This window comes from Lithobates pipiens, unplaced genomic scaffold (assembly GCF_037356315.1).
Source record: "Lithobates pipiens isolate NorthernLeopardFrog02 unplaced genomic scaffold, aLitPip1_a1.2 Scaffold_18, whole genome shotgun sequence".
Lineage (NCBI taxonomy): Eukaryota > Metazoa > Chordata > Amphibia > Anura > Ranidae > Lithobates > Lithobates pipiens.
Genome location: NW_027507758.1, coordinates 588672136 through 589248851, shown reverse-complemented (window position 1 = coordinate 589248851; position 576716 = coordinate 588672136). Strand labels below are relative to the sequence as shown.

Genomic DNA, 576716 nt, shown 5'->3' with positions numbered 1-576716 from the left:
CAAAAGTTTTTATAAGGACTGGTAACTTGGTATAGGGTGCTACGGTACATAGGCCTGAGTGCAGTACAGTCTGCTGTTCTGTAAGGACCGCTATCGGTCCACAATACATAGGGTTGCCGTGCACTACTGCTGACCGCTGCCCTATACTGCAGCAGTCCTTCATTGGTATAGGGACTGACGTACAGTCTGCTAATCACTAACACACAACCTGCTTGGTCCACAAAAGTTCTTATAAGGACTGGTAACTTGGTATAGGGTGCTACGGTACATAGGCCTGAGTGCGTTACAGTCTGCTGTTCTGTAAGGACCGCTATCGGTCCACAATACATAGGGTTGCCGTGCACTACTGCTGACCGCTGCCCTATACTGCAGCAGTCCTTCAGCGGTATAGGGACTGACGCACAGTCTGCTAAACACTAACACACAACCTGCTTGGTCCACAAAAGTTTTTATAAGGACTGGTAACTTGGTATAGGGTGCTACGGTACATAGGCCTGAGTGCAGTACAGTCTGCTGTTCTGTAAGGACCGCTATCGGTCCACAATACATAGGGTTGCCGTGCACTACTGCTGACCGCTGCCCTATACTGCAGCAGTCCTTCATTGGTATAGGGACTGACGTACAGTCTGCTAATCACTAACACACAACCTGCTTGGTCCACAAAAGTTCTTATAAGGACTGGTAACTTGGTATAGGGTGCTACGGTACATAGGCCTGAGTGCGTTACAGTCTGCTGTTCTGTAAGGACCGCTATCGGTCCACAATACATAGGGTTGCCGTGCACTACTGCTGACCGCTGCCCTATACTGCAGCAGTCCTTCAGCGGTATAGGGACTGACGTACAGTCTGCTAAACACTAATACACAACCTGCTTGGTCCACAAAAGTTCTTATAAGGACTGGTAACTTGGTATAGGGTGCTACGGTACATAGGCTTGAGTGCGGTACAGTCTGCTGTTCTGTAAGGACCGCTATAGGTCCACAATAGATAGGGTTGACGTGCACCACTGCTGACCGCTCACCTATACTGCAGCAGTCCTTCAGCGGTATAGGGACTAAGAGTTTTGTCACAGGGTCATTTAAAAAATGACATGCAGAGGAAGAGGCAGGCCCTTCCGCAGGGGTGGTAGGGGTAGGGCAGGAGCAACAGGCTTGAGCCAAAGTGGGAAGTTGCAGAAGGTGCGTTCAATTACTTTAAAGGATGCACCAGACTTGGTTGAGTGGCTCGCTCAGCCTTACTCTTCTGCACCCTCCTCATCCTCTCGATCTGCACCCTCTTCTTCACTCTCTGCTATGTGCACCCCCAAAGACACTACCACCAACAACACGACCACCACCACCACCACCACATACCTTCCGCTTGAGTCACTGGAATTATTTTCCGATCCATATCAAGAGGACATTTCTGATGCGCAGCCACTCTTGGTATTGGATCAGGAAGAGGAGGTAGCAACAAGCGCTACTCAGCAGTCTGACGCCAGTACCCAGATCAGCCCAAGGAGGAGGTTGGTCCCCGGTGTTGCTGCCTACTCTACTTATAGCGGTGGGGAAGGTGACGTTGATGATGACGTGTCTAGTGATGTCACGTGGGTGCCCACAAGAGAGGAAGAGGAGGGGAGTTCAGAGGGAGATATGGACCAGCAGATAGGGAGGAGAAGCAGCAATGACTTACATTGCACAGCAGGGACAAAGCAGACTGCAAATGTATCAGGAGCGAGTCATCGACCATGTACGGTCACATCTGGCGCTCCCAGGACACCGGCACATGGCTCCGCAGTGTGGGCTTTTTTTAACGTGTCCGCTGCTGACAATAGCGTTGCCATCTGCAATCTTTGCAGTCAACGCGTTAGTCGCGGTAAGCCCAATACTCACCTAGGGACGACCGCCTTAAGAAGGCACATGAGCAGCCATCACCGAGCCCAGTGGGAGCAACGGAACACACAAAGCCACACTGCAGGCTCTCACCGTCCAGCCTCGTCTTCTACTTCTCCTTCTCCTCTCTCCTCACAATTGTCCTCCACTCCACCTTCCATCACGCCAAGCTCACATTTTTCTGCAAAAAGGCAGGCTTCCGTGGGCCTAATGTTTGAGCGTAAAAAAATGATGACGCCGGATAACCCTCTTGCCCAACGGTTGGCGGCTGGCTTGTCAGAACTCATAGCCCGCCAACTACTGCCATATAAACTGGTGGACTCGGAGGCCTTTCGCAAATTTGTGGCCATTGGAACACCACAATGGAAGGTCCCAGGAAGGAAGTATTTCTCAGAGAAGGGCATCCCAGAGCTATATGGCCATGTTCAGCGGCAAGTGAATGTATCTCTGGCACACAGTGTCGGTGCCAAGATACATCTGACCACAGACACGTGGTCTAGCAAACACGGGCAGGGAAGGTATATCAGTTTTACTGCCCACTGGGTGAACCTTCTGACGGCCGTCAAGCATGTAACCCGTGGCACCCGTGTAGATTTGGTTTTACCGCCACGGATTGCATGCAGGCCTGACTCTTCTTCTCCTCCTCCTACTCCATCCTCCTCCCTCTCCTCCTCAGCTGCCTCCTCCTTTTCCGCTGCTAGCGTCTCTTCCACTGCACCGCCCAAGCTCCCCAGAACCTATTCCACATGCCAGGTGAGACGTTGCCATGCCGTGCTGCGTCTGTTGTGCCTGGAAGCAAAGAGCCACACTGGCCCGGCACTCCTTTCAGCTTTGCGTTCACAGGCAGATGAGTGGCTAACACCGCTCAATTTGACAGTTGGTAAAGTGGTGTGTGACAACGGTGCCAATCTGCTTAGCGCATTGAAACAGGGCAAAATCACGCACGTGCCGTGCATGGCACACGTCTTAAACTTGGTCGTGCAGCGATTCCTTGTCAAATACCCTGGGGTCCAGGACATCTTGCGGCAGGCAAGGAAAATCTCGGCCCATTTCAGAAGATCTTACACGGCCATGGCTCGCCTTGCTGACATTCAGCGGCGACACCATCTGCCGGTCAGACGTCTTATTTGCGATTGCCCGACGCGATGGAACTCAACCTTCTATATGCTTGATAGGCTGCTCCAGCAGAAACGTGCAGTTAACGTCTACCTGTATGAACTCTGCGAAAGAAACGGTTCTGGGGAGCTGGGTTTTTTTTCACCGCGCCAGTGGCTGCTCATGCGCGACACATGCAGACTTCTGCGGCCATTTGAGGAGATCACCAAACTGGTCAGTCGCAGCCATGGCGCCATCAGTGACATGGTACCTTATGCCTTCTTTCTGGAGCGTGCATTGCGTCGTGTCATTGATCAGGCTGTGGAGGAGCAGGAGCGGGAAGATGAGGAAGTCGCAATGCTGGATGAATTCCCAGGGGGGGCTACTCTATCTGAGACAAGTCAACAACAGGAGTCTGATGAGGAGTCAGAGGAGGATGGTGCCGGGGCGGATGAGCAGGAGCAAGAAGAGCATGCTTTAAACCTTTCTGGGATCCCTGTTGTGCGAGGATGGGGAGAGGAGAATGAAGAGGACGACATTATCCTGGATGATGAGCAGGAGCCAGGCCACCACACCGCTTCCACTTTAGTGCAAATGGGGGCCTTCATGCTCCAGTGTTTTAATAGGGACCCCCGTATAAAAAGCATGAGGGTCAAGGACCAGTACTGGGTGGCAACGTACTTAGACCCCCGGTACAAACACAAAATGGCGGAAATGTTACCGCCGTCGCAGAGGGCTGTCAGAATGCAGCACTTCCAGGCCTTGCTTCGAGAAATGCTGCATTCTGCTTTTGCGTGCGCTGGCAGAGGAGCAATTCCCACTCCCAGAGAAGGATTTGCGGGTACCAATCCAACAGCGCCTGCAAGAAGAGGCCGGTTTGAAGATGTGTTGGTGACTTCGGATATGAGGTCATTCTTTCAGCCGACCCATCGACAGGTGTCATCCGGATCCAGCATCAGGGAACGCCTAGACCGTCAGGTGTCCGACTACATTGGGTTAACGGCCGATGTGGACGCTCTGAGGAGTGATGAACCCCTAGACTACTGGGTGGGCAGGCTTGACCTCTGGCCAGAGCTTGCCCAATTTGCAATCGAACTGTTGGCTTGCCCCTCATCCAGTGTCCTGTCCGAAAGGACGTTCAGCGCAGCAGGGGGGATTGTGACCGATAAGCGTACTCGCCTAGCTCACCACAGTGTTAACTACCTCACATTTCTAAAAATGAATGAGGCATGGATCTCGGAGGAATTCAACACATGTGATCAGTAGACCATGTATATGTCTATAAACAATTTTTGGAATCAAGCACACAGACCTTCTTAATTCATTTGGCTCACTTCCCTGACCCAAAAAAGCACACCGTACTATATGCCCCTACCCTCCTCTTTGAAGAGGTTGAGCGGTGTCATATTTCTACTGGGGCTGCTTATTATGAGGGGTTCCCACCATCCCTGTGCTGTGCTGACTTCCTCCTGGGTGTTCTTATTATGAGGGGCTCCCACCATCCCTGTGCTGTGCTGACTTCCTCCTGGGGGTTCTTATTATGAGGGGATCACACCATCCCTGTGCTGTGCTGACTTCCTCCTGGGGCTGCTTACGGTGCTGCTGTCAGCGCTGTATGTCACGGAGCTGCTGTCAGCGCTGTATGTCACGGAGCTGCTGTCAGCGCTGTATGTCACGGAGCTGCTGTCAGCGCTGTATGTCACGGAGCTGCTGTCAGCGCTGTATGTCACGGAGCTGCTGTCAGCGCTGTATGTCACGGAGCTGCTGTCAGCGCTGTATGTCACGGAGCTGCTGTCAGCGCTGTATGTCACGGAGCTGCTGTCAGCGCTGTATGTCACGGAGCTGCTGTCAGCGCTGTATGTCACGGAGCTGCTTTCAGCGCTGTATGTCACGGAGCTGCTGTCAGCGCTGTATGTCACGGAGCTGCTGTCAGCGCTGTATGTCACGGTGCTGCTGTCAGCGCTGTATGTCACGGAGCTGCTGTCAGCGCTGTATGTCACGGAGCTGCTGTCAGTGCTGTATGTCACGGAGCTGCTGTCAGCGCTGTATGTCACGGAGCTGCTGTCAGCGCTGTATGTCACGGAGCTGCTGTCAGCGCTGTATGTCACGGTGCTGCTGTCAGCGCTGTATGTCACGGAGCTGCTGTCAGCGCTGTATGTCACGGAGCTGCTGTCAGCGCTGTATGTCACGGAGCTGCTGTCAGCGCTGTATGTCACGGAGCTGCTGTCAGCGCTGTATGTCACGGAGCTGCTGTCAGCGCTGTATGTCACGGTGCTGATGTCAGTGCTCTGTATTACGGTGCTGCTGTCAGTGCTCTGTATCTCCTGCACCCTCTTGTTTGCCTACCCTGGTCCCTGACCTTCCCTCTCCTCCATTGCCTTCATTAGCTCCATAGTCCTGAATTGTCAGAACAATTTCCCAAATAAAAAAAAAATGCTTGTAGTTATCGATCCCAAATTCACCTCATACATGTATTATGCTATTGTCCAGGTGGTGGGACTACGTGCTACCCCCTAATAATTACCCCGTGGCCGCAAATTCGACCTAAAGGTTTGCGAAATTCGCCTCCCATTGAAGTCAATGGAGCCCGCGGCGAACGGTCGTTTTCGCGAACGTTTGTGCCCGTTCGCGTTTCGCGTTCGCGAAACGTCCCGTCGGAAGTTCGTCCATCACTAGTTGCTGGTCCTTGTTGGACATATATTGTAATTTTTTTTTCATGCAGCCTGTTGGCTGAAGGAAAAAGAAAAGAGATTGATCGGTGGGTATGCCCACCATTAGAATACCTCCCTTCATCCACCCACTTCTAATGGTGGGCATACATGCACCATTTATATATGCCGAAGCATGGGGGCATCCTCCCGCAAAAAAGTTATGCCACGTACACAAGGTCGGACTTTTCCACGGGCAAACCATCTTTCGGAATTTCGACCATATGTATGCGGATTAGGAGCAAAATCGCTCCTCCGTCCCTGCTGCCCCCATGCTTCAGCATATATGCTCTTTTTTTTTAACTGTGGTGTTGAAATCACCTCCTACAGCACTGGAGTCACAGCTTTATGTATCCTGAGGGCAAATGCTGCTGCTCTCAAGATAAATAAATCTGCGCTGCAGCTGAATGGCGCATCTGAAAACAAAAAAATGGTAAATCGCACATATTTGCATTCTACATGCTGTAAATCACATATCTGCATTCTGCAACCTATAAATCGCACATAACTGCATTCTGAAACCTGTAACTTGCACATATCTGCATTCTGCAGCATTTAAATCGCACATATCTGCATTCTGAAACCTATAAATCGCACATAACTGCATTCTGCAACCTGTAAATTGCACATATCTGCATTCTGTAAATCGCACATAACTGCATTCAGCAACCTGTAAATTGCACATATCTGCAACATGTAAATAGCACATATCTGTATTCTGTGAATTGCACATATCTGCATTCTGCAACCGGTAAATTGCACATATCTGAATTCTTAAATCTGTAAATCACACATAACTGCATTCTGAAACCTGTAACTTGCACATATCTGCATTCTGCAGCATTTAAAGCGCACATATCTGCATTCTGAAACCTATGAATCGCACATTACTGCATTCTGCAACCTGTGAATTGCACATATCTGCATTCTGTAAATCGCACATAACTGCATTCAGCAACATGTAAATTGCATATATCTGCAACATGTAAATAGTACATATCTGTATTCTGTAAATTGCACATATCTGCATTCTGCAACCGGTAAATTGCACATAACTGCATTCTTAAATCTGTAAATCGCACATATCTGAATTCTTAAATCTGTAAATCGCACATAGCTGCATTCTGCAATCTGCAATTCGCACATATCTGCATTCTGTAACCTGTAAATGGCACATATCTGCATTCAGCAACCTGTAAATTTGAAAAAATTGGGGGTCTATTAGACCCTAGATCTTACCTCTGCCCTCAAAGCATCTGACCACACCGTTCGGTGTGATAAAATGCTTTCCCACTGGATATGTTTATATCGGGGAGGGGGGACATTCCCTCCCACTGCTTGTAAAAGCAGTCTAGAGGCTAATTAGCCACTAGGATTGCTTTTACATGAAAGCCAATCACTATCTGAAAAGAATACCAAGATGATACCTAAACCCGCAGGCATCATTCTGGTATAACCATTCAAATTCCAGCAACATACCAGTACGTTGCTGGTCCTTGTTGGACATATATTGTAATTTTTTTTTCATGCAGCCTGTTGGCTGAAGGAAAAAAAAAGAGATTGATCGGTGGGTATGCCCACCATTAGAATACCTCCCTTCATCCACCCACTTCTAATGGTGGGCATACATGCACCATTTATATATGCCGAAGCATGGGGGCATCCTCCCGCAAAAAAGTTATGCCACGTACACACGGTCGGACTTTTCCACGGGCAAGCCATCTTTCGGAACTTCGACCATATGTATGCGGATTAGGAGCGAAATCGCTCCTCCGCCCCTGCTGCCCCCATGCTTCAGCATATATGCTCTTTTTTTTTAACTGTGGTGTTGAAATCACCTCCTACAGCACTGGAGTCACAGCTTTATGTATAGTGAGGGCAAACGCTGTTGCTCTCAAGATAAATAAATCTGAGCTGCAGCTGAATGGCGCATCTGAAAACAAAAAAATGGTAAATCACACATATTTGCATTCTACAAGCTGTAAATCACATATCTGCATTCTGCAACCTATAAATCGCACATAACTGCATTCTGAAACCTGTAACTTGCACATATCTGCATTCTGCAGCATTTAAAACGCACATATCTGCATTCTGAAACCTATGAATCGCACATTACTGCATTCTGCAACCTGTGAATTGCACATATCTGCATTCTGTAAATCGCACATAACTGCATTCAGCAACATGTAAATTGCATATATCTGCAACATGTAAATAGTACATATCTGTATTCTGTAAATTGCACATATCTGCATTCTGCAACCGGTAAATTGCACATAACTGCATTCTTAAATCTGTAAATCGCACATATCTGAATTCTTAAATCTGTAAATCGCACATAGCTGCATTCTGCAATCTGCAATTCGCACATATCTGCATTCTGTAACCTGTAAATGGCACATATCTGCATTCAGCAACCTGTAAATTTGAAAAAATTGGGGGTCTATTAGACCCTAGATCTTACCTCTGCCCTCAAAGCATCTGACCACACCGTTCGGTGTGATAAAATGCTTTCCCACTGGATATGTTTATATCGGGGAGGGGGGACATTCCCTCCCACTGCTTGTAAAAGCAGTCTAGAGGCTAATTAGCCACTAGGATTGCTTTTACATGAAAGCCAATCACTATCTGAAAAGAATACCAAGATGATACCTAAACCCGCAGGCATCATTCTGGTATAACCATTCAAATTCCAGCAACATACCAGTACGTTGCTGGTCCTTGTTGGACATATATTGTAATTTTTTTTTCATGCAGCCTGTTGGCTGAAGGAAAAAAAAAAGAGATTGATCGGTGGGTATGCCCACCATTAGAATACCTCCCTTCATCCACCCACTTCTAATGGTGGGCATACATGCACCATTTATATATGCCGAAGCATGGGGGCATCCTCCCGCAAAAAAGTTATGCCACGTACACACGGTCGGACTTTTCCACGGGCAAGCCATCTTTCGGAACTTCGACCATATGTATGCGGATTAGGAGCGAAATCGCTCCTCCGCCCCTGCTGCCCCCATGCTTCAGCATATATGCTCTTTTTTTTTAACTGTGGTGTTGAAATCACCTCCTACAGCACTGGAGTCACAGCTTTATGTATAGTGAGGGCAAACGCTGTTGCTCTCAAGATAAATAAATCTGAGCTGCAGCTGAATGGCGCATCTGAAAACAAAAAAATGGTAAATCACACATATTTGCATTCTACAAGCTGTAAATCACATATCTGCATTCTGCAACCTATAAATCGCACATAACTGCATTCTGAAACCTGTAACTTGCACATATCTGCATTCTGCAGCATTTAAAGCGCACATATCTGCATTCTGAAACCTATGAATCGCACATTACTGCATTCTGCAACCTGTGAATTGCACATATCTGCATTCTGTAAATCGCACATAACTGCATTCAGCAACATGTAAATTGCATATATCTGCAACATGTAAATAGTACATATCTGTATTCTGTAAATTGCACATATCTGCATTCTGCAACCGGTAAATTGCACATAACTGCATTCTTAAATCTGTAAATCGCACATATCTGAATTCTTAAATCTGTAAATCGCACATAGCTGCATTCTGAAATCTGCAATTCGCACATATCTGCATTCTGTAACCTGTAAATCGCACATATCTGCATTCAGCCACCTGTAAATTTGAAAAAATTGGGGTCTATTAGACCCTAGATCTTTCCTCTGCCCTCAAAGCATCTGACCACACCGTTCGGTGTGATAAAATGCTTTCCCACTGGAAATGTTTATATCGGGGAGGGGGGACATTCCCTCCCACTGCTTGTAAAAGCAGTCTAGAGGCTAATTAGCCACTAGGATTGCTTTTACATGAAAGCCGATCACTATCTGAAAAGAATACCAAGATGATACCTAAACCCGCAGGCATCATTCTGGTATAACCATTCAAATTCCAGCAACATACCAGTACGTTGCTGGTCCTTGTTGGACATATATTGTAATTTTTTTTTCATGCAGCCTGTTGGCTGAAGGAAAAAAAAAGAGATTGATCGGTGGGTATGCCCACCATTAGAATACCTCCCTTCATCCACCCACTTCTAATGGTGGGCATACATGCACCATTTATATATGCTGAAGCATGGGGGCATCCTCCCGCAAAAAAGGTATGCCACGTACACACGGTCGGACTTTTCCACGGGCAAGCCATCTTTCGGAATTTCGACCATATGTATGCGGATTAGGAGCGAAATCGCTCCTCCGCCCCTGCTGCCCCCATGCTTCAGCATATATGCTCTTTTTTTTTAACTGTGGTGTTGAAATCACCTCCTACAGCACTGGAGTCACAGCTTTATGTATCGTGAGGGCAAACGCTGTTGCTCTCAAGATAAATAAATCTGAGCTGCAGCTGAATGGCGCATCTGAAAACAAAAAAATGGTAAATCGCACATATTTGCATTCTACAAGCTGTAAATCACATATCTGCATTCTGCAACCTATAAATCGCACATAACTGCATTCTAAAACCTGTAACTTGCACATATCTGCATTCTGCAGCATTTAAAGTGCACATATCTGCATTCTGAAACCTATATATCGCACATAACTACATTCTGCAACCTGTAAATTGCACACATCTGCATTCTGTAAATCGCACATAACTGCATTCAGCAACCTGTAAATTGCACATATCTGCAACATGTAAATAGCACATATCTGTATTCTGTAAATTGCACATATCTGCTTTCTGCAACCGGTAAATTGCACATAACTGCATTCTTAAATCTGTAAATCGCACATATCTGAATTCTTAAATCTGTAAATTGCACATAGCTGCATTCTGCAATCTGCAATTCGCACATATCTGCATTCTGTAACCTGTAAATTGCACATATCTGCATTCAGCAACCTGTAAATTTGAAAAAATTGGGGGTCTATTAGACCCTAGATCTTACCTCTGCCCTCAAAGCATCTGACCACACCGTTCGGTGTGATAAAATGCTTTCCCACTGGATATGTTTATATCGGGGAGGGGGGACATTCCCTCCCACTGCTTGTAAAAGCAGTCTAGAGGCTAATTAGCCACTAGGATTGCTTTTACATGAAAGCCGATCACTATCTGAAAAGAATACCAAGATGATACCTAAACCCGCAGGCATCATTCTGGTATAACCATTCAAATTCCAGCAACATACCAGTACGTTGCTGACCCTTGTTGGACATATATTGTAATTTTTTTTTCATGCAGCCTGTTGGCTGAAGGAAAAAAAAAAGAGATTGATCGGTGGGTATGCCCACCATTAGAATACCTCCCTTCATCCACCCACTTCTAATGGTGGGCATACATGCACCATTTATATATGCCGAAGCATGGGGGCATCCTCCCGCAAAAAAGTTATGCCACGTACACACGGTCGGACTTTTCCACGGGCAAGCCATCTTTCGGAACTTCGACCATATGTATGCGGATTAGGAGCGAAATCGCTCCTCCGCCCCTGCTGCCCCCATGCTTCAGCATATATGCTCTTTTTTTTTAACTGTGGTGTTGAAATCACCTCCTACAGCACTGGAGTCACAGCTTTATGTATCGTGAGGGCAAACGCTGTTGCTCTCAAGATAAATAAATCTGAGCTGCAGCTGAATGGCGCATATGAAAACAAAAAAATGGTAAATCGCACATATTTGCATTCTACAAGCTGTAAATCACATATCTGCATTCTGCAACCTATAAATCGCACATAACTGCATTCTGAAACCTGTAACTTGCACATATCTGCATTCTGCAGCATTTAAAGCGCACATATCTGCATTCTGAAACCTATGAATCGCACATTACTGCATTCTGCAACCTGTGAATTGCACATATCTGCATTCTGTAAATCGCACATAACTGCATTCAGCAACATGTAAATTGCATATATCTGCAACATGTAAATAGCACATATCTGTATTCTGTAAATTGCACATATCTGCATTCTGCAACCGGTAAATTGCACATATCTGAATTCTTAAATCTGTAAATCGCACATATCTGAGTTCTTAAATCTGTAAATCGCGCATAGCTGCATTCTGAAATCTGCAATTCGCACATATCTGCATTCTGTAACCTGTAAATCGCACATATCTGCATTCAGCAACCTGTAAATTTGAAAAAATTGGGGGTCTATTAGACCCTAGATCTTACCTCTGCCCTCAAAGCATCTGACCACACCGTTCGGTGTGATAAAATGCTTTCCCACTGGAAATGTTTATATCCAGGAGGGGGGACATTCCCTCCCACTGCTTGTAAAAGCAGTCTAGAGGCTAATTAGCCACTAGGATTGCTTTTACATGAAAGCCGATCACTATCTGAAAAGAATACCAAGATGATACCTAAACCCGCAGGCATCATTCTGGTATAACCATTCAAATTCCAGCAACATACCAGTACGTTGCTGGTCCTTGTTGGACATATATTGTAATTTTTTTTCATGCAGCCTGTTGGCTGAAGGAAAAAAAAGAGATTGATCGGTGGGTATGCCCACCATTAGAATACCTCCCTTCATCCACCCACTTCTAATGGTGGGCATACATGCACCATTTATATATGCCGAAGCATGGGGGCATCCTCCCGCAAAAAAGTTATGCCACGTACACACGGTCGGACTTTTCCATGGGCAAGCCATCTTTCGGAATTTCGACCATATGTATGCGGATTAGGAGCAAAATCGCTCCTCCGTCCCTGCTGCCCCCATGCTTCAGCATATATGCTCTTTTTTTTTAACTGTGGTGTTGAAATCACCTCCTACAGCACTGGAGTCACAGCTTTATGTATCGTGAGGGCAAATGCTGTTGCTCTCAAGATAAATAAATCTGCGCTGCAGCTGAATAGCGCATCTGAAAACAAAAAAATGGTAAATCGCACATATTTGCCTTCTGCAACCTGTAAATCACATATCTGCATTCTGCAACCTATAAATCGCACATAACTGCATTCTAAAACCTGTAACTTGCACATATCTGCATTCTGCAGCATTTAAAGCGCACATATCTGCATTCTGAAACCTATATATCGCACATAACTACATTCTGCAACCTGTAAATTGCACACATCTGCATTCTGTAAATCGCACATAACTGCATTCAGCAACCTGTAAATTGCACATATCTGCAACATGTAAATAGCACATATCTGTATTCTGTAAATTGCACATATCTGCTTTCTGCAACCGGTAAATTGCACATAACTGCATTCTTAAATCTGTAAATCACACATATCTGAATTCTTAAATCTGTAAATTGCACATAGCTGCATTCTGCAATCTGCAATTCGCACATATCTGCATTCTGTAACCTGTAAATCGCACATATCTGCATTCAGCAACCTGGAAATTTGAAAAAATTGGGGGTCTATTAGACCCTAGATCTTACCTCTGCCCTCAAAGCATCTGACCACACCGTTCGGTGTGATAAAATGCTTTCCCACTGGATATGTTTATATCGGGGAGGGGGGACATTCCCTCCCACTGCTTGTAAAAGCAGTCTAGAGGCTAATTAGCCACTAGGATTGCTTTTACATGAAAGCCGATCACTATCTGAAAAGAATACCAAGATGATACCTAAACCCGCAGGCATCATTCTGGTATAACCATTCAAATTCCAGCAACATACCAGTACGTTGCTGACCCTTGTTGGACATATATTGTAATTTTTTTTTCATGCAGCCTGTTGGCTGAAGGAAAAAAAAAAAGAGATTGATCGGTGGGTATGCCCACCATTAGAATACCTCCCTTCATCCACCCACTTCTAATGGTGGGCATACATGCACCATTTATATATGCCGAAGCATGGGGGCATCCTCCCGCAAAAAAGTTATGCCACGTACACACGGTCGGACTTTTCCACGGACAAGCCATCTTTCGGAACTTCGACCATATGTATGCGGATTAGGAGCGAAATCGCTCCTCCGTCCCTGCTGCCCCCATGCTTCAGCATATATGCTCTTTTTTTTAACTGTGGTGTTGAAATCACCTCCTACAGCACTGGAGTCACAGCTTTATGTATCCTGAGGGCAAATGCTGCTGCTCTCAAGATAAATAAATCTGCGCTGCAGCTGAATGGCGCATCTGAAAACAAAAAAATGGTAAATCGCACATATTTGCATTCTACAAGCTGTAAATCACATATCTGCATTCTGCAACCTATAAATCACACATAACTGCATTCTGAAACCTGTAACTTGCACATATCTGCATTCTGCAGCATTTAAATCGCACATATCTGCATTCTGAAACCTATAAATCGCACATAACTGCATTCTGCAACCTGTAAATTGCACATATCTGCATTCTGTAAATCGCACATAACTGCATTCAGCAACCTGTAAATTGCACATATCTGCAACATGTAAATAGCACATATCTGTATTCTGTAAATTGCACATATCTGCATTCTGCAACCGGTAAATTGCACATATCTGAATTCTTAAATCTGTAAATCGCACATATCTGAGTTCTTAAATCTGTAAATCGCGCATAGCTGCATTCTGAAATCTGCAATTCGCACATATCTGCATTCTGTAACCTGTAAATCGCACATATCTGCATTCAGCAACCTGTAAATTTGAAAAAATTGGGGGTCTATTAGACCCTAGATCTTACCTCTGCCCTCAAAGCATCTGACCACACCGTTCGGTGTGATAAAATGCTTTCCCACTGGAAATGTTTATATCCAGGAGGGGGGACATTCCCTCCCACTGCTTGTAAAAGCAGTCTAGAGGCTAATTAGCCACTAGGATTGCTTTTACATGAAAGCCGATCACTATCTGAAAAGAATACCAAGATGATACCTAAACCCGCAGGCATCATTCTGGTATAACCATTCAAATTCCAGCAACATACCAGTACGTTGCTGGTCCTTGTTGGACATATATTGTAATTTTTTTTCATGCAGCCTGTTGGCTGAAGGAAAAAAAAAGAGATTGATCGGTGGGTATGCCCACCATTAGAATACCTCCCTTCATCCACCCACTTCTAATGGTGGGCATACATGCACCATTTATATATGCCGAAGCATGGGGGCATCCTCCCGCAAAAAAGTTATGCCACGTACACACGGTCGGACTTTTCCATGGGCAAGCCATCTTTCGGAATTTCGACCATATGTATGCGGATTAGGAGCAAAATCGCTCCTCCGTCCCTGCTGCCCCCATGCTTCAGCATATATGCTCTTTTTTTTTAACTGTGGTGTTGAAATCACCTCCTACAGCACTGGAGTCACAGCTTTATGTATCGTGAGGGCAAATGCTGTTGCTCTCAAGATAAATAAATCTGCGCTGCAGCTGAATAGCGCATCTGAAAACAAAAAAATGGTAAATCGCACATATTTGCATTCTACAAGCTGTAAATCACATATCTGCATTCTGCAACCTATAAATCGCACATAACTGCATTCTAAAACCTGTAACTTGCACATATCTGCATTCTGCAGCATTTAAAGCGCACATATCTGCATTCTGAAACCTATATATCGCACATAACTACATTCTGCAACCTGTAAATTGCACACATCTGCATTCTGTAAATCGCACATAACTGCATTCAGCAACCTGTAAATTGCACATATCTGCAACATGTAAATAGCACATATCTGTATTCTGTAAATTGCACATATCTGCTTTCTGCAACCGGTAAATTGCACATAACTGCATTCTTAAATCTGTAAATCGCACATATCTGAATTCTTAAATCTGTAAATTGCACATAGCTGCATTCTGCAATCTGCAATTCGCACATATCTGCATTCTGTAACCTGTAAATCGCACATATCTGCATTCAGCCACCTGTAAATTTGAAAAAATTGGGGTCTATTAGACCCTAGATCTTTCCTCTGCCCTCAAAGCATCTGACCACACCGTTCGGTGTGATAAAATGCTTTCCCACTGGAAATGTTTATATCGGGGAGGGGGGACATTCCCTCCCACTGCTTGTAAAAGCAGTCTAGAGGCTAATTAGCCACTAGGATTGCTTTTACATGAAAGCTGATCACTATCTGAAAAGAATACCAAGATGATACCTAAACCCGCAGGCATCATTCTGGTATAACCATTCAAATTCCAGCAACATACCAGTACGTTGCTGGTCCTTGTTGGACATATATTGTAATTTTTTTTTCATGCAGCCTGTTGGCTGAAGGAAAAAAAAAGAGATTGATCGGTGGGTATGCCCACCATTAGAATACCTCCCTTCATCCACCCACTTCTAATGGTGGGCATACATGCACCATTTATATATGCCGAAGCATGGGGGCATCCTCCCGCAAAAAAGTTATGCCACGTACACACGGTCGGACTTTTCCACGGGTAAGCCATCTTTCGGAACTTCGACCATATGTATGCGGATTAGGAGCGAAATCGCTCCTCCGCCCCTGCTGCCCCCATGCTTCAGCATATATGCTCTTTTTTTTAACTGTGGTGTTGAAATCACCTCCTACAGCACTGGAGTCACAGCTTTATGTATCGTGAGGGCAAACGCTGTTGCTCTCAAGATAAATAAATCTGAGCTGCAGCTGAATGGCGCATCTGAAAACAAAAAAATGGTAAATCGCACATATTTGCATTCTACAAGCTGTAAATCACATATCTGCATTCTGCAACCTATAAATCGCACATAACTGCATTCTAAAACCTGTAACTTGCACATATCTGCATTCTGCAGCATTTAAAGCGCACATATCTGCATTCTGAAACCTATATATCGCACATAACTACATTCTGCAACCTGTAAATTGCACACATCTGCATTCTGTAAATCGCACATAACTGCATTCAGCAACCTGTAAATTGCACATATCTGCAACATGTAAATAGCACATATCTGTATTCTGTAAATTGCACATATCTGCTTTCTGCAACCGGTAAATTGCACATTATTGCATTCTTAAATCTGTAAATCGCACATATCTGAATTCTTAAATCTGTAAATTGCACATAGCTGCATTCTGCAATCTGCGATTCGCACATATCTGCATTCTGTAACCTGTAAATCGCACATATCTGCATTCAGCAACCTGTAAATTTGAAAAAATTGGGGGTCTATTAGACCCTAGATCTTACCTCTGCCCTCAAAGCATCTGACCACACCGTTCGGTGTGATAAAATGCTTTCCCACTGGATATGTTTATATCGGGGAGGGGGGACATTCCCTCCCACTGCTTGTAAAAGCAGTCTAGAGGCTAATTAGCCACTAGGATTGCTTTTACATGAAAGCCGATCACTATCTGAAAAGAATACCAAGATGATACCTAAACCCGCAGGCATCATTCTGGTATAACCATTCAAATTCCAGCAACATACCAGTACGTTGCTGGTCCTTGTTGGACATATATTGTAATTTTTTTTTCATGCAGCCTGTTGGCTGAAGGAAAAAAAAAGAGATTGATCGGTGGGTATGCCCACCATTAGAATACCTCCCTTTATCCACCCACTTCTAATGGTGGGCATACATGCACCATTTATATATGCCGAAGCATGGGGGCATCCTCCCGCAAAAAAGTTATGCCACGTACACACGGTCGGACTTTTCCACGGGCAAGCCATCTTTCGGAACTTCGACCATATGTATGCGGATTAGGAGCGAAATCGCTCCTCCGCCCCTGCTGCCCCCATGCTTCAGCATATATGCTCTTTTTTTTTAACTGTGGTGTTGAAATCACCTCCTACAGCACTGGAGTCACAGCTTTATGTATCGTGAGGGCAAACGCTGTTGCTCTCAAGATAAATAAATCTGAGCTGCAGCTGAATGGCGCATCTGAAAACAAAAAAATGGTAAATCGCACATATTTGCATTCTACAAGCTGTAAATCACATATCTGCATTCTGCAACCTATAAATCACACATAACTGCATTCTGAAACCTGTAACTTGCACATATCTGCATTCTGCAGCATTTAAAGCGCACATATCTGCATTCTGAAACCTATGAATCGCACATTACTGCATTCTGCAACCTGTGAATTGCACATATCTGCATTCTGTAAATCGCACATAACTGCATTCAGCAACCTGTAAATTGCACATATCTGCAACATGTAAATAGCACATATCTGTAGTCTGTAAATTGCACATATCTGCATTCTGCAACCGGTAAATTGCACATAACTGCATTCTTAAATCTGTAAATCGCACATATCTGAATTCTTAAATCTGTAAATTGCACATAGCTGCATTCTGCAATCTGCAATTCGCACATATCTGCATTCTGTAACCTGTAAATCGCACATATCTGCATTCAGCCACCTGTAAATTTGAAAAAATTGGGGTCTATTAGACCCTAGATCTTTCCTCTGCCCTCAAAGCATCTGACCACACCGTTTGGTGTGATAAAATGCTTTCCCACTGGAAATGTTTATATCGGGGAGGGGGGACATTCCCTCCCACTGCTTGTAAAAGCAGTCTAGAGGCTAATTAGCCACTAGGATTGCTTTTACATGAAAGCCGATCACTATCTGAAAAGAATACCAAGATGATACCTAAACCCGCAGGCATCATTCTGGTATAACCATTAAAATTCCAGCAACATACCAGTACGTTGCTGGTCCTTGTTGGACATATATTGTAATTTTTTTTTCATGCAGCCTGTTGGCTGAAGGAAAAAAAAAAGAGATTGATCGGTGGGTATGCCCACCATTAGAATACCTCCCTTCATCCACCCACTTCTAATGGTGGGCATACATGCACCATTTATATATGCCGAAGCATGGGGGCATCCTCCCGCAAAAAAGTTATGCCACGTACACACGGTCGGACTTTTCCACGGGCAAGCCATCTTTCGGAACTTCGACCATATGTATGCGGATTAGGAGCGAAATCGCTCCTCCGCCCCTGCTGCCCCCATGCTTCAGCATATATGCTCTTTTTTTTAACTGTGGTGTTGAAATCACCTCCTACAGCACTGGAGTCACAGCTTTATGTATCGTGAGGGCAAACGCTGTTGCTCTCAAGATAAATAAATCTGAGCTGCAGCTGAATGGCGCATCTGAAAACAAAAAAATGGTAAATCGCACATATTTGCATTCTACAAGCTGTAAATCACATATCTGCATTCTGCAACCTATAAATCGCACATAACTGCATTCTAAAACCTGTAACTTGCACATATCTGCATTCTGCAGCATTTAAAGCGCACATATCTGCATTCTGAAACCTATATATCGCACATAACTACATTCTGCAACCTGTAAATTGCACACATCTGCATTCTGTAAATCGCACATAACTGCATTCAGCAACCTGTAAATTGCACATATCTGCAACATGTAAATAGCACATATCTGTATTCTGTAAATTGCACATATCTGCTTTCTGCAACCGGTAAATTGCACATAACTGCATTCTTAAATCTGTAAATCGCACATATCTGAATTCTTAAATCTGTAAATTGCACATAGCTGCATTCTGCAATCTGAAATTCGCACATATCTGCATTCTGTAACCTGTAAATCGCACATATCTGCATTCAGCAACCTGTAAATTTGAAAAAATTGGGGGTCTATTAGACCCTAGATCTTACCTCTGCCCTCAAAGCATCTGACCACACCGTTCGGTGTGATAAAATGCTTTCCCACTGGATATGTTTATATCGGGGAGGGGGGACATTCCCTCCCACTGCTTGTAAAAGCAGTCTAGAGGCTAATTAGCCACTAGGATTGCTTTTACATGAAAGCCGATCACTATCTGAAAAGAATACCAAGATGATACCTAAACCCGCAGGCATCATTCTGGTATAACCATTCAAATTCCAGCAACATACCAGTACGTTGCTGACCCTTGTTGGACATATATTGTAATTTTTTTTTCATGCAGCCTGTTGGCTGAAGGAAAAAAAAAAGAGATTGATCGGTGGGTATGCCCACCATTAGAATACCTCCCTTCATCCACCCACTTCTAATGGTGGGCATACATGCACCATTTATATATGCCGAAGCATGGGGGCATCCTCCCGCAAAAAAGTTATGCCACGTACACACGGTCGGACTTTTCCACGGGCAAGCCATCTTTCGGAACTTCGACCATATGTATGCGGATTAGGAGCGAAATCGCTCCTCCGCCCCTGCTGCCCCCATGCTTCAGCATATATGCTCTTTTTTTTTAACTGTGGTGTTGAAATCACCTCCTACAGCACTGGAGTCACAGCTTTATGTATCGTGAGGGCAAACGCTGTTGCTCTCAAGATAAATAAATCTGAGCTGCAGCTGAATGGCGCATCTGAAAACAAAAAAATGGTAAATCGCACATATTTGCATTCTACAAGCTGTAAATCACATATCTGCATTCTGCAACCTATAAATCACACATAACTGCATTCTGAAACCTGTAAATTGCACATATCTGCATTCTGCAGCATTTAAAGCGCACATATCTGCATTCTGAAACCTATGAATCGCACATTACTGCATTCTGCAACCTGTGAATTGCACATATCTGCATTCTGTAAATCGCACATAACTGCATTCAGCAACATGTAAATTGCATATATCTGCAACATGTAAATAGTACATATCTGTATTCTGTAAATTGCACATATCTGCATTCTGCAACCGGTAAATTGCACATAACTGCATTCTTAAATCTGTAAATCGCACATATCTGAATTCTTAAATCTGTAAATCGCACATAGCTGCATTCTGAAATCGGCAATTCGCACATATCTGCATTCTGTAACCTGTAAATCGCACATATCTGCATTCAGCCACCTGTAAATTTGAAAAAATTGGGGTCTATTAGACCCTAGATCTTTCCTCTGCCCTCAAAGCATCTGACCACACCGTTTGGTGTGATAAAATGCTTTCCCACTGGAAATGTTTATATCGGGGAGGGGGGACATTCCCTCCCACTGCTTGTAAAAGCAGTCTAGAGGCTAATTAGCCACTAGGATTGCTTTTACATGAAAGCCGATCACTATCTGAAAAGAATACCAAGATGATACCTAAACCCGCAGGCATCATTCTGGTATAACCATTAAAATTCCAGCAACATACCAGTACGTTGCTGGTCCTTGTTGGACATATATTGTAATTTTTTTTTCATGCAGCCTGTTGGCTGAAGGAAAAAAAAAAGAGATTGATCGGTGGGTATGCCCACCATTAGAATACCTCCCTTCATCCACCCACTTCTAATGGTGGGCATACATGCACCATTTATATATGCCGAAGCATGGGGGCATCCTCCCGCAAAAAAGTTATGCCACGTACACACGGTCGGACTTTTCCACGGGCAAGCCATCTTTCGGAACTTCGACCATATGTATGCGGATTAGGAGCGAAATCGCTCCTCCGCCCCTGCTGCCCCCATGCTTCAGCATATATGCTCTTTTTTTTAACTGTGGTGTTGAAATCACCTCCTACAGCACTGGAGTCACAGCTTTATGTATCGTGAGGGCAAACGCTGTTGCTCTCAAGATAAATAAATCTGAGCTGCAGCTGAATGGCGCATCTGAAAACAAAAAAATGGTAAATCGCACATATTTGCATTCTACAAGCTGTAAATCACATATCTGCATTCTGCAACCTATAAATCGCACATAACTGCATTCTAAAACCTGTAACTTGCACATATCTGCATTCTGCAGCATTTAAAGCGCACATATCTGCATTCTGAAACCTATATATCGCACATAACTACATTCTGCAACCTGTAAATTGCACACATCTGCATTCTGTAAATCGCACATAACTGCATTCAGCAACCTGTAAATTGCACATATCTGCAACATGTAAATAGCACATATCTGTATTCTGTAAATTGCACATATCTGCTTTCTGCAACCGGTAAATTGCACATAACTGCATTCTTAAATCTGTAAATCGCACATATCTGAATTCTTAAATCTGTAAATTGCACATAGCTGCATTCTGCAATCTGCAATTCGCACATATCTGCATTCTGTAACCTGTAAATCGCACATATCTGCATTCAGCAACCTGTAAATTTGAAAAAATTGGGGGTCTATTAGACCCTAGATCTTACCTCTGCCCTCAAAGCATCTGACCACACCGTTCGGTGTGATAAAATGCTTTCCCACTGGATATGTTTATATCGGGGAGGGGGGACATTCCCTCCCACTGCTTGTAAAAGCAGTCTAGAGGCTAATTAGCCACTAGGATTGCTTTTACATGAAAGCCGATCACTATCTGAAAAGAATACCAAGATGATACCTAAACCCGCAGGCATCATTCTGGTATAACCATTCAAATTCCAGCAACATACCAGTACGTTGCTGACCCTTGTTGGACATATATTGTAATTTTTTTTTTCATGCAGCCTGTTGGCTGAAGGAAAAAAAAAAGAGATTGATCGGTGGGTATGCCCACCATTAGAATACCTCCCTTCATCCACCCACTTCTAATGGTGGGCATACATGCACCATTTATATATGCCGAAGCATGGGGGCATCCTCCCGCAAAAAAGTTATGCCACGTACACACGGTCGGACTTTTCCACGTGCAAGCCATCTTTCGGAACTTCGACCATATGTATGCGGATTAGGAGCGAAATCGCTCCTCCGCCCCTGCTGCCCCCATGCTTCAGCATATATGCTCTTTTTTTTTAACTGTGGTGTTGAAATCACCTCCTACAGCACTGGAGTCACAGCTTTATGTATCGTGAGGGCAAACGCTGTTGCTCTCAAGATAAATAAATCTGAGCTGCAGCTGAATGGCGCATCTGAAAACAAAAAAATGGTAAATCGCACATATTTGCATTCTACAAGCTGTAAATCACATATCTGCATTCTGCAACCTATAAATCACACATAACTGCATTCTGAAACCTGTAAATTGCACATATCTGCATTCTGCAGCATTTAAAGCGCACATATCTGCATTCTGAAACCTATGAATCGCACATTACTGCATTCTGCAACCTGTGAATTGCACATATCTGCATTCTGTAAATCGCACATAACTGCATTCAGCAACATGTAAATTGCATATATCTGCAACATGTAAATAGTACATATCTGTATTCTGTAAATTGCACATATCTGCATTCTGCAACCGGTAAATTGCACATAACTGCATTCTTAAATCTGTAAATCGCACATATCTGAATTCTTAAATCTGTAAATCGCACATAGCTGCATTCTGAAATCGGCAATTCGCACATATCTGCATTCTGTAACCTGTAAATCGCACATATCTGCATTCAGCCACCTGTAAATTTGAAAAAATTGGGGTCTATTAGACCCTAGATCTTTCCTCTGCCCTCAAAGCATCTGACCACACCGTTCGGTGTGATAAAATGCTTTCCCACTGGAAATGTTTATATCCGGGAGGGGGGACATTCCCTCCCACTGCTTGTAAAAGCAGTCTAGAGGCTAATTAGCCACTAGGATTGCTTTTACGTGAAAGCCGATCACTATCTGAAAAGAATACCAAGATGATACCTAAACCCGCAGGCATCATTCTGGTATAACCATTCAAATTCCAGCAACATACCAGTACGTTGCTGGTCCTTGTTGGACATATATTGTAATTTTTTTTCATGCAGCCTGTTGGCTGAAGGAAAAAAAAAGAGATTGATCGGTGGGTATGCCCACCATTAGAATACCTCCCTTCATCCACCCACTTCTAATGGTGGGCATACATGCACCATTTATATATGCCGAAGCATGGGGGCATCCTCCCGCAAAAAAGTTATGTCACGTACACACGGTCGGACTTTTCCACGGGCAAGCCATCTTTCGGAATTTCGACCATATGTATGCGGATTAGGAGCAAAATCGCTCCTCCGTCCCTGCTGCCCCCATGCTTCAGCATATATGCTCTTTTTTTTTAACTGTGGTGTTGAAATCACCTCCTACAGCACTGGAGTCACAGCTTTATGTATCGTGAGGGCAAATGCTGTTGCTCTCAAGATAAATAAATCTGCGCTGCAGCTGAATAGCGCATCTGAAAACAAAAAAATGGTAAATCGCACATATTTGCATTCTACAAGCTGTAAATCACATATCTGCATTCTGCAACCTATAAATCGCACATAACTGCATTCTAAAACCTGTAACTTGCACATATCTGCATTCTGCAGCATTTAAAGCGCACATATCTGCATTCTGAAACCTATATATCGCACATAACTACATTCTGCAACCTGTAAATTGCACACATCTGCATTCTGTAAATCGCACATAACTGCATTCAGCAACCTGTAAATTGCACATATCTGCAACATGTAAATAGCACATATCTGTATTCTGTAAATTGCACATATCTGCTTTCTGCAACCGGTAAATTGCACATAACTGCATTCTTAAATCTGTAAATCGCACATATCTGAATTCTTAAATCTGTAAATTGCACATAGCTGCATTCTGCAATCTGCAATTCGCACATATCTGCATTCTGTAACCTGTAAATCGCACATATCTGCATTCAGCCACCTGTAAATTTGAAAAAATTGGGGTCTATTAGACCCTAGATCTTTCCTCTGCCCTCAAAGCATCTGACCACACCGTTTGGTGTGATAAAATGCTTTCCCACTGGAAATGTTTATATCGGGGAGGGGGGACATTCCCTCCCACTGCTTGTAAAAGCAGTCTAGAGGCTAATTAGCCACTAGGATTGCTTTTACATGAAAGCCGATCACTATCTGAAAAGAATACCAAGATGATACCTAAACCCGCAGGCATCATTCTGGTATAACCATTAAAATTCCAGCAACATACCAGTACGTTGCTGGTCCTTGTTGGACATATATTGTAATTTTTTTTTCATGCAGCCTGTTGGCTGAAGGAAAAAAAAAAGAGATTGATCGGTGGGTATGCCCACCATTAGAATACCTCCCTTCATCCACCCACTTCTAATGGTGGGCATACATGCACCATTTATATATGCCGAAGCATGGGGGCATCCTCCCGCAAAAAAGTTATGCCACGTACACACGGTCGGACTTTTCCACGGGCAAGCCATCTTTCGGAACTTCGACCATATGTATGCGGATTAGGAGCGAAATCGCTCCTCCGCCCCTGCTGCCCCCATGCTTCAGCATATATGCTCTTTTTTTTAACTGTGGTGTTGAAATCACCTCCTACAGCACTGGAGTCACAGCTTTATGTATCGTGAGGGCAAACGCTGTTGCTCTCAAGATAAATAAATCTGAGCTGCAGCTGAATGGCGCATCTGAAAACAAAAAAATGGTAAATCGCACATATTTGCATTCTACAAGCTGTAAATCACATATCTGCATTCTGCAACCTATAAATCGCACATAACTGCATTCTAAAACCTGTAACTTGCACATATCTGCATTCTGCAGCATTTAAAGCGCACATATCTGCATTCTGAAACCTATATATCGCACATAACTACATTCTGCAACCTGTAAATTGCACACATCTGCATTCTGTAAATCGCACATAACTGCATTCAGCAACCTGTAAATTGCACATATCTGCAACATGTAAATAGCACATATCTGTATTCTGTAAATTGCACATATCTGCTTTCTGCAACCGGTAAATTGCACATAACTGCATTCTTAAATCTGTAAATCGCACATATCTGAATTCTTAAATCTGTAAATTGCACATAGCTGCATTCTGCAATCTGCAATTCGCACATATCTGCATTCTGTAACCTGTAAATCACACATATCTGCATTCAGCAACCTGTAAATTTGAAAAAATTGGGGGTCTATTAGACCCTAGATCTTACCTCTGCCCTCAAAGCATCTGACCACACCGTTCGGTGTGATAAAATGCTTTCCCACTGGATATGTTTATATCGGGGAGGGGGGACATTCCCTCCCACTGCTTGTAAAAGCAGTCTAGAGGCTAATTAGCCACTAGGATTGCTTTTACATGAAAGCCGATCACTATCTGAAAAGAATACCAAGATGATACCTAAACCCGCAGGCATCATTCTGGTATAACCATTCAAATTCCAGCAACATACCAGTACGTTGCTGACCCTTGTTGGACATATATTGTAATTTTTTTTTCATGCAGCCTGTTGGCTGAAGGAAAAAAAAAAGAGATTGATCGGTGGGTATGCCCACCATTAGAATACCTCCCTTCATCCACCCACTTCTAATGGTGGGCATACATGCACCATTTATATATGCCGAAGCATGGGGGCATCCTCCCGCAAAAAAGTTATGCCACGTACACACGGTCGGACTTTTCCACGGGCAAGCCATCTTTCGGAACTTCGACCATATGTATGCGGATTAGGAGCGAAATCGCTCCTCCGCCCCTGCTGCCCCCATGCTTCAGCATATATGCTCTTTTTTTTTAACTGTGGTGTTGAAATCACCTCCTACAGCACTGGAGTCACAGCTTTATGTATCGTGAGGGCAAACGCTGTTGCTCTCAAGATAAATAAATCTGAGCTGCAGCTGAATGGCGCATCTGAAAACAAAAAAATGGTAAATCGCACATATTTGCATTCTACAAGCTGTAAATCACATATCTGCATTCTGCAACCTATAAATCACACATAACTGCATTCTGAAACCTGTAAATTGCACATATCTGCATTCTGCAGCATTTAAAGCGCACATATCTGCATTCTGAAACCTATGAATCGCACATTACTGCATTCTGCAACCTGTGAATTGCACATATCTGCATTCTGTAAATCGCACATAACTGCATTCAGCAACATGTAAATTGCATATATCTGCAACATGTAAATAGTACATATCTGTATTCTGTAAATTGCACATATCTGCATTCTGCAACCGGTAAATTGCACATAACTGCATTCTTAAATCTGTAAATCGCACATATCTGAATTCTTAAATCTGTAAATCGCACATAGCTGCATTCTGAAATCGGCAATTCGCACATATCTGCATTCTGTAACCTGTAAATCGCACATATCTGCATTCAGCCACCTGTAAATTTGAAAAAATTGGGGTCTATTAGACCCTAGATCTTTCCTCTGCCCTCAAAGCATCTGACCACACCGTTCGGTGTGATAAAATGCTTTCCCACTGGAAATGTTTATATCCGGGAGGGGGGACATTCCCTCCCACTGCTTGTAAAAGCAGTCTAGAGGCTAATTAGCCACTAGGATTGCTTTTACGTGAAAGCCGATCACTATCTGAAAAGAATACCAAGATGATACCTAAACCCGCAGGCATCATTCTGGTATAACCATTCAAATTCCAGCAACATACCAGTACGTTGCTGGTCCTTGTTGGACATATATTGTAATTTTTTTTCATGCAGCCTGTTGGCTGAAGGAAAAAAAAAAGAGATTGATCGGTGGGTATGCCCACCATTAGAATACCTCCCTTCATCCACCCACTTCTAATGGTGGGCATACATGCACCATTTATATATGCCGAAGCATGGGGGCATCCTCCCGCAAAAAAGTTATGTCACGTACACACGGTCGGACTTTTCCACGGGCAAGCCATCTTTCGGAATTTCGACCATATGTATGCGGATTAGGAGCAAAATCGCTCCTCCGTCCCTGCTGCCCCCATGCTTCAGCATATATGCTCTTTTTTTTTAACTGTGGTGTTGAAATCACCTCCTACAGCACTGGAGTCACAGCTTTATGTATCGTGAGGGCAAATGCTGTTGCTCTCAAGATAAATAAATCTGCGCTGCAGCTGAATAGCGCATCTGAAAACAAAAAAATGGTAAATCGCACATATTTGCATTCTACAAGCTGTAAATCACATATCTGCATTCTGCAACCTATAAATCGCACATAACTGCATTCTAAAACCTGTAACTTGCACATATCTGCATTCTGCAGCATTTAAAGCGCACATATCTGCATTCTGAAACCTATATATCGCACATAACTACATTCTGCAACCTGTAAATTGCACACATCTGCATTCTGTAAATCGCACATAACTGCATTCAGCAACCTGTAAATTGCACATATCTGCAACATGTAAATAGCACATATCTGTATTCTGTAAATTGCACATATCTGCTTTCTGCAACCGGTAAATTGCACATAACTGCATTCTTAAATCTGTAAATCGCACATATCTGAATTCTTAAATCTGTAAATTGCACATAGCTGCATTCTGCAATCTGCAATTCGCACATATCTGCATTCTGTAACCTGTAAATCGCACATATCTGCATTCAGCAACCTGTAAATTTGAAAAAATTGGGGGTCTATTAGACCCTAGATCTTACCTCTGCCCTCAAAGCATCTGACCACACCGTTCGGTGTGATAAAATGCTTTCCCACTGGATATGTTTATATCGGGGAGGGGGGACATTCCCTCCCACTGCTTGTAAAAGCAGTCTAGAGGCTAATTAGCCACTAGGATTGCTTTTACATGAAAGCCGATCACTATCTGAAAAGAATACCAAGATGATACCTAAACCCGCAGGCATCATTCTGGTATAACCATTCAAATTCCAGCAACATACCAGTACGTTGCTGACCCTTGTTGGACATATATTGTAATTTTTTTTTCATGCAGCCTGTTGGCTGAAGGAAAAAAAAAAGATTGATCGGTGGGTATGCCCACCATTAGAATACCTCCCTTCATCCACCCACTTCTAATGGTGGGCATACATGCACCATTTATATATGCCGAAGCATGGGGGCATCCTCCCGCAAAAAAGTTATGCCACGTACACACGGTCGGACTTTTCCACGGGCAAGCCATCTTTCGGAACTTCGACCATATGTATGCGGATTAGGAGCGAAATCGCTCCTCCGCCCCTGCTGCCCCCATGCTTCAGCATATATGCTCTTTTTTTTAACTGTGGTGTTGAAATCACCTCATACAGCACTGGAGTCACAGCTTTATGTATCGTGAGGGCAAACGCTGTTGCTCTCAAGATAAATAAATCTGAGCTGCAGCTGAATGGCGCATCTGAAAACAAAAAAATGGTAAATCGTACATATTTGCATTCTACAAGCTGTAAATCACATATCTGCATTCTGCAACCTATAAATCACACATAACTGCATTCTGAAACCTGTAACTTGCACATATCTGCATTCTGCAGCATTTAAAGCGCACATATCTGCATTCTGAAACCTATGAATCGCACATTACTGCATTCTGCAACCTGTGAATTGCACATATCTGCATTCTGTAAATCGCACATAACTGCATTCAGCAACATGTAAATTGCATATATCTGCAACATGTAAATAGTACATATCTGTATTCTGTAAATTGCACATATCTGCATTCTGCAACCGGTAAATTGCACATAACTGCATTCTTAAATCTGTAAATCGCACATATCTGAATTCTTAAATCTGTAAATCGCACATAGCTGCATTCTGAAATCTGCAATTCGCACATATCTGCATTCTGTAACCTGTAAATCGCACATATCTGCATTCAGCCACCTGTAAATTTGAAAAAATTGGGGTCTATTAGACCCTAGATCTTTCCTCTGCCCTCAAAGCATCTGACCACACCGTTCGGTGTGATAAAATGCTTTCCCACTGGAAATGTTTATATCCGGGAGGGGGGACATTCCCTCCCACTGCTTGTAAAAGCAGTCTAGAGGCTAATTAGCCACTAGGATTGCTTTTACGTGAAAGCCGATAACTATCTGAAAAGAATACCAAGATGATACCTAAACCCGCAGGCATCATTCTGGTATAACCATTCAAATTCCAGCAACATACCAGTACGTTGCTGGTCCTTGTTGGACATATATTGTAATTTTTTTTCATGCAGCCTGTTGGCTGAAGGAAAAAAAAAAGAGATTGATCGGTGGGTATGCCCACCATTAGAATACCTCCCTTCATCCACCCACTTCTAATGGTGGGCATACATGCACCATTTATATATGCCGAAGCATGGGGGCATCCTCCCGCAAAAAAGTTATGTCACGTACACACGGTCTGACTTTTCCACGGGCAAGCCATCTTTCGGAATTTCGACCATATGTATGCGGATTAGGAGCAAAATCGCTCCTCCGTCCCTGCTGCCCCCATGCTTCAGCATATATGCTCTTTTTTTTAACTGTGGTGTTGAAATCACCTCCTACAGCACTGGAGTCACAGCTTTATGTATCCTGAGGGCAAATGCTGCTGCTCTCAAGATAAATAAATCTGCGCTGCAGCTGAATGGCGCATATGAAAACAAAAAAATGGTAAATCGCACATATTTGCATTCTACAAGCTGTAAATCACATATCTGCATTCTGCAACCTATAAATCACACATAACTGCATTCTGAAACCTGTAACTTGCACATATCTGCATTCTGCAGCATTTAAATCGCACATATCTGCATTCTGAAACCTATAAATCGCACATAACTGCATTCTGCAACCTGTAAATTGCACATATCTGCATTCTGTAAATCGCACATAACTGCATTCAGCAACCTGTAAATTGCACATATCTGCAACATGTAAATAGCACATATCTGTATTCTGTAAATTGCACATATCTGCATTCTGCAACCGGTAAATTGCACATATCTGAATTCTTAAATCTGTAAATCGCACATATCTGAGTTCTTAAATCTGTAAATCGCGCATAGCTGCATTCTGAAATCTGCAATTCGCACATATCTGCATTCTGTAACCTGTAAATCGCACATATCTGCATTCAGCAACCTGTAAATTTGAAAAAATTGGGGGTCTATTAGACCCTAGATCTTACCTCTGCCCTCAAAGCATCTGACCACACCGTTCGGTGTGATAAAATGCTTTCCCACTGGAAATGTTTATATCCAGGAGGGGGGACATTCCCTCCCACTGCTTGTAAAAGCAGTCTAGAGGCTAATTAGCCACTAGGATTGCTTTTACATGAAAGCCGATCACTATCTGAAAAGAATACCAAGATGATACCTAAACCCGCAGGCATCATTCTGGTATAACCATTCAAATTCCAGCAACATACCAGTACGTTGCTGGTCCTTGTTGGACATATATTGTAATTTTTTTTCATGCAGCCTGTTGGCTGAAGGAAAAAAAAAGAGATTGATCGGTGGGTATGCCCACCATTAGAATACCTCCCTTCATCCACCCACTTCTAATGGTGGGCATACATGCACCATTTATATATGCCGAAGCATGGGGGCATCCTCCCGCAAAAAAGTTATGCCACGTACACACGGTCGGACTTTTCCATGGGCAAGCCATCTTTCGGAACTTCGACCATATGTATGCGGATTAGGAGCAAAATCGCTCCTCCGTCCCTGCTGCCCCCATGCTTCAGCATATATGCTCTTTTTTTTTAACTGTGGTGTTGAAATCACCTCCTACAGCACTGGAGTCACAGCTTTATGTATCGTGAGGGCAAACGCTGTTGCTCTCAAGATAAATAAATCTGAGCTGCAGCTGAATGGCGCATCTGAAAACAAAAAAATGGTAAATCGCACATATTTGCATTCTACAAGCTGTAAATCACATATCTGCATTCTGCAACCTATAAATCGCACATAACTGCATTCTAAAACCTGTAACTTGCACATATCTGCATTCTGCAGCATTTAAAGCGCACATATCTGCATTCTGAAACCTATATATCGCACATAACTACATTCTGCAACCTGTAAATTGCACACATCTGCATTCTGTAAATCGCACATAACTGCATTCAGCAACCTGTAAATTGCACATATCTGCAACATGTAAATAGCACATATCTGTATTCTGTAAATTGCACATATCTGCATTCTGCAACCGGTAAATTGCACATATCTGAATTCTTAAATCTGTAAATCGCACATATCTGAATTCTTAAATCTGTAAATTGCACATAGCTGCATTCTGCAATTCGCACATATCTGCATTCTGTAACCTGTAAATTGCACATATCTGCATTCAGCAACCTGTAAATTTGAAAAAATTGGGGGTCTATTAGACCCTAGATCTTACCTCTGCCCTCAAAGCATCTGACCACACCGTTCGGTGTGATAAAATGCTTTCCCACTGGATATGTTTATATCGGGGAGGGGGGACATTCCCTCCCACTGCTTGTAAAAGCAGTCTAGAGGCTAATTAGCCACTAGGATTGCTTTTACATGAAAGCCAATCACTATCTGAAAAGAATACCAAGATGATACCTAAACCCGCAGGCATCATTCTGGTATAACCATTCAAATTCCAGCAACATACCAGTACGTTGCTGGTCCTTGTTGGACACATATTGTAATTTTTTTTTCATGCAGCCTGTTGGCTGAAGGAAAAAAAAAAGAGATTGATCGGTGGGTATGCCCACCATTAGAATACCTCCCTTCATCCACCCACTTCTAATGGTGGGCATACATGCACCATTTATATATGCCGAAGCATGGGGGCATCCTCCCGCAAAAAAGTTATGCCACGTACACACGGTCGGACTTTTCCACGGGCAAGCCATCTTTCGGAACTTCGACCATATGTATGCGGATTAGGAGCGAAATCGCTCCTCCGCCCCTGCTGCCCCCATGCTTCAGCATATATGCTCTTTTTTTTTTAACTGTGGTGTTGAAATCACCTCCTACAGCACTGGAGTCACAGCTTTATGTATAGTGAGGGCAAACGCTGTTGCTCTCAAGATAAATAAATCTGAGGTGCAGCTGAATGGCGCATCTGAAAACAAAAAAATGGTAAATCGCACATATTTGCATTCTACAAGCTGTAAATCACATATCTGCATTCTGCAACCTATAAATCGCACATAACTGCATTCTGAAACCTGTAACTTGCACATATCTGCATTCTGCAGCATTTAAAGCGCACATATCTGCATTCTGAAACCTATGAATCGCACATTACTGCATTCTGCAACCTGTGAATTGCACATATCTGCATTCTGTAAATCGCACATAACTGCATTCAGCAACATGTAAATTGCATATATCTGCAACATATAAATAGTACATATCTGTATTCTGTAAATTGCACATATCTGCATTCTGCAACCGGTAAATTGCACATAACTGCATTCTTAAATCTGTAAATCGCACATATCTGAATTCTTAAATCTGTAAATCGCACATAGCTGCATTCTGAAATCTGCAATTCGCACATATCTGCATTCTGTAACCTGTAAATCGCACATATCTGCATTCAGCCACCTGTAAATTTGAAAAAATTGGGGTCTATTAGACCCTAGATCTTTCCTCTGCCCTCAAAGCATCTGACCACACCGTTCGGTGTGATAAAATGCTTTCCCACTGGAAATGTTTATATCGGGGAGGGGGGACATTCCCTCCCACTGCTTGTAAAAGCAGTCTAGAGGCTAATTAGCCACTAGGATTGCTTTTACGTGAAAGCCGATCACTATCTGAAAAGAATACCAAGATGATACCTAAACCCGCAGGCATCATTCTGGTATAACCATTCAAATTCCAGCAACATACCAGTACGTTGCTGGTCCTTGTTGGACATATATTGTAATTTTTTTTTCATGCAGCCTGTTGGCTGAAGGTAAAAAAAAGAGATTGATCGGTGGGTATGCCCACCATTAGAATACCTCCCTTCATCCACCCACTTCTAATGGTGGGCATACATGCACCATTTATATATGCCGAAGCATGGGGGCATCCTCCCGCAAAAAAGTTATGCCACGTACACACGGTCGGACTTTTCCACGGGCAAGCCATCTTTCGGAATTTCGACCATATGTATGCGGATTAGGAGCAAAATCGCTCCTCCGTCCCTGCTGCCCCCATGCTTCAGCATATATGCTCTTTTTTTTTAACTGTGGTGTTGAAATCACCTCCTACAGCACTGGAGTCACAGCTTTATGTATCCTGAGGGCAAATGCTGCTGCTCTCAAGATAAATAAATCTGCGCTGCAGCTGAATGGCGCATCTGAAAACAAAAAAATGGTAAATCGCACATATTTGCATTCTACAAGCTGTAAATCACATATCTGCATTCTGCAACCTATAAATCGCACATAACTGCATTCTGAAACCTGTAACTTGCACATATCTGCATTCTGCAGCATTTAAATCTCACATATCTGCATTCTGAAACCTATAAAATCGCACATAACTGCATTCTGCAACCTGTAAATTGCACATATCTGCATTCTGTAAATCGCACATAACTGCATTCAGCAACCTGTAAATTGCACATATCTGCAACATGTAAATAGCACATATCTGTATTCTGTAAATTGCACATATCTGCATTCTGCAACCGGTAAATTGCACATATCTGAATTCTTAAATCTGTAAATCGCACATATCTGAGTTCTTAAATCTGTAAATCGCGCATAGCTGCATTCTGAAATCTGCAATTCGCACATATCTGCATTCTGTAACCTGTAAATCGCACATATCTGCATTCAGCAACCTGTAAATTTGAAAAAATTGGGGGTCTATTAGACCCTAGATCTTACCTCTGCCCTCAAAGCATCTGACCACACCGTTCGGTGTGATAAAATGCTTTCCCACTGGAAATGTTTATATCCAGGAGGGGGGACATTCCCTCCCACTGCTTGTAAAAGCAGTCTAGAGGCTAATTAGCCACTAGGATTGCTTTTACATGAAAGCCGATCACTATCTGAAAATAATACCAAGATGATACCTAAACCCGCAGGCATCATTCTGGTATAACCATTCAAATTCCAGCAACATACCAGTACGTTGCTGGTCCTTGTTGGACATATATTGTAATTTTTTTTCATGCAGCCTGTTGGCTGAAGGAAAAAAAAAAGAGATTGATCGGTGGGTATGCCCACCATTAGAATACCTCCCTTCATCCACCCACTTCTAATGGTGGGCATACATGCACCATTTATATATGCCGAAGCATGGGGGCATCCTCCCGCAAAAAAGTTATGTCACGTACACACGGTCTGACTTTTCCACGGGCAAGCCATCTTTCGGAATTTCGACCATATGTATGCGGATTAGGAGCAAAATCGCTCCTCCGTCCCTGCTGCCCCCATGCTTCAGCATATATGCTCTTTTTTTTAACTGTGGTGTTGAAATCACCTCCTACAGCACTGGAGTCACAGCTTTATGTATCCTGAGGGCAAATGCTGCTGCTCTCAAGATAAATAAATCTGCGCTGCAGCTGAATGGCGCATATGAAAACAAAAAAATGGTAAATCGCACATATTTGCATTCTACAAGCTGTAAATCACATATCTGCATTCTGCAACCTATAAATCACACATAACTGCATTCTGAAACCTGTAACTTGCACATATCTGCATTCTGCAGCATTTAAATCGCACATATCTGCATTCTGAAACCTATAAATCGCACATAACTGCATTCTGCAACCTGTAAATTGCACATATCTGCATTCTGTAAATCGCACATAACTGCATTCAGCAACCTGTAAATTGCACATATCTGCAACATGTAAATAGCACATATCTGTATTCTGTAAATTGCACATATCTGCATTCTGCAACCGGTAAATTGCACATATCTGAATTCTTAAATCTGTAAATCGCACATATCTGAGTTCTTAAATCTGTAAATCGCGCATAGCTGCATTCTGAAATCTGCAATTCGCACATATCTGCATTCTGTAACCTGTAAATCGCACATATCTGCATTCAGCAACCTGTAAATTTGAAAAAATTGGGGGTCTATTAGACCCTAGATCTTACCTCTGCCCTCAAAGCATCTGACCACACCGTTCGGTGTGATAAAATGCTTTCCCACTGGAAATGTTTATATCCAGGAGGGGGGACATTCCCTCCCACTGCTTGTAAAAGCAGTCTAGAGGCTAATTAGCCACTAGGATTGCTTTTACATGAAAGCCGATCACTATCTGAAAAGAATACCAAGATGATACCTAAACCCGCAGGCATCATTCTGGTATAACCATTCAAATTCCAGCAACATACCAGTACGTTGCTGGTCCTTGTTGGACATATATTGTAATTTTTTTTCATGCAGCCTGTTGGCTGAAGGAAAAAAAAAGAGATTGATCGGTGGGTATGCCCACCATTAGAATACCTCCCTTCATCCACCCACTTCTAATGGTGGGCATACATGCACCATTTATATATGCCGAAGCATGGGGGCATCCTCCCGCAAAAAAGTTATGCCACGTACACATGGTCGGACTTTTCCATGGGCAAGCCATCTTTCGGAACTTCGACCATATGTATGCGGATTAGGAGCAAAATCGCTCCTCCGTCCCTGCTGCCCCCATGCTTCAGCATATGTGCTCTTTTTTTTTAACTGTGGTGTTGAAATCACCTCCTACAGCACTGGAGTCACAGCTTTATGTATCGTGAGGGCAAACGCTGTTGCTCTCAAGATAAATAAATCTGAGCTGCAGCTGAATGGCGCATCTGAAAACAAAAAAATGGTAAATCGCACATATTTGCATTCTACAAGCTGTAAATCACATATCTGCATTCTGCAACCTATAAATCGCACATAACTGCATTCTAAAACCTGTAACTTGCACATATCTGCATTCTGCAGCATTTAAAGCGCACATATCTGCATTCTGAAACCTATATATCGCACATAACTACATTCTGCAACCTGTAAATTGCACACATCTGCATTCTGTAAATCGCACATAACTGCATTCAGCAACCTGTAAATTGCACATATCTGCAACATGTAAATAGCACATATCTGTATTCTGTAAATTGCACATATCTGCATTCTGCAACCGGTAAATTGCACATATCTGAATTCTTAAATCTGTAAATCGCACATATCTGAATTCTTAAATCTGTAAATTGCACATAGCTGCATTCTGCAATTCGCACATATCTGCATTCTGTAACCTGTAAATTGCACATATCTGCATTCAGCAACCTGTAAATTTGAAAAAATTGGGGGTCTATTAGACCCTAGATCTTACCTCTGCCCTCAAAGCATCTGACCACACCGTTCGGTGTGATAAAATGCTTTCCCACTGGATATGTTTATATCGGGGAGGGGGGACATTCCCTCCCACTGCTTGTAAAAGCAGTCTAGAGGCTAATTAGCCACTAGGATTGCTTTTACATGAAAGCCAATCACTATCTGAAAAGAATACCAAGATGATACCTAAACCCGCAGGCATCATTCTGGTATAACCATTCAAATTCCAGCAACATACCAGTACGTTGCTGGTCCTTGTTGGACACATATTGTAATTTTTTTTTCATGCAGCCTGTTGGCTGAAGGAAAAAAAAAAGAGATTGATCGGTGGGTATGCCCACCATTAGAATACCTCCCTTCATCCACCCACTTCTAATGGTGGGCATACATGCACCATTTATATATGCCGAAGCATGGGGGCATCCTCCCGCAAAAAAGTTATGCCACGTACACACGGTCGGACTTTTCCACGGGCAAGCCATCTTTCGGAACTTCGACCATATGTATGCGGATTAGGAGCGAAATCGCTCCTCCGCCCCTGCTGCCCCCATGCTTCAGCATATATGCTCTTTTTTTTTAACTGTGGTGTTGAAATCACCTCCTACAGCACTGGAGTCACAGCTTTATGTATAGTGAGGGCAAACGCTGTTGCTCTCAAGATAAATAAATCTGAGGTGCAGCTGAATGGCGCATCTGAAAACAAAAAAATGGTAAATCGCACATATTTGCATTCTACAAGCTGTAAATCACATATCTGCATTCTGCAACCTATAAATCGCACATAACTGCATTCTGAAACCTGTAACTTGCACATATCTGCATTCTGCAGCATTTAAAGCGCACATATCTGCATTCTGAAACCTATGAATCGCACATTACTGCATTCTGCAACCTGTGAATTGCACATATCTGCATTCTGTAAATCGCACATAACTGCATTCAGCAACATGTAAATTGCATATATCTGCAACATATAAATAGTACATATCTGTATTCTGTAAATTGCACATATCTGCATTCTGCAACCGGTAAATTGCACATAACTGCATTCTTAAATCTGTAAATCGCACATATCTGAATTCTTAAATCTGTAAATCGCACATAGCTGCATTCTGAAATCTGCAATTCGCACATATCTGCATTCTGTAACCTGTAAATCGCACATATCTGCATTCAGCCACCTGTAAATTTGAAAAAATTGGGGTCTATTAGACCCTAGATCTTTCCTCTGCCCTCAAAGCATCTGACCACACCGTTCGGTGTGATAAAATGCTTTCCCACTGGAAATGTTTATATCGGGGAGGGGGGACATTCCCTCCCACTGCTTGTAAAAGCAGTCTAGAGGCTAATTAGCCACTAGGATTGCTTTTACGTGAAAGCCGATCACTATCTGAAAAGAATACCAAGATGATACCTAAACCCGCAGGCATCATTCTGGTATAACCATTCAAATTCCAGCAACATACCAGTACGTTGCTGGTCCTTGTTGGACATATATTGTAATTTTTTTTTCATGCAGCCTGTTGGCTGAAGGTAAAAAAAGGAGATTGATCGGTGGGTATGCCCACCATTAGAATACCTCCCTTCATCCACCCACTTCTAATGGTGGGCATACATGCACCATTTATATATGCCGAAGCATGGGGGCATCCTCCCGCAAAAAAGTTATGCCACGTACACACGGTCGGACTTTTCCACGGGCAAGCCATCTTTCGGAATTTCGACCATATGTATGCGGATTAGGAGCAAAATCGCTCCTCCGTCCCTGCTGCCCCCATGCTTCAGCATATATGCTCTTTTTTTTTAACTGTGGTGTTGAAATCACCTCCTACAGCACTGGAGTCACAGCTTTATGTATCCTGAGGGCAAATGCTGCTGCTCTCAAGATAAATAAATCTGCGCTGCAGCTGAATGGCGCATCTGAAAACAAAAAAATGGTAAATCGCACATATTTGCATTCTACAAGCTGTAAATCACATATCTGCATTCTGCAACCTATAAATCGCACATAACTGCATTCTGAAACCTGTAACTTGCACATATCTGCATTCTGCAGCATTTAAATCTCACATATCTGCATTCTGAAACCTATAAAATCGCACATAACTGCATTCTGCAACCTGTAAATTGCACATATCTGCATTCTGTAAATCGCACATAACTGCATTCAGCAACCTGTAAATTGCACATATCTGCAACATGTAAATAGCACATATCTGTATTCTGTAAATTGCACATATCTGCATTCTGCAACCGGTAAATTGCACATATCTGAATTCTTAAATCTGTAAATCGCACATATCTGAGTTCTTAAATCTGTAAATCGCGCATAGCTGCATTCTGAAATCTGCAATTCGCACATATCTGCATTCTGTAACCTGTAAATCGCACATATCTGCATTCAGCAACCTGTAAATTTGAAAAAATTGGGGGTCTATTAGACCCTAGATCTTACCTCTGCCCTCAAAGCATCTGACCACACCGTTCGGTGTGATAAAATGCTTTCCCACTGGAAATGTTTATATCCAGGAGGGGGGACATTCCCTCCCACTGCTTGTAAAAGCAGTCTAGAGGCTAATTAGCCACTAGGATTGCTTTTACATGAAAGCCGATCACTATCTGAAAATAATACCAAGATGATACCTAAACCCGCAGGCATCATTCTGGTATAACCATTCAAATTCCAGCAACATACCAGTACGTTGCTGGTCCTTGTTGGACATATATTGTAATTTTTTTTCATGCAGCCTGTTGGCTGAAGGAAAAAAAAAAGAGATTGATCGGTGGGTATGCCCACCATTAGAATACCTCCCTTCATCCACCCACTTCTAATGGTGGGCATACATGCACCATTTATATATGCCGAAGCATGGGGGCATCCTCCCGCAAAAAAGTTATGCCACGTACACACGGTCGGACTTTTCCATGGGCAAGCCATCTTTCGGAATTTCGACCATATGTATGCGGATTAGGAGCAACATCGCTCCTCCGTCCCTGCTGCCCCCATGCTTCAGCATATATGCTCTTTTTTTTTAACTGTGGTGTTGAAATCACCTCCTACAGCACTGGAGTCACAGCTTTATGTATCGTGAGGGCAAATGCTGTTGCTCTCAAGATAAATAAATCTGCGCTGCAGCTGAATAGCGCATCTGAAAACAAAAAAATTGTAAATCGCACATATTTGCCTTCTGCAACCTGTAAATCACATATCTGCATTCTGCAACCTATAAATCGCACATAACTGCATTCTAAAACCTGTAACTTGCACATATCTGCATTCTGCAGCATTTAAAGTGCACATATCTGCATTCTGAAACCTATATATCGCACATAACTACATTCTGCAACCTGTAAATTGCACACATCTGCATTCTGTAAATCGCACATAACTGCATTCAGCAACCTGTAAATTGCACATATCTGCAACATGTAAATAGCACATATCTGTATTCGGTAAATTGCACATATCTGCTTTCTGCAACCGGTAAATTGCACATAACTGCATTCTTAAATCTGTAAATCGCACATATCTGAATTCTTAAATCTGTAAATTGCACATAGCTGCATTCTGCAATCTGCAATTCGCACATATCTGCATTCTGTAACCTGTAAATCGCACATATCTGCATTCAGCAACCTGTAAATTTGAAAAAATTGGGGGTCTATTAGACCCTAGATCTTACCTCTGCCCTCAAAGCATCTGACCACACCGTTCGGTGTGATAAAATGCTTTCCCACTGGATATGTTTATATCGGGGAGGGGGGACATTCCCTCCCACTGCTTGTAAAAGCAGTCTAGAGGCTAATTAGCCACTAGGATTGCTTTTACATGAAAGCCGATCACTATCTGAAAAGAATACCAAGATGATACCTAAACCCGCAGGCATCATTCTGGTATAACCATTCAAATTCCAGCAACATACCAGTACGTTGCTGACCCTTGTTGGACATATATTGTAATTTTTTTTTTCATGCAGCCTGTTGGCTGAAGGAAAAAAAAAAAGAGATTGATCGGTGGGTATGCTCACCATTAGAATACCTCCCTTAATCCACCCACTTCTAATGGTGGGCATACATGCACCATTTATATATGCCGAAGCATGGGGGCATCCTCCCGCAAAAAAGTTATGCCACGTACACACGGTCGGACTTTTCCACGGGCAAGCCATCTTTCGGAACTTCGACCATATGTATGCGGATTAGGAGCGAAATCGCTCCTCCGTCCCTGCTGCCCCCATGCTTCAGCATATATGCTCTTTTTTTTAACTGTGGTGTTGAAATCACCTCCTACAGCACTGGAGTCACAGCTTTATGTATCCTGAGGGCAAATGCTGCTGCTCTCAAGATAAATAAATCTGCGCGGCAGCTGAATGGCGCATCTGAAAACAAAAAAATTGTAAATCGCACATATTTGCCTTCTGCAACCTGTAAATCACATATCTGCATTCTGCAACCTATAAATCGCACATAACTGCATTCTAAAACCTGTAACTTGCACATATCTGCATTCTGCAGCATTTAAAGTGCACATATCTGCATTCTGAAACCTATATATCGCACATAACTACATTCTGCAACCTGTAAATTGCACACATCTGCATTCTGTAAATCGCACATAACTGCATTCAGAAACCTGTAAATTGCACATATCTGCAACATGTAAATAGCACATATCTGTATTCGGTAAATTGCACATATCTGCTTTCTGCAACCGGTAAATTGCACATAACTGCATTCTTAAATCTGTAAATCGCACATATCTGAATTCTTAAATCTGTAAATTGCACATAGCTGCATTCTGCAATCTGCAATTCGCACATATCTGCATTCTGTAACCTGTAAATCGCACATATCTGCATTCAGCAACCTGTAAATTTGAAAAAATTGGGGGTCTATTAGACCCTAGATCTTACCTCTGCCCTCAAAGCATCTGACCACACCGTTCGGTGTGATAAAATGCTTTCCCACTGGATATGTTTATATCGGGGAGGGGGGACATTCCCTCCCACTGCTTGTAAAAGCAGTCTAGAGGCTAATTAGCCACTAGGATTGCTTTTACATGAAAGCCGATCACTATCTGAAAAGAATACCAAGATGATACCTAAACCCGCAGGCATCATTCTGGTATAACCATTCAAATTCCAGCAACATACCAGTACGTTGCTGACCCTTGTTGGACATATATTGTAATTTTTTTTTTCATGCAGCCTGTTGGCTGAAGGAAAAAAAAAAAGAGATTGATCGGTGGGTATGCTCACCATTAGAATACCTCCCTTAATCCACCCACTTCTAATGGTGGGCATACATGCACCATTTATATATGCCGAAGCATGGGGGCATCCTCCCGCAAAAAAGTTATGCCACGTACACACGGTCGGACTTTTCCACGGGCAAGCCATCTTTCGGAACTTCGACCATATGTATGCGGATTAGGAGCGAAATCGCTCCTCCGTCCCTGCTGCCCCCATGCTTCAGCATATATGCTCTTTTTTTTAACTGTGGTGTTGAAATCACCTCCTACAGCACTGGAGTCACAGCTTTATGTATCCTGAGGGCAAATGCTGCTGCTCTCAAGATAAATAAATCTGCGCTGCAGCTGAATGGCGCATCTGAAAACAAAAAAATGGTAAATCGCACATATTTGCATTCTACAAGCTGTAAATCACATATCTGCATTCTGCAACCTATAAATCACACATAACTGCATTCTGAAACCTGTAACTTGCACATATCTGCATTCTGCAGCATTTAAATCGCACATATCTGCATTCTGAAACCTATAAATCGCACATAACTGCATTCTGCAACCTGTAAATTGCACATATCTGCATTCTGTAAATCGCACATAACTGCATTCAGCAACCTGTAAATTGCACATATCTGCAACATGTAAATAGCACATATCTGTATTCTGTAAATTGCACATATCTGCATTCTGCAACCGGTAAATTGCACATATCTGAATTCTTAAATCTGTAAATCGCACATATCTGAGTTCTTAAATCTGTAAATCGCGCATAGCTGCATTCTGAAATCTGCAATTCGCACATATCTGCATTCTGTAACCTGTAAATCGCACATATCTGCATTCAGCAACCTGTAAATTTGAAAAAATTGGGGTCTATTAGACCCTAGATCTTTCCTCTGCCCTCAAAGCATCTGACCACACTGTTCGGTGTGATAAAATGCTTTCCCACTGGAAATGTTTATATCGGGGAGGGGGGACATTCCCTCCCACTGCTTGTAAAAGCAGTCTAGAGGCTAATTAGCCACTAGGATTGCTTTTACATGAAAGCCGATCACTATCTGAAAAGAATACCAAGATGATACCTAAACCCGCAGGCATCATTCTGGTATAACCATTCAAATTCCAGCAACATACCAGTACGTTGCTGGTCCTTGTTGGACATATATTGTAATTTTTTTTCATGCAGCCTGTTGGCTGAAGGAAAAAAAAAAGAGATTGATCGGTGGGTATGCCCACCATTAGAATACCTCCCTTCATCCACCCACTTCTAATGGTGGGCATACATGCACCATTTATATATGCCGAAGCATGGGGGCATCCTCCCGCAAAAAAGTTATGCCACGTACACACGGTCGGACTTTTCCACGGGCAAGCCATCTTTCGGAACTTCGACCATATGTATGCGGATTAGGAGCGAAATCGCTCCTCCGCCCCTGCTGCCCCCATGCTTCAGCATATATGCTCTTTTTTTTTAACTGTGGTGTTGAAATCACCTCCTACAGCACTGGAGTCACAGCTTTATGTATCGTGAGGGCAAACGCTGTTGCTCTCAAGATAAATAAATCTGAGCTGCAGCTGAATGGCGCATCTGAAAACAAAAAAATGGTAAATCGCACATATTTGCATTCTACAAGCTGTAAATCACATATCTGCATTCTGCAACCTATAAATCGCACATAACTGCATTCTAAAACCTGTAACTTGCACATATCTGCATTCTGCAGCATTTAAAGCGCACATATCTGCATTCTGAAACCTATATATCGCACATAACTACATTCTGCAACCTGTAAATTGCACACATCTGCATTCTGTAAATCGCACATAACTGCATTCAGCAACCTGTAAATTGCACATATATCTGCAACATGTAAATAGCACATATCTGTATTCGGTAAATTGCACATATCTGCTTTCTGCAACCGGTAAATTGCACATAACTGCATTCTTAAATCTGTAAATCGCACATATCTGAATTCTTAAATCTGTAAATTGCACATAGCTGCATTCTGCAATCTGCAATTCGCACATATCTGCATTCTGTAACCTGTAAATCGCACATATCTGCATTCAGCCACCTGTAAATTTGAAAAAATTGGGGTCTATTAGACCCTAGATCTTTCCTCTGCCCTCAAAGCATCTGACCACACCGTTCGGTGTGATAAAATGCTTTCCCACTGGAAATGTTTATATCGGGGAGGGGGGACATTCCCTCCCACTGCTTGTAAAAGCAGTCTAGAGGCTAATTAGCCACTAGGATTGCTTTTACATGAAAGCCGATCACTATCTGAAAAGAATACCAAGATGATACCTAAACCCGCAGGCATCATTCTGGTATAACCATTCAAATTCCAGCAACATACCAGTACGTTGCTGGTCCTTGTTGGACATATATTGTAATTTTTTTTCATGCAGCCTGTTGGCTGAAGGAAAAAAAAAAGAGATTGATCGGTGGGTATGCCCACCATTAGAATACCTCCCTTCATCCACCCACTTCTAATGGTGGGCATACATGCACCATTTATATATGCCGAAGCATGGGGGCATCCTCCCGCAAAAAAGTTATGTCACGTACACACGGTCGGACTTTTCCACGGGCAAGCCATCTTTCGGAATTTCGACCATATGTATGCGGATTAGGAGCAAAATCGCTCCTCCGTCCCTGCTGCCCCCATGCTTCAGCATATATGCTCTTTTTTTTAACTGTGGTGTTGAAATCACCTCCTACAGCACTGGAGTCACAGCTTTATGTATCCTGAGGGCAAATGCTGCTGCTCTCAAGATAAATAAATCTGCGCTGCAGCTGAATGGCGCATCTGAAAACAAAAAAATGGTAAATCACACATATTTGCATTCTACAAGCTGTAAATCACATATCTGCATTCTGCAACCTATAAATCGCACATAACTGCATTCTGAAACCTGTAACTTGCACATATCTGCATTCTGCAGCATTTAAAGCGCACATATCTGCATTCTGAAACCTATGAATCGCACATTACTGCATTCTGCAACCTGTGAATTGCACATATCTGCATTCTGTAAATCGCACATAACTGCATTCAGCAACATGTAAATTGCATATATCTGCAACATGTAAATAGTACATATCTGTATTCTGTAAATTGCACATATCTGCATTCTGCAACCGGTAAATTGCACATAACTGCATTCTTAAATCTGTAAATCGCACATATCTGAATTCTTAAATCTGTAAATCGCACATAGCTGCATTCTGAAATCTGCAATTCGCACATATCTGCATTCTGTAACCTGTAAATCGCACATATCTGCATTCAGCCACCTGTAAATTTGAAAAAATTGGGGTCTATTAGACCCTAGATCTTTCCTCTGCCCTCAAAGCATCTGACCACACCGTTCGGTGTGATAAAATGCTTTCCCACTGGAAATGTTTATATCGGGGAGGGGGGACATTCCCTCCCACTGCTTGTAAAAGCAGTCTAGAGGCTAATTAGCCACTAGGATTGCTTTTACATGAAAGCCGATCACTATCTGAAAAGAATACCAAGATGATACCTAAACCCGCAGGCATCATTCTGGTATAACCATTCAAATTCCAGCAACATACCAGTACGTTGCTGGTCCTTGTTGGACATATATTGTAATTTTTTTTTCATGCAGCCTGTTGGCTGAAGGAAAAAAAAAAGAGATTGATCGGTGGGTATGCCCACCATTAGAATACCTCCCTTCATCCACCCACTTCTAATGGTGGGCATACATGCACCATTTATATATGCTGAAGCATGGGGGCATCCTCCCGCAAAAAAGTTATGCCACGTACACACGGTCGGACTTTTCCACGGGCAAGCCATCTTTCGGAATTTCGACCATATGTATGCGGATTAGGAGCAAAATCGCTCCTCCGTCCCTGCTGCCCCCATGCTTCAGCATATATGCTCTTTTTTTTTAACTGTGGTGTTGAAATCACCTCCTACAGCACTGGAGTCACAGCTTTATGTATCCTGAGGGCAAATGCTGCTGCTCTCAAGATAAATAAATCTGCGCTGCAGCTGAATGGCGCATCTGAAAACAAAAAAATGGTAAATCGCACATATTTGCATTCTACAAGCTGTAAATCACATATCTGCATTCTGCAACCTATAAATCGCACATAACTGCATTCTGAAACCTGTAACTTGCACATATCTGCATTCTGCAGCATTTAAAGCGCACATATCTGCATTCTGAAACCTATGAATCGCACATTACTGCATTCTGCAACCTGTGAATTGCACATATCTGCATTCTGTAAATCGCACATAACTGCATTCAGCAACATGTAAATTGCATATATCTGCAACATGTAAATAGTACATATCTGTATTCTGTAAATTGCACATATCTGCATTCTGCAACCGGTAAATTGCACATAACTGCATTCTTAAATCTGTAAATCGCACATATCTGAATTCTTAAATCTGTAAATCGCACATAGCTGCATTCTGAAATCTGCAATTCGCACATATCTGCATTCTGTAACCTGTAAATCGCACATATCTGCATTCAGCCACCTGTAAATTTGAAAAAATTTGGGTCTATTAGACCCTAGATCTTTCCTCTGCCCTCAAAGCATCTGACCACACCGTTCGGTGTGATAAAATGCTTTCCCACTGGAAATGTTTATATCGGGGAGGGGGGACATTCCCTCCCACTACTTGTAAAAGCAGTCTAGAGGCTAATTAGCCACTAGGATTGCTTTTACATGAAAGCCGATCACTATCTGAAAAGAATACCAAGATGATACCTAAACCCGCAGGCATCATTCTGGTATAACCATTCAAATTCCAGCAACATACCAGTACGTTGCTGGTCCTTGTTGGACATATATTGTAATTTTTTTTTCATGCAGCCTGTTGGCTGAAGGAAAAAAAAAAGAGATTGATCGGTGGGTATGCCCACCATTAGAATACCTCCCTTCATCCACCCACTTCTAATGGTGGGCATACATGCACCATTTATATATGCCGAAGCATGGGGGCATCCTCCCGCAAAAAAGTTATGCCACGTACACACGGTCGGACTTTTCCACGGGCAAGCCATCTTTCGGAACTTCGACCATATGTATGCGGATTAGGAGCGAAATCGCTCCTCCGCCCCTGCTGCCCCCATGCTTCAGCATATATGCTCTTTTTTTTTTAACTGTGGTGTTGAAATCACCTCCTACAGCACTGGAGTCACAGCTTTATGTATCGTGAGGGCAAACGCTGTTGCTCTCAAGATAAATAAATCTGAGCTGCAGCTGAATGGCGCATCTGAAAACAAAAAAATGGTAAATCGCACATATTTGCATTCTACAAGCTGTAAATCACATATCTGCATTCTGCAACCTATAAATCGCACATAACTGCATTCTGAAACCTGTAACTTGCACATATCTGCATTCTGCAGCATTTAAAGCGCACATATCTGCATTCTGAAGCCTATGAATCGCACATTACTGCATTCTGCAACCTGTGAATTGCACATATCTGCATTCTGTAAATCGCACATAACTGCATTCAGCAACATGTAAATTGCATATATCTGCAACATGTAAATAGTACATATCTATATTCTGTAAATTGCACATATCTGCATTCTGCAACCGGTAAATTGCACATAACTGCATTCTTAAATCTGTAAATCGCACATATCTGAATTCTTAAATCTGTAAATTGCACATAGCTGCATTCTGCAATCTGCAATTCGCACATATCTGCATTCTGTAACCTGTAAATCGCACATATCTGCATTCAGCAACCTGTAAATTTGAAAAAATTGGGGGTCTATTAGACCCTAGATCTTACCTCTGCCCTCAAAGCATCTGACCACACCGTTGTGATAAAATGCTTTCCCACTGGATATGTTTATATCGGGGAGGGGGGACATTCCCTCCCACTGCTTGTAAAAGCAGTCTAGAGGCTAATTAGCCACTAGGATTGCTTTTACATGAAAGCCGATCACTATCTGAAAAGAATACCAAGATGATACCTAAACCCGCAGGCATCATTCTGGTATAACCATTCAAATTCCAGCAACATACCAGTACGTTGCTGACCCTTGTTGGACATATATTGTAATTTTTTTTTTATGCAGCCTGTTGGCTGAAGGAAAAAAAAAAGAGATTGATCGGTGGGTATGCCCACCATTAGAATACCTCCCTTCATCCACCCACTTCTAATGGTGGGCATACATGCACCATTTATATATGCCGAAGCATGGGGGCATCCTCCCGCAAAAAAGTTATGCCACGTACACACGGTCGGACTTTTCCACGGGCAAGCCATCTTTCGGAACTTCGACCATATGTATGCGGATTAGGAGCGAAATCGCTCCTCCGCCCCTGCTGCCCCCATGCTTCAGCATATATGCTTTTTTTTTTTTAACTGTGGTGTTGAAATCACCTCCTACAGCACTGGAGTCACAGCTTTATGTATCGTGAGGGCAAACGCTGTTGCTCTCAAGATAAATAAATCTGAGCTGCAGCTGAATGGCGCATCTGAAAACAAAAAAATGGTAAATCGCACATATTTGCATTCTACAAGCTGTAAATCACATATCTGCATTCTGCAACCTATAAATCGCACATAACTGCATTCTGAAACCTGTAACTTGCACATATCTGCATTCTGCAGCATTTAAAGCGCACATATCTGCATTCTGAAACCTATGAATCGCACATTACTGCATTCTGCAACCTGTGAATTGCACATATCTGCATTCTGTAAATCGCACATAACTGCATTCAGCAACATGTAAATTGCATATATCTGCAACATGTAAATAGTACATATCTATATTCTGTAAATTGCACATATCTGCATTCTGCAACCGGTAAATTGCACATAACTGCATTCTTAAATCTGTAAACCGCACATATCTGAATTCTTAAATCTGTAAATCGCACATAGCTGCATTCTGAAATCTGCAATTCGCACATATCTGCATTCTGTAACCTGTAAATCGCACATATCTGCATTCAGCCACCTGTAAATTTGAAAAAATTGGGGTCTATTAGACCCTAGATCTTTCCTCTGCCCTCAAAGCATCTGACCACACCGTTCGGTGTGATAAAATGCTTTCCCACTGGAAATGTTTATATCGGGGAGGGGGGACATTCCCTCCCACTGCTTGTAAAAGCAGTCTAGAGGCTAATTAGCCACTAGGATTGCTTTTACATGAAAGCCGATCACTATCTGAAAAGAATACCAAGATGATACCTAAACCCGCAGGCATCATTCTGGTATAACCATTCAAATTCCAGCAACATACCAGTATGTTGCTGGTCCTTGTTGGACATATATTGTAATTTTTTTTTCATGCAGCCTGTTGGCTGAAGGAAAAAAAAAGAGATTGATCGGTGGGTATGCCCACCATTAGAATACCTCCCTTCATCCACCCACTTCTAATGGTGGGCATACATGCACCATTTATATATGCCGAAGCATGGGGGCATCCTCCCGCAAAAAAGTTATGCCACGTACACACGGTCGGACTTTTCCACGGGCAAGCCATCTTTCGGAACTTCGACCAAATGTATGCGGATTAGGAGCAAAATCGCTCCTCCGTCCCTGCTGCCCCCATGCTTCAGCATATATGCTCTTTTTTTTTTAACTGTGGTGTTGAAATCACCTCCTACAGCACTGGAGTCACAGCTTTATGTATCCTGAGGGCAAATGCTGCTGCTCTCAAGATAAATAAATCTGCGCTGCAGCTGAATGGCGCATCTGAAAACAAAAAAATTGTAAATCGCACATATTTGCATTCTACAAGCTGTAAATCACATATCTGCATTCTGCAACCTATAAATCGCACATAACTGCATTCTGAAACCTGTAACTTGCACATATCTGCATTCTGCAGCATTTAAATCGCACATATCTGCATTCTGAAACCTATAAATCGCACATAACTGCATTCTGCAACCTGTAAATTGCACATATCTGCATTCTGTAAATCGCACATAACTGCATTCAGCAACCTGTAAATTGCACATATCTGCAACATGTAAATAGCACATATCTGTATTCTGTAAATTGCACATATCTGCATTCTGCAACCGGTAAATTGCACATATCTCAATTCTTAAATATGTAAATCGCACATATCTGAGTTCTTAAATCTGTAAATCGCGCATAGCTGCATTCTGAAATCTGCAATTCGCACATATCTGCATTCTGTAACCTGTAAATCGCACATATCTGCATTCAGCAACCTGGAAATTTGAAAAAATTGGGGGTCTATTAGACCCTAGACCTTACCTCTGCCCTCAAAGCATCTGACCACACCGTTCGGTGTGATAAAATGCTTTCCCACTGGAAATGTTTATATCCAGGAGGGGGGACATTCCCTCCCACTGCTTGTAAAAGCAGTCTAGAGGCTAATTAGCCACTAGGATTGCTTTTACATGAAAGCCGATCACTATCTGAAAAGAATACCAAGATGATACCTAAACCCGCAGGCATCATTCTGGTATAACCATTCAAATTCCAGCAACATACCAGTACGTTGCTGGTCCTTGTTGGACATATATTGTAATTTTTTTTCATGCAGCCTGTTGGCTGAAGGAAAAAAAAGAGATTGATCGGTGGGTATGCCCACCGTTAGAATACCTCCCTTCATCCACCCACTTCTAATGGTGGGCATACATGCACCATTTATATATGCAGAAGCATGGGGGCATCCTCCCGCAAAAAAGTTATGCCACGTACACACGGTCGGACTTTTCCATGGGCAAGCCATCTTTCGGAATTTCGACCATATGTATGCGGATTAGGAGCAAAATCGCTCCTCCGTCCCTGCTGCCCCCATGCTTCAGCATATATGCTCTTTTTTTTTAACTGTGGTGTTGAAATCACCTCCTACAGCACTGGAGTCACAGCTTTATGTATCGTGAGGGCAAATGCTGTTGCTCTCAAGATAAATAAATCTGCGCTGCAGCTGAATAGCGCATCTGATAACAAAAAAATGGTAAATCGCACATATTTGCCTTCTGCAACCTGTAAATCACATATCTGCATTCTGCAACCTATAAATCGCACATAACTGCATTCTAAAACCTGTAACTTGCACATATCTGCATTCTGCAGCATTTAAAGCGCACATATCTGCATTCTGAAACCTATATATCGCACATAACTACATTCTGCAACCTGTAAATTGCACACATCTGCATTCTGTAAATCGCACATAACTGCATTCAGCAACCTGTAAATTGCACATATCTGCAACATGTAAATAGCACATATCTGTATTCGGTAAATTGCACATATCTGCATTCTGCAACCGGTAAATTGCACATAACTGCATTCTTAAATCTGTAAATCGCACATATCTGAATTCTTAAATCTGTAAATTGCACATAGCTGCATTCTGCAATCTGCAATTCGCACATATCTGCATTCTGTAACCTGTAAATCGCACATATCTGCATTCAGCCACCTGTAAATTTGAAAAAATTGGGGTCTATTAGACCCTAGATCTTTCCTCTGCCCTCAAAGCATCTGACCACACCGTTCGGTGTGATAAAATGCTTTCCCACTGGAAATGTTTATATCCGGGAGGGGGGACATTCCCTCCCACTGCTTGTAAAAGCAGTCTAGAGGCTAATTAGCCACTAGGATTGCTTTTACATGAAAGCCGATCACTATCTGAAAAGAATACCAAGATGATACCTAAACCCGCAGGCATCATTCTGGTATAACCATTCAAATTCCAGCAACATACCAGTACGTTGCTGACCCTTGTTGGACATATATTGTAATTTTTTTTTCATGCAGCCTGTTGGCTGAAGGAAAAAAAAAAGATTGATCGGTGGGTATGCCCACCATTAGAATACCTCCCTTCATCCACCCACTTCTAATGGTGGGCATACATGCACCATTTATATATGCCGAAGCATGGGGGCATCCTCCCGCAAAAAAGTTATGCCACGTACACACGGTCGGACTTTTCCACGGGCAAGCCATCTTTCGGAACTTCGACCATATGTATGCGGATTAGGAGCGAAATCGCTCCTCCGCCCCTGCTGCCCCCATGCTTCAGCATATATGCTCTTTTTTTTAACTGTGGTGTTGAAATCACCTCATACAGCACTGGAGTCACAGCTTTATGTATCGTGAGGGCAAACGCTGTTGCTCTCAAGATAAATAAATCTGAGCTGCAGCTGAATGGCGCATCTGAAAACAAAAAAATGGTAAATCGCACATATTTGCATTCTACAAGCTGTAAATCACATATCTGCATTCTGCAACCTATAAATCACACATAACTGCATTCTGAAACCTGTAACTTGCACATATCTGCATTCTGCAGCATTTAAAGCGCACATATCTGCATTCTGAAACCTATGAATCGCACATTACTGCATTCTGCAACCTGTGAATTGCACATATCTGCATTCTGTAAATCGCACATAACTGCATTCAGCAACATGTAAATTGCATATATCTGCAACATGTAAATAGTACATATCTGTATTCTGTAAATTGCACATATCTGCATTCTGCAACCGGTAAATTGCACATAACTGCATTCTTAAATCTGTAAATCGCACATATCTGAATTCTTAAATCTGTAAATCGCACATAGCTGCATTCTGAAATCTGCAATTCGCACATATCTGCATTCTGTAACCTGTAAATCGCACATATCTGCATTCAGCCACCTGTAAATTTGAAAAAATTGGGGTCTATTAGACCCTAGATCTTTCCTCTGCCCTCAAAGCATCTGACCACACCGTTCGGTGTGATAAAATGCTTTCCCACTGGAAATGTTTATATCCGGGAGGGGGGACATTCCCTCCCACTGCTTGTAAAAGCAGTCTAGAGGCTAATTAGCCACTAGGATTGCTTTTACGTGAAAGCCGATAACTATCTGAAAAGAATACCAAGATGATACCTAAACCCGCAGGCATCATTCTGGTATAACCATTCAAATTCCAGCAACATACCAGTACGTTGCTGGTCCTTGTTGGACATATATTGTAATTTTTTTTCATGCAGCCTGTTGGCTGAAGGAAAAAAAAAAGAGATTGATCGGTGGGTATGCCCACCATTAGAATACCTCCCTTCATCCACCCACTTCTAATGGTGGGCATACATGCACCATTTATATATGCCGAAGCATGGGGGCATCCTCCCGCAAAAAAGTTATGTCACGTACACACGGTCTGACTTTTCCACGGGCAAGCCATCTTTCGGAATTTCGACCATATGTATGCGGATTAGGAGCAAAATCGCTCCTCCGTCCCTGCTGCCCCCATGCTTCAGCATATATGCTCTTTTTTTTAACTGTGGTGTTGAAATCACCTCCTACAGCACTGGAGTCACAGCTTTATGTATCCTGAGGGCAAATGCTGCTGCTCTCAAGATAAATAAATCTGCGCTGCAGCTGAATGGCGCATATGAAAACAAAAAAATGGTAAATCGCACATATTTGCATTCTACAAGCTGTAAATCACATATCTGCATTCTGCAACCTATAAATCACACATAACTGCATTCTGAAACCTGTAACTTGCACATATCTGCATTCTGCAGCATTTAAATCGCACATATCTGCATTCTGAAACCTATAAATCGCACATAACTGCATTCTGCAACCTGTAAATTGCACATATCTGCATTCTGTAAATCGCACATAACTGCATTCAGCAACCTGTAAATTGCACATATCTGCAACATGTAAATAGCACATATCTGTATTCTGTAAATTGCACATATCTGCATTCTGCAACCGGTAAATTGCACATATCTGAATTCTTAAATCTGTAAATCGCACATATCTGAGTTCTTAAATCTGTAAATCGCGCATAGCTGCATTCTGAAATCTGCAATTCGCACATATCTGCATTCTGTAACCTGTAAATCGCACATATCTGCATTCAGCAACCTGTAAATTTGAAAAAATTGGGGGTCTATTAGACCCTAGATCTTACCTCTGCCCTCAAAGCATCTGACCACACCGTTCGGTGTGATAAAATGCTTTCCCACTGGAAATGTTTATATCCAGGAGGGGGGACATTCCCTCCCACTGCTTGTAAAAGCAGTCTAGAGGCTAATTAGCCACTAGGATTGCTTTTACATGAAAGCCGATCACTATCTGAAAAGAATACCAAGATGATACCTAAACCCGCAGGCATCATTCTGGTATAACCATTCAAATTCCAGCAACATACCAGTACGTTGCTGGTCCTTGTTGGACATATATTGTAATTTTTTTTCATGCAGCCTGTTGGCTGAAGGAAAAAAAAAGAGATTGATCGGTGGGTATGCCCACCATTAGAATACCTCCCTTCATCCACCCACTTCTAATGGTGGGCATACATGCACCATTTATATATGCCGAAGCATGGGGGCATCCTCCCGCAAAAAAGTTATGCCACGTACACACGGTCGGACTTTTCCATGGGCAAGCCATCTTTCGGAACTTCGACCATATGTATGCGGATTAGGAGCAAAATCGCTCCTCCGTCCCTGCTGCCCCCATGCTTCAGCATATATGCTCTTTTTTTTTAACTGTGGTGTTGAAATCACCTCCTACAGCACTGGAGTCACAGCTTTATGTATCGTGAGGGCAAACGCTGTTGCTCTCAAGATAAATAAATCTGAGCTGCAGCTGAATGGCGCATCTGAAAACAAAAAAATGGTAAATCGCACATATTTGCATTCTACAAGCTGTAAATCACATATCTGCATTCTGCAACCTATAAATCGCACATAACTGCATTCTAAAACCTGTAACTTGCACATATCTGCATTCTGCAGCATTTAAAGCGCACATATCTGCATTCTGAAACCTATATATCGCACATAACTACATTCTGCAACCTGTAAATTGCACACATCTGCATTCTGTAAATCGCACATAACTGCATTCAGCAACCTGTAAATTGCACATATCTGCAACATGTAAATAGCACATATCTGTATTCTGTAAATTGCACATATCTGCATTCTGCAACCGGTAAATTGCACATATCTGAATTCTTAAATCTGTAAATCGCACATATCTGAATTCTTAAATCTGTAAATTGCACATAGCTGCATTCTGCAATTCGCACATATCTGCATTCTGTAACCTGTAAATTGCACATATCTGCATTCAGCAACCTGTAAATTTGAAAAAATTGGGGGTCTATTAGACCCTAGATCTTACCTCTGCCCTCAAAGCATCTGACCACACCGTTCGGTGTGATAAAATGCTTTCCCACTGGATATGTTTATATCGGGGAGGGGGGACATTCCCTCCCACTGCTTGTAAAAGCAGTCTAGAGGCTAATTAGCCACTAGGATTGCTTTTACATGAAAGCCAATCACTATCTGAAAAGAATACCAAGATGATACCTAAACCCGCAGGCATCATTCTGGTATAACCATTCAAATTCCAGCAACATACCAGTACGTTGCTGGTCCTTGTTGGACACATATTGTAATTTTTTTTTCATGCAGCCTGTTGGCTGAAGGAAAAAAAAAAGAGATTGATCGGTGGGTATGCCCACCATTAGAATACCTCCCTTCATCCACCCACTTCTAATGGTGGGCATACATGCACCATTTATATATGCCGAAGCATGGGGGCATCCTCCCGCAAAAAAGTTATGCCACGTACACACGGTCGGACTTTTCCACGGGCAAGCCATCTTTCGGAACTTCGACCATATGTATGCGGATTAGGAGCGAAATCGCTCCTCCGCCCCTGCTGCCCCCATGCTTCAGCATATATGCTCTTTTTTTTTTAACTGTGGTGTTGAAATCACCTCCTACAGCACTGGAGTCACAGCTTTATGTATAGTGAGGGCAAACGCTGTTGCTCTCAAGATAAATAAATCTGAGGTGCAGCTGAATGGCGCATCTGAAAACAAAAAAATGGTAAATCGCACATATTTGCATTCTACAAGCTGTAAATCACATATCTGCATTCTGCAACCTATAAATCGCACATAACTGCATTCTGAAACCTGTAACTTGCACATATCTGCATTCTGCAGCATTTAAAGCGCACATATCTGCATTCTGAAACCTATGAATCGCACATTACTGCATTCCGCAACCTGTGAATTGCACATATCTGCATTCTGTAAATCGCACATAACTGCATTCAGCAACATGTAAATTGCATATATCTGCAACATATAAATAGTACATATCTGTATTCTGTAAATTGCACATATCTGCATTCTGCAACCGGTAAATTGCACATAACTGCATTCTTAAATCTGTAAATCGCACATATCTGAATTCTTAAATCTGTAAATCGCACATAGCTGCATTCTGAAATCTGCAATTCGCACATATCTGCATTCTGTAACCTGTAAATCGCACATATCTGCATTCAGCCACCTGTAAATTTGAAAAAATTGGGGTCTATTAGACCCTAGATCTTTCCTCTGCCCTCAAAGCATCTGACCACACCGTTCGGTGTGATAAAATGCTTTCCCACTGGAAATGTTTATATCGGGGAGGGGGGACATTCCCTCCCACTGCTTGTAAAAGCAGTCTAGAGGCTAATTAGCCACTAGGATTGCTTTTACGTGAAAGCCGATCACTATCTGAAAAGAATACCAAGATGATACCTAAACCCGCAGGCATCATTCTGGTATAACCATTCAAATTCCAGCAACATACCAGTACGTTGCTGGTCCTTGTTGGACATATATTGTAATTTTTTTTTCATGCAGCCTGTTGGCTGAAGGTAAAAAAAAGAGATTGATCGGTGGGTATGCCCACCATTAGAATACCTCCCTTCATCCACCCACTTCTAATGGTGGGCATACATGCACCATTTATATATGCCGAAGCATGGGGGCATCCTCCCGCAAAAAAGTTATGCCACGTACACACGGTCGGACTTTTCCACGGGCAAGCCATCTTTCGGAATTTCGACCATATGTATGCGGATTAGGAGCAAAATCGCTCCTCCGTCCCTGCTGCCCCCATGCTTCAGCATATATGCTCTTTTTTTTTAACTGTGGTGTTGAAATCACCTCCTACAGCACTGGAGTCACAGCTTTATGTATCCTGAGGGCAAATGCTGCTGCTCTCAAGATAAATAAATCTGCGCTGCAGCTGAATGGCGCATCTGAAAACAAAAAAATGGTAAATCGCACATATTTGCATTCTACAAGCTGTAAATCACATATCTGCATTCTGCAACCTATAAATCGCACATAACTGCATTCTGAAACCTGTAACTTGCACATATCTGCATTCTGCAGCATTTAAATCTCACATATCTGCATTCTGAAACCTATAAAATCGCACATAACTGCATTCTGCAACCTGTAAATTGCACATATCTGCATTCTGTAAATCGCACATAACTGCATTCAGCAACCTGTAAATTGCACATATCTGCAACATGTAAATAGCACATATCTGTATTCTGTAAATTGCACATATCTGCATTCTGCAACCGGTAAATTGCACATATCTGAATTCTTAAATCTGTAAATCGCACATATCTGAGTTCTTAAATCTGTAAATCGCGCATAGCTGCATTCTGAAATCTGCAATTCGCACATATCTGCATTCTGTAACCTGTAAATCGCACATATCTGCATTCAGCAACCTGTAAATTTGAAAAAATTGGGGGTCTATTAGACCCTAGATCTTACCTCTGCCCTCAAAGCATCTGACCACACCGTTCGGTGTGATAAAATGCTTTCCCACTGGAAATGTTTATATCCAGGAGGGGGGACATTCCCTCCCACTGCTTGTAAAAGCAGTCTAGAGGCTAATTAGCCACTAGGATTGCTTTTACATGAAAGCCGATCACTATCTGAAAATAATACCAAGATGATACCTAAACCCGCAGGCATCATTCTGGTATAACCATTCAAATTCCAGCAACATACCAGTACGTTGCTGGTCCTTGTTGGACATATATTGTAATTTTTTTTCATGCAGCCTGTTGGCTGAAGGAAAAAAAAAAGAGATTGATCGGTGGGTATGCCCACCATTAGAATACCTCCCTTCATCCACCCACTTCTAATGGTGGGCATACATGCACCATTTATATATGCCGAAGCATGGGGGCATCCTCCCGCAAAAAAGTTATGTCACGTACACACGGTCTGACTTTTCCACGGGCAAGCCATCTTTCGGAATTTCGACCATATGTATGCGGATTAGGAGCAAAATCGCTCCTCCGTCCCTGCTGCCCCCATGCTTCAGCATATATGCTCTTTTTTTTAACTGTGGTGTTGAAATCACCTCCTACAGCACTGGAGTCACAGCTTTATGTATCCTGAGGGCAAATGCTGCTGCTCTCAAGATAAATAAATCTGCGCTGCAGCTGAATGGCGCATATGAAAACAAAAAAATGGTAAATCGCACATATTTGCATTCTACAAGCTGTAAATCACATATCTGCATTCTGCAACCTATAAATCACACATAACTGCATTCTGAAACCTGTAACTTGCACATATCTGCATTCTGCAGCATTTAAATCGCACATATCTGCATTCTGAAACCTATAAATCGCACATAACTGCATTCTGCAACCTGTAAATTGCACATATCTGCATTCTGTAAATCGCACATAACTGCATTCAGCAACCTGTAAATTGCACATATCTGCAACATGTAAATAGCACATATCTGTATTCTGTAAATTGCACATATCTGCATTCTGCAACCGGTAAATTGCACATATCTGAATTCTTAAATCTGTAAATCGCACATATCTGAGTTCTTAAATCTGTAAATCGCGCATAGCTGCATTCTGAAATCTGCAATTCGCACATATCTGCATTCTGTAACCTGTAAATCGCACATATCTGCATTCAGCAACCTGTAAATTTGAAAAAATTGGGGGTCTATTAGACCCTAGATCTTACCTCTGCCCTCAAAGCATCTGACCACACCGTTCGGTGTGATAAAATGCTTTCCCACTGGAAATGTTTATATCCAGGAGGGGGGACATTCCCTCCCACTGCTTGTAAAAGCAGTCTAGAGGCTAATTAGCCACTAGGATTGCTTTTACATGAAAGCCGATCACTATCTGAAAAGAATACCAAGATGATACCTAAACCCGCAGGCATCATTCTGGTATAACCATTCAAATTCCAGCAACATACCAGTACGTTGCTGGTCCTTGTTGGACATATATTGTAATTTTTTTTCATGCAGCCTGTTGGCTGAAGGAAAAAAAAAGAGATTGATCGGTGGGTATGCCCACCATTAGAATACCTCCCTTCATCCACCCACTTCTAATGGTGGGCATACATGCACCATTTATATATGCCGAAGCATGGGGGCATCCTCCCGCAAAAAAGTTATGCCACGTACACACGGTCGGACTTTTCCATGGGCAAGCCATCTTTCGGAACTTCGACCATATGTATGCGGATTAGGAGCAAAATCGCTCCTCCGTCCCTGCTGCCCCCATGCTTCAGCATATGTGCTCTTTTTTTTTAACTGTGGTGTTGAAATCACCTCCTACAGCACTGGAGTCACAGCTTTATGTATCGTGAGGGCAAACGCTGTTGCTCTCAAGATAAATAAATCTGAGCTGCAGCTGAATGGCGCATCTGAAAACAAAAAAATGGTAAATCGCACATATTTGCATTCTACAAGCTGTAAATCACATATCTGCATTCTGCAACCTATAAATCGCACATAACTGCATTCTAAAACCTGTAACTTGCACATATCTGCATTCTGCAGCATTTAAAGCGCACATATCTGCATTCTGAAACCTATATATCGCACATAACTACATTCTGCAACCTGTAAATTGCACACATCTGCATTCTGTAAATCGCACATAACTGCATTCAGCAACCTGTAAATTGCACATATCTGCAACATGTAAATAGCACATATCTGTATTCTGTAAATTGCACATATCTGCATTCTGCAACCGGTAAATTGCACATATCTGAATTCTTAAATCTGTAAATCGCACATATCTGAATTCTTAAATCTGTAAATTGCACATAGCTGCATTCTGCAATTCGCACATATCTGCATTCTGTAACCTGTAAATTGCACATATCTGCATTCAGCAACCTGTAAATTTGAAAAAATTGGGGGTCTATTAGACCCTAGATCTTACCTCTGCCCTCAAAGCATCTGACCACACCGTTCGATGTGATAAAATGCTTTCCCACTGGATATGTTTATATCGGGGAGGGGGGACATTCCCTCCCACTGCTTGTAAAAGCAGTCTAGAGGCTAATTAGCCACTAGGATTGCTTTTACATGAAAGCCAATCACTATCTGAAAAGAATACCAAGATGATACCTAAACCCGCAGGCATCATTCTGGTATAACCATTCAAATTCCAGCAACATACCAGTACGTTGCTGGTCCTTGTTGGACACATATTGTAATTTTTTTTTCATGCAGCCTGTTGGCTGAAGGAAAAAAAAAAGAGATTGATCGGTGGGTATGCCCACCATTAGAATACCTCCCTTCATCCACCCACTTCTAATGGTGGGCATACATGCACCATTTATATATGCCGAAGCATGGGGGCATCCTCCCGCAAAAAAGTTATGCCACGTACACACGGTCGGACTTTTCCACGGGCAAGCCATCTTTCGGAACTTCGACCATATGTATGCGGATTAGGAGCGAAATCGCTCCTCCGCCCCTGCTGCCCCCATGCTTCAGCATATATGCTCTTTTTTTTTTAACTGTGGTGTTGAAATCACCTCCTACAGCACTGGAGTCACAGCTTTATGTATAGTGAGGGCAAACGCTGTTGCTCTCAAGATAAATAAATCTGAGGTGCAGCTGAATGGCGCATCTGAAAACAAAAAAATGGTAAATCGCACATATTTGCATTCTACAAGCTGTAAATCACATATCTGCATTCTGCAACCTATAAATCGCACATAACTGCATTCTGAAACCTGTAACTTGCACATATCTGCATTCTGCAGCATTTAAAGCGCACATATCTGCATTCTGAAACCTATGAATCGCACATTACTGCATTCTGCAACCTGTGAATTGCACATATCTGCATTCTGTAAATCGCACATAACTGCATTCAGCAACATGTAAATTGCATATATCTGCAACATATAAATAGTACATATCTGTATTCTGTAAATTGCACATATCTGCATTCTGCAACCGGTAAATTGCACATAACTGCATTCTTAAATCTGTAAATCGCACATATCTGAATTCTTAAATCTGTAAATCGCACATAGCTGCATTCTGAAATCTGCAATTCGCACATATCTGCATTCTGTAACCTGTAAATCGCACATATCTGCATTCAGCCACCTGTAAATTTGAAAAAATTGGGGTCTATTAGACCCTAGATCTTTCCTCTGCCCTCAAAGCATCTGACCACACCGTTCGGTGTGATAAAATGCTTTCCCACTGGAAATGTTTATATCGGGGAGGGGGGACATTCCCTCCCACTGCTTGTAAAAGCAGTCTAGAGGCTAATTAGCCACTAGGATTGCTTTTACGTGAAAGCCGATCACTATCTGAAAAGAATACCAAGATGATACCTAAACCCGCAGGCATCATTCTGGTATAACCATTCAAATTCCAGCAACATACCAGTACGTTGCTGGTCCTTGTTGGACATATATTGTAATTTTTTTTTCATGCAGCCTGTTGGCTGAAGGTAAAAAAAGGAGATTGATCGGTGGGTATGCCCACCATTAGAATACCTCCCTTCATCCACCCACTTCTAATGGTGGGCATACATGCACCATTTATATATGCCGAAGCATGGGGGCATCCTCCCGCAAAAAAGTTATGCCACGTACACACGGTCGGACTTTTCCACGGGCAAGCCATCTTTCGGAATTTCGACCATATGTATGCGGATTAGGAGCAAAATCGCTCCTCCGTCCCTGCTGCCCCCATGCTTCAGCATATATGCTCTTTTTTTTTAACTGTGGTGTTGAAATCACCTCCTACAGCACTGGAGTCACAGCTTTATGTATCCTGAGGGCAAATGCTGCTGCTCTCAAGATAAATAAATCTGCGCTGCAGCTGAATGGCGCATCTGAAAACAAAAAAATGGTAAATCGCACATATTTGCATTCTACAAGCTGTAAATCACATATCTGCATTCTGCAACCTATAAATCGCACATAACTGCATTCTGAAACCTGTAACTTGCACATATCTGCATTCTGCAGCATTTAAATCTCACATATCTGCATTCTGAAACCTATAAAATCGCACATAACTGCATTCTGCAACCTGTAAATTGCACATATCTGCATTCTGTAAATCGCACATAACTGCATTCAGCAACCTGTAAATTGCACATATCTGCAACATGTAAATAGCACATATCTGTATTCTGTAAATTGCACATATCTGCATTCTGCAACCGGTAAATTGCACATATCTGAATTCTTAAATCTGTAAATCGCACATATCTGAGTTCTTAAATCTGTAAATCGCGCATAGCTGCATTCTGAAATCTGCAATTCGCACATATCTGCATTCTGTAACCTGTAAATCGCACATATCTGCATTCAGCAACCTGTAAATTTGAAAAAATTGGGGGTCTATTAGACCCTAGATCTTACCTCTGCCCTCAAAGCATCTGACCACACCGTTCGGTGTGATAAAATGCTTTCCCACTGGAAATGTTTATATCCAGGAGGGGGGACATTCCCTCCCACTGCTTGTAAAAGCAGTCTAGAGGCTAATTAGCCACTAGGATTGCTTTTACATGAAAGCCGATCACTATCTGAAAATAATACCAAGATGATACCTAAACCCGCAGGCATCATTCTGGTATAACCATTCAAATTCCAGCAACATACCAGTACGTTGCTGGTCCTTGTTGGACATATATTGTAATTTTTTTTCATGCAGCCTGTTGGCTGAAGGAAAAAAAAAAGAGATTGATCGGTGGGTATGCCCACCATTAGAATACCTCCCTTCATCCACCCACTTCTAATGGTGGGCATACATGCACCATTTATATATGCCGAAGCATGGGGGCATCCTCCCGCAAAAAAGTTATGCCACGTACACACGGTCGGACTTTTCCATGGGCAAGCCATCTTTCGGAATTTCGACCATATGTATGCGGATTAGGAGCAACATCGCTCCTCCGTCCCTGCTGCCCCCATGCTTCAGCATATATGCTCTTTTTTTTTAACTGTGGTGTTGAAATCACCTCCTACAGCACTGGAGTCACAGCTTTATGTATCGTGAGGGCAAATGCTGTTGCTCTCAAGATAAATAAATCTGCGCTGCAGCTGAATAGCGCATCTGAAAACAAAAAAATTGTAAATCGCACATATTTGCCTTCTGCAACCTGTAAATCACATATCTGCATTCTGCAACCTATAAATCGCACATAACTGCATTCTAAAACCTGTAACTTGCACATATCTGCATTCTGCAGCATTTAAAGTGCACATATCTGCATTCTGAAACCTATATATCGCACATAACTACATTCTGCAACCTGTAAATTGCACACATCTGCATTCTGTAAATCGCACATAACTGCATTCAGCAACCTGTAAATTGCACATATCTGCAACATGTAAATAGCACATATCTGTATTCGGTAAATTGCACATATCTGCTTTCTGCAACCGGTAAATTGCACATAACTGCATTCTTAAATCTGTAAATCGCACATATCTGAATTCTTAAATCTGTAAATTGCACATAGCTGCATTCTGCAATCTGCAATTCGCACATATCTGCATTCTGTAACCTGTAAATCGCACATATCTGCATTCAGCAACCTGTAAATTTGAAAAAATTGGGGGTCTATTAGACCCTAGATCTTACCTCTGCCCTCAAAGCATCTGACCACACCGTTCGGTGTGATAAAATGCTTTCCCACTGGATATGTTTATATCGGGGAGGGGGGACATTCCCTCCCACTGCTTGTAAAAGCAGTCTAGAGGCTAATTAGCCACTAGGATTGCTTTTACATGAAAGCCGATCACTATCTGAAAAGAATACCAAGATGATACCTAAACCCGCAGGCATCATTCTGGTATAACCATTCAAATTCCAGCAACATACCAGTACGTTGCTGACCCTTGTTGGACATATATTGTAATTTTTTTTTTCATGCAGCCTGTTGGCTGAAGGAAAAAAAAAAAGAGATTGATCGGTGGGTATGCTCACCATTAGAATACCTCCCTTAATCCACCCACTTCTAATGGTGGGCATACATGCACCATTTATATATGCCGAAGCATGGGGGCATCCTCCCGCAAAAAAGTTATGCCACGTACACACGGTCGGACTTTTCCACGGGCAAGCCATCTTTCGGAACTTCGACCATATGTATGCGGATTAGGAGCGAAATCGCTCCTCCGTCCCTGCTGCCCCCATGCTTCAGCATATATGCTCTTTTTTTTAACTGTGGTGTTGAAATCACCTCCTACAGCACTGGAGTCACAGCTTTATGTATCCTGAGGGCAAATGCTGCTGCTCTCAAGATAAATAAATCTGCGCTGCAGCTGAATGGCGCATCTGAAAACAAAAAAATTGTAAATCGCACATATTTGCCTTCTGCAACCTGTAAATCACATATCTGCATTCTGCAACCTATAAATCGCACATAACTGCATTCTAAAACCTGTAACTTGCACATATCTGCATTCTGCAGCATTTAAAGTGCACATATCTGCATTCTGAAACCTATATATCGCACATAACTACATTCTGCAACCTGTAAATTGCACACATCTGCATTCTGTAAATCGCACATAACTGCATTCAGCAACCTGTAAATTGCACATATCTGCAACATGTAAATAGCACATATCTGTATTCGGTAAATTGCACATATCTGCTTTCTGCAACCGGTAAATTGCACATAACTGCATTCTTAAATCTGTAAATCGCACATATCTGAATTCTTAAATCTGTAAATTGCACATAGCTGCATTCTGCAATCTGCAATTCGCACATATCTGCATTCTGTAACCTGTAAATCGCACATATCTGCATTCAGCAACCTGTAAATTTGAAAAAATTGGGGGTCTATTAGACCCTAGATCTTACCTCTGCCCTCAAAGCATCTGACCACACCGTTCGGTGTGATAAAATGCTTTCCCACTGGATATGTTTATATCGGGGAGGGGGGACATTCCCTCCCACTGCTTGTAAAAGCAGTCTAGAGGCTAATTAGCCACTAGGATTGCTTTTACATGAAAGCCGATCACTATCTGAAAAGAATACCAAGATGATACCTAAACCCGCAGGCATCATTCTGGTATAACCATTCAAATTCCAGCAACATACCAGTACGTTGCTGACCCTTGTTGGACATATATTGTAATTTTTTTTTTCATGCAGCCTGTTGGCTGAAGGAAAAAAAAAAAGAGATTGATCGGTGGGTATGCTCACCATTAGAATACCTCCCTTAATCCACCCACTTCTAATGGTGGGCATACATGCACCATTTATATATGCCGAAGCATGGGGGCATCCTCCCGCAAAAAAGTTATGCCACGTACACACGGTCGGACTTTTCCACGGGCAAGCCATCTTTCGGAACTTCGACCATATGTATGCGGATTAGGAGCGAAATCGCTCCTCCGTCCCTGCTGCCCCCATGCTTCAGCATATATGCTCTTTTTTTTAACTGTGGTGTTGAAATCACCTCCTACAGCACTGGAGTCACAGCTTTATATATCCTGAGGGCAAATGCTGCTGCTCTCAAGATAAATAAATCTGCGCTGCAGCTGAATGGCGCATCTGAAAACAAAAAAATGGTAAATCGCACATATTTGCATTCTACAAGCTGTAAATCACATATCTGCATTCTGCAACCTATAAATCACACATAACTGCATTCTGAAACCTGTAACTTGCACATATCTGCATTCTGCAGCATTTAAATCGCACATATCTGCATTCTGAAACCTATAAATCGCACATAACTGCATTCTGCAACCTGTAAATTGCACATATCTGCATTCTGTAAATCGCACATAACTGCATTCAGCAACCTGTAAATTGCACATATCTGCAACATGTAAATAGCACATATCTGTATTCTGTAAATTGCACATATCTGCATTCTGCAACCGGTAAATTGCACATATCTGAATTCTTAAATCTGTAAATCGCACATATCTGAGTTCTTAAATCTGTAAATCGCGCATAGCTGCATTCTGAAATCTGCAATTCGCACATATCTGCATTCTGTAACCTGTAAATCGCACATATCTGCATTCAGCAACCTGTAAATTTGAAAAAATTGGGGGTCTATTAGACCCTAGATCTTACCTCTGCCCTCAAAGCATCTGACCACACCGTTCGGTGTGATAAAATGCTTTCCCACTGGAAATGTTTATATCCAGGAGGGGGGACATTCCCTCCCACTGCTTGTAAAAGCAGTCTAGAGGCTAATTAGCCACTAGGATTGCTTTTACATGAAAGTCGATCACTATCTGAAAAGAATACCAAGATGATACCTAAACCCGCAGGCATCATTCTGGTATAACCATTCAAATTCCAGCAACATACCAGTACGTTGCTGGTCCTTGTTGGACATATATTGTAATTTTTTTTTCATGCAGCCTGTTGGCTGAAGGAAAAAAAAAAGAGATTGATCGGTGGGTATGCCCACCATTAGAATACCTCCCTTCATCCACCCACTTCTAATGGTGGGCATACATGCACCATTTATATATGCCGAAGCATGGGGGCATCCTCCCGCAAAAAAGTTATGCCACGTACACACGGTCGGACTTTTCCATGGGCAAGCCATCTTTCGGAATTTCGACCATATGTATGCGGATTAGGAGCAAAATCGCTCCTCCGTCCCTGCTGCCCCCATGCTTCAGCATATATGCTCTTTTTTTTTAACTGTGGTGTTGAAATCACCTCCTACAGCACTGGAGTCACAGCTTTATGTATCGTGAGGGCAAATGCTGTTGCTCTCAAGATAAATAAATCTGCGCTGCAGCTGAATAGCGCATCTGAAAACAAAAAAATGGTAAATCGCACATATTTGCATTCTACAAGCTGTAAATCACATATCTGCATTCTGCAACCTATAAATCGCACATAACTGCATTCTAAAACCTGTAACTTGCACATATCTGCATTCTGCAGCATTTAAAGCGCACATATCTGCATTCTGAAACCTATATATCGCACATAACTACATTCTGCAACCTGTAAATTGCACACATCTGCATTCTGTAAATCGCACATAACTGCATTCAGCAACCTGTAAATTGCACATATCTGCAACATGTAAATAGCACATATCTGTATTCTGTAAATTGCACATATCTGCTTTCTGCAACCGGTAAATTGCACATAACTGCATTCTTAAATCTGTAAATCGCACATATCTGAATTCTTAAATCTGTAAATTGCACATAGCTGCATTCTGCAATCTGCAATTCGCACATATCTGCATTCTAAAAACTGTAAATCGCACATATCTGCATTCAGCCACCTGTAAATTTGAAAAAATTGGGGTCTATTAGACCCTAGATCTTTCCTCTGCCCTCAAAGCATCTGACCACACTGTTCGGTGTGATAAAATGCTTTCCCACTGGAAATGTTTATATCGGGGAGGGGGGACATTCCCTCCCACTGCTTGTAAAAGCAGTCTAGAGGCTAATTAGCCACTAGGATTGCTTTTACATGAAAGCCGATCACTATCTGAAAAGAATACCAAGATGATACCTAAACCCGCAGGCATCATTCTGGTATAACCATTCAAATTCCAGCAACATACCAGTACGTTGCTGGTCCTTGTTGGACATATATTGTAATTTTTTTTCATGCAGCCTGTTGGCTGAAGGAAAAAAAAAAGAGATTGATCGGTGGGTATGCCCACCATTAGAATACCTCCCTTCATCCACCCACTTCTAATGGTGGGCATACATGCACCATTTATATATGCCGAAGCATGGGGGCATCCTCCCGCAAAAAAGTTATGCCACGTACACACGGTCGGACTTTTCCACGGGCAAGCCATCTTTCGGAACTTCGACCATATGTATGCGGATTAGGAGCGAAATCGCTCCTCCGCCCCTGCTGCCCCCATGCTTCAGCATATATGCTCTTTTTTTTTAACTGTGGTGTTGAAATCACCTCCTACAGCACTGGAGTCACAGCTTTATGTATCGTGAGGGCAAACGCTGTTGCTCTCAAGATAAATAAATCTGAGCTGCAGCTGAATGGCGCATCTGAAAACAAAAAAATGGTAAATCGCACATATTTGCATTCTACAAGCTGTAAATCACATATCTGCATTCTGCAACCTATAAATCGCACATAACTGCATTCTAAAACCTGTAACTTGCACATATCTGCATTCTGCAGCATTTAAAGCGCACATATCTGCATTCTGAAACCTATATATCGCACATAACTACATTCTGCAACCTGTAAATTGCACACATCTGCATTCTGTAAATCGCACATAACTGCATTCAGCAACCTGTAAATTGCACATATATCTGCAACATGTAAATAGCACATATCTGTATTCGGTAAATTGCACATATCTGCTTTCTGCAACCGGTAAATTGCACATAACTGCATTCTTAAATCTGTAAATCGCACATATCTGAATTCTTAAATCTGTAAATTGCACATAGCTGCATTCTGCAATCTGCAATTCGCACATATCTGCATTCTGTAACCTGTAAATCGCACATATCTGCATTCAGCCACCTGTAAATTTGAAAAAATTGGGGTCTATTAGACCCTAGATCTTTCCTCTGCCCTCAAAGCATCTGACCACACCGTTCGGTGTGATAAAATGCTTTCCCACTGGAAATGTTTATATCGGGGAGGGGGGACATTCCCTCCCACTGCTTGTAAAAGCAGTCTAGAGGCTAATTAGCCACTAGGATTGCTTTTACATGAAAGCCGATCACTATCTGAAAAGAATACCAAGATGATACCTAAACCCGCAGGCATCATTCTGGTATAACCATTCAAATTCCAGCAACATACCAGTACGTTGCTGGTCCTTGTTGGACATATATTGTAATTTTTTTTCATGCAGCCTGTTGGCTGAAGGAAAAAAAAAAGAGATTGATCGGTGGGTATGCCCACCATTAGAATACCTCCCTTCATCCACCCACTTCTAATGGTGGGCATACATGCACCATTTATATATGCCGAAGCATGGGGGCATCCTCCTGCAAAAAAGTTATGTCACGTACACACGGTCGGACTTTTCCACGGGCAAGCCATCTTTCGGAATTTCGACCATATGTATGCGGATTAGGAGCAAAATCGCTCCTCCGTCCCTGCTGCCCCCATGCTTCAGCATATATGCTCTTTTTTTTAACTGTGGTGTTGAAATCACCTCCTACAGCACTGGAGTCACAGCTTTATGTATCCTGAGGGCAAATGCTGCTGCTCTCAAGATAAATAAATCTGCGCTGCAGCTGAATGGCGCATCTGAAAACAAAAAAATGGTAAATCACACATATTTGCATTCTACAAGCTGTAAATCACATATCTGCATTCTGCAACCTATAAATCGCACATAACTGCATTCTGAAACCTGTAACTTGCACATATCTGCATTCTGCAGCATTTAAAGCGCACATATCTGCATTCTGAAACCTATGAATCGCACATTACTGCATTCTGCAACCTGTGAATTGCACATATCTGCATTCTGTAAATCGCACATAACTGCATTCAGCAACATGTAAATTGCATATATCTGCAACATGTAAATAGTACATATCTGTATTCTGTAAATTGCACATATCTGCATTCTGCAACCGGTAAATTGCACATAACTGCATTCTTAAATCTGTAAATCGCACATATCTGAATTCTTAAATCTGTAAATCGCACATAGCTGCATTCTGAAATCTGCAATTCGCACATATCTGCATTCTGTAACCTGTAAATCGCACATATCTGCATTCAGCCACCTGTAAATTTGAAAAAATTGGGGTCTATTAGACCCTAGATCTTTCCTCTGCCCTCAAAGCATCTGACCACACCGTTCGGTGTGATAAAATGCTTTCCCACTGGAAATGTTTATATCGGGGAGGGGGGACATTCCCTCCCACTGCTTGTAAAAGCAGTCTAGAGGCTAATTAGCCACTAGGATTGCTTTTACATGAAAGCCGATCACTATCTGAAAAGAATACCAAGATGATACCTAAACCCGCAGGCATCATTCTGGTATAACCATTCAAATTCCAGCAACATACCAGTACGTTGCTGGTCCTTGTTGGACATATATTGTAATTTTTTTTTCATGCAGCCTGTTGGCTGAAGGAAAAAAAAAAGAGATTGATCGGTGGGTATGCCCACCATTAGAATACCTCCCTTCATCCACCCACTTCTAATGGTGGGCATACATGCACCATTTATATATGCTGAAGCATGGGGGCATCCTCCCGCAAAAAAGTTATGCCACGTACACACGGTCGGACTTTTCCACGGGCAAGCCATCTTTCGGAATTTCGACCATATGTATGCGGATTAGGAGCAAAATCGCTCCTCCGTCCCTGCTGCCCCCATGCTTCAGCATATATGCTCTTTTTTTTTAACTGTGGTGTTGAAATCACCTCCTACAGCACTGGAGTCACAGCTTTATGTATCCTGAGGGCAAATGCTGCTGCTCTCAAGATAAATAAATCTGCGCTGCAGCTGAATGGCGCATCTGAAAACAAAAAAATGGTAAATCGCACATATTTGCATTCTACAAGCTGTAAATCACATATCTGCATTCTGCAACCTATAAATCGCACATAACTGCATTCTGAAACCTGTAACTTGCACATATCTGCATTCTGCAGCATTTAAAGCGCACATATCTGCATTCTGAAACCTATGAATCGCACATTACTGCATTCTGCAACCTGTGAATTGCACATATCTGCATTCTGTAAATCGCACATAACTGCATTCAGCAACATGTAAATTGCATATATCTGCAACATGTAAATAGTACATATCTGTATTCTGTAAATTGCACATATCTGCATTCTGCAACCGGTAAATTGCACATAACTGCATTCTTAAATCTGTAAATCGCACATATCTGAATTCTTAAATCTGTAAATCGCACATAGCTGCATTCTGAAATCTGCAATTCGCACATATCTGCATTCTGTAACCTGTAAATCGCACATATCTGCATTCAGCCACCTGTAAATTTGAAAAAATTGGGGTCTATTAGACCCTAGATCTTTCCTCTGCCCTCAAAGCATCTGACCACACCGTTCGGTGTGATAAAATGCTTTCCCACTGGAAATGTTTATATCGGGGAGGGGGGACATTCCCTCCCACTACTTGTAAAAGCAGTCTAGAGGCTAATTAGCCACTAGGATTGCTTTTACATGAAAGCCGATCACTATCTGAAAAGAATACCAAGATGATACCTAAACCCGCAGGCATCATTCTGGTATAACCATTCAAATTCCAGCAACATACCAGTACGTTGCTGGTCCTTGTTGGACATATATTGTAATTTTTTTTTCATGCAGCCTGTTGGCTGAAGGAAAAAAAAAGAGATTGATCGGTGGGTATGCCCACCATTAGAATACCTCCCTTCATCCACCCACTTCTAATGGTGGGCATACATGCACCATTTATATATGATGAAGCATGGGGGCATCCTCCCGCAAAAAAGTTATGCCACGTACACACGGTCGGACTTTTCCACGGGCAAGCCATCTTTCGGAATTTCGACCATATGTATGCGGATTAGGAGCAAAATCGCTCCTCCGTCCCTGCTGCCCCCATGCTTCAGCATATATGCTCTTTTTTTTTAACTGTGGTGTTGAAATCACCTCCTACAGCACTGGAGTCACAGCTTTATGTATCCTGAGGGCAAATGCTGCTGCTCTCAAGATAAATAAATCTGCGCTGCAGCTGAATGGCGCATCTGAAAACAAAAAAAATGGTAAATCGCACATATTTGCATTCTACAAGCTGTAAATCACATATCTGCATTCTGCAACCTATAAATCGCACATAACTGCATTCTGAAACCTGTAACTTGCACATATCTGCATTCTGCAGCATTTAAAGCGCACATATCTGCATTCTGAAACCTATGAATCGCACATTACTGCATTCTGCAACCTGTGAATTGCACATATCTGCATTCTGTAAATCGCACATAACTGCATTCAGCAACCTGTAAATTGCACATATCTGCAACATGTAAATAGCACATATCTGTATTCTGTAAATTGCACATATCTGCTTTCTGCAACCGGTAAATTGCACATAACTGTATTCTTAAATCTGTAAATCGCACATATCTGAATTCTTAAATCTGTAAATCGCACATAGCTGCATTCTGCAATCTGCAATTCGCACATATCTGCATTCTGTAACCTGTAAATCGCACATATCTGCATTCAGCAACCTGTAAATTTGAAAAAATTGGGGGTCTATTAGACCCTAGATCTTACCTCTGCCCTCAAAGCATCTGACCACACCGTTCGGTGTGATAAAATGCTTTCCCACTGGATATGTTTATATCGGGGAGGGGGGACATTCCCTCCCACTGCTTGTAAAAGCAGTCTAGAGGCTAATTAGCCACTAGGATTGCTTTTACATGAAAGCCGATCACTATCTGAAAAGAATACCAAGATGATACCTAAACCCGCAGGCATCATTCTGGTATAACCATTCAAATTCCAGCAACATACCAGTACGTTGCTGACCCTTGTTGGACATATATTGTAATTTTTTTTTCATGCAGCCTGTTGGCTGAAGGAAAAAAAAAAGAGATTGATCGGTGGGTATGCCCACCATTAGAATACCTCCCTTCATCCACCCACTTCTAATGGTGGGCATACATGCACCATTTATATATGCCGAAGCATGGGGGCATCCTCCCGCAAAAAAGTTATGCCACGTACACACGGTCGGACTTTTCCACGGGCAAGCCATCTTTCGGAACTTCGACCATATGTATGCGGATTAGGAGCGAAATCGCTCCTCCGCCCCTGCTGCCCCCATGCTTCAGCATATATGCTCTTTTTTTTTTAACTGTGGTGTTGAAATCACCTCCTACAGCACTGGAGTCACAGCTTTATGTATCGTGAGGGCAAACGCTGTTGCTCTCAAGATAAATAAATCTGAGCTGCAGCTGAATGGCGCATCTGAAAACAAAAAAATGGTAAATCGCACATATTTGCATTCTACAAGCTGTAAATCACATATCTGCATTCTGCAACCTATAAATCGCACATAACTGCATTCTGAAACCTGTAACTTGCACATATCTGCATTCTGCAGCATTTAAAGCGCACATATCTGCATTCTGAAGCCTATGAATCGCACATTACTGCATTCTGCAACCTGTGAATTGCACATATCTGCATTCTGTAAATCGCACATAACTGCATTCAGCAACATGTAAATTGCATATATCTGCAACATGTAAATAGTACATATCTATATTCTGTAAATTGCACATATCTGCATTCTGCAACCGGTAAATTGCACATAACTGCATTCTTAAATCTGTAAATCGCACATATCTGAATTCTTAAATCTGTAAATTGCACATAGCTGCATTCTGCAATCTGCAATTCGCACATATCTGCATTCTGTAACCTGTAAATCGCACATATCTGCATTCAGCAACCTGTAAATTTGAAAAAATTGGGGGTCTATTAGACCCTAGATCTTACCTCTGCCCTCAAAGCATCTGACCACACCGTTGTGATAAAATGCTTTCCCACTGGATATGTTTATATCGGGGAGGGGGGACATTCCCTCCCACTGCTTGTAAAAGCAGTCTAGAGGCTAATTAGCCACTAGGATTGCTTTTACATGAAAGCCGATCACTATCTGAAAAGAATACCAAGATGATACCTAAACCCGCAGGCATCATTCTGGTATAACCATTCAAATTCCAGCAACATACCAGTACGTTGCTGACCCTTGTTGGACATATATTGTAATTTTTTTTTTATGCAGCCTGTTGGCTGAAGGAAAAAAAAAAGAGATTGATCGGTGGGTATGCCCACCATTAGAATACCTCCCTTCATCCACCCACTTCTAATGGTGGGCATACATGCACCATTTATATATGCCGAAGCATGGGGGCATCCTCCCGCAAAAAAGTTATGCCACGTACACACGGTCGGACTTTTCCACGGGCAAGCCATCTTTCGGAACTTCGACCATATGTATGCGGATTAGGAGCGAAATCGCTCCTCCGCCCCTGCTGCCCCCATGCTTCAGCATATATGCTTTTTTTTTTTTAACTGTGGTGTTGAAATCACCTCCTACAGCACTGGAGTCACAGCTTTATGTATCGTGAGGGCAAACGCTGTTGCTCTCAAGATAAATAAATCTGAGCTGCAGCTGAATGGCGCATCTGAAAACAAAAAAATGGTAAATCGCACATATTTGCATTCTACAAGCTGTAAATCACATATCTGCATTCTGCAACCTATAAATCGCACATAACTGCATTCTGAAACCTGTAACTTGCACATATCTGCATTCTGCAGCATTTAAAGCGCACATATCTGCATTCTGAAACCTATGAATCGCACATTACTGCATTCTGCAACCTGTGAATTGCACATATCTGCATTCTGTAAATCGCACATAACTGCATTCAGCAACATGTAAATTGCATATATCTGCAACATGTAAATAGTACATATCTATATTCTGTAAATTGCACATATCTGCATTCTGCAACCGGTAAATTGCACATAACTGCATTCTTAAATCTGTAAACCGCACATATCTGAATTCTTAAATCTGTAAATCGCACATAGCTGCATTCTGAAATCTGCAATTCGCACATATCTGCATTCTGTAACCTGTAAATCGCACATATCTGCATTCAGCCACCTGTAAATTTGAAAAAATTGGGGTCTATTAGACCCTAGATCTTTCCTCTGCCCTCAAAGCATCTGACCACACCGTTCGGTGTGATAAAATGCTTTCCCACTGGAAATGTTTATATCGGGGAGGGGGGACATTCCCTCCCACTGCTTGTAAAAGCAGTCTAGAGGCTAATTAGCCACTAGGATTGCTTTTACATGAAAGCCGATCACTATCTGAAAAGAATACCAAGATGATACCTAAACCCGCAGGCATCATTCTGGTATAACCATTCAAATTCCAGCAACATACCAGTATGTTGCTGGTCCTTGTTGGACATATATTGTAATTTTTTTTTCATGCAGCCTGTTGGCTGAAGGAAAAAAAAAGAGATTGATCGGTGGGTATGCCCACCATTAGAATACCTCCCTTCATCCACCCACTTCTAATGGTGGGCATACATGCACCATTTATATATGCCGAAGCATGGGGGCATCCTCCCGCAAAAAAGTTATGCCACGTACACACGGTCGGACTTTTCCACGGGCAAGCCATCTTTCGGAACTTCGACCAAATGTATGCGGATTAGGAGCAAAATCGCTCCTCCGTCCCTGCTGCCCCCATGCTTCAGCATATATGCTCTTTTTTTTTTAACTGTGGTGTTGAAATCACCTCCTACAGCACTGGAGTCACAGCTTTATGTATCCTGAGGGCAAATGCTGCTGCTCTCAAGATAAATAAATCTGCGCTGCAGCTGAATGGCGCATCTGAAAACAAAAAAATTGTAAATCGCACATATTTGCATTCTACAAGCTGTAAATCACATATCTGCATTCTGCAACCTATAAATCGCACATAACTGCATTCTGAAACCTGTAACTTGCACATATCTGCATTCTGCAGCATTTAAATCGCACATATCTGCATTCTGAAACCTATAAATCGCACATAACTGCATTCTGCAACCTGTAAATTGCACATATCTGCATTCTGTAAATCGCACATAACTGCATTCAGCAACCTGTAAATTGCACATATCTGCAACATGTAAATAGCACATATCTGTATTCTGTAAATTGCACATATCTGCATTCTGCAACCGGTAAATTGCACATATCTCAATTCTTAAATATGTAAATCGCACATATCTGAGTTCTTAAATCTGTAAATCGCGCATAGCTGCATTCTGAAATCTGCAATTCGCACATATCTGCATTCTGTAACCTGTAAATCGCACATATCTGCATTCAGCAACCTGGAAATTTGAAAAAATTGGGGGTCTATTAGACCCTAGACCTTACCTCTGCCCTCAAAGCATCTGACCACACCGTTCGGTGTGATAAAATGCTTTCCCACTGGAAATGTTTATATCCAGGAGGGGGGACATTCCCTCCCACTGCTTGTAAAAGCAGTCTAGAGGCTAATTAGCCACTAGGATTGCTTTTACATGAAAGCCGATCACTATCTGAAAAGAATACCAAGATGATACCTAAACCCGCAGGCATCATTCTGGTATAACCATTCAAATTCCAGCAACATACCAGTACGTTGCTGGTCCTTGTTGGACATATATTGTAATTTTTTTTCATGCAGCCTGTTGGCTGAAGGAAAAAAAAGAGATTGATCGGTGGGTATGCCCACCATTAGAATACCTCCCTTCATCCACCCACTTCTAATGGTGGGCATACATGCACCATTTATATATGCAGAAGCATGGGGGCATCCTCCCGCAAAAAAGTTATGCCACGTACACACGGTCGGACTTTTCCATGGGCAAGCCATCTTTCGGAATTTCGACCATATGTATGCGGATTAGGAGCAAAATCGCTCCTCCGTCCCTGCTGCCCCCATGCTTCAGCATATATGCTCTTTTTTTTTAACTGTGGTGTTGAAATCACCTCCTACAGCACTGGAGTCACAGCTTTATGTATCGTGAGGGCAAATGCTGTTGCTCTCAAGATAAATAAATCTGCGCTGCAGCTGAATAGCGCATCTGATAACAAAAAAATGGTAAATCGCACATATTTGCCTTCTGCAACCTGTAAATCACATATCTGCATTCTGCAACCTATAAATCGCACATAACTGCATTCTAAAACCTGTAACTTGCACATATCTGCATTCTGCAGCATTTAAAGCGCACATATCTGCATTCTGAAACCTATATATCGCACATAACTACATTCTGCAACCTGTAAATTGCACACATCTGCATTCTGTAAATCGCACATAACTGCATTCAGCAACCTGTAAATTGCACATATCTGCAACATGTAAATAGCACATATCTGTATTCGGTAAATTGCACATATCTGCATTCTGCAACCGGTAAATTGCACATAACTGCATTCTTAAATCTGTAAATCGCACATATCTGAATTCTTAAATCTGTAAATTGCACATAGCTGCATTCTGCAATCTGCAATTCGCACATATCTGCATTCTGTAACCTGTAAATCGCACATATCTGCATTCAGCCACCTGTAAATTTGAAAAAATTGGGGTCTATTAGACCCTAGATCTTTCCTCTGCCCTCAAAGCATCTGACCACACCGTTCGGTGTGATAAAATGCTTTCCCACTGGAAATGTTTATATCCGGGAGGGGGGACATTCCCTCCCACTGCTTGTAAAAGCAGTCTAGAGGCTAATTAGCCACTAGGATTGCTTTTACATGAAAGCCGATCACTATCTGAAAAGAATACCAAGATGATACCTAAACCCGCAGGCATCATTCTGGTATAACCATTCAAATTCCAGCAACATACCAGTACGTTGCTGGTCCTTGTTGGACATATATTGTAATTTTTTTTCATGCAGCCTGTTGGCTGAAGGAAAAAAAAGAGATTGATCGGTGGGTATGCCCACCATTAGAATACCTCCCTTCATCCACCCACTTCTAATGGTGGGCATACATGCACCATTTATATATGCCAAAGCATGGGGGCATCCTCCCGCAAAAAAGTTATGCCACGTACACACGGTCGGACTTTTCCATGGGCAAGCCATCTTTCGGAATTTCGACCATATGTATGCGGATTAGGAGCAAAATCGCTCCTCCGTCCCTGCTGCCCCCATGCTTCAGCATATATGCTCTTTTTTTTTAACTGTGGTGTTGAAATCACCTCCTACAGCACTGGAGTCACAGCTTTATGTATCGTGAGGGCAAATGCTGTTGCTCTCAAGATAAATAAATCTGCGCTGCAGCTGAATAGCGCATCTGAAAACAAAAAAATGGTAAATCGCACATATTTGCCTTCTGCAACCTGTAAATCACATATCTGCATTCTGCAACCTATAAATCGCACATAACTGCATTCTAAAACCTGTAACTTGCACATATCTGCATTCTGCAGCATTTAAAGCGCACATATCTGCATTCTGAAACCTATATATCGCACATAACTACATTCTGCAACCTGTAAATTGCACACATCTGCATTCTGTAAATCGCACATAACTGCATTCAGCAACCTGTAAATTGCACATATCTGCAACATGTAAATAGCACATATCTGTATTCTGTAAATTGCACATATCTGCTTTCTGCAACCGGTAAATTGCACATAACTGCATTCTTAAATCTGTAAATCGCACATATCTGAATTCTTAAATCTGTAAATTGCACATAGCTGCATTCTGCAATCTGCAATTCGCACATATCTGCATTCTGTAACCTGTAAATCGCACATATCTGCATTCAGCCACCTGTAAATTTGAAAAAATTGGGGTCTATTAGACCCTAGATCTTTCCTCTGCCCTCAAAGCATCTGACCACACCGTTCGGTGTGATAAAATGCTTTCCCACTGGAAATGTTTATATCGGGGAGGGGGGACATTCCCTCCCACTGCTTGTAAAAGCAGTCTAGAGGCTAATTAGCCACTAGGATTGCTTTTACATGAAAGCCGATCACTATCTGAAAAGAATACCAAGATGATACCTAAACCCGCAGGCATCATTCTGGTATAACCATTCAAATTCCAGCAACATACCAGTACGTTGCTGGTCCTTGTTGGACATATATTGTAATTTTTTTTTCATGCAGCCTGTTGGCTGAAGGAAAAAAAAAAGATTGATCGGTGGGTATGCCCACCATTAGAATACCTCCCTTCATCCACCCACTTCTAATGGTGGGCATACATGCACCATTTATATATGCCGAAGCATGGGGGCATCCTCCCGCAAAAAAGTTATGCCACGTACACACGGTCGGACTTTTCCACGGGCAAGCCATCTTTCGGAACTTCGACCATATGTATGCGGATTAGGAGCGAAATCGCTCCTCCGCCCCTGCTGCCCCCATGCTTCAGCATATATGCTCTTTTTTTTTAACTGTGGTGTTGAAATCACCTCCTACAGCACTGGAGTCACAGCTTTATGTATCGTGAGGGCAAATGCTGTTGCTCTCAAGATAAATAAATCTGCGCTGCAGCTGAATAGCGCATCTGAAAACAAAAAAATGGTAAATCGCACATATTTGCCTTCTGCAACCTGTAAATCACATATCTGCATTCTGCAACCTATAAATCGCACATAACTGCATTCTAAAACCTGTAACTTGCACATATCTGCATTCTGCAGCATTTAAAGCGCACATATCTGCATTCTGAAACCTATATATCGCACATAACTACATTCTGCAACCTGTAAATTGCACACATCTGCATTCTCTAAATCGCACATAACTGCATTCAGCAACCTGTAAATTGCACATATCTGCAACATGTAAATAGCACATATCTGTATTCTGTAAATTGCACATATCTGCTTTCTGCAACCGGTAAATTGCACATAACTGCATTCTTAAATCTGTAAATCGCACATATCTGAATTCTTAAATCTGTAAATTGCACATAGCTGCATTCTGCAATCTGCAATTCGCACATATCTGCATTCTGTAACCTGTAAATCGCACATATCTGCATTCAGCCACCTGTAAATTTGAAAAAATTGGGGTCTATTAGACCCTAGATCTTTCCTCTGCCCTCAAAGCATCTGACCACACCGTTCGGTGTGATAAAATGCTTTCCCACTGGAAATGTTTATATCGGGGAGGGGGGACATTCCCTCCCACTGCTTGTAAAAGCAGTCTAGAGGCTAATTAGCCACTAGGATTGCTTTTACATGAAAGCCGATCACTATCTGAAAAGAATACCAAGATGATACCTAAACCCGCAGGCATCATTCTGGTATAACCATTCAAATTCCAGCAACATACCAGTACGTTGCTGGTCCTTGTTGGACATATATTGTAATTTTTTTTTCATGCAGCCTGTTGGCTGAAGGAAAAAAAAAAGAGATTGATCGGTGGGTATGCCCACCATTAGAATACCTCCCTTCATCCACCCACTTCTAATGGTGGGCATACATGCACCATTTATATATGCCGAAGCATGGGGGCATCCTCCCGCAAAAAAGTTATGCCACGTACACACGGTCGGACTTTTCCACGGGCAAGCCATCTTTCGGAACTTCGACCATATGTATGCGGATTAGGAGCGAAATCGCTCCTCCGCCCCTGCTGCCCCCATGCTTCAGCATATATGCTCTTTTTTTTTAACTGTGGTGTTGAAATCACCTCCTACAGCACTGGAGTCACAGCTTTATGTATCCTGAGGGCAAATGCTGCTGCTCTCAAGATAAATAAATCTGCGCTGCAGCTGAATGGCGCATCTGAAAAAAAAAATGGTAAATCGCACATATTTGCATTCTACAAGCTGTAAATCACATATCTGCATTCTGCAACCTATAAATCACACATAACTGCATTCTGAAACCTGTAACTTGCACATATCTGCATTCTGCAGCATTTAAAGCGCACATATCTGCATTCTGAAACCTATAAATCGCACATAACTGCATTCTGCAACCTGTAAATTGCACATATCTGCATTCTGTAAATCGCACATAACTGCATTCAGCAACCTGTAAATTGCACATATCTGCAACATGTAAATAGCACATATCTGTATTCTGTAAATTGCACATATCTGCATTCTGCAACCGGTAAATTGCACATATCTGAATTCTTAAATCTGTAAATCGCACATATCTGAGTTCTTAAATCTGTAAATCGCGCATAGCTGCATTCTGAAATCTGCAATTCGCACATATCTGCATTCTGTAACCTGTAAATCGCACATATCTGCATTCAGCAACCTGTAAATTTGAAAAAATTGGGGGTCTATTAGACCCTAGATCTTACCTCTGCCCTCAAAGCATCTGACCACACCGTTCGGTGTGATAAAATGCTTTCCCACTGGAAATGTTTATATCCAGGAGGGGGGACATTCCCTCCCACTGCTTGTAAAAGCAGTCTAGAGGCTAATTAGCCACTAGGATTGCTTTTACATGAAAGCCGATCACTATCTGAAAAGAATACCAAGATGATACCTAAACCCGCAGGCATCATTCTGGTATAACCATTCAAATTCCAGCAACATACCAGTACGTTGCTGGTCCTTGTTGGACATATATTGTAATTTTTTTTCATGCAGCCTGTTGGCTGAAGGAAAAAAAAAGAGATTGATCGGTGGGTATGCCCACCATTAGAATACCTCCCTTCATCCACCCACTTCTAATGGTGGGCATACATGCACCATTTATATATGCCGAAGCATGGGGGCATCCTCCCGCAAAAAAGTTATGCCACGTACACACGGTCGGACTTTTCCATGGGCAAGCCATCTTTCGGAATTTCGACCATATGTATGCGGATTAGGAGCAAAATCGCTCCTCCGTCCCTGCTGCCCCCATGCTTCAGCATATATGCTCTTTTTTTTTAACTGTGGTGTTGAAATCACCTCCTACAGCACTGGAGTCACAGCTTTATGTATCGTGAGGGCAAATGCTGTTGCTCTCAAGATAAATAAATCTGCGCTGCAGCTGAATAGCGCATCTGAAAACAAAAAAATGGTAAATCGCACATATTTGCATTCTACAAGCTGTAAATCACATATCTGCATTCTGCAACCTATAAATCGCACATAACTGCATTCTAAAACCTGTAACTTGCACATATCTGCATTCTGCAGCATTTAAAGCGCACATATCTGCATTCTGAAACCTATATATCGCACATAACTACATTCTGCAACCTGTAAATTGCACACATCTGCATTCTGTAAATCGCACATAACTGCATTCAGCAACCTGTAAATTGCACATATCTGCAACATGTAAATAGCACATATCTGTATTCTGTAAATTGCACATATCTGCTTTCTGCAACCGGTAAATTGCACATAACTGCATTCTTAAATCTGTAAATCGCACATATCTGAATTCTTAAATCTGTAAATTGCACATAGCTGCATTCTGCAATTCGCACATATCTGCATTCTGTAACCTGTAAATCGCACATATCTGCATTCAGCCACCTGTAAATTTGAAAAAATTGGGGTCTATTAGACCCTAGATCTTTCCTCTGCCCTCAAAGCATCTGACCACACCGTTCGGTGTGATAAAATGCTTTCCCACTGGAAATGTTTATATCGGGGAGGGGGGACATTCCCTCCCACTGCTTGTAAAAGCAGTCTAGAGGCTAATTAGCCACTAGGATTGCTTTTACATGAAAGCCGATCACTATCTGAAAAGAATACCACGATGATACCTAAACCCGCAGGCATCATTCTGGTATAACCATTCAAATTCCAGCAACATACCAGTACGTTGCTGGTCCTTGTTGGACATATATTGTAATTTTTTTTTCATGCAGCCTGTTGGCTGAAGGAAAAAAAAAGAGATTGATCGGTGGGTATGCCCACCATTAGAATACCTCCCTTCATCCACCCACTTCTAATGGTGGGCATACATGCACCATTTATATATGCCGAAGCATGGGGGCATCCTCCCGCAAAAAAGTTATGCCACGTACACACGGTCGGACTTTTCCACGGGCAAGCCATCTTTCGGAACTTCGACCATATGTATGCGGATTAGGAGCGAAATCGCTCCTCCGCCCCTGCTGCCCCCATGCTTCAGCATATATGCTCTTTTTTTTTAACTGTGGTGTTGAAATCACCTCCTACAGCACTGGAGTCACAGCTTTATGTATCGTGAGGGCAAACGCTGTTGCTCTCAAGATAAATAAATCTGAGCTGCAGCTGAATGGCGCATCTGAAAACAAAAAAATGGTAAATCGCACATATTTGCATTCTACAAGCTGTAAATCACATATCTGCATTCTGCAACCTATAAATCGCACATAACTGCATTCTAAAACCTGTAACTTGCACATATCTGCATTCTGCAGCATTTAAAGCGCACATATCTGCATTCTGAAACCTATATATCGCACATAACTACATTCTGCAACCTGTAAATTGCACACATCTGCATTCTGTAAATCGCACATAACTGCATTCAGCAACCTGTAAATTGCACATATCTGCAACATGTAAATAGCACATATCTGTATTCTGTAAATTGCACATATCTGCTTTCTGCAACCGGTAAATTGCACATAACTGCATTCTTAAATCTGTAAATCACACATATCTGAATTCTTAAATCTGTAAATTGCACATAGCTGCATTCTGCAATCTGCAATTCGCACATATCTGCATTCTGTAACCTGTAAATCGCACATATCTGCATTCAGCAACCTGTAAATTTGAAAAAATTGGGGGTCTATTAGACCCTAGATCTTACCTCTGCCCTCAAAGCATCTGACCACACCGTTCGGTGTGATAAAATGCTTTCCCACTGGATATGTTTATATCGGGGAGGGGGGACATTCCCTCCCACTGCTTGTAAAAGCAGTCTAGAGGCTAATTAGCCACTAGGATTGCTTTTACATGAAAGCCGATCACTATCTGAAAAGAATACCAAGATGATACCTAAACCCGCAGGCATCATTCTGGTATAACCATTCAAATTCCAGCAACATACCAGTACGTTGCTGACCCTTGTTGGACATATATTGTAATTTTTTTTTCATGCAGCCTGTTGGCTGAAGGAAAAAAAAAAAGAGATTGATCGGTGGGTATGCCCACCATTAGAATACCTCCCTACATCCACCCACTTCTAATGGTGGGCATACATGCACCATTTATATATGCCGAAGCATGGGGGCATCCTCCCGCAAAAAAGTTATGCCACATACACACGGTCGGACTTTTCCACGGGCAAGCCATCTTTCGGAACTTCGACCATATGTATGCGGATTAGGAGCGAAATCGCTCCTCCGCCCCTGCTGCCCCCATGCTTCAGCATATATGCTCTTTTTTTTTAACTGTGGTGTTGAAATCACCTCCTACAGCACTGGAGTCACAGCTTTATGTATCGTGAGGGCAAACGCTGTTGCTCTCAAGATAAATAAATCTGAGCTGCAGCTGAATGGCGCATCTGAAAACAAAAAAATGGTAAATCGCACATATTTGCATTCTACAAGCTGTAAATCACATATCTGCATTCTGCAACCTATAAATCGCACATAACTGCATTCTGAAACCTGTAACTTGCACATATCTGCATTCTGCAGCATTTAAAGCGCACATATCTGCATTCTGAAACCTATGAATCGCACATTACTGCATTCTGCAACCTGTGAATTGCACATATCTGCATTCTGTAAATCGCACATAACTGCATTCAGCAACATGTAAATTGCATATATCTGCAACATGTAAATAGTACATATCTGTATTCTGTAAATTGCACATATCTGCATTCTGCAACCGGTAAATTGCACATAACTGCATTCTTAAATCTGTAAATCGCACATATCTGAATTCTTAAATCTGTAAATCGCACATAGCTGCATTCTGAAATCTGCAATTCGCACATATCTGCATTCTGTAACCTGTAAATCGCACATATCTGCATTCAGCCACCTGTAAATTTGAAAAAATTGGGGTCTATTAGACCCTAGATCTTTCCTCTGCCCTCAAAGCATCTGACCACACCGTTCGGTGTGATAAAATGCTTTCCCACTGGAAATGTTTATATCCAGGAGGGGGGACATTCCCTCCCACTGCTTGTAAAAGCAGTCTAGAGGCTAATTAGCCACTAGGATTGCTTTTACATGAAAGCCGATCACTATCTGAAAAGAATACCAAGATGATACCTAAACCCGCAGGCATCATTCTGGTATAACCATTCAAATTCCAGCAACATACCAGTACGTTGCTGACCCTTGTTGGACATATATTGTAATTTTTTTTTCATGCAGCCTGTTGGCTGAAGGAAAAAAAAAAAAGAGATTGATCGGTGGGTATGCCCACCATTAGAATACCTCCCTTCATCCACCCACTTCTAATGGTGGGCATACATGCACCATTTATATATGCCGAAGCATGGGGGCATCCTCCCGCAAAAAAGTTATGCCACGTACACACGGTCGGACTTTTCCACGGACAAGCCATCTTTCGGAACTTCGACCATATGTATGCGGATTAGGAGCGAAATCGCTCCTCCGTCCCTGCTGCCCCCATGCTTCAGCATATATGCTCTTTTTTTTAACTGTGGTGTTGAAATCACCTCCTACAGCACTGGAGTCACAGCTTTATGTATCCTGAGGGCAAATGCTGCTGCTCTCAAGATAAATAAATCTGCGTTGCAGCTGAATGGCGCATCTGAAAAAAAAAATGGTAAATCGCACATATTTGCATTCTACAAGCTGTAATTCACATATCTGCATTCTGCAACCTATAAATCGCACATAACTGCATTCTGAAACCTGTAACTTGCACATATCTGCATTCTGCAGCATTTAAATCGCACATATCTGCATTCTGAAACCTATAAATCGCACATAACTGCATTCTGCAACCTGTAAATTGCACATATCTGCATTCTGTAAATCGCACATAACTGCATTCAGCAACCTGTAAATTGCACATATCTGCAACATGTAAATAGCACATATCTGTATTCTGTAAATTGCACATATCTGCATTCTGCAACCGGTAAATTGCACATATCTGAATTCTTAAATCTGTAAATCGCACATATCTGAGTTCTTAAATCTGTAAATCGCGCATAGCTGCATTCTGAAATCTGCAATTCGCACATATCTGCATTCTGTAACCTGTAAATCGCACATATCTGCATTCAGCAACCTGTAAATTTGAAAAAATTGGGGGTCTATTAGACCCTAGATCTTACCTCTGCCCTCAAAGCATCTGACCACACCGTTCGGTGTGATAAAATGCTTTCCCACTGGAAATGTTTATATCCAGGAGGGGGGACATTCCCTCCCACTGCTTGTAAAAGCAGTCTAGAGGCTAATTAGCCACTAGGATTGCTTTTACATGAAAGCCGATCACTATCTGAAAAGAATACCAAGATGATACCTAAACCCGCAGGCATCATTCTGGTATAACCATTCAAATTCCAGCAACATACCAGTACGTTGCTGGTCCTTGTTGGACATATATTGTAATTTTTTTTCATGCAGCCTGTTGGCTGAAGGAAAAAAAAAGAGATTGATCGGTGGGTATGCCCACCATTAGAATACCTCCCTTCATCCACCCACTTCTAATGGTGGGCATACATGCACCATTTATATATGCCGAAGCATGGGGGCATCCTCCCGCAAAAAAGTTATGCCACGTACACACGGTCGGACTTTTCCATGGGCAAGCCATCTTTCGGAATTTCGACCATATGTATGCGGATTAGGAGCAAAATCGCTCCTCCGTCCCTGCTGCCCCCATGCTTCAGCATATATGCTCTTTTTTTTTAACTGTGGTGTTGAAATCACCTCCTACAGCACTGGAGTCACAGCTTTATGTATCGTGAGGGCAAATGCTGTTGCTCTCAAGATAAATAAATCTGCGCTGCAGCTGAATAGCGCATCTGAAAACAAAAAAATGGTAAATCGCACATATTTGCATTCTACAAGCTGTAAATCACATATCTGCATTCTGCAACCTATAAATCGCACATAACTGCATTCTAAAACCTGTAACTTGCACATATCTGCATTCTGCAGCATTTAAAGCGCACATATCTGCATTCTGAAACCTATATATCGCACATAACTACATTCTGCAACCTGTAAATTGCACACATCTGCATTCTGTAAATCGCACATAACTGCATTCAGCAACCTGTAAATTGCACATATCTGCAACATGTAAATAGCACATATCTGTATTCTGTAAATTGCACATATCTGCTTTCTGCAACCGGTAAATTGCACATAACTGCATTCTTAAATCTGTAAATCGCACATATCTGAATTCTTAAATCTGTAAATTGCACATAGCTGCATTCTGCAATCTGCAATTCGCACATATCTGCATTCTGTAACCTGTAAATCGCACATATCTGCATTCAGCCACCTGTAAATTTGAAAAAATTGGGGTCTATTAGACCCTAGATCTTTCCTCTGCCCTCAAAGCATCTGACCACACCGTTCGGTGTGATAAAATGCTTTCCCACTGGAAATGTTTATATCGGGGAGGGGGGACATTCCCTCCCACTGCTTGTAAAAGCAGTCTAGAGGCTAATTAGCCACTAGGATTGCTTTTACATGAAAGCCGATCACTATCTGAAAAGAATACCAAGATGATACCTAAACCCGCAGGCATCATTCTGGTATAACCATTCAAATTCCAGCAACATACCAGTACGTTGCTGGTCCTTGTTGGACATATATTGTAATTTTTTTTTCATGCAGCCTGTTGGCTGAAGGAAAAAAAAAAGAGATTGATCGGTGGGTATGCCCACCATTAGAATACCTCCCTTCATCCACCCACTTCTAATGGTGGGCATACATGCACCATTTATATATGCCGAAGCATGGGGGCATCCTCCCGCAAAAAAGTTATGCCACGTACACACGGTCGGACTTTTCCACGGGCAAGCCATCTTTCGGAACTTCGACCATATGTATGCGGATTAGGAGCGAAATCGCTCCTCCGCCCCTGCTGCCCCCATGCTTCAGCATATATGCTCTTTTTTTTTAACTGTGGTGTTGAAATCACCTCCTACAGCACTGGAGTCACAGCTTTATGTATCGTGAGGGCAAACGCTGTTGCTCTCAAGATAAATAAATCTGAGCTGCAGCTGAATGGCGCATCTGAAAACAAAAAAATGGTAAATCGCACATATTTGCATTCTACAAGCTGTAAATCACATATCTGCATTCTGCAACCTATAAATCGCACATAACTGCATTCTAAAACCTGTAACTTGCACATATCTGCATTCTGCAGCATTTAAAGCGCACATATCTGCATTCTGAAACCTATATATCGCACATAACTACATTCTGCAACCTGTAAATTGCACACATCTGCATTCTGTAAATCGCACATAACTGCATTCAGCAACCTGTAAATTGCACATATCTGCAACATGTAAATAGCACATATCTGTATTCTGTAAATTGCACATATCTGCTTTCTGCAACCGGTAAATTGCACATAACTGCATTCTTAAATCTGTAAATCACACATATCTGAATTCTTAAATCTGTAAATTGCACATAGCTGCATTCTGCAATCTGCAATTCGCACATATCTGCATTCTGTAACCTGTAAATCGCACATATCTGCATTCAGCAACCTGTAAATTTGAAAAAATTGGGGGTCTATTAGACCCTAGATCTTACCTCTGCCCTCAAAGCATCTGACCACACCGTTCGGTGTGATAAAATGCTTTCCCACTGGATATGTTTATATCCAGGAGGGGGGACATTCCCTCCCACTGCTTGTAAAAGCAGTCTAGAGGCTAATTAGCCACTAGGATTGCTTTTACATGAAAGCCGATCACTATCTGAAAAGAATACCAAGATGATACCTAAACCCGCAGGCATCATTCTGGTATAACCATTCAAATTCCAGCAACATACCAGTACGTTGCTGGTCCTTGTTGGACATATATTGTAATTTTTTTTCATGCAGCCTGTTGGCTGAAGGAAAAAAAAAGAGATTGATCGGTGGGTATGCCCACCATTAGAATACCTCCCTTCATCCACCCACTTCTAATGGTGGGCATACATGCACCATTTATATATGCCGAAGCATGGGGGCATCCTCCCGCAAAAAAGTTATGCCACGTACACACGGTCGGACTTTTCCATGGGCAAGCCATCTTTCGGAATTTCGACCATATGTATGCGGATTAGGAGCAAAATCGCTCCTCCGTCCCTGCTGCCCCCATGCTTCAGCATATATGCTCTTTTTTTTTAACTGTGGTGTTGAAATCACCTCCTACAGCACTGGAGTCACAGCTTTATGTATCGTGAGGGCAAATGCTGTTGCTCTCAAGATAAATAAATCTGCGCTGCAGCTGAATAGCGCATCTGAAAACAAAAAAATGGTAAATCGCACATATTTGCATTCTACAAGCTGTAAATCACATATCTGCATTCTGCAACCTATAAATCGCACATAACTGCATTCTAAAACCTGTAACTTGCACATATCTGCATTCTGCAGCATTTAAAGCGCACATATCTGCATTCTGAAACCTATATATCGCACATAACTACATTCTGCAACCTGTAAATTGCACACATCTGCATTCTGTAAATCGCACATAACTGCATTCAGCAACCTGTAAATTGCACATATCTGTATTCTGTAAATTGCACATATCTGCTTTCTGCAACCGGTAAATTGCACATAACTGCATTCTTAAATCTGTAAATCGCACATAATTGAATTCTTAAATCTGTAAATTGCACATAGCTGCATTCTGCAATCTGCAATTCGCACATATCTGCATTCTGTAACCTGTAAATCGCACATATCTGCATTCAGCCACCTGTAAATTTGAAAAAATTGGGGTCTATTAGACCCTAGATCTTTCCTCTGCCCTCAAAGCATCTGACCACACCGTTTGGTGTGATAAAATGCTTTCCCACTGGAAATGTTTATATCGGGGAGGGGGGACATTCCCTCCCACTGCTTGTAAAAGCAGTCTAGAGGCTAATTAGCCACTAGGATTGCTTTTACATGAAAGCCGATCACTATCTGAAAAGAATACCAAGATGATACCTAAACCCGCAGGCATCATTCTGGTATAACCATTCAAATTCCAGCAACATACCAGTACGTTGCTGGTCCTTGTTGGACATATATTGTAATTTTTTTTTCATGCAGCCTGTTGGCTGAAGGAAAAAAAAAAGAGATTGATCGGTGGGTATGCCCACCATTAGAATACCTCCCTTCATCCACCCACTTCTAATGGTGGGCATACATGCACCATTTATATATGCCGAAGCATGGGGGCATCCTCCCGCAAAAAAGTTATGCCACGTACACACGGTCGGACTTTTCCACGGGCAAGCCATCTTTCGGAACTTCGACCATATGTATGCGGATTAGGAGCGAAATCGCTCCTCCGCCCCTGCTGCCCCCATGCTTCAGCATATATGCTCTTTTTTTTTAACTGTGGTGTTGAAATCACCTCCTACAGCACTGGAGTCACAGCTTTATGTATCGTGAGGGCAAACGCTGTTGCTCTCAAGATAAATAAATCTGAGCTGCAGCTGAATGGCGCATCTGAAAACAAAAAAATGGTAAATCGCACATATTTGCATTCTACAAGCTGTAAATCACATATCTGCATTCTGCAACCTATAAATCGCACATAACTGCATTCTAAAACCTGTAACTTGCACATATCTGCATTCTGCAGCATTTAAAGCGCACATATCTGCATTCTGAAACCTATATATCGCACATAACTACATTCTGCAACCTGTAAATTGCACACATCTGCATTCTGTAAATCGCACATAACTGCATTCAGCAACCTGTAAATTGCACATATCTGCAACATGTAAATAGTACATATCTGTATTCTGTAAATTGCACATATCTGCATTCTGCAACCGTTAAATTGCACATAACTGCATTCTTAAATCTGTAAATCGCACATATCTGAATTCTTAAATCTGTAAATCGCACATAGCTGCATTCTGAAATCGGCAATTCGCACATATCTGCATTCTGTAACCTGTAAATCGCACATATCTGCATTCAGCCACCTGTAAATTTGAAAAAATTGGGGTCTATTAGACCCTAGATCTTTCCTCTGCCCTCAAAGCATCTGACCACACCGTTCGGTGTGATAAAATGCTTTCCCACTGGAAATGTTTATATCGGGGAGGGGGGACATTCCCTCCCACTGCTTGTAAAAGCAGTCTAGAGGCTAATTAGCCACTAGGATTGCTTTTACGTGAAAGCCGATCACTATCTGAAAAGAATACCAAGATGATACCTAAACCCGCAGGCATCATTCTGGTATAACCATTCAAATTCCAGCAACATACCAGTACGTTGCTGGTCCTTGTTGGACATATATTGTAATTTTTTTTTCATGCAGCCTGTTGGCTGAAGGAAAAAAAAAAAGAGATTGATCGGTGGGTATGCCCACCATTAGAATACCTCCCTTCATCCACCCACTTCTAATGGTGGGCATACATGCACCATTTATATATGCCGAAGCATGGGGGCATCCTCCCGCAAAAAAGTTATGCCACGTACACACGGTCGGACTTTTCCACGGGCAAGCCATCTTTCGGAATTTCGACCATATGTATGCGGATTAGGAGCAAAATCGCTCCTCCGTCCCTGCTGCCCCCATGCTTCAGCATATATGCTCTTTTTTTTTTTTAACTGTGGTGTTGAAATCACCTCCTACAGCACTGGAGTCACAGCTTTATGTATCCTGAGGGCAAATGCTGCTGCTCTCAAGATAAATAAATCTGTGCTGCAGCTGAATAGCGCATCTGAAAACAAAAAAATGGTAAATCGCACATATTTGCCTTCTGCAACCTGTAAATCACATATCTGCATTCTGCAACCTATAAATCGCACATAACTGCATTCTGAAACCTGTAACTTGCACATATCTGCATTCTGCAGCATTTAAAGCGCACATATCTGCATTCTGAAACCTATATATCGCACATAACTACATTCTGCAACCTGTAAATTGCACATATCTGCAACATGTAAATAGCACATATCTGTATTCTGTAAATTGCACATATCTGCTTTCTGCAACCGGTAAATTGCACATAACTGCATTCTTAAATCTGTAAATCGCACATATCTGAATTCTTAAATCTGTAAATTGCACATAGCTGCATTCTGCAATCTGCAATTCGCACATATCTGCATTCTGTAACCTGTAAATCGCACATATCTGCATTCAGCAACCTGTAAATTTGAAAAAATTGGGGGTCTATTAGACCCTAGATCTTACCTCTGCCCTCAAAGCATCTGACCACACCGTTCGGTGTGATAAAATGCTTTCCCACTGGATATGTTTATATCGGGGAGGGGGGACATTCCCTCCCACTGCTTGTAAAAGCAGTCTAGAGGCTAATTAGCCACTAGGATTGCTTTTACATGAAAGCCAATCACTATCTGAAAAGAATACCAAGATGATACCTAAACCCGCAGGCATCATTCTGGTATAACCATTCAAATTCCAGCAACATACCAGTACGTTGCTGGTCCTTGTTGGACATATATTGTAATTTTTTTTTCATGCAGCCTGTTGGCTGAAGGAAAAAAAAAAAGAGATTGATCGGTGGGTATGCCCACCATTAGAATACCTCCCTTCATCCACCCACTTCTAATGGTGGGCATACATGCACCATTTATATATGCCGAAGCATGGGGGCATCCTCCCGCAAAAAAGTTATGCCACGTACACACGGTCGGACTTTTCCACGGGCAAGCCATCTTTCGGAACTTCGACCATATGTATGCGGATTAGGAGCGAAATCGCTCCTCCGCCCCTGCTGCCCCCATGCTTCAGCATATATGCTCTTTTTTTTTAACTGTGGTGTTGAAATCACCTCCTACAGCACTGGAGTCACAGCTTTATGTATAGTGAGGGCAAACGCTGTTGCTCTCAAGATAAATAAATCTGAGGTGCAGCTGAATGGCGCATCTGAAAACAAAAAAATGGTAAATCGCACATATTTGCATTCTACAAGCTGTAAATCACATATCTGCATTCTGCAACCTATAAATCGCACATAACTGCATTCTGAAACCTGTAACTTGCACATATCTGCATTCTGCAGCATTTAAAGCGCACATATCTGCATTCTGAAACCTATGAATCGCACATTACTGCATTCTGCAACCTGTGAATTGCACATATCTGCATTCTGTAAATCGCACACAACTGCATTCAGCAACATGTAAATTGCATATATCTGCAACATATAAATAGTACATATCTGTATTCTGTAAATTGCACATATCTGCATTCTGCAACCGGTAAATTGCACATAACTGCATTCTTAAATCTGTAAATCGCACATATCTGAATTCTTAAATCTGTAAATCGCACATAGCTGCATTCTGAAATCTGCAATTCGCACATATCTGCATTCTGTAACCTGTAAATCGCACATATCTGCATTCAGCCACCTGTAAATTTGAAAAAATTGGGGTCTATTAGACCCTAGATCTTTCCTCTGCCCTCAAAGCATCTGACCACACCGTTCGGTGTGATAAAATGCTTTCCCACTGGAAATGTTTATATCGGGGAGGGGGGACATTCCCTCCCACTGCTTGTAAAAGCAGTCTAGAGGCTAATTAGCCACTAGGATTGCTTTTACATGAAAGCCGATCACTATCTGAAAAGAATACCAAGATGATACCTAAACCCGCAGGCATCATTCTGGTATAACCATTCAAATTCCAGCAACATACCAGTACGTTGCTGACCCTTGTTGGACATATATTGTAATTTTTTTTTCATGCTGCCTGTTGGCTGAAGGAAAAAAAAAAGAGATTGATCGGTGGGTATGCCCACCATTAGAATACCTCCCTTCATCCACCCACTTCTAATGGTGGGCATACATGCACCATTTATATATGCCGAAGCATGGGGGCATCCTCCCGCAAAAAAGTTATGCCACGTACACACGGTCGGACTTTTCCACGGGCAAGCCATCTTTCGGAACTTCGACCATATGTATGCGGATTAGGAGCGAAATCGCTCCTCCGTCCCTGCTGCCCCCATGCTTCAGCATATATGCTCTTTTTTTTTTAACTGTGGTGTTGAAATCACCTCCTACAGCACTGGAGTCACAGCTTTATGTATCCTGAGGGCAAATGCTGCTGCTCTCAAGATAAATAAATCTGCACTGCAGCTGAATGGCGCATCTGAAAACAAAAAAATTGTAAATCGCACATATTTGCATTCTACAAGCTGTAAATCACATATCTGCATTCTGCAACCTATAAATCGCACATAACTGCATTCTGAAACCTGTAACTTGCACATATCTGCATTCTGCAGCATTTAAATCTCACATATCTGCATTCTGAAACCTATAAATCGCACATAACTGCATTCTGCAACCTGTAAATTGCACATATCTGCATTCTGTAAATCGCACATAACTGCATTCAGCAACCTGTAAATTGCACATATCTGCAACATGTAAATAGCACATATCTGTATTCTTTAAATTGCACATATCTGCATTCTGCAACCGGTAAATTGCACATATCTGAATTCTTAAATCTGTAAATCGCACATATCTGAGTTCTTAAATCTGTAAATCGCGCATAGCTGCATTCTGAAATCTGCAATTCGCACATATCTGCATTCTGTAACCTGTAAATCGCACATATCTGCATTCAGCAACCTGTAAATTTGAAAAAATTGGGGGTCTATTAGACCCTAGATCTTACCTCTGCCCTCAAAGCATCTGACCACACCGTTCGGTGTGATAAAATGCTTTCCCACTGGAAATGTTTATATCCAGGAGGGGGGACATTCCCTCCCACTGCTTGTAAAAGCAGTCTAGAGGCTAATTAGCCACTAGGATTGCTTATACATGAAAGCCGATCACTATCTGAAAAGAATACCAAGATGATACCTAAACCCGCAGGCATCATTCTGGTATAACCATTCAAATTCCAGCAACATACCAGTACGTTGCTGGTCCTTGTTGGACATATATTGTAATTTTTTTTCATGCAGCCTGTTGGCTGAAGGAAAAAAAAAGAGATTGATCGGTGGGTATGCCCACCATTAGAATACCTCCCTTCATCCACCCACTTCTAATGGTGGGCATACATGCACCATTTATATATGCCGAAGCATGGGGGCATCCTCCCGCAAAAAAGTTATGCCACGTACACACGGTCTGACTTTTCCATGGGCAAGCCATCTTTCGGAATTTCGACCATATGTATGCGGATTAGGAGCAAAATCGCTCCTCCGTCCCTGCTGCCCCCATGCTTCAGCATATATGCTCCTTTTTTTTTAACTGTGGTGTTGAAATCACCTCCTACAGCACTGGAGTCACAGCTTTATGTATCGTGAGGGCAAATGCTGTTGCTCTCAAGATAAATAAATCTGCGCTGCAGCTGAATAGCGCATCTGAAAACAAAAAAATGGTAAATCGCACATATTTGCCTTCTGCAACCTGTAAATCACATATCTGCATTCTGCAACCTATAAATCGCACATAACTGCATTCTAAAACCTGTAACTTGCACATATGTGCATTCTGCAGCATTTAAAGCGCACATATCTGCATTCTGAAACCTATATATCGCACATAACTACATTCTGCAACCTGTAAATTGCACACATCTGCATTCTGTAAATCGCACATAACTGCATTCAGCAACCTGTAAATTGCACATATCTGCAACATGTAAATAGCACATATCTGTATTCTGTAAATTGCACATATCTGCTTTCTGCAACCGGTAAATTGCACATAACTGCATTCTTAAATCTGTAAATCGCACATATCTGAATTCTAAAATCTGTAAATTGCACATAGCTGCATTCTGCAATTCGCACATATCTGCATTCTGTAACCTGTAAATCGCACATATCTGCATTCAGCAACCTGTAAATTTGAAAAAATTGGGGGTCTATTAGACCCTAGATCTTACCTCTGCCCTCAAAGCATCTGACCACACCGTTCGGTGTGATAAAATGCTTTCCCACTGGATATGTTTATATCGGGGAGGGGGGACATTCCCTCCCACTGCTTGTAAAAGCAGTCTAGAGGCTAATTAGCCACTAGGATTGCTTTTACATGAAAGCCGATCACTATCTGAAAAGAATACCAAGATGATACCTAAACCCGCAGGCATCATTCTGGTATAACCATTCAAATTCCAGCAACATACCAGTACGTTGCTGACCCTTGTTGGACATATATTGTAATTTTTTTTTCATGCTGCCTGTTGGCTGAAGGAAAAAAAAAAGAGATTGATCGGTGGGTATGCCCACCATTAGAATACCTCCCTTCATCCACCCACTTCTAATGGTGGGCATACATGCACCATTTATATATGCCGAAGCATGGGGGCATCCTCCCGCAAAAAAGTTATGCCACGTACACACGGTCGGACTTTTCCACGGGCAAGCCATCTTTCGGAACTTCGACCACATGTATGCGGATTAGGAGCGAAATCGCTCCTCCGCCCCTGCTGCCCCCATGCTTCAGCATATATGCTCTTTTTTTTTAACTGTGGTGTTGAAATCACCTCCTACAGCACTGGAGTCACAGCTTTATGTATCGTGAGGGCAAACGCTGTTGCTCTCAAGATAAATAAATCTGAGCTGCAGCTGAATGGCGCATCTGAAAACAAAAAAATGGTAAATCGCACATATTTGCATTCTACAAGCTGTAAATCACATATCTGCATTCTGCAACCTATAAATCGCACATAACTGCATTCTGAAACCTGTAACTTGCACATATCTGCATTCTGCAGCATTTAAAGCGCACATATCTGCATTCTGAAACCTATGAATCGCACATTACTGCATTCTGCAACCTGTGAATTGCACATATCTGCATTCTGTAAATCGCACATAACTGCATTCAGCAACATGTAAATTGCATATATCTGCAACATGTAAATAGTACATATCTATATTCTGTAAATTGCACATATCTGCATTCTGCAACCGGTAAATTGCACATAACTGCATTCTTAAATCTGTAAATCGCACATATCTGAATTCTTAAATCTGTAAATCGCACATAGCTGCATTCTGAAATCTGCAATTCGCACATATCTGCATTCTGTAACCTGTAAATCGCACATATCTGCATTCAGCCACCTGTAAATTTGAAAAAATTGGGGTCTATTAGACCCTAGATCTTTCCTCTGCCCTCAAAGCATCTGACCACAACGTTCGGTGTGATAAAATGCTTTCCCACTGGAAATGTTTATATCGGGGAGGGGGGACATTCCCTCCCACTGCTTGTAAAAGCAGTCTAGAGGCTAATTAGCCACTAGGATTGCTTTTACATGAAAGCCGATCACTATCTGAAAAGAATACCAAGATGATACCTAAACCCGCAGGCATCATTCTGGTATAACCATTCAAATTCCAGCAATATACCAGTACGTTGCTGGTCCTTGTTGGACATATATTGTAATTTTTTTTTCATGCAGCCTGTTGGCTGAAGGAAAAAAAAAAAAGAGATTGATCGGTAGTTATGCCCACCATTAGAATACCTCCCTTCATCCACCCACTTCTAATGATGGGCATACATGCACCATTTATATATGCTGAAGCATGGGGGCACCCTCCCGCAAAAAAGTTATGCCACGTACACACGGTCGGACTTTTCCACGGGCAAGCCATCTTTCGGAATTTCGACCATATGTATGCGGATTAGGAGCAAAATTGCTCCTCCGTCCCTGCTGCCCCCATGCTTCAGCATATATGCTCTTTTTTAACTGTGGTGTTGAAATCGCCTCCTACAGCACTGGAGTCACAGCTTTATGTATCGTGAGAGCAAACGCTGTTGCTCTCAAGATAAATAAATCTGCGCTGCAGCTGAATGGCGCATCTGAAAACCATAAAATGGTAAATCGCACATATTTGCATTCTGCAACCTGTAAATCACATAGCTGCATTCTGTAACCTGTAAATCGCACATATCTGCATTCAGCAACCTGTAAATTTGAAAAAATTGGGGGTCTATTAGACCCTAGATCTTACCTCTGCCCTCAAAGCATCTGACCACACCGTTCGGTGTGTGTCAGGAAAGGTTCCCTCCGCTGGTAATATCAATCATTTGGCATGCAGTACTGCGATCCACCAGCAGGTGTCTCCTGCTGGAATTATGTAATCTTTGGTCCGCAGTACTGGTGTCCACCAGCGGAGGGATCCTGGCAGTGTGGAGCAGGTATTGCCTTCTACAGTCAGGTGTCACATGACTGACAGCAGCCATTATAAATACCCGGCAGGTGCACACACACCTCGCCTTGGTATTGTTCCTTGTGCCCTGACCTGCTGCTGGTGATCCTGTTCCTATTCCTGTTCCTATTCCTATTCCTGTTCCTGTTCCTGTTCCTGTTCCTGTTCCTGTTCCTGTGTCCTGTGGTTCTGATCCTGTTTCCCTGTCCTGGTCCCTACCCTGTCCTACCTGTTACCATTATCCCTGTCCTGCAGTCTGATCCGTCCATCCTCTCCCTGTCCTGTGTTCCTTACCCCATTTGCTGATCTCCCCGTGTATGACCTTGGCCTGGCTTGTGACTCTGATTCTGGACTGCCCTTGTTTATTTGCTGATCCTCTATGTATGACCCTGGCCTGCCTACCGTTTACGGTCCTTGCATTTCCCATTTATTGTACATATCTGTCTGTTGTTGTTTGGGGTCTTTGTTGGTTGGTTTATTGCACTGTGTGGTTGTATTTATATTATTCACTTTCTTTAATAAATCATATTTCACTTATACACGTTTGGGTTTCCTCTGTTGCAGTCCACACAGTTCTGGTCTTATCTGATACGTGACAGAATACCAAGGCCATCCCTGACCAGAAGTGGCTACACAGAGGAACCATCTTGGTTCAGGTTGCTTACTGAAATGAATTTAGAAGTGATTGGTTATTATGCTTTGCTGGCGTCTGAGAGTGGTGACTATCTCCGCCAGACACTGAAAGGGTGGACCAGTGATCAGCTGTTGGAAACCATTCGTTTAGCTCACTCCTGGGTTGATCAGGGCTGTATGTTGTTTGGGGATGTTCAGCCGTTAACTCAAATCTGCACAGAGCTGGCCCTGCCCTGCATCCCAGGGGGCCAGGATGATTTTTCTCCCCCTTTCAGTATTAATCAAGTCGCATCACTGGTATGGCTTCTGGAAGATGATTCCCCTTACTTTTTTGAGCATTACACAGCCTGTTCCCAACAGATGATAATAGAATGTGTTGATTCCGTACAATCCCTTGTTAGACAGGCAGTGTGTAACCCGCAGTTTTTACAACCATTACTTTTAGCATGGTCTGGTATTTTGCAATCAGCCACAGCCAGCCCACAACAAACCATCTCTGCTACCAAACACCTGCCTGCCCAAGAGTCTCTTCCTCCATCACCTATGGCAACCTCAGTTTCAGCCCAATATACTCTACTCCCCACCAAATATCAATACCCTGTTTCTTCCTGCTGCACATATCCTGCCTTTAATCCAACTGCCTCTTTCCCGTGGCCCACTATCCCTCAAGATCTTCCCCCAGCCACTGTTACCTCTTCCCTGCCATATTCCAACCCTTCTCTCCAGTCTGCTTCATCCCCTACCTATAGATCTGCAGCTACCTACAGGCCTTCAGTAGCTAAATCTAAAAAGAGACAGAAGTTCTTTCCTACCCATTTGATCCTGCCAGTAACGCAACCTGCCTCCACACCAACCAACCTGCTCCAGTCTGCCTGCATGCCAGCTGAACCTGATCACCCACCTGATTCTGCCAATCATCTGCCTGCTATCCAGCCAGACGCCTTGCAGCCTGATGTCCCGGCCTTCCAGCCAGACGCCTTGCAGCCTGATGTCCCGGCCTTCCAGCCAGACGCCTTCCAGTCTGATGCCCCGGCCTCGCGGTCTGATGCCCCGGCCTCGCGGTCTGATGCCCCGGCCTCGCGGTCTGATGTCCCGGCCTCGCAGTCCAATTCCTTCCAGTCTGATGTCCCGGCCTTGCAGTCCGATGCCTTCCAGTCTGATGTGCCTGCTGTCCAGTCTGATGTGCCTGACGTCCCGCTGCCCGCCTTCCAGCCTGACGTCCCGCTGCCCGCCTTCCAGCCTGACGTCCCGCTGCCCGCCTTCCAGCCTGACGTCCCGCTGCCCGCCTTCCAGCCTGACGTCCCGCTGCCCGCCTTCCAGCCTGACGTCCCGCTGCCCGCCTTCCAGCTTGACGTGCCGCTGCCCGCCTTCCAGCTTGACGTGCCGCTGCCCGCCTTCCAGCTTGACGTGCCGCTGCCCGCCTTCCAGCTTGACGTGCCGCTGCCCGCCTTCCAGCCTGACGTGCCGCTGCCCGCCTTCCAGCCTGACGTGCCGCTGCCCGCCTTCCAGCCCGTTGTGCCAGCTTCCCGGTCCGATGTGCTTCTGTCTGCTGCCCTGCTTGAAGTGCCCGTTACCCAACCTGATGTGACTTTGCTCGTAGCCCAGCTTGACGCAATGGACTTTCCCCAGCAACTGCTAGTTGGAGCGTCCGGAGGTCGCTCCTTTGAGGGGGGGTACTGTCAGGAAAGGTTCCCTCCGCTGGTAATATCAATCATTTGGCATGCAGTACTGCGATCCACCAGCAGGTGTCTCCTGCTGGAATTATGTAATCTTTGGTCCGCAGTACTGGTGTCCACCAGCGGAGGGATCCTGGCAGTGTGGAGCAGGTATTGCCTTCTACAGTCAGGCGTCACATGACTGACAGCAGCCATTATAAATACCCGGCAGGTGCACACACACCTCGCCTTGGTATTGTTCCTTGTGCCCTGACCTGCTGCTGGTGATCCTGAACCTATTCCTATTCCTGTGCCCTGAACCTGTGACCCGTGGTTCTGATCCTGTTTCCCTGTCCTGGTCCCTACCCTGTCCCACCTGTTACCATTATCCCTGCCCTGCAGTCTGATCCGTCCATCCTCTCCCTGTCCTGTGTTCCTTACCCCATTTGCTGATCTCCCCATGTATGACCTTGGCCTGGCTTGTGACTCTGATTCTGGACTGCCCTTGTTTATTTGCTGATCCTCTGTGTATGACCCTGGCCTGCCTACCGTTTACGGTCCTTGCATTTCCCATTTATTGTACATATCTGTCTGTTGTTGTTTGGGGTCTTTGTTGGTTGGTTTATTGCACTGTGTGGTTGTATTTATATTATTCACTTTCTTTAATAAATCATATTTCACTTATACACGTTTGGGTTTCCTCTGTTGCAGTCCACACAGTTCTGGTCTTATCTGATACGTGACAGTGTGATAAAATGCTTTCCCACTGGAAATGTTTATATCCGGGAGGGGGGACATTCCCTCCCACTGCTTGTAAAAGCAGTCTAGAGGCTAATTAGCCACTAGGATTGCTTTTACATGAAAGCCAATCACTATCTGAAAAGAATACCAAGATGATACCTAAACCCGCAGGCATCATTCTGGTATAACCATTCAAATTCCAGCAACATACCAGTACGTTGCTGGTCCTTGTTGGACATATATTTCAGAATGCAGCTATGTGCGATTTACATGTGGGGACTAAGCCTCTAACACAATAGCAGCAAGTAGGGTAAGTCGAATTTAATTAACTATCCTACAAGGCAGAGCAGAGGGGACCCCACAGAGAACAAGTGGCTTGTGCAGATCAAAATGCCTATCAACATCCCAGCTGGGCAACAGGGACCTAAGGGCTAAAGTCGACATGACACTTGATTATGGCCAAAAGGGCTGAGCAGCGATAATGCTGGAATGGAAAAAGTGGTTAGTAGGGTTTTGATCTAGTCTTCCATTAGGCTACTTTCACACTGGGGCGTTGCAGGCGCTGGAGGTAATGCTTTGCTATATTTAGCTGCGCTTTACCGTCGTTTTAGCGGTGCTATTATGCTGCTAGCGGGGCAGTTTTAACCCCCGCTAGTGACTGAACAAAGGGTTAAAACTGCCTGCAAAGTGCCGCTCTAGCAGTGCTTTGCAGGCGGGTATGCAGCGCTGCTCCATTGTTTTCTATGGGAAGGGGCGCTTTAGGAGCAGTAAATATGTACAGCGCTCCAAAGATGCGGCTTTGACCATCCTTCAAGCGCACCGCTCCAGTGTGTAAGCCCTCGGCCCTGTGTGTATGTGTATATATATATATATATCTATCTACAGCTGAGGCTGCAGAGAAAGGCACAAGTGTTTGAGCTTCGGGGTGCACACACCTATGTATACATTATATATATAGATATACACAGATAGGTGTGAGGAGCACAAATCAAGCCCATGTCCAGCGGTGAGAGCCTCCTCTGGATACAAAGGAGAGGAGGAGGAGGAGGGGGGGGGGGGGGGGGCACTCTGTTGCTTCAGCCCCCCCCCCCCCTCCCCCACACCTCTGTGCCACCTGAGTGCACTGCACCCGTCCTAGGATCGGCCCTATGTGTGTGTGTGTGTGTGATATATATATATATATATATATATATATATATACATACATACACACACACACACACACATATACACACAGTGGAGGGACCTCATAGAACACCAATATATATATATATATAACTATAAATATATATTTATATATATACACAAATATATATATATATATATATATATATATATATATATATATATATATATATATATATATATATACACACAGAGAGGGGATGGACCTCATAGAACAACAATATAAATTGTTTAAGTCTGGCCTTTTCTCTTTTTTTTGCAGCGTTTCCCTTCCATGTGATCCTGAACAGCAGTGACTGAGCCGCACCTAAAGGCAAGAGATGTTTCCCGACCGAGAGTCAGGCAAAGACTGAGCGCTCCGCCTCTGCTGACTCAATTTATAGGCGGGCCTTGTGACGTCACGCGTAACGGTCCGCTTGGTAGTGGCTGGTCACGTGTCTGTACCTACTACTGCACGTGATTGTAGGAACTCCGTTAAGCGGGCAGGACTTGTGACGTCACGCGTAACGGTCCGCTTGGTAGTGGCTGGTCACGTGTCTGTAGCTACTCCGACACGTGATTGTAGCTATTCCGTCACGCGATCGTAGCCAATCCGTAGTGACGTGCCTGATTTCCCTTCATTTATTCCCGCCATTTTTACTATTTATTTTCTATTCATTATCTAGTCTGAATATTGTTTTTTTATTATTTATTCCTACTCATAATCAATAAGCTATTACTATTTAATATGTTTTCCTATTTGCTAATGAGTTAGTTGCCTCCGTCTACGGTAAAATGTCTCCTGTACTGCGGACATGGAGGATCAGCCAATGAAATCCCGGCAGTGCGGGACGTCACGTGATCGCGCCGTTCAGTCCCCGCCCCCCTAAAGCTGAAGTCACCATGGAGATGCTGTCACAACGTGAGTGTGGGGTGACCGGTGCCCGTTGTGTGTATGTTGTATGGAGGGACTCCTCTGTAGTGCGGTTATTATGATGGAGATAATGAGCTGTCCCTGTGTGGAGCGCTCTGACCTGTGTCCTTGGAATCATGGAGAGACTTCTGTGTTCTGAAATATATATATATATATATATATATATATATATATATATATATATATATATATATATATATATATATATAATGGTGTCCTATGAGGCCCCTCCACCCTGATTGATTTATGTATATATCTCATAAAACACCATAGCCCGCCCCCCCCCCCCCCCCCCCGTTATTTATAATGGTGTGTGTATATATATATATATATATATATATATATATATATATATATCTACACACACACTGTATCTAACAAAAAAATGGGTATACCTACAATACATGTATAGAGCCACAATAGGTCCTTTTATACTCCTACATACATGTATAGTGCTATGACAGGTCCTCTTTATACTCTTATATACACGTATAGAGCCATGACCGGTCCTTTTACACTCCTATATACACGTATAGAGCCATGACCGGTCTTTTTACAGTCCTATATACATGTATAGAGCTACAACAGGTCCTTTTACAGTCCTATATACATATATAAAGCCACGACAGGTCCTCTTTATACTCCTATATACATGTATAGAGCCATGACCGGTCCTTTTACAGTCCTATATACATGTATAGAGCTACAACAGGTCCTCTTTATACTCTTATATTTATGTACAGAGCCATGACAGGTCCTTTTATACTCCAGTATACATTTATAGAGCCATGACCAGTCCTTTTACAGTCCTATATACATGTATAGAGCCATCACTGGTTCTCTTTATACTCTTATATACATGTATAGAGACATGTCCGGCCCTTTTATTCTTATTTATACATGTATAGAGCCATGACAGGTCCTTTTAAACTCCTATATACATGTATAGAGCCATGACAGGTCCTTTTAAACTCCTATATACATGTATAGAGCCATGACAGGTCCTTTTTACAGTCCTATATACATGTATAGAGCCATCACCGGTTCTCTTTATACTCTTATATACATGTATAGAGACATGACCGGCCCTTTTATTCTTATATATACATGTATAGAGCCATGACAGGTCCTTTTACAGTCCTATATACATGTATAGAGCCATGACAGGTCCTTTTACAGTCCTATATACATGTATAGAGTCACGACAGGTCCTCTTTGTACTCTTATATACATGTATAGAGACATGACTGGTCCTTTTATTCTTATATATACATGTATAGAGCCATGACAGGTCCTTTTAAACTCCTATATACATGTATAGAGCCATGACAGGTCCTTTTATACTCCCGTATACATGTATAGAGCCATGGCCAGTCATTTTACAGTCCTATATACACATATAGAGCCATGACCAGTCATTTTACAGTCCTATATACATGTGTAGAGCCATGACCGGTTCTCTTTATACTCTTATATACATGTATAGAGACATGACCGGTCCTTTTATTCTTATATATACATGTATAGAGCCATGACAGGTCCTTTTACAGTCCTATATATACATGTATAGAGTCACGACAGGTCCTCTTTATACTCTTATATACATGTATAGAGCCATGACGGGTCCTTTTATACTCCTATATGCATGTATAGAGCCATGACCGGTCCTTTTATACTCTTGTATACATGTATAGAGCCATGACCAGTCCTTTTACAGTCCTATATACACATATAGAGCCATAACCGTTCCTTTTACAGTCCTATATACATGTATAGAGCTACAACAGGTCCTTTTACAGTCCTATATACACGTATAGAGCCATGACCAGTCCTTTTACAGTCCTATATACACATATAGAGCCATGACCGTTCCTTTTACAGTCCTATATACACGTATAGAGCTACGACAGGTCCTTTTACAGTCCTATATACATGTATAGAGCCACAACAGGTCCTCTTTATGTTCTTATATACATGTATAGAGACATGACTGGTCCTTTTATTCTTCTATATACTTGTATAGAGCCACGACAGGTCCTCTTTATATTCCTACATACATGTATAGAGCCACGATAGGTCCTTTTACAGTCCTATATACATGTATAGAGCCACGACCGGTCCTCTTTATACTCTTATATACATGTATAGAGCCATGACAAGGTCCTCTTTATATACTCTTACATACATGTATAGAGCCATGACAGGTCCTTTTACAGTCATATATACATGTATAGAGCCATGACCAGTCTTTTTATACTCCTGTATACATGTATAGAGCCATGACAGGTCCTCTTTATATTTCTATATACATGTATAGAGCCATAACAGGTCCTCTTTATACTTCTATATACAGTATCTCACAAAAGTGAGTACACCCCTCGCATTTTTGTAAATATTTTATTACATCTTTCCATGTGACAACACTGAAGAAATGACACTTTGCTACGATGTAAAGTAGTGAGTGTACAACTTGTATAATAGTGTAACTTTGCTGTCCCCTCAAAATAACTCAACACACGGCCATTAATGTCTAAACCGCTGGCAACAAAAGTGAGTACACCCCTAAGTGAAAATGTCTAAATTGGGCCCAATTAGCCATTTTCCTTCCCCAGTGTCATGTGACTGTTTAGTGTTACAAGGTCTAGGTGAGGGAGAACGACATTGATCCGATTGAACCAATCTGTCATATATCGTCCAACCTCGGCGGTAGGAAGGTAAAGGAGGAAACTGGAATTTCTGTAGATCATACAGGATAGACCAGTGTTTGTTTTTTTATTATGTTCTAAAGCATGAATAAACAAATTACAATGATAAATAAAAACATTCTCTATCATGTCCATAAATTCATTGGTGTATTTTATAATTTTTTTTACTAGTAATGGTAATCTGTGTTTTTTTATTTTTATTTTTTATCGGGACTGCGACATTATAGCGGACAGATCGGACACTTTTGACACATTTTTGGGACCACTGACATTTCTACAGCGATCAGTGCTATAAAAATGCATTGATTACTGCGTAAATGTCACTGGCAGGGAAGGGGTTAACACTAGGGGTGATCAAGGGGTTAACTGTGTTCCCTTGTGTGTGTTCTAACTGTAGGGGGGATGGGACTGACTAGAGGAGATGACAGATCATTGTTCCTAGCTAGTAGGAACACATCATCTGTCTCTCCTCACAGAACAGGGATTTGTGTGTTTATACACACACACACACACACACCTGTTCTACATAATCTGTCTCTCCTCACAGAACAGGGATTTGTGTGTTTATATATACACACACACACACACACACACACACACACACACACACACACACACACACACACACACACACACCTGTTCTACATAATCTGTCTCTCCTCACAGAACAGGGATTTTTGTGTTTATACACACATACACACACACACACACACACACACACACACACACACACATCTGTTCTTACTCTCGTGCCTGCGATCGCACGTATATTAGTAAAACCTTGGATTGCGAGCATAATTTGTTCCGGAAGCATGCTTGTAATCCAAAGCACTTGTATATCAAAGTGAAATTCCCCAAAAGAAATAATGGAAGCTCAGATGATTCGTTCCACAACCATTTATTCATAAGACCTTCAGTTTATAGTCCATATAAAAAGATTATAGCAATGTGACCAGGTTGTGTATCAATAAAATGTCCATCCATAAATGGAAGAGTCCGCAAGGGGATTAGAAGAAAAATCCAGTAGGAGCTACAGAGCATAAAAGAGAATAGAGTCGCCTCTACGGCCGCGTACACACGGGCGGATTGTCTGCCCAACTAAGTTCGTCAGACAATCCGACAGACAGTCCGTTCAACTTTTGAATGAACGGACTTGACCACACACGATGAACAGACAGTCCGCTGAAAGCTTGCGCGATGACGTGTACAGAACGTACGACGGGAGTAGAAATACGACGTCCAATACACTGCAATGCAACCTTCGGCGTGTAAATCCTTTCTGAGCATGCTCCATACTTAGTCCGTCCAACTTGCCTACTCACGAGCGGACTGTCCGCTGAAACCAAGTTTGGACGGACAAAATTACGGAAATTCCGAAAGACTAAGTCCGTCAGACTGTCCGCTGAAACAGTCCGCTGAAGCCCACACACGAGCGGATTGTCCGCTGAAACGCGGTTCAGCGGACTAAGTTGGGCAGACAATCCGCCCGTGTGTACGCGGCCTACGTGTAGCAATATGGTTACATGTAACCACTTGCCGACTGGCTCACGCTGATATACGTCAGCAAAGTGGCACGGGTGCGGAAAACGATGTACCCGTACATTGCTGCGTCATCGGCGGTTAGCGTGCGTGCCACGGGAGCGTACCCACCTGTGGCCCACAATCATGACACGGAGAGGCAGAATGGGGAGATGCCTATGTAAACAAGGCATTTCCCTGTTCTGCCTAGTAACATGACAGAGATCTACTGCTCCCAGTGATCGGAAACGGTGATCTCTGTCATGTTCTAGTGAGCCCATCCTCCCTACAGTTAGAACACGCTGAGAGAACACACTTAACCCCTCGTTCGCCCCCTAGTGTTTAACTCCTTCCCTGCCAGTGACATTTACACAGTAATCAATGCATTTTTATAGCTTTGATCACTGTATAAATGCCAATAGTCCCAAAATAGTGTTAAAAGTGTCAGATCTGTCTGCTATAATGTTGCATTCATGATAAACTCAGATCACCGCCATTAATAATAAAAAAATAATAAAAATGCCATAAATCTATCCCCTATTTTATAGACGCGATAACTTTTGCGCAAACCAACCAATATATACTCGTATTGTGATATTTTTTTGGGGGGGGAAATGTAGAAGAATACATATCGGCCTAAACTGAGGAAGAATTTATTTATTTTATTTTTTTATTTTTGGGGGGATATTTATTATAGCAAAAAGTAATAAAAAAAAGAAAAAAAAAAGCTTTTTTTTTTCAAAATGTGTTCAAAATTAGTTTATAGAGCAAATAATAAAAACCGCAGTGGCGATCAAATACCACCAAAAAAAATCTCTCTTTCTTGGAAAAAAAAAGGACATCAATTTTGTTCAGGTACAACATCGCACAACCGCTCAATTGTCAGTTAAAACGACGCAGTGCCGTATTGCAAAAAAGGGCTTGTCAGGAAGGGGGGTAAATCCTTCCGGGGCTGAAGTGGTTAATAAAGGTACAATATTTAGCAACTCGCATGGTTAATGAAAAACTAATGAATTTACTGGCGCAAAAGGTTTCAACAGATTATGTGTTAGTTTGCTGCAATCAGGTATAAATGTCACTATATAAGTGGACAAATTTAACATAAAATGTGCATATAATATGGATTGCGCCAACTACCACCACAACTATTTAGTGTCATATATCACTTACACAATATTTTGTACAAAACCACATAAAGTGCCGTGCCTTCATTAAGGTCCTCACTTTGCTCTCATACCCCTATATAGAGTGCAATTAATATAAACATTGTGGAAGAAAAATCCAAACATAAAGAATATGTATCCTTATATAAATAAAAAATATAATAAAAATAAAAAAATAGAGCGAACAATTTCAGTGTCACATGAATGTCCCAAGTGAGTGATCACTCCAGTGTCACTAAATTCCTCCTATTTAAAGTGCTTCTTCTATTTATATATTTTTATGTTATTTATTTTATTTTTATATTATTTATATTTTCTCTTTATTGAAGAAGCACTTTAAATAGGAGGAATTTAGTGACACTGGAGTGATCACTCACTTGGGACATTCATGTGGCACTGAAATAGTTCGGTCTATTTTTTTTATTTTTATTATATTTTTTATTTATATAATGATACATATTCTTTGTTTGGATTTCTCATCCTCGTTGTTTATATTAATTGCACTCTATATAGGGGTATGAGAGCAAAGTGAGGAACTTAAAGGGGAGGGCCACCCTGAAAAAAAAAGACATTAAAAATTAGAAAAAAATCTAAAAAAAAAAAAATGAAAAAAAAATTTTTTTTTTACTTACCAGAAATGCCTGTTGCTAGGCACTTAATCCTAATCTGCCTCTTCCTCCTCCACGGAGATCTTTCTTCTCTCCTCGTCGCGTTGTCTTCTGGGTAATGGGTCGCGCTGTGTTCTGGGAACTGTGTGTCCCAGAACACAGCGCGTCCCATTCACAAAGCGCTGCGCGACTCGCGCATGTGCAGTAGTTAACCGGCAGTGAAGCCGCAAGGCTCCACTGCCTGTTTTCCTTAGCCTGTCCGAGAGCCGAGGGACGGGTCGGCCTCGGGCGGCCGACATTGCGGGCGCCCTGGACAGGTAAGTCGGCTTATTAAGTCAGTGTTTGCAGCTGCTGATTTTAAATTTATTTATTTTTTTTAAACGGCCCTCCTCTTTAATTAAGGCACGACACTTTATGTGGTTTTGCACAAAATATTGTGGAAGTGATATATGACACTAAATAGTTGTGGTGGTAGTTGGCGCAATCCATATTATATGCACATTTCACATGGTTGATGATTGAAGGAGGCACATCTAAGTATGCAGTCATCTGGGGTAAAGCTGTCCACATAGACCGCCTTCCGCATCACCGGCTCTCACCGATGTCAGTCAGCAATCGTGACCGGGAAGACTACCCTGCGATGGGGCGATCTGAAAGCGAGGCTGGAAGCTCTCGTGGAGCTCAGGGTAGAAGTTGTTGGCCGTGCGGAGGGTGGTCTATGTGAACGGCTTTACCCCCGATGCCTACATACTTAGATGTGCCTGTTCTATTCATCAACCATGTGAGTTGCTAAATGTTGTACCTTCATTAAATGTAACCATATTGCTACACTTAGAGGCGCCTCTGTTTTGTTTTATACCCAGTAGTGACCTGACGCTACTTGTATATCAAGACATCGCTTGTAGATCAAGTCACAATTTGTTTAAAAAATGTTCTTGTCTTGCAAAACACTCTCAAACCAAGGTTTGTGTGTGTAATATATATATATATATATATATATATATATATATATATATATATAAAAAATAATAATAATAATAAATTATATAATATAAAATCTCTATAATACACACATAGTGTCTGATAGTCTTAGTTCTCTCTCCAGCCCGCAGGAAGCAGAAATGGTCGGTGGACCCCAGGAACAGCGCCTGGACCAAGGACGACTCCAAGTTCGGGCAAAAGATGCTGGAGAAGATGGGTTGGTCCAAGGGCAAGGTGAGCGCAATATGTCAGAGGAGGCCAGGTATCAAGCGTAAACTTCACCCCCCCCCCCCCATTATCCCTTTCATAGAGTTGAGATCTGTCTCTAGTCCAGCCTATTTGTTTTAAATAGCGCAGCAAAAGGTTTTCTTACTGTTGACCCCCATGTGGGACATTTCTTCTCAGTTCCTGTTTGAAGGGTGTATGTCAGAATAATGATGTGATTGCGATGCTCCTGAAAAAGGACCCAGGCTGCATTTAGAACCTTTCTTCGCTGCATGCAAAACTATATAGAAAGTCACCACGGCAGATAGGATTTGTAGAGGACGCCAACAGTCCCCCCCCTCCTTCTGCACCCATCGCCCCCCCCTCCTTCTGCGCCCATCGCCCACCCCTGTCCTTCTGTGCCCATCGCCCCCCCCTGTCCTCCTGCGCCCATTACCCCCCCCCACTGTCCTTCTGCACCCATCACCCCCCCCACTGTCCTTCTGCACCCATCGCCCCCCCCCTGTCCTTCTGCGCCCATCGCGCCCCCCTGTCCTACTGCGCCCATCTCCCCCCTGTCCTTCTGCGCCCATCCCCCCCCCCTCCCGTCCTTCTGCGCCCATCGCCCCTCCCCCTGTCCTTCTGCGGCCATCGGCCTACCCGTCTTCCCCTCTGCGGCCATCGGCCTACCCGTCCTCCCCTCTGCGGCCATCGGCCTACCCGTCCTCCCCTCTGCGGCCATCGGCCTACCCGTCCTCCCCTCTGCGGCCATCGGCCTACCCGTCCTCCCCTCTGCGGCCATCGGCCTACCCGTCTTCCCCTCTGCGGCCATCGGCCTACCCGTCCTCCCCTCTGCGGCCCTCGGCCTACCCGTCCTCCCCTCTGCGCCCATCGGCCCACCCCGTCCCCTCTGCGCCCATCCGTCCCCCCGTCCCCTCTGCGCCCATCCGTCCCCCCGTCCCCTCTGCGCCCATCCGTCCCCCCATCCCCTCTCTGCCCATCGGTCCCCCCATCCCCTCTGTGCCCATCGATCCCCGGAAGTTGTTACCATGCTCTGCAGGCCTCAGTGCACTAATTAAGGACTTGCACATTTTTGTTATTCTATCAGTGTTGGTGCATTTACTAAAATTTTGCAAAAGGCGGCCTATGCCTTTTAAATTTAGAGGAGAAGGATTAGAAGTTACATCTGTGCCACAAAATAATGTACTTTGAATTGCACCATGGGGGGGTACACTGTGCAGATATGTTCCGGGAAGAGAAGGGAGGGGTGACCCCCATAGGGGAATTGTAGACACAGGTGATAACATCTCTGGCCAGGCCGGCTGTATTATTCTGGAATACTCTAGAACTGATGATTTTACAGTCGGCTGGTGTCACTCCGGCTGTTTGCCGTTGTCTTATCATGTGATGATTTTTTTTAACCAATGCTTTAACCAGTTCTATTCAAGGGTCTCGGGGCTCAGGAATAAGGATCCACGGAGCACATCAAAGTTCAAGTGAAGAACAACACTCTGGGCCTTGGAGCTTGCAACAATTATGAGGTAATGAAGAAGTTTTGTACCAGACAAGAGCATTGGTGTCCTATAACAACAGCTAATAGTAGGTATAGAGGGCCTCATCTTGGGTGCCTAATAGATACAAAGGGCTACATATAACATTCAGCGTAGACATTGTACAGGAGATGGTCGGGGACTGCCAACATGATACAGGAGATGGTCAAAGAAAAAGGAGATAAGACTGCAGAGGCTCCTGGGTCAGAGGATGGGCACCAGGTCTCTAGGGGCCTTTACACAGCACTCTAATCAGTTGCTTTTGATGGTCATCCAGCAAGGATCCTATAGGGAGAACACTGCAGAGCCCCCCTCACAATCCTCCCTAGTGGCTCCTCTGTGAGCCTAGTATCGCTGCGGAGAATCGAGAACGTTGCTATGCTGAATAAACCTGGAAGTCCTCTGAGTATTTCTGGGTTTGTGTTTTGTGTACCTTTTATACCTACTGTCTATAGGAAGCAGAGGAGGCATTGCCGACCAACGTTCTTGATTCCTTGCAGCCATGCTAGGCTCATAGAGGAGCCACTAGGGAGGATGTGAGGGGGCTCTGCAGTGTTCTCCCTATAGAATCCTTGCTGGGTCACTATCAAAAGCATCTGATTAGAGTGCCATGTAAAGGCCCCTAGGGACCTGGTGCCCATCCCCTGGCCCAGGAGCCTCTGCAGTCTCTTATCTCCTTTTTCTTGTCTGCAGTATCTGATCGTCTCCTGTAGCGTGTCTGCAGTCTCTGACCATCTCCTGTACCGTGTCTGCAGTCTTTGACCATCTCCTGTACCGTGTCTGCAGTCTCTGACCATCTCCTGTACCGTGTCTGCGGTCTCTGACCATCTCCTGTACCGTGTCTGCAGTCTCTGACCTTCTTCTGTACCGTGTCTGCAGTCTCTGACCATCTTCTGTACCGTGTCTGCAGTCTCTGACCATCTCCTGTACCGTGTCTGCAGTCTCTGACCATCTCCTGTACCGTGTCTGCAGTCTCTGACCATCTCCTGTACCGTGTCTGCAGTCTCTGACCATCTCCTGGTCTGTGTCTGCGGTCTCTGACCATCTCCTGGTCCGTGTCTGCAGTCTCTGACCTTCTTCTGTACCGTGTCTGCAGTCTCTGACCATCTCCTGCATCATGTCTGCAGTCTCCGACCATCTCCTGCATCATGTCTGCAGTCTCCGACCATCTCCTGCATCATGTCTGCAGTCCCTGACCATCTCCTGTATCATGTCTGCAAATGCTTTGTCAACACTTGCTGCTCTTATACAAACTGAAGCCCCGTGAAAGCCAGGCCATAGAGTTTAATGCTTCTAAAATATGGGTACGGGACTAATTTAAAATCCAATACACTGCAGATGTAAATGAGCCCTCTTGGGCTTGTTCTCAAGTGCTACCAGAGGGACGGGGGTTAAAACCAGGCGTTTAAGTACCAGTTTTTCCACCCTGGTACTCAACTTGTACTCAAGTACTTAGGAACAAGCCCAAGAGGGCTCATTTCCATGTTGCCTCTTAACTGCTTGTCAAGCATTTTCTTTTTTTAAATTGATCCACCCCAGACTTCCCCTCCCATCTTTCGCCGGCGTTTCTAGGCCTTACTGTTTCCACCGGTTCTCCTTGCTGGAGAGGAAGCTGTACCAGAGGATCTGCAGTTCAAGGATTTCCCTGCTTCCAAACCTGGTAGCCTCAGGAAATTTGAAGTGAGATTTGGTGATGTCACTACAGTACTGCTAACTGTTCTCCTTGCTGGAGGGGGAAGCTAAAGCAGGGTGCAGTCCTGACACAAGGAAGCAAAGCCTTTCTCCTCTACCAAGATGGCTGCCTCCGCACAGAGACACAGTATAGAACATGGCATGGTAAGTCAGTAGTGGGAAGAAGTACATCTATAGGGAGACCACAGGCAACACTGGTGACTAGTATTTCACCCTCTACTTGCTTTTTGTGCAGTTTCCATCTCTGAACCTCTTAGAAGTGTGTGTGTGTGTGCAGGTTTTTTTTTTGCTGGGTCCAAAGTTACATCTTAAAGGGCCTCCAACCTCTTTTACTCACCTGACTTTCTCACCGCGCCTTCCTCCTTCACAGCAGTTGACACTAGGTATGGGGGAGCCTGTGACCACCTCTCCTCTGTCTGTGCTCAGGCCTAATAACCACTTTATAGGGTCCAGCACTGTCACATGACCAAGAGAGTGACATCTTCTTTCCCCTGGTTCCCCAAGACCGATAATTTCATCACTGGCTGCATTGGAGGTAGGAGCTGTAAAGGAGTCCATATAAGGGGAGTATAGGTGGGTCATTAGGGGCCCTTTGCAGATACGCTGTTCCTCTTTTCTCATGGTCAATATGTCTGTGTCCATTTTTTAAATGCTTTTTAATCAGAATCCCTTTTATTTGTTTTTTTTTATTTCAGGATAAATGGATCCCCCATCAAGACGATTTCAACCACCTTCTGCCCGAACTGAACTTTTGCCATGGCACAGCAAGCTCTGGTAAGATCCGTGCATGCAGAATTTGGACATATTATTGTCATCATAGTGCACTGATTGTCCACTGATTTCCTTAAATGCCACCTTTTTGCACCATGTTACACCCGTATTTAGGATGTAACATGGTGAAATGTGCTGTACAGATGATGACCCCTGGTTTGAATGGGTGTAGAGGTGCACTTGATATGGACGGTCGTCACAGTTGGGGTTGCTCTTACATTTTTTTATTGAAGTTCGTGGTTCAAGTGATCAGTAGAGCCAGTGTGCTTCAGGGGTGATGCCTCCCACATTGTTAGGGCTGTGATGGTTGATGTGGTCGAGATTGGCCTTGGACCCAGGGGTCAAATAAGAATGGAGCCTTTTAGGTGCTGTAAAATGATGGAGGACTGTATTTGACCTTCAAGTCCAGACCCGTTCCAACCATCACAGCCCTGACAAAGGGGGAGGCAATTCCCCCGAAACACGTCGGCTACTGTCATCACTTGTGAACCGTGAATTTCAATAAAAAAATTTAAAAGCAACCTCAAGTGTGATGATCTTCCATACCAAATACACCTCTACACCCATCCGAATCTATCTTGCTTGGCACTTTTCCATCTCTACCAGAGAGGTAGCAGCTGAAACGCCAATGATGATCACCCACATCTTGCCTTCAACCACCATGTATCTCTGTGATGGAACAGACAACAAAGGTCCTGTGCGCTGCACATCACCGCAAGACCCTGTGAATGTGTTAAATTACAGCCTCGGCCAAGCCACTCCCCCAATACACACACAAACACACCCCTGTGACCAGACTATAGCAAATAAGTTACTTATCCAAACACAATCCTTTAACCAGTTGTGGACCCTGGATTCTGTACATACGCTAAAACTTTATCAACATGTACAGGGTGTGTAGTCCCTTCTCCCACTAGCTGGAGATTCCCAGCTGTCATAATGACAGCTGCTGCGTAAATATAGAAGCTGCTGCTGTCAAAAGAAATAAAGGATCCCATGGCACAGTGTTTATAAACGTTGTTACTTTTGTATCTAATCTCATTCATCTGCAGATCAAAGGGATGAACCTCTATCTTTTATATGTTATCAGTTAAAGTAACCTGACAAGTTAGAAAAAAAAAAAATATGTTCTAATATAACCCCTTTAAAGTGGTTGTAAACCCTTACAAACCACTTTGACCTACAGGTAAGCCTAGATTAAGGCAGGGGCACTGAGCGTGGCATTCTCAATAACGAAGATGCCGCGCGTCTCGGCTCCCGTGCGCATGCGCGGGAGTGACCTCATCGCGGCTTTGGCGAATGACAGCGGTGGAGCTGCGAGACCCCACCAAGAAGATGGATGCGGCGGACTACAGGGGACAGCAGTGACTTCGCTGGCTCCTGTGTCAGGTAAGTGACACATAATGGACTACTATGTGATGCATAGTAGTCCATTATGCTTTGCCTTTGCAGGGAATGAAAGAGGAAGTAAACCCATAATTGTAAAATATCTGATGTGGCCCTTCCACTGAAAAAGTTTGGAGACCCTTGCGTTTTATTTTTTTTTTTATATATAATGGAAACAATATCACCATTCCAGAAAGCAAATGACAAATCGTATCCATTACAATTCAAACAATGCAGTGTATTCGTAGGGCCCACATATTGTGCTCCTAAGTACACATCTATTCTTTAATACAATCGGCATAGAGAACATTATGTTTGACTCATGCCGCTTTCGTCGGCAGGCAACACTATTCCTCCTTTAAGGCATCTTCCCCCGCTCCGGTTTGAGAACCTGTCAAAATGAGCATTTTGACAGGTACCTGCTTATACTTCCGTACTAACCGCCTAGGCCAGTGATGGCGAATCCTTGGCACCCCAGATGTTTTGGAACTACATTTCCCGTGATGCTCCACTACACTGCAGAGTGCAAGAGCATCATGGAAAATGTAGTTCCAAAACATCTGGGGTGCCAAGGATTCGCCATCACTGGCCTAGGCGGTCAGTACGGAAGTTCTCTCTGAAAATTTTATTTTTTCTTGGCTTATGTCAGAAATATTTTTAAATGAGTAATTTTTCTCCTCCACTGATATGCGCTGATGCGGCCGCAATGATGGGCTAACACTGAAGAGGCACTAATATGCAGCACTGAAGGGTGGGACTGATGGGCAGCACTTATGGGCAATGATAAGTGGCACTAGTGGGCACTGAAAGGCAGCACTGATTGGCCTCACTGATGGGCACTGTTGGGGCTTTACTGTAATCATGTCCCTGATGATGTATACAGGTCTCCCCTGTGAGGAGCTGCCGCTGATTGGCTCTCCTCTCCTCCCTCTGTCAGTGTGAGGCTAGGAGAGTCGATAAACAGTATCTCCTTGTTTACATTTTATCAGCTGTGATTGTACACCACTGCTGATCACATGGGAAAAGAGCCGCGGCTCTTTACCGAGATCAGGGTCACCCTGTGTCCCCAGGGACACGGCGAGCCCACGATTGCCGCGTTGCGTACCAAGACTGGGTGCAGTCATATGAAGGTGTCCCAGAGCTGCTCCACTCTGCCATTTATTTGTCTATACGGCGGGCGGGAGGCAATTCAAGAACCTAACCTGGCCCAAACTGGAAAAAGCAAAGAGAGAAGCTAGGAAGATGCATAGAAAAGAGAGAGAAAAAAGGGTTGGGGGAGTATTATGGGAGCATCCTGATCAATCGCACCCCTGGCCCCCCTGCCCACCCTGAGGGAGGTCTGTTATAGCTGCAAAGAGCGGGCCAACTCAATATAGAACCCTACAGTCTAATGCTCTGTACACGCGATAGGATTTTCCAAAGGAAAATGTTCGATGGGGGCTTGTTGTCGGAAATTCCAACCGTGTGTAAGCTCCATCACACATTTTCCATCGGAATTTTCATCACACAAAATGTGAGACCTGGATCTCAAATTTTCCAACAACAAAATCCGTTGTCAGAAATCTTGACGCACAAAGTTCCATGCACGCTCGGAATCATCAGAAGAGCCGCACTGGCTATTGAACTTCATTTTTCTCAGCTCGTCGTACGTGTTGTACGTCACCGCGTTCTTGACGTTCGTAATTTCCGACAAACTTTGTGCGACCGTGTGTATGCAAGACAAGTTTGAGCCAACATCCGTCGGAAAAAAAAAATCCATGGATTTTGTTGTTGGAATGTCCGATCAATGTCCGATCGTGTGTACGGGGCATTAGACGCCTTTTAAAGTTCATGTGCGTGTAAAGGCAGGTGTCGCAATACTTTTGACAATATTGTGTATCTCCAGTAGACAGGTTCTCTTGAACCGACAAAGCTCCCACTACATCTGTAAACAGACATGTTGTTGTGACGGGGAACATGCAAATTCTTGTCGGCTATTCCGATTCTTCTGGGCAATGCGCAGTTATTAAAGGCAGAAATTTTCTGATGAGAAGTTTCACACCTGGAGATACGCTCAGGTGTTGGAGAGATTTTCATTTCTTAGATCTCTTGATTAGTCCTCTTTGAAGTGAATTCCTTTTCATTCATCCATTTATTGTTTTGCTTCTACGTGCTTCACACAAAGTCCCACCCTCCGCGCAAACGAACCCCCTTTTTCTTTCTCGATGTAAATGGCATGGATATTCATGACCTTACCATGTCCTGATGTCATATAAAGTCCCTAGGGATGGAAATAGATGACCTTACCAGGTCCTGATGTCATATAAAGTCCCTAGGGATGGAAATAGATGACCTTACCAGGTCCTGATGTCATATAAAGTCCCTAGGGATGGAAATAGATGACCTTACCAGGTCCTGATGTCATATAATGTCCCTAGGGATGGAAATAGATGACCTTACCAGGTCCTGATGTCCTATAAACTCCCTAGGGATGAAAATAGATGACCTTACCAGGTCCTGATGTCCTATAAACTCCCTAGGGATGGAAATAGATGACCTTACCAGGTCCTGATGTCCTATAAAGTCGCTAGGGATGGAAATAGATTACCTTACCAGGTCCTGATGTCCTATAAAGTCTCTAGGGATGGAAATAGATGACCTTACCAGGTCCTGATGTCCTATAAACTCCCTAGGGATGGAAATAGATGACCTTACCAGGTCCTGATGTCCTATAAAGTCCCTAGGGATGGAAATAGATGACCTTACCAGGTCCTGATGTCCTATAAAGTCTCTAGGGATGGAAATAGATGACCTTACCAGGTCCTGATGTCCTATAAAGTCCCTAGGGATGGAAATAGATGACCTTACCAGGTCCTGATGTGCTATAAACTCCCTAGGGATGGAAATAGATGACCTTACCAGGTCCTGATGTCCTATAAACTCCCTAGGGATGGAAATAGATGACCTTACCAGGTCCTGATGTCATATAAAGTCCCTAGGGATGGAAATAGATTACCTTACCAGGTCCTGATGTCCTATAAAGTCCCTAGGGATGGAAATAGATGACCTTACCAGGTCCTGATGTCCTATAAACTCCCTAGGGATGGAAATAGATGACCTTACCAGGTCCTGATGTCCTATAAACTCCCTAGGGATGGAAATAGATGACCTTACCAGGTCCTGATGTCCTATAAAGTCTCTAGGGATGGAAATAGATGACCTTACCAGGTCCTGATGTCCTATAAAGTCCCTAGGGATGGAAATAGGTGACCTTACCAGGTCCTGATGTGCTATAAACTCCCTAGGGATGGAAATAGATGACCTTACCAGGTCCTGATGTCCTATAAACTCCCTAGGGATGGAAATAGATGACCTCACCAGGTCCTGATGTCATATAAAGTCCCTAGGGATGGAAATAGATGACCTTACCAGGTCCTGATGTCCTATAAACTCCCTAGGGATGGAAATAGATGACCTTACCAGTTCCTGATGTCCTATAAACTCCCTAGGGATGGAAATAGATGACCTTACCAGGTCCTGATGTCCTATAAAGTCTCTAGGGATGGAAATAGATGACCTTACCAGGTCCTGATGTCATATAAAGTCCCTAGCGATGGAAATAGATGACCTTACCAGGTCATGGCTTCCTGAAAGTCTCTCTTTTTTCCAAAAAACGTTTTCAACGCTCTTTGAAGTGAAGGCAGAAAAATTAGGATTAAAGCAGAACAGCTCGGCACACGGTTCTAATATTTTTTTTTTTTTTTTCCAAAAAAGATTTTATTGAAAAACTGCAAGACATACAAACGTGCAAGTCATATAAGCATCTCAAACATAAGGTGCTGCCATGACCTTAGCTACTCGCAATACAGACAACGCTAATACCCTGCTACATAGGTCGTGGCTAATAGAACATTGCTATACAGAGGCACAACTGATTAGCAAACACAGAAATAATGTGGACCTATCTTATAAAGAGGCTTACTCAGGTCGTGCCGGGTAGTGCTGGGCCAGAGTCCCCAACCTGCAGGACCGGTATCCGCCGGACCCGCTAGGGTGCGTAGAGTTGGCGTAGTTCCCGACACTCGTGACCGAGTGGGAGAGCAAACGGCTGCTGTATTCAAGCCCCATAAAATGAAATATTCTAGGTTTGACTGAGGAAATGTGAGGGGGCAAAAGGAGTGAGGGGGGGGGTAAAGGGAGAGGGAAAGAAAGTAACTCGGGGGGGAGAAGAGGAGGGGGCGGGTAGGTGTCCCCCCCCAGCCCCCGCCGACCGCGCGCCAACTTGGTTTATATATGTAGGGGAAAGAATGTTTTGTATCTATCCGTGGTTTGAAAATGTTTCCAGCACGCCCAAATAGTCGAGAATTTCTGTAATCGGTCCTGAGTGGTGTATATCAGCTCTTCCATCTCCTCTATCTTAGCGACCCTGGTCAACCATTCCCTAATGGAAGGGGTGTCGGTAGATCGCCAGTGTGTAGGAACACACAGCCTGGCCGCGTTGACCATATGCATGGCCAATGATTTAAGGTAGGTCCGTTTAGGTAGAGTCGTAAGGTGAAGGAGATATTGCGCTGGATTATAATTTAAGGTGTATGTGGTGACTTGTGCAATAATGGAGTGAACTTCCTTCCAGAAGGGTTGTATCAAGGGGCATTCCCACCATATATGAATCATTGAGCCTATCGCCGTGTGGCATCTCCAGCATGTGTTGGGAATCGTAGGAGAGAATTTGTGTAGTCTGGCAGGAGTCCTGTACCATTTAGTAGCTATCTTATACCCATTTTCTTGGATGGCCACGTTCAGCGAGCCTTTATGGACATAAGTAAATATATCCTCCCATTGTTCATTAGTAATGTTGGCCTGCAAATCCTTTTCCCAGGAGCTACGCGTGGGAGTCATCAGTGTCTGGTCCGTCTCCTCCTGTAGGAGAACGTATATGCTCGAGATTAAGTGTCGCAAAGGAGTGGTGCTTGAGCAGAGGCGTTCAAATGGGAGAAGTTGTCTGGACCACGTGGTAGATGGATTCACCGAGGCCAGGAAGTGGCTCAGTTGTCTATACGACCAGAAGGGGAAGCTGAGGGTCGGGGAGAGTGCCACTAGGTTGTCATAGGAGCGTGGTCTATGTTTGTGAAAGAAGTGGTGTGCTAGAACCTCTGCATGAGGCCACTCTCTGCTTAAGAATGCAGTGCCTGCTCCCGGGCTGAACTCTGGGTTGCTGCGCAAGGGTGTCATGGGTCCCGGTCGCGAGGAGATTTTGTATAGACGTAACGCTTGGTTGAAGGCCACCAGGGAAGGAAAGATAAAAGGGTGTGTCTTAATGGCCGTATTCCAATGGGTCGGGGTAATCCAGGGGAGGGAGTGAAGAACTCCGTTCGCAAAATGCTGTTCCAGAGCAATCCACACCTTCCTGACCTTGTGGATCCGCCAATCTACCACCCTGGTTAGGTGGCAGGCCAAGTAGTATTTAGAAAGGTCAGGGAGGCCAATCCCTCCCCCTGTCTTAATCCGAGTTAGGCGGGAATATTTTATACGCGGGATCGAGTTCTTCCAGATAAACATGGTGCAGGACTTTTTATACGTTGCAAAAAAGGAGGGAGGGAGGTGAATCGGGATCGTTTGCATCAGGTATAAAAGCCGGGGGAGGACCATCATCTTTACCAGCGCCGCCCTGCCGAACCAGGAGACATTTAAGTTGGCCCAGTCTGCTAGTTCCGTTTGAATTTTGGAGAGCGCGGGTAGGAAATTTTTTTTGTACAACTCAGAAATTTTCTTTGTGATTTGGATACCCAGATAAGGGATGCTATCCTTCTGCCACCTAAATGGGAAGGAATCTTGACAGTGAGTTGCTTCTTGCGGGGGAAGGGAGACATTAAGGGCGTATGATTTAGAGTAATTAATCTTTAAGTTTGACAATTCACCGAATTGTTTCAAATCACTAAGGAGATTAGGCAAGGACGTGCGTGGGGACTGCAATGAGAGCAGGATATCGTCCGCATACGCTGCTACCTTGAACTCCCTCTCGCCCACTACACACCCCTTTATATCAGGGTTGGCTCTTAATCTATTGAGCAGGGGCTCAAGTGTCAAAACAAAGATTAAGGGCGACAGGGGGCAGCCCTGTCGCGTCCCGTTACTGATGGAGAAGGCGTCTGACAGGAGGCCATTGACTTTCACTTTGGCTGAAGGGTTCACATACAAGGCGTCAATATGCGTGCACATGCGTGGCAGGAGTCCAACTCCCTTCAGTACTGCCTGCATATAGTCCCAAGCCACCCTGTCAAACGCCTTCTCCGCATCAAGGGACAGAAAGAACCCCTGAGACAGGGTAGAGGTAAACCAGTGGTGAAGATTCAGCGTGCGTATGGTGTTGTCCCTAGCCTCCCTGCCGGGGATGAAGCCTACCTGGTCGGGGAAAATTAGGCCAGGAATGAGGGGGAGCAATCTATTGGCAAGCATTTTTGCATATAGTTTAATATCCACATTAAGTAGCGAAATGGGCCTGTAATTGGATACCTGCGTTAGGTCCTTGCCGGATTTGGGGATAACTGTTATGTGTGCCTCCAGCATGCGGCCTGGAGGGGTGGTGGGGTCTGCCAGAGTATTAAGTGCCTGTAGTAGGGGAGGCGTCAGTTCGTCTGGAAAGGTTTTGTAGTATATAAGAGGTAGACCATCCGGACCCGGGCTTTTACCCACCTTCATTTGTTTAATTGCTAATAAAAGTTCCTCTGAGGAGAGAGGAAGTTCTAAGGCTTGCGCTTGTTGAGGTGTGATCGGTTTCGGACAGTATTGGGAGAGGAAGTCTGCTATTTTGTCCTTACGGTCACCTACAGTATGTGACGCTATCCTGTCTCTTGGCAAATTGTACAATTTAGAGTAAAAGAGTTCGAATTGTTTGGCAATGGCTGTGTTTTTGGAAAATACATTTCCCTGGTTGTCCCGTATCTGGTGTACAGTCGTCTGGGATTTGGCTGCCTGGACCGTGCGGGCCAGGAGTCTCCCGCTTTTATTCCCATGTTCGTAAAAGATTTTTTGGCCAAGGATGTAACGTCTTCTGGTGCGTTTCCCTAGTTCATCCAGAAGCACGGAGCGTGCGTGGATGAGGTCCTGGAGAGTCAATAGGGAGGTGGTCTGTTTATGCGCCCGTTCGAGTTTTTGGATTTGTGCAATGAGGGAGTTAATCCGTTCCTGACTTCTCCTTTTTGAGGCAGTTGCTAGGGATATAAGTACCCCCCTGAGGACACATTTGTGGGCCTCCCAGAGGGTGAGAGGCGAGATGTCAGGGGATAGGTTTTCCTGAAAGTAAAGTTTAATTCGGGAGCGTATTTGCTGTAAAGTTACCGGGTCTTTCAAGAGGGAGGGGTTCAGTCTCCACATCTTGGACTTGGGCGTCGTGTCCGCAAAGGTGAGAGTCATGGTAATGGGATGGTGATCCGATAGAAACATCGGTTCTATGGATGCCTGGGAGAGGTAGGTCAGGTCGCGTTGAGACAAGAAAAAGTAATCAAGTCTGGAGTACTTTTGGTGTGGTGCGGAGAAGAAGGTATAATCCTTAACAGTGGGGAATAAGGTTCGCCAGCAGTCATGTAAGGTCAAAGTTTGAAGTTGCAATTTGATTTGGCGTAGTGCCCGGTATGGCAGGGACGACGTCCCAGTGGAGGAGTCTAGAAGAGGATTCATTGGGATATTGAAGTCCCCCCCCAGTATTACTACGCCCTCCTGGAAGGACGCCAACTCATCGCATACCGTTCTAAGGAAGGGTAGCTGACGCTCGTTGGGGCAGTACACATTAGCTAGCGTAATTGGTTTGGAGGCATATATACCCTTAATAAAGAGAAATCTCCCCCCCGGATCTACCTTGGACTCCTTAAGTTGGAAATCAGCGTATTTGGCAATGAGGATCGAGACCCCTTTTGTTTTGGCCTATGGATTGGAAATAGATGGAAATAGATGGAAATAGATTGGAAATAGATGACTAGATGACCTTACCAGGTCCTGATGTCCTATAAAGTCTCTAGGGATGGAAATAGATGACCTTACCAGGTCCTGATGTCCTATAAAGTCCCTAGGGATGGAAATAGATGACCTTACCAGGTCCTGATGTCCTATAAAGTCCCTAGGGATGGAAATAGATGACCTTACCAGGTCCTGATATCATATAAAGTCCCTAGGGATGGAAATAGATGACCTTACCAGGTCATGGCTTCCTGAAAGTCTCTCTTTTTTCCAAAAAACATTTTCAACGCTCTTTGAAGTGAAGGCAGAAAAATTAAGGATTAAAGCAGAACAGCTCGGCACACGGTTCTAATATTATGTGTTATCTGTAGAAGGTACAATATATCTTCAGATTTTCACCCCCTCTCTGTCACAGCCATGCAAGTGACACCCCTATTTCCAGGTCCATTGGTTCAGCTTCCTGTGTCGGCTCTTCATCTCTGACACTGGACTCAAAACAGGATGTGCTTCAGGGTGTCCCCAAGGGTCCCATGCCAAAATGCTTAAAAGTGCCGCTACCTCCACAAGTCCATCAGAAGGAAATACTCCAAACACCGTATGCACATACTCAGGGGTGCCCACTATGGAGTGTAGACAAAGTGGGATTGACGATGTTTAACCACTTGCTTACTGGGGACTTAAACCCCCCTCCTGCCCAGACAAATTTTCAGCTTTCAGCGCTGATACACTTTGAATGACAATTGCACGGCCATGCAACACTGTACCCAAATGAAATTTTTATCATTTTTTTCCCACAAATAGAGCTTTCTTTTGGTGGTATTTAATTACAACTGGGAGTTTTATTTTTTGCTAAACAAACAAAAAAAGATGCAAAATAAAATAAAAAATCATGTTTAATAGTTTGTTATAAAATTTTCCAAACAGGTCATTTTTCTCCTTCATTGAAGTGCGCTGATGAGGCGGCACTGGTGGGCACTGATAGGCTGCACTGGTGGGCACTGATAGGCTGCACTGGTGGGCACTGATAGGCTGCACTGGTGGGCACTGATAGGCATAGTTAAGACAGCACTAATAGGCGCAGATAAGGTGGCACCGATAGGCACAGATAAGGCAGTACTGATGGGCACAGATAAGGCGGCACTGATGGGCAAAGATGGGCACAGATAAGATGGCACGGATGGTTGGCACTAAGGGGCACTGATAGGTACCACTGATAGATGGGACTGATGGGCACTGATAGGTGGCACTGCTGGGCACTGATGGGGGGCACTGGTAGATGACACTGATGGGCACGGATATGTGGCACTAGGGTGCAGCACCGTTGTTGAGGCAGATTGTGGGCACTGATGTGTGGCACTGTGGGCACTGATGTGTGGCACTGTGGGCACTGATGGGTGGCACTATGGGCACTGATGGGGGGCACTTTTTAATTACTGAGGTGGCACTGGTAGGGGACAGGTGGGCACTGGTAAGCTGGTCGTGATCGGGACTGATGTCCTGATCGCTGCCGCCGGTGATCGGCTCTTTTTTTTTCCTCTTCGCACTGCCAGCGCGAGGAGGAAAAATAGCCGATTACCGGCTCCGTTGTATCCCATGATCAGCTGTCATTGGCTGACAGCTGATCACGTGGTAAGGGTTGGGATCGACCCCTTGCTTTGATCCGTGATCAGGCGAGTCTCATAGACCAGGGGGGGTGCAGTCCGCTTGTGCACGGGACGACGTCAATAGACGTCGTCCCGGCAAAGGAGGTCCGCGCTGTAGACGTCATTTGGCTATAGCGCGGATCTCTATTGGTTAAATAATTTGCCAATTAATAGGCTGGGAATAAGTTTAAGAGATGTTACAATCAAGAACGTAAATGTATTTTATTGGGATTTTATGTGATAGACCAACAAAAGTGGAAAATACTTGTGAAGTGGAAGGAAAATAATAAATGGTTTTCCACATTTTTTACAAATAAATGTGAAAAGTGTGGGGTGCATTTGTATGCGCCCCCCGGAGTCAATACTTCGTAGAACCACCTTTCACTGCAATTACAGCTGAAAGTCTTTTTGGGGATGTCTCTACCAGTTTTGCCCATCTAGAGAGTGACATTTTTGCCCATTCTTCTTTACAAAATAGCTCAAGCTTTGCCAGATTGGATGGAGAGCGTCTAAACAGCAATTTTGAAGTCTTGCCACAGATTCTCAATTGGATTTAAGTCTGGACTTTGACTGGGCCATTCTAACACATGAATATTCTTCAATCTAAACCATTCCATTGTAGCTCTGGCTGTATGTTTAGGGTCATTGTCCTGCTGGAAGGTGAACTTCCGCCCCAGTCTTAAGTCTTTTGCAGACTTTAACAGGTTTTCTTCTAAGATTGTCCTGTATTTGGCTCCATCCATCTTCCTATCAACTCTGGCCAGCTTCCCTGTCCCTGCTAATGAAAAGCATCCCCACAACATGATGCTGCCACCACCATGTTTCACAGTGGGGATGATGTATTCAGGGTGATGTGCAGTGTTAGTTTCCCACCACACATAGCATGCTGCTTTAAAGCAGTGTTCCAGCCAAATATATATGTTTCTAAAGTCAGCAGCTGCAAACACTGTAGCTGCTGACTTTTAATAAGGACAATCGTCTGTCCAGGAAGCCAGCGATGTCAGCCTCCTGTACTCTTCGTACTTCCAAAAAAGGTAAGTTAGAAAGTAATTTTTTTTTTTAAATATCCAAAAACAAGGGGTGGAGAGGTAGTCTTTTGTTTAAGAGCACTTCGGGAGTCTGTCTGTATTAACCTGCTGTGTATGACTTCTTTCATGGGGGGTCATATAAATCTGGTGAGTAGGCTGTGTGACCGGTGTTGGTGGCAGAAGGTCCTAGTCTCTATTGTTGGAAATATGGAAACACATGCACTTTTGTATATCGTTTGATGGGAATTGAATGGACTTTGTTCACTTATTTTTATTTAATATTATTTAATTTTGAACATTTCACTTTACAAGTTTATAAAGTTTACATAAGTATATTGTCACACACTGGAGAGATTCAGTGGTCACTGTATGTACTTGGTATTTAAAACTTTTGCACTGTCACTTTATCATTAGTAACCTGCTGGGGACACCTAGTGGCTGCAAAGTATATTGTATCCTTTTGCATTTATGATGTACATGTTTAAAGCGGAGGTCCACCCTAAAGTGGACCTTCCGCTCATTGGAATCCTCCCCCCTCTGGCGCCACAATTGGCGGGAGGGGGTGCAGGTACCTGTACAGTACAGGTATCTGCACCCACTTCCGGGATAGCTCTCTGCGGAAAGGGGCGTAGATTACGCCCCTTTCCGAAAGTCCCCCGCTGCCTGCTGGGAAACACAAAGATCCCAGAGGCAGCGGGTCCATCCTTATTGCGCAGCGCGACTCGCGCATGCGCAGTAGGGAACCGGGAAATGAAGCCGAAAGGCTCCACTTCCTGATTCCCAAACCCAAGATGGTGGCGGCAGCACCAGAGAGACGATCGAGAGATCGGCTTCGGGTGCCGACATTGCGGGCGCGCTGGACAGGTAAGTGTCACTATTTTAAAAGTCAGCAGCTGCAGTATTTGTAGCTGCTGGCTTTAAAAAAAAAAAAAAAAACGCGGACTCCCGCTTTAATTAGTGAGTAGGGTGCGCTGTTCATATTTTTTTACATATTTTTATTATTTTTACTGTATGTCTGCATCTCTGACCATCTCCTTTATCATGTCTGCAGTCTCTGACCATCTCCTTTATCATGTCTGCAGTCTCTGACCATCTCCTTTATCATGTCTGCAGTCCCTGACCATCTCCTTTATCATGTCTGCAGTCTCTGACCATCTCTTGTATCATGTCTGCAGTCTCTGACCATCTCTTGTATCATGTCTGCAGTCTCTGACCATCTCCTTTATCATGTCTACAGTTTCTGACCATCTCCTTTTATCATGTCTGCAGTCTCTGACCATATCCTGTACCATGTCTGCAGTCTCTGACCATATCTTGTACCATGTCTGCAGTCTCTGACCATCTCTTGTACCATGTCTGCGGTCTCTGACCATCTCTTGTACCATGTCTGCGGTCTCTGACCATCTCTTGTACCATGTTTGCGGTCCCTGACCATCTCTTGTACCATGTCTGCAGTCTCTGACCATCTCCTTTATCATGTCTGCAGTCTCTGACCATCTCTTGTACCATGTCTGCGGTCTCTGACCATCTCTTGTACCATGTCTGCAGTCTCTGACCATCTCTTGTACCATGTCTGCAGTCTCTGACCATCTCCTTTATCATGTCTGCAGTCTCTGACCATCTCTTGTACCATGTCTGCAGTCTCTGACCATCTCCTGTAGCATGCCTGCAGTCTCTGAGGCCCCTTATATCCAATAAATTATCCATCAATGCTTTAAACCAACTTAATCCAACCTGACCCATCCACCTACTTGCCCATTCTAGCTGTTACCCATTGTATGCTTTATCTGAGCTGATCCAGGAAGAGCAGCCTACCCCATGTGGTGCTCTGATTCTCAGTGAATTCCTACTATGGAGAAGTACTGCACATGTATGGCATTTCTACATAAGCCTTAATGGAATGGCTATCAACTAGGGGCACAGCACCATGTGGCACGGGATAGGCACACCAAATGGCGTAGGAAGTATCTCTTGGACTGATTTAAGATAAGTTGAAGAAGTATATGTAGAACGGCGAAGGGACAGATAGTATTAAGTTGGTCTTCTCTAAAGTACAATTTTCCATCAATTTGTGATGCCAAAATGTCCCATATTATTAGCTCTACGCTTAGACAGGAGACAGGTCAGTCTCTGTAGAGGGCTTATAACTTGACAATGATCTGGTAGGAGAGAATATAAATAAATAGTAGCATACCTACCTATTGGGATAGGTGGGTGTGCTTTTATTCAGTTGCATTCTGTCCTGGTAGGGTGGCACAGAAGGGAGGTACAAGGTTGAGGGAGTTCTGGCAAGGCACAAGCTGTTGCCATATTATGTGCATCCTCAGAAAGTTCATCTCTATAGGCAAACAAGTAATTCAGCTGCAGAAATTAGAAATCTGTCAATATACTGATTGGCGGTCTCTCCAACAAAGAGTGACCAATGTAATTACATGAAATAAACATCTCCAAGAGATTTATGTCATGGGCAATCATTCAATATGAATGATCCTCAGAAGTTCCAGCTTTTGTTGTTCTATCACCCATAAAGATCACTGACCTGGCTCATCATGGCCCAAGTATAGTCTCATTATTGTTACTGCATCCTCCATGTTAAAGGGGTTATAAACCTTTGCGTTTTTTTATCTTAATGCATCCTATGCAGGTGACAGGTGACCAGCCCCCCGTTTTACTTACCTGAACCCTCTAACCCGACCCGACGGGACACGCTGTCTCTCTGCCCGAGGTTCTCGGCTCTTGATTGGATAGATTTATAGCAGCGCAGCCATTGGCTCCCACTGCTGTCAATCGAATCCAGTGACGCGAGCACCGGGGGATGGGGCCAAGTCCTGCATCCAGCAATTCTCCGAGGGGGTTATTAGATGTGGGGAGGAGCTGCGAGAGCTGCCAGGGGACCCCAGAAGATGAGATTCGGGGCCACACTGTGCAAAACAAGCTGCACAGTGGAGGTAAGTATGATATGTTTGTTATTTTTATTTTTATTTTTTATTTACTGTGGCAGCACGCAGGTAAAGTCACCTGGTTGTATCCAGGATGGGAAATATGTGTGCCCTAGATTCAGGCTTTATGCAGACTTTTACAATTAGAGGGGAAGAGTTAATGAGCCCAGCTGAAGTAAGTGGGCTCATTAAGACCTCTACAAAAAACCCCAGCATGCTTAGGGAGATGCTCCATCCTGGAACCAGTTTTGTGTTGTATAGACTGGGGAGTGTGATATCTGTTCTGTGCGGTGAGTTAACGCCTGTGTGGCAAACCTCTACAACAGAGACAGGGACTGGTGCAGCACAAGGCTGCACTCAGTTGTTAGACAGGGAATCTAAGTGTGTAGTTAGAGGTCAAGCTGACCAGGATTTATTTTCATGTTTTATTTTTGTTTGGCTGTTATATGTATCACTGCATGTAGCATAAATAAACCGCATCTTTTGTTTTTGCACCTACAACGCTGTCTGCTGTGCCTGATTTTGTGTTGTGAACCCATCCAAGGGGTCACACACACCCGCTGCCGAGCTAACCCCTCACATTACCTTTACAATCACTTTAAGCAACTGTGTGCAGATTATCTGTCTAGGGTCCATTTGTTTTTTTGTGTTGCATTAACATGCATTGTATTAGGGCAGCCCATTGACAATAAGTGACCACCAATGCATCCTAGTGTGACTTGATGTGCAGGCCATATGTGGCCCTTTGCTTGCCTTTATCCGGCCCCTGGGGCCCTATTTCTCTCATTGATACGAGGCACTATTCCTCCCCCTGACACCAAGAATTGGGCATAATTCATCCCACTTACACCAAAGATTGGGCACTATTCCTTCTACTGACACCAACGACAAGGCACCATTCCTTCTATTGACACCAACAATGGGGAACGATCTCTTTCACCAATACCAACAATTTGGCGCTATTCCTTCTACTGACACCAGCAATGGGGCAGTTCCTGCCACTGACAACAATGGTGAGGCACTAGTCCTCCCACAGACACCTGTAACGGGGCACTATTCCTTCCACAGGCACCAACTATGAAGAACTTTTCTTCCAACTGACACAAATGATGGGGCACTATTCCTCCCACTGATACATACAAAAGGGGTGCTATTGCTTCCACCAACACAAATTGGGCACTATTCCTCCCACTGACATTGTTTGGGCGCTATTCCTTCTACTGACACTGACAGGGCACTTTTGCTTTTACCAACACTGATGATGGAGCACTATTCCTTCCACTGATACCAACATTTTGGCACTATTCCTTCTACTGACACCAACAACAGGACACTTTCCTTTCACCAACACTGCTGATGGAGCACTGTTCCTTCCACTGATACCCACAATGGGACAGTATTACTCCCACCAACAAAAATAATGGCGCACTATTCCTCCCAATGATACCAACGTTTGGGCACTATTCCTTCTACTGGCATCAATGATGGGACACTATTCCTCCCACTAGCACCAACATTTGGTACTAGCCCTCCCACTGACACTAACATTTTGGCATTATTGCTCCTACTGACACCAATGATGGGGCACTACTTCTTCTACTGACACCAATGATGGGGCACTACTTCTTCTACTGACACCAATGATGGGGCACTACTTCTTCTACTGACACCAATGATGGGGTACTACTACTTCTACTGACACCAATGATGGGGCACTATTTCTTCTACTAACACCAACAGTTGGGCACTATTCCTCCCACTGACATCAATGATGGGGCACTATTCCTTTTACGGTAAGTCTCTGACCCTCTCCTGTAGAATGTCTGCAGTCTCTGACCCTTTCCTGTAGAATGTCTGCTGTCTCTGACCCTCTCCTGTAGAATGTCTGCTGTCTCTGACCCTCTCCTGTAGTATGTCTGCTGTCTCCGACCCTCTCTTGTAGTATGTCTGCTGTCTCCGACCCTCTCCTGTAGTATGTCTGCAGTCTCTGACCCTCTCCTGTAGTATGTCTGCAGTCTCTGACCCTCTCCTGTAGTATGTCTGCAGTCTCTGACCCTCTACTGTAGTATGTCTGCAGTTTCTGACCCTCTCCTGTAGTATGTCTCCAGTTTCTGACCCTCTTCTGTAGTATGCGTATTAATGTGCCACTTTACTTGCTCAATTATTTGTGATTGCCCCACTGCTCAGTGAGTGGTAATGATGAGCAGTAGCCTGTAGCAACCAATCTGTGAACAGTAATGGTATGCTTTAATTTCTAGCAACCAATCAGTGAGCGGTAATGTTGCCTTATGAGTTTATGTGACATCTCCATCAATAGCTGTAAAATATTGTAATTATGAATATATTTAATTTAGCTTGTATCTATGTAAAGCATGTAATATTGTCTAACAGACACTTCTGTGAAGCTGACAATTTGGTGCCTAAGCTTGTGTATCAAACAATGGGACCCAAACCTCATTGTTCTACACATACTCACTTCAAAGGATCCCATGTTTGGATATGCAATGAGGGGCCATGGCCAGTCCATCATGTATACTTAATTTCCCTGAAAATATAATCTACTTACAAGGTAAAGTTTCCTGCTCAAAGTAGGGACAAGGATTTGCATTAAAGGGGGCTGACTTATGCAAAGTATAGGGATTGGAGATGTAGACAGTCCTTTCCCAAGATAAGAGAGGCCCACCAATCGGAGCCACGCCATGCCAACCAATGAGGCATCAGCCTGTAATGATATACACAGACTAGATGGGGGGAAAATGCACACTCTCTGGTGGAGCGGTCCCCCAAATGGAACCTTCAGCTGTGGGTCATAGCCTGGTAACTATTGGAACTAAATATGTTTTTCGTTTGTCTTTTCTGTCCTACTGTTTGTAGATTCATGTTTTAAGGAATATACTCTGTATTCCTTCATGTAATCCATGATGTTTACCCTTTTCCTGTACAATTTAGATAAATTGCTGCGTATTAGTCTAGGCCTACTTTACTATATACCATAGGTAAGCCAAGCTCGCCTGTATAACATTTACTCCAAGTAATGCTGTTATTCAATGCATAATAATTTTTTCCTCCCTATCCCCTGTTAAATACCCTGTGATTGAATTAATTAGAAGATTGTATTTTTTCTTAGATGTGTAAGGTCAATCCCTCCTGACGAAGCAAATTTATTCACAAAACATGTAGAGGATTACACATTGGATCTACATCTTCTGAGGCCCCACCAAATTGTGGTGTTTCTACTGTTCACAGTCTGTATTATATTGCCGTTGTATGCAATTATGTTTTATATGTGACTTGTATTAATGTGTACAAAGTTGTTTTTTCTACAATAAATTACAGATTTTTATAATCAACTGTTTACTTTCTGGGTACCGAGATGGTCCATACAATTTCCTTGTCATAGGGCAATTATTGGAGTAGCCCCTGACATACCCCTCTATACCGCTTTACTATATACCAATACATCTTTGTTATTGTGTTAAAGCTTTCACTTATGGTTCAAAGAACTCTCATTTAACCCAAATCATATCTGAGAGATATTAAATCTCAAATATAGTAAATGGGTAACAGGTAATGATGTGCTGTAATCTCTAGCAACCAATCAGTAATAATGTGCTGTAACCTCTAGCAACCAATCAGCAAGCAGAAATGATGTGCTGTAACCTCTAGCAACTAGTCAGTGAATGGTAATAATCGACTGTAACCTCTGGCAACCAAGTACAAACACTGTGCGATTTGCTGTAGTAAACAGATTTTGAGTCTACCTGCTATTTGTTTGTATGACTCAGAATGGAGGGGGGGCCAACAAAATGTTTGCACAGGGTCCAATCAATAGTAAAGATGGCCCTGACGGTGCAGGGGATGGGACGGGGGTCAGCAAAATGCAAAGTAGACAAAAAAGGCTTGCAGGGCCCAGTTTGTTGTTGCCATTAAAAGGAGTACCCCACCATTTCTCATTTCTTCGAGTGCACTGAAAAAAAAAAAACCACTAGGAAGCTGCTAATCTATTAGACATTGCAAAAAAAAAAGGGGGGGGGGACTTTAGATGAGGTACATGGGGTAGAGCCAGACACAACCATATACATATGTGAAAAATGATATTCTTTATTAGACCAAAGATAGGGCATGGATCAACCCATATAAACGCATAATAGCACATTGGTATATAAAATACAAAGTATCAACATACATATTGAGGATAGTCACCAACATGACACATAAACAGAACATGTTGGTGACTATCCTCAATATGTATGTTGATACTTTGTATTTTATATACCAATGTGCTATTATGCGTTTATATGGGTTGATCCATGCCCTATCTTTGGTCTAATAAAGAATATCATTTTTTTTACATATGTATATGGTTGTGTCTGGCTCTACCCCACACCCCTCATCTAAAGTCCCCACCCTCTTTTTTGCAAAAGCAACCAGGGATGGAGGCGTAATATTCCCGTTGCATCTCATTTAAAGTCCCAAATATTGCTTTTTTTCTTTGAATCCATTAGACATGTTGATAGTACAGTTGTGTTGTGTAAATATTGAGTTACCTATTCTTGTATTGATTTTTATGCTATTGATCTAGAGCTGCTTATATAGATATATTTGTTTACCTTTATTACCTAAGGGCAGTTCTACTCTGCTTAGTGAACTGCACTTTAATTGTTATTTTATGCAAGTTCATAATTATAGTCTATTAGTGTCTACCACTAAGCAGGGGTGTGTTCTTTTATTGCCTAGATCCTACAGTAAGGTGAAAGGTACTACACGCTGGTGTTGCTACATGCATCTGTAGTGATTCAATCAACCAGGTGAGTCAGAGGGGCTGAGGGTGTTCTTGGAGTTGAGGCGGAGAACAGGGAACCCAAAATTACCAAGCAGCTCTTTCAGGGGGTAGTGCTACACACATTACCCCAGTTTTGAGGAACAAGGGACCTTAACACTGAAGTGTTCAGGCAGTGTTAAGAGCCCTGTCTCGTTTAAGCAGGCCTCGTGCTGACTGAACAGTTTATTTGCAGCGTTGACTTTAACCTAATGCCGCGTACATGCGATCGGACATTCCAACAACAAAATCCATGGGATTTTTCCCGACGGATATTGGTTCAAACTTGTCCTGCATACACACGGTCACACAATGTTGTTGGAAATTCCAAATGTCAAGAACGAGGCGACTTACGACGAGCCGAGAAAATTGAAGCTCAATAGCCAGTGCGGCTCTTTTGCTTGATTCCAAGCATGCTTAGAACTCTGTGCATCGGAATTGTGTACACACGATCGGAATTTCTGACAACGGATTTTGTTGTTGGAAAATTTGAGATCCAGATCTCAAATTTTGTGTGTCGGAAATTCCAATGGAAAATGTCCGATGGAGCCCACACACGGTCAGAATTTCTGACAAAAGGCTCCCATAAAACATCTTCTGTCGGAAAATCCGACCGTGTGTACACGGCATAAGACTTCTGGAGCTCCACCCGTCAGCCAACGAAGAGAGATGCTGGGTCCACACATGTCACCCCTTGCAACCACCGCACAAGTATCTCAAGCTGGGAAGGGCTGCTGCGTAGCTGATGGGCGTGAGTGGGGCCTCATATCTACCTCACAAAGCCTAGAGCCGTCTCTGATGACATCATATGACGCAAAGGGGTTAACCCCTTAGTTTACCCTAATGAGCCCTAATTACGGTATCTCATTCCTACCCTGAGCTATATTTTTTTCATCTTTTCTTTTACCTTTTTAACCTCATGCCGACCATAACAGATGCATGCTGTGGCAGGACAGGTGGGCCTTAACACCGCACATGCAGTATGCATCCGTGGTGGCTGAAGTTTTTGTTCCCGCTCACTACACTCAAACCATCCGGGTCATACGATAAGTAACATACCAGTTGGTCAATTTTGTAGACTAAAACGTATATGCAGTAAAGAATCTGATTTTAGAAGGCATTCCATTCTTATGACCTCCAGATTTGAGGAAAGAGGTTATCCCAGTTCTGTTATTCATAGGGCTTTTAGATACTGCTGAGAAAACCCCATGAGATATGCTTATGAGCAACAAATGCTTGGGCAATAAACGCCATATGAATAAAACTTTGCAGTTCGAGAACTCCTATATTCTCAACCCCCTACAATATTGAGTTTGAAAAAATAAAAAAGTCATAAAGAAATATCTTCCAATTTTGTCCAATGATCCCACTTACCGTATGCACAGATCTTACCCAATGGGATACAGGTGGTTTCAAGAAGGGCATCCACTTTGGGCAGAAGGCTATGACCCAGGCTGTATACAAGTGAATGTACACACTGGTTATAATTTAAGGGTACATCTAAATGTGGTGTGAGTGGTTGCTAGTATTGTTCCTTTATTAAAAGGGCTGACCGTGTCATTTCACTTTTCACTGGTAAATCATTTGGGATTATATCTTTCATCAATTGCAATACACACTATGTGGTGTATGTAATCACATGCACTACATACCAGGTCCAATATGTAGGAAGGACAACCCGGCGTTTGAGGGATCGTTTATATGATCACCTACATGATATAGAAAAGGACCACTCCACCAACGTGGCTAGACATTGGGTTCAACATCATAATAAAACTACATCCAGCCTTGTTATTCAGGGCATGGAGAAAATAAATATGCCTACTAGAGGTGGTGATAAATTTGGTATTTTATGTAGGAAAGAAGTTTACTGATATTTCTGATGAAGTTCAAATATGCATATGCACAAAAATCAGGTTATGAGAAATGTTGGATATGTAGTAAACTAGAGTCACCTAATTATATTATTTTACAAAGATCTGGGTCTACTATCTCATCTGAATGTCTTGATTGGAGACGCCCTAAGCTGATTTAACATAATGGTGCCTTTCGACTCAGATACAATCCAGTGGGCTCCCAGCCAGATGGACACGAATCTCACGTTGAGCAGGCAGGTGGCCATGGTAAGAAACTGCTATTGTTACTTATTCTGCTCTCCGTAGTGAGTAATTAGTTGGTGTCTGGAGTCCATTCGCTGAAGGAGTCTAATGCTGTTGATGAGATGGTGAGATTAAGGTAAAATGATGCGTTTAATTACTAGAGCCACTAGAATCCCTGACCCAGGTGCTGAAAGTAAAGCTTACCTCTGTCTTTATTACACTAGAAACTCTGTAGTAAAGTAAGTAATTTTTTTATGACTTAAGAGGGGATTGTAATAGAGAATATGATCAACTATCACTCCATTTTGTAATCTGCCCTCCATTTTAAAAGCTTGTTTTTAAAGAATGTACGTGCCTTATCTTACACTTCTTTCATGTTTTAGACCTTTTTGCTTGAGCCAACTTTTAATTAGAACTCTCACTGTATGACTCAATGGGGATTATTTACAAAAGGCAAATACACTTGGAAGTGCAGTCGCTTTAGATCTGAGGGGTAGATCTGAAATAAAGGGAAGCTCTGCTGCTTTTATCATCCAATCATGTGTACGATAAAACCCTTATTCTTATTTTCCTTGCTTGTCCCCCTCAGATCTACAGTGATTGCACTTCCAAGTGCACTTTTGTAAATAATCCCCATTGTGTTTAGATCGATTCTCAGTAGTCTATTCAGATAAGCTATCTTTATGAATTTCTTTCAGCTGCCTAAAACTAATAATGAAATAAAATCTCTCTGTAGAAACCTGGTTAATCCTTAGAAACTTAGGAGCGAGTTTACCCCTCCCCTCTTTTGTTGTTACTCACATATAAAATATATAATTCTTAATAAAGAATTCAGACTCACTTTGCAAATGAAAGCTGCCTGTTGTGTGTGACATTGGGGTCTCCAAAATTCTGATGGGGTCACTGTGGTTTACTAAGGAAGGGTGGCCGGCTGTCCAGTAATCCATATTTACAGTTACTGAAAAAAAAAAGAATAAATAAAAATATCCCATACTTTGTACACACTATAACTTTTGGCAAACCAATTAATATACGCTTATTGTTTTTTTTTTTTACCAAAAATATGTAGCAGAATACATATTGGCCTAAACTGATGAAGAAATTTAATTATTTTTTTCAATTAACTGTTTTTTATTGATCATAAAAGTAAGTGAATGAACAAAAAGGTAATATTGCAATACATAGGCACCAACATAACAGTGGTCGGGCCAACGTGCAGTTGTTAACAGGAAGCAAAAAAAAAACAGCAATAAGAAGTTATCACCAGTTCTACATAGCAGAAATAAAAGAGGTAGGAGAGGATGGGAAGAGGGGGGGGGGGGGGGGGGGTTGGTGGGGCTCAGCCATTAGCTCAGGGCGGATCTTCACATCTGTGCCATCGATGGCATGTAATATATCTGGTGTCAGGTACCAAAAACAGAGAACCTTATAAGTGTTCTCTTTATAGAGCGTGCATAAAGAGCTTTTTGCTGCCTGCAACCAGATTGTTTGCCATGTTGCATCTGGGATCTCTTCTCCCTGATCCTTCTCCCAGCGAAGCATGTACATATGTTTACCTTGGCTGGGGAAGGAGTAAGAGTTTAACAGCTGGTATATGTCTGAAATAAGACCTCGGCATGCAGATCCCTCCAGGATTAGACTCTCAAATGGCGTTGGCGCTGAGAATTGAAGGTCCGGGGCAAAGAACTGGGCATAGTGCCTTATTTGCAGGTAGCCGTAAAAAAAAACCTGGCAGGGCAAGTCAAATTTTGGAGCTCAGCGAAGGAGTGCAGCTTGCGTGAGCAGGGATGCACTAGGTGGCCAAAGTGGAATAAATTCCACGTTGCCCAGGGTGAAGACATCTGGTGCATAAGACCTGCAGGCATTCTGGGGTTGTAAAGAAAGGAGGTTAGGGGAGACTTTTCAGAGCCCAGCTTATGTACCCGGGCCAGTCTACGCCAAAGCGTCTTAAGATGGAGCATAGGACCTAGAAGCTGGGCTGGCTCCACCTCTATGCCTGCATTCCAGAGCAGGCTGTTTGGGTGTATGGGTGCAAACCATAGCTTTTCAATTTCCGTCCATTTTTTGTAAGATCATTGGGGAAACCAGGAGGTCAAGGCACGCAGTTGGGCAGCCTGGTAATATTTAATCAGATCTGGAAATGCTAGTCCCCCGTCAGTGCGGGACGCTGTTAGCACCGAGCGGGGGACTCTGTGTCTCTTATAGTTCAACACAAATCATATTAAGTCCGCTTGGAGTTTTCACAGGTCTGCGTAGGGGACTAAAATGGGTAACGTTTGAAAAAGGTACAGACGTTTGGGAAGGATAGTCATCTTAACAGATGCCACTATTCCCAGGAGGGAGATATGGTGAGTTTTCCACTTCTGTAAAAGGTCTCTTATGGACTGGAACAGGGGAGGAAAGTTGGCCCGATTTAAAGTGACGTAGGACTGAGTTATTTGAACCCCCAAATATTTCAAGGCTGTCGTCCTCCAATGCTAGGGGAAGCAACGCTCTAAGTGTTATACCTCTGCACTTGGGATATTAATAGCGAGAGCCTCCGACTTAGTTGCAATTATTTTATAGCCAGAGAGGGATTTATAAAGATCAAGTTCAGCGTGTAGACTGGGGAGTGAAGTTCTGGGTTGGGTTAAGGTGAGTATGATGTTGTCTGCAAAGAGAGAGATTCTAAACTCCCGGTCTCGTACCAGGACTCCCCGAATGTCTGTTTATCTACGAATGGACGCCACCAGGGGCTCAACACAGTGCAAAAAGTAGCTGTGGAAGAGGGCATCCCTGGCGGGTCCCATTCGTTATTGGAAAGGCAGGGGACATGGCAAAAAGGGTCTTAACCTGGGAAGTAGGGTTAATGTATAGGTGTTGAATGGCTCGTAGAAAGGGTCCCTGAAATCCCATATATTGTATATATAATATATAATGTTAATAATAATAATAATAATATATATAATGTTGCAAACAAGAAAGGCCAACTGAGACAATCGAAGGCCTTTTCGGCATCTAACCCAAGAGCCAGGGTCTCCAGACCCTCTCTGTTTGCCACATCTATTAGGTCAATTATGCGCCTCGTGTTATCACCCGCCTGCCGAAGGGGGATGAAGCCCACCTTATCCTTATGTATCAGGGAGGGCAGTATCACGTTCGGATGCATCGAAAGGAGTTTAGTAAACATTTTCAGATCGGCATTTAGGAGCGCGATTGGCCTGTAGATGGCGCAAAGTTAGGGGTCCTTTTCAGGCTTGGGGATCAGTGTGAGGAATGACCTTTGCATGTCTGGGGGATGGGGGTTCGCTGGAGGAAGGCATTAAACAACTTACACATATGTGGTAAGAGGATAGAGAGGAATGATTTATAGTATTCATAAGGGAGACCGTCTGGCCCTGGGGACTTATGTGTGGGTAAGGTCTGAATGGTGACTGTCAGTTCCTCCTCTGTAATGGGTGTATTAAGGAATAGAAGATCTGAGGCTTGGATTTTATGGATACCGCTGCGTTCCAGATAGAAGCACAAGCGATCGCTCAGGTCGGGGGGGAGGGGGTCATGCGGGATCTCATGGTCACTGTACAGGGTCATATAGAACTCGGCAAAAGTATTAGCTCACCTGTGCAAATATCCATAGGTGTACGTTGGCCTTATTAAGAGCAATAGCAGGTGTGCACATTGCCAGAGCCAATGCACATGGCCAGTGGCCTCGATGTCTGCCAGCCACCCACAATCGCTCCTCCTCCTTAGCACTGATCACTGTATGAATGTCACTGGTCCCAAAAAAGTGTCAAAAGTATCTGATCTGTCTGCCGCAATGTCACAGTTGAACTAAAACTTGTTGATCACTGCCATTACTAGTAAAAAAAAAATAATAATAAAAATGGCATAAATATATCCCCTAATTTGTAGACACTATAACTTTTGCGCAAACCAATCAGTGCACGTTTATTGCAATTTTTTTTTTATATACCGGTACCAAAAATATGTAGAAGAATACATATCGGCCTAAACTGATGAAGAAATTTGTTTTCTTTTTTTGGGGGATATTTATTATAGCAAAAAGTAAAAAATACTGTTTTTATTTCAAAATTGTTGGTCTTTGTATATAGCACAAAAAATACAAAAAAATAAAAACCGCAGAGGTGATCAAATACCACCAAAAGAAAGCTCTATTTGTGGGAAAAAAAATGACATCAATTTTGTTTGTGTACAACGTCGCATGAACGCGCAATTGTCAGTTAAATTGATGCAGTGTCATATCGCAAAAAAATGGCTTGGTCATTAAGGGGGCTTTAGTGGTTAAAAAAAACGGTCAAATTATTCATTTTATTTTCTTTCCTGTTTATTTTCATTTACAATACAGTAATATCTTACATAATCTCACCTTAATACATTCACACACAGACATGACACATAGGGAAAGACAGTCAAATAACCTTTGAAACTTTCTGAAACTTGACTCTTTACTCTTCTTTATATTGCTTCCATTATTCTTGCTTATGTCGTGTATACACGACCGGACTTTTTGACAGGAAAGGTCCGTCGGACAATTCGATCGTGTGTGGGCTCCATCGGACCTTTGCTTGCCAAAAATCCGGCGGACTTTATAAATAGAACATGTTTTACATTTTTCCGCCGGATCGAGAAATCCGTTTGTGTGTATGCTAGTCCGACGGACAAAAACCGACGCTAGGGCAGCTATTGGCTACTGGCTATGAACTTCCTTATTCTAGTCTGGTCGTACATCATCACGTTCGAATCCGTTGGACTTTGGTGTGATTGTGTGTGGCCAAGTCCGTTCATTCGGAAAGTCCGTCGGAACTCTGCCGAAAGTCCGTCGGACCTAGTGCCTCGAAAAGTCTGGTCATTTGTACGCGGCATTACTCCTTCCATTAAAACATATCCGTCCTTATTCCTCTCGGATTTGGTGTCTCCTTCTATTTATTTTGCGCATACTGCAGCTAAAATATTTAGGTAGGAGAATAAGTCATAGTTATTGTTAAATTAACCAACACATAGGGGTCTACTTATAAAAACAAGAAATAAAAATACTTTGCAAATGTATCAACATTGTTGCCTTTAGCTGGACAAATGGAAGATTCTCCAACATTCATTTGTAAGAGAAAAATGGCTATAAGAACATTTGACCAAAAAGCTTTTCCATTTATAAACAGAGAAATAGCCTAACACTATAGGCTAAAAACCTTTAACCAGCAGGGTAAATAATATTAGGGAGACTTTGTGCTGTGCACTGACTAGGGAGAATTCAGTGCGAAAGAGTTGAATGAATTGGAGTCCGGAGGAATGAACCTCCAGCTGCAGTATGCAGCAAAACATTTACAAGTAGTCATTTTTTTGTGTGACAGCTTCCTTCTGGTTGTTAGGGAGCCAGCACCCACTGGTATCCTAACAACCACGGATGCATCCCTGCCCGGCACATTTAGCTGACAGCCAGGGATTCTTAGTTGGAAAATGAAAATAAACAGTGTAGTGCAAAAAAAGGTAGTGTAAAAAAAGTGTAAGGTAGTGTAAAAAAAAAAGTGACATTTCCCCAAAGTTATGTTTTTAATCACCCCCAGCTTTCACCCCCTTCCTGCCCAGGCCAATTTTTCGTTTTCAGCGCTGTCACATTTTGAATGACAATTGCGCGGTCATGCAACACTGTACCCAAACTAAATTTTTATACCTTTCTTCCCACAAATAGAGCTTTCTTTTTGTGGTATTTGATCACCTTTTTATTTGTTGCTAAACAAATTAAAAAAGCCAACATTTTTGAAAACAAAAAGTTTTTTCTCTGTTTCTAAAGAGGCTGATGAGGCTGCACTTATAGGCACTAATGAGGCGGCAATGATGAGGTGGCACTGATGGACACTGATGAGGAGCCACTAATATGTAGCACTGATAGACGGCATTGATATGTGCATATGGGCACTGATGGGTACTGATAGGTGGAACTGATGGGCACTAATAGGTGGCACTGATGGGCATTGAGAAGCGGCAATGATGGGCACCAATAGGCAGCAATGATGGCACTATAATAGATGGCACTGGCAGGCAGCACTGATGAGGAGACACTGACAGACATTACAGATGGACACTAATTGACATCTGTGATGGGCACTGACAGACATTACTGATGGACACTGATTGGCATTTTGATGGACACTGATTGGCATCTGATGGGCACTGATTAGCATATGTGGTGGGCACCTCTGATGGGGGCAGCATACTCCCCCCATCAGGAGAGCCACCGTTCGGCTCTCCCTGTCAGCGCGAACCGAGGAAAGCTGATTACTGGCACTTCCTGGTTACCGCTGTGATTGGTCACAGCTGATCACGTGGTTAAAAGCCTATTTCATAGGCTCTCTCCCACAATCAGAATTGTGAGGTGTTGGAGCGACACACAGGACCACAGATCACTGCGCACGAGCGGCTTATCCTGCTGGATGTCATATGTCACCTTGCAGATGTCAATCCACTATAGGCCAGTAGGGTGTGTTTAAGGGGACTCCACTATACCTATACCAAACTCTTATGCCGCGTACGCACGGTCGGAATTTCCGACAGAAAAAGTCAGATGGGAGCTTTTCATCGTATATTCTGACCGCTTGTATGCCCCATCAGACTTTTACATCGACTTTTTTTTCCTTTCATCAAGATCTCCTTTTTTTTTGGATTATTGAAAAAATATTTTCTAGTGATCTCCATATATAATTTTTTTTTGTGTGTCAAGTTACCACAATAATATTATTTTCTTGTATTTTTTAACCTCAAGGAGGTTGGTGTCCCTTGTTAATTTGACATTGTCTTTTTGAAATGTACCTACCTACTCACAAACAAACTGTCCTTTTTGTAGAAAAACACATAGGCAAGTATTTTCAGAAAATAAAATATCCATTTATTCTGGGTAACAAAATAAAGAGTAAGGCAACACTGGAGAAATTTTGGAAGCCTTTTGGCCCCCAGGGCAGACATTAAATCTGTGGATAATAAAATTGTTAGCTTGAGGAGTTCATATAATTTGGAGCTCAATCTGGTCCAGAACTCCCAGAGATCAGGACCAGCAGCAGATGATATCTATGTCCTCAGGCTGTGGTACTACACCAGCCTGCGTCTTCTGTCAGACTAGACTGAAACCAGGCCATCACTTTCTTCTCTTCACTCACTGCAGCCTTCCCTCCACACTTCCCTGCAGCCTTCCATGCAGCCTTCCTTGGAGGCTGTGGCTCTGGTGGTGTACTTGTGGCAGGAGGAAGAGGAGGAGGATGGGTGAGTTCACATACGTGGTTATTCTCAGACAACTGGCCCCTCAATCCCTTCTGAAGGACCTGACCAAAAATTTCCTCATAGATGAGGCATTGGCCCTCCTCCAATTTCTACAATCTAGTGGCTAGATAGCAGCCATAGGCCTCTTCAGCATTGGGGGGGGGGGGCTTCTGAGGACATCACTTGCTTCCCTAATGAGGCCCAGTGCTGCCTCCTCTGTGATAGTCCCCTTCCTGGGCCTTTTTTTGTAAGGCGGAGGGGAGCCACCTGTGATTGGGTGAGGCCACTGAGCCCGCCCACCTTCTGGCTGACATTGGGCCCGCCCATCTCCTGGCTGACACGGGGCCTACCCACCTCCTGGCTGACACAGGGCATGGCCACCTCCTGGCTGACACCGGGCACGGCCTCCTCCTGCCTGCCACCGGGCACGGCCTCCTCCTGCTTGCCACTTTCCAGACCCTCCTCCTGGCTGAGCTCATCCTGTGTATAAAAATGGGACAAAGTTTTAGTTTTTGGTTCATCAATCACACACAATTTTCAGCTCATGACTTGAATGTTAATAAATGGAAAAGACTATCATTCTGACCCCATTATTTTTCATTCTTGCCCCAAACATTTTTGGCCACTACTGTCTATTGATATGTAAATCATTTTTTTTTTAACCAGTTGCCGACCGCCGCACGCCGATGTACGTCGGTACAATGGCACGGGCAGGCATAAGGACATACATGTACGTCCCTTGCCTCCCGCGGGTCGGGGGCCCGATCGGCCACCCCCTCGCGATCGCTCCCGACGAATAGAAATCCCCGGTGACATCACTTCCTCTCCTGTAATGTAAACACAGGAGAGGAAGTGATGTATTCTCTCCTCCGTGTCGGTATTTTTCGTTCCGACACGGAGGAGAGCGGATCAGTAAGTTGCACCAACACTCACACACACAGTAGAACATGCCAGGCACACTCACACCCCCCCTTTACCCCCCGATCACCCCCCCAATTACCCCTGCCCCCCAGTCACAGTGACACCAATGTCATTTTTTTTTTTTTTTTTGCATTGGTGTCATTTGTGACTGTAATAACTGTTAGGGCAGTTAGAGTTAGCCCCCTTTAGTTCTAATGTACCCCCCTAACCCCCCCAATAAAGGTTTAACCCCGTGATCACCCCCCGTCGCCAGTGTCACTAAGGCTGGGTTCACATTGCAGCGGTTTATGAGAACGAATGTGATTCGCACCGCACTGCAGTGCAAATCACATCCGATCTCTGTGCGATTCGAGTTCAGCCATTCGCCGCACCCGCCGCACCTGCCGCACCCGCCGCAAATTCGCACGGGACCCTTTTTTTGGCCCGCAGCAGAATCGGATCGCATGGGTGTTCACACCATGCGATCCGAGTTTGCAGATCGCACTGCGATATGCGAACTGATCTGGGGGTGTCAGTAACATTTCACTGACACTCCCAGCAGTTCGCATAGGGCAGTGTGAACTGCCGCCGGGAGGCATGCGATGCGGGAACCCGCCGCGGATTCGCGGCGTTTCCGCATCGCTCCAGTGTGAACCCAGCCTAATAAGCGATCATTTTTCTGATCGCCGTATTAGTGTCACAGGTGACGCTAGTTAGGCAGGTAGGTATTTAGGTTCGCCGCAGCTTTTTATAGCGCCAGGGACCCCCATATACTACCGCATAAAGCCCCCTGATTGCCCCCTAGTTAACCCTTTCACCAGTGATCACCATATAACTGTTACAGGTGACGCTGGTTGGTTAGTTATTTTTTTATAGTTTCAGGGCACCCGCCATTTATTACCTAATAAAGGTTTAACCCCCTGATCACCCGGCGGGTGTCATTTGTGACTAATAACTGTTAGGGCAGTTAGGGTTAGCCCCCTTTAGTTCTAAGGTACCCCCCTAACCCCCCCAATAAAGGTTTAACCCCGTGATCACCCCCCGTCGCCAGTGTCACTAAGGCTGGGTTCACATTGCAGCGGTTTATGAGAACGGATGTGATTCGCACCGCACTGCAGTGCAAATCACATCCGATCTCTGTGCGATTCGAGTTCAGCCATTCACCGCACCCGCCGCAAATTCGCACGGGACCCTTTTTTTGGCCCGCAGCAGAATCGGATCGCATGGGTGTTCACACCATGCGATCCGAGTTTGCAGATCGCACTGCGATATGCGAACTGATCTGGGGGTGTCAGTAACATTTCACTGACACTCCCAGCAGTTCGCATAGGGCAGTGTGAACTGCCGCCGGGAGGCATGCGATGCGGGAACCCCGCCGCGCATTCGTGGCGTTCCCGCATCGCTCCAGTGTGAACCCAGCCTAATAAGCGATCGTTTTTCTGATCGCTGTATTAGTGTCACAGGTGACGCTAGTTAGGCAGGTAGGTATTTAGGTTCGCTGCAGCTTTTTATAGCGCCAGGGACCCCCATATACTACCGCATAAAGCCCCCTAATTGCCCCCTAGTTAACCCTTTCACCAGTGATCACCATATAACTGTTACAGGTGACGCTGGTTGGTTAGTTATTTTTTTATAGTTTCAGGGCACCCGCCATTTATTACCTAGTCTCACTAGTGTACCCCTAAATTTAGGGGTGTCTACTTTCCAAAATGGGGTCATTTGGGGGGGGTTTGTGCCATCTTGGCATTTTATGGCCTTCAAAACTGTAACGCCCTTAGAAAGCCTGAAGGCGGTGCTTGGTTTTCGGGGCCCCGTACGCGGCTAGGCTCCCAAAAAGTCCCACATATGTGGTATCCCCATACTCAGGAGAAGCAGCAGAATTTATTTTGGGGTGTCATTTCACATATGCCCATGGCATGCGTGAGCAATATATCATTTAGTGACAACTTTGTGAAAAAAAAAAAAAAAAAAAAAAAGTTTGTAATTTTCCCGCAACTTGTGGCAAAATATAAAATATTCCATGGACTCAACATGCCTCTCAGCAAATAGCTTGGGGTGTCTACTTTCTAAAATGGGGTCATTTGTGGGGGTTTTGTGCCATCTTGGCATTTTATGGCCTTCAAAACTGTAATAGGTAGTGAGGAGTGAAATCAAAAAATTACGCCCTTAGAAAGCCTGAAGGCGGTGCTTGGTTTTCGGGGCCCCGTACGCGGCTAGGCTCCCAAAAAGTCCCACATATGTGGTATCCCCGTACTCAGGAGAAGCAGCAGAATTTATTTTGGGGTGTCATTTCACATATGCCCATGGCATGCATGAGCAATATATCATTTAGTGACAACTTTGTTAAAAAAAAAAAAAAAAAAAAAAAGTTTGTAATTTTCCCGCAACTTGTGGCAAAATATAAAATATTCCATGAACTCAACATGCCTCTCAGCAAATAGCTTGGGGTGTCTACTTTCTAAAATGGGGTCATTTGTGGGGGTTTTGTGCCATCTTGGCATTTTATGGCCTTCAAAACTGTAATAGGTAGTGAGAAGTGAACTCAAAAATTTACGCCCTTAGAAAGCCTGAAGGCGGTGCTTGGTTTTCGGGGCCCCGTACGCGGCTAGGCTCCCAAAAAGTCCCACATATGTGGTATCCCCATACTCAGGAGAAGCAGCAGAATTTATTTTGGGGTGTCATTTCACATACGCCCATAGCATGTGTGAGCAATATATCATTTAGTGACAACTTTGTGTAAAAAAAAAAAAAAAATTTTTTTTTTGTCATTATTCAATCGCTTGAGGCAAAAAAATAAAATATTCAATGGGCTCAACATGCCTCTTATCAATTTCCTTAGGGGGTCTACTTTCCAAAATGGGGTCATTTGGGGGGGTTCTGTACTGCCCTGCCATTTTAGCACCTCAAGAAATGAGATAGGCAGTCGTAAACTAAAAGCTGCGTAAATTCCAGAAAACGTACCTTAGTTTGTAGATGTGACAACTTTTGCGCAAACCAATAAATATACAATTATTGACTTTTTTTTTACCAAAGACATGTGGCTGAATACATTTTGGCCTAAATGTATGACTAAAATTGAGTTTATTGGATTTTTCTAATAACAAAAAGTAGAAAATATCATTTTTTTTCAAAATTTGCGGTCTTTTTACGTTTATATCGCAAAAAATAAAAATCGCAGAGGCAATCAAATACCATCAAAAGAAAGCTCTATTTGTGGGAAGAAAAGGACGCAAATTTTGTTTGGGTACAACATTGCATGACCGCGCAATTACCAGTTAAAGCAGCGCAGTGCCAAAGTGTAAAAAGACCTCTGGTCATTTACCAGCAAAATGGTCCGGTCTGAAAGTGGTTAATCATTAATTTGTTATCAATTATAACATCTAGTTAACATCATTAATATTAGACAATAACTATGTATAAAAATAATATTCCTGACTCCAGCTGGGCGCATCCACTTCTTCCAGGATGGAAGGCCCAGGTTGTTCCCTGTCAGCCTCTGCTGGAGTGGAGGGAAGGCTGCATGGAAGGGTTTGCCTGATTGCTGATTTCCTGACTTCAGTCTGCAGTTTTTTTAAGTACTACAGCCGGGGGACATGCACATTCTCTGCTGATGCTCCTGATCGGAGTGATTTCTTGATCTTATTATGCTCCTTCTTATACATGTTCCTCAAGATCCCAACTTTCTTTTCCAAGAACTGGATGGTTGCATCTGGGACCTGAGTCTTCACAAACTCCAGAAGTTTCTCCAGCGTTGACTACCTAGCTTCTTTATTATAATATAAACTGTGTTTCACCTGTGTTTCACAAATTCTGCATCTCCCTCTACTTTTAAAACCAAAGAAGAACCGCGCTCTTAAACTACTCAAATTTCCCACGTGATCCCAATGTTCAAACAAATGGACCGTGTTGGATAAAAGTAAAAATATATAGAAATAAAGTGCACAAAGTATTGTTAAATAGTCATAGTGAACGGGATTATCATCCACCAAACAATAATAATATGAATTACATTTTAAGCTTGCATATTAATAATCCCAAAAAATGCATGAAAGGTTGATCAAAAAAAATGTCCTCCTTAATTGCTAAATATATCCTTGTGTGGTAGTCCTCAAAAAAACTTGTGAAATCAATTATAAGCAGAAAAAACACCACGTGTCAATAATAGTGTCCAAAGTATTCTGAGTTCTTGCTTCATAAATCGTGGAACAAAGCGTAGTGCACCACCACCAAACATCAAAATTGGCTCCTTACCAGATGTCAAACAAAAATTGGCACATCAAAAGGATTGGATCCTGCTACACATGCTCCTCAGTCCTGCAGAACTCCACCCTCTTCCAAGAGGCTCCCCATATGTACAGATTACCAAATTCACCATAAAAAGGGAGAAAAGGGCGCTCCAATAGTGTAAAATTGCTTTTTTTTATTATAAAACTCAAACTAAAAAGGCACACTTACAATACAGCAGTGAGATTAGGCATGAACAAGTGGAAAGCGTCGGCCGTACGCTGATGTCCACGGGTCTCTCCTTCTCCAACTGATACAATTTCTCTAGGCAGTAAACAGCGTGTCACACCGCCCGACGCGTTTCGTGAAACTTCACGTCGTCTCGGGGCTCGGGTGACACGCCATACTGCCTTTCTTTATATACTGAATCCCAATCTAAACCTCCTCCTCCGGATCCCGTTCGTATTTCCGCACAGGAAGTAACGCTATCACGTGACCTTCCCACATATCCAATCCCCATACTGCAAAAAATGAAGGACCAATAGTGTCTGGTTAGCCCTAACTCCTGTGTGAAGACCAAGCCTCGTTTTCATTATCACAGCGGAAGCAACTCGATGTGACATCACAGGCGGAAGACGTGCCCAAAGCATGTCCCCGTCAACATAGTTGGCTACATTACGTTCCGGCCCCACGGCTGTTCTTTACAGAAATCCAGCATCCATGGGAGAGGACCAAGCCTCACTTTCAAAGATAGTCTGTCAAGGAGCCCCTGGAGACCAAGCCTCACTTACATTTACGTAATAGGGACATGACATAATTGTGCCGCCCACACATCCCCTCTCCCAGCGGCGCCTCCTCCATCCTCCCGCCCCTCTCAACCCGTATGGCAGAAAGCCATAGCCTGAAGGGGAAAGAGGTTAGCAAGGAGTCACCTTAAGTGTATTGCTGCAATTTAATGAACACCATATACTATTACCGGAGGAGGAGGCTTAGGCACACATCTTATCCATATAACACTTATAATCAGAACAAATGTCATTACAACAAATAACATAAATTTCCAAATATCAAACTGATCATATCTGGACTCTTGATTATGAAAAATTGAAGATTAGAAATAAGATAAAAAATAATAAAATAAATGCAATAAAATGGAATAGAATCAGCTCAAAATAAAACTTCTTACATGCATATACACAGCATGCTACAGACTTCCTACTTTTCTCTTTCTTATAAAAAATCTTTTTCTTTTCTCAAAGACAGTCCCTCAAGGCCATATATATGGATTCCAAAACATTTGGAATTGAGCAATTAATTAAACAAAAATCAAAAAAATTACCCTGAATCCATCCCAATTACAAACTACCAGATCAAATCTAGAGTTCAAAAGATTGCTAGAGAGGCATAATGGGAGACATGGTATTGCCCAATATAAACTCCATAGCAATAGATAGAGTCATATCAGATCCCTGAACTGCCCCATAATTTAAAGACTCTTCTTTCATCAAAGAATCCCCCAAATCCTTCAGGCATTATTGATGAAAGCGTTCACATCAGTGTCCACGTTTAACCCAAAAGGGGTGTACGTCTTTAACCTATAAATCCACGACATTTCGAGGCAGGAAATTTCTCTCACTAATGACCCTCCTCTCCAGTGCGGTTTATATTTGTCTATCCCCATATAGAGAGTGTTAGAGGGATCCCTACTGTGGACCTCATCATAATGTCTGGACACTGGGTGTTTGTCAAACCCCCGTCTAATGTTACTGATGTGTTCATTTAATCTAACTTTCAAGGCCCTCTTGGTCCTCCCCACATATTGGAGACCACATGGACATTGAATGAGGTAAACTACCGCCTCTGAGGAACATGTAATGAACGGTTCCACTTCAAATGTCCTCTGTGTGCTGGTGGAAGAGAAACTACAAATCTTAGAGCTTTTATTGATATTCAATGAACATACTTGACAGTTTCTACATCTGAAGAAACCTGTGAGGTTCTGAAAAAAACACCTACTTTTTTTGGGGGGATCCTGTACGCTAGGTGCAACTCTGTTGCCCAGTGAAGGGGCTCCCCTAAAAATAACTCTGGGGTTTTCGGGTAAAATTGTCCCCAAAATTTGGTCACTAGTCAGGAGATGCCAATGTTTCCGGATTAGGTTTTTAATGTTCCGGTGTTGCACAGAGAAAGTAGTAATAAAGGGCAATACCACCTGGTTTCCTCCCCTATTTGTATCCCTTTCTGCCAGCAGGAGTGATCTATCCTTGTTTCCAGCAATGTTTACTGCCTTAGCTAGGGACTCTGCATTATAACCCTTCTCCAGAAATCTATGAGACAGCAGAGAAGCTTGTTCATCAAAAGTCGTAATTTCGGTGCAATTCCTCCTGAGGCGCAAATATTGTCCCAGAGGAACCGCCCTCAACCACGTATCATGATGACAACTTCCCAGGGGAATATATGAATTCCTGTCTGTTGTTTTAAAATATGTGGACGTTACAAAAGTGTTATTGACCACTTTAATATTCAAATCTAAAAAGTTAACTTCCTCTAAGCTCGCCTCATAGCCAAACCTAATACCTCTGTTGTTCCCATTCAACATGGTCATGTAATCGTGTAAATCCGATTCCTCACCGTCCCATAGGAGAAGGACGTCGTCGATATAACGTACCCAAAGGATCACTTCCGGTCTCCTCGGGGAATCGACCACGTCCTGCTCCCATTTCGCCATGAAAAGGTTGGCCAAACTGTGGGCATATTTTGCCCCCATGGCCACCCCCCTATCCTGGCGAAAAAACTGATTGTCGAACCAAAAGTAGTTATGTTTGGCCGCGAATTCCAAGAGTTCTAAAATAAACTCTATCTGAATCTGAGTGAGTCCTGAACTCCGCTCCAAATAAAGTTTAACTGCCTCTAATCCTAAGTCATGAGGGATGATGGTGTACAGAGATGTAACATCGGCGGTTACCAGCCACAGGCCCACTTTGGGTTTCATCCCCCCAAGCAGGTTAATAACCTGCTTGGTGTCCTTAACATAGGATGGTACCCCTTGTACTAGGGGTTGAAGGAAATGATCAATGTACTTGCCCACCCGGGACGTCACTGAGTCAATTCCGCTGACTATTGGGCGTCCCGGGGGGCAAGTGGAGTTCTTATGTAATTTTGGGAGATAATAAATCACCGGAGTGCGGGGGGCAGCTGGTACAAGAAAAAGTTTTTCTTTCGTCATTGAGGATTCCTTTCCGGGAACCCCCCTCAACAATTTTTTCTAACTCCCTCTTGTATTTGATCACTGGATCCCTGTTAAGCACTGTGTATGTCTCAATATCATCAGTGATTCGATGCATTTCTTTTAAGTAATCGCATCTATCCAAAACCACAATCCCTCCTCCCTTATCTGCTGGCCTGATCACAAGGGATTTGTTATCACACAGGGTATTCAAACCCTTTTGTAAATCTCCTTGCATCCTCACCTTCTTCACCTGGATTTCTTCCAAATCCCGAAGTACTACATCTCTAAACACTTTAATATTAGGTGCCATTGACCCTGGGGGATTGAACAATGACACATTAGAAAGGCCGGAATGTTGATATTCCGATCTTGTCCCTCCATATTCCTTGATGGGATTACCCAGCATATACCTTTTGATACTGAGTCTCCGAACGTATTTGTGTACGTCCATGTAGGTCTGAAATTTGTTCAAACCCCTGGGTGGAGCAAATTTCAGACCCTTATCTAGGAGTCTTTTTTCAGAATCTGAAAGTTCTTGTGTGCTTAAATTAAAGATCCCTTTTCCTAAATCCTTTTTCGTTTTTGCTGCTTGTATACGCCTCCCCCCTCTGACTCCTCTCTTAGTTCTACAGGCCTTTTTAGGCCTCTGTTGTCCCTGGGAAAACCCCATCCTTGATTACTTCCGGTGGCTGAATTCCCTTGTATGTAGTCATATCGAGGGCCATAGCCCATCTGATATGATCCATTAGAGTTCATTTCTCGCTGGTATTCACCACTATTTTGTCTCCATGCATTTGGTGCTTCTAGATCTGATAATGGGAAAAAGCGATTTTGAATGGGTACATCGTGTTCTTGGCCTCTATTATCTCTATTGTAATAGATAGATCTTTCCTGGTCAAAACCTCGTATAGAACCTCATGGCTCATGACTCCCTAATCTCTGATTCTGAGGTACTCTCTGATTATTATTGCGTTGAAAGTCCCTTTTATCATTCTTAGGGCCTTTTTTAGGTCCCCTGAATGGTGTCCCCCCCATAGGTTGTTGAAAAATTCGACCAGGGTTTCCATAGTCACCACCCCTCCTATTGGGAGTCTGCCTACCACCCATGGGATAATGGACTATGTTACTCCCTGATATGGCATCCGGGGGACCTCTTGTAATATTATTGTTAGACATATTTTGGGGTACTGTATCCATTTGCTCCGCCCCCTCTTTTTCAAGGGCTAGCTTTTTTTGCCACAAAAAACCAAACCCGACTGATAGTCTTCTTTATCCCTAATATATTTCTTTTTCTTTTTTAATTAAGATCAAAAATTAAAAAAGAAAAAGAAATATATTAGGGATAAAGAAGACTATCAGTCGGGTTTGGTTTTTTTGTGGCAAAAAAAAGCTAGCCCTTGAAAAAGAGGGGGCAGAGCAAATGGATACAGTACCCCAAAATATATCTAACAATAATATTACAAGAGGTCCCCCGGATGCCATATCAGGGAGTAACATAGTCCATTATCCCATGGGTGGTAGGCAGACTCCCAATAGGAGGGGTGGTGACTATGGAAACCCTGGTCGAATTTTTCAACAACCTATGGGGGGACACCATTCAGGGGACCTAAAAAAGGCGCTAAGAATGATAAAAGGGACTTTCAACGCAATAATAATCAGAGAGTACCTCTGAATCAGAGATTAGGGGGTCATGAGCCATGGGGTTCTATACGAGGTTTTGACCAGGAAAGATCTATCTATTACAATAGAGATAATAGAGGCCAAGAACACGATGTACCCATTCAAAATCGCTTTTTCCCATTATCAGATCTAGAAGCACCAAATGCATGGAGACAAAATAGTGGTGAATACCAGCAAGAAATGAACTCTAATGGATCATATCAGATGGGCTATGGCCCTCGATATGACTACATACAAGGGAATTCAGCCACCGGAAGTAATCAAGGATGGGGTTTTCCCAGGGACAACAGAGGCCTAAAAAGGCCTGTAGAACTAAGAGAGGAGTCAGAGGGGGGAGGCGTATACAAGCAGCAAAAACGAAAAAGGATTTAGGAAAAGGGACCTTTAATTTAAGCACACAAGAACTTTCAGATTCTGAAAAAAGACTCCTAGATAAGGGTCTGAAATTTGCTCCACCCAGGGGTTTGAACAAATTTCAGACCTACATGGACGTACACAAATACGTTCGGAGACTCAGTATCAAAAAGGTATATGCTGGGTAATCCCATCAAGGAATATGGGGGGACAAGATCGGAATATCAACATTCCGACCTTTCTAATGCGTCATTGTTCAATCCCCCAGGGTCAATGGCACCTAATATTAAAGTGTTTAGAGATGTAGTACTTCGGGATTTGGAAGAAATCCAGGTGAAGAAGGTGAGGATGCAAGGAGATTTACAAAAGGGTTTGAATACCCTGTGTGATAACAAATCCCTTGTGATCAGGCCAGCAGATAAGGGAGGAGGGATTGTGGTTTTGGATAGATGTGATTACTTAAAAGAAATGCATCGAATCACTGATGATATTGAGACATACACAGTGCTTAACAGGGATCCAGTGATCAAATACAAGAGGGAGTTAGAAAAAATTGTTGAGGGGGGTTCCCGGAAAGGAATCCTCAATGACAAAGAAAAACTTTTTCTTGTACCAGCTGCCCCCCGCACTCCGGTGATTTATTATCTCCCAAAATTACATAAGAACTCCACTTGCCCCCCGGGACGCCCAATAGTCAGCGGAATTGACTCAGTGACGTCCCGGGTGGGCAAGTACATTGATCATTTCCTTCAACCCCTAGTACAAGGGGTACCATCCTATGTTAAGGACACCAAGCAGGTTATTAACCTGCTTGGGGGGATGAAACCCAAAGTGGGCCTGTGGCTGGTAACCGCCGATGTTACATCTCTGTACACCATCATCCCTCATGACTTAGGATTAGAGGCAGTTAAACTTTATTTGGAGCGGAGTTCAGGACTCACTCAGATTCAGATAGAGTTTATTTTAGAACTCTTGGAATTCGCGGCCAAACATAACTACTTTTGGTTCGACAATCAGTTTTTTCGCCAGGATAGGGGGGTGGCCATGGGGGCAAAATATGCCCACAGTTTGGCCAACCTTTTCATGGCGAAATGGGAGCAGGACGTGGTCGATTCCCCGAGGAGACCGGAAGTGATCCTTTGGGTACGTTATATCGACGACGTCCTTCTCCTATGGGACGGTGAGGAATCGGATTTACACGATTACATGACCATGTTGAATGGGAACAACAGAGGTATTAGGTTTGGCTATGAGGCGAGCTTAGAGGAAGTTAACTTTTTAGATTTGAATATTAAAGTGGTCAATAACACTTTTGTAACGTCCACATATTTTAAAACAACAGACAGGAATTCATATATTCCCCTGGGAAGTTGTCATCATGATACGTGGTTGAGGGCGGTTCCTAGCAATCTTTTGAACTCTAGATTTGATCTGGTAGTTTGTAATTTGGATGGATTCAGGGTAATTTTTTTGATTTTTGTTTAATTAATTGCTCAATTCCAAATGTTTTGGAATCCATATATATGGCCTTGAGGGACTGTCTTTGAGAAAAGAAAAAGATTTTTTATAAGAAAGAGAAAAGTAGGAAGTCTGTAGCATGCTGTGTATATGCATGTAAGAAGTTTTATTTTGAGCTGATTCTATTCCATTTTATTGCATTTATTTTATTATTTTTTATCTTATTTCTAATCTTCAATTTTTCATAATCAAGAGTCCAGATATGATCAGTTTGATATTTGGAAATTTATGTTATTTGTTGTAATGACATTTGTTCTGATTATAAGTGTTATATGGATAAGATGTGTGCCTAAGCCTCCTCCTCCGGTAATAGTATATGGTGTTCATTAAATTGCAGCAATACACTTAAGGCGACTCCTTGCTAACCTCTTTCCCCTTCAGGCTATGGCTTTCTGCCATACGGGTTGAGAGGGGCGGGAGGATGGAGGAGGCGCCGCTGGGAGAGGGGATGTGTGGGCGGCACAATTATGTCATGTCCCTATTACGTAAATGTAAGTGAGGCTTGGTCTCCAGGGGCTCCTTGACAGACTATCTTTGAAAGTGAGGCTTGGTCCTCTCCCATGGATGCTGGATTTCTGTAAAGAACAGCCGTGGGGCCGGAACGTAATGTAGCCAACTATGTTGACGGGGACATGCTTTGGGCACGTCTTCCACCTGTGATGTCACATCGAGTTGCTTCCGCTGTGATAATGAAAACGAGGCTTGGTCTTCACACAGGAGTTAGGGCTAACCAGACACTATTGGTCCTTCATTTTTTGCAGTATGGGGATTGGATATGTGGGAAGGTCACGTGATAGCGTTACTTCCTGTGCGGAAATACGAACGGGATCCGGAGGAGGAGGTTTAGATTGGGATTCAGTATATAAAGAAAGGCAGTATGGCGTGTCACCCGAGCCCCGAGACGACGTGAAGTTTCACGAAACGCGTCGGGCTGTGTGACACGCTGTTTACTGCCTAGAGAAATTGTATCAGTTGGAGAAGGAGAGACCCGTGGACATCAGCGTACGGCCGACGCTTTCCACTCGTTCATGCCTAATCTCACTGCTGTATTGTAAGTGTGCCTTTTTAGTTTGAGTTTTATAATAAAAAAAAGCAATTTTACACTATTGGAGCGCCTTTTTCTCACTTTTTATGGTGAATTTGGTAATCTGTACATATGGGGAGCCTCTCTATACCATCTTGGAAGAGGGTGCAGTTCTGCAGGACTGAGGAGCATGTGTAGCAGGATCCAATCCTTTTGATGTGCGAATATTTGTTTGACATCTGGTAAGGAGCCAATTTTGATGTTTGGTGGTGGTGCACTACGCTTTGTTCCACGATTTATGAAGCAAGAACTCAGAATACTTTGGACACTATTATTGACACGTGGTGTTTTTTCTGCTTATAATTGATTTCACAAGTTTTTTTGAGGACTACCACACAAGGATATATTTAGCAATTAAGGAGGACATTTTTTTTGATCAACCTTTCATGCATTTTTTGGGATTATTAATATGCAAGCTTAAAATGTAATTCATATTATTATTGTTTGGTGGATGATAATCCCGTTCACTATGACTATTTAACAATACTTTGTGCACTTTATTTCTATATATTTTTACTTTTATCCAACGCGGTCCATTTGTTTGAGCATTGGGATCACGTGGGAAATTTGAGTAGTTTAAGAGCGCGGTTCTTCTTTGGTTTTAAAAATTCTTTTATATATAATTTTTGGGTTATATAACAGAACTGCAGCATTCTCACAGGATTTAAAGCTTTCCTGCATTTATAGTTTGTAGCGCGATTTTTTTTGTTTTTTCTATCTCCCTCTACTTGTCAGTGAAACTGGCCATACATTCTGGGTCCTTAAAGTGAGCTATAGGAAGATAGCGGAGGCCCGGCAAGAAGAACCAACGGGGGGGACAAGACCCCCGAAGAGGGGGACAAGACCCCCAAAGTTGGAAGAAGACCCCCGGACGGCGGCAGCGACGACGAAGAAGAAAGCCGGGCTCCTCCGCTAGTAAAAGAGCTAGCAGAAGATAGCGGAGGAGTCCGGCGAGAAAACCCCCCAAGACGGAAGACCACCGGAGCTGTGCAATAAATTATTTTAAAAACCTGTGTTGTGTTCTTTTATGTACACTTTTTTCCCCAGGTGAATGGGTAGGGGTACAATGTACCCCATACACATTCACATAGGGTAGGGGGCCGGAATCTGGGGGCCAGCGAGGTGTCAATCTCACTGATGGAGGTGGCGACATTGACCTCCTGCGCTAGTCCTGTCTACCTGGAGCCGCATTCAAAACAAACAGACTTCATCAACGCCAACTCCAGTTCACCCTGGCATTCCCTGCCGTTCTGCGGATCAAAACACCCGCCGGGGAACAACTCTCTTTTCATGATCCTGAGGAGGCAGCATCCTTCTTGAAATCTTCCCGCTCGGGCTCACATCTTAGTCCCGCACCCAAAGCCCCACCAATCAACCGAGCCTTGGATCAACGGAGCCCACGGAAAGACTCCCCCAAGCGGTTCAGGGCTTCCGGCCCAACACAACATGGCCTCACCGCCCGCTGAGGGGCGAAGCATTTGACGGTGCCCCCCCTGGCACACTCTCTTTCCTCTCCTGGTAGGCCTTTCCTGGCCCCCACCCGACCTACTCCAGGTGAACTGATTTCTTTGGACTCTCCTTACTGGTCTGTCCACACCTCTCAGGTACTGTTCGATAAAAGTTATATGGTTCTGGGTTTACCCCCAGCGTCACCAAGGTCCGTTACGGCCTGAAACCTCTGCTGTTCTCAGGTGCAATTCTTTTGCTACAGTTTATGATACGGCTTAGTTTGTCTTTATTGATACCTTAGATGTTGTTTCTATTATAGATATGCTCATGTCTTCCTCCCCTGGGCGCCATTGTGCGGACCTACACCCACGCTCCAAGTCTTTACAGCCGCTGTTACTATCCTTTGTTTATCACTTGAAGGGCGGAAACCCTCACTTCAGACACAGGGCTGGTTATGGGAGCTGGTCCTCACGGTGACCCCCATGCGGAAAAAAGCGAAGTTGGTTAATGCGTATGTTCATTTTTGTTCCATTTACTGTTGGTACACATACCCACCCTCCCCCTCTCCCCGTTTGTCTCTCCTTCTCCCCTTATGGCCAGTTGATGCTATGAGCCCTTGCACTGATCCCCTTCACAGGCCTGGGGCAGCTAGGCCCTTAGCAGTTTTTAGCTACCTTACTCACCCAGGCCCCGCTGCCTTAGCTTTTACATTACCCTTACAACATATCCCAAATCTCTCCTCGCAATGCTACGGATAATTTCGTGGAACGTGAAGGGCCTTCGTTCTCCCTCTAAAAGGATGAAGGTCCTTCGCCATCTTAAAAGACTGAACGCAGACATAGCGCTACTTCAGGAAACCCATCTTTCCACACCCGACTTTGATCGGATGAGGAAACTCTGGGTGGGCACAATTGTGGGCTCTGAGGCTCTAGGCCGCAAAGCAGGAGTTCTTATTCTTATTCACAAACGTCTCCCCTTTAAGCTCTTATCCACAGACTCGGACGACCAGGGCAGACTTCTCACTATCCGCGTCCTCATTGGGACAAGGGAACTGACGATATCCAACGTGTATGCCCCTAATAGTCCCACGAAGGACTTTTTCAATATGCTCACCACTTGGCTCCTACACCACCCACACCTTCCTCAGATTATTGGGGGCGACTTTAACTCTGTCCTCCACCAGATAGATGACAGATCCACGCGACTACGCCCCACCTCGGTCCCTACTTCTTTAAACCCCACGGTACTTGCAACATCTATGGACAGCCTTCACCTTCGGGACATATGGCGATTCCACCACCCGACTGATAGAGAATTTTCCTTTTACTCACACCCACATCATGTCTTTACCAGAATAGATTATTTTTTCTGCTCTGATGATCTACTCCCTCTAATCCCAGAAGCAGAGATACATGATATAGCCATTTTTGTAAACCCCCCCCCATATCCATATCCCTTGAGACCCCAGACATACATCCTAACCCTAGACTTTGGCGTTTTCCCTCCTTTCTCCAACGCAACGCGGATTTCCAAACTTACATTACTAAAGAATGGCAGTTTTACGCGCAAACTAATGCACCGCACGCTGACGACCCGAACTTATTCTGGGATGCAGGGAAAGCTTTTCTCAGAGGCCGCATCATTTCGTATGCGTCGTCCTTTAAGAAACATGCTCACCTCAATTACGACTCCTCTAGCTCTAGACTTCACATGGCTCAACGTGCATTATATGCCCAAGACTCCCCCGAAAACCGGGCTGCTTGGCAACTAGCCAAACAGTCCTTTGACACCTGGGCAGACACCGTAGAATCGACCAAGAAAGCATACCTAGACGCCACCCTCCACAAATTTGGAAATAAGGCGGGCAAGCTTTTAGCCCGCCTTAGCAAGGGAACCTATCGCCCGACCGTTATCCCCTCCATCCGTGAGCCGGATGGTTGTGTCACGAACACGCAAAAAGGCATAAACGATGCCATGCTGCGCTATTACTCGACGCTATATGCCGCCGATCCCATTGACAAACCCACGGCGTGCGACTTCCTAGATAAAGTGACTCTGAATCCAATATCTCCCTCCCAATTGGAAACCCTCAATGCCCCTATCTCTCTGTTAGAAATCACTACCATGATACGGCAGTTAGCCTCTTCTAAAGCGCCAGGCCCAGACGGTCTGACAGGCGAATTCTACAAATCATTACATCCTCTCCTGGCACCCACTCTTCATAGTGTTTATCAACGTATGTGGTCTGGTGGCTCTTACCTTCCCACGGGCAATCAGGCCATAATTAAACTATTAGAAAAGAAAGGGAAAGACCCCCAGGAACCAGGTTCGTACAGACCCATTTCACTACTAAATCTTGATGTTAAGATTCTCTCTAAAATTATAGCCACGAGACTGGCTGACATCGTCCCTTTTCTGATCCATCCAGCCCAATCCGGCTTTGTGAAGGGCAGAACGGCGACGATGAATATTAGAAAGGTAATGATGGCACTGGAACACGCCAGATGCCATCCAAGGGGGGATTATGCCATTATCACCCTTGATGCCGAAAAGGCTTTTGACAATGTAAACTTTGATTGGCTCGCCATGGTCTTACGTAGTACTTAAAATGGGTTTCTCTGGGGGGGCGTGGCTTGCCGGCTCGTGCGGATGGCTGACTGATTCATCTGCTCCGCAGTAAACCAGCCACAGCGACAGTTTAAACAGCTCTTGTGAAGGGAGAAAACATTCCTAGAGCATCCGAAGGCTCCACACAGTAAGCGGTCATGCTTAAAAGACGAAAGAGATCCTCTCTCCCTAAAAAATTAACAGATTATTTCCCCTCACCTGACGAGCTGGGCAGCCAAAATGGCGGCGGCGGCGGCCGAGATTCCTCAGCGCGGTCCTCCTCCTCACAGCTGCCTTGGAGTTCCCTGCTGGCCTCGGGACCCCAGCGTTTACACACCGCTCAGGGTGAGTGTTCCCCACCTACCTCTCCTACAACTTCCAGCCCTGCTAAGTCCAGGCTCAGGACGGAGGAGCCATTACATCCTCCCTCAGCTCCCAGCTTGTTCTCCCTCCCCCCACCGCAACAGGCCTCTGTGCTGGAGACTTTCCCTGCCTCAGATCAACCTCTATCAGAAAACACCATGAAGAGCATGCTGCTCTCACTGAGGCAGACACTGTATTCTGATATATCCTCAGCAGTATCATCACTATCTGTAGTAGTGAACCAGCATGACACTGCTATCACCCATATAGAGAATAAATTGGGAGACATGCTTACTGCACATAATGACTTGGTTGACGGATTTGCTGACCATGAAGACGAACTACAATTAATCAACCTTAAAATCGCAGATTTGGAAGATCGTTCCAGAAGGAACAATATTAAATTCCGCAATGTCCCGGAATCGATCCAACAACCCGAGCTCATACATTTTATACAAGCATTGATGCAGGCTCTTTTACCTGACCTGACTACCCGTGATATGGAAATCGACAGAGCACACAGAATCCCCAAGCCGTCGCACCTTCTTCCCTCTACTCCCAGGGATGTATTGGCACGCATCCATTTTTTTTCTGTCAAAGACAGAATTCTAAACGCAGCCAAACGAGCAAAGAATCTCCCTGACCCCTTCACCAACATTGCATTGTATGCGGATCTCTCAAAAGCAACAATGGATAATCGCAGACAACTAGTGACCATCACAAAAGCTCTTCGAAATCATAATATAAAAGACTCAAGATACACTATAAATGGCCTCCCCTCTAGTATATCATCACAGCGCTCAAATACCCCCCTCCCTTACTAGCTGCCACTTAAATAATTCAATGTATCTCTCAGAAGGTGACGAAATAAAGAAAAATTATCAAAATACTACAAAAATCACCTTGTGGCGCTATAAACGCAACACTGCTAGATGTCAGTGTACTAAAATGTCAAACTGGACTCCGTGAATATTATAAACACAAGTGCATAAATATAATACACATTAAAGTAAATAGTGATAAAATCACAATCAAAAATCACATGTGAGTGATAGCAATCAAAAAAATCGCATAAACATGAAATAAGTGAAAAAATATATATAAAATGGAAAAATAGGTGAAAAAATTATATATAAATAGAGCAAATAAATAAAACAAAATATTAACTGCTATAAAAAGTGCTCTAATAACAATGTGCAGTCCCAAAGAAATGTGGTCTCACAAATCCAATATTTACTCAGACACACTTAATGTCTAATAATGAAATGATGATCGCAGTAGTTCAAAAACTCCTTCTCCAGTGAAAGTTCTATAACAAAGTGTCCATAAACGCAAAACCTCCACCGCACCCTAAGTGTTCGTGCCCCCCTCGTTTAGAACACTCACCAACAGTATTGCCCAGCACTCTCGTGTCGGGCAAAAAACGCTTATAGTGAATATAGATGGTGACTGTTCCTCCAGCCAACTCTTGTGCCAGACTCCGCAGCAGAGGTTAGTGGGTTAATATCTCAGCGTTACCTCAAGGAGACAAAAGAGACTTCCCATAGTGCAAGATTGCAAAGCTATTTTTTAATCTCACTAGAAAAATCGCTAAAAATCACACTCACCTGAATCAAATTAAAAGCAGGCACTTCAAATAGACATTCCACTGATCAATCAGGAGATCCTTTACTCTTAGGCATTGGTGAGCACATCGAAAGCAAGTCAAGTTGATATCAAAAAGCACCGACTCTATACAAGGCAGCTGTGCGGTACCTGACAGCAGACAACCCAGTCCTTCAATATGTGTGTGCTCCTTCCTCCGCCTTCTCTCTACCTTTTACTGTGTATGCTGGTCGCCGTATAGCCACGCCCCCGACATGTTTCGTCCAATGGACTTCCTCATAATATAATAATAATCATAATATACCCTATAAATGGGGCTTCCCTACTAAGCTTCTTATCACGCATCAAAACAAAACTCATGCAGTGCGTACCCTCCCTATGGGGCTTTCTCTCCTGAAGCAATGGCGTATCATCCCAGACGACTCGCTGACCCCTTCTGTCCAAATGCCGACTCTCATGGAAAACGGAGGGGATCCTTCTGATGGACATCCTGCGTAAACTTTACCCTTCTCTACAAAACCACTATGGCTGGCTAACTGCAGCATTCCTATCCAGCACTTGCTTGCCTGTTCAGAGATCCCTGTCCCACGTTGTGGACGTAAGATCTCTCTACCCCACTTTCTTTTTTGCAGTAATTTCTGCACATTGAGCTCAGACCCTTTTTTGTTACTGAGCTCTCATTTTTTAACCCCTATCCCTCGTCCATACCCAGCACCAGTTATTCTTCTTTCACTTCTTCTACCGAGTTGCATCAGGCACCTAGCACTATAACCTACAGCGCACTCCTCACATAGTCGGACTAGCAAAACAGTCCTACATATCTTACTACTCTGCTGTTTTTACGGACGTCCATACTTCTATCCAATCCTAAGAATGGCATTCAAACTAGTCTCTATTAACGCTAGGGGCTTAAACTCCCCTCAAAAAAGATCTGCACTCATTAAAGAGGCTACCAACCACAAAGCTGACATCCTCTTAGTACAAGAGACTCATTTTGCAGCTGCAAAATCTCCTACACTCAAGATAAAAAACTATGACCATATTATCTTAGCCTCAGGGCCGAAGAAAAGAAATGGTGTACTCACTGCTATACGAAACACTGTACAGTTTACGCTACATCAATCAATTGTCGATCCACAAGACAGATTCCTAATTATCGTCTGCGACATTAACCAAACTACCTACACTCTGGTAAATGTATACGGTCCAAATACACATCAACTGCGTTTCCTTAACCGATTATACAAAAAAGTCACGCAAATTCGAAAAGGGAGGCTCCTCATGGGCGGAGACTTTAACATTATTGGAGATTCCTCTTTAGACACTACCTCTACGCCTAAAACCCAACGGTCCATCCTGAATCCCTTTCTTCATGCAAACGACCTTTATGATCCTTGGAGGTGCCACCACAGCAATGAACGGGACTTCTCCTACTTCTCCTCATCCCAACTTTCTTATTCCAGAATTGACTTTTTTGTTGTTGATAGACTAACCTTGCAAGATGTAACGAAATCTGAGATTGGCAGTATCACGTGGTCGGATCACGCACCTGTCTCCCTTTATGTGGGAAACTGCAGACTTAACACTGCTAGGCTGTGGAGACTTGACTCTTCTCTCCTCTCGGATCCCAAGGTTATTCAACTTCTCACTGCTGAACACCAATTGTATTTCCAAACCAATGATCAACCGAACACTGATAAGTTTGTACTTTGGTCAGCTTATAAAGCTTACATGCGTGGCATTCTAATTAAGCTACATAGTAATGTTAAATACCAGAGGTCTAAGCAAGTTGACGAGATCCTCCGCCAAATTGCTCTCCTGGAACATCAAAATAAACAGAAACCCTCCCAAAAATTGTCTGATGAGCTCCTAGAACAGAGGCAGAAACTCCGATCTCTTTTACTTTCCAAATTTGAACACAACCTCAAATTGACCAAAGCCAAATACTACGCCTTAGGCAATAAAGCTGGTGCTCTACTAGCCAGACAGGTCAAAGCCCAACGCCTTAAAAATAAGATAAGTTCCCTCAGGCACCCTACCTCCGACGCACTCTTGACAAATCCTCAGGATATAGCTAATGCCTTTAGCGACTATTACTCTTCGCTGTATAACCTGTCTAAAGATGCAGATACCCCTCAACCAAATGACCAAATTATCCAAAATTTTCTATCCTCACTGGATCTTCCGACTATAAATAGCCATCAACTAGAGGAGCTCTCCCGTCCATTCTCCTTAGATGAAACCCTAAAGGCCATCAACTCTCTTCCGCTTCACAAATCCCCGGGTGAAGATGGATACACTAATGAATTCTATAAATCATTTGCCTCCATTATTGCTCCCCATTTTACGGACCTCTTCAACTTTGCTGCCACCTCTGGTTCTCTACCGGTAGATATGCTGCGTTCCACCATCACCACTATCCCCAAACCAGAAAAAGACCACACCTCCACAAAAAATTACAGACCTATCTCTCTCCTTAACACCGATATAAAATTATTTGCTAAAATTATTGCTTCCAGACTTGTAGACTATCTTCCCGACCTTGTGCACCCTGATCAAGTTGGCTTAATGCCAGATAGACATGCCCCGGACGCCACTAGAAGGGTCCTTAACCTGATTCACCAGGCCACCCAAACTCGAACGCCTTCTCTGCTGTTGTCGCTAGATGCAGAGAAGGCGTTCGACAGGGTGCATTGGGGGTTCCTCAGAGAAGTACTATCCAAATTTGGCATCACAGGATGGTTCCAAGCGGCCATACTCTCATTGTACTCAAATCCCTCAGCCAGAGTACTGACTAATGGTACTCTGTCTAATCCCTTTCAGATTTCTAATGGTACTCGCCAAGGATGCCCGCTCTCCCCTCTCATTTTTGCCCTGATAATGGAACCCCTTGCGGCAAGGATTAGAGAGGACAAGCGCATCTCAGGAATTATACATAACGACACTGAGCATAAAATCAGTCTCTTTGCTGATGATGTCATTTTAATGGTCACAAACCCAAATATCTCCATACCTGCAATTCAAGACATCATTAGCCAATTTAGTGCGGCCTCCTATTACAAACTTAATTCTTCAAAATCCTTAATCCTTCCACTTAATCTCTCACATAGACAACAATCTCTTTTAGAGAGTACTCTCCCCTACTCTTGGACTAAAAGCTCTCTCCCATATCTCGGAATAAATTTAGCCCCTACCCTGTCCCAACTTTATGACCTCAACTATCGGGCCTTCCAAAAACGACTACCCCATTTGCTGAATCAGTTGCGCACAACGGGTCTATCCAAACTAGGTCGTATAGCATCTTTTAAAATGCTAATTCTCCCTAAGCTACTTTATCTTTTTAGGACTGTAATCTCACCAATACCCCATTCCTTCTTCACCTCCATTCAAAAACAAATCTCCAGATTTATATGGGACAATAAACCACCACGATGTGCCCAATATATCCTAACCAGACATCACAGAAAAGGAGGGACCGGCCTTCCTAATATTCAGAACTATTATTACGCCTCCATTCTAGACCAACTATACTATTGGTGGCATCCAACTCCTAATAAGGCCTGGTCTGTTTTAGAATCCTTGTCATTCTATCCTAACACCCTACAGGAATCTCTGCTTGCTACTTCGGCAGGCTTCCCTCTCCCTTCAACTCATAAATCCCCGGCCATAATGGCCTCTTTAACAGTCTGGAAGAAAGTCACCCAGAGGAAAATCTTAGATCAACCGGGTCACCTAATACAAATTCCATTTAGATCGATACTGTCACACTTACCTGACGTAAATTTAAACAATTGGTTGAAATGTAAAATATCTACTTTATCAGATCTATACCACACTAACCACAACCTGAAAACCTTCACTACTCTCCAAAACGAATTTGGCCTCCCTGACACTGAAACCTTCACATATATTAGGATCACACACCTTCTTCGCCATGCCAACCTTTCTACAGTTCTGACTTTCCCTGAGAAATTCCACGACTTTTACACCAACTCGACATATCCGAAACGCGGTATTTCATTGATGTACTCTATTCTAAATGATAATCGGCCTTACTCGCACATACCATCTCTATCCAGATGGATGGACGAACTAAACACTCAGGTCACACCTGACATGTGGACACGTGCCTTTAGATTCACTTACACAGCCTCCCGCTGCTCTAATCATTGGGAATCTTATCAAAAAACACTCCATAGATGGTGTCTCACACCTTATCGTCTCTCTAAATTTTTCCCAGACCATCCCTCTACCTGTTGGAGATCATGTGGAAGTACCGGTACCATAGCGCACACCCTATGGTTCTGCAAATCTTTGAGTTCCTTCTGGAAACAAATTTTTGCCTTGATATCCAACCTGTCACAAATCCCTACACCCCCCGACCCTTCATTGGCTCTTTTGCACTTAAGTATTGACAAATTTCCAACAAATACACGAGTTGTGATCATTCATCTACTTCTTGCAGCGAAACTGAACATAACTAAACTTTGGAAAACCTCTTCTTCTCCTTCTCTCATACACACAATAGCAGACTTAAACTTTCAATGTGAGATGGAAAGGATAGTAGCTCGAAAACAATTAAGTATGAAAAAGTTTTTTTCTGACTGGCGTATTTGGCTTTCGCACCCGAAATGTACGGTAACTACCTAATCTTAGTTCCTACTTGATATTCCTTATCAATAGTATTGTCCGACTGATGTACTTTCCTCTGTAACCGTTCCCCCCTGATGTATCCATTATATTCCTAGCTGGTGCTCTCCTATCTATACTCTTTCCCCCTTCCCAACGACTGGAGATATTGTATATCTACTCTATTGTTCTAGTATTTGTACCCAATACTATTTTACCTAGTTTGCATAATTGACTAGCTATGTGTTAAGTTACTCTGATATATATGATCTGTATCTGCTTTCTCTAGTCGGAACATCTGATAAGCTGTTATAATTGTTTATCTTGTTTCAAACACTGAAATTCAATAAAGAAATATTGAAATAATAAAAATGGGTTTCTCTGGCCCTTTCCTTCATTTAATAAATTCCATGTACACCTCACCGGCGGCTAGGCTGGTAGCGGCTGGCCTCCTCTCCAATGAATTTCGCCTTCACAAAGGCACGAGACAAGGTTGCCCCCTCTCCCCACTCCTCTTCAACCTAGCTCTAGAACCACTCTCTAGATATCTCTTAACAGTTGCCCCGCTGCATGGCATTCGAATAGGGAGCCAAGAGTTGAGGACGTCCCTCTTTGCGGATGATGTCCTCATCTTCTCAGCTGACCCTTCCACAGATATGCCCATAATAAAATACAATTTTGATTTATTCAGGAAATGCTCAGGGTTGCGCATAAACTACTCCAAAAGCGAGATTATGCCCTTAGGACCCCTCCCCCCACCTGCCTGGGTTCAAAACTCCATCTTTACTACGGCCAAGTCACATATCACTTACCTGGGAATCAAAATAGGGAAACTCCCGTCCTCTCTCTACCACCTGAATTACCCCCCACTTTTTGCTAAAATCACTCAGGAATTAGACAACTGGATGGATCTACCCCTCTCGCTCTTGGGAAGATGTCATTTGGTGAAAATGGTCAGTTTCGCCCGCCTGTTATACCCTCTCCAGACAATACCCCTACTGCTAAGACAAAAAGACTCCAAATTACTGAATTCTGCGATCTCAAAATTTATATGGCGAAACAAAAGACCACGCATAGCTCTCTCAAAACTCCATCTTCCCAGGACCGAGGGCGGTATTAGTCTCCCAAGCCTTAGAATGTATAATCTTGCTTGTCTTTTAAGGGTAGGTCTGGACTGGATAACCCAAAAATCCAAATGCTCTAACTACCAATTGGAGGCCGCAATGGTTCACCCCTACTCTCTAGCAGCCCTTCTCCACTGTAAGTGGAAATCTCTTCCAACACCATATCAACATAACCTTCTGCTGAGAGACACTGCTATAGCATGGAGGGAGGTAAGGAAAAGCCTCCGACTCTCTCCTTTCATCTCCAAATTTCTCCCGATACAAGGCAACCCGAGCTTCTCTCCAGGTCTGGAACATTATCCTTATGACTCCTGGTGGCAAAAGGGTCTCTCCACCTTCTTCTCCCTTTGTGATCCTGCTACTGGCCAGGCTCTACCTTTTCATACTCTAGCTACTCGATTCTCCCTCACCGCAACCTCCTCGTTTCATCATGGACAATGTCTCAGCTTTCTCCGCAACTCCTGCAGAGATGCATCCACGAGATTCACACCATCATTCCTCGAGACCCTTATACAGAAGGACTCTTACAAAATCTCGGATATCTATAAGCCTCTACTCATCCAAACGACGCCTCCCTTGGATTCCTCATCAGTGTCTAATTGGGCAAAAGACTTCCCGAACGATGATAGGGTGGACAAGATCCTTCAAGGGCTACGCACAGTCTACAACTTGGTTCCCAATGAATCCTGGAGGGAAACACAACTCAAAATCGCTCACCGGGCACACATCCCTTTTCTCCATGCCAAACAACCCCACTCCGCTTCCTCTACACTATGCCCTCTATGCCAACAACCCAAGCCCTCTCTCGCGCATCGTTACTGGACTTGCTTCTTTATCTCGGCGTTCTGGGACCAAATCCTGGCTTTCATCTTTAAGATCTCACTGCTGAAGCTACCCAAAGACCCTTTACTTCTTATTTTTGGATATTGGGATGCCACACTACTTCCCTGGTCGAAAGTTTCTGGCCCACGAGATAAAGAATGGGCCTTGATATGCCTCCTGATGGCAAGACGGGCCATACTAGCCAATTGGACATCTATTGTTCCACCCTCAGTCGTGCAGGTCCACAGAGATCTCCTACATCTCCTATTCTGGGACAAAATTAATGCTAATCTAGCCCACAAAAAGGCCGTTCAGTGCTTCCACAGCAGATGGGACTCTTTTGTGAAATCGCAACTTACTCCACAGGAACAAGCCTACCTTGATGATCACTCTTTTATCTACAATGGCCAATGGCCCACCGCAACCCCCTTCACTACTGGGTAGCTACCCACGACAAGCCTGCTCTTATGGGCCCCCCCCCCCTCCTCCTACCCCCCCCAATCAGAGCCCTCTTGATGATCCGATATATATATGGTTCTTCTCACCGAGGTTGAGTTAGTGCCTAATTATTCCATGATCCATCCAGTTATTGCTACCTCGTTTCTATTTGACTGTCAGGGAGAGTGATACTCTCCATTATGTGGTTTATGGAACGGTGCCCAGGCACCAATTGTTGCTCCAATATATTGCTATTATATAGCCTGTGCATTTTCAAAATGAGAAAAATTTTGTACGCACTGTTCACCCATTTGTAATGTACCCTTTTCTTTTCTCAATAAAATTTTTTGAAAAAACAAAAAAAACAAACAAACAAACAGACTTTTCTCCGTGTGTGGGCAAGTCCGTTCATTTCAAAGGTCCGGCAGACTAGCGCACAGACGGTGGGATTTTGAGTCAAAACTTCTTTCTAAGTCCACCGGCGGCAGGGCGGGGCCGTGTGATACAGCCAGTGGCCATAGCCACTGGCTGTATCACGTGAGCGTGCCCGCAGGTGCTTCTCACCATGCGAGGGAGCTCGCATGAACATGAGAAGTACCTGCAGGAGGAAGCAGAGACAGCCGCTGAGGGACTCTAGAAGAGCAGGTTCGGGGCCACTCTGTGCAAAACGAGCTGCACAGTGGAGGTAAGTATAACATGTTTGTTATTTAAAAAAAATAATATTTACTTTACAATCCCTTTAACTCTTCTGGGAAAGCTATCCACAAGGTTTAGGAGTCTGTCAGCAAGTCCCAGCCAATGTTTCAAAAATATAAAAACAAAGCTAATGCATCTACAATATATTAAAATGTTATTTTTTGGGGCTTAGAAACATTTTAACACCCTAAATTCACACTAAATATAGACATACTGATAATCCAATCTCAATAGGTAAGAACAAATCAATCTTCCACAAGATAAACAAGAATTCGGGGAATTAAGCTATCTCACAAGGGGCCAAATACTAGAATAAAAATGTTCCTGCAGACTAGATATAATTGCACAGAGATGCCCTGTGCAGAAGACCATACATTACATTTTTAATTACATTTTAAATCCTTATCAGGACTATTTCAGTTAGGACTGTGATCTGAAAAAAAAAAAAAAAAAAAAATCTATTATTTTAAATGTTATCATCACTCTAAAAAAAAAGGTAAGTTAAACATAAAAGGCTTTTCTTTTCATTTAAACTGACTTCCTTGATACTGAAAAAAATAATCCTGGATTTAAAAAAAATATATCTTTTCATTTAAAGTAAAAGATGTAATCGCTTAAGTCTTATAATATGCTTTAGCATGTTAACATAAGTTTAATTTTTTTTCTCCATGTTTTTGAATCGGCACCTTTCATTAAATTAATAGTAAAAAAAACACATAAAAGTGTTCCATCCAAAATTAATAAAAACTAATTTATGCAGCTATTCAATAAAACTTTGATATGCTGTGCAACACACTTTTATTAATTGTGTTAATCAGCTCTTTAAAACAAAACAAAAAACCCCATAAAAACACATATAAGAAAAATCGTATTCACTATACTCTGTAAACAAATCCAAATATAACTGCAATGTAAAAAAAAAAAAAAAACTCCACAGGTGTAAACTTCAGACATTATGCGATAAGCCAAAAAAGCAATATTAAAAAAAACCTCTGTGCTTTATCACCCATAAATAACGTCTCATCGGAAAACGAATAAATGCAAAATTAGAATCTAAATCAATGGTGTAAGGAACAGTGTAATAAATGAAAATAAAGAAAGAACAAAAAAAAAGAGAGATTAATGCCCCATACACATGATCAGAAATTCTGTCAGAAAAAACTTGGATGGTTTTTCCGACAGAATTCCGCTCAAGCTTGGCTTGCATGCACACAGTCACACAAAAGTTCTCTGAAATTTCGACCACCGAGAACAAGGTGACGTACAACACTATGACAAGCCGAGAAAATTAAGTTCAATGCTTCTGAGCATGCGTTGAATTGTTTCCAAGCATGTGTAGGAATTATGCATGTTGGAATTGGTACAGACAATCGGAATTTCCGATCAAAACTTTTTCCGACCAAAAAATAGAGAACCTGCTCTCAATTTTTTGCTGGCTGTAATTCTGCCAGCAAAAGTCATATGGAGCATACACACGGTCGGAATTTCTGAACAAAAGCTCACATTGGACTTTTGCTGGCAGAATTTCTGATCGTGTGTATGGGGCTTAACAATTTAGGGCCCTATACTCTGTGAGAAAATAATAATGAAATAGTGTTTTGTTTGTGTTCAGGAAAAACTTTAGAGGTACAGACTTCAAATATAAGTAAAAAATTGTGCTTTTTTTTTCAAAATTGGCGGTATTTTTTTTGTTTATAGCGCAAAAAATTAAAACTGCAGAGGTGATCGAATACCACCAAAAAAAAGTTCTGTTTGTGGGAGGAAAAAAAGGATGTCAATTTTGTTTGGGTACAATTTCTCACGACCACGAGTGACACAGTGCCGAATCGCAAAAAATGCTCTGGTCAGGAAGGGGGTAAATTCTTCAGGGGCTGATGTGGTTAACAGAAACAGTATTGTATAATTTTGAAAAGTAGGACTTTTATGATTTTTTGTTACTATTGTGACATGATGGAACTAATGTATGTTTTTCACTAAGTTGACTATTTGTTTATTGAGTATACCATATATTAGGTTTTCAATACTAATGAGTGCTTTACTTAATTTTTGTTTAGTTTATTTGTGTTAGAATATCACATAACGTGCTGGTACAGCTCACACTTATTTAGTTCATACATTTTGGCTTTTTATCACAGAAGTTTTTTTTGTTTTTTTTCTTTATCATATTTTGTTCCTCTAAAGATTGCTAGGGGTTCCTTGAGGTATGATCAAGGTATGGCCAATTATTCGCCAATTTCATGGTGCCTATATAGTTCCAGGACCAACTCTATTTAGCTAAACAAGTAGCATGACACCAATTCAATATTTAGTTGTCTGTAAGGGTGGCATTCTGACTTCCACTGTAAGGGTTGGGTCCTTCTTACTGACCTCCAATGTAAGAAGCATTTGTTCCCCAATAAAGTGGTTTTAGCAAGGGTTCCCCATGATCTGAACATTTTAAGGGTTCCTCTGGGGTAAAAAGAAGTTGAGAAAGGGAGTTCTACAATTAAAAGCTGTACCTGTGTTATAAACCAGCACTCATGGAGGCACAGTTGATTCTGTTGCTTATAGGAAAGGAAATATGGAATAATGAACAAAGCTCCCAGTTTCTGGATTTGTGATGGATGGGATCACTTCACCAGTTTACTAAGGATAGGCTTGCCAAGCAGAGCAAATTGGTGATACATTGTGAACCATGGGTGTCCAACTCAATTTAATTGTGGGCCACATCAGAATTATGGTTGCCCTCAAATGGCCAGCTGTATCTGTAGGACCAGATGTCCAGAGCAACCCCCACCCCCTTACATCAGATGTCAGGAGCCACCCCACCATCAGAGGTCAAAAGTTCCCCACCATTCCTTACATCACAGTGCACCTTACCCCCTACCTTATGCTGCTGTTGGCAAGAATCTGGCGGCAATGTTGCCAAGCAGAAAGTGCAGGGTCTGGAGGAGGACTGGAATCAGCTGCCAGAGTCTGTGGAATGCTGAGACCAGGGGAGGTGGAGATGAGGGTATGCTGCAGCTGCACGGAGAAGCTCATAATCTGTAGGAGTAGTTCTGTCCTCCCCTATGCTGCCAATGGCCAAGACAAGGAAGTGGGCGAGATGAGGCGAGTGACAGAGCTGCAGGAGAGGTGCGAGGGCCACGTGAAATGGCCCAGGATTTGGCCTGCAGGCCATGTGTTTAACACATGTGCTGTAAACTTTTAATCATGAAAGATCAATGAAATTCACTGCATCCATAGTTGGGGAAGTGATGTCATTCAGATTATTTAGTTATATTAATTTACATATGTGCAGCATAATTATATAAAAATGTCACTTATATTTCTATTTCTATTTCCTCTAAGCACTAGGATCCAAAAGTTAATTAATTACTCTATGCACTGAACCAATAAAAGGTTTACAATCTGAGAATATTCTATAATACTGTATACTCTATGTGAATTATCATACAGTCTTTCCATCAAATATCTCATTTAATTTTATATTTTGTATGAAACAAAAATATTCCTTAATCACAATTTTGGATTAGTTAGGATGCATGTTGGGAACCAAAGTGCTGTCACCGAATTCATTCTTCTTGGGCTCTCAACCGACCCACTGGTACAAGTTTTGTTGTTCCCCATTTTCCTGGCAATCTATATGTCCACACTGATTGGGAATCTTCTTCTCATAGTGGCCGTGAAAACTGACAAGCGCTTACACATCTCTATGTATTTTTTTTTGGCTAATTTGTCATTTTTGGACATTTGCTATACCTCAGTCATTGTACCAAATATGTTGGTTAACTTTTTTGCAACTATGAAGAGGATTTCATTTATTGACTGTACCACCCAAGTATTTTTTTACCTGCTCATGGGGGAAACTGAGTGTCTGCTTCTGGCTTTGATGGCCTATGACCGCTATGTTGCAATCTGCAACCCTCTACGTTACAATATGATCATGAACACAACGGTCTGTTTGTGGATGATCAGCATGGCATGGCTGACTGGTTGCATCATATCATCCATTGATTTGTATTTTGTATTCTGCTTAACATTCTGTGGCCCTAACACCATCAACCATTTTTTTCTGTGAGGCACCACTGCTGTTACAGCTCTCTTGCAGTGACATCTCATCAAACAATATTGTAAAACTGGTGGGCACGGCCATCTTGGCATTCATCCCACTTTCACTAATCCTTTTTTCCTATTTTCGAATCATTACCACTATTGTTAGAACTCACTCTGGTAAGTACAAAACCTTTTCCACCTGTGTTTCACACCTGGTAGTGGTGGTCATTTTTTATGGGACAGCTATGTTCATGTACGTTAGACCAGAGCATGCAGACACAGAGGACACAGACAAAAGGGTTGCAGTATTTTACACAGTGATCACCCCGATGCTGAACCCCCTGATCTATAGCCTGAGGAATGAAGATGTTAAGAGAGCCATGAGGAGGCTGGTAAGAGATAAGTGACGTATTTCCCTCAAAGTCAAATTGAGTTGTTAGTTAAATATGAGAAGGGGCAACATGTTTGATAAACTAAATGAGAATCATTTTCCCAAAAGAAAATAGTTCATATTATGCACAAAAAATACCAAGCCTTATTACCAAATGACTAGTATACTTTAACTACTCGAAGACAGGCATGTTAAACCCTCTTCCTGTCCAGGCCATTTTTCAGCACTGTGATACTTTGACTAACAATTACTTGGTCATGTAATCTTGTACCCAAATACATTTTATATATTTATGAGGCAGTTAGAGCTTCCCTTTGGTGTTAATTTATTTTTTCTATTGTCAGGGTTCACTCCAAGTGTAGAGCTGTACATTGGCTCCTACCATCTCTCCTAGGTAAAGATTCCCGTGCCCAGACCTCCTGTCTGCAGGGTGGAGTCCTCTCAAACTGGGAGCCTAGACCCTTGGTCTAGTCATTACTTAAAGCCCAGAACACAGCTGACCAATTAGTGTACTGGCTGTTTACGATACCTGGACCCTGGCAGGGTACCACCCTGCTACACTATATAAGAGAAGACCAAAATTGTTGAAAAAAAGTTTCCCTTAGTTTCTGCTATAAAAATTTGCAAAAGAATAAACTTTCTTAAGTTTAGATCCAAAATGTATTCTGCCACATCTCAAAATATAGACTGGCCATCTCATTTCTTGAGGCCCTAAAATGCCAGGACAGTACAAACACCCCCAAAAGACCCATTTTTGAAAATTGGATACTCCAAGGTATTTAGCAAGAATCATGATAAGTATTTTGAAGTTGTAATTTTTTTCCCGCAATGTTTTTGGAAACTGAAGAAAGTAAATGAAATTTGATTTCATTTCACAAAGTTGTTATTTTAACAAGTTATTACTCACTTACATCATAGGCATACTTAGATTTACACCCCAAAACAAATTCTTCTACTCCTCCAAAGTATGGGGATATCACATACGTAAGACTTTTTTGAAGCATAAATTTAGAGAGTGGCCCAACACTCCAGGGAGAACCTTTAGGCTTCCAAGGGGCAAAAATTACAAATACAATTTCCTGACAACCCATCACATTTTGTGAGGCCCTGGAATCTGTTGCCAAGACCTGAAAGACCACATTTTGTGAGGCCCACAAAATGTTGCCAAGACCTGAAAAACCCCACATCTTAGCATCACAGAAACCAAAAAATAGACTTACTAGGGCCATGATACATGCTAAGGTTGAGGCAGTCCTATTGGACAGGGTACGTAAGTATGAACAATCGTGGAAAATATGGGTGGACTTCGATAAAACCTTACTCTTCCCCTGCTGAATACCCTGCACATGTCCTCTGTGCTCGTATGATGCATGCTTTAGCTAACCCTCTTGGGGCCCTTTCCCATCTCTTGCTATTCATTACCCTCCCACCTTCTTTACCCCTCTCCCTAGCTCTCTTTCCTTCTTTTTCTGTTCCTTGAGGCTTTCTCTTTTTCTTCTCTTCTTGCTCCATCAGCCTGCGGGTTTCCTCTTTACCAGTTACCTGCCCAAATGGATGTTTACTGAGGTAACATCAGCTATGTGTCCTGCTTTGCCAATGTGAGACCCTATAACTAGTTGTTTACCCTCTCCTCCATATTGTATTATTTGACTTGATCACTTTATCTTTCTTATACAGTCTTGAACCCCATGGACCCGATATTTGTGGCAACATAAGGTTCCACACCAAGACAGGGCATTTTAGATATTATAAGTTTATGTCTCTGTTGGGATGATGAGATTCACATGCCAATTAGAAACATTATGTGGTCAATGTGCATCTAACTCAGACTTTAAGATACCTGCTACCATAGGCTGTGCCCCCCGGCTGTTCAGATGTGTCATTAGGCAGCCATTTTGTTGTTTTCTGTGTTGCTTCTTTGTCCATACTTGCATTTCATCTCCCTGTACCTGTCTATGAAACAGCCCATGAATTCTGGGTCCTTAAAGGGATTCAAATTTGCTGTAAGACAATACACAAGACAAAAACACTAATGTCAGCCTAAACTCTCATAATCTTAACCCAATATAGGCCTCAATCTTGAAGCAGTATAGGCCACAGATGGCCCAAGATAAAATTTTACCTTCATTTAGGATGCTCGCCACGTCTGTTCAGAACGTAGGTACGACACATGCGTGTTAGCTTGATATACTCTTTGCATGCGTGAAAATGAGGGAGTGCAACCCCTTCCTCACAACTGAAGTAGGTGAGAGGAAGGGGTTTCACCCCCCAAAACACATCCATTGATCCCCCATGATGGGAGATAGCATATGTTGACATTAGGCATGGGATCAGGAGGGAAATACCCATTTTGACTCCCAAATTGTGTGCATCTTTAAAATTTGGCTTTTACAGCGGTGACATCACCCCATTTGATGAAGGCAAGATCAACACATTTTGGACATACTATAATGTCTGATATTGCCTTCAGTTTTTCTATGTTGAACTTTGTAAGTTCCAGAGTTGTGTACTATATGTTATGTTGTGAAATATGCCTGTTTATACAAAAAAATATATATATTGTAAAAAACTATTTATTTAACACAAAAATGTTAGAACACCCATGTGAATGTGCACAGAGTAAAACGTTTGCTAATCTTCAATGTGTGGTTTCTTCTTTCCATGCTCAATACCAGTTTTTGAAAAATGTTGTGTTTACAGTGACAATGGCCCTTATTTACTAAAGGAAAATCCACTTGGCATTACAAGTGCACCAAGAGAACCTAGGAGACAGATAAAAAGAAACAGAAGCAATAAAGAAAATTCAAGATTTTATCAGATATTTTTTTTTATTATTTATTATTAATTATTATTATCATTTTGTTTAAATAAACATTTTTTTAGACATTGTCTGGCATAGCAATGGCCCCCCTACCCATAAAATAATTGACATATTTCTCATGAACTTCACGGGTGCTTTGGGGTGCCAAGCCAGGACGGCCAGTATCCAGGCCCATCAGGGGATTAGCAGGAAGTCCGGCCTCAGGCCCAACTGAGGCAAGATAATTTTGGGCAATGCCAGGCCACTAGTCTGGAGACGTCTGGAAAAATACATCTGGGTGAAGACTCCTCCATCCGACATCCAGCCATTCTTCCCCACGTCCACATAGAGGAACTCATATTGTGCTAAAACCATCGCCATCAACACTATACTATTAAAATCCTTATAATTGTAATAGTAAGACCCCAAATGGGGTGGTGGCATGATGTGGACATGCTTCCCATATATAGCCCCTCCACAGTTGGGGAAGTCCCAACGGTCGGCAAAATGGGAGGCCACAGTCTGCCATTCCCATGGCGTTGAAGGAGACTGTGGAGTCAAACCAGAAAAAAAATATTAGTACTTTTGCACATAACATTGCAAGCAGATTATACAAAAACATTCTTGCCCAACATCAGTATAACATTTATTTTATGGAGTATTTAAAGAAAGAAATATAAGGCCCACTTATCAGATTCCTCACCCCCTCTGATAGCCCATTGTAAAAATTTTTAGGGGGGTTCAAGCTGGAGCTGCATTTGGAACCCCAAAAAAAGCCTATGGCACTCTTCCTGAATTTAAGGACAGCAATAACATTTGCACACATTTTAGAAGATGTTTCAGGTAAATCACTACAATGGAGCTGACAAAATACATTGTTAAGTGACTAGGCTAGGTGAGTATGAGCCCAGGATAGCATGCTGGGGAGGTTAGTGAAGGCAAATATGCATGTAGGCCAAAAAAGGAGCATTAAAAGCTTACAGCATGCATGGTGACAAAAGGGACATTCACAGCATATTACAATCATGGTAATTAGGGAATGATGAAATAAATACAATACATAAGCAAACATTAAATACATAGAATGTGATATTAAAGAAGAAATCTTACCTTAATATAGTCCTTCTGCAGGACCTGAATAATGGCAGAACAGGTCTCTGGGATACTGATCCCCAGAGCCTGGTGGAGATGCCTGTTGAGAACTTGAGATCCTGCAGACTTCTCCCAGTCACCAAGTACCGCATTGTAGCGACTAGCCTCTGCTAGGGAGTGATGGCTTGCCGCATGCAGGTGTCCTGCTTTGTAATATAAGGAGACAGCAAAGCCAACAGATGGTGAAAAACGGGGTCCGTCATCCTAAGAAAGTTCCAGATTATTTCTCCTGGATCTCACGCAGCAAAGGCATATGAGAGAATTGGTCACACTGGAGTGATCAATTCTTGGTCCATGAACTCCTCCCCACCCTGTTCATGGACTGGGCTTGGGTCAAAGTAAGAACCCCAACACCAAGCCCCCGCACAGCACGAAATCTATGATGAGTATGTACCCACAACATGGCTTTAAAATGGTTGGCTGCTCAGAACGAACTAACAGAACGCACTGAAGAACAGTAAGGCCTGTGAAGAGCGAGCTGAAAATCAGAAACGAGTGGACAAGAGAGCACTGAAAAACACGAACTGACTACACACACTGAAGAGCAGATAAAAACCCCACAAGCACAAACTGAACAGCAGTAAAACAATCTGAAAAGCATGAGTCTGAAAAGCGTGAATCATCTCTCACCAAAATTCTACTAACGCGAGAAACACGAGATTAGCAGAAGGAGCCCAAAGGGTGGTGCAGTGGCTATTGAACTTCCTTTTTATAGTCCCGTGATACGTGTTGTGCGTCACCGTGTTCTTGATGGTCAGAATTTGGTGTGACCGTGTGTATGCAAGACAGCTTGAGTGGAATTCCATCGGAAAAACCTTTAGAGTTTATTCTGACAGGAAAACCGGTCATGTTTACAAGGCCTTAGAGTCTGATATGGATTTTTAAGGGAAAACCTCACATAAATAACAAGAAAATTTGTGTGAATCCCCCCCCCCCAAAGCTGATCACAGACCCTTATCCTAACATGCAGCCTGGACATACATGTACCTCCCCTTTCCTGAACTGGCCACATGCCCTCAACATATGGAGGTAGTTACCAGAGGGGACCCCTGGCAAAGCACCTTGTCCCCATGTTAACCCAACCCTGGCTTAGTAGTTGTGAGGAAATGCAGACACCTAAAAACCCCAAGCTTTTTCTTACATTTCAGTGACATGGACCAGAACATGACATTTGATGGGAGTCAAGCATCAAACAAGGGATGAGACTTACTGATAAATGATTTGCAGTCAGAATGTATTTAACCACTTAAAGACCGCCTATCGAGGAAGGGCGGTTTTATTGCATGAAAGAACATACCTCCGCATGTGCCCACTGCATGGAGGGGGAGCCAATGCACGGACTCAATATCTGCCGTCCACCCGCGATCGCTCCACACAGAGGCAGAACAGGATCAATCTGCCTATGTAAGCAAGGCAGATCCCCGTTCTGACAGGGATGAAACATGGAGATCTTCTGCAGCAGTCTCACGTTTTTCTTCCTGTCAGTCCCTCCCCCACATAGTAAGAAAGCATAAACAGGGAACACATTTAACACTTTGATCCCCCCTGATTAACCCCTTCCCTGCCAGTGTAATTCATATAGTGACATTGCATTTTTTTTTAGCACTGATCACTGTGTTGGTGTCACTGGTCACTGGTCGCAATGTCGCAGTCCCACCAAAAATTGCTGCTATTACCAGTAAAAACAATAAAAAATAAATAAAAGACCATAAATGTATTCCATAGTTTGTAGACGCTATACATTTGCGCAAACCAATCAATATACCCTTATTGTCATTTTTTTACCAAACATATGTAGAAGAAAACATATTGGCCTAAATTTATGAAGAAATTTGTTTTTGTTCTTTTACTTTTTTTGGATATGTATTATAGCAGAAAGTAAAAAATAGTTTTTTTTTTCACAATTGTCGTTTTTTTTGCTTATAGCGCAAAAAATTAAAACTGCAGAGGTCATCATGTACCTCCAAAAGAAAGCTCTATTTGTGGGAGAAAAGGGACATCAATTTTATTTGGGTACAGCTTTGCATGCCCGCGCAATTTTCAGTTAAAGTAATGCAGTGCCGTATCGCAAAAATGGCCTGGTCATTAAGGGGTAAATCCTTCCAGGGCTGAAGTGGTTAAACTAGAACTAGAAATGAATATATTGCAATTTATTAGTCCCTAGATATGGGGCAAGATTGATTTGACTTTTTTCAGTTTTTATTTAATTTTTTACCTAGTGACCCTGGCAGTAGCATACTTCCTATCCTAGGATAACAGTGCTTGTAGGCAGGTACAGGTTGCATCTTCCTCCAACCTGAAGGCAGTGCATGACTCCTTCAGGCTGGAAGGAATTCATTAGGGGGAAATTATTTCCTCTTGTGGACATTACAGGCAGGCATCGTGGGAGGACTGTTGCCCCTTTGTGCGCTAAAATCGCATGGGATCTCAGGTGGCCATTTTGACGGGGGACCTTATAAATAGAGGATTCCCACATCATTAAAGCGCACCTGTGGCAAGTTTTAAGACAGGGAGAGAACCCTACTGGCTAGGAACATAATAGACATGTTCAATGCAGGGAGAGGTACTGGATGACAGGTGACAGAATAGGGTTGCCTTGCAGTGTGCTCCTACATTGCGTCATCTGGAACAGGATCCATGAATAGCCTCTTACAGCAGGAACCTGTACAATTTGTGCCATATCACAGTGTCACCTGAAGAAGAGAAAGCGGCGAAGAAAGAAGACCGGGCCACCGCTAGTAAAAGAGCTGGAAGAAGAAAGCGGAGGCCTGGCAAGAAGAACCGAAGAGGGGGACAAGACCCCCGAAGTCGGAAGAAGAGGCGGCGACGACAAAAGCCCGGGCCACCACTAGTAAAAGAGCTATAAGAAGATAGCGGTGGCCCGACAAGAAGAAAACCGAAGAAGGGGACAAGACCCCTGAAGTCGAAAGAAGACCCCCGGACGGCAGCGGCGACGAAGAAGAAAGGCGAGAAGACCCCCCAAGATGGAAGACCACCAGAGCTGTCCAATAAATTATTTTAAAAACATGTGTTGTGTTTTTTTCTTTACACTTTTTTTCACCAGGTGAATGGGTAGGGGTACATTGTACCCCAATACTCATGCACATAGGGTGGGGGGCCGGTATCTGGGGGCCCCCTTATTAAAGGGGCTCCCGTATTCTGATAAGCCCCCCGCCCGCAGACCCCGACGGCCAGGGTTGTCGGGAAGAGGCCCTTGTCCTCATCAACGTGGGGACAAGGTGCTTTGGAGTGGGGGGGCACAGGGCCCCCCTTTCCCCAAAGCACCCCCCATGTTGAGGGCACGCGGCCTGGTATGCCTCAGGAGGGGGGGGCGCTTGCTCGTCCTCACCTCCTTTCCTGACCGGCCGGGCTGCGTGCTCGGATAAGGGTCTGATGTGGATTTTGGGGGGACCCCCACGCCGTTTTTTCAGCGTAGGGCTTCCCCTTTAAGTACATACCAGGTGACGGGGCCAGCCAGGTGTCAATCTCGCCGATTGAGGCGGCGACATTGACCTCCTTCGCTTGTTACGTCTACCAGGAGCCGCGTTCAAAATGAACGGACTTTCTTTGTGTGTGGGCAAGTCCATTCATTTCAAAAGTCCGGCCTATGACTCTCGCCATAGTCCGGCGGTTTGTCCGCCGAAAAAGTCCGGGCATGTGTGGGCAGGTCCGCTAATTCAGAAAGTCTGGCGGACATCCGCTGCAAAGTTTGGTGGTTTGTCCGCCGGATTAAGTCCTCCGGATAGTCCGATCGTGTGTACCCGGCACTCCTGTACTAAATCTATGGTGGATAAGCATTGTCACCCTAGCATACAAAGTATCAGATATCGGGAAATGTACATATATCAATATATAATTAGAAAACCTGATCCAAAGGTACACTATATTACCAAAACTATTGGGACACCTGCCTTTTCATGCACATGGGTTCCATATTGAGTTGGCCCACCCTTTGCAGCTATAACAGCTTCAACTCTTCTGGGAAGGCTGTCCACAAGGTTTAGGAGTGTGTCAGCAAGTCCCAGCCAATGTTTCAAAAATATAAAAACAAAGCTAATGCATCTACAATATATTAAAATGTTCTTTTTTGGGGCTTAGAAACATTTTAACACCCTAAATTCACCCTAAATATAGATATACTGATAATCCAATCTCAATAGGGAGGAGCAAATCAATCTTCCACAAGATAAACAAGAATTCGGGGAATTAAGCTATCTCAGGAGGGGCCAAATACTAGAATAAAAGTGTTCCTGCAGACTAGATATAATTGCACAGAGATGCCCTGTGTGATGCCATGTGCAGAAGACCATACATTACATTTTTAATTACATAAATAAGATAAATGTAAAAAGCTTTATCAGGACTATTTCAGTTAGGACTGTGATCTAAAATAAAAATAAAAAATCTGTTATTATTTTAAATGTTATCATCACTCTAAAAAGAAGGTAAGTTAAACATAAAAGGCTTTTCTTTTAATTTAAGCTGTCTTCCTTGATACTGAAAAAAAAACTAACCCTGGATTAAAAAAAAAATATCTTTTCATTTAAAGTAAAAGATGTAAATTCAATCAGTTAAGTCTTATGATATGCTTTAGCATGTTAACGTAAGTTTAATTTTATTTATTTTTTTGAATCTGCACCTTTCATTAAATTAATAGTGAGAAAGAAACACATTAAAAAAGCTCTACACTTCACCTGCAAATGAAAATAGTGTTCCATCCAAAATTAATACATTTTTTTTTACTGCAGCTATTCAATAAAACCTTGACATACTGTGCAATACACTTTTATTAATAGTATGTTAAACAGCTCTTTAAAACAAAACAAAAAACCCATAAAAAGACATATGAGAAAAATCGTATTCACTATACTCTGTAAACTAATCTAAATATAACTGCAATGTAAAAAAAAAAAAAACTTCAGACATTATGCGATAAGCCAAAGAAAGTGATAAAAAAAACTCTGTACTTTATCACCCATAAATAATGTCTCACCGAAAAATTAATAAATGCAAAATTAGAACCTAAATATAGGGTGCATTAAATAAAGAAAGAACGAAAAAAAATAAAATAAAAGAATAATGCCCCATACACACAATTAGAAATTCCGTCAGAAAAAAACTTGGATGGTTTTTCTGACGGAATTCCGCTCAAGCTTGGCTTGCATACACACGGTCACACAAAAGTTCTCTGAACTTTCAACCGTCAAGAACTCGGTGACGTAAGACAATACGACGAGCCGAGAACATTATTCAATGCTTCCAAGCATGCGTCGAATTGTTTCCGAGCATGCGTAGGAATTTTGCGTGTCAGAATTGGTACAGACGATCCAAATTTCCGATCAAAACTTTTTCCGACCGAAAAATAGAGAACCTGCCCTCAATCTTTTGCTGTCTGGAATTCTGCCAGCAAAAGTCAGATGGAGCATACACATGGTCGGAATTTCTGAGCAAAAGCTCGCAATCCGACTTTTGCTGGCAGAATTTCTGATCGTGTGTACGGGGCATAACGATTTAGGGCCCTATACTCTGTGAGCAAATAATAATCAAATAGTGTTTTTTTTTTGTGTTCAGGAAAAACTAAAGGTATAGACTTCAAATATAATATAATGTCACACTACAGGCATAGTTGCCAACTGTCCCGAATTTCCCGGGACATTCCCGGGATTAGGACATTTGTCCCAAATTAATTTTGTCCTGGGAAATGGGACCTCTAGCGGCCGGCGGAAAAAATGTCTCCGCCGGCCGCCATTTTTAAGAAGACCAGAAGCTGGTCTTCAATAGAGAACCTGTGGTGCCGCCCACTGCCAGTGTGTGTGTGAAGAGCAGTGGGCCGCGCCACAGTTCAAAGTCAGCACGGCAACGAGGCTGCCAATTGGAGGCCAGGAGATGTAATGTCCTGTCAGGGGAGTCCGTGCAGTGAGTATGTCGGGGCCAGCCTGTGGATGTGGGGGCCAGTCTGTGGATGTGGGGGCTAGTCTGTGGATGTGGGGACCAGTCTGTGGATGTCGGGGCCAGTCTGTGGATGTGGGGGCCAGTCTGTGGATATGGGGGCCAGTCTGTGGATGCTGGGGCCAGTCTGTGGATGCGGGGGCCAGTCTGTGGATGCGGAGGCCAGTCTGTGGATGCGGGGGGCAGTCTGTGGGGGCCGGTCTGGAGATGTGGGGGGGGGGCAGTCTGGATGAGTTGAATGATTTCATTTCATATTACAATGTAATAATAGAAATAATGCGCTTCAGTCATCCTGACACCATAACAATCATGGCGCCGGGATGATTGAAGCGCTAACCCCAGGTATTTGGAGTATCTTTATCTGCTGATTGTCAAACTCTGGCAAACACATATTGCTATTGTGGTGTAGGACCGGGGGGATGCTGTCTCTCCTTTCCCCCCACCCCCCCCCACATTCATCTCAGACTCTAACCACACCCCTTTGAGCCACGCCCACTATTTTACATAAACCATGTCCATAGTGCGCCATATTTTTCACCTTTTTATATGCCACACCTATAACCGCATGCCCCGTCCCCTAATTATAATACAACTCCGCCTACTGCCAAAAAAGTGTCCCGAATTATTTTTTTACAATGTTGGCAACTATGTACAGGATCTGGTATGATTCGCACAGCTCCACTGAAATTTGCTGTCTGATGTATTAAAGAACTATCTTATATGATTGTTAGCGCCATTTAGTGCCCATAATGCAGTATTTGTTTTTAAATACTTCAGTCAGTAAAAAGGGAATTTAGGCCACTAGATGTGACAAAATAGACTTAGGGCCGGTTCACACTGCAGGCGCGGCGAGGCGTCTCCGACTTGCCTCGCCGCGACCTGCGGCGGCCTCGGCGGCGACTTGCAGAGGACTTCTGTATAGAAGTCAATGCAAGTCGCCCCCGAAGTCGCCCAGAAGTAGTACAGGAACCTTTTTTCTGAGTCGGAGCGACTCGAGTCGCTCCTCTCAGAACGGTTCCATTGTACAGAAAGGGGGCGACTTGCGGGAGCGAGGCGAGGCGAGTCGCGTCGCCTCGCATCGCCCGCTGTGTGAACCGGCCCTTACTTATTTCCTTTCTTTCTCCTTGTCTCTTTTCTTCCCAGCCAGGGGTTATAGCCGCACTTATTTCTTCCCAACATTTTACTTTCCTAATGTGGTCTCCATGGAGTGGATGTGACACATCCCACAGTTCAGGATGGGCCTACATTGCATTGATCAGATCCACTTGAGATACTGCACTTGCCATCTTGTCTTGCTGTTCTCCTATCAACTACCCACAGTCACATGGCTGTGCAAAGCACTCTTGGGTAATTTATGCATAGACAGGTATTTCCTGTTTTTGCATAGATTACAGTGTCCAATCAACTTTTTGCAGCAGAAAAAAACGCCGGAAGCTTAAAAAAGCTTAAAAACGCTGCTGTCGCGTTTTTGCGCGTTTTCCCGCGATTCGCGCTTTTACAGCTCCACGGGACGCACTGGTCCTGTTTTTTTTTTTACAGCTTAAAAACGCCTAGGCCATTTACAGCTCAAAAACACCTAGGTGGGCATGAAGCCATAGACTAACATGGACAGGCGTTTTTAAGCTGCAAAAAAACGCTCAAAAAAGCGGCTGTGAAAAACGTCCATGTGCATGAGGACTAACAATCAAAGGAGATAGCTCTATAACACAGAATATGGCAAATTTCATTGGAGCTGTGTGTATGTGTGTCACATAGACGCCCTATATTTGAAAGCCTACACCTGTGGAACTTATTGCTGGATACCTACTTGAAAAAAGGACTGCACTGAAAATGGACAACTACCCTGAAACAGCTGTGTGCCATTTACAGCAAGTTATGCCGTGCACACACGACCGGACTTTCCAGCAGACTAGGTCCAACGGAATCATTCCGTCGGATAGTCCGATCGTTTTTCTTAAAAAAAAAATAAAAAATCAGACGGACCTAGAAAGAAAACATGTTTTAAATCTGTCCGACAGACTCAATTCCTATTGGGAAAACCGTTTGTCTGTATGCTGGTCCAACGGACCAAATACGACGCAAGGGCAGCTACTGGCTACTGGCTATTGAACTTCCTTTTCTAGTCCCGTTGCACGTCATCACGTTCAAAACGTACGGTCTTTCGAAGGGACTTTAGTCCGTTCGTGTGTGGGCAAGTCCGTTTGTTCGGAAGTCCGTCGGAACTCTGCCGAAAGTCCGTCGGGAAGACCGTCGGATCTACCCCCCTCTAATAAAGGTTTAACCCCTTGATCGCTCCCCAGGTAACCCTTTCACCTACTTTTGCCAGTGTCACTAAGTGATCACTGAATTAGTGTCGTTGGTGCTGCTAGGTAGCCAATAATTTTTTTAGGTTCACCGCCAGGTTTTTATAGCGTCAGGTAACCTCATATACAACTTAATAAAGGTTTTAACCCCCTGATTGCCCCTAGATTTAACCCTTTCACCAGTTATCACCGTATAAGTGTCACTGGTGACGCTGGTTAGCCAGTTAATAATTTAGTTATTTAGGTTCCCCGTCACCGCCGTTTGTGTCCCCTCGTTCATTTCCGGATTCTGGCAGCGGAGTTTGTGCCTTCAGAAGCTTAAAGTGTCCCCGCAGAGGACTGTGTCTACCTGCCCAGTTGACTCCGCTCATACGGGAGTCCAACCCATCCGGTAAGGACCCTCAGATACTACTTTTGAAAGGCTTTGTTTCCTGCTGATTACCGCTGCTGGGGTTCACTTGCTTATCTCTCCCATCTGCAGTGTTTCTATCAAGGACATTATAATCACTACTTCTTTGGGTTCATTGCACGTTAATCAGACAGGACAATTTTAACTAATGGGTTTATTTTGATTTTATTTATTGTTATTCATTTTTTTCACTGTGATTTTCACTTACACATTTAGTAGCGCAACTTTATTTTTAACTAACCTGACGCTGCCTGAGGCAATGCAGACCCTATCTGACCCTAAAACATAATTGATATCACCCGCCAGGCGATCAGGGGGTTAAACTTTTATTGGATAATAAATGGAGGGTGCCCTGATGCTATAAAAAGCAAACTAACTAACCAGCGTCACCCGTAACACTTATATGTGTCCAACTGATCCGGTAAGGACCCTCAGATACTACTATGGAAAGGATTTGTTTCCTGCTGATTACCGCTGCCGGGGTTCACCTGCTTATCTCTCCCATCTGCAGTGTTTCTATCAAGGACATTATAATCACTACTTCTTTGGGTTCATTGCACGCTAATCAGAAAGGACAATTTAACTGATAGGTTTATTTTGATTTTCTTTACACCCCTTTCACACCAGGGCGTTTTGCAGGCGCTATAGCGTTAGAAATAGTGCCTGCAATCCGCCCTAAAGAAGCTGCACCATTGTTTGTAGTGTGAAAGGGCTTTCACACTACAGCGGTGCGCTGGTAGGACGTCAGGGAAAAGTCCTGCCAGCAGCTTCTTTGGAGCGGTGAAGGAGCAATGTGTTTACCGCTCCTCCACCGCTGCTCCCCATTGAAATCAATGGGGCAGTGCTGTAATACCGCCGGCAAAACGCCGTTATTGCGGCGTATTGCCGGCGGTTTTAACCCTTTCTCGGCCGCTAGCGGGGGTAAAAGTGCCCCGCTAGCGGCTGAAATGCGCACAAATCCGGCAGTAAAACGCCGCTAAAAATAGCGGCGTTTTACCGCCCGCGCTATGGGCGGTGTGGTGTGAAAGGGGTCTTATTTTTATTCATTTTTTTCACTGTAATTTTCACTTTCACATTTAGTAGCGCAACTTTATTTTTATATTATTTCATGCTAGCCATAAGGATATTTGATGGTGTTTAGTTGCAGCTTTTTTTATATTTTCACGTATTTGGATCTAGCGCGGTAATTATTTTTTTGAGGTTAGTGCCATTAGCACTAACACCCACATGCAAAGCATACACCTCCCTTAGTGGTATAGTATCTGAACAGATCAATATCTGATCAGATCTATACTAGCGTCCCCAGCAGTTTAGGGTTCCAAAGAACGCATTGTTAGTGGGATCAGCTCAGATGCCTGCTAGCACCTGCGTTTTGCCCCTCCGCCCAGCCCAGCCCAGCCCACCCAAGTGCAGTATCGATCAATCACTGTCACTTACAAAACACAGCACACATAACTGCAGCGTTCGCAGAGTCAGGCCTGATCCCTGCAATTGTTAACAGTTTTTTTGGTAGCGTTTTATACAGTTGCTGACAGCCTAGGTTTTTACTTGTGAATCTCACTAGTTGTACCAGTAAATTTAGAGCCCAAAATGGCAAATCGAAGGTACACTAGTGAAGATGCCTACACGTTTCTGAGCATGACAGATAGTAAACAGTTACAAAAAAAGTATAAAAAAAAATTAAAAACACAAAAAAAAATAGGTGTCGTTTTATTGTTTATTGTTCTCTCTCTCTCTCTCTCTCTCTCTCTCTCTATTGTTCTACTCTTTTTTACTGTATTCTATTATGCAATGTTTTATTATGTTTTGTCATGCTTGCTTTTTAGGTATGTAATTTTTGTATACTTTACTGTTTACTGTGTATTATTGTTAACCATTTTTTTATTTTCAGGTGCGCCATTCAGCTGCAGCGCGGATTTATTTACAGCAACAGCGTTTGTTCCCATGATACATAAAGCCGTGTCTCCAGTGCTGTAGGAGGTGATTTCACCACCACAGTTAAAAAAAAAGAGCATATATGCCGAAATATGGGGGAAGCAGGGACGGAAGAGCGATTTTGCTCCAAATGTCGCGTACCTACGGTTGAAATTCCGACGGAGGCTTGCCCGTGGAAAAATCCAACCGTGTATACGCGGCATTACTTTTTTGCGGGAGGATGCCCCCATGCTTTGGCATATATATATTTTAGGCACAGTTTGCGTTAAAAAATGTTTGATTTTTTACTATGTTTTTTTTGGTATTTGCTTTGCAGGTATGGTATGCTAAGGTCTAAGCCCTTGTACACACGGTCGGACATTCCGACAACCAAATCCGTCGGATTTTGTCCGAAACTGTTGCATAGACACGGTCAGACAAAGTTGTCGGAAAATCCGATCGTTCAGAACGTGATGACGTAATTTAGTTACGACGGGACTACTTTCAGGCTAGTAGCCAATAGCTTTGGTGTAGGAATTTGATCTGAGCATGCGTGGCACTTTTTCCGATCGGAATTCTCTACAAACGATCGGACAAAGTCCATTTGGATCATGTTATCGGAAAATTTTATAGGCCAGCTGGAAAATTGGTCCGTCGGATACTCCGACGGAAACAGTCCGATGGAGCCCACACACGGTCGGATTACCCGACAACACGGTCCTATCGGACATTGTCCATCGGAATATCCGACAGTGTGTACAGAGGCTTACTGTTATACTTTAATGTTACTTTGTTTTAATGTTAACCATCATTTGCTTATCAGGTACGCCATTCAGTTGCAGCGTGGATTTATTTATCTTGACAGCAACAGCGTTTGCTCCCACGATACATAAAGCTGTGACTCCACCTCAACAGTTTAAAAAAAGCATATAGGCCGAAGCATGGGAGCAGCAGGGGCGGAGGAGCGATTTTACTCCTAATGCTGTGTACATACGGTCGAAATTCCGACGAAGGCTTGCCTGTGGAAAAGTCCGACCTTGTGTACGCAGCATAACTTTTTTGGAAGGATGCACCCATGCTTCAGCATATATAAATGGTGTATGTATGCCCATCATTAGAAGTGGGTGGATGAAGGGAAGTATTCTAATGGTGGGCATACCCACTGATCAGTCTCTTTTTTTCGTTCAGCAAACAGGCTGCATGAAAAAAAAGATTACAATATATGTCCAACAAGGACCAGCAACGTACTGGTATGTTGCTGGACTTTGAATGGTTATACCAGAATGATGCCTGTGGGTTTAGGTAACCCCTTGGTATCATTATTTTCAACCAGCGGTCGGCTTTCATGTAAAAGCAATCCTAGTGGCTATTTAGCGTCTAGATTGCTTTTACAAGCAGTGGGAGGGAATGATCCCCCGGATATAAACAGCGCCATTGTGAAATTGGTAAAGCATTTTATCACACTGAAATTAGTGTGGTCAGATGTTTTGAGGGCAGAGGAAAGATCTAGGGTCTAATAGACTCCAATTTAAAAAAAAAAAAAAGAGTACCTGTCACTACCTCATGCTATCATAGGGGATATTTACAGTCCCTGAGATGACAATAAAAATGATAAATAAAAAATGGAAAGAAGAGTTTAAAAATAAAATAAAAAGCAAAATAAATAAAGTAAAAAGCACCCCTGTCCCCCCTGCTCTTGAGCAAAGGCGAACGCAAGCGTCGGTCTGGCGTCATATGTAAACAGCAATTGCACCATGCATGTGAGGTATCACCATGAAGGTCAGTAGTGATGGCCGAACGGTTCGCCCGGCGGTCGTTTCGCTGCGAATTTCGGACGTTCTCGGTCCGCTCGTTCGGCGGACTATTGGCGTCGTTCGCCCGGCGGACTTTCGTGTTTAATGTGTAAAAGAACTTTGACCTATGATGACACATCCATCATGGGGTACAGGACAGCCAATTGAGACATTACAGCACATGGACACTTGGACATTCCCCCTAACCTATAAATACACCCGATCCGGCGGCCATTTTACATTCTTTCTTCTGTCACTATAGGGAAAGGTTGCTGTTTGGAGCAGGGACAGATAAAACGCTAGCTATTTGGTACACAAAAGTTCTTTTCAGGACTGGTATAGGTGTTAGGTGTATATAGGTTTGCTGTGCTACTGATTGTTGCAGCAGCCTGAGTGTCTTTTGTCAGTTTAGATAAAGGGACAGAGCGCTGTGTCTGCTGCTATTTTAGGGACAGCCAGATTAGTCATCATCATCATCATCATCATTAGCTGTTACTATCAGGTCCACAAAAGTGTTATTCGAGTAACCAGTAATTGTTCCAGTCTCCTCTGTTTTGCCAGTTTGTATAGGGACAGGAAGGAAGCCGTGTGTCAGGCAGTGAGGGTCAGTTTAAACAGTTGCTGTTACTATTAGTTCCACAAAGGTTCTTTTCAGGACTGGTATCAGTGGTATGGTAATAGGCTTGTACACGTATAATATTCTTTCTTCCAAATATAGAAAGAATATTATACTTGACTGCTGCCCTTCTGCTGCAGTCTGCTAATCATTCACAACTCACTTGTTCCACAAAGCTCTTTATCAGGACTAGTAACTTGGTCTGTGTAGGGTGCTACAGTACATAGGGTTGAGTGAGGTACAGTCTGCCGTTCTGTAAGGACCGGCATCGGTCCACAATAGATAGGGTTGAGGCGCACCACTGCTGACCGCTGCCCTATACTGCAGCAGTCCTTCAGCAGTATAGGGACTGACGTACAGTCTGCTAATCAGTCACACCATCCCTGTGCTGTGCTGATTTACTCCTGGGGGTTCTTATTATGAGGGGATCACACCATCCCTGTGCTGTGCTGACTTCCTCCTGGGGGTTCTTATTATGAGGGGATCACACCATCCCTTTGCTGTGCTGACTTACTCCTGGGGTTCTTATTATGAGGGGATCACACCATCCCTGTGCTGTGCTGACTTACTCCTGGGGTTCTTATTATGAGGGGATCACACCATCCCTGTGCTGTGCTGACTTACTCCTGGGGTTCTTATTATGAGGGGATCACACCATCCCTGGCTGTGCTGATTTTCTCCTGGGCCTGCTTATTATGAGGGGATCACACCATCCCTGTGCTGTGCTGACTTCCTCCTGGGGCTGCTTACGGTGCTGCTGTCAGTGCTGTATATCACGGTGCTGGTGTGAGTACTTAATGTCACGCTGCTGATGTCAGTGCTCTCTATCACGGTGCTGCTGTCAGTGCTGTATATCACGGTGCTGATGTCAGTGCTGTATGTCACGCTTCTGATGTCAGTGCTCTCTATCACGGTGCTGCTGTCAGTGCTGTATATCACGGTGCTGGTGTCAGTGCTGAATGTCATGCTTCTGATGTCAGTGCTCTCTATCACGGTGCTGATGTCAGTGCTGTATGTCACGCTTCTGATGTCAGTGCTCTCTATCACGGTGCTGCTGTCAGTGCTGTATATCACGGTGCTGATGTCAGTGCTGTATGTCACGCTTCTGATGTCAGTGCTCTCTATCACGGTGCTGATGTCAGTGCTGTATGTCACGCTTCTGATGTCAGTGCCCTCTATCACGGTGCTGCTGTCAGTGCTGTATATCACGGTGCTGGTGTGAGTGATTTATGTCACGCTGCTGATGTCAGTGCTCTCTATCACGGTGTTGCTGTCAATGCTGTATGTCACGGTGCTGGTGTTAATGCTTTATGTCACGCTGCTGATGTCAGTGCCCTCTATCACGGTGCTGTTGTCAGATGACTCTATCACGGTGCAGGTGTCATTGCTGTATGTCACGCTGCTGGTGATCATCTCCTGCACCCTCTTCTTTGCCTACCCTGGTCCCTGACCTTCCCTCTCCTCCATTGCCTTCATGCGCTCCACAGTCCAGAATTGTCAGAACAATTTCCCATATAAAAAAGAATGCTTGTAGTTATCAATCCCAAATTCACCTCATACATGTGTTATGTCATTGGCCATGTGGTGGGACTATGTTTTCCCAGCTAATAATTATTTTGTGGCTGCAAATTTGACCTAAATGTTTGCGAAGTTCGCCTCCCATTGAAGTCAATGGGGCCCGCCGCGAACGTTCGGTTTCGCGAACGATCGGCCGCGTTCGCGGTCCGCGTTCGCGAAACGTCCCGTCGGAAGTTCGTCCATCACTAAAGGTCAGATCGAGGGCAGTAAGTAGACCTCCTCTGTAAATATAATGTGGTAACCTGTAAAGGCTTTTAAAAATGTATGTAGTTTGTCGCCACAGCACGTTTGTGTGCAATTTGAAAGCATGTCGTTTTGGTATCCATGTACTCGGCCTAAGATCGCCTTTTTTATTTCATCAAAAATTTGGGCACAATAGTGTGTTTTAGTGAATTAAAATTTAAAAAAGAGTATTTTTTCCCCAAAAATGCGTTTGAAAAATTGCTGCACAAATACTGTGTGGAAAAAAAATGCAACATCTGCCATTTTAATCTTTGGGGCCTTTGCTTTAAAAAAATATATAATGTTTGGGGGTTCAACGTAATTTTATAAACAAAAAATGTCAGAAAGGGCTTTGTCTTCAAGTGGTTAGAAGAGTGGGTGATGTGTGACATAAGCTTCTAAATGCTGTGCATAAAATGCCAGGACAGTTAAAACCCCCCAAATGATCCCATTTTGGAAAGTAGACACCCCAGGCTATTTGCTGAGAGGCATGTCGAGTCCATGGTTTATTTTATATTTTGACACAAGTTGCGGGAAAAAGCCAATTTTTTTTTGCACAAAGTTGTCACTAAATGATATATTGCTCAAACATGCCATGGGCATATGTGGAATTACCCAAAATACATTCTGTTGCTTCTCCTGAGTACGGGGATACCACATGTGGAGACTTTTTGGGAACCTAGCCGCGTCCCCAAAATCCAAGCGCCGCCTTCAGGCTTTCTAAGGGCTCTTTCACACGTAACAGATCCGTGATGATCCGCCCCGTGGACATCTGCTCTGCCCAGTGGAGCGATCCTCGCTGAGCAGGAAGATGACAGGTCCGTCTCTGCACACTGTGCAGGGACGGACCTGTCAGAGCGCCGCTCTCCCCTATGGGAGACTGGACGATGACGGACCGCAGAGTCTGTCGTCACCCGATCCAATCCGCAGAGGGATGGAAAAGTAGGTTTTTCCTCGGTCACACTTTTTTGGATCAGAGCGGGTCGGATGTCAGGGGACATGTCACCACTGACATCTGATGCTCCATAGAGGTCTATGGAGCATCCGTTCAGGTCCGCCTAAAAAACTGACAGGCAGACCTGAACGGATCGGTCGTGTGAAAGAACCCTCAGCGTGTAAATTTTTAATTTCACTCCTCACTGCTAATCAGTTTTGGGGCCGTGGAATGCCTAGATGGCACAAACCCACCAAATGACCCCATTTTGGAAAGTAGACACCCCAAGCTATTTGCTGAGAGGTATGATGAGTATTTTGCAGATCTCGCTTTTCGTCACAAAGTTTTGAAATTTGAAAAAAGAAAAAAAAATTTTTTTTTTCTTTTCTTTCTTAATTTTCAAAAAATAAGAGCTATAAAATACTCATCACTACTCTCAGCAAATAGCTTGGGGTGTCTACTTTCCAAAATGGGGTCATTGGGGGGGAGTTGTGCTATCTTGGCATTTTATGGCCTTTAAAACTGTAATAGGTAGTGAGGAGTGAAATCAAAAATTTGCGCCCTTAGAAATCCTGAAGGCAGTGATTGGTTTTCGGGGGCCCCGTATGCGGCTAGGCTCCAAAAAAATCCCACACATGTGGTATCCCCGTACTCAGGAGAAGCAGCGAAATGTATTTTGGGGTGCAATTCCACATATAACCATGGCATGTGTGAGCAATATATCATTTTTTTTTGTCAATATTCAATCACTTGGGACAAGAAAAAATATTCAATGGGCTCAACATGCCTCTCAGCAATTTCCTTGGGGTGTCTACTTTCCAAAATGGGGTCATTTGGGGGGGGGGGGGGTTTGTACTGCCCTGCCATTTTAGCACCTCAAGAAATGAGTGTGTAAATTCCAGAAAATGTACCCTAGTTTGTAGACACTATACCTTTTGTGCAAACCAATAAATATATGCTTGTTGACATTTTTTTTACTAAAGCCATGTGGCGGAATACATTTTGGCCTAAATGTATGACTAAAATAGAGTTTATTTGATTTTTCTTATAACAAAAAGTAGAAAATATCTTTTTATTTCAAAATTTTCGGTCTTTTTCTGTTTATATTGCAAAAAATAAAAATCACAGAGGCAATCAAATACTATCAAAAGAAAGCTCTATGTGTAAGAAAAAAAGGACGCAAATTTCGTTTGGGTACAACATTGCATGACCGCACAATTACCAGGTAAAGCAATGCAGTGCGAAATTGTAAAAAGACCTCTGGTCCTTAAGCTGACAATTGGTCCGGGGCTGAAGTGGTTAATTATGTAAAAATGTCACTTATATTAAAATTTCCTCTAAGCAATAGGATCCAAAAGTGAATTTACAGTGCCTTGCAAAAGTATTCAGCCCCCTTGAACTTTTCAACCTTTTGCCACATTTCAGGCTTCAAACATAAAGATATAACATTTTATTTTTTGTGAAGAATCACCAACAAGTGGGACACAATTGTGAAGTGGAACGAAATCTATTGGATTTTCGAAACTTTTTTAACTAATACAAAAATGAAAAGTGGGGCGTGCAAAATTATTCGGCCCCCTTGCGTTACATCTGCAAGTTGCTTGGGGTATGTCTCTATCAGTTTTGCACATCGAGAGACTGAAATTCTTGCCCATTCTTCCTTGCAAAACAGCTCGAGCTCAATGAGGTTGGATGGAGAGCGTTTGTGAACAGCAGTTTTCAGCTCTTTCCACAGATTCTCGATTGGATTCAGGTCTGGACTTTGACTTGACCATTCTAACACCTGGATACGTTTATTTGTGAACCATTCCTTTGTAGATTTTACTGTATGTTTGGGATCATTGTCTTGTTGGAAGATAAATCTCCGTCCCAGTTTCAGGTCTTTTGCAGACTCCAACAGGTTTTCATCCAGAATGGTCCTGTATTTGGCTGCATCCATCTTCCCCTCAATTTTAACCATCTTCCCTGTCCCTGATGAAGAAAAGCAGGCCCAAACCATGATGCTGCCACCACCATGTTTGACAGTGGGGGTGGTGTGTTGAGGGTGATGAGCTGTGTTGCTTTTACGCCAAACATATAGTTTTGCATTGTGGGCAAAAAGTTTGATTTTGGTTTCATCTGACCAGAGCACCTTCTTCCACATGTTTGGTGTGTCTCCCAGGTGGCTTGTGGCAAACTTTAGACAAGACTTTTTATGGATATCTTTGAGAAATGGCTTTCTTCTTGCCACTTTTCCATAAAGGCCAGATTTGTGCAGTGTACGACTGATTGTTGTCCTATGGACAGACTCTCCCACCTCAGCTGTAGTTCTCTGCAGTTCATCCAGAGTGATCATGGGCCTCTTGGCTGCATCTCTGATCAGTCTTCTCCTTGTCTGAGCTGAAAGTTTAGAGGGACGGCCAGGTCTTGGTAGATTTGCAGTGGTCTGATACTCCTTCCATTTCAAAATGATCGCTTGCACAGTGCTCCTTGGGATGTTTAAAGCTTGGGAAATCTTTTTGTATCCAAATCCGGCTTTAAACTTCTCCACAACAGTATTACGGACCTGCCTGGTGTGTTCCTTGGTCTTCATGATGCTCTCTGCGCTTTCAACAGAACCCTGAGACTATCACAGAGCAGGAGCATTTATACAGAGAGTTGATTACACACAGGTGTATTCTATTTATCACCATCAGTCATTTAGGACAACATTGGATCATTCAAAGATCCTCGCTGAACTTCTGGAGTGAGTTTGCTGCACTGAAAGTAAAGGGGCCGAATAATTTTGCAAGCACCACTTTTCAGTTTTTTATTTGCTAAAAAAGTTTAAAATATCCAATAGATTTCGTTCCACTTCACAATTGTGTCCCACTTGGTGATTCTTCACAAAAAATTAAAATTTTATATCTTTATGTTTGAAGCCTGAAATGTGGCAAAAGGTTGAAAAGTTCAAGGGGGCCGAATACTTTCGCAAGGCACTGTATCTATGCACTGAACCAATAAAAGGTTTACAATCTGACAATATTCTATAATACTGTATATTATATGTGAATTATCACAGTCTTTCCATCATATATCTAATTTAATTTTTTTTATTTGTATAAAACAAAAATATTCCTCAATCACAATTTTGGATTAGTTAGAATGCATGTTGGGAACCAAAGTGCTGTCACCGAATTCATTCTTCTGGGGCTCTCGACCGACCCACTAGTACAAGTTTTGTTATTCCCCATTTTCCTGGCAATCTATATGTCCACACTGATTGGGAATCTTCTTCTCATAGTGGCTGTGAAGACTGACAAGCGCTTGCACATCTCTATGTATTTTTTCTTGGCTAATTTGTCATTTTTGGACATTTGCTATACCTCAGTCATTGTACCAAAAATGTTGGTTAACTTTTTTGCACCGAAGAAGAGGATTTCATTTATTGGCTGTACCACCCAGGTCTTTTTTTACCTGCTCATGGGGGAAACTGAGTGTCTGCTTCTGGCTTTGATGGCCTATGATCGCTATGTTGCAATCTGCAACCCTCTACGTTACAATATGATCATGAACACAACGGTCTGTTTGTGGATGATCAGCATGGCATGGCTGACTGGTTGCATCCTATCATCCATTGATTTGTATTTTGTATTCCGCTTAACATTCTGTGGTCCTAACACCATCAACCATTTTTTTCTGTGAGACACCACTGCTTTTACAGCTCTCTTGCAGTGACGTCTCATCAAACAATATTGTAAAACTGGTGGGCACGGTCATCTTGGCCTTCATCCCACTTTCACTAATCCTTTTTTTCTATTTTCGAATCATTGCCACTATTATTAGAACTCACTCTGGCAAGTACAAAACCTTTTCCCCCTGTGTTTCACACCTGGTAGTGGTGGTCATTTTCTATGGGTCAGCCATGTTTATGTACGTTAGAGAAGAGCAGAGGACACGGACAAATGGGGTGGCAGTATTTTACACGGTGATCACCCCAATGCTTAACCCCTTGATATATAGCCTGAGGAATAAAGACGTTAAGAGAGCCATGAGGAGGCTGGTAAGATAAAGCCTAACATATACAGCAGCCTCCCTTAAGACCTTCCTGTTTGAGCACTAACTCTGGTGAGAACAATAAATATGAATAGAATGAACATAGATTCAGACATACAATGAAATAAATGCAAACATAACACTACAGTTCAAGCTGTGGATCAAGGCATTTGGTTTGATCAAAAACAAATATTTACAATCATGTATTAGGTACACTTACTATCGCAGGTGGTACTGTCCCACTCTAGTGGAAGATAGCACGGATAAGGGTAAGAGTAGGGGCATGGCGGAGGGAAGTGAGGAGAGTAAGTGGAGCAAGGGAAGGTGGTGGGAGGGAGAGTAATTTACCCATGAGGCTGAATATGTGGCACAGTACAATGTTCTCTTTAGTATTCCAAGATTTGGGAGGGGCATCGAGTAGTGGGGTTAATGAGTCTTGATTCCTTGTCCTCTCACCATTTCTTGTGGATTATCAGGGAAAGGGGTTATTGGCACTTGGTGTCGCTTAGTTCCTGGTGCTTCTTTCAGTGTTCAGCAGATTGAGGTTTTATTTGCTGCAAGTTCCATGGTTGTGGGGAATTTGAAGGCCTGTCAGTGGGGGCAGTGAGTTTAAAGAGGTCAAGTCTCGTTGGATGATTCAGAGATGTAATAAATTGTTGGCCCCATTTGTTGGGTGAGTTGGGGATCTGTAGCTGTTGGGTTGGATACCCTTGTGGGGGTTAGAAGAAGAGTCACGGGAAAGGTTGTATGAGTTTGTGTCTTAAGTCAATGCATACCATTAGAGGCATGTGGGGTAATAAGCGTCTTGTAGTGGGTGGGCAGTTCAATCAGAGAAGCACTAACCTTGATCCATAGAGAACATTCTGAATTTATTAGATGTCTTCTTTAGGCAGAAATCCATGCACGCCGATGTGTCGGGCATGCAGTTGGGCTATTGTTTCTCAGAGATCTTTGAGCTGTCAGGGAGGGTATTGTGGAGGCAGAGAGCGGCGGCAACTTGGATCCCTTTGTCCAGCTTCATGTACACCTTCTATAGAGGTTGCATTTCTTGCTGATGGAAAGCGAAAGTCGCTGTACCAATCGGGAAGGTCGATCTTTGGAATCTCCAGAACATTACAAAAATGGTACAGGTCCTCAGGGACTCTTTTTTTTTATTCTTTATTTAATTTTATAAATTTTCGCCATACAATGGGAAAGAGACAATTAAAAAAAAAATACTAACAATCTTCCCTCTGTCATTTCAAAATCCTTTCCTCCACCATTCCCCCCCCCCCCCTCCTGCACCCTGTCCCTTTCGCTAAAGGCCTGCGTATACTTCATTACCAATTCCTCCTTCCCTCTCTTTCCCTTTTCCAACCTCTCCCCCCTCCTTTTCCTCTTCCTTTATTTCCCTTTCCCACCCTCCTTCTTTCTCTTTCCTCTTCTCTAATTTAGTGAGTGATCTCCGCACGTACCTCCATGTGCTTTTAAACTTGTTCCACTCTTTCCACTTGTCCTTACATTCTGCTTCATCTATCTGATCCTCCCCCCAATCATCATCCCTCTCCAGTCTTTGTATGGTATTTACTTCAAAAATCCAATGGGCTTTCCACTTCCTGCCATTTTTTGGAGATTTGACATTTAGCTACATTAAGCAGGATTGGGATTATTGAAGCTTTGTATTGTCTTACTGGTCTATCTGTCCCATGGAATAAACATATCCATGGGTCCTCTGGTATGTCTTCCTTAGTGATTGTCTTGATGAGGTGTAAAATATCTCTCCAGTATTTTTTTAATGATGGGGCAATCCCACCAAATGTGATACATTGTACCTTTAATTTTACACCCCCTCCAGCAATCTGAGGACTTCTCCCGTTGAAAATTCCCTGTTCTATCTGGCGTAAGATACCATCTTGCCAGACATTTATAATATGTTTCAATCATCTTAGTATCTATTGCAGAACTGTAAGTAAGCTTCCAAATTTTTTATAATTTATGTTTAGTGCATCGTGTCCCTATTTCATTTTCCCATTTCTTGATATATGGATGTACATCCCCTTCCTCTCCCCCTAGGAGGATTCTATATAGGCTTGCAATTTTTTTTTTTTACACCATATAAATCTAGAGAGTATTCCTTTTAAAGTTCTAAAAAAGGATTGTGGGGCCGCTAAGGGAAGCATCTGGAATTTATATAATAATTTATATAATTTTGGGGGCTATCATCATTTTAACTGTATTTATTCGGCCTATCCAGGAGATGGGGCGGGTTGTCATTTTATTCATTTTCATCCTGATCTCGTCTAATAAAGGTATATATTTTATCAAGTAGGTTTTCCTCAAGGTATCTGTGAGTCTCACTCCTAGGTACTTTATATCCTTTCTCCATGGGAAATGAAATTCTTTTGAAAGTTTCCCTTCTTCCACGTTATTTATATTGATATTTAGTATTTCCGACTTATTAGGGTATATTTTAAGGTTTGGAAATTCACCATATCTTTTTAACACGTTCATCAGATTTGGGATCATTATCCTGGGGTTTGATATAAAGAAGAGTATATCATCGGCAAACGCATCGATTTTGCGCTCTTCATCTCCCACCTTTATCCCCTTAATGTTGTTGTTGTTGTTTCTAATCGAAGCCAGCAAAGGCTCCAATGAAAGTATGAATAGTAAAGGGGACAGCGGGCACCCCTGTCTGGTTCCATTTTTCATTGAGAACAGATGGGAGGATACACCATTCACTTTTACCGAAGCTTGGGGATCGTTATATAGAACTTTTACCCACTCCTGCATCCTCGGGCCTACCCCTATGGCTTCCAGGGTTTTCAGCATGTACCCCCAGTCTACCCTGTCGAACGCCTTTTCGCCATCTATCGACAGGAATAGACTGGGTTCCCCACTGATCCTGGCTGCCTGGAGTAGCAGTAGGGCTCGGACTCCATTATCCCTTCCTTCTCTTCCAGATATGAATCCAACCTGGTCCAGATGTACCAGGTCGGTCATCTTCTCCTTCAGTATTCTTGCCAGTATACTTGCGAACAGTTTGGTAAAGGCATTCAGTAAGGCAATTGGTCTATAGCTGGAACAGAGAGAACTATCCTTGCCGTCTTTTAATATAACTGTTATGGAAGCAGCTACTGCGTCTCTTCCCATAACGCATTCCGTTCCTAACCTGTTCCAGTAATGGCAGAGCTTTGGAACTAATGTTTCTTTAAACTTTTTAAGGTAGGATGTCATGAAACCGCCTGGACCCGGGCTTTTGCCCGGGCGGGAGCATTTTAACGCTTTAAATTTTTCTTCCTCTGTAATTGGTCCCTCCATGGTGGCTCTATCACTCTCAGTTAATGAGGGTACTGCACTATTATCTAGAAACGCTATAATTTTCCCTTAAATCTCTTGTTCGTCCTGCCCCTTCTTCTTGACTGCATAGAGGGATTTATAGTAATTCCTAAACTCTTTCGTGATCTTTGTGGTATATACTAATTCTCCTGATTTGTTTTAAATTTTTTTCTATAAAGTTGATTTCTCTTTTCTTTTGCAACATCCTAGCTAAATGTTTACTTGACTTGTCTCCCCATTGATATTTATCTTTTAATATTCTATTCATATCCTTCCTTGATTCTTGCTCTATAATGTCATTGAGCTCTCCTCTCTTATTTACCAGTGCGTGATAGATTTTCTGGTGATGGCCCCTGTGTTTTTTATAGCCTTGTTCTAGTCTATTTCTTCAATAAGATTTCCCATTTTATTTTCTTTCTCTCTTTTTTTCCTCGCCGCAATGGTGATGAGGATCCCTCTAATATAGACTTTATGCGCCTCCCATAGCGAGGCAGCCAAGATTTCCCCAGTATAGTTTTTCAAGAAATAAAAGTCTATTTCTTTCCACACTTCTTCTATAGTCTCCTCATCCTGTAGCAAGCTTTCATTTAACCGAAAAGTAAACTGCATTCTTTGCGTGCCAGGGATCCGCATCTTCATCGTGACCGGAGCATGATCCAATAGTGTCATAGTTTCAATCCTTATTTCTCTTGCTTGTTCTAATGCTCTGTGATCTACCAGTATATGATCTAATCTTGAATAAGTTCTGCGCACCGGGGAGAAGTAGGTATAGTCTTTATCTTTAGTGTGTTTAATCCGCCATGCCTCTATCATTTGACATTGATGCATCTTTATCTCATTTAATTGAACCTTACTTGTCCCCTGCGATCGGGACCAACTATTGATCGATGGATTCAAACAGACGTTTAGGTCCCCCGCTAGTATAATGACCCCTGCCTTAAAGGCCATTAAGCGATTCAGGGCCTGCCGCAGGAATCTTATCGGGATTTTATTAGGGCAGTAGAGGTTAGCCAGAGTATACGTAAGAGTAGGGGCATGGTGGAGGGAGGTGAGAAAGATAAGGGGAGCAAGGGAAGGTGGTGGGAGAGTAATTTACCCATGAGGCTGAATATGTGGCCCAGCACAATGTTCTCTTTAGTATTCCAAGAATTGGGAGGGGCATCGAATAGTGGGGTTAATGAGTCTTGATTCCTTGTCCTCTCACCATGTCTTGTGGATTGTCAGGGAAAGGGGTTATTGGCACTTGGTGTCGCTTAGTTCTTGGTGCTTCTTTCAGTGTTCCCCAGATTGAGGTTTTATTTGCTGCAAGTTCCATGGTTGTGGGGAATTTGAAAGCCCGTCAGTGGGGGGGGGGGGGGGGCAGTGAGTTTAAAGATGTCAAGTCTCGTTGGATGATTCAGGGATGTAATAAATTGTTGGCCCCATTTGTCGGGTGAGATGGGGTTCTGTAACTGTTGGGTTGATACCCTTGTGGTGGTTAGAAGAAGAGTCACAGAAAAGGCTGTATGAGTTTATGCCTTAAGTCAATGCATACCATTAGAGGCATGTGGGGTAATAAGTCTCGCAGCGGGTGGGCAGTTCAATCAGAGAAGCACTAACCTTCATCCAGAGAGAACATTCTGAATTTATGAGATGTCTTCTTTAGGCAGAAATCCATGCACACCGATGTGCCGGGGATGCAGTTGGGCTATTGTTTCTCAGAGATCCTTGAGCTGTCGGGGGAGGGTATTGTGGAGACAGAGAACGGCGGCAACTTGGATCCCTTTGTCCAGCTTCATGGACACCTTCCATAGAGGTTGCATTTCTTTCTGATGGAAAGTGAAAGTCACTGTACCAATCGGAAGGTCGATCTTTGGAATCTCCAGAACAGGTTAGTGTCCCTCCCTCGAGGTCTGAGGGTCCTGTGTAAGTGTTCAGACTAAAGTAGTCTGGGTAAGTATATTGGGTTCAATATTTTCAGGTAGTCCCCTCACTCTCAGGTTGTGGCGTCTGCCATGATTCTCTAAATCCTCTAAGTAGACTAAATATATTGAGGCCTCTGGTCTCTGAACAGAGGTATCAAGGGGATGTGAGCGAGGGGACTATTACGGTGCACATAATATTCAATACATCAGATAAGAAAACAAACATTACATAAAAAAATACTACAATTTATTTCAATAAAAACAATTACAAAATCCAATTATATCAAAAGTTCATGGGAAAGGTGAGGTATTTCAACTAGTTTTGCTTCTCAGCTTCTTCAGGAATTACCTACATCTAAAAATACATCAATTACTCATAAATCAATAGAAAATATATGTATACAAAAATAATCATAAATCACAAATAATTTCACTGAAAAATAAAGGAGACAACATTGCAGTACTTAACAAGAGCAGAGTCTTACCTCAATGCCCTTACCCTTGGACAAGCCAGAACCAAACAGGGGAAAGCCTCCCCCGGCGACTGGGAGGGGGATTATACCCCGATACCAACCGATATCTATACAAAAAACATTTATTGTTTTAGTTCACTGGTTTAAAAGGAAGGAATGGAAGGGGAAGGGGAGATCCCACATGTGATTAAAAATGGTAATGATGTGCATTCAGTACCCATAACCACCTCTGATCAGGAATTATAACCTGATTGTGATGATAGTGAGTGCTGGGAAAGATCCAATATAAATAGTGAATAGTCCTAAAAATTTGTATAAAAAAGTGCAACCCAAACAAACGTAAGTGACAAACAAAAAATCTAAACAACCAAAGTTAGACCCGTGAGGGTAACAGTGTAAAACAGGTGACAAGTGAATGGAAAAAAAAGGGGAGGGGGGAAAGGAAGCATTAAAAAGGGCCAAGCATATCAAGGGATGTAATTACCAATAAGATGTTGTGAGTCAATTAATTTTTGTAAAAAGAAAAGGATCCATGGACATAAACAAAGCTGATCAAAATCAGATGGAAAGAGACCACATCCGCACAATAGAATTGGTATGTGGAGTAGACAATCTCCCAGTTGAAACGGCACTTAGGAGTAGGGACTGTATAAAAGTGTAATGTGATAGTAATGAATAAAGGTTCAATATAAACAATAAAAATCATGATATATATAATAACAAGTCCCAATAGTGGCAGATATCAAGATCATCCACTCACAATGTCCATACCATTAATCTGGTAAAAATAATGCAGTCCATATTTACATTTAGTGGAAAGGGGTGGCAGTCCGGCAACGCGCCTAGACATCCCGGACAAAGCACAAAAAAAAGAAGAAATTGCCCATTGATGCCAGGGGGGGGGCAATAGAGACAAGATTTTATTACAAAAAGAAGCACTCTGGATCAAAAAGCTCAATGCTTTTGTCCCCCCTGGCCTCAATGAAACCACTCCTTCAAGTCATTTTTATAACCCGATAGGCCCCACCCTCTGCCTTGAGGTTTTGTGGGGTTTTTTTTCTTTGTGCTTAGGCGCGTTGCCGGACTGCCACCCCTTTCCACTAAATGTAAATATGGACTGCATTATTTTTACCAGATTAATGGTATGGACATTGTCACTGCAGGGACAATTATTGGTTCCTGGCTTTGTAAAGTACATAATTGTTTATGACATAGATAATTGTGCTGTTTAATTAATGGTTTTATTATTATATAATTTTGTGTGTTTGTAGACTCTTGCCTTTTCAGACCCTTTTTTCCCCCTCCTCTTGACTGGCCTGGACCTGTGGGTGTGCTCCTCCCCCAGCAATTGGTGTGATTCGGGGGGATTTGACTGGCGGATCATTTTGTATGGTGGCCGTGCTGTCTTTCTCCCTTGCATGCAGCCTGGCTGTTATCTAAGCCATAGGGTTGCAGGCACAGATGCGCGGGCGACAGTTCTGCGCATGCGCCGTTTGGCCTGGGCACTGTTCGGGCCTGCGCGCGTTGATATCGTGCGCGGCTGCCCCTTCCTGGTATCCTGGTGTGCAGTGCGCATGCGCAGAGTATGTTTCTGCGTGCGCACTGTCCGAGTCACTGACCCCTATGGCGCCATGAGCCGGCGACATGGCGCCGATTTAAATATGGGGTTGAGGGGTATAAAATGGCGATGGTTACCGCTATCCCCATATGTCGACCGGATCCAGGGGACATACACGGTTTTAAGACAATCGGTGACTAGACGATCTTGATATCTGGCACTATTGGGACCTGTTATTATATATATCATTTTTGATTGTTTATATTGAACCTTTATTCATTACGACCACATTACAATTTTATACAGATGGTCCCTACTCCTAAGTGCCATTTCAATTGGGAGGTTGTCTACTCCACATACCAATTCTATTGTGCGGATGTGGTCTCTTTCCACCTGATTTTGATCAGCTTTGTTTATGTCCCTGAAACCTTTTCTTTTTACAAAAATTAATCGACTCATAACATGTTATTGGTAATTACATCCCTTGATATGCCTGGCCCTTTTTAATGCTTCCTTTTTCCCCCTCCCCCCCCCTTTTTTTCCATTCACTTGTCACCTGTTTTACACTGTTACCCTCACGGGTCTAACTTTGGTTGTTTTGATTTTTTGTTTGTCACTCACGTTTGTTTGGGTTGCACTTTTTTATACAAATTTTTAGGACTATTCACTATTTACCGTATATACTCGAGTATAGGCCGACCCGAATATAAGCCGAGGCCCCCAATTTACCCCCCAAAAAACTGGCAAACTTATTGACTCGTGTATAAGCCGAGGGTGAGACATGCCTGTCCATCCCTGTGTGTGTGTCCGTCCATCCCTGTGTGTCCGTCCATCCCTGTGTGTCCGTCCATCCCTGTGTGTCCGTCCATCCATCCCTGTGTGTGTGTGTGTCCATCCATCCATCCATCCCTGTGTGTGTGTGTGTCCATCCATCCATCCATCCATCCCTGTGTGTGTGTGTGTCCATCCATCCATCCATCCCTGTGTGTGTGTGTCTCCACCCATCCATCCATCCCTGTGTGTGTGTGTCTCCATCCATCCATCCCTGTGTGTGTGTGTCTCCATCCATCCATCCATCCCTGTGTGTGTGTGTATCCATCCATCCCTGTGTGTGTGTGTCTCCATCCATCCATCCCTGTGTGTGTGTGTCCGTGTGTGTGTGTGTGTGTGTGTGTGTGTGTGTGTGTGTGTGTGTGTGTGTGTGTGTGTGTCCAGCCTACCTGTGTCCCGAGCCTCCGTCCCGTGCCTTGCCTCCTTGCCTCCGTCCCGTGCCGTGCCTTGCCTCCTTGCCTCCGTCCCGTGCCGTGCCTTGCCTCCTTGCCTCCGTCCCGTGCCGTGCCTTGCCTCCGTCCCGTGTCGTGCCTTGCCTCCGTCCCGTCCCGTGCCTTGCCTTGCCTCCGTCCCGTGCCTTGCCAGGATCGCCGCTCTTCGTCGGCGCCTCGGCGGCCATTCTACCCTTCAAACGCCGCGCCTCCGCCTCCGCCTGTGATAGGCGGAACACTGAATTTCCCAGCAGCCTGTGTTCCGCCTATCACGGACATCGTCTCATCCTCGTCCGTAGTACGAGGATGAGACGATGTCCGTGATAGGCGGAACACAGGCTGCTGGGAAATTCAGTGTTCCGCCTATCACAGGCGAAGGCGGAGGCGGAGGCGCGGCGTTTGAAGGGTAGAATGTCCGCTGTCTGTCTGCTCGACACGCTGATCGAGCAGGCAGACAGCGATGACTCGAGTATAAGCCGAGGGGGGCACTTTCAGCCTCAAAAAAGAGGCTGAAAATCTCGGCTTATACTCGAGTATATACGGTATATTGGATCTTTCCCAGCACTCACTATCGTCACAATCAGGTTATAATTCCTGATCAGAGGTGGTTATGGGTACTGAATGCACATCATTACCATTTTTAATCACATGTGGGATCTCCCCTTCTCCTTCCATTCCTTCTTTTTAAACCAGTGAACTAAAACAATAAATGTTTTTGTATAGATATCGGTTGGTATCGGGGTATAATCCCCCTCCCAGTCACCGGGGGAGGCTTTCCCCTGTTTGGTTCTGGCTTGTCCTGGGGTAAGGGCGTTGAGGTAAGACTCTGCTCTTGTTATGTACCGCAATGTTGTCTCCTATATTTTTCAGTGAAATTATTTGTGATTTATGATTATTTTTGTATACATATATTTTCTGTAGATCTATGAGTAATTGATGTATTTTTAGATGTAGGTAATTCCTGAAGAAGCTTAGAAGCGAAACTAGTCGAAATACCTCACCTTTCCCATGAACTTTTGATATAATTGGATTTTGTAATGTTTTTTATAGAAATAAATTATAATTTTTTTTTTATGTAACGTTTGTTTTCTTATCTGATGTATTGAACATTATGTGCATCGTAATAGTCCCCTCACTCACATCCCCTTGATACCTCAGTTCGGAGACCAGAGACCTCAATATATTTAGTCTATATACAATTGGGATGAGGGTGCACAGTGTAATAGTATAACTCTTAATCATCTTGTGAGGCCACTATTAATCATATTAAATCCTCTAAGTGTCGGTGCAGTTCTCTGAGATGTATACCCTGTGGCTTATTGACCTGTTGTACCTGGCATAGGGAAGCATCATGGCGGGCAGCTGTGTGTTCTACATCCTCCACTCTGAGGTTAATTGCCTGTATGTCTCTCTTCTGAGATCACCACTGACAGGGTATTCTTAATGATAAAGGTATGGTCCAAACTGCCTAGTGACACCTATAACAATAGGCACCTCATCCCCAAAAGAAGTTATATAATACACATAAAGGGCAAGGGAAAAGAAGGGGAAAGCTGGGGATTTTTATGCGGTGCTAGATGTAACAAAGGATCCTATCACGATATAATAATAAAAATTCATGAAAAGAAAAAATAAATTATTTATTGGTATACATTAAAAAAGCATAACATCAGCACATACAGTGTGTGAAAATAGTAAAAACACTATACACAATGTTTACTGAGCAGATGAGATCCCAAGGATACTGGTTAACAGACTGTCAGCACTTATTCCCAACATGTTTTGCAGAATGCTTCGTCGGGGGAATTATGCAGCCACTGTTCGCCAGAAAACCACCTGCCGCAGACAGACAACATAGGTGTAAAGCAGGGTATGCACCTGGCCTAATCACATCACCAACCGCCTCATCTAATTAATGATAAACTTAATAATAAGGATGGTGCGAATATCCATTAGAGAGTTGCTCACGCAGATGATTAAGGGCTACATAGAGTGCCCAACAAAGCTGGTAGGAAAATATGGAGCTAAGGTTGCTGATCTGTAAGGGATTAGCCTTAGAAGAATAACAAGGCGCTCTGACATGCAGGAATAGCACATATCCCGCACGTTGTAGGGTATTCTTAATGTCAGTGGCGAATCCGATCTGCTGCATTTCTTGTAGGTTAATGGAGCGGGTCTCACCAGTAATCAAAGGAAGCCGTTCTGTGCCAAGTGCAGGCTTTTGCTTGGTGAGCGGGATCTCCTAGAGGGAGCCGTCATGCCATCTCTCTGCTGTTGGGAGAGGAATATCTCTGGAATGGTGTCGCTGAGCTGTGTTCTCGGTCTCCTTGGTGACTAGGATTAGGGATGATCTTCATGTTCGAGTCGAACATACGTTCGACTCGAACATCGGCTGTTCGCCCGTTCGGCGAATACCGAATGTTATGGGCTGTTCGCACCAAATTCGTGTGGCGCTCACGGCCCACAATGCACTGCGCCATCGGCCAATCACAGCGCCGGCAGCGAGGAGAGCCATGATTGGCCACAGGCAGGATGCCTGTGGCCAATCATAGCTCAGGCTGTGTAGTACACGCCGCCCACTATATAAGGCCGCCAGCACGGCGGCCTTGTGTAGTGTGTTGGCGTCTGTAGGAGTTAGTGGGTGTTCTGTGTACCTTCAACACAGTATACATCGTTCGTTATCCGCCGATTTTGCATTCTTGCTCTTCTGTAGTGGGTGTTGTCTATGTGCCCTGACCGCAGTATACACCGTTATATCCACCTATATAGCTAGCTATCTTGCTCTTTTTTAATAGAGCTTGCAGTCAGTTGTAGGAGATTGTGCGTCCTGTCTGCGTGCCCTCACCGCAGTATACACCGTTATATCCACCTATATAGCTAGCTATCTTGCTCTTTTTTAATAGAGCTTGCAGTCAGTTGTAGGAGATTGTGCGTGCTGTCTGCGTGCCCTGACCGCAGTATACACCATTATATCCACCTATATACAGTGGTGTGAAAAAGTGTTTGCCCCCTTCCTCATTTCCTGTTCCTTTGCATGTTTGTCACACTTAAGTGTTTCGGAACATCAAACCAATTTAAACAATAGTCAAGGACAACACAAGTAAACACAAAATGCAATTTGTAAATGAAGGTGTTTATTATTAAAGGTGAAAAAAAATCCAAACCATCATGGCCCTGTGTGAAAAAGTGATTGCCTAATCCTAATAACTGGTTGGGCCACCCTTAGCAGCAACAACTGCAACCAAGCGTTTGCGATAACGTGCAATGAGGCTTTTACAGCGTCCTGGAGGAATTTTGGCCCACTCATCTTTGCAGAAATGTCCTAATTCAGTTACATTAGAGGGTTTTCGAGCATGAACGGCCTTTTTAAGGTCATACCACAACATCTCAATAGGATTCAGGTCAGGACTTTGGCTAGGCCACTCCAAAGTCTTCATTTTGTTTTTCTTCAGCCATTCGGTGGTGGACTTGCTGATGTGTTTAGGATCATTGTCCTGCTGCAGAACCCAAGTTCGTTTCAGCTTGAGTACACGAACAGATGGTCGGACATTCTCCTTCAGGATCTCTTGGTAGACAGCAGAATTCATAGTTCCTTTTATCACGGCAAGTCTTCCAGGTCCTGAAGCAGCAAAACAGCCCCAGACCATCACACTACCACCACCATATTTTACTGTTGGTATAATGTTCTTTTTATGAAATGCAGTGTTCCTTCTACGCCAGATATACTTGGACACACACCTTCCAAAGAGTTCCACTTTTGTCTCATCGGTCCACAGAATGTTGTCCCAAAAGTCTTGGGGATCATCAAGATGTGTTGTGGAGAAATTGAGACGAGCTTTGATGTTCTTTTTGCTCAGCAGTGGTTTTCTCCTTGGAACTCTGCCATGCAGGCCATTTTTGCCCAGTCTTTTCCTGATGGTGGAGGCATGAACGCTGACCTTAACTGATGCAAGTGAGGCCTGCAGTTCCTTGGACGTTGTTGTGGGGTCTTTTGTGACCTCTTGGATGAGTTGTCGCTGCGCTCTTGGGGTAATTTTGGGCGGCCGGCCACTCCTGGGAAGGTTCACCACTGTTCCATGTCTTCGCCATTTGTGGATAATGGCTCTCACTGTGGTTCGCTGGATTCCCAAAGCTTTGGAAATGGCTTTATAACCCTTTCCAGACTGATAGATCTCAATTACTTTCTTTCTCAATTGTTCCTGAATTTCTTTGGGTCTCGGCCTGATGTGTAGCTTTTAAGGATCTTCTGGTGGACCTTACTGTGTCAAGCAGCTCCTATTTAAGTGATGCCTTGATTGTGAACAGGTGTGGCAATAATCAGGCCTGGGTGAGGCTAGAGAAATTGAACTCAGGTGTGGACAACCACCGTTATAGTATGTTTTAACAAGGGGGGCAATCACTTTTTCACACAGGGCCATGATGGTTTGGATTTTTTTTCACCTTTAATAATAAACCCCTTCATTTACAAATTGCATTTTGTGTTTACTTGTGTTGTCCTTGACTATTGTTTAAATTGGTTTGATGTTCCGAAACACTTAAGTGTGACAAACATGCAAAGGGACAGGAAATGAGGAAGGGGGCAAACAGTTTTTCACACCACTGTAGCTCTTCTCTAATTGAGCCATCTGCCATCTGCAGGAGTTAGTGGGTGTTGTGTGCCTCCAGCACAATATACACTACCCAATTGCTGGTTTTCCCATCTCCCTTCAGGCCATAACATGTCTGGAAGGCCAACAAGGAGAGGCAGAAAGGCACGAGCCGATAAAAGAGGGCAAGCAGGCTCTGTGCCGAGAGACAACAGTGCTGGTCGTGGACGCGGTGCATCGTCATCATCAGCACGTGGCCATGGGACACGCTTGTCCTTCTTTTCGGCAGCTGGACGTGTTGAGCCGCAACATGCCGAAGACTTGGTAGAGTGGATGACCAAGCCCTCTTCATCCTCCTCATCCTCTCTCACCCAGGCTCAGGGTACTAGCAAAGCAGCTGCCAACGCATCGTGTTCCCTCTTCTCAATGTCATCATCAGTGACTCCTTCCCTAGACCCACCATGTCCTCCTGAGGAGTCTCCTGAACTTTTTGAGCACAGTGTTGGGTACATGCTCCAGGAGGATGCCCAGTGTTTTGTAGGCTCTGATGATGATACTCAGCTAGAGGAAGGCAGTAGCGTGAGCGCAGAGAGAGGGGATTCTCAAGAAGGACAGCAATCTGGCAGTCATGTTCCTCAAGCTGCAGGGGATGATGAGGGCAGTGACCCCACGTGGGTGCCTGGTAGGAGAGAGGAGGAGGAGGAGGCACATGTCCAACGAGGCAGGATGCCCTCCGGGGGCCAGCACACTGACTAATTCACACCGCAGAGCTCCGCCTGTGCAGGGCGCTGCCTCTGCACGTTATTCCAAAAGTTCTTTGGTGTGGGCCTTTTTTGAGACGAGTGCATCAGATCGCACCGCTGCTATTTGCAACATATGTCTCAAGCGTATCTTGCGTGGCCAAAACATCAGCCGCTTGGGCACCACATGCTTGACCAGACATATGTTGACCTGCCATGCAGCTCGTTGGCAAGCGTACCTTAAAGACCCACACCAAAGAACAAAGCGGACCTCTCCTTGCTCCACATCAGCTGGGACTCCTCATCAGCTGGGATCTCCAACCCCACTAGACCTTTAGTCTTCTCTGAAACCTGAGAGGAATGAAGGTGTAGAATTAGGTGTGTCACAGCCAAGTGCTTCCGGGCACTCTGCTAGCAGTACACCCATGTCCGATTATAGCAGGCAAATGTCCCTGCCCCAGCTGCTGGACCGTCAAAAGAAGTTCACTCCCAGCCATCCACATGCCCAGCGGTTGAATGCTAGCTTGGCTAAATTGCTAGCACTTCAACTGCTGCCTTTTCAGTTGGTAGACTCGGCCCCCTTCTGTGAGTTTGTACAATGTGCGGTCCCCTCAGTGGCAGGTCCCCAGCAGGCATGGACAGGGACGTTACCTGTCTTTCACGGCCCATTGGGTCACTCTTCTGGCAGCTGGGAAGGATGCAGGACAAGGTGCAGTAGTGTTGGAGGTTGTTCCACCACCACGCCTCCAAAATGCTACTCTTGGTTGTGACACACCTCTCTCCTTCACCCCCTCCTCTTCTTCTTCCTCCATGGCCTCTTCCAGTGCTCTGTTCTCAGAACCAGTGGTGCACTGTAGGCGTTCCAGGGGCTACGCAAGTACGCAGGCAAAACAATGCCATGCCCTGCTTGCGCTGGTTTGTTTGGGGGACAGGAGCCACACTGGGGAGATATTTTGTCAGCTCTGCAGGGGCAGGCCGAGAGGTGGTTGACGCCACGCCAGCTTAAGCCAGGAATGGTGGTTTGCGACAATGGCACCAACCTCCTCTCCGCCCTCCGACAGAGACGACTGACCCATGTCCCCTGTGTGGCTCACGTCCTTAACCTGGTGGTGCAGCAGTACTTTGGCAGGTACTCGGGCTTACAGGATGTCCTGAAGCAGGCCAGGAAAGTCTGTGTGCATTTCCGCTGATCATTTAATGCCTGTGCTTGGCTGGCTGAGCTCCAAAAGGAGTTGAACCTGCCCAAGAACCGCCATATATGTGACATGCCCATCAGGTGGAACTCAACGTTGGCCATGCTGCAGCGGCTGCACACGCAGCAGATGGCCATCAATGAGTACCTGTGCAACTACGGCACCAGGACAGGGTCAGGGGAGCTCAGTTTTTTCTCACCACGTTAGTGGGGCATGATCAGGGATGCATGCACTGTCCTGTCAACATTTGAGAAGGCCACAAGGATGGTGAGCAGTGACAGTGCATGCATCAGTGACACTGTACCTCTTGTCCACCTCTTGGAGCATACGCTGCGTGGAATAATGGACAGGGCACTTGAGGTAGAACAGAGGCAGGAAGGCCTCTCAAGGCCCCCTTTATCCAGACAGTGTTCCTGCTGTGCCACCCATCACACAGGATGAGGAGGAGGAGGAGGATGATTTTGTCAGCATGGAGGTGGAGGCTGGCACTCAGCATCAGCAGCATCTTGTAGGGATGATTTACAGTCCCAAGAAACCCGTGGACTTGTACGTGGCTAGGAGGAGGTAGCTGCGGATCATGTTGTCCTTAGTGACCCAAAGGACTCCGGACCGAATGCCTCAGCTAACCTACGCTGCATGGCCTCCCTGATCCTGCAAAGCCTGCGGAAGGATCCTCGTATTCTTTGGATCAAGGAGAGGGACCATTACTGGCTGGCCACTCTCCTTGATTCACGGTACAAGGGTAAGGTTGCCAACCTTATCTTGCCGTCGCAGAGGGAGCAGAGGATGAGACATCTCCGGGAGGCCTTGCAGAAAGGTCTGTGCAACGCATTCCCAGAGACTGGGAGGTTACAAACTCCTGGTCCTGGAAAACGTGTTGCTGAGGCATCGGTCAGAAGAAGCGGTGGAGAAGGTGGTCGGCTGACTGATGCGTTCAGACAATTTTTTAGTTCGCAGCCCCAAGGTATGATCGGTTCCAGCAACCATCGCCAGCGTCTGATTTACATGGTGCAGGAATACCTAGGGGCAAGGTCAGACTTGGACACCTTTCCCACCGAAAAACCTCTGGCTTACTGGGTCTTGAGGATTGTTCACTGGCCAGAGCTTGTACAGCATGCAATTGAGCTACTGGCCTGTCCTGCATCCAGCATTCTTTCGGAACGCACCTTCAGTGCTGCTGGTGGCTTTGTTACTGATCACAGGGTGCGCCTGTCCACCGACTCAGTTGATCGACTGACCTTCATCAAGATGAATCAGTCTTGGATCACCCACAGCTACCAAGCACCTGAAGCTGATGTAACCGAATATTTTTTTTTTAAATATCACATCCCTCTTATGCTGATGCTGAGTGACTGTCCTGTTACGTTGATTGTCTATCCTCTTCCTCCTCCGCTGATATGTCGGAAGAACATTTTTGGTTCTGGGTGATGCCACCAGCCCAATTTTTCAGCCCCTGTTTAACAATGCTTGCAATGCTTTGCAGCAGGGCTCATTCCTGCACCACAACTAGAGTATATGGGAGAGGTTGCAGTGTCATGGCACCAGCACCAGTGCCTAAGGCGCAATTTTTCTGCCCCTGTTTAACAGGGGCGTTTAATTACAATTCTTGATGCAATGCTTTGCAGCAGGGCTCATTCCTGCACTACAACTAGAGTATATGGGAGAGGTTGCAGTGTCGTGGCACTAGCACCAGTGCCTAAGGCCCAAGTTTTCTGCCCCTGTTTAACAGAGGCGTTTAATTACAATTTTTGATGCAATGTTTTGCAGCAGGGCTCATTCCTGCACCACAACTAGAGAATATGGGAGAGGTTGCAGTGTCGTGTCACCAGCACCAGTGCCAGCAGCCTGATTTTTCAGCCCCTGTTTAACAGGGGCGTTTAATTACAATTTTTGATGCAATGCTTTGCAGCAGGGCTCATTCCTGCACCACAACTAGAGTATATGGGAGAGGTTGCAGTGTCGTGTCACCAGCACCAGTGCCAGCAGCCCAATTTTTAAGCCCCTGTTTAACTGGGGCATGTAATTACAATTCTTGATATAATACTTCACAGGAGGGCCCGTTCCTGTGCCCACCTAGAGTAACTGTGAGGACTTATAGTGTTGTGGCACCAGCACCACAACCACCAAAGGCCAATTTTTCTACCACTGTTCAACAATGGCATGTAATTACAATTCTTGATATAATTGTTCACAGCAGGGCGCTCCAGCGCCCACCAAGAGTCACTTTGAGGGCTTACAATGTTGTGGCAACACCAACACCTTGTTCCGGCATTTCTGCAGAGCATATAGGGCAGGCCCCTACTTTCAAACATCCAACTTACAAACGTCTCCTACTTGCAAACGGAAGGAGACAACAGCAAGTGAGATGAAAAAAGATGGACGACAAAACAAATTATACAGGGGTGATAACCCTTACCTATGTTTTCCAAAAAGCTTAAAAATAGATTTTTTGACTGGAGCTACACTTTAAAAATCTACCAGTTCAAAATTACAAACAGATTCTACTTAACACAACAAATCTACACAGTCCCTGTCTTGTTTGAACCACCTGTATACTGCTGTTCTGAGTATATAGGGCCTGGGGGCCCCACATCTTTCCTTTTTTTAATATGGGTACGGGGTTCCCCTTAATATCCGTACAAGACCCAAAGGGGCTGGTAATTGACCGGGGGGGGGGCTACCCATGCCATTTTTCTCAATGATTTTCATCCATATTGCCGGAACCAGATATTACATTAAAAACTTAAGCAGTTTGAAATGACTTTTTTTCCGTTAAATGTCATTTTGTGCAGGGACTGTTCTAAACACAGGAAACACGGGAAACACGTGGCACTTCACAGGCATACTATAGACACCCCTCAGGCATGATATTTAAAGGAATATTTTCCTTTTTTTTCATTTTAATCGTCATTAAAATCAGTGCTCCTGCCAAAACGGACATTTTTAAAAACATTTTAGGCATTGACCCATGTCCCCTGGGGCAGGAGCCAGGTCCCCAAACCCTTTTTAGGACAGTATCTTGCATATTAGCCATTAAAATTAGCACTTTTTATTTCGAACGTTCGAGTCCCATAGACTTCAATGGGGTTCTAAAGTTCGTACGAATTTGCGGTCCGTTCTAAAGTTCTGGTGCGAACCGAACCGGGGGGTGTTCAGCTCATCCCTAACTAGGATTTTGAAGCGGAAGCACTGCGGTGTGTGTTGCTCATCTTCTGTTGAGCCTCCATTATAGCTGGATTCTGACCTCGGGTAGATGGAGCTTTGAGATTACGCAGCCACCTGAGCCGTTCCAGACCACGCCCCATGACCAGTATAACTTAATTACTCAAAAACAGGCATGTTAAACCCTCTTCCTGTCCATGCCATTTTTCAGTTTTCAGCACTGTGATACTTTGAGTAATAATTACTTGGTCATGTAATATTGTAACCACATTTTTTTTTTGAGGCAGATAGAGCCTTCTTTTGGTGGTGTTTAATTTATTTTTACTATTGTCAGGGGTACACGCCAAGAGTTGAGCTTTAACCACTTCAATACCGGGCACTTAAACACCTTCCTGCCCAGACCAATTTTGAGCTTTCAGCGCTGTCGCACTTTGAATGACAATTGCGCGGTCATGCTACACTGTATCCAAATTAAATTTGTATCATTTTTTTCCCACAAATAGAGCTTTCTTTTGGTGGTATTTGATCACCTCTGCGGTTTTTATTTTTTGCTAAACAAATAAAAAAATACCGAAAATTTTGAAAAAAAAAATGTTTTTTTTTGTTTCAGTTTCAAAACTTTGCAAATAAGTAAGTTTTCTCCTTCACTGATGGGCACTGATGGGGTTACACTGATGGGCAATGATAAGGCGGCACTGATGGGCACCGATGAGGTGGCACCAATGAAGTGGCACTGATGAGGTGGCATTGATGGACACCGATATGTGGCACTGATAGGCGACATGGATGGGTGGCACTGATAGGTTGCACAAATTGGCACGGATTGGCATGGATGGGCATGGATAGGTGGCACAGGTGGGCATGGGTTAGGCGGCACAGGTGGGCATGGGTTAGGCGGCACAGGTGGGCATGGGTAGGCGGCACAGGTGGGCATGGGTAGGTGGCACAGGTGGGCATGGGTAGGCGGCACAGGTGGGCATGGGTAGGCACTGATAGTAACTGATAGGCGGCATTGTATTATAATATATTGTACTAATGGATGCCAATCAGTGCCAATCAATAATGCATGCCAATCAGTGATGCCCATTGTGGGCACTGATTGGCATCCATTATGGGCACTGATTGGCATCCATTGTGGCACTGACTGGAATCCCTGGTGGTCTAGGGTGGCATACCTTGTCCTTGGCATCCCTGGTGGTCTGGTGGCGTCCCTGGTGGTCCAGTGTGGGCATCCTCGGGGGGGCTGTGCTGATAATCGATCAGCACAGACCCCCCCTGTCAGAGGAGCAGCCGATCGGCTCTCCTCTACTCGCGTCTGACAGACGCGAGTGAGGAAAAGCCGATCACCGGCTTTTCCTATTTACACTGTGATCAGCCGTGATTGGACACGGCTGATCACGTGGTAAAGAGTCTCCGTCGGAGACTCTTTACCGAGATCATAGTTTCCGGGTGTCAGACTGACACCCCGCAACAACGATCGCCGTGATGCGCGCCCCCGGGGGCGCGCAGCGGCTCATAATCCTGATCACGTCATATGACGTCCGGTCAGGATTATGAAACCACTTTGCCGCCGTCTATTTGCTATAGGGCGGGCGGCAAGTGGTTAAGGATACTGCCACTCGCTTTTCTCAGTTTCAGGGCTGGGTTTGCCCACTTTTATTTAAAAGAAAGTAAAAAAAAACACAATAGATTCCCTCACAGGGGTATTCAGCATTTCAGTCCTTCTACCAAAATAAATGATATTCAGCCCTCCTGGATTATAAACGCAGCTCTCCTGCTCAGGCCTTACACTTTAGGGTCTTGGTCTGTCACCTACAGATTGGACATTCTACACTGGCTACACCTCTCTATCCTAGATTAAGCGCTCCTGACTCCCATGGCCAGACCTCCAGTCTTCAGGGTGGAGTCATCTTCAACTAGGAGCCTAGAGCCTTGGTCTGGTCATTACTTAACCACTTAAGCCCCGGACCAATTTGCAGCCAAAGGACCAAGCCCCTTTTTGCGATTCAGCACTGCGTCGCTTTAACTGACAATTGCACGGTCGTGTGACGTGGCTCCCAAACCAAATTGCCATCCTTTTTTTCCCACAAATAGAGCTCTCTTTTGGTGGTATTTGATCAGCGGTTTTTATTTTTTGCGCTATAAACAAAAATAGAGTGACAATTTTGAAAAAAATTCAATTTTTTTTACTTTTTGCTATAATAAATATCCCCCAAAAATATATAAAAAAAACATTTTTTTTCCTCAGTTTAGGCTGATACCTATTCTTCTACATATTTTTGGTAAAAAAAAAATTACATTTAGCGATTATTGATTGGTTTGCGCAAAAGTTATAGCGTTTACAAAATAGGGGGTAGTTTTATAGCATTTGTATTAATATTTTTTACTAGTAATGGCGGCGATCAGCGATTTTTATTGTGACTGCGACATTATGGTAGACACATCAGACATTCTTGACACATTTTTGGAACCGTTGTCATTTATACAGCAATCACTGCTATTTAAATATACTGATTCCTGTGTAAATGACACTGGCAGTGAAGGAGTTAACCACTAGGGGGCGATCGGGGACAGCCACACAGGGAAGCACAGGGAGAGGTTTGTTTACACAGACCTCTCCTTGTTCTTCAGCTCTGTGACCCGATCACGGGACACCAGCGGCAATCGGGTCCACTGGTCCCGTGGCCACAGTCACAGAGCTCAGGACTGGGTTGGGAGTGCACCACCGCCACCGAGCTCCCGACCCACGGCTGGGCACTTAAAAAGCAACGTACAGGTACATGCCAATCTGCTGACGTACATCGGTGTGAGGCGGTCCTTACGTGGTTAAAGCCCAGAACACAGCTGACCAATTAGTGTACTGGCTGTTCACTAGACCTGGATTCTGGCAGGGTACCCCTCTGTTACACTATATAAAGGAAGACCAAAAATGTTGAAAAAATAATTTGCAAAAGAATAATTTCTTAAATTTAGACCAACATTTATTGTGCTACATTTCAAAATACGGACTGCCCTAATTTCTTGAAGCCCTAAAATGCCAGGCCAATACAAACACCCCCAAAAGACCTATTTTTTAAAATTGGATACACCAAGGTAATTAGTAAAAATCATGGTGAGTTTTTTGAAGTTGAAATGTTTTGCCACACTTTTTGGAAACTTAAGAAAGTAAATTAAATTTGATTTTATTTCACAAAGTTGTTATTTTAACACATTATTACTCACTTATGTCATAGGCATACTTAGATTTACAACCCCAAAACAAATTCTTCTACTCCTCCCAAGTATGGGGATGTCACATACGTAAGACTTTTTTGCAGCATAAAGCCCCATACACACTATCAGTTTTTTCTGCTGAGTTTTTCCTTCAGATTTACCAAAACCATATAATATGAGGTCAAACCTTAGAAGTTTAAATTTGTATGCAATCAGGCAGGCCCTTCCACTACATGGTTTTGGTAAATCTGAAGGAAAAACTCAGCAGACAAACTGAAGTGTGTATGGGGCTTTAGTGTAGAGAGTGGCCCGACACTCCAAGGAGAACCTTTAGGCTTCCAAGGGGCATAAATTATTAATCCAATTTCCTGACAACCTATCACATTTTGTGAGGCCCTGGAATATAGAAACACCCACAAAAGGTTGGGATGAGCCGAATACCCCCCCCCGGTTTGGTTCACAGCAAAACATGCGAACAGGCAAATAAATTTGATTGAACATGCGGACACCGTTAAATTCTATGGGACATAAACATGAATAATCAAAAGTGCGAATTTTAAAGGCTTATATGCAAGTTATTGTCATAAAAAGTGTTTGGGGACCTGGGTCCTGCCCCAGGGGACATGTATCAATGCAAAAGAAAGTTTTAAAAATGGCTTAAAGTGAATCAATAAAAGTGAAATATTCCTTTAAATTTCATACCTGGGGGGTGTCTATAGTATGCCTGTGAACTGGCGCATTTTTCCCATGTTTAGAACAGTCCCTGCAAGGAAAAAAAGTCATTTAAAAGTACTCTCTTCTATAATGAATTGTCGGGTCCCGGTGTCCTATCATATAAGGTCCTCCATCCGATAGTGTCCGCTGCGTACTGCGCATGCGCAGTACACAGCAACACAGATTCCGAAAATTGCCGAGGATGAACGGCGCCTGCGCCGTGAGTCCAGGTTCTATCCCCACTATCCAAGTGGACATAGAGTAGGAATATAAAAGAACCGAGCTCAGCGAGGCCGAGCCCGAAGCGTGGCGAGCGAAGATCACCCGCGAGGGGCCCTCTAATATTCACAACCCTATGTCCGCTTGGATGGTGGGGCCACCACCTCCACTCACGGCGCAGGCGCCGTTCAGCTTTGGAGATTTTACGAAGCTTCGTCTGCTCCGTACTGCGCATGCGCAGTACGACGCGGATACTATATGATGGCCGGACACTATATGGCAGAACACCAGCAATACAGATAAAAGAAGTCATAGAAAAAACGGCATGGGATCCCCCCAGTCACTTTGGGAGCCTCCCATGTTGGTCAGGTTGGTTGCGGCTTTGTTTTTTTCTTTTTCAGTTCGTCGGCGGAGCGAGAGAAGAAACTGAATAGACTTTGTGGGACATTTTTATTTTTTTATTTATTAATAAAGGACTTGTCCCAAGTTGTGTCTTGTCATTTGTACCATTTTGACACTTTTTTTGTGAAAAGGGGACTTCCAGATTTCGATAAGCCCCCCGCCCACAGACCCCCACAACCACGGTGCAAGGGTTGTGGGGATGAGGCCCTGTCCCCACCAACGGCCTCAACATGGGGACAAGGTGCTTTGGGGAGCTACCCCCTCTGTTGAGGGCGTCTGGCCTGGTATGGTTCGGGGGGGCGCGCTCTCTCCCCCTCTTTTCCTGCAGCCTGCCAGGTTGCGTGCTCGGATAAGGGTCTGGTATGGAATTTGGGGGGACCCCCATACCGTTTTTTAAAAATTTTGGTTTGAGGTTCCCCTTCATATTCATACCAGACCCAAAGGGACCGCTAATGGACTGGGGGGATCCCAGGCCGTTTTTTTCAATTGCTTCTTTTATCTGTATTGCCGGGACCCGACAATTCATTATAGCCACGAGTACTTTTGAATTACTTTTTTCCTTTAGAAATGTAATTTTGTGCAGGGACTGTTCTAATCATGGGAAACATGCACCAATTTACAGGTATACTATAGACACCCCCCAGGTACAAAATTTAAATGAATATTTCACTTATATTGTTTAACTTTAAACATTATTAAAATCACTGCTCCCGAAAAAATTGCCTTTTTTAAAACTTTTTTTTGCATTGATACATGTCCCCTGGGGCAGGACCCAGACCCCAACACTTTTTATGCATGCATATAAGCCTTTAAAATTAGCACTTTTGATTTATACCATAGACTTTTAAAGGGTGTTTAATGGCTTTCGCATTTGCCGCGAACACCCCAAATTGTTTGTTATTCGGCGAGCAGGCGAACGCCAGATGTTCGAGTCAAACTTACGTTCGAACCCGAACATCGGGCTCATCCCTAGTTGCCAAGACCTGAAAACCCCCACAACTCAGCATCGCAGAAACAAAAATAGAATTACCAGGGCCATGGTACACACTAATGGTTGAGGCAGTCCTATTGGACAGGGTACGTAAGTATGAACAGTTGTGGAGACCATGGGTGGACCATTATCGTCCAGCAGACTTTGATAAAACCTCAGTGCTTGTATGATACATCCTTTAGCTAACCCCCCTCTGTGCCCTTTGCCATTTCTCGCTCTTCATTACCCTCCCACCTTCTTTACCCCTCTCCCTAGCTCTTTTCCCTACTTTTCTGTTCCTTGAGGCTTTCTCCTTTTCTTCTCTTCTTGCTCCTTCAGTCTGTGGATTTCCTCTGTACCAGTTACCTGTCCAAATGGATCCTTACTGAGGTAAAATCATCTATTTGTTCTGTTTTGCCAATATGAGACCCTATAACTAGTTGTATGCCCTTTCCTCCCCATTGTATTACTTGACTTGGTCACTTTATCTTTCTCATACAGTCTTGCACCTCATGGACCTGATAGTTGTGGAGACATAAGGTTACACCAAGATAGGGCATCTTTAGATCTTATAATTTTATGTCCCTGTTGGGATAATGGGATTCACATGCCATATAGAAACATTCTGTGGTCAATGTGCATCTAACTCGGACTTTAAGATACCTCTTCATATCAGGAGCTGTGCCCCGGCTGTTCAGATGTGTCATTAGGCAGCCACCTTGTTGTTTTCCTGCGCTGTTTCTTTATCTGTACTCCCTGTACTTACATTACATTAAAATCTTTGAACAAAAGACACCCCAAGGTATTTTTAAAGATGCATGGTGAGCCTTTTGAAGTCTACATTTTTGTGTATTTAAATGTATTTTGCTATGGGCAATTTCACCCCAAAACACATTCTGCGACTCCTCCCGAGTATGGGGATATCACAAATGTGAACCTTTTTACATTTTTTTTAACTGATTATCACAACATAAACAAACATTGAACGTACAATGTAATGGTCCACTCCATACAAGTGCTCAGGGAATATAGTTTAGTGTAGCGTCACCTGTAGCAGTCACCATTCCTAAAGGCAGTGGAGGCTGTTTTTTTTTTTGGGGGGGTGGCATTGGGTGGATTGTTTGCCACCCCCCAAAAAGAAAAAGCACCAGCCGCTACTGCGTTTAGAAATTTTGAGTGCTACAGGTGATGCTACACTAAACTATATTCCCTGAGCACTTGCATGGAGTGGACCATTACATTACACTTTCATTGTTTGTTTATGTTTGTGAAAATCAGTCGGTTGGGTCACATTGCTCACCCACCCCCGGGTCATTCAGTCAGTAGGTCAGGCCCCCGCGCACTTACTTCATCTCGCAGGCAGCGCTCTGGGCAGCGGCTTCTCTCCAGCTGCAAGGGGCTGCTTCCTTGCTTCCCCTGCATCTCCTCCCTCCTCCTTTCCTGGGGGCCAATTGGAGCAGGTCTCCTGATGGGGCTTATTACCTGGCACACCATAGAACAGTACAGGGGACTCACCATAGAGCAGTACAGTGGTGTCACCATAGAACAGTACAGGGGTGTCATCAACAGGCAAGTTTGGTAAAAGTGGGGGGGGGGGGGGTGAAAAGTCCAGTAAAAAGTTATGCAAAGTGCCATTGAGTGAGGAGGTGAATGGAAAGCTCAACCATTACACTCGCCCCACTCTCTTCTCATGCCGGGGCTCTCTGAGTGCTCCTGATACTGGGTGACAAGGCTTCCTCTCAGCTCCCATACCTGGCTGTACCTGGCTCGAGCACAGCAATGTAAAGTCAGACTCATTTACTAGTGGCCACATACCGGCCTACACTGAGCTCCGGTCCCTGCCACTCTCTCCTCTATCCCAGCCTCACAGCAGCCCCAGCCCAAGCAGCACCCGCCACTGCACACACTGCTCACACACCATGCCACCCGAGCGGCTGAAAGGTGCACATATGAAAGAATGCTGGAGAAGGATAGTCGATGTGAGGCTGCTGCAGGACGCGGCCAGGGGTGGATGAATAAGCTGAGCCTGAGGAAGGTCTCTATATACAGGAAGGAAGGTGGGTATATATAGCTTTATAAACCCATCTATCTTCCTGTATATTGAGGATGGGCCGAACAACCCCTTGTTCGGTTTGCAGCAGAACTTACAGACAGGGAATTGTTCTAACCCAAACAGCAAACCCCGTTGAAGTCTATGGGAATTGAACAGGCATAATGAAAAGTAAAGGCTTATAGGCAAGTAATTGGCCATAAAAGGTGTATGGGGATCTCTGCACTGCCCGTTTTTGCAGTAGCAGTGATTTTAATGATGCTTAAAGTGAAACAATAAAAATGAAAAATTCCTTTAACTTTCATACCTGTGTGTGTGTGTGTGTGTGTGTGGGGTCCCCTTAGTCTGCCTGTAAAGTGGTGCGTCTGTGCGATTTATAGAAAATGCTGCAGTAATTATGACAATTCTTAAGGAAAAAAATTTAATTTAACCACTTACCCACTGGGCACTTAAACTAACCAGATCAATTTTCAGCTTTCTGCGCTCTCACATTTTGAATAATTACTCTGTCGTGCAACACTGTACCCATATGACATTTTTGTCCTTTTTTCACACAAATATAGCTTCCTTTTGGTGGTATTTAATCACTGCTGTTTTTTTTATTTATGCTATAAATTAAAAAAGACAGAAAATTCGGTAAATAACTGTATTTTGCTAAGTTTCATACATTTTGGCCACAATTTATACTGCTGCATATCTTTGGTAAAAATAAGCCAAATCAGTGTATATTATTTGGTCTTTATGAAAGTTATAGTGTCTAAAAGCTATAATGCCAATCATTTAACCACTTGAGGACCGCCGTATTGCCATTGTACGTCAGCACAATGGCACAGGCAGGCACAATCACGTACATCTACGTGATTGCCTTCCAGCGGGTGGGGGGTCCGATCGGACCCCCTCCCGCTGTTTACGGCGGTCCGATTCGGTCCAGGAGCGCTCCGTGATGAGGGGATGGCCGTTGGTTTTCGGCCACCCCCTCTGGATCGCTCCTGGCCAATGATAAGCTTCCTCCCCTGTGTATTGTTTACACAGGAAGGAGGAAGTGATGTCATTCTCCTCGGGGCGGTCTTTTTGACCGGACTACGAGGAGAAGAGTAAAAGTAAGTGTGCACCAACACTACACTGACATGTAGGTACACACAGGCACACAAACCCCCCCAATCCCCCCCCCGATCGCCCCCCCCCCCCCCAGTCACAGTGTCACTGATTGCATTGATCATTTCTTTACTGATCAATGCATTCAGTGTCAGTTGTGACAGTAAAAACTGTCAGGACAGTTAGTGTTAGGTCCAGGGTAGCCCCCTATCACCCCCCAATAAAGATTTAACCCCCTGATTGCCCCTAGAGTTAACCCTTTCACCCCCTTTTTCCAGTGTCACTAAGCGATCATTTTTCTGATCGCTGCATGTGTCGCTAGTGTCGCTAGGTAGCTAGTTATTTTTTTAGGTTCACCGCCAGGTTTTTATATCGCTAGGTACCCCGATATACTACCCAATAATGTTTTTAACCCCCTGATTGTCGCTAGTTAACCCTTTCACCCCCTTTTGCCAGTGTCACTAAGCGATCGTTTTTCTGATCGCTGCATTAGTGTCGCTACAGTCGCTAGGTAGCTAGTTATTTTTTTAGGTTCACCGCCAGGTTTTTATAGCGCTAGGTACCCCGATATACTACCCAATAATGTTTTTAACCCCCTGATTGCCGCTAGTTAACCCTTTCACCCCCTTTTGCCAGTGTCACTAAGCGATCATTTTTCTGATCGCTGCATGTGTCGCTAGGTAGCTAGTTATTTTTTTAGGTTCACCGCCAGGTTTTTATATCGCTAGGTACCCCGATATACTACCCAATAATGGTTTTAACCCCCTGATTGCCGCTAGTTAACCCTTTCACCCCCTTTTGCCAGTGTCACTAAGCGATCGTTTTTCTGATCGCTGCATTAGTGTCGCTACAGTCGCTAGTTATTTTTTTAGGTTCACCGCCAGGTTTTTATAGCGCTAGGTACCCCGATATACTACCCAATAATGGTTTTAACCCCCTGATTTCCGCTAGTTAACCCTTTCACCCCCTTTTGCCAGTGTCACTAAGCGATAATTTTTCTGAACGCTGCATCAGTGTCGCTAGTGTCGCTAGGTAGCTAGTTATTTTTTTAGGTTCACCGCCAGGTTTTTATAGCGCTAGGTACCCCGATATACTACCCAATAATGGTTTTAACCCCCTGATTGCTGCTAGTTAACCCTTTCACCCCCTTTCACCAGCGATCACAGTATAAGTGTCACTGGTGACGCTGGTTAGCCAGTTAGTTATTTAGGTTCCCCGTCAGGTTTTTATATAGCGCCAGGGACCCCCATATACTACCTAATAAAAATTTGAACCCCCTGATTGCCCCTAGTTAACCCTTTCACCACTGATCACCGTATAAGTGTTACGGGTGACTCTGGTTAGTTTGTTTTTTATAGCATTTTATATTCAAATCCGGAAGGCAGTGCTTGGTTTTCGGGGTCCCGTACGTGGCTAGGCTCCCAAAAAGTCCCCGACATGTGGTATCCCCGTACTCGGGAGAAGCAGCAGAATTTATTTTGGGGTGTAATTTGACTTCTGCCCATAGCATGTGTGAGCAATATATCATTTAGTGACAACTTTGTGCAAAAAAAAAAAAGTTTGTAATATTCCCGCAACTTTTGGCAAAATATAAAATATTCCATGGACTCAACATGCCTCTCAGTAAATAGCTTGGGGTGTCTACTTTCCAAAATGGGGTCATTTGGGGGGGTTTTGTGCTATTTTGGCATTTTATGGCCTTCGAAACTGTGATAGGTAGTGAGGAGTTAAATCAAAAATTTGCACCCTTAGAAATCCTGAAGGTGGTGATTGGTTTTCGGGGTGCCGTGCGCGACTAGACTCCCAAAAAGTCCCACACATGTGGTATCCCCGTACTCGGGAGAAGCAGCAGAATGTATTTTGGGGTGTCATTTCACATATGCCCATAGCATGTGTGAGCAATATATCATTTAGTGACAACTTGGTGCAAAAAAAAAAAAGTTTGTAATATTCCCGCAACTTGTGGCAAAATATAAAATATTCCATGGACTCAACATGCCTCTCAGTAAATAGCTTGGGGTGTCTACTTTCCAAAATGGGGTCATTTTGGGGGGTTTTGTGCTATTTTGGCATTTTATGGCCTTCGAAACTGTGATAGGTAGTGAGGAGTTAAATCAAAAATTTGCACCCTTAGAAATCCTGAAGGTGGTGATTGGTTTTCGGGGTGCCGTGCGCGACTAGACTCCCAAAAAGTCCCACACACGTGGTATCGCCATACTCGGGAGAAGTAGCGGAATATATTTTGGGGTGCAATTCCACATATAACCATGGCATGTGTGAGCAATATATCATTTAGTGACAACTTTTTGTAAAAAAAATTTTTTTTTTTTTTTGACATTATTCAATCCCTTAGGACAAAAAAAATAAATATTCAATGGGCTCAACATACCCATCAGCAATTTCCTTGGGGTGTCTACTTTCCAAAATGGGGTCATTTGGGGGGAATTTGTACTGCCCTGCCATTTTAGCACCTCAAGAAATGAGATCGGCAGTCATAAATTAAAAGCTGTGTAAATTCCAGAAAATGTACTCTAGTTTGTAGACGCTATAACTTTTGCGCAAACCAAAAAATATACGCTTATTGACATTTTTTTTACTAAAGACATGTGGCTGAATAAATTTTGCCCTCAATGTATGACTAAAATTTAGTTTATTCGATTTTTCTTATAACAAAAAGAAGAAAATATCTTTTTTTTTCAAAATTTTCGCTCTTTTTCCATTTATATCGCAAAAAAAAAAAATCGCAGAGGCAATCAAATACCATCAAAAGAAAGCTCTATTTGTGGGAAGAAAAGGACGCAAATTTCGTTTGGGTGCAATATTGCATGACCGCGCAATTACCAGTTAAAGCAGCGCAGTGCGAAATTGCAAAAAGACCTCTGGTCCTTAAGGTGTTTATTGGTCCGGAGCTGAAGTGGTTAAAATTGATCACACCTGATGGACTGACAGCCTATCTAATTTATTGAGACCCTAACAAGCCAGGGCAGTATAGATACACTACCCCCCCATGACCCCTTTTTGGAAAGTAGACATTCCAAGGTATTTAGTAAAAGGCATGGTGAGTTTTTTGAAGTTGTAATTTTTTTCCCACAATTCTTTGCAAAATTAAGATTTTTTTTTATTTATTTTTTCACAAAATTGTCATATTAACAGGTTATTTCTCACACACAACATATGCATACCACAAATGACACCCCGAAACACATTCTACTCCTTCTCCTGGGTATGGTGATATCACATGTGGGAGACTTTTATACAGTATGGCCACATGCAGAGGCTCAACATGCAGGGAGCACCATCAGGTGTTCTAGGGACATAAAATACACATTTCATTTCTTGACTACCTCTTGCATTATTGAAGGCCCTGGAGCACCAGGACAATGGAAACCCCTCCAAAAATGACCTCATTTTGGAAAGAAAACACCCCACCATATGATCTATGAGGCATAGTGAGTCTTATGAACATGTCATTTTTTACACTAGTTTTTGGAAAATGTGGAAAGAAAATGAAAACGCATTTTTTTTACACAAATTTGTCCATTTTTACAATGTTTCTAATATAGCAAAAATTGCACCCAAAATAGATTCTCCTACCCCTCCTGAGTATAGCGACACCACATGTGTGAGACTTTTACACAGCCTGGTCACATACAGAGTAGAGATGGCCTTGCGGTTTGCCCGGTGGTCGGTTTGCGGCGAATTTTGCTCATTCGCGATTCGCCAAACCGGCGGACTTCTGGTGCTGTTCGTGGCGGCCATATTTGTTTACATTGTGAAGAACTTTGACCCATGACACATCCATCATGGGGTACAGGACAGTCAATTGAGACATTTCAGCAGATGGACAATTGGACATACTCCCTACCTTATAAATAGACCTGATCTGGCGGCCATTTTACATTCTGTCTTTTGTCAGTGTAGGGACAGGACACTGTGTGGAGCAGGGACAGTCAGTTTAATCACTAGCTATTACTATTAGGTCCACAAAAGTCCTTTTAAGGACTGGTATAGGTGTAAAGTATATAGGGTTGCAATACACTTAGAAAATACTTTTTTTTCCAAGTATATTATGGTGCACTGCTGACTGCTGTGCTGCTGAGTGCTTGCTGACCGATTCTGCAGCTGCCTTTTATCGGTGTAGGGAGGGAAAGTTTGGTGTTTGGAGCAGGGACAGTCTGCAAATCACTAGCTATTAGGTCCACAAAGGTCCTTTTAAGGACTGGTATAGGTGTTCAGTATATAGGGTTGTACACGTATAATATACTTTCTTTCAAATACAAAAAAGCATATTATATTTGACTGCTGTGCTGCTGAGCTGATTGCTGCCCGATTCTGCAGCTGTCTTTTATCAGTGTAGGGACTAAGGGACAGTTTGGTGTTTAGAGCAAGGACAGTCTGCAAATCCCTAGCTACTAGGTCTACAAAGGATTGGTATAGGTGTACAGTATATAGGGTTGTACACGTATAATATCGTTTATTTCAAATATAGAAAGCATATTATACTTGACTGCTGTGCTGCTGAGCTGATTGCTGCCCGATTCTGCAGCTGTCTTTTATCAGTGTAGGGACTGAGGGGCAGTTTGGTGTTTGAAGCAGGGGCAGTCTGCAAATCTGCAAATCACTAGCTACTAGGTCCACAAAGGTCCATTTAAGGACTGGTATAGGTGTACAGTATGTAGGGTTGTACACGTATAATATACTTTCTTTGAAATATAGAAAGCATATTATACTTGACTGCTGTGCTGCTGAGCTGAGTGCTGACCGATTCTGCAGCTGTCTTTTATCACTGTAGGGACTGAGGGACAGTTTGGTGTTTGGAGCAGGGACAGTCTGCAAATCACTAGCTACTAGGTCCACAAAGGTCCTTTTATAGGTGTACAGTATATAGGGTTGTACACGTATAATATACTTTCTTTCAAATATAGAAAGCATATTATAGTGCACTGCATGCAGTGCTGCTGACCGATTCTGCAGCTGTCGTTTCTCAGTGTAGGGAGGGACAGTTTGGCTTTTGGAGCAGGGACAGTCTGCAATTCACTAGCTACTAGCTAGCTACTATTAGGTCCACAAAGGTCCTTTTAAGGACTGGTATAGGTGTACTATTTGGTGTGCAGTATATAGGGATGTAATACACGTATAAAATACTTGCACATATAGAAAGCATAGTATAGTGCATTTCCACTGTGCAGCATTGTGACTGCTGAGCGGTTCTGCAGCGATACTAAAGAGTGACAAACACGATAAAAAAAAAAGTATTATAACTTGTGTGATAGACCAGTGGCCCCCAAAAATGACAGATTGAAGAGGGGTGCTATATAACTTCTTCCACATACATACTGCACTTCTCTAGAGACATTTGTCACAGGGTCATTTAAAAAATGACAGGCAGAGGAAGAGGCAGGCCCTTCTGCAGGGGTGGTAGGGGTAGGGCAGGAGAAACAGGCTTGAGCCAAAGTGGAAAAATTTCAGAAGGTGCGTGCGATCATGTCAAAGGACGCACAAGACTTGGTTGAGTGGCTCACTCAGCCTTACTCTTCTGCACCCTCCTCATCCTCTCGATCTGCACCCTCTTCTTCACTCTCTGCTGTGTGCACCCCCAAAGACACTACCACCACCACCACCATATACCCTCCGCTTGAGTCACAAGAATTATTTTCCGATCCATCACAAGACATGCCGATGCGCAGCCACTCTTGGCATTGGATCAGCAAGAGGAGGTAGCAACAACCTGTCGTCAGCAGTCTGACGACAGTACCCAGATCAGCCCAAGGCGGAGGTTGGTCCCCGGTGTTGCTGTCTACTCCGAGATCTCTAATTATAGTGGTGGGGAAGGGGACGTCGATTATGACGTGTCTAGTGATGTCACGTGGGTGCCCACAAGAGAGGAAGAGGAGGGGAGTTCAGAGGGAGATATGGACCAGCAGATAGGGAGGAGAAGCAGGCGGAACTTAGATTGCACAGGAGGGACAAAGCAGACTGCTAATGTATCAGGAACGAGGCATCAACCATGTACGGTCAAAGCTGGCGCTCCCAGGATGCCGGCACATGGCTCCGCAGTGTGAGCTTTTTTTAACGTGTCCGCTGCTGACAATAGTGTTGCCATCTAAGACCTTTGCAGTCAACGCATAAGTCGTGGTAAGCCCAACACTCACCTAGGGTTGACCGCCTTAAGCCCTTGTACACACGGTCGGAATCTGTCGGAATGAGTCTTATCGGACCATGTCGTCGGATAATCTGACTGTGTGTGGTATGCATCGGACTGATTCCGTCCGAATCTCTGTCCGACCCAATTTTCCAACATGTTGGAAATATTTCCCGACCAACTGGGCCGGACGGACCTAATCCGATCGCGTGTAGAGCATTTTCATCGGACCAAGTGCCACCCATGCTCAGATCAAATTCCTACATCAAAGCTATTGGCTACTAGCCTGAATGTAGTCCCATCGTAACGAAATTATGTCATCACGTTCTGGAAGATCAAATTTTTCGCCAATTTGGCCCGACCGTGTGTATGCAACAGTTTCGGACACAATCCGTCAGACTAAATCCGACGGGCAAAATCCGACGGATTTGGTTGGCAAAATCTCCGACCGTATGTACGTGGGCTAAGAAGGCACATGAGCTGCCATCACCGAGCCCAGTTGGGAGCAACGGAACCCACAAAGTCTAGCCTCGTCTTCTACTTCTCCTTCTCTCTCCTCACAATTGTCCTCCACTCCACCTTCCATCATGCCGCCCTCACGTTTTTCTGCAAAAAGGCAGGCTTCCGTGGGCCAAATGTTCGAAATGTAAAAAAATGATGCCGGAAACCCTCTTGCCCAACGGTTGGCGGCTGGCTTGTCAGAACTGATAGCCCGCCAACTACTGCCATATAAACTGGTGGACTCGGAGGCCTTTTTTTTAAATCAGAAAATAACTTTTATTTCTTTTGTTGCACAGTACATGGTATAAAATAGGCAGTACATAGAAATACAAAAAAATATAAAACACAAAGCAGGAGAAACATTGGATAAAAGGAGTGAGCCTTAAACAGAGTAGTTCCTCAATACTTTCCTTTACATTTGCAAATATAGCTTCTTTTGTTACACTTACTTATTTTGCCCTGTTCCCTGCTTAGTTTTACTATTACTCTTTCTCCCTTCATTTCTCTACATATCTTTATTCATTTATCCATCCACTGTGCAGCAATTCCAGAATCATATATCGTATATAGATAAACCATAATAAATGTCATACTGAAAAAATTATGCTTACACAATTGACCCTTGTAATTCTCTTAATTTCTCGTGTTCACATTCTATATTAGATCAACTATAGTAACTTAATATTGTAGTGTTCCTTCTTCCATAAGCGCAAATGCCAAGTTTTCGTTTGTAATTGCTCTTTTACCTGTTAGTAATAGTTGGGCAACCGTGCTTTGAATATCTAACCCATTATCAATCTGTCTTTGATGAGTCGGTAGGGGGCTAACCCCGGGATCTCTAGCCATTCCTGCCACATTAAATAAAATTTTTGCGGGACTTTCCTATGTTGATATGTTAATTTTATCTTTAATTAATAATTTGTTTACACTGTCCACCCATTGACCCTTGGTAGGTACTCGGGATAATCCACCGTTGGGCAATCAGTTTACGCGCTTCGTAAAGCAATCGTAGGATTGCTGTGCATGTGTGTGAGGTCAGTGTCTCATCCTCTAGTGCACCCAGCAGACAAACGGCCAGCTCCACCGGGATAGACATGCCATACACTGTAGATACCATGTCTAGCACCTCCCTCCAGAATCTGAAGAGCTTGGGGCACTTCCACAACATGTGGAGAAGATCCCCATGGTCTGTCTCACATTTCGGACATAGGGGAGAGTCTCTGATGCCCCATTTATGAAGTCTCTTGGGTGTCCTATAAGCCCTGTGCAATAGGTACAAGTGTGATATTTTGTGGGACACTGATAGTGAGACTAGGGGGGCTGCCGCTAGACACAGTTCCCATTTTTCCTCTTCAATGGGGCCAATATCAGTTTCCCACCCCTGTCTGCAGGGTAACCCAGTAGGGTCTTGCGTTCGTACAAGAAGCGCACTATAGCAACCCGAGATCATTCCCTTTTTATACTTCTTCATAAGGATGTTTTAAATTATAGTATGATCTGCTGGTTGCAGTACAGTAGACCTTGCCTGTGCCTGCAAGGTGTGGCGTAGCTGAAGGTATTTGAAGAAATTGTTATTTGGAATCCCGAATTCTGTTTGGATTCCAGAGAACAATTTAAATGTAGAGCCATTATACAGCTGGGAGATATATTTAATACCCGCCTCTTCCCAATTCTTGAAGCCTTTTAGTTTCTGTAGTTCCTTAAGTTGTTTGTTGTGCCATATAGGTGTACAGAGCAGGTATCCTTTCAACCCAATCATCTTTTTCATGTATGGCCATAGTGTGTTCAGCAGTTTCACAGTAGGAACTGTTGAATCCAGGTGTGGGTAACCCGCCGCCAGCCCTGTAAGTGCAGACTCACTGTCCCCCTTCTGTATCTAGTAGCCTACGAATAGGATCGGTCAGGTCTATTAGTCCCCACCCCCCTAGTTGTTGCAGTTGGGATGCTAAAAAGTAAGTCCTGGGGTGCGGGAGAGCCATCCCTCCTTCCTTATTATACTGAAGGGTTGACAACTTAATCCTAGCTGATTTTTTCCGCCATATCAATTCCCTAAATTGCGACTCAATTCTTTCAAACCACCTTCTGGGGATCCACATCGGAGAGTTATGGAATATGTATAATAATTGTGGTGCCCAGACCATTTTAATTAGGTTTATTCTCCCAGCAACCGATAGGGGCAATTTACACCATGCTGTGCATTTATTTCTAAATTTGCTAAGGGGGGTTAAATTACGTTTGAGGTAGTGGGATGGGTCTGGAGTTTCCTGGACACCCAGGTACTTGAATGCAGATACTATCTGGACTGTGTCTGCGCACCTAGGTACCGGGACAACTAGGGGATCTAATGCCATCAGTACCGACTTATCCCAATTGATGGCAAAGCCTGACAGCTCCCCGAATACTTTAATAAGGTCCATAACTGCTTGCAAAGTGCCCTGTGTGTCTCCCAGGTACAGCAGGGTATCGTCCACATACATGGACACCACGTCTGTGCCCATGGAGTGTTGGATAAAGCATCTATGTCCTCTCCCTCTCTGAAGTGGAAAATTTGACCCTGGACAGAAACCCTTTAGACTTGGCGTTGATCAGGGTCACCATAAGATTAATGTCTAGAATCCCCATGTTGTGCAAATCTCACCAAAAAAGGCCCCTTTTGGAAGACCATTGAGCTGAGGACTTGAGTCGAGCGTAGCCGGTGAGGTATGTGGGTAGAAAAGGAGGCGCATCTCCCCGTCGGGGAATCAAATCCTGGTCTCCCGCGTGACAGGCGGGGATACTCTCCACTATACTAAGGAGAACCACTTGGTTGCCCTTGCTATTGTCATCTCCCTCTAGTTAAGCCTAGCCGGTGAAGTGCGTTGGAAAATGAAGACGCATCTCCCCGTTAGGAGATCGAACCCCGGTCTCGCCCGTGGTTGTACTCGAGCAGCAGAAAGCAGGAGAAATGCATGGACAGGCTCTAAAGAAAGGTCCCACGAGATTTGAACTCGGATCGCTGGATTCAGAGTCCAGAGTGCTAACCATTACACCATGGAACCTGTGGCGCTCGGCCTGTCTTTCTGTACTCGGATCTCCACAACTTTCATTTCTGGTGCCTCTGTATGTCAGCATGCGCATCAGTTAAACTGTGTCCCCTTTCATCCCATAGGATCTACTAGTCTACTAACTTTTCCCTAGACCATCTAACAGCACTTTTACATCTAGACTTGGCCAACGAAGGGCCAGGAACTTAGACGCTGCCTTACCGAGTTCTCTGGGGTAAAACCTGGGATGGTGCCAGTGACCATGCGAGAGGGAGCTTGTTCATAAATTTGAAGATAATTAATGGAAAGGGAAGAAATAAAATAGCCCAGTGTAAAAATTCCACACATGCTTTAAAGCATCTTTGTCCTCTCCCTCTCTGAAGTGGAAAATTTGACCCTGGGCAGAAACCCTTTAGACTTGGCGTTGATCAGGGTCACCATAAGATTAATGTCTAGAATCCGTAAATTGCACATAGATGCATTCTGTAAATCGCACATAACTGCATTCTGACACCTGTAACTCGCACATATATGCATTCTGCAACCTGTAAATCGCACATATCTGCATTCTGAAACCTATAAATCGCACCCAACTGCATTCTGCAACCTGTAAATTGCACATAGCTTCACTCTGTAAATCGCACATAACTGCATTCTGACACCTGTAACTCACACATATCTGCATTCTGCAACCTGTAAATCGCACATATCTGCATTCTGAAACCTATAAATCGCACCCAACTGCATTCTGCAACCTGTAAATTGTACATAGCTGCACTCTGTAAATCGCACATAACTGCATTCTGACACCTGTAAATCACATATATCTGCATTCTGCAACCTGTAAATCGCACATATCTACAACCTGTAAATAGCACATATCTGTATTCTGTAAATAGCACATATCTGTATTCTGCAACCTGTAAATCGTACAAAATTGCATTTTGCAATCTATAAATCACACATAACTGCATTCTGAAACCTGTAAATTGCACATATCTGCATTCTGAAACCTGTAAATTGCACATATCTGCATTCTAAAACCTATAAATCGAACATAACTGCACCCTGCAACCTGTAAATCGCACATATCTGCATTCTGTAAATCGCACATAACTGCATTCAGCAACCTGTAAATTGCACATATCTGCAACCTGTAAATAGCACATATCTGTATTCTGTAAATTGCACATATCTGCATTATGTAAATTGCACATATCTGCATTCTGCAACTTGTAAATCACACATAACTGCAGTCTGCAACTTATAGATCACACATATCTGCATTCTGCAACCTGTAAATCGCACATATCTGCATTCTGCAACCTGTAAATCGCATATAACTGCATTCTGAAATCTGTAAATTGCACATAACTGCATTCAGCAACCCGTAAATTGCACAAATCTGAAACCTGTAAATCGCACTTATCTGCATTATGTAAATAGCACATATCTGTATTTTGCAACCTGTAATTTGCACATATCTGCATTCAGCAACCTGTAAATTTGAAAAAAATTGGGGTCTATTAGACCCTAGATCTTTCCTCTGCCCTCAAAGCATCTGACCACACTGTTCGGTGTGATAAAATGCTTTCCCAATGGCGATGTTTATATCTGGGAGGGGGAACATTCCCTCCCGCTGCTTGTAAAAGCAGTCTAGAGGCTAATTAGCCACTAGGATTGCTTTTACATGAAAGCCGATCACTATCTGAAAAGAATACCAAGATGATACCTAAACCCACAGGCATCATTCTGGTATAACCATTCAAATTCCAGCAACATACCAGTACGTTGCTGGTCCTTGTTGGACATATATTGTAATTTTTTTTTCATGCAGCCTGTTGGCTGAAGGAAAAAAAAGGAGATTGATCGGTGGGTATGCCCACCATTAGAATACCTCCCTTCATCCACCCACTTCTAATGATGGGCATACATGCACCATTTATATATGCCGAAGCATGGGGGCATCCTCCCGCAAAAGAGTTATGCCACGTACACACGGTCAGACTTTTCCACGGGCAAGCCATCTTTCGGAATTTCGACCATATGTATGCGGATTAGGAGCAAAATCGCTCCTCCGCCCCTGCTGCCCCCATGCTTCAGCATATATGCTCTTTTTTTTAACTGTGGTGTTGAAATCACCTCCTACAGCACTGGAGTCAAAGCTTTATGTATCGTGAGGGCAAACACTGTTGCTCTCAAGATAAATAAATCTGCGCTGCAGCTGAATGGCGCATCTGAAAACAATAAAATGGTAAATCGCACATATTTGCATTCTACAAGCTATAAATCACATATCTGCATCCTGCAACCTATAAATGGCACATAACTGCATTCTGAAACCTGTAACTTGCACATATCTGCATTCTGCAACCTGTAAATTGCACATATCTGCATTCTGTAAATCGCACATAACTGCATTCAGCAACCTGTAAATTGCACATATCTGCAACGTGTAAATAGCACATATCTGCATTCTGTAAATTGCACATATCTGCATTCTGCAACCGGTAAATTGCACATAACTGCATACTTAAATCTGTAAATAGCACATATCTGCATACAGCAACCTGTAAATTTGAAAAAATTGGGGTCTATTAGACCCTAGATCTTACCTCTGCCCTCAAAGCATCTGACCACACTGTTCGGTGTGATAAAATGCTTTCCCACTGGAAATGTTTATATCCAGGAAGGGGGGGACATTCCCTCCCACTGCTTGTAAAAGCAGTCTAGAGGCCAATTAGCCACTAGGATTGCTTTACATGAAAACCGATCACTGTCTGAAAAGAATGATACCAAGATGATACCTAAACCAGCAGGCATCATTCTGGTATAACCATTCAAAGGACAACAACATACCAGTACGTTGCTGGTCCTTGTTGGACATATATTGTAATCTTTTTTCATGCAGCCTGTTGGCTGAAGGAAAAAAAAAGGAGATTGATCAGTGGGTATGCCCACCATTAGAATACCTCCCTTCATCCACCCACTTCTAATGATGGGCATACATGCACCATTTATATATGCCGAAGCATGGGGGCATCCTCCCGCAAAACAGTTATGCCACGTACACACGGTCGGACTTTTCCACGGGCAAGCCATCTTTCAGAATTTCGACCATATGTATGCGGATTAGGAGCAAAATCACTCCTCCGCCCCTGCTGCCCCCATGCTTCAGCATATATGCTCTTTTTTTTAACTGTGGTGTTGAAATCACCTCCTACAGCACTGGAGTCACAGCTTTATGTATCGTGAGGGCAAACGCTGTTGCTCTCAAGATAAATAAATCTGCGCTGCAGCTGAATGGCGCATCTGAAAACAAAAAAATGGTAAATCGCACATATTTGCATTCTACAAGCTGTAAATCACATATCTGCATTCTGCAACCTATAAATCGCACATAACTGCATTCAGCAACCTGTAAATTGCACATATCTGCAACATGTAAATAGCACATATCTGTATTCTGCAACCGGTAAATTGCACATAACTGCATTCTTAAATCTGTAAATCGCACATATCTGCATTCTGTAACCTGTAAATCGCACATAGCTGCATTCTGAAATCTGCAATTCGCACATATCTGCATTCTGTAACCTGTAAATTGCACATATCTGCATTCAGCAACCTGTAAATTTGAAAAAATTGGGGGTCTATTAGACCCTAGATCTTACCTCTGCCCTCAAAGCATCTGACCACACCATTCGGTGTGATAAAATGCTTTCCCACTGGAAATGTTTATATCCGTGAGGGGGGACATTCCCTCCCACTGCTTGTAAAAGCAGTCTAGAGGCTAATTAGCCACTAGGATTGCTTTTACATGAAGGCCGATCACTATCTGAAAAGAATACCAAGATGATACCTAAACCCGCAGGCATCATTCTGGTATAACCATTCAAATTCCAGCAACATACCAGTACGTTGCTGGTCCTTGTTGGACATATATTGTAATCTTTTTTTCATGCAGCCTGTTGGCTGAAGGAAAAAAAAAGGAGATTGATCGGTGGGTATGCCCACCATTAGAATACCTCCCTTCATCCACCCACTTCTAATGATGGGCATACATGCACCATTTATATATGCCGAAGCATGGGGGCATCCTCCCGCAAAAGAGTTATGCCACATACACACGGTCGGACTTTTCCACGGGCAAGCCATCTTTCAGAATTTCGACCATATGTATGCAGATTAGGAGCAAAATCGCTCCTCCGCCCCTGCTGCCCCCATGCTTCAGCATATATGCTCTTTTTTTAACTGTGGTGTTGAAATCACCTCCTACAGCACTGGAGTCACAGCTTTATGTATCGTGAGGGCAAACGCTGTTGCTCTCAAGATAAATAAATCTGCGCTGCAGCTGAATGGCGCATCTGAAAACAAAAAAATGGTAAATCGCACATATTTGCATTCTACAAGCTGTAAATCACATATCTGCATTCTGCAACCTATAAATCGCACATAACTGCATTCTGAAACCTGTAACTTGCACATATCTGCATTCTGCAGCATTTAAATCGCACATATCTGCATTCTGAAACCTATAAATCGCACATAACTGCATTCTGCAACCTGTAAATCGCACATAACTGCATTCAGCAACCTGTAAATTGCACATATCTGCAACATGTAAATAGCACATATCTGCATTCTGCAACCTATGAATCGCACATAACTGCATTCTGAAATCTGTAACTTGCACATATCTGCATTCTGCAGCATTTAAATCGCACATATCTGCATTCTGAAACCTATAAATCGCACATAACTGCATTCTGCAACCTGTAAATTGCACATATCTGCATTCTGTAAATCGCACATAACTGCATTCAGCAACCTGTAAATTGCACATATCTGCAACATGTAAATAGCAAATATATGTATTCTGTAAATTGCACATATCTGCATTCTGCAACCGGTAAATTGCACATAACTGCATTCTTAAATCTGTAAATCGCACATATCTGAATTCTTAAATCTGAAAATCGCACATAGCTGCATTCTGAAATCTGCAATTCGCACATATCTGCATTCTGTAACCTGTAAATCGCACATATCTGCATTCAGCAAACTGTAAATTTTAAAAAATTGGTGTCTATTAGACCTTAGATCTTTCCTCTGCCCTCAAAGCATCTGACCACACCGTTCGGTGTGATAAAATGCTTTCCCAATGGCGATGTTTATATCAGGGAGGGGGGACATTCCCTCCCACTGCTTGTAAAAGCAGTCTAGAGGCTAATTAGCCACTAGGATTGCTTTTACATGAAAGCCGATCACTATCTGAAAAGAATACCAAGATGATACCTAAACCCGCAGGCATCATTCTGGTATAACCATTCAAATTCCAGCAACATACCAGTACGTTGCTGGTCATTGTTGGACATATATTGTAATTTTTTTTTCATGCAGCCTGTTGGCTGAAGGAAAAAAAAAGAGATTGATCGGTGGTTATGCCCACCATTAGAATACCTCCCTTCATCCACCCACTTCTAATGATGGGCATACATGCACCATTTATATATGCCGAAGCATGGGGGCATCCTCCCGCAAAAAAGTTATGCCACGTATACACGGTCGGACTATTCCACTGGCAAGCCATCTTTCGGAATTTTGACCATATGTATGTGGATTAGGAGCAAAATCGCTCCTCCACCCCTGCTGCCCCCATGCTTCAGCATATATGCTCTTTTTTTTAACTGTGGTGTTGAAATCACCTGCTACAGCACTGGAGTCACAGCTTTATGTATCGTGAGGGCAAACGCTGTTGCTCTCAAGATAAATAAATCTGCGCTGCAGCTGAATGGCGCATCTGAAAACAAAAAATGGTAAATCGCACATATTTGCATTCTGCAACCTGTAAATCACATATCTGCATTCTGTAACCTATAAATCGCACATAAATGCATTCTGAAACCTGTAACTTGCACATATCTGCATTTTGCAGCATTTAAATCGCACATATCTGCATTCTGAAACCTATAAATGGCACATAACTGTATTCTGCAACCTGTAAATTGCACATATCTGCATTCTGTAAATCACACATAACTGCATTCAGCAACCTGTAAATTGCACATATCTGCAACATGTAAATAGCACATATCTGTTTTCTGCAAATTGCACATATCTGCATTCTGCAACCGGTAATTTGCACATAACTGCATTCTTAAATCTGTAAATCGCACATATCTGAATAATTAAATCTGTAAAGTGCACATATCTGCATTCTGCAACCTGTAAATTGCACATATCTGCATTCTGAAACCTGTAAATTGCACATATCTGCATTCTGCAGCATTTAAATCGCACATATCTGCATTCTGTAGCATTTAAATCGCACATATCTGCATTCTGCAACCTGTAAATTGTACATGTCTGCATTCTGTAAAAAGCACATAACTGCAATCAGCAACCTGTAAATTGCACATATCTGCATTCTGTAAATCGCACATAACTGCATTCAGCAACCTGTAAATTGCACATATCTGCAACATGTAAATAGCACATATCTGTATTCTGTAAATTGCACATATCTGCATTCTGCAACTGGTAAATTGCACATAACTGCATTCTTAAATCTGTAAATCGCATATAACTGCATTCTGAAATCTGTAAATTGCACATAACTGCATTCAGCAACCCGTAAATTGCACAAATCTGAAACCTGTAAATCGCACTTTTCTGAATTATGTAAATAGCACATATCTGTATTTTGCAACCTGTAAATCGCACAAAATTGCATTCTGAAATCTGCAAGTCGCACATATCTGCATTCTGTAACCTGTAAATCGCACATATCTGCATTCAGCAACCTGTAAATTCGAAAAAATTGGGGTCTATTAGACCCTAGATCTTTCCTCTGCCCTCAAAGCATCTGACCACACCGTTCGGTGTGATAAAATGCTTTCCCAATGGCGATGTTTATATCCGGGAGGGGAGACATTCCCTCCCGCTGCTTGTAAAAGCAGTCTAGAGGCTAATTAGCCACTAGGATTGCTTTTACATGAAAGCCGATCAGTATCTGAAAAGAATACCAAGATGATACCTAAACCTGCAGGCATCATTCTGGTATAACCATTCAAATTCCAGCAACATACCAGTACGTTGCTGGTCCTTGTTGGACATTTATTGTAATTTTTTTTCATGCAGCCTGTTGGCTGAAGGAAAAAAAAAAGAGATTGATTGGTGGGTATGCCCACCATTAGAATACCTCCCTTCATCCACCCACTTCTAATGATGGGCATACATGCACCATTTATATATGCCGAAGCATGGGGGCATCCTCCCGCAAAAAAGTTATGCCACGTACACACGGTCGGACTTTTCCACGGGCAAGCCATCTTTCGGAATTGTCGACCATATGTATGCGGATTAGGAGCAAAATCGCTCCTCCGCCCCTGCGGCCCCCATGCTTCAGCATATATGCTCTTTATTTTAACTGGTGTTGAAATCACCTCCTACAGCACTGGAGTCACAGCTTTATGTATTGTGAGGGCAAACGCTGTTGCTCTCAAGATAAATAAATCTGCGCTGCAGCTGAATGGCGCATCTGAAAACAAAAAAATGGTAAATCGCACATATTTGCATTCTGCAACCTGTAAATAACATATCTGCATTCTGCAACCTATAAATCGCACATAACTGCATTCTGAAACCTGTAACTTGCACATATCTGCATTCTGCAGCATTTAAATCGCACATATCTGCATTCTGAAACCTATAAATCGCACATAACTGCATTATGCAACCTATAAATCGCACATATCTGCATTCTGCAACCTATAAATCGCACATAACTGCATTCTGAAACCTGTAATGCCGCATACACACGCAGCGGACTTCCCACCAGACTGTCCGTCGGACTTTCCGAACGGGCTACTTGCTCACACATGGCACATTTTCAGCGGAGTAATACGGCGTAAGTCCGCCGTATTATCCACCCTACTTTTGAAATGAACGGACTCGCCCACACACGCAGAGGAAAGTCCGCTCATTTCGAGCGCGTCTCCAGGTAGGCAGGGCCGGCGAAGGAGACGTCGCTGGCCCCGCCACCTGGTATGGACTTAAAGGGGAACCCCAACGCCGAAAAAAAATCGGCTTGGGGGTGCCCCCAGGTCCACATCGGACCCTTGTCCGAGCACGCTACCCGGCCAGCCAGGAAAGGGGGGGACGAGCGAGCGATGAAGATGAAGAAGATGAAGATGATGAAGATGAAGATGATGATAAAGATGAAGATGATGAAGATGAAGATGAAGGTGATGAAGATGATGAAGATGAGGATGATGAAGATGAAGATGAAGATGATGAAGATGAAGATGATGAAGATGAAGATGATGAAGATGAAGATGATGAAGATGAAGATGATGATGAAGATGAAGATGATGAAGATGAAGATGAAGGTGATGAAGATGATGAAGATGAGGATGATGAAGATGAAGATGAAGATGATGAAGATGAAGATGATGAAGATGAAGATGAAGATGATGAAGATGAAGCTGATGAAGATGAAGATGATGAAGATGAAGATGTACTATCCGCCCTACTTTTGAAATGAACGGACTCGCCCACACACGCAGAGGAAAGTCCGCTCATTTTGAGCGCGTCTCCAGGTAGGCGGGGCCGCCGAAGGAGACGTCGCTGGACCCACCACCTGGTATGGACTTAAAGGGGAACCCCAACGCCGAAAAAAAATCGGCTTGGGGGTGCCCCAGGTCCACATCGGACCCTTGTCCGAGCATGCTACCCGGCCGGACAGGAAAGGGGGGACGAGCGAGCAATAAAGATGATGAAGATGATGATGAAGATGAAGATGATGAAGATGATGAAGATGAAGATGATGATGAAAATGATGAAGATGATGATGAAGATGATGATGATGAAGATGATGATGAAGATGATGATGAAGAAGATGAAGATGAAGATGATGAAGATGATGAAGATGATGATGAAGATGAAGATGATGATGAAGATGAGGATGAAGATGAAGATGATGAATATGAAGATGAAGATGAAGATGAAGATGATGATGATAAAGATGATGATGATGAAGATGAAAATGATGAAGATGAAGATTATGATGAAGATGGTGAAGATGATGAAGAAGATGAAGATGATGAAGAAGATGAAGATGATGATGATAAAGAAGATGAAGATGATGAAGATGATGATGATGATGAAGATGAATATGAAGATGATGAAGATGAAGAAGAAGAAGATGAAGATGATGAAGATGAAGATGATGATGATGAAGGTGATGAAGATGAAGGTGATGAAGATGAAGATGATGAAGATGAAGATGATGAAGATGAAGATGATGATGAAGATGAAGATGAAGATGAAGATTATGAAGATGAAGATGATGATGAAGATGATGAAGGTGATGAAGATGATGAAGGTGATGAAGAAGATGAAGATGATGAAGATGATGAAGATGAAGATGATGATGAAGATGAAGATGAAGGTGATGAAGATGAGGATGATGAAGATGAAGATGAAGGTGATGAAGATGAGGATGATGAAGATGAAGATGATGAAGATGAAGATAAAGATAAAGATAAAGATGATGAAGATGAAGATGATGAAGATGAAGATGTACTATCCGCCCTACTTTTGAAATGAACGGACTCGCCCACACACGCAGAGGAAAGTCCGCTCATTTCGAGCGCGTCTCCAGGTAGGCGGGGCCGGCGAAGGAGACGTCGCTGGACCCGCCACCTGGTATGGACTTAAAGGGGAACCCCAACGCCGAAAAAAAAAGATGATGATGAAGATGAATATGAAGATGATGAAGATGAAGATGAAGACAATGAAGATGAAGAAGAAGATGAAGATGATGAAGATGAAGATGATGATGATGAAGATGATGAAGATGAAGATGATGATGATGAAGATGATGATGATGAAGATGATGATGATGAAGATGAAGACGATGAAGATGAAGATGAAGAAGACGAAGATGATGAAGATGAAGATGATGATGATGAAGGTGATGAAGATGAAGATGATGAAGATGAAGATGAAGGTGATGAAGATGAGGATGATGAAGATGAAGATGATGAAGATGATGAAGATGATGAAGATGAAGATGATGAAGATGAAGATGAAGATGATGAAGATGAAGACAATGAAGATGAAGAAGATGAAGATGAAGATGTACTATCCGCCCTACTTTTGAAATGAACGGACTCGCCCACACACGCAGAGGAAAGTCCGCTCATTTCGAGCGCGTCTCCAGGTAGGCGTGGCCGGCGAAGGAGACGTCGCTGGACCCGCCACCTGGTATGGACTTAAAGGGGAACCCCAACGCCGAAAAAAAAAGATGATGATGAAGATGAATATGAAGATGATGAAGATGAAGATGAAGACAATGAAGATGAAGAAGAAGATGAAGATGATGAAGATGAAGATGATGAAGATGAAGATGATGATGATGAAGATGATGAAGATGAAGATGATGAAGATGAAGATGATGATGATGAAGATGATGATGATGAAGATGATGATGATGAAGATGAAGACGATGAAGATGAAGAAGACGAAGATGATGAAGATGAAGATGATGATGATGAAGGTGATGAAGATGAAGATGATGAAGATGAAGATGAAGGTGATGAAGATGAGGATGATGAAGATGAAGATGATGAAGATGATGAAGATGAAGATGATGAAGATGAAGATGATGAAGATGAAGATGAAGACAATGAAGATGAAGAAGATGAAGATGAAGATGTACTATCCGCCCTACTTTTGAAATGAACGGACTCGCCCACACACGCAGAGGAAAGTCCGCTCATTTTGAGCGCGTCTCCAGGTAGGCGGGGCCGCCGAAGGAGACGTCGCTGGACCCGCCACCTGGTATGGACTTAAAGGGGAACCCCAACGCCGAAAAAAAATCGGCTTGGGGTGCCCCAGGTCCACATCGGACCCTTGTCCGAGCATGCTACCCGGCCGGACAGGAAAGGGGGGATGAGCGAGCGATGAAGATGATGAAGATGATGATGAAGATGAAGATGATGATGATGAAGATGATGAAGATGATGATGAAGATGATGAAGATGATGATGAAGATGATGAAGATGAAGATGATGATGATGAAGATGATGATGATGAAGATGATGATGAAGATGATGATGAAGATGATGAAGATGAAGATGATGAAGAAGATGATGAAGATGAAGACGATGAAGATGAAGACGATGAAGATGAAGAAGACGAAGATGATGAAGATGAAGATGATGAAGATGAAGACGATGAAGATGAAGACGATGAAGATGAAGAAGACGAAGATGATGAAGATGAAGATGATGAAGATGAAGATGTACTATCCGCCCTACTTTTGAAATGAACGGACTCGCCCACACACGCAGAGGAAAGTCCGCTCATTTTGAGCGCGTCTCCAGGTAGGCGGGGCCGCCGAAGGAGACGTCGCTGGACCCGCCACCTGGTATGGACTTAAAGGGGAACCCCAACGCCGAAAAAAAATCGGCTTGGGGGTGCCCCAGGTCCACATCGGACCCTTGTCCGAGCATGCTACCCGGCCGGACAGGAAAGGGGGGACGAGCGAGCGATAAAGATGATGAAGATGATGATGAAGATGAAGATGATGAAGATGATGAAGATGATGAAGATGAAGATGATGAAGATGATGATGAAGATGATGATGATGAAGATGATGATGAAGATGATGATGAAGAAGATGAAGATGAAGATGATGAAGATGATGAAGATGAAGATGATGAAGATGATGATGAAGATGATGAAGAAGATGATGAAGATGAAGACAATGAAGATGAAGACGATGAAGATGAAGAAGACGAAGATGATGAAGATGAAGATGATGATGATGAAGGTGATGAAGGTGATGAAGATGATGAAGATGAAGATGATGAAGATGAAGATGATGATGAAGATGAAGATGATGAAGATGAAGATGATGATGATGATGAAGATGAAGATGAAGATGAAGGTGATGAAGATGATGAAGATGAGGATGATGAAGATGAAGATGATGAAGATGAAGATGATGAAGATGAAGATGTACTATCCGCCCTACTTTTGAAATGAACGGAGTCGCCCACACACGCAGAGGAAAGTCCGCTCATTTTGAGCGCGTCTCCAGGTAGGCGGGGCCGGCGAAGGAGACGTCGCTGGACCCGCCACCTAGTATGGACTTAAAGGGGAACCCCAACGCCGAAAAAAAAAATCGGCGTGGGGGTACCCCCAGGTCCACATTGGACCCTTGTCCGAGCACGCTACCCGGCCAGCCAGGAAAGGGGGGGACGAGCGAGTGCCCCCCCCTGAGCCGTACCAGGCCGCATGCCCTCAACATGGGGGGTGCCTTGGGGAAGGGGGGGCATGCGGCCACCCCACCCCAAAGCACCTTGTCCCCATGTTGATGAGGACAAGGGCCTCTTCCCGACAACCCTGGCCGTTGGTTGTCGGGGTCTGCGGGCGGGGGGCTTATAAGAATCTGGGAGCCCCCTTTAATAAGGGGGCCCCCGGATACCGGCCCCCCACCCTATGTGAATGAGTATGGGGTACAATGTACCACTACCCATTCACCTGTAAAATAAAGTACAAAAAAACACAACATACAAGATAAAATAGTTTATTGCACAGCTCCGGGGGTCTTCCGTCTTCGGGGGTCTTCTCGCCGGACTCCTCCGCTATCTTCTTGTAGCTCTTTTACTAGCGGAGGAGCCCGGCTTTCTTCCTCGCCGCCGCCCTCTTCTTCCGACTTCGGGGGTCTTGTCCCCCTCTTCGGTTCTTCTGCCGGGCCACCGCGCCTTCTTATAGCTCTTTTACAGGCGGTGGCCCAGTCTTCTGTCGGCGCTGCCTTCTGTTCTGTCCGGCGAGAAGACCCCCGAAGACAGAAGACCCACGGAGCTGTGCAATAAACTATTTTGTCTTGTGTGTTGTGTTTTTTTTGTACTTTATTTTACAGGTGAATGGGTAGGGGTACATTGTACCCCATACTCATTCACATAGGGTGGGGGGCCGGTATCCGGGGGCCCCTGCTCCCAGATTCCGATAAGCCCCCCGCCCGCAGACCCCGACAACCAACGGCCAGGGTTGTCGGGAAGAGGCCCTTGTCCTCATCAACATGGGGACAAGGTGCTTTGGGGTGGGGGGGCGCGTGGCCCCCCTTCCCCAAGGCACCCCCCATGTTGAGGGCACGTGGCCTGGTATGGCTCAGGAGGTGGGCCGCTCGCTCGCCCCCCTTTTCCTGGCCGGCCGGGTAGTGTGCTCAGACAAGGGTCTGATGTGGACCTGGGGGGACCCCATGCCTATTTTTTTCGGCATTGGGGTTCCCCTTTAAGTCCATACCAGTTGGCAGAGCCAGCGACCTCTCCTTCGCGGGCCCCGCCTACCTGGAGACCTGCTCGAAATGAGCGGACTTTCCTCCGGGCGGGAAAAGTCCGCTAATTTCAAAAGTACGGCGGACTGGCACACACACCACCGAAATGCTCATTTCGAGCGCGTCTCCAGGTAGGCGGGGTCGGCGAAGGAGACGTCGCTGGACCCGCCACTTGGTATGGACTTAAAGGTGAACCCCAACGCCCAGGTCCACATCGGACCCTTGTCCGAGCACGCTACCCGGCCAGCCAGGAAAGGGGGGACGAGCGTGTGCCCCCCTGAGCCGTACCAGGCCGCATGCCCTCAACATGGGGGGTGCCTTGGGGAAGGGGGGGGCACGCGGCCAACCCACCCCAAAGCACCTTGTCCCCATGTTGATGAGGACAAGGGCCTCTTCCCGACAACCCTGGCCGTTGTTTGTCGGGGTCTGCGGGCGGGGGGCTTATCAGAATCTGGGAGCCCCCTTTAATAAGGGGGCCCCCGGATACCGGCCCCCCCACCCTATGTGAATGAGTATGGGGTACAATGTACCACTACCCATTCACCTGTAAAATAAAGTACAAAAAAACACAACATACAAGATAAAATAGTTTATTGCACAGCTCCGAGGGTCTTCTGTCTTCGGGGGTCTTCTCGCCGGACTCCTCCGCTATCTTCTTGTAGCTCTTTTACTAGCGGAGGAGCCCGGCTTTCTTCCTCGCCGCCGCCCTCTTCTTCCGACTTCGGGGGTCTTGTCCCCCTCTTCGGTTCTTCTGCCGGCGCTGCCTTCTGTTCTGTCCGGCGAGAAGACCCCCGAAGACAGAAGACCCCCGGAGCTGTGCAATAAACTATTTTGTCTTGTGTGTTGTGTTTTTTTTGTACTTTATTTTACAGGTGAATGGGTAGGGGTACATTGTACCCCATACTCATTCACATAGGGTGGGGGGCCGGTATCCGGGGGCCCCCTTATTAAAGGGGGCTCCCGGATTCCGATAAGCCCCCCGCCCGCAGACCCCGACAACCAACGGCCAGGGTTGTCGGGAAGAGGCCCTTGTCCTCATCAACATGGGGACAAGGTGCTTTGGGGTGGGGGGGCGCGCGGCCCCCCTTCCCCAAGGCACCCCCCATGTTGAGGGCATGCAGCCTGGTACGGCTCAGGGGGTGGGCCGCTCGCTCGGCCCCTTTCCTGGCCGGCCGGGTAACGTGCTCAGACAAGGGTCTGATGTGGACCTGGGGGGACCCCATGCCTATTTTTTTCGGCGTTGGGGTTCCCCTTTAAGTCCATACCAGGTGGCAGAGCCATTGACGTCTCCTTCGCGGGCCCCGCCTACCTGGAGACCCGCTCGAAATGAGCGAACTTTCCTCCGGGCGGGAAAAGTCCGCTCATTTCAAAAGTACGGCGGACTGGCACACACACGGCCGGATTGTCCGCCGAAATGCGAGTCCGGCGGGAAGATTGGAGTACAAAACTACTTTCTAAGTCCGCCGTACTTTCGGGTCAAAAAAGTATGCCGAAGGCTACACACGGGGGGATTGTCTGGCGGACTTCAGTTTGCCGGACTTTTCCACCCGCTTGTTTGATCGTGTGTACGCGGCATAACTTGCACATATCTGCATTCTGCAGCATTTAAATCGCACATATCTGCATTCTGAAACCTATAAATCGCACATAACTGCATTCAGCAACCTGTAAATTGCACATATCTGCATTCTGTAAATCGCACATAACTGCATTCTGAAACCTATAACTCGCACATATCTGAATTCTGCAGCATTTAAATCGCACATATCTGCATTCTGAAACCTATAAATCGCACATAACTGCATTCTGCAATCTGTAAATCGCACATATCTGCATTCTGTAAATCGCACATAACTGCATTCAGCAACCTGTACATTGCACATATCTGCAACATGTAAATAGCACATATCTGTATTCTGCAAATTGCACATATCTGCATTCTGCAGCCGGTAAATTGCACATAACTGCATTCTTAAATCTGTAAATCGCACATATCTGAATTCTTAAATCTGTAAATCGCACATATCTGAATTCTTAAATCTGTAAATCGCACATAGCTGCATTCTGAAATCTGCAATTCGCACATATCTGCATTCTGTAACCTGTAAATCACACATATCTGCATTCAGCAACCTGTAAATTTGAAAAAATTGGGGTCTATTAGACCCTAGATCTTTCCTCTGCCCTCAAAGCATCTGACCACACCGTTCGGTGTGATAAAATGCTTTCCCATTGATAAAATGCTTTTCCATTGGTGATGTTTATATCCGGGAGGGGGGAAATTCCCTCCCACTGCCTGTAAAAGCAGTCTAGAGGCTAATTAGCCACTAGGATTGCTTTTACATGAAAGCCGATCACTATCTGAAAAGAATATCAAGATGATACCTAAACCCGCAGGCATCATTCTGGTATAACCATTCAAATTCTAGCAACATACCAGTACGTTGCTGGTCCTTGTTGGACATATATTGTAATTGTTTTTTCATGCAGCCTGCTGGCTGAAGGAAAAAAAAAAGAGATTGATCGGTGGGTATGCCCACCATTAGAATACCTCCCTTCACCCACTTCTAATGATGGGCATACATGCACCATTTATATATGCCGAAGCATGGGGGCATCCTCCCGCAAAAAAGTTATGCCACATACACACGGTCGGACTTTTCCACGGGCAAGCCATCTTTCGGAATTTCGACCATATGTATGCGGATTAGGAGCAAAATCGCTCCTCCATCCCTGCTGCCCCCATGCTTCAGCATATATGCTCTTTTTTTAACTGTGGTGTTGAAATCACCTCCTACAGCACTGAGGTCACAGCTTTATGTATCGTGAGGGCAAACGCTGTTGCTTTCAAGATAAATAAATCTGCGCTGCAGCTGAATGGCGCATCTGAAAACAAAAAAATGGAAAATCGCACATATTTGCATTCTACAAGCTGCAAATCACATATCTGCATTCTGCAACCTATAAATCGCACATAACTGCATTCTGAAACCTGTAACTTGCACATATCTGAATTCTGCAGCATTTAAATCGCACATATCTGCATTCTGAAACCTATAAATCGCACATAACTGCATTCTGCAACCTGTAAATTGCACATATCTGCAACCTGTAAATTGCACATAACTACATTCAGCAACCTGTAAATTGCACATATCTGCAACATGTAAATTGCACATATCTGTATTCTGAAACCTATAAATCGCACATAACTGCTTTCTGCAACCTCTAAATTGCACATATCTGCCGTCTGTAAATCGCACATAACTGCATTCAGCAACCTGTAAATTGCACATATCTGCAACATGTAAATAGCACATATCTGTATTCTGTAAATCGCACATATCTGAATTCTTAAATCTGTAAAATGCACATAGCTGCATTCTGAAATCTGCAATTCGCACATATCTGCATTCTGTAACCTGTAAATCGCACATATCTGCATTCAGCAACCTGTAAATTTGAAAAAATTGGGGTCTATTAGACCCTAGATCTTTCCTCTGCCCTCAAAGCATCTGACCACACCGTTCTGTGTGATAAAATGCTTTCCCACTGGAAATGTTTATATCTGGGAGGGGGGACATTCCCTCCCACTGCTTGTAAAAGCAGTCTAGAGGCTAATTAGCCACTAGGATTGCTTTACATGAAAGCCGATCACTATCTGAAAAGAATGATACCAAGATGATACCTAAACCCGCAGGCATCATTCTGGTATAACCATTCAAATTCCAGCAACATACCAGTACGTTGCTGGTCCTTGTTGGACATATATTGTAATTTTTTTTTCATGCAGCCTGTTGGCTGAAGGAAAAAAAAGGAGATTGATCGTTGGGTATGCCCACCATTAGAATACCTCCCTTCATCCACCCACTTCTAATGATGGGCATACATGCACCATTTATATATGCTGAAGCATGGGGGCATCCTCCCGCAAAAGAGTTATGCCACGTACACGCGGTCGGACTTTTCCACAGGCAAGCCATCTTTCGGAATTTCGACCATATGTATGCGGATTAGGAGCAAAATCGCTCCTCCGCCCCTGCTGCCCCCATGCTTCAGCATATATGCTCTTTTTTTAACTGTGGTGTTGAAATCCCCTCCTAGAGCACTGGAGTCACAGCTTTATGTATCGTGAGGGCAAACACTGTTGCTCTCAAGATAAATCAATCTGCGCTGCAGCTGAATGGTGCATCTGAAAACAAAAAAATTGTAAATAGCACATATTTGCGTTCTACAACCTGTAAATCACATATCTGCATTCTGCAACCTATAAATCGCACATAACTGCATTCTGAAATCTGTAACTTGCACATATCTGTATTCTGCAGCATTTAAATCCCACATATCTGCATTCTGCAACCTGTAAATTGCACATATCTGCATTCTGTAAATCGCACATAAGTGCATTCAGCAACCTGTAAATTGCACATAACTGCATTCTGAAATCTATAAATCGCACAACCTGTAAATTGCACATATCTGCATTCTGTTAATCGCACATAACTGCATTCAGCAACCTGTAAATTGCACATAACTGCATTCTGAAATCTATAAATCGCACAACCTGTAAATTGCACATATCTGCATTCTGTTAATCGCACATAACTGCATTCAGCAACCTGTAAATTGCACATATCTGCAACATGTAAATAGCACATATCTGTATTCTGTAAATTGCACATATCTGCATTCTGCAACCGGTAAATTGCACATAACTGCATTCTTAAATCTGTAAATCGCACATATATGAATTCTTAAATCTGTAAATCGCACATAGCTGCATTCTGAAATCTGCAATTCGCACATATCTGCATTCTGTAACCTGTAAATCGCACATATCTGCATTCAGCAACCTGTAAATTTGAAAAAAATTGGGGTCTATTAGACTCTAGATCTTACCTCTGCCCTCAAAGCATCTGACCACACCGTTCGGTGTGATAAAATGCTTTCCCAATGGTGATGTTTATATCCAGGAGGGGGGACATTCCCTCCCACTGCTTGTAAAAGCAGTCTAGAGGCTAATTAGCCACTAGGATTGCTTTTACATGAAAGCCGATCACTATCTGAAAAGAATACCAAGATGATACCTAAACCCGCAGGCATCATTCTGGTATAACCATTCAAATTCCAGCAACATACCAGTACGTTGCTGGTCCTTGTTGGACATATACTGTAATTTTTTTTTTCATGCAGCCTGTTGGCTGAAGGAAAAAAAAAAGAGAGATTGATCGGTGGGTATGCCCACCATTAGAATACCTCCCTTCATCCACCCACTTCTAATGATGGGCATACATGCACCATTTATATATGCCGAAGCATGGGGGCATCCTTCCGCAAAAAAGTTATGCCACGTACACGCGGTCGGACTTTTCCACAGGCAAGCCATCTTTCGGAATTTCGACCATATGTATGCGGATTAGGAGCAAAATCGCTCCTCCGCCCCTGCTGCCCCCATGCTTCAGCATATATGCTCTTTTTTTAACTGTGGTGTTGAAATCCCCTCCTAGAGCACTGGAGTCACAGCTTTATGTATCGTGAGGGCAAACACTGTTGCTCTCAAGATAAATCAATCTGCGCTGCAGCTGAATGGTGCATCTGAAAACAAAAAAATTGTAAATGGCACATATTTGCGTTCTACAACCTGTAAATCACATATCTGCATTCTGCAACCTATAAATCGCACATAACTGCATTCTGAAATCTGTAACTTGCACATATCTGTATTCTGCAGCATTTAAATCCCACATATCTGCATTCTGCAACCTGTAAATTGCACATATCTGCATTCTGTAAATCGCACATAAGTGCATTCAGCAACCTGTAAATTGCACATAACTGCATTCTGAAATCTATAAATCGCACAACCTGTAAATTGCACATATCTGCATTCTGTTAATCGCACATAACTGCATTCAGCAACCTGTAAATTGCACATATCTGCAACATGTAAATAGCACATATCTGTATTCTGTAAATTGCACATATCTGCATTCTGCAACCGGTAAATTGCACATAACTGCATTCTTAAATCTGTAAATCGCACATATATGAATTCTTAAATCTGTAAATCGCACATAGCTGCATTCTGAAATCTGCAATTCGCACATATCTGCATTCTGTAACCTGTAAATCGCACATATCTGCATTCAGCAACCTGTAAATTTTGAAAAATTGGGGTCTATTAGACCCTAGATCATTCCTCTACCCTCAAAGCATCTGACCACACCGTTCGGTGTGATAAAATGCTTTCCCAATGGCGATGTTTATATCCGGGAGGGGGGACATTCCCTCCCGCTGCTTGTAAAAGCAGTCTAGAGGCTAATTAGCCACTAGGATTGCTTTTACATGAAAGCCGATCACTATCTGAAAAGAATACCAAGATGATACCTAAACCCGCAGGCATCATTCTGGTATAACCATTCAAATTCCAGCAACATACCAGTACGTTGCTGGTCCTTGTTGGACATATATTGTAATTTTTTTTTCATGCAGCCTGTTGGCTGAAGGAAAAAAAAAAGAGATTGATCGGTGGGTATGCCCACCATTAGAATACCTCCCTTCATCCACCCACTTCTAATGATGGGCATACATGCACCATTTATATATGCCGAAGCATGGGGGCACCCTCCCGCAAAAAAGTTATGCCACGTACACACGGTCGGACTTTTCCACGGGCAAGCCATCTTTCAGAATTTCGACCATATGTATGCGGATTAGGAGCAAAATCGCTCCTCCGTCCCTGCTGCCCCCATGCTTCAGCATATATGCTCTTTTTTTAACTGTGGTGTTGAAATCGCCTCCTACAGCACTGGAGTCACAGCTTTATGTATCGTGAGAGCAAACGCTGTTGCTCTCAAGATAAATAAATCTGCGCTGCAGCTGAATGGCGCTTCTGAAAACCATAAAATGGTAAATCGCACATATTTGCATTCTGCAACCTGTAAATCACATATCTGCATTCTGTAACCTGTAAATCGCACATATCTGCATTCAGCAACCTGGAAATTTGAAAAAATTGGGGGTCTATTAGACCCTAGATCTTACCTCTGCCCTCAAAGCATCTGACCACACCGTTCGGTGTGATAAAATGCTTTCCCACTGGAAATGTTTATATCCAGGAAGGGGGGGACATTCCCTCCCACTTCTTGTAAAAGCAGTCTAGAGGCTAATTAGCCACTAGGATTGCTTTACATGAAAGCCGATCACTATCTGAAAAGAATGATACCAAGATGATACCTAAACCAGCAGGCATCATTCTGGTATAACCATTCAAAGGACAACAACATACCAGTACGTTGCTGGTCCTTGTTGGACATATATTGTAATCTTTTTTTCATGCAGCCTGTTGGCTGAAGGAAAAAAAAGGAGATTGATCAGTGGGTATGCCCACCATTAGAATACCTCCCTTCATCCACCCACTTCTAATGGTGGGCATACATGCACCATTTATATATGCCGAAGCATGGGGGCATCCTCCCGCAAAAAAGTTATGCCACGTACACACGGTCGGACTTTTCTACGGGCAAGCCATCTTTCGGAATTTCGACCATATGTATGCGGATTAGGAGCAAAATCGCTCCTCCGCCCCTGCTGCCCCCATGCTTCAGCATATATGCTCTTTTTTTAACTGTGGTGTTGAAATCACCTCCTACAGCACTGGAGTCACAGCTTTATGTATCGTGAGGGCAAACGCTGTTGCTCTCAAGATAAATAAATCTGAGCTGCAGCTGAATGGCGCATCTGAAAACAAAAAAATGGTAAATCGGACATATTTGCATTCTACAAGCTGTAAATCACATATCTGCATTCTGCAACCTATAAATCGCACATAACTGCATTCTGAAACCTGTAACTTGCACATATCTGCATTCTGCAGCATTTAAAGCGCACATATCTGCATTCTACAACCTATAAATCGCACATAACTGCATTCTGCAACCTGTAAATTGCACATATCTGCATTCTGTAAATCGCACATAACTGCATTCAGCAACCTGTAAATTGCATATATCTGCAACATGTAAATAGCACATATCTGTATTCTGTAAATTGCACATATCTGCATTCTGCAACCGGTAAATTGCACATAACTGCATTCTTAAATCTGTAAATCGCACATATCTGAATTCTTAAATCTGTAAATCGCACATAGCTGCATTCTGAAATCTGCAATTCGCACATATCTGCATTCTGTAACCTGTAAATCGCACATATCTGCATTCAGCCACCTGTAAATTTGAAAAAATTGGGGTCTATTAGACCCTAGATCTTTCCTCTGCCCTCAAAGCATCTGACCACACCGTTCGGTGTGATAAAATGCTTTCCCAATGGCGATGTTTATATCCGGGAGGGGGGACATTCCCTTCCACTGCTTGTAAAAGCAGTCTAGAGGCTAATTAGCCACTAGGATTGCTTTACATGAAAGCCGATCACTATCTGAAAAGAATGATACCAAGATGATACCTAAACGCGCAGGCATCATTCTGGTATAACCATTCAAATTCCAGCAACATACCAGTACGTTGCTGGTCCTTGTTGGACATATATTGTAATCTTTTTTTCATGCAGCCTGTTGGCTGAAGGAAAAAAGAGATTGATCGGTGGGTATGCCCACCATTGGAATACCTCCCTTCATCCACCCACTTCTAATGATGGGCATACATGCACCATTTATATTTGCCGAAGCATGGGGGCATCCTCCCGCAAAAAAGTTATGCCACGTACACACGGTCGGACTTTTCCACGGGCAAGCCATCTTTCGGAATTTCGACCATATGTATGCGGATTAGGAGCAAAATCGCTCCTCCGTCCCTGCTGCCCCCATGCTTCAGAATATATGCTCTTTTTTTTTAACTGTGGTGTTGAAATCACCTCCTACAGCACTGGAGTCACAGCTTTATGTATCCTGAGGGCAAATGCTGCTGCTCTCAAGATAAATAAATCTGCGCTGCAGCTGAATGGCGCATCTGAAAACCAAAAAATGGTAAATCGCACATATTTGCATTCTACAAGCTGTAAATCACATATCTGCATTCTGCAACCTATAAATCGCACATAACTGCATTCTGAAACCTGTAACTTGCACATATCTGCATTCTGCAGCATTTAAAGCGCACATATCTGCATTCTGAAACCTATAAATCGCACATTACTGCATTCTGCAACCTGTGAATTGCACATATCTGCATTCTGTAAACCGCACATAACTGCATTCAGCAACATGTAAATTGCATATATCTGCAACATGTAAATAGCACATATCTGTATTCTGTAAATCGCACATATGTGCATTCTGCAACCGGTAAATTGCACATAACTGCATTCTTAAATTTGTAAATCGCACATATCTGAATTCTTAAATCTGTAAATCGCACATAGCTGCATTCTGAAATCTGCAATTCGCACATATCTGCATTCAGTAACCTGTAAATCGCACATATCTGCATTCAGCAACCTGTAAATTTGAAAAAAATTGGGGTCTATTAGACTCTAGATCTTACCTCTGCCCTCAAAGCATCTGACCACACCGTTCGGTGTGATAAAATGCTTTCCCAATGGTGATGTTTATATCCAGGAGGGGGGACATTCCCTCCCACTGCTTGTAAAAGCAGTCTAGAGGCTAATTAGCCACTAGGATTGCTTTTACATGAAAACCGATCACTATCTGAAAAGAATACCAAGATGATACCTAAACCCGCAGGCATCATTCTGGTATAACCATTCAAATTCCAGCAACATACCAGTACGTTGCTGGTCCTTGTTGGACATATACTGTAATTTTTTTTTTTCATGCAGCCTGTTGGCTGAAGGAAAAAAAAAAGAGAGATTGATCGGTGGGTATGCCCACCATTAGAATACCTCCCTTCATCCACCCATTTCTAATGATGGGCATACATGCACCATTTATATATGCCGAAGCATGGGGGCATCCTTCCGCAAAAAAGTTATGCCACGTACACGCGGTCGGACTTTTCCACAGGCAAGCCATCTTTCGGAATTTCGACCATATGTATGCGGATTAGGAGCAAAATCGCTCCTCCGCCCCTGCTGCCCCCATGCTTCAGCATATATGCTCTTTTTTTAACTGTGGTGTTGAAATCCCCTCCTAGAGCACTGGAGTCACAGCTTTATGTATCGTGAGGCAAACACTGTTGCTCTCAAGATAAATCAATCTGCGCTGCAGCTGAATGGTGCATCTGAAAACAAAAAAATTGTAAATAGCACATATTTGCGTTCTACAACCTGTAAATCACATATCTGCATTCTGCAACCTATAAATCGCACATAACTGCATTCTGAAATCTGTAACTTGCACATATCTGTATTCTGCAGCATTTAAATCCCACATATCTGCATTCTGCAACCTGTAAATTGCACATATCTGCATTCTGTAAATCGCACATAAGTGCATTCAGCAACCTGTAAATTGCACATAACTGCATTCTGAAATCTATAAATCGCACAACCTGTAAGTTGCACATATCTGCATTCTGTTAATCGCACATAACTGCATTCAGCAACCTGTAAATTGCACATATCTGCAACATGTAAATAGCACATATCTGTATTCTGTAAATTGCACATATCTGCATTCTGCAACCGGTAAATTGCACATAACTGCATTCTTAAATCTGTAAATCGCACATATATGAATTCTTAAATCTGTAAATCGCACATAGCTGCATTCTGAAATCTGCAATTCGCACATATCTGCATTCTGTAACCTGTAAATCGCACATATCTGCATTCAGCAACCTGTAAATTTTGAAAAATTGGGGTCTATTAGACCCTAGATCATTCCTCTACCCTCAAAGCATCTGACCACACCGTTCGGTGTGATAAAATGCTTTCCCAATGGCGATGTTTATATCCGGGAGGGGGACATTCCCTCCCGCTGCTTGTAAAAGCAGTCTAGAGGCTAATTAGCCACTAGGATTGCTTTTACATGAAAGCCGATCACTATCTGAAAAGAATACCAAGATGATACCTAAACCCACAGGCATCATTCTGGTATAACCATTCAAATTCCAGCAACATACCAGTACGTTGCTGGTCCTTGTTGGACATATATTGTAATTTTTTTTTCATGCAGCCTGTTGGCTGAAGGAAAAAAAAAAAGAGATTGATCGGTGGTTATGCCCACCATTAGAATACCTCCCTTCATCCACCCACTTCTAATGATGGGCATACATGCACCATTTATATATGCCGAAGCATGGGGGCACCCTCCCGCAAAAAAGTTATGCCACGTACACACGGTCGGACTTTTCCACGGGCAAGCCATCTTTTGGAATTTCGACCATATGTATGCGGATTAGGAGCAAAATCGCTCCTCCGTCCCTGCTGCCCCCATGCTTCAGCATATATGCTCTTTTTTTAACTGTGGTGTTGAAATCGCCTCCTACAGCACTGGAGTCACAGCTTTATGTATCGTGAGAGCAAACGCTGTTGCTCTCAAGATAAATAAATCTGCGCTGCAGCTGAATGGCGCATCTGAAAACCATAAAATGGTAAATCGCACATATTTGCATTCTGCAACCTGTAAATCACATATCTGCATTCTGTAACCTGTAAATCGCACATATCTGCATTCAGCAACCTGGAAATTTGAAAAAATTGGGGGTCTATTAGACCCTAGATCTTACCTCTGCCCTCAAAGCATCTGACCACACCGTTCGGTGTGATAAAATGCTTTCCCACTGGAAATGTTTATATCCGGGAGGGGGGACTTTCCCTCCCACTGCTTGTAAAAGCAGTCTAGAGGCTAATTAGCCACTAGGATTGCTTTTACATGAAAGCCGATCACTATCTGAAAAGAATACCAAGATGATACCTAAACCCGCAGGCATCATTCTAGTATAACCATTCAAATTCCAGCAACATACCAGTACGTTGCTGGTCCTTGTTGGACATATATTGTAATCTTTTTTTCATGCAGCCTGTTGGCTGAAGGAAAAAAAAAAGAGATTGATTGGTGGGTATGCCCACCATTAGAATACCTCCCTTCATCCACCCACTTCTAATGATGGGCATACATGCACCATTTATATATGCCGAAGCATGGGGCATCCTCCCGCAAAAAAGTTATGCCACATACACACGGTCGGACTTTTCCACGGGCAAGCCATCTTTCGGAATTTCGACCATATGTATGCGGATTAGGAGCAAAATAGCTCCTCCGTCCCTGCTGCCCCCATGCTTCAGCATATATGCTCTTTTTTTTAACTGTGGTGTTGAAATCCCCTCCTACAGCACTGGAGTCACAGCTTTATGTATCGTGAGGACAAATGCTGTTGCTCTCAAGATAAATAAATCTGCGCTGCAGCTGAATGGCGCATCTGAAAACAAAAAAATGGTAAATCGCACATATTTGCATTCTGCAACCTGTAAATCACATATCTGCATTCTGCAACCTATAAATCGCACATAACTGCATTCTGAAGCCTGTTAATTGCACATATCTGCATTCTGTAAATTGCACATAACTGCATTCAGCAACCTGTAAATTGCACATATCTGCAACATGTAAATAGCACATATCTGTAGTCTGTAAATTGCACATATCTGCATTCTGCAACCGGTATATTGCACATAACTGCATTCTTAAATATGTAAATCGCACATAGCTGCATTCTGAAATCTGCAATTCGCACATATCTGCATTCTGTAACCTGTAAATCGCACATATCTGCATTCAGCAACCTGGAAATTTAAAAAAATTGGGGTCTATTAGACCCTAGATCTTTCCTCTGCCCTCAAAGCATCTGACCACACCGTTCGGCGAAGCATGGGGGCACCCTCCCGCAAAAAAGTTATGCCACATACACACGGTCTGACTTTTCCACGGGCAAGCCATCTTTCGGAATTTCGACCATATGTATGCGGATTAGGAGCAAAATCGCTCCTCCGTCCCTGCTGCCCCCATGCTTCAGAATATATGCTCTTTTTTTTTTAACTGTGGTGTTGAAATCACCTCCTACAGCACTGGAGTCACAGCTTTATGTATCGTGAGGGCAAATGCTGTTGCTCTCAAGATAAATAAATCTGCGCTGCAGCTGAATGGCGCATCTGAAAACAAAAAAATGGTAAATCGCACATATTTGCATTCTGCAACCTGTAAATCACATATCTGCATTCTGCAACCTATAAATCGCACATAACTGCATTCTGAAGCCTGTTAATTGCACATATCTGCATTCTGTAAATTGCACATATCTGCATTCAGCAACCTGTAAATTGCACATATCTGCTACATGTAAATAGCACATATCTGTAATCTGTAAATTGCACATATCTGCATTCTGCAACCGGTATATTGCACATAACTGCATTCTTAAATATGTAAATCGCACATAGCTGCATTCTGAAATCTGCAATTCGCACATATCTGCATTCTGTAACCTGTAAATCGCACATATCTGCATTCAGCAACCTGGAAATTTAAAAAAATTGGGGTCTATTAGACCCTAGATCTTTCCTCTGCCCTCAAAGCATCTGACCACACCGTTCGGCGAAGCATGGGGGCACCCTCCCGCAAAAAAGTTATGCCACATACACACGGTCTGACTTTTCCACGGGCAAGCCATCTTTTGGAATTTCGACCATATGTATGCGGATTAGGAGCAAAATCGCTCCTCCACCCCTGCTGCCCCCATGCTTCAGCATATATGCTCTTTTTTTTAACTGTGGTGTCGAAATCACCTCCTACAGCACTGGAGTCACAGCTTTATGTATCGTGAGGGCAAACGCTGTTGCTCCCAAGATAAATAAATCTGCGCTGCAGCTGAATGGCGCATCTGAAAACAAAAAAATGGTAAATCGCACATATTTGCATTCTGCAACCTGTAAATCACATATCTGCATTCTGCAACCTATAAATCGCACATAACTGCATTCTGAAACCTGTAACTTGCACATATCTGCATTCTGCAGCATTTAAATCGCACATATCTGCATTCTGAAACCTATAAATCGCACATAACTGCATTCTGAAACCTGTAACTTGCACATATCTGCATTCTGCAGCATTTAAAGCGCACATATCTGCATTCTGAAACCTATAAATCGCACACAACTGCATTCTGCAACCTGTAAATTGCACATATCTGTATTCTGTAAATTGCACATATCTGCATTCTGCAACCGGTAAATTGAACATAACTGCATTCTTAAATCTGTAAATCGCACATATCTGAATTCTTAAATCTGTAAATCGCACATAGCTGCATTCTGAAATCTGCAATTCGCACATATCTGCATTCTGTAACCTGTAAATCACACATAACTGTATTCTGAAACCTGCAACTTGCACATATCTGCATTCTGCAGCATTTAAATCGCAATATCTGCATTCTGAAACCTATAAATCGCACATTACTGCATTCTGCAACCTGTGAATTGCACATATCTGCATTCTGTAAATCGCACATAATTGCATTCAGCAACATGTAAATTGCATATATCTGCAACATGTAAATAGCACATATCTGTATTCTGTAAATTGCACATATCTGCATTCTGCAACCGGTAAATTGCACATAACTGCATTCTTAAATCTGTAAATCGCACATAGCTGCATTCTGAAATCTGCAATTCGCACATATCTGCATTCTGTAACCTGTAAATCACACATATCTGCATTCTGTAACCTGTAAATCGCACATATCTGCATTCAGCAACCTGTAAATTTGAAAAAAATTGGGGTCTATTAGACCCTAGATCTTTCCTCTGCCCTCAAAGCATCTGACCACACCGTTCGGTGTGATAAAATGCTTTCCCAATGGCGATGTTTATATCAGGGAGGGTGGACATTCCCTCCCACTGCTTGTAAAAGCAGTCTAGAGGCTAATTAGCCACTAGGATTGCTTTACATGAAAGCCGATCACTATCTGAAAAGAATGATACCAAGATGATACCTAAACCCGCAGGCATCATTCTGGTATAACATTCAAATTCCAGCAACATACCAGTATGTTGCTGGTCCTTGTTGGACATATATTGTAATCTTTTTTTCATGCAGCCTGTTGGCTGAAGGAAAAAAGAGATTGATCGGTGGGTATGCCCACCATTAGAATACCTCCCTTCATCCACCCACTTCTAATGATGGGCATACATGCACCATTTATATATGCCGAAGCATGGGGCATCCTCCCGCAAAAAAGTTATGCCACATACACACGGTCGGACTTTTCCACGGGCAAGCCATCTTTCGGAATTTCGACCATATGTATGCGGATTAGGAGCAAAATAGCTCCTCCGTCCCTGCTGCCCCCATGCTTCAGCATATATGCTCTTTTTTTTAACTGTGGTGTTGAAATCCCCTCCTACAGCACTGGAGTCACAGCTTTATGTATCGTGAGGGCAAATGCTGTTGCTCTCAAGATAAATAAATCTGCGCTGCAGCTGAATGGCGCATCTGAAAACAAAAAAATGGTAAATCGCACATATTTGCATTCTGCAACCTGTAAATCACATATCTGCATTCTGCAACCTATAAATCGCACATAACTGCATTCTGAAGCCTGTTAATTGCACATATCTGCATTCTGTAAATTGCACATAACTGCATTCAGCAACCTGTAAATTGCACATATCTGCAACATGTAAATAGCACATATCTGTAGTCTGTAAATTGCACATATCTGCATTCTGCAACCGGTATATTGCACATAACTGCATTCTTAAATATGTAAATCGCACATAGCTGCATTCTGAAATCTGCAATTCGCACATATCTGCATTCTGTAACCTGTAAATCGCACATATCTGCATTCAGCAACCTGGAAATTTAAAAAAAATTGGGGTCTATTAGACCCTAGATCTTTCCTCTGCCCTCAAAGCATCTGACCACACCGTTCGGCGAAGCATGGGGGCACCCTCCCGCAAAAAAGTTATGCCACATACACACGGTCTGACTTTTCCACGGGCAAGCCATCTTTCGGAATTTCGACCATATGTATGCGGATTAGGAGCAAAATCGCTCCTCCGTCCCTGCTGCCCCCATGCTTCAGAATATATGCTCTTTTTTTTTAACTGTGGTGTTGAAATCACCTCCTACAGCACTGGAGTCACAGCTTTATGTATCGTGAGGGCAAATGCTGTTGCTCTCAAGATAAATAAATCTGCGCTGCAGCTGAATGGCGCATCTGAAAACAAAAAAATGGTAAATCGCACATATTTGCATTCTGCAACCTGTAAATCACATATCTGCATTCTGCAACCTATAAATCGCACATAACTGCATTCTGAAGCCTGTTAATTGCACATATCTGCATTCTGCAACCTGTAAATTGCACATATCTGCATTCTGTAAATCACACATAACTGAATTCAGCAACCTGTAAATTGTACATATCTGCAACATGTAAATAGCACATATCTGTATTCTGTAAATTGCACACATCTGCATTCTGCGACCGGTAAATTGCACATAACTGCATTCTTAAATCTGTAAATCGCACATAGCTGCATTCTGAAATCTGCAATTCGCACATATCTGCATTCTGTAACCTGTAAATCGCACATATCTGCATTCTGTAACCTGTAAATCACACATATCTGCATTCAGCAACCTGTAAATTCGAAAAAATTGGGGTCTATTAGACCCTAGATCTTTCCTCTGCCCTCAAAGCATCTGACCACACCGTTCAGTGTGATAAAATGCATTCCCAATGGCGATGTTTATATCCGGGAGGGGAGACATTCCCTCCCGCTGCTTGTAAAAGCAGTCTAGAGGCTAATTAGCCACTAGGATTGCTGTTACATGAAAGCCGATCACTATCTGAAAAGAATACCAAGATGATACCTAAACCCGCAGGCATCATTCTGGTATAACCATTCAAATTCCAGCAACATACCAGTACGTTGCTGGTCCTTGTTGGACATTTATTGTAATTTTTTTTCATGCAGCCTGTTGGCTGAAGGAAAAAAAAAGAGATTGATTGGTGGGTATGCCCACCATTACAATACCTCCCTTCATCCACCCACTTCTAATGATGGGCATATATGCACCATTAATATATGCCGAAGCATGGGGGCATCCTCCCGCAAAAAAGTTATGCCACGTACACACGGTCAGACTTTTCCACGGGCAAACCATCTTTCGGAATTGCCGACCATATGTATGCGGATTAGGAGCAAAATCGCTCCTCCCATGCTTCAGCATATATGCTCTTTATTTTAACTGGTGTTGAAATCACCTCCTACAGCACTGGAGTCACAGCTTTATGTATCGTGAAGGCAAACGCTGTTGCTCTCAAGATAAATAAATCTGCGCTGCAGCTGAATGGCGCATCTGAAAACAAAAAAATAGTAAATCGCACATATTTGCATTCTGCAACCTGTAAATAACATATCTGCATTCTGCAACCTATAAATCGCACATAACTGCATTCTGAAACCTGTAACTTGCACATATCTGCATTCTGCAGCATTTAAATCGCACATATCTGCATTCTGAAACCTATAAATCGCACATAACTGCATTATGCAACCTATAAATCGCACATATCTGCATTCTGCAACCTATAAATCGCACATAACTGCATTCTGAAACCTGTAATGCCGCATACACACATAGCGGACTATCCGACGGACTTAGTCTGGTGGACTTCCCGCCAGACTTTCCGTCGGACTTTCCGAACGGGCTACTTGCTCACACATGGCACATTTTCAAAGGAAGTAATACGGCGTAAGTCCGCCGTACTATCCGCCCTACTTTTGAAATGAACGGACTCGCCCACACACGCAGAGGAAAGTCCGCTCATTTTGAGCGCGTCTCCAGGTAGGCGGGGCCGACGAAGGAGACGTCGCTGGCCCTGCCACCTGGTATGGACTTAAAGGGGAACCCCAACGCCAAAAAAAAATCGGCTTGGGGTGCCCCCAGGTCCACATCGGACCCTTGTCCGAGCACGCTACCCGGCCAGCCCGGAAAGGGGGGGGCGAGCGAGCGATGAAGATGAAGAAGATGAAGATGAAGATGATGATGAAGATGAAGATGGTGAAGATGATGAAGATGATGAAGATGAAGATGATGAAGATGATGATGAAGATGAAGATGATGATGAAGATGAGGATGAAGATGAAGATGATGAAGATGAAGATGAAGATGATGATGATGAAGATTATGATGAAGATGATGAAGAAGATGAAGAAGATGAAGATGATGATGATAAAGAAGATGAAGATGATGAAGATGATGAAGATGAAGATGATGAAGATGATGATTATGATGAAGATGAATATGAAGATGAATATGAAGATGATGAAGATGAAGATGAAGACAATGAAGATGAAGAAGAAGAAGATGAAGATGATGAAGATGAAGATGATGAAGATGAAGGTGATGAAGGTGATGAAGATGATGAAGATGAAGATGATGAAGATGAAGATGATGAAGATGAAGATGATGAAGATGAAGATGATGAAGATGAAGATGAAGATGAAGATTATGAAGATGAAGATGAAGATGATGAAGGTGATGAAGATGATGAAGGTGATGAAGGTGATGAAGATGAAGATGAAGATGATGAAGATGAAGATGATGATGAAGATGAAGATGAAGATGAAGGTGATGAAGATGAGGATGATGAAGATGAAGATGATGAAGATGAAGATGTACTATCCGCCCTACTTTTGAAATGAACGGACTCGCCCACACACGCAGAGGAAAGTCCGCTCATTTTGAGCGCGTCTCCAGGTAGGCGGGGCCGGCGGAGACGTCGCTGGACCCGCCACCTGGTATGGACTTAAAGGGGAACCCCAACGCCAAAAAAAAAAAAGATGATGATGAAGATGAATATGAAGATGATGAAGATGAAGATGAAGATGAAGACAATGAAGATGAAGAAGAAGAAGATGAAGATGATGAAGATGAAGATGATGATGATGAAGATGATGAAGATGAAGATGATGATGATGATGAAGATGAAGATGATGATGAAGACGATGAAGATGAAGAAGACGAAGATGAAGATGATGAAGATGAAGATGATGAAGATGAAGATGATGAAGATGAAGATGAAGATGAAGATGAAGATGATGAAGATGAAGATGAAGGTGATGAAGATGATGAAGATGAGGATGATGAAGATGAAGATGAAGATGATGAAGATGAAGATGATGAAGATGAAGATGAAGATGATGAAGATGAAGCTGATGAAGATGAAGATGATGAAGATGAAGATGTACTATCCGCCCTACTTTTGAAATGAACGGACTCGCCCACACACGCAGAGGAAAGTCCGCTCATTTTGAGCGCGTCTCCAGGTAGGCGGGGCCGCCGAAGGAGACGTCGCTGGACCCACCACCTGGTATGGACTTAAAGGGGAACCCCAACGCCGAAAAAAAATCGGCTTGGGGGTGCCCCAGGTCCACATCGGACCCTTGTCCGAGCATGCTACCCGGCCGGACAGGAAAGGGGGGACGAGCGAGCAATAAAGATGATGAAGATGATGATGAAGATGAAGATGATGAAGATGATGAAGATGAAGATGATGATGAAAATGATGAAGATGATGATGAAGATGATGATGATGAAGATGATGATGAAGATGATGATGAAGAAGATGAAGATGAAGATGATGAAGATGATGAAGATGATGATGAAGATGATGATGAAGATGATGAAGAAGATGATGAAGATGAAGACGATGAAGATGAAGACGATGAAGATGAAGAAGACGAAGATGATGAAGATGAAGATGATGATGATGAAGGTGATGAAGGTGATGAAGATGAAGATGAAGATGATGAAGATGATGAAGATGAAGATGATGAAGATGATGAAGATGAAGATGAAGGTGATGAAGATGATGAAGATGAGGATGATGAAGATGAAGATGATGAAGATGATGAAGATGAAGATGATGAAGATGATGAAGATGAAGATGTACTATCCGCCCTACTTTTCAAATGAACGGAGTCGCCCACACACGCAGAGGAAAGTCCGCTCATTTTGAGCGCGTCTCCAGGTAGGCGGGGCCGGCGAAGGAGACGTCGCTGGACCCGCCACCTGGTATGGACTTAAAGGGGAACCCCAACGCCGAAAAAAAAAATCGGCGTGGGGGTACCCCCAGGTCCACATTGGACCCTTGTCCGAGCACGCTACCCGGCCAGCCAGGAAAGGGGGGGACGAGCGAGTGCCCCCCCTGAGCCGTACCAGGCCGCATGCCCTCAACATGGGGGGTGCCTTGGGGAAGGGGGGGCACGCGGCCACCCCACCCCAAAGCACCTTGTCCCCATGTTGATGAGGACAAGGGCCTCTTCCCGACAACCCTGGCCGTTGTTTGTCGGGGTCTGCGGGCGGGGGGCTTATCAGAATCTGGGAGCCCCCTTTAATAAGGGGGCCCCCGGATACCGGCCCCCCACCCTATGTGAATGAGTATGGGGTACAATGTACCACTACCCATTCACCTGTAAAATAAAGTACAAAAAAACACAACATACAAGATAAAATAGTTTATTGCACAGCTCCGGGGGTCTTCCGTCTTCGGGGGTCTTCTCGCCGGACTCCTCCGCTATCTTCTTGTAGCTCTTTTACTAGCGGAGGAGCCCGGCTTTCTTCCTCGCCGCCGCCCTCTTCTTCCGACTTCGGGGGTCTTGTCCTCCTCTTCGGTTCTTCTGCCGGGCCACCGCGCCTTCTTATAGCTCTTTTACAGGCGGTGGCCCAGTCTTCTGTCGGCGCTGCCTTCTGTTCTGTCCGGCAAGAAGACCCCCGAAGACAGAAGACCCACGGAGCTGTGCAATAAACTATTTTGTCTTGTGTGTTGTGTTTTTTTTGTACTTTATTTTACAGGTGAATGGGTAGGGGTACATTGTACCCCATACTCATTCACATAGGGTGGGGGGCCGGTATCCGGGGGCCCCCTTATTAAAGGGGGCTCCCAGATTCCGATAAGCCCCCCGCCCGCAGACCCCGACAACCAACGGCCAGGGTTGTCGGGAAGAGGCCCTTGTCCTCATCAACATGGGGACAAGGTGCTTTGGGGTGGGGGGGCGCGCGGCCCCCCTTCCCCAAGGCACTCCCCATGTTGAGGGCACGTGGCCTGGTACGGCTCAGGAGGTGGGCCGCTCGCTCGCCCCCCCTTTCCTGGCCGGCCGGGTAGTGTGCTCAGACAAGGGTCTGATGTGGACCTGGGGGGACCCCATGCCTATTTTTTTCGGCGTTGGGGTTCCCCTTTAAGTCCATACCAGGTGGCAGAGCCAGCGACGTCTCCTTCGCGGGCCCCGCCTACCTGGAGACCCGCTTGAAATGAGCGGACTTTCTCCGGGCGGGAAAAGTCCGCTCATTTCAAAAGTACGGCGGACTGGCACACACACGGCCGGATTGTCCGCCGAAATGCAAATCCGGCGGGAAGATTGGAGTGCAAAACTACTTTCTAAGTCCGCCGTACTTTCGGGTCAAAAAAGGATGCCGAAGGCTACACACGGAGGGATTGTCTGGCGGACTTCAGTTTGCCAGACTTTTCCACCCGCTTGTTTGATCGTGTGTACACGGCATAACTTGCACATATCTGCATTCTGCAGCATTTAAAACGCACATATCTGCATTCTGAAACCTATAAATCGCACATAACTGCATTCTGCAACCTGTAAATTGCACATATCTGCATTCTGTAAATTGCACATATCTGCATTCTGCAACCGGTAAATTGCACATAACTGCATTCTTAAATCTGTAAATCGCACATATCTGAATTCTTAAATCTGTAAATCGCACATAGCTGCATTCTGAAATCTGCAATTCGCACATATCTGCATTCTGTAACCTGTAAATCGCACATATCTGCATTCAGCAACCTGTAAATATGAAAAATTTGGGGTTTATTAGAACCTAGATCTTTCCTCTTCCCTCAAAGCATCTGACCACACCATTCGGTGTGAAAAAATGCTTTCCCATTGGTGATGTTTATATCCCACTGCTTGTAAAAGCAGTCTAGAGGCTAATTAGCCACTAGGATTGCTTTTACATGAAAGCCGATCACTATCTGAAAAGAATATCAAGATGATACCTAAACCCGCAGGCATCATTCTGGTATAACCATTCAAATTCCAGCAACATACCAGTACATTGCTGGTCCTTGTTGGACATATATTGTAATTTTTTTTCATGCAGCCTGCTGGCTGAAGGAAAAAAAAAAGAGATTGATCGGTGGGTATGCCCACCATTAGAATACCTCCCTTCACCCACTTCTAATGATGGGCATACATGCACCATTTATATATGCCGAAGCATGGGGGCATCCTCCCGCAAAAAAGTTATGCCACATACACACGGTCGGACTTTTCCACGGGCAAGCCATCTTTCGGAATTTTGACCATATGTATGCGGATTAGGAGAAAAATCGCTCCTCCATCCCTGCTGCCCCCATGCTTCAGCATATATGCTCTTTTTTTTAACTGTGGTGTTGAAATCACCTCCTACAGCACTGGAGTCACAGCTTTATGTATCCTGAGGGCAAACACTGTTGCTCTAAAGATAAATAAATCTGCGCTGCAGCTGAATGGCGCATCTGAAAACAACAAAATGGAAAATCGCACATATTTGCATTCTACAAGTTGCAAATCACATATCTGCATTCTGCAACCTATAAATCGCACATAACTGCATTCTGAAACCTGTAACTTGCACATATCTGCATTCTGCAGCATTTAAATCGCACATATCTGCATTCTGAAACCTATAAATCGCACATAACTGCATTCTGCAATCTGTAAATTGCACATATCTGCAACCTGTAAATTGCACATAACTGCATTCAGCAACCTGTAAATTGCACATATCTGCAACATGTAAATTGCACATATCTGTATTCTGAAACCTATAAATCGCACATAACTGCTTTCTGCAACCTCTAAATTGCACATATCTGCATTCTGTAAATCGCACATAACTGCATTCAGCAACCTGTAAATTGCACATATCTGCAACATGTAAATAGCACATATCTGTATTCTCTAAATCGCACATATCTGTATTCTTAAATCTGTAAATCGCACATATCTGAGTTCTTAAATCTGTAAAATGCACATAGCTGCATTCTGAAATCTGCAATTCGCACATATCTGCATTCTGTAACCTGTAAATCGCACATATCTGCATTCAGCAACCTATAAATTTGAAAAAATTGGGGTCTATTAGACCCTAGATCTTTCCTCTGCCCTCAAAGCATCTGACCACACCGTTCTGTGTGATAAAATGCTTTCCCACTGGAAATGTTTATATCTGGGAGGGGGGACATTCCCTCCCGCTGCTTGTAAAAGCAGTCTAGAGGCTAATTAAGCCACTAGGATTGCTTTACATGAAAGCCGATCACTATCTGAAAAGAATGATACCAAGATGATACCTAAACCCGCAGGCATCATTCTGGTATAACCATTCAAATTCGAGCAACATACCAGTACGTTGCTGGTCCTTGTTGGACATACATTGTAATTTTTTTTTCATGCAGCCTGTTGGCTGAAGGAAAAAAAAGAGATTGATCGGTGGGTATGCCCACCATTAGAATACCTCCCTTCATCCACCCACTTCTAATGATGGGCATACATGCACATTTTATATATGCCAAAGCATGGGGGCATCCACCCGCAAAAAAGTAATGCCACGTACACGCGGTCAAACTTTTCCACGGGCAAGCCATCTTTCGGAATTTTGACCATATGTATGCGGATTAGGAGCAAAATCGCTCCTCCGGCCCTGCTGCCCCATGCTTCAGCATATATGCTCTTTTTTTTAACTGTGGTGTTGAAATCACATCCTACAGCACTGGAGTCACAGCTTTATGTATCGTGAAGGCAAATGCTGTTGCTCTCAAGATAAATAAATCTGAGCTGCAGCTGAATGGCGCATCTCAAAACAAAAAAATGGTAAATCGCACATATCTGCACTCTGCAACCTATAAATCGCACATAACTGCATTTTGCAACCTGTAAATTGCACATATCTGCATTCTGTAAATCGCACATAACTGCATTCAGGAACCTGTAAATTGCACATATCTGCAACATGTAAATAGCACATATCTGTATTCTGCAACCGGTAAATTGCACATAACTGCATTCTTTAATCTGTAAATCGCACATATCTGAATTCTTAAATCTGTAAATCGCACATAGCTGCATTCTGAAATCTGCAATTTGCACATATCTGCATTCTGTAACCTGTAAATCGCACATATCTGCATTCTGCAACCTCTAAATTGCACATATCTGCATTCTGTAAATCGCACATAACTGCATTCTGCAACCTGTAAATTGCACATATCTGTATTCTGTAAATCGCACATAACTGTATTCAGCAACCTGTAAATTGCACATATCTGCAACATGTAAATAGCACACATCTGTATTCTGTAAATCGCACATATCTGCATTCTTAAATCTGTAAATCGCACATATCTCAATTCTTAAATCTGTAAATCGCACATAGCTGCATTCTGAAATCTGCAATTCGCACATATCTGCATTCTGTAACCTGTAAATCGCACATATCTGCATTCAGCAACCTGTAAATTTGAAAAAATTGGGGGTCTATTAGACCCTAGATCTTACCTCTGCCCTCAAAGCATCTGACCACACCGTTCGGTGTGATAAAACACTTTCCCACTGGAAATGTTTATATCAGGGAGGGGGGACATTCCCTCCCACTGCTTGTAAAAGCAGTCTAGAGGCTAATTAGCCACTAGGATTGCTTTTACATGAAAGCCGATCACTATCTGAAAAGAATACCAAGATGATACCTAAACCCACAGGCATCATTCTGGTATAACCATTCAAATTCCAGCAACATACCAGTACGTTGCTGGTCCTTGTTGGACATATATTGTAATTTTTTTTTCATGCAGCCTGTTGGCTGAAGGAAAAAAAAAGAGAGATTGATCGGTGGGTATGCCCACCATTGGAATACCTCCCTTCATCCACCCACTTCTAATGATGGCCATACATGCACAATTTATATATGCCGAAGCATGGGGGCATCCACCCGCAAAAAAGTAATGCCACGTACACGCGGTCAGACTTTTCCACGGGCAAGCCATCTTTCGGAATTTCAACCATATGTATGCGGATTAGGAGCAAAATTGCTCCTCCGCCCCTGCTGCCCCATGCTTCAGCATATATGCTCTTTTTTTTAACTGTGGTGTTGAAATCACCTCCTACAGCACTGGAGTCACAGCTTTATGTATCGTGAGGGCAAACACTGTTGCTCTCAAGATAAATAAATCTGCGCTGCAGCTGAATGGCGCATCTGAAAACAATAAAATGGTAAATCGCACATATTTGCATTCTACAAGCTATAAATCACATATCTGCATTCTGCAACCTATAAATGGCACATAACTGCATTCTGAAACCTGTAACTTGCACATATCTGCATTCTGCAGCCTTTAAATCGCACATATCTGCATTCTGAAACCTATAAATCGCACATAACTGCATTCTGCAACCTGTAAATTGCACATATCTGCATTCTGTAAATCGCACATAACTGCATTCAGCAACCTGTAAATTGCACATATCTGCAACGTGTAAATAGCACATATCTGCATTCTGTAAATTGCACATATCTGCATTCTGCAACCGGTAAATTGCACATAACTGCATTCTTAAATCTGTAAATAGCACATATCTGCATACAGCAACCTGTAAATTTGAAAAAATTGGGGTCTATTAGACCCTAGATCTTACCTCTGCCATCAAAGCATCTGACCACACCGTTCGGTGTGATAAAATGCTTTCCCACTGGAAATGTTTATATCCAGGAGGGGGGGGGACATTCCCTCCCACTTCTTGTAAAAGCAGTCTAGAGGCTAATTAGCCACTAGGATTGCTTTACATGAAAGCCGATCACTATCTGAAAAGAATGATACCAAGATGATACCTAAACCAGCAGGCATCATTCTGGTATAACCATTCAAAGTACAACAACATACCAGTACGTTGCTGGTCCTTGTTGGACATATATTGTAATCTTTTTTTCATGCAGCCTGTTGGCTGAAGGAAAAAAAAGGAGATTGATCAGTGGGTATGCCCACCATTAGAATACCTCCCTTCATCCACCCACTTCTAATGATGGACATACATGCACCATTTATATATGCCGAAGCATGGGGGCATCCTCCCGCAAGACAGTTATGCCACGTACACACGGTCGGACTTTTCCACGGGCAAGCAATCTTTCAGAATTTCGACCATATGTATGCGGATTAGGAGCAAAATCGCTCCTCCGCCCCTGCTGCCCCCATGCTTCAGCATATATGCTCTTTTTTTTAACTGTGGTGTTGAAATCACCTCCTACAGCACTGGAGTCACAGCTTTATGTATCGTGAGGGCAAACGCTGTTGCTCTCAAGATAAATAAATCTGCGCTGCAGCTGAATGGCGCATCTGAAAACAAAAAAATGGTAAATTGCACATATTTGCATTCTACAAGCTGTAAATCACATATCTGCATTCTGCAACCTATAAATCGCACATAACTGCATTCTGAAACCTGTAACTTGCACATATCTGCATTCTGCAGCATTTAAATCGCACATATCTGCATTCTGAAACCTATAAATCGCACATAACTGCATTCTGCAACCTGTAAATCGCACATATCTGCATTCAGCAACCTGTAAATTGCACATATCTGCAACATGTAAATAGCACATATCTGTATTCTGTAACCGGTAAATTGCACATAACTGCATTCTTAAATCTGTAAATCGCACATATCTGCATTCTGTAACCTGTAAATCGCACATAGCTGCATTCTGAAATCTGCAATTCGCACATATCTGCATTCTGTAACCTGTAAATCGCACATATCTGCATTCAGCAACCTGTAAATTTGAAAAAATTGGGGGTCTATTAGACCCTAGATCTTACCTCTGCCCTCAAAGCATCTGACCACACCATTCGGTGTGATAAAATGCTTTCCCACTGGAAATGTTTATATCCGGGAGGGGGAACATTCCCTCCCACTGCTTGTAAAAGCAGTCTAGAGGCAAATTAGCCACTAGGATTGCTTTTACATGAAGGCCGATCACTATCTGAAAAGAATACCAAGATGATTCCTAAACCCGCAGGCATCATTCTGGTATAACCATTCAAATTCCAGCAACATACCAGTACGTTGCTGGTCCTTGTTGGACATATATTGTAATCTTTTTTTCATGCAGCCTGTTGGCTGAAGGAAAAAAAAAGGAGATTGATCGGTGGGTATGCCCACCATTAGAATAACTCCCATCATCCACCCACTTCTAATGATGGGCATATATGCACCATTTATATATGCCGAAGCATGGGGGCATCCTCCCGCAAAAAAGTTATGCCACGTACACACGGTCGGACTATTCCACTGGCAAGCCATCTTTCGGAATTTTGACCATATGTATGCGGATTAGTAGCAAAATCGCTCATCCGCCCCTGCTGCCCCCATGCTTCAGCAAATATGCTCTTTTTTTAACTGTGGTGTTGAAATCACCTCCTACAGCACTGGAGTCACAGCTTTATGTATCCTGAGGGCAAACGCTGTTGCTCTCAAGATAAATAAATCTGCGCTGCAGCTGAATGGCGCATCTGAAAACAAAAAATGGTAAAATCGCACATATCTGCATTCTGCAACCTATAAATCGCACATAACTGCATTGTGAAACCTGTAATGCCGCATACACACGTAGCGGACTATCCGTCGGACTTAGTCTGGCGGACTTCCTGCCAGACTGACCGTCGGACTTTCCGAACGGGCTACTTGCCCACACACGGCACTTTTTCAGCGGAGTAATACGGCATACTAAGTCCGCCGTACTATCTGCCCTACTTTTGAAATGAACGGACTCGCCCACACACGCAGAGGAATGTCCGCTCATTTTGAGCGCATCTCCAGGTAGGCGGGGCCGGCGAAGGAGACGTCACTGGCCCCGCCACCTGGTATGGACTTAAAGGGGAACCCCAACGCCGAAAAAAAATCGGCTTGGGGGTGCCCCCAGGTCCACATCGGACCTTTGTCCAAGCACGCTACCCGGCCAGCCAGGAAAGGGGGGGGACGAGCGAGCGCCCCCCCTCCTGAGCCGTACCAGGCCGCGTGCCCTCAACATGGGGGGTGCCTTGGGGAAGGGGGGCCGCGCGGCCCCCCCACCCCAAAGCACCTTGTCCCCATGTTGATGAGGACAAGGGCCTCTTCCTGACAACCGTGGCCGTTGCTTGTTGGGGTCTGCGGGCGGGGGGCTTATCGGAATCCGGGAGCCCCCTTTAATAAGGGGGCCCCCGGATACCGGCCCCCCACCCTATGTGAATGAGTATGGGGTACAATGTACCCCTACCCATTCACCTGTAAAATAAAGTACAAAAAAAACACAACACACAAGATAAAATAGTTCATTGCACAGCTCCGGGGGTCTTCCGTCTTCGGGGGTCTTCTCGCCGGACTCTTCCGCTATCTTCTTGTAGCTCTGTTACTAGCGGAGGAGCCCGGCTTTCTTCCTCGCCGCCGGCCTCTTCTTCCGACTTCGGGGATCTTGTCCCCCTCTTCGGTTCTTCTGCCGGCCCACCGCGCCTTCTTATAGCTCTTTTACAGGCGGTGGCCCAGTCTTCTGTCACCGCTGCCTTCTGTTCTTCTCTTCTTCTTCTTCTCCAGATGTTGCCTCGTCGAGTCCTCCACTCACAATGACAGGGACCGGGCACGCGGTGACTTATATAGGGACATCCCGGATGATGTCCCCGCCCATTATGGTGTCACAGACCCAGCATCCTCTGGGACATTATGGTGTCACAGTCCCAGAGGATGCTGGGACTGTGACACCATAATGGGCGGGGACATCATCCGGGATGTCCCTATATAAGTCGCCACGTGCCCGGTCCCCGTCATTGTGAGCGGAGAACTCGACGAGGCAACATCTGGAGAAGAAGAAGAGAAGAACAGAAGGCAGCGGCGACAGGAGACCGGGCCACCGCCTGTAAAAGAGCTATAAGAAGGCGCGGTGGCCCGGCAGAAGAACCGAAGAGGGGGACAAGACCCCCGAAGTCGGAAGAAGAGGCCGGCGGCGAGGAAGAAAGCCGGGCTCCTCCGCTAGTAAAAGAGCTACAAGAAGATAGCGGAAGAGTCCGGCGAGAAGACCCCCGAAGACGGAAGACCCCCCGGAGCTGTGCAATAAACTATTTTATCTTGTGTGTTGTGCTTTTTTGTACTTTATTTTACAGGTGAATGGGTAGGGGTACATTGTACCCCATACTCATTCACATAGGGTGGGGGGCCGGTATCCGGGGGCCCCCTTATTAAAGGGGGCTCCCGGATTCCGATAAGCCCCCCGCCCGCAGACCCCAACAAGCAACGGCCACGGTTGTCGGGAAAAGGCCCTTGTCCTCATCAACATGGGGACAAGGTGCTTTAGGGTGGGGGGGCCGCATGGCCGCCCTCCCCAAGGCACCCCCCATGTTGAGGGCACGCGGCCTGGTATGGCTCAGGAGGGGGGGGCGCTCGCTCGCCCCCCCTTTCCTGGCCGGCCAGGTAGCGTGCTCAGACAAGGGTCGGAGGTGGACCTGGGGGGACCCCATGATGATTTTTTTCGATGTTGGGGTTCCCCTTTAAGTCCATAGCAGGTGGCGGGGCCAGTGACGTCTCCTTCGCCGGCCCCGCCTACCTGGAGATGCGCTCAAAATGAGCGGACATTCCTCCGAGCGGGAAAAGTCCGCTCATTACAAAAGTACGGCCTGGAAGATTGGAGTGCAAAACTACTTTCTAAGTCTGCCGTACTTTCGGGTCAAAAAAGTATGCCTGAGGCTACACACGGGGGGATTGTCTGGCGGACTTCAGTTTGCCGGACTTTTCCACCCGCTTGTTTGATCGTGTGTACGCGGCATAACTTGCACATATCTGCATTCTGCAGCATTTAAATCGCACATATCTGCATTCTGAAACCTATAAATCGCACATAACTGCATTCTGCAACCTGTAAATTGCACATATCTGCATTCTGTAAATGGCACATAACTGCATTCAGCAACCTGTAAATTGCACATATCTGCAACATGTAAATAGCACATATCTGTATTCTGTAAATTGCACATATCTGCATTCTGCAACCGGTAAATTGCACATAACTGCATTCTTAAATCTGTAAATCGCACATATCTGAATTCTTAAATCTGTAAATCGCACATAGCTGCATTCTGAAATCTGCAATTTGCACATATCTGCATTCTGTAACCTGTAAATCGCACATATCTGCATTCAGCAACCTGTCAATTTGAAAAAAATTGGGGTCTATTAGACCCTAGATCTTTCCTCTGCCCTCAAAGCATCTGACCACACCGTTCGGCGAAGCATGGGGGCACCCTCCCGCAAAAAAGTTATGCCACATACACATGGTCTGACTTTTCCACGGGCAAGCCATCTTTTGGAATTTCGACCATATGTATGTGGATTAGGAGCAAAATCGCTCCTCCGCCCCTGCTGCCCCCATGCTTCAGCATATATGCTCTTTTTTTTAACTGTGGTGTTGAAATCACCTCCTACAGCACTGGAGTCACAGCTTTATGTATCGTGAGGGCAAACGCTGTTGCTCCCAAGATAAATAAATCTGCACTGCAGCTGAATGGCGCATCTGAAAACAAAAAAATGGTAAATCGCACATATTTGCATTCTGCAACCTATAAATCACACATAACTGCATTCTGAAACCTATAAATCGCACATAACTGCATTCTGCAACCTGTAAATTGCACATATCTGCATTCTGTAAATCGCACATAACTGAATTCAGCAACCTGTAAATTGTACATATCTGCAACATGTAAATAGCACATATCTGTATTCTGTAAATTGCACACATCTGCATTCTGCGACCGGTAAATTGCACATAACTGCATTCTTAAAACTGTAAATCGCACATAGCTGCATTCTGAAATCTGCAATTCGCACATATCTGCATTCTGTAACCTGTAAATCGCACATATCTGCATTCAGCAACCTGTAAATTCGAAAAAATTGGGGTCTCTTAGACCCTAGATCTTTCCTCTGGCCTCAAAGCATCTGACCACACCGTTCGGTGTGATAAAATGCTTTCCCAATGGCGATGTTTATATCCGGGAGGGGAGACATTCCCTCCCGCTGCTTGTAAAAGCAGTCTAGAGGCTAATTAGCCACTAGGATTGCTTTTACATGAAAGCCGATCACTATCTGAAAAGAATACCAAGATGATACCTAAACCCGCAGGCATCATTCTGGTATAACCATTCAAATTCCAGCAACATACCAGTACGTTGCTGGTCCTTGTTGGACATTTATTGTAATTTTTTTTCATGCAGCCTGTTGGCTGAAGGAAAAAAAAAAGAGATTGATTGGTGGGTATGCCCACCATTAGAATACCTCCCTTCATCCACCCACTTCTAATGATGGGCATACATGCACCATTTATATATGCCGAAGCATGGGGGCATCCTCCCGCAAAAAAGTTATGCCACGTACACACGGTCGGACTTTTCCACGGGCAAGCCATCTTTCGGAATTGTCGACCATATGTATGCGGATTAGGAGCAAAATCGCTCCTCCGCCCCTGCGGCCCCCATGCTTCAGCATATATGCTCTTTATTTTAACTGGTGTTGAAATCACCTCCTACAGCACTGGAGTCACAGCTTTATGTATCGTGAGGGCAAACGCTGTTGCTCTCAAGATAAATAAATCTGCGCTGCAGCTGAATGGCGCATCTGAAAACAAAAAAATGGTAAATCGCACATATTTGCATTCTGCAACCTGTAAATAACATATCTGCAATCTGCAACCTATAAATCGCACATAACTGCATTCTGAAACCTGTAACTTGCACATATCTGCATTCTGCAGCATTTAAATCGCACATATCTGCATTCTGAAACCTATAAATCGCACATAACTGCATTCTGCAACCTGTAAATTGTACATATCTGCATTCTGTAAATCGCACATAACTGCATTCAGCAACCTGTAAATTGCACATATCTGCAACATGTAAATAGCAAATATATGTATTCTGTAAATTGCACATATCTGCATTCTGCAACTGGTAAATTGCACATAACTTCCTTCTTAAATCTGTAAATCGCACATATCTGAATTCTTAAATCTGAAAATCGCACATAGCTGCATTCTGAAATCTGCAAGTCGCACATATCTGCATTCTGTAACCTGTAAATCGCACATATCTGCATTCAGCAACCTGTAAATTTGAAAAAATTGAGGTCTATTAGACCCTAGATCTTTCCTCTGCCCTCAAAGCATCTGACCACACCGTTCAGTGTGATAAAATGCTTTCCCAATGGCGATGTTTATATCTGGGAGGGGGGACATTCCCTCCCGCTGCTTGTAAAAGCAGTCTATAGGCTAATTAGCCACTAGGATTGCTTTTACATGAAAGCCGATCACTATCTGAAAAGAATACCAAGATGATTCCTAAACCCGCAGGCATCATTCTGGTATAACCATTCAAATTCCAGCAACATACCAGTACGTTGCTGCTCCTTGTTGGACATATATTGTATTTTTTTTTTCATGCAGCCTGTTGGCTAAAGGAAAAAAAAAGAGATTGATCGGTGGGTATGCCCACCATTAGAATAACTCCCATCATCCACCCACTTCTAATGATGGGCATATATGCACCATTTATATATGCCGAAGCATGGGGGCATCCTCCCGCAAAAAAGTTATGCCACGTACACACGGTCGGACTATTCCACTGGCAAGCCATCTTTCGGAATTTTGACCATATGTATGCGGATTAGTAGCAAAATCGCTCATCCGCCCCTGCTGCCCCCATGCTTCAGCAAATATGCTCTTTTTTTAACTGTGGTGTTGAAATCACCTCCTACAGCACTGGAGTCACAGCTTTATGTATCCTGAGGGCAAACGCTGTTGCTCTCAAGATAAATAAATCTGCGCTGCAGCTGAATGGCGCATCTGAAAACAAAAAATGGTAAAATCGCACATATCTGCATTCTGCAACCTATAAATCGCACATAACTGCATTGTGAAACCTGTAATGCCGCATACACACGTAGCGGACTATCCGTCGGACTTAGTCTGGCGGACTTCCTGCCAGACTGACCGTCGGACTTTCCGAACGGGCTACTTGCCCACACACGGCACTTTTTCAGCGGAGTAATACGGCATACTAAGTCCGCCGTACTATCTGCCCTACTTTTGAAATGAACGGACTCGCCCACACACGCAGAGGAATGTCCGCTCATTTTGAGCGCATCTCCAGGTAGGCGGGGCCGGCGAAGGAGACGTCACTGGCCCCGCCACCTGGTATGGACTTAAAGGGGAACCCCAACGCCGAAAAAAAATCGGCTTGGGGGTGCCCCCAGGTCCACATCGGACCTTTGTCCAAGTACGCTACCCGGCCAGCCAGGAAAGGGGGGGGACGAGCGAGCGCCCCCCCTCCTGAGCCGTACCAGGCCGCGTGCCCTCAACATGGGGGGTGCCTTGGGGAAGGGGGGCCGCGCGGCCCCCCCACCCCAAAGCACCTTGTCCCCATGTTGATGAGGACAAGGGCCTCTTCCTGACAACCGTGGCCGTTGCTTGTTGGGGTCTGCGGGCGGGGGGCTTATCGGAATCCGGGAGCCCCCTTTAATAAGGGGGCCCCCGGATACCGGCCCCCCACCCTATGTGAATGAGTATGGGGTACAATGTACCCCTACCCATTCACCTGTAAAATAAAGTACAAAAAAAACACAACACACAAGATAAAATAGTTCATTGCACAGCTCCGGGGGTCTTCCGTCTTCGGGGGTCTTCTCGCCGGACTCTTCCGCTATCTTCTTGTAGCTCTGTTACTAGCGGAGGAGCCCGGCTTTCTTCCTCGCCGCCGGCCTCTTCTTCCGACTTCGGGGATCTTGTCCCCCTCTTCGGTTCTTCTGCCGGCCCACCGCGCCTTCTTATAGCTCTTTTACAGGCGGTGGCCCAGTCTTCTGTCACCGCTGCCTTCTGTTCTTCTCTTCTTCTTCTTCTCCAGATGTTGCCTCGTCGAGTCCTCCACTCACAATGACAGGGACCGGGCACGCGGTGACTTATATAGGGACATCCCGGATGATGTCCCCGCCCATTATGGTGTCACAGACCCAGCATCCTCTGGGACATTATGGTGTCACAGTCCCAGAGGATGCTGGGACTGTGACACCATAATGGGCGGGGACATCATCCGGGATGTCCCTATATAAGTCGCCACGTGCCCGGTCCCCGTCATTGTGAGCGGAGAACTCGACGAGGCAACATCTGGAGAAGAAGAAGAGAAGAACAGAAGGCAGCGGCGACAGGAGACCGGGCCACCGCCTGTAAAAGAGCTATAAGAAGGCGCGGTGGCCCGGCAGAAGAACCGAAGAGGGGGACAAGACCCCCGAAGTCGGAAGAAGAGGCCGGCGGCGAGGAAGAAAGCCGGGCTCCTCCGCTAGTAAAAGAGCTACAAGAAGATAGCGGAAGAGTCCGGCGAGAAGACCCCCGAAGACGGAAGACCCCCGGAGCTGTGCAATAAACTATTTTATCTTGTGTGTTGTGCTTTTTTGTACTTTATTTTACAGGTGAATGGGTAGGGGTACATTGTACCCCATACTCATTCACATAGGGTGGGGGGCCGGTATCCGGGGGCCCCCTTATTAAAGGGGGCTCCCGGATTCCGATAAGCCCCCCGCCCGCAGACCCCAACAAGCAACGGCCACGGTTGTCGGGAAAAGGCCCTTGTCCTCATCAACATGGGGACAAGGTGCGCTTTAGGGTGGGGGGGGCGCATGGCCGCCCTCCCCAAGGCACCCCCCATGTTGAGGGCACGCGGCCTGGTATGGCTCAGGAGGGGGGGGCGCTCGCTCGCCCCCCCTTTCCTGGCCGGCCAGGTAGCGTGCTCAGACAAGGGTCGGAGGTGGACCTGGGGGGACCCCATGATGATTTTTTTCGATGTTGGGGTTCCCCTTTAAGTCCATACCAGGTGGCGGGGCCAGTGACGTCTCCTTCGCCGGCCCCGCCTACCTGGAGATGCGCTCAAAATGAGCGGACATTCCTCCGAGCGGTAAAAGTCCGCTCATTACAAAAGTACGGCCTGGAAGATTGGAGTGCAAAACTACTTTCTAAGTCTGCCGTACTTTCGGGTCAAAAAAGTATGCCTGAGGCTACACACGGGGGGATTGTCTGGCGGACTTCAGTTTGCCGGACTTTTCCACCCGCTTGTTTGATCGTGTGTACGCGGCATAACTTGCACATATCTGCATTCTGCAGCATTTAAATCGCACATATCTGCATTCTGAAACCTATAAATCGCACATAACTGCATTCTGCAACCTGTAAATTGCACATATCTGCATTCTGTAAATGGCACATAACTGCATTCAGCAACCTGTAAATTGCACATATCTGCAACATGTAAATAGCACATATCTGTATTCTGTAAATTGCACATATCTGCATTCTGCAACCGGTAAATTGCACATAACTGCATTCTTAAATCTGTAAATCGCACATATCTGAATTCTTAAATCTGTAAATCGCACATAGCTGCATTCTGAAATCTGCAATTTGCACATATCTGCATTCTGTAACCTGTAAATCGCACATATCTGCATTCAGCAACCTGTCAATTTGAAAAAAATTGGGGTCTATTAGACCCTAGATCTTTCCTCTGCCCTCAAAGCATCTGACCACACCGTTCGGCGAAGCATGGGGGCACCCTCCCGCAAAAAAGTTATGCCACATACACATGGTCTGACTTTTCCACGGGCAAGCCATCTTTTGGAATTTCGACCATATGTATGTGGATTAGGAGCAAAATCGCTCCTCCGCCCCTGCTGCCCCCATGCTTCAGCAAATATGCTCTTTTTTTTAACTGTGGTGTTGAAATCACCTCCTACAGCACTGGAGTCACAGCTTTATGTATCGTGAGGGCAAACGCTGTTGCTCCCAAGATAAATAAATCTGCACTGCAGCTGAATGGCGCATCTGAAAACAAAAAAATGGTAAATCGCACATATTTGCATTCTGCAACCTATAAATCACACATAACTGCATTCTGAAACCTATAAATCGCACATAACTGCATTCTGCAACCTGTAAATTGCACATATCTGCATTCTGTAAATCGCACATAACTGAATTCAGCAACCTGTAAATTGTACATATCTGCAACATGTAAATAGCACATATCTGTATTCTGTAAATTGCACACATCTGCATTCTGCGACCGGTAAATTGCACATAACTGCATTCTTAAAACTGTAAATCGCACATAGCTGCATTCTGAAATCTGCAATTCGCACATATCTGCATTCTGTAACCTGTAAATCGCACATATCTGCATTCAGCAACCTGTAAATTCGAAAAAATTGGGGTCTCTTAGACCCTAGATCTTTCCTCTGGCCTCAAAGCATCTGACCACACCGTTCGGTGTGATAAAATGCTTTCCCAATGGCGATGTTTATATCCGGGAGGGGAGACATTCCCTCCCGCTGCTTGTAAAAGCAGTCTAGAGGCTAATTAGCCACTAGGATTGCTTTTACATGAAAGCCGATCACTATCTGAAAAGAATACCAAGATGATACCTAAACCCGCAGGCATCATTCTGGTATAACCATTCAAATTCCAGCAACATACCAGTACGTTGCTGACCCTTGTTGGACATTTATTGTAATTTTTTTTCATGCAGCCTGTTGGCTGAAGGAAAAAAAAAAGAGATTGATTGGTGGGTATGCCCACCATTAGAATACCTCCCTTCATCCACCCACTTCTAATGATGGGCATACATGCACCATTTATATATGCCGAAGCATGGGGGCATCCTCCCGCAAAAAAGTTATGTCACGTACACACGGTCGGACTTTTCCACGGGCAAGCCATCTTTCGGAATTGTCGACCATATGTATGCGGATTAGGAGCAAAATCGCTCCTCCGCCCCTGCGGCCCCCATGCTTCAGCATATATGCTCTTTATTTTAACTGGTGTTGAAATCACCTCCTACAGCACTGGAGTCACAGCTTTATGTATCGTGAGGGCAAACGCTGTTGCTCTCAAGATAAATAAATCTGCGCTGCAGCTGAATGGCGCATCTGAAAACAAAAAAATGGTAAATCGCACATATTTGCATTCTGCAACCTGTAAATAACATATCTGCAATCTGCAACCTATAAATCGCACATAACTGCATTCTGAAACCTGTAACTTGCACATATCTGCATTCTGCAGCATTTAAATCGCACATATCTGCATTCTGAAACCTATAAATCGCACATATCTGCATTCTGCAACCTATAAATCGCACATAACTGCATTCTGAAACCTGTAATTCCGCATACACACGCAGCGGACTTCCCACCAGACTGTCCGTCGGACTTTCCGAACGGGCTACTTGCTCACACATGGCACATTTTCAGCGGAGTAATACGGCGTAAGTCCGCCGTACTATCCGCCCTACTTTTGAAATGAACGGACTCGCCCACACACGCAGAGGAAAGTCCGCTCATTTCGAGCGCGTCTCCAGGTAGGCGGGGCCGGCGAAGGAGACGTCGCTGGCCCCGCCACCTGGCATGGACTTAAAGGGGAACCCCAACGCCGAAAAAAAATCGGCTTGGGGGTGCCCCCAGGTCCACATCGGACCCTTGTCCGAGCACGCTACCCGGCCAGCCAGGAAAGGGGGGGACGAGCGAGCGGTGAAGATGAAGAGGATGAAGATGATGAAGATGAAGATGATGATAAAGATGAAGATGATGAAGATGATGAAAATGATGATGAAGATGAAGATGAAGATGAAGATGATGATGAAGATGATGATGAAGATGAAGATGAAGATGAAGATGATGATGAAGATGAGGATGAAGATGATGAATATGAAGATGAAGATGAAGATGATGATGATGAAGATGATGATGATGAAGATGAAGATGATGAAGATGAAGATTATGATGAAGATGATGAAGAAGATGAAGATGATGATGATAAAGAAGATGAAGATGATGAAGATGAAGATGAAGATGATGATGAATATGAAGATGATGAAGATGAAGATGAAGACAATGAAGATGAAGAAGAAGAAGATGAAGATGATGAAGATGAAGATGATGATGATGAAGGTGATGAAGATGATGAAGATGAAGATGATGAAGATGAAGATGATGATGAAGATGATGAAGATGAAGATTATGAAGATGAAGATGATGATGAAGATGATGAAGGTGATGAAGATGATGAAGGTGATGAAGATGAAGAAGATGAAGATGATGAAGATGAAGATGATGAAGATGATGATGAAGATGAAGATGAAGATGAAGGTGATGAAGATGAGGATGATGAAGATGAAGATGAAGGTGATGAAGATGAGGATGATGAAGATGATGAAGATGAAGATAAAGATAAAGATGATGAAGATGAAGATGATGAAGATGAAGATGATGAAGATGAAGATGTACTATCCGCCCTACTTTTGAAATGAACGGACTCGCCCACACACGCAGAGGAAAGTCCGTTCATTTCGAGCGCGTCTCCAGGTAGGCGGGGCCGGCGAAGGAGACGTCGCTGGACCCGCCACCTGGTATGGACTTAAAGGGGAACCCCAACGCCGAAAAAAAAGGATGATGATGATGATGAATATGAAGATGATGAAGATGAAGATGAAGACAATGAAGATGAAGAAGAAGAAGATGAAGATGATGAAGATGAAGATGATGATGATGAAGATGATGGAGATGAAGATGATGATGATGAAGATGATGATGATGAAGATGAAGACGATGAAGATGAAGAAGACGAAGATGATGAAGACGAAGATGATGAAGATGAAGATGATGAAGATGAAGATGATGAAGATGAAGATGAAGGTGATGAAGATGATGAAGATGAGGATGATGAAGATGATGAAGATGAAGATGATGAAGATGATGAAGATGAAGATGAAGATGATGAAGATGATGAAGATGTACTATCCGCCCTACTTTTGAAATGAACGGACTCGCCCACACACGCAGAGGAAAGTCCGCTCATTTTGAGCGCGTCTCCAGGTAGGCGGGGCCGCCGAAGGAGACGTCGCTGGACCCGCCACCTGGTATGGACTTAAAGGGGAACCCCAACGCCAAAAAAAAATCGGCTTCGGGTGCCCCAGGTCCACATCAGACCCTTGTCCGAGCATGCTACCCGGCCGGACAGGAAAGGGGGGACGAGCGAGCGATGAAGATGATGAAGATGATGATGAAGATGAAGATGATGATGATGAAGATGAAGATGATGAAGATGAAGATGATGATGAAGATGATGAAGATGATGATGAAGATGATGATGAAGAAGATGAAGATGATGAAGATGATGAAGATGATGATGAAGATGATGATGAAGATGATGATGAAGATGATGAAGATGAAGATGATGAAGAAGATGATGAAGATGAAGACGATGAAGATGAAGACGATGAAGATGAAGAAGACGAAGATGATGAAGATGAAGATGATGATGATGAAGGAGATGAAGGTGATGAAGATGAAGATGATGAAGATGAAGATGATGAAGATGAAGATGAAGATGATGAAGATGAAGATGATGAAGAAGATGAAGATGATGAAGATGATGAAGAAGGTGATGAAGATGATGAAGATGAGGATGATGAAGATGAAGATGATGAAGATGATGAAGATGAAGATGATGAAGATGATGAAGATGAAGATGTACTATCCGCCCTACTTTTGAATTGAACGGACTCGCCCACACACGCAGAGGAAAGTCCGCTCATTTCGAGCGCGTCTCCAGGTAGGCGGGGTCGGCGATGGAGACGTCGCTGGACCCGCCACTTGGTATGGACTTAAAGGGGAACCCCAACGCCAAAAAAAAAATCGGCGTGGGGGTACCCCCAGGTCCACATCGGACCCTTGTCCGAGCACGCTACCCGGCCAGCCAGGAAAGGGGGGGCGAGCGTGTGCCCCCACTGAGTCGTACCAGGCCGCATGCCCTCAACATGGGGGGTGCCTTGGGGAAGGGGGGGCACGCAGCCACCCCACCCCAAAGCACCTTGTCCCCATGTTGATGAGGACAAGGGCCTCTTCCCGACAACCCTGGCCGTTGGTTGTTGGGGTTTGCAGGCGGGGGGCTTATCAGAATCTGGGAGCCCCCTTTAATAAGGGGGCCCCCGGATACCGGCCCCCCCACCCTATGTGAATGAGTATGGGGTACAATGTACCACTACCCATTCACCTGTAAAATAAAGTACAAAAAAACACAACATACAAGATAAAATAGTTTATTGCACAGCTCCGGGGGTCTTCCGTCTTCGGGGGTCTTCTCGCCGGACTCCTCCGCTATCTTCTTGTAGCTCTTTTACTAGCGGAGGAGCCCGGCTTTCTTCCTCGCCGCCGCCCTCTTCTTCCGACTTCGGGGGTCTTGTCCCCCTCTTCGGTTCTTCTGCCGGGCCACCGCGCCTTCTTATAGCTCTTTTACAGGCGGTGGCCCGGTCTTCTGTCGGCGCTGCCTTCTGTTCTGTCCGGTGAGAAGACCCCCGAAGACAGAAGACCCCCGGAGCTGTGCAATAAACTATTTTGTCTTGTGTGTTGTGTTTTTTTTGTACTTTATTTTACAGGTGAATGGGTAGGGGTACATTGTACCCCATACTCATTCACATAGGGTGGGGGGGCGGTATCCGGGGGCCCCCTTATTGAAGGGGCTCCCGGATTCCGATAAGCCCCCCGCCCGCAGACCCCGAAAACCAACGGCCAGAGTTGTCGGGAAGAGGCCCTTGTCATCATCAACATGGGGACAAGGTGCTTTGGGGTGGGGGGGCGCGCGGCCCCCCTTCCCCAAGGCACCCCCCATGTTGAGGGCATGCAGCCTGGTACGGCTCAGGGGGTGGGCCGCTCGCTTGGCCCCTTTCCTGGCCGGCCGGGTAGCGTGCTCAGACAAGGGTCTGATGTGGACCTGGGGGGACCCCATGCCTATTTTTTTTGGCGTTGGGGTTCCCCTTTAAGTCCATACCAGGTGGCAGAGCCATTGACGTCTCCTTCGTGGGCCCCGCCTACCTAGAGACCCGCTCGAAATGAGCGGACTTTCCTCCGGGCGGGAAAAGTCCGCTCATTTCAAAAGTACGGCGGACTGGCACACACACGGCCGGATTGTCCGCCGAAATGCGAGTCCGGCGGGAAGATTGGAGTGCAAAACTACTTTCTAAGTCCGCCGTACTTTCGGGTCAAAAAGTATGCCAAAGGCTACACACGGGGGGATTGTCTGGCGGACTTCAGTTTGCCAGACTTTTCCACCCGCTTGTTTGATCGTGTGTACGCGGCATAACTTGCACATATCTGCATTCTGCAGCATTTAAAACGCACATATCTGCATTCTGAAACCTATAAATCGCACATAACTGCATTCTGCAACCTGTAAATTGCACATATCTGCATTCTATAAATTGCACATATCTGCATTCTGTAAATTGCACATATCTGCATTCTGCAACCGGTAAATTGCACATAACTGCATTCTTAAATCTGTAAATCGCACATATCTGAATTCTTAAATCTGTAAATCGCACATAGCTGCATTCTGAAATCTGCAATTCGCACATATCTGCATTCTGTAACCTGTAAATCGCACATATCTGCATTTAGCAACCTGTAAATATGAAAAATGTGGGGTTTATTAGAACCTAGATCTTTCCTCTTCCCTCAAAGCATCTGACCACACCGTTTGGTGTGAAAAAATGCTTTCCCACTGGCGATGTTTATATCCGGGAGGGGGGACATTCCCTCCTGCTGCTTGTAAAAGCAGTCTAGAGGCTAATTAGCCACTAGGATTGCTTTTACATGAAAGCCGATCACTATCTGAAAAGAATGCCAAGATGATACCTAAACCCGCAGGCATCATTCTGGTATAACCATTCAAATTCCAGCAACATACCAGTACGTTGCTGGTCCTTGTTGGACATATATTGTAATTTTTTTTTCATGCAGCCTGTTGGCTGAAGGAAAAAAAAAGAGATTGATCGGTGGTTATGCCCAGCATTAGAATACCTCCCTTCATCCACCCACTTCTAATGGTGGGCATACATGCACCATTTATATATGCCGAAGCATGGGGGCATCCTCCCGCAAAAAAGTTATGCCACATACACACGGTCGGACTTTTCCACGGGCAAGCCATCTTTCGGAATTTCGACCATATGTATGCGGATTAGGAGCAAAATGGCTCCTCCGTCCCTGCTGCCCCCATGCTTCAGCATATATGCTCTTTTTTTTTAACTGTGGTGTTGAAATCACCTCCTACAGCACTGGAGTCACAGCTTTATGTATCGTGAGGGCAAACGCTGTTGCTCTCAAGATAAATAAATCTGCGCTGCAGCTGAATGGCGCATCTGAAAACAAAAAAATGGTAAATCGCACATATTTGCATTCTGCAACCTGTAAATCACATATCTGCATTCTGCAACCTATAAATCGCACATAACTGCATTCTGAAACCTGTAACTTGCACATATCTGCATTTTGCAGCATTTAAATTGCACATATCTGCATTCTGAAACCTATAAATGGCACATAACTGCATTCTGCAACCTGTAAATTGCACATATCTGCATTCTGTAAATCGCACATAACTGCATTCAGCAACCTGTAAATTGCACATATCTGCAACATGTAAATAGCACATATCTGTTTTCTGCAAATTGCACATATCTACATTCTGCAACCGGTAATTTGCACATAACTGCATTCTTAAATCTGTAAATCGCACATATCTGAATAATTAAATCTGTAAATTGCACATATCGGCATTCTGCAACCTGTAAATTGCACATATCTGCATTCTGAAACCTGTAAATTGCACATATCTGCATTCTGCAGCATTTAAATCACACATATCTGCATTCTGTAGCATTTAAATCGCACATATCTGCATTCTGCAACCTGTAAATTGTACATGTCTGCATTCTGTAAAAAGCACAAAACTGCAATCAGCAACCTGTAAATTGCACATATCTGCATTCTGTAAATCGCACATAACTGCATTCAGCAACCTGTAAATTGCACATATCTGCAACATGTAAATAGCACATATCTGTATTCTGTAAATTGCACATATCTGCATTATGCAACCGGTAAATTGCACATAACTGCATTCTTAAATCTGTAAATCGCATATAACTGCATTCTGAAATCTGTAAATTGCACATAACTGCATTCAGCAACCCGTAAATAGCACAAATCTGAAACCTGTAAATCGCACTTTTCTGCATTATGTAAATAGCACATATCTGTATTTTGCAACCTGTAAATCGCACAAAATTGCATTCTGAAATCTGCAAGTCGCACATATCTGCATTCTGTAACCTGTAAATCGCACATATCTGCATTCAGCAACCTGTAAATTTGAAAAAATTGAGGTCTATTAGACCCTAGATCTTTCCTCTGCCCTCAAAGCATCTGACCACACCTTTCAGTGTGATAAAATGCTTTCCCAATGGCGATGTTTATATCTGGGAGGGGGGACATTCCCTCCCGCTGCTTGTAAAAGCAGTCTAGAGGCTAATTAGCCACCAGGATTGCTTTTACATGAAAGCCGATCACTATCTGAAAAGAATACCAAGATGATACCTAAACCCGCAGGCATCATTCTGGTATAACCATTCAAATTCCAGCAACATACCAGTACATTGCTGCTCCTTGTTGGACATATATTGTAATTTTTTTTTCATGCAGCCTGTTGGCTGGAGAAAAAAAAAGAGATTGATCGGTGGGTATGCCCACCATTAGAATACCTCCCTTCATCCACCCACTTCTAATGATGGGCATACATGCACCATTTATATGTGCCGAAGCATGGGGGCATCCTCCCGCAAAAAAGTTATGCCACGTACACACGGTCGGACTTTTCCACGGGCAAGCCATCTTTCGGAATTTCGACCATATGTATGCGGATTAGTAGCAAAATCGCTCCTCCGCCCCTGCTGCCCCCATGCTTCAGCAAATATGCTCTTTTTTTAACTGTGGTGTTGAAATCACCTCCTACAGCACTGGAGTCACAGCTTTATGTATCCTGAGGGCAAACGCTGTTGCTCTCAAGATAAATAAATCTGCGCTGCAGCTGAATGGCGCATCTGAAAACAAAAAAATGGAAAATCGCACATATTTGCATTCTACAAGCTGCAAATCACATATCTGCATTCTGCAACCTATAAATCGCACATAACTGCATTCTGAAACCTGTAACTTGCACATATCTGAATTCTGCAGCATTTAAATCGCACATATCTGCATTCTGAAACCTATAAATCGTACATAACTGCATTCTGCAACCTGTAAATTGCACATATCTGCAACCTGTAAATTGCACATAACTGCATTCAGCAACCTGTAAATTGCACATATCTGCAACATGTAAATTGCACATATCTGTATTCTGAAACCTATAAATCGCACATAACTGCTTTCTGCAACCTCTAAATTGCACATATCTGCATTCTGTAAATCGCACATAACTGCATTCAGCAACCTGTAAATTGCACATATCTTCAACATGTAAATAGCACATATCTGTATTCTGTAAATCGCACATATCTGAATTCTTAAATCTGTAAAATGCACATAGCTGCATTCTGAAATCTGCAATTCGCACATATCTGCATTCTGTAACCTGTAAATCGCACATATCTGCATTCAGCAACCTGTAAATTTGAAAAAATTGGGGTCTATTAGACCCTAGATCTTTCCTCTGCCCTCAAAGCATCTGACCACACCGTTCTGTGTGATAAAATGCTTTCCCACTGGAAATGTTTATATCTGGGAGGGGGGACATTCCCTCCCACTGCTTGTAAAAGTAGTCTAGAGGCTAATTAGCCACTATGATTGCTTTACATGAAAGCCGATCACTATCTGAAAAGAATGATACCAAGATGATACCTAAACCCGCAGGCATCATTCTGGTATAACCATTCAAATTCCAGCAACATACCAGTACGTTGCTGGTCCTTGTTGGACATATATTGTATTTTTTTTTTCATGCAGCCTGTTGGCTGAAGGAAAAAAAAGGAGATTGATCGGTGGGTATGCCCACCATTAGAATACCTCCCTTCATCCACCCACTTCTAATGATGGGCATACATGCACCATTTATATATGCTGAAGCATGGGGGCATCCTCCCGCAAAAGAGTTATGCCACGTACACACGGTCGGACTTTTCCACGGGCAAGCCATCTTTCGGAATTTCGACCATATGTATGCGGATTAGGAGCAAAATCACTCCTCCGCCCCTGCTGCCCCCATGCTTCAGCATATATGCTCTTTTTTTTAACTGTGGTGTTGAAATCACCTCCTACAGCACTGGAGTCACAGCTTTATGTATCGTGAGGGCAAACACTGTTGCTCTCAAGATAAATAAATCTGCGCTGCAGCTGAATGGCGCATCTGAAAACAATAAAATGGTAAATCGCACATATTTGCATTATACAAGCTATAAATCACATATCTGCATTCTGCAACCTATAAATGGCACATAACTGCATTCTGAAACCTGTAACTTGCACATATCTGCATTCTGCAGCCTTTAAATCGCACATATCTGCATTCTGAAACCTATAAATCGCACATAACTGCATTCTGCAACCTGTAACTTGCACATATCTGCATTCTGTAAATCGCACATAACTGCATTCAGCAACCTGTAAATTGCACATATCTGCAACATGTAAATAGCACATATCTGCATTCTGTAAATTGCACATATCTGCATTCTGCAACCGGTAAATTGCACATAACTGCATTCTTAAATCTGTAAATAGCACATATCTGCATACAGCAACCTGTAAATTTGAAAAAAATTGGGGTCTATTAGACCCTAGATCTCACCTCTGCCCTCAAAGCATCTGACCACACCGTTCGGTGTGATAAAATTCTTTCCCACTGGAAATGTTTATATCCAGGAAGGGGGGGACATTCCCTCCCACCGCTTGTAAAAGCAGTCTAGAGGCTAATTAGCCACAAGGATTGCTTTACATGAAAGCCGATCACTATCTGAAAAGAATACCAAGATGATACCTAAACCCGCAGGCATCATTCTGGTATAACCATTCAAATTCCAGCAATACACCAGTACGTTGCTGGTCCTTGTTGGACATATATTGTAATCTTTTTTTCATGCAGCCTGTTGGCTGAAGGAAAAAAAAGATTGATCGGTGGGTATGCCCACCATTAGAGTACCTCCCTTCATCCACCCACTTCTAATGATGGGCATACATGCACCATTTATATATGCCGAAGCATGGGGGCATCCTCCCGCACAAGAGTTATGCCACGTACACACGGTCGGACTTTTCCACGGGCAAGCCATCTTTCGGAATTTCGACCATATGTATGTGGATTAGGAGCAAAATCGCTCCTCCGTCCCTGCTGCCCCCATGCTTCAGCATATATGCTCTTTTTTAACTGTGGTGTTGAAATCACCTCCTACAGCACTGGAGTCACAGCTTTATGTATCCTGAGGGCAAATGCTGCTGCTCACAAGATAAATAAATCTGCGCTGCAGCTGAATGGCGCATCTGAAAACAAAAAAATGGTAAATGGCACATATTTGCATTCTGCAACCTGTAAATCACATATCTGCATTCTGCAACCTATAAATCGCACATAACTGCATTCTGAAGCCTGTTAATTGCACATATCTGCATTCTGTAAATTGCACATAACTGCATTCAGCAACCTGTAAATTGCACATATCTGCAACATGTAAATAGCACATATCTGTATTCTGTAAATTGCACATATCTGCATTCTGCAACCGGTATATTGCACATAACTGCATTCTTAAATATGTAAATCGCACATAGCTGCATTCTGAAATCTGCAATTCGCACATATCTGCATTCTGTAACCTGTAAATCGCACATATCTGCATTCAGCAACCTGTAAATCGCACATATCTGCATTCAGCCACCTGTAAATTTGAAAAAATTGGGGTCTATTAGACCCTAGATCTTTCCTCTGCCCTCAAAGCATCTGACCACACCGTTCTGTGTGATAAAATGCTTTCCCACTGGAAATGTTTATATCTGGGAGGGGGGACATTCCCTCCCACTGCTTGTAAAAGTAGTCTAGAGGCTAATTAGCCACTATGATTGCTTTACATGAAAGCCGATCACTATCTGAAAAGAATGATACCAAGATGATACCTAAACCCGCAGGCATCATTCTGGTATAACCATTCAAATTCCAGCAACATACCAGTACGTTGCTGGTCCTTGTTGGACATATATTGTATTTTTTTTTTCATGCAGCCTGTTGGCTGAAGGAAAAAAAAGGAGATTGATCGGTGGGTATGCCCACCATTAGAATACCTCCCTTCATCCACCCACTTCTAATGATGGGCATACATGCACCATTTATATATGCTGAAGCATGGGGGCATCCTCCGGCAAAAGAGTTATGCCACGTACACACGGTCGGACTTTTCCACGGGCAAGCCATCTTTCGGAATTTCGACCATATGTATGCGGATTAGGAGCAAAATCACTCCTCCGCCCCTGCTGCCCCCATGCTTCAGCATATATGCTCTTTTTTTTAACTGTGGTGTTGAAATCACCTCCTACAGCACTGGAGTCACAGCTTTATGTATCGTGAGGGCAAACACTGTTGCTCTCAAGATAAATAAATCTGCGCTGCAGCTGAATGGCGCATCTGAAAACAATAAAATGGTAAATCGCACATATTTGCATTATACAAGCTATAAATCACATATCTGCATTCTGCAACCTATAAATGGCACATAACTGCATTCTGAAACCTGTAACTTGCACATATCTGCATTCTGCAGCCTTTAAATCGCACATATCTGCATTCTGAAACCTATAAATCGCACATAACTGCATTCTGCAACCTGTAACTTGCACATATCTGCATTCTGTAAATCGCACATAACTGCATTCAGAAACCTGTAAATTGCACATATCTGCAACATGTAAATAGCACATATCTGCATTCTGTAAATTGCACATATCTGCATTCTGCAACCGGTAAATTGCACATAACTGCATTCTTAAATCTGTAAATAGCACATATCTGCATACAGCAACCTGTAAATTTGAAAAAAATTGGGGTCTATTAGACCCTAGATCTCACCTCTGCCCTCAAAGCATCTGACCACACCGTTTGGTGTGATAAAATTCTTTCCCACTGGAAATGTTTATATCCAGGAAGGGGGGGACATTCCCTCCCACCGCTTGTAAAAGCAGTCTAGAGGCTAATTAGCCACAAGGATTGCTTTACATGAAAGCCGATCACTATCTGAAAAGAATACCAAGATGATACCTAAACCCGCAGGCATCATTCTGGTATAACCATTCAAATTCCAGCAATACACCAGTACGTTGCTGGTCCTTGTTGGACATATATTGTAATCTTTTTTTCATGCAGCCTGTTGGCTGAAGGAAAAAAAAGATTGATCGGTGGGTATGCCCACCATTAGAGTACCTCCCTTCATCCACCCACTTCTAATGATGGGCATACATGCACCATTTATATATGCCGAAGCATGGGGGCATCCTCCCGCACAAGAGTTATGCCACGTACACACGGTCGGACTTTTCCACGGGCAAGCCATCTTTCGGAATTTCGACCATATGTATGTGGATTAGGAGCAAAATCGCTCCTCCGTCCCTGCTGCCCCCATGCTTCAGCATATATGCTCTTTTTTAACTGTGGTGTTGAAATCACCTCCTACAGCACTGGAGTCACAGCTTTATGTATCCTGAGGGCAAATGCTGCTGCTCACAAGATAAATAAATCTGCGCTGCAGCTGAATGGCGCATCTGAAAACAAAAAAATGGTAAATGGCACATATTTGCATTCTGCAACCTGTAAATCACATATCTGCATTCTGCAACCTATAAATCGCACATAACTGCATTCTGAAGCCTGTTAATTGCACATATCTGCATTCTGTAAATTGCACATAACTGCATTCAGCAACCTGTAAATTGCACATATCTGCAACATGTAAATAGCACATATCTGTATTCTGTAAATTGCACATATCTGCATTCTGCAACCGGTATATTGCACATAACTGCATTCTTAAATATGTAAATCGCACATAGCTGCATTCTGAAATCTGCAATTCGCACATATCTGCATTCTGTAACCTGTAAATCGCACATATCTGCATTCAGCAACCTGTAAATCGCACATATCTGCATTCAGCAACCTGGAAATGTAAAAAAATTGGGGTCTATTAGACCCTAGATCTTTCCTCTGCCCTCAAAGCATCTGACCACACCGTTCGGTGTGATAAAATGCTTTCCCAATGGCAATGTTTACATCCGGGATGGGGGACATTGCCTCCCACTGCTTGTAAAAGCAGTCTAGAGGCTAATTAGCCACTAAGATTGCTTTTACATGAAAGCCGATCACTATCTGAAAAGAATACCAAGATGATACCTAAACCCGCAGGCATCATTCTGGTATAACCATTCAAAGTACAACAACATACCAGTACGTTGCTGGTCCTTGTTGGACATATATTGTAATCTTTTTTTCATGCAGCCTGTTGGCTGAAGGAAAAAAAAGAGATTGATCGGTGGGTATGCCCACCATTAGAATACCTCCCTTCATCCACCCACTTCTAATGGTGGGCATACATGCACCATTTATATATTCCGAAGCATGGGGGCATCCTCCCGCAAAAAAGTTATGCCACGTACACACGGTCGGACTTTTCGACGGGCAAGCCATCTTTCGGAATTTCGCCCCATATGTATACGGATTAGGAGCAAAATTGCTCCTCCGCCCCTGCTGCCCCCATGCTTCAGCATATATGCTCTTTTTTTAACTGTGGTGTTGAAATCACCTCCTACAGCACTGGAGTCACAGCTTTATGTATCATGAGGGCAAATGCTGTTGCTCTCAAGATAAATAAATCTGCGCTGCAGCTGAATGGCGCATCTGAAAACAAAAAAATGGTAAATGGCACATATTTGCATTCTGCAACCTGTAAATCCCATATCTGCATTCTGCAACCTATAAATCGCACATAACTGCATTCTGAAGCCTGTTAATTGCACATATCTGCATTCTGTAAATTGCACATAACTGCATTCAGCAACTTGTAAATTGCACATATCTGCAACATGTAAATAGCACATATCTGTATTCTGTAAATTGCACATATCTGCATTCTGCAACCGGTATATTGCACATAACTGCATTCTTAAATCTGTAAATCGCACATATCTGCATTCAGCAACCTGTAAATCGCACATATCTGCATTCAGCAACCTGGAAATTTAAAAAAATTGGGGTCTATTAGACCCTAGATCTTTCCTCTGCCCTCAAAGCATCTGACCACACCGTTCGGTGTGATAAAATGCTTTCCCAATGGCAATGTTTACATCCGGGATGGGGGACATTGCCTCCCACTGCTTGTAAAAGCAGTCTAGAGGCTAATTAGCCACTAAGATTGCTTTTACATGAAAGCCGATCACTATCTGAAAAGAATACCAAGATGATACCTAAACCCGCAGGCATCATTCTGGTATAACCATTTAAAGTACAACAACATACCAGTACGTTGCTGGTCCTTGTTGGACATATATTGTAATCTTTTTTTCATGCAGCCTGTTGGCTGAAGGAAAAAAAAGAGATTGATCGGTGGGTATGCCCACCATTAGAATACCTCCCTTCATCCACCCACTTCTAATGGTGGGCATACATGCACCATTTATATATACCGAAGCATGGGGGCATCCTCCCGCAAAAATGTTATGCCACGTACACACGGTCGGACTTTTCAACGGGCAAGCCATCTTTCGGAATTTCGCCCCATATGTATACGGATTAGGAGCAAAATTGCTCCTCCGCCCCTGCTGCCCCCATGCTTCAGCATATATGCTCTTTTTTTAACTGTGGTGTTGAAATCACCTCCTACAGCACTGGAGTCAAAGCTTTATGTATCATGAGGGCAAATGCTGTTGCTCTCAAGATAAATAAATCTGCGCTGCAGCTGAATGGCGCATCTGAAAACAAAAAAATGGTAAATGGCACATATTTGCATTCTGCAACCTGTAAATCACATATCTGCATTCTGCAACCTATAAATCGCACATAACTGCATTCTGAAGCCTGTTAATTGCACATATCTGCATTCTGTAAATTGCACATAACTGCATTCAGCAACTTGTAAATTGCACATATCTGCAACATGTAAATAGCACATATCTGTATTCTTTAAATTGCACATATCTGCATTCTGCAACCGGTATATTGCACATAACTGCATTCTTAAATCTGTAAATCGCACATAGCTGCATTCTGCAATCTGCAATTCGCACATATCTGCATTCTGTAACCTGTAAATCGCACATATCTGCATTCAGCAACCTGTAAATTTGAAAAAATTGGGGGTCTATTAGACCCTAGATATTACCTCTGCCCTCAAAGCATCTGACCACACCGTTCGGTGTGATAAAATGCTTTCCCACTGGAAATGTTTATATACCCGGGAGGGGGGACATTCCCTCCCACTGCTTGTAAAAGCAGTCTAGAGTCTAATTAGCCACTAGGATTGTTTTTACATGAAAGCCGATCACTATCTGAAAAGAATACCAAGATGATACCTAAACCCGCAGGCATCATTCTGGTATAACCATTCAAATTCCAGCAACATACCAGTATGTTGCTGGTCCTTGTTGGACATATATTGTAATTTATTTTTCATGCAGCCTGTTGGCTGAAGGAAAAATGAGATTGATCGGTGGGTATGCCCACCATTAGAATACCTCCCTTCATCCACCCACTTCTAATGATGGGCATACATGCACCATTTATATATGCCGAAGCATGGGGGCATCCTCCCGCAAAAATGTTATGCCACGTACACACGGTCGGACTTTTCGACGGGCAAGCCATCTTTCGGAATTTCGCCCCATATGTATACGGATTAGGAGCAAAATTGCTCCTCCGCCCCTGCTGCCCCCATGCTTCAGCATATATGCTCTTTTTTTAACTGTGGTGTTGAAATCACCTCCTACAGCACTGGAGTCAAAGCTTTATGTATCATGAGGGCAAATGCTGTTGCTCTCAAGATAAATAAATCTGCGCTGCAGCTGAATGGCGCATCTGAAAACAAAAAAATGGTAAATGGCACATATTTGCATTCTGCAACCTGTAAATCACATATCTGCATTCTGCAACCTATAAATCGCACATAACTGCATTCTGAAGCCTGTTAATTGCACATATCTGCATTCTGTAAATTGCACATAACTGCATTCAGCAACTTGTAAATTGCACATATCTGCAACATGTAAATAGCACATATCTGTATTCTGTAAATTGCACATATCTGCATTCTGCAACCGGTATATTGCACATAACTGCATTCTTAAATCTGTAAATCGCACATATCTGCATTCAGCAACCTGTAAATCGCACATATCTGCATTCAGCAACCTGGAAATGTAAAAAAATTGGGGTCTATTAGACCCTAGATCTTTCCTCTGCCCTCAAAGCATCTGACCACACCGTTCGGTGTGATAAAATGCTTTCCCAATGGCAATGTTTACATCCGGGATGGGGGACATTGCCTCCCACTGCTTGTAAAAGCAGTCTAGAGGCTAATTAGCCACTAAGATTGCTTTTACATGAAAGCCGATCACTATCTGAAAAGAATACCAAGATGATACCTAAACCCGCAGGCATCATTCTGGTATAACCATTCAAAGTACAACAACATACCAGTACGTTGCTGGTCCTTGTTGGACATATATTGTAATCTTTTTTTCATGCAGCCTGTTGGCTGAAGGAAAAAAAAGAGATTGATCGGTGGGTATGCCCACCATTAGAATACCTACCTTCATCCACCCACTTCTAATGGTGGGCATACATGCACCATTTATATATACCGAAGCATGGGGGCATCCTCCCGCAAAAATGTTATGCCACGTACACACGGTCGGACTTTTCGACGGGCAAGCCATCTTTCGGAATTTCGCCCCATATGTATACGGATTAGGAGCAAAATTGCTCCTCCGCCCCTGCTGCCCCCATGCTTCAGCATATATGCTCTTTTTTTAACTGTGGTGTTGAAATCACCTCCTACAGCACTGGAGTCAAAGCTTTATGTATCATGAGGGCAAATGCTGTTGCTCTCAAGATAAATAAATCTGCGCTGCAGCTGAATGGCGCATCTGAAAACAAAAAAATGGTAAATGGCACATATTTGCATTCTGCAACCTATAAATCGCACATAACTGCATTCTGAAGCCTGTTAATTGCACATATCTGCATTCTGTAAATTGCACATAACTGCATTCAGCAACTTGTAAATTGCACATATCTGCAACATGTAAATAGCACATATCTGTATTCTTTAAATTGCACATATCTGCATTCTGCAACCGGTATATTGCACATAACTGCATTCTTAAATCTGTAAATCGCACATAGCTGCATTCTGCAATTCGCACATATCTGCATTCTGTAACCTGTAAATCGCACATATCTGCATTCAGCAACCTGTAAATTTGAAAAAATTGGGGGTCTATTAGACCCTAGATATTACCTCTGCCCTCAAAGCATCTGACCACACCGTTCGGTGTGATAAAATGCTTTCCCACTGGAAATGTTTATATACCCGGGAGGGGGGACATTCCCTCCCACTGCTTGTAAAAGCAGTCTAGAGTCTAATTAGCCACTAGGATTGTTTTTACATGAAAGCCGATCACTATCTGAAAAGAATACCAAGATGATACCTAAACCCGCAGGCATCATTCTGGTATAACCATTCAAATTCCAGCAACATACCAGTATGTTGCTGGTCCTTGTTGGACATATATTGTAATTTATTTTTCATGCAGCCTGTTGGCTGAAGGAAAAATGAGATTGATCGGTGGGTATGCCCACCATTAGAATACCTCCCTTCATCCACCCACTTCTAATGATGGGCATACATGCACCATTTATATATGCCGAAGCATGGGGGCATCCTCCCGCAAAAAAGTTATGCCACGTACACACGGTCTGACTTTTCCACGGGAAAGCCATCTTTCGGAATTTCGACCATATGTATGCAGATTAGGAGCGAAATCGCATCTCCGCCCCTGCTGCCCCCATGCTTCAGCATATATGCTCTTTTTTTTAACTGTGGTGTTGAAATCACCTCCTACAGCACTGGAGTCATAGCTTTATGTATCGTGAGGGCAAACGCTGTTGCTCTCAAGATAAATAAATCTGAGCTGCAGCTGAATGGCGCATCTGAAAACAAAAAAATGGTAAATCGCACATATTTGCATTCTACAAGCTGTAAATCACATATCTGCATTCTGCAACCTATAAATCGCACATAACTGCATTCTGAAACCTGTAACTTGCACATATCTGCATTCTGCAGCATTTAAAGCGCACATATCTGCATTCAGCTACCTGTAAATTTGAAAAAATTGGGGTGTATTAGACCCTAGATCTTTCCTCTGCCCTCAAAGCATCTGACCACACCGTTCGGTGTGATAAAATGCTTTCCCAATGGTGATGTTTATATCCAGGAGGGGGGACATTCCCTCCCACCGCTTGTAAAAGTAGTCTAGAGGCTAATTAGCCACTAGGATTGCTTTTACATGAAAGCCGATCACTATCTGAAAAGAATACCAAGATGATACCTAAACCCGCAGGCATCATTCTGGTATAACCATTCAAATTCCAGCAACATACCAGTACGTTGCTGGTCCTTGTTGGACATATATTGTATTTTTTTTTTTTTTCATGCAGCCTGTTGGCTGAAGGAAAAAAAAAAGAGAGATTGATCGGTGGGTATGCCCACCATTAGAATACCTCCCTTCATCCACCCACTTCTAATGATGGGCATACATGCACCATTTATATATGCCGAAGCATGGGGGCATCCTTCCGCAAAAAAGTTATGCCACGTACACACGGTCGGACTTTTCCACGGGCAAGCCATCTTTCGGAATTTCGACCATATGTATGCGGATTAGGAGCAAAATCGCTCCTCAGCCCCTGCTGCCCCCATGCTTCAGCATATATGCTCTTTTTTTAACTGTGGTGTTGAAATCACCTCCTACAGCACTGGAGTCAAAGCTTTATGTATCGTGAGGGCAAACACTGTTGCTCTCAAGATAAATAAATCTGCGCTGCAGCTGAATGGAGCATCTGAAAACAAAAAAATTGTAAATAGCACATATTTGCGTTCTACAACCTGTAAATCACATATCTGCATTCTGCAACCTATAAAACGCACATAACTGCATTCTGAAATCTGTAACTTGCACATATCTGCATTCAGCAGCATTTAAATCGCACATATCTGCATTCTGCAACCTGTAAATTGCACATTTCTGCATTCTGTAAATCGCACATAAGTGCATTCAGCAACCTGTAAATTGCACATAACTGCATTCTGAAATCTATAAATCGCACAACCTGTAAATTGCACATATCTGCATTCTGTTAATCGCACATAACTGCATTCAGCAACCTGTAAATTGCACATATCTGCAACATGTAAATAGCACATATCTGTAATCTGTTAATTGAACATATCTGCATTCTGCAACCGGTAAATTGCACATAACTGCATTCTTAAATCTGTAAATCGCACATATATGAATTCTTAAATCTGTAAATCGCACATAGCTGTATTCTGAAATCTGCAATTCACACATATCTGCATTCTGTAACCTGTAAATCGCACATATCTGCATTCAGCAACCTGTAAATTTGGAAAAATTGGGGTCTATTAGACCCTAGATCATTCCTCTACCCTCAAAGCATCTGACCACACCGTTCGGTGTGATAAAATGCTTTCCCACTGGAAATGTTTATATCCGGGAGGGGGGACATTCCCTCCCACTGCTTGTAAAAGCAGTCTAGAGGCTAATTAGCCACTAGGATTGCTTTTACGTGAAAGCCGATCACTATCTGAAAAGAATACCAAGATGATACCTAATCCCGCAGGCATCATTCTGGTATAACCATTCAAATTCCAGCAACATACCAGTACGTTGCTGGTCCTTGTTGGACATATATTGTAATTTTTTTTCATGCAGCCTGTTGGCTGAAGGAAAAAAAAGAGATTGATCGGTGGGTATGCCCACCATTAGAATACCTCCCTTCATCTACCCACTTCTAATGGTGGGCATACATGCACCATTTATATATGCCGAAGCATGGGGGCATCCTCCCGCAAAAAAGTTATGCCACGTACACACGGTCGGACTTTTCCATGGGCAAGCCATCTTTCGGAATTTCGACCATATGTATGCGGATTAGGAGCAAAATCGCTCCTCCGTCCCTGCTGCCCCCATGCTTCAGCATATATGCTCTTTTTTTTTTAACTGTGGTGTTGAAATCACCTCCTACAGCACTGGAGTCACAGCTTTATGTATCGTGAGGGCAAATGCTGCTGCTCTCAAGATAAATAAATCTGTGCTGCAGCTGAATGGCGCATCTGAAAACAAAAAAATGGTAAATCGCACATATTTGCATTCTACAAGCTGTAAATCACATATCTGCATTCTGCAACCTATAAATCGCACATAACTGCATTTTGAAACCTGTAACTTGCACATATCTGCATTCTGCAGCATTTAAATCGCACATATCTGCATTCTGAAACCTATAAATCGCACATAACTGCATTCTGCAACCTGTAAATTGCACATATCTGCATTCTGTAAATCGCACATAACTGCATTCAGCAACCTGTAAATTGCACATATCTGCAACATGTAAATAGCACATATCTGTATTCTGTAAATTGCACATATCTGCATTCTGCAACCGGTAAATTGCACATATCTGAATTCTTAAATCTGTAAATCGCACATATCTGAGTTCTTAAATCTGTAAATCGCGCATAGCTGCATTCTGAAATCTGCAATTCGCACATATCTGCATTCTGTAACCTGCAAATCGCACATATCTGCATTCAGCAACTTGTAAATTTGAAAAAATTGGGGGTCTATTAGACCCTAGATCTTACCTCTGCCCTCAAAGCATCTGACCACACCGTTCGATGTGATAAAATGCTTTCCCACTGGAAATGTTTATATCCAGGAGGGGGGACAATCCCTCCCACTGCTTGTAAAAGCAGTCTAGAGGCTAATTAGCCACTAGGATTGCTTTTACATGAAAGCCGTTCACTATCTGAAAAGAGTACCAAGATGATACCTAAACCTGCAGGCATCATTCTGGTATAACCATTCAAATTCCAGCAACATACCAGTACGTTGCTGGTCCTTGTTGGACATATATTGTAATTTTTTTTCATGCAGCCTGTTGGCTGAAGGAAAAAAAAGAGATTGATCGGTGGGTATGCCCACCATTAGAATACCTCCCTTCATCCACCCACTTCTAATGGTGGGCATACATGCACCATTTATATATGCCGAAGCATGGGGGCATCCTCCCGCAAAAAAGTTATGCCACGTACACACAGTCGGACTTTTCCATGGGCAAGCCATCTTTCGGAATTTCGACCATATGTATGCGGATTAGGAGCAAAATCGCTCCTCCGTCCCTGCTGCCCCCATGCTTCAGCATATATGCTCTTTTTTTTTTAACTGTGGTGTTGAAATCACCTCCTACAGCACTGGAGTCACAGCTTTATGTATCGTGAGGGCAAATGCTGCTGCTCTCAAGATAAATAAATCTGCGCTGCAGCTGAATGGCGCATCTGAAAACAAAAAAATGGTAAATCGCACATATTTGCATTCTACAAGCTGTAAATCACATATCTGCATTCTGCAACCTATAAATCGCACATAACTGCATTTTGAAACCTGTAACTTGCACATATCTGCATTCTGCAGCATTTAAATCGCACATATCTGCATTCTGAAACCTATAAATCGCACATAACTGCATTCTGCAACCTGTAAATTGCACATATCTGCATTCTGTAAATCGCACATAAGTGCATTCAGCAACCTGTAAATTGCACATATCTGCAACATGTAAATAGCACATATCTGTATTCTGTAAATTGCACATATCTGCATTCTGCAACCAGTAAATTGCACATATCTGAATTCTTAAATCTGTAAATCGCACATATCTGAGTTCTTAAATCTGTAAATCGCGCATAGCTGCATTCTGAAATCTGCAATTCGCACATATCTGCATTCTGTAACCTGCAAATCGCACATATGTGCATTCAGCAACTTGTAAATTTGAAAAAATTGGGGGTCTATTAGACCCTAGATCTTACCTCTGCCCTCAAAGCATCTGACCACACCGTTCGGTGTGATAAAATGCTTTCCCACTGGAAATGTTTATATCCAGGAGGGGGGACAATCCCTCCCACTGCTTGTAAAAGCAGTCTAGAGGCTAATTAGCCACTAGGATTGCTTTTACATGAAAGCCGTTCACTATCTGAAAAGAGTACCAAGATGATACCTAAACCTGCAGGCATCATTCTGGTATAACCATTCAAATTCCAGCAACATACCAGTACGTTGCTGGTCCTTGTTGGACATATATTGTAATTTTTTTTCATGCAGCCTGTTGGCTGAAGGAAAAAAAAGATTGATCGGTGGGTATGCCCACCATTAGAATACCTCCCTTCATCTACCCACTTCTAATGGTGGGCATACATGCACCATTTATATATGCCGAAGCATGGGGGCATCCTCCCGCAAAAAAGTTATGCCACGTACACACGGTCGGACTTTTCCATGGGCAAGCCATCTTTCGGAATTTCGACCATATGTATGCGGATTAGGAGCAAAATCGCTCCTCCGTCCCTGCTGCCCCCATGCTTCAGCATATATGCTCTTTTTTTTTTAACTGTGGTGTTGAAATCACCTCCTACAGCACTGGAGTCACAGCTTTATGTATCGTGAGGGCAAATGCTGCTGCTCTCAAGATAAATAAATCTGCGCTGCAGCTGAATGGCGCATCTGAAAACAAAAAAATGGTAAATCGCACATATTTGCATTCTACAAGCTGTAAATCACATATCTGCATTCTGCAACCTATAAATCGCACATAACTGCATTTTGAAACCTGTAACTTGCACATATCTGCATTCTGCAGCATTTAAATCGCACATATCTGCATTCTGAAACCTATAAATCGCACATAACTGCATTCTGCAACCTGTAAATTGCACATATCTGCATTCTGTAAATCGCACATAACTGCATTCAGCAACCTGTAAATTGCACATATCTGCAACATGTAAATAGCACATATCTGTATTCTGTAAATTGCACATATCTGCATTCTGCAACCAGTAAATTGCACATATCTGAATTCTTAAATCTGTAAATCGCACATATCTGAGTTCTTAAATCTGTAAATCGCGCATAGCTGCATTCTGAAATCTGCAATTCGCACATATCTGCATTCTGTAACCTGCAATTCGCACATATCTGCATTCAGCAACTTGTAAATTTGAAAAAATTGGGGGTCTATTAGACCCTAGATCTTACCTCTGCCCTCAAAGCATCTGACCACACCGTTCGGTGTGATAAAATGCTTTCCCACTGGAAATGTTTATATCCAGGAGGGGGGACAATCCCTCCCACTGCTTGTAAAAGCAGTCTAGAGGCTAATTAGCCACTAGGATTGCTTTTACATGAAAGCCGTTCACTATCTGAAAAGAGTACCAAGATGATACCTAAACCTGCAGGCATCATTCTGGTATAACCATTCAAATTCCAGCAACATACCAGTACGTTGCTGGTCCTTGTTGGACATATATTGTAATTTTTTTTCATGCAGCCTGTTGGCTGAAGGAAAAAAAAGAGATTGATCGGTGGGTATGCCCACCATTAGAATACCTCCCTTCATCCACCCACTTCTAATGGTGGGCATACATGCACCATTTATATATGCCGAAGCCTGGGGGCATCCTCCCGCAAAAAAGTTATGCCACGTACACACGGTCGGACTTTTCCATGGGCAAGCCATCTTTCGGAATTTCGACCATATGTATGCGGATTAGGAGCAAAATCGCTCCTCCGTCCCTGCTGCCCCCATGCTTTAGCATATATGCTCTTTTTTTTTTAACTGTGGTGTTGAAATCACCTCCTACAGCACTGGAGTCACAGCTTTATGTATCGTGAGGGCAAATGCTGCTGCTCTCAAGATAAATAAATCTGCGCTGCAGCTGAATGGCGCATCTGAAAACAAAAAAATGGTAAATCGCACATATTTGCATTCTACAAGCTGTAAATCACATATCTGCATTCTGCAACCTATAAATCGCACATAACTGCATTTTGAAACCTGTAACTTGCACATATCTGCATTCTGCAGCATTTAAATCGCACATATCTGCATTCTGAAACCTATAAATCGCACATAACTGCATTCTGCAACCTGTAAATTGCACATATCTGCATTCTGTAAATCGCACATAACTGCATTCAGCAACCTGTAAATTGCACATATCTGCAACATGTAAATAGCACATATCTGTATTCTGTAAATTGCACATATCTGCATTCTGCAACCGGTAAATTGCACATATCTGAATTCTTAAATCTGTAAATCGCACATATCTGAGTTCTTAAATCTGTAAATCGCGCATAGCTGCATTCTGAAATCTGCAATTCGCACATATCTGCATTCTGTAACCTGCAAATCGCACATATCTGCATTCAGCAACTTGTAAATTTGAAAAAATTGGGGGTCTATTAGACCCTAGATCTTACCTCTGCCCTCAAAGCATCTGACCACACCGTTTGGTGTGATAAAATGCTTTCCCACTGGAAATGTTTATATCCAGGAGGGGGGACAATCCCTCCCACTGCTTGTAAAAGCAGTCTAGAGGCTAATTAGCCACTAGGATTGCTTTTACATGAAAGCCGTTCACTATCTGAAAAGAGTACCAAGATGATACCTAAACCTGCAGGCATCATTCTGGTATAACCATTCAAATTCCAGCAACATACCAGTACGTTGCTGGTCCTTGTTGGACATATATTGTAATTTTTTTTCATGCAGCCTGTTGGCTGAAGGAAAAAAAAGAGATTGATCGGTGGGTATGCCCACCATTAGAATACCTCCCTTCATCCACCCACTTCTAATGGTGGGCATACATGCACCATTTATATATGCCGAAGCATGGGGGCATCCTCCCGCAAAAAAGTTATGCCACGTACACACGGTCGGACTTTTCCATGGGCAAGCCATCTTTCGGAATTTCGACCATATGTATGCGGATTAGGAGCAAAATCGCTCCTCCGTCCCTGCTGCCCCCATGCTTCAGCATATATGCTCTTTTTTTTTAACTGTGGTGTTGAAATCACCTCCTACAGCACTGGAGTCACAGCTTTATGTATCGTGAGGGCAAATGCTGCTGCTCTCAAGATAAATAAATCTGCGCTGCAGCTGAATGGCGCATCTGAAAACAAAAAAATGGTAAATCGCACATATTTGCATTCTACAAGCTGTAAATCACATATCTGCATTCTGCAACCTATAAATCGCACATAACTGCATTTTGAAACCTGTAACTTGCACATATCTGCATTCTGCAGCATTTAAATCGCACATATCTGCATTCTGAAACCTATAAATCGCACATAACTGCATTCTGCAACCTGTAAATTGCACATATCTGCATTCTGTAAATCGCACATAACTGCATTCAGCAACCTGTAAATTGCACATATCTGCAACATGTAAATAGCACATATCTGTATTCTGTAAATTGCACATATCTGCATTCTGCAACCGGTAAATTGCACATATCTGAATTCTTAAATCTGTAAATCGCACATATCTGAGTTCTTAAATCTGTAAATCGCGCATAGCTGCATTCTGAAATCTGCAATTCGCACATATCTGCATTCTGTAACCTGCAAATCGCACATATCTGCATTCAGCAACTTGTAAATTTGAAAAAATTGGGGGTCTATTAGACCCTAGATCTTACCTCTGCCCTCAAAGCATCTGACCACACCGTTCGATGTGATAAAATGCTTTCCCACTGGAAATGTTTATATCCAGGAGGGGGGACAATCCCTCCCACTGCTTGTAAAAGCAGTCTAGAGGCTAATTAGCCACTAGGATTGCTTTTACATGAAAGCCGTTCACTATCTGAAAAGAGTACCAAGATGATACCTAAACCTGCAGGCATCATTCTGGTATAACCATTCAAATTCCAGCAACATACCAGTACGTTGCTGGTCCTTGTTGGACATATATTGTAATTTTTTTTCATGCAGCCTGTTGGCTGAAGGAAAAAAAAGAGATTGATCGGTGGGTATGCCCACCATTAGAATACCTCCCTTCATCTACCCACTTCTAATGGTGGGCATACATGCACCATTTATATATGCCGAAGCATGGGGGCATCCTCCCGCAAAAAAGTTATGCCACGTACACACGGTCGGACTTTTCCATGGGCAAGCCATCTTTCGGAATTTCGACCATATGTATGCGGATTAGGAGCAAAATCGCTCCTCCGTCCCTGCTGCCCCCATGCTTCAGCATATATGCTCTTTTTTTTTTAACTGTGGTGTTGAAATCACCTCCTACAGCACTGGAGTCACAGCTTTATGTATCGTGAGGGCAAATGCTGCTGCTCTCAAGATAAAAAAATCTGCGCTGCAGCTGAATGGCGCATCTGAAAACAAAAAAATGGTAAATCGCACATATTTGCATTCTACAAGCTGTAAATCACATATCTGCATTCTGCAACCTATAAATCGCACATAACTGCATTTTGAAACCTGTAACTTGCACATATCTGCATTCTGCAGCATTTAAATCGCACATATCTGCATTCTGAAACCTATAAATCGCACATAACTGCATTCTGCAACCTGTAAATTGCACATATCTGCATTCTGTAAATCGCACATAACTGCATTCAGCAACCTGTAAATTGCACATATCTGCAACATGTAAATAGCACATATCTGTATTCTGTAAATTGCACATATCTGCATTCTGCAACCGGTAAATTGCACATATCTGAATTCTTAAATCTGTAAATCGCACATATCTGAGTTCTTAAATCTGTAAATCGCGCATAGCTGCATTCTGAAATCTGCAATTCGCACATATCTGCATTCTGTAACCTGCAAATCGCACATATCTGCATTCAGCAACTTGTAAATTTGAAAAAATTGGGGGTCTATTAGACCCTAGATCTTACCTCTGCCCTCAAAGCATCTGACCACACCGTTTGGTGTGATAAAATGCTTTCCCACTGGAAATGTTTATATCCAGGAGGGGGGACAATCCCTCCCACTGCTTGTAAAAGCAGTCTAGAGGCTAATTAGCCACTAGGATTGCTTTTACATGAAAGCCGTTCACTATCTGAAAAGAGTACCAAGATGATACCTAAACCTGCAGGCATCATTCTGGTATAACCATTCAAATTCCAGCAACATACCAGTACGTTGCTGGTCCTTGTTGGACATATATTGTAATTTTTTTTCATGCAGCCTGTTGGCTGAAGGAAAAAAAAGAGATTGATCGGTGGGTATGCCCACCATTAGAATACCTCCCTTCATCTACCCACTTCTAATGGTGGGCATACATGCACCATTTATATATGCCGAAGCATGGGGGCATCCTCCCGCAAAAAAGTTATGCCACGTACACACGGTCGGACTTTTCCATGGGCAAGCCATCTTTCGGAATTTCGACCATATGTATGCGGATTAGGAGCAAAATCGCTCCTCCGTCCCTGCTGCCCCCATGCTTCAGCATATATGCTCTTTTTTTTTTAACTGTGGTGTTGAAATCACCTCCTACAGCACTGGAGTCACAGCTTTATGTATCGTGAGGGCAAATGCTGCTGCTCTCAAGATAAAAAAATCTGCGCTGCAGCTGAATGGCGCATCTGAAAACAAAAAAATGGTAAATCGCACATATTTGCATTCTACAAGCTGTAAATCACATATCTGCATTCTGCAACCTATAAATCGCACATAACTGCATTTTGAAACCTGTAACTTGCACATATCTGCATTCTGCAGCATTTAAATCGCACATATCTGCATTCTGAAACCTATAAATCGCACATAACTGCATTCTGCAACCTGTAAATTGCACATATCTGCATTCTGTAAATCGCACATAACTGCATTCAGCAACCTGTAAATTGCACATATCTGCAACATGTAAATAGCACATATCTGTATTCTGTAAATTGCACATATCTGCATTCTGCAACCGGTAAATTGCACATATCTGAATTCTTAAATCTGTAAATCGCACATATCTGAGTTCTTAAATCTGTAAATCGCGCATAGCTGCATTCTGAAATCTGCAATTCGCACATATCTGCATTCTGTAACCTGCAAATCGCACATATCTGCATTCAGCAACTTGTAAATTTGAAAAAATTGGGGGTCTATTAGACCCTAGATCTTACCTCTGCCCTCAAAGCATCTGACCACACCGTTTGGTGTGATAAAATGCTTTCCCACTGGAAATGTTTATATCCAGGAGGGGGGACAATCCCTCCCACTGCTTGTAAAAGCAGTCTAGAGGCTAATTAGCCACTAGGATTGCTTTTACATGAAAGCCGTTCACTATCTGAAAAGAGTACCAAGATGATACCTAAACCTGCAGGCATCATTCTGGTATAACCATTCAAATTCCAGCAACATACCAGTACGTTGCTGGTCCTTGTTGGACATATATTGTAATTTTTTTTCATGCAGCCTGTTGGCTGAAGGAAAAAAAAGAGATTGATCGGTGGGTATGCCCACCATTAGAATACCTCCCTTCATCCACCCACTTCTAATGGTGGGCATACATGCACCATTTATATATGCCGAAGCATGGGGGCATCCTCCCGCAAAAAAGTTATGCCACGTACACACGGTCGGACTTTTCCATGGGCAAGCCATCTTTCGGAATTTCGACCATATGTATGCGGATTAGGAGCAAAATCGCTCCTCCGTCCCTGCTGCCCCCATGCTTCAGCATATATGCTCTTTTTTTTTTAACTGTGGTGTTGAAATCACCTCCTACAGCACTGGAGTCACAGCTTTATGTATCGTGAGGGCAAATGCTGCTGCTCTCAAGATAAATAAATCTGCGCTGCAGCTGAATGGCGCATCTGAAAACAAAAAAATGGTAAATCGCACATATTTGCATTCTACAAGCTGTAAATCACATATCTGCATTCTGCAACCTATAAATCGCACATAACTGCATTTTGAAACCTGTAACATGCACATATCTGCATTCTGCAGCATTTAAATCACACATATCTGCATTCTGAAACCTATAAATCGCACATAACTGCATTCTGCAACCTGTAAATTGCACATATCTGCATTCTGTAAATCGCACATAACTGCATTCAGCAACCTGTAAATTGCACATATCTGCAACATGTAAATAGCACATATCTGTATTCTGTAAATTGCACATATCTGCATTCTGCAACCAGTAAATTGCACATATCTGAATTCTTAAATCTGTAAATCGCACATATCTGAGTTCTTAAATCTGTAAATCGCGCATAGCTGCATTCTGAAATCTGCAATTCGCACATATCTGCATTCTGTAACCTGCAAATCGCACATATGTGCATTCAGCAACTTGTAAATTTGAAAAAATTGGGGGTCTATTAGACCCTAGATCTTACCTCTGCCCTCAAAGCATCTGACCACACCGTTCGGTGTGATAAAATGCTTTCCCACTGGAAATGTTTATATCCAGGAGGGGGGACAATCCCTCCCACTGCTTGTAAAAGCAGTCTAGAGGCTAATTAGCCACTAGGATTGCTTTTACATGAAAGCCGTTCACTATCTGAAAAGAGTACCAAGATGATACCTAAACCTGCAGGCATCATTCTGGTATAACCATTCAAATTCCAGCAACATACCAGTACGTTGCTGGTCCTTGTTGGACATATATTGTAATTTTTTTTCATGCAGCCTGTTGGCTGAAGGAAAAAAAAGATTGATCGGTGGGTATGCCCACCATTAGAATACCTCCCTTCATCTACCCACTTCTAATGGTGGGCATACATGCACCATTTATATATGCCGAAGCATGGGGGCATCCTCCCGCAAAAAAGTTATGCCACGTACACACGGTCGGACTTTTCCATGGGCAAGCCATCTTTCGGAATTTCGACCATATGTATGCGGATTAGGAGCAAAATCGCTCCTCCGTCCCTGCTGCCCCCATGCTTCAGCATATATGCTCTTTTTTTTTTAACTGTGGTGTTGAAATCACCTCCTACAGCACTGGAGTCACAGCTTTATGTATCGTGAGGGCAAATGCTGCTGCTCTCAAGATAAATAAATCTGCGCTGCAGCTGAATGGCGCATCTGAAAACAAAAAAATGGTAAATCGCACATATTTGCATTCTACAAGCTGTAAATCACATATCTGCATTCTGCAACCTATAAATCGCACATAACTGCATTTTGAAACCTGTAACTTGCACATATCTGCATTCTGCAGCATTTAAATCGCACATATCTGCATTCTGAAACCTATAAATCGCACATAACTGCATTCTGCAACCTGTAAATTGCACATATCTGCATTCTGTAAATCGCACATAACTGCATTCAGCAACCTGTAAATTGCACATATCTGCAACATGTAAATAGCACATATCTGTATTCTGTAAATTGCACATATCTGCATTCTGCAACCAGTAAATTGCACATATCTGAATTCTTAAATCTGTAAATCGCACATATCTGAGTTCTTAAATCTGTAAATCGCGCATAGCTGCATTCTGAAATCTGCAATTCGCACATATCTGCATTCTGTAACCTGCAATTCGCACATATCTGCATTCAGCAACTTGTAAATTTGAAAAAATTGGGGGTCTATTAGACCCTAGATCTTACCTCTGCCCTCAAAGCATCTGACCACACCGTTCGGTGTGATAAAATGCTTTCCCACTGGAAATGTTTATATCCAGGAGGGGGGACAATCCCTCCCACTGCTTGTAAAAGCAGTCTAGAGGCTAATTAGCCACTAGGATTGCTTTTACATGAAAGCCGTTCACTATCTGAAAAGAGTACCAAGATGATACCTAAACCTGCAGGCATCATTCTGGTATAACCATTCAAATTCCAGCAACATACCAGTACGTTGCTGGTCCTTGTTGGACATATATTGTAATTTTTTTTCATGCAGCCTGTTGGCTGAAGGAAAAAAAAGATTGATCGGTGGGTATGCCCACCATTAGAATACCTCCCTTCATCCACCCACTTCTAATGGTGGGCATACATGCACCATTTATATATGCCGAAGCCTGGGGGCATCCTCCCGCAAAAAAGTTATGCCACGTACACACGGTCGGACTTTTCCATGGGCAAGCCATCTTTCGGAATTTCGACCATATGTATGCGGATTAGGAGCAAAATCGCTCCTCCGTCCCTGCTGCCCCCATGCTTCAGCATATATGCTCTTTTTTTTTTAACTGTGGTGTTGAAATCACCTCCTACAGCACTGGAGTCACAGCTTTATGTATCGTGAGGGCAAATGCTGCTGCTCTCAAGATAAATAAATCTGCGCTGCAGCTGAATGGCGCATCTGAAAACAAAAAAATGGTAAATCGCACATATTTGCATTCTACAAGCTGTAAATCACATATCTGCATTCTGCAACCTATAAATCGCACATAACTGCATTTTGAAACCTGTAACTTGCACATATCTGCATTCTGCAGCATTTAAATCGCACATATCTGCATTCTGAAACCTATAAATCGCACATAACTGCATTCTGCAACCTGTAAATTGCACATATCTGCATTCTGTAAATCGCACATAACTGCATTCAGCAACCTGTAAATTGCACATATCTGCAACATGTAAATAGCACATATCTGTATTCTGTAAATTGCACATATCTGCATTCTGCAACCGGTAAATTGCACATATCTGAATTCTTAAATCTGTAAATCGCACATATCTGAGTTCTTAAATCTGTAAATCGCGCATAGCTGCATTCTGAAATCTGCAATTCGCACATATCTGCATTCTGTAACCTGCAAATCGCACATATCTGCATTCAGCAACTTGTAAATTTGAAAAAATTGGGGGTCTATTAGACCCTAGATCTTACCTCTGCCCTCAAAGCATCTGACCACACCGTTTGGTGTGATAAAATGCTTTCCCACTGGAAATGTTTATATCCAGGAGGGGGGACAATCCCTCCCACTGCTTGTAAAAGCAGTCTAGAGGCTAATTAGCCACTAGGATTGCTTTTACATGAAAGCCGTTCACTATCTGAAAAGAGTACCAAGATGATACCTAAACCTGCAGGCATCATTCTGGTATAACCATTCAAATTCCAGCAACATACCAGTACGTTGCTGGTCCTTGTTGGACATATATTGTAATTTTTTTTCATGCAGCCTGTTGGCTGAAGGAAAAAAAAGAGATTGATCGGTGGGTATGCCCACCATTAGAATACCTCCCTTCATCCACCCACTTCTAATGGTGGGCATACATGCACCATTTATATATGCCGAAGCATGGGGGCATCCTCCCGCAAAAAAGTTATGCCACGTACACACGGTCGGACTTTTCCATGGGCAAGCCATCTTTCGGAATTTCGACCATATGTATGCGGATTAGGAGCAAAATCGCTCCTCCGTCCCTGCTGCCCCCATGCTTCAGCATATATGCTCTTTTTTTTTAACTGTGGTGTTGAAATCACCTCCTACAGCACTGGAGTCACAGCTTTATGTATCGTGAGGGCAAATGCTGCTGCTCTCAAGATAAATAAATCTGCGCTGCAGCTGAATGGCGCATCTGAAAACAAAAAAATGGTAAATCGCACATATTTGCATTCTACAAGCTGTAAATCACATATCTGCATTCTGCAACCTATAAATCGCACATAACTGCATTTTGAAACCTGTAACTTGCACATATCTGCATTCTGCAGCATTTAAATCGCACATATCTGCATTCTGAAACCTATAAATCGCACATAACTGCATTCTGCAACCTGTAAATTGCACATATCTGCATTCTGTAAATCGCACATAACTGCATTCAGCAACCTGTAAATTGCACATATCTGCAACATGTAAATAGCACATATCTGTATTCTGTAAATTGCACATATCTGCATTCTGCAACCGGTAAATTGCACATATCTGAATTCTTAAATCTGTAAATCGCACATATCTGAGTTCTTAAATCTGTAAATCGCGCATAGCTGCATTCTGAAATCTGCAATTCGCACATATCTGCATTCTGTAACCTGCAAATCGCACATATCTGCATTCAGCAACTTGTAAATTTGAAAAAATTGGGGGTCTATTAGACCCTAGATCTTACCTCTGCCCTCAAAGCATCTGACCACACCGTTCGATGTGATAAAATGCTTTCCCACTGGAAATGTTTATATCCAGGAGGGGGGACAATCCCTCCCACTGCTTGTAAAAGCAGTCTAGAGGCTAATTAGCCACTAGGATTGCTTTTACATGAAAGCCGTTCACTATCTGAAAAGAGTACCAAGATGATACCTAAACCTGCAGGCATCATTCTGGTATAACCATTCAAATTCCAGCAACATACCAGTACGTTGCTGGTCCTTGTTGGACATATATTGTAATTTTTTTTCATGCAGCCTGTTGGCTGAAGGAAAAAAAAGAGATTGATCGGTGGGTATGCCCACCATTAGAATACCTCCCTTCATCTACCCACTTCTAATGGTGGGCATACATGCACCATTTATATATGCCGAAGCATGGGGGCATCCTCCCGCAAAAAAGTTATGCCACGTACACACGGTCGGACTTTTCCATGGGCAAGCCATCTTTCGGAATTTCGACCATATGTATGCGGATTAGGAGCAAAATCGCTCCTCCGTCCCTGCTGCCCCCATGCTTCAGCATATATGCTCTTTTTTTTTTAACTGTGGTGTTGAAATCACCTCCTACAGCACTGGAGTCACAGCTTTATGTATCGTGAGGGCAAATGCTGCTGCTCTCAAGATAAATAAATCTGCGCTGCAGCTGAATGGCGCATCTGAAAACAAAAAAATGGTAAATCGCACATATTTGCATTCTACAAGCTGTAAATCACATATCTGCATTCTGCAACCTATAAATCGCACATAACTGCATTTTGAAACCTGTAACTTGCACATATCTGCATTCTGCAGCATTTAAATCGCACATATCTGCATTCTGAAACCTATAAATCGCACATAACTGCATTCTGCAACCTGTAAATTGCACATATCTGCATTCTGTAAATCGCACATAACTGCATTCAGCAACCTGTAAATTGCACATATCTGCAACATGTAAATAGCACATATCTGTATTCTGTAAATTGCACATATCTGCATTCTGCAACCGGTAAATTGCACATATCTGAATTCTTAAATCTGTAAATCGCACATATCTGAGTTCTTAAATCTGTAAATCGCGCATAGCTGCATTCTGAAATCTGCAATTCGCACATATCTGCATTCTGTAACCTGCAAATCGCACATATCTGCATTCAGCAACTTGTAAATTTGAAAAAATTGGGGGTCTATTAGACCCTAGATCTTACCTCTGCCCTCAAAGCATCTGACCACACCGTTTGGTGTGATAAAATGCTTTCCCACTGGAAATGTTTATATCCAGGAGGGGGGACAATCCCTCCCACTGCTTGTAAAAGCAGTCTAGAGGCTAATTAGCCACTAGGATTGCTTTTACATGAAAGCCGTTCACTATCTGAAAAGAGTACCAAGATGATACCTAAACCTGCAGGCATCATTCTGGTATAACCATTCAAATTCCAGCAACATACCAGTACGTTGCTGGTCCTTGTTGGACATATATTGTAATTTTTTTTCATGCAGCCTGTTGGCTGAAGGAAAAAAAAGAGATTGATCGGTGGGTATGCCCACCATTAGAATACCTCCCTTCATCCACCCACTTCTAATGGTGGGCATACATGCACCATTTATATATGCCGAAGCATGGGGGCATCCTCCCGCAAAAAAGTTATGCCACGTACACACGGTCGGACTTTTCCATGGGCAAGCCATCTTTCGGAATTTCGACCATATGTATGCGGATTAGGAGCAAAATCGCTCCTCCGTCCCTGCTGCCCCCATGCTTCAGCATATATGCTCTTTTTTTTTTAACTGTGGTGTTGAAATCACCTCCTACAGCACTGGAGTCACAGCTTTATGTATCGTGAGGGCAAATGCTGCTGCTCTCAAGATAAATAAATCTGCGCTGCAGCTGAATGGCGCATCTGAAAACAAAAAAATGGTAAATCGCACATATTTGCATTCTACAAGCTGTAAATCACATATCTGCATTCTGCAACCTATAAATCGCACATAACTGCATTTTGAAACCTGTAACATGCACATATCTGCATTCTGCAGCATTTAAATCACACATATCTGCATTCTGAAACCTATAAATCGCACATAACTGCATTCTGCAACCTGTAAATTGCACATATCTGCATTCTGTAAATCGCACATAACTGCATTCAGCAACCTGTAAATTGCACATATCTGCAACATGTAAATAGCACATATCTGTATTCTGTAAATTGCACATATTTGCATTCTGCAACCAGTAAATTGCACATATCTGAATTCTTAAATCTGTAAATCGCACATATCTGAGTTCTTAAATCTGTAAATCGCGCATAGCTGCATTCTGAAATCTGCAATTCGCACATATCTGCATTCTGTAACCTGCAAATCGCACATATCTGCATTCAGCAACTTGTAAATTTGAAAAAATTGGGGGTCTATTAGACCCTAGATCTTACCTCTGCCCTCAAAGCATCTGACCACACCGTTCGGTGTGATAAAATGCTTTCCCACTGGAAATGTTTATATCCAGGAGGGGGGACAATCCCTCCCACTGCTTGTAAAAGCAGTCTAGAGGCTAATTAGCCACTAGGATTGCTTTTACATGAAAGCCGTTCACTATCTGAAAAGAGTACCAAGATGATACCTAAACCTGCAGGCATCATTCTGGTATAACCATTCAAATTCCAGCAACATACCAGTACGTTGCTGGTCCTTGTTGGACATATATTGTAATTTTTTTTCATGCAGCCTGTTGGCTGAAGGAAAAAAAAGAGATTGATCGGTGGGTATGCCCACCATTAGAATACCTCCCCTCATCCACCCACTTCTAATGCTGGGCATACATGCACCATTTATATATGCCGAAGCATGGGGGCACCCTCCCGCAAAAAAGTTATGCCACGTACACACGGTCGGACTTTTCCATGGGCAAGCCATCTTTCGGAATTTCGACCATATGTATGCGGATTAGGAGCAAAATCGCTCCTCCGTCCCTGCTGCCCCCATGCTTCAGCATATATGCTCTTTTTTTTTTAACTGTGGTGTTGAAATCACCTCCTACAGCACTGGAGTCACAGCTTTATGTATCGTGAGGGCAAATGCTGCTGCTCTCAAGATAAATAAATCTGCGCTGCAGCTGAATGGCGCATCTGAAAACAAAAAAATGGTAAATCGCACATATTTGCATTCTACAAGCTGTAAATCACATATCTGCATTCTGCAACCTATAAATCGCACATAACTGCATTCTGAAACCTGTAACTTGCACATATCTGCATTCTACAGCATTTAAATCGCACATATCTGCATTCTGAAACCTATAAATCGCACATAACTGCATTCTGCAACCTGTAAATTGCACATATCTGCATTCTGTAAATCGCACATAACTGCATTCAGCAACCTGTAAATTGCACATATCTGCAACATGTAAATAGCACATATCTGTATTCTGTAAATTGCACATATCTGCATTCTGCAACCGGTAAATTGCACATATCTGAATTCTTAAATCTGTAAATCGCACATATCTGAGTTCTTAAATCTGTAAATCGCGCATAGCTGCATTCTGAAATCTGCAATTCGCACATATCTGCATTCTGTAACCTGCAAATCGCACATATCTGCATTCAGCAACTTGTAAATTTGAAAAAATTGGGGGTCTATTAGACCCTAGATCTTACCTCTGCCCTCAAAGCATCTGACCACACCGTTCGGTGTGATAAAATGCTTTCCCACTGGAAATGTTTATATCCAGGAGGGGGGACAATCCCTCCCACTGCTTGTAAAAGCAGTCTAGAGGCTAATTAGCCACTAGGATTGCTTTTACATGAAAGCCGTTCACTATCTGAAAAGAGTACCAAGATGATACCTAAACCTGCAGGCATCATTCTGGTATAACCATTCAAATTCCAGAAACATACCAGTACGTTGCTGGTCCTTGTTGGACATATATTGTAATTTTTTTTCATGCAGCCGGTTGGCTGAAGGAAAAAAAAGAGATTGATCGGTGGGTATGCCCACCATTAGAATACCTCCCTTCATCCACCCACTTCTAATGGTGGGCATACATGCACCATTTATATATGCCGAAGCATGGGGGCATCCTCCCGCAAAAAAGTTATGCCACGTACACACGGTCGGACTTTTCCATGGGCAAGCCATCTTTCGGAATTTCGACCATATGTATGCGGATTAGGAGCAAAATCGCTCCTCCGTCCCTGCTGCCCCCATGCTTCAGCATATATGCTCTTTTTTTTTAACTGTGATGTTGAAATCACCTCATACAGCACTGGAGTCACAGCTTTATGTATCGTGAGGGCAAATGCTGCTGCTCTCAAGATAAATAAATCTGCGCTGCAGCTGAATGGCGCATCTGAAAACAAAAAAATGGTAAATCGCACATATTTGCATTCTACAAGCTGTAAATCACATATCTGCATTCTGCAACCTATAAATCGCACATAACTGCATTCTGAAACCTGTAACTTGCACATATCTGCATTCTACAGCATTTAAATCGCACATATCTGCATTCTGAAACCTATAAATCGCACATAACTGCATTCTGCAACCTGTAAATTGCACATATCTGCATTCTGTAAATCGCACATAACTGCATTCAGCAACCTGTAAATTGCACATATCTGCAACATGTAAATAGCACATATCTGTATTCTGTAAATTGCACATATCTGCATTCTGCAACCGGTAAATTGCACATATCTGAATTCTTAAATCTGTAAATCGCACATATCTGAGTTCTTAAATCTGTAAATCGCGCATAGCTGCATTCTGAAATCTGCAATTCGCACATATCTGCATTCTGTAACCTGCAAATCGCACATATCTGCATTCAGCAACTTGTAAATTTGAAAAAATTGGGGGTCTATTAGACCCTAGATCTTACCTCTGCCCTCAAAGCATCTGACCACACCGTTCGGTGTGATAAAATGCTTTCCCACTGGAAATGTTTATATCCAGGAGGGGGGACAATCCCTCCCACTGCTTGTAAAAGCAGTCTAGAGGCTAATTAGCCACTAGGATTGCTTTTACATGAAAGCCGTTCACTATCTGAAAAGAGTACCAAGATGATACCTAAACCTGCAGGCATCATTCTGGTATAACCATTCAAATTCCAGCAACATACCAGTACGTTGCTGGTCCTTGTTGGACATATATTGTAATTTTTTTTCATGCAGCCTGTTGGCTGAAGGAAAAAAAAGAGATTGATCGGTGGGTATGCCCACCATTAGAATACCTCCCTTCATCCACCCACTTCTAATGGTGGGCATACATGCACCATTTATATATGCCGAAGCATGGGGGCATCCTCCCGCAAAAAAGTTATGCCACGTACACACGGTCGGACTTTTCCATGGGCAAGCCATCTTTCGGAATTTCGACCATATGTATGTGGATTAGGAGCAAAATCGCTCCTCCGTCCCTGCTGCCCCCATGCTTCAGCATATATGCTCTTTTTTTTTAACTGTGGTGTTGAAATCACCTCCTACAGCACTGGAGTCACAGCTTTATGTATCGTGAGGGCAAATGCTGCTGCTCTCAAGATAAATAAATCTGCGCTGCAGCTGAATGGCGCATCTGAAAACAAAAAAATGGTAAATCGCACATATTTGCATTCTACAAGCTGTAAATCACATATCTGCATTCTGCAACCTATAAATCGCACATAACTGCATTTTGAAACCTGTAACTTGCACATATCTGCATTCTGCAGCATTTAAATCGCACATATCTGCATTCTGAAACCTATAAATCGCACATAACTGCATTCTGCAACCTGTAAATTGCACATATCTGCATTCTGTAAATCGCACATAACTGCATTCAGCAACCTGTAAATTGCACATATCTGCAACATGTAAATAGCACATATCTGTATTCTGTAAATTGCACATATCTGCATTCTGCAACCGGTAAATTGTACATATCTGAATTCTTAAATCTGTAAATCGCACATATCTGAGTTCTTAAAACTGTAAATCGCGCATAGCTGCATTCTGAAATCTGCAATTCGCACATATCTGCATTCTGTAACCTGCAAATCGCACATATTTGCATTCAGCAACTTGTAAATTTGAAAAAATTGGGGGTCTATTAGACCCTAGATCTTACCTCTGCCCTCAAAGCATCTGACCACACCGTTCGGTGTGATAAAATGCTTTCCCACTGGAAATGTTTATATCCAGGAGGGGGGACAATCCCTCCCACTGCTTGTAAAAGCAGTCTAGAGGCTAATTAGCCACTAGGATTGCTTTTACATGAAAGCCGTTCACTATCTGAAAAGAGTACCAAGATGATACCTAAACCTGCAGGCATCATTCTGGTATAACCATTCAAATTCCAGCAACATACCAGTACGTTGCTGGTCCTTGTTGGACATATATTGTAATTTTTTTTCATGCAGCCTGTTGGCTGAAGGAAAAAAAAGAGATTGATCGGTGGGTATGCCCACCATTAGAATACCTCCCTTCATCCACCCACTTCTAATGGTGGGCATACATGCACCATTTATATATGCCGAAGCATGGGGGCATCCTCCCGCAAAAAAGTTATGCCACGTACACACGGTCGGACTTTTCCATGGGCAAGCCATCTTTCGGAATTTCGACCATATGTATGCGGATTAGGAGCAAAATCGCTCCTCCGTCCCTGCTGCCCCCATGCTTCAGCATATATGCTCTTTTTTTTTAACTGTGGTGTTGAAATCACCTCCTACAGCACTGGAGTCACAGCTTTATGTATCGTGAGGGCAAATGCTGCTGCTCTCAAGATAAATAAATCTGCGCTGCAGCTGAATGGCGCATCTGAAAACAAAAAAATGGTAAATCGCACATATTTGCATTCTACAAGCTGTAAATCACATATCTGCATTCTGCAACCTATAAATCGCACATAACTGCATTTTGAAACCTGTAACTTGCACATATCTGCATTCTGCAGCATTTAAATCGCACATATCTGCATTCTGAAACCTATAAATCGCACATAACTGCATTCTGCAACCTGTAAATTGCACATATCTGCATTCTGTAAATCGCACATAACTGCATTCAGCAACCTGTAAATTGCACATATCTGCAACATGTAAATAGCACATATCTGTATTCTGTAAATTGCACATATCTGCATTCTGCAACCGGTAAATTGCACATATCTGAATTCTTAAATCTGTAAATCGCACATATCTGAGTTCTTAAATCTGTAAATCGCGCATAGCTGCATTCTGAAATGTGCAATTCGCACATATCTGCATTCTGTAACCTGCAAATCGCACATATCTGCATTCAGCAACTTGTAAATTTGAAAAAATTGGGGGTCTATTAGACCCTAGATCTTACCTCTGCCCTCAAAGCATCTGACCACACCGTTCGGTGTGATAAAATGCTTTCCCACTGGAAATGTTTATATCCAGGAGGGGGGACAATCCCTCCCACTGCTTGTAAAAGCAGTCTAGAGGCTAATTAGCCCCTAGGATTGCTTTTACATGAAAGCCGTTCACTATCTGAAAAGAGTACCAAGATGATACCTAAACCTGCAGGCATCATTCTGGTATAACCATTCAAATTCCAGCAACATACCAGTACGTTGCTGGTCCTTGTTGGACATATATTGTAATTTTTTTTCATGCAGCCTGTTGGCTGAAGGAAAAAAAAGAGATTGATCGGTGGGTATGCCCACCATTAGAATACCTCCCTTCATCCACCCACTTCTAATGGTGGGCATACATGCACCATTTATATATGCCGAAGCATGGGGGCATCCTCCCGCAAAAAAGTTATGCCACGTACACACGGTCGGACTTTTCCATGGGCAAGCCATCTTTCGGAATTTCGACCATATGTATGTGGATTAGGAGCAAAATCGCTCCTCCGTCCCTGCTGCCCCCATGCTTCAGCATATATGCTCTTTTTTTTTAACTGTGGTGTTGAAATCACCTCCTACAGCACTGGAGTCACAGCTTTATGTATCGTGAGGGCAAATGCTGCTGCTCTCAAGATAAATAAATCTGCGCTGCAGCTGAATGGCGCATCTGAAAACAAAAAAATGGTAAATCGCACATATTTGCATTCTACAAGCTGTAAATCACATATCTGCATTCTGCAACCTATAAATCGCACATAACTGCATTTTGAAACCTGTAACTTGCACATATCTGCATTCTGCAGCATTTAAATCGCACATATCTGCATTCTGAAACCTATAAATCGCACATAACTGCATTCTGCAACCTGTAAATTGCACATATCTGCATTCTGTAAATCGCACATAACTGCATTCAGCAACCTGTAAATTGCACATATCTGCAACATGTAAATAGCACATATCTGTATTCTGTAAATTGCACATATCTGCATTCTGCAACCGGTAAATTGCACATATCTGAATTCTTAAATCTGTAAATCGCACATATCTGAGTTCTTAAATCTGTAAATCGCGCATAGCTGCATTCTGAAATCTGCAATTCGCACATATCTGCATTCTGTAACCTGCAAATCGCACATATCTGCATTCAGCAACTTGTAAATTTGAAAAAATTGGGGGTCTATTAGACCCTAGATCTTACCTCTGCCCTCAAAGCATCTGACCACACCGTTCGGTGTGATAAAATGCTTTCCCACTGGAAATGTTTATATCCAGGAGGGGGGACAATCCCTCCCACTGCTTGTAAAAGCAGTCTAGAGGCTAATTAGCCACTAGGATTGCTTTTACATGAAAGCCGTTCACTATCTGAAAAGAGTACCAAGATGATACCTAAACCTGCAGGCATCATTCTGGTATAACCATTCAAATTCCAGCAACATACCAGTACGTTGCTGGTCCTTGTTGGACATATATTGTAATTTTTTTTCATGCAGCCTGTTGGCTGAAGGAAAAAAAAGAGATTGATCGGTGGGTATGCCCACCATTAGAATACCTCCCTTCATCCACCCACTTCTAATGGTGGGCATACATGCACCATTTATATATGCCGAAGCATGGGGGCATCCTCCCGCAAAAAAGTTATGCCACGTACACACGGTCGGACTTTTCCATGGGCAAGCCATCTTTCGGAATTTCGACCATATGTATGCGGATTAGGAGCAAAATCGCTCCTCTGTCCCTGCTGCCCCCATGCTTCAGCATATATGCTCTTTTTTTTTAACTGTGGTGTTGAAATCACCTCCTACAGCACTGGAGTCACAGCTTTATGTATCGTGAGGGCAAATGCTGCTGCTCTCAAGATAAATAAATCTGCGCTGCAGCTGAATGGCGCATCTGAAAACAAAAAAATGGTAAATCGCACATATTTGCATTCTACAAGCTGTAAATCACATATCTGCATTCTGCAACCTATAAATCGCACATAACTGCATTTTGAAACCTGTAACTTGCACATATCTGCATTCTGCAGCATTTAAATCGCACATATCTGCATTCTGAAACCTATAAATCGCACATAACTGCATTCTGCAACCTGTAAATTGCACATATCTGCATTCTGTAAATCGCACATAACTGCATTCAGCAACCTGTAAATTGCACATATCTGCAACATGTAAATAGCACATATCTGTATTCTGTAAATTGCACATATCTGCATTCTGCAACCGGTAAATTGCACATATCTGAATTCTTAAATCTGTAAATCGCACATATCTGAGTTCTTAAATCTGTAAATCGCGCATAGCTGCATTCTGAAATCTGCAATTCGCACATATCTGCATTCTGTAACCTGCAAATCGCACATATCTGCATTCAGCAACTTGTAAATTTGAAAAAATTGGGGGTCTATTAGACCCTAGATCTTACCTCTGCCCTCAAAGCATCTGACCACACCGTTCGTTGTGATAAAATGCTTTCCCACTGGAAATGTTTATATCCAGGAGGGGGGACAATCCCTCCCACTGCTTGTAAAAGCAGTCTAGAGGCTAATTAGCCACTAGGATTGCTTTTACATGAAAGCCGTTCACTATCTGAAAAGAGTACCAAGATGATACCTAAACCTGCAGGCATCATTCTGGTATAACCATTCAAATTCCAGCAACATACCAGTACGTTGCCGGTCCTTGTTGGACATATATTGTAATTTTTTTTCATGCAGCCTGTTGGCTGAAGGAAAAAAAAGAGATTGATCGGTGGGTATGCCCACCATTAGAATACCTCCCTTCATCCACCCACTTCTAATGGTGGGCATACATGCACCATTTATATATGCCGAAGCATGGGGGCATCCTCCCGCAAAAAAGTTATGCCACGTACACACGGTCGGACTTTTCCATGGGCAAGCCATCTTTCAGAAATTCGACCATATGTATGCGGATTAGGAGCAAAATCGCTCCTCCGTCCCTGCTGCCCCCATGCTTCAGCATATATGCTCTTTTTTTTTTAACTGTGGTGTTGAAATCACCTCCTACAGCACTGGAGTCACAGCTTTATGTTTCGTGAGGGCAAATGCTGTTGCTCTCAAGATAAATAAATCTGCACTGCAGCTGAATAGCGCATCTGAAAACAACAAAATGGTAAATCGCACATATTTGCCTTCTGCAACCTGTAAATCACATATCTGCATTCTGCAACCTATAAATCGCACATAACTGCATTCTGAAACCTGTAACTTGCACATATCTGCATTCTGCAGCATTTAAAGCGCACATATCTGCATTCTGAAACCTATGAATCGCACATTACTGCATTCTGCAACCTGTGAATTGCACATATCTGCATTCTGTGAATCGCACATAACTGCATTCAGCAACCTGTAAATTGCACATATCTGCAACATGTAAATAGTACATATCTGTATTCTGTAAATTGCACATATCTGCATTCTGCAACCGGTAAATTGCACATAACTGCATTCTTAAATCTGTAAATCGCACATATCTGAATTCTTAAATCTGTAAATCGCACATAGCTGCATTCTGAAATCTGCAATTCGCACATATCTGCATTCTGTAACCTGTAAATTGCACATATCTGCATTCAGCCACCTGTAAATTTGAAAAAATTGGGGTCTATTAGACCCTAGATCTTACCTCTGCCCTCAAAGCATCTGACCACACCGTTGGGTGTGATAAAATGCTTTCCCACTGGAAATGTTTATATCCAGGAGGGGGGACAGTCCCTCCCACTGCTTGTAAAAGCAGTCTAGAGGCTAATTAGCCACTAGGATTGCTTTTACATGAAAGCCGATCACTATCTGAAAAGAATACCAAGATGATACCTAAACCCGCAGGCATCATTCTGGTATAACCATTCAAATTCCAGCAACATACCAGTACGTTGCTGGTCCTTGTTGGACATATATTGTATTTTTTTTTTCATGCAGCCTGTTGGCTGAAGGAAAAAAAAAGAGATTGATCGGTGGGTATGCCCACCATTAGAATACCTCCCTTCATCCACCCACTTCTAATGGTGGGCATACATGCACCATTTATATATGCCGAAGCATGGGGGCATCCTCCCGCAAAAAAGTTATGCCACGTACACACGGTCGGACTTTTCCACGGGCAAGCCATCTTTCGGAACTTCGACCATATGTATGCGGATTAGGAGCAAAATCGCTCCTCCGTCCCTGCTGCCCCCATGCTTCAGCATATATGCTCTTTTTTTTTAACTGTGGTGTTGAAATCACCTCCTACAGCACTGGAGTCACAGCTTTATGTATCCTGAGGGCAAATGCTGCTGCTCTCAAGATAAATAAATCTGCACTGCAGCTGAATGGCGCATCTGAAAACAAAAAAATGGTAAATCGCACATATTTGCATTCTACAAGCTGTAAATCACATATCTGCATTCTGCAACCTATAAATCGCACATAACTGCATTCTGAAACCTGTAACTTGCACATATCTGCATTCTGCAGCATTTAAATCACACATATCTGCATTCTGAAACCTATAAATCGCACATAACTGCATTCTGCAACCTGTAAATTGCACATATCTGCATTCTGTAAATCGCACATAACTGCATTCAGCAACCTGTAAATTGCACATATCTGCAACATGTAAATAGCACATATCTGTATTTTGTAAATTGCACATATCTGCATTCTGCAACCGGTAAATTTGAAAAAATTGGGGGTCTATTAGACCCTAGATCTTACCTCTGCCCTCAAAGCATCTGACCACACCGTTGGGTGTGATAAAATGCTTTCCCACTGGAAATGTTTATATCCAGGAGGGGGGACATTCCCTCCCACTGCTTGTAAAAGCAGTCTAGAGGCTAATTAGCCACTAGGATTGCTTTTACATGAAAGCCAATCACTATCTGAAAAGAATACCAAGATGATACCTAAACCCGCAGGCATCATTCTGGTATAACCATTCAAATTCCAGCAACATACCAGTACGTTGCTGGTCCTTGTTGGACATATATTGTAATTTTTTTTCATGCAGCCTGTTGGCTGAAGGAAAAAAAAAGAGATTGATCGGTGGGTATGCCCACCATTAGAATACCTCCCTTCATCCACCCACTTCTAATGGTGGGCATACATGCACCATTTATATATGCCGAAGCATGGGGGCATCCTCCCGCAAAAAAGTTATGCCACGTACACACGGTCGGACTTTTCCATGGGCAAGCCATCTTTCGGAATTTCGACCATATGTATGCGGATTAGGAGCAAAATCGCTCCTCCGTCCCTGCTGCCCCCATGCTTCAGCATATATGCTCTTTTTTTTTAACTGTGGTGTTGAAATCACCTCCTACAGCACTGGAATCACAGCTTTATGTATCGTGAGGGCAAATGCTGTTGCTCTCAAGATAAATAAATCTGCGCTGCAGCTGAATAGCGCATCTGAAAACAAAAAATGGTAAATCGCACATATTTGCCTTCTGCAACCTGTAAATCACATATCTGCATTCTGCAACCTATAAATCGCACATAACTGCATTCTGAAACCTGTAACTTGCACATATCTGCATTCTGCAGCATTTAAAGCGCACATATCTGCATTCTGAAACCTATATATCGCACATAACTACATTCTGCAACCTGTAAATTGCACACATCTGCATTCTGTAAATCGCACATAACTGCATTCAGCAACCTGTAAATTGCACATATCTGCAACATGTAAATAGCACATATCTGTATTCTGTAAATTGCACATATCTGCTTTCTGCAACCGGTAAATTGCACATAACTGCATTCTTAAATCTGTAAATCGCACATATCTGAATTCTTAAATCTGTAAATTGCACATAGCTGCATTCTGCAATCTGCAATTCGCACATATCTGCATTCTGAAACCTATAAATCGCACATAACTGCATTCTGCAACCTGTAAATTGCACATATCTGCATTCTGTAAATCGCACATAACTGCATTCAGCAACCTGTAAATTGCACATATCTGCAACATGTAAATAGCACATATCTGTATTCTGTAAATTGCACATATCTGCATTCTGCAACCGGTAAATTGCACATATCTGAATTCTTAAATCTGTAAATTGCACATATCTGAGTTCTTAAATCTGTAAATCGCGCATAGCTGCATTCTGAAATCTGCAATTCGCACATATCTGCATTCTGTAACCTGTAAATCGCACATATCTGCATTCAGCAACCTGTAAATTTGAAAAAATTGGGGGTCTATTAGACCCTAGATCTTACCTCTGCTCTCAAAGCATCTGACCACACCGTTCGGTGTGATAAAATGCTTTCCCACTGGAAATTTTTATATCGGGGAGGGGGGACATTCCATCCCACTGCTTGTAAAAGCAGTCTAGAGGCTAATTAGCCACTAGGATTGCTATTACATGAAAGCCGATCACTATCTGAAAAGAATACCAAGATGATACCTAAACCCGCAGGCATCATTCTGGTATAACCATTCAAATTCCAGCAACATACCAGTACGTTGCTGGTCCTTGTTGGACATATATTGTAATTTTTTTTTCATGCAGCCTGTTGGCTGAAGGAAAAAAAAAAGAGATTGATCGGTGGGTATGCCCACCATTAGAATACCTCCCTTCATCCACCCACTTCTAATGGTGGGCATACATGCACCATTTATATATGCCGAAGCATGGGGGCATCCTCCCGCAAAAAAGTTATGCCACGTACACACGGTCGGACTTTTCCACGGGCAAGCCATCTTTCGGAATTTCGACCATATGTATGCGGATTAGGAGCAAAATCGCTCCTCCGTCCCTGCTGCCCCCATGCTTCAGCATATATGCTCTTTTTTTAACTGTGGTGTTGAAATCACCTCCTACAGCACTGGAGTCACAGCTTTATGTATCCTGAGGGCAAATGCTGCTGCTCTCAAGATAAATAAATCTGCGCTGCAGCTGAATGGCGCATCTGAAAACAAAAAATGGTAAATCGCACATATTTGCATTCTACAAACTGTAAATCACATATCTGCATTCTGCAACCTATAAATCGCACATAACTGCATTCTGAAACCTGTAACTTGCACATATCTGCATTCTGCAGCATTTAAATCGCACATATCTGCATTCTGAAACCTATAAATCGCACATAACTGCATTCTGCAACCTGTAAATTGCACATATCTGCATTCTGTAAATCGCACATAACTGCATTCAGCAACCTGTAAATTGCACATATCTGCAACATGTAAATAGCACATATCTGTATTCTGTAAATTGCACATATCTGCATTCTGCAACCGGTAAATTGCACATATCTGAATTCTTAAATCTGTAAATTGCACATATCTGAGTTCTTAAATCTGTAAATCGCGCATAGCTGCATTCTGAAATCTGCAATTCGCACATATCTGCATTCTGTAACCTGTAAATCGCACATATCTGCATTCAGCAACCTGTAAATTTGAAAAAATTGGGGGTCTATTAGACCCTAGATCTTACCTCTGCCCTCAAAGCATCTGACCACACCGTTCGGTGTGATAAAATGCTTTCCCACTGGATATGTTTATATCGGGGAGGGGGGACATTCCATCCCACTGCTTGTAAAAGCAGTCTAGAGGCTAATTAGCCACTAGGATTGCTATTACATGAAAGCCGATCACTATCTGAAAAGAATACCAAGATGATACCTAAACCAGCAGGCATCATTCTGGTATAACCATTCAAATTCCAGCAACATACCAGTACGTTGCTGGTCCTTGTTGGACATATATTGTAATTTTTTTTTCATGCAGCCTGTTGGCTGAAGGAAAAAAAAAAGAGATTGATCGGTGGGTATGCCCACCATTAGAATACCTCCCTTCATCCACCCACTTCTAATGGTGGGCATACATGCACCATTTATATATGCCGAAGCATGGGGGCATCCTCCCGCAAAAAAGTTATGCCACGTACACACGGTCGGACTTTTCCACGGGCAAGCCATCTTTCGGAATTTCGACCATATGTATGCGGATTAGGAGCAAAATCGCTCCTCCGTCCCTGCTGCCCCCATGCTTCAGCATATATGCTCTTTTTTTTAACTGTGGTGTTGAAATCACCTCCTACAGCACTGGAGTCACAGCTTTATGTATCGTGAGGGCAAATGCTGTTGCTCTCAAGATAAATAAATCTGCGCTGCAGCTGAATAGCGCATCTGAAAACAAAAAAATGGTAAATCGCACATATTTGCCTTCTGCAACCTGTAAATCCCATATCTGCATTCTGCAACCTATCAATCGCACATAACTGCATTCTGAAACCTGTAACTTGCACATATCTGCATTCTGCAGCATTTAAAGCGCACATATCTGCATTCTGAAACCTATATATCGCACATAACTACATTCTGCAACCTGTAAATTGCACACATCTGCATTCTGTAAATCGCACATAACTGCATTCAGCAACCTGTAAATTGCACATATCTGCAACATGTAAATAGCACATATCTGTATTCTGTAAATTGCACATATCTGCTTTCTGCAACCGGTAAATTGCACATAACTGCATTCTTAAATCTGTAAATCGCACATATCTGAATTCTTAAATCTGTAAATTGCACATAGCTGCATTCTGCAATCTGCAATTCGCACATATCTGCATTCTGTAACCTGTAAATCGCACATATCTGCATTCAGCAACCTGTAAATTTGAAAAAATTGGGGGTCTATTAGACCCTAGATCTTACCTCTGCCCTCAAAGCATCTGACCACACCGTTCGGTGTGATAAAATGCTTTCCCACTGGATATGTTTATATCGGGGAGGGGGGACATTCCCTCCCACTGCTTGTAAAAGCAGTCTAGAGGCTAATTAGCCACTAGGATTGCTTTTACATGAAAGCCGATCACTATCTGAAAAGAATACCAAGATGATACCTAAACCCGCAGGCATCATTCTGGTATAACCATTCAAATTCCAGCAACATACCAGTACGTTGCTGGTCCTTGTTGGACATATATTGTAATTTTTTTTTCATGCAGCCTGTTGGCTGAAGGAAAAAAAAAAGAGATTGATCGGTGGGTATGCCCACCATTAGAATACCTCCGTTCATCCACCCACTTCTAATGGTGGGCATACATGCACCATTTATATATGCCGAAGCATGGGGGCATCCTCCCGCAAAAAAGTTATGCCACGTACACACGGTCGGACTTTTCTACGGGCAAGCCATCTTTCGGAACTTCGACCATATGTATGCGGATTAGGAGCGAAATCGCTCCTCCGCCCCTGCTGCCCCCATGCTTCAGCATATATGCTCTTTTTTTTTTAACTGTGGTGTTGAAATCACCTCCTACAGCACTGGAGTCACAGCTTTATGTATCGTGAGGGCAAACGCTGTTGCTCTCAAGATAAATAAATCTGAGCTGCAGCTGAATGGCGCATCTGAAAACAAAAAAATGGTAAATCGCACATATTTGCATTCTACAAGCTGTAAATCACATATCTGAATTCTGCAACCTATAAATCGCACATAACTGCATTCTGAAACCTGTAACTTGCACATATCTGCATTCTGCAGCATTTAAAGCGCACATATCTGCATTCTGAAACCTATGAATCGCACATTACTGCATTCTGCAACCTGTGAATTGCACATATCTGCATTCTGTAAATCGCACATAACTGCATTCAGCAACATGTAAATTGCATATATCTGCAACATGTAAATAGTACATATCTATATTCTGTAAATTGCACATATCTGCATTCTGCAACCGGTAAATTGCACATAACTGCATTCTTAAATCTGTAAATCGCACATATCTGAATTCTTAAATCTGTAAATTGCACATAGCTGCATTCTGCAATCTGCAATTCGCACATATCTGCATTCTGTAACCTGTAAATCGCACATATCTGCATTCAGCAACCTGTAAATTTGAAAAAATTGGGGGTCTATTAGACCCTAGATCTTACCTCTGCCCTCAAAGCATCTGACCACACCGTTCGGTGTGATAAAATGCTTTCCCACTGGATATGTTTATATCGGGGAGGGGGACATTCCCTCCCACTGCTTGTAAAAGCAGTCTAGAGGCTAATTAGCCACTAGGATTGCTTTTACATGAAAGCCGATCACTATCTGAAAAGAATACCAAGATGATACCTAAACCCGCAGGCATCATTCTGGTATAACCATTCAAATTCCAGCAACATACCAGTACGTTGCTGGTCCTTGTTGGACATATATTGTAATTTTTTTTTCATGCAGCCTGTTGGCTGAAGGAAAAAAAAAAGAGATTGATCGGTGGGTATGCCCACCATTAGAATACCTCCGTTCATCCACCCACTTCTAATGGTGGGCATACATGCACCATTTATATATGCATGGGGGCATCCTCCCGCAAAAAAGTTATGCCACGTACACACGGTCGGTCTTTTCTACGGGCAAGCCATCTTTCGGAACTTCGACCATATGTATGCGGATTAGGAGCGAAATCGCTCCTCCGCCCCTGCTGCCCCCATGCTTCAGCATATATGCTCTTTTTTTTTAACTGTGGTGTTGAAATCACCTCCTACAGCACTGGAGTCACAGCTTTATGTATCGTGAGGGCAAACGCTGTTGCTCTCAAGATAAATAAATCTGAGCTGCAGCTGAATGGCGCATCTGAAAACAAAAAAATGGTAAATCGCACATATTTGCATTCTACAAGCTGTAAATCACATATCTGCATTCTGCAACCTATAAATCGCACATAACTGCATTCTGAAACCTGTAACTTGCACATATCTGCATTCTGCAGCATTTAAAGCGCACATATCTGCATTCTGAAACCTATGAATCGCACATTACTGCATTCTGCAACCTGTGAATTGCACATATCTGCATTCTGTAAATCGCACATAACTGCATTCAGCAACATGTAAATTGCATATATCTGCAACATGTAAATAGTACATATCTATATTCTGTAAATTGCACATATCTGCATTCTGCAACCGGTAAATTGCACATAACTGCATTCTTAAATCTGTAAATCGCACATATCTGAATTCTTAAATCTGTAAATTGCACATAGCTGCATTCTGCAATCTGCAATTCGCACATATCTGCATTCTGTAACCTGTAAATCGCACATATCTGCATTCAGCAACCTGTAAATTTGAAAAAAATTGGGGGTCTATTAGACCCTAGATCTTACCTCTGCCCTCAAAGCATCTGACCACACCGTTCGGTGTGATAAAATGCTTTCCCACTGGATATGTTTATATCGGGGAGGGGGACATTCCCTCCCACTGCTTGTAAAAGCAGTCTAGAGGCTAATTAGCCACTAGGATTGCTTTTACATGAAAGCCGATCACTATCTGAAAAGAATACCAAGATGATACCTAAACCCGCAGGCATCATTCTGGTATAACCATTCAAATTCCAGCAACATACCAGTACGTTGCTGGTCCTTGTTGGACATATATTGTAATTTTTTTTTCATGCAGCCTGTTGGCTGAAGGAAAAAAAAAAGAGATTGATCGGTGGGTATGCCCACCATTAGAATACCTCCCTTCATCCACCCACTTCTAATGGTGGGCATACATGCACCATTTATATATGCCGAAGCATGGGGGCATCCTCCCACAAAAAAGTTATGCCACGTACACACGGTCGGACTTTTCCACGGGCAAGCCATCTTTCGGAATTTCGACCATATGTATGCGGATTAGGAGCAAAATCGCTCCTCCGTCCCTGCTGCCCCCATGATTCAGCATATATGCTCTTTTTTTTAACTGTGGTGTTGAAATCACCTCCTACAGCACTGGAGTCACAGCTTTATGTATCGTGAGGGTAAATGCTGTTGCTTTGAAGATAAATAAATCTGCGCTGCAACTGAATAGCGCATCTGAAAACAAAAAAAATTGTAAATCGCACATATTTGCCTTCTGCAACCTGTAAATCACATATCTGCATTCTGCAACCTATAAATCGCACATAACTGCATTCTGAAACCTGTAACTTGCACATATCTGCATTCTGCAGCATTTAAAGCGCACATATCTGCATTCTGAAACCTATATGTCGCACATAACTGCATTCAGCAACCTGTAAATTGCACATATCTGCAACATGTAAATAGCACATATCTGTATTCTGTAAATTGCACATATCTGCATTCTGCAACCGGTAAATTGCAAATATTTGAATTCTTAAATCTGTAAATCGCACATATCTGAGTTCTTAAATCTGTAAATTGCACATAGCTGCATTCTGCAATCTGCAATGCGCACATATCTGCATTCTGTAACCTGTAAATCGCACATATCTGCATTCGGCAACCTGTAAATTTGAAAAAATTGGGGGTCTATTAGACTCTAGATCTTACCTCTGCCCTCAAAGCATCTGACCACACCGTTCGGTGTGATAAAATGCTTTCCCACTGGAAATGTTTATATCCGGGAGGGGGGACATTCCCTCCCACTTCTTGTAAAAGCAGTCGAGAGCAGTGGTCATCAACCCTGTCCTCAGGGCCCACTAACAGGCCAGGTTTTATGTATTACCTTGGGGGAGATGCAGACTAGAATACTGCAATCACTGAGCAGCAAATTATATCACCTGTGATGTAGTTCAGTTATCTTGAAACTCAGGCCTGTTAGTGGGTCCTGAGGACAGGGTTGATGGCCACTGGTCTAGAGGCTAATTAGCCACTAGGATTGCTTTTACATGAAAGCCGATCACTATCTGAAAAGAATACCAAGATGATACCTAAACCCGGAGGCATCATTCTGGTATAACCATTAAAATTCCAGCAACATACCAGTACGTTGCTGGTCCTTGTTGGACATATATTGTAATTTTTTTTTTCATGCAGCCTGTTGGCTGAAGGAAAAAAAAAAGAGATTGATCGGTGGGTATGCCCACCATTAGAATACTTCCCTTCATCCACCCACTTCTAATGGTGGGTATACATGCACCATTTATATATGCCGAAGCATGGGGGCATCCTCCCGCAAAAAAGTTATGCCACGTACACACGGTCGGACTTTTCCACGGGCAAGCCATCTTTCGGAATTTCGACCATATGTATGCGGATTAGGAGCAAAATCGCTCCTCCGCCCCTGCTGCCCCCATGCTTCAGCATATATGCTCTTTTTTTTAACTGTGGTGTTGAAATCACCTCCTACAGCACTGGAGTCACAGCTTGTTAGAAAATTTTTGAGGTAATTAATATCTTAAAAGATAAAAGTTTCTGAAAATATATGTAAGTTATATGTTCAGTGGTAAGTGATGGTTTCTGAAGGTCACACAACAGCAGATCATATAGATAGGATTGGATTTGCTGAGTAGGTATTTCTATTTTTGAGTTACTAGTCAGAACAATGGGTGGAGTTATGCTACTTATCTATAGACTGAACCATATTGGGTATATATGCAAATGTGGGTGTTATTAGGATATGCTGACATAACATCTTGAAACAGTATAAGAATGGACTAGGGTTATAGGAAAGGTAGGATTGGTGGGAAGAGAAAGGATTCTACACTTTGGAGAATGTAGATCAGAAGACCCATTCCTCCTTCTGAAGCCATCATCATGCCATATGTTACCAGATGTCAATCTTGTCTTTGCTTGTCTTTCTGAACAATAAACAAACTATTGGACGAACGAAGGATTCTTCAATTTCTACTCCAGAAAGTACGTTTGAAATGCCTTGGATGAAAATTACATATCTCCGCTACACACACCCTTTGGAGAAGGGTTACTGATTCACATATAACACAAAGACTTTGCTATTCATTAAGAAACGCCCCTGTGAGTGAGTATGTAGAGTTTCCATTGCACTACATTTGTATTTACTCTCTACACTTTCACTTTTAACATTGTCGAGCCAGCCGAAATGATCAATTTCTACTCCTTGCCAAAGGGGGACATGAGATTTGTCAAGTTTTGGCAACAAATGATCAAAGAACCTAGAAGTAGGCGTTTGCGTCAGATGCGTAAAACGGTCCAGAAGAAAAGTAGAGGGTGAGTTTTTTTCTCTTTGTTTTCTCACCTCTCTGTACACAGAATAAAAAAAAAAAAAAGATGCAGCCTACGAAGTTGATTGACAAGGCCAGTTGGACGGTATACTTCAAGTTATTTTTGGAAAATCCAGGACTTTGTGAAGACGTAATTTAGTTACGTTCGTGAAGATATCTGCCAAGGTTAGTTCCTAAGAAGGTGAGAGAGTATCACATAAGAAAATATTGGGTTGTTACCCAAGAAGAAAAAAGTGTTGAAATAGGAACAAAGACTTCACGTTATTTGAAAAAGTCACCATTGTTGGTACAAAGGCAAATGTACACTTTGGGTGAGCTAATATGGAAGTCGGATTTTGATGTTTGAAGATGGAAGGTCCAAGCACAAAGGCAAAGAATAGATCAACAGGCAAGACACTACAGCACACTACAGCACATAATTCAAGAAACAAGGCAAGACACTACAGCACAAGGCAAAGAGCAAAGGCAAAGAGCTACAAGAAAAGAACGGAAAAAGAAAGATAAAGCAACGAACAACAAAGTTAAAAGGACATTATTCATCTCTTGTTTTATTTTAAGTACACACAGGACTATCATACTAACAAGGGGTGAGTGTGTTTGTTAATATAAAAGGGTAATATGGCAATGGTTAACATCTCTAGTCTCAGAAGTAAGTCTCAGTATGGTCGGGAAATTGATATATTTCATATGTATGGAATATAGGAATACATGCAGTAGTAAGGTAATTAATTAATTTATGCCAGAGTGTAAAGAAGTTCATTAAGAAGAAAATTAAGTTTAATGCTGCATGTATATCTTTATGTATTAAGCCCTGAACAAAGTTTTCAGAGAAAAATTATTGATTAAGATTGTGGAAAGAACTTTATGAAATTGAGATAATGGAAAAAACATGATGTTTAGTGTTTTACAAAAATTCTACAGATTTGGTTGCAGGAAATAATAAGTTAAGGATTGAGCAATCTTTACAAAAAATTCCAAACTTGGATTTGATTATTAAATTAAAAGTAGTAAATTGTTCTAATTTACTTAAGGTTACCCAGAAAAAATATTAAAATATGAAAGTTTTTGTTCAATCTAAAAAATTTTTAAAAAATAACTATTGTTAAAAGTTCTTGTAAATGAGTATTTCTGGTAAAAGTAAGGACTTTGGTTTGCGGGAGAAGTTTTCTCTGGGAAATGGCCAATCGCAGGTCATGGGCAGGATTCAATCTGTGAGTTTCACGAGATTGTCTTCTAAACAATTTTTTGTCATTATTATAATCAGGGAAGTCATATAACATGGTGTACATGATTTCTCGCAGATGTACAAACAAAATATGTTTAAAAAGTGATAAAAAGGTTAAACATTTTAAAAACGAGAAACAAGATTGTTACCGAATTGTACAGTGTAGGGTGTACAAAGCATGGTAGCCAAGACTGTCAGTAACAGATCATTCTCTGAAGAGTATATGACATGTGAGGAGTGTATTACCAACAGAGAGATGCAGATCAAGTTACAGACTGGTCAGTCATGCCATGACATTTTTTCATTTTTATGGATCAAAGCACAATACATTTTTGTGTTAAATTTTCCAGATACTTGGAAGAGGGTTCATTGATGAGGAAAATATATTTAAAAGGTATCATTACTTACTAAAAGTAATTGTTTTGAAAAATAAGATTTTTTAGGTCTTAATAACTTTTTTCGAGAGTTCATTGAGATTTTTGCAGACAAAGTATCTGTCTGAGTAAATTTTAATTAATTATATAGGCTTACTGTAGGGCAAATATATTTTTAATAACAAAAGATAACTTATATTCAAACATTTGAAGATCGGAAGAAAGCCCTTATGAATTTAGTATTTTTGGTAAATATAGAAATCTCTCCCAGTCATTTTACATTTAAGTGTATGTGGATGATGAGACAATTTCATTGGTATTTATAAATAAATGTGTTAGGCCACGTACACACGGGCGGACTGTTCGCCCAACCTTGTTCGGCAAACAGTTTCATCAAACAGTCCGCTCAAAATTTGCATGAGCGGACTTGCCCACACACGAGCGGACTGTTTGACGAACAAGGTTGGGCAAACAGTTCGCTCAACTTTTGAAATGAACGGACTCGCCCACGTAAGGCGGAGGCAAATCCGCCCATTTCGAGCGCGTGTACAGGTAGGCGGGGCCCGCGAAGGAGACGTCGCGGACTCCGCCGCCTGGAATGGGCTTAAAGGGGAACCCCAACGCCGAAAAAAATCGGCGTGGGGGTTCCCCCCAAGTCCACACCAGACCCTTGTCCGAGCACGCTACCCGGCCGGCCAGGAAAGGGGGGCGAGCGAGCGCGCCCCCCCTCCTGAGCCGTACCAGGCCGCGTGCCCTCAACATGGGGGGTGCCTTGGGGAAGGGGGGGCCGCGCGGCCCCCCCACCCCAAAGCACCTTGTCCCCATGTTGATGAGGACAAGGGCCTCTTCCCGACAACCCTGGCCGTTGGTTGTCGGGGTCTGCGGGCGGGGGGCTTATCGGAATCCGGGAGCCCCCTTTAAGAAGGGGGCCCCCGGATACCGGCCCCCCCACCCTATGTGAATGAGTATGGGGTACAATGTACCCCTACCCATTCACCTGTGAACTAAAGTACAATAAAAAACACAACACAGAGAAAAAATATTTTATTGCACAGCTCCGGGGGTCTTCGGGGGTCTTCTCGCCGGACTCCTCCGCTATGTGTGTGTAGCTCTTTTGCTAGCGGAGGAGCCCGGCTTTCTTCCTCCCCGCCGCCGGCCTCTTCTCCCGACTTCGGGGGTCTTGTCCCCCTCTTCGGTTCTTCTGCCGGGCCACCGCGCCTGGTCCGGTGGCCCGGTCTTCTGTCGCCGTCTTCCGTTCTTCTGTCGCCGCCTTCGGTTCTTCTGCCGGGCTACCGCGCCTTCTTGTAGCTCTTTTACAGGCGGTGGCCCGGTCTTCTGTCGCCGCTGTCGTCGCCGCCGCCGCCTTCCGTTCTTGTTCTTCTTCTTGTTCTTCTTCTTGTTCTTCTTCTTCTTCTCCTGGAGATGTTGACTCGACGATCTCTCCGGCCGGAATGCCAGAGCCGCGCTGTGCGGTCACTTATATAGTGACAATGGGGCGGTGTCACATGGTATATGTCACATGGGTTGGTCACATGGTGACCCCGCCCCCTTACGATGTCATAGTCCCCATGTGACATCAACCCATGTGACCAACCCATGTGACATATACCATGTGACACCGCCCCATTGTCACTATATAAGTGGCAGCGGAGCGTGTCCCTGGCATTCCGGCCGGAGAGATCGTCGAGTCAACATCTCCAGGAGAAGAAGAAGAAGAACAAGAAGAAGAACAAGAACGGAAGGCGGCGGCGGCGGCGACGACAGCGGCGACAGAAGACCGGGCCACCGCCTGTAAAAGAGCTACAAGAAGGCGCGGTGGCCCGGCAGAAGAACCGAAGGCGGCGACAGAAGAACGGAAGACGGCGACAGAAGACCGGGCCACCGGACCAGGCGCGGTGGCCCGGCAGAAGAACCGAAGAGGGGGACAAGACCCCCGAAGTCGGGAGAAGAGGCCGGCGGCGGGGAGGAAGAAAGCCGGACTCCTCCGCTAGCAAAAGAGCTACACACACATAGCGGAGGAGTCCGGCGAGAAGACCCCCGAAGACCCCCGGAGCTGTGCAATAAAATATTTTTTCTCTGTGTTGTGTTTTTTATTGTACTTTAGTTCACAGGTGAATGGGTAGGGGTACATTGTACCCCATACTCATTCACATAGGGTGGGGGGCCGGTATCCGGGGGCCCCCTTCTTAAAGGGGGCTCCCGGATTCCGATAAGCCCCCCGCCCGCAGACCCCGACAACCAACGGCCAGGGTTGTCGGGAAGAGGCCCTTGTCCTCATCAACATGGGGACAAGGTGCTTTGGGGTGGGGGGGCCGCGCGGCCCCCCCTTCCCCAAGGCACCCCCCATGTTGAGGGCACGCGGCCTGGTACGGCTCGGGAGGGGGGGGTGCGCTCGCTCGCCCCCCTTTCCTGGCCGGCCGGGTAGCGTGCTCGGACAAGGGTCTGGTGTGGACTTGGGGGGAACCCCCACGCCGATTTTTTTCGGCGTGGGGGTTCCCCTTTAAGCCCATTCCAGGCGGCGGAGCCCGCGACGTCTCCTTCGCGGGCCCCGCCTACCTGTACACGCGCTCGAAATGGGCGGACTTTCCGAGCGGGAACAGTCCGCTCATTTCGAAAGTACAGCGGACAAGCCCACACACGGGCGGACTGTTCGCTCAAACACAGTTTCAGCGGACAGTTTTTCGGAATTTCCGAAAGACTTTGTCCGTCCAACTGTCCGCTGAAACTGTCCGCTGAAAGCCCACACACGAGCGGACTGTCCGCCCAAACACTGTTCAGCGGACAAGGTTGGGCGAACAGTCCGCCCGTGTGTACGCGGCCTTAGGGGTGCAGTGTCCAATGCTACAGATCTGAGACATTGTGGGTTTAGCACCATTTGTTTTGAAAAACATCTTATGTTACACTAAAGGTGTTATTTCAAGGAAAACAGGAGGTGTCAATACACACAGCTTTGTCTAATGGCAATTGGATGTTAAAAAGATCAGTTGTAGTGTGAGGGATAGAGCCACAGTTGTGTAAATTAATCATGAAAATGTCACTTTTTCAACTTTTAGTGGACGCATTGAAAGCTGAATTTAAGACTGTCATATGTTGGTTTTGCAGTCAGTGACAGAGCAGGTGTGGTTCATTCAATCATATTGTATGCGGGAAATGCTGGGTTCTGAAAAGAAACTTCAACATGATCAAATTTCTTTCAGAAACAGAATATTTAGGAAAGCCCAACCTAAATCAATGTTCTTTTATAAAATTAAAATAAATTGTCAGTGTAGAGGAAAAAACAGTAATCTGGTAGGATTATTCTTTTAGAAGATTTAATATTAGTCACAGGATAAAGAGGGGGACTATGACATGTTGTATTAGTTAGAATCAGTACAGACTGATAAAGGAGATAACATTTATTGTAAAAATAAGTGGATTACAATAATAATGGATAGAGTTATTTTTAAATGAAAATATTTATTTTTGCATATCCAGGTACCTGACTGATTGATTGATTTTTGTTTTAGCTTATGAAAAAATTCTGAACTACTCATTTTAGAACACTTTGTCATCAAACTTCTGAAAATAGTTTTATTTGTTTATAGAATTATCTAAAGTGAAAGAGGCCTAACCTGATACTACAAAGTATTGAGGGATTTGGCAAGTCTATATAGATTGATTATATTAGTTTTTTTCACTTGCTACAGGAGGATTACAAGGATATTGTTTTTTTTTAGTTAATGTTTCTTTTTGATAAATTAATACAGGTAATTCTAGAAAAAAAAATATTTTTTTATAAAAACTAAGTTGTTGTGAACTTATGTCATATTCCATTGGGGTTGGATTTCAAACCATGGAATCAGTTAATGATTTAAAATTTTATAGGACAGGTAGTGAAGGACATGTATGCTATTTTAGGTTTAGTAAAGTTTTTGTTTCTAATCATTTTAAGTACTCAGGTACTGTAGAACGTATGAATAGTATTGGTTAAGATGATAAAGGTAAATATTGGGTGACTTATTTATCTGCTATAGTTAAAAAAAAAAAAAAAAACTTTATTATTTTCTAAACCTAGGTTTTGTTAATTTTTTGAGTTAATGCCAGTCTTTTGAGATTAGCATACTTAGTTTTTTATATTATCTGTTGTATAGAAAGTAGTGTGGTTGCAAATTTCGCAAACAACAAGAATAGGTATTTCAGAAGTTTGTTCACAAAACATGGCTAGGCCTTTGCTAAATTTAAATAGAAATGATGTCTTGAATGAGATTTCTACTTCTAATGAGTATGTTTAGTAATTTATTCCAGTAGCTAAAAGTTATGGTTAAGAATTATAGAGCTGAAGGTACCAAGGATGTCAACAGAGATGTCAACTGGGATATCAGTTGGGAAGATTTTTTTGTTATTTTTAAGGTACATTGGGATTATAGTTTTTGTTTCAAAAGTATTGGTAAAAATAAAAATAATTGGTAAAAATAAAAATAATTAGTAAAAATAAGAATAAAATGGGTAAACACAGAAAGGATTATCATTCTAAAATGGTTTACATTGATTAATGAAAATTATTTAGGAAAACATAATTTTTAAAAGAATTTGATACTTGTTTTCATTTTCTTTTATAGATATATCTTTCGTTTCTAAATGTAAAGAAAACAATTTTATTTTTATTTTTTTATTTAGTTTTTTAAAAATCTTCCATGACAATGCAACAGCATAACAACATTTCTATTTGTTACTATTTCTTGTTTTTTCAAAAAAAATATTATTTTTTGATTATGCTATCAAGAACTATCATTTTTTTGGTGAATTTCAATGATTTATTCATATGGACTTGCATCAAAAGCGACATATTGATCGGTCGATCATTATGTGATAGTAATAAGATAATAGGAAAGACAAAAATGTATAATTAGAAGTATATGAAGAAAAGGATTTCAATGTGTCTAAACAAAGTTATTGTTGAATTTAAATAATTTTGGAATGTTTAAAAAAAATATATATATAAAAAGTTGCTTGCTGGTCATGGATAGATGGATAAATAAATCGAAAAATAAATAGAATGATAGATAAAATATATAAAATATGACAATCAAATAATAGGAAAGTTTTTATGTATTTTGTTTCAAATCTGTATTAGGATTAGAATGAAACAAATTTATGAATTGATTAAGGAAGAAATGAAAAAAAGTGAAAAAAAATTATGACAAGTATTTTTAGTCGGAAAATGACTTCTGGTTTATCTGATCCAGTGATTAGCTATGGTACATCTGGAGCAATTGATTCAAAATGTGTATGAAAGGGCGCCATAAATGAAGTGTAAGTGATTTAGGTAATATCTAAGTTGTGTGAATGTCATTTTGTAACCAGTTGTTCTTTATGTCCAGAGTTTATGACTAAAGGTCAGTAGGTCAGTGGTTTCACAGATAAGAATACACATAGAGAGTGTGTCATATAATGGAATGAAATAGTTAAATATTTTTCATAGAAACATCTCAGAATTTTTGAAAATGTTTATGTACAAATTCTGACTCACTAAAATGTATTAATGAGTATTGTATTAATGTTTATTGTATTGTTTGTATTGGAAAAAAGAGAATCAGAGACATTTATTATTTAAGATGAATGCACTTATTATTTGTTGAATATCGTGCATTGAGGGGGAATATGTTAGAAGTGTTTGAGGTAATTAATATCTTAAAAGATAAAAGTTTCTGAAAATATATGTAAGTTATATGTTCAGTGGTAAGTGATGGTTTCTGAAGGTCACACAACAGCAGATCGTATAGATAGGAGTGGATTTGCTGAGTAGGTATTTCTATTTTTGAGTTACTAGTCAGAACAATGGGTGGAGTTATGCTACTTATCTATAGACTGAACCATATTGGGTATATATGCAAATGTGGGTGTTATTAGGATATGCTGACATAACATCTTGAAACAGTATAAGAATGGACTAGGGTTATAGGAAAGGTAGGATTGGTGGGAAGAGAAAGGATTCTACACTTTGGAGAATGTAGATCAGAAGACCCATTCCTCCTTCTGAAGCCATCATCATGCCATATGTTACCAGATGTCAATCTTGTCTTTGTTTGTCTTTCTGAACAATAAACGAACTATTGGGCGAACGAAGGATTCTTCAATTTCTACTCCAGAAAGTACGTTTGAAATGCCTTGGATGAAAATTACATATCTCCGCTACACACACCCTTTGGAGAAGGGTTACTGATTCACATATAACACAAAGACTTTGCTATTCATTAAGAAACGCCCCTGTGAGTGAGTATGTAGAGTTTCCATTGCACTTCATTTGTATTTACTCTCTACACTTCACTTTTTTACACAGCTTTATGTATCGTGAGGGCAAACGCTGTTGCTCTCAAGATAAATAAATCTGAGCTGCAGCTGAATGGCGCATCTGAAAACAAAAAAATGGTAAATAGCACATATTTGCATTCTACAAGCTGTAAATCACATATCTGCATTCTGCAACTTATAAATCGCACATAACTGCATTTTGAAACCTGTAACTTGCACATATCTGCATTCTGCAGCATTTAAATCGCACATATCTGCATTCTGAAACCTATAAATTGCACATAACTGCATTCTGCAACCTGTAAATTGCACATATCTGCATTCTGTAAATCGCACATAACTGCATTCAGCAACCTGTAAATTGCACATATCTGCAACATGTAAATAGCACATATCTGTATTCTGTAAATTGCACATATCTGCATTCTGCAATCGGTAAATTGCACATATCTGAATTCTTAAATCTGTAAATCGCACATATCTGAGTTCTTAAATCTGTAAATCGCGCATAGCTGCATTCTGAAATCTGCAATTCGCACATATCTGCATTCTGTAACCTGTAAATCGCACATATCTGCATTCAGCAACCTGTAAATTTGAAAAAATTGGGGGTCTATTAGACCCTAGATCTTACCTCTGCCCTCAAAGCATCTGACCACACCGTTCGGTGTGATAAAATGCTTTCCCACTGGAAATGTTTATATCCAGGAGGGGGGACATTCCCTCCCACTGCTTGTAAAAGCAGTCTAGAGGCTAATAAGCCACTAGGATTGCTTTTACATGAAAGCCGATCACTATCTGAAAAGAATACCAAGATGATACCTAAACCCGCAGGCATCATTCTGGTATAACCATTCAAATTCCAACAACATACCAGTACGTTGCTGGTCCTTGTTGGACATATATTGTAATTTTTTTTCATGCAGCCTGTTGGCTGAAGGAAAAAAAAAGAGATTGATCGGTGGGTATGCCCACCATTAGAATACCTCCCTTCATCCACCCACTTCTAATGGTGGGCATACATGCACCATTTATATATGCCGAAGCATGGGGGCATCCTCCCGCAAAAAAGTTATGCCACGTACACACGGTCAGACTTTTCCATGGGCAAGCCATCTTTCAGAATTTCGACCATATGTATGCGGATTAGGAGCAAAATCGCTCCTCCGTCCCTGCTGCCCCCATGCTTCAGCATATATGTTCTTTTTTTTAACTGTGGTGTTGAAATCACCTCCTACAGCACTGGAGTCACAGCTTTATGTATCGTGAGGGCAAATGCTGTTGCTCTCAAGATAAATAAATCTGCGCTGCAGCTGAATAGCGCATCTGAAAACAAAAAAAATTGTAAATCGCACATATTTGCCTTCTGCAACCTGTAAATCACATATCTGCATTCTGCAACCTAAAAATCGCACATAACTGCATTCTGAAACCTGTAACTTGCACATATCTGCATTCTGTAAATCGCACATAACTGCATTCAGCAACCTGTAAATTGCACATATCTGCAACATGTAAATAGCACATATTTGTATTCTGTAAATCGCACATATCTGCATTCTGCAACCGGTAAATTGCACATAACTGCATTCTTAAATCTGTAAATCGCACATATCTGAATTCTTAAATCTGTAAATCGCACATAGCTGCATTCTGAAATCTGCAATTTGCACATATCTGCATTCTGTAACCTGTAAATCGCACATATCTGCATTCAGCCACCTGTAAATTTGAAAAAATTGGGGTCTATTAGACCCTAGATCTTTCCTCTGCCCTCAAAGCATCTGACCACACCGTTCGGTGTGATAAAATGCTTTCCCAATGGCGATGTTTATATCCGGGAGGGGGGACATTCCCTCCCACTGCTTGTAAAAGCAGTCTAGAGGCTAATTAGCCACTAGGATGGCTTTACATGAAAGCCGATCACTATCTGAAAAGAATGATACCAAGATGATACCTAAACCCGCAGGCATCATTCTGGTATAACCATTCAAATTCCAGCAACATACCAGTACGTTGCTGGTCCTTGTTGGACATATATTGTAATCTTTTTTTCATGCAGCCTGTTGGCTGAAGGAAAAAAGAGATTGATCGGTGGGTATGCCCACCATTAGAATACCACCCTTCATCCACCCACTTCTAATGATGGACATACATGCACCATTTATATATGCCGAAGCATGGGGGCATCCTCCCACAAAAAAGTTATGCCACGTACACACGGTCGGACTTTTCCACGGGCAAGCCATCTTTCGGAATTTCGACCATATGTATGCGGATTAGGAGCAAAATCGCTCCTCCGTCCCTGCTGCCCCCATGCTTCAGCATATATGCTCTTTTTTTTTAACTGTGGTGTTGAAATCACCTCCTACAGCACTGGAGTCAGAGCTTTATGTATCCTGAGGGCAAATGCTGCTGCTCTCAAGATAAATAAATCTGCGCTGCAGCTGAATGGCGCATCTGAAAACAAAAAAATGGTAAATCGCACATATTTGCATTCTACAAGCTGTAAATCACATATCTGCATTCTGCAACCTATAAATCGCACATAACTGCATTCTGAAACCTGTAACTTGCACATATCTGCATTCTGCAGCATTTAAATCGCACATATCTGCATTCTGAAACCTATAAATCGCACATAACTGCATTCTGCAACCTGTAAATTGCACATATCTGCATTCTGTAAATCGCACATAACTGCATTCAGCAACCTGTAAATTGCACATATCTGCAACATGTAAATAGCACATATCTGTATTCTGTAAATTGCACATATCTGCATTCTGCAACCGGTAAATTGCACATATCTGAATTCTTAAATCTGTAAATCGCACATATCTGAGTTCTTAAATCTGTAAATCGTGCATAGCTGCATTCTGAAATCTGCAATTTGCACATATCTGTATTCTGTAACCTGTAAATCGCACATATCTGCATTCAGCAACCTGTAAATTTGAAAAAATTGGGGGTCTATTAGACCCTAGATCTTACCTCTGCCCTCAAAGCATCTGACCACACCGTTCGGTGTGATAAAATGCTTTCCCACTGGAAATGTTTATATCCAGGAGGGGGGATATTCCCTCCCACTGCTTGTAAAAGCAGTCTAGAGGCTAATTAGCCACTAGGATTGCTTTTACATGAAAGCCGATCACTATCTGAAAAGAATACCAAGATGATACCTAAACCCGCAGGCATCATTCTGGTATAACCATTCAAATTCCAGCAACATACCAGTACGTTGCTGGTCCTTGTTGGACATATATTGTAATTTTTTTTCATGCAGCCTGTTGGCTGAAGGAAAAAAAAAGAGATTGATCGGATCGGTGGGTATGCCCACCATTAGACTACCTCCCTTCATCCACCCACTTCTAATGGTGGGCATACATGCACCATTTATATATGCCGAAGCATGGGGGCATCCTCCCGCAAAAAAGTTATGCCACGTACACACGGTCGGACTTTTCCACGGGCAAGCCATCTTTCGGAATTTCGACCATATGTATGCGGATTAGGAGCGAAATCGCTCCTCCGCCCCTGCTGCCCCCATGCTTCAGCATATATGCTCTTTTTTTTTAACTGTGGTGTTGAAATCACCTCCTACAGCACTGGAGTCACAGCTTTATGTATCGTGAGGGCAAACGCTGTTGCTCTCAAGATAAATAAATCTGAGCTGCAGCTGAATGGCGCATCTGAAAACAAAAAAATGGTAAATTGCACATATTTGCATTCTACAAGCTGTAAATCACATATCTGCATTCTGCAACCTATAAATCACACATAACTGCATTCTGAAACCTGTAACTTGCACATATCTGCATTCTGCAGCATTTAAAGCGCACATATCTGCATTCTGAAACCTATGAATCGCACATTACTGCATTCTGCAACCTGTGAATTGCACATATCTGCATTCTGTAAATCGCACATAACTGCATTCAACAACATGTAAATTGCATATATCTGCAACATGTAAATAGCACATATCCGTATTCTGTAAATCGTACATATCTGCATTCTGCAACCGGTAAATTGCACATAACTGCATTCTTAAATCTGTAAATCGCACATATCTGAATTCTTAAATCTGTAAATCGCACATAGCTGCATTCTGCAATCTGCAATTCGCACATATCTGCATTCTGTAACCTGTAAATCGCACATATCTGCATTCAGCCACCTGTAAATTTGAAAAAATTGGGGTCTATTAGACCCTAGATCTTTCCTCTGCCCTCAAAGCATCTGACCACACCATTCGGTGTGATAAAATGCTATCCCAATGGCGATGTTTATATCCGGGAGGGCGGACATTCCCTCCCACTGCTTGTAAAAGCAGTCTAGAGGCTAATTAGCCACTAGGATTGCTTTACATGAAAGCCGATCACTATCTGAAAAGAATGATACCAAGATGATACCTAAACCCGCAGGCATCATTCTGGTATAACCATTCAAATTCCAGCAACATACCAGTACGTTGCTGGTCCTTGTTGGACATATATTGTAATCTTTTTTTCATGCAGCCTGTTGGCTGAAGGATAAAAGAGATTGATCGGTGGGTATGCCCACCATTAGAATACCTCCCTTCATCCACCCACTTCTAATGATGGGCATACTTGCACCATTTATATATGCTGAAGCATGGGGGCATCCTCCCGCAAAAAAGTTATGCCACGTACACACGGTCAGACTTTTCCACGGGCAAGCCATCTTTCGGAACTTCGACCATATGTATGCGGATTAGGAGCGAAATCGCTCCTCCACCCCTGCTGCCCCCATGCTTCAGCATATATGCTCTTTTTTTTAACTGTGGTGTTGAAATCACCTCCTACAGCACTGGAGTCACAGCTTTATGTATCCTGAGGGCAAATGCTGCTCTCAAGATAAATAAATCTGCGCTGCAGCTGAATGGCGCATCTGAAAACAAAAAAATGGTAAATCGCACATATTTGCATTCTACAAGCTGTAAATCACATATCTGCATTCTGCAACCTATAAATCTCACATAACTGCATTCTGAAACCTGTAACTTGCACATATCTGCATTCTGCAGCATTTAAATCGCACATATCTGCATTCTGAAAAGTATAAATCGCGCATAACTGCATTCTGCAACCTGTAAATTGCACATATCTGCATTCTGTAAATCGCACATAACTGCATTCAGCAACCTGTAAATTGCACATATCTGCAACATGTAAATAGCACATATCTGTATTCTGTAAATTGCACATATCTGCATTCTGCAACCGGTAAATTGCACATATCTGAATTCTTAAATCTGTAAATCGCACATATCTGAGTTCTTAAATCTGTAAATCGCGCATAGCTGCATTCTGAAATCTGCAATTCGCACATATCCGCATTCTGTAACCTGTAAATCGCACATATCTGCATTCAGCAACCTGTAAATTTGAAAAAATTAGACCCTAGATCTTATCTCTGCCCTCAAAGCATCTGACCACACCGTTCGGTGTGATAAAATGCTTTCCCACTGGAAATTTTTATATCGGGGAGGGGGGACATTCCCTCCCACTGCTTGTAAAAGCAGTCTAGAGGCTAATTAGCCACTAGGATTGCTTTTACATGAAAGCCGATCACTATCTGAAAAGAATACCAAGATGATACCTAAACCCGCAGGCATCATTCTGGTATAACCATTCAAATTCCAGCAACATACCAGTACGTTGCTGGTCCTTGTTGGACATATATTGTAATTTTTTTTCATGCAGCCTGCTGGCTGAAGGAAAAAAAAAGAGATTGATCGGTGGGTATGCCCACCATTAGAATACCTCCCTTCATCCACCCACTTCTAATGGTGGGCATACATGCACCATTTATATATGCCGAAGCATGGGGGCATCCTCCCGCAAAAAAGTTATGCCACGTACACACGGTCGGACTTTTCCACGGGCAAGCCATCTTTCGGAACTTCGACCATATGTATGCGGATTAGGAGCGAAATCGCTCCTCCGCCCCTGCTGCCCCCATGCTTCAGCATATATGCTCTTTTTTTTAACTGTGGTGTTGAAATCACCTCCTACAGCACTGGAGTCACAGCTTTATGTATCATGAGGGCAAACGCTGTTGCTCTCAAGATAAATAAATCTGAGCTGCAGCTGAATGGCGCATCTGAAAACAAAAAAATGGTAAATCGCACATATTTGCATTCTACAAGCTGTAAATCACATATCTGCATTCTGAAACCTATAAATCGCACATAACTGCATTCTTAAATCTGTAAATCGCACATATCTGAATTTTTAAATCTGTGAATCGCACATAGCTGCATTCTGAAATCTGCAATTCGCACATATCTGCATTCTGTAACCTGTAAATCGCACATATCTGCATTCAGCCACCTGTAAATTTTAAAAAATTGGGGTCTATTAGACCCTAGATCTTTCCTCTGCCCTCAAAGCATCTGACCACACCGTTCGGTGTGATAAAATGCTTTCCCAATGGCGATGTTTATATCCGGGAGGGGGGACATTCCCTCCCACTGCTTGTAAAAGCAGTCTAGAGGCTAATTAGCCACTAGGATTGCTTTACATGAAAGCCGATCACTATCTGAAAAGAATGATACCAAGATGATACCTAAACCCGCAGGCATCATTCTGGTATAACCATTCAAATTCCAGCAACATACCAGTACGTTGCTGGTCCTTGTTGGACATATATTGTAATCTTTTTTTAATGCAGCCTGTTGGCTGAAGGAAAAAAGAGATTGATCGGTGGGTATGCCCACCATTAGAATACTTCCCTTCATCCACCCACTTCTAATGATGGGCATACTTGCACCATTTATATATGCCGAAGCATGGGGGCATCCTCCCACAAAAAAGTTATGCCACGTACACACGGTCGGACTTTTCCACGGGCAAGCCATCTTTCGGAATTTCGACCATATGTATGCGGATTAGGAGCAAAATCGCTCCTCCATCCCTGCTGCCCCCATGCTTCAGCATATATGCTCTTTTTTTAACTGTGGTGTTGAAATCACCTCCTACAGCACTGGAGTCACAGCTTTATGTATCCTGAGGGCAAATGCTGCTCTCAAGATAAATAAATCTGCGCTGCAGCTGAATGGCGCATCTGAAAACAAAAAAATGGTAAATCTCACATATTTGCATTCTACAAGCTGTAAATCACATATCTGCATTCTGCAACCTATAAATCTCACATAACTGCATTCTGAAACCTGTAACTTGCACATATCTGCATTCTGCAGCATTTAAATCGCACATATCTGCATTCTGAAACCTATAAATCGCACATAACTGCATTCTGCAACCTGTAAATTGCACATATCTGCATTCTGTAAATCGCACATAACTGCATTCTGCAACCTGTAAATTGCACATATCTGCAACATGTAAATAGCACATATCTGCATTCTGCAACCGGTAAATTGCACATATCTGAATTCTTAAATCTGTAAATCGCACATATCTGAGTTCTTAAATCTGTAAATCGCGCATAGCTGCATTCTGAAATCTGCAATTCGTACATATCTGCATTCTGTAACCTGTAAATCGCACATATCTGCATTCAGCAACCTGTAAATTTGAAAAAATTGGGGGTCTATTAGACCCTAGATCTTACCTCTGCCCTCAAAGCATCTGACAACACCGTTCGGTGTGATAAAATGCTTTCCCACTGGAAATGTTTATATCCGGGAGGGGGGACATTCCCTCCCACTGCTTGTAAAAGCAGTCTAGAGGCTAATTAGCCACTAGGATTGCTTTACATGAAAGCCGATCACTATCTGAAAAGAATGATACCAAGATGATACCTAAACCCGCAGGCATCATTCTGGTATAACCATTCAAATTCCAGCAACATACCAGTACGTTGCTGGTCCTTGTTGGACATATATTGTAATCTTTTTTTCATGCAGCCTGTTGGCTGAAGGAAAAAAGAGATTGATCGGTGGGTATGCCCACCATTAGAATACCTCCCTTCATCCACCCACTTCTAATGATGGGCATACTTGCACCATTTATATATGCCGAAGCATGGGGGCATCCTCCCGCAAAAAAGTTATGCCACGTACACACGGTCGGACTTTTCCACGGGCAAGCCATCTTTCGGAATTTCGACCATATGTATGCGGATTAGGAGCAAAATCGCTCCTCCGTCCCTGCTGCCCCCATGCTTCAGCATATATGCTCTTTTTTTTAACTGTGGTGTTGAAATCACCTCCTACAGCACTGGAGTCACAGCTTTATGTATCCTGAGGGCAAATGCTGCTCTCAAGATAAATAAATCTGCGCTGCAGCTGAATGGCGCATCTGAAAACAAAAAAATGGTAAATCGCACATATTTGCATTCTACAAGCTGTAAATCACATATCTGCATTCTGCAACCTATAAATCTCACATAACTGCATTCTGAAACCTGTAACTTGCACATATCTGCATTCTGCAGCATTTAAATCGCACATATCTGCATTCTGAAACCTATAAATCGCACATAACTGCATTCTGCAACCTGTAAATTGCACATATCTGCATTCTGTAAATCGCACATAACTGCATTCTGCAACCTGTAAATTGCACATATCTGCAACATGTAAATAGCACATATCTGCATTCTGCAACCGGTAAATTGCACATATCTGAATTCTTAAATCTGTAAATCGCACATATCTGAGTTCTTAAATCTGTAAATCGCGCATAGCTGCATTCTGAAATCTGCAATTCGCACATATCTGCATTCTGTAACCTGTAAATCGCACATATCTGCATTCAGCAACCTGTAAATTTGAAAAAATTGGGGGTCTATTAGACCCTAGATCTTACCTCTGCCCTCAAAGCATCTGACCACACCGTTCGGTGTGATAAAATGCTTTCCCACTGGAAATGTTTATATCCGGGAGGGGGGACATTCCCTCCCACTGCTTGTAAAAGCAGTCTAGAGGCTAATTAGCCACTAGGATTGCTTTTTTGTGAAAGCCGATCACTATCTGAAAAGAATACCAAGATGATACCTAAACCCGCAGGCATCATTCTGGTATAACCATTCAAATTCCAGCAACATACCAGTACGTTGCTGGTCCTTGTTGGACATATATTGTAATTTTTTTTTCATGCAGCCTGTTGGCTGAAGGAAAAAAAAAGAGATTGATCGGTGGGTATGCCCACCATTAGAATACCTCCCTTCATCCACCCACTTCTAATGGTGGGCATACATGCACCATTTATATATGCCGAAGCATGGGGGCATCCTCCCGCAAAAAAGTTATGCCACGTACACACTGTCGGACTTTTCCACGGGCAAGCCATCTTTCGGAATTTTGACCATATATATGCGGATTAGGAGCGAAATCGCTCCTCCGCCCCTGCTGCCCCCATGCTTCAGCATATATGCTCTTTTTTTTTAACTGTGGTGTTGAAATCACCTCCTACAGCACTGGAGTCACAGCTTTATGTATCGTGAGGGCAAACGCTGTTGCTCTCAAGATAAATAAATCTGAGCTGCAGCTGAATGGCGCATCTGAAAACAAAAAAATGGTAAATCGCACATATTTGCATTCTACAAGCTGTAAATCACATATCTGCATTCTGCAACCTATAAATCGCACATAACTGCATTCTGAAACCTGTAAATTGCACATATCTGCATTCTGTAAATCACACATAACTGCATTCAGCAACCTGTAAATTGCACATATCTGCAACATGTAAATAGCACATATCTGTATTCTGTAAATTTCACATATCTGCATTCTGCAACCGGTAAATTGCACATATCTGAATTCTTAAATCTGTAAATCGCACATATCTGAGTTCTTAAATCTGTAAATCGCGCATAGCTGCATTCTGAAATCTGCAATTCGCACATATCTGCATTCTGTAACCTGTAAATCGCACATATCTGCATTCAGCAACCTGTAAATTTGAAAAAATTGGGGGTCTATTAGACCCTAGATCTTACCTCTGCCCTCAAAGCATCTGACCACACCGTTCGTTGTGATAAAATGCTTTCCCACTGGAAATGTTTATATCCAGGAGGGGGGACATTCCCTCCCACTGCTTGTAAAAGCAGTCTAGAGGCTAATTAGCCACTAGGATTGCTTTTACATGAAAGCCGATCACTATCTGAAAAGAATACCAAGATGATACCTAAACCCGCAGGCATCATTCTGGTATAACCATTCAAATTCCAGCAACATACCAGTACGTTGCTGGTCCTTGTTGGACATATATTGTAATCTTTTTTTCATGCAGCCTGTTGGCTGAAGGAAAAAAGAGATTGATCGGTGGGTATGCCCACCATTAGAATACCTCCCTTCATCCACCCACTTCTAATGGTGGGCATACATGCACCATTTATATATGCCGAAGCATGGGGGCATCCTCCCGCAAAAAAGTTATGCCACGTACACACGGTCGGACTTTTCCACGGGCAAGCCATCTTTCGGAATTTCGACCATAAGTATGCGGATTAGGAGCAAAATCGCTCCTCCGTCCCTGCTGCCCCCATGCTTCGGCATATATGCTCTTTTTTTTTAACTGTGGTGTTGAAATCACCTCCTACAGCACTGGAGTCACAGCTTTATGTATCCTGAGGGCAAATGCTGCTGCTCTCAAGATAAATAAATCTGCGCTGCAGCTGAATGGCGCATCTGAAAACAAAAAAATGGTAAATCGCACATATTTGCATTCTACAAGCTGTAAATCACATATCTGCATTCTGCAACCTATAAATTGCACATAACTGCATTCTGAAACCTGTAACTTGCACATATCTGCATTCTGCAGCATTTAAATCGCACATATCTGCATTCTGAAACCTATAAATCGCACATAACTGCATTCTGCAACCTGTAAATTGCACATATCTGCATTCTGTAAATCGCACATAACTGCATTCAGCAACCTGTAAATTGCACATATCTGCAACATGTAAATAGCACATATCTGTATTCTGTAAATTGCACATATCTGCATTCTGCAACCGGTAAATTGCACATATCTGAATTCTTAAATCTGTAAATCGCACATATCTGAGTTCTAAAATCTGTAAATCGCGCATAGCTGCATTCTGAAATCTGCAATTCGCACATATCTGCATTCTGTAACCTGTAAATCGCACATATCTGCATTCAGCCACCTGTAAATTTGAAAAAATTGGGGTCTATTAGACCCTAGATCTTTCCTCTGCCCTCAAAGCATCTGACCACACCGTTCGGTGTGATAAAATGCTTTCCCACTGGAAATGTTTATATCCGGGAGGGGGGACATTCCCTCCCACTGCTTGTAAAAGCAGTCTAGAGGCTAATTAGCCACTAGGATTGCTTTTACGTGAAAGCCGATCACTATCTGAAAAGAATACCAAGATGATACCTAAACCCGCAGGCATCATTCTGGTATAACCATTCAAATTCCAGCAACATACCAGTACGTTGCTGGTCCTTGTTGGACATATATTGTAAAAAAAATTTCATGCAGCCTGTTGGCTGAAGGAAAAAAAAAAAAGAGATTGATCGGTGGGTATGCCCACCATTAGAATACCTCCCTTCATCCACCCACTTCTAAAGGTGGGCATACATGCACCATTTATATATGCCGAAGCATGGGGGCATCCTCCCGCAAAAAAGTTATGCCACGTACACACGGTCGGACTTTTCCACGGGCAAGCCATCTATCGGAATTTCGACCATATGTATGCGGATTAGGAGCGAAATCGCTCCTCCGCCCCTGCTGCCCCCATGCTTCAGCATATATGCTCTTTTTTTTTAACTGTGGTGTTGAAATCACCTCCTACAGCACTGGAGTCACAGCTTTATGTATCGTGAGGGCAAACGCTGTTGCTCTCAAGATAAATAAATCTGAGCTGCAGCTGAATGGCGCATCTGAAAACAAAAAAATGGTAAATCGCACATATTTGCATTCTACAAGCTGTAAATCACATATCTGCATTCTGCAACCTATAAATCGCACATAACTGCATTCTGAAACCTGTAACTTGCACATATCTGCATTCTGCAGCATTTAAAGCGCACATATCTGCATTCTGAAACCTATGAATCGCACATTACTGCATTCTGCAACCTGTGAATTGCACATATCTGCATTCTGTAAATCGCACATAACTGCATTCAGCAACATGTAAATTGCATATATCTGCAACATGTAAATAGCACATATCTGTATTCTGTAAATCGCACATATCTGCATTCTGCAACCGGTAAATTGCACATAACTGCATTCTTAAATCTGTAAATCGCACATATTTGAATTCTTAAATCTGTAAATCGCACTTAGCTGCATTCTGCAATCTGCAATTCGCACATATCTGAATTCTGTAACCTGTAAATCGCACATATCTGCATTCAGCAACCTGTACATTTGAAAAAATTGGGGGTCTATTAGACCCTAGATCTTACCTCTGCCCTCAAAGCATCTGACCACACCGTTCGGTGTGATAAAATGCTTTCCCAATGGCAATGTTTACATCCGGGATGGGGGACATTCCCTCCCACTGCTTGTAAAAGCAGTCTAGAGGCTAATTAGCCACTAGGATTGCTTTTACATGAAAGCCGATCACTATCTGAAAAGAATACCAAGATGATACCTAAACCCGCAGGCATCATTCTGGTATAACCATTCAAAGTACAACAACATACCAGTACGTTGCTGGTCCTTGTTGGACATATATTGTAATCTTTTTTTCATGCAGCTTGTTGGCTGAAGGAAAAAAAAAAGAGATTGATCGGTGGGTATGCCCACCATTAGAATACCTCCCTTCATCCACCCACTTCTAATGGTGGGCATACATGCACCATTTATATATGCCGAAGCATGGGGGCATCCTCCCGCAAAAAAGTTATGCCACGTACACACGGTCGGACTTTTCCACGGGCAAGCCATCTTTCGGAATTTCGACCATATGTATGCGGATTAGGAGCGAATTCACTCCTCTGCCCCTGCTGCCCCCATGCTTCAGCATATATGCTCTATTTTTAACTGTGGTGTTGAAATCACCTCCTAGAGCACTGGAGTCACAGCTTAATGTATCGTGAGGGCAAACGCTGTTGCTCTCAAGATAAAAAATATCTGCGCTGCAGCTGAATGGTGCACCTGAAAACAAAAAATGGTAAATCGCACATATATTTGCATTCTGCAACCTGTAAATCACATATCTGCATTGTGCAACCTATAAATCGCACATAACTGCATTCTGAAACCTGTAACTTGCACATATCTGCATTCTGCAGAATTTAAATCGCACATATGTGCATTCTGAAACCTATAAATCGCACATAACTGCATTCTGCAACCTGTAAATTGCACATATCTTCATTCTGTAAATTGCACATAACTGTATTCTGACACCTGTAAAACGCACATATTGGCATTATGCAACCTATAAATCGAACATAACTGCATTCTGCAACCTGTAAATTGCACATATCTGCATTCTGTAAATCGCACATAACTGCATTCAGCAACCTGTAAATTGCACATATCTGCAACATGTAAATAGCACATATCTGTATTATGTAAATCGCACATATCTGCATTCTGCAACCGGTAAATTGCACATAACTGCATTCTTAAATCTGTAAATCGCACATATCTGAATTCTGAAATCTGCAATTGCCACATATCTGCATTCTGAAACGTATAAATCGCACATAACTGCATTCTGCAACCTGTAAATTGCACATAGCTGCACTCTGTAAATCGCACATAACTGCATTCAGCAACCTGTAAATTGCACATATCTGCAACCTGTAAATAGCACACATATCTGAATTCTTAAATCTGTAAATCGCACATAGCTGAATTCTGAAACCTGTAAATAGCACATATCTGTATTCTGTAAATTGCACATATCTGCATTCTGCAACCGGTAAATTGCACATATCTGCATTCTGTAACCTGTAAATAGCACATATCTGCATTCAGCAACCTGTAAATTTGAAAAAATTGGGGTCTATTAGACCCTAGATCTTTCCTCTGCCCTCAAAGCATCTGACCACACCGTTCGGTGTGATAAAATGCTTTCCCAATGGCGATGTTTATATCCAGGAGGGGGGACATTCCCTCCCACTGCTTGTAAAAGCAGTCTAGAGGCTAATTAGCCACTAGGATTGCTTTTACATGAAAGTCGATCACTATCTGAAAAGAATACCAAGATGATACCTAAACGCATCATTCTGGTATAACCATTCAAATTCCAGCAACATACCAGTACGTTGCTGGTCCTTGTTGGACATATATTGTAATTTTTTTTTCATGCAGCCTGTTGGCTGAAGGAAAAAAAAAAAGAGATTGATCGGTGGTTATGCCCACCATTAGAATACCTCCCTTCATCCACCCACTTCTAATGATGGGCATACATGCACCATTTATATATGCCGAAGCATGGGGGCACCCTCCCACAAAAAAGTTATGCCACGTACACACGGTCGGACTTTTCTACGGGCAAGCCATCTTTCGGAATTTCGACCATATGTATGCGGATTAGGAGCAAAATCGCTCCTCCGTCCCTGCTGCCCCTATGCTTCAGCATATATGCTCTTTTTTGAACTGTGGTGTTGAAATCGCCTCCTACAGCACTGGAGTCACAGCTTTATGTATCGTGAGAGCAAACGCTGTTGCTCTCAAGATAAATAAATCTGCGCTGCAGCTGAATGGCGCATCTGAAAACCATAAAATGGTAAATCGCACATATTTGCATTCTGCAACCTGTCAATCACATATCTGCATTCTGCAACCTATAAATCGCACATAACTGCATTCTGAAACCTGTAACTTGCACATATCTGCATTCTGCAGCATTTAAAGCGCACATATCTGCATTCTGAAACCTATATATCGCACATAACTGCATTCTGCAACCTGTAAATTGCACATATCTGCATTCTGTAAATCGCACATAACTGCATTCAGCAACCTGTAAATTGCACATATCTGCAACATGTAAATAGCACATATCTGTATTCTGTAAATTGCACATATCTGCATTCTGCAACCGGTAAATTGCACATAACTGCATTCTTAAATCTGTAAATCGCACATATCTGAATTCTTAAATCTGTAAATTGCACATATCTGCATTCTGTAACCTGTAAATCGCACATATCTGCATTCAGCCACCTGTAAATCACATATCTGCATTGTGCAACCTATAAATCGCACATAACTGCATTCTGAAACCTGTAACTTGCACATATCTGCATTCTGCAGCATTTAAATCGCACATATGTGCATTCTGAAACCTATAAATCGCACATAACTGCATTCTGCAACCTGTAAATTGCACATAATTTCATTCTGTAAATTGCACATAACTGTATTCTGACACCTGTAAAACGCACATATTGGCATTATGCAACCTATAAATCGCACATAACTGCATTCTGCAACCTGTAAATTGCACATATCTGCATTCTGTAAATCGCACATAACTGCATTCAGCAACATGTAAATTGCATATATCTGCAACATGTAAATAGCACATATCTGTATTCTGTAAATCGCACATATCTGCATTCTGCAACCGGTAAATTGCACATAACTGCATTCTTAAATCTGTAAATCGCACATATTTGAATTCTTAAATCTGTAAATCGCACTTAGCTGCATTCTGCAATCTGCAATTCGCACATATCTGCATTCTGTAACCTGTAAATCGCACATATCTGCATTCAGCAACCTGTACATTTGAAAAAATTGGGGTCTATTAGACCCTAGATCTTACCTCTGCCCTCAAAGCATCTGACCACACCGTTCGGTGTGATAAAATGCTTTCCCAATGGCAATGTTTATATCCGGGAGGGGGGACATTCCCTCCCACTGCTTGTAAAAGCAGTCTAGAGGCTAATTAGCCACTAGGATTGCTTTTACATGAAAGCCGATCACTATCTGAAAAGAATACCAAGATGATACCTAAACCCGCAGGCATCATTCTGGTATAACCATTCAAATTCCAGCAACATACCAGTACGTTGCTGGTCCTTGTTGGACATATATTGTAATTTTTTTTTCATGCAGCCTGTTGGCTGAAGGAAAAAAAAAAAGAGATTGATCGGTGGGTATGCCCACCATTAGAATACCTCCCTTCATCCACCCACTTCTAATGGTGGGCATACATGCACCATTTATATATGCCGAAGCATGGGGGCATCCTCCCGCAAAAAAGTTATGCCACGTACACACGGTCGGACTTTTCCACGGGCAAGCCATCTTTTGGAATTTCGACCATATGTATGCGGATTAGGAGCGAAGTCGCTCCTCCGCCCCTGCTGCCCCCATGGTTCAGCATATATGCTCTTTTTTTTTAACTGGGGTGTTGAAATCACCTCCTACAGCACTGGAATCACAGCTTTATGTATCGTGAGGGCAAATGCTGTTGCTCTCAAGATAAATAAATCTGAGCTGCAGCTGAATGGCGCATCTGAAAACAAAAAAATGGTAAATCGCACATATTTGCATTCTACAAGCTGTAAATCACATATCTGCATTCTGCAACCTATAAATCGCACATAACTGCATTCTGAAACCTGTAACTTGAACATATCTGCATTCTGCAGCATTTAAAGCGCACATATCTGCATTCTGAAACCTATAAATCGCACATTACTGCATTCTGCAACCTGTGAATTGCACACATCTGCATTCTGTAAATCGCACATAACTGCATTCAGCAACATGTAAATTGCATATATCTGCAACATGTAAATAGCACATATCTGTATTCTGTAAATCGCACATATCTGCATTCTGCAACCGGTAAATTGCACATAACTGCATTCTTAAATCTGTAAATCGCACATATCTGAATTCTTAAATCTGTAAATCGCACATAGCTGCATTCTGAAATCTGCAATTCGCACATATCTGCATTCTGTAACCTGTAAATCGCACATATCTGCATTCAGCAACCTGTAAAATTGAAAAAATTGGGGTCTATTAGACCCTAGATCTTTCCTCTGCCCTCAAAGCATCTGACCACACCGTTCGGTGTGATAAAATGCTTTCCCAATGGTGATTTTTATATCCAGGAGGGGGGACATTCCCTCCCACTGCTTGTAAAAGTAGTCTAGAGGCTAATTAGCCACTAGGATTGCTTTTACATGAAAGCCGATCACTATCTGAAAAGAATACCAAGATGATACCTAAACCCGCAGGCATCATTCTGGTATAACCATTCAAATTCCAGCAACATACCAGTACGTTGCTGGTCCTTGTTGGACATATATTGTAATTTTTTTTTTCATGCAGCCTGTTGGCTGAAGGAAAAAAAAAAGAGAGATTGATCGGTGGGTATGCCCACCATTAGAATACCTCCCTTCATCCACCCACTTCTAATGATGGGCATACATGCACCATTTATATATGCCGAAGCATGGGGGCATCCTTCCGCAAAAAAGATATGCCGCGTACACACGGTCGGACTTTTCCACGGGCAAGCCATCTTTCGGAATTTCGACCATATGTATGCGGATTAGGAGCAAAATCGCTCCTCCGCCCCTGCTGCCCCCATGCTTCAGCATCTATGCTCTTTTTTTTAACTGTGGTGTTGAAATCACCTCCTACAGCACTGGAGTCACAGCTTTATGTATCGTGAGGGCAAACACTGTAGCTCTCAAGATAAATAAATCTGCGCTGCAGCTGAATGGTGCATCTGAAAACAAAAAAATTGTAAATAGCACATATTTGCGTTCTACAACCTGTAAGTCACATATCTGCATTCTGCAACCTATAAATCGCACATAACTGCATTCTGAAATCTGTAACTTGCACATATCTGCATTCTGCAGCATTTAAATCGCACATATCTGCATTCTGCAACCTGTAAATTGCACATATCTGCATTCTGTAAATCGCACATAAGTGCATTCAGCAACCTGTAAATTGCACATAACTGCATTCTGAAATCTATAAATCGCACAACCTGTAAATTGCACATATCTGCATTCTGTTAATCGCACATAACTGCATTCAGCAACCTGTAAATTGCACATATCTGCAACATGTAAATAGCACATATCTGTATTCTGTAAATTGCACATATCTGCATTCTGCAACCGGTAAATTGCACATATCTGCAACATGTAAATAGCACATATCTGTATTCTGTAAATTGCACATATCTGCATTCTGCAACCGGTAAATTGCATATAACTGCATTCTTAAATCTGTAAATCGCACATATCTGAATTCTTAAATCTGTAAATCGCACATAGCTGCATTCTGAAATCTGCAATTCGCACATATCTGCATTCTGTAACCTGTAAATCGCACATATCTGCATTCAGCAACCTGTAAATTTGGAAAAATTGGGGTCTATTAGACCCTAGATCATTCCTCTACCCTCAAAGCATCTGACCACACCGTTCGGTGTGATAAAATGCTTTCCCAATGGCGATGTTTATATCCGGGAGGGGGGACATTCCCTCCCGCTGCTTGTAAAAGCAGTCTAGAGGCTAATTAGCCACTAGGATTGCTTTTACATGAAAGCCGATCACTATCTGAAAAGAATACCAAGATGATACCTAAACCCGCAGGCATCATTCTGGTATAACCATTCAAATTCCAGCAACATACCAGTACGTTGCTGGTCCTTGTTGGACATATATTGTAATTTTTTTTTTCATGCAGCCTGTTGGCTGAAGAAAAAAAAAAAAGAGATTGATCGGTAGTTATGCCCACCATTAGAATACCTCCCTTCATCCACCCACTTCTAATGATGGGCATACATGCACCATTTATATATGCCGAAGCATGGGGGCACCCTCCCGCAAAAAAGTTATGCCACGTACACACGGTCGGACTTTTCCACGGGCAAGCCATCTTTCGGAATTTCGACCATATGTATGCGGATTAGGAGCAAAATTGCTCCTCCGTCCCTGCTGCCCCCATGCTTCAGCATATATGCTCTTTTTTAACTGTGGTGTTGAAATCGCCTCCTACAGCACTGGAGTCACAGCTTTATGTATCGTGAGAGCAAACGCTGTTGCTCTCAAGATAAATAAATCTGCGCTGCAGCTGAATGGCGCATCTGAAAACCATAAAATGGTAAATCGCACATATTTGCATTCTGCAACCTGTAAATCACATAGCTGCATTCTGTAACCTGTAAATCGCACATATCTGCATTCAGCAACCTGTAAATTTGAAAAAATTGGGGGTCTATTAGACCCTAGATCTTACCTCTGCCCTCAAAGCATCTGACCACACCGTTCGGTGTGTGTCAGGAAAGGTTCCCTCCGCTGGTAATATCAATCATTTGGCATGCAGTACTGCGATCCACCAGCAGGTGTCTCTTGCTGGAATTATGTAATCTTTGGTCCGCAGTACTGGTGTCCACCAGCGGAGGGATCCTGGCAGTGTGGAGCAGGTATTGCCTTCTACAGTCAGGCGTCACATGACTGACAGCAGCCATTATAAATACCCGGCAGGTGCACACACACCTCGCCTTGGTATTGTTCCTTGTGCCCTGACCTGCTGCTGGTGATCCTGAACCTATTCCTGTTCCTGTTCCTGTGTCCTGAACCTGTGACCCGTGGTTCTGATCCTGTTTCCCTGTCCTGGTCCCTACCCTGTCCCACCTGTTACCATTATCCCTGTCCTGCAGTCTGATCCGTCCATCCTCTCCCTGTCCTGTGTTCCTTACCCCATTTGCTGATCTCCCCGTGTATGACCTTGGCCTGGCTTGTGACTCTGATTCTGGACTGCCCTTGTTTATTTGCTGATCCTCTGTGTATGACCCTGGCCTGCCTACCGTTTACGGTCCTTGCATTTCCCATTTATTGTACATATCTGTCTGTTGTTGTTTGGGGTCTTTGTTGGTTGGTTTATTGCACTGTGTGGTTGTATTTATATTATTCACTTTCTTTAATAAATCATATTTCGCTTATACACGTTTGGGTTTCCTCTGTTGCAGTCCACACAGTTCTGGTCTTATCTGATACGTGACAGTGTGATAAAATGCTTTCCCACTGGAAATGTTTATATCCGGGAGGGGGGACATTCCCTCCCACTGCTTGTAAAAGCAGTCTAGAGGCTAATTAGCCACTAGGATTGCTTTTACATAGATTTCAGAATGCAGCTATGTGCGATTTACATGTGGGGACTAAGCCTCTAACACAATAACAGCAAGTAGGGTAAGTCGAATTTAATTAACTATCCTACAAGGCAGAGCAGAGGGGACCCCACAGAGAACAAGTGGCTTGTGCAGATCAAAATGCCTATCAACATCCCAGCTAGGCAACAGGGACCTAAGGGCTAAAGTCGACATGACACTTGATTATGGCCAAAAGGGCTGAGCAGCGATAATGCTGGAATGGAAAAAGTGGTTAGTAGGGTTTTGATCTAGTCTTCCATTAGGCTACTTTCACACTGGGGCGTTGCAGGCGCTGGAGGTAATGCTTTGCTATATTTAGCTGCGCTTTACCGTCGTTTTAGCGGTGCTATTATGCCGCTAGCGGGGCAGTTTTAACCCCCGCTAGTGACTGAATAAAGGGTTAAAACTGCCTGCAAAGTGCCGCTCTAGCAGTGCTTTGCAGGCGGGTATGCAGCGCTGCTCCATTGTTTTCTATGGGAAGGGGCGCTTTAGGAGCAGTAAATATGTACAGCGCTCCAAAGATGCGGCTTTGACCATCCTTCAAGCGCACCGCTCCAGTGTGTAAGCCCTCGGCCCTGTGTGTATGTGTATATATATATATATATATCTACAGCTGAGGCTGCAGAGAAAGGCACAAGTGTTTGAGCTTTGGGGTGCACACACCTATGTATACATTATATATATATATATATATATATATATATAGATATACACAGATAGGTGTGAGGAGCACAAATCAAGCCCATGTCCAGCGGGGAGAGCCTCCTCTGGATACAAAGGAGAGGAGGAGGAGGAGGGGGGGAGCACTCTGTTGCTTCAGCAGCCCCCCCCCCCCTCCCCCACACCTCTGTGCCACCTGGGTGCACTGCACCCATCCTAGGATCGGCCCTATGTGTGTGTGTGTGATATATATATATATATATATATATACACACACACACACACATATACACAGAGGGGAGGGACCTCGTAGAACATGAATATATATATGTATATATATATATATATATATATTCATTCACACACAGAGGGGAGGGACCTCATAGAACAACATATCAATATCTCCAGTGGGGAGAGCCTCCTCTGGACACAGTGGTGCCTGTGTGCATTGCACCCTGCCTAGGATCGGGTGTGTGTATACACAGAGTGGAGGGACCTCATAGAACACCAATATATATATATATATATATATATATATAACTATAAATATATATTTATATATATATATATATATATATATATATACACAGAGAGGGGATGGACCTCATAGAACAACAATATAAATTGTTTAAGTCTGGCCTTTTCTTTTTTGCAGCGTTTCCCTTCCATGTGATCCTGAACAGCAGTGACTGAGCCGCACCTAAAGGCAAGAGATGTTTCCCGACCGAGAGTCAGGCAAAGACTGAGCCGCTCTGGCTCTGCTGACTCTATTTATAGGCGGGCCTTGTGACGTCACGCGTAACGGTCCGCTTGGTAGTGGCTGGTCACGTGTCTGTACCTACTACTGCACGTGATTGTAGGAACTCCGTTAAGCGGGCAGGACTTGTGACGTCACGCGTAACGGTCCGCTTGGTAGTGGCTGGTCACGTGTCTGTAGCTACTCCGACACGTGATTGTAGCTATTCCGTCACGCGATCGTAGCCAATCCGTAGTGACGTGCCTGATTTCCCTTAATTTATTCCCGCCATTTTTACTATTTATTTTCTATTCATTATCTAGTCTGAATATTGTTTTTTTATTATTTATTCCTACTCATAATCAATAAGCTATTACTATTTAATATGTTTTCCTATTTGCTAATGAGTTAGTTGCCTCCGTCTACGGAAAAATGTCTCCTGCACTGCGGACATGGAGGATCAACCAATGAAATCCCGGCAGTGCGGGACGTCACGTGATCGCGCCGTTCAGTCCCCGCCCCCCTAAAGCTGAAGTCACCATGGAGATGCTGTTACAACGTGAGTGTGGGGTGACCGGTGCCCGTTGTGTGTATGTTGTATGGAGGGACTCCTCTGTAGTGCGGTTATTGTGATGGAGATAATGAGCTGTCCCTGTGTGGAGCGCTCTGACCTGTGTCCCTGGAATCATGGAGAGACTTCTGTGTTCTGAGATATATATATATATATATATATAATGGTGTCCTATGAGGTCCCTCCACCCTGATTGATTTATGTATATATCTCATAAAACACCATAGCCCGCCCCCCCCCCCCCCGTTATTTATAATGGTGTGTGTATATATATATATATATATATATATATATATATATATCTACACACACACTGTATCTAACAAAAAAATGGGTATACCTACAATACATGTATAGAGCCACAATAGGTCCTTTTATACTCCTACATACATGTATAGTGCTATGACAGGTCCTCTTTATACTCTTATATACACGTATAGAGCCATGACCGGTCCTTTTACACTCCTATATACACGTATAGAGCCATGACCGGTCTTTTTACAGTCCTATATACATGTATAGAGCTACAACAGGTCCTTTTACAGTCCTATATACATATATAAAGCCACGACAGGTCCTCTTTATACTCCTATATACATGTATAGAACCATGACCGGTCCTTTTACAGTCCTATATACATGTATAGAGCTACAACAGGTCCTCTTTATACTCTTATATTCATGTATAGAGCCATGACAGGTCCTTTTATACTCCAGTATACATTTATAGAGCCATGACCAGTCCTTTTACAGTCCTATATACATGTATAGAGCCATGACCGGTTCTCTTTATACTCTTATATACATGTATAGAGACATGACCGGCCCTTTTATTCTTATATATACATGTATAGAGCCATGACAGGTCCTTTTACAGTCCTATATACATGTATAGTGCTATGACAGGTCCTCTTTATACTCTTATATACACGTATAGAGCCATGACCGGTCCTTTTACACTCCTATATACACGTATAGAGCCATGACCGGTCTTTTTACAGTCCTATATACATGTATAGAGCTACAACAGGTCCTTTTACAGTCCTATATACATATATAAAGCCACGACAGGTCCTCTTTATACTCCTATATACATGTATAGAACCATGACCGGTCCTTTTACAGTCCTATATACATGTATAGAGCTACAACAGGTCCTCTTTATACTCTTATATTCATGTATAGAGCCATGACAGGTCCTTTTATACTCCAGTATACATTTATAGAGCCATGACCAGTCCTTTTACAGTCCTATATACATGTATAGAGCCATGACCGGTTCTCTTTATACTCTTATATACATGTATAGAGACATGACCGGCCCTTTTATTCTTATATATACATGTATAGAGCCATGACAGGTCCTTTTACAGTCCTATATACATGTATAGTGCTATGACAGGTCCTCTTTATACTCTTATATACACATATAGAGCCATGACCGGTCCTTTTACACTCCTATATACACGTATAGAGCCATGACCGGTCTTTTTACAGTCCTATATACATGTATAGAGCTACAACAGGTCCTTTTACAGTCCTATATACATATATAAAGCCACGACAGGTCCTCTTTATACTCCTATATACATGTATAGAACCATGACCGGTCCTTTTACAGTCCTATATACATGTATAGAGCTACAACAGGTCCTCTTTATACTCTTATATTCATGTATAGAGCCATGACAGGTCCTTTTATACTCCAGTATACATTTATAGAGCCATGACCAGTCCTTTTACAGTCCTATATACATGTATAGAGCCATGACCGGTTCTCTTTATACTCTTATATACATGTATAGAGACATGACCGGCCCTTTTATTCTTATATATACATGTATAGAGCCATGACAGGTCCTTTTACAGTCCTATATACATGTATAGAGTCACAACAGGTCCTCTTTATACTCTTATATACATGTATAGAGACACGACTGGTCCTTTTATTCTTATATATACATGTATAGAGCCATGACAGGTCCTTTTAAACTCCTATATACATGTATAGAGCCATGACCGGTCCTTTTACAGTCCTATATACACGTATAGAGCTACGACAGGTCCTTTTACAGTCCTATATACATGTATAGAGCCACAACAGGTCCTCTTTATGTTCTTATATACATGTATAGAGACATGACTGGTCCTTTTATTCTTCTATATACTTGTATAGAGCCACGACAGGTCCTCTTTATATTCCTACATACATGTATAGAGCCACGATAGGTCCTTTTACAGTCCTATATACATGTATAGAGCCTCGACCGGTCCTCTTTATACTCTTATATAAATGTATAGAGCCATGACAAGGTCCTCTTTATATACTCTTACATACATGTATAGAGCCATGACAGGTCCTTTTACAGTCCTATATACATGTATAGAGCCATGACCAGTCTTTTTATACTCCTGTATACATGTATAGAGCCATGACAGGTCCTCTTTATACTTCTATATACAGTATCTCACAAAAGTGAGCACACCCCTCGCATTTTTGTAAATATTTTATTACATCTTTCCATGTGACAACACTGAAGAAATGACACTTTGCTACGATGTAAAGTAGTGAGTGTACAACTTGTATAATAGTGTAACTTTGCTGTCCCCTCAAAATAACTCAACACACGGCCATTAATGTCTAAACCGCTGGCAACAAAAGTGAGTACACCCCTAAGTGAAAATGTCTAAATTGGGCCCAATTAGCCATTTTCCTTCCCCAGTGTCATGTGACTCTTTAGTGTTACAAGGTCTCAGGTGTGATATTGGGCTAACGTTACTGTTTTTTTTTTTTTTTTTTAAAGCACAAAAACTTTCCCAAAAAAAGCGTTAGAAAAATTGCTGCGCAAATACCATGTGAGATAAAAAGTTGCAACAACCGCCATTGTATTCTCTAGGGTCCTTGCTAAAAATAAATTATGTCATGTTTGGAGGTTCTATGTAATTTTCTAGCAAAAAATTTTTACATGTAGGAGAGAAATGTCAGAGTTGTATGCACTAAAGAAGAACAAACACATATTGTGAATTTCTATATATATGATCAGTTATATCTAAAAAAAAAATTATAATAGTGATAATTATCATCATTTTACAAAAAAAAAAAAAATAATCAAATTCTGAATTCCATCCATTGGGCAACAATGTCAAAATAATGTCAAAATCAAACCATGTATCCATAGAACCTCTCGTTTTTTAAGGGTTAATTCTCTATTCCCTCCATGTCTATTGTTAGATATGCCATCTATAACCATAAACTTTCATTGAGAAACAGTATGTCTGTTCTCCAGAAAATGCCCGGCTAAAGCTTATCTAATTTATTTCTAATAGAATACTTGTACCCGGGGCAATCCTATCTTTTAACTTTTTGGGTAGTTTCTCCATCATATAATAACCCACAAGGACATTTTATTATGTATATACCGTAAGACGATTGGCAAGTATTAAGCCCTACTCTGTTTCCCCTGAAAATAAAGTCCTACCCTGAAAATAAGACCTACAAGGACTTTAACTAGGGCTTATTTGGGGGGTAGGGCTTATATTGCAGCCATCACAGACAATCAGGCTAGGTCTTATTTTCGGGGAAACAGGGTAGTACAACAGAGGGGGCATGTACCAAGCAAATAAAGCTTTCTGTAAGTCTACAAAGCATATGCACCATTTGTTTTACATATTTGTGGACCCTGCATCTGCAATTCTGGGCAGCCAACTATAACAGTTTTGTATAGGTCTATGTCAGTATTAACATCACTGACAATCACGCTAGGTCTTATTTTCCGGGAAACGGTAATGATTTTTGATGTCAATGTTGTAACCTTTATGTGGATGGCGAAAAAGATTTCCATTTTTATCATAATTTTACACTGAATGCAACAGAGACAGGGAAAGGAGCCAAGATTGCGTGGTCCCAGAAAGGCGGTAAACGGTGAGGGAAGACGACATTCATCAGCTTGAACCAATCTGTCATATATTGTCCAACCTCGACGGTAGGAAGGTAAAGGAGGAAACTGGAATTTCTGTAGATCATACAGGATAGACCAGTGTTTGTTTTTTTATTATGTTCTAAAGCATGAATAAACAAATTACAATGATAAATAAAAGTATTCTCTATCATGTCCATAAATGCATTGGTGTATATTAGAATTTTTTTTTTTTTTTTTACTAGTAATGGTAATCTGTGTTTTTTTTATTTTTATTTTTTATCGGGACTGCAACATTATAGCGGACAGATCGGACACTTTTGACACATTTTTGGGACCATTGACATTTCTACAGCGATCAGTGCTATAAAAATGTATTGATTACTGCGTAAATGTCACTGGCAGGGAAGGGGTTAACACTAGGGGTGATCAAGGGGTTAACTGTGTTCCCTTGTGTGTGTTCTAACTGTAGGGGGGATGGGACTGACTAGAGGAGATGACAGATCATTGTTCCTAGCTAGTAGGAACACATAATCTGTCTCTCCTCACAGAACAGGGATTTGTGTGTTTACACACACACACCTGTTCTACATAATCTGTCTCTCCTCACAGAACAGGGATTTGTGTGTTTATACACACACACACACACACCTGTTCTTACTCTTGTGCCTGCGATCGCACGTATATTAGTAAAACCTTGGATTGCGAGCATAATTTGTTCCGGAAGCATGCTTGTAATCCAAAGCACTTGTATATCAAAGTGAAATTCCCCAAAAGAAATAATGGAAGCTCAGATGATTCGTTCCACAACCATTTATTCATAAGACCTTCAGTTTATAGTCCATATAAAAAGATTATAGCAATGTGACCAGGTTGTGTATCAATAAAATGTCCATCCACAAATGGAAGCCTCCAAAAGGGGATTAGAAGAAAAATCCAGTAGGAGCTACAGAGCATAAAAGAGAAGAGAGGCGCCTCTAAGTGTAGCAATATGGTTACATTTAACCACTTGCCGACTGGCTCACGCTGATATACGTCAGCAAAGTGGCACGGGTGCGGAAAACGATGTACCCGTACGTTGCTGCGTCATCGGCGGCTAGCGTGCATGTCGCGGGAGCGTACCCGCCTGTGGCCCACAATCGTGACACGGAGAGGCAGATGTAAACAAGGCATTTCCCTGTTCTGCCTAGCAACATGACACAGATCTACTGCTCCCTGTGATCGGAAACGGTGATCTCTGTCATGTTCTAGTGAGCCCATCCTCCCTACAGTTAGAACACGCTGAGAGAACACACTTAACCCCTCGTTCGCCCCCTAGTGTTTAACTCCTTCCCTGCCAGTGACATTTACACAGTAATCAGTGCATTTTTATAGCTTTGATCACTGTATAAATGCTAATAGTCCCAAAATAGTGTTAAAAGTGTCAGATCTGTCTGCTATAATGTTGCATTCATGATAAACTCAGATCACCGCCATTAATAATAAAAAAATAATAAAAATGCAATAAATCTATCCCCTATTTTATAGACGCGATAACTTTTGCGCAAACCAATCAATATATACTCGTATTGTGATATTTTTGGGGGGGGGGGGGGGGGAAATGTAGAAGAATACATATCGGCCTAAACTGAGGAAGAATTTTTTTATTTTATTTTTTTATTTTTGGGGGGATATTTATTATAGCAAAAAGTAATAAAAAAAAAAAGCTTTTTTTTTCAAAATGTGTTCAAAATTAGTTTATTGCGCAAATAATAAAAACCGCAGTGGCGATCAACTACCACCAAAAAAAAATCTCTCTTTCTTGGAAAAAAAAAGGACATCAATTTTGTTAGGGTACAGCATCGCACGACCGCTCAATTGTCAGTTAAAACGACGCAGTGCCGTATTGCAAAAAAGGGCTTGTCAGGAAGGGGGGTAAATCCTTCCGGGGCTGAAGTGGTTAATAAAGGTACAATATTTAGCAACTCACATGGTTGATGAAAAACCAATGAATCACCGGCGCAAAAGGTTTCAACAGATTATGTGTTAGTTTTCTGCAATCAGGTGTAAATGTCACTATATAAGTGGATAAATTTAACATAAAATGTGCATATAATATGGATTGCGCCAACTACCACCACAACTATTTAGTGTCATATATCACTTCCACAATATTTTGTACAAAACCACATAAAGTGCCGTGTCTTCATTAAGGTCCTCACTCTGCTCTCATACCCCTATATAGAGTGCAATTAATATAAATAATGTGGATGAAAAATCCAAACATAAAGAATATCATGACTTCCGGTTCCGGCGCCGCATGGAGTAGCTGTCTCTCCTCACAGCTCCCGCAGACCGCCCTACAAAACGGCATATAAAGTCGGCGTTTTTCGCTCAAAACGTTCCCTGCGACCCTCTCCACGAATCCGATCGCGAGATGGACCGGTTCGTGGAAAAAACCGGGCCGCGATCGTATGCGGCCGCAACCGCGCGGTCGGCCCTGCCGCAAATCGAGACCCCGGCTTCGGCCTACAGGGAACCGGCCTGCGCGGCCTATCCAGCGGAGACGGCCCCAGCCATGGAGGTAGGCGATCAGACAGCTACACATTCTACTCAGAGGGACTCCATGTCTCCACAACCCCATGCACCTCCACAAATCTCTGGCCCTGCAATACCTCAGCATGTGCAGCAGCCTCACATACCTCAGCCATTGCAGGACCACCACACTGAGGTTCTGGCTCAAGCTGTGGCTGCTCTTCTCTCCCCTATGATTGCAGCATCAGTAGAAAAGGCCGTCAGCGCAGGCATGCAAAAGATCCAAGCCCAGCTAGGGGAACATGCTTCCAGATTAAATGAAACAGAACATCGTATATCAAATCTTGAAGATGAACTCTACCAGACGCAATCCTTTGAACATGCCCAAGGCAGAACGAACAAGTTCATTCTGGAAAAACTCGACGACCTCGAAAATAGGTCCAGGAGGAGCAATCTGCGGTTTGTAGGACTCCCCGAATCGCTTCCCTCATCTGCTTTGTCTGACTTCTGTGCCCGCTGCATTCCTGAGGCATTGGGTCTGGGAGGCCCTTACACAGTGGAACGCGCACACCGAGTGGGAGCCTTTAATTCAGAACGCAAATCACCGCGTCCGATAATCGCCAAATACCTCAATTACTCCGACAAGGCCGCCATACTGCAAAAATACCATCAATCCAGATCTGTACAGATTGATGGCATCAAAATTCTAATCTTTGCTGACTACTCGGCGGACGTTTCTAAGAAACGTTAAGCTTTTCAGGACATCTGCGCAGAACTTCATCAATGCCAACTCCAGTTCACCCTGGCATTCCCGGGCGTTCTGCAGATCAAAACACACGCCGGGGAACAACTCTCTTTTCATGATCCTGAGGAGGCGGCGTCCTTCTTGAAATCTTCCCGCTCGGGCTCGCATCTTAGTCCCGCACCCAAAGCCCCGCCAATCAACCGAGCCTTGGATCAACGGAGCCCATGGAAAGACTCTCCCTAGTGGTTTAGGGCTTCCGGCCCAACACAACTTGGCCTAACTGCCCGCTGAGGGGCGAAGCACCTGACGGTGCCCCCCCGGCACACTCTCGTTTCTCTCCCGGAAGGCCTTTCCTGGCCCCCGCCCGACCTGCTCCAGGTGAACTGTTTTTGGACTCTCCTTACTGGACTGTCCACACCTCTCAGGTACTGTTCAACAAAAGTTCTATGGTTATGGGGTTATCCCCAGCGACATTCAGGTTCGTTATGACCTGATACCTCTGCTGTTCTCAGGTGCTATTTCTTTTGCTACAGTTTATGATACGGTTTAGTTTGTCATTATTGATACCTTAGATGCTGTTTCTACTATATGTGTGCTCATGTCTTCCTCCCCTGGGCGCCATTGTGCGGACCTACATCCACGCTCCAATTCTCTGCGGCCGCTGTCACTATCCTATACTTATCATTTGAAGGGCGGAAACCCTCACTTCAGACACAGGGCTGGTTATGGGAGCTGGTCCTCACGGTGACCCCCATGCGGAAAAAAGCGAAGTTGGTTAATGCATATGTTCATTTTTGTTCAATTTACTGTTGGTACACATACCCGTCCTCACCCTCCCCCCTTTTGTCTCTCCTTCTCCCCTTAAGGCCCGCTGATATTTTGAGCCCATTCACTGTTCCCCTTCATAGGCCTTGGGAAGCTAGGTCCTCAGCAGTTTTTAGCTATCTTCCTCACCCAGGCCCCGATGTCTTAGTACCTGCAATACCTTTACAACATCTCCCTAGTATATCCTCACAATGCTACGGATAATCTCGTGGAACGTGAAGGGCCTTTGCTCTCCTTCTAAAAGGATGAAGGTCCTTCGCCATCTCAAAAGACTGAACACAGACATAGCGCTACTTCAGGAAACCCATCTTTCCTCACCCAACTTTGCTCGGATGAGGAAACTCTGGGTGGGCACAGTTGTGGGCTCTGAGGCTCTAGGCCGCAAAGCAGGAGTCCTTGTTCTCATTCACAAACGTCTCCCCTTTAAACTCTTATCCACAGACTCGGACGATCAGGGCAGACTTCTCACAATCCGCGTCCTCATTGGGACAAGGGAACTGACAATATCCAACGTGTATGCCCCTAATAGTCCTACAAAGGACTTTTTCAATATGCTGACCACTTGGCTTCTACGCCACCCACACCTCCCTCAGATTATTGGGGGTGACCTTAACTCTGTTGTCCACCAGATTGATGACAAATCCACGCGACTGCGCCCCACCTCGATCCCTACTTCTTTAAACCCCACGGTACTTGCAGCAACAATGGAAATCCTCCACCTTTGGGACTTATGGCGATTTCACCACCCGACTGAAAGAGAATTTTCCTTTTACTCACACCCACATCATGTCTTTACCAGGATAGATAATTTTTTCTGCTCTGATGATCTACTTCCTCTAATCCCAGAAGCAGAGATACATGATATAGCCATTTCTGATCACGCCCCCATATCCATATCCCTAGAGACCCCAGACATACATCCTAACCCTAGAATTTGGCGTTTCCTCTCCTTCCTCCAACACAACGCGGATTTCCAAACTTACATCACAAAGAATGGCAGTTTTACACGCAAACGAATGCACCACACGCTGACGACCCTAATTTATTCTGGGATGCGGGGAAAGCTTTTCTCAGAGGCCGCATCATTTCGTATGCGTCGTCCTTTAAGAAAAATGCACACCTCAACTACGACTCCTCCAGCTCCAGACTTCACATGGCTCAACGTGCATTGTATGCCCATGACTCCCCCGAAAACCGAGCTGCTTGGCAACTAGCCAAACAATCTTTTGACACCTGGGCGGACACCGTGGAATCGACCAAGAAAGAATACCTAGACGCCACTCTCCACAAATTTGGAAATAAGGCGGGTAAGCTCCTAGCCCGCCTTAGCAAGGGAACCTATCGCCCGACTATCATCCCCTCCATCCGTGAGCCGGATGGTTCTGTCACGAACACGCAAAAAAGGCATAAACTCTGCCATGCTGCGCTATTACTCGACGCTATATGCCGCCGATCCCATTGACAAACCCACGGCGTGCGACTTCCTAGATAAAGTGACTCTAACACCAATATCTCCCTCCCAATTAGAAACTCTCAATGCCCCTATCTCTCTTTTAGAATTCACTGCCACGATACGACAGTTAGCCTCCTCTAAAGCGCCAGGCCCAGACGGTCTGACAGGCGAATTCTACAAATCACTGCATCCTATCCTGGCACCCACTCTTCATAGTGTCTATCAACGTATGTGGTCTGGTGGTTCCTACCTTCCCACGGGCAATCAGGCCATAATTAAACTATTAGAAAAGAAAGGGAAAGACCCCCAGGAACCAGGTTCGTACAGACCCATTTCACTACTAAATCTTGATGTTAAGATTCTCTCTAAAATTATAGCCACGAGACTGGCTGACATCATCCCTTTTCTGATCCATCCAGCCCAATCCGGCTTTGTGAAGGGCAGGACAGCAACGATGAATATTAGAAAGGTGATGATGGCGCTAGAACACGCCAGATGCCATCCAAGGGGAGATTATGCCATTATCACTCTTGATGCCGAAAAGGCTTTTGACAATGTAAACTTTGATTGGCTCGCCATGGTCTTACGTAAAATGGGATTCTCTGGCCCTTTCCTTCATCTAATAAATTCCATGTACACCTCACCGGCGGCTAGGGTGGTAGCCGCTGGCCTCCTCTCCAATGAATTTCGCCTTCACAAAGGCACGAGACAAGGTTGCCCCCTATCCCCACTCCTCTTTAACTTGGCTCTGGAACCACTCTCTAGATATCTCTTAACAGTTGCCCCGCTACATGGCATTCGAATAGGGAACCAAGAGTTGAGGACGTCCCTCTTTGCGGATGATGTCCTCATCTTCTCTGCTGACCCTTCCGCAGACATGCCCACAATAAAATACACTTTTGATTTATTCAGAAAATGCTCAGGGTTGCGCATAAACTACTCCAAAAGCGAGATTATGCCCTTAGGATCCCTCCCCCCACCTGCCTGGGTTCAAAAATCCATCTTTACTACGGCCAAGTCCCATATCACTTACTTAGGAATCAAAATAGGGAAACTCCCGTCCTCTCTCTACCACCTGAATTACCCCCCACTTTTTGCCAAAATCACTCAGGAATTAGACAACTGGATGGATCTGCCCCTCTCGCTCCTGGGAAGATGTAATTTGGTGAAAATGGTCAGTTTCGCTCGCCTGTTATATCCTCTCCAGACAATACCTTTACTGTTAAGACCCAAAGACTCCAAATTACTGAATTCTGCGATCTCAAAATTTATATGGCGAAACAAACGACCACGCATAGCTCTCTCAAAACTTCATCTTCCCAGGACCGAAGGTGGTATTAGTCTCCCGAGCCTTAGAATGTATAACCTTGCTTGTCTTTTAAGGGTAGGTCTGGACTGGATAACCCAAAAATCCAAATGCTCTAACTACCAATTGGAGGCCGCGATGGTCCACCCCTACTCCCTAACAGCCCTTCTCCACTGTAAGTGGAAATCTCTACCAACACCATATCAACATAACCTTCTGTTGAGAGACACTGCTATAGCATGGAGGGAGGTAAGGAAAAGCCTCCGACTCTCTCCTTTCATCTCAAAATTTCTCCCGATACAAGGCAACCCGAGCTTCTCTCCAGGTCTGGAACATAAACCCTATGACTCCTGGCGGCAAAAGGGTCTTTCCACCTTCTTCTCCCTTTGTGATCCTGCTACTGGCCAAGCACTACCTTTTCATACTCTAGCTACTCGATTCTCCCTCACCGCATCCTCCTCTTTTCATCATGGCCAATGTCTCAGCTTTCTCCGCAACACCTGCAGAGTCGCATCCACGAGATTCACGTCGTCATTCCTCGAGACCCTTATACAGAAGGACTCATACAAAATCTCGGATATCTATAAGCCTCTACTCATCCAAACGATGCCTCCCTTGGATTCCTCATCAGTGTCAAATTGGGCAAAAGACTTCCCGAACGACGACATGGTGGACAAGATCCTTTAAGGTCTTCGCACAGTCTACAACTTGGTTCCAAATGAATCCTGGAGGGAAACACAACTCAAAATCGCCCACCGGGCACATATCCCCTTTCTTCCTGCCAAACAACCCCACTCCACCCCGTCTTCACTATGCCCTCTATGCCAACAACCTAAGCCCTCTCGCGCGCATCGTTACTGGACTTGCTCCTTTATCTTGGCGTTCTGGGACCAAATCCTGGCTTTCATCTTTAGGATCACACTACTGAAGCTACCCAAAGACCCTTTACTTCTTATTTTCGGATATTGGGATCCCACCCTACTTCCCTGGTCAAAAGTTACTGGCCCACGAGACAAAGAATGGGCCTTGATATGCCTCCTGATGGCAAGACGGGCCATACTAGCCAATTGGACATCTACTGCTCCACCCTCAGTCGCGCAGGTTAACAGAGATCTCCTGCATCTCCTATTTCGGGACAAAATTAATGCTAATCTAGCCCACAAAAAGGCCGTTCAGTGCTTCCACAGCAGATGGGACTCTTTTGTGAAGTCGCAACTTACTCCTCAGGAACAAGCTCACCTTGCTGAACACTCCTTTATCTACGATGGCCAATGGCTCACCGCAACCCCCTCCATTACTGGGTAGCTACCCACGACAAGACTGCAATTATGCCCGTCCGAGAGCCGAGGGATGGGTCGGCCTCAGGCGGCCGACGTCACGGGCGCCCTGGACAGGTAAGTCGGCTTATTAAGTCAGCAGCTGCTAACTTTAAATTTTATTTTTTATTTTTAAACGGCCCTCCTCTTTAATGAAGGCACGGCACTTTATGTGGTTTTGTACAAAATATAGTGGAAGTGATATATGACACTAAATAGTTGTGGTGGTAGTTGGCGCAATCCATATTATATGCACATTTCACATGGTTGATGATTTAAGGAGGCACATCTAAGTTTTCAGGCATCCGGGGTAAAGCTGTCCACATAGACCGCCTTCCGCATCGCCGGCTCTCACCAATGTCAGTCTGCAATCGTGACCGGGAAGACTACCCTGCGATAGGGTGATCTGAAAGCGAGGCTGGAAGCTCTCGTGGAGCTCAGGGTGGAAGTTGTTGGCCGTGCGGAGGATGGTCTATGTGAACAGCTTTACCCCGGATGCTTACATACTTAGATGTGCCTGTTCTATTCATCAACCATGTGAGTTGCTAAATGTTGTACCTTCATTAAATGTAACCATATTGCTACACTTAGAGGCGCCTCTGTTTTGTTTTATACCCAGTTGTGACCTGATGATACTTGTATATCAAGACATCGCTTGTAGATCAAGTCACAATTTGTTTAAAAAATGTTCTTGTCTTGCAAAACGCTCTCAAACCAAGGTTTGTGTGTGTAATATATATATATATAAAAAATAATAATAATAATAATAAATTATATAATATAAAATCTCTATAATACACACATAGTGTCTGATAGTCTTAGTTCTCTCTCCAGCCCGCAGGAAGCAGAAGTGGTCGGTGGACCCCAGGAACAGCGCCTGGACCAAGGACGACTCCAAGTGCGGGCAGAAGATGCTGGAGAAGATGGGTTGGCCCATCGCCCCCCGTCCTTCTGTGCCCATCGCCCCCCCCCATCCTTCTGCGTCCATCGCCCCTCCCCCTGTCCTTCTGCACCCATCGGCCTACCCGTCCCCTCTGCGTCCATCGGTCCCCCCGTCCCCTCTGCGCCCATCGGTCCCCCCGTCCCCTCTGCGCCCATCGGTCCCCCCGTCCCCTCTGCGCCCATCGGTCCCCCCATCCCCTCTGCGCCCATCGGCCCACCCATCCCCTCTGCGCCCATCAGCCCACCCATTCCCTCTGTGCCCATCGCCCCCGTCCCCTCTGCGCCCATCGGTCCCCCCATCCCCTCTGTGCCCATCGGTCCCTGGAAGTTGTTGCCATGCTCTGCAGGCCTCAGTGCACTAATTAAGGACTTGCACATTTTTTTTTATTCTATCAGTGTTGGTGCATTTACAAAAATTTTGCAAAAGGCAGACTATGCCTTTTAAATTTAGAGGAGAAGGATTAGAAGTTACATCTGTGCCACAAAATAATGTACTTTGAATTGCACCATGGGGGGGGGGTACACTGTGCAGATATGTTCCGGGAAGAGAAGGGAAGGGTGACCCCCATAGGGGAATTGTAGACACAGGTGGTAACATCTCTGGCCAGACCGGCTGTATTATTCTGGAATATTCTAGAACTGATGATTTTACAGTTGGCTGGTGTCACTCCGGCTGTTTCCAATGACAGGATTCCTTTTGGGGTGCAGCCATTGTCTTATCAAGTGGTGATCTGTTTTAACCAATGCCGATGTTCTATTCAAGGGTCTCGGGGCTCAGGAATAAGGATCCACGGAGCACATCAAAGTTCAAGTGAAGAACAACACTCTGGGCCTTGGAGCTTGCAACAATTATGAGGTAATGAAGAAGTTTTGTACCAGACAAGAGCATTGGTGTCCTACAACAACAGCTAATAGTAGGTATAGAGGGCCTCATCTTGGGCACCTAATAGATACAAAGGGCTACACATAACGTTCAGCGTAGACATTGTACAGGAGATGGTCAGGGACTGCCAACATGATACAGGAGATGGTCAGAGAAAAAGGAGATAAGACTGCAGAGGCTCCTGGGCCAGAGGATGGGCACCAGCTCTCTAGGGGCCTTTACACAGCACTCTAATCAGTTGCTTTTGATGGTCATCCAGCAAGGATCCTATAGGGAGAACACTGCAGAGCCCCCCTCACAATCCTCCCTAGTGGCTCCTCTGTGAGCCTAGTATGGCTGCGGAGAATCGAGAAAGTTGCTATGCTGAATAAACCTGAAAGTCCTCGGAGTATTTCTGGGTTTGTGCTTTGTGTACCTTTTATACCTACTGTCTGTAGGAAGCAGAGGAGGCATTGCCGACCAACGTTCTTGATTCCTTGCAGCCATGCTAGGCTCATAGAGGAGCCACTAGGGAGGATGTGAGGGGGCTCTGCAGTGTTCTCCCTATAGAATCCTTGCTGGGTCACTATCAAAAGCATCTGATTAGAGTGCCATGTAAAGGCCCCTAGGGACCTGGTGCCCATCCTCTGGCCCAGGAGCCTCTGCAGTCTCTTATCTCCTTTTTCTTGTCTGCAGTATCTGATCGTCTCCTGTAGCGTGTCTGCAGTCTCTGACCTATCCTGTACTGTGTCTGCAGTCTCTGACCATCTCCTGTACCGTGTCTGCAGTCTCTGACCATCTCTTGTACCGTGTCTGTCAAGTATTTTTTTTTTTTTAATTGATCCATCTCTCGCCGGCGTTTCTCGGCCTTACTGTTTCCACTGGTTCTCCTTGCTGGAGAGGAAGCTGTACCAGAGGATCTGCAGTTCATGGATTTCCCTGCTTCCAAACCTGGTAGCCCCAGGAAATTTGAAGTGAGATTTGGTGATGTCACTACAGTGCTGCTCACTGTTCTCCTTGCTGGAGGGGGAAGCTAAAGCAGGGAGCAGTCCTGACACAAGGAAGCAAAGCCGTTCTCCTCTACCAAGATGGCTGCCTCCGCACAGCGACACAGTATAGAACATGGCATGGTAAGTCAGTAATGGGGAGAAGTTCAGCTATAGGGAGACCACAGGCAATACTGGTGACTAGTATTTCACCCTCTACTTGCTTTTTGTGCAGTTTCCATCTCTGAACCTCTTAGAAGTGTGTGTGTGTGTGTGTGTGTGTGTGTGTGTGTGTGTGTGTGCGCGCGCGCGTGTGTGTGTGTGTGTGTGTGTGTGTGTGTGTGTGTGTGTGTGTGTGTGTGTGTGTGTGTGTGTGTGTGTGTGTGTGTGTGTGTGTGTGCAGGTTTTTTTTTTTTTTGCTGGGTCCAAAGTGACATCTCAAAGGGCCTCCAACCCCTTTTACTCACCTGACTTTCTCACCGCGCCTTCCTTCTTCACAGCAGTTGAGACTAGGTATGGGGGAGCCTGTGACCACCTCTCCTCTGTCTGTGCTCAGGACTAATAACCACTTTATAGGGTCCAGCACTGTCACATGACCAAGAGAGTGACATCTTCTTTCCCCTGGTTCCCCAAGACCGATAATTTCATCACCGGCTGCATTGGAGGTAGGAGCTGTAAAGGAGTCCATATAAGGGGAGTATAGGTGGGTCATTAGGGGCCCTTTGCAGATACGCTGTTCCTCTTTTCTCATGGTCAATATGTCTGTGTCCATTTTTTAAATGCTTTTTAATCAGAATCCCTTTTATTTGTTTTTTTTATTTCAGGATAAATGGATCGCCCATCAAGATGATTTCAACCAACTTCTGGCCGAACTGAACTTTTGCCATGGCACAGCAAGCTCTGGTAAGATCCGTGGATGCAGAATTTGGACATATTATTGTCATCATAGTGCACTGATTGTCCACTGATTGCTTTAAATGCCACCTTTTTGCACCATATTACACCCGTATTTAGGATGTAACATGGTGAAATGTGCTGTACAGATGATGACCCCTGGTTTGAATGGGTGTAGAGGTGCACTTGATATGGATGGTCGTCACAGTGTGTTTCAGGGGTGATGCCTCCCACTTTGTTAGGGCTGTGATGGTTGATGTGGTCGAGATTGGCCTTGGACCCAGGGGTCAAATAAGAATGGAGCCTTTTAGGTGCTGTAAAATGATGGAGGACTGTATTTGACCTTCAAGTCCAGACCAGTTCCAACCATCACAGCCCTGACAAAGGGGGAGGCAATTCCCCCGAAACACATCGGCTACTATCATCACTTGTGAACCCGTGAATTTCAATAAAATTTTTTAAAAGCAACCTCAAGTGTGATGATCTTCCATACCAAGTACACCTCTACACCCAACCGAATCTATCTTGCTTGGCACTTTTCCGTCTCTACCAGAGAGGTAGCAGCCGAAACGCCAATGATGATCACCCACATCTTGCCTTCAACCACCATGTATCTCTGTGATGGAACAGACAACAAAGGTCCTGTGCGCTGCACATCACCGCAAGACCCTGTGAATGTGTTAAATTACAGCCTCGGCCAAGCCACTCCCCCAATACACACACACACACACACACACACACCCCCCCCTGTGACCAGACTATAGCAAATAAGTTACTTATCCAAGCACAATCCTTTAACCAGTTGTGGACCCTGGATTCTGTACATACACTAAAACTTTATCATGTATAGGGTGTGTAGTCCCTTCTCCCACTAGCTGAAGATTCCCAGCTGTCATAATGACAGTTGCTGCGTAAATATAGAAGCTGCTGCTGTCGAAAGAAAGAAAGGATCCCATGGCACAGTGTTTATAAACGTTGTTACTTTTGTATCTAATCTCATTCATCTGCAGATCAAAGCGATGCATAGTAGTCCATTATGCTTTGCCTTTGCAGGGAATGAAAGAGGAAGTAACACCCATCTGGGTTTACTTCCTCTTTAACCACTTCAATACAGGGCACATAAACCCCCTCCCTGCCCAGGCCAATTTTCAGCTTTCAGCGCTGTCACTCTTTTGAAAGACAATTAAGCGGTCATGTAACACTGTACCCATATGACATTTTTATAATTTTATTCACACAAATAGAGATGTGATTGATTGGACACAGCCGATCACATGGGTAAAGAGCCATGTCATTGGCTCTTTACAAGATCAGGCGCTGTGAGACTGGGACAACGTCATGTGAACTATTAATATTCATATGCTAAAAAATCGCCTCCCACCCGCCGTATAGACAAATGACAGCAGGTGGGAGGTGGTTAAACTAGTGTTTTTCAGCATGTCAATAATTGTAAAATATATGATGTGGCCCTTCCACTGAAAAAGTTTGGAGACCCTTGCGTTTTTTTTAAATATATAATGGAAACAATATCACCATTCCAGAAAGCAAATGGCAAATCATATCTATCACAATTCAAACAATGCAGTGTATTCGTAGGGCCCACATATTGTGCTCCTAAGTACACATCTATTCTTTAATACAATCGGCATAGAGAACATTATGTTTGACTCATGCCGCTTTCGTCGGCAGGCAACACTATTCCTCCTTTAAGGCCTCTTCCCCTGCTCCGGTTTGGGAACTTGTCAAAATGAGCATTTTGACAGGTACCTGCTTATACTTCCGTACTGACCGCCTAGGCCAGTGATGGCGAACCTCGGCACCCCAGATGTTTTGGAACTACATTTCCCGTGATGCTCACCTACACTGCAGAGTGCATGAGCATCATGGGAAATGTAGTTCCAAAACATCTGGGGTGCCAAGGATTCTCCATCACTGGCCTAGGCGGTCAGAGCGGAAGTTCTCTCTGAAAAATTTATTTTTTCTTGGCTTATGTCAGAAATATTTTTAAATGAGTCATTTTTCTCCTCCACTGATATGCGCTGATGCGGCCGCAATGATGGGCTAACACTGAAGAGGCACTAATATGCAGCACTGAAGGGTGGGACTGATGGGCAGCACTTATGGGCAATGATAAGTGGCACTAGTGGGCACTGAAAGGCAGCACTGATTGGCCTCACTGATGGGCACTGTTGGGGCTTTACTGTAATCATGTCCCTGATGATGTATACAGGTCTCCCCTGTAAGGAGCTGCCGCTGATTGGCTCTCCTCTCCTCCCTCTGTCAGTGTGAGGCTAGGAGAGTCGATAAACAGCATCTCCTTGTTTACATTTTATCAGCTGTGATTGGACACCACTGCTGATCACATGGGAAAGGAGCCGCGGCTCTTTACCGAGATCAGGGTCACCCTGTGTCCCCAGGGACACGGCGAGCCCACGATTGCCGCGTTGCGTACCAAGACTGGGTGCAGTCATATGAAGGTGTCCCAGAGCTGCCCCACTCTGCCATTTATTTGTCTATATACGGCGGGCGGGAGGCAATTCAAGAACCTAACTTGGCCCAAACTGGAAAAAGCAAAGAGAGAAGCTAGGAAGATGCATAGAAAAGAGAGAGAAAAAAGGGTTGGGGGGAGTATTATGGGAGCATCCTGATCAATCGCCCCCCTGGCCCCCCTGCCCACCCTGAGGGAGGTCTGTTATAGCTGCAAAGAGCGGGCCAACTCAATATTGAACCCTACAGTCTAATGCTCTGTACACGCGATAGGATTTTCCTATGGAAAATGTTCGATGGGGGCTTGTTGTCGGAAATTCCGACCGTGTGTAAGCTCCATCACACATTTTCCAATCGGAATTTTCATCACACAAAATGTGAGACCTGGATCTCAAATTTTCCAACAACAAAATCCGTTGTCAGAAATCCGGACGCACAAAGTTCCACGCACGCTCGGAATCAAGCAGAAGAGCCGCACTGGCTATTGAACTTAATTTTTCTCGGCTCGTCGTACGTGTTGTACGTCACTGCGTTCTTGACGTTTGTAATTTCCAACAAACTTTGTGTGACCGTGTGTATGCAAGACAAGTTTGAGCCAACATCCGTCGGAAAAAAAAAAAAATCCATGGATTTTGTTGTTGGAATGTCCAATCAATGTCCGATCGTGTGTACGGGGCATTAGACGCCTTTTAAAGTTCATGTGCGTGTAAAGGCAGGTGTCGCAATACTTTTGACAAAATTGTGTATCTCCAGTAGACAGGTTCTCTTGAACCGACAAAGCTCCCACTACATCTGTAAACAGACATGTTGTTGTGACGGGAACATGCAAATTCTTGTCGGCTATTCCGATTCTTCTGGGCAATCCGCAGTTTTTTTTCCACAAAAATTTTTTATTATTCAAAGATAAAGTAATCACATACATGTCATAGCAAACGGGTACAGAAAGGTAACATCAATTACTGTGCGGTACAATGACAAATCACATTGATGCAAAACATTTGAGTTACTAGACATGAAGAGATAGAGTACACAATGTACTATGTAGATATAACTAATAAACGGATAGAATTCGTGTATTTACTACCAACAGTTACGTGCTCCCGGGAGGCTCCAGTCTAGTGGTGGCTAGTTTAATCAAGAGTAGACAATGACCACGGGGACCACCAATGCTCGGCCCTCTCGTGGCCTCGAAGGGATCATGAAACTTGCATATAGGTTCATGAGGTGTGACGTGCCTCCCGGTATCATTACTTCACGGGGTGAGGGGCATTCTCGTTGGGTAGTGTGCTAATGAAATGGAGTATACCTATGGGGAGTTGAAAGAAAAGAGGGTAAAAGTGGGGAAGGGAGGGGAAGACATGGGGAAGAAGGGAGCAAGGGGGTCCATAAGGGGGACCCTAGAGGGGCATCTGTGTAGGGTTAGGGGGAAGGGGTGGAGTATAGGGAGTAAAGGGAGGATGGGGGGGGCCGCTCCTCTTCCCGGCCCCATTACAACATTCAGGCCCAGCCAGGGTTCAGCTCTGGTGACTTACAGTTATAACTGTCAATGTGGAAAGTAAGATTTGTATCTTCCCGTGGACTTAAAATGCGTCCAGCAGGCCCACGTGGTGGAGAATTTCTGCATGCGGTCCTGGGAGGTATAGATCAGTTCCTCTATCTCCTCAATTTTAGCGATCCTTGTCAGCCAGTCTCTAATAGTTGGGGTCTTATTGGAGCGCCAAAGCGCAGGGATGCAAAGTCTAGCGGCATTTACCATGTGCATGGCCAGAGATTTGTGATATGACCGTTTGGTCAAAGAAGTGTGATGGAGGAGATACTGAGCAGCATTAAAATCGAGGGTGTATGTGGTGACTTGTGCTATAATGGCGTGAACTTCTTTCCAAAATGGTTGTAGCATGGCGCATTCCCACCATATGTGGAGCATAGAGCCTTCTTCTTTATTACACCTCCAACAAATGTTTGGGATTGAGGGAGAGAATTTATGTAAGCGGGATGGTGTCCTATACCATTTTGTGATAATCTTGTAGCCGTTTTCTTGAATGGCTACATTCAGTGAGCCTGTATGTGCATAAGTGGCAATAGTACCCCAGTCATCGTCTGTGAATGAGATTTGCAGGTCGCTACCCCATGATGCTTTAGGGGGATCAGTCTGAGGAGTGTGGGATTCTTCTTGAAGGATAGAATAGATCTGGGATATGAGATGTCTTTGTGGTGTGGTTTGGGAATGAAGAGATTCGAATGGGGTGAGTTGTCTTGTCCAAACGTCGGTATGATTCTGGGAGGTGAAGAAGTGCATTAATTGTCTATAGGTCCAAAAGGGGAACTCCTTCGTGAGTGAGGTAGTCTTAAGTGCGTCATAGGATCTTAGTCGTCCTTTGTGAAAGAATTGCTGAGCTAAGACGTCATCATGTGGCCATTCCTGCATAAGAAACGTGGTCGACTCCCCTGGAGAGAAGTCAGGGTTTCCCCTCAAGGGGGTCAATGGGCCTAAGTATGAGGAGAGATGGTGGGAGGCCACCATTTTCTTGAAGGCCAGCAGTGAGGTGTGAATGAGCGGATGGGTCTTAACGGAGTGAGGCCAGTGCTTCGGTGAGAGCCAGGGAAGAGTGTGCAATGGGTAACCTGAGAAAGAACTTTCCAAGGCCACCCAAGTCTTTCCTCTCCTATGAGCTTTCCAGTCCACCAGTCTCGTCAGGTGGCATGCTAGGTAGTAATGGTATAAATCAGGTAAGGCAATGCCACCCTTGGTCTTAGGGCGCGTCAGGCGAGCGTATTTAATACGGGGAGCGTTGCCTCTCCAGATAAACAGTGTGCATAACTTCTTGTATGCTAGAAAAAAAGATGGGGGTAATTGGATTGGGATTGTCTGTAGGAGATATAATATGCGTGGAAGGATTATCATTTTTATTAAGGCAGAACGGCCAAACCATGATACATTAAGGTTTGCCCAGTTCTTCAAGTCAGTTTGGATTCTGGCTAGAGCCGACAGGTAATTGTGGGCATAAAGACCCACCGTTCCCTTGGTGAGTTGAATACCAAGATAGGTGATCACTTCCCTCTTCCACTGAAAGGGGAAGGAGTCTTGGCAGTGAGATACGTCCTGTGGGGGAAGAGAGATGTTGAGGGCGTGGGATTTAGAATAGTTGATTTTGAGGTTGGATAAGAATCCAAAAGTCTTAATGTCCTTTAGGAGGTTAGGTAAAGACGTCCGGGGCGTTTGGAGGGTCAATAAAATATCATCCGCGAATGCGGCAACCTTGTATTCCCTACAGTTAATAAGGATCCCTCGGATGTCTGTGTTGGCACGTATTCTGTTGAGAAGGGGTTCCAATGTTAGTACAAATATCAGGGGGGATAATGGGCATCCTTGTCGAGTGCCGTTACTGATGGGGAAGGCGTTTGACAGGAGGCCGTTGGCTCTCACCCTTGCGGAAGGATTTGTATAGAGAGCATTGATATACGCGAGCATACAGGGGGGAAGGCCAATGGCCCTCAAAACCTCCCGCATATAGTCCCAGGCCACCCTGTCAAACGCCTTCTCTGCGTCAAGCGAAAGAAGGAATCCCTCAGTCTCGCTTGTAGAGAGCCAGTGTTGGATATTTAAAGTCCGGATCGTATTGTCCCTAGCCTCTCTCCCCGGAACAAAACCCACCTGGTCGGGGGAGACGAGGCCAGGGACAAGAGGTGAGAGTCTATTTGCTATCATCTTCGCATAGAGCTTGATATCCATGTTCAGTAGAGAAATAGGCCTGTAGTTAGAGACCTGAGAAGTGTCTTTACCCTCCTTGGGGATGACGGCTATATGGGCTCCTAACATATGCCCCGCAGGGGTAGCGGGGTTCGCAAGAGAGTTCAGAGTCGTCAGCAAGCGCGGAGAGAGTATGTCGGAGAAGCTTTTATAGTAGGTAAGGGGGAAGCCATCAGGGCCCGGACTCTTGCCCGGCTTCATTTGTTTGATGGCGAGGGATAATTCCTCGGTGGAGAACGGTTGGTCTAAGGTCGTGGTCTGCTGTGGGGTAATTGGGTTGGGGCTATATTGAGATAAGAAGTCTCTTATTTGTGAAAGTCGGTCAGGTGCGTCAGGAGGCCCTGCGTTGGCCTCTGGTAGGTTATAGAGTGCAGAATAGAATTTTTCAAAGTGCGATGCTATGTCTTCATTTTTAGAGAGGAGAGAGCCCTGATTGTCCCGGAGAGTGTGAATTATAGACGAGGTTTTAGCTGTTTGAATCGTGCGTGCTAACAGCCGCCCACTCTTATTGCCGTGTTCATAGAACACTCTATGTTGAAGGACATATCTACGTCTGGTTCGTTTGCCCAGTTCATCTAACAGAGAAGAACGGGCGTATAAGAGGTCTTGCAGTGTGGCTTGCAGGGTCGATTGTTTATGTGCTGCTTCAAGTCTCTTGATTGTGCTAATAAGGGACACGATCCTTTCTTGGTGTTGTCGTTTGGCCTTTGCAGCCATGGAGATAAGTTCCCCCCTCAATACGCATTTATGTGCTTCCCAGAGAGAGATGGGTGAGACTTCAGGGGAGGTATTTTCCTGAAAGTAAAGGCGTAATTTGGCGTTTAGGTGTTGTAAATTTTCTGGGTCTTTTAAAAGGGAAGGGTTTAGCCTCCAGATCTTGGATACCGTTTTAGAGTCGAGGAAAGTAAGGGTCATTGTTATGGGGTGGTGGTCGGAAAGGAACATTGGTTCTATCGTAGCTTGGGAGAGGAGTGAGAGGTCGGTCTGGGAAAGAAATATGTAATCTATTCTGGAATATTTCTGATGTGGGTGGGAATAAAAGGTGTAGTCCTTGTCCGTCGGGAACATGGTGCGCCAAGTGTCGTGGAGAGTCAAGTTCTGTAGTTGAACTTTAATCTGTCTTAGAGCTCGGTAAGGCAGTGTCGAGGCTCCCATAGAGGAGTCCAGGGCCGGATTGAGTGGGACATTGAAGTCTCCCCCCGGGATTAGGATACCCTCCTTAAATGAAGACAAAAGATCACACGCCTTCCTAAAGAAGGCCACTTGGTGTTCATTCGGACAGTAGATATTAGCCACCGTAATAGGCTTGGAAGCGTATGTGCCTTTGATAAAGATATATCTACCATCCTGATCACTCAAGGTATCAGTTAGTTGGAAATCAGCAAGTTTGGAAATAAGTATAGATACCCCCTTAGTCTTGGAGGCAGGGTTGGTGGAGTGAAACGTGCGTTTGTACATATGATTCGTCAGCTTAGGGATCGCATCGGAGCGAAAGTGTGTTTCCTGTAGCATGAGAAAGTGTGCTTTATGTTTAGACAAGGCCGAGAGAACCTGTGATCTCTTCTCCGGAAGGTTCAGACCCTTTACATTAAGAGAGAGGCATTTCAGGGAGAGCTGTGTCTGCGTGTTCGAAACTTCCCGCATTGTGCTAGACTGTAAGGACCTGGGATTATGATCGTGAAGAGAGGTAATTATAACGTAAAAATAAAAAAGTAAAAAAAGTTTTTCTTTCTTTTCTTATATTAAGTGGGGATTGACTGTATGTCTCAAAAATGGGGGAGTAGGGAGAGGAGCGGCCCCGCGTAAGAAGGGGGGGAAGAGGCGCAGAGAAGGGGGAGGGGGGAAAGGGAAGGGGGGGTAAGGGCAGAAAATGGAACAGAGGGTAAGGAGGGGGAGAGGAGGGAAGGTAGGGGGAGAAAGTATTCAGGAATCCAAGTAGATTTCTGACGGGGATTTATACCGGAGGTGGGCGTAGGCATGCCTATCCACCTAATGGGGGAGAACCGGGTTGTCAGCTCGGGTCAATGTAACCGTCTGTGTGGAGTCAGTGAGCTTGGGGAGGGTCAGGAGAAGTAGCACCGAGAAGGACAGGTATAGCAAACAGATAAGACAGAGGAATGTGCGTACTGTACAGGGCAGTACTCAATAATAGACATTAGCATGGGGACTAACTCGCAGTGTAGGATGCTTAGCTTAGCCGACACCTGCTGTGTGTAAGAGCAGTCCTCCAAAACCAGAGACGAGGGCCTACTAAGTATACAAAGGTGGAGGGAAGCCTTCGTATAAGCATGCGATGTGTGGTAGTACAGGGAACACATATAAATAACCAGTGTTGAAACTCAATTGCATCCTGAATATAAACAAATAGAGGCATAATACCAAAGGCATAAATAACATAAAGTACGCCTATTTCAGGCCTCATAAATATGAGGAGAGAAAGAGAGCGTGAACCGATAGCCTAGCAAAGTGGCAACATATTCGTGCGCCGTGCCGTCTAAGGAGCAACACGACAGCCGTGCAATCCCACACAAAAAACAAGCAAAAACAAAACAAAATAAAACCAGAGAAGGGGGGGGGGGGGTGGAGGAATGCAGGTAGAGGGGTCTACAATTACCATTACTGGAAGAGTCCTGAGAGTGAAATAGATGGTGGCATAGCCCCGTTAAGGGGACAGGATTCCATAATACAGTGGTGTGAAAAAGTGTTTGCCCCCTTCCTCATTTCCTGTTCCTTTGCATGTTTGTCACACTTAAGTGTTTCGGAACATCAAACCAATTTAAACAATAGTCAAGGACAACACAAGTAAACACAAAATGCAATTTGTAAATGAAGGTGTTTATTATTAAAGGTGAAAAAAAATCCAAACCATCATGGCCCTGTGTGAAAAAGTGATTGCCCCCCTTGTTAAAACATACTATAACTGTGGTTGTCCACACCTGAGTTCAATTTCTCTAGCCACACCCAGGCCTGATTATTGCCACACCTGTTCACAATCAAGGCATCACTTAAATAGGAGCTGCTTGACACAGTAAGGTCCACCAGAAGATCCTTAAAAGCTACACATCATGCCGAGACCCAAAGAAATTCAGGAACAATTGAGAAAGAAAGTAATTGAGATCTATCAGTCTGGAAAGGGTTATACAGCCATTTCCAAAGCTTTGGGAATCCAGCGAACCACAGTGAGAGCCATTATCCACAAATGGCGAAGACATGGAACAGTGGTGAACCTTCCCAGGAGTGGCCGGCTGCCCAAAATTACCCCAAGAGCGCAGCGACGACTCATCCAAGAGGTCACAAAAGACCCCACAACAACGTCCAAGGAACTGCAGGCCTCACTTGCCTCAGTTAAGGTCAGCGTTCATGCCTCCACCATCAGGAAAAGACTGGGCAAAAATGGCCTGCATGGCAGAGTTCCAAGGAGAAAACCACTGCTGAGCAAAAAGAACATCAAAGCTCGTCTCAATTTCTCCACAACACATCTTGATGATCCCCAAGACTTTTGGGACAACATTCTGTGGACCGATGAGACAAAAGTGGAACTCTTTGGAAGGTGTGTGTCCAAGTATATCTGGCGTAGAAGGAACACTGCATTTCATAAAAAGAACATTATACCAACCGTAAAATATGGTGGTGGTAGTGTGATGGTCTGGGGCTGTTTTGCTGCTTCAGGACCTGGAAGACTTGCCGTGATAAAAGGAACTATGAATTCTGCTGTCTACCAAGAGATCCTGAAGGAGAATGTCCGACCATCTGTTCGTGTACTCAAGCTGAAACGAACTTGGGTTCTGCAGCAAGACAATGATCCTAAACACACCAGCAAGTCCACCACCGAATGGCTGAAGAAAAACAAAATGAAGACTTTGGAGTGGCCTAGCCAAAGTCCTGACCTGAATCCTATTGAGATGTTGTGGTATGACCTTAAAAAGGCCGTTCATGCTCGAAAACCCTCTAATGTAACTGAATTAGGACAATTCTGCAAAGATGAGTGGGCCAAAATTCCTCCAGGACGCTGTAAAAGCCTCATTGCACATTATCGCAAACGCTTGGTTGCAGTTGTTGCTGCTAAGGGTGGCCCAACCAGTTATTAGGTTTAGGGGGCAATCACTTTTTCACACAGGGCCATGATGGTTTGGATTTTTTTTCACCTTTAATAATAAACACCTTCATTTACAAATTGCATTTTGTGTTTACTTGTGTTGTCCTTGACTATTGTTTAAATTGGTTTGATGTTTCGAAACACTTAAGTGTGACAAACATGCAAAGGAACAGGAAATGAGGAAGGGGGCAAACACTTTTTCACACCACTGTATGTCTCTAGCCTGTGAACAGGCAGGTGCCCGAACAGTGACAGTACCTGGGTCCAAGTAAAAGAGGACGTCAGAGTGCTTGCTGAGAGGGTTCTTCCAGAGATGTCGTCCACACGGGGTGGTGAGAGTCAGATGAGTCTTCCAAATAAGCCAGCCTTACAAGGTATGGAGAGTCAACGGCTTTTCTTGCCTAGAGCTGGATGGAGAGAAAAACAAAATGCCAAGAAAGAAAAGAAAAAAAAAAAAGGGGGGAAAAAAAGGGGGGGGGGGAGGAGATAGCACCCGAAACAGGTGCCTGTGAAGGTGGAACTGGTAAGTTCTGTCGCTGTCCTCAGGCGGGGCCTTGAGGAAGAGAAAAAAGGTGTCAAAGCAGGCTAGTTATTTTGGTGATCTCGTCTTGGGGTGTCAGCCAGGTGTGCGCTGCGTGAGGAGAGGTCTCTTCTGGACTGGCGGTCTCCAGGGTAGGTGGGGTCCAATCTGCGGCGTCTGGAGCTTGGTCGCAGGCGATGCGTTAAGGGCCACTGATTTCCAAGGCTCAGTAGGGAAGTAAAAGGCACACCACTCCGGAATATCCACCAACGGTATGTCTAGCTGTTCGCAAAACATAGGTAAGTCCTCTGGGGTCCTGAGCAGTGCGGTGCGCCCTCTGGAGGTGGCTGAAAGACAGAATGGGAACTTCCATCTATACTGGATATTGCGTGTTCGCAGTATGTCCAGCAGGGGGGCGTAACGTGCGCCTGTTCTGCAAAGTTATTTGTGAGAGATCCTGGAAAAGTTTTATCTCTGCTCCGTTAAATAAAATACGTCCCCGTTCTCTCGCCTTCCTGAGGATTTCTTCCTTAAGAGGGAAGTTAACGATACAACAGATAATGTCCCTAGAGGGATCGGAGTCTCGAGGGGGGGGTCTCAGCGCACGGTGGATACGCTCCATCTCAATCGGGGTGTCTGCAGGCCGGTCCAGCAGGTTGTTAAAAATGGCACAGACTGTTTGTGGCATGGCGGCTGCATCTACGCCTTCCGGAACCCCCCTCAGTCTAAGGTTGTGTCTGCGGCCCCTGTTGTCCAAGTCTTCCACTTGGCGATGGAGCTCATATATATGGGGAAGTTGTGAATCAAAAGATCTTTGTACTTGCCTGATAGCTGCAGCCTGTAACTGGGAAGTGTCTTCTACAGCTGCTAGGCAGTGGTTCATAGCATGAATGTCCGTCTTCAATTCGGCAATGGCAGACGTCAGGGTATGTTTAATGTCCAGCGCAACGTTCTGCAGGTCCCTCTGGAGATCCAGGAGGCTAGGCACCGCGGGGCTCTCCGACGTCCGGTCCGCGGCGTATCTACGCGAGTCCGGGGATGCGGCCTGTGAGTCTCGGGAGGCCTGTGAGGCCTCCATCTCCGCGTGCTGGCCCGCCGGGCGGGAGCGGAACATCTCCGGGATGTTGTTCCCAAGTTGCGCCCCGGGGTCTTTAACAGTGCGGGGGGTCGAGGTGCTCCTATTAGACCTGCCCATGGTTGGTGCTCGTCTGGATCCTCTATTTAGGCGTCGTTTTCGTCCTCTCGGTGCGGGAGCTCCCTGTTTAGGCAGCCATCTCGGGTCCCGTCCAAGCCACGCCCCCGGCAATCCGCAGTTATTAAAGGCAGAAATTTTCTGATGAGAAGTTTCACACCTGGAGATACGCTCAGGTGTTGGAGAGATTTTCATTTCTTAGATCTCTTGATTAGTCCTCTTTGAAGTGAATTCCTTTTCATTCATCCATTTATTGTTTTGCTTCTACGTGCTTCACACAAAGTCCCACCCTCCCCGCAAACGAACCCCCCTTTTCTCTCTCGATGTAAATGGGATGGATATTCACGACCTTACCAGGTCCTGATGTCATATAAAGTCCCTAGGGATGGAAATAGATGACCTTACCAGGTCCTGATATCCTATAAACTCCCTAGGGATGGAAATAGATGACCTTACCAGGTCCTGATGTCCTATAAAGTCCCTAGGGATGGAAATAGATGACCTTACCAGGTCCTGATGTGCTATAAACTCCCTAGGGATGGAAATAGATGACCTTACCAGGTCCTGATGTCCTATAAACTCCCTAGGGATGGAAATAGATGACCTTACCAGGTCCTGATGTCATATAAAGTCCCTAGGGATGGAAATAGATGACCTTACCAGGTCCTGATGTCCTATAAACTCCCTAGGGATGGAAATAGATGACCTTACCAGGTCCTGATGTCCTATAAACTCCCTAGGGATGGAAATAGATGACCTTACCAGGTCCTGATGTCCTATAAACTCCCTAGGGATGGAAATAGATGACCTTACCAGGTCCTGATGTCCTATAAAGTCCCTAGGGATGGAAATAGATGACCTTACCAGGTCCTGATATCCTATAAACTCCCTAGGGATGGAAATAGATGACCTTACCAGGTCCTGATGTCCTATAAAGTCCCTAGGGATGGAAATAGATGACCTTACCAGGTCCTGATGTCCTATAAACTCCCTAGGGATTGAAATAGATGACCTTACCAGGTCCTGATGTCCTATAAAGTCTCTAGGGATGGAAATAGATGACTAGATGACCTTACCAGGTCCTGATGTCCTATAAAGTCTCTAGGGATGGAAATAGATGACCTTACCAGGTCCTGATGTCCTATAAAGTCCCTAGGGATGGAAATAGATGACCTTACCAGGTCCTGATGTCCTATAAAGTCCCTAGGGATGGAAATAGATGACCTTACCAGGTCCTGATATCATATAAAGTCCCTAGGGATGGAAATAGATGACCTTACCAGGTCATGGCTTCCTGAAAGTCTCTATTTTTTCCAAAAAACATTTTCAACGCTCTTTGAAGTGAAGGCAGAAAAATTAAGGATTAAAGCAGAACAGCTCGGCACACGGTTCTAATATTATGTGTTATCTGTAGAAGGTACAATATATCTTCAGATTTTCACCCCCTCTCTGTCACAGCCATGCAAGTGACACCCCTATTTCCAGGTCCATTGGTTCAGCTTCCTGTGTCGGCTCTTCATCTCTGACACTGGACTCAAAACAGGATGTGCTTCAGGGTGTCCCCAAGGGTCCCATGCCAAAATGCTTAAAAGTGCCGCTACCTCCACAAGTCCATCAGAAGGAAATACTCCAAACACCGTATGCACATACTCGGGGGTGCCCACTATGGAGTGTAGACAAAGTGGGATTGACGATGTTTAACCACTTGCTTACTGGCCACTTAAACCCCCCTCCTGCCCAGACCAATTTTCAGCTTTCAGCGCTGATGCACTTTGAATGACAATTGCACGGTCATACAACACTGTACCCAAATGAAATTTTTATCACTTTTTCCCCACAAATAGAGCTTTATTTTGGTGGTATTTAATTACAGCTGGGAGTTTTATTTTTTGCTAAACAAACAAAAAAATTGCAAAATAAAAATAAAATAAAAAATCATGTTTAATAGTTTGTTATAAAATTTTGCAAACAGGTCATTTTTCTCCTTCATTGAAGTGCGCTGATGAGGCGGCACTGGTGGGCACTGATAGGCTGCACTGGTGGGCACTGATAGGCTGCACTGGTGGGCACTGATAGGCATAGTTAAGGCGGCACTAATAGGCACAGATAAGGTGGCACCGATAGGCACAGAAAAGGCAGTACTGATGAGCACAGATAAGGCGGCACTGATGGGCACAGATAAGATGGCACGGATGGGTGGCACTAAGGGGCACTGATAGGTACCACTGATAGATGGGACTGATGGGCACTGATAGGTGGCTCTGATAGGTGGCACTGATGGGGGGCACTGGTAGATGACACTGATGGGCACGGATATGTGGCACTAGGGTGCAGCACCGTTGTTAAGGCAGATTGTGGGCACTGATGTGTGGCACTGTGGGCACTGATGTGTGGCACTGTGGGCACTGATGTGTGGCACTGATGGGGGGCACTTTTTAATTACTGAGGTGGCACTGGCAGGGGGCAGGTGGGCACTGGTAAGCTGGTCGTGATCGGGACTGATGTCCCGATCACGGCTGCCGGTGATCGGCTCTTTTTTTTCCGATTACCGGCTCCGTTGTATCACATGATCAGCTGTCTTTGGCTGACAGCTGATCACGTGGTAAGGGGTCGGGATCGACCCCTTGCTTCGATCCGTGATCAGGCGAGTCTCATAGACTCGCTGATCACAGAGCGCGCCGCACGCGCCCCTCAGGGGGCACGCAGTCCGCTCGTGCACGGGACGACGTCAATAGACAAAGTCCCGGCAAAGGAGGTCCGCGCTGTAGCCATCATTTGGCTATAGCGCGGATCTCTTGTGGTTAAATAATTTGCCAATTAATAGGCTGGGAATAAGTTTAAGAGATGTTACAATCAAGAACGTAAATGTATTTTATTGGGATTTTATGTGATAGACCAACAAAAGTGGAAAATACTTGTGAAGTAGAAGGAAAATAATAAATGGTTTTCCACATTTTTTACAAATAAATGTGAAAAGTGTGGGGTGCATTTGTATGGCGCCCCCCGAAGTCAATACTTCGTAGAACCACCTTTCACTGCAATTACAGCTGAAAGTCTTTTTGGGGATGTCTCTACCAGCTTTGTACATCTAGACAGTGACATTTTTACCCATTCTTCTTTACAAAATAGCTCAAGCTCTGTCAGATTGGATGGAGAGCCACAGATTCTCAATTGGATTTAGGTCTGGACTTTGACTGGGCCATTCTAACACATGAATATGCTTCAATCTAAACCATTCCATTGTAGCTCTGGCTGTATGTTTAGGGTCATTGTCCTGCTGGAAGGTGAACTTCCGCCCCAGTCTTAAGTCTTTTGCAGACTTTAACAGGTTTTCTTCTAAGATTGTCCTGTATTTGGCTCCATCCATCTTCCTATCAACTCTGGCCAGCTTCCCTGTCCCTGCTAATGAAAAGCATCCCCACAACATGATGCTGCCACCACCATGTTTCACAGTGGGGATGATGTATTCAGGGTGATGTGCAGTGTTAGTTTCCCACCACACATAGCATGCTGCTTTAACCACTTCCCGACCAGCGCACGACGATGTACGTCGACAGAATGGCACGGGCAGGCATATTGGCGTACATGTACGTCCAATATTCGTTGCCGCCGTGCCATCGGGAGCGCGCTCGCTGGCGGCGCGCTCCCGCGCTGGTCGGGACCCCCGTGAGTCCGGTCGCGGGACCCGCGGACTCGATCGCCGCGGGCATCCCCGCGATCGTCTCACGGAGCAGCCGAATGGAGGAAATGCTGTATAAACAACATTTTTCCATTCTGCCTAGCAACTAGTGACGCTGATCTCTGCTCCATGTGATTGGAGCAGAGATCAGTGTACACTAAATGAAAGCCCAACCCCCCCACAGTTAGTAACACACCCCTAGGAACACTTAACCCCTACACTGCCACCCACTGGTTAACCCTTTCACTGCCAGTGTCATTTACACAGGAATCACTGCATTTATATAGCAGTGATTACTGTATAAATGACAATGGTCCCAAAAATGTGTCAAAAATGTCCGATGGGTCCCCCACAATGTCGCAGTCACAATAAAAATCGCAGATCGCCGCCATTACTAGTAAAAAAAAAAATAATAAAAAATTATTAATAAAAATACTATAAAACTATCCCTATTTTGTAAATGCTATAACTTTTGCGCAAACCAATCAATAATCGCTTATTGCGATTTTTTTTACCAAAAATATGTAGAAGAATACGTATCGGCCTAAACTGAGGGAAAAAAACGTTTTTTTATATATTTTTGGGTGATATTTATTATTACAAAAAGTAAAAAATTATGCGTTTTTTTCAAAATTATCGCTCTATTTTTGTTTATAGCGCAAAAAATAAAAACCGCAGGGGTGATCAAATACCACCAAAAGAAAGCTCTATTTGTGGGAAAAAAAGGACGTTAATTTTGTTTGGGAGCCACGTCGCACAACCGCGCAATTGTCAGTTAAAGCGACGCAGTGCCGAATCGCAAAAAGTGGTCTGGTCTTTGACCAGCAAATTGGTCCGGTCTGAAAGTGGTTAAAGCGGTGTTCCAGCCAAATATATATGTTTCTAAAGTCAGCAGCTGCAAACACTGTAGCTGCTGACTTTTAATAAGGACAATCGTCTGTCCAGGAAGCCTGCGATGTCGGCCTCCTGTACTCTTCGTACTTCCAAAAAAGGTAAGTTAGAAAGTAATTTTTTTTTTTTTAAATATCCAAAAACAAGGGGTGGAGAGGTAGTCTTTTGTTTAAGAGCACTTCGGGAGTCTGTCTGTATTAACCTGCTGTATATGACTTCTTTCCTGGGGGTCATATAAATCCGGTGAGTAGGCTGTGTGACCGGTGTTGGTGGCAGAAGGTCCTAGTCTCTATTGTTGGAAATATGGAAACACATGCACTTTTGTATATCGTTTGATGGGAATTGAATGGACTTTGTTCACTTATTTTTATTTAATATTATTTACTTTTGAATATTTCTCTTTACAAGTTTATAAAGTTTACATAAGTATATTGTCACACACTGGAGAGATTCAGTGGTCACTGTATGTACTTTGTATTTAAAACTTTTGCACTGTCACTTTATAATTAGTAACCTGCTGGGGACACCTAGTGGCTGCAAAATATATTGTATCCTTTTGCATTTATGATGTACATGTTTAATTAGTGAGTAGGGTGCGCTGTTCATATTTTTTTCTTTTACTGTATGTTTGCATCTCTGACCATCTCCTTTATCATGTCTGCAGTCTCTGACCATCTCCTGTATCATGTCTGCAGTCTCTGGCCATCTCCTTTATCATGTCTGCAGTCTCTGACCATCTCCTTTATCATGTCTGCAGTCTCTGACCATCTCCTGTATCATGTCTGCAGTCTCTGACATCTCCTTTATCATGTCTGCAGTCTCTGACCATCTCCTTTATCATGTCTGCAGTCTCTGGCCATCTCCTTTATCGTGTCTGCAGTCTCTGACCATCTCCTTTATCGTGTCTGCAGTCTCTGACCATCTCCTTTATCGTGTTTGCAGTCTCTGACCATCTCCTTTATCATGTCTGCAGTCTCTGACCATCTCCTTTATCATGTCTGCAGTCTCTGACCATCTCCTGTACCATGTCTGCAGTCTCTGACCATCTCTTGTATCATGTCTGCAGTCTCTGACCATTTCTTGTACCATGTCTGCAGTCTCTGACCATCTCTTGTACCATGTCTGCAGTCTCTGACCATCTCTTGTACCATGTCTGCAGTCTCTGACCATCTCTTGTACCATGTCTGCAGTCTCTGACCATCTCCTGTAGCATGTCTGCAGTCTCTGCGGCCCCTTATATCCAATAAATTATCCATCGATGCTTTAAAAAAACGTAATCCAACCTGACCCATCCACCTACTTGCCCATTCTAGCTGTAACCCATTCTATGCTTTATGTGAGCTGATCCAGGAAGAGCAGCCTACCCCATGTGGTGCTCCGATTCTCAGTGAATTCCTACTACGGAGAAGTACTGCACATGTATGGCATTTCTACATAAGCCTTAATGGAATGGCTGTCAACTAGGGGCACAGCACCATGTGGCCCAGGATAGGGACACCAAATGGCATAGGAAGTATCTCTTGGACTGATTTTAAATAAGTTGAAGAGATATATGTAGAACGGCGAAGGGACAGATAGTATTAAGTTGGTCTTCTCTAAAGTACAATTTTCCATCAATTTGTGATGCCAAAATGTCCCATGTTAGCTCTACGCTTAGACAGGAGACAGGTCAGTATCTGTAGAGGGCTTATAACTTGACAATGATCTGGTAGGAGAGAATATAAATAAATAGTAGCATACCTACCTATTGGGGTAGGTGGGTGTGCTTTTATTCAGTTGCATTCTCTCTTGGTAGGGTGGCACAGAAGGGAGGTACAAGCTTGAGGGAGGTCTGGCAAGGCACAAGCTGTTGCCATATTATGTGCATCCTCAGAAATTGACCAACACTGGGGTCAGCTTTTATGTAGTGCTGACCGGAGTTCATCTCTATAGGCAAACAAGTAATTCAGCCGCAGAAATTAGAAATCTTTCAGTCAATATACTGATTGGCGGTCTCTCCAACAAAGCGTGACCAATGTAATTACATGAAATAAACATCTCCAAGAGATTCATGTCATGGGCAATCATTCAATATGAATGATCCTCAGAAGGTCCAGCTTTTGTTGTTCTATCACCCATAAAGATCAATGACCTGGCTCATCATGGCCCAAGTATAGTCACGTTATTGTGACTGCATCCTCCATATTAAAGGGGTTGTAAACCTTCGTGTTTTTTCATCTTAATGCATCCTATGCATTAAGGTGAAAAAACACCTGTCAGTGACCATCCCCCCGTTTTACTTACCTGAACCCTCTAACCCAACTCCCGACGGGGACACGCTGTCTCTCTGCCCGAGGTTCTCGGCTCTTGATTGGATAGATTGATAACAGCACAGCCATTGGCTCCCACTACTGTCAATCGAATCTAGTGACGCGAGCACCGGGGGATGGGGCCAAGTCCTGCATCCAGTGCTTCTCCGAGGGCGTTATTAGATGTGGGGAGGAGCCGCGAGAGCTGCCAGGGGACCCCAGAAGACGAGATTCAGGGCCACACTGTGCAAAACAAGCTGCACAGTGGAGGTAAGTATGATATGTTTGTTATTTTTATTTTTTTTATTTACCTTTGCAATCACTTTAAGCAACTGTGTGCAGATTATCTTTCTAGGGCCCATTTGTTTTTTTTGCGTTGCATTAACATGCATTGTATTAGGGCAGCCCATTGACAATAAGTGACCACCAATGCATCCTAGTGTGACTTAATGCGTAGGCCAGATGTGGCCCTTTGCTTGCCTTTATCCGGCCCCTGGGGCCCTATTTCTCTCATTGATACAAGGCACTATTCCTCCCACTGACACCAACAATTGGGCACTATTCATCCCACTTACACCAACGATTGGGCACTATTCCTTCTACTGACACCAACGACAAGGCATCATTCCTTCCATTGACACCAACAATGGGGAACGATCTCTTTCACCAATACCAACAATTGGGCGTTATTCCTTCTACTGACACCAGCAATGGGGCAGTTTCTGCCACTGACAACAATGGTGAGGCACTAGTCCTCCCACAGACACCTGTAACGGGGCACTATTCCTTCCACAGGCACCAACTATGAAGAACTTTTCTTCTCCCTAACACAAATGATGGGGCACTATTCCTCCCACTGATACATACAAATGGGGCACCATTGCTTCCACCGACACAAATTGGGCACTATTCCTCCCACTGACATTGTTTGAGCGCTATTCCTTCTACTGACACTGACAGAGCACTTTTGCTTTTACCAACACTGATGATGGAGCACTATTTCTTCCACTGATACCAACATTTTGGCACTATTCCTTCTACTGACACCAACAACAGGACACTTTCCTTCCACCAACACTGCTGATGGAGCACTGTTCCTTCCACTGATACCAACAATGTGACAGTATTATTCCCACCGAAAAAAATGATGGCGCACTATTCCTCCTAATGATAACAACGTTTGGGCACTATTCCTTCTACTGATATCAATGATGGGACACTATTCCTCCCACTAGCACCAACATTTGGCACTAGCCCTCCCACTGACACTAACGTTTTGGCATTATTGCTTCTACTGACATCAATGATGGGGCACTACTTTTTCTACTGACACCAGTGATGGGGTACTACTTCTCCTACTAACACCAACAGTTGGGCACTATTCCTCCGACTGACATCAATGATGGGGCACTATTCCTCCCACTGATATCAATGATGGGGCACTATTCCTCCTCTTACTGAACACAGGCACTATATAATGTTTTTACTTCCACTGGTAACCAAGCCCGCAGTTTCTGACAATCTCCTGTAGTATCTCTGCAGTCTCTTACCCTCTCCTATAGTATGTCTGCCGTCTCTGACCCTCTCCTGTATAATGTCTGCTGTCTCTGACCCTCTCCAGAAGTATTTCTGCAGACTGTGACCACCTCCTGTAGTATGCCTGCAGTCTCTGACCCTCTCCTGTACAATGTCTGCAGACTCTGACCATCTCCTGCAGAATGTCTGCAGACTCCGACCCTCTCCTGCAGATTGTCTGCAGGCTCCGACCCTCTCCTGTAGAATGTCTGCAGGTTCCGACCCTCTCCTGTAGAATGTCTGCAGGTTCCGAGCCTCTCCTGTAGAATGTCTGTAGGCTCCGACCCTCTCCTGTAGAATGTCTGCAGGCTCCGACCCTCTCCTGTAGAATGTCTGCAGGCTCCGACCCTCTCCTGTAGAATGTCTGCAGGCTCCGACCCTCTCCTGTAGAATGTCTGATGAGCAGTAGCCTGTAGCAACCAATCTGTGAACAGTAGTGATATGCTTTAATCTCTAGCAACCAATCAGTGAGTGGTAATGTTGCCTTATGAGTTTATGTGAAATCGTCATTAATAGCTGTAAAATATTGTAATTATGAATATATTTAATTTAGCTTGTATCTATGTAAAGCGTGTAACATTGTCTAACAGACACTTTTGTGAAGCTGACAATTTGGTGCCTAAGCTTGTGTATCAAACAATGGGACCCAAACCTCATTGTTCTACACATACTCACTTCAAAGGATCCCATGTTTGAATATGCAATGAGGGGCCATGGCCAGTCCATCATGTATACTTAATTTCCCTGAAAATGTAATCTACTTACAAGGTAAAGTTTCCTGCTCAAAGTAGTCTGGGACAAGGATTTGCATTAAAGGGGGCTGACTTATGCAAAGTATAGGGATTGGAGATGTAGACAGTCCTTACCCAGGATAAGAGAGGCCCACCAATCAGAGCCACGCCATGCCAACCAACGAGGCATCAGCCTGTTATGATATACACAGACTAGATGGGAGGGAAACACACTCTGTGGTGGAGCGGTCCCCCAAATGGAACCTTCGGTTGTGGCTCATAGCCTGGTAACTATTGGAACTAAATATGTTTGTCTTATGTCTTTTCTGTCCTACTGTTTCTAGATTCATGCTTTAAGGAATATACTCTGTAGTCCTTCATGCAATGCATGATTTTTACCCTTTTCCTGTACAATTTAGATAAATTGCTGTGTATTAGCCTAGGCCTACTTTACTATATACCATAGGTAAGGTAAGCTAGCCTGTATAACATTTACTCCAAGTAATGCTGTCATTCAGTGCATAATAATTTGTTCCTCCCTATCCCCTGTTAAATACCCTGTGATTGAATTAATTAGAACATTGTATTTTTTCTTAGATATGTAAGGTCAATCCCTCCTGACGAAGCAAATTTATTTGCGAAACATGTAGAGGATTACACATTGGACCTAAATCTTCGGAGGTCCCACCAAATTGTGGAGTTTCTACTGTTCAAAGTCTGTATTATATTGCCATTGTAAGCAATTATGTTTTATATGTGACTTGTATTAATGTGTACAGTTGTTTTTTCTACAATAAATTACACATTTTTATCAACTGTTTACTTTCTGGGTACCGAGATAGTCCATACAATTTCCTTGTCATAGGGCAATTATTGGAGTAGCCCCTGACATACCATCCCCCCATACCTCTTTACTATATACCAATAATTTTTTTTCAATTTTTGTTATTGTGTTAAAGCTTTCACTCATGGTCAAAGAACTCTCATTTAACCCAAATCATATGTGAGAAATATTAAATATCAAATATAGTAAACTGGTAACAGGTAATGATGTGCTGTAACTCCTAGCAACCGATCAGTGAGTAGCAATGATGTGCTGTAACCTCTAGCAACTAGTCAGCGAGTGGTAATAATTGGCTGTAACCTCTGGCAACCAAGTGCAAACACTGTGTGATTTGCTGCAGTAAACTGATTTTGAGTACCTGCTATTTGTTTGTATGACTCAGAATGGAGGGGGGGGGGGGGGGGGGCAAGAAAATGTTTGCACAGGGTCCAATCAATAGTAAAGACGGCCCTGACGGTGCAGGGGTCAGCAAAATGCAAAGTAGACAAAAAGGGCTTGCAGGGCCCAGTTTGTTGTTGCCATTAAAAGGTGTACCCCACGGGGCGTGGCCGGCGCGTGACTGAAATGGCCGCTTGAGCTCACAGCTCTCCACATTCACGGCGGCAAACAGCTACATACAGCGAACCCCAGCCTTCACAACAGCCTTGTTCGGCAGCGTGAACACCCGCAGCGCCTCAGGAGCATGTCGCTGAAGCGAAAGGAGACCAGGCTTCCCCGCAAGCTGACGGCCTTCATGTATCAGCCGTCCGCGCGGCGAGGCCAAGATGGCGCCGCGGCGGACGGGAGAGTCACAGCAACAGAGCAATCCAGCCCTCCTCATGGCAGAGATGACCGCTCCGTTACAGACGCCGCACGGGTAAGTCCCTGTACCTCAGGGAACCCTCTACAGTCTCCGCCCGGATCTCCTACCTCACAAAGCCCTGCTAAAAGCAAAATGAGGATGGATGCCTCAGAGGCAAAGCAAAAGGGGGAAGATAGTACAGGCCTGTCCTACGGCTTACCCACACAGAGCCCTCAAATGGATGCCATTGCATCCTTTCCCACTATAGGCCAGGCTGTTATGGATACTACCCTAAAGGAAATGCTCATGTCCCTCCGCAGCTCCCTGCAATCAGACATGCTGTCAGTCATGCAGGGATTAGGCAATAACATGAAAGTAATGGACAAAAGAGTCACTCATTTAGAATCTAATGTGGACGCCATGACTGCCACCATAAACGACATAATTGACTCACAAGAAGCACAGGCCCAGGAAACAAAATGGCTAACTGACAAATTGGCAAATTTGGAGGACAGAGCCCGCCGTAATAATTTTAAAATTCGAGGGGTCCCGGAGTCAGTGCAAAATACTGAACTTCCTGCCTTTGCGAAAGGCCTAATTAAATCAGTACTTCCAGAAGCAAAAAATATGGAACTGCTTGTGGACCGTATTCACAGATTACCCAAACCTGCCTTTTTGCCTGACGCCACTCCCAGAGATGTTATTCTCAGAGTGCATTTTTTTCATATTAAAGAGCAATTTATGCAAAAAGTGAGGGCTATGCCAACACTACCTGAACCCTATACTCACCTCCAAATTTTCGCTGACCTCTCCCAGCATACCCTGAGCAGACTTAGACAATTGAACAACATTACTAAAACCTTACGTAACAACCAAATCCAATATCAATGGATTGCTCCTGCCAAAATATCCATTAACCATGCTGGCTCAAAGCATGTGGTCTCCTCAGTCGAACAAGGACTGCGTTTATTGCAAGAGTGGGCCATTATCCCATCCAATAATGATCTGATACCTATGGATCAAAGCACCACAGGTTCCATGATAACCCATCCTCTTCCACAGAGAGGGCGCAGGAGCGCACTACCCAATTAAATGGCTGGGGTACAATATTTCAATTGGCCGTTTGGATGTGACTCCTGATCACACTCGGTCGCATTAGACTGTTACCCCCCTCCAGGGTCCCTTTTTCAGACACTGGTGTGTCGTTCCAGCACCCTGAGAGCTGTTTTTGTTCCAGTTTCACCTTTTCCACTCCTAACATCACTCTCCCCCTGTTGGACTAGTAACTACTTCCTGAGGAGCACCTCTGTCTTGTTCCCTTTTTTTTTTTTTTTGTTTTTCTCTTCCCTTCTCTCCCTTCTCCCTCGTCTTCTACAGGTACTCAAGATCTACTGCTGATTTCTCATCCAAAAGACTGCCTCTGCAACCCTCTTCGGAATCACTCACGCCAATCAATAAGCACTCCATTCCTAACGACACATCTAGACCAGATCCTTGTGAACGAAGCAACCATCATCCTCCTTTCTGAAGTAAGCAACGGTATTTTCATTCACAACAGCTGTCTCTCAAGTTCTTACCATGACCATAACAATTGTTACGATTAATGCTAAGGGTCTGAACCATCCCGCTAAAAGAGCCTCTTTATGGGCTCTAGCTAAACAAACCAAGTGCGACATACTGTGTGCACAAGAGACGCACTTCCTAGCCAGCAACCCTCCCTCCTGCACCAATAGGAACTTTAATACCATCTACACAGCTAACGCGGATCAAAAAAAGAAAGGAGTGCTTATAGCCATTAGCAACTCTTTAACTTTCCAACAAGACCAATGTTTTCTAGACTCAGGAGGACGGTATATTATTCTGAAATGTCGCATTAATGATGCCCCCTATACTATAGTCAATGTATATGTCCCCAATACACATCAATCTCGGTTCCTTCGAAAGCTGCATAACAAAGTTAAAGCAATCCAGCATGGCGCCATCGTATGGTGTGGTGATTTCAACTGCACCCCTGACCCAATCTTAGATACATCATCTCACACCATAAGGAGACGTCCAGAATTAAACTCGCTTCTACATGAGCTGGAACTTTATGATGTATGGCGGTGTACCCACGCAGATGAAAAGGATTTCACATTTTTTTCTCCTTGTCACAACTCTTATTCACGTATTGACCTTTTTCTCACGGATCAATGGACTCTGCAGAAAATATCTGCTTCCAATATACATCTGACCTCCTGGTCTGATCATTCCCCTGTAAGCTTGACCATTGAGGATACCACTAAATGTAATCCGACCTACTTATGGCGATTGAACACCAGAATACTGCAATCCCTACAACATGCACAGGTTCTACAGGACAATCTAATGTCATTCTTTGAAAACAACACTGGCTCAGTGACTGACCCTCATATTCTTTGGTTAGCGCATAAAGCATATATGCGCGGTCTTTTTATTCAACTAGGGGCTAGAGATAAGAGGCAAAGGAGGCAGCGAATGAACACCCTATTGACAGACATCCAAACTACTGATCTCCTTAATAAGCAAACTCCTACACCAGCCCTTAAATCAAAGCTTATTGCCCTCAGATTAGAATTAAGAGCTCTATTGATTGAAATCCATGACAAACACCAAAAACGTTTAAAAATGAAATTTTATGCTGAAAGTAATAAACCAGGTAAACTGCTCTCCCATCAGGTTAAGGGGTACTCCGTTAAATCCCGTATTCCTTACGTCCATCATCCACATACTAATGTTAAACTGACTGATCCGCAAGCCATTGCAAACGCCTTTAGCACTTATTATAGTGATCTCTATAACTTGAAAGATAACCAAGATCAACCCCAACCAACATCCTTGCAAATCCAAACATTTCTAGATGCAATTTGTCTGCCCCGCCTATCTCCCCTCCAACTAGACGAACTAAATGCACCCTTCACGTTAGCAGAAATTACTCATGCCATCCAATCCTTACCTAACAACAAAGCACCAGGGCCTGATGGCTTTGTAGGAGAATACTTTAAACAATTTCATCATATACTTACCAAACACATTACTCCAATGTTCAATTCAGCTGCCTCCTCGGCCTCTTTTCCACATGAAATGCTGAAAGCTTTAATCATAACAATTCCGAAGCCAGGGAAGGAGCCCACCTCAACACAAAACTTCCGTCCTATCTCCCTACTAAACAATGATGTAAAACTCTTTGCTAAGGTAATAGCTAACAGATTATCTGATATGATGCCACAATTGATTCACCCTGACCAATCAGGATTTATTAAAGGTCGCCAGACGTCTGACGCAACCCGACGAATGGTCAACATAATTCACCATGCGGTGGCCCATCGGATGCCTTCTCTTCTTCTATCTTTGGATGCGGAGAAGGCATTCGATCGGGTCCACTGGCAATATCTAAAACAAACCTTGGAGAAATTTGGTTTCCAGGGTCATATATTGATGGCTATTTTAGCATTATACTCTACTCCATCAGCACAAGTCTACTGCTCATCCATGTTATCCACTGAGTTTAATATATCCAATGGCACCCGTCAAGGTTGCCCCCTCTCGCCACTAATCTTTGATTTGTTAATTGAACCCCTTGCGGCTAAAGTGAGATCCCACACACTTATATCAGGTGTTTCGATTGGGGATAAAGAACACAAAATCAGCCTCTTTGCTGACGACGTGATCTTCACGTTGACTAATCCTTCCTCTTCCCTGGCTTCTGTGCAAAATTTATTAGATGATTTCAGTTGTGTATCTTACTATAAGGTAAATGTAACCAAATCTTTCATACTACCTCTAGCCTTGCCTCAATCAACCCAACAACACTTGCGCAACAGATATCAATACGCATGGTCTTCACATTCCCTCACTTACCTGGGTACTAATCTTACATCCACCCCTGCTGCCTTATACAAAGCAAATTTCGTTCCATTCTTAGCTAAACTTCCCGCAGACCTAGCCAACATTTCTAAACTCACCCTCTCCGCATCAGGCAGACTCGCGGCATTTAAGATGCTCAAACTCCCCCAGCTGCTCTATTTATTCCGAGCTCTTCCCATACCCTTACCATCCTCCTTTTTCACACAAATACAATCATTGCTCCGTAAATTCGTTTGGCAGGATAAAAAATCTCGAATAGCACGACATCTTCTTACAAAACACAGAAAAATAGGTGGCATGGGATACATAGATATTAAACACTACTATTACGCGGCAATTTTGGCTCAACTCAAAGCTTGGTTTATCTCTGACCCTGATAATCACTGGAGCAATATGGAAGCTTCCCAAATCTTAGGCAAAAATTTACGAAATTGGCTTTTATCCGCACCAAAAATTAGGAAAACAGATCACCGTCTATCCCCAACCATTAAGGCATCTTTGGCAGCCTTTAATTATCTATTTGACCATTTACCTACCACAGCTCCTACCTGCGAAATTCCTCTCCCCATAGAGACGCTAAACTTACTGATAGCGGACTTACAAACTTCCGCTTGGCGTAACAAAGGTATATCCCACATCTCAGACTTATATGACACTGCTAACGGGTTTATACTCCCCTTCACCTCCTTACAGGAGAAATTCTCCTTGCCGCTCACGGATTACTTTAAATACGTCCAGATATCACATTGTCTTCTAAATACTCCCCTCCTCCAACGTACCATACCGACAGTGGCTTGGCATTACCTCTCCAAAAAATCCACATCGACCAAGGGTATCTCTCTCTTTTACGCTCTTCTGGATGATAAAAACAGCTTTGAGAAATTACCCCCTATGCTAATTTGGGAAAGGGATCTTAATTCCACGTACTCTTCACACCAATGGCACAGCGCATTACGCGCCACTTTTGCAGCGACTAAGTCAGCTAACCTTTGGGATCTCTCCCTCAAATGTAACCTTCGGTGGTACATCACCCCTACACAAATACACAGATTTAGTCCTACCACGGATTCTAGCTGCTGGAGACTCTGCGGCTTTCCTGGTACCCTATATCACGTTCTATGGGAATGCCCTAAATTGGCACAATTCTGGACAAACATCTTTCACCTCATATCGGACATCACACATATCGCCTCCCCCCCAACCCCAGAACTAGCACTCCTTAACATTGGAATTGATAAATACCCACACAACCTTCAAACTATAATCACCCATATTTGCCTGGCAGCAAAACTGACTATTGTACGTAACTGGAAATCCCCTGAACAGTTATCTCACACAGAAGTCATAAGACTAACACATTTACACGGCATGTATGAACGCATGTATGCATCGGCAGAAGGTTCCTTGTCTAAACTGACTCACAGATGGAAAGCTTGGCTAGAATGGTATGACAGGACCAAACCTTTATTTCACTGACAACTTCTGATAATCTATGAGAGAAATATTTTACTCAGTTCCTCAATTGCCTGTACATTCCCTCCCCATCCCACCCCTCTTCCTTTTTTTTTTTTTTTTTCTCCCCACATTGTAACCTATACGCTACTATTGATTACTGCCAACAGGATACCTCAAGTTATTTCCTATGTTATTATTACTGTTCCGATTATTACATGTGTGATTCTGTTTTGTACTTTTCAATAGAACAGTTTGCTAACGCAACACTCGCATAGCATGTACGAACTGCAAAAACTCATCATCATCGATACTTTGGTCGAGGGAGCGGATCCTCGCTCTTGGGCACAGTGTGCTCCCAGTTGGGGTGCCTGGAACGAGGGACTGATCCCCTTACCTTTCAGACTATGTACTGTAACCGACCTACCTTTTCTTCTTTAGTTTGTATTCCCTCTGTTATGTTTGCATACTGAACGTACCAATACTGCATTGTATATTGTCAACGACTAACTGTCATGATTACTTCTTTACCTTGTATATCACTTATTTGATACTCAATAAAAATTTATTGAAATTAAAAGGTGTACCCCACCATTTCACCATTTCTCATTTCTTCGAGTGCACTGAAAACAACCCACTAGGAAACTACTAATCCATTAGACATTGCAAAAAAAGAGGGGGGGATGGTGGGACTTTAGATGAAGTGTGTGGGGTAAAGCCAGACACAACCATATACATATGTAAAGAATTATATTCTTTATTAGACCAAAGATAGAGCATGGATCAACCCATATAAACGCATAATAGCACATTAGTATAGTATCAACATCATATTTATGGTTGAAAGTGTCAACATACATATTGAGGATAGTCACCAACATGTTCTGTTTCTGTGTCATGTGTTTATATGGGTTGATCCATGCCCTGACACAGAAACAGAACATGTTGGTGACTATCCTCAATATGTATGTTGATACTTTCAACCATATATATGATGTTGATACTATACCAATGTGCTATTATGCGTTTATATGGGTTGATCCATGCTCTATCTTTGGTCTAATAAAGAATATCATTTTTTACATATGTATATGGTTGTGTCTGGCTCTACCCCACGCACCTCATCTAAAGTCCCACCCCCCCCCCTCTTTTTTGCAAAAGCAACCGGGGATGGAGGCGTAATATTCCCCGTTGCGTCTCATTTAAAGTCCCAAATATTCCCTTTTTTCTTTGAATCCATTAGACATGTTTAGAGTACAGATGTGTTGTGTAACTATTGATTTACCTATTCTTGCATTGATTTTTATGCTATTGATATAGAGCTGCCTGAGGGCAGTTCTAATCTGCTTGGTGAACTACACTTTAATTGTTATTTTATGCAAGTTCTTAATTATAGTCCATTAGTGTCTACCACTAAGCAGGTGTGTGTTCTTTTATTGCCTAGATCCTACAGTAATGTGAAAGGTACTACACGCTGGTGTTGCTACATGCATCTGTAGTGATTCAATCAACCAGGTGAGTCAGAGGGGCTGAGGGTGTTCTTGGAGTTGAGGCGGAGAACAGGGAACCCAAAATTACCAAGCAGCTCTTTCAGGGGGTAGTGCTACACACATTACCCCAGTTTTGAGGAACAAGGGACCTTAACACTAAAGTGTTCAGGCAGTGTTAAGAACCCTGTCTCATTTAAGCAGGCCTCGTGCTGACTGAACAGTTTATTTGCAGCGTTGACTTTAACCTAATGCCGCGTACATGCAATCGGACATTCCAACAACAAAATCCATGGAATTTTTTCCGACGGATATTGGTTCAAACTTGTCCTGCATACACACGGTCACACAATGTTGTTGGAAATTCCGAATGTCAAGAATGAGGCGACGTACGACGAGCCGAGAAAATTGAAGTTCAATAGCCAGTGCGGCTCTTTTGCTTGATTCCGAGCATGCGTAGAACTTTGTGCGTCGGAATTGTGTACACACGATCAGAATTTCCGACAACGGATTTTGTTAGAAAATTTGAGATCCAGATCTCAAATTTTTGTGTCGGAAATTCCAATGGAACCTACACACGGTCAGAATTTATGACAAAAGGCTCCCATCCAACATCTTCTGTCGGAAAATCCAACCATGTGTATGCGGCATAAGACTTCTGGAGCTCCACCTGTCAGCCAATGAAGAAGTGATGCTGGGTCCGCGCATGTCACCCCTTGCAACCACCGCACGAGGATCTCAAGCTGGGAAGGGCTGCTACGTAGCTGATGGGCAAGAGTGGGGCCTCATGTCCATGTTCATGCCTAAGGCCTCACAAAGCCTAGAGCCGCCTCTGACGACATCATATGAAGCAAAGGGGTTAACCCCTTAGTTTACCCTAATGAGCCCTAATTATCTCATTCCTACCCTGAGCTATATTTTCTTCTGCTGATTTCATCTTTTCTTTTACCTTTTAACCTCATGCCGACCATAACAGATGAATGCTGTGGCAGGACAGGTGGGCCTTAACACCGCACATGCAGTATGCATCTGTGGTGGTTGAAGTTTTTGTTCCCGCTCCCTACACAGTGACCGAGCTGTCACAGACGACTCAAACCATACAGGTCATACGATTAGGAGCATACCAGTTGGTCAATTTTGTAGACTAAAACATATATGCAGTAAAGAATCTGATTTTAGAAGGTATGCCATTCTTATGACCTCCAGATTTGAGGAAAGAGGTTATCCCAGTTCTGTTATTCATAGGGCTTTTAGATACTGCTGAGAAAACCCCAATGAGATATGCTTATGAACAACAAATCTTTGGGCAATACACGCCATATGAATAAAACTTCAAAGTTCGAGAACTCCTATATTCTCAACCCCCTACAGTATCAAGTTTGAAAAATAAAAAAGTTATCAAGAAATATCTTCCATTTCTGTCCAATGATCCCACTTATGCACAGATCTTACCCAATGGGATACAGGTGGTTTCAAGAAGGGCATCCACTTTGGGCAGATGGCTATGACCCAGGCTGTATACAAGTGAATGACCGCCCATCCACTGGTTATAATTTAAGGATACATCTAAATGTGGTGTGAGTGGTTGCTCATATTGTTCCTTCATTAAAAGGGCTGACCGTGTCATTTCACTGTTCACTGGTAAATCCTTTGGGATTAGATCTTTCATCAATTGCAATACACACTATGTGGTGTATGTAATCACATGCACTACATGCCAGGTCCAATATGTAGGAAGGACAACCCGGCATTTGAGGGATCGTTTATATGATCACCTACATGATATAGAAAAGGACCACTCCACCAACGTGGCTAGACATTGGGTTCAACATCATAATAAAACTACATCCAGCCTTGTTATTCAGGGCATGGAGAAAATAAATATACCTACTAGAGATGGTGATAAATTTGGTATTTTATGTAGGAAAGAAGTTTACTGATATTTACTTTACATACAAGAAAACCAGTCGGCTTAAATGTTGATTGGGATGTTTCTTATTTCTATGAATAGTTTTTTGATTGGATTAGTATCGGTAATATATTCATATATTTGATGTCTTGTGATGCACTATTGTATTGATAAACATGGATTCATGGTTTTCTATACCACTATTGTCTATGCAGATCACGCATGTGAATCTGGGGCAAGATATTCATGTATATTTCGTGTATATCATATACATATTGATATATGTTTTTCATAATTCCAAGCATCGCTTGTACATTCATTCGATAGTAATCAATTCTTTATTCTTCTTTTTATCAGTAGAAAAAAGAAAATAACTGCGCTAAGGTTAAGAATGTGAATATGTAAATGTGTAAATATATAAAGAAATTCCTGTGAGGATATTCAGCTGCGGCTTCGCTATGTCACATGCATGCAAATAAGAAAACGAAAAATCATAAGCCGCGCTAAATGGATACCAAAACAAATACAACCAACTATTTGTGCAATAATATAAAAATAAATATTGAAATAGATATTAGTAGATGCAACCAACTGCTAGTGCAAATTATGCAAGTAAATATTGAAATAGATATTATATAGGGTATGGCAACCCTATATGTGTAAATACATATACGTGATACAAAACATATAAGTATTGAAATTTCTGATCCCAAAAACCCACAAATGCTGATGGGCACGTATAATAAGAATCAGTGACATACACCTATGATAAAAATAAACATATAAAGTATAAACACCCAGTGTATGAACAATGAGTCCGTATAAAGAACAAGAAGGGGTTAACGTGAAACCAAAAAAATGTCCTCTGGGTAAAAACCACACTAATCCTGGAAATCCAAATATGGGAGCAGTTATGTTCAATCCACCACCAACACACGATAAGATTTACTGCTTACCAGATATGAATGACCCCCCACTACAGAGGGTCACACGGGGCTTTATAGGGATGGACGTCACTTCCAACCACAAGGTAAAGGGGTTCCTCGATGTCTTCCTGGCTTCGCTCTTTTAGGAACTCTTGGGAAGAAAACTCACTCCCGGACACTCAACTCAGTAGTCCAAACAGACTCAGAGCCAGAGGCATCGAAACCATAGGAAAAAGATAAAGCTCAAAATAGTGTAAAACCCTTTTTATTTTAAAATAAAAATATAAAAATACACTTACAAGTGTGTAAAAGAAAAAAGCGCCTTAAGTCCGTGGCGCTGGCCGGACACACACGGACAAACTCGTTCTCCTGGAACCCGTCACAAAACCGAGGTGAATGTAGCGCACCGCTCAGCCCTACGCGTTTCGCAACAAAATTGCGTCATCCAGGGGCCCCTGGATGACGCAATTTTGTTGCGAAACGCGTAGGGCTGAGCGGTGCGCTACATTCACCTCGGTTTTGTGACGGGTTCCAGGAGAACGAGTTTGTCCGTGTGTGTCCGGCCGGCGCCACGGACTTAAGGCGCTTTTTTCTTTTACACACTTGTAAGTGTATTTTTATATTTTTATTTTAAAATAAAAAGGGTTTTACACTATTTTGAGCTTTATCTTTTTCCTATGGTTTCGATGCCTCTGGCTCTGAGTCTGTTTGGACTACTGAGTTGAGTGTCCGGGAGTGAGTTTTCTTCCCAAGAGTTCCTAAAAGAGCGAAGCCAGGAAGACATCGAGGAACCCCTTTACCTTGTGGTTGGAAGTGACGTCCATCCCTATAAAGCCCCGTGTGACCCTCTGTAGTGGGGGGTCATTCATATCTGGTAAGCAGTAAATCTTATCGTGTGTTGGTGGTGGATTGAACATAACTGCTCCCATATTTGGATTTCCAGGATTAGTGTGGTTTTTACCCAGAGGACATTTTTTTGGTTTCACGTTAACCCCTTCTTGTTCTTTATACGGACTCATTGTTCATACACTGGGTGTTTATACTTTATATGTTTATTTTTATCATAGGTGTATGTCACTGATTCTTATTATACGTGCCCATCAGCATTTGTGGGTTTTTGGGATCAGAAATTTCAATACTTATATGTTTTGTATCACGTATATGTATTTACACATATAGGGTTGCCATACCCTATATAATATCTATTTCAATATTTACTTGCATAATTTGCACTAGCAGTTGGTTGCATCTACTAATATCTATTTCAATATTTATTTTTATATTATTGCACAAATAGTTGGTTGTATTTGTTTTGGTATCCATTTAGCGCGGCTTATGATTTTTCGTTTTCTTTTTATCAGTATTTTTCTTCACCATCATTATTATTTTTTTTTTTTTCGTAGTGTACTATAGGGTCTTTTCTTCACTACAGACATGACAAATGGGAGAACAATCGCATGACTTTAATAAAATCATATATATTATCTTATTGTTCTTTATTAATTGTAAATTAAATATTTTTGATATAGTAAATGTCATAATATGAATTTTGGTCATTTGAGATTCACAACGATGGTCGTATTTTGCTGTTTTTGCTGTCTGTGGTATTTTGATTGCACAAAGCTCTGCAGATATATTTAAATGCATTGTTTAGTGTATTATCATGTTTTTATGTTGTATATAATGTTTGAACATTTTATAATACGGATATTTGCTAGAGCAGTGGTCATCAACCCTGTCCTCGGGGCCCACTAACAGGCCAGGTTTGCAAGAGAACTGAAATACATCACAGGTGATATCATTGTCTGCTCAGTGATTGCAGTATTCTAGTCTGCATCTCCCCAAGGTAATACATAAAACCTGGCCTGTTAGTGGGCCCTGAGGACAGGGTTGATGACTACCATGCTAGAGGACAACTTGTTATTACAGACAATTAGTTCAATTGACTTGAATTAATTTATTACGCCATACACCCAGCATTTGGTACTCTGTGTTTTCCTTTTTTTTATCCTGTTGTCATCTCTTGCACACCAGGTTTCCATTTGAGCTTGATTATATATGGGAGGAGCTGTGGGGAGCGTTTTCTTCCTCAATTGGATCAACATCATTATATATATTTATAGTACTATACTATGGTCACCAGCTACTGTATGATTAAGCATCTACCATGATGTGAAATGCGTTAGCCATTTTTCTGTACCTACCTCAGCCATGATGCGACAGCTTTGGATTTCTAAATACTGTTTTTGCCACAATAAAGGGTGTATATTCGGAATGCGGCCGTTCAGCTATCTTCCTTCATTGTCTACATGGACTCTGTGGGACAGGTTTGCCGATCATGTGACCACTGTGACAGCCAGTCACAGCGCTCGCTCATGTGGCCTGGAAAGCCACCGTGCCTCCAAGCATTAACACCCAGTTAAAGTGCCACTTTGAATGGATGGGAAGGTTTTAATATCCTTTTTTTTTTTTAACCATTTGCTCCAAATGATGGCTACAGCGCAGCCAGCCAGTTCTGGGAGGGCATCATATGATGTCCTCTTGTGATTGCGCCTGCCGCGGCACGCTGTGATCACTGCGACCTCTGGACACAGCTGCTCACAGATCAAAGTAAAGAGCCAATTAGTGTCTTAGCATGTGATCAGCTATTTCCAATCACAGCTGATCATGATGTAAGCACAAGCCGGTCAACAGCATTTCTTTCCTCACGCTGAGAGCATGAGGAGGGAAGAAGAGAGCCGATAACTGGCTTGTGTGAAAGGGACATCTACACTGATAATCAGGCCACTGATTATCTGTTCAGTCCCAGCAGTGCTGCCTATCAGTGCCCACCAGTGTTGCCTACCAGTGCCCACCAGTGCTACCTATCAATGATGCCTACCAGTGCCTCATCTGTGGCCATTGGTGCAGCCTAATAGTGCCCATTAGTAAAAGGAGAAAAATTACCTGTTTGCTAAATTTTATAACAAACTATAAAAAACAACCACTTGACCACTGGGCACTTAAAGAGGAAGTAAACCCTGATGAGTTTACTTCCTCTTTCATTCCCTGCAAAGGCAAAGCATAATGGACTACTATGCATCGCATAGTAGCCCATTATGTGTCACTTACCTGACACAGGAGCCAGCGAAGTCTCCGCTGTCCCCTGTAGTCCGGCGCATCCATCTTGTTGGTGGGGTCTCGCAGCTCCGCCGCTGTCATTCGGCGAAGCCGCGATGACGTCACTCCCGCATGCGCACGGGAGCCGACGCGCACGGCAGCTCCGTCGCTGAGAATGCCGCACTCAGTGCGCCTGTGCGCCGCAGTCTATGGCGCATGCGCCATAGACAGCGGTGCCCGTTTTCGGGCAAATATCTCCTAAACCATATAGGTTTAGGAGATATTGCTTGGACCTACAGGTAAGCCTTAATCTAGGCTTACCTGTAGGTCAAAGTGGTTTGTAAGGGTTTACAACCACTTTAAACCCCCTTCCTAACCAGACCAATTTTCAGCTATCAGTGCTCTCACATTTTGAATGACAATTTCTCAGTCATGCCACACTGTACCTATATGACATTTTTGTCCTTTTTTTCACACAAATAGAGCTTTCTTTTGGTGGTATTTAATAACAAAAAGACCGAACATTGTGTAAAAAAAATGCATTTTTCTTAGTTTCCGTTATACAATTTTGCAGATTAGTAATTTTTCTTTGTAAATTTTGGACAAAAGTTATGCTTCTACATATCTTTGGTAAAAAAATAACCCAAATCTGTGTATATTATTTGGTCTTTGCGAGCGTCCACAAGCTATGGTGCCAATCTCTTAAAATTGATCACGCCTGATGTACTGACGGCCTATCTCATTTCTTGAGACCCTACCAAGCCAGGAAAGTACAAATACCCCCCAAATGAAAGTAGACATTGCAAGGTATTTAGTAAGAGGCATGGTGAGTTTTTTGAAGTTGTCATTTTTTTCACATAATTCTTTGCAAAATCAAGAATTTTTTTTTTTTTCACAAAATTGTTATATTTACAGGTTATTTTTCACACTGCATATGCATACCACATATTACACCCCAAAACACATTCTACTACTACTCTTGAGTACGGCGATACCACATGTATGAGACTTTTACACAGCCTGACCACATACAGGGGCCCAACATGCAGAGAGCACCGTCAGGTGTTCTTGGAGCATAAATTACACATATCATTTCTTGACTACCTCTTATGCTGCGTACACACAACCGGTTTTTCCATCAGAATAAACTCTGGCGGTTTTTCCGATGGAGTTACGACAGAGTTCCAACTGAGTTTCGCTGAAACGGTCTTGCCTACATACGATCACACCAAAGTCCGATCGTCTAGAACGTGGTGACACACAACACGTACGAGGGGACTAGAAAAGGGAAATTCAGTAGCCAGTAGCTGCCCATGCGTCATTTTTGGTCCGTCTGAACGGCTTACAGACGAACGGTTTTCCCGAAAGGAATTGAGTCCGTCTGAAAGATTTAAAACATGTTCTATTTCTAGGTCCATCAGAATTTTTGAAAAAAAGGGTCAGATGAAGCCCACACACAATCGGAATATCCAATGAAATTATTCTGTTGGACTTTTTCTGCCAGAAATTCCAACCATGTATACAGCATTACACTTTTGAAGGCCCAGAAGCCCCAGGACAATGCAAACACCCCAAAAATGACCCAATTTTGGAAAGAAAACAACACAATTTATAATCTGTGGGGCATAATGAGTCGTTTGAACATGTCATTTCTTTCTACAAGTTTTAGGAAAATGTGTAGAGAAAAGGAATGCGTATTTTTTTTGGTCTTTTTTGTTTTTTACACAAAGTTGTCCACTTATACAATATTTCTAACACATAGCATGTACATACCAAAAATGTACATTTTGTACATACCAAAAAATTACACCCCAAAATAGATCCTCCTACTCCTCCTGCGTACAGCGATACCACATGTGGGAGACATTTACACAGCCTGGACACACAGAGAGGCTCAATATGCAGGGAGCATCATCAGGCGTTCTAGGGGCATAAACATCAAATCTAATTTGACTACCTATTACACTTTTGTGAGGCACTCTAGTGGCATGAATGGGGATGGATGAGCCGTGGATGGGGATGGCTGAGTATGAATGAGTATGGCTGAGTAAAGCCGAGTATGGCTCAGTATGGATGGGTAAGGCTGGGTACGGATGAGTACGACTGGGTATGGCCGGGTACAGCTGAGGATGGATGAGCATGGATGAGTATTGCTGATTAGGGATTTCTGGCTGAGTATGGATGGATGGCTGAGTATGGATGGATGGCTGGAGTTGCCACAAATCAGCGCTGTGGGCACTACACATCCAGCCCACAGTGCTGCAGAGCTTGATTTCTCCCCTCACTCTGTACTGATCTGTACAGAGGGGGGAGAGAGAGACCGGACGTGAGACATTTGACAGAGTAATCACGTGGTAAACGGCTGCTGTCAGCACACATTTACCACAATCTGCAATGCGCCGGGTCCTCTGCACCCAGCGGTCATGGATATTCCCGGGTGCATACCCCCAGGGGTCCCGCGGGAGCAAGATTCTGGGAGGACATCTATGGATGCCCTCCCAGAATAAGCCGACCTCGCTGTAGTCGTCTTTCGGCTATGGCCCAGTCAGCATGTGATTAAATACCACCAGCAGAAATCTCTATTTTGCGAAAAAAAATTATGAAAATGTCATATGAGTACAGTGTTGCCTGACCGCGCAAGTGTCATTATGTAACAGCGCTGAAAATTGGCCAGGGCAGTAAGGGGGTGAAATTGCCCGGTAGGCATGTGGTTAATATACTTTTTTCAAAAAATATTTTTTTTTCTCCCTGTTTGCTAATACCTTTGCCAGGCTTTGTACTAGAAACATGATAATTTTAGTGTCATTTTAAAAATTAGACAAAATTATAAAAGAATAATTTTATTTATGGTAAAACTACTTTTTCTCAAATCAAAATACCTTAAAGCAGCGCTAAATTCTCAAATGTACATTATAAACTCACACTATTCATATGTAGAAAGTGTAAGTAAAGTATATAGATATACCCATGTTTTTTTTTTCCCTCAAACAATAGGTGCTGGAACTCAACCACGACTTCCCCCCCCCCCCCCACACCCTCCAAAGCACATCAAATAGTGGGTGTGGTCAGTCAAATTTCACGAACAGTAGGAGGGTCTTAAAGGGGCATTAAATACCAGGATTGCATTACATACAGAGTGCAAAGTTCGGGGGTGGGGGGGGGTTCACACACAGAGTGCAGAGCTGACACTTGTAAACACAGAAATCGGACTTCTATGTGTACACGTGATTGTGCTGAGCCGGCCCCAGCCCTGGATATACCATGCAAAATATAAGGGCAAGTGCATAAGCGTTAAACTAAAGTGCAAGTGTTGCAAAAGTTCATAAGATTTCACTGATTGAACAATCGATAGGTGACACAAATAAAGGCTCACAGGGTAAATCCCTGTGTGCAAATAGCACTTGCAATATAATTAATGAAAAGCAATTAACCAAAATCCTGTGTAGAACAAAGCCAATGATACATTGCCTTGAAAAAGTATTCATACCCCTTGACATTTTCCAGATTTTGTCATATTAAAACCAAACACGTAAATTTATTTTATTGGGCTTTTATGTGATAGACCAACACAAAGTTGCACATAATTGTGAGGTGGAAGGAAAAGGATTTTCAACATTTTTTACAAATAAATATGTGAAAAGTGTGGAGTGCATTTGTATTCAGCCCCCCCCGGAGTCAATACTTTGTAGAACCACCTTTCACTGCAATTACACATATAGACAGTGACATTTTTGCCCATTCTTCTTTGCAAAATAGCTCAAGCTCTGTCAGATTGGATGAAGAGCGTCTGTGAACAGCAATTTTCAAGTCTTGCCACAGATTCTCAATTGGAATTAGGTCTGGACAGTGACTGGGCCATTCTAACACATGAATATGCTTTGATCTAAAACATTCCATTGTAGCTTTTCTTATATGTTTAGGGCCGTTGTCCTGTTGGAAGATGAACCTCCACCCCAGTCTCAAGTCTTTTGCAGGCTCTAACAGGTTTTCTTCTAAGATTGCCCTGTATTTGGCTCCATCCATCTTCCCATCAACTCTAACCAGCTTCCCTGTCCCTGTTGAAGAAAAGCATCCCCACAACATGATGCTACCACCACCATGTTTCACGGTGGGGATGGTGTGTTCAGGGTGATGTGCAGTGTTTGTTCCGCCCCACATAGCATTTTGCTTTTAGGCATTGCTGGCAGTGGAAAAAGTAGAGCGGACCAACCCAGTGAGAGATTGTACCAACAATCTTTCCTGTGGACCTTATATTTCTGTATCAGGCTCCTCAGACGCAGAGACGTTAGCCTCTTCCTGGTCTTTAGAAGGCAAATCATCTTCTCTTGCTCCTCAGGCTCCACATGCTACTTGCTCCAGGCTGCACATGGGGCGTTTGGTGGGGAGAGGACCCCCTCCCCCCAGGCTTACCGGAGGTCTTGCTGCTGTTCGGAGGAGGAAGAGCTTCTGCTTCCAGGCTTACATTGTGGCTTTTTGAGAAGCTTAAGTCGTGTAAGTGCTCAATGCAGCACCCAGTGGTGACTACATAGACATGACAACACTTACAATTATAAAGGAGACATTCATAAGAAATTTTTTTAACATTTCTTAGAAAACTCAACTTACCTTTTCCAGCCGCAGGGTTTTCTGTGGTAAACCAACAGACCCAATCTTCACTCTTCACAGTGGGTTTCCGATAAACCTTCAGGAGCTGGGGATCCTAGAGGAAACCCACTATCCTGGGCCTGCAACAGCACCCTGCCAGTAAAACTTTATGGCCTCACTACCAAAAAGTACTGGATCCCAGGGTCCAGCTCTTTGAAAGAGAAGCATTCGCAGGCAAAACCTTGTTTCTTTGGATACGAGGCCCGGGTACCCTTCAATTTGGCCAAAAGAGACACTTTGGATCCAGTCAGCATGGCTAGCCCCAGCAAGGATTGCTCCAGTGGAGCTCAGCACAGCACATCTTTACTTGTGTCCGACACTGGCGAAAAGACTGAAGTACTCCCACCAGTGGGAGGGGTTCTATAGGGAGGGAACTTTTTAATTTAGGGCATGCCAGTGTCCAGCATCTGAAGGTGGCTTGTTAAACCCACATAGTAAGTACTATGGCTCTGTGTTCCGTGATGTACGATAAGAAAGTTAAATTTTGGTCTCATCTGACCAGATCACCTTCTTCTACATAGCAGAAAAAATAAAATTGGATGGCCACACTCCAATATAATACCTTTATTGATATAAACTGATCCATACAGCTATCACCTGTACCTGTGCCTCTGTTGGTGTATGGATCCGTTTATATAAAAAAAAGGTGTTATATTGGAGCGTGGCCATCCAATTTAATTTTTTCTGCTAATTGCCTCTGCTGAGCTGACACCCTTCATCTCCTAAGCACAAGGTGGTATCAACACAGGTTAAACACCTAGAGCGGTGATCTCTTGCTGTGTTCCCCACATGGCTTCTCACAAACTGCAAACTGAACTTCTTATGGCTTTCTTTCAACAATGGCTTTCTTCTTACCACTCTTCCATAAAGACCAGATTTGTGGAGAGCACGACTAATAGTTGTCCTGTGGACAGATTCTCCTACCTGAGCTGTGGATCTCTGCAGCTCCTCCAGAGTAACCATGGGCCTCTTGGCTGCTTCTCTGATTATTGCTTTCCCTGCCCGGCCTGTCAGTTTAGGTGGACGGCCATGTCTTGGTAGGTTTGCAGTTGTGCCTTTCCATTTTCGGATGATGGATTGAACAGTGCTCCGTAAGATGTTCAAAGATTGAGATATTTTTTTATAACCTAACCCTGCTTTAAATTTCTCCACAACTTTATCGCTGACAAGTCTGGTGTGTTCCTTGGCCTTCATGATGCGGTTTGTTCACTAAGGTTCTCTAACAAACCTCTGAGGGCTTCATGGAACAGCTGTATTTATACGGAGATTAAATACACACATGCACTCTATTTACTAATTAGGTGACTTCTGGAGGCAATTGGTTCCGCTAGATTTTATTTAGGGGTATCAGAGTAAAGGGGGCTGAATACAAATGCCACACTTTTCAGATATTTATTTGGAAAACCATTTATCATTTTCCTTCCACTTCACAATTATGTTTCCCATTTTTGTTGGTCTATCACATAAAATCCCAATAAAATACATTTACGTTTTTGGTTGTAACATGAGCATTTCAAGGGATATGAATACTTTTCTAAGGCACTGTATGTGAAAAAACACAGGGTGAATCTCTATGTACAACTTACAATATAATTGTGTATAACTTACAATAATAATGGACTCCAAATGTATTGTGTATTTTTGAATTTGATATTATCACATCGTTTTGTAATTTTATTTGATATTTTTTTAGTATAGGTCACCAGTTCACTACAGTATCATTTTATGTAGGTTTATATGTCTGGGGGTCCTGACATGTTCTAACCAGACTATCATCTTTAGCGCTACACTTTATACACCTATTTACTTTTAGAAACACGTTTATCTGTTTGTTGTGTTAGCTGCTTGATTTTGCTTATTTTAAGAGCTTTTTAGGCAGCGCAGTGTTCTTTTGAGTGTATTTTTCTAAACTGTTGAGGACAAGCTGAATAGCGCTCAAAAAAAAAAAGTATGCAGAGTCCAAAAGCCACACTAGAGACTCCACCTGATCAACACTGAAAGGGGGAGAAAAATCATCACGGCCCTTTGGAATACAGGACAGGGCTAGCTCTGTACACATTTGAATTAAAGGCTGAACATCCCCAAACAGCATATAGCCCTGATCAACCAGGCAGTGAGCTAATCGAACACTCTCTTGCAGCCCGTCACTGGTCCACTTTTTCAGTGTCTGGGGCAATATTCACCACTCTCTGACGCCAGCAGAGAATAATAAACGATCTTATCGTGCTTAATTTCAGCAAATTAATTTCAGCAAAACAAACAGAACCGAGATGGTCCCTCTTTGCGCAGCCACTTCTGGTCAGGGGTGGCCTTGATATTCTGTCATGAATTAGGTGTGACCAGAACTGTGTGGACAGTAACAGAGCAAACCAAACTCATGTAGAGTGAAAATAATGACATTTATTAGGATGAGTGAAAATATAAATGCAAACACCGACAATACAACCCCAGCAGGTGGAACCATTCCTGACAGTAATGTAGCTGGGGAGCTTGTAAGTTGTTTTGAATTCAATTCATTGGGTGAGCAGAAGCCAGTGGAGGTATTGACAGAGAGGGGTAGCAGACACTGAGCAATTGTTAAAGTGGTTGTAAACCCTTACAACCAACTTTGACCTACAGGTAAGCCTAGATTAAGGCTTGCCTGTAGGTCCAAGAAATATCTCCTAAACCTACACGGTTTAGGAGATATTTACCCAAAGACAGCCACTGCTGTCTACGGCGCATGCGCCGTAGACAGCGGCACGCAGGCGCACAGGGGCAGGCCGCAGATCGCAGCGATATGCCGCGAGTGTCAGCTCCCGTGCGCATGCGCGGGAGTGAAGTCATCGCGGCTCCGGCGAATCACAGCGCCGGAGCCGCGAGACCCGGAAGTCGCTCCGGGATCCATGGCAGCGGCGAAGAGGAAGATGGAGGACGGCTTCGGGGGATTCGTTCTCAGGTAAGTTATTCATAATGAGCTAGTATGCTATGCATACTAGCTCATTATGTCTTTGTCTTACAGGATTTTGTTTTTTCAGGATTTTTTAAAACGGGTTTACAACCACTTTAAGGTGGATGAGTCTGGCAGCAACATTCATGATGGACTGATAGGGGGATAGCCTATGTAAAGGTAAGCCAGTGAGAAGGAAGCTGTAGGAGTCGAGATGAGAGATAACCAGAGAGTGAACTAGGAGCTTTGCGGTGGTGTTGGTTAAGAAGAGATCTATCTGATTCCTCCTGTATTTAATTGTATTGTAACTGTACTGTCTGCCCTCCTGTTGTAAAGAGCTGCGCAAACTGTTGGCACTATATAAACCCTGTATAATATTAAAAAAATCTCCGATGTAGCAGCAGTTGAGGTAGTAAGCTTTTGACAGTAATTGGATGTGAAGCCGAAAGGGTAGTTCGGAGTCCAGAATTACACCTACAACCTTGGTGTGCAGGACGGGTTTGATAGTTAAGCCATTGATTTTAATGGGGAAGTCAGGGGAAGAGGCACGTGGAGGAGAAAATATTCTAAACTTGGTTTTGAATAGATTGAGTTTGAAGAGGTGGTCTAACATCCAGACTGATATGTCTAAAAAAAAGTGTGTCAATGCCACATTTTGAAGCAATATAAACAAACTCTAAATGTTCCCTAAAACATAACAAATCTTCCCTTGAGTTCAGTTCCATAAAGCTTATAGCAGAACTAACCTTCTAAAATAGACAAGAATAAAGGGGCCAGATGTCCTAAATTAGGTGTCAACAGGCATGTACTGGCCATTGGGACTACCGGGAGTTTCCCGGTGGGCCGATGGCTCAGTGGGACACTCTGATGTAAGGGGGCTGCTGATGGGACACTCTGATGTAAGGGGGTGCTGATGGGACACTCTGATGTAAGGGGGTGCTGATGGGACACTCTGATGTAAGGGGGCTGCTGATGGGACACTCTGATGTAAGGGGGTGCTGATGGGACACTCTGATGTAAGGGGGTGCTGATGGGACACTCTGGTGTAAAGGGGGGGGTGATGGGACACTCAAAATGTAAGTGGGCTGGTCTGGATGAAGTCCAGGGCCAAATTTCTGTCCCAGTCCAGCCCTGGGTGTCAACACACAAATATATGCTGTAGCTGGCAGTTTGAAACAAATCTTAACTTTTTTTGGCCATTTGATTCTCCCAAGAAGTGTCTGGAAAGAAAATTCTGCCACTCCTATATGGTCAGCATTTTTGCTTGTTGCTGCTTAACTATGGGCCATATAAGCACAGAAGATCTCCTGGAAGAGAGGTCCAACTCTCTTTTGCAGCTTCACAAGTAAATTAGAGAGGACAGAGCTTGCCTGTGGTTGCCTTCCTGGAGGATGCCTCAATAAGGATGGCTCCTGGAGAGCAAAGTAGGTGAAGGCATTGTTAGGGGAAATACACACATGGAAGTGTTACACTAGTCCTTAAATATTTTATATAAAAAAATCCTCATCATGGAAATATTTTATGGTCTGGCCTGATGAGTCTCGATTCCTGCTGTGACATTCAGATGGTTGAGTCAGAATTTGACGTAAATAACATGAAAGCATGGATCCATCTGCCTGCCTAACGGTTCAGGTTGGTGGTGTAATGGTGTGGAGGATATTTTCTTGGCACACGGCCTACCCCACGGCCTACCTAGGTATTGTTGCTGACTCCACCCTTTTGTGACTACGGTGTAGCCATCTTCTGATGGCTCCTTCCAGCAGGATAATACACCATGTCACAAAGCTCCAATCATCTCACCACTGGTTTCTTGAACATGGCAGTGAGGTCACTGTACTCCAGTGGCCTCCACACTCACCAGATCTCATTTCAATAAAGCACCTTTGGGATGTGTGAAACAGAGATTGACATCATGGATGTGCAGCCGACAAATCTGCAGCAACTGTGTGATGCTATCATATCACCATGGACCAAAATCTCTGAGAAACGTTCCCAACACCTTGTTGAATCAATACGGCAAATAATTATGACAGTTTTGGGCAAAAGAGGGTCCAACCCAGTACTAGCAAGGTATACCTAATAAAGTGGCTGGTGAGTGTGTAAATAAAAAAATTAAAATAAAATAATAATGATAAATTAGGAGAATATTTTATCTAAAGAATTAATGAACTAGGGAATTCCATATAGCAAATTAATAGACTAGGAGAATGTTGTATATAAAGAATTAAAAAAGAGAATATGCAATATAAGGAACTAATAAACTAGGGGAATTTGTTATATAAAGAATTAGTGAACTAGGAGAATTTGATGTGGAGAATTATTAAATTAGACTATATAAAGAATTAACAAATTAAGTCAATTGAATGCAATGAACTCATAAATTAGAAGGATAATTCATATAAGGAATAATAAACTAGAGACATAAGTATTTTACATAAACATTTACTAAACTAGGAGAATATTTTATACAAAGAATTAATAAAAAAAAGAGAGAATGTGTTATATAAAAAGAATTGAGGAGAAATGTATGTAAATAATTATTAAATTAGGAGTATATTTTATAAAAAGATTTGATAAACTAGGTAAATTAAATGCAATGGGGGTTATTTATGAAAGGCAAATCGACTTTGCACTGCAAGTGCACTTGGAAGTGCAGTTGCTGTAAATCTGAGGGGTAGATCTGAAATGAGGGGAAGCTCTGCTCATGTCCCCCTCGGATTTACAGCGACTGCACTTCCAAGTGCACTTGTAGTGCAAAGTGGATTTGCCTTTCGTAAATAACCTCCAATGAATTGATAAACTAAAAGGATATTTTGTACAAGGAAAAATAAACTACAGACATTTTATATAGAGAATTAATAAGCCAAACATTTTTTTTATTTTTTTTTTAGATAAAGCAGTTCTAATGAGCAGGGCCCTCTAATTCCTCTTATATTGAATTGTATTGTTACTGTACTGTCTGCCCTCATGTTGTAAAGCACTGTGCAAACTGTTGGCGCTATATAAACCCTGTATTATAATAATAATAATAATAGAGAATTACTAATCTAGGAGAATATTTTATATATAGAATTACTAAACTAAGAGAAATCTTTTATATAAAGAATAAATTAACTAGGAGAATATTTTATATGGAGAATTAATAAACTAGAATTTTTTATAGGAAAGAAAATAATTGATAAACTAGTAGAAATGTGTGTAAAGAATTATTAAATTAGGAGAATTATTAAATTAGGAGAATATTTTACACAAAGAATTAAACTATTGTAGGTACATAGAATACAAAAATGTATAAACTAGAAAGATATTTTCTATAGAGAAAAATAAACTAGAGACATTTTATATACCGTATATTTAAACCAAAATAATATTTTACATAATTAATTACTAAACTAGGGGAATATTATATATACAGAATAAATAAACTAGGATAATATTTTATATGGGGAATTAATAAACTAGGAGATTTTGTTATATAATGAAATTGATAAACTAGGATGCATGTATGTAAATAATTATTAAATTAGGAGAATATTTTATATAAAGAATTATTAAACTAGGTGAATTGAATAAAACGAATTAATAGATTAGACCAGGGGTCTCAAACTGGTGGTCCTCCAGCTGTTGTGAATCTACAAGTCCCATGAGGCATTGCAAGGCTGGCAGTTACAAGCATGACTCCCACAGGCAGAGGCATGATGGGACTTGTAGTTTTGCAACAGTTGGAGGGCCGCCAGTTTGAGACCCCTGGACTGGACTGATATGTTATATAAAATAATATACTAGAGGCATTTTATATAAAGAATTATCAAATTAGGGATTGTTGAAAAAATGAATAAACTGGATGAATATTTGATATAAAAACATCCTAAGCTAGACAAATATGTTTTATAAAGATATAATAAACTAGGGGAAATGTATATACAGAATGAATAAGCTAGAATAATATTTCATATAAATAATAAACTAGGGATTTTTTCATATAACAAAATAATAAACTGAATGAATATTTTACATAAAGAACTAATACATTGGGGATTTTTTAAATATGAAAAATTTATAAACTAGTAGAATATTTTATATAAAGAACAAATACAATTATGGACTCCCCCTGATACATCCTGTTAAGACTTTTTTGTTTTTTACCTTCAATAAAAAAATGTATTAAGAAAATTTATCAAGAAAGAATGAATAAACGAGTGATTTTTGTTTTCATATAAAAATGAATAAACTAGAAGAATATTTTAATATTTTAGTAACTAATAAACTGGGTATTTTTTTAAAATATAAAAAATGAATAAATTAGAAGAATATTTTATATATTTAAAAAAAATCCCCAGTTTATTAGTTAGTGATATAAAATATTCTTCTAAAAAAAATCCCCAGTTTATTAATTAGTGATATAAAATATTCTTCTAATTTATAATTTTTTTATATGAAAAAAAATCCCTAATTTATTCATTCTTTCTTGATCATTTTTTTTTTTTTATTGAAGGAAAAAAAACAAGAAGTCTTAGGATGTATCAGAAAGAAATCCTCCCTCTGGATAAGGGGAGGCAATACGTTTATTCATACTTTATATAAAATATTCTTCTACTTTATTCATTTTTTATATAAAAAATAAATCCCCAGTTTAGTAGTTACTTATATAAAATATTCTTCTAGTTCATTCATTTTTGTATTTAAAAAAAATCCCCATTTTATTAGTTACTTATATAAAATATTCTTCTAGTTAATTTATTTTTTATATCAAAAAAAAATCCCCAGTTTATTTGTTCTTTTGTTATCATTTTTATTTTTTTTAGTTTCAATAGTTTTTATTGTGTTATGCATAACAAAGTGTACAAAGAGTCAAAAGTACAGATCATACAGCTTGTTCAACAGCATATTATAGCATAAGCAACCCCTAGTCCTAGGAGGACCACAACTTTTAAATTTGGATGGTTCCATAAACATATATTAAAAAAGTAGTAGTATAAGGGAAAAACAAGGGATAGAATAAAGAAGGGAAAGCGGGGATGGTAGGTCCCGCCTACAGGCACCCCTGAGGGGAACACGCTGTGCCCAAAGGCGAAGGACCCCCCCCATCACAGTACTTACAACTACCGCTATAGCAGTCTATGCTAGACTGGAAACCGTATATGTAACATGTTCTCATCTAGTTGCATTGAGTTGCAATTGGCAATGAGCTAACCGTTAGTCTATGAACAAAATAAAAAAGAGACAATAGAACGATGAACTGATAGTTAACAAGTACCCCATCTGAGGATACCATTGCGCAGGGTATGACCAATTTGGAGATGAGTCAATGTGGCACACAACATCGGCGCACAGAGAGAGAAGGAGCATATGGGGACAGCGGAGAGAGAAAGATAGAAAAAGGGGGGGGGAAGAAAAAAAAAAGGAGGGGTGGGGGGGAGAGGGGAAGGTGGGCAGGGCTTGTGTCATGTTGCAGGTGATTGAACAGGCAAAGTGGCTAGAAGTGATCAGACAAATTACGGTTGTGGTCGGACATACCAGGAATCCCAATCCTCCCAAAATTTCGCAGTTTTGGCTAGACACCCTTCTGATGTAGCAAACATACGTTCATATGCTCCATGCAGTTGCCCCAAACGCACAATTTCTGTACAAGAGATCTGTTCTGGGGACTTCCAGTGGCGGGCTATCGTCAATCTGGTCGCTAAGAGGATATGTGTAATTATGTAGCGAAGTCTATAAGGGTAGTTGTCTATGCCAATGGTTAGAATTGCCAGTTCAGGTGATGGGCTTATAGGGATATGTGTAATCTCAGATAACAGGCGGAATACATCTGTCCACAGTGGTGCAATTTTGGGGCATTCCCACAATATGTGATAGAGGGTCCCTGGGAAATTACATTGTCTCCAGCAGGAGGCATCTACTGCGGTGTCATATGTAAGTAATTGATGAGGCGTTAGGTACCATCTAAGATTGACCTTGTAGGTAAGTTCCCACAGATTGGCGGATTTTGTAACTGTGTGATTTAAACGCAGCGCACACTGCCATTGGTGTGGAGATATGGGAATTCCAAGATCCTTTTCCCATTTCAGCATGGGGGGGAAGGGTCTCGAAGGTGTTCTTACCCTTGAGTGTAGCGTAAAAAATAGAGATGCCTTTGGTTGGGGAAGTGTGATTAGTGAACTATTGCCAGATTTTCAGGGGGAGGTATAATTGGAGATGTGGGTTTCGGATTAGACAGTGCGAGATTTGAATGTACTTGTAGTATTCCTTCAAGGGGAGTGAGAAAATGTGCTGTAGCGAAGTGAATGAGTGTACAAAATCTTCATTGTATAGATCCGCAATATGCTGTACACCTCTGTCTGTCCAAGAAGATACCTGCATGTTGGAAATTATTAGGTTGAGGACCTCTAATGGAATAGGGACTTGGTAAGTACAAGCGGAAGTAGGTCGATTTTTAAGAAGATACTCAAATGCCCCTACTGATGCATGTAAGGTTGGAGAAATACTGCGGTCAGTTTTTCTCAGTTTGGGAAAACTGAGTAGCCAGTTTTTGAGGTTCTTGCCAGGGATTTGGGAAGCTTCCATAGAACTCCAGTGGTTAGTGGGTTCAGGGAGGAACCATGCTCTCAGCTGTGCTAAGATTGTTGCATTATGATAATCCTGCAAGTTGATGTACCCTATGCCATCTACCGATTTGTGTTTCACAAGGAGTTTTTGAGAAACTCTGTTTCTTTTCCCTTGCCAAACAAATTTTCTAAGAAGGGATTGGAGTTGCGTGAAGTAAGATGCGGGTAACAAGATGGGAAGTGCCCTAAAAAGGTATAGTAGCTGAGGGAGAATGATCATTTTGAATGCCGCTAGCCTGCCTGAGGCAGAGAGTGTCAGCTTGGAGATCTTGTCTAGTTCCTTTGGGAAATTATGCAAGAAGGGGAGAAAGTTGGCATTGTAAAGGTCGTTCGTATCTCTAGTCAATTTAGTACCCAGATATTGGAGAGAATGTGTAGACCATGCCTATTGATGACTGCTTTGCAGGCGTGCCCGTTGTTGCGCTGGCATTGCTAAGGGAAGAATGTAAGATTTAGAGGTATTGACCTTATAGTATGAAACATTGCTAAATTCATCAAGAATAATATGCACCGAAGCCAGGGAGGGAGCAGGGTTGGTCAGCGACAAAATAATGTCATCAGCAAAGAGGCTGATCTTATGCTCAGAAGTTCCAATGCAGAATCCAGAGATGTTTTGCTGGGATCTAATTTTTGCTGCAAGGGGTTCAATCGTAAGGTCAAATATCAGAGGTGAGAGGGGACATCCTTGCCTTGTGCCATTTGTTATGGCAAAGGTTGTTGACAGCATGGACAGGCAGTATACTTGGGCTGAGGGGGAAGAGTATAAGGCTAATATTGCAGTGAGGATAAATCCATGGAAACCAAATTTCTCTAGAGTCATTCTAAGGTATTGCCAGTGAACCCTATCAAATGCCTTCTCCGCATCCAAAGAGAGAAGCAGAGAAGGCACCCGATGGGTCACTGCGTGGTGGTAAATGTTAATCATGCGCCTTGTAGCGTCTGATGTTTGACATCCTTTGACAAAACCTGACTGGTCGGTATGTATTAGCAGAGGCAGGATGTCGTTGAGCCTATATGCAATGACTTTTGCATATAGCTTCACATCGTGGTTGAGAAGTGAAATGGGGCAAAAATTCTGTGGTAGGGTGGGCTCCTTCCCTGGCTTCGGTATGGTAACAAGGCTTTGGGCATTTCTGGAGGAAAGGAGGCGGAGGAGGCAGCAGAGTTAAATAACGGGATTAAATGTTCAGTCAATATAGAGGTAAATTGTTTATAGTACTCCCCAACAAACCCATCTGGGCCTGGAGCTTTGTTATTTGGTAGTGTTTGGATGGCTTTCATGATTTCCTCCTACGTGAATGGGGAGTTTAGCAGTTCTAATTGTTGTGGGGTAAGCTGGGGCAAATTTATTGACTGCAAAAAAGCTTGAATCTGGGAGAGTTGGGGCTTGGGTAAAGTTGCTTCATTATCCAGATTGTAAAGACGACTGTAGTAAACGATAAAGGCGTTTGCAATATCTTGTGGGTTGGATAATCTAGCATTGGTGGTGGGGTGATGCAGGAAGGGAATGGGTGATTTCGGTAGATGACCTTTAATTTGATGGGAAAGCACTTTACCGGGTTTATTGCCTTCAGAGTAAAACTTCATTTTAAAGCGTTTTTGAGCTTTGTCATGGTATTCTAGAAGCAAGTTCAAGTCTAAGGGAGATCAGTTTAGATTTAAGCACCGGATTGGGGAGCTGTTTATTAAGGAGATCAGTAGTTTGGATGGTAGTGAGAATGTTGTCTATCCGCTGCCTCCTTTGCCTCCTGTCCCTCGCTCCATATTGAATGAAGAGCCCCCTCATAAACGCTTTGTGTGAAGCCCACAAGATGTGTGGGTCCGCAACAGAGTCTTTATTCTGTGAGAAAAAAGCTTTCAGGTTATCATTGAGCAACTGGGTATACGGTTCTGATTGTAAAATCCTGGTGTTAAGTCTCCATAGATAATCAGGGGTACTTTTAGTAGAGTCTTCTATAGTGATGCTCACCGGTGAATGATCAGACCAAGTGTTGGGATGTATCTCCAAAGAGGAGATTTTTTGCAAGGTCCAGGGGTCCGTCAAAAAAAAAATCTATGCGTGAATATGAGTTGTGGCAAGGAGAAAAAAAAAAGTGAAGTCTTTTTCGTCCGCATGCTGGCATCTCCAAACATCATAAAGTCGAAATGTTGTCAGTAGAGGGTTTAGGGCTAGTCTATGGCGCTTGGTGTGGGCAGAAGAGTCTAATTCAGAATCAGGAGTACAGTTAGGCCGCGTACACACGGGCGGACTGTTCGCCCAACTTTGTCCGCTGAACAGTGTTTGGGCGGACAGTCCGCTCGTGTGTGGGCTTTCAGCGGACAGTTTCAGCGGACAGTTGGACGGACAAGGTTTTTCGGAATTTCCGAAAAATTGTCCGCTGAAACCTTGTTTGAGCGAACAGTCCGCCCGTGTGTAGGCTTGTTCGTCAAACAAAGTTGCGCGCATGCTCAGAAAGGATTTTCACGCCGAAAGCTATAATGCAGTGTATAGGACGTCGTATTTTTCGTCCCGTCGTACGTGCCGTTCATGTCATCGCGCACGGTTTCAGCAAACTGTTCGTCCGTCGTGTGTGGCCATGTCCGTCCATGCTAAGTTTGAGCGGACTGTTTGCCGAAACTGTTGGACGGACAAAGTTGGGCGAACAGTCCGCGCGTGTGTACGCGGCCTTAAAGTCCCTGCACCAGATTACCGCTCCCTGCTGAATCTCGGCAACTTTCTTATGGAGCTTGCATAGAAATCGAGCTTGGTGGACATTAGGGGCGTATAGAGAGACTATTGTATAGGGAGCACCATTGATTGTGCAGGTCAGAATGATGTAACGGCCTTCTGGATCTTGGACACAAAGGGTGGATTGGAATGCTAAAGAGTTGTTGATGGCAATTAATACTCCTTTTTTTTTGTCTTTGCGTTAGCAAAATAGGTGGTGTTAAAATATTTGTTGGTGCAGGTAGGGGGGGGTGGGGGGCTGGCTAAGAAATGTGTCTCTTATGCGCAGATGATGTCACATTTGGTTTGCTTGGCCAGTGACCAGACAAGAGCAGCAGTAAGGGTGTGTGTTACCTTGAAAATGTTATAGGAGGAGTAGGAGTCCAAAGTGCTGCGCGAAGAAGTCTTCTATAGAGCTGTACGACAGTTATGCAGATCTGACGCTGAGCAAAGTGTTGTTTGAAGGTACAACCTGCAAGAAGAAAAAAAAAGGGGGCTTATGATAGTAGGGAGAGGGAGAAAAAATGGCGAACAGATTAGGTGGATCAGGAGTAGCTCCCTTCAACAGGAATCAAGTAGCGAACGGTCGGAATGGTTCAGATGGGTGAGAAAGGTGCCTGTGTCACAGGCAGAGACTCGGGATGGGTTCTCTAGGAAGAACAAAAGGCAGGAATTAACTGGAGAGTGTTTCCACAAGTATAGTTCTTGGCACAGTCGTGCCAGAAACACTAAGTGGGGGTAAGTAGTCCCTTGAGACCGAGCGTGAACAGAAGACACACTCATACGGCATGAGTTATCATGTTCCCCAGATTACTGTGGAGGGGGGTGGGTTTTTTGGGGTCTCGGTGGAAGAGGATGTGCTTTTACAACTCCCATGTTGCTGTGGCCCATGGGGGTCACATCAGTAGGAATGATATTCCAGTCTTGCAGGAGTCTCAGACCTTGTTGCAGTGAGGTGATTAGGTGTTTCGATCCTCCATGGTGGATGGATATTTTGGAGGGTGCTATCCACTGGTATTGGATCTGATTGTTACGCAGCCCCTTGGTGATCATGTTAAGTTGTCTGCGCCTGCTCAAGGTGTGTTGGGACAAGTCAGCATAGATTTGCAATTGATTGTACTGTTCAGGAAGAGTGTCCAGTGCTCACACCCTATGCATAAATTGCTCTTTGATATGGTAAAAATGCACTCTGAGGATGACGTCCCGGGGCACGGCATCTGGGAGGAAAGTGGGCTTTGGTAATCTGTGAATGCGGTCAACAATAAGCTCGATATTCTTTGCGTCAGGCAGCACAGTTTTAAGCAGATTTTTCGTGAACGTGGGTAGTTCAGCATTTTGAACGGATTCAGGGACTCCGCGGATTTTAAAGTTGTTGCGTCTGTCCCTGTCCTCTAAGTCCGCCATTTTGTCTTTAATCCAGCTGATGTCATGGGCCTGTACTTCCTGGGCATCTATAATGTCATTCACTGTAACAGTAATGTCTCCCACGTTAGCCTCTATATGTGAGGCCCTGTTCTCTAGTGCATGAATGCTGCTCCCAAAGCTGTGCACAAGGGAGAGCATGTCCGCCTGTAAGGAGCTTCTGAGGGACATTAACATGTCCTTGAGAGTGGTGTCCATGACTGCTTGTCCCGCTGTGGGAAACGCTGCTATAGCGTCAGGCTGTGGGTTCTGCTGGGGGAGGATGCATGGCATAGTGGCAGTCTGTGTGTCATCCTGCGATCCCCCTGCAGTATCCAGGCACATTTTGGATTTAGCTGGGCTGCGGGAGATTGGTGTTCCCGGAGGTGATACACAGGGGCTTCCCCCTCCGTTTGCACTTACCAGTGCAATGTCCCGAGCGGGGATGTTTCTGTCTCGGCGGGGAGAAGCCGCGGCCTCCTTCAGCGTGTGCAGGCCTGATGCTGCGGCACCATCTTGGCCGCGCCGCGCGGACGGCTGGTACATGTAGGCCGTCAGCTTACGAGGGATTCGGTCCTCTTTCCGCTTGAGGGACATCTCCCCTACGATGAGTGGATGTCTGCGGTGATCCACCGGAGCTAAAAAATCACCGGGGAAGGCTGGAAGTCGCTTGTGAAGGCCATCAGAGTGAGGAGCTCTGTCTTCAAGCAGCCATACTAGTCACGCGCCGGACACGCCCCATTTTTTTTTTATTGAAGGTAAAAAAAAACAAGAAGTCTTAGGATGTATCAGAAAGAAATCTTCCCTCTGGATAAGGGGAGGCAATACGTTTATTCGTACTTTACATAAAATATTCTTCTAGTTTATACATTCTTTATATTAAACAAATAAGCATTTTATTAGTTACTTATATAAAATATTCTTCTGGTTTATTCATTTTTATATGAAAAAAAATCCCCAGTTTATTAGGTACTTAAATCAAATATTCTAAAAATCCCTAATTTATTCATTCTTTCTTGATCATTTTTTTTTAATTGAAGGTAAAAAAAACAAGAAGTCTTAACAGGATGTATCAGAAAGAAATCTTCCCTCTGGATAAGGGGAGGCAATAAGTTTATTCGTACTTTATATAAAACATTCTTCTAGTTTATTCATTTTTTTTATATTTAAAATAATGCCCAGTTTATTAGTTACTTATATAAAATATTCTTCTAATTTATTCATTTTTTATTTGAAAAAAATCCCTAATCTATTCGTTCTCTCTTGATCAATTTTTTTTTATTGAAAGTAAAAAAACAAGAAGTCTTAGGATGTATCAGAAAGAAATCTTCTCTCTGGATAAGGGGAGGCAATACGTTTATTCGTACTTTATATAAAATATTCTTCTAGTTTATTTATTCTTTATATACAGTGCCTTGCGAAAGTATTCGGCCCCCTTGAACTTTTCAACCTTTTGCCACATTTCAGGCTTCAAACATAAAGATATAACATTTTTATTTTTTGTGAAGAATCACCAACAAGTGGGACACAATTGTGAAGTGGAACGAAATCTATTGGATATTTTAAACTTTTTTAGCAAATAAAAAACTGAAAAGTGGTGCGTGCAAAATTATTCGGCCCCTTTACTTTCAGTGCAGCAAACTCACTCCAGAAGTTTAGCGAGGATCTCTGAATGATCCAATGTTGTCCTAAATGACTAATGGTGATAAATAGAATCCACCTGTGTGTAATCAAGTCTCTGTATAAATGCACCTGCTCTGTGATAGTCTCAGGGTTCTGTTGAAAGTGCAGAGAGCATCATGAAGACCAAGGAACACACCAGGCAGGTCCGTAATACTGTTGTGGAGAAGTTTAAGGCTCGGTTCACACAGGACGCGGCGCGACTTGCCGCGACCTGCCGCGACCTCAGCGGCGACTTGCAAACGACTTCTGTATAGAAGTCAATGCAAGTCGCCCGAGGTCGCCCAAAAGTAGTACAGGAACCTTTTTTCTAAGTCGGAGCGACTCGAGTCGCTCCTCTTAGAACGGTTCCGTAGTACAAAACGGGGGTGACTTGTCAGGTCGCGGCGCGGCAAGTCGTGCCGCGTCCTGTGTGAACCGAGCCTTAAGCTATTTGGATACAAAAAGATTTCCCAAGTTTAAACATCCCAAGGATCACTGTGCAAGCGATCATTTTGAAATGGAAGGAGTATCAGACCACTGCAAATCTACCAAGACCTGGCCGTCCCTCTAAACTTTCAGCTCAGACAAGGCGAAGACTGATCAGAGATGCAGCCAAGAGGCCCATGATCACTCTGGATGAACTGCAGAGAACTACAGCTGAGGTGGGAGAGTCTGTCCATAGGACAACAATCAGTCGTACACTGCACAAATCTGGCCTTTATGGAAAAGTGGCAAGAAGAAAGCCATTTATCAAAGATATCCATAAAAAGTCTCGTCTAAAGTTTGCCACAAGCCACCTGGGAGACACACCAAACATGTGGAAGAAGGTGCTCTGGTCAGATGAAACCAAAATCAAACTTTTTGCCCACAATGCAAAACGATATGTTTGGCGTAAAAGCAACACAGCTCATTACCCTCAACACACCATCCCCACTGTCAAACATGGTGGTGGCAGCATCATGGTTTGGGCCTGCTTTTCTTCAGCAGGGGCAGGGAAGATGGTTAAAATTGAGGGGAAGGTGGATGCAGCCAAATACAGGACCATTCTGGATGAAAACCTGTTGGAGTCTGCAAAAGACCTGAAACTGGGACGGATATTTATCTTCTAACAAGACAATGATCCCAAACATACAGCAAAATCTACAAAGGAATGGTTCACAAATAAACGTATCCAGGTGTTAGAATGGCCAAGTCAAAGTCCAGACCTGAATCCAATCGAGAATCTGTGGAAAGAGCTAAAAACTGCTGTTCACAAACACTCTCCATCCAACCTCACTGAGCTCGAGCTGTTTTGCAAGGAAGAATGGGCAAGAATTTCAGTCTCTCGATGTACAAAACTGATAGAGACATACCCCAAGCGACTTGCAGCTGTAATCGCAGCAAAAGGTGGCTCTACAAAGTATTAACGCAAGGGGGCCGAATAATTTTGCACGCCCAACTTTTCATTTTTTTATTAGTTAAAAAAGTTTCAGAAATCTAATAGATTTTGTTCCACTTCACAATTGTGGTGATTCTTCACAAAAAATTAAATTTTTATATCTTTATGTTTGAAGCCTGAAATGTGGCAAAAGGTTGAAAAGTTCAAGGGGGCCGAATACTTTCGCAAGGCACTGTATATATAAAAATCCCAATTTTATTAGTTACTTATATAAAATATTATTTTAGGTTATTCATTTTTTTTTATATATAAAAATTAATAAATGCATTTCCTCCCCTTATTCAGAGGGAAGATTTCTTTCCGATACATCCAATACTTTTTGTTTTTTTGCCTTCAATTAAAAAAAAATGATCAAGAAAGAACGAATAAATTAGGGATTTTTTTTTCATATAAAAAAATGAATAAATTAGAAGAATATTTTATATAAGTAACTAATAAACTGGGGATTTTTTAAAATATATAAAATGAACTAGAAGAAAATTTTATATAAGTAACTAATAAAATGGGAATTTTTTTTATATAAAAAATGAATAAACTAGAAGAATATTTTATATAAAGTATGAATAAACGTATTGCCTCCCCTTATCCAGAGGGAAGATTTCTTTCCGATACATCGAGTCACAATTGCACTAATATGGCTACAATCACTTCAAGTATTTCTCATACATCGTAAGACCTCTTGTTTTTTACCTTCAATAAAAAAAATTGATCAAGAAAGAACGAATAAATTTGAGATTTTTTTCATATAAAAAATGAATAAATCAGAAGAATATTTTATATCACAAACTGGGGATTTTTTTAAATATATAAAATATTGTTCTAGGTTATTCATTTTGTATAGTTAAAAAAATCTCCAGTTTATTCGTTACTTATATAAAATCTTGTTCTAGTTTATTCATTTTTTATAAGTAACTAATAAAATGGGGATTTTTTTATATAAAAAAATGAATAAACTAGAAGAATATTTTATATAAAGTATGAATAAACGTATTGCCTCCCCTTACCCAGAGGGAAGATTTCTTTCTGATATATCCTAAGACTTCTTGTTTTTTTCCTTCAATAACAGAAAAAATTAAAAATTGATCAAGAAAGAACGAATAAATTAGGGATTTTTTTTCATATACAAAATGAATAAATTAGAAGAATATTTTATATCACTCACTAATAAATGGGGGATTTTTTTAGAAGAATATTTTATATCACTAACTAATAAACTGGGGATTTTTTTTTAATATATAAAATATTTTTCTAGTTTATTCATTTTTTATGTTTAAAAAAATCCACAGTTTATTATTTACTTATATAAAATATTATTCTAGTTTATAATTTTTTATAAGTAACTAATACAATGTTTTTTTATATATATACATATATATATATATATATATATATATATATATATATATATATATATATATATATATATATATATATATATATATATATATATATATATATATATGAATAAATTAGAAGAATATTTTATATAAAGTGTGAATTTCTTTCTGATACATCGAGTCACAATTGCACTAATACGGTTACAATCACTTCAAGTATTTCTGATACATCCTAAGAAGAATATTTTATATCACTAACTAATAAAATGTTTTTTTTTTTTATATATAAAAAAATGATATAAAATATTCTTCTAGTTTATTCAAGTACAAATAAACATATTGTCTCCCCTTATCCAGAGGGAAGATTTCTTTCTGATACATCCTAAGACTTTTTTTTACCTTCAAGAAAAAACAAACAAAAAAAATGGCTTTTTATTTTAGTACATGTTATATGTGGCTACATTTTACTGTGTTGTGATGCAAATAATTCAGAGGATTGTATATTGTGTGCACTGTGCAGGCAGCTGTGGCCTAGCAGTTGCATTGTGCTCTGTCTATCAGGCGGTGTATTGTTGCTCTGAGTGTTCACCAGCCTCAGGTTAATGGATATTTGTATTCATTTATTCAGGCAGGAGAGTCCAGGAAAACTACATCTCCCAGAATGCCTCAGTCAGGCAGGGCTTTGTTCAGGAAACTGGCTCCTGGGTTGGGTGGTTCTTCCTTTTCTGGCACATGCACAAGTCAGTGTCCCCTGTGCCTCTGGAGACCCCCCAGACCCAGGAGCCCCACGTCCCCCCTGTGAGTGCCTCTGGGGTGTGCAGGGCAGGTGAGGAGGGAGGGGGGGGGATGCATGCAATGTGTGCAAAGGAGAGGAGGGGAGGGGGGCTGCAGATCCTGCATGGGAGAGGAGGGGGGGGGGGGATTAACCAATGCAGCCCCAGACAGAAGTGCAAGGTGTCTGATTGGCAGCCTGCCATGTTTCTTTATACAATGTTGCCCTTTTGTATTTATTTGTTGCTCTTTGTATTTGTTGTTTTTTGTATTTATTTGTTGCCCTTTCTATGTTATTTGTTTCTCTTTCCATTTGTTATTTGTTGCTCTTTGTATTTATTTGTTGCTCTTTGTATTTGTTGTTTTGTAATATAAACAAAGTATCAATTGCAATGCGATGTGCAAAGTGTGTAAACCTGCGGTAGCCAATCAGCATCTGAGTACACTGCGTTACCTGTTAGTGGATCATGGCTGTGGTCACATGTGCTCATGTCTCTGTTTTTATCCAATGTCCAAGCGCTGCTGCGTCTGCATGCGAAAACGCGCGTTGCGTTTAGTTGCGCAGAAAAAAAAAAGAAGCAGGACACATCTCAGTTCAGGGCCGTACAGATGGGCAGATTTTATGCACAGCCATTTTTTTTTTAATCGCCGCAAAACGCGATTTGTGATGCCATTATCTCTTCATAGCACCCTAAATGTGGTGTGATTTTATTTTTATTTTTTTGCTGCGCAAACAAAATTTCGCAATGTGCGTCGCCCTCAACAGAAGTTACAGAACTTCTGTTGGGGTGACGCGCGCCACACGGTTTTTGTGTGATTGCAACGTGGCAAACTTGCACCACAGTTAGGGCGCCATTAAGAGATCATCGCATGGATGAACGCGTCCCGCGTTTTGCCGCGGTTCCACCTGCCGTTTCAAAACGTGCTGTTTAAAATGTCAAATCGCACATCGGCGTGTTCAGGTAGCGTTCATTTCAAAGGCACTTAAAAATGTGGTTGTGATTCTGCTGCCATTGTCCTTAAACAAATCGCCCTGCAAATGCCCAACCCAATCGCGTGATGCCCAAAAGAAGTTCCAGAAAATGCGAATCATCATGGCAGAATTGCACCGTGTTTTCACCGGAACACGCTGAGATGCGATTTGACTGTTTTTAACAGTGTGTTTTGAAATTGCGGTAATTGCACCTAAAGGCATTTTTTTTTGGCCCGTGTGAATGAGCCCTAAACACAGATTTTTCTTTTTTTTTTTTGTCTGTGTGAATGAGCCCTAAATGCATATTTTTTTCCTACCCATGTAAAGGTGCCCTAGACGCAGATTTTTTTTTTCTGCCTGTGTGAATGAGCCACAAATGCGGCTTTTTTTCTGCCCATGTAAATGAGCCCTAACGCAAGATTTTTTTTTTCTGCCTGTGTGAATAAACACAGCTTTTTTTTTCTGCCTGTGTGAATGAGCCACATATGCGGCTTTTTTTCTGCCCATGTAAATGAGCCCTAAATGCTGATTTTTTTTTTTCTGCCCATGTAAATAAGCCCTAAACACAGAATTTTTTTTCTGTCCGTATGAATGAGCCCTAAATGCAGGTTTTTGTTTTGTTTTTTGCCCGTGTGAATAAACCCCAAACGCAGTTTTTTTCTTTTTTGCCTGTGTGAATGAGCCCTAGACGCAGCTTTTTTCTGTCCATGTAAATGAGCCTTAAACGCAGCTTTTTTTTTTCTGCCCATATGAATGAGCCCTAAACACAGCTTTTTTTTCTGCCCATATGAATGAGCCCTAAACACAGCTTTTTTTTCTGCCCATATGAATGAGCCCTAAACACAGCTTTTTTTTTTCTGCCCATATGAATGAGCCCTAAACACAGCTTTTTTTTCTGCCCATATGAATGAGCCCTAAACACAGCTTTTTTTTTCTGCCCATATGAATGAGCCCTAAACACAGCTTTTTTTTTCTGCCCATGTAAATGAGCCCTAAACACAGCTTTTTTTTTCTGCCCATGTAAATGAGCCCTAAACACAGCTTTTTTTTTCTGCCCATATGAATGAGCCCTAAACACAGCTTTTTTTTTTCTGCCCATATGAATGAGCCCTAAACACAGCTTTTTTTTCTACCCATATGAATGAGCCCTAAACGCAGCTTTTTTTTTCTGCCCATGTAAATGAGCCCTAAACGCAGCTTTTTTTTTCTGCCCATGTAAATGAGCCCTAAACGGCTTTTTTTTTCTGCCCATGTGAACAAGCCCTAAACGCAGCTTTTTTTTCTGCCCATGTGAACGAGCCCTAAACACAGCTTGCTTTTTTTTCTGGCCGTGTGAACGAGTCCTAAACACAGCTTGCTTTTTTTTCTGGCCGTGTGAACGAGTCCTAAACACAGCTTGCTTTTTTATTCTGCCCATGTAAATGAGCCTTAAACACAGCTTTTTTTTCTGCCCATGTAAATGAGCCCTAAACACAGCTTTTTTTTTCTGCCCATGTAAATGAGCCCTAAACACAGCTTTTTTTTTCTGCCCATATGAATGAGCCCTATATGCAGCTTTTTTTCTGTCCATGTGAATGAGCCCTAAACGCAGGATTTTTTTTTCCCCGTGTGAATGAGCTCTAGCTTTGACAGCAAGAACCTTTCTTTCATGCAGAAAATACACATGTAAATTTAAACAGCTTTGTTTTTGCCCGTGTGAATGACCCCCTAAACGCTGTACGCATTTAAACCCATCTAAACACAAAGTACGTTAGGCACATATTTTCTGCAGGATCTTCTGCTAGCAAGAACCTGCATTCCATGCAGAAGATACACATACAGTGGGGAAAATAATTATTTGATCCCCTGTAGATTTAAAGTTTACCCACTTACAAAGAAATCAAGGATCTATAATTTTTATCATAGGTGTATTTTAACCACTTCCTGACCGGCTCACGCCGATATAAGTCGGCACTTTGAAGAGGGATATGGTTGTTATGGCAGCAGCTAGCTACCATAACCCCTGTATCCTCTTCTTCAGTAAGCAGTCCAGTTTCAGATAAAAGTGGTCTCTGCGGCGGATTCACTGCAAGATCACTTTTATCGGTGGCGAGAGAGGGACCCCCTCTCTCCCGCCGTTCTCCGGTGCCCTCCGCTGCTTACAGGAGCCGTCGGTAGCGGCGGAGGCAATTGAGTCTCCTTCCTGGCTTGGTATGGAGATGAGTGAGGAGAAGATGGCCCCCACCCATCTCCATATCAATGCAGGGCAGAAGAGACATCAAAACGTCAATTCCGCCCATAGCTCTTAAAGCAACATTTTTTTTTTTTAACCACTTCCCGACCGCCGCACGACGTTGTACGTCGACAGAATGGCACGGGCAGGCATATGGGCGTACCTGTACGTCCCTGCCTTCCCGTGGGTCGGGGGCCCGAACGGGCCCCCGCCCGGTGCCTGCGGCGGTCGGTATTCGTTCGCGAGCGATCCGGGATGAGGGGGCGGCCATTCATTCATGGCCACCCCCTCGCGATCGCTCCCGGCGAATAGAAATCCTTCGTGACATCACTTCCTCTCCTGTAATGTAAACACAGGAGAGGAAGTGATGTAATCTCTCCTCCGTGTCGGTATTTTTCGTTCCGACACCGAGGAGAGCGGATCGGTGAGTTGCACCAACACGACACTTCACAGTAGAACATGCCAGGCACACTCACACCCCCCCGATCACCCCCCCAATTACCCCTGCCCCCCAGTCACAGTGACACCAATGTCATTTTTTTTTTTTTGCATTGGTGTCATTTGTGACTGTAATAACTGTTAGGGCAGTTAGGGTTAGCCCCCTTTAGTTCTAATGTACCCCTCTAACCCCCCCAATAAAGGTTTAACCCCGTGATCACCCCCCGTCGCCAGTGTCACTAAGGCTGGGTTCACATTGCAGCGGTTTATGAGAACGAATGTGATTCGCACCGCACTGCAGTGCAAATCACATCCGATCTCTGTGCGATTCGAGTTCAGCCATACAGATAGTATGGCTGAATTCGCATCGCACCCGCCGCACCCGCCGCAAATTCGCACGGGACCCTTTTTTTGGCCCGCAGCAGAATCGGATCGCATGGGTGTTCACACCATGCGATCCAAGTTTGCAGATCGCACTGCGATATGCGAACTGATCTGGGGGTGTCATTAACATTTCACTGACACTCCCAGCAGTTTGCATAGGGCAGTGTGAACTGCCGCCGGGAGGCATGTGATGCGGGAACCCGCCGCGGATTCGTGGCGTTCCCGCATCGCTCCAGTGTGAACCCAGCCTAATAAGCGATCGTTTTTCTGATCGCTGTATTAGTGTCACAGGTGACGCTAGTTAGGCAGGTAGGTATTTAGGTTCGCCGCAGCTTTTTATAGCGCCAGGGACCCCCATATACTACCGCATAAAGCCCCCTGATTGCCCCCTAGTTAACCCTTTCACCAGTGATCACCATATAACTGTTACAGGTGACGCTGGTTGGTTAGTTATTTTTTTATAGTTTCAGGGCACCCGCCATTTATTACCTAGTCTCACTAGTGTACCCCTAAATTTAGGGGTGTCTACTTTCCAAAACGGGGTCATTTGGGGGGGTTTGTGCCATCTTGGCATTTTATGGCCTTCAAAACTGTAACGCCCTTAGAAAGCCTGAAGGCGGTGCTTGGTTTTCGGGGCCCCGTACGCGGCTAGGCTCCCAAAAAGTCCCACATATGTGGTATTCCCGTACTCAGGAGAAGCAGCAGAATTTATTTTGGGGTGTCATTTCACATATGCCCATGGCATGCGTGAGCAATATATCATTTAGTGACAACTTTGTGAAAAAAAAAAAAAAAAAGTTTGTAATTTTCCCGCAACTTGTGGCAAAATATAAAATATTCCATGGACTCAACATGCCTCTCAGCAAATAGCTTGGGGTGTCTACTTTCTAAAATGGGGTCATTTGTGGGGGTTTTGTGCCATCTTGGCATTTTATGGCCTTCAAAACTGTAATAGGTAGTGAGAAGTGAAATCAAAAATTTACGCCCTTAGAAAGCCTGAAGGCGGTGCTTGGTTTTCGGGGCCCCGTACGCGGCTAGGCTCCCAAAAAGTCCCACATATGTGGTATCCCCGTACTCAGGAGAAGCAGCAGAATTTATTTTGGGGTGTCATTTCACATATGCCTTAGCATGTGTGAGCAATATATCATTTAGTGACAACTTTGTGTAAAAAAAAAAAAAAATTTTTTTTTTGTCATTATTCAATCGCTTGAGGCAAAAAAATAAAATATTCAATGGGCTCAACATGCCACTTATCAATTTCCTTAGGGGGTCTACTTTCCAAAATGGGGTCATTTGGGGGGGTTTTGTACTGCCCTGCCATTTTAGCACCTCAAGAAATGAGATAGGCAGTCGTAAACTAAAAGCTGCGTAAATTCCAGAAAACGTACCTTAGTTTGTAGATGTGACAACTTTTGCGCAAACCAATAAATATACAATTATTTACTTTTTTTTTTTACCAAAGACATGTGGCTGAATACATTTTGGCCTAAATGTATGACTAAAATTGAGTTTATTGGATTTTTCTAATAACAAAAAGTAGAAAATATCATTTTTTTTCAAAATTTGCGGTCTTTTTACGTTTATATCGCAAAAAATAAAAATCGCAGAGGCAATCAAATACCATCAAAAGAAAGCTCTATTTGTGGGAAGAAAAGGACGCAAATTTTGTTTGGGTACAACATTGCATGACCGCGCAATTACCAGTTAAAACAGCGCAGTGCCAAATTGTAAAAAGACCTCTGGTCATTTACCAGCAAAATGGTCCGGTCTGAAAAGTGGTTAATTACATTTTTTGTTTTTTGCATTTTAGTGTAAATATGAGATCTGACGTCTTTTTTACCCCAGATTTCATATTTAAGAGGTCCTGTCATGCTTTTTTTTTCTATTACAAGGGATGTTTATATGCCTTGTAATAGGAATAAAAGTGACACAATCCTTCTTTTTTTTTTTTAACACTGTTCTTTAAAAAAAATAAAATAATAATTCTCGTGCCTCCGAGCTCACATGCAGAAGCGAATGCATACATGAGCATATTTAAGAGCTCCTGTCGTGCTTTTTTTTTCTATTACAAGGGATGTTTACATTCTTTGTAATAGGAATAAAATTGACACCATTTATTTTAATTTTTTTACAGTGTAAAAATAAAAGGTAAAATAAAAAAAAAAAAAAAAAATTCTCATCCCACCGAGCTCACGTGCAGAAGCGAATGCATACATGAGCATCGCCCACGTATGAAAACGGTGTTCAATCCACACATGTGAGGTATCACCGCAATGGACCGTTGTGGCTCTGAGGAAGAGGGTTCACCCTTGTAACGTGTAAGCCGTTTGCAATGCCATCTGGTTCCTCCAAATATCTGGTCCAGGTTGTAGGCGTCTAGAGATGCTGCTTGCAACTGCCGGAAGTATTGATAAGCCTTGTTTTAAAGCTCTGGCGAAAGAAAGAACTGCGTTATTATGTATAATACTAAAGCTGCAATTCAAAGTGAAAAACAACACAAAAACTAAACTATGGGACAAAAGGAGCTGCACAAATGGTGAACTATAGGTTATGCTGTAAAAATAAAAAAAGAAAGGAATACATAAACATAAGCATGTATAAATGTGCATCACACCAAGAATGTCATACCGTTGAGAAGACCTGCAAACACAAAATCAAAAAATGCTAAAAGTTCAAAAAATAAATGTGCACAAATACAGGAAACAGACAACGTCTATAATGGTTAAAATCAACACAAATGATAATGTTGCAACACCCTGTGACAAATCTTCATGGAATATGAAACGGTGCGATTCTGCCACCTTAAGAAGTGCAGGCTTAACAGATAGCCAATAAGATAAGCATATCGCCCACTCCTGGGTAGTGAAGATCTCCCGCTGCTGTATACGACCACTATGAGCGGCTCACCGACCTGGCCAGGGGCGTTGTTAGGTGGCAAAAAGACCAGGGGCTTCAGCCCATAGTCTAAGGCCGGAAACGGGGCGGGGGGGGGGGGGTGTATGTGACGCTGCCTTTATTTTTGGCTGGGCCGTAACCTACCTGACCTACATACACTGATGGTAGTGACCTACATACACTGATGGTAGTGACCTACCTACACTGAACTACATACACTGACCTGCCTACACGGAGCTTTACATACGCTGTCTGACCTACCTCAGCTTAGAGAACTGCCCGCCCGAGCACCGAGCGGGGATGTGGAGCAGCGGCTGCATTGTAATTCTCGCCTTCTGGAGCCTGCATCGTCTATGGTGGACGTCACACGTCCCGCGGTCCCGGCGTTGGAACAGTGGGACGTCCATCATAGGCGTTGCAGGCTCCAGAAGGCGGGACCTGCTATGGCACTCGGCAGGACTAATCGGCACTCGGCCACACTCATCTGTCCATCATGACTGCGCAATGCCTATGATGGACCGTCTATCATGGGCAACGGACGCAGGCGGACGCTCGCTCATTCTCGCTCATGCATAGTGCGGCGCCACACTTTCATGGGGGACTCAGGGCTAGTCATTTTAAAATAAATGGCCGAGACTCTGGGCTTTTCTGGGTCACATTCGGGGCTTCGCCCCCCCCCCCCCCCCTCCCAACGCCCCTGGACCTGGCGTTCTCATGGACTTCTGACACAGGAGATCCGGGCAGTATCGGTATGACAGTAACAGCTGGCAGGCTCAAAAACTGGTAATGCAGCACTCAATCCAGGGAATGGGAAGTTGATGGGGGTGGACAATCACTAGTCTCTCGGTCCCACACTAGAGTTTAGGGTTCCCACTTGCTTCAGGTTACAAGACAAGATGCTGGAGCTTAGCAAAATCAGTGTCCAGAGTCCACCCTTGTTCGCAGCTGTGAACCGCTCCAACCTACCTCACTTAGTGTCTGTGAGGTAGGTTGGAATGGTTCACAGCTGCGAACAAGGGTGGACTCTGGACATTGAGACACTGATTTTGCTGAGCTCCAGCATCTTGTCTTGTAACCTGAAGCAAGTGGGAACCCTAAACTCTAGTGTGGGACCGAGACACTAGTGATTGTCCACCCCCATCAACTCCCCATTAGCTGGATTGAGTGCTGCATTACCAGTTTTTTTTTTTTATGCGTAACATTTTTAACTTGTAAACACCAAATCTCAGAAAGAAGCTCAGTCCTTAAAGCGGGAGTCTGCGTTTTTTTATTTTTTTTAAAAGCCAGCAGCTACAAATACTGCAGCTGCTGACTTTTAAAATAGTGACACTTACCCGCCCAGCGCGCCCGTGATGTCGGCACCCGAAGCCGATCTCTCGATCGTCTCTCGGGTGCTGCCACCGCCATCTTGGGTATGGGAATCAGGAAGTGGAGCCTTTCGGGTTCATTTCCCGGTTCCCTACTGCGCATGCGCGAGTCGCGCTGCGCAATAAGGATAGTCCCCGCTGTCTCTGGGATCTGTGTGTTTCCCAGCAGGCAGCGGGGGAGTTTCAGAAAGGGCAGTCGATTCTGCGGAAAGGGGCGTGCCTTCTGCAGAATCTACGCCGGAAGTACCTGTACAGTACAGGTATCTGTACCCCCCCTCCCCCCTGAAAGGTGCCAATTGTGGCGCCGGAGGGGGGGAGGATTCCAATGAGCGGAAGGTCCACTTTAGGGTGGACCTCCGCTTTAAGATGTTTAACTTCTTCTTTAACTTCTTCCCGCCTGCACTATAGCCGAATGATGGCTATAGCGCATGCCTCGATTGCCGGGAGGGCATCAATAGAAGTCCTCCCATGCTGCTGCCTGCACGCCCCCTGCGGGCTTTGTGATCACTGAGTCAATGAGACTTGGTTGATCAGAGTAAGGGGCTGGCCCCTTACCACGTGATCAGCTGTCAGTCAATGACAGCTGATCACGTGATGTAAACAAAAGATAATCGCCTTTTTCTTTTCCCTCACGCTAAAAAAAGCTGATCACAGGCCTCTGACAAAGGAGCATCTGTCCTGAACAGGGAGAGGCACTGCTGCTATGCAGTTCCCTCCAGTTCCACCTGCCAGTGCCCAACAGTGCCACCTACAGATGCATATCAGTGCTGCCAACCAGTGCCTCATCATCGGTGCCACCTACCAGTGCCCATCAATGCCCATCAGTGCCGCCTCATAAGTGCAACCTATCAGTGCCCATCAGTGCAGCCCCATCAGCACACATCAATGAAGGAGAGCAATTGCCTGTTTTCCAAATTTTATAACAAACTACGAAAATGTTTTTTGTTTTTTTTGTTTTGATTTTCTATCCTTTTTCGTTTTTTTGACAAAAAATAAAAAACCCAGCAGTGATTAAATACCACCTAAAGAAAGCTCTCATTTGTGTGAAAAAAAATGATAAAAATTTAATTTGGATAGCGTTGCATGACAGCGCAATTGTCATTCAAAGTTTTACAGCGCTGAAAGTTGAAATTGGCCTGGGCAGGAAGGGGATTTAAGTGGCTGGTAAGCAAGTGGTTTAATAGAACCTGTCACCAAAAAGAAAAATTGTAAAAATCTTGTTTGGAGCCCCCACATACACACATGTACAAATGTAAACGCATGCATTGGGAACACCTAGACATGAATAAATTGATTGCGATACACATGCTACATATCCAGCACCAGACCTCCTGCGCAATGCTAAACTGATGACCTTAGAGGCCTTTAAAACTAAAGTCTGTTGCCATTTCATGGGGTCACGCAAAGTTGGACATGCTGGGTACCTATTTACTTGTACACAACCTTATTTATTTTTTTGTATATAAGAAGCATACTTTACTGACTTACACTGCAGAAGTTACTGATTTACATTGGTCTGCTAACACAAGGACTCATGCAGCAGTGACCAGGAGCACTGTTGCTGGCTATACCAGTCTGGGGACACTGTGACTGGTGTGACATTGGGGACACTGTGACTGGTGTGTAGGGATGAGCCGAACACCCCCCTGTTCGGTTCGCACCAGAACTTTCGAACGGACCCCAAATTCGTACGAACTTTAGAACCCCATTGAAGTCTATGGGACTCGAACGTTCGAAATTAAATGTGCTAATTTTAACGGCTAATATGCAAGATACTGTCCTAAAAAGGGTTTGGGGACCTGGCTCCTGCCCCAGGGGACATGGGTCAATGCCTAAAATGTTTTTAAAAATGGCCGTTTTGGCGGGAGCACTGATTTTAATGACGATTAAAGTGGAAAAAAAAAGTGAAATATTCCTTTAAATATGGTGCCTGGGGGGTGTCTGTAGTATGCCTGTGAAGTGCCACGTGTTTCCCGTGTTTAGAACAGTCCCTGCACAAAATGACATTTAACGGAAATAACGTCATTTAAAGCTGCTTGCGGTTTTAATGTTATATCTGGTTCCTGCAATATGGTTGAAAATCATTGAGAAAAATGGCATGGGTAGCCCTCCCTGCCCATTACCAGCCCCTTTGGGTCTTGTACGCATATTAAGGGGAACCCCGTACCCATATTAAAAAAAGGAAATGCGTGTGGACCCCAGGCCCTATATACTCAGAACAGCAGTATACAGGCGGTGCAAACAAGACAGGGACTGTGTAGGTTTGTTGTGTTAAGTTGAATCAGTTTGTAATTTTCAACTGGTACATTTTTAAAGTGTAGCTCCAGTCAAAAAAACTATTTTTAAGCTTTTTGGAAAACATAGGGAAGGGTTATCACCCCTGTATAATTTGTTTTGTCGTCCATCTTTTTTCATCTCACTTGCCGTTGTCTCCTTCCGTTTGCAAGTAGGAGATGTTTGTAAGTTGGATGTTTGAAAGTAGGGGCCTGCCCTATATGCTCTGCAGAAATGGCGGAACAAGGTGTTGGTTTTGCCACAACATTGTAAGCCCTCAAAGTGACTCTTGGTGGGCGCTGGAGCGCCCTGCTGTGAACAATTATATCAAGAACTGTAATTACATGCCATTGTTGAACAGTGGTAGAAAAATTTACCTTTGGTGGTTGTGGTGCTGGTGCCACAACACTATAAGTCCTCACCGTTACTCTGGGTGGGCACAGGAAGGGGCCCTCCTGTGAAATATTATATCAAGAATTGTAATGACATGTCCCTGTTAAACAGGGGCAGAAAAATTGGGCCTTAGGCACTGGTGCTGGTGCCACCACACTGCAACCTCTCCCATATACTCTTGTTTTATTGCAGGAATTAGCCCTGCTGCAAAGCATTGCATCAAAAATTGTACTTAAACGCCCCTGTTAAACAGGGGCAGAAAAATTGGGCTGATGGCATCACCCAGAAGCAGAAATGTTCTTCCAACATATCATATTCCAACATATCAGCGGAGGAAGAAGAGGATAGACAATCAACATAACAGGACAGTCACTCAGCATCAGCATAGGCAGTCTTGAAGGGATGTGATATTTCAAAAAAAATTATTCGGTTACATCAGCTTCAGGTGCTTGGTAGCTGTGGGTTATCCAAGACTGATTCATCTTGACCCTGTGATCGGTAACAAAGCCACCAGCAGCACTGAAGGTGCGTTCCGAAAGAACGCTGGATGCAGGACAGGCCAGTAGCTCAATTGCATACTGTGCAAGCTCTGGCCAGTGATCCATCCTCAAGACCCAGTAAGCCAGAGGATTTTCGGTGGGAAAGGTGTCCAAGTCTGACCTTGCCCCTAGGTATTCCTGCACCATGTAAATCAGATGCTGGCGATGGGTGCTGGAACCGATCATACCTTGGGGCTGCAGACTAAAAAATTGTCTGAAAGCATCAGTCAGACGGCCACCTTCTCCACCGCTCCTTCTGACCGATGCCTCAGCAACACGTTGTCCAGGACCAGGAGTTTGTAACCTCCCAGTCTCTGGGAACGCGTTGCACAGACCTTTCTGCAAGGCCTCCCGGAGATGTCTCATCCTCTGCTCCCTCTGCGATGGCAAGATAAGGTCGGCAACCTTACCCTTGTACCGTGGATCAAGGAGAGTGGCCAGCCAGTAATGGTCCCTCTCCTTGATCCGAAGAATACGAGGATCCTTCCGCAGGCTTTGCAGGATCAGGGAGGCCATGCAGCGTAGGTTAGCTGAGGCATTCGGTCCGGAGTCCTCTGGGTCACTAAGGACAACATGATCCGCAGCTGCCTCCTCCAAGCCACGTACAAGTCCACGTGTTTCTTGGGACTGTAAATCATTCCTACAAGACTGCTGCCTCCACCTCCATGCTGACACAATCATCCTCCTCCTCCTCTTCCTCCTCCTCATCCTCTTCCTGTGTGATGGATGGCACAGCAGGAACACTGTCTGGATAAAGGGGGCCTTGAGAGGCAAGGAAGTCCTCCTCTTCCTGCCTCTGTTCTGCCTCAAGTGCCCTGTCCATTATTCCACGCAGCGTATGCTCCAAGAGGTGGACAAGAGGTACAGTGTCACTGATGCATGCACTGTCACTGCTCACCATCCTTGTGGCCTCCTCTAACGGTGACAGGACAGTGCATGCATCCCTGATCATGCCCCACTGGTGTGGTGAGAAAAAACCGAGCACCCCTGACCCTGTCCTGGTGCCGTAGTCGCACAGGTACTCATTGATGGCCCTCTGCTGCGTGTGCAGCTGCTGCAGCATGGCCAACGTTGAGTTCCACCTGGTGGGCATGTCACATATAAGGCGGTTCTTGGGCAGGTTCAACTCCTTTTTGGATCTCAGCCAGCTGAGCACAGGCATTAAATGATCGGCGGAAATGCACACAGACTTTCCTGGCCTGCTTCAGGACATCCTGTAAGCCCGGGTACCTGCCCAAGAACCGCTGCACCACCAGGTTAAGGACGTGAGCTACACAGGGCACATGGGTCAGTTGTCCCTGTCGGAGGGCGGAGAGGAGGTTGGTGCCATTGTCGCAAACCACCATTCCTGGCTTAAGCTGGCGTGGCGTCAACCACCTCTCGGCCTGCCCCTCCAGAGCTGACAAAACATCCGCCCCAGTGTGGCTCCTGTCCCCCAAACAAACCAGCGCAAGCACCGCATGGCATCGTTTTGCCTGCGTACTTGCGTAGCCCCTGGAACGTCTATGGAGCACCGCTGGTTCTGAGGACAGAGCACTGGAAGAGGCCATGGAGGAAGAAGAAGAGGAGGGGGCGGAGGAGAGAGGTGTGCCACAACCAATAGTAGCATTTTGGAGGCGTGGTGGCGGAACAACCTCCAACACTACTGCACCTTGTCCTGCATCCTTCCCAGCTGCCAGAAGAGTGACCCAATGGCCCGTGAAAGACAGGTAACGTCCCTGTCCATGCCTGCTGGACCATGAGTCAGCGGTAATATGCACCTTACCGCTGACCGCCCTGTCCAGCGAGGCAAGGACATTGCCTTCCACATGCCGGTAGAGAGCCGAAATCGCCTTCCGTGAGAAAAAGTGGCGTTTGGGGACCTGCCACTGAGGAACCGCACATTGTACAAACTCACGGAAGGTGGCCGAGTCTACCAACTAAAAAGGCAGCAGTTGAAGTGCTAGCAATTTAGCCAAGCTAGCATTCAACCGCTGGGCATGTGGATGGCTGGGAGTGAACTTCTTTCGCCGCTCCAGTAGCTGGGGCAGGGACATTTGCCTGCTATAATCGGACGTGGGTGTACTGCTAGCAGAGTGCCCGGAAGCACTTGACTGTGACACACCTAATTCTACACCTTCATTCCTCTCAGAGCAGGTTTCAGAGAGGACTGAAGGTCTAGTGGAGCTGGAGATGCCAGCTGATGAGGAGCAAGGAGAGGTCCGCTTTGTTCTTTGGTGTGGGTCTTTGAGGTACGCTTGCCAACGAGCTGCATGGCAGGTCAACATATGTCTGGTCAAGCATGTGGTGCCCAAGCGGCTGATGTTTTGGCCACGCGAGGTACGCTTGAGACATATGTTGCAAATAGCAGCGATCTGATGCACTCGTCTCAAAAAAGGCCCACACCAAAGAACTTTTAGAATAACGCGCAGAGGAAGCGCCCTGCACAGGCGGAGCTCTGCGGTGTGATTCAGTCGGTGTACTGCCCCTAAGCTGGCCCCCGGAGGGCATCCTGCCTTGTTGGACATGTGCCGCCTCCTCCTCCTCTCTCCTACCAGGCACCCACGTGGAGTCAGTGCCCTCATCATCCCCTCCCTCTTCATCGCTGTAGCAAACCTGGCAGTATGCTGTAGCTTGTGGAACATGACTGCCAGATTGCTGTCCTTCTTGAGCATCCCCTCTCTCTGCATTCACGCTACTGCCTTCCTCTAGCTGAGTGTCATCATCAGAGCCTACAAAACACTGGGCATCCTCCTGGAGCATGTACCCAACACTGTGCTCAAAGAGTTCAGGAGACTCCTCAGGAGGACGTGGTGGGTCTAGGGAAGGAGTCGCTGATGATGACATTGAGACGAGGGAAGACAATGCGTTGGCAGCTGCTTTGCTAGTACCCTGAGACTGGGTGAGAGAGGATGAGGAGGATGAAGAGGGCTTGGTCATCCACTCTACCAAGTCGTTGGCATGTTGCGGCTCAACATGTCCAGCTGCCGAAAAGAAGGACAAGCGTGTCCCATGGCCACGTGCTGATGACAATGCACCGCGTCCACGACCAGCACTGTTGTCTCTAGGCACAGAGCCTGCTTGCCCTCTTTTATCGGCTCGTGCCTGTCTGCCTCTCCTTGCTGGCCTTCCAGACATGGTAATGGCCTGAAGGGAGTTGGGTAAAACAGCAGTTGGTTAGTGTATATTGTGCTGGAGGCACACAACACCCACTAACTCCTGCAGATGCCTTTATTATAGAACACCAGAGATAAAGGGGTATACTGTACTGGAGGCACACAACACCCACTAAGCCCTGCAGATGGCTCTATTAGAGAACAGCAATAAAGGGTAGATACAGGTGTATATTGTGCTGGAGGCACACAACACCCACTAACTCCTGCAGATGCCTTTTTTATAGAACACCAGAGATAAAGGGGTATATACAGATGTATACTGTGCTGTGCTGGAGGCACACACAACTTCTAATAACTCCTGCAGATGGCTCAAATAGAGAAGAGCTATGTAGGTGGATATAGCGGTGTATACTGGGTACAGAGCACGCAGACAGCATGCACAAGCTCCTAACACTACTGACTGCAAGCTCTATTATAAAAGATAGATCACTAGCTATATAGGTGAGGTGAATATAGCGGTGTATACTGCGGTCAGGGCACGCAGACAACAACCACTACAGAAGAGCAAGATTGGTGTATACTGTGTTGAAGGTACACAGAACACCCACTAACTGCTTCAGACGCCAACACACTACACAAGGCCGCCGCGCTGGCGGCCTTATATAGTGTGGGGCGTGTTCTACACAGCCTGAGCTATGATTGGCCACAGGCATCCTGCCTGTGGCCAATCATGGCTCTCCTCGCTGCTGGCGCTGTGATTGGCCAAGCATGCGGGGTCACAGTGCATGCTTGGCCAATCATGAGCCAGCAATGCACTGCGCCATCGCAGTGCATTGTGGGCCGTGAGTGCCACACGAATTTGACGCGAACGGCCCATAACGTTCGGAATTCGCCGAACGGGCGAACAGCCGATGTTCGAGTCGAACGTATGTTCGACTCGAACACGAAGCTCATCCCTACTGGTGTGACATTGATTGGGGACACTGTGTTTGGTGTGACGTTTGGGGACATTGTGATGATCGTGGACACTGTGACTGGTGTGACATTGATCGGGACACTGTGACATTGGGGACGCTGTGACTGGTGTTATATTGATCGGGAACACTGACTATTGTGTTGCTAATCGGGGACACTGTGACTGTTGTGTAGGTAATCGGGACATCATGACTGGTGTGACATTGATTGAGGACACTGTAACTGGTGTGACATTGATTGGGGACACTGTGACTGGTGTGACATTTGGGGACATGGTGACTGTTGTGACATTGATCGGGGACACTATGACTGTTGTGATATTGATTTGGGACACTGTGACTAGTGTGATTTTAATGGGGGACACTGTGACTGTTGTGACAGTTTTAGTGGACACTGTGACTGTTATGATGTTGATAGGGGACACTGTGACTGGAGTGATGTTGATAGGGGACACTGTGACTGGTGTGACATTGATAGGGGACACTGCAACTGTTGTGATGTTGATCGGGACACTGTGACTGTTGTGATGGTAATCAAGGACATTTTGACTGGTATGACATTGATAGAGGACACTGTGACATTGATAGGGGACACTGTGACTGATGTGATGTTGATCAAGGACACTGTGACTTGAGTCACATTAATAGGGACACTGAAACTGGTATGACATTCATCGGGGACAATTTGACTGGTGTGAAATTGATAGGGGTCATGGTGACGTTGATCGGGGACACTGTGACTGGTATGATGGTAATCAGGGACACTGTTACTGGTGTGGCATTGATAGGGGGACCTTGTGACTGTTGTGACATTGATCGGGAACACTGTGACTGTTGCAATGGTAATCAAGGACATTGTAACTGGTGTGACATTGATAGGGGAGACTGTGATTCATGTGACATTGATTGGGGGCACTGTGACTGGTGTGACATTGAAAAGGTACACTGCGACTGGTGTGACATTGATTGGAGACACTGCAACTGGTATGACCTTTGGGGACACGGTCACTGGTGTGGCATTGATAGGGGACACTGTGACTAGTGTGGCAATGATAGGGGACACTGTGACTTGAGTGACATTGATAGCGGACACTGCAACTGTTATGTCATTAATCGGGGATACTTTGGTGTGACATTGATTGGGAAAACTGTGACTGTTGTGATGGTAATTGGGGACACTGTGATTGATGTGACATTGATCGGGAACCCTGTGATTTGTGTGACATTGATAGGGGACGCCGTGACTGGTGTTTAGACAAAATGAAAAAAATAAAAAATAAAGACAAATGGGACTTTATATGAGCTGTGACCATCCAGTACACAAGACTCCATCCCCAATATTTGATAAGAAAAAGGGAAGGGAGCAAAAAATGGACAGCGGGACTTTGTGTGAAACAAATTGCTTGGGGTGAATTACTTCAATCAATATAATATAGTAAATTGCTAGTTTATTGGAGACACATCGAGAGGTAGTACAATAGGTATATTAATAGTAATCAAATATATGATATACAAAATTAAATAGTATAATTAATATAATGATCGCATAGTTCAATAAAATTCATGATACAATAATAATAATGAACATGACACGGTAAACAGTAAACCAGCAGTACATTCCAAAGTGTGTATATAATAGCCAATAAAATGGATTAATGATTGAAGTAGACCAAACCCATAATGGAATCATGGCCGCCAGGGCATGGCGTTCATTGGTAAAGAGCTCGACGCGTTTCGTGGATCGTCTCCACTCATCAGGAGCAGCTGTATATTGGAACACCTATGATAAATCATATATTAGAACAATAATCAATGGTAATTGATTATATACATAGGCAAAGAGGGGGAGCATGACAATGGTCCTAGTCACTCTTACCTATGGATGACGGATAAAGTATATAGTGAATAGTAATGGTAGTTTGCATCAGAAGCACTGGAAGGGGTATAATAGCCTCCCCGGGAGCTGGGGTGACAACCTGGATTTAGCAAACGGGCCATAGAGATTAATTGAAAGGTCCTTGTGGATAGGGTTCATTCGGCCAAGTAGCACTCATAAGAATGAATCCAGAAACACTAGTGAAAGACAAAAAATAGGACTAATGTTAGTCAAATGTGAAGTCAGGAAAGTAGAATAGACAGATAAGAAAAGACAGGAATGGGTGGGGGATACCGGAAAAAGCCGTGATAGTCACCAAAAAGGAAACAGAACAGATGTGCAATTTTGTGCATTGAGGTAAAGAACAAACAAAAAAGTGACACACCACCATGAAGAACCCCCAGGGAGCCCGACACAGCAGTTGGGTTTACCTGGGATTACACAAAACAGTGTCCAATAAAGGAGTGAGAAATAATTGTAAGGGCAATTAAAGCCGAAATTAAACACTTATAGAGACAAAGCAGTGTAGAGAAAAGAGGGTCCGCAGCACCACCAAGGATGTACACCGACGTCACGCAAAAAATATGTCCAATTTGACGGAGTAGAAGCATCCACCTCTGAGCGACTGGCGCTCATATAGGGGAGCTCAACGTCCCTCGTGTTTGGACGTGATTGAAAAGACAGCGTCCGTCGTGCGGACACTTTGCCTATGTATATAATCAATTACCATTGATTATTGTTCTAATATATGATTTATCATAGGTGTTCCAATATACAGCTGCTCCTGATGAGTGGAGACGATCCACGAAACGCGTCAAGCTCTTTACCAATGAACGCGAGTGAGTTGGAAATATTTGGAGAGGCTTTAAAGGGCATCCAGTTTCCAGACATTATCTTGAGGTCCATAATCAAAACCCTAAAAGATACCTCTTTTATGGGGATGGACAAACTTAGACTACATAGGAGAGGGGGACCGAAAAGACGTGCGATTTCCAAACTCAAAATGAGTTGGATATAAAGGGTTAAATACCTTAGCTCATTAGGCATAGCTCCCAACTGTCCCTGATTTATTTTTTATTTTTTGTTAAGGGGATGTGTCCTATGCCTACATACATTTGCTAGTAGGTGTCCCTCATTTCCATCTCAAAATGTTGGGAGTTATGCATTAGGCCTGAATGCTGATGTGGAAATGAATGCCTTTATTGATAATGCATAAATGATCTAGGTAAATGACAGTTCATGGCTAATGATTTATACTTTTTACCTTTTATTATTGTTGGCTGTGTTATGCAATTAGGCTTGGATTTGTCATCTGGATACAGTAAAACCTTAGATTATATGGAGCGTAATTCCTTCTGGAAGCATGCTTGTAATCCAAAGCACTTGTATACCAAAGCAACTTTCCCCATAAGAAATAATGGAAACTCAAATGATTCGTTCCACAGCCATTTATTCATAAGTCCTTCAGTTTATAGTCCATATAAAAAGATTATAGCAATGTGATAGATTTTGTAACTATTAAATGTCCATCCACAAATGGAAGCCTCCACAAGGGGATTAGAAGCAAAATCCAGCAGGAGCTACAGCAGGGGTGCCCAACCTTTTGAAGAGCGAAGGCCACTTAAACGACTTGGTAACCGGTCGCGGGCCACAATCAGTGGATTGAGCAGATAACAGGTCTGTGTCCACTCCACATATGCTGAGCGGAAATGGACACAGCCCGCTCTACTCTATGGGCCCTCCAATCCACCCAGACTGAAGGGGATGAATCTCTTTCTGTTTTCTTAGCGGATCTAATTGGAGATAGGTGGGTGTAAATGGACACAAGTCCATTTACATTTTCCGCTTCATAGAGGTGAATGGAGGGTCCAATCGGGTCAGACCGATCGTGTGAAAGGGGAATAAGGCTGCTTTCACACTAATGTGCTGTGGTTTACCCAGCACAATATATCTGTAGCTTTCCTGTGGGTTAGTTGCGTGTTACCATGGAATTCTATTATATCCTGCAGGTGTGTTGCACTTTCCGAAAGCATACCAAACACGCAGGTAGTAACAGAAGTCTATGGTTCAGTGCAGGTAACCCGCAGGCACCTGCGGATCAGTTGGAAAGCAGCCCAGTAACCACCGCAGAACAGATATGCCCATATATACACTGTGATTTCAGTAATGAACTTACCTTTAATAACTGTCATCCATTCAGGTATCGCTAGCTGTTGCTGTCCCAGGCAGAAGGTGCATTTGGTATCACTCCACCTCTGACAGGAGCTGCCGCTATACAGGAAGCATCATCTTATGCAGCTCTGCTCCGCAGCCGCTTGCTTTCTTTATCGCCGGCATCAATCACAGCACTGATGCTCTGGGATGACGGGATTTGGGGTTGCCAACCCGCCATCCCAGAACAGGTGGTCGCAGGCCACATCAGAGGGCTCCGTGGGATACTGGTTGGACACCCCTGAGCTACGGAGTGTAAAAGAGAAGAGAGGTGGCTCTAAGTGTAGCAATATGGTTACATTTAATGAAGGTACAACATTTAGCAACTCACATGGTTGATGTAAAAAAGAGGCACATCTAAATATGCAAGCGCCTGGGGTAAAGTTGTCGTGATCGGGAAGACTACCCTGCAGTAGAGCGATCTGAAAGCGAGGCTTGTGAAGCTCAGCGTGGAGGGGGCAACGTCAATGGTGGTGAGGAGAATGGTCTATGTGGACATCTTTACCCTGGATGCCTGCATACTTAGATGTGCCTGCTTTAATCATCAACCATGTGAGCTTCTAAAGGTTGTACCTTTGTTAAATGTAACCATATTGCTACCCTTAGAGGCGCCTCTCTTCTCTTTTATGCTCAGTTGTGACATGACGCTACTTGTATATTAAGACATCGCTTGTATATCAAGTTAAAATTTATTAAAAAAGGTTGCTTGTCTTGCAAAACATTCTCAAACCAAGTTACTCTAAAACAAAGCCTTTGCTGTATGTCCTTTTTGACAAGTTCTTATCCATTTTCTATTATTGTCACTAGAGGTCCTCGTTTCAAAATGACGATTGTAGATATTCAAATTTAGTATAACAGATTGTTCTTCGCCTTTATATATTTAGCTTCTAATCATTTTTTTGGATTGAATCCTTGGATACCTTTATCAATTTTTTTCTCACTGAATTTGCAATTTTATTTGTTGTCAAAAATTGGCCAATTTTCTAAAATTGGCTCATTGCGTGGAATACTAATCCTTGAGTCATATTGAGGCTTGGTTTCCCCCTTCCTCTCTTACCTATATGCAATAGAAGGCAATTAGATGCATATTCATTGCAATATGGAGGCCAGGTGAAAATGAGGCTTGGTTTCCCATGTTGTCATATAAATGGTGATGGCTCGGCGCGTCGCCCGTGCCCCAGTAAATGTCACATATGACGAAACATGATGGGGGGGATTTTTAGTTTTTTTATTTTCTGTATTCAAAACTGCACTTTATTCTACTAGAGACATTTATTCAAATATTTATCCTTACTATATGTTTTCAACTACCCATGTCACTATAGCATTATTTCACTTGTATTGTTCCAATCACTGGATCGCTATTCAGACACGTTTTACTGGTTTCATTTGAATAAGCGCAACTTTTTGTATTTATATGTCACTAAAGGATCCAACCGTGATTTGGGATTTAAAAGAAGGAACCACATCGTGAGGGCATATCCACCCGACACTCCAGGAAGTGTCAAAATACTCAAGGAGGATAGAGGGAAGGTAAGAGACACAGAACACCATAAGGATGTATATGATCCCTCTGCCATTGTTATTTAATTTCAGATCTGATATGGTGTCTTTAACCACATACTTCACAAAGTGGATAAAAACATGACATGTACTGGGATTCCCCTCCAAATAATACTTTTTACTGCTTTAGTGAGTAGATTTAGATTTTTTCCTACTTTTATCAAATACATAATATTTAACTACTACGCAACTGATGGGACTGGTGTAAATGTCTCCAGTGATGCTATTATCAGTGTACAATCCATGGTAATAACAGACCACGTCCCTTTCAGCAGGATTTCCACCTATGACTGGGTGAAGGATGGCGGGGGTGTCACCTTGTGAGATCCTGGACGACAGTTCGTCAGACTCCGATGTCTGCTGGTAAGTTGCTGCATCTAAAGAGAATCAGTTACAGGGACCATCTACAATAAAGGACAATGACACCTATAGGAACACATACGTGGACTTCTAATAATATAAGCCGATCAGTCTCACATCCCAAACCTATCCCTGACCTATCCATGGAGAGTCTTCCAACTCGCTCATCAGCATGACAATCAAAATCTATCCCACTAACAAGGAAGGCAGACTGAATCTCAGTGACGGGGTCTGTATACATACAAAAAAAATTGTTAAGCTACCCAGTCTATAAAGGGATGGACGGATGGATGGCTGGATGGATGGGATGCTGGCAGGCTGATCTCAAACCTGTGGCAAACAGTAGTTTAGCTACTCGGTCTATAAAAGAATGGATGGATGGGATTAGATTGATGGCATAATAGACATTGTCTGGCAGGTCTCACCTATGGCAAACATGAGTTTAGCTACCCAGTCTATAAAGAAATTGATGGATGGGATTAGATAGATAAACTGATAATCCTTATTTGTCAGACTGATCTCACATATATTACAAAGGCTAGTTTAGCCTTTAGTCTCTAAAGGGATGGATGGATGGGACTGGGTGGGCTGGATGGAATGGATATGTGTGGATGGATGACTGGATAGGTTGGATAGATGGATGGATTATGGGTTAATAAGCCTTGTCTGGCAGGCTGACCTCACACCCATGGCAAACAAAAGTTTAGCTACCCCGTCTATAAAGGGATAGATGGGATGGATGGATGGGATTAGATAGATTAAATTATAATCCTTGTTTGGCTGGTTGACCTCACACCTAGGGCAAACATGAGGTTAGCTACCCTATTTATAAAGGGAGGGATGGATGGATGGATGACTGGGTAGGTTGGTTGGAATGGATAGGTGGATGGGTGATTGGATTGGATGGATGAATGGAATCAATGGATGGAATTGGATGGATGGGATGTTAATCCTTGTCAGATAAACCATACACCTATGGCAAACACTAGTTTACTGACCCAGTCTATAAAGGGATGGATGAATGTATGGGACTGGGTGGGTTGGATTGAATGGTTATGTGAATAGATGACTGGATAGGATGGATGGATGGGATGGATAGATCATGGGATAATCCTTGTCTGGCAGGCTGAACTCACACCTATGGCAAACACATATTTAGGTACCCAGTCTGTAAAGTGATGGATGGATGTGATTAGATAGATGAGATGATAATCCTTGTCTGGAAGGCTGACCTTACATCTATGCTAAACACGAGTTTAGCCACTTAGTTACTAAAGGAATAGATGGATGACTGGATGGGTTGAATGGATGAGATGATAATCCTCATCTTGCAGGCTAACCTCACACCTATGGCAAACATGAGTTTAGCTACCCAGTCTTTAAAGGGATGGATGGATGGGAATAGGTAGGTTGGATGAATGACTGGATGGGATGTATGTATGGGATAAATGGATGGAATGACTGGATGAAATTGATCAGGATTATCAAGGATGATAATCCTTGTCTGTCAGATTGATCTGACACCTATGGCAAACACGAGGTTAGCTACCCAGCCTATAAAGGGATGGATGAGATGATAATCCTTGTCTGACAGGCTGACCTTACACCTATGATACACACACATGTTTAGCTACCCAGTCTATATAGATGGATGAGTTGATAATCTTTGTCTGTCAGGTTGACCATACACCTATTGCAAACATGAGTTTAGCTGCCCAGCCTTTATTGGGATGGATGGGCAACTGGATGGGATGGATGGATGGATGGAATTGGATGGGATGATAATCCTTGTATGGCAGGCTCACCTCGCACTTATGACAAACAAGAGTTTAGCTTCCCAATCTTTAAAGGGATGGATGATGGGATGGACAGATGGATGGGTTGATAATCCTTGTCTGGCAAGCTGAATTCACACCTATGGCAAACACAGGTTTAGCTACGCAGTCTATAAAGGGATGACTCGATTGGATGAATATCCTTGTCTGGCAGGCTGGCCTCACATCTATGGTACATATGAGTTTAACCACTTTTAGTTACTAAAGGGATGGATGGGACTGGGTGGGTTGAATGGCATGGATATGTGGATGGTTGGATAGATGGATGGGACTGGGTGGGTTGAATGACATGGATATGTGGATGGATGGCTGGATAGATAGATGGATGGGATGGATGGCAGGCTAACCTCACATCTATGGTAAACACGGGTTTAGCTACCCAGTCTATAAAGGGATGGATGAGTTGATAATCATTGTCTGGCAGGCTGACCTCACATCTATGCTAAACATGAGCTTAGTCACCAAAGGGATGTATGGAACTGGGTGCATTGAATGGAATAGATGGGGGGGGAGGAATGGATGGATGCCATTTACTTAACCCTCTTATGATTTACAATATACAGTTGGGGGGTCAGACAGCCAGCACTCCCTGTGCTTCTAGTGTGGATGGTGGCTGAGTATTATGATCAGGCAGAAAGTGAAGGAGGCACTCTACCCAGCAGCCCTCAGATGTTAAATCCAGGAGACATCGGGACATCAGATCAAATCCCTCCCACATCTCACCTGTCATAGAAATGAGCCGTGTCTTCATCACAGGCCCTCCCCCCCCCCCCCATTTCACCATCCCACCCACATCTAGTATAAAAGTGACCCACATCTCTTTCTTATACATGTGGTCAGCACTGTGGCTTAGTGTTTAGCACATTAGCCTTGCAGTACTGGGGTCATGGGTTCAAATCCCAGCCAGGACACCGCCTGCATGGAGTTTTCATGTACAACATGTCTGCTCCCTCTTCATACCAATGTTTTTATGTTTTGTTTTTTTAGGTTGGGTCCTGCGGATTTCCAGCACCTGTCCGAAATCAAATCAGAAGATATCTGGCATGTGTATTCCCCTACAAGCACTTTCAACAGAAAGCTAAGTACAGGTAAGTTAACTTTCTTGCTCTGGATTTGGGCATTAAAATAAAGGCATTTGTCTATGGTGGTATGTGCAGTTTAAAGCAGTATTAAACCCAACAGCAAACATTTATTATATTGCAGCTTACAAATTCTTAGACGTGACGGATGCATTCATTCATTCTTAGCCTTTATTTCTTCTATTTTTGCCTTGTGATCTGGCCAGTAAGTCTGTTGTTTTTCAAAAGAACAAGCTCTCCTGCAAATATAACAGTTCTAGGAATGGGGAAAACCATTTAACGTTGACGGGTGCTTACAATGATCAGTTTTTGTAAAACCTTTATCCCAAAAAGAACAATCCTGTTTGTTGTAACTGATTATAAAGTGTAAGGTGGAGTTTGGCTTCCATTTGTTAATGGATTTAACCGCTTCCCGACTGCCTCACAGAGATATACTGCAACAGAAGGGCACGTACAGGCAGATTAACGTACATGTACGTGGCCCTTCAAGAGACGGCTTGCGGGCACGCGCCCTCCGGGAGCACTTTGAGCATGATCGCGGGTCTCGTGGAATTGATGTCTGCGGGGACACCTGCGATCATCTCACGGAGAGGAAGAATGGGGAAATGCTAATGTAAACAAGCATTTCCCCGTTCTGCCTAATGACACTGACACTGATCACAGCTCCCTGTAATCAGAAGTGGTGATCGGTGTTGTGTCACACATGGCTCCTCCCCACACAGTTAAAATCACTCCCTAGGACACATTTAACCCCTACAGTGCCACCTAGCGGTTAACCCCTTCACTGCCAGTCACATTTACACAGTAATCAATGCATTTTTAATCGCACTGATTGCTGTATAAATGTGAATGGTTCCAAAATCACGTCAAAAGGGTCCGATCTGTCCGCTATAATGTCACAGTCCTGATAAAAATAGATTATCTGCCTTTACTAGTGAAAAAAAAATATGAATAAAAAATGCCATAAAACTATCCCCTAATTTGTAGACGCTATAACTTTTGCACAAACCAATCAATAAATGCTTATTGCAACATATATATATATATATATATATATATATATATATATATATATATATATATATATATATATATATATATATATATATATATATATATATATATATATATATATATATATATATAAAACATTTTTTATTTTTTTTTTACCAAAAATATGTAGAAGAATAGTGATGGCCGAACGGTTCGCCCCGGCGGTCGTTTCGCAGTGAATTTCGGCTGTTCGCGGTCCGCCCGTTCGGCGGACTATTGGCGCCGTTCGCCCGGCGGACTTCCGTGTTTACTGTGTAAAAGAACATTGACCTATGATGACACATCCATCATGGGGTACAGGACAGCCAATTGAGACATTACAGCACATGGACACTTGGACATTCCCCCTAACTTGTAAATACACCCGATCCGGCGGCCATTTTACATTTTTTCTTCTGTCACTATAGGGAGAGTTTGCTGTGTGGAGCAGGGAGAGATTGCAGTGACCCAAATCGCTAGCTATTTGGTACACAAAAGTTCTTTTCAGGACTGGTATAGGTGTTAGGTGTAGTTCAGGATAGGCAGTGCTGTGCTAGTGATTGTTGCAGCAGCCTGAGTGTCTTTTGTCAGTTTAGAGAAAGGGACAGGACGGTGTGTGCTGCAGGGACAGCCAGTTTAGTCATTAGCTGTTACTATCAGGTCCACAAAAGTGCTATTTCAATTATTGTTCCAGTAGCCTCTGTTTTGCCAGTTTTTATAGGGACAGGCAGGAAGCAGTGTGTGAGGCAGTGAGGGTCAGTTTAATCAGTAGCTGTTACTATATTAGGTCCACAAAGGTTCTTTTCAGGACTGGTATCAGTGGTATGGTAATAGGCTTGTACACGTATAATATTCTTTCTTCCAAATATAGAAAGAATATTATACTTGACTGCTGCCCTTCTGCTGCAGTCTGCTAATCATTCACAACCCACTTGTTCCACAAAGCTCCTTATAAGGACTGGTAACTTGGTCTGTCTAGGGTGCTACAGTACATAGGGTTGAGTGAGGTACAGTCTGCCATTCTATAAGGACTGGTATAGGTCCACAGTACATAGGGTTGAGGTGCACTACTGCTGACCGCTGCCCTATACTGCAGCAGTCCTTCATCGGTATAGGGACTGACGTACAGTCTGCTAATCACTCACACACAACCTACTTGGTCCACAAAAGTCCTTATAAGGACTGGTAACTTGGTCTGTCTAGGGTGCTACAGTACAGTACATAGGGTTCCCTGTGCTATGCTGACATCCTCCTGGGGCTGCTTATTATGAGGGGCTCCCACCATCCCTGTGCTATGCTGACATCCTCCTGGGGCTGCTTATTATGAGGGGCTCCCACCATCCCTGTGCTATGCTCATTATGAGGGGCTCCCACCATCCCTGTGCTATGCTGACTTCCTCCTGGGGCTGCTTACGGTGCAGGTGTCAGTGCTGTATATCACGGTGCTGATGTCAGTGCTCTCTATCACGGTGCTGCTGTTAGTGCTGTATATCACGGTGCTGGTGTGAGTGCTTTATGTCACGCTGCTGATGTTAGTGCTCTCTATCACAGTGCTGCTGTCAGTGCTGTATATCACGGTGCTGGTGTGAGTGCTTTATGTCATGCTGCTGATGTCAGTGCTCTCTATCACGGTGCGGCTGTCAGTGCTGTATATCATGGTGCTGGTGTGAGTGCTTTATGTCACGCTGCTGATGTCAGTGTTCTCTATCACGGTGCTGCTGTCATTGCTGTATATCACGGTGCTGGTGTGAGTGCTTTATGTCACGCTGCTGATGTCAGTGCTCTCTGTCACGGTGCTGCTGTCAGTGCTGTATATCACGGAGCAGGTGTGAGTGCTTTATGTCACGCTGATGATGTCAGTGCTCTCTATCACAGTGCTGCTGTCAGTGCTGTATATCACGGTGCTGGTGTGAGTGCTTTATGTCACGCTGCTGATGTGAGTGCTCTCTATCACGGTGCTGCTGTCATTGCTGTATATCACAGTGCTGGTGTGAGTGCTTTATGTCACGCTGCTGATGTCAGTGCTCTCTATCACGGTGCTGGTGTCAGATGACTCTATCACGGTGCAGGTGTCATTGCTGTATGTCACGCTGCTGGTGATCATCTCCTGCACCCTCTTCTTTGCCTACCCTGGTCCCTGACCTTCCCTCTCCTCCATTGCCTTCATGCGCTCCACAGTCCTGAATTGTCACAACAATTTCCCATATAAAAAAAGAATGCTTGTAGTTGTCAATCCCAGATGCACCTCATACATGTGTTATGTCATTGGCCATGTGGTGGGACTATGTTTGCACAGCTATTAATTTTGTGTTTTCAAATTTGACCTGTAGGTTTGCGAAGTTCGACTCCCATTGAAGTCAATGGGGCCCGCCGCAAACTTTTCCGGTTCGCGAACTATCGGCCGCGTTCGCGGTCCGCGTTCTCGAAACGTCCCGTCGGAAGTTCGTCCATCAGTATAGAAGAATACATATCAGCCTAAACTGAGGAAAAAAGAAAATTATATATTTTTTGGGGATATTTATTATAGCAAAAAGTTGTTTATAGCGCAAAAAATAAAAGCCGCAGAGATGTTCAGATACCCCCAAAATAAAGCTCTATTTGTGGGAAAAAAAAGGATGTCAATTTTGTTTGGGTGCCATGTAGCATGACCGCGCAATTTTCAGTTAAAGTGACGCAGTGCCAAATCGCAAAAAGTGCTCTGGTCTTTGGCCAGCCAAATGGTCCGGGGCTTAAGTGGTTAAATCTGCGAGAATAACACTCCTCTCTCTGAGACGGAGAATTCTGTTTTCCAAGGGTGTCCCTGTTGCCCCTTCATCCAGTGTGAGGACATTCTAATACAGGAGGTTTGTTACTGGCCCGATCACCAGGTGGGAACAAGCCTAAATAATCAAAACAAATGCAGCCATCACATTCGCATTCAGGTGCTGCAGGAGGAAAACATAGGTGATCCACACCTCCTAGAGCCAAGTGCCAGAGCAAGTTCTACCACTTGGCTCCACTAATGTGCCTCATATGGAGGCGCTAGCGTGGTCCCTGACCATACCTGCCCCTCATCTCTTCGCAGCTATTGCATCTTTCTGTGGCAGCTGGCATTTCTCTCCTTGCCGGCTGCCTGTGTAAGCACTTCATGCAGATCGGACTGAAGCCGCCTCTTCCATGGCTCTGATGTTTTATGTACACAGGACAGGAGAAGGAAGGGGGGCAAGATCACTCAGAAGATAGAGGGGAGTTATCGGCAGGTAACACAGTTTCATGCTGACAGGAGTGATTTTATGAAGGGAGGGGGTAAGAGGACATGTACTAGAGGGTGCCTTGGGAGAGAGAGGACTTTGCTTGAATGGGGCATTGGATTTTAAGTCTGACCCCCCACTCCTAACCCCCCCCAACACAAGCTCCCTCCCCTTCCAAATCAGCCTCTAGCACATGTCCTCTTAACCCCCTTCCCCCTCAAATAAAAGAGATTCTGGCTGCCATCATGACATTTGGGACCCCGGCCACCCCACAAGAAATGCAAGGCAATTGTCCTGGGTGCCCACACAAGACACCTACTGACACATCCTCTGCCCTACTGACACATCCACTACCCTACCAACACCATCCTCACACTACCCTACTGACACCAACCTCTGCCTTACTGACACATCCACTACCCTACTGACACCAACCTCTGCCTTACTGACACATCTGCTGCCCTACCAACACCAACCTCTGCCGCACTGACACCAACCTCTGCCGCACTGACACCAACCTCTGCCGCACTGACACCATCCACTGCCCCACTGACACTGTCTTCTGTCATACGGACACTGTTCACACACCATCCACTGCCCTGCTGACTAACAATGTCCACTTTTAAGGTAGGCTCATATTTATCATATTTTCACAATGACATTTGTTTTATTATATTTTTTTCTTACTGTTTGGTTAGGCATTGCTAGTTAATTTCTTTAAAAAAAAAAGGCTGACAAACTCCGGTGATCTTTGATCTCTTTCATGTTGTTCAGGTGGATTGCCACCTCTGATAATTTGCCTTCCCCTGCTTTAGCCACTTGGAGTATCTTGGCATTTGTTGGACGCAGCGGGTGGTAATGGCGGGGCCCCAGGTCAAACTACGCCTCTGATTCATATGTGTCGGAGCTAAACATCCAGTGTTCATGGGGCCTAAGCTTGCAGACTTAAAGTGTAATAAAAAAAAAATATTGCCCAATCCTAAAAAATGCAATGCAATACTCCCCCTATCTATGTCACGTGCAGTAAGTCTTGTCTGTTACTAAATGCTGCTACTTTTCAGGGTAGATTGATGCTGACCAAGTGTCATGGACCCTCCTTCTGGGGGTACATCACATAGCTGCCCTGGATTCACAGAAGAAGGCTGAAGAGAATGGGGGCATGTAGCACCTTTCTCTGCATCATTAAAATATAACAAAAGGTACAACTTTTTATAGTTTTGGATAGAGAGGTGAGAAATTGGAACCAGTGTCAAGTTTTTATTAATACAAAATGCATAACTACTCTCTGTGTGACCACTTAAAAAAATAATTAACTATACATAAAAAATCTCATGTGACCATTCAATTCATAAATCTGATTATTATTATTATTATTATTATTATAAAAGATTTGTATCGCCCCAACAGTTTACGCAGTGCTTTACAATATAACAGGGGACCGTACAATTACAACACTGGTCAATACAGAAGCAATAGGAGGGCCCTGGTCATGAAGCCTTCAATCTAAAGGGAGGGGAAGGTGGTACAAAAGGTAATGGTTGTGGAGATGATCTGAAGGAGGTGACCCAAATACATTTTTGAGGTGGGCTAGGCTTCCCTGAATAAATTAGTTTTCACTGGTCTAAAGGCGAACAGGGTAGGAGCTCACCAGACATACTGGGAGAGGACGATTTAGGCGATATCTGCAGGTGAGGTTGGTGATGTAGCTGGGGGCGATGTTGTGGATGGCCATGTATGTTGTGGTTAGCATTTAGAATTTTATACGATGGAGTAAAGGAACCCAGTGAAGGGATTGCATGTGTAAGGGTAGGCCAGTGAGGAGAGAGTTGCAGTAGTCAAGGCGGGAAATAACCAAGGAGTGAATACGTTGTTTTTTGGTGCTGTTAGTCAGGAAGGGGTGAATTCTGAAAATGTTGCAGAGGTTAAGGTGGCAAGATTTAGCCAGTGATTGGATGTAGGGTGTGTAGGAGAGGTCAGAGTATAGGATTACTTGGTGTGTATGGCGGGACCAATGGTTGTGCCATTAATCTCAATGGTAAAATCACGAGGGGGATCAGGAGGAGGAAATATTAAAAGCTCAGTTTGAGCGAGGGGTTTGACATTCATACTGATATGTTACCCAGTAAATTTGTCATATGTAAGGAGACCAAGGGGGTAGGTTAAGGAGTGGGAGAGATAGATCTGGGTGTCTTTAGCGTAGAGGTGGTATTGGATACCATGGGCTGTTATCAACTGGTATCAAAAATATAATGTGCAAAAGTAAAAATTAATCAATAACTGTACATAAATATATAAATGAGAGATTTAAAACCCTCATGTGACATATAATTTATACATTATAGATTTAATATCAAACATTTCATGTGCAAAAATAATATAGAATGACTGAAATGTCCAGAATTCATCCAAAGTGCAATTTAGCAATAAAAATTGTTATGCCGCGTATACATGAACGGACTTTCTGGCAGACTAGGTCCGACGGGATCAGTCCGTCGGACAATCCGATTGTGTGTGGGCTAACCAGATCGTTTTTCAAAAAAAATAATCAGACGGACCTAGAAATAGAACATTTCAAATCTATCTGACGGAATCCATTCCGACTGACTAAAAATCCTTCGTCTGTGTGCTAGTCCGACAGACAAAATACGGCGCAAGGGCAGCTATTGGCTACTGGCTATTGAACTTCCTTGTTTAGTCCTGTTTACTTCATCACGTTCAAAATGAGCGGACTTTCGAATGGAGTTAGTCCGCTCGTGTGTGGCCAAGTCCGTTCATTCAGAAAGTCAGTCAGAACTCCGCCAAAAGTCAGTCGGGAAGACCGTTGGATCTAGTCTGCCGGAAAGTCCAGTTGTGCGTACGTGGCATTAGCTGTAAGTTCAAGAAAAAGTGCTGGGTTCACATTAGTACATCTCCAAAGTCACAAAATTTCCAGTGCAACTTTAGAGTGTGATTTTGATGCAACTTTCATCCGGCTTTACACTAAATGGATCTAAGTCGCATCAAAAGTCGCACCAGAGTAGTGCAGTCACCTTTTCACTTTACCCGAGATAACAAGCAATTGAGCTGCAAGTTTGAAAATTACTTTCCAAGCTGTTTCTAGACTTTCTGGGCTTCACAATTTTGTTGCACAATTGTAGCAAGTGCGCATTGCATGACTCAACTTTCTTTGCAAACATTCTGCAAGTCTGCTGCAAGTTCTGATTCAGTTGTGTTGTGCAATAATCATACCACCACAGGGGTCACTGTGGCTGAATTTTCATGCTGTAGACTTGCAGAGCTCTTGTTGTAGACTCACCACTGCAACTTTGCTCTTCCTAGAGACCTGCCATGCAAATTTGCTATAAATTGGAAAAGTGTCAACTAAAACTTGTGCTTCAAGATGTTCTGCAAGTGTACAACTTGAAAATGTGCAGTAAGTTAACAAGACATACAATTCAACACTGCCACAAATTTGTGGCAAGTTATACTTGCTATCTGGGAAGATGCACTGATTTGAACTGGTGCCATTGAAAAGAATGGCTTTAAAGTCCAGCATTGCATGACAAACCACACAAGTGTGACTGGAGCCCAAGTTCCAATGTGCTACCAAATCTTCTCTGTGATCAAACTGCACCACTTGGCCTCTCCCAAGTACTGCCTAGAAGCAGATGCAAAACATAATAATAATAATAATAATAAATGTGTCCCACTCACAGCGGCATGTCAACTATTCCAGTACACACATTCCTCTCAAGCCTGACAAAGATCCTCTTCAGCTATGCACAAGTTAATCCTTCTTCCTCTAATAGTCCAGTGCCATCCGCCTCTCTCATGCAGACATCCGGACAGAAAAGATAAGTGCTGATTAATATTAAGGGTTTAAAACCCTTAACATTTATTCAGCCATTCATATAAAATACACTTACAATAGGCGAGTGTCAGCCCAACACTAAAGAATCTGCACTCAAACACTATTAGCACTGTTGGCTCTGGCCGTGTCTCGGAGCCACGAGCGGACAGGCTATGCAGGGTGATGTCACATTCTAGACCTCACCTTACGTGTTTCGACTTCAACGCATGAGGAGTGTGTGTACTGGAACAATTAGACATGTCGCTTTGAGTGTGACACATTTATTATTTGAACGGTTATTTTGTTTTGCATCTTCATGGGTCATGCTGAGTACTTGGAGTGCTCAGGGAAGGGTCAGATGGTGCTGTGTCATCACAAAGAAGATTTATTTGCACATTGAAACTTATTCTTTTTTTTTTGCACCCCAGCACTTTTTCTTAAATTTACAGCTAACACACAGTGTTTGTGCTTTTATTTATTGCCACAATACACTTTGGATGAACTCTGGACATTTTCCTGGACTCACTCTACAGTATATTGATGATTTTTGCACATTTTTTTTTTTTTATATATTAGATCTATTGTATATAAAGTAGATGTAGATGAGGGTTTTAGATCATTCATTTATATATTTATGTACAATTATTGATTAATTTTTACTTTTGTATGTCACAAGAGTTTTTTTTTTTTGTTTTTTTTTGTATAGTTATTTATTTAAAGCGGTAGTAAACCCGCACATTTTTTTTTTTAAACCTGCAAAGCAAAAGGCATAATGAGCTAGTATGCACCGCATACTAGCTCATTATGAAATACTTACCTTAGAACGAGGCCCCGACATCTGGCCCGATCCATGCCGAGGGAGCTGACATGCTCCCTCTGCGTTTCTTCCGGGTATCGCGGCTCCGGCGCTGTGAGTGGCCGGAGCCGCGATATCGTCACTCCCGCGCATGCGCGCGGGAGATTTCAGTCCGGCCGCTCGGCCGCTGCCGGAATTTGACGGCGAGAAACCCCTTGTGCGCATGCGCCGCTGCAGTCAGCGGGCATACCGAGGGGAATATCTCCTAAACCGTACAGGTTTAGGAGATATTTTTTTTACCTACAGGTAAGCCTTATTATAGGCTTTCCTGTAGGTAAAAGTTAAAAATGTGGGTATACAACCACTTTAAGTCGTCACCCAGAGCACAATTACACATTTTGTAGCTTTTAGGCAATTTGTCTTTTAGTAAACTGCAGCTGATATTCTGGTGGTTGATTAGGTTCTCCAGTTAGGCACAAATCCTCTTTTTTTGTATGTTTTTGAGGTTTTTATTCTTGTCTGTGCCCCCATTAGGGAGATTCACCCTCTTTTTTTCCCCCTGTTTACTATTACAAGAATGAAAGTGAAAGAAAATCCCAAATTACGGGTTGTCCCCAGAACAGGGACAGAGAAGAAATCTTCCAATGGGGACAACCATGGATTTCCCCACTCTGGAGGAATTTCCTCCATCTTGTTTTAGCTATGGGACAGAAAGCAAAAGAAAATTTCCTGAATTGGACATTCATAGTGAAAGAAAAAAAATCTGACAAGGCTTATGACTCTACCTTTTTCCATAATAAAAAAGAGCCTTGCCTTTAATTCTACTTTAAAGACCCACCAAGGTATTTTAAAGACCCACCAATAGGTTTTCCTTTAGTTCTACATTAAAGACCCACCAATGTCTTTTAAAGACCCATCAAGGGGTTTGCATTTAGTTCTACTGTAAAGACCTACAGAGGTATTTTAAATACCCATCAAATAGATTGCCTTTAGTTCTACTTTAAAGAATCACCAAGTTCTTTTACAGACCCACTAATGGGTGGACTTGTCCGGTCATGCGGCAGTTCTGAGTTGAGATCTTTAAAAAGGCATCAACTTTACTAAATCAAAATCTGGAAAATGATCCAGGAATCTCTCTACTGAACCATTGAACTCCTGATTCTAGTAGAGCTCAGACAAAATTATTACAGCAACTAATTATAGCCTCTAAGCAAACCATAGCAAAGGGCCTGGAGGACCAGAACACTTTGTACGCTTGAAACAAAAATAGGATGACCCAAGCAGGGGCGTAACTAGAAATCACAGGGCCCCATAGCAAAATGTTGTATGGGGCCCTCCCCCCCCCACAAAAAAAAGATGATAGTCTCCCCCTCCTTTCCTACCTCCTGTTCAGACTCCAGAGCCTCCTCATGTGCTGAAAACGATGTCCCTTCACAGGCGCTCTCAAGCGTTCTGCCTGGCCCACTCTGCTCTCTGCTCCTGCTGTATGCGGCTGCGTGTGTCAGGACATGGCAGGACTCGCGGGGCCTGGGAGGCTTAACAGTAAACTTACATTCCTCATCCTCACCGGGCCCCGGGAGGGTGGGGGGTACCTAGAGCATTTGGCACCCAGGGCAGATCCTATATCTGGCACCCCCCCACTTTAAAATGTAAAAACAACCCCCTGTGCCCCCGCATACCTCTGCATCCCCCAATATCTCTTTGTCACTACTTTGTACCCCCTCGCCAAAACTGGACCCCTTTACATTACACAGCCCCCCTGCACCTCTGGACCCCTTTACATCAAATAACCCCCTGCACCACTGGACCACTTTACATTACACAACCTGCTACACCACTGGGCCTCTTTACATTACCCAACCCCCTGCACCACTGGACCCCTTTACATTACACAGCCCCCTGCACTTCTGGACCTGTTACATTACACAACCCCCTGCACCCCTTTACATTACAGAACCCCTGCACCTCTAGACCCCTTTACATTACACAACTCCCTGAACATCTGGACCCCTTTACATTACACAGCACCCTGCACCTCTGGACCCCTTTACATTACACAGCACCCTGTACCTCTGGACCCCTTTACATTACACAGCACCCTGCACCTCTGGACCCCTTTACATTACACAGCACCCTGCACCTCTGGACCCCTTTACATTACACAGCATCTATGGACCCCTTTATATTACTCAGCACCCTGCAGCCTTTGAGTTCACATTGCTGTCCTGGAGTTTTTCGCAATTCTGGGGTACACGCAGTTTTTTCTGCATTTTATCCCCATTTTTAGCTGCATTCCCACAGACTTCTATTAGTTTGTGTAATGTTACTGTGTTTTCTGAAAGCACACCAAAGTTGCAGTATAGAGGACATTTGGTGCGCTTTCAGAAAATGTTGTCAAAATGTGTAATCTAATAGAAGTCTGTGGGACTGTAGTGGAAATGGAGTTAAATGCGGGAAAAATCTGTATACACCATCACTGCAACTGAACCACAGTGCATCAGTGTGAATCAACTTGAGTCCTGGTTCACATATATGCAATGCAGGAATCAGCGCGATTCTAGTGCGGACTCCTGCATTGCATGTCGCTTTCTGGAGGTTCACACTGCCCTTTGCAAGCTGCTACGGGGGTCAATGTAAAGTTACTCACATCCCCATATCAGTTTGCATATCACAGTGCGAACTGTGAAATGGTGCAGGCATGGGATCGCATAGGTGTGAACACCCATGCGATCCGATTCCAGTGCAGACCAAAAAAGGGTCCTGCACCATTTTGGAGAGAATGCAATGCGATTTCAGCCATACAGTTTGTATGGCTAAACTTGCATTGCACAGACATTGCATGTGATTTGCACAGCAATGTGGTGCGAATCACATGCAATGTCTGTGATTGCACTAGTGAAAAACATGGCTAAAGGAACATGATGTGGCCATCTATTAGTATCGGCTGGTTAAAAGAAAATGCTTTGGATAGAGTTAATGAAAGATTCTGCTGAAGGACAACAGAGGAAAGAGGGGGAGAGAAAGATTTGGGAGAGAGAGGGCAGAGTCTGGACACAGTGACAGTGCTGCAAACTCACTTGGATGTTCCCAGGATGTTCACACACGCTTCTGCAGCTGTCGGCTACTTTTGTAAATGCTCCCGCCCCCACATTCCTTTCAGACACAGCACACGGGCTGCACGGAGCTTGGATGGACACAGGGGGAAGAGGGAGGGAGCAGAGCCGATGCAGCCTCTTCCATTTCTGTGGAGGGGGTGGGGGGAGTTGTACTCGCTGGGCTGTTAGAACGTAATGCACAGCATTGTGTCAAGTACAGCCGACATCCCTATATTTATGCCTGATGGTTCAGTCCACCTGAGCTGGGATCTCCCTGCACACATTGCCACTGCTGCTACCAAGCCTGCCCGTTGTGACTGTTTCATACGCCGTCTGACATCCCTGCAGCGTGTGCCACCCAGTGCGGACCACCCCGCACTCCCAGTTAGTATGCCACTTGCGGGCCCCACTCAGCTGCGGGCCCCATAGCGCCTGCATGGGTCGCTATGGCGGTAGTTCCGCCACTGGACCCAAGCCATGATTCATAGTAAAAACAAAGATGGTATTCTAGACACAATCCTTAAACACCGCAAAGTTTGGCAGCCATGGGTTGACCACTTTTTACCACCTGGCTTTGACTCCTCTCTTCTTGAGCCTTGATACCTTGGAATATGTTGAGGCTGTTGCAAAGAAATGTGGTCCTGTTTGAGTGTCTGACCTCCTCCTTTTCTTCCCTTTTTTATTTTTTTCCCCTTTTCCTCTTCTATTTCCTCTCTCTTTTCTCTTCTTTTCCATGATTTCTTGAAGTATGTTGTTAGGGGGTTTTCCCCTGTGACTCATTTAATCCATATGTATCTGATTATCCCTCTTGCATTATATTTCCAACTACATGTTTGTATGTAACGCATGTAATGATGAAAAAAAAACACTTATATTAGTCCTTAAAGCGGTTCTCCACCCTAAAGTGGAAGTTCCGCTCATCTGATCCCTCCCCCCCTCCGGTGCCACAATCGGCACCTTTCAGGGGGGAGGGGGTGCAGTTACCTGGATAATCCAGGTATCTGCTCCCACTTCCGGGACAGACCGCCGCAGATGCCCCCCCCCCCCCCATTATGTTCTAGGAAACACACAGTTCCCATGACACAGCGGGGACCAGCAGAGACGCGCAGCGCGCATGCGCAGTAGGTAACAGGGCAGTGAAGCCGCAACGCTTCACTTCCCAATTCCCTGACAGAGGATGGCGGAGGGGGCAGGAGAGAGACGAGCGATCACTCGTCATCTGCCGCCGACATCGCTGGACCCTGGGACAGGTAATTGTCAATTTATTAAAAGTCAGCAGCTGCAATATTTGTAGCTGCTGGCTTTTAATATTTTTTTCAAAGGTGCAGAATCGCTTTAAAACAAATCTGTGCTGAGTCAGAGCAATAAATACATGTACCTTTCTTTCACTCCCCTGCCACTCTGTTCAGCTCCGCAAATATGTTGTGACAGTGTTATTAAAGTGACAACCATTGCAACCCTTCCTTACTCTACTAAAAAGTGACCCCCCTGTCACTGAGAACAATCAGAGACACAGTACCCATGACTAGTGTATAACATATATGCATCATGCTGCAACCTTTCCTACTCCTCTTAACCTTCCTTATTAAATAAAAGCCATACCACGTTTTGGAGTAAAATAGGCCATAGCAGCCATTAACTTTATTAACAAAATGGTATATCAAAATAGAAATCTCTTTTAAATAACATAAACCAACAATGTAAACAAATAACACCCAACATTCCTAACGACTCTCAACTCCTAGTGTTGGACTTTGCAGATCCACCAATCATCAACCATCTTTAACCAAAAATGGACACTGTCGTCCCTCTGATGTGGGTTACTAGGCCTCAAGCTGACATGCTTACTCAAAGACGCTCACTTACTGCAATGTCCCCATCCCAATTTCCAGCTAACCTTAGTTAACTGGGTTACCACCCTCAGGACCCGTACCACCACCAGGTCCTGACTCTGCATTCCGAACTCTTTTCTTTTACCCGCAAAGACCAAACACCAGCCACTGCCATGACAATGCCACTCTTGACCTGGAATAAACAAAAACAAGCACACAACACACAAGGAAAGGGACAACCTGCACTACTAATCCAATATTAGCGAGGGAGGGCGGGAACTTTCCTGGCGTTCTGCTGCCTCGTGGAGGGAGGGGTTTCCCTTCCTTAACTTAAACCCCTCCCTGCCTTAACTTTCCACCTATCCCTGACCTTATAACATACACAATCCCTTCTCCAATGACTGTAATGTTACCACAGTCATGCCAACCCTCTGCCTATGTGTTGTGTTAACCCTCTCGGCGCCAGGCTTCTCTTTCTATTCAGTACAATGTCTACAGTATTACTGAGTTTATGTAATCTCAAATCCAGTCTCTGGTCCATATTGGTGGAACAAGATCACTCAGGCCACCTCTAATCTATACAGGAGCACATTCCAAGACCACCCCTAATCTTCACCAAAACCATTCCTGTAAACATATTGTACAGGTAACTCCTCAAAGCCTTATTGCAAACCACCAAGTTTTTATTAAGCCTTCTGATAAATAGTATAAAGACTAAAAGTCACAAATTCCACGTTCTGGTCTACAGGTCCAGCAGATCATGACTGCTCAAGACAAAAAAAAAAGTTTTGACTGGAGCTGAACTTTAAAGCCTATCTAAATGTAAACCCCTCCCAACCCTGCTAAAATACTCCTTTTGACTCACCTGAGACCACTGTCATGTGACCATCCATGGTCACCCACCACTAGACAGTCAGTGGGAAGTGTTCATGTCATGCAAGCAGTTAGGTGGATGACATGAAGAAGAACCCTCCCACTCCGAAGTGATGAAAAGAGAATACTTGGTCAAGTGACCAAGGACTTAGGCAAGTAGAGAGGCATTTTAATATATTTTTTAAAGCTAGTGGTTTGATTGGAGGAAGGTGGGGGATTAAAGGATAATGGATGGATGGGGTTCCCATAAATCAGCTTTATTGTTCTTATTCTACATGTTTCCATTCAACAGGTGAAGATGTAACAAACGCTGAGCTATATGAAGACATTCACATCATCGACACCCATGAGTCTGCACCTCAATCAAACCATAGACCCTCAGAAAGCAATAGAGGCCGCAGAGCCTATAGGCCTCGGACATCTGATAGAACTTCCCCTGAAAAATCCATTGCAAGGGAGAGAAGCACCATAGATTCATCGGGGAACATCACCTTAATGACTGAGACCATCTACAAATGTAACAAGTGTGACAAGACTTTCTACACCCGTTCGGGCTATCGCAAGCACCAGAAAAACCATGCTGAGGATGACAGGAACATCTGCTCTGAGTGTGGCCAAGCCTTCGAAGACCGGACTAGTTTCAATCTACACAAGGAGGTCCACTTGAAGGACAAACCCTGGGCTTGCACTGTATGCAAAAAACGCTTCAGGCTACAGTCACACCTGGCAAAACATGAGAGGACCCACACAGGACAAAGACCTTATATCTGTAAGGTGTGCGGGAACTCCTTTAGTCAAAGCTCCAACCTTGCCACCCATATGAAGACCCACTTTGCAGGAAAGTCTTACGTGCCCACAGATAGTGGCCAGTCATTTAGTTCTGATACTCAGGTGGTTTCAAATTGGACGGTAAAAACTGAGGGGAGGGTTTTTACTTGTTCAGAATGCGGGAAAGAATTCAGAAGAAATGCCCACTTGGCTTCTCACCAAAGAATCCACTCAGGAGAGAGGCCTTATTCCTGCTCTCATTGTGACAAGTCCTTCAGGAGCAAGTCCAACCTCATCTTACATCAGAGAGTTCATACGGGGGATCAGCCATATGATTGTGTCCAATGTGACAGGAGGTTCAGCAGTGGCTCCAGTTGCCCCAGACACGAGAAGAGGCATTCAGGGCGAAAATCCTTTCCATGTGGAGGCTGTGGCCTAGACTTTAGCAGTTGTGACAGTTATACCAACCACTCATGTGTTCTCATTAGTTAAATTGTTCCCAGTATGTGTGGGCTTCCAGACCAGGATATTATAGTGCTTCTCAAGCCAAAACATTTTTTTCTAGAGTTTTTGGTGGAGTAGGAAGAGGTTGAAATCCCTCTCCATTTATTTGTTGCCATCTTTGTCTCACTGGAGCAGGAGTCCCCATTAGATTAACCTTCATCTCCCTGTTTTGGTGACAACTCCTACATTTTGTATCTCTAGCCATTTTCTGCCTCTATGGCAGTTGGTCACCAGGACAAATGTAAAGGGTTAATCTACTGAGTGAAGACACAGACAGCAATCCAAACTAGACACGGTCTCTAACCCTTCCCTAGTCTAATAAAAACAAAAGAAAAACAAAGTTTTGACTCTATATACTCCTTAACACAATCCCATTGTTTGAAGAGGACCCATTACTTGCCTAACAGCAGGAGTAATTTCTTTCTAGTATGCTGCCATCAAAAGTTTTATGACTCTCCTTTCCCATGCTTGTTCAGTAGTAGAGTTTAAGAGGAACCTATAACATGTTTAGTGTATTCTAAATATAAACATGAAAGCAGTTAGCTTAAAGTGTTGGTTCAGCCAAAACCTTTTTAATTGTTTTTGGATATAGCGGAGAAGGATTTGTATTGGTCTTTTTCATCGCTCCTTAAAGGGGTTGTAAACCCTAGTTTTTTTTTTTAAATAACAAACATGTCATACTTCCTTCCACTGTGCAGTTCATTTTGTGTTAGAGTGGCTCTGGTTCTCCTCTTCTGGGGTCCCTCAGCGGCGCTGGTGGCTCCTTCCCTCACACGAGTGTCTGCGTTGGAGAAGCACTCTCCTTGGTGGACACCCATGCCGGCGTGTTTGCGACTCCCGCATCTGTGTCCATTCACACAGAATGCAGGACTTTGGCCCCACCCCTGGCGGTGTGTCATTGGATTTGATTGATAGCAACGCACCCATTGGCTCCCACTGTTGTCAATCTATCCAATCAGGACATGAGACACCAGCTACAGATGGTGTGCTCTTTCCCAGCCGGACTATGACAGCGTGCAGGTAAGTAAAACGGGGGGCTGAAGCACTACAGAAGGTTTTTCACCTTAGTGCATAGAATGCATTAGGGTGAAAAACCATGAAGGTTTACAACCCCTTTAAGAGAGATTTACCTTCATTTCCTGTCCTGTTGATAATGCTTTCACTAAACAGGGGGACCGCAGAAGTGCCAACGTGTTCTAGCCATTCCCCGCTTAGAAAAAAAATACATTTTAAAATCTGTCTGTGTTACTTTGGTAATTTTCCATCACTTCCAGTCTGGTAAAATCTTTTTTTCCAGGAAATTAGATGGGGGGGATGGGGTAAATCTCTCTAACAAAGCCCCGCATAGCAGAAAAACACAAAAGATGTTCTAATCCTTCTCCACTCTACGAGGTGTGACCATTTAATTTCTGGAATGTACTGTAAAAAAAATGTTTGTGCAGGATCATTGTCATGGTGGAAAATCCACGTGTCACGCTAGAGTTCCAGTCTTTTCCTCTGAACAGTTTCCAGTAACCTTTTCATAATTTCCAAGTGACAATGAAGTAACAATGTTGGTTGACCATTGTACTATGTTTTTTGAACTAGTAGTGAGCTATTGCCCTTGCAATCCAAAAAAGAAAAAACACACCAGCATGAGCATACAAAGGTTTGCACTCTGTCCAGATTTGCATCTATCATTTGATTTTTTGGCTGCCCACTTTTTGCATCATCTTGGACATCTTCCTGGCCCTCCTTAAACTGCCTATGCCAGTGATGGCGAACCTTGGCACCCCAGATGTTTTGGAACTACATTTCCCATGATGCTCCACTACACTGCAGAGTGTATGAGCATTATGGGAAATGTAGTTCCAAAACATCTGGGGTGCCAAGGTTTGCCATCACTGGCCTATGCCATTCAGAAACACTTGATTTCTGCATGGAATGTTCACCACAAGCTTGTTGAAACATATCTAAAGTTTCATTTGCAGGTTTGTCAATTTTCACCCAAAATGTTATGTTAATCTGCTGTTCCAATTTCCTGTCACTCATTTTCGGCCAAGACTGCAACACATACACATTTTTATTTTATTTATTCTATCACTCCGTAAACACCGAGTAAACTGGTCTGCCACCCAGGTGAGTGCAAGTTAAAGCATGTCAGAACACGCATGAGTGTGAATGGATGTGAGACTCACCACCATAGTACTATGCCACGGGCATTTCGGCAAATAAATTGTCGCACCAATAAAACGAAAAAAAGGTAAATATTTTCATTATCAGTAAAGTAAGAGAGTTTTAGAATCTGTCAGGCTTTTTTATGCTATGTGTAGAAATATTGGGGAAATATCTCTTAATTTCCCATCCTAGTGAAAATATTGTCACCAAACAGGTACACAAAAGGAATTAAAACACTTTTCATCCTTGGAGTGCGTCTGTCTACTTTTAAGTGCTGTCCATGTGCCTACTGGGAAGATTTTGTTCCTTAATTTTCTTAATTTTTTCTGTTCACTGAAGGACACAGCTGGATCTTCAGATCCTAAAATATGGGTTAGTATACTTTTATGTATCCCTTTGCCCCTGGGAGGTGCGTGTTCCCTACGTCAGCCAATAACCAAACCCTCCCCTCTCTTTCCCACACATGGCACTTTGCGCCGCTCTGCTTGTTAGCTTCCCAGAGACTTTCCTTCAAGGGGTGCGGACCACTGGATGGCCTTAATTGCTGTACATGACCAGGTGCCTTGGCCATGCTTTTCCATGGTCTATTGGATTGTCTTTCCTGGGCCATGCCATTCTCCAGGGGGTTAAGTATGTTGTGCTACCTACAAGGCCTCCACTACAGCTGTGGGATCTGATTCTGATTGTGTTGGCCCTGTAACATCCTTCTTTCGAAAATATTTACAAATTCCCTCCATTGACCCTATTGCGAAGGCAGTTTCCTGGTGGTTATCACTTGGTGTGGAAGGTCTCTCAATTAGTGGCTTCTTCTTGTAAGCAATTTTTTTCTGGTGCTGCACTCGGCAGTGCTGGATTTAGGCATTGGGAGGCCCAAGGCACTTCAAGTTCAGGGACCTCTCCGCTCAACATAGAACTGAAATTATATTACAGGATTCCAGAAACAAAAAAAAAAAACAATGGTTGAGAGTCAACTTCACTGCTACACTAGATGCATGACACGTAGAGAAGGAAGGTCCTCTACTCTGCTGATTTCGTCCAGCACTCTGCTATGTCATTGTGACCAAATTCAGAACCAGGGCCATGCCTGTCCCGAATTTGACCAATCTCATCATTTTGGGTAAAGCTAGCAAACAAAGTTTTACCCTATTTGAGATTGTGGAGTGTCGGGATTTTCCCCTTGACCCAATCGGGGTAAAGAGAGGTAGTAAGCTTCTCTCTCATGTTTGTCACTGGTCATTAACTTCACTCCCACATGTTGGAGTCGGGGCTACTATTGCCTGACATTTTTTCCAACATTTTTCAAACTTTTCTTAAACCCTTGTCTCACCCACTTGTCTCTTGTACACAAAGCAATACATTCTTCAACAGAGTCATGTTAAAACAAACATCTCAAATACTAAAATATTATGAGAATAAATTGTAAAATTATAAGTTCTGTTGTAAAACATCTGCCAGAAGACTTCACCCCTTTAGTTGCCTCTGAAGTCAGGCTTACCTGTTAAAGTGGTACTCCTGCTTTAATTGTCCATTCTGCCAAAGGTTGTGTCAGTTTCTCACTTGAATGAGGTTATCCTTCGTGTCTTCTACATCCCACACTTTCTCCTCTTCAGGAAGTAGCACTTCATTTTTAGATGTGGTTCAGGTAGTATGAGTTTGCTTATCTTCTACCATTTTCTATTCGGAAGACCTGACCTGTGTAATACAAACCGGGGCAAGGGGATACCTGAAAGTAAACCAGTGCATACATTAGGATCTGAAGCTCTGGCTGTGTCCTTCAATAAACTCAAGAGAAAAGGATTTTCACAGAGTACAAAAATCCCATTTTATTGCCATATTTGCCCTTATTTGATATTTCCTTGTTTCCCCTCCTGGTTACAGTGTTGTGTCCAGGATAGGAAGCAAGAAGAATTCCCCTAAAGCGACACTATACTATAGAAATATTCATGTATGTATTCTTGACTCAGAAAATCCATTCTATTGCTCTCTGCCTCCAAAAAGGTTGGCTATGTTCATTCTCCATGGTCCCACTGTATGTAGGAACACAGGCACCCTCTCGTGCATACTATGGAATATATAATATGCATAGTGAAGTGCACATGATTGCAACCAACATGCACTGCTTGTTCCAAACAAAGTAAGTATGGGGAGGAGGGGGCAAACATTTTCTTGAAAAATAGATGACAGGACCATTAAGTAGTGGATGTGTATGGATTTATTTTGGAGAATAAGGATATTATTTAGCCTCATTTTAAAGGGAACAGAGACGCCAAGAGCCAATACCCTATTCTACTCAAAACTTAAAAAAAAGATTTTTGTCTGAAATTACGTTTTCTTACTAATGATTGTTTCACCAATTCTAATGTTTTAAAAATCTTTATTTTATGTAGTTTTTAACTTTGTAAGGTTCCTGGGGACAGACATATTTATTCAATACCTGTGGAAGTTCTGCCTATATAGTGCCTTACTTCCCCTCTTATTGCATGCCATTCCTGCAGGGGCATTAGACTCTTTGAAGGTATTAATGATGCTAGGTATCATTCAACCAACTGAACTGAGAACATCTTGTGGTTAAAAAAAAGTACTGCGAGGGGCAGCACGGGATTGAAGGTGAATATTGCAACCTTTCTACGTTCATACACTGTCTGGTGGCCTATTTTAGTTATATAGACACGTTGGGCTTTTATTTGTTGCATGAAAAAGTACACAAGGTAACGCCATCATTTTGCAATGGTGCAATGGCAATAGTGAATTTAATAGTAGGTCAAAATAACTATGGCATAAGATTAAGATATGCAACTGATATGAAAATCAGCCAGACATATTTCAAGCCTTAAAGCTTTTTCCCAGGGAAACTGCACTATAGTCTCTGAGTAAACCTGACTTTAGGTACGGAGAATAGGGATGGGCTGAACACCCCCTTGTTTGGTTTGCAGCAGAACTCTCAAACTGGGGAAATGTTCTAACCCCGAACGGCAAACCCCATTGAAGACTTTGGTAGCGGAACAGGAAAAATCAAAAGTGCCAATTTTGAAGGCTTATATGCAAGTAATTGGCCATAAAAGGGGTATAGGGGTCTGGGTACTGCCCTTATGGTTATTACTGCGATACCCATTCACATGGGCATGCGGGATTTGGGGGCCTCCTTGTTGTCGGGAAAAGGCCCTTGTCCCCAGCAACATGGGAAAAGGTGCTTAGCACCCTGCGCCCCATGTTGAGGGCATGTGGCCTGGTATGTTTCAGAAGGGGGCACCGCTCAACCTGCCGGGCTGCATGCTTGCATAAAGGTCTGGTATGGATTTTTCTTTTCTTACATCAGGGGACACAGAGCCAAAGTAATAACTATGTGGCTATATTGGCATATCAGGTGCTGGACACTGGCACGCCCCTTAAGGTGTGAACTTCCCCCATATAACCCCTCCCATTACTGGGAGTCCTCAGTTTTTTTCGCCAGTGTCTAAGGTGTTGGGCACGTGTAAGGATGTGTGTACTGAGCTCCAAGGCAGTAATCCTTTGATGAGAGCCAGCCATCCTTACCGGATCCGTTCTGATGTCTCCGTAATGGACTAAATGAACGGTACCCGGGCCTCGTCATCCCATCGACATGAGGTTTTGCTTGCGAATGCTTTTAAAACGGGGGCCCTGGGATCCAGTACTTTTTGGTAATAAGGCCAATAAAAGTTTACTGGCAGGGTCTTCTTGCAGGTCCAGGATTGCGGGATTACCTGAGTGTACCCCTGTTCCTGAAGGTTTCCTTTCAAGGTCTCGGAGCCCACCGTGAAGAACGAAGATTGTTTTTTTGTTTTTTTTGTTTTTTTTGTGTTTTGTTTTTTTATCTCTGACAAACCCTGCTGCGAGGAAAGGTAGGGGAGATAATCTCTCCTTCCATGTATTGTGTTGTCATGTCTATGTGTCACCACTGGAGGCTGTATTGAGCACTCACCATTCTGACGCTGGAAACAGCAGAAGCTCCACTCTCCTCTCCATTCAAGCCAGCTCAGACCCTCAGGTATGAAGGGGGGTCTGATCACCTCCTGGGCCCCCATATTGGCGATTTTTATCTATTGAATGCCAGCCAGCTGCCTCTCTTTAAAAAAAAAAAAAAAAAGATAAAAAAAAAAAAAAGGAAAAAATATTTTTTTGGGCAAGTTGCGGCCGCTTGCAGAGGGGAGGCGTTTGTCTACTCTCTTACTTAACCCTTTTGTTGCCTGCCGCAGGCTCTTGAGGTATCTATCTCTAATAGGGTTCATTTGAAACTCCCCCACCTGGGGGAGGTTATAGCTTATGTATTCTGAATGGGAACATTTCTATGAAAGAAATGGGGGGGGGGGGGGGTTCCAGCTATTAATGCTACAATTACCTCCATGAGCAGAGTCTTGCATGTCCAGTGGATAATGCACTGATGTTAAAGGATCCAGCAAGTTAAGGTTGCCTTTTCCTTTTAAAGACAAGATGTCTTTTGCAGTTCTGGCTGCAATTGGAGTAGCTCAGTCCATTAACCCTTTTAACGTCTTCTCCCCTATTGTGGTGGAGAGCATTTTGAGTCATGCCAATGCATTGGAATGTGGACTCCAAGGGGTTGAGGAACGGGTGTGAGATACCTGAAAGTTCTGCCTGATCAGCAGGCCCGGCAAGGGGCTGGTGTATTTGACGCACTGTGTCTCACAGATGCTATGAAGGACTTGATCATTTAAGCCCTATGGCTTATACTTGGACTAGTACATTTTTGCAGAGGTCCATGGCTGAAATATTGATCAGCCGAAGCACCAGGTGAAAACCCTTAGCCAGTCTATGTCCCTTCCTGATGTACAACTATTTAAAGTGGATAAGTACATCCAAAAGGGGTAAAGCTCTCTTTACCAATAAAAGGAGGTTCAAACAGTTCTCCTTTAATCGTGTCTCCACAGGGGCAGCACCAGGATCTTGGGGCAGAAAGCCCATGAAGCAGAATGCTAAGGCCTTCTCATGAAGGAGTACCCCCATTCGTTTGAGTGAGGGGAAAGGCCCTGAGATTCTCAAGGTCTGGCAGGAACAATGTTAAGAGCAGAGTGATTTCTGCGATTTTGTTTATTTTCTTTTTTCTAGGTTACATCTAGAGTTTCAAGAACCCGGATGGCCCAGTCGGCTTTTGATCTGAGCATCTGGGGTTCGGGTCCTGTTTGGGTGCTGCCTGTGGGGTCCTTGGGGCTGCTGATGCGGTAGTCTTTATGCAAGAGTGTCCGTCTCCTCAAAGAATGCTCCTATGGTTCCAGAGAAAAAGGGGGAAAAAAAAGAGAAGTGCCTCTTTCTGGTCTCTGGATCAGCTGTTATCCCAGTCAGTGATACCAGAGATTCCCTTAGTGGAACAGGGTTTTTTGGCTCAAACCTTTTAAGGTCCCAGAGCCAAGCAGAGAAGTAAGACCCACTCTAGATCTGGGAGATGTTAATCGGCACTTAAACATCCAATCCTTTCATAATTTGATCGGCTGTGTCCATCCTGCAAGGAGGGGAGTTGCATATCTCCATGTGCCAAAGTTTCCCGCTTACCTGAAATCTCTGCGGTTTGAAATATAAAATTAATTTTTATCAATCGTGGCACTGCCATTCAAATTAGCCACAGCACTATGAGTGTTCTGAAAGATTCTGGCACCTCTTTTAGCCAGGTTAAAGGTTCAAGGCATAGCAGTCCTAGCCTATTATAAGATCTACTTTGAATAGATCATTCAGTCTCAGGTCTAAAATAAGAGTCGGATCTCAGCTGTAGATAGCTGAAATCTCTAGGTTGGATTCTCAGCCTAGGGAGATGCTCCTTAAAACCATCAAGGAGGTTACTTGGGGGCTTGTTATAGATATCATATAGAAGAAAATATTCTTACCCCAGACATGAATCAGTTCCATTGTAGGACTAATTCAACTTATCAGGAAAGGAAAATTCCTTCATTTTGGCTGCAGGAGATTTTTAGGGGAAATGGTGGCCTCCTTCAGGGCCGTCCCTTACGCACAGTTTTATTCAAAGACTGCTTCAAGACACCATCCTGTCGGTCTGGAATAAAGAACATTCAGGCCTTGTTAGTTTTCAATACGCTTGGCTCCCGACATAGGTCAGAGCCTAAATTGGTGGTTATCCAGCAGGAGGGAAAATCTTTACTCTGCAAGGTGTTAACAAAAGATGCCAGCCTTCTAGGCTGGGGAGCAGCCCTGGAAGAAGTTTGTCCAGGGGAGATGGTCCAGGTTAGAGGACCTTGCCTATCAACCTTGTTGGAAGTTTTCAGGCAGTACAGCTGGCCATAGAATCTGGTCAGATTGCGGGACTGTTCTGACAGGATTCAGTCTGACAGAGCCACGGCGGTGGCTTACATCAATGACCAGGGGAGGCACGGGAAGTCGTGCAACCCAAAAAAGAGGTGAATAATGTTATAGCTTTGGGAGAACGTAACTCTCCTTGCCTAGCGGCAATTTTAATATTTTAGGCGTACTACTTAAGACACCAACAATTATTTCCGGGAGAATGATCTCTTCACCCCGTCATCTTCCTAGCGATATGTCAGATGGGGTACGCCGGACATGGACCTATTCGCGTCCAGATTCATTAAGAAGGTTGACAACTTTATGTCAAACAAGGGGTCCGCTAGCAGGCGGAACAGACGCATTAGTCTTCCCAGGGGATCAGTTTTCACTGATCTATGTCTTTCCTCCAGTTCTTCTACTTCTACTTCTGCGCCTTCTCTTCAGGATTAAGCAGGAACAGAAGGAGGTGATTCTGGTGGCCCCAGCCGGGTCCCAGAAGATCTTAATTTATCGATCATAAAGAGGGCAGTAGAAGTCCTTTGGACTCTGCCATTATAGCCAGACCTTCTTGCACAAGGTCCAGTATTTCATCCTTTACGGACAAGGAGTTTAACAGGTTTGACTGTTGATTCCCACTCTATAAAAGATTGTGGGTGATCTCCTTTGGTAGTGTCTACTTTGACTAATGCCAGGAATCTAGCTTCCAGAATCATTTACTATAGAGTCTGGAAGGCATAGGTTTCTTGGTATGGATGCAGGGGTTGGCACCCCAGGAAGTATGTCAATAGGCAGGATTCTTGCATATGGGATCTGAAATGAAGCTGGCCTTGACTTTTATCAAGAGCCAGATCCAGGCCGCGTCAATGTCTTTTCCTACGGCCTCTTGCTTCCCACTCTTGGTGCGTAGCTTATTCAGGGGGTAACATGGTTTATTCCTCCTATCACCTAGGCACCTCTAAATCCTTAGGATTTAAAATTGGTCTTGTCGGCTTTGTTAAATCAGCCGTTTGAACCTTACGAGAAATTCTCTTGGTTCTTTGACAAGAAAGATCATCCTTTTTGCTTTCCAATTCTTCTGCTAGAAGAGTATCGGAACTAACAGCTCTGTCACGTAAGAGCCATATTTCATCATGCAGAAGGATGAGGTGGTTTGATGTCCTCATCCTGAATTCTTACCAAAAGTGGTAACAGGTTTTCATTTAAACCAATATATTATTCTTCCTTCTTTCTCCCCAGAAGCCATAATCTGGGGAAGAGAAAGCACTACAGTCTCTTGATGTAGTAAGAGCGATCAGAATCTATATAAGGGTGACCGCTCAGGTTCGCAAAACACAGGTTTTGTTTGTACTGCCAGAGGGTCCAAGATATGGACAGGCAGCCTCAAGATCCACCATTTTCCAAATGAATTTGTCAAGTGATTGATCAAGCTTCAAAAAGAAAGAAGCTTAAAGAGGAAAATTCTTCCTTCTCATATTAAGAGCACATTCATCCAGGGCGATTAGTGCCTCTTGGGTGGTGCATCATCAGGCCTCTATGGCTCAGATCTGTAAGACCACAACACTGGTCTTTGGTTCAGACGTTTATTTTTTTTTCAAATCGATATTAAAGGTCATGAGGAGATTGCCTTTGGGCACAGCATACACTGCAGGCTGCAGTATGAGTCCTCTGGCCTCCTGTTTCTTTGATTCTGTCTCCGCCCCTTCAGTTGCCATTGCTATGGGACATTCCACATAGTTATTACTATGGCTCTGTGTCCCCTGATGTAAGAAAAGAAAATAGGATTTTTAAAACAGCTTACCTGTAAAATCCTTTTCTTTGATGTACATCAGGGGACACAGAGGTCCCTCCCTTCTTCTTATACAATTTGATTGCTTGGCTACAAAACTGAGGACTCCCAGTAATAAGAGGGGTTATATGGGGGAAGTTCACGCCTTAAGGGGCATGCCAGTGTCCAGCACCTGATATAACGATATAACCACAGTTATTACTATGGCTCTGTGTCCCCTGATGTACATCAAAGAAAAGGATTTTCTAGGTAAACTGTTTTAAAAATCCTATTTTTTTTGGGGGGGGAGGGTTGTGTGTGATAACCCATCAGTTGTTAAAGTGGTTGTAAACCCTTACAAACCACTTTGACCTACAGGTAAGCCTAGATTAAGGCTTACCTGTAGGTCCAAGCAATATCTCCTAAACCTATATGGTTTAGGAGATATTTGCCCGAAAACGGGCACCGCTGTCTACGGCGCACTGAGCGCGGCATTTCCAAGAATGGAGCTCCCGCGCGTGTCGACTCCCGTGCGCATGCGCGGGAGTGACGTCATCGCGGCTTCGCCGAATGACAGCGGCGGAGCTGCGAGACCCCACCAACAAGATGGATGCGGCGGACTACAGGGGACAGCGCCGACTTCGCTGGCTCCTGTGTCAGGTAAGTGACACATAATGGGCTACTATGCGAGGCATAGTAGTCCATTATGCTTTGCCTTTACAGGGAATGAAAGAGGAAGTAAACTCATTAGGGTTTATTTCCTCTTTAAGGATGCCGCGGGTGCAAATTCAGGTGTTCGACGAAAGGCCAAACAGGCAAATGTTTGGCCCGCACTCATGTTCTGGCCAAACTGTTTGCCCATCCCTAATGAAGATATACACTATTGTGCAAAAGTTTTAGGCAAGTGTGAAAAAATGCATAAAGTATGCTTTTATAAATTGAAGTGTTTAATAATTTATTTTAACCGCTTGCTGACCAGCCGCCGTCATTATACTGCGGTGTGTCGGCATGATACAGCGAACCATCGTAGTTGTAGATCGGTCCCTTTAAGCGGGATAGCAGGCACTCACTGCACTGCAGGGGTGCCAATGCACATGGCCGGCGATCATGGGCAGAAGAGCCACAACAGGGACATGTGTGTAAACACACAAATCCTTGTTCTGTGAGGAGAAGAGAGACAGATCTGTCATTTCCTCAAGTCACTCTCATCCACCTACAGTTATAACACAGTTAACCCCTTTATCGCCCCCTAGTGTTAACCCCTTCCCTGCCAGTGACATTTACACAGTAATGAGTGCATTTTTATAGCACTGATTGCTGTATAATTGTCAGTAGTCCCAAAAATGTGTCAAAAGTGTCCGATCTGTCCACCATAATGTCGCAGTTCCGATAACAATCAAATTGCTGCCATTACTAGTAAAAACAAAAAATAATAATAAAAATGCCATAAATCTTTCCCCTATTTTCTAGATGCTATAACTTTTGCACAAACCAATCAATATACGCTTATTGCGATTTTTTTTTATTACCAAAAATATGTAGAAGAATACGTATCGGCCTAAACTGAGGAAAAAATTAGCTTTTTAAAAAAAAATTGGGGATATTTATTATAGCAAAAAGTACAAAATATTGTGTTTTTTAATAATTGTCGCCAGTTTTTTTTGTTTAGCGAGCAAAAAAAAAAAAACACCTAGATGAGCAAATACCACCAAAAGAAAGCTCTATTTGTGGGGAAAAAAGGATGTCAGTTTTGCTTGGGTAAGGTGTCGAATGACAGCGCAATTGTCAGTTAAAGCGACGCAGTGCCGTATTGCAAAAAATGGCCTGGTCATTGAGCAGCCAAATATTCCGGGGCTGAAGTGGTTAATCAATTAACAATGGAAAGTAAATAAATGGAAGAGAAATACAAATCAAGTCAACATTTGATGTGCCCCCCCCCCCTTTTCCTTCAAACCAGCATCAATTCTAGCTACATTTGCACCCAATGTTTGAAGGATCTTGGCAGGTAGGTTGTTGAAAACATCTTCGAGAACTTACCCCAGATCTTATGTGGATGTAGGCTGTCTGACTCTGTGCTGTATTCTCAGAATTTGTGAGACTTTCCTGCCTAGGCCACGCCCAGAATGAAATCCTGATCCCCTCATATATACTCATTTAGGTTGAAAAAAATGTACATCAGTCGTGATTAATCTTAGGGACCTCACACATTCCAGATGTTTTTCTTCCTGTGAGGCAAGTGTATTAGGACAGATGTACTGTTATGCCATGTACACACGACCGGACTTTCCATCAGAAAAGGTCAGACAGTCTTCCCGACGTACGTTCGATGGCGTTACGACAGACTTCCGACCGAACGGACTTGCCCACACACGAACGGCCCAAAGTCCATTTGTTTTGAACGTGATGACGTACGATGGGACTAAAAAAAGAAGTTCAATAGCCAGTAGCTGCCCATGCGTCGTATTTGGTCCTTCGGACCAGCATACAGGCGAACGGTTTTCCCGATAGAAAATGATTCCGTCAGACAGATTTGAAACATGTTCTATTTCTAGGTCATTTTTGAAGAAAAAAATCAGATGAAGCCCCACACATGATCGTAATATCTGACAGAAGGATTCTGTCTGACCGTTTCTGCCGGAAAGTCCGGTCGTGTGTATGCGGCATTAATATAATTAGCGTTTGTGGAGTGTTCCTTTGGAAGCTGAACATCCGTGCTGCAGGAGTATCCTTGTTGGGCTTATCTTCTTCGTGGGATGAATAGAGGACTCTAACCCTTGCAGCTCACTAATTCTGTGTGAGTGGAAATTCTCTTGTGGGGGAAATTTGGAAAGAAGCACAAACAGTAAGACTAGGTTCACACCTGTTCCCGCACACAGTGAAATGTAGGAAATGAGTGCGGGTGCCTTAATGCTGATACCACGCCACGCGCACTGGAAATCGCTTCTGCACTGCACTTGTTGGTTCCCATGAGGGCTGTGATTTCTAAAATGCTGCAGGGACCCAGTGGAGGCTCTTCCAGAGGGGCTGCTGGGGCAAAGCTCCATCAGCTTTGTAGCAGAAAAAAAAAATTATCCTCCTCATCTGTGCTGTCTATCAGAGCCATCTATCAGTGCCCATCAGTGTTACCTATCCAAAAAATCATTAAAGGGTTGTATGTGGAACACTGTAAAATAAGTTCTACACCCTTACTGGCTGGTTCCCAGAATTCTATTCTGTGAATTGTTAGGCGGTTGGTATGGCGGACTGAAATACTGACCCTATTCCACCTAGACTTTGGGCCCTCCATGCCGGTGTCCCATAAGATTAGGCAACCCGTCAGATTTTGTAATGGAAGTGATGTTTTGCGACGACCATCTTGATATACCTCGCACTCCGACCACAGTAAGCCTACAGTCAGAAAATGTCGGCGGATTACATCTTTTTACACCCACCCAAGTCTTTTTTCTTTCACGGTTATTTTTTACCAGTAAACTGAGCTTATATAGTGAAATAGAGGAGATGTCGGGGATGGGAGGAGCCGCTGACACGTAGCAGCCGCCGGAGCGGCGTGCGTCCTCTTCCCTCGTCGTCCCCGCCTCCCGCCTTCCGTGTCGACCGCACCGCCCGCCTGCCATCAGCTGTTCGCCTGCACGAGATAGAGTGGACGCCCCAGGTGAAGACAGCACAGAGAGAGCGGGCAGAGTGAGCGTTCCCCTGTGAAGCAGGGACACAGCGGTAGGACGGCAGCAATGTGCGGAGCCCTGCGCCCCCCCCCCCCTCTCCACTGAGCCGACCTGACTCCACGGACATCTCTACCCCCTCACGCGTAGGTAAGGTCACGGATTAGATAACGGTGACAGAGCAGAGGAGCAGCGGAGCGGTGAGGTGAGCAAGTAATGCGGATGAAAGAAGGGGGGATGGACAGTTGATCTCTTGTATATCGCTACTCACTAAAACTGACTAAAAGTATTAATGAAATGGTTCTTTTTTAAAGTGATAAGGCGAATAGTTATAACCCTCCTAATGAATGCTATCAGTGTGACGCTCACTACCAGACCACCGGATTGTTATTAATCTTGTCTGATCAGTTGGATATAAACCCTGTAGGACGAGAAGTTGTGTGAGGTGGATGGATATATGAAGGGCAGACAAACAGCCATGCAGTGTGGAGTTTTCTCTTTTTTTTACATACATTTCTCATACAGAGGCATAAAGTAGTGAGGCCCGTTAGCGCTCGCTTGCGACTATCTGCCCCTTTGCCTATTCGACAGTGGTCCGGCAGGCAGACACAGGTGGCAAATGCTGGTATTGACGCGGGAATTGAACTACGGCATATACCTGTGACAAAAAGGGAAGTCCACTGCTCGTCAACAGCATCTGCTGTCGCCCGTTGGCAGACTGGCATAAGGGGGAAGAACTACACCATTGTGCGCTGCCCTACTTCGCGAAAGAAGGAACGGGGAAGGGGAAGAAAGGAAAAACTCCTACGCAAAATAATTCTCTTCAGCACCCCTCCCTAACTGATAGAAGTGCCCCGCTCCTAGAAAGTGATGTAAGCAATCTGTACCCCACAAAGAGTTATAGGAAAAGGACCTTAGCTCTGGAAAAGGTCTTGAGTCTCTGGAGCTGACCCACTACAAAAGGAGTATGCGGGGGAAAACGAATAAAAGGGGAGGGGCGGGACCTACTAGTCCTGGGGGGATACAACGATATCTGGTGGGGGAGACAAGTACGATGGAAAACAGCCAGGAAACCCCCAGCCAGAAGACATTAAGAAAATCAGGCGCGGGCATCAGTAAAACTATGGAGACGGGAGAGGGGCGGGGAGCGGAAAAACCTAAGGACTTATGCCCAACTCGCACTAGGATGGGGGGGGTTAGCTCCCGAGAAGATGACAAGGTTAAAAGAAGGGAAGAATCGGGGAGAAAAGGAGAGGCCCCTCCCCAACCCGAAACTCAACCTGAAACTCAATTTGATATAGAAGGAGACCCAGTGCTGGCGGAGCCACAAGCGACCCTGGGCATGTTGAAAGAGATATTTACAGAGGCATTGACTAAAGTAGAAACTTCACTTAAATCCGATATAGCTGGGATAAGGGCGGACATTGGTCTAGTACTAGGCAGGGTGGAGGAAATGGAGGAAAGAATGAATGGGTATGAACAGAAACTGAGGGACCTAAGCGAACAAGTGAAATCAGCCCAAAAAATAAATAGAGCAATCCTATATAAAATCGAGGATCAGGAAAACCGCGGAAGAAGGAAAAACTTAAGGATAAAAGGTTTGGAAGAAAAATTTAAAAATGAAGAACTCCCTAAGGTGATGCGGGACCTGTTTAATCCCATCCTAGGAAGAGCGGAGGATGAAATACTAAAAATAGATAGAGTGCACCGAGTCTTGGGATATCGGCCCCAAGCCACAGAAAAACCAAGAGATGTAATAATCAGATTTAATTTCTATGAGGAAAAGGCGCTAGTACTGGGGAATATCCGAAGGAAGGACAAGATCATGTTCCAGGAATCGGAGATACAGATATTCTCAGATCTGGCGGGGGAAACATTGAGGAGAAGAAGGCTTCTTAAACCCCTGACAGATCTGATGAGGTCATTAAATGTTCCCTATCAATGGGGATTTCCAGCATGTCTTAGGGGAAGGAGAGACGGCCGCACTGCAGTATTAAGGTTCCCAGAGGACTTAACGGACTTTTGTAACAGGCTATAAATCCCCCCACCATCAATTCCAGGATGGGAGGAGGGGGGGGAGAATAACGGAAGCAGTGGGGCTATGCAGTGGTCTAGGGTCAGGGACAGGGGGGGGGGAGAGACGGGGTATAATCACCATCATTGGGGAGCGGGGGGTGGGGGCGGGGGGCGGGGGGGGGGCGCGGGTGCTTCGATAGGCTGTGATTGAGGCGGCCCTCCCAAAGAAAGCTAGGCGGGCAAAAGGTGACCTGCGGGTCACCGGGACACCTATGCGAGGAACAAAAATGGAATTTGTTCACTCCTCTGAAGGGAGGAGGGGGGGAGGGGGGTGGGGGAGGGTTAGGGAGGGAGGGGGTCGGGAAGGGGGAGGGAGGAAGGGGGGGGTGGGATGGGGGGCAATCTCTCTCTCAAATAGGGGACATGTACTCTCTCTCGCGCTCTCTCGTCTACCCCTCCTCTCGCTCCCCGCGTTGACCTCCGGCGGGGGGCGGGGGGTGGGGGGAGGGGAGGAGGATGAGTGAGATATGACAAGGTTGAATTTGATAACATACAATGTGAGGGGTATAAGTACTCCCCAAAAAAAGTTTAGAGTAAACAAGGAGCTAGAATTATATGGGGCGAATGTGATCTGTCTGCAGGAAACGCATATGTCACACGAGGCTAGAGGGAAATTGACATCTTGGAAGTTCCCTACATGGTTCTATGGTGACTCTACTACATGCTACGCGAGGGGGGTAGCAATAGGATTCGAGAGGAGTGTCAGGTTCGAAGTTGAGAAACAAATGGCCGATCCGGAAGGGAGATTTTTGTTCATAAGGGGAAGAATCTCGGATGGAGTATACACTTTTGCGAACATATATGCCCCAAATAGGGACCCAGATAAATTCCTAAGGAAGGTCCTGGATTTATTGGCAGAGTTCAGAAAAGGTAAATTGATAGTGGCGGGGGATCTGAATATGTGCATCGACCCTCGGGTGGATTCTTCCGCGGGGTCCCCCCGATGGACGGGGCTCAGATATAAAAAGATAAAGGCTATGCTTTTAGAATTTCAGTTGGTCGACGCTTGGAGGATTAAACATCCAAATAGCAGAGACTATACCTTCTACTCATCGGTGCATGGGACATTTACACGAATCGACTATGTACTGATTGAACATCAAATGCTCCCAGCACTCAAAGATATAGTAATAAAACCTATCTCCCTATCTGACCATGCCCCAGTTATGGTACAGCTGGAGCTAGCAACAGACCAGGCCAAAAGAGAGACATGGAGATTAAATGAAGCGCTAATTCAGGACCCAGAGACTAGAAGTAGGATAGAAACAGAGCTGGAAGAGTTCTTTATAAGAAATGACTCCCCAGAGGTTACGAGGGGTATGATATGGGAGACCCACAAAGCATTTATAAGAGGAATTTTAATAAGCATCGGGACAGGGAAAAAAAAGGAAACAGGGAAAAGGCTACAAGAGTTAAATAAGGAGATTTGGGAATTGGAGCAACGAACAAGACCAAAGGGGATCCCAGAGAGAGTAGAACTAAAAGATAAGAAGCTAGAATTAGAAGGACTTATGGAGAAGGAAAGGGTGCGAGTCAACCACTGGGCAGAGAGTATAAGATACCAGGAGGGGAATAAATCTGGGAAATGGTTAGCAAGAGTAGTGCGGGAGAGAAGAAATGTGTCCTTCATATCAAAAATAAAAAATGAAAAGGGGGAAATGAAGCACTCCACTCCTGAAATCGCAACGGTCTTTCATGGTTATTATAGCCAGCTATATAAGGTAGGACAGGGAAAGGAGAAAAGCAGGAATAAAAAAGATACTATCGAGTACCTAACAGGAATAGAGTTCCCTACAGTTCCAGAGGATGAGTTAGAGAGGTTAGACGCCCCGGTAACGGTAGACGAGGTGGTGCAGGCAATAAGGGGGATGGCAATCGGGAAGAGTCCAGGCCCGGATGGGTTTCCAATCCTTTATTATAAAAAGTTTGAAAAAATACTGGCGCCCAAACTATGCGAGTATATGAACGCAGTCGCAGAAGGGGAAGAACTTAGGGAAGAAGCACTGATGGCTTACATAACTTTGATATTAAAGGAGGGGAAGGATCCAACAACCCCGGGGAGTTATAGACCGATCTCTCTTCTGAATACGGATGTGAAGATATTTTCAAAAGTGATAGCAGAAAGGCTAAAACCATTACTACCCCAATGGGTCCATAGCGATCAAACGGGGTTTGTCATGGGAAGGGAGGGTAGAGATAACTGCCTTAAAACCCTCATGTTGATCCGTGGAGTGGAAAGCAGCGGATCCCCAGTCGCCCTGTTATCAGTGGATGCTGAAAAAGCATTTGACAGGGTCGACTTGGGCTTCATGTTCGAGACCTTAGGATATCTGGGATTAAAAGAAAAAACATTGCGATGGATAAAAGCATTTTACTCCCACCCGACGGCAAAAATAAAAATTAACGGTAACCTTTCCCCAGTAGTAAAGCTATATAATGGAACCAGACAGGGGTGTCCTCTGTCCCCAATGCTGTTTGTTCTGGCCTTGGAACCCTTGTTGGTCTCGATTAGGAAAAATGAAGATATAAGGGGAGTGAGAATTGGTAGAGAAGAGTATAAGGTGTCTGCGTATGCAGATGACATATTATTTTATGCCTCAGAACTCAGGGTGACTCTCCCAAATATAATTAAGGAGATCCATAGATATGGGAGGTTGACAAATTTTAAGATCAACATATCAAAAACTGAAATTCTGAACATAACAGTACCTAAAAAAGAACAAGAGGAACTCCAGGGCTCTTTCCCCTTTATTTGGTGTAGGGAGGAGCTGAGTTATCTGGGGGTAAGAATTACGCCCACATTGTCATCTGTATACTCGGCCAATTATACATATATATTAAATAAGGTCAAAGAATGTTTTAAAAGTATGAGATATAAACCCTTGTCACTAATAGGGAGAGTAAATGCGTTAAAAATGTTCATTTTACCAAAATTGACATATATGTTCCAAATGATCCCAATAAAAGTTCCGCAGGAGTTCTTCACGAAACTTAAAACTCTAACTTTAAAATATATATGGGGACGTAGGAATCCCAGGATCTCTTATGCGACTCTGGAAAGGGGGAAAGTAGGAGGGGGATTAGCAGCCCCAAACTTTAGAAGATACTATCAGGCAGCAGTAATCTCACGAGTGGTGGATTGGGTGTATGACAAAGGGGATAAAGGGTGGGTAAATATAGAGAAAACACAAAGCGGAGTTAATCTAGGAAAAAGGATCTGGATACCAAGGGATTTTCGCGATTTGGGGAGGAGCACTAATCCACTAACTACTAATTTGTTCAAAACATGGGATAAAGTGGGCGAATTAAATCACTGGCAGTATAACTCACCTTTAATTTCTTTATTAGACACAAGTTTTTTTAAACCAGGGAAGGAGGAATTTGTTTATTTCACTAGATGGGCAAAAAAAGATGATATTTTACTGAAAGATGTGATGAACGGGGATAGATTTTGCACTTTAGGAGAAATAAGACAAAGATGGGGAAGTAGGAACTTAGATAGCTGGAGATATGCACAAATTAAACATTTTGTTCAGACTTTGCCTCGGCCACTCCGAGGGACAGGAGATCTCAGACCAATGGAGAGAATGCTCTCGGATTCGAGCTGCAAGAAAAAAAGTATGTCCAAAATTTATAAAATCTTACAGGAGGAAGAGGACCCAGGGGAACCACTATTCCTGAAAAAATGGGAAGAAGAGTTGGGCACCGTGGGCGATAAGGAACGTAGAAAGAAGATCTTAAGAATAGCAGGTACAATATCTAGGGACAATATGTCATTAGAGATGTCATTTAAATTAATGGCAAGATGGTATGTTGTCCCACAAAGAGCGCATAAGAGGAGAGCAGGTATATCAGCACTATGTTGGTGGGGCTGCGATAAGGTGGGAACCTTTGCACACATATGGTGGGAGTGTGGAAAGATTGGCCCATACTGGGAGAAAATTATAGAAAATATTTTCCGAATAACAGGGGAAGAGGTAAAGAAGGAACCATGGACATGCCTGTTTCATGATACTGACAAAACACTGGGGGAATATAAAAACTCATTGACCCCTCACTTATTGATTGCAGCAAAAAGCCTGATCCCAAAGAAATGGGGCACCCCCGAACCCCCATCTATGAGGGAATGGTTAGGCAAAATAGAGTGGGTAAGATCAATGGAGGAATCAATATCCAGAAGAGGGGACCAAGTGGAAACCTACTTCAGTAAGTGGGGAAAATGGCTGGAGTTTAAGAAAACAAGGGAATATCTCAGAATGAGTGGATCCGAGGGGAAATGAGGGGGGGAGCGCGGGGGAGAGATGGAGAGAGAGAGAGGGGAGGGAGGGAGCGGGTTTGGGGGGGGGGGTTGGGGATAGATACGAAAATGGAATGGGTAGCATACTTTTTGTAATATACTTCTTCTCTGAAACCTTAATAAAATAAACAAAGAATTAAACAGAGGAAAATGTTAAAAAAGGTTTGCACGTGATGTGAAAATAGCACTGCCAACAGGCAAAATGGTGGCGATAAGAAGAAGGAACTAAGGTAACAAGGGCGCAAAGTTAGCCACAATTTGATGAAGAGAGATCATGGCGTGCTGTATACTGATGAAAAAAAAAATAAAATATAGTGAAATAGAGTATTTTGAAATCCATCAGACTGTTTTGGTGTTGAATTTTAAAAGCAGCTAATCTGACAGGTTTGCTAATGTGACAGAACACCACTGCTTTTAAAATTCAACATCAAAACAGTAAAAAAGGCATTTGAAAATACTGTATTTCACTATATGAGCTCAGTTTACTGGTAAAAATAAGTGTGACATGCAAGACTTGTGTGGGTGAAAAAAGATGTCCGCTGCCGCCTTCTGACTGTATGCTTACTGCAGACGGGTGTACCAAGATGGCCATCGCCAAATGTCACTTCCGTTACCTAATGTGGCCGAATCTGACGGAACATCTGCAATAGCACAGCTTGGCCTGATGCCTAGCAATGCCCCACCCCCCCGTCTCCAAGTCATACTCCAACACTTGGTCTCTCCTTCTCCAGTCTCCACCTCCGGCCAAGGCCATCTTGTGTGCAGAGGGGAGGAAATCTAAGGCCGCGTACACCTGACTGGACAGACTAGGTCTGATGGATTTTCGGCGGAGTTCCAAATGGACTTGGCCATACACGAACGGACTAAGTCCATTCGAATTCCATTCGTTTTAAACATGATGACATAAACGGGACTAAACAAGGAAAATCAATAGCCAGTAGCCAATAGCTTTCCTTGCATCGTATTTGGTCTGTTGGACCAGCACACGGTTTTCCCAATTTTAGTCCGTTGAAATTGAGTCCGTTGGATAAATTTGAAACATGATCTATTTCTAGGTCAGTCTAAATTTTTTTTTTTTTTTTTTTAAACGATTGGACTAGACCACACACGATCGGATTGTCCAGCGAACGAATCCCTTTGGACATAGTCTGCCGGAAAGTCTGGTTGTGTGTGTGTGTGGCATTAGAGCGAGGAGAGGGAAGACTCACTGAGAGCAGAAGAGTAAAGCCCCATACACACTATCAGATTTTCTGCTGATTTTTGTCTTCAGTTTTACCAAAACCATGTAGTGCAAGGGCCTGCCTGATTGCATACACATTGAAACTCCTAAGGTTTGACCTCATATTATATGGTTTTGGTAAATCTGAAGGAAATATTCAGCTGAAAATCTGATAATGTGTATGGGGCTATAGTGATAGTCCACAGCTTTCTAAACCAAACAGTGCATTTTACTATTCCCCTGCTTATTTTAATCAGCTATAAACTTTAAAGTATACACATTTTTTAACCCTGCTCCCAGTTGTCTGCCCTTCATCCTGGACTACAGCACACTTTCTGTGCTGACTTCTCTAGATGTTAGCACACCAAATTGTAATTTTTTTCCAGCATACCCATAGCAGACATAAATGCAACGAATATACCCTGCAACTCCAAACATCCTTGTTGCTTCTTTATTAGCGAATAAAAAAGTTAGTAAAAATATACAAGAGCTCACGCGTTCTGGCTTAAAAGCCTTGATCACAGCACCCATACCCATAGCAGATCCATGCACCTGTGTTTCTAACCTCCATCCCTGGTTTAAGACGTTACAACCCAATGCTAGTTCCAAATCATTATAGTATCCCTTACTCTGTGTACAGTAAATCCTTCACCCATGGCTCTTTTGTTGGTTGGTTATATTGTATTCTGCTGTTCCTGCACTGATTTAAAGCGGAGGTCCACCCTAAAGTGGACCTTCCGCTCATTGGAACCCTCCCCCCCTCCGGCGCCACAATTGGCACCTTTCAGGGGGGGGGGGGGGTGCAGGTACCTGTACAGTACAGGTATCTGCACCCACTTCCGGCGTAGATTCTGCAGAAGCTACTCCCCTTTCCGCAAAATCTACGCCCCTTTCCGAAGGGAAGGGATTCCAGAGACAGCGGGGACCATCCTTATTGCGCATATTGGGCATGATTCCCATACCCAAGATGGTGGCGGCAGCAATCGAGAGACGATCGAGAGATCGGCTTCGGGTGCCTACATCGTCGGGTAAGTGTCATTATTTTAAAAGTCAGCAGCTGCAGTATTTGTAGCTGCTGGCTTTTAAAAAAAAAAAACGGCGGACTCCCACTTTAAACATTTCTACTTTTGAGTGATACAGCCTACCATGCCCTGTGACCTCCATTTTTTTTTTCTTCCTAAAAATGTACAATCTTCTGACCTCGTGCTTGGTAAAATCTGACGTTGCTTGCAATACTACAGGTTTAGTAAAGTAAAAATGTAGGTGCTACCTTTCTTGTGACTAACCTAATTTATTAAAGGTGCAAGATTTCAAAAGCACTTACTTTCCTTCTTCAGGCATGGTTTACATTACCATAGCTACAGTAAGGCCTGCATTAATCGTTTTCTTCTGCTCTTGGTCTTCCATCATGCTGATTTCCCATGTTTCTGATCCCCTTCTTGCCTTACTATTCTGTTCTAGAAACCTATAACCTACCTTTGTATTTCAGTTCCGCCTATCAGTGCCCATCGCCGCATCCTCATCTATTCAGCCTCATCAGTGCCCATTTGAGTAGCCTCATCAATCAATGCAGCCTCATCAGTACCCATCAATGCAGCCTATAAGTGCCCATCTGTGAAGCCTCATCACTGCATCAGTGAAGAAGAAAAATCACTTATTTGCAAAATTTTATAACAAAAAACAAAGAAAAGAGTTTTTATATCTGTCTCAAAAAATGATAGAAATTTCATACAGTAGCTCACAAAAGTGAGTATACCCCTCACATTTTTGTAAATATTATTATTATTATTTATTATATCTTTTCATGTGACAACACTGAAGAAATGTCACTTTGCTACAATGTAAAGTAGTGAGTGTACAGCTTGTATAACAGTGTAAATTCGCTGTCCCCTCAAAATAACTCAACACACAGCCATTAATGTCTAAACCACTGCCAACAAGAGTGAGTACACCCCTAAGTAAAAAATGTCCATATTGGGCCCAATTAGCCATTTTCCCTCCCCCGGTGTCAGATGACTCATTAGTGTTACAAGGTCTCAGGTGTGAATGGGGAGCAGGTGTGTTACATTTGGTTTTATCGCTCTCACTCTCTCATACTGGTCACTGGAAGTTCAACATGGCACCTTATGGCAAAGAACTCTCTAAGGATCTGAAAAAAAAGAGTTGTTTCTCTACATAAAGATGGTCTAGGCTATAGGAAGGTTGCCAAGACCCTGAAACTGAGCTGGAGCACGTTAACCAAGACCATACAGTGGTTTAACAGGACAGGTTCCACTCAGAATAGGCCTCGCCATGGCCGACCAAAGAAGTTGAGTGCACATGCTCAGCGTCATATCCAGAGGTTGTCTTTGGAAAATAGACGCATGTAGGACTGCTGCCAGCATTGCTGCAGAGGTTGAAGGGGTGGGGTCAACCTGTCAGTGCTCAGACCATACGCCGCACACTGCATCAAATTGATCTGCATGGCTGTCATCCCAGAAGGAAGCCTCTTCTAAAGATGATTCACAAGAAAGCCCGCAGTTTGCTGAAGACAAGCAGACTAAGGACATAGATAGATAGAACTATGTCCTGTAGTCTGATGAGACCAAGATAAACTTATTTGGTTCAGATGGTTTCAAGGGTGTGTGACGGCAACCAGGTGAGGAGTACAAAGACAAGTGTGTCTTGCCTACAGTCAAGCATGGTGGTGGGAGTGTCATGGTCTAGGCTGCATGAGTGCTGCCGGCACTGGGGAGCTACAGTTAATTGAGGGAACCATGAATGCCAACATGTATTGTGACATAATGAAGCAGAGCATGATCCCTTCCCTTCAGAGACTGGGCCACAGGGCAGTATTCCAACATGATAACGACCCCAAACACACCTCCAAGATGACCACTGCCTTGCTAAAGAAGCTGAGGGTAAAGGTTATGGACTGGCCAAGCATGTCTCCAGACCTAAACCCTATTGAGAATCTGTGGGACATCCTCAAACGGAAGGTGGAGGAGCGCAAGGTCTCTAACATCCACCAGCTCTGTGATGTCATCATGGAGGAGTGGAAGAGGACTCCAGGGGAAACCTGTGAAGCTCTGGTGAACTTCGTGCCCAAGAGGGTTAAGGCAGTGCTGCAAAATAATGGAGGCCACACAAAATATTGTAACTTTTGGCCCAATTTTGGACATTTTCACTTAGGGGTGTAATCACTTTTGTTGCCAGCAGTTTAGACATTAATGGCTGTGTGTTGAGTTATTTTGAGGGGACAGCAAATTTCCACTATTATACAAGCTGTACACTCACTACTTTACATTGTAGCAAAGTGCCATTTCTTCAGTATTGTCAAAAGAAAAGATGTAATAAAATATATACAAAAATGTGAAGAGTGTACTCACTTTTGTGAGATATTGTATATGTACAGTGTTGCATGACCGCACAATTGTCATTCAAAGTACAACAGCAGTGAAAATTGGACTGATCAGAAAGGGGGCAGGCGAACGTGCCCAGTAGGCAAGTGGTTAAAGAAGAAGTGTGGGTTTGTAAAAAAAAAATCATATTCACTGTGCTGCATCTGTTCCATGTCAGTTCTAAGCCCAAGAACTGAGCTATCACATGACTGCTCATCACACAGTTCTGTCTGCTCAGAGCGGAGAGCAGTGACTGTCAATAACGCTCCTTGCTCTTCTCCTTTAGCGTTCACTCAAGAGCCGGGCTGGGGAGAGGGCAGGTACAGCTGGCTTTGGCTCTCAGCCACACACTGAGCGATGGAGCCAGCTGTCAATCAGGCAGTAGGGAGAATCCTGAATACTGTCAGGATCCTTTCCAAAGCTTGGAGCTGTTCTGCTTCTAGTAGGCAAAAGTAAGTGCACTCCTCTGACCCAAAAGAGATGTACACCAAAAAAGATTTGGCCATACTTATTTTTAAAGCCAGATTCAGGTATATATATAATAAATTAAAATGCATATTAATTTATTAAACGAGAAGGGCAGACTTTGAAAATATTGCATCTTTACCACGTTGGCTCGAAGACCGAGAACCGAGAGTTCACATGACTACTGGTTGCTCAGTTCTGTGCTCAGAGCAAAGGGCAATATCTGTCAGGCACTGCTCTCCGGTCTGTCCCTCCAGTGCTCACTGGAGCACCATGCAGAGAAGGGGGAAGAAGCAGTTGGCTTCAACTCTGAGAAGTGGATCCAACTGCTGATCAGGCAAAATTGTCAGGATACCCGTGATCATCTCACGGAGAGGAAGAACGGGGAAATGCTAATGTAAACAAGCATTTCCCCCTTCTGCCTAGTGACACTGATGCCCCGTACACACGATTGGACTATCCGACGGACCAGAGTCCGCCGGACAATCCGCCCGTGTGTGGGCTCCGGTTGTACTTTTTTTCCCCAAAAGTCTGGCGGACTTAGAAAGAAATTTTGTCTCAAAATGCACCCGTCTGTGCACTAGTCCACCAGACATTTGAAATGAATGGACTTGCCCACACACGGAGAAAAGTCTGTTCATTTTGAACACAGCTCCAGGTAGTCGAGACTAGTGAAGGAAGTCAATGTCGCCTCCTCCATCATCAAGATTGACACCTCGCTAGCCCCATCACCTGGTATGGACTTAAAGGGAAAGCCCTACGCTGAAATAACGGCACGGGGTCCCCCCCAAGTCCATATCAGACCCTTATCTGAGCACGCAGCCCGGCCGGTCAGGGAAAGGAGTGGGGACGAGCGAGCGCCCCCCCCCCCTCCTGAGCCATACCAGGCCACGTGCCCTCAACAACCCTGGCCATTGGTTGTCGGGGTCTGCGGGTGGGGGGCTTATCGGAATCTGGGAGCCCCCTTTAATAAGGGGCCCCCCAGATACCGGCCCCCCACTCTATGTGAATGAGTATGGGGTACAATGAACCCCTACCCATTCACCTGGGGAAATAAAGTGTAAATAAAAAAACAACACAAGTTTTTAAAATAATTTATTAGACAGCTCCAGTGGCCTTCCGTCTTGGGGGGTCTTTCTCGCTGGACTCCTCCACTATCTATCTGTCTAATAAATTATTTTAAAAACTTGTGTTGTGTTTTTTTATTTACACTTTTTTTCCCCAGGTGAATGGGTAGGGGTACATTGTACCCCATATTCATTCACATAGGGTGGGGGGCCAGTATCTGGGGGCCCCCTTATTAAAGGGGGCTACCAGATTCCGACAAGCCCCCTGCCCGCAGACCCCAACAACCAACGGTCAGGGTTGTCGGGTAGAGGCCCTTGTCCTCATCAACATGGGGACAAGGTGCTTTGGGGTGGGGGGCTGCAGGGCCTCCCTTCCCCAAAGCACCCCCCATGTTGAGGACATGCGGCCTGGTAAGGCTCAGGAGGGGGAGCGCTCGCTCATCCCCACCCCCTTTCCTGACCTGCCGGGGCAACGTGCTTGGATAAAGGTCTGATATGGACTTTGGGGGGGACCCCAGGCCGTTTTTTCGGCATAGGGCTTCCCCTTTAAGTCCATACCAGATGACGGGGCTAGTGATGTGTCAATCTCGCCGATGGAGGTGGCGACATTGACTTCCTTTGCTAGTCCCGTCTACCTGGAGCCTTTTCTCCATGTGTGGGCAAGTCTGTTCATTTCAAAAGTCCGTCGGATTGTCCGCCAGACCTAGTCCGCCGGAAAAGTTTGGTCATGTGTGGGCAGGTCCGCTCGTTCGGAAAGTCCGGCAGACCTCAGCTGCAAAGTCTGGCAGTTTGCCTGCCGGACCGATCGTGTGTACGCGGGCATGACAGTGATCACAGCTCCATGTAATCGGGAGCGGTGATCAGTGTCGTGTCACATATAGCCACTCCCCCCCACAGTTAGAATAACTCCCTAGGACACACTTAACACCTACAGTGCCACCTATTGGTTAACCCCTTCACTGCCAGTCACATTTACACAGTAATCAATGCATTTTTAATCACACTGATCGCTGCATAAATGTGAATGGTCCCAAAATAGCGCCAAAAGTGTCCGATCTGTCTGCCATAATGTTGCAGTCATGATAAAAATTGCTGATCACCGCCATTACTAGTAAAAAAAAAATTATTAATAAAAATGCCATAAAACTATCCCCTATTTTGTAGACGCTATAATTTTTGTGCAAACCAATCAATAAACGCTTATTGTGATTTTTTTTTTACCCAAAATAATGTAGAATACATATTGGCCTAAACTGACTTTTTTGGGGGATATTTTTATAGCAAAAAGTAAAAAATATTTTTTTTCAAAATTTACACAATTTTTTTGTTTATAGTGCAAAAAATAAAAACCGCAGAGGTGATCAAATACCACCAAAAGAAGACATCAATTTTGTTTGGGAGCCACGTCGCACGACCATGAAATTTCAGTTAAAGGGCTTAAGTGGTTAATAAACACAAAGCTGTCTCTTAGGCCCCTTTTACACAGTTGGACCGTTCAGGTCATTTTTTTAGGCGGACCTGAACAGACGCTCCATACAGGTCTATGGAGCAATGGAAGGTGACATGTCTGCTGACAACCGGCCCGCTCCTATCCGCTAAAGTGTGACGGATCGAAACCCTATTTTTCCATCTGTCTCGGATGAAAACGGACACTATGGTCCGTCTTCATCCGATCCCCCATAGAGGAGAGTGGTAATCTGACAGGTCGGTCCCTGTACCGTGTACAGAGACAGACCTGTCATCTGCCTGCTCAGTGGGGATCGACGGAGCGATCCCCCACTGAGCAAAGCAGAGCCCGTATACCTGCCTGGAATTCAGCTTTCAGAAACTATAAATCATTCTAAAATTGCACATGCTGATGGCCTGTATGGTAGTGATTACTCATCCGCTTCTCACAGCTTTAGAGAGTAAAACACATCTACCACAATATCTTGTATGACCTAACCACAAACCTATTTATACTTCACTATTTTCCATATTTTATTCTGGGTAAAGAAGTGTAAAAGTTCTATTACTTCCGCTATGTCTAGATAATGGTCTCTGTTTATTGCCGACAGACTTCTGCAGATCAAATCTCGTTAGTCATTTTGGAGATAAGCGTAAAACTGCTGCCTTAAAGTAGGTACACAGTATAAAAAAATTAGGCGAATGAGCGTCCGGTTTTCCTCGATGTTTCACAGCAAATCAGAACCAAGGATTGAAATAATGTATGGAAATTCTCTGATTTTTCTCGTACGAAAACAGTACGCATTAAACTAATTGTTAAAAAATACACTTGTGCCACCTATATAAAGATCTGCAGCTGCTGTCCCAAACCTTTAGGTTGTGCAATACAAATATACAATCCACAAGAGTATTCTCTGTGCATAAACAGTGCTTTCCTATGTAAATATTATCAGTGTAAACTACATATTAATCCAAAGCAAAAGAAAACAAATAAAATATGTGAAAAGTTCAAATAGTGATGATAATGTGCTTAATCTCAAGAAGGTTGAGCGACATCCGATGTTTCTGTTAGATTCATATCTAGTTTACACTGATAATACAGTTGTAATAAAAAAAAGTATGTGAACCCTTTTGGAATGATATGGATTTCTGCAGAAATTGGTCATACAATGTGATCTGATCTTCATATAAGTCACAACAATAGACAATCACAGTCTGCTTAAACTAATAACACACAAATAATTAAATGTCACCATGTTTTTTATTGAAAACACCATGTCCATCACAGTGCAGGTGGAAAAAGTATGTGAACCCCTAGACTAAAGAGATCTCCAAGAGCTAATTGGAGTGAGGTGTCAGCCAACTGAAGTCCAATCAATGAGATGAGATAGGAGGTGTTGTTTACAGCTGTCCTGCCCTATAAAAAACACACACACCAGTTCTGAGTTTGCTTTTCACAAGAAGCATTGCCTGATGTGATTGATGCCTCGCACATAAAAGCTCTCAGAAGACCTACGATTGAGAATTGTTGACTTGCATAAAGCTAGAAGGTTATAAAAGTATCTCCAAAAGCCTTGCTGTTCATCAGTCCACGGTAAGACAAATTGTCTATAAATGGAGAAAGTTCAGCACTGCTGCTACTCTCCCTAGACGTGGGTTTCCTGTAAAGATGACTGCAAGAGCACAGTGCTGACTGGTCAATGAGGTGAAGAAGAATTCTAGAGTGTCAGCTAAAGACTTACAAATGTCTCTGGCATGTGCTAACTTCCCTGTTAGCGAATCGACGATACGTAAAACACTAAACAAGAATGGATTTCATGGGAGGATACCACAGAGGAAGCCACTGCTGTCCAAAAAAAACATTGCTGCACATTTACATTTTGCACAAGAGCACCTGGATGTTCCACAGCAGTACTGGCAAAATATTCTGTGGACAGATGAAACCAAAGTTGAGTTGTTTGGAAGAAACACACAACACTGTATGGAGAAAAAGAGGCACAGCACACCAACAGCAAAACCTCATCCTAACTGTGAAGTATGGTGGTGGGGGAATCATGGTTTGGGGTTGCTTTGCTGTGTCAGGGCCTGGACGGATTGCTATCATTGAAGGAAAAATTAATTCCCAAGTTTATCAAGATATTTTGCATGAGAACTTAAGGCTATCTGTCCACCAGCTGAAGCTCTACAGAAGATGGATGTTGCAACAGGACAACGACCCAAAGCATAGAAGTAAATCAACAACAGAATGGATTAAACCGAAGAAAATACGCCTTCTGGAGTGGCCCAGTCAGATTCCTGACCTCAACCCAATTGAGATGCTGTGGCATGACCTCAAGAAAGTGATTCACACCAGACATCCCAAGAATATTGCTGAACTGAAACAGTTCTGTAAAGAGGAATGGTCAAGAATTACTCCTGACAATTGTGCACATCTGATCTGCAACTACAGGAAACGTTTGGTTGAAGTTATTGTTGCCAAAGGAGGTTCAACCAGTTATTAAATCCAAGGGTTCACATACTTATTCCACATACACTGTGAATGTTTACATGGTCTGTTCAATAAAAACATGGTGACATTTTCTTATTTGTGTGTTATTAGTTTAGGCAGACTGTGATTGTCTATTGTTGTGACTTATATGAAGATCAGATCACATTTTATGACCAATTTGTGCAGAAATCCATATCATTCCAAAAGGTTCACATATTTTTTATTGCAACTGTATTTACATAGGCAAGCGCTGTTTATGCACAGAGAATACTCTTGTGGATTGTTCTGGGTCTTGAAAAAGTATTCATACCCCTTGAAATTTTCCACATTTTGTAATGTTACAACTAAAAACCTAAATGTATTTCACTGGGATTTTATGTGATAGAAAGTGGCACATAATTGTGAAGTGGAAGAAAAATTATAAATGCTTTTCAAAATGTTACAAATAAATATGTGAAAAGTGCTGTGTGTATTTGTATTCAGCTCAATTCTTTGTAGAACTACCTTCAATTACAGCCGCACGTCTTTTTGAGGATGTCTCTACCATTTTTTGCACAACTAGAGTGAAATTTTTGCCCATTCTTCTTTGCAAAAAAGCTCAAGCTCTATCAGATTGGATGGCGAGCATCTGTGAACAGCAATTGTCAAGTCTTGCCCCTGATTCTCAATTGGATTTAGGTCTGGACTTTAACTGGGCCATTCTAACACATGAATATGCTTTGACCCAACCATTCCATTGTAGCACTGGCTGTATGTTTAGGGTTGTTGTCCTGCTGGAAGGTGAACCTCCCCCCCAGTCTCCCGTCTTTTGCAGACTCTAACAGGGTTCCTTCTAAGATTGCCCTGTATTTGGCTCCATCCATCTTCCCATCAACTCTGACCAGCTTCCCTGTCCTTACTGAAGAAAAGCATCCCCACAACATAATGCTGCCACCACCATGTTTCATGGTGGGGATGGTGTGTTCAGGGTGATGTAGAGTGTTAGTTTTCCGCCACACATAGCATTTTCCTTTTAGGTCAAAAAGTTTGATTTGCTCTCACCTGACCAGAGCACCTTCTTCCACAGGTTTTCTGTGTCTCCCACATGGCTTCTCACAAACTGCAAACTAGACTTCTTATGGCTTTCTTTGAACAATGGCTTTCTTCTTGACACTCTTCCATAAAGGCCAGATTTGTGGCGTGCATGACTAATAGTTGTTCTGTGGATGGATTTTCCCACCTGAGCTGTGGATCTCTGCAGCTCCTCCAGAATTACCGTGCGCCTCTGCTTCTCTGATTAATGCTTACCTTGATAGTAAAAATATATTGAAAATGTATTGCACTTTGATAATATACAACAAAATGAACATGGGGATATACGCAACAAACATAAATATTGGGAACAAAAATGGAAACCAGCTGCAAGGAAAAGCCCAAAACGTCCAACGTGTTTCGAAAAACAAAATGCAGATCTTCTTCAGGGACAGAGGGATTGTGGGTTCAAGATCGGGGGCTTATATCCCAAATGTTGATACTCCACCCATAAAGATGAAGAACATAGCTCAAAAATAAAAAGAAAGCGGTGGGCTCGGCCTGACGCCGGAGCTGAATGAAGGCGTGAGCCCAGAGCTCCATGCGAGCGGAGACTAGATCTGCAGCAAGCAACACAACCAAGCAGCCTTCCAGCCCGAACAGATGGTGGGATAGCTTACACAGCCTGGGGCCATGTCGGGGAAGCGTCGGCCGCAGCGCTTAACAGACTTTTACCCACTGAGCAGCAGAGGGGAGGACCAAGATGGTGCCGAGGCCTACTCGACACAGAAGGCTGCATCCAAGCAAAAGACAGCGGAAAAAGGTACCAGCTCTATAAATAGCGATCCCTCCAATGAGAAATCCCCCTCTCCCTCTACCCCATCCTCTCACAGCCCTGATAAAGCCAGGCCTAGGCTGGATGAGGACGGATTGAGCCCGGCTATAAGTCCAGCCTCTGACTCTGGAGAGGACACGAGGGACTTGCCGGAGTTGTTTGCAACTTATCCTATGCAAAATGAACCTGTACTAGATACAGTTTTAAAAGACATGTTGCTCTCATTACGAAGCATGTTGCAATCAGATTTGGCCACCTGTATACACCAGTTCAATAGTGATATACAAGACCTGGGCAACAGAGTGGACCATATTGAGGCAAAAATGGAGGAATATGCTGCTACCATAAACGACTTAGTAGATGCCCATGATGAGAGGAAGACGGACATTGACTGGCTTAAGGCAAAAATGGCGGACATTGAGGACAGGTCTAGTCGGATCAACTTAAAGATTAGAAGAATTCCGGAATCGGTACAGCAGTCAGACCTGTCCCTCTATGTCACCACCATGTTTAAAGCACTGATTCAAGATCTTAGCGATCTGGATGTCACGATCGATAGGATACATCGCTTGCCAAAGCCATATCACATATCAGAGCAAGCACCTAGAGATGTGCTACTCAGGTTGCACTTTTTCCATATTAAAGAGCAACTTATGGCGATCATGAGGAAGCAAGAAGCAATTCCGTCACAATACCATCAACTACAGTTTTTCAGTGATCTGTTGCAATACACTTTACAAAAGAGGAAAAGCCTCAACACTGTGACAAAGATTTTACACAACCATAAGATCGTTTACCGATGGGGTTACCCCACTAAACTTTCTATTACGAAGGACAATCGTTCTTTCACCGTAATGTCTTTGGATAAAGGCATCGATTTACTTTGAGAATGGGGCATCCTACCAGACGAAGAAGGCGACAAGATGACCACCAGCACCCCTCACAGAGTGGAACAAGCATGGAAACAGGTCACCGCCAAAAATGCCAAATCTTACAATTAGAGGAAGGCTGTACGGATTCTTGACCCTTTGTCCCTGAACAGAGCTAATTTTATTCCAGGACCGAACTAACTCTCCAATTACACGTTGCAGCATAGTGCTGTCTTTGGAAGGTTTTGACACCTCTTAAATGTTGGACAAACATGAGGTGAAGAAAGCCCACCCCATGCGCTGTAGTTTGTTTTGTTTGTTTTCTGTTTTTCTTTTTTTGAACTATATCCATATAGATCCTGCCTACCTTGTGGATGTGGACAATGATAGAAGACACAACAGACTCCGAACAAAGAATGGAAAATTTCGAACTGCAATAAGCAGACTATGTCAACCTATGCCTACTTCTGTGAGTACTAACATACCAAGATATCCCAAATCTTATAAATCTTAACCAGAACTATCCGAACACATATACTGACACTCAAATATGCCACTTAATATAATCTCAATTAACACTAAGGGGCTAAACCACCACGCGAGGTCCCTGTGGAGAGAAGCACTCTTGTACCATAGCGATATTGTGTGCGTGCAAGAAACTCACTTTTGTAAACAGACACCTCCAAGATACATGCATCGGAGTTTCCCTTATGTCTTTACCACTAATGCAGATACCAAGACAAAAGGTGTCTTAATAGCAATCTGGGACACAGTGGCCTTTACATTACTTGAGCAGATCCAAGACCCTCTGGGTAGAGTTATAATATACTGTTATGCAAATTGAATTCTATTGTTTATACCTTAACGAATGTTTATTCTCCTAATAGACGACAGGTACATTTCTTTAACAAGATGATAAACAAGGTTGAAGCATGCAAAAAGGGGAAGTTAATTATGTGGGGATTTTAATATTACTCCAGATCCTCTGATGGACTTGACTACCAACACTACTAGATGTAGATCTCTGTTATAGTCCATCTATAGACAGAACTTTTATCATGCCTAGCGATGTATGCATGGAGTTTACACCAGAATTAATCTTTTTCTGGGAGACCAGCAGGTACTCTTACAGACTGTATCAACTGGTGTAAACTCAATAACATGGTCTGATCATGCATCGATAACTCTGTTTATAGCAGACTCTTCCACCCTGGAAACAAAACCGGTTTGGAGTCTCAATACGTTTTTATAGCAACAGCCAATTTAAAAAAAAAAGATCAAGACCCACTTGTAAAATTTTCTAGCAGATAATGAAGGTTCAGTGTCTAACCCTTTTGTATTGTGGAACGCACAAAAAGCGTATATGGGAGGTATCCTTATACAACTGGGAGCTGGGGTTAAGAGGCAGAGGCAGCAGAGATTTAATGAGCTGGTTAAAACAATTGCAGACTTAGAAAACCAGAATAAACACAAATTCTCCCTATCCATTTCCCAGAAATTAACAACACTAAGATCTGACCTCCGACTGCATTTACTTGAAAACTTTGAAAAAACAACCAAGAGAATTAAGATGAATTATTATACCACAGGTAACAAAGAAGGAAAGCTTTTAGCACAGACCCTTAAAGGACATAGATATAAACATAAAATATAATACATAATCCATCCCAAATCCCATATATTAGGCCTAAGAGTTGATAGTCCCACTAGCAGGAAAGGTAAAGCACAATTTCCCTATATATGAATTACAGAAGGAATTAAATATTTGGGAATTATTCTAACAGAGAGAACAGAACACCTGATAAGAGCCAATTATACTCCGTTCTTAGGTAAGCTTGCCTTGAAACTCCAGGGAATACATAGGATGGAGACAACTTGGTCTGGTCGAATAGCGGCCTTTAAAATAATGTTGCTACCCCAGTTTATTTATCTATTTAGAACCTTACCCATATCAGTACCAAGAAGCTTTTTCCAAGTAGGACAACAAATGATAAATTAATCTGGCAGGGGAAAAAAGCTAGGTGTGCTTTCCAAAAAAGTCAGCGGGAGGGGTGGGTCATATACTCCTCAAAGATTACCATACAGCAGCGATTTTGGCCCAGCTAAAATACTGGTTTCCAGGAAATCATAGTCCAAGATGACGAGAGCTAGAGTCCTGCCAATCCCCCAATTTTAACCACTTTCAGACCGGACCATTTTGCTGGTAAATGACCAGAGGTCTTTTTACACTTTGGCACTGCGCTGCTTTAACTGGTAATTGCGCGGTCATGCAATGTTGTACCCAAACAAAATTTGCGTCCTTTTCTTCCCACAAATAGAGCTTTCTTTTGATGGTATTTGATTGCCTCTGCGATTTTTATTTTTTGCGATATAAACGTAAAAAGACCGCAAATTTTGAAAAAAAATGATATTTTCTACTTTTTGTTATTAGAAAAATCCAATAAACTCAATTTTAGTCATACATTTAGGACAAAATGTATTCAGCCACATGTCTTTGGTAAAAAAAAAGTCAATAATTGTATATTTATTGGTTTGCGCAAAAGTTGTCACATCTACAAACTAAGGTACGTTTTCTGGAATTTACGCAGCTTTTAGTTTACGACTGCCTATCTCATTTCTTGAGGTGCTAAAATGACAGGGCAGTACAAAACCCCCCCAAATGACCCCATTTTGGAAAGTAGACCCCCTAAGGAAATTGATAAGAGGCATGTTGAGCCCATTGAATATTTTATTTTTTTGCCTCAAGCGATTGAATAATGACAAAAAAAAAATTTTTTTTTTTTTTTTACACAAAGTTGTCACTAAATGATATATTGCTCACACATGCTATGGGCGTATGTGAAATGACACCCCAAAATAAATTCTGCTGCTTCTCCTGAGTACGGGGATACCACATATGTGGGACTTTTTGGGAGCCTAGCCGCGTACAGGGCCCCGAAAACCAAGCACCGCCTTCAGGCTTTCTAAGGGCGTCAATTTTTGATTTCACGCCTCACTACCTATTACAGTTTTGAAGGCCATAAAATGCCAAGATGGCACAAAACCCCCACAAATGACCCCATTTTAGAAAGTAGACACCCCAAGCTATTTGCTGAGAGGCATGTTGAGTCCATGGAATATTTTATATTTTGCCACAAGTTGCGGGAAAATTACAAACTTTTTTTTTTTTTTTTTTTTTTTCACAAAGTTGTCACTAAATGATATATTGCTCATGCATGCCATGGGCATATGTGAAATGACACCCCAAAATAAATTCTGCTGCTTCTCCTGAGTACGGGGATACCACATATGTGGGACTTTTTGGGAGCCTAGCCGCGTACGGGGCCCCGAAAACCAAGCACCGCCTTCAGGCTTTCTAAGGGCGTAATTTTTTGAGTTCACTTCTCACTACCTATTACAGTTTTGAAGGCCATAAAATGCCAAGATGGCACAAAACCCCCACAAATGACCCCATTTTAGAAAGTAGACACCCCAAGCTATTTGCTGAGAGGCATGTTGAGTCCATGGAATATTTTATATTTTGCCACAAGTTGCGGGAAAATTACAAACTTTTTTTTTTTTTCACAAAGTTGTCACTAAATGATATATTGCTCACGCATGCCATGGGCATATGTGAAATGACACCCCAAAATAAATTCTGCTGCTTCTCCTGAGTACGGGGATACCACATATGTGGGACTTTTTGGGAGCCTAGCCGCGTACGGGGCCCCAAAAACCAAGCACCGCCTTCAGGCTTTCTAAGGGCGTTACAGTTTTGAAGGCCATAAAATGCCAAGATGGCACAAACCCCCCCCCCCCAAATGACCCCATTTTAGAAAGTAGACACCCCTAAATTTAGGGGTACACTAGTGAGACTAGGTAATAAATGGCGGGTGCCCTGAAACTATAAAAAAATAACTAACCAACCAGCGTCACCTGTAACAGTTATATGGTGATCACTGGTGAAAGGGTTAACTAGGGGGCAATCAGGGGGCTTTATGCGGTAGTATATGGGGGTCCCTGGCGCTATAAAAAGCTGCGGCGAACCTAAATACCTACCTGCCTAACTAGCGTCACCTGTGACACTAATACAGCGATCAGAAAAACGATCGCTTATTAGGCTGGGTTCACACTGGAGCGATGCGGGAACGCCACGAATGCGCGGCGGGTTCCCGCATCGCATGCCTCCCGGCGGCAGTTCACACTGCCCTATGCGAACTGCTGGGAGTGTCAGTGAAATGTTAATGACACCCCCAGATCAGTTCGCATATCGCAGTGCGATCTGCAAACTTGGATCGCATGGTGTGAACACCCATGCGATCCGATTCTGCTGCGGACCAAAAAAAGGGTCCCGTGCGAGTTTGCGGCGGGTGCGACACGAATTCAGCCATACTATCTGTATAGCTGAACTCGAATCGCACAGAGATCGGATGTGATTTGCACTGCAGTGCGGTGCGAATCACATCCGTTCTCATAAACCGCTGCAATGTGAACCCAGCCTTAGTGACACTGGCGACGGGGGGTGATCACGGGGTTAAACCTTTATTGGGGGGGTTAGGGGGGTACCTTAGAACTAAAGGGGGCTAACCCTAACTGCCCTAACAGTTATTAGTCACAAATGACACCTGCCGGGTGATCAGGGGGTTAAACCTTTATTAGGTAATAAATGGCGGGTGCCCTGAAACTATAAAAAAATAACTAACCAACCAGCGTCACCTGTAACAGTTATATGGTGATCACTGGTGAAAGGGTTAACTAGGGGGCAATCAGGGGGCTTTATGCGGTAGTATATGGGGGTCCCTAGCGCTATAAAAAGCTGCGGCGAACCTAAATACCTACCTGCCTAACTAGCGTCACCTGTGACACTAATACGGCGATCAGAAAAATGATCGCTTATTAGGCTGGGTTCACACTGGAGCGATGCGGAAACGCCGCGAATCCGCGGCGGGTTCCCGCATCGCATGCCTCCCGGCGGCAGTTCACACTGCCCTATGCGAACTGCTGGGAGTGTCAGTGAAATGTTACTGACACCCCCAGATCAGTTCGCATATCGCAGTGCGATCTGCAAACTCGGATCGCATGGTGTGAACACCCATGCGATCCGATTCTGCTGCGGGCCAAAAAAAGGGTCCCGTGCGAATTTGCGGCGGGTGCGGCGGGTGTGGCGGGTGCGGCGGGTGCGGCGAATGGCTGAACTCGAATCGCACAGAGATCGGATGTGATTTGCACTGCAGTGCGGTGCGAATCACATTCGTTCTCATAAACCGCTGCAATGTGAACCCAGCCTTAGTGACACTGGCGACGGGGGGTGATCACGGGGTTAAACCTTTATTGGGGGGGTTAGGGGGGTACATTAGAACTAAAGGGGGCTAACCCTAACTGCCCTAACAGTTATTACAGTCACAAATGACACCAATGCAAAAAAAAAAAAAAAAAAAAAAAAATTACATTGGTGTCACTGTGACTGGGGGGCAGGGGTAATTGGGGGGGTGATCGGGGGGTAAAGGGGGGGTGTGAGTGTGCCTGGCATGTTCTACTGTGTGTGGGATGTGTTGGTGCAACTCACTGATCCGCTCTCCTCCGTGTCGGAACGAAAAATACCGACACGGAGGAGAGAATACATCACTTCCTCTCCTGTGTTTACATTACAGGAGAGGAAGTGATGTCACCGGGGATTTCCATTCGTCGGGAGCGATCGCGAGGGGGTGGCCATGAATGAATGGCCGTCCCCTCGTCCGGGATCGCTCCCGAACGAAAACCGACCGCCGCAGGCACCGGGCGGGGGCCCGATCGGGCCCCCGACCCGCGGGAGGCAAAGGACGTACATATATGTGCTTATGCCTGCCCGTGCCATTCTGATGACGTACATCGGCGTGAGGCGGTCGGCAAGTGGTTAAGCTGTATGACTTATTATTGGCTAGCAGATCTATGAAACACTTTCCACCAAACCTGTCACCCACTATGGTAGTTTCGCTCCAGCTGTGGAAGTTACTTATTAATACCTCTATATCCAACACCAACTCTAAGATTATTCAACACCCTATTACGAGCTTACAATTACTGAACCAAAATCTACACATCAAACATTGGGAATCCAAGGGTATAACTACTGTTGAGGACATTAAAACTGGTCCCACTCAAACCTTTCGGGCACTTCATTACACATGCCCGTAATCTAAATAATCTAAAACCTAAAGAACACTATGCCAACACTCAAATCTGACATCTGCTATCCTCTACAACAGACATATCCACTACTATACCTTGGCAGATGTACCTATACTTCCACAATCTTAATACCTCCATCAAGAGCATTTCCCTGTTCTATGGCTCTCTCCATCAAAAGAATGTCTTTATAAAAAGTCCCTCAATGAGAACATGGGAAATAGATTTGCAGGCCTCTTGGACTCCTGAGCAATGGAAACATGCCATTTCCTCTGTTTATAGTGCCACAAAAAGTGACAATTTATGGGAACTGTACCAGAAAATCCTATTACGATGGTATTTAACTTCCACAAGATCGGTTGGGTTTGACCCATGTAAGTCACCAGTTTGTTGGAGACAATGTGGTCAAAGAGGCTCCTTGTTGCATATCCTATGGGCTTGCCCAAAATTGAGGGGGTATTGGTCAGGGACTCTTAAGCTTCTGCATCATATCTCTGGAATACGAATACCACACAAACCGAGTTTTGCAATTTTGTCTCTGGGGATAGATGACATTCCTCATTCTCATAGAACTATCATATCTCAAATCCTCCTTATGCCGCGTACACACGATCAAACAAGCGGGTACAAAAGTCCGGCGGACAATCCCCCCCGTGTGTAGGCTCTGGCATACTTTTTTGACCCGAAAGTACGGCAGACTTAGAAAGTACTTTTGCACTCCAATCTTCCCGCCGGACTCGCATTTCGGCGGACAATCCGGCCGTGTGTGTGCCAGTCCGCCGTACTTTTGAAATTAACGGACTTTTCTCGCCCGGAGAAAAGTCTGCTCATTTCGAGCAGGTCTTCAGGTAGGCGGGGGCCCGCGAAGGAGACGCCGCTGGCCCCGCTACCTGGTATGGACTTAAAGGGGAACTGGCGTGGGGTTGAAATTGGCGTGGGGGTCCCCCCTAAGTCCACAACAGACCCTTGTCCAAGCACGCTACCCGGCCAGCCAGGAAAGGAGGGGCGAGCGAGCGCCCTCCCCCCTCCTGAGCCGTACCAGGCCACATGCCCTCAACATGGGGGGTGCCTTGGGGAAGTGGGGGCCGCGCGGCCCCCCCACCCCAAAGCACCTTGTCCCCATGTTGATGAGGACAAGGGCCTCTTCCCGACAACCCTGGCCGTTGGTTGTCGGGGTCTGCGGGCGAGGGGCTTATCGGAATCCGGGAGCCCCCTTTAATAAGGGGGCCCCCCACACTATGTGAATGAGTATGGGGTACAATGTACCCATTCATCTGTAAAATAAAGTACAGAAAAAAACACAACACACAAGATAAAATAATTTATTGCACAGCTCCGGGGGTCTTCCGTCTTCGGGGGTCTTCTCGCCGGACTCCTCCGCTATCTTCTTGTAGCTCTTTTGCTAGCGGAGGAGCCCGGCATTCTTCTTCGTCGCCGCGGCCTCTTCTTCTGACTTCGGGGGTCTTGTCCCCCTCTTTGGTTCTTCTGCCGGGCCACCGCGCCTTCTTCTAGCTCTTCTGTCGCCGCCGCCCCCGCCTTCCGTTCTTCTTCTCCTTCTTCTCCTGGAGATGTTGACTCGAAGCTCTCTCCAGCTGCAATGCCAGGGACGCGCTGCGCGGTGACTTATATAGGGACAAGGGGCGGGGTCATCGGTTGATGTCACATGGGTTGATGTCACATGCTGACCCCGCCCCCTTACGATGTCACAGTCCCGGAGGATGCTGGGACTGTCGCCATGTGACATCAACCCATGTGACATCAACCGATGACCCCGCCCCTTGTCCCTATATAAGTCACCGCGCAGCGCGTCCCTGGCATTGCGGCCGGAGAGAGCTTCAAGTCAACATCTCCAGGAGAAGAAGGAGAAGAAGAAGAAGAACGGAAGGCGGCGGCGGCGGCAACAGAAGACCGGGCCACCGCCTGTAAAAGAGCTAGAAGAAGGCGCGGTGGCCCGGCAGAAGAACCGAAGAGGGGGACAAGACCCCCGAAGTCGGAAGAAGAGGCCACGGCGACGAAGAAGAATTCCGGGCTCCTCCGCTAGCAAAAGAGCTACAAGAAGATAGCGGAGGAGTCCGGCGAGAAGACCCCCGAAGACGGAAGACCCCCGGAGCTGTGCAATAAACTATTTTATCTTGTGTGTTGTGTTTTTTTGTACTTTATTTTACAGGTGAATGGGTAGGGGTACATTGTACCCCATTGTACCCCATACTCATTCACATAGGGTGGGGGGCCGGTTATCCGGGGGCCCCCTTATTAATGCGATGCATAGTAGTCCATTATACTTTGTCTTTGCAGGAAATGAAAGAGGAAGTAAACCCATCAAATCTTTTTATTTCCTTCAACAGCCCAACCTGTCCAGCAAGAGTTCAAGTTAGAGGGTTGAGACAAACCAATATCCACTGACTTTGGTGCTTACAATAATCAGCTTTTATTCATTTTGGTGAAAACCTTGATCCGAAAAAGATAAAAACCTGTACCTGTAACTTCTATAGTGTGACACAATGACAATCACTCATTGGTCAGCACAGTTACATGTCCTTGCTGACCTGATGCTTATTCTACCCATTAGGTATCTTAGAAGAAAGAATCACTGACTAATGAGCTCTTGAGTCGAACATGAGTTTGACTCGAACATCGGGTGTTTGCCCGTTAATCAAAAACAAACACTATGGGGCGTTCTTGGCAAATTCGAGGGCCGCAGGGTGCCTTTGGCCAATTATGGTTCACTATATAAGGCTGCCTGCACCACAGGCCCATGTAGTGTGCTGTTGACGTGGCCGGATAGAGAGTATGATTTAGATTGCACAGGCAGGTAGGTTCTTCAGTTAGCTGCAGTGTATTTAATATATATATACTGCATCCAGTGTAACCAAGCCTATATCTGACTGCAGGCCATTCCTGGTGTACTTTTTCTAATATACTTCAGGTGATATACACAGTATTGTACACCCATAGTGCAGTTGCTACTACTTTTCTGGTGGTGTAAACAGTACATAATACATACAGTGCACCCATTGTTGCTATTAGACTTCTGGTGGTGTACACAACACTGTGCACCCCAAGTGCAGTTGCTACTACTTATCTGGTGGTGTACACAGTACACAATACAGTGCAGCCATAGTTGTTATTACACTTCTGTTGGTGTACACAGTACCGTGCACCCATAGTGCAGTTGCTATTACACTTCTGTTGGTGTACACAGTACACAATACAGTGCACTCATAGTTGTTATTGCACTTCTGTTGGTGTACACAATACCGTGCACCCCTAGTGCAGTTGCTACTACTTTTCTGGTGGTGTACACAGTACTAGACACGTGCATTCGTTTTCGTCCGAATGCATTTTCGTCCGAATTTCAGCTATTTTCGTTTTCGTTTTGACAAACGATAACGAAAGCACAAAATCCGAAAAACGAAAGATCCGACATAAATAAATGCTTTATTTTCGTTTTCATTGTTACAACAGTTCGATATAGAATAGGAGATTCGACATGACTCTGACAACAATCTGTGTCTATAGAACCTGTGTTCGAATGTGCCTAACCTTACCTCTATTAGTCCAAGATTATATAGAGAAAATATTCGACAGAGAAAAAAGATTTGACAGAGAGAAAAGATTCTGCAAGATACTGTCCTAAAAAGTGTTTGGGGACCCGGGTCCTGCCCCAGGGGACATGTATCAATGCAAAAAAAAGTTTTAAAAACGGCAGTTTTTTCGGGAGCAGTGATTTTAATAATGATTAAAGTGAAACAATAAAAGTGTAATATTCCTTTAAATTTCGTAGGGGGGGGGGTTGTCTATAGTATGCCTGTGAAGGGGCGCATGTTTCCCGTGCTTAGAATTGTCCCTGCACAAAGTGTCATTTATGCAGGAAAAAAAGTCCTTTAAAATCACTTGCAGCTATAATGAATTGTCGGCTCCCGTAATACAGAGAACACTCATTGAAAGTCATTGATAAAAAAATAAATAAATAAATAATAAAAAAAGCGTGGGGGTCCCCCAAATTCAATTACCAGGCCCTTCAGGTCTGGTATGGATATTAAGGGGAACCCTGCCTCAAATTTAAGAAAAAATTTGACGTGGGGTTCCCCCTAAATATCCATAACCAGACCCTTCAGGTCTGGTATGGATATTAAGGGGAACCCCGCGTCAAATTTAAAAAAAAATTGACGTGGGGTTCCCCCTAAAAATCCATACCAGACCCTTTATCCGAGCACGCAACCTGGCAGGCCGCAGGAAAAGAGGGGGGGACGAGAGAGCGCCCCCCCCTCCCTCCTGAACCGTACCAGGCCACATGCCCTCAACATTGGGAGGATGCTTTGGGGGTCTGTGACCCCTCAAAGCACCTTGTCCCCATGTTGATGAAGACAAGGGCCTCATCCCCACAACCCTGGCCGGTGGTTGTGGAGGTCTGCGGGCGGGGGGCTTATCAGAATCTGGAAGCCCCCTTTAACAAGGGGACCCCCAGATCCCGGCCCCCCCCCCTGTTTGAAATGGTAAGGGGGTACAAAAGTACCCCTACCATTTCACAAAGAAAGTGTAAAAAATGGTTAAATAAAACAAACACACTTTTTAAAAATTCCTTTATTAAAAATAAAAAAATAAAAAAAAGATTCCAGCGGCGGTAATCCACTCTTGCTATCCAGCGACGGACGGTCATCTCTCCAGCGATGTCTCATGTCATCCAGCGCAGCGAATCCTCCGTCCTTCTTCTGTCTCCGTGGAGGAGACACTGCAAGGATTCCGGCGGCTGACGTTTCTAATATACGGAGGGCGGGGCCACCCGTCACCTGACCCCGCCCCCCTCTGACGCAAGGGGAAACCCGGGGTTCCCTGTGACGTAGGGGTGACCCGCACCCCTCTGATGTAACACAGGCAGGTTTCCGTTACATCAGAGGGGGGCGGGGTCACCCCTACGTCACGGGGAACCCCGGGTTTTCCCTTGCGTCAGAGGGGGGCGGGGTCAGGTGACGGGTGGCCCCGTCCTCCGTATATAAGAAACGTCATCCGCCGGAATCCTTGCAGTGTCTCCTCCATGGAGACAGAAGGATGGATCGCTGCGCTGGAGGAGATGAGACATCGCTGGAGAGATGACCGTCCGTCGCTGGATAGCAAGAGTGGATTACCGCCGCTGGAATCTTTTTTTTATTTTTTTATTTTTAATAAAGGAATTTTTCAAAAGTGTGTTTGTTTTATTTAACCATTTTTTACACTTTCTTTGTGAAATGGTAGGGGTACTTTTGTACCCCCTTACCATTTCAAACAGGGGGGGGGGCCGGGATCTGGGGGTCCCCTTGTTAAAGGGGGCTTCCAGATTCTGATAAGCCCCCCACCCGCAGACCTCCACAACCACCGGCCAGGGTTGTGGGGATGAGGCCCTTGTCTTCATCAACATGGGGACAAGGTGCTTTGAGGGGTCACAGACCCCCAAAGCATCCTCCCAATGTTGAGGGCATGTGGCCTGGTACGGTTCAGGAGGGAGGGGGGGCCGCTCTCTCGTCCCCCCCTCTTTTCCTGCGGCCTGCCAGGTTGCGTGCTCGGATAAAGGGTCTGGTATGGATTTTTAGGGGGAACCCCACGTCAATTTTTTTTTAAATTTGACGCGGGGTTCCCCTTAATATCCATACCAGACCTGAAGGGTCTGGTTATGGATATTTAGGGGGAACCCCACGTCAAATTTTTTCTTAAATTTGAGGCAGGGTTCCCCTTAATATCCATACCAGACCTGAAGGGCCTGGTAATTGAATTTGGGGGACCCCCACGCTTTTTTTATTATTTATTTATTTATTTTTTTATCAATGACTTTCAATGAGTGTTCTCTGTATTACGGGAGCCGACAATTCATTATAGCTGCGAGTGATTTTAAAGGACTTTTTTTCCTGCATAAATGACACTTTGTGCAGGGACAATTCTAAGCACGGGAAACATGCGCCCCTTCACAGGCATACTATAGACAACCCCCCCCCCTACGAAATTTAAAGGAATATTACACTTTTATTGTTTCACTTTAATCATTATTAAAATCACTGCTCCCGAAAAAACGGCCGTTTTTAAAACTTTTTTTTGCATTGATCCATGTCCCCTGGGGCAGGACCCAGGTCCCCAAACACTTTTTAGGACAGTAACTTGCAAATTAGCCTTTAAAATGAGCACTTTAGATTTTGAACGTTGGAGTCCCATAGACTTTAATAGGGTTCTAAAGTATGCTATATACTAGCTCCGTCGAATCTTCTTTATACATTCGACAGACACCATAAGCCTTCAAAGACAGATTCGACCGTGATTCATGTGGATTTTCGGACGAATGCAATTTTTGAACGAAAAACGAAATAAATAAAAACGAATTTCGGGAGTAACTAAATAAATTAAGTTTTCAGACGAAAACGAAATTCCGAAACGAAATATTTTACTCTGCACATGTCTACACAGTACACAATACAGTGCACCCATAGTTGTTATTACACTTCTGGTGGTGTATACAGTACCATGCACCCATAGTGCAGTTTCTACTACTTTTCTGGTGGTGTACACAGTACACAATACAGTGTAGTGTGAATTTGCTAAATAAAATTTACAGATTATCCAAAAGGCCACCAAGGAGAGGCTCACAGTCCTTCCCTAGCCCCACCATCATGCACGGAGGAGTCCCCCAAGCTATTCTACCACAGTGTTCGGGTACATGCTGCAGGAGGATGCGCAGCAATTTGAAGGCTCCGATGATGGTACCCAGGTTGAGGAAGGGAGTAACGTGAGCCTCGAGAGAGGGGGTGCTCAAGAAGGGCAAGAAACTGGCAGTCATGTTCCCTCAGCTGCAGCATACTGCCAAGTTTGCTCCAGTGGTGAGGAGGGAGGGGATGATGAGGTCACTGACTCTACTTGGGTGCCTGATAGAAGAGAGGAGGAGGCACATCTCTAACTAGACATACTGCCCTCCAGGGGGCAACTTAAGGGCAGCCACCCTATTGCATCATAACGCAGAGCTAAGCAGGTGCAGGGCGTTGCTGATTCCCCGCATATTTTGAAAAGTTATTTGGTGTGGGCCTTTTTAGACACGTGTGCAGCAGACCGCACCGTTGCTGTTTGCAACTTATGTCTGAAGCGTATCAAGCGTGGCCAAAACAGCAGCCTCTTGGGCACCACATGCTTGACCAGACATATGATGACCTCCCATGCAGTCTGTTGGCAACAGCACTTGAAAGACCCACATCAAAGAACAAGGCGGACCTTTCCTTGCTCCTCATCAGCTGGGATCTCCAACCCCACAATACCTTTAGGACAGCACAGTGGTGTAGTGGTTAGCACTCTCGCCTAGCAGTAAAAAGGGTCACTGGTTCAAATCCCATCCATGGCACTACCTGCCTGGAGTTTGCATGTTATCCCTGTGCCTGTGTGGGTTTCCTCCGGGTACTCCGGTTTCCTCCCACGCTCCAAAGACATGCTGGTAGGTTAATTAGCCTTTGTTCACAAATTGGCCCTAGTAAATGTATGGGGACCTTGGATTGTGGGATTCTTGAGGGTAGGGACCAATGTAAGTGTGCAATGTACAGGGATAGGGACAATTGTAGATACCTCACTCAGGTTGAACTGGATGGACTGGTGTCTTTATTCAACCTTACTAACTATGTAACTATGTAACCTCCAGTCCCCTCAGAAACCTGTACTGAGAGCAATGAAGGTATAGAAATAGGTGTCCCAGGTGCTTGCGGCCAATCTGCTAGTGGTACACCAACATCCGATTTTAGCATGTAATTACAATTTTTGATCTAATATTTCACAGCAGGGCCCATTCCTGTACCCACCAAGAGTAATTGTGAGGTTCTACAGTGTTGTGGCATGACCACCACCAACAAAGGCCCAATTTTTCTGCCCCTGTTTAACAGGGGCATGTAATTACAAATTTTGATATAATATTTTACAGCAGGGCCCATTCCAGAGCCCACCAAGAGTAACTGTGAGGGCTTACATTGTTCTGGTACCACCAACACCTAAGGCCCAATTTTCTGCAAAGTGTATAGGGCAGGCCGTATAGTATATAGAGACGGTCCCCTACTTTCAAACATCCGACTTACAATTGACTCCTACTTACAAATGGAGGGAAACAACAGGAAGTGAGAGGAAATCTACCCCTAGGAAGGGAAATTCTCTCCTGTAAGAGTTAATATGGGAAAAAGGTGTCTCCACCGGTGCTTTATCACCAATCCTTGTTTCCCTAATAACCAAAAATTTTCAAAATGTAATTGTCGTCATTGGGAGAGAAAGTAAGGGTAAACCTTCTGAACAGGGGCACAGACAGCAAAATAAATGTTACAGGGGTGATAACCCTTCCCTACGTTATCCAAAAATTTTTTGGCTGGAGCTACCCTTAAAAAATGTACCTGTTCCAAATTACAAACAAATTCAACTGAAGAATAAACCTACAGTGTTTGTTTGTTTGTAACCCGGGGACCGCCTGTTACTGTTCAGAGTATATAGGGCCTGGGGGCCCCACGCCTTTTTTTTTATTTGGATGCGGGGTTCCCCTTAATATCCATACCAGACCCAAAAGGCCCGATAATGGGCTGGGGGGGAAACCATGCCACTTTTCTCAAGGATTTTCATCTATATTGCCAGGATCCGACAATACATTACAGCCGCAAGCAGTTTTAAATTACTTATATTCCTTTAGAAATGTAATTTTGCTGCAGGGACTTTTCTAAACACAGGAAAAATCACTGCTCCCGAAAAAAAAAACCTGCCGTTTTTAAAACTTTTTTTTGCATTGATACAGAACCCGGGTCCCACTTTGTATGACAATAACTTGCATATTAGCCTTTAAATTTAGCACTTTTGACTTTTCATATTCGGGTGCCATAGACTTTAACGGTGTTCGTGTGTTCACACAAACTTTTTGTCAGTTCACATGTTCTGCCACAAACCAAACCGGGGGGATGTTCGGCTCATCCCTACTCTTGAGCATCATATATTTAAGCAAAGGCAGTGTATTCTAGTATATAGACTACTACACTGGCAGCACTTACCATCATGGCTGCTATGTTCAGCAGTATCCAAAGGGGCGGAAAAGATATTTGGAGTTAGTTCATCTTTCCAGTTCAACATAATTAATGATGCATTTACACAGCAAATCCAAGCTGTAATTTTGCTGGCAAATATGTTGGTTGGGTTGGGGGAACGACCGCAGCAGAGAAACACAAGGTGTTTGACACATGCCATGTACACTTCAATGATGTATTTTGGGCATGCGCAAAAGTTATAGCTGAGCATGCATGCTCCGAGCGCGAGCACCGCCTGCTGACCCTGTACCCTGTACCCGGAAGCACCACCGATCCTCGCACCAGCTATTCGGAAGTGCTGTGAGCCAACAGTGCGGCCAGATCGTGGCTGGATTACCACCATCAGCCAAGAATGCCAGACATCACCCCGGGACAGTGCAGATGAACACATTATATACCCATTCTGGAAAATGTTGCTTGTTTGTGAGTGTTTCTATGCTTAGTTCTTAACTATTAAATTATCAAACTTGTTACACTAAGGCCGCGTACACACGGGCGGACTGTCTGTCCAACTTAGTCCGCTGAAACACATTTCAGCGGACAGTCCACTCGTGTGTGGGCTTCAGCGGACTTTTTCAGCGTGCAGTCTGGCGGACTAAGTATTTCGGAATGTTGGAAATACTGTCCGCTGGACTCGCATTTCGGCGGACAATCCGCCCGTGTGTGTGCCAGTCCGCCGTACTTTTGAAATGAGCGGACTTTTCCCGCCCGGAGAAAAGTCCGCTCATTTCGAGTGGGTATCCAGGTAGGCGGGGCCCGCGACAGAGACGTCGCTGACCCCGCCGCCTGGTATGGACTTAAAGGGGAACCCCAAGTCCACAACACACCCTTGTCCGAGCACGCTACCCGGCCGGCCAGGAAAGGGGGGCGAGTGAGCCATACCAGGCCGCGTGCCCTCATGATGGGGGGGTGCCTTGGGGAAGGGGGGGCCGCGTGGCCCCCCCACCCCAAAGCACCTTGTCCCCATGTTGATGAGGACAAGGGCCTCTTCCCGACAACCCTGGCCGTTGGTTGTCGGGGTCTGCGGGCGGGGGGCTTATCAGAATCCGGGAGCCCCCTTTAATAAGGGGGCCCCCAGATACCGGCCCCCCACCCTATGTGAATGAGTATGGGGTACAATGTACCCCTACCCATTCACCTGTGAAAAAAAGTACAAAAAAAACACAACACAGGGTTAAAATATTTTATTGCACAGCTCCGGGGGTCTTCCGTCTTTGGGGGTCTTCTCGCCGGACTCCTCCGCTATCTTCTTGTAGCTCTTTTGCTAGCGGAGGAGCCCGGCTTTCTTTCTTTTACAGGCGGTGGCCCGGTCTTCTGTCGCCGCCGTCGCCGCCGTCACCACCTTCCGTTCTTCTTCTTCTTCTTCTTCTCCAGGAGATGTTGCCTCGACGCTCTCTCCGGCCGGAATGCCAGGGACGCGCTCCGCTGCCACTTATATAGGGACAATGGGGCGGTGTCACATGGCTTTATGTCACATGGGTTGGTCACATGGGTTGATGTCACATGGGGACTATGACATCGTAAGGGGGCAGGGTCACCATGTGACCAACCCATGTGACATAAAGCCATGTGACACCGCCCCTTGTCCCTATATAAGTGGCAGCGGAGCGCGTCCCTGGCATTCCGGCCGGAGAGAGCGTTGAGGCAACATCTCCTGGAGAAGAAGAAGAAGAAGAAGAAGAACGGAAGGCGGCGACGGCGGCGACAGAAGACCGGAAGAACCGAAGAGGGGGACAAGACCCCCAAAGTCGGGAGAAGAGGCCGGCGGCGAGGAAGAAAGCCGGGCTCCTCCGCTAGCAAAAGAGCTACAAGAAGATAGCGGAGGAGTCCGGCGAGAAGACCCCCGAAGTCGGAGCTGTGCAATAAAATATTTTAACCCTGTGTTGTGTTTTTTTTGTACTTTTTTTCACAGGTGAATGGGTAGGGGTACATTGTACCCCATACTCATTCACATAGGGTGGGGGGCCGGTATCCGGGGGCCCCCTTATTAAAGGGGGCTCCCGGATTCCGATAAGCCCCCCGCCCGCAGACCCTGACAACCAACGGCCAGGGTTGTCGGGAAGAGGCCCTTACCCTCATCAACATGGGGACAAGGTGCTTTGGGGTGGGGGGGCCGCACGGCCCCCCCTTCCCCAAGGCACCCCCCTATGTTGAGGGCACGCGGCCTGGTACGGCTCAGGAGGGGGGTGCTCGCTCGCCCCCTTTCCTGGCCGGGAGGGTAGCGTGCTCGGACAAGGGTCTGTTGTGGACTTGGGGGGGACCCCACGCCGATTTTTTTCGGTGTTGGGGTTGCCCTTTAAGTCCATACCAGGCGGCGGGGTCAGCGACGTCTCTTTCGCGGGCCCCGCCTACCTGGAGACGCGCTCGAAATGAGCGGACTTTCCTCCGCGTGTGTGGGCGAGTCCGTTCATTTCAAAAGTAGGGCGGATAGTATGGCGGACTTAGTCCGCCGTATTAGTCCGCTCAAAAAGTGCCATGTGTGGGAAAGTCCGTTCATTCGAAAGTAGGACGGACTGTCCGTCGGATTGTCTGACGGACTTAGTTGGCCAGACAGTCCTCCCGTGTGTACGTGGCTTTAGAAGGCACTGTTCTTTGTCTTCCCTATGTTCCAGAGTCTCTTCTAACTTTTTGAGCTGGCAGCCTTCCAAGAACAGCACATTGTTCTCCCTACACTGACTTATTGATTTTTGTGGACTCGTTTTATTGCCCAGTTCATTTCTCTACCCCATACCCCCTTTTTTAGTAACATATAGCCATATACAGAGTTCACCATATTACCCCATTGTTTGTATATACAAGTGAAGCGCACAACTCCCTTGGGAGCTGCAAAGTTGTTCGCTTTCCCACTGGCCATACCGGACACCTGGAGCTACCCTTACCTCTGACACTTCGGGTTCCATTTGTGTAATAACACCAACTCAATGTTTATGATCAAAATAACAGATTAAGTTTACTGAAGAATAAGTGTATACAAGGGGTTACAGCAACTGCACTGCTCCACTAACGTGGTGCAACAGTACAGTGAATACTCACAACGATATGTACAAACAAGTTGTTATTTGGATAAACCTTAAGAATGTGTCTCCAATTGGGACTGGTGCTCAGGATGCAAATGCCTGGCTGGGCACCTTCCCACTTCCAGCACACTCAAACTGAATACAGAAATGCAAATAATAATTTATGATGCAACACAACTACAAGGGAGCTCCCCTACTTTAATAAATGTGCAAGGCCTTGCAGTATGAGATGCAGTCTTTGATCTTCTTGCTTATGATAGCTATTTGTGTTTGTAACAATTTTTTAATCCAACAGTGGAATAACAAGGGTTAACTTGAATACTGAAACTGTTTCTGTATGGTAATCCACTTGTAATTATCTCTGATATAATTGCTTAGGAATAACACAATGTTAAAGGGAAGTGAAGGATAGGCTTGAGGCCTGCTTAAACTCAGTCTTTATTAGATCCTCTTCCATGGGACTACAGGTCCCAGCAACACTGTGTTAGGATACTAGGTGTATGAAAATGCATAATAAACTGGGGGCAACAGCCCTCTCACCAAACTGGATCTGAAGAATGTAACAGCTCTGCTCCAGTGCACTGTCTTACTCCTAGCCGGCTGGCTCTGTCACACCGATCCGCTCTGCAAGATGAACCGGGTACCTCTGATGCTCCGACAGGTGTCTCTGGATCCTTACCGATCTGGTCAGTCAGTCTCTCCAGTGATCAGATGAATGTCAGAGTCTGTATTTGTTCTACTCCGCGGTGACGGTAGGCTTTGCTTTCTGGAGACCTCCACACAGGTCCTTACAGGCAGGCCATGCGTCTAGAAAGAGACAGAAAATGGCTGCGCAGGCTCTTTTATAGCCTACCCAGCATGCAGTTCAGCACAGAGCGATCATGGGTGGGTCACCCGGCATTCTGGGTAGGTCAAAATAAAAAGTAAACAACAGTCATTTCCTTTCCCTTGTTCAGTGCTTAACCACTTGCCGCCCGCCCTATTACAAATTGACGGCGGCAAAGTGGTTTCATTATCCTAACCTCACGTCATATGACGTGATTAGGATAATGAGCCGCTGCGCGCCCCCGGGGGCGCGCATCGCGGCGATCGTTGTTGCGGGGTGTCAGTCTGACACCCGGCAACTACGATCTCGGTAAAGAGTCTCCGACGGAGACTCTTTACCATGTGATCAGCCGTGTCCAATCACGGCTGATCACAGTGTAAATGGGAAGAGCCGGTGATCGGCTTTCCCTCACTCGCGTCTGTCAGACGCGAGTAGAGGAGAGCCGATCGGCTGCTCCTCTGACAGGGGGGGTCTGTGCTGATCGATTATCAGCACAGCCCCCCCGAGGATGCCCACACTGGACCACCAGGGACACCACTAGACCACCAGGGAAAAGGTAATAAAAATCCATAATCCTCCCTAGACCACCAGGGTGCCAGTCAGCACAATGGGTGCCAATCAGTGCCCATAATGGATGCCAATCAGTGGCCACAATGGGCATCACTGATTGGCATGCATTATTGTTTGGCACTGATTGGCATCCATTACTATAACACCGATGCCGCCTATGAGTGCCCACCTGTGCCGCCTATGAGTGCCCACCTGTGCCGCCTGAGTGCCCACCTGTGCCGCCTATGAGTGCCCACCTGTGCCGCCTATGAGTGCCCACCTGTGCCGCCTATCCATGCCCACCTGTGCTGCCTATCTATGCCCACCTGTGCCGCCTATCTATGCCCACCTGTGCCGCCTATCCATGCCCACCTGTGCCGCCTATCCATGCCCATCCGTGCCGCCCATCCGTGCCAGCTATCAGTGCCAATTTGTGCCACCTATCAGTGTCCGTCCGTGTCGCCCATCCGTGTCGCCCATCCGTGTCGCTCATCCGTGTCGCTCATCAGTGCCGCCTATCAGTGCCACTTCATTGGTGCCACATTGGTGCCCATCAGTGCCACCTTATCAGTGCCCATCAGTGTAGCCCCATCAGTGCCCATCAGTGAAGGAGAAAACGTACTTATTTACAAAGTTTTGAAACTGAAACAAAAAAAAACATTTTTTTTTTCAAAATTTTCGGTATTTTTTTATTTGTAGCGCAAAAAATAAAAACCGTAGAGGTGATCAAATACCACCAAAAGAAAGCTCTATTTGTGGGAAAAAAATGATAAAAATTTCATTTGGGTACAGTGTAGCATGACCGCGCAATTGTCATTCAAAGTGCGACAGCGCTGAAGGCTCAAAATTGGTCTGGGCAGGAAGGTGTTTAAGTGCCCTGTATTGAAGTGGTTAAGGAAAAGGAAAATAATCCAAGTCCATTTCCTGTTTTTGGCCACTAGATGGTGCCAAATACTAAGTTACAACACTGTCCATAGGTTTACATGTTAAAGCCTTAGTAGATAAAAAATATCAGCGCTACACAAGCATATGTACAAACCCTTAGATTTGACTGTGGGATCAAACATACAAATGTTCCAATTTAGAAAGGTATCAATTAAGATTGCATAAGGTGTTTGGTACAAAAAAAAAGTGAATGAGAAGAGTTTAAGGGCGGAGAGACTCGAAAGGAGTAGAAGAGAAAAAGAAGGAAGGTTCAAAGATGGAGTATATGTCTGAGTGGTGGGGGGGGGGGGGGGTCGGGGACCTGGGTATTGGTGGTAATTTGTCAAGGGTTTTAGCATCAATCGGAAAGATCAATATGTAAATGGATAGAATACTGGCTAAAAGACAAAATTCAGAGGGTAGTGGTTAATGACTTTAAGCCCTTGTACACACGGTCGGACATTCTGACAACCAAATCCGTCTGATTTTTTCCGACGGATTTTGTCCGAAACTGTTGCATACACACGGTCGGACAAAGTTGTCTGAAAATCCGATCGTTCACAACGTGATGACGTTATTTCGTTATGACGGGACTACGTTCATGCTAGTAGCCAATGACTTTGGTGTAGGAATTTGATCTGAACATGCGTGGCACTTTGCGATCGGAATTCTCTACACATGATCGGACAAAGTCCGATCGGATCATGTTGTCGGAAAATTTTATAGCCAAACTGGAAAATTTGGTCCGTCGGTTATTCCGACGTAAACAGTCCGATGGAGCCCACACACGGTCAGATTAGCCGACAACGCGGTCCGATCTGACATTTTCCGTCAGAATGTCCGACCGTGTGTATAAGGGCTTACTCTGAATGGTCTAATTTGCAAGCCAAACTCAATGCACTGTTTAATTGGGCAACTAAGTAGCAAATGAGGTTTAATGTTGATAAATGTAAAGTTATGCACTTGGGGGCTAAGAATATACATGCATCATATATACTAGGGGGAACACAACTAGAGGACTCAATGGTGGAGAATGATCTGGGGGTTTTGGTTAGACATGTGCATTCGTTTTCGTCCGAATGCATTTTCGTTCGAATTTCAGCTATTTTCGTTTTCGTTTTGACAAACGATAACGAAAGCACAAAATCCGAAAAACGAAAGATCCGACATAAATAAATGCTTTATTTTCGTTTTCATTGTTACAACAGTTCGATATAGAATAGGAGATTCGACATGACTCTGACGATAACAATCTGTCTATAGAACCTGTGGTCGAATGTGCTTAACCTTACCTCTATTAGTCCAAGATTATATAGAGAAAATATTCGACAGAGAAAAAAGATTTGACAGAGAGAAAAGATTCTGCAAGTTACTGTCCTAAAAAGTGTTTGGGGACCTGGGTCCTGCCCCAGGGGACATGTATCAATGCAAAAAAAAGTTTTAAAAATGGTCGTTTTTTCGGGAGCAGTGATTTTAATAATGATTAAAGTGAAACAATAAAAGTGTAATATTCCTTTAAATTTCGTAGGGGGGGGGTTGTCTATAGTATGCCTGTGAAGGGGCGCATGTTTCCCGTGCTTAGAATTGTCCCTGCACAAAGTGTCATTTATGCAGGAAAAAAAGTCCTTTAAAATCACTCGCAGCTATTATGAATTGTCGGCTCCCGTAATACAGAGAACACTCATTGAAAGTCATTGATAAAAAAATAAATAAATAAATAAATAAAAAAGCGTGGGGGTCCCCCAAATTCAATTTCCAGGCCCTTCAGGTCTGGTATGGATATTAAGGGGAACCCTGCCTCAAATTTAAGAAAAAATTTGACGTGGGGTTCCCCCTAAATATCCATAACCAGACCCTTCAGGTCTGGTATGGATATTAAGGGGAACCCCGCATCAAATTTAAAAAAAATTTGACATGGGGTTCCCCCTAAAAATCCATACCAGACCCTTTATCCGAGCACGCAACCTGGCAGGCCGCAGGAAAAGAGGGGGGGACGAGAGAGCGGCCCCCCCTCCCTCCTGAACCGTACCAGGCCACATGCCCTCAACATTGGGAGGATGCTTTGGGGGTCCGTGACCCCTCAAAGCACCTTGTCCCCATGTTGATGAGGACAAGGGCCTCATCCCCACAACCCTGGCCGGTGGTTGTGGAGGTCTGCGGGCGGGGGGCTTATCAGAATCTGGAAGCCCCCTTTAACAAGGGGACCCCCAGATCCCGGCCCCCCCCCTGTTTGAAATGGTAAGGGGGTACAAAAGTACCCCTACCATTTCACAAAGAAAGTGTAAAAAATGGTTAAATAAAACAAACACACTTTTGAAAAATTCCTTTATTAAAAATAAAAAAAAGATTCCAGCGGCGGTAATCCACTCTTGCTATCCAGCGACGGACGGTCAGCTCTCCATCGATGTCTAATGTCATCCAGCGCAGCGCAGCATCCTTCTTCTGTCTCCGTGGAGGAGACACTACAGACATTCCGGCGGCTTGACGTTTCTTATATAGGGTGGGCGGGGCCAGCCGTCACCTGACCCCGCCCCCCTCTGACGCAAGGGGAAACCCGGGGTTCCCTGTGACGTAGGGGTGACCCGCACCCCTCTGATGTAACACAGGCAGGTTTCCGTTACATCAGAGGGGGGCGGGGTCACCCATACGTCACGGGGAACCCCGGGTTTCCCCTTGCGTCAGAGGGGGGCGGGGTCAGGTGACGGGTGGCCCCGCCCTCCGTATATAAGAAACGTCAGCGCCGGAATGCCTCCAGTGTCTCCGTGGAGGAGACAGAAGAAGGATGCTGCGCTGCGCTGGATGACATTAGACATCGATGGAGAGCTGACCGTCCGTCGCTGGATAGCAAGAGTGGATTACCGCCGCTGGAATCTTTTTTTTATTTTTAATAAAGGAATTTTTAAAAAGTGTGTTTGTTTTATTTAAACATTTTTTACACTTTCTTTGTGAAATGGTAGGGGTACTTTTGTACCCCCTTACCATTTCAAACAGGGGGGGGGGCCGGGATCTGGGGGTCCCCTTGTTAAAGGGGGCTTCCAGATTCTGATAAGCCCCCCGCCCGCAGACCTCCACAACCACCGGCCAGGGTTGTGGGGATGAGGCCCTTGTCCTCATCAACATGGGGACAAGGTGCTTTGAGGGGTCACGGACCCCCAAAGCATCCTCCCAATGTTGAGGGCATGTGGCCTGGTACGGTTCAGGAGGGAGGGGGGGGCGCTCTCTCGTCCCCCCCTCTTTTCCTGCGGCCTGCCAGGTTGCGTGCTCGGATAAAGGGTCTGGTATGGATTTTTAGGGGGAACCCCACGTCAATTTTTTTTTTAATTTGACGCGGGGTTCCCCTTAATATCCATACCAGACCTGAAGGGTCTAGTTATGGATATTTAGGGGGAACCCCACGTCAAATTTTTTCTTAAATTTGAGGCAGGGTTCTCCTTAATATCCATACCAGACCTGAAGGGCCTGGTAATTGAATTTGGGGGACCCCCACGCTTTTTTTTTAATTTATTTATTTATTTATTTTTTTATCAATGACTTTCAATGAGTGTTCTCTGTATTACGGGAGCCGACAATTCATTATAGCTGCGAGTGATTTTAAAGGACTTTTTTTCCTGCATAAATGACACTTTGTGCAGGGACAATTCTAAGCACAGGAAACATGCGCCCCTTCACAGGCATACTATAGACAACCCCCCCCTACGAAATTTAAAGGAATATTACACTTTTATTGTTTCACTTTAATCATTATTAAAATCACTGCTCCCGAAAAAACGGCCGTTTTTAAAACTTTTTTTTGCATTGATACATGTCCCCTGGGGCAGGACCCGGGTCCCCAAACACTTTTTAGGACAGTAACTTGCAAATTAGCCTTTAAAATTAGCACTTTAGATTTTGAACGTTGGAGTCCCATAGACTTTAATAGGGTTCTAAAGTATGCTATATAGTTAGCTCCGTCGAACCTTCTTTATACATTCGACAGACACCATAAGCCTTCCAAGACAGATTCGACCGTAATTCATGTGGATTTTCGGACGAATGCAATTTTTGAACGAAAAACGAAATAAATAAAAACGAATTTCGGGAGTAACTAAATAAATTAAGTTTTCAGACGAAAACGAAATTCCGAAACGAAATATTTTACTCTGCACATGTCTAGTTTTGTTATATCATAAGCTCAATAATAGCATGCAATGCCAAGCAAGCAAAGTCCTTTCTTCAGAGAGAGATATAATTTTGCCCCTGTACAAATCATTAGTAAGACTTCATCTGGAATATGCAGTTCCATTTTGGGCACCAGTTCTCAAAAAGGATATTGGGGAACTGGAGAAAGTACAGAGAAGGGCAACCAAACTGATAAGAAGCATGGAGGAGCTCAGCTATGAGGAAAGATTAGAGGAACTGAATTTATTCTCTCTTGAGAAGAGGAGATTAAGGGGGGGATACGATCAACATGCAGAAATACATAAGTGGTCCATATAGTGAACTTGGTTTTGAGTTATTCACTTTAAGGTCAACACAGAGGACAAGGGGGCAATCTTTACGTCTAGAGGAAAAAAGAGTTCATCTCCAAATACAAAAATGTTTCTGCACAGTAAGAGTTGTGCAAATGTGGAATAGACTCCCTCCAGAGGTGGTTCTGACAAGCTCGGTAGATTGCTTTAAAAAAGGCCTGGATTCATTCCTAAATATACATAATATAACTGGGTAATGACATTTATAGGTAAAGTTGATCCAGGGAAAATCCGATTTGCCTCTCGGAGATCAGGAAGGAATTTTTTTTCCCCTGCTGTAGCAAATTAGAGCATGCTTTGCTGTTTTTTTTTGCCTTCCTCTGGATCAACTGTGGGTGAAGGATTGTGTATATGTGATTTTGTATTATTATTATTTATTTATTCATTAATTTTGGTTGAACTGGATGGACTTGTGTCTTTTTTTCAACCTTACTAACTATGTAACTATGTAACTATATCACATAAATACGATGCAGTGAACAAAATCTCGAATACACAAAGTAGAAAAATGATCAGCAACCTAACAAAACTGTACAGGTTTGTGGGTCAATTTTTTTCACTATTATATTGATACCAGCTATTTTTTTTTTTGCTAAATAATTTGTTAGTGCATTTTTATTCTATAGGGTGTACTGGCAAGCCACAAAAGAAGTCCTGCAGGTTAGGCAGGGTTAGAATTAGGTTATACAAGTGATTAGATAGAGAGAAGATATAGAATAACAATGATAGAGTAGGTGAATTCGGGAAAAGATCTGAGCCACCATACGATAAATATAGTAAATTTAAATAGTAAATAGTAAATTTAAAGAAGAATAAAATAAAAAAGAGCAGCAAAACAGCTTTTTAACACATGGGGCACTGGAAAGGTAGGTTAATGCACTCTTCTTTTAGCTTGCTTTGTGTGATGAAGGGACCAGGTAGGTACAGGGTCACTTTAATGTTAGGCATTCTTGTTTTCTACCCAAATGTAGAGTGTTAGGCTCCTTTTCATATGTTTTACAGTCTCTTCTCCAGAAAAGAATAATCAGCCAGTGATGCCAGACATCACCCTAGGACAGTGCGGATAAACACACTATATACCCATACTGGAAAATGTGGCTGGTTTGTGAGTGTTTCTATTCTTAATTCTTAACTATTAAATTATCTAACTTGCTACACTTAAAAGGCGCTGTTCTTTGTCTTACATATGCTTGTATACCTTTCACTAATAGTGAATTTTGCACTTATTGTATGTCCTTCTTCAAATCTTGGACTATAGTTTTGGTCACAATACCTCTTTGTACTTTTTTATAATGTTACATCTAATAATGTTACTTCTGAAAAATGGAAATTCAATAAAGAATATTGAACACAAACAAAAACACAAGGGGAACATAGAAAATTATATAGATTTTATTTTCGGCAAGCTAAACCTAATCAACTGCAAATCCTTCTAAGCTCTTATCAGCTGCCTCATGGCTTTCTGTACATCTTTGTTCCTCAGGCTATAGATCAAGGGGTTCAGCATTGGGGTGATCACTGTGTAAAATACTGACACCCTTTTGTCTGTGTCCTCAGTGACTAAATGTTCTGGTCTAGTGTACATGAACATGGCTGTCCCATAGAAAATTACCACCACCACAAGGTGGGAAATACATGTGGAAAATGCTTTGCTCTTTCCCAAATGAATAGTCATGACAGCAGTTATGATTTGGATATATGAAATGAGGATTAGTGAAAGTGGGATGAAAAGCACGATAGGCATGCTAACCAGTTTTATGATGTTAACTGTCGAGATGTCACTGCAAGAGAGCCGAAGCAACAGAGGGAGCTCACAGAAAAAGTGGTTGATCTTGTTAGGGCCACAGTATATTAGTCTGAATGTTAAATAAGTGTCAATAGATGAAATGATGCAAGCACTCAACCATGATATGCTGATCATCCAAAAAGAGGCCATTGTGTTCATAATCATATTGTAACGCAGAGGGATGCAAATAGCCACATATCGGTCATAGGCCATGAATGCCAGAAGCATGCACTCTGTCGATCCCAAGGATAGGGAAAAAAAGAACTGGACAGCACAGCCTGTGAATGAAATACTCTTTTTTGATGAAAGAAAATTTACTAACATTTTGGGCACAATGGAGGAAGTGTAGCAGATGTCCAAAAAAGAGAGACTAGACAAGAAGAAATACATGGAGGTGTGCAAACGTTTGTCGGCCCTCACAGCCAGAATGAGAAGGAGATTCCCAGTCAGTGTGGTCATGTAAACTACCAGGAAAATATGGAACAGCACGACTTGTATGAAAGGATCCGCTGAGAGTCCAAGAAGAATGAACTCCGTCACAGTGCTTTGGTTTTGGGTGTAAATATCAATCACTCCAAACTGTGATAAATACATATTTTTGGATCATATAAAGTCATCATATGCCATAATATACATGCTAATACTGTCATTTTTCATTGTATGGTACATAGATAACTCAAGAAAACGTTTATCTTTATCTGTTTCATATAAAATAACTATGTATGAATGTAATCAATGTGTCAAAGTTTTAGGTTTTTATCAAAAATGAAAAGTTCAAAGTGTAACCCATGGAAAACATTCACCTAAACATACAGAGCTTTCTGGTGGTAAACCCAAGTACTGTAAATAGGATCCCTGGATAAGAACACTAAATTCAGAATCTTAATAATTTACCATAACAATGTGTTTTACCTTAGCCTCATGGCTGCAAAATCCTACATGTGATTGATTGAATGGCATTCTCTACCTGAAATCATGATAATGGTACATCGAAGGAGTCACTTTAGTGAAAATGACTAATAAAACGTTACCTCTCCTCTTCCTGTCCTCATCCTCTCCTCTTCATAAAGGATCATTAGCATGTTGATGTAATCAGTACTCTCCCTCCTGTAAGGGTATTCACAGTGTTAGACTATCAATGCCGTTAGGAGACCAGGAGAAAAAACAGAAAGCTGTAGACAAGCCACCACTTTTCTAAAAGTCAGTAACAGAGCATATGTAAACACAGAAAAAAAGTTTTATATTGTTGGACTCTTTCCTTTTTTTTCACCTGGTAATCCATTGATTACTACACTCTCTGTGCTAGATATCCATACTTACTCACTTCACTGTATCTATAGAGGGAGCCATGTTTTTCACCAATGCTGCTTTCCTGATTTGGACTACAAATATGTATTTTTTTTTGTTCCTCTCCATTAGATAGAGCAGGCATGTCCAAAGTCCAGGCCACAGGCCAATTACCATCCATGTGCCGGTTTAATATGGCCCCCTTGGTAATTTGGTTATATATATATCTTTTGTGGCCCCCAGGACCACAAAAGATATATACTGTATTTATCAGCGCTGCCTTGGAGGGGACAGGGAGGGGGCGAGTTTCATCAGATTACATACAAGAGAATCACTTGTTTAGTCCGTGGTGTCTATAATAGGAAGTCCTGTCTCCTGGGTTGGCATTGGACAGCTGTTCTGTCTATAATGGGAGGTGGGACTTTGTATTATAGAGGCCAAGTAAACAGGAGATTCAGCCACAAAGGCAAGAGGCAAGAGATTGGGCCGTGTATTAGTGCTCGGACGAACACACTTAGACCGAATTTTATTGGTCCAAAGTATGTCAGGCAAAATGGTCGGCCCTTGCGCATGTTCACTTCATTAATTCTGGCCCTCTTTGAAAAAAGTTTGGACACCCCTGACATAGAGGGAATAGAATTAGTGGTTTACAGAAAATAGCATGAGACTAAGATAAGATTGGTTGTGCTTTTGAGTCACCTCACAAAAGTGAGAAGGATAACTCCATCCTGGCAAGATTACTTGCTGAAAATAATTTTAGTCTAAATAATAAGATCAATGCAGAAACCACATCTAAGAACTGATAGTCTGCCATATATTACAATTTTATTTTTGAGTTTAGAGATCTTTTAGCAGAACCCTTTCCAAAAATAACAAGAAAAAATAGTAGTTCATTAACCAGTTGCCGACCGCCGCACGCCGATGTACGCCGGCAGAATGGCACGGGCAGGCATAAGGGCTTACATGTACGTCCCTTGCCTCCCGCGGGTCGGGGGCCCGTTCGGGCCCCCGCCCGGTGCCTGTGGCGGTCGGTTTTCGTCCGGGAGCGATCCGGGACGAGGGGGCGGCCATTCATTCATGGCCACCCCCTCGCGATCGCTCCCGACGAATAGAAATCCCCCGTGACATCACTTCCTCTCCTGTAATGTAAACACAGGAGAGGAAGTGATGTATTCTCTCCTCCGTGTCGGTATTTTTCGTTCCGACACGGAGGAGAGCAGATCGGTGAGTTGCACCAACACTCTACACACACAGTAGAACATGCCAGGCACACTCACACCCCCCCCGATCACCCCCCCAATTACCCCTGCCCCCCAGTCACAGTGACACCAATGTCATTTTTTTTTTTTTTTTGCATTGGTGTAATTTGTGACTGTAATAACTGTTAGGGCAGTTAGGGTTAGCCCCCTTTAGTTCTAATGTACCCCCCTAACCCCCCCAATAAAGGTTTAACCCCGTGATCACCCCCCCGTCGCCAGTGTCACTAAGGCTGGGTTCACATTGCAGCGGTTTATGAGAACGAATGTGATTCGCACCGCACTGCAGTGCAAATCACATCCGATCTCTGTGCGATTCGAGTTCAGCCATTCGCCGCACCCGCCGCACCCGCCACACCTGCCGCACCCGCCGCAAATTCGCACGGGACCCTTTTTTTGGCCCGCAGCAGAATCGGATCGCATGGGTGTTCACACCATGCGATCCGAGTTTGCAGATCGCACTGCGATATGCGAACTGATCTGGGGGTGTCAGTAACATTTCACTGACACTCCCAGCAGTTCGCATAGGGCAGTGTGAACTGCCGCCGGGAGGCATGCGATGCGGGAACCCGCCGCGGATTCGTGGCGTTTCCGCATCGCTCCAGTGTGAACCCAGCCTAATAAGCGATCATTTTTCTGATCGCCGTATTAGTGTCACAGGTGACGCTAGTTAGGCAGGTAGGTATTTAGGTTCGCCACAGCTTTTTATAGCGCCAGGGACCCCCATATACTACCGCATAAAGCCCCCTGATTGCCCCCTAGTTAACCCTTTCACCAGTGATCACCATATAACTGTTACAGGTGATGCTGGTTGGTTAGTTATTTTTTTATAGTTTCAGGGCACCCGCCATTTATTACCTAATAAAGGTTTAACCCCCTGATCACCCGGCGGGTGTCATTTGTGACTAATAACTGTTAGGGCAGTTAGGGTTAGCCCCCTTTAGTTCTAAGGTACCCCCCTAACCCCCCCAATAAAGGTTTAACCCCGTGATCACCCCCCGTCGCCAGTGTCACTAAGGCTGGGTTCACATTGCAGCGGTTTATGAGAACGGATGTGATTCGCACCGCACTGCAGTGCAAATCACATCCGATCTCTGTGCGATTCGAGTTCAGCTATACAGATAGTATGGCTGAATTCGTGTCGCACCCGCCGCAAACTCGCACGGGACCCTTTTTTTGGTCCGCAGCAGAATCGGATCGCATGGGTGTTCACACCATGCGATCCAAGTTTGCAGATCGCACTGCGATATGCGAACTGATCTGGGGGTGTCATTAACATTTCACTGACACTCCCAGCAGTTCGCATAGGGCAGTGTGAACTGCCGCCGGGAGGCATGCGATGCGGGAACCCGCCGCGCATTCGTGGCGTTCCCGCATCGCTCCAGTGTGAACCCAGCCTAATAAGCGATCGTTTTTCTGATCGCTGTATTAGTGTCACAGGTGACGCTAGTTAGGCAGGTAGGTATTTAGGTTCGCCGCAGCTTTTTATAGCGCCAGGGACCCCCATATACTACCGCATAAAGCCCCCTGATTGCCCCCTAGTTAACCCTTTCACCAGTGATCACCATATAACTGTTACAGGTGATGCTGGTTGGTTAGTTATTTTTTTATAGTTTCAGGGCACCCGCCATTTATTACCTAATAAAGGTTTAACCCCCTGATCACCCGGCGGGTGTCATTTGTGACTAATAACTGTTAGGGCAGTTAGGGTTAGCCCCCTTTAGTTCTAAGGTACCCCCCTAACCCCCCCAATAAAGGTTTAACCCCGTGATCACCCCCCGTCGCCAGTGTCACTAAGGCTGGGTTCACATTGCAGCGGTTTATGAGAACGGATGTGATTCGCACCGCACTGCAGTGCAAATCACATCCGATCTCTGTGCGATTCGAGTTCAGCTATACAGATAGTATGGCTGAATTCGTGTCGCACCCGCCGCAAACTCGCACGGGACCCTTTTTTTGGTCCGCAGCAGAATCGGATCGCATGGGTGTTCACACCATGCGATCCAAGTTTGCAGATCGCACTGCGATATGCGAACTGATCTGGGGGTGTCATTAACATTTCACTGACACTCCCAGCAGTTCGCATAGGGCAGTGTGAACTGCCGCCGGGAGGCATGCGATGCGGGAACCCGCCGCGCATTCGTGGCGTTCCCGCATCGCTCCAGTGTGAACCCAGCCTAATAAGCGATCGTTTTTCTGATCGCCGTATTAGTGTCACAGGTGACGCTAGTTAGGCAGGTAGGTATTTAGGTTCGCCGCAGCTTTTTATAGCGCCAGGGACCCCCATATACTACCGCATAAAGCCCCCTGATTGCCCCCTAGTTAACCCTTTCACCAGTGATCACCATATAACTGTTACAGGTGACGCTGGTTGGTTAGTTATTTTTTTATAGTTTCAGGGCACCCGCCATTTATTACCTAGTCTCACTAGTGTACCCCTAAATTTAGGGGTGTCTACTTTCTAAAATGGGGTCATTTGGGGGGGGGGGGTTTGTGCCATCTTGGCATTTTATGGCCTTCAAAACTGTAACGCCCTTAGAAAGCCTGAAGGCGGTGCTTGGTTTTTGGGGCCCCGTACGCGGCTAGGCTCCCAAAAAGTCCCACATATGTGGTATCCCCGTACTCAGGAGAAGCAGCAGAATTTATTTTGGGGTGTCATTTCACATATGCCCATGGCATGCGTGAGCAATATATCATTTAGTGACAACTTTGTGAAAAAAAAAAAAAGTTTGTAATTTTCCCGCAACTTGTGGCAAAATATAAAATATTCCATGGACTCAACATGCCTCTCAGCAAATAGCTTGGGGTGTCTACTTTCTAAAATGGGGTCATTTGTGGGGGTTTTGTGCCATCTTGGCATTTTATGGCCTTCAAAACTGTAATAGGTAGTGAGAAGTGAACTCAAAAATTTACGCCCTTAGAAAGCCTGAAGGCGGTGCTTGGTTTTCGGGGCCCCGTACGCGGCTAGGCTCCCAAAAAGTCCCACATATGTGGTATCCCCGTACTCAGGAGAAGCAGCAGAATTTATTTTGGGGTGTCATTTCACATATGCCCATGGCATGCATGAGCAATATATCATTTAGTGACAACTTTGTGAAAAAAAAAAAAGTTTGTAATTTTCCCGCAACTTGTGGCAAAATATAAAATATTCCATGAACTCAACATGCCTCTCAGCAAATAGCTTGGGGTGTCTACTTTCTAAAATGGGGTCATTTGTGGGGGTTTTGTGCCATCTTGGCATTTTATGGCCTTCAAAACTGTAATAGGTAGTGAGAAGTGAACTCAAAAATTTACGCCCTTAGAAAGCCTGAAGGCGGTGCTTGGTTTTCGGGGCCCCGTACGCGGCTAGGCTCCTAAAAAGTCCCACATATGTGGTATCCCCGTACTCAGGAGAAGCAGCAGAATTTATTTTGGGGTGTCATTTCACATACGCCCATAGCATGTGTGAGCAATATATCATTTAGTGACAACTTTGTGTAAAAAAAAAAAAAAATTTTTTTTTTTGTCATTATTCAATCGCTTGAGGCAAAAAAATAAAATATTCAATGGGCTCAACATGCCTCTTATCAATTTCCTTAGGGGGTCTACTTTCCAAAATGGGGTCATTTGGGGGGGTTTTGTACTGCCCTGCCATTTTAGCACCTCAAGAAATGAGATAGGCAGTCGTAAACTAAAAGCTGCGTAAATTCCAGAAAACGTACCTTAGTTTGTAGATGTGACAACTTTTGCGCAAACCAATAAATATACAATTATTGACTTTTTTTTTTACCAAAGACATGTGGCTGAATACATTTTGGCCTAAATGTATGACTAAAATTGAGTTTATTGGATTTTTCTAATAACAAAAAGTAGAAAATATCATTTTTTTTCAAAATTTGCGGTCTTTTTACGTTTATATCGCAAAAAAAAAAAATCGCAGAGGCAATCAAATACCATCAAAAGAAAGCTCTATTTGTGGGAAGAAAAGGACGCAAATTTTGTTTGGGTACAACATTGCATGACCGCGCAATTACCAGTTAAAGCAGCGCAGTGCCAAAGTGTAAAAAGACCTCTGGTCATTTACCAGCAAAATGGTCCGGTCTGAAAGTGGTTAAAAGATACAATAACAAAGCCATATATTGCTGCAATATTCACCTTTACCTTTGATCCAGAGATTTACCAATGCAGTACCGTACTTTTTTTTTCCTTCCACTAAATGTCCTAAGTCTGATTGTGAATATCCCTCAACCTACTTCTCTGGTCACTCTGGGCCCACCTCAGCATTTGACTGGACAGTGAAAAGAAAAGGTGTTGTCGGGTGTGTGCCTCCTCTAGTCAGAAGCATCATGCCGGATTCCTTGGAAGCCAATCACCGGAAGGCCAAGGAGGAGGAGAAGGAGGACAAACCTACACAGACTCTGGATGAAGGGGACATTGCCCTACTGAAGACATATGGGCAAAGTACATATTCTAGGCCGATTAAACAGGTGAAAGATGACATTGAACAGCTTCTCAAGAAAATTAATGAGCTCACAGGCATTAAGGAATTGGACACAGGACTTGCTCCTCCAGCACTTTGGGATCTGGCTGCTGATCAACAGACTCTGCAGAGTGGACAACCACTTCAGGTGGCCAGGTGTACAAAAACAGGGAAAGGAGAAGCAGTACAGTGATGAGCATGTCTCTTGATCCCTCTGATTCCTTGTCTTTCTTCCTATCCACATACTTCTTGTCAGCACATACACCGATTGGCTACCTGTGCTGCTTCTTCTACTCACAATCCAGTCCAGCTACAGGCTGATTCTAAGTCAAATCTTTAACTACTTGCATTATATAAAACAAAAATTGAAGGGTTTATTATTGATTACAGAGCTGCATTCATTTCTGCCTTTTATATCTGCTTAGAGTTTGGCTGAAACTTGTTCCCTGTGCCATAGACAGGTAGAACAGTTAATAGTAAAGGAATCTTCTTGTCCTTTGCTTGCATCAAATTTACTCTGACACCTATCTTAACCTCTTAAGGACTGCCCCATGTAGATATACTGCGGCAGGGTGACCATTTAACCCAAATTACGTACCTGTATGTCATTGTTTGTTCCTGCTCTAGGGTGCACACGCTGCCAGAGCCCCGTGATTGGACACAGTGGGAGCCAATCAGCCGGGACCCGCTGATCATTCCGAGGAGAGGCAGAACGGCTGTCTGCCTATGTAAACAAGGCAGATCACTGTTCTGCCATAGAGAAAAATGGAGATCTCGTGTTTCTGCTAAGTAGAATCAGGGATCCTCCATTGTCATCATTCACCCCACAGTTAGCAAGCACTCCCTAGGGACACACTTAACCCTTTAATCCCCCTGGTGTTAACCCCTTCCCTACCAGTGTCATTTGTACAGTGACAGTACTTTTTTTTTTTTTTAGCACTGATCACTGTATTGGTGTCACTGGTCTCCAAAAAGTGTCACTTAGTGTCAGATGTGTAAAGCCACAATGTCGCAGTCCTGATAAAAATTGCTGGACAAAAAGTCCATAAATCTATCCCATAGTTTGCAGACACTATAACTTTTGCGCAAACCAATCAAAATACACTTGTTGGGATTTTTTTACCAAAAATATGTATCAGAACACATATTGACCTAAATTGATGAAGACATTTTTTATTTTTTTTATTGGATATGTTTTATAGCAGAAAGTACAAAATATTGTTTTTTTTTTCAAAATTGTCAGCCTTTTTTTGTTCATAGTGCAAAAAAAAACAAAAAAACTCAGAGGTGATCAACCACCAAAAGAAAGCTCTATTATTGGGAAAAAAATTAAATTTTATTTCGGTACAGCATTGCACGACGCTGCAATTGTGAGTAAAAGTAATGCAGTGCCACATCGTAAAAAATGGCCTAGTCAGGAAGGAGGTAAAACCTTCCGGAGCTGAAGTGGTTCAACTTTGTTAAAGCAGATAGTGAAAGCTTTGTTTAATGTAAAACATAAGGACTGATTTTTTATTTTGTTGTATAATTTAAAAAAAAATCTTTGTGCGATAACGCCAATCAGAAATTATAATTCTCATCTTATGATTAAGCTAATTATTCCTTTCTCATCACAGGGACAATTCGAGTCTACAAGTCTGCTTGCAACCATTGGAGCGCAGATAAGCTATCTTATTGGCAAGCATTTTATTTTGAACATGAAAAGTAAATTAGTTCATGTTGTAAATAAGCCGTTTTACAAGCTCCGTCGTGGGTGGCACTATATGACTATTCATAAAATTAAGCAATGCATATTTAAAATTACCTGAAGGCAATCTTATAGGCTTTTAAAAATAGATTGAAAATTATACAAAATGCTGTTCTGTTTATTTTACATTTAACATGAAATAATAATAAAAATAATAATAATGATAACAATAATAATGCTGCTCATAATTGTTCCTTTTGTCTTGATATTTCAATGAAAAATGTCATGAGATCAGTGTTTCTCTGCTGATTGCACTCTAGTGCAGCAATAAATGGATTAAAGAGGCTTTTATTTTAATATTCAGTGTCTCATGAGTGTGTGTTGCTTAGTTCCCCAAAGTCCTTTGTGTCCTTGTGGATATTTATTGCATATTAGAGAACTGATTAACACTTATCAAGTGTACAAACCTTTTCTAAAATGTATTATTGGCTTTAGAGAAAAACAATAGGTTTTTGGGAAAAAGTATATTAAAAAGTGTGACATCAAATTATATCTAAAGCCATTTTTTTTATTTTATTTTTATTTTAGAGGGGGGAAGTGTCAAGCCTAAAATTTTCAACAACAAAAATAGTGCTGCGCTGTTATGTGATACTAAAATATAACCTAAAAAGGCATGTGTGATGGACACCTAATAACTCAACATGAACAATAAACAATAGCGTGCAAATGAAGCAAATATCAATGTGAACTTGACATATCACATTAATTACTTGTTAAAGACTAATAGTAGTAATCAACAAACATAAATTAAATATAATAAAATAGTAAAGTATATTTAATTTATGTTTGTTGATTACTACTATTAGTCTTTAACAAGTAATTAATGTGATATGTCCAGTACACATTGATATTTGCTTCCTTTGCACACTATTGTTTATTGTTTATGTTGAGTTATTAGGTGTGTACATCACACACAAAAATAAAATCAAAAAACACTGCGCTGTCGAAATATTAAAGACCAGCTAACACAACAAAATAGATATCTTGTTCAAACAGTGAAAAAGTTACGCAAAGTGTAGCGCTAAAAAAGTAAATATTGTGCGCACATCTATAGACAAATATCACACATAAGTGCTAAACTGTATAAAACTATAGTGATTCATATACCATACATTGCATTAATTAGCATACCATAAATGTCATACCATTTCAGTATAACAGTATACTTATATGTGTTCAAATATATGCAAACGAAAAATAAATGTGAAAAGAATATAAAATGTGAAAAGTCCTTTCCAAAAAAAGGAAATTCAAGTCCCACGTGTGCAGTTGAATATCAAACGGACCATCCAATCATAGAGATGCAACATGCAGCCACCCGTGTGTCGATACCACCACCTCAATAGATGTGGGCTTACCAGATGATTCTGACCCACTGCCTATTAACACCAATGTGCGCTTTCTGACTAGGTCTCGAGTTCACAGGACGACCCGCCTGAGCACATTGGCGTCCTCATGGCTGAAACATCCTTGCAATTTGCTCCCCTTGTTCATCGGGTACTCTCCTCACAATTGCAATTAACCCCTGAACTGCTGGATGAAAATCTCTAGGCCCTGTTACTCAAGCTAACCCGCAACACATCTCAGGAATTGCGGGGGGAGATACAGTAGATCAGATTGAAGAACGCACGGACATGTTGCAAACAAAGTCTGATGACGTGATTCAATATGTGAATTCTCTGGAAGAGGAAAAATTCTTCCCTTAAACACTCAGTATCACAATTACAATTGCTCCAAGAAGATCTGGAAATTAAAGGCATCAAAATCGACAAATTCGTGGGGTGTCAGAACACATGCACGATAATAAAATCCGCACCTATCTCGTGGGTCTGTTCAACTTTCTTGCTCCTGATATCGCAGATATAGACTGATCCCTGGACAGAGCCCATAGATTCTTGGCCCCTAAACGCCCTACTGGAGCCAGGCCGAGAGATATTGTAGTACGTTTTCATTACTACGATAGCAAGGAGGCCCTCACTATATCAACTTGCAACCACTCTCACATTGAATACAAGTGGGATAAAGTGCAGATTTTCAGTGATCTCTCTTCTATCATCTTAGCAAAAAAGGCACAGCCTGCAGCCCATCACTGCACACCTACAATGCCACAAAATTTCCTATTACTAGGGTTTCCCATTCCATCTGCATGTCATGAAAATGGAATACAGCACGTCCTGCATAATCTACATGAAGGAGAAGCCTTCCTTAAAGGTCTGGGCCTTCCGCCTCCTCCAGCTGAAGATCCACTTCCACCACCTTCCACTCTGGACCCCTGCAAAGGGTTTGGCAAAAAAGGCTTCATCCACTCCTCAATGACCTTGATCCAACAGATACCCAACCTGTTCTCCCACTGGTCGTCCTTGGCTCCAGCCGCAGTCCTGGCACCAAGATGTCCTTCCCATGGAACCTTACACCTACCTTTGTTCAACTTTTTATGAGGTAAAAAGTTTGGTTTATCTGTTACAGTCCAGAAGTTAACAGTGACAATAGCTTTCATCTATCCTGGATGGAGAGTGAGATGAGGACCATCATCATCATCCCACTAAGTCTCCATGTCTCTCCATATGTCCCATGGCACTGGCCTTGGGCTCCTGAGATGCTGTTGCTCCTCAGGTCTACAACAGTTGTTTCTAATCTGGTTATCACTGGTTATAGCTTTAAAAATCCTAACATATAATATTAAGGGTTTAAACTCTACCAAGAAGCGTTGGCTAGCCCTAAAAGCCCCTGCATGTGATCCTGGTTCAGGAAACACATTTCTGCTTGGGTAGCTCCTTTAAATTTGTCTCTTGACATTGCCCTCATTCCTACATGGCATCTGACTCATCCGACAAGGCAGAGGTAGCGATTTTGATCAAACGCCCTTCCAGTAAACAGTTTTCATTCGCCACCTCGTAAGATGTTTTCTAGACTAGATTACTTTTATGTCTCAGCTCCACTTCTGACTAATGTGGTATCTTCTGAATTGGGCACGATAACCTGGTCTGATCATGCCCTATTATCTCTAGACCTTTCCCTTTCAAAAGCTTTCCCCAAAAAAATTCCACTGGTGACTCAAGAAGTCCCTCCTAAATCAACTTATAGTTATATTACTTATAGTAATTAACCCCTTGCCACCCAGGTCAATTTTGACACTTCTCTCCTACATGTAAAAATCATATTTTTTTTTTGCTAGAAAATTACTCAGAACCCCCAAACATTTTATATTATTGCTCTCGCTCTAACGTTTGCAGCATATTTAACCTCTGTGTATCTGGCTCTGCTCCTAGCCCAGTGATGGCGAACCTTGGCACCCCAGATGTTTTGGAACTACATTTCCCATGATGCTCACCTACACTGCGGAGTGCATGAGCATCATGGGAAATGTAGTTCCAAAACATCTGGGGCGCCAAGGTTCACCATCACTGCCCTAGCCAGTGCCTCACCAAGCACTCACCTCACCGCACGTCCCTGACTCACACCTGGATACCACCTGTATACCACCTATAGACCAAAACTATTTTTACAAACAAGGCTTTCTTTTGAAGTTATTGTCTTGAAAAAATAATTGTATTTTTTCATAGACAAAAAAGTAATAAAACTAAAAGACGACCCTTTATTTTCTATATTAATCGATAATAGTTAAAAAAAAATTGCATTGCATTAGATAAATAAACATGTTATTCCATAACTTTTTTTTTTTTTTTACAAATAAGGAACTTTTATGTGGAAAAAAAATAACAGAACAAATAAAAACAAAAACATTGAATATTTATTGTTAGAAAAATATAAATAAATAAAAAGAGCAAGAAAAATATAGGGAAAGAAGGGGAAAAAGGAGTTAAAGTGGTGTATCAAAAAAAATAAACATGATGCAGTCTGTCAATAGCATTAACAAAGCAGTTTTTCGTTTTCTGAGCCCCTTTTAAAGTAACTTTTTTTTCACCTGATAATCCTGCTGTTATTTTTTTACTTCCTTCAACAGACCAAGCTGTCCAGCAACAGTGGAAGTTATAGGGTTGAGACAAACCAATATTCACTGACATGGGTGCTTACAATAATCAGTTTTTATTAATTCAGTGAAAACCTTGATCCCAAAAAGACAAAAACCTTTATCTGTAATTTCTAAAGTGTGACACAATGACAATCACTCATTGGTCAGCACAGTTACATGACCTTGCTGACCTGAGGCTTATTCTACCCATTAGGTGTCCTAGAAGAAAGAAACACTGGCTAATGAACACTTGAGCATCATATATTCACTCCAAGGCAGTGTATTGTAGTATATGGACTACTACACTGGCAACATTTGGCGTCATGGCTGCAGTATCCAAAGGGGTGGCAAGAATATAGCACTTCCAACATCCACAACTGGTTACAGTTGAGCTTTGTAAACTATTTTTTTTTCTGGAGATGATAAGAAACTGGAAAACATGTGAAAAGGAGCCTGAAGCCTTGTACACACAATTGGATTCTTGGCCAACAGAGCATCAGACTTTTATCCCAAGGACGTGTGCTGGGAACTTCTTGCATCTAAATGGTACATAATTGTCGGGCAACAAAAACAATGTAGTGACGTACTAGACGTACTATGAGCCAATAAAGAGGAAGTTTAATTGCTATGTGCCACCCTTTGGGCTCCTTCTCCTAATTTGTATTAGCATAAGTTTGGTGAGTGTTGATTTGCGCTTTTCAGTTTGTTTTTGAACGGCCGTTCGTCAACCAGCCATATTGAGGAATCAGAGGTGAGAACGTGCTATTATTGGCATTGAAGTTATTGCTTCGACCCAAGTCCAGTCCAGGAACAGGAGTTCTTGGACCAAAAATTGGTTGCTTAATCGTGACCAATTATGTCATATGCCTTTTGCCTTTGCCATGGGAGCTTCAGGAGAATAATCCGGAAGATTTTCGGAATTGGCATTGGTGACCCCCTATATTACGAAGCACGACACATGCATGAGGCTTGCCATCAACCCAGAGAAAAAGGCTCATAACCATCTTATGTTACTTGGCGACGGGGAGAAGTCTCCAGGACCTCAAGTAGTCTACCACTGGGATCTCCCAAACAGGCTCTGGGACTCATTATTCAAGTGCAGAAGGACTATATTCGGGTAAGTTTTTACCCTTAAGATTACATTCTATGTATTAATGTTTGCTAATGTATTGTCTTAATTTGTTGATTACATAATTACCAATATTGTAATATGCTGTGAATGTCCTCTTTGTCCTCATGCATGCTGTAAGCTTTTCCTGCTCCTTTGTTTGCCTACATACATATTTTTCTTATCTAACCTCCCCAGCATGCTATCCTGGGCACACACACACACCTAGCCTAGTAACTTCACAGTGCTTTTTGATAACTAAATTGTGGGGCTTACCCTAAACAACCCCTAAAATGTGTACAAATGTTATTGTTGTCCTCAAATTCAGGCAGAGTGCAAGAGACCATTTTTTGAGGCACAAAGTCATTTGAAACCCTCCCTCCCACCCAAAAATGCAAAGTCAACAGATACAAATACTGTATCTGCTGACTTTGCCAAACCCATACACATTATACATCTTTTTTGTTTAAATTTCTGTCTAAATTTACCCAATCATGTAGTGCAAGGGCCTGCCTGATTTTGTCTCCAATTACATTGAGATGTTTTTTTCAGAATATCTAAATGTGCTGCAATTTGAACAGTGTGGATCCATACTTTTTAGATTATGGCACGTCATACCTGTCCACTGGGCTGCCAATGGTGTAAGTAAGGAGGGGCTGGTTAAAGTATCCCCAATTATTTTTGCAAACCACTCTCATGGAAGTGGAGAGGGATACCTGTCCAAAACATCTACCCATTACCCCCCCACCCTAAAATTTTGCTAATGGGCCACCAGAGGGAGAGATGAATCAGATAAGTTGACTTTAGCCTTTTGTCTTTAAACACTCATTTAATTTTTCTCCTTATGTTGGCTAAGCATGTTTGCATCAAATCTGATTGCAGAATTTGTATTTTTTTTCCTTTTTTTAATCCACAGTTTCCTTACAACCCACGGTTATGGCAGGACGTTGCAGCCCAGTTCCAACATCAGTGGGATTCTCCCTAATGTGGTGGTGCTATTGATTGCAAGCATGTCCAGAGTGTCCCACTACCCAACTCTGGCTTCTATTATTTTAATTATAAGGGCTTTTGCAGCATAATCATACTAGCTGTAGTGTCTGCCAGCTATGAGTTTCTGTATATGGATATTGGAAAGAACGGCTGTAACTCTGATGAAGGAGTGATTATCCAGACAGAGTTCTACAAGCGGCTTCAGAATGGCACCTTAAATTTGCCACCTGCTGAGGAGAATGTTGAGGGCCTTGATTTTGTTTTTGTTGCAGATGAGGCCTTTCCTCTGGGGGAACATCTGATGAAGTCGTTTCCTATGAGGAACCTCACCTCAAAACAGAGAATCTTTGGCATCCTATTGAGTCATTTCAGGCTGTTTTTGACACCAATCAACCTGGCACTCTACAAGATCAACCATGTGGTCCTGTGCTGTTGTACTTTTCATAATTTTTTAAGAAGGATTGTGACTACCTAACTTGCCTCACTGCCAAGTGACGTGGACCCTGCAGTGGCAGGCCCAGCTGTAGAGGCTACAGCTCTTCCGTCTGTGGGCATGCTGACGGCTCTTGAAAATGCCTGTGCTGGATTTCCCTCACAAATTGCCAGAGATGTACGGTAGAAATACCTAGATTATTTTGTGGTTAGAGGAGCAGTGGCTTGGCAGAAACTTTTAGCTGATTATGCCTAATATAATTTTGAGATCAAAAACTCATATTTCATTTGAACTACTGTTGTTTGTGTTTCATATCTGTCTAATATGTTCACAAATTGGCTTTATTTTGGCCACTTGCTCCAATAGTGCAAATGTACCTTATTTGCTACATGAGGTGACAATATCTTCTTCAGCTAACTATTATGGTGTGCTGTGGGTCATTTTCATACACAGGAAAGTGTCAGTCAGGAGGAGCTTGTGACCAGCAGCCAGACAGAGTCCCAGATCCCTCCCCTATGCCCTCCTGCTAAAATGGCCAGGAAGAGCAGGAATCTGGATGAGGCCCCAGCTGCCTTCCTCAGCCAGGCCACTACTGCCATCAGGACAGATCCAGATGAGGCTGGGATATTTGCCATGGTGACTGCCAATAAATTAAGGCAGATGGACGGTGAGCAAAGGAGCAGGTGTGATGAACTCATCCTGCAGCTCCTAAAGATGGCGAAAAGCCAACTTCAAGAAAACACAAACCTGTGTGATTTTGTGGCCCTACATCCACCACCTCCACAGCCACCCCCCCAACCACAGCCACCCCACCCACCAAGTAGCATGGCGGACAGTGGCAATTCCAGCTACAAGACCCCCAACAAGGTCACTGAACTGGGGATTTTCAGCCCTTCACCAATTACTTATTTCCTTTTTTTTGTTTTGGAATAATTATTTTATTTGTCATATTATCTATATTTTTGTATCCATAGAATGCACTTTTTGGTTAAGTTCTTTATATTTGTATGTCTCTAATATCTCTAATTAAATTTTTTGCTTTTTTTAATGCAAAATAAAAAAAAATGTGTAGAATAATTATTGACTATGTGTGTTACTTCAAATGACAGTTTGGGAGTAGGCAGTTACATTTAAAAAAAATACAAGGTGAAATTAACAAGGGACATCAACATAGTTGTATCTTTGATCTTAAAAACTACAGCATAATGGTGTTGTGGTAACTTGCACAAAAAACAAACAAATAAACATATTAATATTCTTGATATCACTAGAAAAAAAAAAACCTTTGAAAATACGTTTGCCAGAGCTCCATCAGTATCACCAGCAATGCAGCTTCATTATTATCCCATTAAAGAAGAAGAGAATGTGCGCTTCATTTCAAGATTTCATAATTTGCCACGTCATGAGCGTTAATTCTCCATTATGAGCACTAGTTTACAAGATCGATCGCTTCCGGCTCATCCTTGCTTCCGAGCATGTGTGTTTGTACTGTGGACTTTTGTATAACAGACTTGTGTACACATGAGATGAAAATCTGACAACAGACCATTGTCCACCAAAATTTTACTAGCCTGCGGGAGCGCATGCGCGGAGTCTCCCAAGATGGCCGCCGGCATCTAGAGCTCCGCTCCACCGCAGCCCTGCATTAACCACCGGAGCTCCCGGAGCGCCCTAATACGGTACTGGAAAGCGGATTAGAGTGGGGGAACACTCAGGGATACCGCGGATGGCGTCCCCGAGCGCCAGAAAGGATTTGTCCGGCCGTATGAAAGCCAAAAACGGCCCTATCAGTTATGCCAAGATGGCGGCGGCTACACGAGGCCTTCCTGCCTCAGCGCCTCAGGAAGCATCCATTGCGGACCAGGACCAAGAGCAACTATCTTTTCAAGGTACAGACTGTGCCCCCTTACAATCAGTTAATTCTCCTTCTTCCACTGAGTCTCTGCTAGGGGGATTGAGTGCAGGATATTCCTCTACACCTATGAGAGATCCACATACAGGCCTGCTGCTGACAGTCAGTGAGGCACAGGATGATTTCCCTCCCCCCACAGACTTTCCTTCCATGATGACTGCTTTCTCACACATGCTTTCCAAAAGCCTAGCTATTCAGGCAAATCAGATCACTACCTCTATACATGCAGACCTACAGAAAATTGGTATGAGGTTGGACACTGTGGAACGGAAAACTGACCAGGCAGTATCCCGGATCAATCAGAATTCGGCTAGATTGGAAGAGGTTCAGGACCAACTAGAGACTGCTTTTGCAAAAATCGAGGACCTCGAGAACAGGTCGAGAAGATACAATTTTAGGGTACAGGGGATCCCAGAATCTGAAAAAGAGGTACACAAGGTGGTGAGATCTCTCATAAGGAACTTGATTCCAGACATCCCAGATCGCCATTTGGAATTGGATAGAGCACATAGGGCTCTCCAGGCTCCCCGTTCTGACGGTTTACCCAGGGACATTATTGTCAAACCACATTATTATTCAGTGAAGGAGGAGGTCATGCGAAAAGCCAGATATGCGGAAAATCTCTTGTTTCAGGGTCACAAGATCCAACTATTTGCTGACCTCTCCCCGTATACTATACAGAAGAGACGGTCGTTTAAACCCTTGCTACAAGTTTTGTTGGACAAAGAGATCGCTTACAGATGGTCGTTTCCTTTGCGGCTGAACTTTTCTTACAAGAACAAAAGCTTTGGATTCTCCTCGTTCCAGGAAGGTGAAAAACTTTTGACTCGACTAGGTCTGATACACTTGGAACCCACACCGGAACACCCTAACAGGGGTACCCCAGCGTCAACCAAGCGACCATCCCCAGCGAGCCCGCTGCAGCAGATCTGGTTGACACAGAGCTCCAAGCGATCTAGAGAAAATCTACCACCTTGAGACTACTTTGGTTTCCCCTTAGGGGGATGATCTTTTTCATTTTTTGAGGATCCCCTGATTGTGGCACAGACCACGGGTCACAGGGGTCCTTTGGGGCTTTCTTTGCCCCCTCCTCTTTATAGAGGGTAATGGGTGGGAAGTCTTCCCGCATTTTGTATTGAGTAGTTGGGCCTTCTTCCCCCCCCTATTTGGACCTTTTTCTTGATTTCTTTTTGCCAATTATCCTTTTGGGGGGGAGGGTTTTTTTTTATATTTTTATATTGTTTTTTTTTTATATATATTTTGGTCTTGGTCCAGGTTAACCTCTTTCATTTTCAGGTTGCGGTCTCAGACCTTGTTATTCAGGACTCGTACAATCGGCACAGCGGACTATTCTCACATCGGAAGGGCCTGACATGTGACTGCCTTGTCGGGGTTAATATCCAGTCTCCCATCTGCGGCCGCAGGGGAAGCTTTCAGGGATCTGGGGTTTTTTTTGTTCATATTTTGGTTGCAATAGTTTTACATGGGTTCTAGGTAATGATTTGACAAGGGTTAGGTCATTCCTCCACCATCCCTATTTCTGGGGGGGGGGGGGGTGGTGGGACTGGAACAAGACATTGGGGTCATTCCCTTTATCGTAGGTATAGGATTGCTGTTCCCCTGTTATAGTTCATGATGGACGCTCTGTTGGCATTTTGATAGGAGCCCTTGGTGGTTCCACAGTTTCTATAGTTAAAGGTGGTGGGGCGGTGGTGGGTTTAGTGCGCTCCCCCTGGTTTAGAGGCTCTTTCTACGCTTCTGAGCCACTTACGGGGTAACCTTGTATTGGGTTACTCCGTCCGTTCACGGATGAGAGTTGGTTGGAGGGGTTCTGGCCACTCAGGGGGGTGGACGGGGGTCTCCGGTATGTATTTATCTGACAACACAATGGTATTGCAACATGGTTTTCCTCATGCTGCTGTTCTTTCTCCCTATGATTGTTTGTCCCTCTACTTGTTCATCTCTTTTCTTCCTCCTTCTCCTCATGTATTTTGCAGACAACGTGACTCTAGCTACGACATCCAGCCTGCACTCCTGGAAGTTTATGGGACCTATTGGTGGCTCTGGAGTCAACTACAGTGTGGCCCTCTCCATGGGAGCGGTGAGTCCTTGATCAATTGCGTAGATCTCCCCCTTCTGGTCCATGTCTGACACACCTACTAAAGCACCCAACCTTAAAATCATTTCACACAACACTCAAGGTCTTAACTCCCCACTCAAACGTAGGAAGCTGCTAGAGCAATACCGTTCCATGCACGTGGATATTCTCTTACTACAGGAGACACACTTCCCTTCCTCTTTCAAACCCTCATTTTTACATCAGCACTATCCACAGTTTTTTTTAGCTTCCGTGGAAAACAAAACTAGAGAGGTGGCAGTGTGTTTCTCCAAACATATAAACCTTTCTCAACCTGAGATTGTTCAGGACCCCCAGGGTCGTTATATTCTGGTTTCGGGACACATAGATGGAGAATGCTACACTTTTGTTTCCTACTATGCGCCTAACAAGGGCCAAAGCTCATTCTTCGCATCCATGCTGGGGAAGCTGCAGAACCGCCTTCAGGGCACGGTGTTCATTGGAGGTGACTCGAATGTAGCATTTGACTTTTCTCTGGATAAATCGGGATCTGGCGGGTCGAAACCCAAGCGTCCATCAAAACAGAGCGTTAACATTGCCCGCATGCTCCACTCAGGAGGTCTGATTGACTCCTGGCGAGAGATGAATCCTCGGGCGAAGGACTACACACATTATTCTGCACCACACCACACTTATGCTAGAATAGATCACATTTTTACGAAACCCCAGACGGTCCCATTGTTGGTGCATGCAAAAATCTTGGACTCGTCCTTGTCGGATCACTCCATGGTGGTTGTAGTATCCAGGAGACCTAGGGGTTCTGGGAGCAGTCCATGTTGGCGTCTCCGGGAATCTATTTTGAGCGATCCGGCACATAGCGCAGCTTTGGAGGCTGATATTCGGGAATACTTTGAGCTGAATGATACCGGGGAGGTAACACCGGTTACTTTGTGGGCTGCACATAAAACTGTAATGAGAGGCAAATTAATACAGTTGTCCTCTAATCTCAAAGCACAACATCGGGCTGCCACTCTCAAACTTACGGAAGAGTTTCGCTCGCTAGCTAAAGCGCACAAACAGTGCCCTACGGCAGATTCATTAGCCAAATTAGATGAGGTTAAGGCCCGAATGAACATGTCTTTAACTACAGCGGCTGCTCAACATCTCACTTGGACGAGGGGGCTAAATTCTGTGCACAAAAAGACAGGGTGGGATCACGTTTAGCAGTAAAACTGACCCCCAAGCCACGCTCACAGTCTTTTCCTAAAATCAGGGTTCACTCAGGGGAACTCTCTCAGAATCCGGTTAAAGTCATGGACGATTTTCTGCGGTTTTATTCGGATTTGTACAAAAAGGGGCCTATTTCCTCCAAGGGTGCTCGAGAGACGCTTCTGAATGCTCTCCCATTACCCACGCTCTCGGAGAAACACAGAGATCTGATGGAGGATCCGTTCACTCAGGCAGAAGTCTTTGACACTATTAAAGCTCTTTCAGTGGGTTCTGCCCCGGGTCCGGACGGATTCTCCAATGGTTATTATAAGAAGTTTGGCCCTTCCCTGGCCCCTTATCTGGTAAAAATGTTTAACTCTCTCAGGGATGGAACCGCTATGCCTCCGGACATGAACTCAGCATTCATCTCGGTAATTCCAAAGCCTGGTAAAGACGCCAGCGAGGTGGGCAATTTTAGGCCTATATCGCTTATCAATAATGATATTAAGATAATGACGAAAATATTGGCGAACAGACTTTTAAGCTTTATCCCCCGGTATATACACAAAGATCAGGTGGGGTTCATCCCTGGGAGACAAGGACCAGACCAGATTAGGCGCGCAGTGGATATTATTTCACTCCTAAAGGCTCAATGGGACGGGGGTTCCCCACAACAGGGGTTTCTGCTGTCCATTGACCTTCATAAGGCCTTTGATTCTATTGACTCGTCATATCTTAAGGATATTCTGGGGAGATGGGGGTGCGGCACATATTTTCTTAATCTAATATCGGCACTTTATTCTAATCCTTCGGCTCAGGTGCGCTTGTTGGGCAGATATTCTAACACGTTCGGGATAGGTAGGGGGACAAGACAGGGGTGCCCACTATCCCCGCTTCTTTTTGCCATAGCCATAGAAACTTTAGCCATTGCCTTACGTTCTAACCCCGACATTAGGGGGGTCATGTGCGGGTCCAGCGAACATAAATGCGCCCTTTATGCGGACGACCTCCTTCTTTTTGTCTCCTCGCCCCTGACCTCTATGCCCATAATTAACCAGACTTTATTGGATTTTAGTAAGATTTCGGGTCTCCGGGTCAATATGGAGAAATCTTTAGCTGTGAATGTTACGCTCTCTACGGATATGCTATCGCAACTTACAAATAATTTTACCTTCTCGTGGGCGCAATCCCAGCTTCCATACTTAGGAATCAAACTCACTTCAGATATACACACATTATTCCAAGCTAACTATCCCTCCATGGTGCAAAAATGTAGAGCGGATTTAGTTCGTTGGTCAGGCTGTGGCATTTCCTGGCTGGGTAGGATTAATGCGGTGAAAATGACACTTCTACCAAGATTATTATATTTGTTCCGTTCACTTCCAATTCCGGTCCCCAAAACTTTCCTGAACAAAATACAAACGGACATCGTGAGGTTTGTCTGGGGGAAGAAAGGTTACAGGTGCTCCTCAGCCACACTATACCGATTGAAATCTCAAGGGGGGTTGGGTCTTCCCAATTTGTGGGGTTATTATCAAGCGGCACAATTGACCCAGATATCAATGGCTTTTTCTGGTTCTGCAAAACCGGACTGGTTAGTGATGGAACGGCAGTCTATTCCCCACCACACAATAGATTTCCTATTGGGTTGTAACCCCAAACGCAGACCTGCGATTCTAGCTCGCACCCTTTCGCACTCCATGGCACTGAGCTCCAACTTATTCAAACGGGACGCGTTGATCTCCCCACTGAAACCGCTAACACACATTTTTCATAATGGAGATTTTCCCCCGGGGGAAGATATAAAAGCCTTTAAATGGTGGACAGACAAGGGGCTATACAGAATTGGACATTTTTTCTCCCCTACCGGCCCTCTTTCTTTAACACACTGCAAAAAGAAACTAGATATGCCTGATGCGGAAATATTCCGATTTACACAAATCTCACACTATCTGAATTCCATTTGGACTTCTAAACCACTTCCTCCTTATATAACACAGTATGAGCAATGGTGTGCGGGGGCTACGGACCAGAGGGGGGGGCATCTCCCTGATCTACGTGGCTCTCATGGCGACGGACAACAAGCCCCCTTATGCTGCAGCCTGGGAAGCAGATCTGGGCTGCTCATGGGATTCAAAGCAGTGGGTCGGCGCCTCGATGAGAGCTCACAAGGGTATCCTTAATGTTTCGCTAATTGAGGCGGGTATCAAAGTCTTATTTAGATGGTACTATGTTCCTTCCAGGCTGGCAAAATTTTTTCCAGGTTCCTCACCAGTGTGCTTCAGAGGTTGTGGTATGGGCGGAGACATGTTTCATATCTGGTGGTCATGTCCACGCATCCGCTCCTTTTGGCGGAAGGTGTTCCGTACGGTTAGTTCTATTACGGGGACTGCCTTTCTACCACACCCCAGTTTAGCCTTACTAAATTTTCCAGTCCCGGCTCTATCCAAACATTCACAGAAACTGGCGTTTTTTGTTTTTCTTGGGGCTAAAATTACGATAGCCAAGGCCTGGAAGAAACACACGGTCTCCTATAAGATGTTTAAATCTAAGGTGACCTGGATTATGGTACAGGAACAAGTAGTGGCCAAGTGGAGCGACAAAACGGAGAGATTCCGGTTGATCTGGGAACCTTGGGCGACATTATGTAATATTTCTCTTATCCCAGGGGTGCAGCCTGGTAATTTGTCCAATGGGGCAGGTATCACTTGATTAAGCTTATTACATTGTCTCTCTTTCTCTCTTCCCCCCTTTCCTTTTTCCCACGTTTTCTCTCTTCTATTTTTCTTCACCTCTCTTGGTGTAACGGGATGTGCTCCACTGGGGGCGCTAAGAAAGACAGCAGCCATATTCTGGGCTGGCTATTGGCCCCAAAATCCTTTCGGCATCTCAGGTACTTGAACTCTGTAGAGATGGGAAGGGAGTGTCCTGGTTTTGGTGGACGGGCCCAACCCCTGGTCTGCAGCTTGATTCCGTTTGGGGCGTCAGGGGACCCGAGGCTTGTGTGCTTTGACTAGACATACTCCCTCTTGTGGGTCAAACTAGCAGTTATGGGTTCGAGATAATACCAATGTTATGTCAAATGTACTTCCTGATGGCTTTATAGACTTGTTTTGGTATATTTTGGTCTGGATCCATGTATGTCTAATTTGGCTGTCCTTATGTACGGATGGATTTAACTTGTATGTTTTGAGGAATGTTTATCTTTACTGTTTTGATGAAAATCTTCAATAAACAATTTAAAATTAAATTTACTAGCCTGCTATCCAACATTTGTTGGCGGAAAGTTGGACAACAATTGTCTGATGGAGCATACTAACGGTTGGATTTTAAGCAAACAGTCTGTCATCACACAATTCCCGGACGAAAAGCCGATTGTGTGTATGAGGTTTTACACTCCACCTTTGGGTATAAAATAAAATGCCTAACCTTAAAGTGACCCTGTACCCACCTAGTCACTTCATCACACAAGACAAACTAAAAGAAGAGTGCATTAACTTACCTTTACAGTGCCTCATATTCAAAAGCTGTTGCTGCTCTTTTATCTTTCGTTCTTCTTTTTAGAACAAATTTACTATTGTATGGTGGCTCAGATCTTTCCCTGAATACACCTAATCTATCATTATTATTTTATATCTTCTCTCTAACTAATCACTTGTATAAACTAATCCTAACCCTGCCTAACCTTACCTGCCGGACTTCCTGTGTGTCACTAGGTTGTCCAGTTCAACCTACAGAATAAAGATACACAAACATTAATTTGCAAAAAAATAATAGCTGGTATCAATATAATAGTGAAAACAACTGACCCACAAACCTGTACAGTTCTGTTAGGTTGCTGGTCACTTTTCTGCTTTGTATATTAGAGATTTCTTTCACTGCGTCACATTTAAATAGCAATTGGAGCTTGAGTCTCTTCTTTTCTTTGTGGTATGCAAAACCACATTGCCACTCCTAACTGTAAAACATGGGAAAACTTCAAATGTGATGCTATAACTCATGACAAATTACCAATACCCGGGTACCCCCCATCCATAGTTACATAGTTGATGAGGTTGAGCAAAGACAACAGCCCATCCAGTTCAACCAATGTAGGTGTGTGTGTAAAAGAAAAAAAAAATCCCATATTCCTGTATATTGTTTTCAATAAGATGCTCATCCAAGAGTTTTTTAACCGCTTCGGCCCCTGAAGATCTTACCCCCTTCCTGACCAGAGCACTTTTTGTGATTAGGCAGTGCGTGGTTTTAACTGACAAGTGCACGGTCCTGCGACGTTGCACCCAACCAAAATTTCCCCACAAATATTGCTTTCTTTTGGTGGTATTTGATCGCCTCTGTGGTTTTTATTTTTTGCGCTATAAACAAAAACAGAGCAACAATTTTGAAAAAAAAACAAATTTTTTTTACTTTTTGCTATAAGAAATATCCCCCAAAAATATATATACCTTTTTTTTTTCCTCAGTTTAGGCCGATATGTATTCTTCTACATATTTTTGTTTAAAAAAAATCGCAATAAGCGCATATAGATTTGTTTTCACAAAAGTTATAGCATCTACAAAACAGGGGATAGTTTTATGGCTTTTTTATTATTATTTATTTTTTACTAGTAATGGCGGCGATCTGTGATTTTTTCCAGGACTGCCACATGGCGGACACATAGGACAAATTTGACACAGTTATGGGACCATTGGCATTTTTACAGCGATCAATACTATAAAATTGCATTGATTACTGTAAAAATGTAACTGGCAGTGAAGGAGTTACAATCTATCTGTTCCCCCCTCAAAGAACTGGAAACTGTTTGTTTTCTAGAGGAACCTATTTCCTTATTAGAAATCGAGGCAGCAGTCCTTGCCTTTCCTCCTCACAAGGTGCCGGGCCCCGATGGGTACCCTGCAGACTTTTACCAATCTTTTATGTCCTGTCCCAAATAGCCCCCAGGTTAAACAAATTTTTTACATACTGTTGGGAGCATGAATCCTTACCGGCCTCAATGATGGAAGCCTATATGGTGCTCCTCCTTAAACCGGGCAAGGACCCACTGGATTGCTCATCATATCAACCTATTGCACTACTTAATATGGATTTGAAAATCTTAACCAAAGTCCTGGCATCGAGCGTAGCTGGGTTCTGTCAACGGTAATAGAGATTGACGAAACAGGATTCATGCCTGGTATGTCAACAGACACAAATCTAAGGAGGTTATTCACACACATCCAATTAGACACCCCTGAGTCTCCGGCTAAGGTTGTTGTCTCCATAGACATCCAAAAAGCCTTTGACTCTGTAGACTGGAAGTATATGCATAAGGTGTTGGAGGCAATGGGTTTTGGCCCTGGGTTTAGACGATGGATCACGATGCTATACAGTAAACCCTGGACGGCAATCAGGTTAGGCATAGCAGTCTCCGAATTTTTTTCAATCGGTAGGGGTACCAGACAAGGGTGTCTGCTAGTGCTTTCCCCCTTTATCTTCACTCTCATGGCTATAACTAGGGCACTTACAAGGTCTGAGACTGTGGGAGGTATACAGGTGGGGATGATTAAGGAATGTGTAGCACTCTATGCAGACGACTTGCTCCTGTGCCTTAGGGATTCCGGGACCATCCCTCAAGGCTGCCCTTAGAATTCTGGACAAGTTTGCCTCCTTTTCAGGCTTGCGTGTGAACTGGAGCAAGTTGTCCATCCTACCACTGGGTCCCATGGCTCAGGCACAAAAAGAGGATACTCTGTCACTGCAATGGTCTATCACCTATTTGAGAGTCAAAATCACTGCAAATATTCATGACTATATGACACTAAACCTTCTCCCACTGGTGACTAGTTTGAAACAAAAACACAGCTATGGAAAAAATTGCCTCTCTTGCTAATGGGTAGGGTTAGCCTGATTAAGATGAAATTTCTATCTGTTATTTTGTATTTCCTACATCACTCTCCCACATGGATCCCCACACTGAATGGAATTATAGGCTCATTTATATGGTCACCACAGTCACCCCGAATTAGTATAAAAATATTGCAAGAGCCATGGGGACAGGGAGGGTTAGCGCTTCTGGACTGGAAAAAATATTATCTGGCTGGCCAGATGGTGTTTGCTAGGCGTTGGCTGATCGCTGATGGTGGAGATTCTGCCACAGTTCTGGAAGCGGCACACTTGGGTTTGTATGAAAGCCTGCATATGGCACTATATAGAGGTCAAAAATCAAGTCTACCTATAACCGACTCGATGAAAGCAACCATTCGAGCCTGGGAGGTTGCTACCCCCCTAGCATCACCCAGCTATACAGGAATCACACCCTCGGCTCCTTTATGGTTAAACCCAAACCTTCCGCATTTCTGTTCCCTCCCATATCCTATGATTTGGGTTGGAAGGGGTGTGAGGGTGTTGGAGGATATCACCAGGGAGGGGGATCTTATCACATTTGATCAACTAAAGGCAAGACATGACTTACCAAATTCTATCTTCTTTCGCTACCTGCAGCTGCGTCACGCTTTTCAAATGCAGTTCATTGACCAAAAAGTGGAATTTCTTCACTCAACACTCTAAACACACTTAAAGGAGGAGGATCTTGCAAAACCTTTATCAACAGTATACAAACTTTTATTTAAAAAAACACCACAAGGGATTTCTAGATGTAGAGAGTGGTGGGAGAGGGAAATTCTGGACATTCAGAGGGAGGACTTGGAGGATATGTGGGACCACCCTTTTAAACATCTGGTCTCCGCCAGGGACCATTTAATTCAGTTTCATAGTTACATAGGTACATGGTTAGTCAGGTTTAAAAAAGACACAGGTCCATCTAGTTCAACCACAAAAAAAATAAAATAAATAATAATATCCTACAATCCCATATACCCAATTCTATATCCACAGTTTATCCAGAGGAAGGCAAAAAACCCGAGCAGAGCATGATCCAATTTGCTAAAGCAGGGGAAAAAATTCCTTCCTGATCCCCCAAGAGGCAATCGGATTTTCCCCGGATCAACTTTACCTATAAATGTTAGTACCCAGTTATATTATGTACACTTAGGAAATAATCCAGGCCTTTCTTAAAGCAATCTACTGAGCTGGCCAGAACCACCTCTGCAGGTAGTCTATTCCACATTTTCACAGCTCTTACTGTGAAGAAACCTTTTGTCAGGAAGATCCTCCTCACGGACGTCCGAGCGGCGAAAGTCGCAGAAGATCTCTTGCCCAGTTCCAGGAGCGTTACCGCGATCGGCGGTGCGCGCGTGCGCGTGCATGTGCGCGTGCGCGCGCGGCCGTTTGACGCAAATTGGCACCAATAGCGCTATTTAAACTGGATCCATGCCTCACTGCCTTGCTGCCTGATCAACAGCGTTCCTGTGCGTCCTGGTGATCCGTATCTGAATCTGAACCTGAACCTGTACCTGTATCTGTACCTGTACCCTGATCCGTATCGAACCCGGCTTGTTCCCGACTCTGCTGTTTGCTGCCTGCCCCCCGACTTTGGCTTGTACCCGACTACTCTTCTGGATTCCGTTTCTGTACCTGATCTGCCCGCCTGTGCCTGACCTGGACTGTTACACCATCCGTCAACTGTAAGTTGCTTGCTGTTGTACTACAGGACACCTCCCAGTCCTCCGCAATATCTGGCTGTACTCCTTCTGCGTTTGTAGCCTTCTATCTCTGGCCGCAGACTACTGGACTCTTCCGCTTCCGCTTATCCATTGCACCTGCATCCGTTGTTGGACTACAATACCCCTCCGTTGTTTGTCACTTCCTGCAATCACTTGTATACTGTTGCTGGACTACAGGAACCCTTCTGCTGTCTGCTGGAACTTATCTCACCTTTGCCTGCATTCAGACACCGGACTACAATACACCTCCTCCTTCAACAGTCTTCTGCCTCTACCACCTGCTATCCGGTCAGGCACTTGTGCCCCTCTGTGCTCCTGAGCCCCTGTCACCACTACCAGGGTCTCTCGAGTCAGAGGTCTACGAGAGGCCACTCCCTGCACTCCGGGCTCTGCTTAAAGGTACGTGACAGTATCAGGCAGCCATGTCTGAGCCCACGCAGGGAGATTCGGCCATGGATGATTTATGCCGTCATCTTGCTGGACTTACCCAGGCTGTTAAATCTCTACAAGAAGGCTATTCTCGATTGGAAGAGCGTGTCCAGGTCTTATCTACCACAGGCCCTACCGTGTCGGGAACTTCTTCTGCGCCATCAGTGGTTATGTTGCCCCCAGAACCCAAGGTCCCAACTCCGGAGAGGTTTTCGGGAAATCGCAGCAAGTATAGAGCTTTTCGCAATGCCTGTGAATTGTTTTTTGCACTTCAACCCAGAACTTTCTCTCTAGAATCCACTAAGGTGGGTTTTGTTATCTCCCTTCTACTGGGTGAGCCCCAGGCTTGGGCCCACCGCCTTTTGGAGCAAAAGGAAGCCTGCCTTAATAACCTGGATACATTTTTTCAAGCCATGGGTTTGCTCTATGAGGATCCTCAACAGGCGGCCACAGCGGAAGCAGCTTTATATTCTCTTCAGCAAGGCCGCAGAGCGGCAGAGGACTACGCGTCTGAATTTCGGCGCTGGAGTTCCGATACTACCTGGAACGATGCTGCTCTGCGCTACCAGTTTCGCATGGGACTCTCTGAACCTCTAAAAGATGAATTGGCCCGGGTGGGTGTTCCAGTAACTCTTGAAGCCCTTATCAACCTCTCCATCCAGATAGACAGACGCTTGAGAGAACGGAGAACAGAACGCACTGCCGGGCCGTCCCGACCAGTCTGGATGTTACCCCGTGTACCTAATCCCCCTGCACATCCTGCTGCTGACACGCCTGAACCCATGCAACTGGGCTTACTTAGACCAACGCTCTCCACCAAGGAACGACAACGCCGGCAGCTCAACAATCTGTGTCTTTACTGTGGAGAACCCGGACATTACGTGAGATCCTGTCCTGCCAAATTCCGTAAGCACTCTTATGTATCTTCTCCTGTTTTACCTGCTGTGCCTAGTAATGCTACTCACCTGGCTGTTCCCGTCTCTCTTCAGCTACCCAGAGGGAACATTCAAGTCCCCGCAATAGTTGATTCTGGAGCGTGCAGTGGATTTATGGACTTATCGTTTGCCCAAAAGTTCCAAGTGCCCTTACGGCCCAGGGCGAAAGGGTTGTCTGTACACCTTGCCGACGGGTCAGCTATCAAATCAGGACCAGTGACACAAGAGACATGTCCTTTGACTGCTACTATTTCCGGTAACCATCAGGAACAACTCTGCCTGGACATTATTGAATCTCCCCTTTTCCCTATCATACTGGGTATGCCCTGGCTTCGGGCACACAACCCGCAAATAGACTGGTCCACCTGAAACATTTTCTTTTTCTCCCCCTACTGTCGTCAACACTGCTTTCAAGAATCAACTAAGGTTTCACCCCATTTAATGTGTATGGAGACCGATGTTGAGACTCGCCAGCACGTTCCTGAGACCTACCATGACTTCCTGGACGTGTTCAGCAAGAAAGGGGCAGAAACACTTCCCCCTCATAGACCCTACGATTGCCCAATTGAGATCCTTCCCGGAGCCGAAATCCCTTTCGGGAGAATATTTCCCTTAACAGAAGTGGAATTGGAGACTCTCAGGACTTACATTGACGACAATATAAAAAAGGGGTTCATACGTCCTTCTACGTCCCCAGCTGGGGCAGGAATCTTTTTTGTAGAAAAGAAGGACCATTCTCTCCGCCCTTGTGTTGACTACCGGGACTTAAATAAAGTTACAGTCAAGAACCGGTACCCACTGCCTTTGGTACCCGAATTATTCCAGCGCCTTGGATCAGCTCGTATCTTCACAAAATTGGATCTTCGCGGAGCCTATAATTTGGTCCGTATCCGAAGCGGGGACGAATGGAAGACTGCCTTCCGCACCCGCTTCGGACATTTTGAATATCTCGTAATGCCCTTTGGGCTATGCAACGCTCCTGCGACTTTCCAGCATTTTGTGAATGATATCTTTAGAGATTTTCTCGACCTGTTTGTTTTAGTATATCTGGACGACATCTTAATTTTCTCCCCCTCTCTGCCAGCTCACAGGGAACACGTTAAGAGGGTTCTCACTCGGCTTCGCCAACACGGCTTGTACGCAAAACCTGAGAAGTGCGAATTTGAACGTCGCAGCATTCAGTTTTTGGGGCTGATTATTTCGGTGGATGGAATCAAGATGGATCCGCAAAAAGTTTCGGCCATCCTGGACTGGCCAGCCCCTACTGATAAAAGAGGAATTCAACGCTTTGTGGGGTTTGCGAATTTTTATCGAAAATTCATCAAGGGATTTTCTACAATCATCGCTCCAATCACCAGATTAACGAGACAAGGTATCAAGTTCCAGTGGACTCCGGAGGCACAAGCCGCATTTTCTTCCCTTAAAGAACAATTTGTGTCAGCATCTGTCCTGAAGCATCCTAACTCTGCGCTACCCTACATCCTTGAGGTGGATGCATCCGAAGTTGCAGTGGGAGCAGTCCTTTCTCAGAGACAGGGCCCAAAGGCTTTATTACACCCAGTGGTGTTTTTCTCACGTAAATTGTCTGAAGCGGAAAGGAATTATGATGTCGGGGACAGGGAGTTACTCGCTATCAAAGCCGCACTTGAGGAATGGCGCTATCTCCTGGAGGGAGCAGCCCATCCCATTCTGGTATACACTGACCACAAGAACTTAGAGTATTTAAAGACTGCTAAGAGGCTGAAGCCGCGTCAGGCCAGATGGGCACTGTTCTTTACAAGATTTTCCTTCCACATAACCTATAGGCCCGGATCAAAGAACACCAAACCCGACGCGCTATACCGGATGTTCAGTGAACCGGAAGTTCTTCAACCCACAGACACCATCCTTGCGCCCGGAAATTTCCTTATGCTCCAGGAAGATCTTCTATCCCAACTTAAGCAGGCTTCATTGTCAGCTCCACATCCCTCAAACACCACCTTACTCTCTAGCAATAACTTGTTATGGCATGAAAACAAGATCTACGTGCCCCAACAACTACGGGTTGCTGTTCTCAAGTCTTGCCACGACCACAAATTGGCCGGTCATTTTGGGGTACACAAGACCGCCGAACTTCTCCAACGCACCTTCTGGTGGCCTCAGCTGCTAAGAGACTGTAAACTTTATGTTGAATCTTGCATTACCTGTACCCAGAACAAGAGTAGCAAGACCAAAGCCTGGGGGTTGCTGAAACCACTCCCCATCCCGGAAAGGCCTTGGAAAATGATTTCCATAGACTTTATTGTTGAATTACCTCCGTCAGAAGGCTTCACCACTATCTTTGTGGTGGTCGACAGATTGTCCAAAATGGCTCATTTTCTGCCCATGAAGGGTACACCTTCTGCCCCTGAGACCGCAAGGATCTTCATTAAGGAGATTGTAAGACTCCACGGTATACCTGCGAACATTGTTTCCGACCGAGGGGTACAATTTACATCAAAATTTTGGAGAGCTTTATGTAAGTCCTTGAAAATTGATCTTTCATTTTCGTCTGCCTATCATCCCCAGACCAACGGCCAGACCGAACGAACAAACCAGACCCTTGAGCAATATTTGCGGTGTTATTCTTCTTTTTCGCAAGACGATTGGGTATCCCTTTTACCACTTGCCGAGTTTTCCTACAATAACTCTGTTCATTCTGCAACTAATCAAACTCCCTTCTTTGCGAACTATGGTTTTCACCCTCAGTTCCTATCAGCCAATATCCCAGAATGCACGGTTCCAGCAGTTCAAGAAACTTTGGACTTTTTCTGCACCAATAACAAGTTGCTTCAAGAAACGATGGCAAGAACTCAAGAACGCAACAAAGCAGTTTTTGACAGAAAGAGGAGAGGGGAGCTCGACCTAAAACCCGGAGATTTGGTTTGGTTATCTACTCTGAATCTAAAATTAACATGCCCATCTAGAAAACTGGGCCCAAAATTTGTGGGTCCTTTCCCAATTTCCAGGAAAATTAACAATGTGGCTTATGAGCTGAAATTACCAGAATCGCTGCGTATTCACCCAGTGTTTCATGTGTCCCTCTTAAGACCTTCAATCCAGGATCCCTTCACCGATCGGAACGTGGGCCCTCCTGAACCTGTGCTTATTAATGGTGAAGAGGAGTTTGAAGTAGAAGCAATTTTGGATTGCAGAAAGAGACGCAACCAGGTACAGTATCTGGTGAAGTGGAAGGGGTATGGTCCAGAAGAGAACTCCTGGGAACCAGAGACTGGCATCCACGCCAAGAGGTTGGTTTTGGCATTTAAAAGATCTCACCCAGGTAAGATGTCCCAGTTGGGCATCCGGAGGCTGCCCATTGGGGGGGGGCAATGTCAGGAAGATCCTCCTCACGGACGTCCGAGCGGCAAAAGTCGCAGAAGATCTCTTGCCCAGTTCCAGGAGCATTACCGCGATCGGCGGTGCGCGCGGGAGCGCGCACGCGGGTGCGCGCGCGGCCGTTTGACGCAAATTGGCGCCAATAGCGCTATTTAAACTGGATCCATGCCTCACTGCCTTGCTGCCTGATCAACAGCGTTCCTGTGCGTCCTGGTGATCCGTATCTGAATCTGAACCTGAACCTGTACCTGTATCTGTACCTGTACCCTGATCCGTATCGAACCCGGCTTGTTCCCGACTCTGCTGTTTGCTGCCTGCCCCCCGACTTTGGCTTGTACCCGACTACTCTTCTGGATTCCGTTTCTGTACCTGATCTGCCCGCCTGTGCCTGACCTGGACTGTTACACCATCCGTCAACTGTAAGTTGCTTGCTGTTGTACTACAGGACACCTCCCAGTCCTCCGCAATATCTGGCTGTACTCCTTCTGCGTTTGTAGCCTTCTATCTCTGGCCGCAGACTACTGGACTCTTCCGCTTCCGCTTATCCATTGCACCTGCATCCGTTGTTGGACTACAATACCCCTCCGTTGTTTGTCACTTCCTGCAATCACTTGTATACCGTTGCTGGACTACAGGAACCCTTCTGCTGTCTGCTGGAACTTATCTCACCTTTGCCTGCATTCAGACACCGGACTACAATACACCTCCTCCTTCAACAGTCTTCTGCCTCTACCACCTGCTATCCGGTCAGGCACTTGTGCCCCTCTGTGCTCCTGAGCCCCTGTCACCACTA

General features: G+C 43.6%; 2 protein-coding genes and 2 pseudogenes across 11 annotated transcripts; 3 read left to right on the top strand and 1 right to left on the bottom strand.

Moving 5' to 3' along the window:
• The first annotated feature begins 102432 nt into the window (after nucleotides 1-102432).
• On the top strand, nucleotides 102433-485753 carry LOC143989134 (uncharacterized). 10 transcript variants are annotated; one of them, XM_077489160.1, is made up of 11 exons: nucleotides 102433-102581; nucleotides 371951-372068; nucleotides 380988-381051; nucleotides 381859-381951; nucleotides 383768-383846; nucleotides 405642-405779; nucleotides 413451-413521; nucleotides 463982-464085; nucleotides 464388-464478; nucleotides 467298-467398; nucleotides 482369-485753. In XM_077489160.1, the coding sequence occupies exons 9-11, from the start codon at nucleotides 464417-464419 to the stop codon at nucleotides 483334-483336; spliced, it is 1131 nt and encodes a 376-aa protein (XP_077345286.1). In that variant the 5' UTR covers nucleotides 102433-102581; nucleotides 371951-372068; nucleotides 380988-381051; nucleotides 381859-381951; nucleotides 383768-383846; nucleotides 405642-405779; nucleotides 413451-413521; nucleotides 463982-464085; nucleotides 464388-464416; the 3' UTR covers nucleotides 483337-485753. The 10 variants fall into 10 exon arrangements, with proteins under 10 accessions (XP_077345286.1, XP_077345284.1, XP_077345285.1 ...); XM_077489159.1 differs by lacking the exon at nucleotides 102433-102581 and adding an exon at nucleotides 367984-368066; XM_077489158.1 differs by lacking the exon at nucleotides 380988-381051.
• On the top strand, nucleotides 173122-174341 carry LOC143990322 (olfactory receptor 2D3-like; annotated as a pseudogene).
• LOC143990321 (olfactory receptor 2D3-like) lies at nucleotides 196821-197727 on the top strand (annotated as a pseudogene).
• A 57043-nt stretch (nucleotides 485754-542796) lies between the features above and the next one.
• LOC143990320 (olfactory receptor 13C3-like) lies at nucleotides 542797-543934 on the bottom strand. The gene has a single exon (XM_077490371.1). The coding sequence runs from the start codon at nucleotides 543742-543744 to the stop codon at nucleotides 542797-542799; it is 948 nt and encodes a 315-aa protein (XP_077346497.1). The 5' UTR covers nucleotides 543745-543934.
• Nucleotides 543935-576716: the final 32782 nt, after the last annotated feature.

Bases quoted from the DNA above. Each gene is read 5' to 3' on its own strand.
- LOC143990320 (XM_077490371.1), bottom strand. From the start codon at position 543,744: ATGTATTTATCACAGTTTGGAGTGATTGATATTTACACCCAAAACCAA.
- LOC143989134 (XM_077489158.1), top strand. From the start codon at position 464,417: ATGGCGGGGGTGTCACCTTGTGAGATCCTGGACGACAGTTCGTCAGAC. The intron at 464,479-467,297 runs GTAAGTTGCTGC...TTGTTTTTTTAG, and splicing joins TCAGACTCCGATGTCTGCTG to GTTGGGTCCTGCGGATTTCC. The intron at 467,399-482,368 runs GTAAGTTAACTT...TCCATTCAACAG, and splicing joins CAACAGAAAGCTAAGTACAG to GTGAAGATGTAACAAACGCT.